This window comes from Anas platyrhynchos, chromosome Z, assembly GCF_047663525.1.
Source record: "Anas platyrhynchos isolate ZD024472 breed Pekin duck chromosome Z, IASCAAS_PekinDuck_T2T, whole genome shotgun sequence".
NCBI classification, from domain to species: domain Eukaryota; kingdom Metazoa; phylum Chordata; class Aves; order Anseriformes; family Anatidae; genus Anas; species Anas platyrhynchos.
In genome coordinates this window covers 82,012,052-82,588,767 of record NC_092621.1, presented here as the reverse complement: position 1 = coordinate 82,588,767, position 576,716 = coordinate 82,012,052, and the positions used below count along the sequence as shown (strand labels likewise).

The 576,716-nt window shown below is 39.2% G+C and overlaps 6 protein-coding genes and 4 long non-coding RNA genes across 19 annotated transcripts; 5 read left to right on the top strand and 5 right to left on the bottom strand.

Annotated features, from left to right (window-relative positions):
* The first annotated feature begins 44,833 nt into the window (after nucleotides 1-44,833).
* ARRDC3 (arrestin domain containing 3) lies at nucleotides 44,834-58,419 on the top strand. Of its 3 annotated transcripts, XM_038170350.2 has the most exons (8): nucleotides 44,836-45,372; nucleotides 48,049-48,130; nucleotides 50,563-50,710; nucleotides 51,966-52,068; nucleotides 52,435-52,691; nucleotides 53,121-53,283; nucleotides 53,990-54,144; nucleotides 55,622-58,419. In XM_038170350.2, exons 1-8 carry the CDS (start codon nucleotides 45,093-45,095, stop codon nucleotides 55,676-55,678), a joined length of 1,245 nt encoding a protein of 414 aa, XP_038026278.1. In that variant the 5' UTR covers nucleotides 44,836-45,092; the 3' UTR covers nucleotides 55,679-58,419. The 3 variants fall into 3 exon arrangements, with proteins under 3 accessions (XP_038026279.1, XP_038026278.1, XP_038026280.1); XM_038170351.2 differs by lacking the exon at nucleotides 55,622-58,419 and having other exon boundaries at nucleotides 44,834-45,372; nucleotides 53,953-54,133; XM_038170352.2 differs by lacking the exon at nucleotides 50,563-50,710 and having other exon boundaries at nucleotides 44,837-45,372.
* Nucleotides 45,908-46,388, bottom strand: LOC140000621 (uncharacterized). Its single transcript, XR_011805686.1, has 2 exons — nucleotides 46,118-46,388; nucleotides 45,908-46,086 (listed from the first exon to the last, which is right to left on the bottom strand). It is a non-coding gene; the product is annotated as an uncharacterized lncRNA (long non-coding RNA).
* A 66,769-nt stretch (nucleotides 58,420-125,188) lies between the features above and the next one.
* Nucleotides 125,189-415,755, bottom strand: ADGRV1 (adhesion G protein-coupled receptor V1). The gene is made up of 93 exons (XM_038170880.2): nucleotides 415,445-415,755; nucleotides 414,340-414,502; nucleotides 410,109-410,276; nucleotides 398,365-398,549; nucleotides 395,484-395,633; nucleotides 394,290-394,385; nucleotides 393,046-393,150; nucleotides 391,536-391,649; nucleotides 388,554-389,119; nucleotides 387,098-387,368; nucleotides 385,982-386,311; nucleotides 382,735-382,911; nucleotides 382,023-382,246; nucleotides 375,575-375,607; nucleotides 374,029-374,155; nucleotides 373,756-373,941; nucleotides 371,740-371,920; nucleotides 370,964-371,127; nucleotides 370,209-370,332; nucleotides 369,563-369,829; nucleotides 366,994-367,120; nucleotides 364,634-364,851; nucleotides 362,653-363,396; nucleotides 361,190-361,563; nucleotides 359,141-359,317; nucleotides 356,316-356,496; nucleotides 355,495-355,697; nucleotides 354,717-354,846; nucleotides 353,003-353,083; nucleotides 351,512-351,651; nucleotides 349,510-350,119; nucleotides 348,350-348,565; nucleotides 347,166-347,381; nucleotides 345,738-345,982; nucleotides 345,327-345,508; nucleotides 343,780-344,591; nucleotides 342,147-342,356; nucleotides 338,557-338,687; nucleotides 338,204-338,303; nucleotides 336,993-337,172; nucleotides 335,267-335,430; nucleotides 334,607-334,700; nucleotides 332,038-332,116; nucleotides 331,410-331,548; nucleotides 330,765-330,906; nucleotides 330,016-330,278; nucleotides 328,262-328,437; nucleotides 327,300-327,424; nucleotides 326,333-326,499; nucleotides 326,105-326,248; nucleotides 325,476-325,583; nucleotides 324,706-324,958; nucleotides 323,966-324,088; nucleotides 323,538-323,760; nucleotides 322,905-323,109; nucleotides 321,775-321,921; nucleotides 318,763-319,018; nucleotides 316,799-317,007; nucleotides 315,844-316,017; nucleotides 315,183-315,365; nucleotides 314,309-314,488; nucleotides 313,497-313,661; nucleotides 312,107-312,224; nucleotides 311,356-311,479; nucleotides 309,745-309,883; nucleotides 309,422-309,607; nucleotides 308,822-309,054; nucleotides 307,013-307,161; nucleotides 305,574-305,775; nucleotides 304,719-304,938; nucleotides 303,349-303,588; nucleotides 301,589-301,738; nucleotides 300,244-300,717; nucleotides 299,398-299,541; nucleotides 297,991-298,162; nucleotides 297,456-297,591; nucleotides 294,583-295,430; nucleotides 292,561-292,678; nucleotides 291,690-291,861; nucleotides 289,257-289,499; nucleotides 286,471-286,878; nucleotides 285,718-285,902; nucleotides 284,227-284,476; nucleotides 283,910-284,049; nucleotides 282,384-282,544; nucleotides 279,849-279,949; nucleotides 218,505-218,621; nucleotides 208,949-209,127; nucleotides 180,581-180,738; nucleotides 166,824-166,945; nucleotides 135,890-136,081; nucleotides 133,564-133,741; nucleotides 125,189-125,660 (listed from the first exon to the last, which is right to left on the bottom strand). Exons 3-93 carry the CDS (start codon nucleotides 410,128-410,130, stop codon nucleotides 125,542-125,544), a joined length of 18,696 nt encoding a protein of 6,231 aa, XP_038026808.2. The 5' UTR covers nucleotides 410,131-410,276; nucleotides 414,340-414,502; nucleotides 415,445-415,755; the 3' UTR covers nucleotides 125,189-125,541.
* Nucleotides 415,756-416,262: 507 nt separating this feature from the next.
* Nucleotides 416,263-425,191, bottom strand: LOC140000803 (uncharacterized). 2 transcript variants are annotated; one of them, XR_011806027.1, is made up of 5 exons: nucleotides 425,040-425,190; nucleotides 423,441-423,658; nucleotides 420,244-420,351; nucleotides 420,054-420,134; nucleotides 416,263-416,434 (listed from the first exon to the last, which is right to left on the bottom strand). It is a non-coding gene; the product is annotated as an uncharacterized lncRNA (long non-coding RNA). The 2 variants fall into 2 exon arrangements; XR_011806028.1 differs by lacking the exon at nucleotides 416,263-416,434 and adding an exon at nucleotides 417,923-418,118 and having other exon boundaries at nucleotides 425,040-425,191.
* Nucleotides 425,192-425,194: 3 nt separating this feature from the next.
* On the top strand, nucleotides 425,195-430,461 carry LYSMD3 (LysM domain containing 3). The gene is made up of 2 exons (XM_027446101.3): nucleotides 425,195-425,552; nucleotides 426,704-430,461. Exons 1-2 carry the CDS (start codon nucleotides 425,265-425,267, stop codon nucleotides 427,355-427,357), a joined length of 942 nt encoding a protein of 313 aa, XP_027301902.1. The 5' UTR covers nucleotides 425,195-425,264; the 3' UTR covers nucleotides 427,358-430,461.
* Nucleotides 427,779-448,886, bottom strand: POLR3G (RNA polymerase III subunit G). Of its 2 annotated transcripts, none has more exons than XM_038169998.2 (9): nucleotides 448,808-448,886; nucleotides 448,202-448,260; nucleotides 445,861-445,989; nucleotides 443,629-443,758; nucleotides 438,316-438,378; nucleotides 437,553-437,603; nucleotides 434,081-434,151; nucleotides 433,474-433,602; nucleotides 427,779-432,991 (listed from the first exon to the last, which is right to left on the bottom strand). In XM_038169998.2, the coding sequence occupies exons 3-9, from the start codon at nucleotides 445,978-445,980 to the stop codon at nucleotides 432,905-432,907; spliced, it is 651 nt and encodes a 216-aa protein (XP_038025926.1). In that variant the 5' UTR covers nucleotides 445,981-445,989; nucleotides 448,202-448,260; nucleotides 448,808-448,886; the 3' UTR covers nucleotides 427,779-432,904. The 2 variants fall into 2 exon arrangements, with proteins under 2 accessions (XP_038025926.1, XP_038025925.1); XM_038169997.2 differs by lacking the exon at nucleotides 448,808-448,886 and adding an exon at nucleotides 448,670-448,719.
* On the top strand, nucleotides 448,733-455,804 carry MBLAC2 (metallo-beta-lactamase domain containing 2). Its single transcript, XM_038169995.2, has 2 exons — nucleotides 448,733-449,216; nucleotides 452,260-455,804. Exons 1-2 carry the CDS (start codon nucleotides 448,781-448,783, stop codon nucleotides 452,646-452,648), a joined length of 825 nt encoding a protein of 274 aa, XP_038025923.1. The 5' UTR covers nucleotides 448,733-448,780; the 3' UTR covers nucleotides 452,649-455,804.
* Nucleotides 455,805-461,206: 5,402 nt separating this feature from the next.
* Nucleotides 461,207-476,940, top strand: CETN3 (centrin 3). Of its 3 annotated transcripts, none has more exons than XM_027446676.3 (5): nucleotides 461,207-461,344; nucleotides 464,791-464,926; nucleotides 466,511-466,625; nucleotides 469,209-469,400; nucleotides 476,503-476,940. In XM_027446676.3, exons 1-5 carry the CDS (start codon nucleotides 461,328-461,330, stop codon nucleotides 476,544-476,546), a joined length of 504 nt encoding a protein of 167 aa, XP_027302477.1. In that variant the 5' UTR covers nucleotides 461,207-461,327; the 3' UTR covers nucleotides 476,547-476,940. The 3 variants fall into 3 exon arrangements, with proteins under 3 accessions (XP_027302477.1, XP_027302478.1, XP_012953192.2); XM_027446677.3 differs by having other exon boundaries at nucleotides 461,233-461,335; XM_013097738.5 differs by lacking the exon at nucleotides 461,207-461,344 and adding an exon at nucleotides 464,482-464,519.
* Nucleotides 476,941-495,975: 19,035 nt separating this feature from the next.
* Nucleotides 495,976-502,989, top strand: LOC140000827 (uncharacterized). Its single transcript, XR_011806051.1, has 4 exons — nucleotides 495,976-496,147; nucleotides 499,649-499,758; nucleotides 501,231-501,279; nucleotides 502,261-502,989. It is a non-coding gene; the product is annotated as an uncharacterized lncRNA (long non-coding RNA).
* Nucleotides 502,990-549,681: 46,692 nt separating this feature from the next.
* LOC101794862 (uncharacterized) lies at nucleotides 549,682-572,512 on the bottom strand. Of its 4 annotated transcripts, XR_011805948.1 has the most exons (6): nucleotides 572,392-572,512; nucleotides 565,315-565,373; nucleotides 564,254-564,378; nucleotides 563,046-563,170; nucleotides 552,452-552,502; nucleotides 549,682-549,740 (listed from the first exon to the last, which is right to left on the bottom strand). It is a non-coding gene; the product is annotated as an uncharacterized lncRNA (long non-coding RNA). The 4 variants fall into 4 exon arrangements; XR_011805945.1 differs by lacking the exon at nucleotides 565,315-565,373 and having other exon boundaries at nucleotides 572,392-572,485; XR_011805947.1 differs by lacking the exon at nucleotides 565,315-565,373 and having other exon boundaries at nucleotides 564,254-564,375; nucleotides 572,392-572,466.
* Nucleotides 572,513-576,716: the final 4,204 nt, after the last annotated feature.

The window sequence follows — 576,716 nt, the reverse complement described above, 5'->3', positions numbered from 1 at the left end:
GGGAGGATGGGGGCAGATTCAGTTAAGTGACAATTCACAGCTGCTGATGGTGAGTATAGTCTGTGGCTGAACCTTTTTGAGCATGGGGCACTCCTGTGCAGGACCCCCCAGCCTGCAGCACATCGCAGCCCTTGCACACACCAGATGCTTGAACAGCCTGACAGCCACCTCTGGAAAAGCAGGTCCAGAAAAAAGACAAAATGTAATATAGGGCTTGGGGGGGGGGGGGGGGGCGGGGGTATTTTTCCTTTTGTTTTTCCTTCATCTGTTCTTTATTTCTCTTGTCTTCAGAGCATTTCACAGTCACAGAACTATTATATTCCTATTTCTCTGTATACAGCCTAGTTAGTATACTCTTAGATTAACAATCATACAAGAGAGGGAAAAAAAAAAAAAAAACACTCTAACAAGCTAAGAATAACCTTTTGTTGTGACCAGGTAATACTCTCTAATTTTCTGTGTCAAATTCCTCCCACCCTTCTCTGAAGTACCTAGGTGCACTTGGAGTCCCAGTCATGACAGCAGTGTCGTCTGGTACCACAGTTCCTCATTTTCCCATATCTCTGCATAAATAATGAGTTGACTGGGGAATGGCAGTCCTTTTTTATTTGACCCTAAGGATGAATCTGTGCACTGACCATTTGTGTAAGAAGGAAGCAAACTGCAAATTTTGGGTTCCAAGTTTTCAGAACTAATGCAGCTTCCAAAAACACCTACCCTGCAGCTCAATACATCGCAATTAGTCTGTAACACTCTGAACTAAATACACCTACGATGCATTTCAGCACAATACTATCAGTCTATACAGGACACACTCCCACATTTCAACTTTCAAAATACCTTCTGCTGTTTAAAGGGGAGAAGATACCATATGTCATATCCAAGTTTTCATTAATTTTATGCAAGGCATGGTTTCAAGACTGAAATGTGTTGTGATAACTTAAAACACTTCTTCCTTGTTATTACCTCATTGTTATATTCTACATTTTTTCGATTATTACTATTAGTACACTTTACTTTAGGAAATATTTTCTTTGGAAAAGGTGCTTGGCCTAATACACAGACACCTGGCAGAACTTTGTTCAGCTATAAAACCCTGGAACAAGAAATATACATCAGGAGAAAAATAGCAGATGATTTCATCAGCAAGTGGGTAATATTTTTACCACACTGAAAAAAAAAAAAAAAAAAAAAAAAAAGCAATAGATTTGAATTCCATTTTTAATAAACCTTTGGCTCTTTGCCCTTATGAAGAGCTCAAATAAGTTTAGTCTCATTACCTTCTTTCTAAAATTCTTTGATCCAGAGGTTTTTCTTGCATGGCACATAATAAAAGTACTTAAAAACAGCTAATGTAATAGAAATGTTAGGCCTAGATCTACCTAGATCTACCTGACAACCCACACACAGGTTCCCACTCTTGTCAGTGGGATAGGACAGTTTAAAACGAGGATTTTTAAACCATCTGTTAGGTCTAATCCTGATGCCCACAGAAGAACAGGTTGTGCTCTGCTTTACCTCTGGCTGACACAGTGACTTCTTGCTGAAGCACAGTCTGAACTGAGCAAAAACACCTCAGGTACTGGGAGATGAAGCCCAGAAACTGTTTCTGTTTCAGAAACACAGACCAGAAGACTGACATGACTTTCTTCCCAGAGCATCTGTTTGGAAGCAGAGGAGACCCATCCCACAGAAGATTGCTGTTGTAACGCATTCTTCTTATGATTTTGCTACAACACTGTTTTGAAACTCTGGTTTTCTCCAAATCCCCAAAGCCAGGGTAATGTTTAGGTTCCTATTAACTAGACAACCTGAACTGACCATGAGGAGCTACTGAAACTTGCAAGGATTTTCTTCCCTTGTTGCCTTAACTCTTGTATCGGAAAAGTAATTCCCAAGTCCTAGATGGAGATAAATACGGGAGAAAAAGCAAGCCAAGCACTACGTTTGCAGGAAGGAGCACCAGAACACCTTGCAAGCTACAGCAGTGGCTCTGCCAGGCTGGGAATCACCCAGTTTTCAGGGCATTGCCTAATGCAGCGTGGCGGCCTGATGAAGGTCATTTAATTGTCCAATGACAGGCGGAGGAGAGGGAAGACAGAAAACCAAAATCCCTTACTCTAAATCCATTGCTCCAGCTGTCATACAACATCTGCATATCAGGTGATTGATATGTAGCCTCAAGATTAACCTGGAAAATGTAGATGAGTATGCAGCACTACTTTCTTCAATAACGGTGCATAGGGCAGATCAGTCACCGAATGTCTAGGGCTCAGCAGTTCTGCAAGTCAGAATCACCACTCGCAGAAAACAATTCTCCATGCAAAGCACTTGAGCTCACACAAATCAAGTGACACAAAGAAGGTTTCATCTACTTAGCCAAGATCAGGTTGATAATCATGACAGGTTGATATTGGTTTTCAATGCATCCTTCCCTGATAAAATTGGACTGCTGGAAACATATAGAAAACAGTTTGCCTTATACTGGATTGCAGACATCTAGACTAGTTGCTAGGGTCATATTTCTTTCTACCAGATCCCTTTATAGGCACCAGAAAGTCACCTTTCATGAAAGAATAAAGTTTAATCTCTTTCTTCCTTTTCAGGGAAAGGATTTCAGACCTGAACGGAAAGCACAAGTTTGGTTCTGTGCCCTCAGACTGGACTTTGTCAGCTAAACCATGCCCAGACAGCAGCAAAACACTAACAGTGTCTCAGTCAGTATCTGGCCAGCATCCTCTGGACATTAACCATTCAGGAATCATATCTCCCACACACATATTACTCATCTTCTTCTTCAGTACAGATTTGGGACTTGTTTATGACACACAGACAGTTAAAGCAACAGCTGAAATACTTTAATCAGATTATTCTAATTCAGTTCGAATGAGCTGAATTTTGTTAGAAATAAAAATATCCTTATTCATACCCATGAAAAGCATGGAAGGTGGTGATCCTGTTCTCTGCTTCTTAGAATAATACCCTTTCATGAAAAATAAATAAATAAATAAGTTTATATTTTGAAACTCAGCTTTAAAACATAAATGATACACAAGTTCATGACCTTAACTGAGTTTGCAATACCAGAACACTAAAGTTATCAGAAGCATCATTTCAGTTTGCATGTAGAGTAATTTTTATTATAACTTGGTTGATTTATTTGTTTGTTTGTTATTACATTGGTAAGTCACACAGATTTATTTATTTATTAACGGAACTGTGTCATTAGTAAATAGTGCTATTACTTTTGTGAGCCATCATTTCATTCTGAGGGATGCCACAAGTCAACTGGAAATCAGTCCTGGGCTCAAATGTCGCAAAGCCATGGCCTCTGCTGGTGGCACAATAGCAACCTTCCTTCTGTGAATGTACACGGTTTATGCAAGCAGTGAGTTGAGGAGCACAGAAAGGGCCAAGGTCACAGATGAACCCACCCCACATCCTCTTGCTGTGCCCCAACACCTACAACTTGCATTTCATAGCGTTACAATATTGTTCCAGCCAAATAGGGTAATATAAAGGATAATATTTCTTTAGAACTACACGGGCAGAATACATCCCCAAACATGGGATAAGGCCACCAGACCACCACCTCACGTGCCACATGACTTAGCCAACCATAGCTGTATAGGATGTGCATCCCAAGAGAAAACAATATTTTCAGTGCAGGAAAAAAAAAAAAAAAAAAGATCTTACTTGCCTCTCACTCTAAGTGGAAAGAAGTTCTGAATTGGTAGCTAATAAAGCAGAACATAAACTCTGCAAATATCCAAAATAACAGACCAGTTAAATTATGCAAGTGGCACACATGGAAGCAGACACGTAGAAGTTGATAGATACATTTTCATCCTGTCTTTAGAGTTCCAGCACTTCAAAATTCATCTCCTTACACTGAACAAAATAAAGCCATGGACAGCAGCTGCTTTGTACATGGACCATGGACCATGATGGTAGGACATCCAGTGGGATGTTGCGCACATCAGTGAACCAGTATTTGTAATGAACAGTACTGCAGCTGCTGCTTTGCATGTGTTCAGCTCCAAACAGCATAGAGACGCATAGGAAACACTGAACTTGCTGGCAGTCAGTTCTCCAGCATAAATCCCTTCCTTACATATGGAAGTGAGCCACGACTGGCTGTGCAAGCAGTAATACAACAGCAAGTGCCAAAGTAGATGCAGCATACTTGGTAGGATAGTAGGCAAATCAAGGACACATGTGAACTGTTTTATTTCCAAAGATACAGAGCACCCCAGGAAAGAGCTGGTCTGAAATGCAGAAGTAAACTCACCACCTTACAAAAAAAAAAACAAAACAAAAAAAAATAATCAACCACCTAATGAACAATGATTTGGATTTGGGGTTTATTTAGGTGATAGTAGAGGGTGGGAAGGAAGATGAAAGGTTTGGGTTAATTTCAGTATTTGCTATATGTGCACTGAATTTGTTTGCTCTACAGTCACCAAAAAGCTGACTACCTCCAGTAAATTTTACCCCATAAATAATGGAACTTGGTCCTTGTTAAAGAAGCATAACTCCACTGACTTAACTGCCAGCAGTATTTCAGAGGCGTACATCCATGTTGTCCATTGACATTTTGTCTGTGATTTACAAAAAAACATACTCACTTGAATTTGTTAAAAATGGGCATGAAAGTGTTCATTTTAAGTGATAAAGAATTAATGCTTGTTCAAGCCATTGGAGAGTTAGAAGAGATTTATTTAGCTTTAGTGTGGTTGTCCACAGACAGCAAGCTGCGACTTTCAAGTAGGAATTCAAGTATTTTTACATTGTGTACACACACAACATACTCAGTACATGTTACTTCCTATCAGTTGTTTGTGTTTGGCAGGAGGCACCCCACACAGGAAAATGAGAAATTGTGAGTCTTTGGTATTGGATTTTATCCAAAACAAAGTCATAGGCACTTTAACTGCACAGATTACATTAATTTTAGAATTACACAACAGAGAATGCATACATTCCTACTTGGATACATCCTACACCAGGACATTCTGATCAGGGACTGCAAAACCTAGTGGAAACATACAGATTTTAAGGAAGGCAGTCTCAATTTACATAATTGCACCATTATAATACTTCTTTGTATTTGAAACCCCTAAAAGCAATACATTCTTTAGCCTAGCATTTGTTTTAAGAGTTTAATGAAGTTATCATATTCCCTTGATTTTATTTTTTTTTTTTTAGGTAAGAATCTCCTGCTAAATACAGAATCAGATCCACCACTGACACATCTTTTTCCTTGACCACTCACTCCTGCCTTTCCAAGCTGACCAATGCAAATGACAAGTCCTGCATCTCCAGCCAACACCACAGGTCAAGCCACCAAATGTGCTACAGAGGTTGCACTCAGGATAGTAGGAGCTCATACAAGAACTCAGTACAGCTTCCAGAGTTATGCACAGTGCCAAGCTAGTGATTAAAGAAAAAAGAAAAGAAATGTTTAAAGCTTCTTAACATTATGTGCTATTTATTTCAGTTGTTTTGGAGAACTGAGAAAAGTATGATTCTATGAAAAACACATCTAAACCTTTCCCTGAAGACACTGCCACTGTATTTGCCATATCTCCCAAGTTTCTAGTAAACTTAAAAGGATCAGTCTACTTTTTGCCACCCATTAGGGATTACCTTGCCAAAAAAGCTGGGGAGGCACCACCTGAAAGAAATACACGATCAAAGAGTGCAGGTGAGGACAGTTTCCCAAGTGTTGGCACATGCTAGCTATAAGAAGCAATTGTATTGCTTTTCCTGCAGTGTGCGTGGAATGTCTTGTCACTGTATGATAAACCCTTACCACTGAGAAAACTAATAAAAGTTATTAGTTTTCAGAGAATTTCCAAAGGAATCCCTCATATTCCTCAGACTCTTTTTTGTGTGTGTAAAATTTCTGTGGTTTAGCATAAAAATTGTGGGAGCTTGATCAAAAAGTGTTCACCATAACTATGAAAAAAAAAAAAAAAAAAAAAAAGTTGTAGCATAAAGAAGTGTGAAGTACAACAAGCCTGCAGGCTGACATATCTACAGGGAATTTATAATGCTCTCAGCTGTTGTCGATGCACTGTGAACAAAAACCATGGCCAGAACACCGAAAATGACAGTGGCAATTTCCAGTGGCAGTTTTCAGCACCATCCATTGCTGACCAGGCTCTGTCACTTCTGAGATCAATGGAAGTTTTGCTAAAGAGATTAATGAAAGTGTATTTGGACAACTACCGAATGCTTTGGGAAATGCTAACCAAAAGTGAACACCGTATTGAGAAGGTCAGCAGTATTGAGAGCATAACCTGAAAAAGCTGATGGTCCTGTATCAAATACAGACATATGCCAAAGGATTGTGCTAATCACATTTGTTCCAATCTTGACCTTACAATAATTAAAAATTGATGCTGAGAGCGTAATACAGCTGTGCAGCCATACTTAAACCTACTAATTTCATAGAAAGAAGAAAGTTGTATCAAAAGGTCACAGTCTAATTTCATGACCGTATATTTACTCTTTATTCCCACAGTGAAAATGTCTAATTTCCAAAAGAGCAAACCAATAATTACTTATTATGAAAGTATTTTAGTCAATACCTAATTTCTTAGTATTGATTACTATTTAGACATTTAAAATGTACCCTACAGCACCAACAATATGTTTATCACACTGTTCTTCTTACTCATGCTTGTAAGTATTAAAGATATTGATTAAAGGCAGTGGTCTAAATGCCAAACATTGCATTCATTAAAATACAAATAAATTTTATTTACCCATTTCAAAGTAGAATTTAATTAACAAGTAATTAAAATACTCAGCAGCTAAAGATATGGTTGTGAAACTATGCAGATTTCTGTCATAAAATGCAATTAGTTCTCTACTGGGTTAGACAACGAATTCTGATTTCTGTTTCAGGGGTACATTGCAAGAGGGAGAAAGCCCTACTACACAACTTGGTCTTGATCTAGAACATCAAGTCACCTATGCCTTGTTGAAACAAAACAAGTTATTCTTAAGCTCATGTAAGTCTTTGATAAATAACAGATGCTATTTTGTGTTCTCTGTTCTACTTTTCTGCTTGTTTTTCTCATGTGTCAAGGCATTTTGTTCTTCAGTGACAATCTTTCAAAGATTATGAAGAGATGTTTAATTGAGAGGTGGTTGAATATCTTATTTTAAATTATTGGCATTCTGCTATATACAGCACTCCTGCACTTCATTATGTTGTGTTGTAAGTGATCAGAAATCTAAGATCACAAAGTCAAGCTGGTGAAAAACTGAAAGTGAATAGATGTTTCAAGCAAGTAAGAACCTTTAGGGTGGAATTTTTCTCTGAATCTGTCCGAGGCCTCTTTTTTGTAAAACTCTGCATGAACACTTGGCAAACCAACCTTCTGAGCAAACTAAGCTACATATAAGAACAGCTTTGTAGTTATTTTTTCTGCATGATAACCTCAAAGAGTGGATGATGAAAGGAAGGAAGGAAGGAAGGAAGGAAGGAAGGAAGGAAGGAAGGAAGGAAGGAAGGAAGGAAGGAAGGAAGGAAGGAAGGAAGGAAGGAAGGAAGGAAGGAAGGAAGGAAGGAAGGAAGGAAGGAAGGAAGGAAGGAAGGAAGGAAAGGTGAATTGGGGACTTGTTTATTTTTAAAATAGAGGGGAAAATATCAATATTTTCATATTAAATGTTCTTCAAAGTTTGTATATGCTTTTTTTTTTTCTTTTTTATCAGATCATCTTTTTTTTCTGTGCAACATCATAGCATTATCCTTTGACCTATGCAAATCACCTACCTACCCTTTCTCTAGATGATTTCTGACATTTGGATTTACTTCTTACTATTTTAATTGATAAAACACAAAAAGAATATTGCTCACTTTTTATTTTCCATTTGAAAGAATGTAGAATACATTTGGCGTATACACACACACGTTTCTCAGTAATCAGTTAAGAGAAGTTGATCTCCTGAATTTTACCTACCTTGACTCCCTTGTTGATACTATCTGAAGATATGAAAAGAATGTCCTCAGAGGAGGTTCCTCGGATGAGAAATTTCCAGAGCATGCTCCTTCTATACGGAATAGTGCCAAAAGCTTATACTAGACCTAGTACCATAAGGAATAAGCGTTTAGAAATGTACGAAGTTGACATATAAATACTGTAATTGTTTGAAGTTCTTACAAGCTTCAATGAGTATGCAAAAATGTTCTGGTGTTTTAAGATAAAATTTTAGTTATTATGAACAACTATTGAACTTTCTTCTCCTTCTGAATGCTTACAAACTTTGTTTTTACCTACACATATAATTAACAATATTAAAATAATTATGTTTTGTACACTCTGTAGATATGAATTCTACCCCAAAGGAAAACTAGTAAGATGTACTTTTTAGCAGGAGACATGTAAAAACATCAGTCTCTTACTTCTCTAAGAAGTATGTAGAAAAAAGAGACTTTTCAGCAAAAGTGTATATTTAATAGGAAAGTATATATATCTTACTCAGTTTTATGTTCTTCTGAGATTCTTCTCAAAATGCATGTCACATAGATTTTAAAAATGTCTCTACATTAAAAATAAATGTATGTGTAAATTCCTAAGTTTCAAAATCTGTCATAAATTTAAAAGCTGTGTGTGCTTGTGGGCATACTTTCTTTACATGAGGTTAGTAGGACAGCTGTCACATCACCTCTTCCAAAGCCAATTTTCAAGCTATAAACAAACACTGCTTTTTATGAATATAGGTATATACTAAACCGAATATGACTTAAGATTGCAGGTGGTGCTTTAAAATTTTTCACTTTGCAGTTGAATATAAAGTGAGTTCTATATTTTCCCTTATTTTAGTGTTATTTGTACTTTATGAAACATGCCAGACTGACAGCACATCTTTATCTGAATGGTACAAAAGTGGTAGGCAAAGGCAAATCAAAGCACAGGCTATGAACCACCCAAGGTTCATTAAAGAATAAATAAGGACCCCTTCTACAGTTACCAATAGCTTTGAAGAGATTCCAGTGAAGACTGTCAACTGTGCTTGTGATACAGTTTTAACACAAACAGGACCCTAAATCAATAAGCAACTCATAAAGCCATGACATACTAACAACATATGGACACCACCAAGTAGGTCTTGAACTAGCAGCTTAAAGTATACAACACCATGCCAGGAGTCTACAGCATCAAGCTGAAGTTAGTGGCACTCTTTTCATCTGCTTTGGCTCAGGCCTTTGAAATTATGGCTCTAGTAATTCTTACTGAAGTAGCACTCCACTAATCTGCACTTTGTGGCCAAGAACAGTCCTCAGCAGACAGAGCAACAGATCAAAGAGTGCAAGGAAACAGCTTTTAGATGAGGGACAGATTAGGCAGTTAAAAGTAACAGAAAATGACCTCTGTCCATTGCAGACTTTTACTATTTACATAAAAGGTTAGAAACTGGGGCCTGCTTGTCTACCAATGGGCTGGAAGCAACCCTACACGTTAGCTACCTTATTCATCATTCTTCTCATAGAGTCTCTTTATCAAGGGGAATCAAGAATTTTCACTAGGCACCAGGGGGAGCTGAAGAATGTAATAAAACATTGACATTAACTGAGAAGGTTAATTAAACATTTTTGTAACAGTAACAAGAGTTCAAATAAAGTGCTTCTCAAGTTTCCACCAGCTATACACAAGCATATTTCATACTATAAAATGGTCCACAAAGTCACACCTAGTCAAGAAAAATTCCACATTAATGTAGCAGCTTTTTTTTATTACAGGGGAATGAGCATGACCCTTAAGTCTTGCAAGATGCATGGACTATACTGTGAGTTCTTGAAAAGGATCCAAGTTCACAAAGAGAAATGGTCAAGTTATTACTACAGATACTTAGCAGGTCTTTGTCTGGTTGTACTCTGCTCATAAGCCAGCCATTCTTGATAATTTATTCCTCATTCATTAATAATGAGGGCATAATCATACACCTATACAATATTCACAAACATCACTTTGCTTTATTTTGCTCTTGGTTGCCTCTGGTTCATATCTAACCAGCTAAGCCAGATGATTCTTCTATTCAGTTTACAGAAATTAAAAGAAATTAAAGAAAAAGAAAAGGAGGGGAGGGGGGAGGGCTTAATATAGTAGATGGATAACCCAGTGCTTCTACAGACATTGTCCCATTTATGAATGGCAAGAATTGACCAAAGCCTGTAAAAAACAGGAATACTTTGTGAAATAATGTAATGGGAAGATTCAGACACAGCTGAAAAGGACAGTTACCCCTTAATACAAACAAATGTTGACACTTCTATCTTGCTCCGTCTGCACAGATTTCTTCTACAGTAACATATCTGTTTCTTTTTTTGCTGCTTATATTAAAATATGTCTTTAAATCAAAAAGTTACCTCTCATGTTGGGGATCAGAAAGCAATCCTCTTCTTGTCCACAGTGCTCCAAAACATTAGTCTTACTTGCAGTATAGGACAGAACAATTGAGAAAACAATTCATATTTCTAAAATCCTGGGCAAACAAAAGCTCTTATGAGATTTTAAATGCTTTTGACTATTTATCTCCTAAAGAATGAGCTTTTAGCAGGACCTTTAGAGTGGTGATACTGAGGTGAAACAAAACTCATTCCTATTTAAGCAGCACAGACACGGGTTTCTGAGCAAAGGCTGCAGTGAAGTCAGGAACCTTGAGCCACCCCTACATCTCATCCCCTCATTGAAAAACACAACTTCACAAGCAGGACTGCTACCAAAAACTGGCTTTAGTAAATTCGTATCTAGAGACTGGGTTTCTCTAGGGTCTAGTTACTGTGAAGTTTATCTTTCACTGGAAGGTTTACAAAACCTATTTTCCTCTTTACATCTGCCTACCGAATCTTTAGAGGCTTAGCTACCTTCAAAGCCTCCCTTCCAGATTTGTGGCCAACATATTCAAAGGTTATTTATGGAGGAAAAAAAGAGAAAAGAAAAAAAAAAAAAAAAAAAAAAGGAGAGAAAGAGAGAGAGAGAGAAACTCACGCACAAAAAACTGCAGCATAAACTTTGTTCCCTTATGAACAATATTAGTGCTGTTTCCTGATTCTCATCTTTATTGATAGATTTATTTTATAAACACTTCAACATGATAACTAACTCCTTGCAGACTCACTCTGTAGCTTTTATGAAGAGTCCCAATATCTGTTTTATTCTCTTAACAATTAGATATAGATTAGATTAGGTATAATACAGCCACTATATGGAGGGTTTCTTTCAATATGTATAATTTAATTACATGGGCCTAAATATGGTGAGGAAATAGAGCCAGTCTCCTGCATTTGGGGATTCAGTTTTAACACTATAAGTGGATTCAGATGTATAGAACTAGTAAAGAGAAAGAAAAATAGTTCAGTATGTGAGAAAGTTAATGAATAAATCTTGTTTGGCAATGCTGTATCTCAGAAGAAAGAATTAATAGCAATCATCAGGGCCCTTTAAGTATATATCAAATGCAAACAACTGAGTGTCCTCAAGCACAGCAGGCAGCCTGAACGTGGGAAAGGAGATGCACTCCACCCAGAACAGAGACCTCAAACTAAATTTTGCTTGTTTGGATATTACAAAGAAATATTACCTACTATCACGTGTCTGCCATGCGTTGCATTAAATCCAGCTCTCTGATATTTTGGGTCAGCATTTTGGATGTTTGGGTATTTGGATTCCCTCCAGTGGTGTAACATACATGAGCCAGTGATGTGTCCTTGTGGCAGAGCCTAATGGTTTCATGGGCCATGTTAGGCAAAGTGCTGCCAGCTGGACGATGGAGGGGATCCTGCCCCTACACATTCAGCACTGGTGAGGCTGCACCTGGAGCACTGGGTCCATCTCTGGGCTGCCCAGTACAAGGAGGTCCTAAATGTACTGCAAAAAACTCCAACAGAGGGACAACAGGTTGATCAAGGGATGGGAGCCCCTCTCCTGTGAGGAGAGGCTGAGAGAGCTGGGACTGCTTGGCATGGAGATGGGGAGGCTCAGGGGGATCTCATCAGGGTCCATAAATACTTGAAGGGAGGGTGGAACAGGACAGAGCCAGGCTCCTGTCAGGGGTGCCCAAGGACGGGACAAGAGGCAGTGGGCACAAACTGGAGCACAGAAAGCTCCCTCTGACTACCAGGAAGCACTTTTGTGCTGTGCAGGTCATGGGCAGTGGCACTGGTTGCCCAAACAGGCTGTGGGATCTCGTCCCAGGGGATCTTCAAAACCCACCTGGACAGTGGCCTGGGCACCCTGCTCTGGGTGTCCCTGCTGGAGCAGGGGTGGGACCAGATGAGTTCCTGAGGGCCCTGCCAGCCTCAACCATGCTGTGATTCAAAAAACACCTTGGAGTGAATTTTATGGTGTTTTTATTGTTGGTTTGTTGGTTGGTTGGTCCAGAGGAGCAAAAAGATAAGCAACAACAACAAAACCCTATTTTTGCTTTAATTGCAATTTAGATGTCTCTTCAGTTACTGATCCATCAGGTAGTTTGTCAAAGTGTAATCTCACCTAAAAAGATAAGAAAATAAATTACAGTTAATTTATCTGCTCTTATTCCAGGAAGCAGAACTCCTGTATGTGGGGTATGTTACCAAATGCTGAGTCTCTAAAGACAACAGTCGTGAAAAAGCATTTTTGTGAGAAAGATATATTTTAAAACATACCTTATGTAAACCATGTGCATCTTCTGAGTTTAATGCACTAACAACAAACCTGAGCTAACTTTGTACCTTATAATATTAGATTCAATCATTCTAAATGTTTCTTGCTATGTTTCAACAAACTGGAAAGTACTATCACCACCAGACTCACTTTAGTTATCTAGGTATACTTTTATATTTTGATATGCTAATGTCATTCTCCCCCTCAGATATTTATTATACATCAGTCAGTTTCATTGCATTGTATGCAGAACACAAGGAAAGAGTCACAAGTATTCAAACAGTTGTTTCTTATAAAATATGCTGCATGTTGGGAGAGGCGTTTGTATTATTTTCTCAGAATGCCACAGTTCTTTCAATTATAGCTCTTATGAATTTATGTGTCTCATTATAAAGATATTCTGATGGAGTTTGGGGATTAAGAACTGCAGTCATTAGCTCTTCCTTCAGAGGAGAACAACTGTGACCTAAAAAAGGCAAGTTGTAAATAATAATTTCATTTTCAACATATATTCAATGTTTTATTTACAAGCAATGCTCCTACTTATCTATTAACCAGTCTCCTTGAATTTGACCATTTTCAAAAGATTGACCTAATCCTGATTGTCTAAGTTTGAATAAATCATGACATGATCCTGGGAACTTGGCAAGTACATCAATGATTTTACATCTGGCATCACACACCAGCTACATGTTGAGGGAATGAAAAAATTTTCGATTTCTTTACCTTGCCTCATTAGCCATCATGTGGTGATGCATGCATTACCAATTGCATGCAGTCTGCAGCTCCCATGACAGTTAAAAATCCAACAATCTCATAAAATTCATGAATTACTTGCTGCAATGCTGATTATCTCGTGCAAAAGCTAATAAGATTATTAGCTCTGCTGAAAAGTGTATTTATAAATCAATATATGCACTGTCGATGTGAATATTAACTTACCGTATATCAGAGGATCCTGTTGAAGAAACAATTAATGTGGGGGTAACCTTCAAGTATAGCAAGTGCTCTGCCAACCTTCAAGTCATTGCACTGTTGCACAGAAGGAAACATCAGTCTTTTTCCCAAGTCTGCAGCCACAGATGTTTTTCAGTTAGCTTCTAGAAAACCCAGTATGCTCAAAAGTCATCTGAAAATTTGAGTTAGATGGATTTGGTGAAGTTTTCTTTAAACTCACAGAACAAGCCTTTTTATTTTAATTACTGACTTAGCATGTTCAGTTACAGAGAAAGTTAAAGGTTTAATTCCAAGCTGCATGTTATAAGGGTTATAATGGAGGATTATTTGCAAACTGCATGGTTAGCTGAGAAATCACCAAACTATATACTTAAATTTTATATCTGCTGCATAAATCAGATTATTCATAAATACACGTGAGTGTTGTCTTCTTCTGCTATTGAGATTTTGGAAGATCACTTTTTTTGTTGTTTCATTTGAAAACTTACTGCATCAAATAGTTTATTCCAACCCATGTGTTAGTAAGACAAACATTTATAAAATAGTAGTGGTTTTCCACATACTTGAACATTTTCATTTTTCATTGCATTTCATGTAATACTCATTTTGTCCCTCGGAAGCTGATGATAGTAAAAACCCCATGCCCACTGAAATCAATCAATATCTTTGCATGCTTTATCATTTATGCATTAGTTCCAGTGAGAAATACTAATTCTCGTAAAAATTACAGGAAGGAATTTAATCAATTTATAAAAGTCTTTATAATCGGGGGAAAAAAATGTAACATTCAACAAAATGTCCTCATTACTCATATTTACTTTTTTAATTACTTGTCCTGTGAATTCATCAGACATTAAGACTGACCAAACTTTGCTATTGAGCTCTAACTAACAGTGGGGTGTCCCCTGCTCTTCGCTGCATAAGGAATCACTTTCTGCACACATACGTGCCAGGGAAAGTTCAAGATGCAGTTTCTTTAACTATTCACACATGTGACTGATGGCTGCTTTTCTCATTCTTTTGTCAGGAAATCTCATAGCATGTGCTGAAGGAAAATACAAACGTGGGTAAGAACGTGCTTTAAATGCACGTAAGTATTTGTTTTGGGGCTTGTTTATGGATTTTTGGTTTTGTTTTTGCATTATTCACCGAAGCCTAGCTATAAAGCATGCAAGCAGGCAGAGGCCAGATCCTGAGCTATGTAGCTCAGTGACAGCCCACCGATTTACACCTACTAAAGAGTCACAGACCAATGTACTTCACCTGATAATTCACGAACAAGACATATGACAGCACTGTCAGCCACCAGCGGGTAGGAAGGGAGAACTCCTGGGCTCCTGGGAGTGCCCTGCTGAAATCTTGCAAGCAAATCAAAGTCTGAAACGATTTCTTTTCTCCGTTGTTGTTTATCCCCTCTGGCTTCTGCTAATTCACCTCTGCCAGAGATCACTGCAGCTAATAGAGTACTCTACAAGTATCGCATTTTAAACTTTAATAAAATGAACTACAGTGAGTGGACTGTCAAATATTTCTCCCTCTTGCTTCTTTCCTGTCCCTCTTTTCTGGGCTGAACAATCAATCAATCCCCCAAAATGTCCTAGCTGCAGTCACCACCTAAAGGTAAACATGTCAAGCACCACATCAGCTGTTTACATATAGTTGCTTTGGATTTTTGGTTCAAAACTTGTATTTTCTTACAACACGCCTTAACTTGACAGATTGAAAATTTTAAATGAAAACTATTTTTTCAAAAAATAACATACTAAATTACTGTGATACTGCAGGATTTATGTTTTTTTCTCTCTCCTTAGAATGAAATAAAATGTGTATAATCTGTTTTCAAGTATACTTACAAATTTTCAGCAGTAATACTTATTTTCTTTCTGACCAACACTAAATAAAAACACAAAAAATAAACTTGCCTTGTCAGGCCCAGTAGACACAAGCTACCCATGTGTCTTCTCCATCAATTCTGAGAGGGTTTTTATTCCAAAATTAAAGAATACATTAACTAATTCCTTCATTCTTCTATCTAAAAAGAGTTCCATGCATGGTGTACGAGGCTTTTCATAAAATAGGTGTTCTTTATTAACATAATGCTAGATCTAAATCTATCTGTGCATTCAGTGCCAATTTCAGGTTAAAGAAAGGAAAGCTCAGTGTGATAAGTGGCAATAACCACTATCAGTAATAAGGGAAAAGACTGATTTATAAACCCTACTTTTAATATTCTTGTGGCACTTAATTCAGCCATCATTATTCAAATCCAGCTGACATCTGTGGGAGCTCAGAGTGCTCAGCAACTTGCATAAGTACTCAATAAATTGCTAGATTGATCCCTAATCCTGCAGTCAATGTTATGGGTAAGGGAAAAACTAATTATAGCGAGATTTTTCTCAGGTCTATTTACTGCAAGAGTTCAAAGCAAGATCTCATCATTGATCTCAAACTATAATGCAATCAGACTCAAGAAGGAACTAAAAGCTTCCTTGTAGGTCAGATCTCATGAAAGCCTTTTATGAAGTACGAGTCAAGAACAGATAACAAACTCTTTTAGGCCTCTAGGGGATTTGGGGAAAAAAAAATAATAATAAATGATATTATTGCAAAACAAACCTGCGCAGCTCTGATCAGCGAGCTTTGTGTTGCACCCTCTCCTGGCTACCAGCTGACTGCAGGAATAAAGCTCTCAGTGCACAATGCAGCTGCAGCCCAGGAGCTTCATGGTGCTCGACCTGCGAGTTTTTCACGTGTTCTTGTACAAAGGTTTCCACCAGACTGAGACAGTAGTTGTGCAAAGCTCGTGGAAGTTGCATTTTGTGATGAAGTAAAAATAAGATCATTTAATTTCCACATGTGCACGTGAAAATTAAGTCTGTTCTTCAGGCTTTTTGCCACTTCACTAAAGAGAAGGCATGGTTGAATACGAAGCAGCTTGTCATGGTGCCACTGGTATTTCAAACATACACGAGATATAAACATGAGGGTCAAAATGCTATTTTATAGCAGGTTATATGTGGAAATATTTTTATTTGCAAACATTAACAAATAAAGTGGAGTTCTGATTCAGTTACGTCCCTAAACATAACCCCATTGGAATCAAAATGGAATAAAAAAAAATGGAAAAAAAAAAATGAAATTAAAAAAAAAAAAAAAAAAGAACAGACAAATATAAAGAAAGCAGTTTTCTTTGTACATACTCACCTACATAGCATCAGCTCAAAATTCCCTTACTGAAAGTAATCAATACCTTTTTTCAATGCTTAAAGAATAGCTCTCTTCAGGGGAAAACAAAAACAGAAGCAAAACCAAAAATGTATAATACATTTTAACAACAGATTTCAATTTTTATGTTCTGGCTCCTCCCTTACATGAGGCTGACAGTTCTTTGGACTTTTTCTAGTTTTCTGCACACAGCCACAGCTTTGTTCTTCTATACTATTCTCAATATTAAAGTCATAAATCAAAGTTGAACTAGTGATCTAAAAGTAAAAATCTCCTTAAAATATAAAATAGCTTTCCTTTTCAGTGCTTGAAGACTTAAGGTAATTGAGAACACAAATGTAGATATCTAAAAAATATATCTAAACTTTAAAAATAAAATCTATAAACAAACACAAATTGGACAGCCAAATTCTACCCCTATTTAAGTGTCCACCTGGAGAAGGAAACTTCCTCTCCTAGGTCTCACAGTATGGGAACCATTACATCTGTTCTAAACAAGAGTTGCCAGATTTAGCAAATTAATCTAGTTCTTTATCTTGTTATTTTTAATTGCTGATTTTCTCTGGAACAAAACACACGTTGGCTACACTATATGCAAGCTGACCAGGCTAAAAGACACAGCATGGTGATATCTGGAAGAGTATCACATCTGAAGGGGAAGATCGGGGTATAGTTGTCCAGCTCTGTTTAGTGGCACATGTGATAATAATAATAATAATAATAATAATAATAATAATAATAATAATAATAATAATAATAATAATAATTGAAGATATTGCCAGGTCACTAGATGCAGTTTCTATTTTTTTTTTTTTTTTTTTTTATAAAGATGTTTAGATGTTTTGTCTACAGCACTAGCCAGGGTTTCACAAATCAAAATATGATTTAAATAAGAAAATACGCGTTGCCATCCAGCAGGCATTGCCACCATCTTTGCCAAGAGACATTTTGCAATCCAGTTCTCAACCAATTTCTCCTGCTTCTAAGGAGCATGAGAGTTATTGCAATGAAACAGGCAGCAACATTTCAAAACAAATCCTTTTACAGACTTTAATCTGAGGAAAAGAGATTCGAGGTCTGTCGCCAGTGGTAGGAGATAATCTTGTAGGGTAGCAAGAAGAAAGTGCCTGAGCTGCAGATAAAAGACGAGCTCCTGCCGCGGAACATTATACAAATGTTGAAGATGCTGGAAAGACGCCAGAGCTCCCTGGTGATGCAGACTGGAGACACAAGTTACACAGCCACCGTCCCACCGCACAGCAAAGGGAAACAGTCGCAGGATTCAATCAAGCGCAGCTACAGTAAGTGCCAGTGGGGACCTTTCATCTTCGGAGCTGTCAGAAGGCAGGACGGTTCACAGATAGCATTCGCTGCCCGAACCGCCCTTTGTTTACCAAGAGTAATGACAACTTAGAAGGGGGACAAAGTAAGGGGAAGAGAAATAGCAGGACAAAGGATGCTTTTTTTTTTTTTTCTTTTTTTAAATCCTCCACTTTAATGGTGACGTTGAGCCCATGCAAAATAATCCTGCAGGCAAAGCTGACAAACTGTGCTGCTGTTAACTTTGTAAAGAGCTATTCTTCTATAATTTATAGAAAAATGAAGAGGTGTGAAACACAGCACAGTTAGAAAGCCAGGCTGGAGGAAGGAGCTATTTATCATTGTCTAACACAGGTCAGAGAGGAGAAAAGAAAAAAAGAAGAAAAAAAAAAAAAGAGAGATAAAAGAAAAAAAAAAAAAAAGCAGAATAGTACATAAAATAAGGCTGCAGATAAAACAAGCTCAGAAGTAGTATAAGTTGACCAGAAAATGGAAGCAAGTGACAATGAAGCTATATTAGTAACAGTTTGTTTGCTAGCTGTTTAAAAGATGTTCAGTACATGTACCTTTGTGCAAGGCATTACCCCAGGGAAATAAAAATAAATAAATAAATGAAATAGCACTGTCTGGAAATATTGGCATTTTAATAGTACTCAGACTTTGTTTTTCAACTTAATCTAAAAGAATGGTGTTTTCATATTAAAAACTCCTTTAAAGAGAAGATAAGGCTCAGTGTTGGGGATGGTGTGGTGTTGGCAGCAGACAGGTGTGCTGGTGGATACAGGGAGGCACTCCTTATGTTTATCTTCCCATAAAACAAATGGGTGTTGAGATATATAGATGAAGAAAGCTCTTAAAATAAAAATGGGAAATGCAAAGCCTGCCAACACTTGCTCTCATTTACCATTATAGTATTTACAAAGGTTGTGCATTGAAATCAGGAGCTGTGTGTCTTCATTATCCTGCATGGCTTTTTTATTACTGTGCCAGTAGTACCTATGGCTACAGCAAGTACTGTGGCACTGTCATATAGCATAATGAAGCAAAAGATGCAATACTAAAATATGCATGAAATATGCAGGAACATAATATGGGAAAGTTTTTGTATGAATTTTAAAATCACATTCGTGTACAATACTGTAAAATCCATTTAGACTCAAACACCTCATTGTTTCAAGCCATTGTGGGGTTGCTGTTGAAACCTATTAACTCCATTTGAGCACAAACAGCCATTCTCTGGGCAGTTCATTAAAATCCACCCTTTCTTAAGCTCGAAGGGACTTCTGACTGTTCAGTTCCCATGGGAAATATTAAAAGAAAAAAAAATTGCAGAGAAAAATCAGAGCATGTCACAACACTTAATAATAGCTACAAATGGAGTAATTTTAAATAGTTTGCATGAACTTGATGGGATAAATATTCTGAGGTACTCAAGACCCTTAGGGAGAAGTGTCACAGGGATAAGCCATAGTGTGAAATTGCTATTTGAGTGCTGAATACCAATTATTTGTGATTTACTGTAATTTACTTTTAAACCCAGGAGCTTACCCAAAAGCAGTTGGCGTATATTTTAAATGATGCATCAAGGACTCGAGATGTGAAATATCCAGGAACAGCAACAGAAAGAGAGACGCCCTCAGACAATGTTCTCATTACTTTCAACTACCATATGGAAAAAAATATATATACAGAAGATACGGGAAGAGTGAAGTGCTGAGAGTGACATGTATGTAGACTGCTACACGGCCAGGAAGACGAGGTATGGCAAACTAATACAACTGCATAAACTATTTTTGAGCAAGTTTACTCCAGCAAAAGCCAAAATACAGATAGAAGAGGAGGGGAGTCTCACCTGGTCATGTTTGCTTAGCTCTTAATCACCTGATTTGTCACTGCTTAAATGATATGTAGTTAGATTAGATGAATCCAAAGTGAAATCACATGCACATCCCTCTCCGCTGGGGAAGGGAGACAATCCAGCTTTCAGGAAGAATATTATTTTTTTTGAATAAAAGTACCCATTATAGAACAGTCTATATTTGCTAGTTTTCTGCTTGGAGACACATGTAGTTTAAGGATAAATCCACACAGTGTTTGAAATGGAAGCCTCTACCCTTGCCAAGTCCAAATGTGTTCTGTCCCTATGCTGCACGAAAACAAGCCCTTAATCAGTCACAGAAATGAAGAGTATTGTTGGAAATACCCAGTGAAAGATTCTTGGATCTTTAGTCAGCTGCCACCACCTGTCCCTCCAGCAGTGTCACCAAGTCTTACACAGGGTCATCTGCAGAGGGGCCAGGTCATATCGTCTGCAGGTGCTAAGCAGATCTGTAAACCCTCCTGGTGCCAAGCACCAGAAATTCATCCCATGGGTATTGGTCTCAACACACAGACCAAGATCAGGGAACGCACCCACTTTGTTCCACATCTGGGGTAGACATCAAAGCCTGTGAGGCCACCAAATCCCACTTTTTAAGCTCTCCTTTTGGATGTGGCCCCACATCAGTTCTTAAATCCAGTAAGGGCTCTTGCACAACTCTCTACACTTTTATTCTCTTTGAATAAAAATCTCTCTTAAATAATCAGGTTGTTGTGTTTTGTTTTTATCATATGTTTTTTGTATGCATTAAAAAGGTAGAATTTACATAACACAGATTTTGTGCTATGAAAGAAGCACCTCTTACCTCACCCACACTGTCAGAAGTACAAAGCACCAATAAAGCTATGTATAAGACCTGCAATATTTGTAAAGAAGGTTTGAGTGTCTCACAAAACCATGTGTCTATCCCTTGTCACTAAGTGTGAGTGCTCTTTCACTTTACGGCATCGCTTTTATGACGAGTAACTTAAAAATAAATGTCCTGTGAACTGATTTTAAATAGCCAGTGCTGGAAACTACAGTGATTTTAATTGTAGAGTTTCATTTTAACAGGGTCAGAGTGCTCCATTCTACATTTGTAAAGGAAAGGAAAACTCAAACTGCTATGGCACAAAGCAAAGTGTTAGAAAAGAACCTGAGGATCCTGGTGGAGAAGCTGAAGACAAGCCACCAGTCTGTCCTTGTGGCAATGAAGACCATGTGCTGGGCTGTATTAGAAACATTGAGGGACACAGTTATTTCTCTCTACTGGAATATGATGAGGCTGCATATGAAATATTGTGTCACCTTCATTGCCTCCAAGACAGAGACACACATACTGAAGAAAGAGGATGGCCACAAAAATTAGGGGTTGGACAACAATACCCAGGACTAGATGCTAAAGGAATTGGAATGGCTCACCCTGGAGCAGAGGTTTGAGGGGGAACCGACTGCCCTCTTCCACAGCCTACAGTAGAGTTGCAGAGAAGGCTCCATGCTAGATCCTTCCCAGAGGTGCACAGAGAAAGGACAGGAGGACAAAAGGACAAGTCACAAGTTACAGGAGGAGGAGTTTAAAGTGCACATAAAAGAAACTTCCCTGTCTGAGTCGTGAGGGACTGGAACAGGTTGCATGGGCTGGTTGCAGCACCCTCATCCATGGATGTATGCACAAACAAACCCTGAGCCACCTAAGTCACTGCTGAAGTGGACCTGCTCTGAAAGGGGCTTGGACTGAATGGCTGCCAGAGGTCCCTTCCAAGCCAAATTTCTTATTATTATTTCTGCTGTCTTTATTTCACCAAGCTGGAGCTTTGCCCTAACTCCAGTCAGTTCTACTTATGTACATTTTTCCACTGATAAGTAGTTTTTGCTAAAATGCAAGATACTTTTCTGTGTTTCACAAACATTGATTCCCAGGTGGTTTCAACAGAAGCTGTGCTTGTCTCATGATATCACTAGTATTTCCTCATATTTTGGCATGAAGGACACAGAATTCAGGTCATGAGAGGAAAAATCTCCTTCTATAATGTGCAATTCTGCCAGTAGGAGAGCAGCCTCGACCATCTCAACTCGACAGAAGCTTCCTCTGGGGAAACAGAGTGCTCCTTCAGTTCCACAACTGCCGAAGACAAAATACTCTTATCAAGGTTTCCTAACCATAGGATGAGATCGGATTCTAGAATATTTGTGTGTGTGCAAGTAATTTTGAGTAATTTAATAGAAGTAGAAGAGGAAAGGAGGTTCAGTTGAGCATTTTTAACTTTCACTGGAACATCTTATGAGACAAGAAGTTAATCCTCTTTGCCACCAGATTAATTATGAAATGCCAAAAACACGTTAAAATTTCATAAATTTCCCTCTTTTTGGCCTTAAACTGAAAATATGAAGTCTTTTCAGTCTCTTTTTATCTGATAGGTATGCCAGAATTTCTCTTATCGCACAACCTTCTTTACAATTTTATATTCTAGATATTATCAAATGCATTCTTCTGTATATAAATGGAAGCTAACATACACATGGATATCTATTTTAAAAAGGTTATCAATATCTAAAAAGCTTGATTATTTCTTAAAAAAAAAAAAAAATCAAAAGTTTTTTTCAAAAGATAAATTTTAGGGATTTTAACAAGTCCAGATCTTTTTCTCCATATTTAAAAAGGCATTGTCATTAAAAAGAAAAAAATCTAGCTGTTATATAATTGCTTGAATGAAATAGAAACTTACCCTTTGTATTTCATTTGAGTCTGATTGTCTCTCATCTTTATGTTACAGTTTTTACAGACTGGTGTAAAAAATCATGCACATAAAATCACTCCACATTCTACATGTTCGGAATAGTGGCATGTCTTCGGTTTCCCTCTATAATATTGAACTCCCTTTATATAATTATAATAATAATTTTTAGAAGGCACATTTTGCTGCTGCTTAGTCTTTCTTCTGACTACAAAACAGATGAACACAAAGCACCCACTTTCATAGACCTCAACTACATCCTCAATTGTTTCAAATCCTATTGATCTAAAAAAATAAAAAAAAAAATAATAAAAATAATAATAATCTTTAGACTGGTTCTATCTGATGGGAAAAATATGAGAAAGCCCTTTAAGCGGTACAGAATTATCTTGCATTTCTTACTGCTTACTTCCATACTGCTGTTTTTGTAAAAACTATTTATGCTACACCTCCTGTCACAAGCAAATGGTGCTGCCCAATTGTTCACCAAGATTAAACAGGAATCCAAAATTCTCTGATTTTTATAAGTAACTGTTTCACCAGTTCCCACAACACAATTAGACGGTGGATATATAAACCCAAAATTGTAGCTTACTATCTGTTGATACTACCGCTAATATGCAAGAGTAGTTATAGCAGTTTAATACCTACAAAAACATATTTAACACCTTAATTCTCTAATAACATATTTTCTAATTTCATTAATGATGTTTCAGACAGTGATCCCAGCACATACAATGCTATAAGAGATTCAGGCTTAACGTTACAATATCTACATACACAGCATATAAATCAGTCTCTAGTCAGTGTTTTAACTTTGTCATGCAATCAAGAAAATAAAAACTCTCGGAAATATTAAAATAGATTTCTCTTCTTGCTGCAAAATTAGCTTGTGCTTTTCTTTGTTTGTATTTTTTCTGAAGTAAGAGATTACTAACTCACAGTAAAATCTAGTATTCTGCTTCCTCATATTCAAGTACTCCATTTTATGAACGACTGAAAAATTATCTTTTCAAGATTTCTTTTTTACATATAACTTTGATGCATTTACAATGTAAATGATTTTCCTATTCTGTGATCTTAACTTCAAGCATTTGCATTCAACAAATCTTTTCTTTAACAACCTTGTTGAGCAATCAAATCTTAAGTTTCCACACCGAGTTCTGTATCAATACCCATCCTGTAAGTAATAAGGATGATGTTCATATTCAGGTTATTACTCCTATACTGATCTTTGGATAATTCCCACAAAGAATTTTCCTTCAGCTGTATTGCAGTTACTTCTTTCTTCACTGGATATGTGTTTCTTTTAAGTATAAACAGGTATGTAAAATAATCTGTCTGCACACTTTTGGTCTTGTTTTCTGTGAATCTAGCAGCCCTGCATGAACGCAAGACTTTTTGCTCTGGACACAGCTGTTCATCTTGCTCTTCAAAAAACACATTTCATCTACATCTTCTAGACTTCTCTGAAGTCTCGGCCTGTGCTAGCATATTTCTAGCATATTCTTACGGGCCTGACATTTGCAGGACAGCATGGACTTATTTTCCTTCCAGAGATGGTCTATTTTTGTTCTTATGAAACAGAAATCACACAATTTGTTCACACTTTCTTCTACCCTTTCCTCTCCTCCTACAAATTTCATTTAATATCTTTTGCTGTACTTTTTCTTAATATTCTTTCTTCCCTTTTTCTTGGACCTCTGACCACAATTACAGCCTTGTTTAAAACAAGGATCCACAAGCCTTACAGGTTCTCTTAGCAGCTTCACATACACTATAAATGCTTTAGCAGTTTTTGCTTGTGAGAGGTGGATAAAAGAACTCAAACAAAGTTTGTTGACTTCAGTTCTACTATTTAAAAAATGTTCAAGCTGCATTAGCTATGTCTATTAACTGGCATACTTTTCTTTACTGAAATGTATACTGTGTAAAACACAGATCACCTGCGAAGGAGTTTACAAAAAAATAATTCACCTTTTAGTCCTGATCTTTTTCTTCATCACCACTTGGTTTCATACAATTTTCTTCTTTACAGTCAATTAAATTATCTGCTACATAATTATGGAATTTGGGCTTCTTAGGAGTCTTTGTTTCCTCTGTGGCTTTTACCTACATTCATTTCTAGTATCATAGACTAGCAGTTAAAGAGATTACAACTAAAATACCAATTCATGAGAACTGTTAAGGACTGTTAGACACTAAAGCTAATGCTAAAGGAAAAGTTGATGAGGGTGGAGACTTGAGTTTTTCTGCAGGCTGGATGGTTAAGTGACAACTGATAATTAAAACTGATTGATCCAGACTCTCCAGGGGATACCACACTGCAGCACAATTGCTGATGACAAATTTTGCATATAACTTACATTACATTAGGAATTTTGACCATGGACTAATAGTACACTGAAAGTGCATTTCGTAACATGCTAAATGTATTTGTGACTTCTGTCACAAAGGCTGCATTTTAACTTAAAATAAAAAGCAAACAAAATCAAGAAGCCTACAAACTAACACATTAAAGTGTTTGGTGGTAGAAAGTGGACGCTCACTGTTAGGTTTTTAAAGTTCAGTTAAAAACACTGCAGTGTAATTCTGCAGCCAACGGACAGGTAAATGCTCGTTTTACAAGCATAAGTATTTTAAAATCATTTATAGAGCTCTATTGTAAAATTAAAACTGTTTTTAATAGGAGTAATTCTTAGGAGAATATACTGGTATAACTGAAATTCTGCTTACATGATAGCTAGGTGTTAAGACCATATATCTAAATGTTACTTTCAACTCTTATAAAACAGACTGATCACACACTCCGTCTTACTAAGTACCATTTTTTTCTAAAGCTTAATGGACATTAGCTCTCTTGTAACAGGCCTACATGACTACATCAGCATGTTTGTAATCCCTGACCTTCAGCATACAGGTTGGGAGTTGGTTTGGAGGGTCTGAACAGGACCTACCTCATAGACACTGGAGGCATAGAAGAAGAATTAACTGTCGCACAGTTGGCTAGTGCACTCCCACATCCCCTCAAATCTTTAAGGCAAGAATAAAGAATTGCTGATTTTGTAAATAATTTAAATCTTTGGCTCTCTGTCTGGTCCTGTGGGGAATGGTACATGTGTGTCTGGTATCAGTATGACCTACCCTGTTCTACATAAAAGAAACCAAGACTCCAGCTCATAGTAATTTGGGTGCCCTCTGCTGAACCTTCACTGGTGGCACAGATGGTTCCTGAATACCAATGCCCGTTGCACACTTTGTTGTTGGTGAAGAATGACATACCTGACTGTAATCAAATGGATAAAGGAACTGTGAACAGCTGACTGCAGTTGCTTCTTGCCTTGGAGAAAGGGAAAAAAAAAAAAAAAAAAAAAAAAAAAAGGAAAAAAATGAAAAGAATAGAGCTCTTCTATGCAAGTTCAATTCATTGCATTTGGATACAGATTTCAGTACAAGAGTGATGGTATCAGAATCACAGCCTGTGCACAAGCATAATGTTTAAATGAAGCATTATATTTTGAAACTGCTGCAATTCTCATGCAAGGAGTGGTGGCAGGGGGAAATGGAAAAAAAAAAAAGTATTTCAATGCAGCATGCCACATGGTCTCTTCTGCCTCCACGTGTCAGAAACAACTCTCTTCCCTAATCTAAACCAACCATCCTTTTATCCATGTACAAAGAACTATCCACACTAAGCAGTGTCTGAAGGAGCAATCAGAACCCTCCTCTATATTACTGATTTGTACTAGCTCTTCTGGCCCAAAGAATCCTGAATTATTTTATATACAGGTGACAAAAGGGAGCAAGAGACTCTCATCTGAAGGGAAGAGCTGCAAGTCTGGGTATCTTCAGAGGGGACTGTGGCCAAGTAAAGAGGCATGTGCTGTAAAAAGGCCATTGAATACGCGGAGGGACTACTCATGCCAATTAAAAGCAGTGTGCTCTGCCTTGCTTACAACAGATATCACCAATCCCAGCCCCTTCTGTTTCAGTCCATCCCTGCCAGCTTGGTTGGCATCTCAGAGCATGGGACATCCTGGGCCTTTCCCATGCAGCCAATGTCCCCACCTGGGCTTAACAAAAGACCAGCTCGCTGTCCTGTAGCAGGCACACAGAAGTCAAGCCTTGCAGCTCTCACTGCTGTGGCACCAGAGCAACTTTCTTGGATTTAGTCCAGAAACAACATATGGGAAGATAATGAGTGACAGCAGATGTACAGCGGGCAGACAGACAGACAGACGAAAGCGTTGAGAGAGGAGGAATGGAAAAAGATAAAGACAAAGTATAAGGGTAAACAAAAAGAGAAAAACAATGAGAACAGAGGTGACAACGGTGGAGAAAAGCCACGGAAGTTCCACATCAGAAATAAACAGAGGAGAAAAGTGAATGGGAAAAACAGAAGACAATACTGTAAATGAAAAGATAAGCAGAGACAGAAATGTGCCCCAGGAGACAATCTAGACAGAAAACACTACATCCAAAAGAACAAAAATAGGGAAGAAAAGGCACATTGGTGTTCATTGAAGGAAAAATCAGGCTGACAGGTAAATGAATTATTGAACTTTGCTAGCTGTTAAAAATAACATACGCACCAAGACATATATCCTTCCTCCATACCCACGTCTAGACTGAGGCACGCAGCCTCAAGCCGTATACACACCAGATGAATCATAGTCTCTTCCCTTGATGAGCTTTTGGTTTAATTAATATGAAAGAAACATTGCCTGAAAAAAAAAATAAAACTCTGGTTAGCAATAAAGCAGGATCTGTTTTCCTGCCATATTCCATGGCATACACACACACAAAGTCCTATCGCACCCAGCCTGCATATGTAATGTTAGTGCTACATCCGACACTGAAGGTTTGGCCCCTTGGTGAGGCTTTTCTTGCCTCATTCCTCCTTGCCTTCTGAACGCATAATATCTGCAGCCAGCTACAGTCCTTTGCAGGAGCCCATTGAGCAAGGCTTTGCTGCTGGAGATGAACATTTTAGTGCTTTCCACCTACAGCTTTCAGCTGAAAACTTCCCTACACCACTTCCAGTTCTGTTTCAGCGATTCAAGAGCTTCATTCTTAAATTTTCTGAAATGTAAGAGTGGCCTGCCTACACAGGTGACACTCAAAATTTTAATTAGGCCGAACAGCAACCTGATGCTGTAATTCCTTTTATATTTGCTTCTTCTTCTGCCATTGTTTTTTACTTAGCATGGTTCAACAAACCATGCCTTTTAGCTGCCTTTATAAAGGCTTGTTTTGTTGTTGTTGCTTAAAATGTAAAATAAATAAAAAGCTTTTATTCTGTAGAAGATACGAGCTCAAACCCTCGCCAAGGACCTTCTTGAAATACACTCTTTATCTGTGTCTTTCATCTGGCTCACTTGTGGGAACCTCTGTTATAAACACTGTGTTTCATTGAACCCAAGCCGCAATTAAAAAAATGTCTACACTCAATGTATCTTGATAATTAAGTCAATATCTAGTTAATAAGTTATGGAGAGACTCCAATACCAGTACTTGAACTTCAAAAGAACAGATATCTCTGCGACACAAGCAAGCCATAAATACTTGTTGCAAATCAAAATTGACAGGGGAGCTTGTTCTGAAAGCAATTCCCCTGCTCCCTCCTTGCAGGAGCAGGCCTTCAGGCCTTGCCTTCGGAGCAGCACAGCTGGAGAGCACGTGTAAACCAAAGCACCTAGAGCAGCCATGGTGTCTGGAGCCATAATCAAATAAATGCACGGGCATCATGAAATAGAAAAGGTAGTGAAGCACTTAATAACCCCATTGGCATGACAGAAGTGCCTAACACAGCAAACAAGGACAGTGTGTGTGGTGAGGAATATGAGACACCTCAGCCCTAACAAAATGATTCATGCTCTGAGCTTGCTGTTGTAATCAATACATCATACATACATGCTGCTACATCGACAGCAGCACCACATTGTGCATTGTCCCCAGGCCACATGTCCAGGCTTCACCCATACCTTTGTGGTGCTGGCCACCCAATGCCTCTGAATACCAGCACAGAATGTAGGGCGTATAGGCCTTGCAAACATTACACGTGTGCCTGCAACTGCAGGTACCTAACGCAAACACCTCGCTACTTGCTTCACACAAGTACAAAGTCCACTCTTACTGTAGTATTAGTTTTTTGTGGGGAAAGGCATTTTCATATCAGCAGATGGTGCTATTAATTTCAAAGAGTATGTCCTGGCACTAGTTGTAAATAAGCAAGATATCCACTTCTGTAATCATATTGAGAACACAATGGAAGCGAAGACCTACTTCAATGCATTAAGCTTTCAAAAATTAAATCTTATTTGTGTCCATTTATATTACAACATCAAAAATCATGCTTATAAATCCAGTGAGGGACAACCTTGATTGACCAGGGCACAATCTGTTTTGGTTTTGTTTTTGTATAGTTTCTTTCCTGTTGCGATACCTACAAGGCCATCTTACAAAATCTGGATGGTTATCCCAGACCCTCATGATAGGAACAAGCTGTGGTAACATACACTGAAGTGTTCAGCTGAAGATACAGCAGAAGGAAAGACAGACAGGCAGAAGAATGGCCAAATAGGTGTCATTTGCACAGGAATCAGTTCCTGAAGCAGTGGCAGAAAGACCATGCAGAAAATTAAGTCCCAGGGTGGGGCAAGAAAAATATTTTCAGCTTAGTAGTTTCTAACTGTTAACTGTACAGAATACAGGCACAAGCTATTTAGACAGAACCTTGTCAACACTGGGCTAAAGACCATAAAGTTGATGTGTATTATGGGACTTTGGTCCCCTAAAACTATTTGCTCAAAAAAAAAAAAAAAGATGTTTGTTTTTGCCCTTTTATTGTGATTTCAATTCAAATGACATGATGTACTTTGCAAACACATTTCACTGAAATTATAGGTCCTGCCACAAGTATTTGTTTTTGCAACTCTCTTGTGACTTCTATTCACAGGACACTATGCTTTGCAAACAGGTTTCATTACAGTCATATGTCCCACTACCAAAAGTCCTCATTTAGATTGCACAAAGAAAAGGAACACCAAGCACTGAAAAGAAAGCTTGGCATTTTAATCACTAATTTTGCTTTTCCTACTGTGGCAAGGGTATTGCTGACCAGCCTGGAAATATTCAAAGTTTGGAAGCTAATTTCTTGCACATTTCATATATTTAAAGAGCAGGCAGGGAAAAAATAATAATAATAAAATAATAATAATTAAAAAAAATGTGTATCTTAATAGCATACTTTTTAGACTCCAGTCTTCTATTTATGCATTTTTTCACTGCATTGTCTTATTTAGAAATCTAACTCAGGTGCTCCAAAATGTCCCCAAAGGCAATTATGTTTGCCAAAAGGAAATCTGTTTTTGTGAACAGAACCTAGAAACTTAACTTAGCTCTCTAAATAGTATCTGTATCAAATCCACATAAAGAACCAAGTGAGTATCAGTGTGATGAAGGCACTATGTGTCTAATTTAGCAAACAGAATAAAACAGATTAGCATTCAAAGGCCAAGACTGCCTTTTTGTAGTCATATATATTTCTGTAGGCAAACCCTGCAAAAGATGTCCCACCTCACCATCACTTCTGGAGCAAGAGACAAGGTCCTAGATTCAGCGTTACTGTGTAGGAGCCAAGATTTCCATTACTGGTGAGGGATGCACACAACTTCAGATTCCTGGGGATGTTTAGGAACATGAATCAACTTTACAAAGGTCCCATTTTCACAATCTTTTTGCAGAGGATGTGCTTATAAACTTATGTTTATAGTAAGCAGAATCTCGGTTCACACTAGAGGATGATGGGGTTAGGCTCCCTCCACACCTCTGGGAGATCAATACCTTTCCACAAGAACTCTGTGCTACCTGCTCTGAGAAGTGCAGGTGGAGTTGTCACCCACGGGGTGCCTGGTGTTCTGCTCGCGGGCCACCCACACCATACCCACAGGGAGCTGCAAAACCCGCAGCCTAGAGGTTGAGGAACTGGAGGGCACACCTGCAGTAAAAGGGTTTCAGGTCTCTTACTCCTAAGCAGAATTAAAAAAGCTAAGCAAATCGCCCAGCCAGCAAAGGGATGCTACAGTGCAGCTCTGATAAGCCTGGCTGGGATCAGCAGTAAGGAACAAAGATGCCTTTATTTTTTTCCACCACAGTGCATCTCCGAATCTACATGCATATGAAAAACTGATCGTGATGAAGCAGTCTGCATGCAAACAGATGTGCCACTTCCACAACAAGCACTGATAAAGTATTTGTCAGATATCCTGAGTACTTTGGTACCCCGGGTTTGTCAAAACTCAGTGCTTTGGGAGAGAAGTGGGGGGAAAAATTAATTTCATGGAATATGATGACTACATAGAAAGTTACTTCTACCTAGATTAGAAGATCGTTTCCTTTGTTCAAGACCAGGTTGGATGAAGCCCTGGGCAACCTGATCTACTGGGTGGTGTCCCTGACCACGGCAGCAGGGTTGGAACTGGATGGGCTTTAAGGTCCCTTCCAACCCAAACCATTCTGTAATTCTGTGACTCCAGAGGACAAGATTAAGGGGACAAGCTTCAGGCTGCAAGCTGTTCCTGTGAGGCTCGCGCTGTTTCCTCAGGCAGCTGGTTCTCACACAGCTCCTGACTAAGCTCTCAGTCCACACCTGGATTTTCTAAACCCCAGAGAAATGGTGGAATCAGGAAGTTACCCCCAGGTGCCAGGGTCAGATCGGGACACTGCACCTTTGCATGCCGCTGCTTTGCAGCCTCGTTAAAGCTCAAAGCTTCTGCAGTCCTTGCTGGGGCAACACCCTGACAGTCACCGGGAATACAAATGGACACAACAACATGACTGCATTGACAATATGACTGAAATATCAGTATTGCTTTCCCTTGCTTTCCCTGACCGAAATTTATTAGAAGCTCGCCTGCCCTCACCAGCCTGATGCTGAGCATTATTACAGAATCACAGAATCACAGAATTTCTAGGTTGGAAGAGACCTCAAGATCATCGAGTCCAACCTCTGACCTAACACTAACAGTCCCCACTAAACCATCTAAATGACATCTAAACGTCTTTTAAAGGCTTCCAGAGATGGTGACTCCACCACTTCCCTGGGCAGCCCGTTCCAATGTCTAACAATCCTTTCAGTAAAGAAATTCTTCCTAATATCCAACCTAAAACTCCCCTGGTGCAACTTTAGCCCATTCCCCCTCGTCCTGTCACCAGGCACGTGGGAGAACAGACCAAACCCCACCTTGCTACAGCCTCCTTTAAGGTATCTGTAGAGAGCGATAAGGTCGCCCCTGAGCCTCCTCTTCTCCAGGCTGAACAAGCCCAGCTCCCTCAGCCACTCCTCGTAGGACTTGTTCTCCAGGCCCCTCACCAGCTTTGTTGCCCTCCTCTCAAGCACCTCCATGTCCTTCTTGTAGCGAGGGGCCCAAAACTGAACACAGTACTCAAGGTGCAGCCTCACCAGAGCCGAGTACAGGGGGACAATCACTTCCCTAGCCCTGCTGGTCACACTGCTTCTTACACAAGCCAGGATGCCGTTGGCCTTCTTTGCCACCTGAGCACACTGCTGGCTCATATTCAGCCGACTGTCCACCATCACTCCCAGGTCCTTCTCCTCCAGGCAGCTTTCCAACCACTCCTCTCCCAGCTTGTAGAAGAAGAAGATGGGCAGGAAGAAGGCATGAGGGAAAGATCTACAGTTATCGAGCCATGTGGTGTGTGCTGACCCTCTTGTTAAGGGCCAATATGTAAATTCACATCTTAGTGCTTTATGTATTGCATATACTGCAATACCTGGTGAGGAACTAATTATCTATTACCAAATGTGTCACTTCAGCCATCAGCCTCATGTGTAACCCTGAATACAATTCACTTTGTCCTATCTACTATCAAAGCTTTTTATTTCACAATGTTTCCTTTAATTTCCTTGCCTAATGTCTTGTTGCTGTTAGCAGCAGGACCTGGAAACAGAATCATAAATCCTAATTCTCAGACCTGACATTGCAGTGTATGGCCTATGGACACAGCACCACTTCTAGTTTTGGCCAAGACACACTCCAGGTAAGTGCAAGGGCAAAAGACCACTTTGCACATTTACGTATTTTCAGTGGAAAGGGAGTATTTCAGGCTTTGTATAAGGGTGAGCAAGGTTCGGAGAGCCCTACTCAGATTGCTCCCGGGGCAGAAGTCCAGGCTTCAAAGCAATGATGATCACAGCATTCAGAGACACACAGATGCTCTCTTTACTTATAGTTAAAACGAAATGACATAAGAGGAAATTCATGGTCAGGGAGGAGATAGCATATTTTCTGGTAGTAATGTGTTTTAGGAGCACTGTGTGTTTTGTTTTGTTATGTTTTGTTTTAATTAGCAGGGAGAAGCCTGTTCAAAATGTTTTGTTGTTCTGGTGATGGATAATTAGAGCACACCAACATGTGTGTTTTTAAGGGATTTGACATAATAACAGTGGCAGACATAGATTATTTTTTCCCAGTATAGACTGGAGAAACATGGATGACCATCTGGAAAACAAAATAAGATCACAGCAACTGAGGCTTGAAGTCCCAAAGAGTGCAGACTACAGCAGAAGTAAAGGTGAAAGTCTTCCCAGAGATCACATGAAGGAAAACCTGGCAGACAACAGCCGCAGTGTCACCACCAAGGAAGCTGTGGGGTGATCAGGGCTCTCCTCCATGGCTTCTCCTTATTTCAGGTACGAGAGGCCCACAAATCCCCCTCCCACATTGAGGAAGCACCACCAGTGCTCTGCCTTCCAATGAAAGTCACCCACATCATCAAGATTTATTGCAAATAATCCACTAAAAGATGTGTAAGTGTCTAGGGGCTGCCTTAAGAAAATCAAAGCCATGCAAATAGTACTCAATCTACGGTTATATTTGTGATCATCTTCAAAAGGGTTTTTGCCTTGTTTGTCTTACCACTGCCAGGAGGTAAGGTGTTGTTAGGCTAGAGGCTGGGTTAAATCTTCATCCAAAAGACTCTGTCCATGGGTTCAAACACAGGAACTCACTCAACTTTCTCTGGGTTTGCGTTGAAATGACCTTATTTTCCTTTTCTTGTTGAAAATATACTTCCATAAAACCTGATGAGGGTGAACATTTTCCTGAAGGATCTTGTTTTACAAAGATGTGGAATAACAAAGGTGGACTTTGCCTTTTAACAGGGCACTAAATAAATAAATAAATAAATAAATAAATCATTATACAAGAGTGGCATCCTTTCTGCCTATGTAGGATGAAATGGAAATCTCAAGGGGAACCCTTTACTTACACTGAAACTTAAATTTCTGGTAACAGAACAGCAAAATATGAACCTAAGTAGCAAGGTAGCACACACAAACATATCAATGAGCTTAATGAATAGTGTCTATTATTAGCACTCAAGTGTAGCGTGGAGGATAGCAACCAAACACAGGGAAGCAGAAATGCAAGCTGGGCTTGTGCAACCCTGTCCTATACTATCTTCATAGAAAAGGAACTAATTAAAAGTAGCTCCACGCATTAGATATGCAAAAGACCTTCTCGAGAATCTCAGCTATCTCCTTTCATTGTATGACTCTGAAATTCTTTTTTGTGGCTTCTATGTTGCAATGCTTGAGAATTAATTCACTTATGCCTCCAGGTCCCCAGATAAAAACCACACAAAGGCTAAAAGCCCAACACTGCACAGCATCATGGTCAGCTGGGTTGTGCTCTTTGTCTCATCATACACTCAACGTCGCTTATGCAGTGTCTGATTTTATGCTTTCCTTTTGAGATTATGTGAATACCAGCACAGTATGTGAAATATCTGAACTGCTCCTTCTGAAATACCTGCCATCAGCCACCAGATGGCAATAAAGCCCAGATAATGAGCTGTGCGCGTGCTTTTCTGCTTTGCTCAAACTGGCTTTAACTATTGCCTTCCCTTCTTCTGCAGAAACATGCAGGAAAACATCCACTCCCATAATTCAAGTGTTATCTACAAATCGTAGAAGGCTGAAGTGAAAGTGGCAGTAGTACATAATAAAGCACAGAGGTTAGTGAAACAGCAGGGTAACAGCCCATCAGAGAGGAATACATCCAGAAATACTAAGTACTCAGCATAGCTCTCCTGAACAGAAAAAACACAATTTCCCAATCTCCCCAGTTTCCACTATATCCTCACTATTTTTCTCTTTATTTAGTTATCTTCTCAGTATTTGCCCAAATTTGCTTAAACCAATGACATTAACCACTGTGGCTCAGATCATGATGATTTTCTAGCTTTTTCCTCTGTAGTACAAAGCCCTCTGTAGTGATTTTAGATGTAAAGGCTCTACATTACATTAGGATCTACAATACAGAAGGTTTCCTGTTTTAACTACTCTCCTTTATTAACCAGAACTTTACTATATATTATCAGATACCTGTAAGTCATTGTGTTTTGTTGTTGTTCTTTTCTCTTTACAGATATATATATATTTTTTATTATTTTTTTTGGGGGGGGGGTGGGGAGGGGTCATGCTGTTGATTGCATCATCTTGGGTATTGATCAAAATGGTATTCATTTAACAGAGGTATTCTTCAGGTTAAAAAGTATATGTATTCTCACTTTCACAGTTCACTTTTTTGCTGTGTGGTTGTTTTTGTTGTTTTATTTCCTCACATTGCTTGCGGTACCACCAAACATATATTGTTTTGGTTATATAATGGCTTTACTCACATAAATAGGCAAGAACCAACTCTTGGTAAGTATATTACCACTTAATAAGGAATCTACCTAAGTTTAATAAGAAGAAAAAAAAACATCAACACAAAAATCCTGCACTAATAGATAGGGAAATCTCCAGAACTTTCTCAGTTTTCACTCACTTAAGCAAAATTTGATAAGTAGGCTTTATTTTGAAGCAGAACTACATGGAGTCATGCATAGAAGCAAAGCAGTTGGAGCAGCTGTCAGGGAACAGCTCTGCAACTGCTCAATGACATGTATGAACTTGGCCAGCCCCAGTCCTGGCACTAGGACTCCTTGTTCCTCTGCAACTGTTGCAAATAATATTTACTAAGCATTTTATCACTGGGGATTAGTTTTGTAATAAATACAACATTGGCTAGGGAGGACATCACGCTGAACTACTAAATTGCATCTTACATTAATTAAGTTTGTTTAGTTTTCTAATGGTACGTTAAGCCGGGCCACTTGGATCCTCTTCTCAGCTAACACTTCATCTCCTTGTGTGGCAGTAAAATGCTGAGGAAGTTTTTGCCTTTTAAAAAGAAAAAGTGAAAAGAATAAAATGGGATAAAAAGTTAAATGATTATAAACTTATAATCTCTAATGGTACATTAGACTCAATTTATAATCTCTAATGGTACATGACTTATAGAGATGGACTCAATAGCACAGCAGCCATAGTATTAGTTTGCTAGCTTCCTCACCCACTGAGACTTTGAGAAGCTGTTGTATAATCGTGGGGGCTCTGAGCAGGATTTTGGAAGAAGGGGATATGTATCTCACCTCAAAACTGTGGGGTGATTTGGTATCCTTTGTATTCCTCCAGTTCCTCAGGGGGAGAATGAGACTTGCTCCCTTTGTAGTCCTTTCTAAGAGTCGCTGTTGAAGTTGCTGCACCAGCACCACCACATTAAACCACTTTACTTAAGCCACATAAGGCTCACCAACAAACCCTGGGATGAAATTTGGGCATGAAGGTCTGAGAGGTATTGGCCCTGATGAATGAAAATACGAGAGCACTGCTCATCATGTTGCCTATCGGATTATAACCCTATAACCCAGCATTGCAATCCCTGCACTGCAGCACCTGAGAAGGCCCTTAACATCCTCTTAATCAGTCTCTAACTAAAGTTAATGCTCTGCTGCTTTTTGTGTGAATCTTTTCCCAAAAGATATTAGTAGCAGTTTCAGAGATAAAAACTACTGACAACTCCATCTGTTATACTGGAGCAAGCTCCTTCCTTGACTGATTTATTTAAGCAGAGAACTTGCAAAAATTGCTAAGCTGTTGTTGAAGGATAAATCAGCACCTACACTGGTGAAGCATTGCATCTTTTGGGACTCCTTCTGTGCGCCAGTCGCTATCAATCCAAGAAGTACGTCTGTATGTCCCTTTGCCAGAGCATGAAGAATTTTCCTTGGTCGGTTTCCCACTCATGTATATGGGTCATTAAAACTTAACATCCATTTTCCTTCCTCAATGGGCATTTTTAACCTGTGGTAGGCGTAAAGGCAGCAGGCAGCAGGAATGTCGTTCAGCTACACTCACTTCTTTGGATTTTGGATGTTCTTCATCTCACTCTGTTGGTTATTTCAGTGAAATGTATGGAGCTACACCTGGAAGAAAGGCTTAATTTATTGGAGTACAGTATCAGATGAATGCCTGAAGTGCTTCTCTTGTTACTTAATAATCATATCTTCATCACAGACAGACAGAAAAGGGAATGAAAGAGGGGAAAAAAAAAAGAAAAGTGACATGATTAGCTGCAGCGTATGACTTCATCTAGATCACTATTGCTCGGATCGTCTTGGGTGTTGATCAAAGTGGTGTTCGTTTAATGAGGGTGTTCTTCAGGTTAAAATAATATATATTCTCACTTTCATACTTCACCCAGCACTGCTGTGAGCAAGCACGAGTCACCACAAGCGAGCATGAAACATGCAATCCTATAAAGTGAAGAATGCAAAACCCGGCAGTTCCTGGAAAATCGGGAAGAAATTTTGTGATGTTTCACTTAAATGCCTAGCTACTGCATTGAACCCAGACAGGATTCTGCCAGGCCCAAATACAGTACATGTGGAGAATTTTAGCATCTGAGAATTAAACCTACAGGTGCGGCTAGGCTGAGTGTGCAGTGACCTGTGGTAGCCCACAGGCTCTGCTAAGGACACACAGCTGCTTGAGCTGGGGCACCAGGGAAATGACCCACTCCTGCTTTTATAGGGTATTTAGGTAAATAAATAAAAATTAAAATTAAAAAATAGCAAAAGTAGAGAACAATAAAGGCCACTCCCCTGGTTGACACTTTTTGGGACCTGCATCCATGCTGTCCTGTGGCAATGCCTGAACCACAGGAGCACGCAGCACATCACCGGGGTCTGCACTATGTGCCAGAACAGCCTCCCTTTGCAAGCTATCCCTAACAAATCTGACACTTGTGCCCACAGACATCCTTGCTACGTGACCCAAAGCTCATCCTGCTATAGCTCTGCAGGCGTACATAACATATTTTCAGGTTACGTCCCTCAGCCAAGCTGTCAGCCCTCACTCTGTAACAGCACTGACCTGTGGAGCTGTGAGGTGCATCTCCTCCACCTGGCAAAAGGTGCCAGAAATAAATATACAGAGCGCTGTGGCTTCTCCTGCTGTCACTGAAGAGGCCTGCCGGGCTGACAGGGGCGGGCTGGGTGTGCTCACCAAAAGCTGAACGGTCTGGAACAGAACTCGGCTTGCCTCGGGGCAGCTGGCTTCCTGAAAGTGAGGGTCTGAAGATGAGCTGAAAGCTATGTGCTGAAGGCTGGTGTTTATTCATTTTGGTTTGCTTTTTTTTTTTCTTTTTTCTTTTTCTTTTTTTTTTTTCCAGACAATAAATTAGTCTAATAAGAGCTACTGCCTCTCCTGCAATCCTCGCTGATTATTTCCACAGATAAGACTGCACTATATGCCTTTCTGTTCTCAAACACGAGGCTGACAAGCACAGTGGTGTACTTTGATGAATCAAGTGAAAGGTGAGAGGAAAAATACCTGTAGCCATGCAGTCATTTATTGATTTTTTTTTTTTTTTTAAGAACTCGAGTCCAAACATATTACTTTTCTGGATGTTGGGAAAGGCATTCTAATCTCTGACAATCACATTTAAAAATTAAAAATAAAAATAAAAATAAAAATAAAAATAAAAATAATAATAATAATAATAATAATAATAATAATAATAATAATAAACTTGAAGATTCAGACTTATTTCAATACTTCTCTGGAAGTTGCTTGCAAAAAAATAAATACATAAATACATAAATAAAAATAAATGGGCATGGGCAGAGAGGATGCAGAAGCAGTGCTAATGAGCGCACTGTGGAGCCCGGCTCTCAGCGTCACCGTGAGCCAGCCGCGAAGCCCAGCCCTGCTTTCCCAGCAGCGTGTGGGCAAACCTCACCAGAAAAGCTGCACAACACGTTTTGCCTCCTGGGTGCCCCGTATGGTTCGTAGGCCTGTTTATTTTTGCTGCTGAGTCGCTCCTAGGATTTCATAATTCTGCCTTTTCTCACATCTGTGCAAGTGACTTTCCAGGAAATTTTCGTTAAGAAGAACAAACAGGGGAACAAAAAAAGAATAGGGTGCTGAGGAGCTACCCTGTTTTTTTTTTTAACGAGCGTTGTCTTTATATTTTTTCACACTTAACCACGAGTCTGAGCCAGGGATGGAGGCTCCACAGCTATGGCACGGCTCTGCAGAGGTTTCACTGCTGTCTCAAAACGTCAGGTGCACACACACACCCCGACACGAGGGGAGAAGACCAGAACCCGGTGCAGGGCATGGCCATGCTCCTTCTAACCTCATGCTCCACCTCTGGCCCCTGCTGGACCATCCATCACCATCCCTGAAGCAGGCATTTCGAGCACATCCTGATGTTTTACTAATGGCAGCTGCAGGCTTAGGCTTTGGTTGTGCTTTCCAGGAGGGATTAATTGAAGGCATTCAGGTGTTTTTTCTCAGCTTAACAGCTTCAGCACTTATATTCTCAAAGCAAAGCATGGAAGGTTTCAGTTTAATTGTGATTAACACGTAGCTCCAGGTCTATCTTTGACAGCAAATACACTCTAGAACTCAAGTTACTCCAAACCATTACTTAGCAAGACAAAAACGGCAAAAGAAAATCTAAGTGCAAACAGTTTCAGTATGAGTGCTTTCAGTACTTGTATAGGCACCTTCTGAAATCAGAAATATTGGGATTTTCAGCATCACAGCTCCACATCGTGCATGCTCTATCCCACCAACAAAACATCTTCTGCAAGGACGTGAATGCATCCTGGGGAAGCTGCTTCTCACTTCTGACTCCTTCAGCTTCAGGAACCATCTTCTGCTTTTGTGTGTGGACTGAAGATAGTCAGGAATGAGGCCGCTGAGAGCAATTTCTCAGTTTTTGAATTATTTCTGGGTCTCTACATGAAATAAAGGAACTCTTCTGGAGCTAAAAAGTCAGGGTGGTCTCTAGGGAAATGGGAAATGACTGCAGATCCTCCCATTAACACTAGTGTGTCGATCTGTGACTCAGAGGAGCACTGCAAGCTTTCCTGGCTGTGCTTTCAGAAAAAGTAATGACCATTCTCAGGATCACTGAGCACCACGCCCAGCCATGCAGATTTACCTGCGGCAGAGCCAGAACTCACACAAGGTAGAGGCAGGAAAGGCAGTGAGGCAGAATGGTTCCTGTTTTCACATTTCCAGTGGTCATCAGCATGAATGGTTCAGCATTGGCAATGCAACGGCTGGGACAGTGTTGAGCATATACAAAAGCCCATCGAGATTTTGGACACGGTGTCCTAAATTCCGCCCATTTGTACATCCACATCCTTCTGCTGGATCTTGGCCTGCACAGCAGTCTGCGAATAAACACGGGTTTGTGCTGCCAAAAATCCCCCAGGTTGCCAAAATCCTCCAGGTAAGGTCTGATTCAGGTGAGCTGCTCAGAAACAGAGAGGAAGACACAGACACTGTGCAGTCACGGATGACAATAGTTAATTTCAGATGGATCACATCATGTACGGTTCTCATATTTTTGGTAAAAATCTATTATTATATCAATGCTAAAATCATTATGAATTTTCAAGTTTACAGTGAAGACTCCCAAGCAATGCAGTCTGTCCGATCCAGCAGGCCAGGACTTTTTTTGCTTTCACTCTATAATTTTCTAACAAACTTTTCTTTCCTCTTTCCACCACACATGCAAACACACAGAGAAAAAAATGAAAAATAAAATAATTAAAAGAAAAAAAGAATAAAAGGCAGGCAAGGGAGAGCCTGCTAGTTTCAGGAAATGGTTTGTTAAGTGAGGTCTGATCTTTATCTCCTTATAGAGGCTGGAATATTGCCATCTTCCTTGGAGCTACTGACTCCGATAATAAAGTATCACCTTCCTGTTTTTTGTCAGAAAAGAAAAAAAGAAAAAAAAAAAAAAAGATTTTAACCTTTTTTTTTTTTTTAACCTGTTTTTTCAAACTTTATGCTCCTTTAGCATCTAGATAACTTAGCAAGCAAATAATAATAATAATAATAAAAGAGCAGAGAACAGTCAACTAATAACTCATAATAATTACCCCATGTGTTAGGCTTCAGGAAATTCAGGATGATAGATAGGAAATAAAGTTATTTGTCTGCAGAAAGGTTGTTCAATTTATTAATTTATTTTTTTTTCTTCTGCTACTGACAATGTTATATAGTGATTTATACCATGCATTTTTTAAACAGGGCTCATAATATGAACATTCACGTCATCAGTCATGCATTGTGGGGACAGAAGAAGCAAATTTTTTGCTTGAAGCTGACATTCAAACTTGCTGAAGATAAAGCAGACCTCTGGCTGGACATGAGAGACCCAGAACAAAAGAGAAGTGCCAGCCTCCGCAAGCGATGATCTCCTGAGCTGTGCCAAATTGAGTCTGCCATGTACTACAGGGCCTGATAAAAGGTTTTGGGGGACCCTGACAAATAATAACCACTCTAAGAGTGCACAGACTTAAGTCTCCACTGCGTATTCTTAATCTAAGGAAGTGAGACTCGATCATCTTTGCATTCCATTTTTTAAATCCTGTTTTGGGTTCTATGAAACTCAATATTTAGCCTAAGAACAGTTCGTTTGGGAAAGAAAAAAAAAAAAAAAAAAAAAAAAAGTAATTCCTGAAAATTCACTAATATATTCACTTAACTGAACATCTGAGAGCAACTGCTAAATATATTATGTGCTTTAGTTGTACTTCATGGCATCTTCTACATTTAAATAAAAGCAGGTTTAAATAAAGATTTGATGTCATTGCCCTGATTTGACGTTGGTGTTAATTCAGCTTTTAGGAAGTGTTTTTAATTTAAATACTACACTTTCTCAGTGATGGCATCTTTCAAGTGCTATACATACAGCAAGGAGTCTAAGATAACATTTTCCAAAGCGATTATATCTCTTAAAAGTGTAACCCAGGTCTTGCAACGCTAAAAGATTTGGATTCCACGTCTCTTAACTGCTTTAGAATATGTTGCCCACAGTCAGAGGGCTTGAATTCAGGGGCCTGTTGTATTTTCACTGCGGTGTGTGGGTGGATAGTATTCTGCGTGGGCAGGAATTAGATTGTGTGTAATAACCGGGTGCTGAAAGTGAGAAACGGGGACAATCTGCATGGGGAAGGCAGGAAGCGGGAGGCGGTGCAGTGCAAGTCGAAGCACAGGAGTGAATTTCAGTGGGTGTCAGAGCGCTGGATGGGGAAGGATGAGGGGAAATGGCTCGCGGAGGGCACCAACACTTGGCTGCCGCGCATCAGGCGTGTGCAGGGCTGGCAGCAGGCAGCATGGGCAGTTCAGCACATTTCCCACCAGATGGCAGGAAACATGCACGTTACCAGGACATGATAAAATGAATGGTGTAATATCACAAAGACTTTAAAAAAAAAAAAAAAGTTACACAGACCGAACGTATGCATGACTTCTGACGGGAAGTGGGAAACGCGTGAATGCACGCGGGTTGCACAGCCCTCCTGCAAAAGAATTGCTCTAGATTTTATTGTGTTTTTGTTTTTTTTTTATTATTATTATTTTTTTTGTGATTGTTGACCATGCTCGCTTAACCAAACCACATCAGCCCGCATTCACACGTGCAGCCCCCTGGCTTTGAGCCGCCCAGCACCGCACCTGGCGGCAGGGTGATGTGCCCGGCGAGAAGAGCAGCAAGAAGGAGGGTGGGTGGGTGGGTGGGTGAGCGGGTGGCATCGCTGGTGAGAAACGGGCCCAGGCGTGTCAGGACAACCTGGGCAGGAGGAAGCGTGGGAGGGGAGCCGAGAGCAGGGCTCAGCAGCGGGCCGGCGGCCAGGGGGAAAGGCTGGTGGCTGGAGGCAGGCTTGGCGGAGGGGAGCCTGGGGGTGAGAGGAAGGGGTAGGGGGCAGGGGTAGGGGGCAGAGGTGGTGGTGGTCTTGCCATGCTGAGCTCCCAGCACTCATGAGGCACATTTAAGGTCAGATGTTACGATACACAGCGCAATACATGCCGCCGACTGATCCTCTTGTGCCCCGATTGCTGAGGGACGCTGGTGTACCTCCATGGCTCATTTCTGGGCTCATCAGGTCTGAAGGTGTCTGCTAGAGATGGGATTCGTACCCCCAGTTCCCGAATCTGAGGCTTTAACTGCACATACCAACTGGATTCATAGCATTCTGTCAGCTCGGGGATGTAGAGCTGTGCCGGCTGTAGCCAGCAAAATGAAATACTGCAAACGCTGATCCCAATCCCGTCTCCTTACTCAAAGGGCACAAAGGTGGGAGGCTGCAGGAAGGAGGCTCGTGTTTTTAGGGATGAGATAATAGGAAATGAAATAAAAATAAAATAAATAAATAAATAGAGAGAGAGAGAAAAAAAGACAAAAGAGAAAAGAAAAAGAAAGAGAGAGAAAAAAAAAGGAAAAAAAATGAAAGATAAAAAGTAGAAAAAGAAAAGAAAAAAGAAGAGGAGAGGAGAGGAGAGGAGAGGAGAGGAGAGGAGAGGAGAGGAGAGGAGAGGAGAGGAGAGGAGAGGAGAGGAGAGGAGAGGAGAGGAGAGGAGAGGAGAGGAGAGGAGAGGAGAGGAGAGGAGAGGAGAGGAGAGGAGAGGAGAGGAGAGGAGAGGAGAGGAGAGGAGAGGAGAGGAGAGGAGAGGAGAGGAGAGGAGAGGAGAGGAGAGGAGAGGAGAGGAGAGGAGAGGAGAGGAGAGGAGAGGAGAGGAGAGGAGAGGAGAGGAGAGGAGAGGAGAGGAGAGGAGAGGAGAGGAGAGGAGAGGAGAGGAGAGGAGAGGAGAGGAGAGGAGAGGAGAGGAGAGGAGAGGAGAGGAGAGGAGAGGAGAGGAGAGGAGAGGAGAGGAGAGGAGAGGAGAGGAGAGGAGAGGAGAGGAGAGGAGAGGAGAGGAGAGGAGAGGAGAGGAGAGGAGAGGAGAGGAGAGGAGAGGAGAGGAGAGGAAAGGAAAGGAAAGGAAAGGAAAGGAAAGGAAAGGAAAGGAAAGGAAAGGAAAGGAAAGGAAAGGAAAGGAAAGGAAAGGAAAGGAAAGGAAAGGAAAGGAAAGGAAAGGAAAGGAAAGGAAAGGAAAGGAAAGGAAAGGAAAGGAAAGGAAAGGAAAGGAAAGGAAAGGAAAGGAAAGGAAAGGAAGAAGGAGCAAGAGAAAGAAAAATAAGAAAGAAGGAAAAGAAAAAGGAGAAAAGGCAAAGAAAGAGAAAGGAGAAAAGGATAAAATAGGTGGAAAAAAAAAGAAAAAAAAAAGGAAAGGAAAAGGAACAAGAGAAAGAAAAGTGAAAAAGAAAAAACACTGACAACAATGACGAAAGCAGAATTGTCTTTATTGGGGCAGTGGGTCATTATTTCAGACCAGAGCTCAGCTCAGACGCTGTGGGAGCATAACACAGGGTGAATATGGACTTGATGTATACTTCTTGGTGGCGGCGGCGGCTTTTTAACAGGAAAACAAAATCAGCCTCCAAAACTGGGTCAACCTTCGTGCCGACCAGCACAGCTGCGCACCTCGGGCACGTTCCAACATCAGCGCGCGGAAAAACGGGGCAACCTCAAACCCTCACAGCCTGCAAGGTTTGCCCGAGCACGGCCACCCCCACGCCCTCCCAAAATTTGGGACCGCGCAGCTCCCCGTGGGCAGGGACACGGCCCGCAGCGCGCTGCACCCTCACCCCGCGGCCAGCAGGGGGCGCACGCACACAGCGCACACACAGCCGGCGGCGGCGGCGGGGCCGGAGGGGGGCGTGGCCTCGGCGAGGGGGGGCGTGGCCTCGGTGGAGGGGGCGTGGCCTAGGCGGGAGGGGGCGTGGCCGGGCTCCGCTCTTCGCGCTTATAGCGGGGAGCCGGCGGCGCGGCCCCGTCTTTGTGAGCAGGGCGCAGCGCAGCCGGGCGGCTCCGAGCGCTCCCGAGCGCTGCCGAGCGCCGGCAGCAGGGCCGGGCCGGGCCGCCGCAGCCCGCCCCATGCCGGGGCTGTAGGGTCGGCGCCGAGCCTGCCCGCCGGCCGTGCGTGGCGGAGCCTCCCTCGCATCGCCTTCTCGTGTTGTTTTTTTTTTTTTATTTTTATTCTTTTTTCGTCTTTATTTCTGTACGCGTTCGCCGTACACCATGGTGCTGGGGAAGGTGAAGAGCCTGACGATAAGCTTCGACTGTCTGAACGACAGCAACGTCCCCGTGTACTCCAGCGGGGACACGGTCTCAGGAAGGGTCAGCCTAGAAGTGACGGGGGAGATCCGCGTCAAGTCGCTCAAGATCCACGCGCGGGGCCACGCCAAGGTGCGCTGGACCGAGTCGCGCAACGCCGGCTCCAACACCGCCTACACGCAGAACTACACCGAGGAGGTCGAGTACTTCAACCACAAGGACGTCCTCATCGGACAGGAGCGAGGTGAGGGGGGGGCTCTGCCCCGGCCGGGCACCGCCGCGCCCTGCATCGCCCTGCCCTGCCCCGCAGCATCCCCGCCGCCTGTGTGTGTGTGTGTGCGATTGATTGAGGAGGGTGAGGACAAGAAAAAAAAAGAAAAAAAAAAAAAAAAAAAACTCTTGGGGGGCACTCCGGGGTTGTTTTTGCGAAGTTTCCACCCTTTGTTAGAAGCGGTTCAATCCTGTTTGGGACCGGTCCTGGCGAGAAGGGGAGGGGAGGGGATGGGGGGGGTGGGGGGGGTGCTGCTGCTGCTGCCGCTCGGCGGCGGAGATTGGCTGCGCGCGTCAGGTGGTGGCGATGACTTAATGCCTAGCACAGGAAAATAGTCCCCGAGCCGGTTATGTAATGGGGGGCGCTCCGCAGACCCCTCTTTAATTGGTATTTTTTATTATTATCACTGCTTTTTGGGGTGCCCCCTCCCCCCTTTCTTGCTGCGCGGCTGGGGTGGCTCCGCTCCGCCTCGGGGACGAGCCGGCTGCTGCTCCCCTTCCTCCTGAGGAGAAACCTGTCTTTTTTTATCTTATTATTGCTTGTTGCTTTTTGTTTTTTGCTTTGTTTTTTTTTCTCCCTGCGAGCTCTTCTTCTGCAGAAGTTTCTCCTGCACCCTGCACGGAGCTGTGCAGAAGCACACCACAACCTCCCTTATCTTTTACCCCCCTTATTTTAAATTCTTAACGCCTGCCACCCCCTTATTTTAAATTCTTAACGCCTGCCACCCACGTTAACCCCCCTTTTCGTGTTGTTTTTCTTTTTTTGTTAATCTTTTCTTTCAACTCCTGCCTCCAACCTCAGGCAGCCCTCACAGCAACCCCCAACCCGTCCCTTGCGGCTGCTCCCCGTACGCCCTGCGGGGGGGGCGGCGGCCCCGTCCCAGCCGCCCACCGCTGCGGCTCGGCACCTCGCGGTGCGTGTGGACGGAGCGGGGCACAGCGGCCGGCGGCTCCCGGCGGCTCCGCCATGAGCCGGGCAGCGCAGCCCCACACCCGCCCCGCTCCGCCGCCTCCCACCGACTGCCTCCCCTCAGAGCTGGCGGCCGGAGCCCCGCCCCCCGCGCGCCGCCTGATTGGCCGCTCGCCGTTTGTTGCCTTGTTGCTAGGGCGATGCCAGCCGCTGATTGGCTGGCGGGGGTTGGGGTGCTGACAGGGCTCGCGCTTCCCCCCTTTGCCCCCCTTTCCTCCCCCCCCCCACCAACGGCCCCCCTCAACGGCCGCCCGGTAACGGTCGCCGCGCGCGGCCCTGAGGGGGGCCCGGCCCGCAGCGGGCGACGTGAGGGGGGCGCGGCGGAGCCTTCCTCCTCCTCCTCCTCCTCCTCCTGCTGCTGCTGCCCGCCCCCCGGTGTAATGTATACCGTACGTATACGCGCGGCTGGCTGGGATCCGCTCGCGCCGGTTTAGGCCGGTCCTCTCCTGCTCCAGCCGGGGCCGCTGACTGACAGCGCGGCGGGGCTGCTGAGCTGGCAGGGCGGCCGCGGGGCCGGGCCGGGCCGCGGAGACAATGAGAAGGGGGGCGAGCAGCACGGCCGCCCCCTTTCCCTCCACCCCCTCCTTCCCCCCCTCCCCGGGGCCCTTCTGCAGCCTGGAGGGGCGTTTGTGCCACGCGTTGCCTCTCCTCCTGCCCCGCTTCATTTATTCATCGTTTTTTATCGTCGTTTTTCGCCCTGGCGCGGTATCCGAACACAAGCACCCGTGTCTGTACAGGACAATGGGAGCCTAAAATCCGGTGTGCTTCCATTACAGCTCCTCACTATTAAAGCAGTTGCCTTCCCCACATCGTCCCGCTGTACCTGTGAGGGTGTTCTGGCCCTTCTGTGTAGGAGGTGCTCGGATATTATTTATTTTTTTCCCCCCCCTCTCAACTTTCTGCTGCGACAGAGTCAGCGTTTTTTCTGTTTTTTGTGGTAATTATATCGGAATAAACCACAAATTTGTGGCGGTGTTTTAAGCAATAGGAGAAATCATAACCACAAGCAAAGGTCGGCATTCTTGGAACTGGCAAATACTTGCTCTCCAACCAAGACTGAGTTAAACTCCCGAGATTCCGTGGGTTACCTCCACACAGTGCTGACCAGGCAGATTGCCCTTTCTCTGTGCCCATGAATTTGTCTGGTGCTTTCCAGGTGGTGCTCGGACGCCTTTTCCACCACCACCCTCCTCCCTTTTCACAGCCTTTCTTTGGTGATTTCGTTTTTGGGTGCTCTTGCCAGCCAGCAGAGCAGAGGGACCTGAATCACAAAGTGTAGTCTTACACAGCAAACAGCTTAAAGCCACGTATAAGACCAGTTAATACCACAAAAGAGGTCTTTCACATTTTAAATTTTAACTGGAAATCATTGTCAAAGCGTGGTTTCCACTACCAATCCTTCAGGCAGACCTTGAAATGGCAGCAGTGACAGCTGTGTCCCCGTTGAGAGGCACGGTTATGAATTAGAGCAAATGAGTCTCCACTTTCTAGCAAACCTGCCCATTTTATGCACCTCAAGTGCTGCAGCCCAATCCAGAAGGCCAGGTTCCTGGGACACCCTATTTAAAGCCTTGCAGTGAGCGTGCAGATCCCCTTCATTCCACAAGAGAGGCCTGTGTAATGTGCTCTAAACCTAAAACATTTGCCGATGGGTTATCATGTTGGGTTTTTGCCTCCTAGATGATGACAACTCCGAGGAAGGCCTTCACACAATCCACTCGGGAAGGCATGAATATGCATTCAGCTTCGAGCTTCCACAGACGTAAGTGTGCCTGCCTGTAATGTGCCACAACGCCCAGAGGCGCGCCCGCTTTGGGTGGAGGGGAAACCTTTTCAATGGTGGCAGGAATTGTGCTGCCGCAGAGGACATCATCTCCTTCAACTGAAGAGGTTGCTTTCCCACTTCACAAAATGGGAGCATGTTGCTGCCCGGCTCCTGCCCACTCAACCAAGTTGTAACTGATCCAGTGTCTTACAGTATTTCACCCTTTTCCCAAGCTGAGGGGTGCGTTGAACTGGTTTGAGTCCTGCAGAGCGGCTCAGGTGCCTTCTAACCCAGCCTGCTGGCGTGAGCCGCACAGGCCAGCAGAACTAGAGATAAGACTCCAGCTAGATTGTCTGGGCTCTGGCCGGAATAGATGTGACCAGTTTAACTACCTCTGAACAAAAGAGGAGATTGTTCTGGTTCAAGTAGGATATATGTGCACGGGCTGGTCTCTGTGCAAAGAGCCTGGATTGAAATGAGCAAATGGATAAGGAGATGAGCCCAGAAACATTCCTGTGCAGCATCCCATTTGTCTGAGAACAGATGAGTGAAGTGAGAGTGAGAGAAGTGTTAAGATAGAGATTGCTCCCCACTCCAAAGGCTGAAGAGTGTAAGGTAGATACCGTCAGCAGAAGGTTCATACATAAAGGAGCTCCCAGCACAGAAACCAGCTAAGATGCAAGTTGTAGTGAAACCTAATATACAGGAACAGGGAGGATCAGAGCATGGGGAGAAAAATTAGATTCCTCCTTTAAAAGGCTAGCGGTGAAGTCATTAAAGTTGGAAAAAAATGGCAGAATGTTACATGAAATAGCACAGTTTCTCATTAAAGCTGGTAAACCATCTGTTTGTTAGGGGTGCTGGCTTTAGCAGAACCTGCAGATGATAAACACTTCAGCGGGTCAGTTTCAAAACGAGCAGCTCACAGTACATATTCCTGGAACACTGGTAAGACCTGTATTTAAGGAGATTTTTAGAGGAAATTTACTCTTCCATTGGAATCTCAACTACAAAAAGACATAATGCTAGCCTTACCTTGAGTTGGAAGGGAAGAAAATGCAGGATACATCAATGTGAAATACTTAGCATGAAATTAAAGAGGCAGTGAAGTACCACAAGCATTGGTCAAAACAGGCTTAAGCAACCTGAAACAATGACTGTGCAACCAGCTTCTAGTAATACTGTAAAAAAAAAAAAAAAAAAAAAAACTGGTACTAAAAGCGTAAAGGCTTGAATTTTGACACTGCCAATTTGCTATTTCTTGGTACTATCCGTGGAATATTTTCTAAGTTTATTTTAAACAAATTACAGAGTGACAGTGGGAAGGAGGAAGACATTCAGGGGCTTTCTTGATATTTGCCCTTAAGGATATGCGACAGGATGAAATACTGAATATGAATTAGAAAATACCCTCCTTCTGGATCATCAGAAAAGTGAAAATTCCAGATAGGCAAAAATGTCGAGCCTGTGACCGGTAAAGAATCATTCTAGTTCAGCACTAGGATGGCATTCCCAGCAGAAGATAGGGAAGATTTGTGAATAATTTAAGTTACATACTGCAATGTATCAAAACTGAAATGCTTCAATAGCTTAATGCTTTGTTTTAATCAAAAGTACTGACAATTGGAGATATGTAGATTACCAACTTCTTTTGTCTTTTCATTTTTATGATGTTACAGGAAGAAAAATGGTAACGCTGAAAAGTTTGGAGAGCTTTCCGCATCGTTTTTCTTCCAAATCCCATGAACAACTTCTCTTAAGAGTTCAGAGCAGAGTAGCCCTGACCATTTTGTGTGTGTGTACCTATGCATATATACACACGCATATTTTACATGATGTTCTAAGCTGGTCTCATCAAGGTGGAGGAAAATCAGAAGGCACTTCCAGTAGCCTCCCTCTATTCAGAACTCAAAATTGAAATACTTAACCCTATTTAAGATGAAACAAGTTAGACACTACTGTGTGTTCCATAACCACTAAAGTAAACCAGACACTGAGATACCAGCCGGGCAAACAATACACTTGCAGTTACGAAATACAATGTCCAAAACAGTAATTGGTTGATACTGATGCTAATTTTAAGTTGGTAGTCTTAATGTGGCCTTAAAAGGGCATGCTAAACATGAAAGTGGCCTCTTAAGTTCAAAGGACATGTGAACTCTCCTGGCATTCTCTAGTGCAATTCATTAATTGATTCTTAAAATCTGTGCAAAACTGTATTAGGATGAATTGGAGATGATTTTTTCTCCCATATTTAATCTTGAATTTTTCTCAGATATGGAAACTTTGCAAATAAGTTACACTTCCTTAAATATTATAATGCATTTAAAATACAGTTATACATACTAATCCCTAATCTGATCGATGATATCATTACTACAAAGAGTGAGAAAGATTTTACTCAATTTTGACCTTTGTGTCCTGCACAGACCACTTGCTACCTCATTCGAAGGCAGACATGGCAGTGTGCGCTATTGGGTGAAAGCCGAATTGCATAGGCCTTGGCTTCTACCAGTAAAATTAAAGAAGGAATTTACAGTCTTTGAACATATAGATATCAACACTCCTTCATTACTGGTAAGAATTGACAGAATTATTCTTTGTTTCTGGCATAAAAATAATGAAGTAAAATAACTGAAACAATATCAACATCAAACTTTATCTAATACTTATTTGCTAGTTTAACAACGGCTGATCTTTTAAGCATTATATCAGTTTGGCAACTCTTTAATTACTGGTATTTTGAAAGCTAACTTAACCTGTACTTGGAGTTGCTTTGTTTCTGAGATGTGTAAAATGCATTTGCCAATTTAAAATTGATACTACTAAATTGTAACCTGTCATTAAGAAGGAAATTTTTGTGAACTGTTCCTCTGAAATTTTAAATAAAGAATAATACATGCAAGGAACGGTGTAACTTCAAAGAACGTTTTAGAGAGAGACTGCTAACTTAAAAATGCAAAGTGAAAAATGTACTGGCGTGCATAATTGATAATTTCCATATGGATGCTTTTCTACCAATGGGGAGAAATTATCACAATTCTGTATGATCTTTTTCTGAAATGTCATTTCATTAAAATCATTTCAATATCAAACCGCTTTCAATGAGGCAATTAAATCAATCTGGCTTAAAATTCCTTTTTACCCCCCCTTTTCTCAAACTAATCTATGGGAGGGGAAGAGAGAAAAAAAAAAAAACAAAAAAAAAAACAAAGTCCATTGAAATAGGTTTCTTGTGTGTGGGGATGAAAAATCAGACTTGAAGAGGAACACCGGCCTTGCACAAACTCCATTAAAATCAAGACTCCTGTTTGACTTTAATGGGCTTTGGATCAAGTCCGAAATCCTGATGCTGTGTAAAATAACAAAGTCTGTTCATTACAGATGATACGGGATCGTTCAGAAACAGAGGAAATAGCAGTAGTCAGGGTTACAGTACTTTAGTTATTGTTTCTGAAATAACAGCGTAATGGAAAGTCAGAAGATGTTCCAATGAAAAGCTTTGCCAACAGTATGTTGGTATATGTAGGCTATGAAGCCTTTTAAGTTATACAGTATTTATTTTACGTATATAAATTGTTTTCAAGTGTGACAGTAGTATGGGGGCTGGCAGAAGAAACAGTGTTAATGAGAAATGGGATTAGGACATACTGTTTGCCTGCCTAGTGCCATTTAAATTGCTTGAGCTTTTTTCATACAAATGAAACTGTCTTTGTTTATCAACATGGGTAATACTAAGTACATTACGAAAATTACTTTTCTTGTAGATTAAAATACATGGAGATTGGTGTAACTATTTAATTAAACGGGCAATGTTGTTCTTTTCTTGCAGTCACCCCAAGCAGGCACAAAAGAAAAGACTCTCTGTTGTTGGTTTTGTACCTCAGGCCCAATATCCTTAAGTGCCAAAATTGAAAGGAAGGGCTACACCCCAGGTACGTAACAAAAGTAATTAGAGGAAATGTTTTTCCTTTCCTTTTTAAACTTCCATGAAAACAAAATATTAAAACTGATCTTACCATTTCGGTCTGCATTCAGCAATCTTCCCAGTGTATTGTTAACTAAGTTGCTAGTTGTGTCCCCAAATTGCTGAAGGACACTTTTGTTAGACTTGTGCACTTCTTTTTTTCTAAATTAGCTAATGCTATTTTATAAGCCTACCACTGTTAACATCAGTAGATGCTTTTAAATGTGCAATGCAGTGGTAGCAGAACCCACCAGTGCATTAAAATAATGTGCAGAAAGTGGTAATTTGGTAAAGCCTGTGAATAAAAAGGACGTGAAATTCTGTTTTGTTTCAGGTGAATCAATTCAGATTTTTGCTGAGATTGAGAACTGCTCTTCCCGTATGGTGGTGCCAAAGGCAGCCATTTACCAAACACAGGCATTCTATGCCAAGGGGAAAATGAAGGAAGTCAAACAGCTTGTTGCCAACCTGCGTGGAGAATCCTTGTCATCTGGCAAAACAGAAACCTGGAACGGCAAAGTGTTGAAGATTCCACCTGTTTCCCCTTCAATCCTCGACTGTAGTATAATCCGTGTGGAGTATTCACTGATGGTACGTTGGGTGGGGTCTACTTCCCTTGAGTGTGTTCAGTTTCTATCACTCCTTACACATGGCTAACAAGCCACTCCGTACCAGTTGCAAAATACGTACCACAATACATAAAATATTAGTATCCCAACAAAATTTTTGGTTTTAATAGTAATTTGACACAAATCTTGTAATTCCTTAAACTGTGGTGCGTTAGCTAAACAAGTGAGTCACAATTAGATGGGTTTCCCATGCGTGCGCTCGTGTTAAGAATCCTGACTTGCTTTTAGTGTGGGGAGCTTGTCTCCACAGGGATGTGGGCTCTACAACTGACCATTAAGAACAAGGGCCTCATAAAAAGTTCTATGGAAAGAGAACTTCATGTAATAATTGCAAATGATCATACAAATCTACATTTTAATCATACACCTCTCCCTTTTTTCCTCTCTTCAGGTCTATGTCGATATTCCAGGAGCCATGGATTTATTCCTTAACTTACCACTGGTCATTGGTACCATTCCTCTACACCCATTTGGTAGCAGAACATCAAGTGTGAGCAGCCAGTGTAGCATGAACATGAATTGGCTTGGGCTGACACTGCCGGAAAGACCAGAAGGTAACTTGACAATACAAATCCCAATCAATTTGCTACTCCGTTGCTTTGAATTTCATCTGCTTTGTTTGTTGCTGTTGTCCTAGCAGACCCAAATTATATCCTTTCATAATACAGACTACAGGAAATCCCTTTTGGATGTTTCCTTGACACCTGCTTGTGCTCTGTGGAAGGACAGAGTTGCTGTCCTCCTAGCCTTTCTCTCAAGAAAAAGCAGTGAAATCCTGCTGTAAGTGAAAGTGCCTGATTCCATTGTGTCTCAGACTTAGCTAACAAAGCTGGTGTGTGAGAAGATGCTTCTGTTTTCAATAGCAAATCGCTTATTGAAAGAGAAGCTCCTTCCCTGTGTTCTCACGTACCTAAAAAACATCCCTCTTCCATGTGCAACTCTCAGTCTTAAATTTATAGAGTCCAAAGAACGGCAGTGCCTTCCTATACAGAAATGGAACATTCAGGGTGCGTTTTAAATCCTAAGGGAATAATTAAGCCACAGTAAGGAGGCACTAATCTGTTCTTTAACTTGAGTATAGTTTTAGAGTAAAATAAAATGGCCGTTTCTTACTCTTCCTTTCATGTTGAACAACTTTTTAAGTTGATTTATCTACCTGCTGGTGCATCTTACAATGACAAAAGTTTAATATTTATCATGTTATATATTTTGACATGCATAAGAACTGTTGTTCGAACTGCGTGTACCTTTTCCCTGCAGCACCTCCTAGCTATGCAGAAGTGGTCACGGAGGAGCAAAGACAGTCCAGCCTTGCACCCTTAGCTGCTTGTGATGACTTCGAGAGAGCTCTGCAAGGACCGTTGTTCGCATACATCCAGGAGTTCCGTTTTCTGCCTCCACCCCTCTATTCAGAAGTAGGTACCTCAGACAAAACACAATATGGGGATTAATTCACTCTTTTTCTGAACTCTGTGTTGTGGAATACATGCAGGAAGTGTTTTCTTAATAAAATCAGGAAAATACACTAAAATGCTTTTAGCCAAGAAGCAGCAATAAGATAACTTCTTTTTTATTCTCCTTTTTAAATCAAGATGCAGATGAATTGTGTCAAGACGCTTCCATGCCTGCTTCACAGCATGGGTTACCCACAATTTTTTTTAATGACTTGTGCAACCTTAAATTTGAAAGGTGCCTTGTCAAGTGTCTTGGCTTGACTCTCATGCTCTTTACTGTACAATTCTAATGATTTTTAGAAATTTCCTGAGTGTTGTTTGGAATGACAGCAACTGTTTTTACACGTGTACACACACTTGTGGCTCTGTCTGTGTATGATTTCAGAAGCTTCATGTAGAAAAGGAACAAAGGTATTCTTACACAGGCATTTCTTCGGCAGTTGCGTTTTAGTTCTGGAAAAGCCACTGTGATAAAAAGAAAAGCTTGACTGTGATAAAACTTTAAAAGCTTCCTATGGTGGTATCTTCCAGGTAAAAGCAGTAGTATAGGACAAAAGAAAAAGTGCTGTCCTTCGGCTAAAGCTTGCCTGAATTCACTCACTTCTTAAGAAAATAGCAATATGTAGCATGATGCACCATTCCCCCCCCCCCCCCCCCCCCCCCCCGATTCCTTTGCCTCTTGAAACACCAGCCTGCTACTGAGTGGGCAGAAAGGGCCACTTCATTTGTGTGCTGGAGGCTTCTCTGACAATCGTGCTGCAGCTTAACTACAGAATGCAGCACTTGGATGCTTTTCATTTTAGGTACTTAAAGGTTGAGAATGCAGCTTGCTTTTTCCCTTAAACTGGCAGTATAAAATTAACCACTAGAATGTTGTCTAGAAGTGTGCACTTGGGTAGCTCTTGCCATCCATTATCAGAGTTGTAAGTGAGGTTGTATCTCTTCTTCCTTCTGTGCAGAAAGGGAAGTGTTAAGGTGTAAAGACAAAAAAAAAAAAACACCTTCATAGGTTGAGGATTAAATACTTCTAAATTAAAAGTAGGATGACCTACTACTGATAATTCTGTCTAGTCTGAAGTAATCTTCTCAATTCAGTATTTTTAAATGACTTTATTTTAGTGGTGCAAGTCATACATACCCTCTTTTTAGTCAACAATAAATAATACAAAAGATCTGTGCTACTAAAGCTGAGCTTTTCTCATGATTTTCCATAAACTTGCTGTCAGACTGTAGTTTAGAATCTTCTGCTCTAGTAGTACTGCTTATTAATTTGTCATTCAAAGTTTTTTTTTTATAGTGTTAGTTCAAATTATTTCGGTAACTTTGGATAAGGGAATAATGTTGTACATTGATCTTTATTAACCTTGGGAACTTTCATTTCTGCCAGTTCTCTCTAAAATAACCCGGGTTATAATTTTTTTCTCCTTGTGTCGTTCAGATTGATCCAAACCCAGATCAGCCCACAGATGACAGACCATCTTGCCCCTCTCGTTGAAGGAATCCATAAAGAGCTGACGTGACTTGGGTTTTGAATCGTACCTGCCATGTTGAAGGTCAAAGAATCATAGTGGAGACGCTTTTGAAGGAAGTGGTTTTGCTCTTGCCTGTATGGTGAATAAATGAAAACAACCTGTGATTATGCTTTGAAGCCTACAATAACATTGTAGGACTGCTCCACATGCTTGAAGACCTGAGCTTCCCCCCCCTCCCCTTTAAATACTGGCACATACTAGGAGCAGCCTTACTAACCTACAGTCATGTGTGTCAAAACACTCAAACCACATTGTAAGAGAGGGATGGCTTTCTCTTAGGATTTTGAAAAATTTGCACATGCTCATTGCTTACGTTGTGCGGTTCAGTGTCACTACAGCTTTTTCTCATTTATGCCGCACTGTTGTTACCCCCCTCTTACTTGTTTGTGGTCTGCACAACAAGGAGCAAAAGAAAGCTTTGACAAAAAAAAAAAAAAAAAGAAAAACAGCAGCAGACTTCAACAAATGCACTGACTTTTTCTTTTCTAATTTAATGTAGCCTGGACTTTACCTGCATATGCACATGCTCAGAATTGTCCTAGTAGGCTGGTCATGTATCACCTCTTCAGCTTGGATCCTGTTGTGGATTTATTTACAAACATCAAATGCCTTCAAGCCAATCCTTCTTGCTGTATGTTTTGCAGCCTACTGTAGTAGATAAGCAACAGAAATGGGGATATTATAGGGTTTGGGGATGGAGAGATACCAGAAGGAAACTAATAGACTTTGTTGAGATTATATTCCTTCTTGATTTCTTTTAAGAATTTGTTGCCTTTCTACTATTATCGCAAAGCAGCATTTTGTTACAGACTGCCTAAAAAATCACTTAATCTCAGGTGAACTCATCACTTGCCAAACTGTTGGAATGCTATTTGTTTTGTTACATTGCACTGTTGAATTACTTCTTTGTTTTGTGTTTGTGTTTTGTTTTTGTTCTTTATTTGAGAGGGGGATCTGCAATAGGGACATACACAAAAGTTACAAAAGCCACCCTCATTCCCTTTTCTTTCTACATTATGAAAAAGATGTTCAAGTTGTGAAGCTTTAAAAAAATAAAGGCACAAGTGAAAGCAGCACCCGTAGACACCAGCTCAGCCTCGAATGACTTTTAAAAGGAAATAGGCAAATGCTGTCCAGGATCCATAGGCAGAGAGATACTTCAACTAGTAGGGATGGGAAGGGAAAGTAAATTTATTTTTATACATAGTTACCTAATCACCAAAAATTCTATATATAATGAGGCTCTAGTAGAAAGTATATTTCAACTGCAGGAAAAGCTTGGACTATGCTAAGAGCTCAGTTTGTGCACTTTGTATTATCTTCAGGGTTTATGATACTGTAAAAATAGAGTAGAAGTATAACTAAAGTGGGGAAAGAAGATCAGTGTTACCAGCCATACTTGGGTATTAGTTAGTTGAGGATTGCTTCGAAGATTGCATCTGCTATGTAACTCTCAAGAGCTTTAAAACGGAAAACAGCAGATTCCAGCATGCATTCGTTCAGAACATGAGAAATGACACAGGCAGAGCACTCGCCCCTGAGTGCGCCCCAAGGAAGAAAAGAGTGCAGTGGAGCCGTGAGATCTGCTAACGCAAATACCAGCACTTAGATGCTAGAGATTCATACAAGCCGACTTCCCTTTTCAGAACTCGTAGCGCAGGCAGTTGACAAAGGGACATGCTTCTGGTATTGACTACTTAAACAAATTGAGGCCTAACGCATCATGTGTCTATCTCCTTGTGCAATAAAACAGCTCGGAAGGAAGGGGGAGAGGAAGGCTGGTGTTGCTGTGTGATGGTTGTTCTTAAAAAAACTGCCTTCTTTTTAAGGCTTCACACGTACAAGAAAATAGGCTTTTCCATAAGTGGCCTTTATGAGAACATGAAAGATAATTCATGTTTCACAAATGCTGACAGGGTGATAAAATACAAATGAGTCGCGTTTTAAGTGATTCAGTTACAAGGCGTGGGCTTTGAGCATGAATACTGGACAAGAAGGAAATTGGGTGGTGATGTCTTACGTTATTAGGCCAATTTTGTGAATGTCCCTTCCCTCTACCCTCTCCAACCAGAAAAAAAAAAAAAAAAAAAAAAAAAAAAAAAAGCTGAGGGGATCGTTGGCATAAAAGGGCATTTGGTGGTTTTACTTTTTTTTCCTTTTTTGTTGTGTTAACACAGAATAGGGAACAATTGCTGATATACATAGCATTAAAGTACTTATCACAATACAACGGAGAATTGCATACGAGGCAGGATTGACCAATATTGTAGTAATTGACATGGCATCACAGCCTTTGTGATCGGAGTGAAAAATCCTATAACTTTTATCAAATAAATTTTTTCCGTTTAAATTCTTTTCTTAGTTGTTCAGAGGCATTACTCTTCCACAAGTATTGGTCAATTCTCAGCATTACAAAACATGAGGTTCACAGTTGTAGCCCAGTATTTTATATAGAATTCTGATCTGAATTAGGAAAAGTAAGTAAAATCCAAACATTAGAGAAACAAAGTGCAATATTAAATGTTTGCTTTATAGATTATATTCTATGGCTGTTTGTATTTTTTTTTTTTTTTTTTTTTTTAGTTTTGGTGCTGAATATGTCCTTGTAGACTCTGTTTCAAGAAAACAATATGTGGAAAACAATTTAATTTTTCCTATTGCTCTTACTTGTGGAAAATAAACTTTTTTTTAAAAAGATCTTAAATGTTTTCAGCGTAAGGCTGAGTTTCTTACATGTGACCTAAACGTTTTGTTCAAAGACCGTCCGGGTGTAAAATGATGTAGGGGAATCGCAACGATGTCCCTCTGCGGGACATGCCATGCCAGTGCAGGACCTTTTTGGGGTGGGAGGAAGCTGTGAGGGGATTTTCTTCAAAGGCAGGAGGGTCTGGTGCACACAGCGGGGTCCGGGAGGTGCCTCCTGTTCCCCCCTGTGGAAAACCAGCCGCAAAAAAACGCCGCATGCCCTGCCTGCAGGACGGTAGCACAGCTCCGGGCACTCAGCGGCATGGCCCTGCCGTGGCATCTTGCTTCCGCATACCGCACGCAGCTGAGCCCGCCACGGTGTGGATTATCCTTGTCCTCCGGCACCAGCGTGTTGCTTGACCTAAGAGCAGGTTCAACAGGCCAGCTGCCAGGGCCACGGGAGGCCGGCGCGCACGGGGCTCCTGACGATTACTTTATACCAGGACAACCTTTTTTTTTTTGCTACCTAATTTCTATTGCTGCATGGCAGCGTTGGAATTTAAATTCACATCGGTGTCATGTAAGGGACAGGACTGTCTAGCAGTTTCGGGCAGTACTTTTTTGAAGTCTCGCGTTTTTCAGACAGAACCTCTTCATAGCGATTCTTTTGAAGGCTAGGTTTACTGACAGCGTTACTACAAAGTTGGGAATTATCAGTTTTGTTCTTAGATGTCTGATTTCTTTGCAAACAAATGCTTTGTATTTCTGGGTATTAAAATACCTGTTCACACTTACAAATCTCCTACACTAGGGCGTAAAACTGGCGGCTCTTCCACATCTGCTGCCCATGTGGTATCCGTCCAGGGGATGGGAAGTTACAAAGCTCGCACACTTAACACTTCCAAAGACAGACATTAGGCAATGTCACAAAACTAATCAGCATCTTTTTTTTTTTTTTTAGCAATTACCTCTCTAGAACATGTACATGGCACTTAACCCCTGTTTGGGGCTTTGTAGGGCTGGATTTGTGTGACAGCTCTTCCACTTTCTTCCCTGGGAGACCAACCTGCAGAGGCAGACAGTCAGGCGTGCTCCACCTGCCCCGCAGCTGATACCCTTGAAATGGGAAATAATTAACCTATTTCTTCTCCCGGCAGTCGCTCCCTCCTGGAACTCCCCTGCCCAGCTACAGCCTGCTATTTTTAGAGCTGGATCTCCCTGCCTCCTGACCTCGCGGACATCAGGACGCGGCAGTAGCTTCTGAGCTGGGGCCAGATGCGGCCACGAAATCCGAGTTGGACGGCGAACCCTTCGTCTGATCCAGCTCCTAACAGACGATTCCGCGCTCCGAAGGACGTCGCGTTTTCGGTGTGCTCCAGGCACCTTGCTGCTGACGTTAGCCAGGCTCGGGTGAAGGACAAGGACCTCGAATAGCGAAGGTGAGAGCTTTAAATGTAACAAAAACATCAAGTGGTTTAGGTGCATTTTTAATGGGGTAGGAACACAAGAGTTAAAAAAATAAAACCAACCCTAAGCCCAGGAACTAATCATAGAGTGCAAGGCCTGGTACTAAGTGCTCATACTGAAATCTTACACAAGGAACACAAAAAAAAACATCCCTGTGATGGTGCATCAGCATCAGGGAGAGAAGCGAGCCCCACTGCCGTCTCCCCGCAGGGTTTCTAGCAGGACCTGCTAGCTGCTGGCTGATTTAACAAATGTTATTTCTAAAATTTATTGGTGAGCGTGATGCCATTCAGTCTTTCTCCACAGACATAGTGATGCTCCCGTTTTCGAATGAATATATGGGAGAAGCACAGGAGGAGGGATAAATCATCGCAAAACGTAATATTTTTTTATTATTTTTGTCTGAAAATTAATGAAATTGCCTAGGTCTAAACAAGGCCTTGCTGTCATCAGGCTGCCTAGATTCAAAATGAAACTTCCCACTAGAGATGGTCACAACAACATTGAAGGCAAATTTGTCATGTTTGTCCCTCAGCTAACAAGCAGCACTTAATAAATCCTTCCATGGTTCCGCTAGCTCTGTTAAATACGCACAGTGTTCCCTGGGTAATGATTTCTGATTAATAAATGTGTTTTACTATTATTATTATTATTTACACCCTCATTTGGGAGTAAATTCTAAAGCCGTTGAAGTCTGCTAGCACCAGTCCATTTTTCTGGCTAGCCAGGCTAAGAGGAAGCATCTCCCTAACATCTTGAACTCCAGCTCCCATTTCCAAAACTGTTTCAGTGTTAAATGTGTTATAAACAAAGAAAAACCTTCACCGATGTTTTACAGCTATTTAATTATCTCCCATAAATTAGAGCAAGTGTTCTTCATACCTATCTTTTACCAGTTTAAGACAGGAAAGACAGTTTTACTGCTGCCCGTTATGTTTTAGTGCATCAGACACCATTAATTGTGACAGGGTTGCACACCTCTAAAGCAATAAAGTGATTTGTCTGCTTTACCACATAAAGATATCCTCCCAAAGAAAACAAATGAAGAAAGCAATACCTGGCCTAGGCAGCAGTAAAACAACATAGTTTAACTTCCAAACCACATGACTGTTTACTTTTCTTCCCAAGTTTTTCCTGTTTTTTTTTTTTCTTTTTTTTTTTTCCCTTATAATTCAGGGTAACACAAGGAGACGGTAACAAGCTTCTCTTAATCCCTTCCCTGACTTCCCTTTTCTAGATTTTATTCAGACTTTCCAGTGTTCCAAAACATCCTACTTCTTTGAATGCTTGTCTTTGCTCCTATATCCTACACAACCAATACAACCAATCATAAAGCTCAATTTCCTCAAAAATAATCTTTTGTTTACCTTCTGTACTTGAAATGCTTTCCCAGAATGTCCTTAAAAAGCCACTATATATTCTCTCCTGAAAACCGTATTTTTAATGAAAAATACCAGGAATAACAATTAGGTAGAAGGCTTGTGAATTTACAGTATAAAACTTTAATTTGTTTTCACGATATGACCCAGTCAATAGGCAGTTGCAACATGGCAATAAATTTAAGGGGTTTCAGCACCCTTACCATGAAGTGTCTCACAGTGAGGACATGGAACTCACCTTGAAGGTGATTTCATCACAGATTAAAAGCATACACTCGGCTGGTTAATGTTGGAATACACCACTGCAATCTCATACTTTCTTTAACCTGTGAGATAACACATCCTAACACTCTGTTACAATTACACACACATGCACCAAAAAATCAAATTAAGCTTTAAATGGCTCATAAAGATCATTTTCATGTAGCTAACCTATGGAAACCCTGTTCTAATGAACGCTATTTTACCCTACACTCCTGCTCATCCTTTTTGTTTACGACACTCAATTAGAAAGTCATTTTAGAATGCATTCATTTCTCTGGCATATAGTTGGTACTACTCCATGGTTTTGCATGTCCTAATACTAACTACACTTCTGGCACTACCAGAAGAAACAGGAAAAAAGCACACTTGAGGGCATGCTTGGAGATGAAACGGAGTACAGGCAGCATGCTGCCTCCATTTACTTGCTGCTGCAAAAGGCAGGCTCAGCTGTGCCAAGCCTTACTCTCTTGGCAACCAGCTGATAAATACAAAATACTCCAACAAATCATCTCTTGCTCCTTGGCTCATGGCGAGCAGATCTGGGGGGGACGGAGGGAAGCCACATGTAAAGAGAGACAGAAGGAACCCAAACTTTGCACTGGCTACTGCCCCCTCTGCCCATAGCAGCCACCAAGAGAGAAGCCAGGCATCGCACCACTGACGAACACAGGGATATCTTTAGCTCAATAACGCAATCTGCAGCTTATAAGTGCATTGCAACAGGAAAGTCCCTCGCAGAATGCCCTGAAAGCCCTCTGGGAACGTCTTATATAGCAAGTGCCCAGCTCCATCACCTGCGCACGTCTGCGGGGCGTCACACACGCTTGTGCACGTACCCCAGACTGGCGTGCACACCCACCCAGTGGGCTCTGGGCAAGGAGCAGCTTTGATTTATGCAGTTCAGAAGCCTGTTTACTTGTTACATGAAACAGAGTTCTTGAAAGTTCAGCTGAGGACACTTTGGACTTGGACAAGCTGTTGTGTTTTCCAACCTTATAAGAAGATGTTCTGTCTCTGCAGCTCATAGATCTTTCTAAATATGGTGACAGTTTTAATAAGGGGTTTCAAAATGCTGTTATGGGATTATGCTAGGATGCTCGGAATCGTACCCAGAAACTGAAACACACACTTTTTCTCCAGCCCTTGTGCAATTCAAGTTGCTAACGGGAGGAGCAAGCACCGTGGTGACCTTTAGCAAGCCCCAAGTCGGTAACTTTTAACACAGGCCCCAAGAAGCCTAGAGAATCGTGAGAAACTGGCAAAGAGGGAAAGAAAACTAAGAACAGCATAGCACGTGGAAAAGCAAAAGCAGGTGGGATTCGCCAGCTGCAGCAACGGGTGCCACAGAGGCAGCCGGTGCGACGAAGCGAGAAGACTCATCATGCTGCCATCCATCCCACTTGCACCAGGTACCATCCATCTGCTTTCGGCTGGGTCTGATGCCACCTAGCAATGCTGAACACCACGCAGTACAGTGACCGAAGGGCAGCACAGATTTTGGGTGCTGCAGGGGCCATGTCCAGTGGTGGGCATCCCTGCCGAAAGGCGTGCGACGGGCACACCACCTCCTGTGGGAAAGCGCATCCTCACCCGGGCCAGGGCTGGCTGCCCCTCGGGAGCAGCTGCCGAGGAAATCAGTCACTTTCCTGTTCATGTGATTTCTCTAAAAGGTGCTGCTGACACCAGCTCTGTCCCTGGGGGGACGGCGACTTGTGTCACCCTGTTCCCTGAGAGGGTCAGCTCTGTCCACTCTGGCGTTTGGCATTGCGCTCTTGGCGTCGCCTCCAGAATTCACAGCTGACACTAGTTATTTCTAGGAGTTGTTTCTCTCCAAAAGGAAAAAGCAAGGGTGGGGGAAGAAGATGGTTGCAATTATTTAAATAAATAGCACGTAAGCAACTGCTCTTATTAAAGAAACAGAAATAATATGCTCAGATTTTTCACGTCTTGTCTGCTTAAATGGATATGACAAACCCAGTTCCACGAACCAACTTTTATGAATGCCTATTTAGCCTCCACATAATGTCAAAAAGATGCAGATATCAAGTTTTATTCAATGCTTTATTTATTTATTTATTTGGCCTGCTATTATATATACGTAGTACATGGAAGAGGCAAAAAGGATCATCAGAAGTAGGATTTGCAGCTCTCTGGCTTTGTTTACTGAGCTAAAAAGGTAAAATCTATTCTATTCTTGTAGTTCTTTAACTTGGTTTCCTCTACTACTAGAGCTGCAGAAAAGGAAATTTTCAGCTTCCCGAATCATCTTTAGTTCTGTGCACTGAAAGTGACAGAGGAGCACTTCACTCCAACCACACAGAGTCAACACAAAGCAACCAGAAAGAGGCAGTTCTGGGGGAATAACTGGGCACTGGTGTGTTAAGAACATCATGTGTTCCCCTACACCAACATCTAAACAGTCACTGGCGATACGCCTAGATATTTTGGATGTTGTGTGTCTGTCAAATAAATCAACGATCCAGATGCAGAGTCTGGCAGTGACGACATTCTGCTGGTGACTTTCAGTCCGTAAGCTGGTGAGTAAGACAGAGTGAAACACAAATATTGTGGTTTTTAATCGCAGATGTTATTTTGGGCAGCTATGTCATTTAAAGGAAAAATGTTTTTTTTTTTTTCCCATTTTGGTTCACAAAACTGGTGTTTTTAAATTTTTTTTTTTTTTTTTTAAGAAATGCTTTTAAGGGACATCTCTCTCAAATCACAGAGAACAATCAACCAGAAACATGGCATCAGCCCTCAAAATATCATCTCCATAGAACAACAAGGAGAAAATGGTTTTAAAACATACACAAATGAAGGTAATGAAATTCAAACCATTACTTCTGAAGCAAAGGCACTGTTGCATCCTACAGGGCAGAACATGCTGTAGAGTTACGAGATAGATCCTAGCTTTCACCCTAGTACCTTATCAGATCGTGCCATGCCAGTGGCTCCCTAAGGGGAGAAATAACAAGATGCCTTCTTGTTTGTCACTGCATGGCTGTTTGGCCCCAAACCTGAGTACTCTGTAACCAAAACTGCCATCACAGACCGAGTACACCCACGGCCACTCTGTACTTATTATGGCACACTGGTTCCATTGGCGGCGCTCATTTAGGACCAGTTATTTAGGTCAGAGAAGACCCTTAAGATCATCAAGTCCAACCATTTGATCTGCATGGCTCTGCCAGACTCAGGGGAGCTTGTACAGTTCATTAGTATCCTACTAGGTAACATTAAGAGGTTTTCAGTTTTGTTTTCATGGCAAAATGAACGGCACACTTTGCAAAATATACCACATTGGAGAATTTTGCTCAAAACCAGCGTGTGCTCAGAAAACGAAGCCTTCTTCTTGGGCGGCCCTCACAGAGCTTTCTAATGCCTGCTCTGTCTCATTCTCCAATTCCCCTAAAGCCACGGGTGCTGTCCCCAACAAGCTCTTTGTCCCACCACCCCACAAGGACATGGGTGAACAGCACGGGGGCTGGCCGCAGGACAAGCCCCTGAGGTAGACATGAAGGCCGTGGGTGTGCAGGACAAGATGGAGGAGGCCCGGGTGCGTGGCTTGCCCTATGTTCTCCTCACACAGTGAAACCACGGCTCTCCTGGTCGTGCTTAACCAGGGGGTGTCCCACCAGGGGACGGGCTTTGTGGCACCCTACAAGGGGATGGCACATCTGGGCCAAACAGCGAGGTAGGAGAAGGTGGAGAGCCACATATGTGCAGACACCCAGATGGGGCCAGCTGCGTGCTGTCAGCACGGCCATTTCCTAGCAAAGGAGCATGGCTTTCTTGTGGGTTTTTCTCCAGTAACACCATCTAGTGCAGCATACCACAGCTCACAGCAAATAGCATCACAAAGAGCCTTAATCTAGTGCCAAGAGCCAGAAAACCATGGTCAGAAAACCATGGGAAGTGGGTTGGTGGGAGCCCTTTGGAAAGGGAAGGACACCTCTGGGATCTCTGTGGACCTGCTTCTTTGCCAAGTCTCCAACTGAACCAAAGGTCCAGGAAATCATGTGGGAGCCTCATTCCCTAGGATAGGTTGCACAAGTAAAGGTTAACTACAGTTAACCCTTATAACCTGATATAACCTGACATTTTCAACCTAATATAAATGGAAGTTGTGGTCTTTCATTTAGTGTAACCATTTTCATTGCCATCTTTTCCTTTCATTCATTCTTGGGGCCAAAGCTTTAAGACCCGTTCGGTGTTTATCCTATCCCTTGTGAACCTGCTTTTCAACAAAATCATTTATTTAGGAAACCTTTATTTATTACTGAGAATATTTAGTGTACAATGGAGTTAGTAAGTATGCTCAGATAAGAACAGGATAGAAAGCAGTGACTTGAACTTGATCTCCCAGTTGGCCTATGTCTTTAACAAGTCAATTTATAAACACCCTTACAGCTAAATATGCCAAGTTTAAACATTACTATCTAATACAACTGCTTCAGCTATGTGTTAGATCAACTCTACCTAAATTTTAACTGTGGTCATTTTCACAACATCTAAGCACACTTTTGCCTGTGTGTGAATCCAGAGTAAGTCTTATGCCATAAAAGCCTTATTATGCAGGAGACTCCATATTTGAAAACCATCTTAGTGAACTCATGTCTTTATAATAATACATTAAGTATTTTGAAGACTGTTATAAGTTGCCCCCTTAATTAATTTTCAGAGAGCATTGCATTAATCATAGAAAGGAATTTATTGAGTAAGCAACAGCAAGCAAAACAGCGCTGGGTGGCCGGGGAGTCTCGGCTCCGCCAACGGCGCGCACCTCACCCCCGCCAGGGTCCCTTTTTATATCTTGGTAATTCCGGGATTACGCAGCACATCCTGGTATATTCTGCGACTGCGCACACTGTTGCTAGGGGGTCATCTCTGTCCCTCTGGTGGTCGTGAAGATGAAGGCCGTAGTCTTCCTCGGCATTGTGGTTCAACTTCTTTTTTTATTTGCTCATGTTGGCCCAGCGTGAGACAGGAAGGCAGGATGTTGATACACTAGTTTAGCAACTTATCAGGAGATGGTTACACGAGCTTTGCAGCAGGGTCTTTAAACAAAAGAGGCAACTGAGATGCAGAAGGAGAGAAGGGGAGGGGGTTCTCTTTTTTGTTACATTAAGCAAAAGAATTTTCATAGTGTCTAGCCAAGCATTATACAGCTCCTTACTTCAGCAGGGAGTTTTCACAACTCCCGTTCCTCAAACAGAACTCTTTGTTTTTATAATACAAAAGACAACGAACAAACATTTATTGTGTATTACAAAGACCAGTTTCCCACCTTCATATACTTTTTCCACTATGATCTCAGCAGACCCTTCAGATTTTCAAAGCTGAGCAGTCTCAGAAACTATAAATAGCAATATATTCCACATATTTTCCATCTCCTACATCTTACAGTATGACCATAAAGTGTTAAGTGAAGCCTGGGATAATTTTGGATTTGAATGAGGTTTCATGCGAGTGAATCATAAAACACACAAGCAGCACTTTCTGTAAAGAGAAGGGAAGCGATTCTTTGCCAGGGAGAGCTACCCAAATGATTTCCTTCATTATGGTTTTTCAATTCCATGTGCTTCTTTTTAAGTAAAGGAAGACTAGGCAATTGCTATAATTGGCAACACATTTCAGCAATTCTAGACTAAAAGACATCAAGTAGTTTGACAGGAAAAAAATCTGAGAAAGATTTAATGTTAAGATTTTCTAAAAATTAGGATGCTTCACAGGCAAACAAACAAAAAAAGACACCAATTTACTTTCCATACCAAAAAAGCTTTTCTTTTTCTCTTTAATAAATACAATAATCTATCTTCTGGACTCTTAAAACTAAAACTTATTTCCTTAGGAAACAAATAGATGTTTACACTTCGTTTTATACAATGCTATGTTTTTACAATCTCGGTTGAAGCTAATCTGGTAGAACATAGGATTTGGAGCTCAGGTTACAGGACTGCACATAAAAGTTTCTAGTTTCCTGTTTTCACCTACGCGCCTGTCATTTGAACTGACACTGAAACCTGAATTAACAGCCTGGTCTATTAAACTAGTCTATTAGACATTTCAGATTCTGCAGAAGAGGCAGCACTTTGGCATGTATTAAGGAAATCAAAGATGATTTGGAAAGTAAGCTCAACAGATTCAGATGTCCCTTTCAGAATCTGCTTTCACAAGGCATGTGTTTAGTAAGTTTGGTGCCATAAATCGCAGAGCACACCTGCACATGAAATGCTTCCATTTTCTCACTTCTTCATATGCATTCAATCCATATGTTTCAGAAGCTTCTAAATGCCACAGCTATTAAATTAATGATTTGGCTAGATTAAATTTTGAAATAAGGAAATAAATACACTGGGGAAAAAAAAAAAAAAAAAAAAAAGGATATTAAAAATGAAAGACCTACTAAATGACAGACGGCTATTTTGGATTTATGAAGTGTTCAGGCTTGGAAAGTGATCTGAATGGAGAAGCTGGAATACAGCTGATACGGCGTGCATGCCAGCCCGTGCAAACATAGCCAGGATGGCATTACCTTGTTTATTGTTAAAGGCAATTGAAAGTTTACAGGGTTTATGGCATTCCCTCTTTTCAGCGTTGCTCCCTCCTCGTCATTTTACTCACACAGCAGCAGAAGCCGCTCCTAAGTCACGTGCAACTTTGAGGGTGAAACAAGCACCAATTCTGCAGGATGGATCATTGTTAATCACTGATTAACTCTGCAGATGCAATGCTGGGACGCCTCTGAGGTGAAATCCTGCAAAACCTACTCTGCAGGGGAAGGGGACACCTTCACGAGTTGCTGCTGCTGCTGACCACGCTGCTCAGCACGCTGCACACAGGAGGTCAGCATGGACAGGAGCGTGCTGCTAAATTGTGCTGTGTAACAGGTTGAGGAGAGGAGCTTCAGCAGAGGGCTTGCTTAACAGCAGCTGAGTCATGTTTTGGTGAACCAGTGCCTGGTTTCACCCCCTTCTCTCCCTCCTCTCTCCCCACCTTTTTTTTTTTTTTTTTTTTTTTTTTTTTAATTTCTGAGTCATCTCAGTCAGTCCTGACATATTCCTCCGCTGCCTGGATAATGGAGAGCAGCTGTTTATAGCAATCATCTCAATAGCACGCAAGACCAAACTTCTCGCAGCTTCTGAGAAGCTGTAGGGAGGGGAAGGAATCTAGGGGGGGGGGGGGGGGGAAGTAATTCCCTCTAAAAGACCCTGCTAGCGTCATTTTCATTAACCAAAGCCTTTCAGAGGCCATATTTATTTATTTTTTAAACTGGACACACTAACTGTGATTGCAACACTGCACTGCACTCACGTTGTTGTTACTAAACCCATACCAGGCAGAAAGCCAATGAATTCATGAATCCATCCTTGGAGCCGGCAGATAAACAGATGAATTATACACGGCTTGCAGGTGGGGAACAAGTGACACATCGCAAACTCATTCCGCTGCCTGGACCAGAAGTCAGAAATGTTTAGTTTCTGTAACTTTTAGCACTCTGCCAGGCAAAGATGTCAGCGCGACAAGCACGGATGGGTAGCCTGCTGAAGGAGGAAACGGCACAGGCTGCAGGCTGAACTCTGCTGCTGAACGTTGTTTAAACAAATACAGCACAAGTCTCAACGTCAAAGCTGGAAGGCAGGTGTTTTGTGCTCGTTTCTTTCTTTCTTTTTTTTTTTATCATAAAAAAAAAAATCAGAAAAGCAAAATGTACAAGTTTTATTTTCTGTTATTTTGTTGTTATCAAAACACAGATTGTCATTCTGAGTTTTGCTCTTTGGTTTCAATCATATCTGAGCTTTAAAAACCCCATGCCTCAAGTCAGTCAATAACAGGAGAATCCTCACCTAAAAAAAAAAAATAAATAAATAATAATAATAAAATGTGGCTAATTCATTATGGAGGAAGGCCTGAAAACAACTGGAGTGAACTCTGACACCAAAAACCGGACATTCACAATACTGGACACATGCACAGACATCAACTTCAAACTTCTTTGTAAGAAAAATCCTCTTTTGTAATTTCTTTTGAGTGTCTGGAGTTGGCAATGCTAATTGTTTTATGTCACAGGCAAGAATCAGCAAGTACTAATAGAGGGGAGGGTTTTTTTGTACGAGTAGCAATGAGAATGTGCTGCTTACCAGAAATAATCAGTGACACAGAAGTGGAAGAGGAGAGGGAAAGAGGCAGACCAGGTTATGAGAAACTAAGAGAAACTGAACCTGCTTAAATTATCTTTTTGATTATTTTTTATCAGATTTTGCTATTGCCCTCCTTATTTCCCAATAAAACACAAAAGGAATTATACTCCCCATCCTTGTCGATTTTCTCATTGCTGGCAATTGGTAAATATTTCAAATTTACTTTCTTTTTGCCTTCCCTCATGTAGTGCTACTTAAGGCAGCTTCCTCATCCAGCTGCCCTTAGAACTGTCTCCCTGCATGGCAGAGATGCCCTGCCACGGGGCGTTCATAAGCTGGGAAGGGAGGCATCTGGCAGCTTCGGCTGTAGCTCTCAGCAGTACCAAATGAGTTTTAATTAGTATAGAAGATTCTGTCAATCTTCATTCTGATCTGGCTCACTCAGCCACCAGCATCCTCCAGCAAGATGGTTTTCAAGCACATGGGAACAACGCCACCTTGGCTGCCCAGAGCCAGGTCACCCACCAGCTGTCTCTTCCAAACAACAACCAAATTATTCCTCTTAGTTTTGTAGGTAGCAGACATTTTGTTTTTGAGGTTGGGATTGTTTCCAAATCCTGTCACAGAATCACAAAAACACAGAATAGCAGAGGTATGAAGGGGCCTCTGGGGGTCGTCTGGTCCAGCCCCCTGGGTCCAACTGGTCCAACCCAGCCTTGGGGTTTTGTTGGTAGCAAGTTTCTAACCACCTTTTTTTCAGGAGAAAATTATGAAACCTAAAAGGTTAAACAAACTAAATAATAACAATAATACAATATAATAATTAATAACAACAATAATAATAACAATAATAAGGAAATAATAATAACATATATTAATAATAATATAATAATAATAACAATAATAAGGAAAACACCCTGAATTACATTTTTAATTTTACCAAAAGAAAATCTAAAACTAAAACTCGCTCATTGCTCTCCAAGCATGTACTACTCAGAGTTAGAACATGAACTCTGGTCTTTGTTTTGTCCTCTTGTCCCCAGCAAGCCTCTGCCCAGCAGGATCGTGTTTTCATGTTAATTCAGGGCACAAAATGGGGAGAAGAGAATGCAGACTTTTCTTCCTTCATGAGTTCATCGTCGAGGCTGTGTTACTTGTCCAGATTATCTAACTGGTGCTGTCAGCTGCCATTTTCTCAGCTGGTGAACAAAAACATGGAGTATAGCAAATGCTGGCCATATTTTCATACATTAACAATCCTGTAACTGCACTCCTGGAGAGGGAAATGGGGAAAATAATCAGCTTGGCACTTATTAAACTCCCTATTCATGAAACTATTCCCCCGGGTACTTACAAAAATATCTTTCCTTTCATCCTTCTGTTTGTCTTTCCTAATGTCATAAATAACCTTGCAAGCAATAAAATTCCTTATCTATTAGGTAAATAAAGCTTAGCCCGGTTTATAACCTCCACAGTAGGATTTTTCTTTTAAAAGGAAACCTAAACGCAAAAGCAGATATTCGTTTTCATAAAGATCTCCATGGGACTCGATTTCATAACCCCCGCCTGTATGAGGCAAGCCAGAAAAAGCCAGGAAGTTCACTGTCAGCAGCTCAAACATGGCTCCTGATGCTGTGCTTCTTGGCTTTTGCTGGTCTCCCTCTATATTTCCACCTCCTCCCAAGCTATGTGGAGGGGGGGGAAAGGTGCTTGCAACAAGTGTTCAATGCACGGCAGCAGAACAAAGAGAAAGCATGTGGCAAGCATGAGGATTGATTTCTTCTGGATCTGTTCCCAAGGTAATGGAAGAAGAGAGTGGGAGTTCAAGGAGCTCGGTATGAAAGACTGAAGGTCAGAGCTTGCAGAGCTGAAGGAAGGACCTGGTGAGACAGCAACAGGGATGAATCCTCCGGCATTTTCACAGAATCACAGAATCACAGAATTTCTAGGTTGGAAGAGACCTCAAGATCATTGAGTCCAACCTCTGACCTAACGCTAACAGTCCCCACTAAACCATATCCCTAAGCTCTACATCTAAACATCTTTTGAAGACTTCCAGGGATGGTGACTCCACCACCTCCCTGGGCAGCCTGTTCCAGTGCCTAACAACCCTTTCAGTAAAGAAGCTCTTCCTAACATCTAACCTAAAACTCCCCTGGCGTAACTTTAGCCCATTCCCCCTCGTCCTCCCTCGAAGGGCCCCCTTCCTCAGTACTAACTTTATACCAGAGAACCAGCTCTTTGCATCATCTCTATTCACGAAAAGCCTTCAAGAAGATATGGAGGGCAAAAAAATACAGGGCAGAATAAAGTCTGAGCCATCAGGATCAGGCCCTCCCTCTTAAGCTGGCATCTTATGTGAACGTGCCATTAGCACCCAGTGCATTAGTCAGTACCACTCACATAATTACAAAGTGTGTCATTAATTACTTCAATGCACAAACAAGGAAGTAAATTAGCCACAAGTTAGTTCACTTTTGTCCCACTCGGCAAAAGGGAAAAAATTGGTCATTGAAGAAAACAGTAAAAACAACAAAAGGAAAAGTGAAGGAGAAAGTTTTCTACCATGTGGGGAAATGTATATATTTTATTTTATTTTATTTTATTTTATTTTATTTTATTTTATTTTATTTTATTTTATTTTATTTTATTTTATTTTATTATTTTTTAATTTTTATTATTATTTTTTTTATTATGTATATATATACACATAGTAATCTGCAGCTTATTACTTAGTAAAAACCTCAGATATGAACTCTCCCTAAACATCCATAACTCTCTTTCCCCTTTTCTCATGAAGTACTGGAACTAGCTATTAGTTCGAGTCAGTACCAGCATGACAAGTCTAAAATTTTATAGGACATGCAATAACATGTTCAGCAAAGATAGATTTTAAAAACTATGAACACAAATTGCAGGAGTTCAGGGAAAGGAATAAATAAACAAACAAATAAATAAATGTATCAATAAATAAATCTTCAGGTTATGTTTAAAAGTGGCCACTCAAGAGCAAATTCCCCCACAACAGAAAATGGTGAGAAAAAGTGTATGTAAAATGTGCACATTAATAGCAGGTAGTCGTTGTATGGACCCCTATGTACTAAGGAATATGCCCCATAATTAATTCCCAAACATAATGAACTGTTGGGGAATTTTTAGGGGGCCTTAAGAATTGGGAACAATATGCAAATTCATCCCCAAAAGACATATGAATGGAACCAGAGAAATCCTAAAGTAAGCGAGGCAGACTGGTTTTTATTGTTCAGTGTTCTCTATACTATAGCCAATAAAAGAGCTGAGACTGCACCTCATTAAATCTAGCACATTATTTTGTGGGGAAAACCCAACGAGGACAATTACAAATCTTCAGTCATGCTTTCTTGCCTGAACGGTGATTTTACTAGCATGAAATACTTTGTACATCTCTCTGTCATTACTATACCAACACCTTGCAGCACTAGCAAATGTGCAAGACATAAATGAGAGGGAATCACCTGCAACTCAAAATTAAAAAAAAAAAAAAAAATGTCCAAAATACTTCCAAAATCTTGTCTCTTAAGTACATAGGAAATACTACAAATACAGTTCCCTGTGGAACAAAGGCATTGAGGAAAAAAATGCCCAGAGCTGCTCCTTTATCACCTGTGGGTCTCTCTCAGGAAAACACCTGACCTAGAAAATACAGCCTTGATTTAGGGAATTACGTGCACAACTTCAGATCTTTAGAAGTCAGTCCATTTCAGTTAAAATAAACTTCAATGTGAGCCGGTCATTGCCTTTCTGTGGTAACTGACATGAACGCTGAGCCACAGCACAACAAAACACCCATTCTATCTGCAGCCCTACTAAAGCAGTCTGAGGGTATAACATATCTTAGAAAGTCTTACGAAGAGGGAATTTTGACCAGGATATAAGGACAGCACTAAAAATAGGTTTTTATGTCGAGCTGTCTTTTCCACCCTCAGCATCTGCTATGATTCAGTCATTCCTCATAAGGGAGAGAGCATCCAGTGAATCACCACCCTGCATCCCGTAGTAATTCTGTTTTCTCTAGCGGTCTTACATTGCAGAAATGACAAGTCCCCATCTCCACAGAAGTCGGAGAGATCCAGCTAGGAACAACCACAAGTGTATGAGTAAATGAATGAAAAGGACAAAGCCATACATGACACCGTTTACATTCCTCAGCCTTGACTGCATATAAACTATGCCTTCATGCGATATACGTAAGCAGTCAAGCTGTAATTAATTAGATGATTCTCGTAGATAAAGTAACACATTTGTTCAAATCTTTGGAAAACAGGATGCTCAGTAAAGAGCACTCTTTAGAAACAGCGAAATGTGTTGTTTTTTGCTGGCTGGCTAAGTGAGTTGTTCACGTCGGAGATTTCTACCAATGTTTTTGTTATTCTGTTCACTCTTCACTAGCCGTGCACAGTCTTAAAACATAGCTGGATGCATTTTTATGAAACAGATATTTCTGAGAAAAATACTGGAACTTTTGTCTCATCATAATCAGGTCAAGTCTGTTGTCAATATAAGCATGACATTTTGCAAGGACTATCTTGAACGTGTCCTTTCATCTCATTCATGGAAAATGATTTCTACAAGCTGGGTAAGAATAACATGAGTCTCAGTCTGTCAAATTACAATACATGTGCTGGAGAGTCTGAGCCATACAGGGCTGCCTTATTTTAGTTTGAAATTTATGACTGGAAGCCATCAATAAAAAGCCAGTTTTTGTGATTTTGCTTTTCTCATCCCACACGAAAAATCTGTTTGGAAAAGGGGAAGGGAAGGGAAGGGAAGGGAAGGGAAGGGAAGGGAAGGGAAGGGAAGGGAAGGGAAGGGAAGGGAAGGGAAGGGAAGGGAAGGGAAGGGAAGGGAAGGGAAGGGAAGGGAAGGGAAGGGAAGGGAAGGGAAGGGAAGGGAAGGGAAGGGAAGGGAAGGGAAGGGAAGGGAAGGGAAGGGAAGGGAAGGGAAGGGAAGGGAAGGGAAGGGAAGGGAAGGGAAGGGAAGGGAAGGGAAGGGAAGGGAAGGGAAGGGAAGGGAAGGGAAGGGAAGGGAAAGGGGAGAGAGAGGGGGAGGAGAGAGGGAGAGAGAGAGAGAGAGAGAGAGAGAGAGAGAGAGAGAGAGAGAAAGAAAGAAAGAAAGAAAGAAAGAAAGAAAGAAAGAAAGAAAGAAAGAAAGGAAGAAAGGAAGAAAGAAAGAAAGAAAGAAAGAAAGAAAGAAAGAAAGAAAGAAAGAAAGAAAGAAAGAAAGAAAGAAAGAAAGAAAGAAAGAAAGAAAGAAAGAAAGAAAGAAAGAAAGAAAGAAAGAAAGAAAGAAAGAAAGAAAGAAAGAAAGAAAGAAAGAAAGAAAGAAAGAAAGAAAGAAAGAAAGAAAGAAAGAAAGAAAGAAAGAAAGAAAGAAAGAAAGAAAGAAAGAAAGAAAGAAAGAAAGAAAGAAAGAAAGAAAGAAAGAAAAAGAAAGAAAGATCTAAATCATATGATATCTTGCATGTCTGCAAAAAACAACAGTTAAGTTAGTCAAATTAATGGTCTGTTACTTTTTTTTTTTTGACTTCTTTTTACAGATAAAATTAAATAATGTTTTCGCAATATATAAACTCAGTTAGACAGCCTTTTAAAAACATATCTTGGTCTCATGAGAGGAAGATCTGCTGGTTCCTGGGTTCAGTCAGGACAGCACTGAAGTTAATTCACAAACTGTGTGAATTTTCTAGAGACAATAAAAGAGAAAACATTGGCAAAAAAGATGCCACTCCCCTGCCAAACATCACATAAAGTAAGTGAACCAAGATAAACTAGCTTCATACTGGAGTACTGGTAATCCAGAAGTATAAATTTTCACAGCCAAATAATGTTATACTGTCTTTATTTTAGCAGAAAGTTTTCTGGACATACAGACTTTATAATACAGCTATTGCAGCTCCCTCTTTCAAGCTACCAATCAAGAAAATTAAGACACTTCTCATTAAAATAGGTATGCACACATACACATATATAAACACAAACATGTACATACCCACATAAACAAACAAAAAATAACCCTAGAAAAATTAGTTTCATGTAATACTCAAGTTTATATCAGAAGCATTGGCAAATGGGACTTACACCTAGAGAAGAAAGCCATTTTTCATTATAGGAGAAAATTACCAGCAAGATCGGTGTTGTGCAATGTATTCATAAGCAATGTAAATAAAAGAATCAATGGTGATGTAACAGCAACCTCTGACAACACAGAATTCTTTAGAAGAATCAAAATTAAGCAAATGTTAAAGTTCTACAAGAGGACCTCTTGATACTACATCATCAAGAAACAAAACGGTAGGTGAGATTGTGTGTGATAAAGGTACATTTGATACTCAGGAAAAAAAAATAATAATAATTAAAAAAAAAAAAATCTCACACACTGTCATCTTTATTTTGCCTCCCGTGCTTGTTCATAGCCCTCTGATGACACCAGGTAAGAGCCCAAACTGCCCATGCTCCTAAAATTTTGCAATGTGAGAGCATGTGGGGGCCCCACCAAGGGGTATAGATATATAGGGAGCATACAGAGGCTGTCTTTTTACAGGACATAAGAATGCATATTTCATCTTGCCTAACACATTTTATTTCCAATTTGTGTACAATCACAACTTCCTTAAGCAACCTGTGATTACTGGTGCAATCCCTTCACATTCATGACACTTAATGGTTAATAAATTTTCCCATTCTTAGACTCTTTCTTAAATGTCAACTTTCTCACACTCATGATGATGTCTTCAGATGTTATGAAACCTCCTGAGGCCGAGAGGAAAGCCAATGATGCAACCTTCTGCTGCCAAATGAAATTTCACAATTTGTTCTTCAGTGTTTGCTTTGACTTCAAAAAATGTATACTACGTATTTCTACGTCCATCTCAAATGGAACTTAACATTACTGAGAACCAAGTTACAAAGCCTAAGAAAATATTCTCTGAAGGGATAGGGTGGAGGAGTCTGTTGAGTCACTGCCAGCTGCTCTCCATTTTCTTTCATCCACTGTGTGTTTATCCTTGGCAGAGATGTTAACTTCAAATCCAAACAACCAACACCATCACTTCTGACCAACAGAAGAGTAAAAGTCCACTAAGCCTCAAATCTACTGACTCATTCTTCCCATGTTTTCCTGAGGATGATAAACCTATCTAACAAACATTAGGGTGAGAGTGAAGAGAGGGGCACTTACAGTCCAGGAAGCAGAAGTCTTTCTCCAGCTCTCAACCTGTGCACGTATGCAAACAAAGACGGGACGTTAGCCATCGAACAGCATAACATTAAACACCATGCAATACCACTTCAATCATATTTTCTTCCTGTTTTCTCAGCAGGTTTCTTCTACTTGTCATTTTTCTGTAACTCGTTTGGAAGCCAAAACAGCTGGAGAACACGTTGAACCTGTCACCAAGAAGTGAACAACTGTACAACACTCACGGGTGAAGGAAAGCTCCGTTCCCAGCTCTGAGGCTTGTGAGAGGATGGTGGTGCTCAGAGGACATGACATGGGTCATGGTTACAGTAGCTACCCCTCGCCCACGCCAACAAATACCCACAGCTCTGTTGGTTGCTGCTAATAGCAAATGACCACAGTCCTCGGTCTGTGGAATAAAAATATACTGCGGAATTAAAATAAACTACAACCATAGATGCCTCTTCTCGGGCCAAAATTGGGCAATGATGTCATGAAGTTGTGCCACAAAACATCACCAGAGCTCTGCCCTCTAGAAGAGTGTGGTTTTCAAGGATCTCAATCATGTGTGGATATTTCTGAAGATTAAGTAAACGCTGCATGTTTGTTGAAATGTCTGAATTAAAAGTTCAGAGTTTTTGCCAGTTAATTCATCAGAACTCCTGTTGTCTTTATTGGTCTCTACAAAAAGGATAGGATCTCAAAACCATGGATTTTTTTTTCAGTATGGTATGAAAATATAGGGAGATTTGAACCTTAGAAACCTGAAGCATTTATGCAACTACCAGTTCCAGCAACAAACCAAAGAGAAATATGCTGGGAACATTTTCTTTTCTCCTCACTGCTTGTGCCATGCTTTATTACCCAGCCTTAAAGCTATGATATTTTCAAAAGATTACAAAGATACCAGGGCTCAAATGTAAATTGGCCTTTCTCAGTCTGTAGGGAATCTCTAATATAGTAGGTACTTCAAAGCAGAAGTCCTCCAGTAATAACTTGTAAATAGTCATTGAATCATTGAATAACACAAATTGGAAGGGACCTCTGGAGGTCCCAGATCAAATCCCATTCTCTTGGTGGAGAAGATCTTAGAGCTCTACAGCTAGTTTTCCTCATACATACTGAAGCTTTTGACATTGACAGCTGTTCTTGTAGTCCATAACCAGTACTAAGTCCTGCCAGTAGCAAAAGTACATAAAACTTCTCCAAAAACAGAACTGGGTTGTGAAAAAAAAAAAAAAAAAAAAAAAAAAAAAAAACACGTGATCTGTATATTTGTTCTGTATGTATCTATTGATGTAACATCCAAGCCAAAGGCTGTAATACTGAATTTTTACTTGAATATTCACATTGTTTTTCACACTTTTTTTTTTTTTTTTTCTGAATAGGAGACATGACAAAATATCTTTGCTTTGCAACATGGAGATTTCCATGATAAGCAAGCAATTGTGTAAAAAGAATGAACATTCATGTTTGCTAGGTAACTAATTTGTTCAGCAGTCCGATTACCAAATTTGCTCCCCCACAGTAAACGTGCATCTGGCTCTCCCAGAGCAAAGAGGTTAGCATCTGTTCCAAATCTTGTATTTCTTTAACAACTTCTTGCTTATAAATGTAGAATTGTTAGGGCTGAAGTAGATTTTCCACCAGATAGAGAATAAAAACAATAACTGGTTACAGATTCTGCATAGCATAAGATGTATTAAGTGTGTGTTTCTTCAAGATTTCTGTGAAATAACCAAATACCATGACAAACAGGGTCCTATACCTCAACCCATCGTTCTGCAGATTGAAGGTGACAGTTTTCCCTACATTCAGTGGAATTTGTTTCCTTAATTTCAAACTCCATACAAGTCCACACTCTGGATTCTTCCCTCAGCTCCCACAAGTCACCAGTGGGCTTAGAACGATATTTAATTCATGCTAGAGGTTACTTATTTCATGATAACTCATTCCTTGCAGCCCACCCAAAACCCAGATGGTAACAGCTTTCAATTACTGTTGACATAAAATGCATATGAAACAGATGTGGAAAGCCTAATGTAAATGTGAATACTACGTTGACTGAAACACAGTTTGATATTTGCTGTAAGAGATATCTTTCAGCAGCAAAGTTTTCCTGTTACCCCCAAGCATCATTATGAATTCCTGGTCAAGGCATATATAGAAATCATCTATATATTAACTTTAACATCACCTTGTATATGTCACACATTTTTGCTTGATGCTGGTAAGTTAAACCAGCACTTCACTTACAAGGCTTTTTAAGCTTTTTCTTCTGGTTTAATCGGGGCTTCTTGTGTTATTTCAGAGATTTACTTGCCACTTGCTTGTCAGCAGCAGATTATAGTGTTTCTCCATCCCATAGCTCTAGCACTTATTGCTCCAGTCCTTGTATTTACTACATGATGCCAAGGAAATCTCTTGGGCTATCGGGTTAAAATTTGTCCTGCTATGTTTCTGTTTTCAGCAGTAGCACACCCTGTTTCAGTTCTCTGGTTCCATGGAGGAGTCTAAATGTTCCTCAAATTTACATCATGGAGGTTACACATACCAGGTACAATAAGGTTTCATCTTCAGATTCATCACAACCATATGTCAAAAGAAATATTAACTTGATTGGGTTTCCAATCCAAGTTTCTCTGCCAAATGTTTTCCCAAAATAATTGCAGCCATAATATTTTCTAGCTAAAGTAATTGCAATGTAGTAAAGTACTGTATGTATGAATATTCACAGAAGTTTGCTAGCCAATCCTTTTTTTTATTTTTTTTATTTTTTCTGTTGTTGTTAACTTTCACTTGCACAGTTTGCATTCACTTAGACATTAGGGGGCTAGGGATATATTTTTTTTCCTTTGGTTGTTTTGATTGTTGATTGTGTTGGTTGGTTTGATTTTTTGTTTTGTTTTGTTTTGTTTTTGCTTGTTGTCAGAGCTTTATCTGTAGATAGCGGGTCCTCTCCCTGGGCTCTGCACTGTGTACCACTCAGATCACTGGAAGCCCCAGGATGAAAATGCTGCCAGGTCTTCAGGACCTACCCGCAACTGACAAAGTGATCTTATCCAGGTCAGCTCCTAGGTATTGTTGACTAAACTTGCAAGGTCTTGTACTCAACTTGAAGATATTGCTCCATTTGGTTGTTACACAACTTTTTATGAACGTCACACATACTCATCAATTCTAAAGTATCAAGGGAAAAAAAAAAAAAAAGCAAAACTATCGCTGTTGTCAGAAAACCAGAAACCCGGCAGGGTGGAGACATGAGTCTACTGGAATGGAATCATCAAACTGCAAACTCTAATAATCTTTGACTTTCTTCCAAGAAAGTTGTTCCATTTCAGCTCTGTCAACTTTCTAATACAATTCTGAAAACAATGGCATCGTGAAACAGGGGGAGAAGAAAGAGGAAAAGGGAGTGAAACAAAAGGGAGGGCAGAGAAGCATAAAGGCAAAAAAGAACAGGTAAAAAGGCACAAACCAATACAGAAATATTTAAAAATCTCAGAGCAGTAGAGAGGAGGTACATAGAGAGCCTTGCCATTGAACAAGTGGAAAATGCGAATTAAACTTCTGTCAAGAAATGTGAAATTTGCAGGAAGTCCCTGAAATTCAAAGGAAGTAGAAAGGCACGAAGCCCTTGCTTTGCACAATGAGTTGATCCCAAAGAAATAACATCAGGTTGCTCTCTAGTTTTTATTTATTAAGCTATATCACACAGGATCATTAAAAAAAAAAAAAAAAAAAAAAAAAAAAAAAAAGCAGTTTCTATTTAATATGTATTTTGGCACACTATAACACAAATCTAGCAGAAGAAATCTTTCTATTCCCCACTGAAAATGTTGGAGACTGCTGGTGTCTAATTAGATTGAACAAAATTAGCGTCAACCAACTAACAAAGGCACAGTCCATGCTCCAAAATCTTGATAGCATGAATGCTGCCTGGACAGTGGGGCAGCAGAGTACAAGGGGGAGAATTTGACATTTGGTGATGGACATACCTCAGGGCAGTCTGATGATTTGAAGCAGTCACTGTCGTAACTGTTGCATGTTACAGGGGTGCTTCACACAGCACCTCATGACACCAGCTTTGTGCTTACCACAGTGGTCTTGGCCCTCCAGCAAGGCTAAAGCCCCCTGGAAAAACAGAGGCAGGTAACGTCAGGGAGATAAGGGGACAAAAGCATCTCCCTCCTTCACAGCTTATAGTTTGGTTACCAACAACCCTTTATCCAAAAAGGCTTAGTGCTACGTGGTGATATTTAGATACCTTTTTAATGTCGGCATCATAAAGGATGGGGTTGTGGGAAACAAAAAACAGGGATGCTCTCAAGGCCACAGAACAATGGAGGAACATTTCTGCAGCCCCTGCTCCTGCCTGAGATCTGAGGCAGGGTGTGTGAAAGCTATCTTTATAGTCCACAACAGGCAGCTGTGGGCCAGGCTTGGGCCTCAGCATGTTATTTGCATTCCCTGACCCACACCCAAGCCTCATACATGACTCCGTGCACAAAACGTCCACGGAGGTTTACTCATGGAGTGTAGTCAGTCTGAGGCTGCAGTGAGGACCAAGGGCAAAATATTTGCGAATAGGACTGGAGGGGTTGCCAGTTTCCTGTGTATTAAAATATTTTAAAATATATCATTCGGAGTACAGTTGTAACTGAATACTCACAATGCATTTTCTGATTGATCAGCTGAAACGTAATATTTCTACAAGGCTGGTAAAAATGAAAAGTGAGAGAGAGAAGCAGTGTTCTGAATTTAAAATGTAAATGACCGGCTTTAGTGAGGTCCTAAACCCCCCTGCAAATCTGGTGTATCTGAATTTGCACTGAAGTAAACAGGATTTGATGATGCTTACTGCCTCCCTAGAAAGATGGAGAATTTTATGACTCTCTGCCCTTGAGTAGACTGGTTTTGCCCACTAAATCCTTTTTGAAGCATAATTTAATTACACAAACACATTAAGAACGGACAATAAAGCCACTGGTAGATAACACCTACAGTAAACATTAAAGACAATGCACTATCTCATCCCAGACCAGGCCAGAAACAAGGCAGTGTAACCAGGTACTGTAAGTCCTGATAAAAGGACCCCACTGCCCAAACCCAAGCCTACGTCATGTTTTCTGTAAGGGCCCCTTTTCCAAGAGTCTCTCCAGAAGCACTTCTGTAAGCAGCTGCCTGCCCCCTCTTCCTACGCTACATCAACTGGCTAGCACAGTCCGCAGTTGGTTTGGAGAGCACAAAGTGATTGCTATGTTTATGAAATCCTATTCCTGTTAGTCAAGGAAATGAGCTTGACTCACCGACTTGTTTATGAGTTTTGCTTTATGCAAGCTACTGCTGACTTCAAACTGCTGATCCACTCACACCGCTCAAGACGTCTGCTCAGAGGGGATTTACACGAGTTTCTGTTTCTGCAAAGCATTCCTCTTTCTTCAGATGCAGTGTTTTTACAGTCCTCAAGTGTCACAGTGAAAGTGGCTGGGCCTCGTATGGTGCAGCCGTGTAACCACAGCAATGCGGCCCAGCATCTCCCCAGCACTCCTAGCTCATTAGCCCCGTGAGTGAGAGGATGATTTACTCTCCCTGAGCACTCCCCTCCCATGCCAGTCCCTGCCAGCAAGTATGCAGCAGCAGTAATTCTGCTTTTAAATTGAAGAGTGGCTGCACAGGCTTTGAATTTAATCAATTTCTTAGGGAAAAAAAATAATATATATATATATATATATATATATATATATATATATATATATATATATATATATATATATATATATAAGTCTTTCATAAGTGGGTTTGAAGAGCTGGAAGGTGAACCCTCAAGGACTCTGAAGGAATTGTGATTACAAGTTTGAAACAGCCTGAGGTCTCAGAGTTGGAACTATAATGAAGTTAGCTTAACAGAGAAAATAAGAAAAAAAAAATAGTTGAATAACTTGCAGAAATCTCACTTTGAAAGTTTCCTTTCTTGGCTCTCCTCCCCACTTGATATGCATTGGAAAAATGTAGTGAGATTGAGCCCCCTTTCCTTTCCATGGGGACACAGCACATACCCGGGGCTCAGCCTCCCTTTGTCCTAGCGTAGCTGGGGCTGGAAGCTGGGGCTGGAAGCTGGGGCCATCACAGCCCGTGCAAAATGCATGTCAGCATGAGTCAGAGAGATTTTTTTGGGGCTAACTGAAGGGAAGTCAGGGAAGAGGAGAAACCACGCTCTGTCTTCTGCATGTAGAGCTCACTGATGAAGATGTGATAAGAAAATTGCATCTGTGAATGTACAGCTATATGGCTTGTGTGCACATGCAAGCTTACACACCGTTTGAATTTGAGCCCATTTTCAAATGCTTACTTCTGGGGATTTTAGCTTCTTAGGTAAGCATAATGTTACCACAGACTGTTGGATACTATGAAAAGAAAGGAGTGAGGGAAAAAAAAAAATCAGCAATTGTCAGCTGTTTTGCCTTTCAGAGGCCTGAAATCTCACTTTCCCTTTTAAAGAATAAAAACACTCCGGCTAATTATATCCTTTCGGTCTTCATAGAAGGAATGTTCTGTGGGTGCTGCTGAAAGACACCAAAATAATTTTTCATCCCCCCCCACCCCCCAGAGGGTTTATCCCATTTCCAATCCTCTGCTCAGCGCCGGGGCGGCCGTCCCGCCGTTCCCCCTGGTGCTGGCACTGACCTGACAGCGAGGCAGCTCGGGGACTGAAGCTGGCAGAAAACACGGCGTGCAAAAATAGTTTTCTGCCGGCACAGCTCGCCCGCTGGCTCCCCACGGGCTCAGGGGAGCGTCAGGGCTGTGGTGGTAGGACGACACCGCAGCTGGCATTCAGCGGGTCAGGTTAGGTGGTGGTGGCATCAGCCAGCTCACGCCGGGCCCGCTGCGTTGTGTAACACCCATTTTCTAGGGCTTGCGAGTTTCTGAGCGTGCTAGAAACGGCTGGAGAACCGCTCCGCTGCGTAAATATAGCACAAAGGCAGCCTGCGCGCGGCTCGCGTTGAGGCTGTGTGTCACCAGGCTGCCATCTGCAGAATGCGCTCTGGACCGCTGTCAAGTTCCTGAAGGACAGTGCGAAAACCAGGTCACCGTGTGCCGGGCTCTCCTGCTTCCAGCTGCTGAGCCAAAGGGACTGGAGCAGAGCAGGACGGCAGAGCAGGACGGCAGCGTGTCTGCTCCGCGAGCCCGGCGGCACGAAGAGCAGGCCGTGAGGTCTGCCTGGCTCCAGCCTGGGGTGGCTTCTTCTCAGCACCTCACATGCTAACAGCTCGAGCAGGCTCCCTCACACACGGCCTGTCTTATTTTAACCCCGATCCATGGCAGCTCGCTGTTATTCGGGCCTTATGGGCCATAGTTCTTCTTGGTTAGGCCTCACTTCGCTCCGCTATCACTCCTCCTCCTGCAGTCTTCTCCCCCGTGGTCATCGTCAGACAAGCAGAAGACCTTCATCAGCCTCCTGGATGCCTTCAGAGCCCCCTGTGCTCCCTTCCCACAACACCTCGAGACCTCTCTTTCACTCTTATCACCCTGCTGAGGAGCCACATCTCTCGCATGTTTGGGTCCAAGGCTGCACCTTCGGTATCTGTAAAGTCAGCAGGTGCAGCTGGATGGGGAGGACCATGCATTTCTTCTGGGAATCATCACCACCTGGAGGGACAAAGGCAGGGAGAGTCCAGTGGGGTCATTGGGACCCAGGGGATGATCTGGGTTCCCAAAGGGAGGCTACATTCCTGGTTGGAGATAAGAGAAAAGCTGGATTCCAAACAAAAGAAACAATTGAGAAGGAGATGGGGAATCACTGGCTTTGAACATCAAAGAATGTTATTTTTCTTGCAGAGGCAGATTAACACTCATCTGCAGAGAAAAGCCATTGAAGAAATGCAGCTTTAATGAGGAAAATTAGTAATGAACTGCATCCGTGATGTTTTTTGAAAACACAGAGATTTTAAGACAAAAAATAAAGTGGTCATTTCCAACACATTTTTTTTTTCACATCTTAAAAGCAATCTAATTTTTAAAAAGCTGCAGAGAATTTGAATACTTTGACTTTACACTTCTTTTTTTTTTTTTCTTTCACCATAAATCTAAAACAACTAAGATTTATTTTTTTTAGCTCAAAAAAAAAAAAAAAATCTGACACTGAATTTAAAGCAAAACATTGCTTGTCATTTCCCTCTACCCCCAAACCCTTCCAGAAAAAAAAAAAAAAAAATCTGTTTTCTTTTGAAGCATAGAATCATAGTTTTGGTTTAGTCACCTCTAAGGATCTTGGGTATTGCCATCTGCTTTCTGGAAATCAGTTGTTTCAGTCTGGGCAAACAAAAAATCAAGGAGTTTAAAAGTACCTGATCTACCTGTTCCTTTTAAATACCCTTTTCCTTAACAAAACAAAACAAAACAAAACAAACAACCATCACCACTCCCCCAATAAAAAAAACACCGCCACAACAACAAAAAACAGACTACTTACATAAAAATGGTAATGCAAGTCAGCGCTGCGCACATTGTGCACGTATCTTTCCAAGTGTCTCGCAGTGTAAAGGAACGACAGGCATGCCTGATGCAGCACAAGCTCTGCATGCTGAAGGCAACCAGATAAATTGAAATGCATCCCCCCTCTCCTCTCCCCCCAGCGATGCTGGGTATTAGGAGAATTACAGATATGCTGACAAGCAAAGCTCAGGGCCTGGCCCTGCTACATGGAAGATTTGAAGCGTACCATTTAACCAGCTTTTGCCTAAGATTTTCTGCAATGCATGGAGTTGATGGTTTCTACCAGCAAAGCTCTATGAAATTTATGAGTTCCACTCTGTAGGAATTTGTACGAGCGTGTTCACATACTCATATACCAGTGACTCCCCCCAAGAACATCAAACAAGTCCAGATCTCTGGTTGTGCTAATTGAGTCAGTGATAACAAGCTGCAGCTGGTTTTGCAATGGGAAAGGGAATTCTAATAGAAAAACAAATATTGTTATTCACTAAACTGATGGTAAAACCAGGAGCTTCCCTGGATTAAATGAAAGGGTTTGGGGTACTCAGATAAAATTGCAAACAACCGTACTGTAACCTCCAGGATTTTAACCTTTAACATTAAACCATGACCGGAACCTCTGTGCATAATTTGGAATCTTGTGCAGCAGGGAGTGCAGGAGGAGGGAGGGGCTGTTGTTGTCTGCAGTCCATGCGAATCCATACAAAGGAACAGCTGGGACTGCAGCAGGTCTTTAACTCATATGAAAGCATACGTTTTGGGTTTTAGGCCCCAGATCTGTGTTGCATGTGGTGTGCTTCCAGGTTCCATTCAATTCCTCCAATAACTCATCTGAAATTAAGAGTAATTAAAAAACGCTGCAGCAGCACCAGCAGGAGCATGAGTTTTTTGTTCCACTGGGGAGGAGGGCAGAGGTTTGGGGGAGGTCTGGAGGTTTTCTTGTAGGTCTTTTTTGTTTCTTGTGTTGCTTTGTTTTGTTCCTTACTTCTGCATTTTGTTTTACTGGTTTCTTTTTTTTTTTTTTTTTTTTTGGTTGGGTTTTTGTTTGTTCTTTTTTTTTTTAATTATTTGATTGGTTGCTTCTTTTTCTTTTTCGTTTTCTTTTTCTTTTCCTTTTTATTTTTATTTTACTTTCTCTTTTTATTTTTCTTTTATTTTTCTTGTTCTTTTTTCCCTTTCCTATTTTTATTTTTATTTTATCTTTTTATTTTTATTTGTTATTTTTCTTTTTATTTCTTCTCTATTTCTTCCACTTTTTTCCTTTTCCTTTTTTCTTTCTTCTTCTTCTCCCTTTTTTCTTTTTCTTCTTTCTTCTTTTTTCTTCTTCTTATTTTATCCTTTTTCTTCTGACATTTTTCTTCTTTTTCTTTTTTCTTTTTTACTTTTTTCTTTATTTTTTTCTTCTTTCTTCTCTTTTGTATTTTCCTTTTCTATTTTTTCTTTTTCCTTTTCTTTTTCTTCTTCCTTTATCTATTTGTTTATTTATTCTCCTTCCTTTCTTCCTTCTTTTTCTTTTCCTTTTTCTTATTCTTTTTTTTTCTTTTTTCTTTCTTTTTCTTTTTTTTCTTTTTCTTTTCTTTTTCTTTTTCTTTTTCTTTTTCTTTTTCTTTTTCTTTTTCTTTTTCTTTTTCTTTTTCTTTTTCTTTTTCTTTTTCTTTTTCTTTTTCTTTTTCTTTTTCTTCTTTATCTTTTTCTTTTTCTTTTTTCTCTTCACGGTTCCTTCCGCGTGCACTTTTGCTTCCTTTCATACCAGAGGCCAAAACCAGGGCTCGACGACACCCCCCGCCCGCGGGGACCCCGCGGCGGCGCCCCCCGCCCGCCGGCCCGGCTCGGCCCGGCTCGGGATGGCCGTGAGGGGCCGAGAGGGGCCGTGAGGGGCCGAGAGGGGCCGAGAGGGGCCGTGGGGGGCCGGTCGGTGTCTGCCGGTGTGGGTGACTCAGCGCTGAGTCAGGGGACTCCCGTGGCGGCTTCCCCGCGGCTCCCACTCGCCTCCCCTCGCAGTCCCGGCGCAGCAGGCAGGCAGGCAGGCAGGCAGGCTTCCCCCCATCCTCTCCAGGGGAAGTCTCCTCGTTCCTGGCCGCCCCGGGTCGCGACACATCGCGAAATTATCGCCGCTGCTTAATCACTGCAGCGCTGACGCTCAGCGGGACGGCGCCTGGCGCTGTGGACGGGTTGGTGCCTGGAGCGCGCTGGGCTGAGCTGCGGCCACAGAAAAGCCTGCCCACAGCGCCCAGCTCTGCACTGCCACTTGGGCAGCGCTGAAGTTACTGGATTTCTCCCTTGGCAGCTCCTCTGACTCCTCAATGGAGTCAAGGCGGCAGCGTTTTGGGGAAGCACCGCACAAAATGCTGCCTGCCAACCCCTCCCTGGAAGGACAACTAATTCAGAAGGTCACTGCGGCACGTTATTAACCTGTAATCGTGGCGCTGACCCACATACGCGCAGCTGCTTTGCTTGGGGGTCATTGTTCAGTGCTGGAGGGGAGGCACTCGCTCTGCTCCACCTGCTCCTCTGCGCAGACACGTGCTTTGTGGGGCTCCCCCATGAACAAGGAGGAAGGGACAGAAGACTTGAGCGAGCAAAGGAGATGTGTTGTTTCTCCCGAGAGCTTCCAAGGACATTCAAAGGAGTGCTGTAGCCAGCTCTCTGTTTTTCCACAGCCCACCATTGGCAGCAGATGATGGGGAGCTGGAGCTTGGTCCTCTGAGCTCCACAGACCTCCAGAGGCTCACCTACACGGACACCTCTGGGTGGAGGAAGGGAGAAGGTGCCTATGTGACAGTGTAATGAAGGGTGTGCTTGGCCAAGCTGAGCCCTGAAGCATCCTCTTGCCCAGAGCAGGAGGTCTCTCCGTGAGGAAGACGCCGTGACACCCGCTTCTGGAAGGACAGGAGGTTAAAGTGGCTGCCCCAGGCACTTGCACTGACTTGGACAGTGTGTCTGTGGCACCCTTCCAAAAAAAAAAAAAAATCTTGTTCCCCCTCTTCCTCACACAGTCCCTAAAAACTGTTGGGGAATCAGATTAGAAAACAAAGCACTGAAGTCTCCTAATGTCTGCCCACCTCCTGGAGGGGCCACATGCACGGAGCTCCCTCTCGAAACCATCAAGCACCGATTATTTTAGTGAGACATTTTCACAGTCTGCATCAGTGCTTGACACATATCCACACACAAAAGAAATCCCTGCCTAATGAAATGCCCGGTTCAAGCTCCTAAAAACCAGATAAGACTAGTTAGACAGTGTTTACTTTCTGGGACTCTGCATCAGAGACTGAGTCACTCGCTCTTCCTGTGCTGCCTTTGTTTCAGATTAGGACATATGAAACTCATTGCCAGAAGTCATCACTACTGGGAAACTAACATACTTTATTGTTATTCTTTGGACTCACGTGACCTTTCATTATAAAATAGCTACAAAAAAAAAAAAAAAAGAAGAAGAATAAAAGTAAGAGAGAGAAAGAGAAAGAAAGAAAGAAAGAAAGAAAGAAAGAAAGAAAGAAAGAAAGAAAGAAAGAAGAAAGAAAGAAAGAAAGAAAGAAAGAAAGAAAGAAAGAAAGAAAGAAAGAAAGAAAGAAAGAGAAAGAGAGAAAGAAAGGAAGAAAGGAAGGAAGGAAGGAAGGAAGGAAGGAAGGAAGGAAGGAAGGAAGGAAGGAAGGAAGGAAGGAAGGAAGGAAGGAAGGAAGGAAGGAAGGAAGGAAGAAAGAAAGAAAGAAAGAAAGAAAGAAAGAAAGAAAGAAAGAAAGAAAGAAAGAAAGAAAGAAAGAAAGAAAGAAAGAAAGAAAGAAAGAAAGAAAGAAAGAAAAAGAAAGAAAGAAAAAAAGAAAAGAAAGAAAGAAAGAAAGAAAGAAAGAAAGAAAGAAAGAAAGAAAGAAAGAAAGAAAGAAAGAAAGAAAGAAAGAAAAAGAAAGAAAGAAAAAGAAAGAAAGAAAGAAAGAAAGAAAGAAAGAAAGAAAGAAAGAAAGAAAGAAAGAAAGAAAGAAAGAAAGAAAGAAAGAAAGAAAAAGAAAGAAAGAAAGAAAGAAAGAAAGAAAGAAAGAAAGAAAGAAAGAAAGAAAGAAAAAGAAAGGAAGAAAGGAAGAAAGGAAGAAAGGAAGAAAGGAAGAAAGGAAGAAAGGAAGAAAGGAAGAAAGGAAGAAAGGAAGAAAGAAAGAAAGAAAGAAAGAAAGAAAGAAAGAAAGAAAGAAAGAAAGAAAGAAAGAAAGAAAGAAAGAAAGAAAGAAAGAAGGAAGCTACAGATAGCTCCTGGCATCCCATGGAGAAAGCACAACAGGCAGCAGTTGCACAAGGCTCCTGGTGTTGCCTCAGGTTACTCTGACTAGAGCTGCCCTCTTGTTTTCTTCTAGTTACAGGACAGTTGCAACAGCGCCTGCTCAGTGCTTTGGCACTCGGGAGGGTAGGAGGCAATCCTGCAGGGCAGAAACGAACCACCTTTCCCTCTCAGACAGCCCTCAGAGAAAGGGGTATGGCTCTGTTAGCCTTCACCAGCCCACCCTTCATCAAACACGAGGCTGCTGGGGAAACTGAGGCAGGATGAAGAATCTTTCATGCCCTGGCACCATGGCAAAGCTCACACAGCTGTGCCCCCCTCTCCACCCCTGGGACAAGCCTTGGGAGGCTGCACTGCAGAGCCTAGGATGCTTCTGCTGAGGACACTCATCTGCTGCAAGCTGTGCTGAAGCCCCTTGCACAAACAAATGAATGCATAAGTGAAGAAATGCATAAACAAATCAAACTGTGCCGGTGGAATTCTTCCTTTCCAGTACCGATCCAGACATTAAAGCAAAAAATTTGTGCTGGAGTTTGAACTCCGTTACTGTTTTCCAGTAAAAACACATTTTGAATTGAAATCATTCTATCTAAGGATCTATTTTTCAAAAAGCAAAATGAAAACATACAAGTTTCACAAACTATTTTAACTGTTTCTGCTAAGAAATATCATTTACAAGGTTTTATTTAGATTTACAAGGTGTCACATATCTATATAATTTGCAAATTAATTTTTGCTTTTCATATGATTATTCAGAAGTTCCTTAGGAGTATATTTTGGGATTAGTGGTGTAACAGTTGTCTCATGGCAAGACATTTCTTTAAGACATCTTTAGGTCAAGACATCTCTTTCATGACTTATTTTTTCTCCATGGGACGCAATATTGCTACTTTCCACTTTCATCCCAAGGTGCATAGTAGTGGAAAACACTAGATTAGAAAATCTTTAAATCCCACTTCTAAAAGTACATGGTTTGCCACAGCAATTCTGTTTATCCAGAACAAGGCTTACCACGTCTGACTGTTCCTGTTTCTGGAAATCATAGAATTAAGAATGATATTTTGCACTTTTTTGTTTTTTGTTTTTTGTTTTTTTTTCCCCAAATGGCAGAATATTCATCTCAGAAGTATTTACTGAAGGAAAAGAATCAACAGGGAAGAGGAAAGAACAGCTTATTATCCGTAGATTAATGTATTCCCTCCTGCACCTTCATTTTGAAACTGGTGAGTTTTGAACACAGCATTACAACTGCACTTCTCTATGCTGCCAAAAATAAGTTTCCTAGACAAGCCCTAGAGCGCCTGCAAGTTTATACTTTAGAGAAGTGCTTTCCTTGCTAATATTAGTATCTCATACTTCTGAATTCATGCTAATTATCTACATATAGACCGTTTGGTAAATCATATTTGCACACTTACAGACTATAGGAAGGATCCCAAAACCCAGCACTAACTGCACTTTGCACTATTAGCACTGTCATTTCTGTATTTTTGTCCTGCAGAGCTGAAATGGCACATCAACATTTTAATTCAAGTTTTCAGAGGGAGTCGAAGTCTGTTTTTGAGCAAAAGAAAGGATAGGCATCTAGTTTCCTTCTCTAAAGACATAAAAGCTTCTCTAGCTTTTAAAAACACTCTAGTTTTTCCATCAAGGTAATTGTGATGAATTCTTTAGGCAAGTTTTTCATGATTTTTTGTTTTGTTTTGTTTTTGTTTGTTTTATTTTATAAAAATCCACATATTTTATTCCTTTCCAAGTGAAGACAGATTTGTACAGGCAGCAAAGTGACAGACTTGACTTAGCTTTGCAAGGGAAAGCTTTATAACTTACTTTGCATTCTAAACTTTTATTTTGGAGCTGAAGAAGTATTTTGGTCTACACTGAACACTGTAAGAGAAATTTTTTTCTCTGGAAAATGCTGAGAAATTATTAAGGATATATCTAATGAAATTTGTCCCTCAAGTTATTGGAAAAAAATGTTATTTTGAATTATTAAATTGCTATCTCTGTGGAATATGAAAGACTTTGGATACTGATTTATTGAATCTTGGCAAAATAATTTGAGGGAGAGGACAGGTGAATATCACCTAGATTACATAGAGCTATATGCTATGCTTTATATCTTCTATGCAATTTTAGTTATCACCTGAACTAGTCACGCCAAAGAATGTCTGGGGAATATGAGCTTCATCTTCCACACATTCCACAAATCCCAAATACCATGCAAAAAAAATGAATATTTTGGATGCAAACTGCTAAAGGAAGTATCATATCAAGCAATGCACATCATTTCAAGTGGGTTATTTAAGCTTTCAAGAGACAAACTAACCTTGTCACATTGATTACTAAACCACTCCAGATTTCTGAAGCAACCTTTATGAGTCATTATTCTGTTCTGCTCAAACATTTTGTGTTTGTGAAAAAGAGAGAACAGAGCTTAGTAAGATTATAAATTAAGGTATACTAAGGGACACTATGGGAGATAAAGGCTATGCTGGTGAGAGAACCAAACGGGTATAGAAGCAAATCCATGGTAGTTAATGCACATAATAAAAGTACTTAAAAATCTCAATTTCTGGGCAGCATTTTCCTATTAGGTGCCAGTTGGACCACACTCCTTGAGCCACATAGAGAGAAGCACTGAATTCTGTATCCAGATTATTTTAGGTGCCAAGCAACTCAGCCCTACCTCATGCATGCGTTTTTAATAGAAGCCTAACGTGGAAATTGGGAAGTTAGAGGGCAAAAAGGTTAAAACCGTTTGGAAATACTGGACTTGGTGAGAATCCAGTTCAAGATTTGGACCTGGCCCTTTTCTCAGAGATGTCTGGCTTGCTGAAACAATGCTGCTCACCCTTAAACATTAAATTATCCCTCATGTGTCTATGTACTCCTGCGTTGTAACACACCGCACACAGAAAGTTAATAACACTAATGCATTTAAATGTTGTAAGTAAACACAACCCAGTATCCAGAACATCTGTCAATTAAATTCTCTACATTGCATAAGTCAATTACATGCATTACAGTGTTATAACCACCAGCTGATTGGGTGTTTAACAGCAGAAGTAGCACTATGAAATTACTTCAGACCTGCCCCCAAAGTCTACACCATTTAACTCCTCAAACAAGAAAACCAGCAGGTAGGTTAAAATATAACCAGCAGAAAGACAAGAGTTGTTATCACTGGGACTCAGTGCCAATGGAAAAAAAAGCAGCCCAAAGTAAATCTCATCAGTCTTGCGATGATGAAAATCTAATGCAGCAGCTGTTTGTCTGGGAACAGTCTCTCAACACATTTTGATTTCACAGCACAGGACTAATCTTTTCTAGAGAGCACACAAAACCAGCAGCTCTCTTTGCAGATGGTAGTGTACTTTTCTTCCTTTCTGGTGTAGCTAAGTGACTTCTGTAGCAGTGACACCGTGCTCAGGAGTGCGCTGCATCTGCGGTGGGATGGGAGATGGAAGGGACTGTGGGCGTCTTCAAAGTGGAGAACTGAAGCCTTGAACTCGAGGTCTGATTATATTCAATAATGAAAAGTAAATTCTAAATTAGTAACAGAACATTTGCTTGCAAAGTGCTTAATTAACCTTTAAAACACAAAATGCCACCAGACTTAAGGGCTCAGCTAGAGGCAAGAAGGATTACATATTTATGTTTATAATGCCAACATCTAAAGATACATTAGGAGCAGAAAGAGAGCTGCTCTTATGCTGCAGATTTGTGTATATGAACTGTTTTGTGTTAATAAGATTAAGTCAGCAGAAAAACTGAGTCCATTAAATCAGGGAAAATCCTGTGCTGCAGTGCTGGAAACATACTTAATTTTGGTAAACTACTCTGGCATAATTGCTGTTTCCTTGCATTTTAAGTAGAAAAAATCTTCCACTCCTGAAACAGAGTTGATACTACAGAATAATCAATGTCCTAAAAACATTGTTATCAATGCTTTTGTAAGAAAACATGAAAAAAAAAAAAAAAAAAAAAAGATGGTGCAGGTTGATGTGAAAGCTTACCTGTGAGGGAGCATGCTAGAAAGCAAAGAAAAAGATACCACATTTTCTCTAAACTACCATGATTTTTGTAAATATAATCTCAGTAATCTCAGTTCTTATAGTGAATTTCCAGTACAACGACCATACTAAATCAAACTGATGTATAGAATTGAGGAAAGTAACATTATCAGGCTTTTTCTAGAGCTGCTCTAACTTTGATATTTAAGAAATATCAGCACAAGTCAAATAATATCTGCTGGTATTTTTCCAGATTTGTAGTTGCAGCTTTACAGAACATGTTTCACAATTATTTTCAATCTTTTCTGACCAAACAAACAAAAACAAAAAAGAATGGAAGGTAGATTACGAATAGTAAACCCAATTTCACTGAATATTTTATTTTGGCAGACACAACTTCATTTTCCTCACAGAATTAAGTGCAGTAATTTCAAGGAGACACTATAAGTGCTACAGGTCCGTAGAAAAATATAGAAGCAAATTTAAGGTTTTTCTGACAATTTCATTAAATTGTATGAATTGTAACTGTGCTGAAATATTGTCATTAGAGATGTAATCATACAATGCTCATAAATCCAAAATAATTTGTTAGCAGTCTTGATACCATGACAATAATGGAATCACAGAATCATGGAATATCCTGAATTGAAAGGGACCCGCAAGGATCATCAAGTCCAACTCCTGTCTCCATACGGGACAACCCAAAAAACAGACCCTGTGTCTGAGAGTGTTGTCCAAATGCTTCTTGACCTCCATCAGGCTCAATGCCATGACCACATCCCTGGGCAGCCTGTCCCAGTGCCCGACCACCTCTGGGTGCAGATCCTTTCCCTAACCCCCAGCCTGACCCTCCCCTGTCCCAGCTCCATGCTGTCCCCTCAGGTCCTGTCGCTGTCCCCAGAGAGCAGAGCTCAGCGCCTACCCCTCTCCGCTCCCCTCGTGAGGGAGCTGCAGGCTGCCATGAGGCCTCCCCTCAGCCTGCTCTGCTCGGGGCTGAGCAAACCAAGGGCCTCAGCCACTTCTCACACATCTTCCTCTCAAGACCCTTCCATGTGTTTGTTGCCCTCTTTTGAATGCTCTCTAGCAGATTTATGCCCTTATATTGTTGTGACCAAAACTGCACACAGTGCTCGAGGGGAGGCCTCACCAGTGCAGAGCAGAGTAGAACAATCCCTTCCCTTGACCATCCAGCAGTGATGCACCCCACAAGAAGGCTGGCCCTTCTTTTTCTGGCTGCCAGAGCACACTGCGGGCTCACATTCAACTTGCCCTCAGTCAGAATCCCCAAATCCCTTTCTGCAGGGCTGCTCTCCAGCCTCTCATCCCGCAGACTGTCCGTACAGCCAGGGTTGCCCCAACCCAGGTGCAGAATCCAGCACTTTCTCTTCTTGAATTTAATGTGTCTGGTGACTCATTTGTCAAGACCTCTGTGCAAGGCCTGTCTGACCTTGAGGGAGTCAACAGCTCCTCCTAAATTAGTATCATCTGCAAACTTTCTCACTATGCACTTGAGTCCTGCATTGAGATTTACAAAAACATCAAAGAGAACTTGGCCTAAAATGGAGCCCTGTGGAGCCCCACCAGTGACTGTCTGCCAGCCTGATGTAGCCCCATGTGCTTTAACCCTTTCAGCCTGACCCATAAGCCAATTGTTCATTCATAGCACTGTGTACTTGAGTACTGTGAGAAACACTATCAAAAACTTTGCAAATATTAAAAAAATATTAAAATATATATTTACTGGCTTCCCTTTTGTCACCTATGTGGGTAACCTCGTCATAAAAGGATATTAATTAATTCTCCATAGTTTTACCAGGTTTTGAAGTGAGACTGACAGGCCTGGAATTACCAGTGTTTTCTTTCTTACCTTTCTTGGAAACTAAGACAGCATCTGCCAGATTCTAGTTGACTTGTCACTTTTCCAGATTTGCAAGACCATTGAAAAATTAAGAGAGTCCCATTGGACTCCATATACTGATATACATCCAGCTGGAGCAGCAAATCCTGCACAAGTTCAGAGTTGGCTGGGAGTTTATCATCATCACAGTCCTGAAATTCAGAGCTCTGGATGTCCCTGAACCCATCATTGCTGTTAAAGACAGAGGCAAAGAAGGCATTAAACCTCTCTGCTTTATTGGTGTCCCTATTTGTGAGGTGACCAACCTCAACAAGAAATGGATCAGTGTTTTCTCTGCTCCTCCTTTTGCTGTTAACATACTTTTAAAAAAGCCCTTTTTGTTGTCCCCCACAGTACTGGCGAGCTTCAAATCCAGCTGAGCTTTGGCTGCATGAATTTTCTCCCTGCAGTGGTGAATAGCACCTCTGTAGTCCTTGTTCAGCTGACCTTGCTTCCAATGTCCATACACTTTCCTTTTCCACCTAAGTTCTAGAAGTTCTTTTCCACCTAAGTTCTAGAAGTTTTAAGTTCTAGAAGGCCAGACAAGCTGGCCTTCTGCCCAGCTTTTTCAACTTCTGAGGCTTGGGAATCACCTGCTCCTTTGCTTTTAAGAGGTGTTAACTAACCAGCACTGCTGGGCCACAATGCCTTCAAAAGCCTCAGTCTGCTCTCTGTATGGCTGAATATTTTCAGGCTGTTTGCCCGTCACCAAGGATTTTAAACTCAACCACCTTATGGTCACTATGTCCAGGACGAATTGATACTTCACCCACAAGACCCTCTCTGTTTACAAGCAACGAATCTTGGAGGGCACCTTTGTTAGTCAGCTCCCTCTGTGCCTGTACCAGGGAGTTATCGCTAACATGCCTCAGGAATTTCCTGGACCTGTTTGTATTGGCTGTATGGTTTTCCCAGCTAATGTCTGGGAAGTCGAAATCACCCATAAGGACAAGGGCAGCTGACCTAGAGATACCACTGAATTCCTTATAGAATAATTTATCGGTGTTGCCATCCTGTCTAGGTGGCCTACAGCAGACTCCAACAACAAAATCCGCTTCATCTGTTTGTCCTTTAATCCTTACCCAGAGCATCTCAACTGTGCCATTGCCAACTGCAAGTTCCATACCCTCCAATCCCTCCACTACAGACAGTGCTTACTCCCTCGTATATTTTGATATGATTTTTGATAAATCCCTCAAGATTTTAGATAAAATATTTTAATAAGATTTTAGATAAGATCTAAGAGCACTCTGCCCGAAGTCTTAAAAAACATTACATAGTAAAATGAATGCTCAAAAATATTATATAATTTGTGATGGTAAAAGTGTCTTTTCTGTTGATTTCTTATGGAAGGGATGTTTTTATTTAACTGCATCTGACCTTTGGCCAAGAAAGAGAGATAGGCGGAAAATCAGTTATAAGATGTACCTTTCTAGTGCTAATAGTTCTCTTGAATTCTTCAGATCTGTTCCAATTAAGGTCTTACATGTGTGAGGTTATTTTTTTTTTTTTTATCTTTAAAGCACACAAGCACACAAAACTTTATCTGGATTCTCTACAGGTTATTTATTTTATCTGCCAAGATTTTTATATTTTATTCATCTCAGAGGATAATATTTGTTCTCAGCTGCAACCCTTAATTCCTTAGGAAACCAAATACAGATCACTTTTCCTGTTAATAAGAAGCTTGAATGTCAAATTTCTATGTCTTAGTATTGGTAAAGGGAAGCAGCATCCTTGCAGTTTCAGCTTTTATATTCATGTTGTTTACATTCTCTATGGGTGTTTTCAGTCATGTTTTTATTTTCATGCATACATGCTCTGACTATATGAAGAAAAATCTGATGAACTGTATATTAATCTGTCATGGAAAGATTACCTTGAGGGAAATGCACGAAAACAAAAGAAGCAAAATCCTGTTGCTTTCCAAGGAGACTAGTACACATTTATCTGTTCATCTGCAGATACAGCAAACACTCGGAATTGTTAGGGAGATGAATAAACTGCAGAAAATAGCAATGTTCGTAATTAGAGGTTAAGCAAGTTTCCATTCCCATTGTTTGTGCTCCAAAAGACAAAGAGATACAATCCCCAAATTTAATAAAGTCTTGCCACCAAGATACTGAAATAAGTAATTGAGTCATCTGCATATGGACGATTGATCTAAAGTAAACAATTCCATGACAAATGAAGAGCTATTTGTTTCTCACTTACTGCTTAAACAAAGCATGCTATTTTTAAAAGGGACAACAGTTACACAAAAAGGCTGTCCATGCCAGTCTGGCACTGCTGAATTCAACAGTTTTGTGTACTTTAACATTCACTTCACAATATTTCATTACATTAGTTCAGCAAGGCCAGCTGAGATTTGGCTTCCAGGTACATACCTCCTCTTGATTACCTGGGCCCAGGCTGAAAATCATTAGGAGATGATACTGCCTAATTGTACATGACAGCAGAGCAGAAAAGGTTTGAAGGAACATAGCTTTATCTAAAGTCCAGGCTCATTTTAGAGGTGTCTCCTGGATGCCGTCTTTCTGATCTATGTCTCCACATTGAGGCTTGCAAGACAATTTGAACCTTTGCTTAAAATTTTCCTTAGTTGATGTCATAGACTAGAAAATGTGAAGCAACTTGATGAGGGCATTTAGTGTAAAGCTAGAGTTAATTACACTGGTCATTCCTGAACAGTATTTGCCTAACCTGTTCTTCACAGCTACATCATGCCACCAGTACTCCACAGCTTTCTTGCACGGTGCTTCCTTATCCCTAAGGAAAAACCTTAACTAGTAATCAAAGGTTTCTTTCTACAAGTTCAACTCATTGTTTTCTGATGTGTTTGCCATCTGTGTGGGAGAATAGACTGTCTTTCACATTTGCAACTTCATCTATTGGGAGGCTTACTTTCTCTTGGTTAGGTAAATGTGTTAACAATTTTTATCTTTCCTCTGAAGATTTTTTATTCTAGATCTTTGACCAGGTTGCTGTTTGTTTGATTTTCTCCAGATGATTTTTCCTACATGTACAGTATCTAAAACAGAGCAGTACCATGGAAACATTGCAGCACTGAACCACAAAGAAGAAAGACTCTTTCACCTTAGTTTCACAGGCTGTCTTCTAATTTCAGTAGTAGGAGAGCGCTTAATTTCTTAGCCAAACTGCACTGTTGATTTATGAAACCTGCAGACCACAATAATGAAACCTGGAGACCGCAGTAATTCCTGGGTCCCTTTTCACAAAAAATGTTGCTAACTTGCTTGCTCTTCATTCTGTTTGAAGAGTAGTGGCTCCTACAGAAAAGCAGTGACATGCAATTCTCCTTGCAGACTAGTATTCAGCAGCATGCCAAGATCAATTTTAATTCAAGCCTGTCCACACATTCTCATTCTCTTCCAGCTTAATTCCACCTGTAAATTTGATGACTGTACTGTTATTTCATCATCCAATCACAAATACAAAGCGTTGTACCAAGCACAGGTCATATTCACTGATCTTAAGCCACTGAATTCAGTCATTTTGCAGCTAGTGTTGCATCAACCCCTCAGCACATACACCTAACCATGATTCCTAGACAAAATTGTGTCAGGTGAAACAATACAACTTCTTATGAAAAGCAGAATGTATAACATCTCCTTTTTCTATCTGTTAAGAAAGCCTTCTTTATTTTCAAAGAGAGAAGTTAAATCGGTTAGACATGGTTTGTTCTTGACAAATAGCCAATATTTGTCATTGCTCATTCGCTCATCTCCTGTCTTTCTTCTAGGTACTTACAGACTGCAAAGAAACCACCTAGTCAAAGCCCACAGTCACCAAGCAAATCTCTCTCATATTGCTGATGCCACGGCTATGCAGAGTTACCCTTCTTTCTTTTGGAAACCTGTGGTGATTCAGTTCATGTAAATGCCTGAATATCATATCCATTTCACAGAATCACGGAATCATCTAGGTTGGAAGAGACCTCCAAGATCACCTAGTCCAACCCGACCTAACACTAACCAGTCCTCCACTAAACCGTATCACTAAGCTCTACAATCAGCTCCTTTTAGAAGATGTGGGTGGAGGTGTAGATAATGAGCTAGCTCTTCAGACTTTCCCAAAAACTTTTATTGGGTAATAACACAGTTTTTTTGTTTGTTTGTTTGTTTGTTTGTTTGTTGCTGTTGTGAGTCCATGCTGTGTTACCCATGGGAAGAAGTAGAAAAAAATAATAGTAATTTAAAAGGATTCCTATAGGGAAGAACTCCATGGTACACAATGCAGTTTGGTGCCATTTAAGGCCAGAGCTAACAACTGCCTCCATCCTCTGCCCAGTATCACTCCATTGAAAATTCATCCTTCAACAATGTCTGCAAGGAGTTAACAGGGACCAAACGGGAGAACACAGGAATTTCTTCTCATGTGGGAAAATGCCAGCTCTCACCTTCACCCGCAGACCTGGCAAGATAATTGAACCTCAAGTTAATTTTTCTGGAACCACTTAGAAGTGAACATAAAATCTTTTGTATGAGGGAGGATTTTGTGCCTCAGAAGCTTTCTAATGCAACCAAAATAAATCTCTGATTCTTAAAGTCATTTTTTCCCCTGTTCCGTCTGTCTTCACGATAATGACTATTTTCCAGCTGTGCTCTCACATTGGTTCTGCCTACCCAGACTTTCCACATTGATGAGGAGCCTGATTTCCACAAAGACAGAAATGGTTTGGCTGAGAGTGAAACCAGCTCTCCATATAATAACAGTGCATATAACTAATCAGGAATTCAGCAGTCTCAAATGATGCTGAATGGGCAGACTCAATCCAACTGTACGAAACATAAGCCAGCTGCCAGCAGGAGTAAGTGCCTTAGGAGGAAGAGGAAACAAACGAGGAAGGAGACACCCTCCTCACCACATGCAAAATAAGCAGGGGTTGTCTCGAATGGGAGAGCAGGGCCCAGTCTTACAGTGGGTCTCCGACCTGTCTGAGGGACTGTGCAGGGCTTGGCAGAAGGCAAAAGGGAAAAGCTGGCAGGAGAGCAAGAACCAACTCCACTCAGAGCTTATTTCACTCTAAAAAGTATGACTGCCACATAGGTTTTAAAAAAATAGGAAAAAGGAAAAGAGGAGAGGAGAGGAGAGGAGAGGAGAGGAGAGGAGAGGAGAGGAGAGGAGAGGAGAGGAGAGGAGAGGAGAGGAGAGGAGAGGAGAGGAGAGGAGAGGAGAGGAGAGGAGAGGAGAGGAGAGGAGAGGAGAGGAGAGGAGAGGAGAGGAGAGGAGAGGAGAGGAGAGGAGAGGAGAGGAGAGGAGAGGAGAGGAGAGGAGAGGAGAGGAGAGGAGAGGAGAGGAGAGGAGAGGAGAGGAGAGGAGAGGAGAGGAGAGGAGAGGAGAGGAGAGGAGAGGAGAGGAGAGGAGAGGAGAGGAGAGGAGAGGAGAGGAGAGGAGAGGAGAGGAGAGGAGAGGAGAGGAGAGGAGAGGAGAGGAGAGGAGAGGAGAGGAGAGGAGAGGAGAGGAGAGGAGAGGAGAGGAGAGGAGAGGAGAGGAGAGGAGAGGAGAGGAGAGGAGAGGAGAGGAGAGGAGAGGAGAGGAGAGGAGAGGAGAGGAGAGGAGAGGAGAGGAGAGGGAGCATAAACCCCACCACCTTTGAGGGACAACATATCATTTCATCACATTTCTTGATTTTATTTATGTTGAAGGACTATTGCAAACACCTCTTTATAGGATGTCAGCAAAATTACATGGAGTCACTCAACTATGCAAGTGTTTTGGCGGATAATTGGCATGTCCAGCTGCTGGAGATAGGCAATTAACTCCCTTTTGTATAGCACACAGTTCAGACACAATGTGAAGGCATAACCCGGTATCTTTTTATGCCGGTTCTGTTGAGCCATTTGGAATGTTAAAGAATAGTGGTAATCATCCAGGATTTTTTTTTTTTTTTTTTTTTTTGTCAAAAAAGATCACCTTTACCACAATATACGAAGTATCTCCCTTTGATGTACTGAATGTGTTAAGTAGAATATCCTCCCTGCTTCGATTTCCTGGAGGGAATTTCAGAATTCAGAGTAAAGCAGTTTCATTTGGCCCTGATCTTAGTCCAGGGTCAGAAAATCACCATCATGTGCTGTTGAGCAGAGGAGTTTGAGTAAGAAGAAATTCTGTAATTACTCTTGCCCTTACACCTCCAAGGGAGGGACAGCTCTCTGCTCAGAGATGCATATCAGCGAGGACTGCTCGAGCTCCTGCAGCCAGGCACGTTGCAAGCCTGCTTTCACCCTCTCAGCCTCGCAAGATCCTTTCCAGGTGCTCCTTCTCAAATCCAAAATCCAGTGAAGGCAGAGCACGCCAGCAGAAACTTGGACACAGACCTGCGTTTTGTTTGTGATAGAAGCTCATTGTATCTCCCTCCGTTACATCCAGTGCTTTCTATAAAAGCAAGCCACACATGCACCAAAAGTAGTTAGCTTTGCATTCTTCCATGGGGACGGCTGCCAAGTTAACTCTTCCAAAAAAAAAAAAAAATAAATTCCTGGCTGTGAAGGGCAGGAACGGGACTCATGTGATCTGTAAACAAGCTGAGGAAGTAGGAGGCCTGTCAGCCTTGGAGATGATGTCAGCCCGCCTCGGCGTGCGGCGGGGTCCGACCCTGTTGCTTACGCTTGGCGTTGCACTGATAAGGGCTCCCCTCTTGGCTGCCTCGCTGCAGGCAGGAGGGAGCACGTCTCCCAGAAGCTGTGGCACGTTTCTTCCCCACGAGGCTTCTTCTAAGTGGTGTATAGCAGAGTCAGGGCATCCTTGTGAAGAGCAGTTGGTGTTAAACGCACTCCAGATGCCTGACCCCAGGCCTACCACCCATGGGTGCTACCACCCCACACCAAGACAGGGCAGCGAATGGCTTGCCCGCGGTGTGGGCTCAGACACAGCAAGCTCCAAAGGCGTGAGTCACCTTTCCTGATTAAATTCCACAAGAGCAGGCTGTTCTTTATCCTGATCCCTCACCTTCAAACCAAACACTTCTGGCCTCTTAGCGAAACATGGGCTGTCTGCTGTCTGAGCTATTCGTTGCCCAGTTGTGGAGACAACAAGAAAAGGGCATGGAGCAGGAGGTAGCTGCATCTAGAAAAGCACCCATCTTACACTTCTTCCACCCATTTTTATCTCAAGGTTGGTACTCGCATGATCCTCACTGGTGCAAGAACTGGGCATCTAGGAAAAGTCAACAGGCAACAAGAAAGTAATTAAAAAATGCCACGGCAGATATTACAGGGAGTGGAGTTTACCTGTGTTCTGATGAATTAGTGCCTAGCAGCTTCCTGAAAATGAAAGTTTTTCAACCTTGAGTCACCCTCAGTCACCATTTCATTAGTCAGTGCAGAGTATAGGGACTGAACATATCCAGATTTATTTTTTTTTTTTTTTGCTAGCCAGTGCTTGATTTTCCCATGGCCTTCAATGAAAAAAAAAAAAAAAAAAAAAAAAAGTGGTGTAAAACAATGCCCCTAACTTGACTAAGTTCTGAACAACGCCCCTGAAAAACAAATAAGTGGAAAGAAAAAATTCAAAAAAAACAAAAATCTTTGCTGCAGGTCAAAATGCACCAGTTAGCCTTTGAGCCCTTCTTGCATAAGATACATGCCGACACTAGTTCCCCAAAAGCTGGCAACGTAACTACAGTGAAGAAAGTCAAAAGCAGCTATTTTGACTCACAGTTTGGGAAGCAGCAAATAAATCATTCATCTGAGCCAGGTAGAGAAAGAAATCCCATGTGCTGAAGCAGCAGGGAGATGATCAGTGTGCTGCTCTCCGTATTTTTTAAATAGATGGTTTAAGAAAGTATTATCTCATCATTACCCTGCAGTGCTGTATAGGCCTGCCATAGGTGATGAAACCTTGGAAAGGAGGAGTAGAGCCTACTTTTGGTAACGTGCACATGCATTTAGTTTTCTAGCTTTTCAGTACCTGAGTGACAACTGGTCTTATGCAAACAGCAGAATTATCAAAGTGCCTTTGTAAGGGGGTATTTGTATTTACCAAGGAGCACAATGCTACACCACGGCTTCGCGGTGAAATACTGGAGTCCCTTATTCCACTGACAGTCACGTCAGTTTTTCCACTCTAAATGACTAATGGAAATTTGAATACCACACATGTTTGTTAGCCCGAAGTTTGCCCAATGCTGCATGATTGCAAAATATTTGTAGATTTAGTCTTTAATGTATTGATTTTTCTTGTTAAGCTTTGCTATTGAGAGTCAGCAAAAGCTAGTTACAAAACAGCAGTGGCCTGATCATCTCCAAGGTACAGGGACCTCATGGCCCTCATTAGATGCATGATCAGCTGAAGGTGTTTTAATCCTCCAAAGAAAGGAGAATGAGGAGAACAGACTGGTTACTATATCCCAACTATTCTGACAAAAAATATGTTGCAATTGTTGTGGGGGGAAGTGGTCCTTTCTCATTAGATTATGCTGATGGCTAGTTAAAAATGAATGAAATGAATGTAGGCACTGAACCTTGTCACTGTGTTAAAAAACAGTAGCTCTCATGTCTCTGTTTTGACTAGACTTTCTGTGTGTGTGAGCTAGGGGAAATATAGCAAACTGTTCTGTTCTTCTGCTATCCAGTAGGTGCCTACAACACATAGTGTACCAAAAGTCGCCTTGTGATTTTGACCAAGGATGATAAACAAACAGTTCAAGCTATCTTATGCTTGGTAGTGGAATTTGGACAGCTTGTCATTGTTTTGGAAATGCTCCGAAGTTTTGAAAATGAGGGAAATAGAGATAAAATAAATATCTTGTTGAAATCTTTGGGGAATGTAAGTGGTGACCCATGTTCTGCCTGACTCTTTCAGGTTAAATTTGTCCTTGTCAGAGGTCCATCATTTTACCATTAAATGTTGAAGGCCATGCTGAACAGCCCATCTGCTATTTCCAGACTGCATCATGAAAAGAGAAGAAAAAAAAGAATTCAGTTACTGATTACATTTAGCAGCAGTAGTCCCAGTTCAGTAGCAGCACTTGTGGGACAAAACTTTAAGGCATTGGGGCAGATTGCTATGCCTTTGTATCCCAGTAACTTAAGTCCTTGTGAATTTCATCTTAAAGTTTGTTATTTACCCAGAGACAGTTATCCCCATCAAAGTTGGTAGCATAAGGAAGGTCAGATTACAAAGTACCCTCTTCCAGTCATCTTCTTTAAAAAGCTTCTCAAAACTAAGGGGTCTTAGACAATAGATAAGTAAGGTTTGAACGTAAATTTACCATGTACTTGTGGTGAACATATCATTTACCACATGCTTAGACTTCTCTGTAAAGTCTAAGATTAGTATAGCATTCAGATTTAGCTACCTGAGATTTGGGAAGAAAAATATCTCCTTCCTTGAACTTTCTGCTTTATCTCCGGTATTTCTAAAGCATTGCATCTGCATGATATGGAAAGTGAATCATGGACAGAAAAGATTGCAACCTTCACTACAAAATAACAAAAGGCACGTCACGTGGAGCAGCACCATGTGGCTATTTTGCTGTTCCATTTCCATCAAAATAATTTGGGCAGCCAGATTAAGAAAAGTGCTTAAAGTACCTTATACATCAAATTGGTGACATCTTCTCTACATGAAGTTTTCCAGAGCTTTATCCATTAATCCTCTGGGAGGGCACATCCTGACTTTGTAGGCTCTGAACAGGCTGCCAGTGACCTTCACAGAGGAGTCAATGCTAAAGGGCTAACAACCTTCCTGGCTCCACCAGGCTGGTGATAGGATGGATACACAGGGACAACCCGTGCTCTGCAAGTGCCAGAGGAGAGAGGGATATCATATCAGACCTTTTGAAAAAGAAACAGATTCCTGCTGTAAGCTCCAAACGAAACACACTGGCCAAGATGGAGGGTTTGGCAGACACTTACAAGAATGTTTTATTGTTGATAATAACTTCATATTGTTGATTAAGAAGAGTGTCACCATCTGTTTAAACTATTCAAATAAAGGCTAAACAGGTTTGGTCAGTGCATACTTCTACAGGCCATTCTAGATGAGTCCGTTCCTTTCCACCTCTATCTCCTCAACTATCTTCTCCCTCTCTTAAAAAAAATAAATAAGCAAAAAAAATGCACTGACTGTTTTAGCAGTTTGGAAAAAGTTGGTATTTTCCAAGCTCCCAGGGACAGGCTCTTCTCTCCAAGCTGGGAAAAGTGCAACGCAACTTCACTGTTATTTCAGTTCCACACGATAATAATGGAGAACAGCATTTAGCCCCTGCTGTTTTGTGTCTCTGAAAGAAAATCATTGTCTTTCACCCTTATTCTGAAAAAAACAAAAACAAAAACAAAAACAAACAAACAAAAAAAAAAAAAAAACAGGAAAAAAAAAAAAATTAAAAAGAGGTTGAGGCTTGTTTCAGAAAACTGTCCACAGAAGATCAAGTTTGGAAGTTGGATGTACACATATGATTTCTTTTAAATGGGTTTTCAGCAGGAAAATCTACGCCTAAATCAGGGCATAAATGTGTTTGCTAGGGCTCTAGTCCATTATAAGATCCAACATCAATTAATTAACATGAAGCCCTTAAAGCAGTTTCTTGATTTCTGCAAGTTCTGATGAAAAATAATAGGATGCCTCTGTCCAAAAGCTCACCTACTGATTACAAAGTCATACTCATTACTGAACCCTTTATCTGTGCTGGTCTGCATCACAGCAGCATCCACCCAGGTGTGGATGGTAGGGCAGAAGTACTGAAGGAAGAAGTCACAAAACAAACCCTCCCTCACTGTTTGGGAGCAAACGTTCAAAATACAGGAAGATGGAGAGGGACATAAGGTGCTGTCCTCTCACAGAAATCAAGCTCTGTTTTGACATCAGTACCCCATAACAGCCACATGGAGAAAGGACTGGCTGCTTGCTTGGCTCAGTGCTGCCGGGGCCGTGCGTGTCTCTCCAGGAGCAGCACTACCTCCTGCTCCCAGCACAAAGGCACTCTGCCCCATCAAGTGCCCTCCTGGCTCCAGCGAGGTGGGAGCCAGCATTGCTGCATGCATTTAAATTTAGAACCTATCTTGAAGTCATGTAGAGGCTTTATATGGGTTATCTCTATCGCAGTAGAAACCAATTAAGCATAGGCAACTGACGCATGAAACAACAGAGCAAGTGCCATTGAGAGCCCACCGGGAAGTGAGAAGGCAATGACTATTTCAACAAATTCACACTCCTCAATGAATGCCACAAAGCACTTGAAAGCAGCACGTTCCCCAGGCTTTAGGAGAAGCTTCAGCAGCAACAACAACATGATATTCACCCGCCTCCTTTCTCATGTGTTAACTCCATGATCAAAATTGTGCCCTCATTATCCAGAAGCTGCCCATTGAAACTGTGAGCTTCTGCACCTCCTGAGAGGTGTGACAATCAGACATCCTTGCACTCTCCAGCCTGGCTCCGCATTTTTCACACAGGTGGCAGAGCCTCTCCTTGAAGGCACTGGTGGGATTTTCCCCCGGGCAAGAGGAAGGCAAGGCGTCATGCTCTCAGACTCATCTTTTACTAAAATTTCATGCCATCAGTACAGCATAAGCCCACGTTGCTGGAGGTCGCTGTTTTGCTCCACCTGATCCTACACAGACTGATCTGGGAGGAATCTGAGCCCTTCAGGAGCTGCCCTGCTGATGTGCCTCTGAAGCAAGCACAGCTGAGGCAATGCTGTGCAGAACAAAGCTCCCACAAGCAGTCCCTCTGCAGTGGGATGAAGCCATAGATGCTGAACTCCCTTCTGCAGGCAGTGGATGTCTGGCCACAGGAGGCAGCAGGAGGCCATCTCAGAAGGTCTCTGAATTCTTGGAATAAAGATTTCTGGGGAAAAATAAGACAGTATCTTTGCATCAGACCTTGAGTGGATACATGCTTCTGCGGACAGTTTGGCCAAACATTTTTGGGCCATCATTTCTTGTTGAAAAACAGATAAAGCAACAGTAAAAGTGTAACAGCTTGTGCTGCATCTATTGGTACAGCCACCACTCTGAACAGGACCTTGGAACAGAGCTAATGGCTTGGCAAAAAATGTCAGTCTACTTAAGACACTCTTGCAGGACATTATGGCTGCATCACCACAGGACCGACACCTCCAGATGCCAATAGGCATCCACACAGTGCTGAATGCTGCTGAGCATCTACAGACCACTGAGCATCCTGTGAAATCCTTCCAGATTACACCGAAGTGTAGTCATTTGGCTGTGATGATGTTGCTCTCAGAGATGTTCTCTCATGCCGTCTCACTGACGCATTTATTCCGAGATGACGCATTGCCACTGCTAAAGTAAGCAGGGACACAGGACAAACTTCACACAGATGAAATAATTTGGTGCTCCAGAGGCCATTACAGCTAAGATTGTTTCATTGCATAGGTCTTCAAGACTGGTTTAAGTCAACAGAAAGGCTTAATCTTAAAAGCTAATAAGTTTAAAATGAAATGCTGGAGAGCATTCATGGACCACTAGCCTCACCAGCCCTTGAGTCAAAAATAAATAAATAAATAAATAAATAAATAAATAAATAAATAAATAAAAATTCGAGCAGAAATTGTTGAAAGAAAATAAAAAGATACAGATGATTAAACTGCTTCGCTTGCAAGTTCATCAGATGTAATGTGTTCATCACCAAAACATGCTTTATGCAGTCACTCTGTACATGATGTGCCATGTTGACTGTCTCAGATCACCTCCCTCTCTTCCATATGGCTTGACATAGCTTCCAGGAGGATTTCTTTCATGATTTTCCCAAGGCCAACTGGTCACTAGAGTCCTCCTTGTAAACCTTTTAAAAATTGGTAGAACTACCTCTGCCGAGAACCTCCGGTTCCCTCAGGCCCCTGCAATGCCTCATGTCTGGTGGACTTTTGTGTGTTCAGGTTCCTCAGGCAGTCTCAAACCCAGTCCCCTCTTGTGATGGAAGGAACTCATTCCCCCAGTCCCTGTCTTGAGGTTCAGCGAATAGGCAGATGTGGGAAGAAGGATGACAAGGGAGGACTGAGGCAAAAAATTGTTGAGTTCAGCACTCTCCATGTCTGTTGTCACCAGTTGTCCCACCTGGTTTATCAGAAGGTATAAAGTACCTGTAGAAACACTATTCTTTGCATCCTTGGTCAATTTCAGTTCCAACTCTTTGCAGATCCCATCCCTACACATCTGAATGGCATCCCTATATTCTTCTATGCCACCTGTCTCTGCTTCCACTGCCTGTGTGCTCTCTTCTTACACCTCAGTTTGACCAGTGGATCCCCACTGAGCCATGCCAGTTTCCTGCCTTCCTTGCACAATTTCTTACGCGTGGTATCAAGAGCTCTTGTGCTCTACGAAAAGGGTCCTTAAAGAGCTTCCAGCTCTGATAAGTTCCTTTACCTCTAAGGATGGTTTCCTAGAGAATCCCAGTAATTCTTTGAAGAACTGGAAGTTTGTCCTTCTAAAATCCAGAGTCCTGACTTTACTCTTTGTCATGCCCATATCTCTGAAAATCACAAACCCCATCATGACATGATCACTGCAGCCCCAACCTCTCTAATATCTCGTCTACGTCGGTGAGCACCAGGTACAGTACTGCTTCCCCACAGGCTGGGCTATCTATTGCCTGCCTTAAGAAGTTATCCTTGATACAATGCAGAAGTCTCCTTGGTTGCTTACAGGACAGAGTGTTGCTTTTCCATCAAATGTCTGCATTGCTGAAGTCCCCCAGGAAGATGAGACACTGAGACCATGATGCTTCCTGTACCCAGAGAGAGAAGCCTTTGTCAACAAGCTCCCCGTGATCAGGTGGCCTCTAGTAAACAACTGCAAGGTTTCCTTTGTTGGCTCAGTCCCTAAATGGTTGTCTTTATTTACATCATATTCAGTAGAAATCTTTAAATTCAGAAGCTTAGTTGGTAGGTGGTAAATTTTTGTTCTGGAATAAAGCAGTTTTACTGGTATATGGAAAAAATGGTTAAAGTGATCGCTGAAGTAACAGCCTGTGTGAGCAGAGCTGTACTTGACACTAATTTGTTCCTTAAATGACCTTTCTATCTACATAAATGTGTGTTACGTTCACCAAATGCAAACATATTTTAGCCTAAGGGTTGTTCATGAACATTTTGCTTCAACTTGTTACTTGTGGGAGTACAACTGTTGTATAGAAGACTGAGTAAATTTAAATTTACGAGCACCCTGATACCACCACAGTATTTGTTTTTTGTTTGCTTGGTTTGGTTTGGCTTGGTTTTGCAAATAATAAACCTTTCATTTTCACAAAACAAGAGTGTTTAGTAACCTGGACAAATAAATGTGCTCTGTGCATACATGTACAACGGTAAAATGGAGGTCCCTTCCAGCCATTTAAAGATGAATGAATCAAGTTTGCTATCACTTGGCCAGCTCTAGCGTGAGCTGTGGAAGTCTAGACAGAGCCATCTCAAGACCTTGCTCCTAACGCATTAGCCAAACTGTTCTGCTGTTTCAGAACAGGCTGTGAATTCTTGCATATTTCTTCACTTAGTGGGCTGTAAAATCAATGTGCTACACTCCTTCTAGGCGAAGGGTTTGCTGCTACATATACACATATTAAACATGCATGTGTAGTTAACTTCCCAAATTAAGCAGCTCAATACAGCTCAGAGTCGTACTAATGATGTGTCAAAAACAACAACAAAAACAACCAACCAGCAACAACAAAACACAGAGAGAGGCACTCAAAGTGACTCATGAGCAGCTTGTTTGATTTGCTTATTAATGGTGTTATGCTTGACTGAATGATTACTTCCTTCTAGGCAGTGAGCTTATTTCTTGCAATAACAAAAACAATTCTTGGAAAATTTGTTAACAACGATTACTCTTTAGAAAGAAGCTCAGAACACCTGCACACTGGGATTTAAGCTCAACTACAAGTGTCATTCCTATTGCCTGGATTATTTTTTAAAGGAAATACAATATTGTCATTTAAATGCACACACAAGAGATATAGGATGCGATGAATGCATGAGCTTTATCTGCCCAACTGCCAGATGAAGTCTCCAGAAATATGCAGCAGTTGATACTTTTTTCCTAAAGTAAGCATGTATAGTCAAAAAGCAAATGTATACCTCAATAAAACCAAAACCATAATGTAAAATATATTTGAGGTGTGATCAGGTCTAGGAACACTAATTACCTCCTTTGCTGGTGCTGCACCAAGAACCCATTCTCCATTTGAAACAGGAAGCAGATCAGACAGAGCAAGGGTCCAGGAGTTTCGTATTGACTTTCTGTGAGAATGACTTCCTCTCAGTGACAGCAGGTCTAGTCTCATGTCATTCAACGGGATTCCTCACCTAAAGCTGGGCTAATTTCCTTGCCTTGCCTTTCATTGCCTTGCCTTGCTTTTCCTCTTTCCCTTGCTTTGCCTTACCTATTGTGGCTTTTTGCTATCCAACCTGATGCTGGAAAAATGAGGAAAATATGTTCCTTTAGAAGAAAAAATAAAATAAAAATCTGTTTCACTGTGGGCTCTGTCTAAAGAGGAGGGAAGTTGGATACATATGTGTTTTTTTAAGCTTTTTTTTTTTTTTTTTTTTTTTTTTTTAATAGCGTGCAGCAGACTCAAATTTTATTCCTTTTTAGCTTGCAAAAACACTTCTTCAGGCCATACATCTCCAACCGCTGCCTCTACATAAATGCACCAACATGTCCTATTTACCAGAGATTCCAAAAGCAGAATGCAGCTAAATTACAAATAAAGCAACAACAACAACAACAACAAAAAAAAACACTGGGCCAGAGCTGCATGGTCGCTTCAGCCCTTCTAGAGACATCTTTCTGTCCCAGTCTGGATCAGAGCTGTCAGGGCGCAGCAAGCCATGCACTTCCCTTCTCTCCTGGGCATGCTTTGAGGGCTTCATAGCACAGCGGGGGCTTGCTCAGGTTCCTCACTGCAGCTTTCTGAAGTTTAAAACAATGAACCTGCAATTGCAGAGTGCCCCCCTTCATCTTCTTTGTTCATTGCTGATGACTCCTGGGGCCCTGTGGTGAAGAACAGATGGAAACCGTGCTCGCAGTGCCTTCTCCAGCACCAGAGTCACGCGAGGTCTCGCTTGGGATTAGTGGAACAGCAGGTGCTGTTTCTAGATGTCAGGGAATTTTGATAAGATTAGAGAGAATTGGCTGAACAGAACCAGTCAGGTTGCTAGCATAAAGCTGAAAGCTCCTCCTTCCCACCCCAAATGGATTTCTACAAGGAGCTGAACACCTCAGAGAAGGAAAGCACAGCCAGAAAGCAGAACGTGCCCTGCTGCTATTAGTGTGGAAATGGACACTGAACCAATAAATAACAGTGCAATAGATAAGCTTTTCTTTACCCAGTGAGCCATTAGGAAAAGCAAATCACATAAATATTCACTAAAATGTATAAATATTATGAATACTGTTTTGAAGTAACAACAATCCAACCCATCACTTTCTCTCAGACTGTTTCTTCCTAGAAATTCAGAGTGTTTTTCTTCCCTCAATGAGGACCTAATCTTTATGTTTTGTACACAAGAGTTGCACAACACGTTGATAATGAGAACAGTAAGGAAACATTCAATAAACAATACTCTGAGACATTCTTTTTCCAGAAACTTTATTCTTTCCCGTGGTTTGCATTTATTATTTTTTGTTGTTGTTTTGATTTTTTTTTCTGTGAAATGTCTAAACAACATAATAATTCCTGAAAAGTATTTATATTTCTCCTTTATGCGTTTCCTCCTTATAAGTGCTCCAGCCTTGACTTGGAGCTCGCCGGTGCTCCCATGCCAGCCTTCCTGCAACACCAGTGGCACTGCGTACATGGGGACAACCCCACCATATCTCAGTCAGCGTGACAACCTGTCTTCTGCAGCCCATGGACAGATCCTTCACGGGCACCCTGGGCTCATCTCACCACCTTTATTCCCTGCAGATAACTTATCAAAGGCAGCCAGCAGCGGGAGATGCTTCCTCTGGTTGCCAGTCCTAGATAGTATCATTCCTTACCATTCACAGCTCTTGTGCTGGGGAAGGTATTAAATTGGATGGTGGTTTAGGAGTTGTGTTTGGTGTCTCAGATGTGTGTCTCCAGTATTACAACAAAGGTTAGTGGCATTACAGATGGAGAAAATGGAGCGGGCGCATCTATCTTTTGGGACTTGCTACACAGCCTTTTGCCCTGGACCTGGATCCCTGTTGCCCTCTCCCTGTATTGCCCATTTCCAAAAAGGTTTGGATTTTTTTATTTTTTTTTTTATTTTTTTTTTCAGCAGAGCTGGCACAACTCTGATCCTGCAGATCCTCATCATCCTCCAGTGCAGTGCAAGCCTCAGGCTTCTGAGCTGCCGTGGGGACCAGGGCTTCAGCTGGTGTTTCAAAGGTCACATAAAAATTCCTCCCAAATCCCCACTTAGGCACCTAAAACTTCTGAGCCTGGCCAGCAGAATATGCCCAGCCCTGCTGTAAATCCCTGCAGCACAGAAGCAGTTTGAGGACTCCAGAGCTGGCAATGCAGCAGGAAAGCTCATAAAAACAGGGCTACTTCCATTCTTTCCAAAGATGTTTGAAGAATATCCCAGCTTTTGGCTTCTCTCTCCCTCCCTCCCTACATATACAGGTAGGAGAGAGGTGGTTTCTCTTCCCTTTCCTTCACACACACAGTTTCTGATAATTGCTAGATTCAAGGTTTCCCTGGAACAGGGTTTGCCTGGAATTTCTCTGGGCGTTATCAGAGTATAATGTTTCTTCCACAGAGCAAACACAGCTCAAAAGTCACATACATGTATACTCCCCTTGATGAAACATTCAAAGCCTGTTTGCCCCACTGGTTGTTAGGAAAATGAGGGTAAAGTGGTGAAGAAGCACTGCCAGAAAGCAGCTGATTTAGAGCCATGAAGACAGGAGAAGCTCTGACCTTTGCCTGCAGAAATATGAGTTTGGGAATGTGGATGAAAATATCCATAATTAGTGGTTAGAAATAAAGCACTTTTAGCTAGCCATAATTTATGATGCATCTAACTTTGATGGAATGGTTAAAATTGATTAATTACCTTCTAGCATATGTTCACCAATTTACATTCAAACATTGAATAGGAACAGTGACAAAGAACACAGTCCTTTACAGCCCTGACAGAAGCAGGCACATTATCAGAGCGCCGCATTGAGAACATTTTACTGAAAGGGAGTGTATACTTTTGTATACTTTTTTTTGTTTGTTTATACAATTTGTATACTTTTGACATTGGGAATGATTTAATAATCAATATGCTTAACTAGTCACTTTAATTATAGGTTACAAATTGTTTTAAATTACTTAACCAGCCTCTGGCTTCCTGTTATTTGTTTTGCACATTGTGGTAGAAAAGAGGTCAAGGTACACAGCACAATTATGATGTATTGATTTATACTGTGGAAGGGTAACAGTATTCTTGGCAAGACTTTACTTCTCTAGTGGCTTAAAAAAAAAAAAAAAAAAGCTATTAGGCAATGACTAATATTATTATAGCTCTAATTTAAGATGATTAAATGGTTATATTTTATTTGGCAGTGGCTGGTACAGTTTGAAAAACAAGGAATCACTTAATTTCTAGAGTGATGGGTGTCCTGGAAAGACTAATTGAGGCAGGTAGGAAGTTGCAATACTTTTGTCTCAATGTGGGCTTTATAGATGTTGGGTAGTTTCTTACAATTTGAAAATTCAACAGTAGTGTTATTGATATCTTTTACAGAACAAGGAGGTCCAAATCACTTTGGTTCTCCCATTTCCAAATAAGATGGTTTTAAATCCTTTATGATACATATATGCCATGCTAATGTTCGTGGTGCGCTCTACAGAAATTTATGTCGAGCATTACTGTATTCCTGGAAAGAGTGCTGTGTCCCACTCCAACAATTGCTGGTTGCTTTCAGTAGAATTCTTTGGGCACAGCAAACTGGTCACCTCAATGTAGAGCAAGCATCTGCTCACAAAAAAAATCTTCAGGGAGGAGCATTTGGCAGAGCAGCGCCCTAGCCATGGAAGCCTGGAGGCACGGTGCTGTCACCTACTGGGTAAGCACCAGGAGCTGCTGAGGTGGCAGGCAGTGTCCTGCTCTCCAGCAGTGTCACAGCACCCCAGCAACACTGGATGCGGGCTGAAAGAAAGTCTGCAGTCAGATGGAAACTGCAACCGAGCCCCACGTGATGGGCCTGTATACCCAGCTAGTTCTGCCTAAATCCTCTTAGATACATACGGAAGGTGTGAGCCAAGTTCTTTTGGCTTGTTTGTTTTGTTAATTAATGACTGAATATTCCGGCTGCTTTCCATGGGAAAAAGCATTCACTTTCGGTCAAATGCAGTATTCATAACTACCCTCTACTTTCCCATTCAGTCACCAAGACCCATCATATCATTATCTCCAAGCAGTGTAACCTTGATCTTTACATGATGTTAAAGACCTTGTATTTGCTTAAAATGAAATGCATCAGTCCTGTGGTCATTTCAACAAAGATAGAGTTATCGGTGAAAGAATGACGGAGAAAAAGACCCAAACGCACATACACACAAAGGGGATTTAGCATGTTATCTGCAACATTTCCTAATACTTCTTTTCCTCTTCCCTTAACACTGAGAAGTATGTTTGTTTTTAATCAATGTCGGGTATCACAGAGTGTACCAAGCATGAGTGTAAGAGCAAGAGTGATTTAAGTGGACATTAATAAAATGTGTATCTTTGCAGTGTCTTTCCAACTTCTTGGACATAGAAAAAAACTTTACATTTTTATTGGTTACCAAAGAAATATCACAGTAAACTCTTATGTATTATGAATAATTTTCACCATTTCAATACAAATTGACAACACCAATACTCTGAAGCTCCTTCCTAAAATAAACCAAAATCTTAAGATATTTTGAGATTGGAATCCAGCAAAAATAACGTCTTCAGAAGAAGCTGAAGTCTGAGTTCACTGAGCCACTGGGCTCAAACCCTACGTGCCCTTCCTACAGCAGCCCACAACACCAGGCAAGGAGCTCGATCCAGTTCACCACCCACCTTCACCACTGGCCCTCGCAACTCAGATGCTGCACATCTTTGACTTGCTTTGTGCAGGCCCTGGTCCTCCAGTGTGTATGTACCTTCTTGGTCACCAAACAAAGCAGGTAAGCACTGGAAAGTAAGTGCTGTCACACGGGACAACCAGAGTATGCTGTCCTGTAGGAATCCAAAGGAAGAGAGGAGAAAACAAAGTAGGTGACCGTGGGCCCACAGGCAGACGTTCTGCCCCAAACTTCACAGTCAATCACAAGTAGGAGGATGGCTCTCTTCAGCCCTCACAGTATTCCTGGAAATGAGTTAAAGATCAATCCAGAAACTAAACCAAGCCTGAAATGACCCCTCAGCACCAGAGCTCCTTTTATGGCCTGGGAGACAAATGGGCCAAAAACAAACAAACAAGGATAAGCCTTGTATCACAACATTTTAACCCACCTTTATTTAATATTTAATCCGTCTGAGCAGATGTGCAGCAATTTCACACCCACATACTCACTAGGTCCTGCTTATGGGGAAGCCAGACCTGACTTTGCTGATGCAGGACTGTGGGCTGGGCTGCCCTGGTGGTCCACAGGGGGCAATATCCAGAGAGAGCCCCTGGCAGCCTTGGTGCTGGCTGCAGATGAGCTCTGGGAAAGTCGCAGGAAGGTCTCTTGATCCCCAGGAGGCTGGACCTGTAGCCTGCTGTCACCTCTCTCACCTTGTGCCAGGCCAGTTTCCAAAGCTCTTTCCTAACAGTCATATTCATGCCCTGCTTATTCTGACAAGGAGCCTTTTTTCTTCCAAAACATAGCTGCAATATGCATTGTCCATGACACCACTCAAACTGGAGACACAATGGTGGCTTTTCTCAGGTGCAATTCCTTCAAGAATTTCACCCTCAAGGTACCCTAAGAATGGGCACTGTTTACAGTGTTTTATCTCTGTCCCAGCTAGACCTGCAGTCTGGATGCCAGCAGCATTCCTCTGAGAGAAGATCATCCCCACAGCCTGATCCGACAGCCGACAGGACAGCCGAGAGAAACGCCCAGGGATTAGGAGAGGCAGGAGACCCGAGACGTCCCCTGGGCATTGCCCAAGGCTGTCGCTGTGGCTGCAGGAGCAGGGCAAAGCGAGGTCCTGGGCAAAGCAGGTGTCAGAAGCAGAATCTGGTTTGTCTCTGCTCATACCTTGCAGAGAGGCACTCCTGATGCGTGCAGGGAGTGTGTGTGGCTCCCCATATCGAACAGAAGTGGGGAGTGGATTTTGCATTTCATATCGATACAGTCCTCACGAGAAACAGGAGCGATGACTTCAGGCAACGACCTGACTGTCCTGTTTCTTGCAGAGCTGTGTCAGCTGCCAAACTGTGTACCCCACTCTGCTTTCCATACCAGCACATGCCTTTTATGTACATCCTTCAGGTGACAGAGGCTGTGTGGGGAAAGAAGGGGGTCCCTGAATGCCTACTTGAGGCTTAGGCAGCGGTCACTGTAGGCTGGGACAGTGATCTCGTTGTCCTCAGTATTGAAGGCACTCCCAAGGCAGCAGCCCAGCCTAGGCCTTGAGCCAGCCAGGAGCAGGCAGACGTGTGTTGAAGCTCAGTGTTCACCTGTAGCTGTCACCAGTCAGCCTGACTTGAACAACGAGCTACGGCAAAGTTCAGTCTGTGTGTGCAAGGCTTTGCCCTTGCTTGCCCTCACATCCCTCCCCTTCAGCTGCACAGCTCTGAAACATGGTCCCCGTTCTCTCTGGGGCTTAAATCACCTCAGATCATACTTCCCATCATCACACTTCTGGCCTAGCATGTGCTGTTCTCAGCATTGTCCTGGTTCTCTCAGTAACTCAGATGGAGCCACAAGCCTCAGATGCACCAAAGCCCTTCACACTCTGGCTTCCGCAGTGGAAAGACAAGGATTAAGTGCATTGGGATGCTGCAGAGGAGCATGGGCAGGCCAGGTCCTCCATCAGACCCATATGCATGTCCAGGTGGCACTTCTCACCTCTGCTCTCAACAGCAGAGCACTACCAGGAGTCAAACTGAAGACCAAGCATCTGTCAACACACAGAGCCACATGTGGACTGCTGAGAAATGGAGCGTGAGCACCAGCTCACCTCCCAGTGCAAGTGTCCTGCCACGATCAGGCAAAGTGTTCCTAAAGCCAGCACGTCAGTCACGGCATTCGGCTGTCTTTTCTGAGGTTGCACCCACCTAAGCCTTGCGCTGCATTAGCTAAAGCTGAGTTTCAGGTTTTTGTGGGAGATCTGGAGATTTGATGTCTCCATCTGCAAACCAAAAGTCACGTTTATGCTCACAACACAAGTCAGTCAAGGCCGGATTTTAATGCCTGCACACATAACACGTAATTCCCTGTTGGTGCAATTCAATGGTAAGAGACATTGTGTGAGAGCAGCAAAGATCAGCATCTGACCTTGAGAAGCAGCAGCACGGTCACCGGCTGCTGCACACTGCCAGCATAAATGAAAACGATCGCTGCAGGCTAAGTCCTCCAGTTGCTAATAACCAGGCTAAGACAATGACAACCACTGTCGTTGATCTCAGCTTTGTTTTCAGTCTTGGCCTTGTGTGAATCTTACCAGGAAGACAATTTTTGTCTTCTTCACACTTAATGAGGTTAAACATCCCACTTCCTTTCCTGCTCTCCATATCATTCTGTCTACAAACATGTAGAAATGCAAACATCTCATTTTTCAATCCCTCCCCCCAAATCAAAAAGGATTATTTATTGAAGTGCAGGATTAACTCATAAAGTACTGAGCTACTCAAAATGCAGAAGCCCTCTCTCTCCATTACAAGGAAATAAGCATGGCTTTCTTCCTCTCTCCCCCAGGAAAACTAGAAATAATGGACCTAATTTTGAGCAAAACATATATTGCCACCACTAATATAAAACTCATAGAAAACAAACAGAAAAAAAAAAAAAAAAAAAAAAAAAAAAAAAAAAAGCTTTAATTAGTTTCAGTACTACAATTTTCCTTCTAGAGCCAGATACCAGATTAAAATAAGTAGCAAGTGGTTCAATTAGTCAGAACTAATGAATTCTGAAGATCTGTGGTCTACAAGCAGCAACTTTGTGCTTTATGATCTAGATGTTAACTCACTTCATACGGTATGTAAAGCATTCTCTCTTGACTAGTACTTCTGAAAACAAACAAGCAAACAAACAAAAAACAGAGTAATTCAAACAATATTTCTCAGAATATTTGACTATAACTAGAGAAGTCATGAATAGAAATGCACACTTTGTTTCTTTGCTAATTCACACAGTTTCAGAAAGGTAAGATATATTTTTTAATCATGTCAGTTGTTTGAGGAGGAGAAAAATCTCAACTTCTGTTTCCTTTGCAACAAAAGAATGTTTTCATGAACAGTCAAGGCTCCTTTTCTGGGTTAGAAAAGCAAGATGATATTGTTTTTCCATTTACTTTCTCCTCTAGAGCATGCTGCTTTCAAAAACAAGGTCTGCGTCCCCGGGGTCAGATGGCATAACTGTGTACTCTGGCTATGAGGATTTAGCTGTCCATCTCCTGAGGCTACGTAGGATTCTTTTTCATGCTCAGAGGATTATCTTTAACATTAATCTCTCAACATTTGCAGCGAGCCATGTCATCTGCAAGTCAGTAAGCTTGCAAGCCGGCATTTGCTCTGCTAGTTCTTCCTCTGTTCTCCAGTGCAGAACGTGCTGTGTCACGGGAGCAGCCTGTGTAAGCTGCTAAGGTAGCTCAGGCATCACCCTAACCTTTAACTCCCTGTGCAGAAGGGGACTTCTGCTGGCACTGAATTTAAGGAGCTGATGCACCCTTAATCCTGAATAGCCCTGCAAAATAGCCCAGTTTTTCCTACATCTGGCTCTAAAGATGGAAGAACCTAGAAGCTGTGGGCACGTGGTCCTTGGTGGAGGGCTGAAATGCTTGCCATAGGTGCTGGCAGGAGAAGTCTATGCCAGAAAGCAGCCAGAGAGCACTTCTTTTGTGGAAATTGTGGGAAGTGACTGAGTGGCAGAAAGTAAGAAAAAATTAAGGAAGCTCTCAGGAGTTTCTCCCCTTTGCCTTTGCTCTACAGCTGTAATCCAGCTTCATTAGTTGTAGAGAACAGATGGATACAGGACTCGTGGGTGGAGACACATGAACCAACGAGATGTCTATCGTGCCAGCGGAATAGCCAAAAGTAGGGACACACGTAGCTCCAAGGGCATCCTCAAGTGTCCTTTTCTGGAGTAGGAGCTGATTCGCTATGACCTTATCCAGCAGAAGGTACAAAATGCAATAACTGCAGACCAAACAAAACAAAACAAAACAAAACAAACAGACAAACAAAAAACCCAAACAAACAAAACAAAAAAACAGCAGCCACCAAGTGCACTAGCACAGCCACACTTCTCCACAGAGAGCACATGGCTCCTGCATCCTTCTTCCCCAAGAAGCCAGCTCAAGGGTTCGAGGCTGGCTCCCCACCAGGGAGGCCCAGGGACTCATCAAAGTCCTGCCGGGGGATTTTAAGGTTGAGCTGACCCTCCCTGTCCCTCAACCTCCAGCCATGAGGAGGAAGAGGAGGAGGAGGCCACCCGTGGCTAGTACCTGGCTGCTCACCCTGCCTCTGGTGCCGGCTGATGAGGTGGGTACGTGGCTGCTATTTGCACCCTCTCTGCAAGGCACTCTAGCCAGCAGCTGCTGAACTCCAGGTTTTAAGACAGCAAATAACCCAGCATCTTTGGTGACAATGATCATTTTGCTGATGAACAATTCAAAGCTGAAAAAAAAAAAAAAAAAAAAAAAAACACAAACGTGCATTCATCAACTGAGGGCTACCCTCAGAAATAAAGTCTGTACAGAAAGTAAGCAGTGCCAGGAAACATTCCTGCGCCTGTATTTTTGAAGTGTTAAACCGTCCTGGCATCGGCATGGCCCTCTCCAACCTGCACCCTCTCAAAAATTCCCGGCAGCAGCTGGAGGTTAGCACCACAGTGTTATCTTCCCGCGGGAAGGACCACATGCACTCTGCAGCCCTTGGCGAGGAGCAGCTCATATCTCGCTTTATCAGGGCTCAACAGCATTGATGCAAGAGGAATTTCAAGCCAGGTCACTGTTTGTTTGTTCGTTCTTTTCCTTTTGCCCTGCCCCAATCTCCAGGACATGTTGTTCTCCCAAGGCAAGAAGAAATATAGTCCTATGTGCACATAGAGTAGAAATCTGTCTGGTCCTTGCCAGACGGGGAAATCGTTGTATTTATTTTTCTGCTCCCCTGCCATGCAGAGCCAGATCCGGACATCTCTGAGCACTGGGGTTGTGGTGGGCTCTGCTGAGAGGGGCTCCGGGTCCTGCTCCTTGCTCCCAGGTACTGCTGTGGGTGGAGAGAAGAGGGAAATTTCAGACAACCCCTCTTCTTTCACCTCTGTTGGTAACTGCCTGTATGTCCTGTGCCTTGGACACAATACTCATTCCACTTAGGAGATGGGAAAATCACTGCTTAGCCTCAGTTCAGGAATTGCCAGGTAGAAGCCCAGAAGTTTCTAGGGAAAACCAATTCATAATTGGGACCAAAGTGTTTTGGCTTTCAGATTGAAACTGGGTTGGTTCATATTTGTTAAATTCCTATATTCCATCATTATTTTCTGCTCCTGTGTGCACAACACATACTCGAGCCCCGTGTACTTTGAACTCCTCAGAAGGTAGGGCAGATGCTGCTGTTTGCTCTGCCTGAAGAGCAGATCAGCACAGAGATTACAGATTGTGGAAATCGAGAGTGTCTCTGGATAACATCACTGTGTGTTCAGATCAGCTGTGCTACAGCTCGGGAGTGACCAGCCCATCTTCAAAGCCTAACTGCTGAGCTGGGGAAAATCCTGGCAGCTTCAGGAAAAACAACTCCGTGCACTTTTGACACTGGCCATTGATAGGAGACATTCCTGGGGCTTTCTCCAAGCTGTATGTTTTAGCCAGGGAGCGGAGTGAAGGTTGCTAAATCTACGTGCTCAGTCTCAGTCCTGACAGTCCCCAGAATTCATCTGTCTCTTCTGGATCTCCAGAAAACTCCCTTTGGCAGACTGCAGTGTGAGCCACCAGGAAAATAAACCTATGAGTAAAACCAGTGACTCCAGAAAGAGCAAAGCTGACTCCTGCACATTCACCTTCCCCTTGCTGCCAAACAGAATGGCAGCACCAAAGAGATACCACATTAGTCTTGCTGTGTGCAGAGAAAGCGTACAATGCTGAAAAGTAATATGAACATAATAATAATAATAATAATAATAATAATAATAATAATAATAATAATAATAATAATAATAATAATAAAAATAAATAATATTTTTCTCCTAATCTTGACTACTTGTGAAAATCCTATCATGAACACAACTTTGACTTGGTTAAAAAACAAGCAAACAAAAACAGTCTTTGTTTTTTAGGTCATTTTACACAACTGCCAGCTCACTTCCAGCACATTGGTAGCTCCAGGTATTTCATTCAATAGTGCTTGAATATTACATTGCAATTATTTCGCTGTATCTAACTCATACAAGATAAGGTTGAACAATTAAATTAAATAGGGAAGTTCTCTTTGATCCTGTGAAAATCAATAGAATAATATATTGAATTGAGTAGAATAGTGCAAAGTTGCACATGGTAAGTTTCACCACACATTACCACCAATAGAAAGAACAAAAATGAAAAGTCTGCTGCCAGCAAACCGGGGATTTCTTACTGGTTTGCACAAGTGCTGTTGAAGCAGAACCTGTGGTAGTAGCTCAAGGTCTGCTTTATAGACTGAGCAGTAGGGAAGTGTATCTGAAGGCAGGATATGCCTGAAATTAAGCAATTTTGTAGTCAAACTCTGCATGATCAATCAGCTTAACAAAGTTTTATGTTGAGTGCACGCGTGTTTTGTTGCTGTGAAGCTCTCGGTACAATTTAATCCTTTGCACTGTGCATTTCTTTGCAGGATTTCGACTTTGGATTTGGATACCGGCATAGTGAGCATTTGCATGGTAGAGGCAGAGCATGGGGATATTGGGGCTCTCCTTTAGGTTCTAAAGAAAATACATTATGTGAAGATTTCTGTTCAGGTCCCTGATATGAATTAGCTTATTTTGTATATGCACCAAGGGAAGCGAAACCAGAATTTTTACATTGTTTTTTTATCAAAACATACCCTGAAAGATGTCTGTTGAGCTCAATAATTTTCATCACTTCTGCAACCTGAATACAAAATGTATTCAAACATCTTTTAAGAAAGTGGATTTACTCGTGTTGTCACATCAGTGATGATGAACTCCTGAAATACAACTGTGCACTCACCTCATCTACGTGCTCTGTGCCAACATGTGTAAGCAGCGTTAGGTACAGCCAGTCAGGGTGACTAGGGATGTGGATTCATTCATCTTAGGGAAACAAAGAAATGTCTACACTCTCTATCGAGTTTTAAATACTGCCTGAGATCAGAGGAAGCACTCGGCCTCGTGGGTTGAAGCCCGGCCAGCCGTGAAGGTGCTGCTGCCAGGTGTGGCTGCCGGGCACACCTCAGCCACCACCCACAAAATGCACCTGGGGGACACCCGCACCAGCAAGACCCTGGATTTTCTACAGACAGTATGGTTTCTGTACAGAAAGTGCCTCTAGGTCTGTAACTAACACTCATCTCGCGCTCCTAAGCCATTGAGCACCACCTAGAGATGGGAGATGCAGCAAATGCTGGCCACGGACGCCATCCCGCTGATCTGCCCTGAAAACGCTGATGCACTTACAGTAAATCCCTAACCAGGCCAGTTGTGCAACACACTGAAGTGACACGAAGTATTAACATTTATGGTGGTGAGTCAAAATCAAACAAACATCCTTCTTTTATAAGCTTTCTCACAGCATGTAGTGGCATGCGCTGAGAGTAACGAAGCATCTGTTACAGCCCCGGCTCTCGCAACCAAGCAAGTGTTGCAATCGCTCCGTAGGGCCAGACTTCTGTTAAGGATTAGCGGGTAGATGAGATGTATCAGCTATGGCCAATGCTCATTTCAGTTGATTCAGGAAGAAGAAAATTAAAAAGACCTTCAGGAGCCAGGTTTCCTGTTTAGAAACAGAGAAAAAAAAAAAAAAAAAAAAAAAAAAAGTATAGCATCACTACACTGCAAACCATCCCAAACTAATTTTAACTCCAGACTCCGAGTCTGATTTTGGTGATCCTTGCAGTTCATTAAAGTGACCTTTACAGCTGTTGCAGGAACAGGGTAGTCCAATAAAAAAATGAGCTGTAAAGTATGCTGTCTCACTCCTCACCAGGTCCCTGCTGTGCTTTGATGCCCTGCTCCCGCTGTTACAGGTTGTCCCTTCTCCACGGGCACAGGGGTGCCTCTGACTCCCCTGTGCCCCCGCACGCTGCCTGTGCTGCTGCCAGGACCATTCAGCACCCCAAGCTCTGCCACAGACCGCAGAGATTTGGCTCTGCTTGCTCTGCAGCATGACAAGCATAAAAGGAGTCAACGAAATTCCTGGGAGTCAGAAACGTCAGGCCTGATGCAGCAGAGCATGTGGTTATTAAGCACAGACATAGCTGTACTTCCCATCCACTCAAACATCTACTTGAAGAAGCACTTACTTAAAGGCTTTGAGGACCAGAAAGTTACCCGTGTCTGTGAAAGCGTTTGCATTACACCAAGCCTTCATTTGGAAGATTATCTCTGCTTCTGGACATGGGTGATGCCTGTAAGCTGTGCAATCCTAGCAGTTATTACAGAATTGGGACACAAAAAGGTTTCTTCTTCTTCTTTTTTCTTTTTTTTTTCTTTTGTCCCAGCTCAACAAATAATCAGTTACAGTAAAATTTGTGTATTACCATGGTAAAATGCACAGAAAAGCTTCCATAAGAAATGTTTCCATTTAAAAGCACAGGTTGTCACTTAGAGCTTGCCCAACCTAAAGCCTTTAGGCAAGATCCTGGTGTAGGTGTGAAAAGCCTGCTCGACATTTGCTATATTTCTACGCCACCCTCAGAAATGTCCAGAGGAAAACTCCCTTGGTCTCCTGCTTTCATGTGTTTTTGTTCCAGAGTGTCTGTGCAGAAGCAGGGAGTTAATGATTCTTGCAAGACCAGCCTGCCTCACCCCTCGGCTCTGAAATACTTCCTCTGTGTGTTTTTTTTTTGTTGTTTTTTTTTTTTTTTTTCAGGGGAGGAACTTTTCTTGCTCGTTTATGAACTCAGATTACCGATCTATGCAAGGCGAGACTTGAGGCCTTCGATCAGAGCAGGAATATCTGCATAGCACCCACAGAGATCAGCAGAAAACCCTCCTGTCTGGCATTCCTCCCTTCTGTCTGCGAGAAGAGGGAAAGAATTTAATATTGTGGAAAGAGCAAAAGAACACAGTCAGCAGCTCACAGATGCCTTGCAGTGACCTTCACGTGGTTTCTCACTTGTCCTTCATCCCCCCTTCCCTCTGTTTGTTTCAGACCATCACACATTTTATTGTGTCCGAATGTAAACTCTTCGGGTCAAGACTGTGTCTTTATTTACAGAGTTCACAGATTTGGGTGCTCAGAAACCAGCTGGAACAGTACAGCCTAGGAAACTTAGAACTGTGCAGTGAAAATGCTTTCCTGTCCGACAGGGTGTGTGCATCACCTTCCAGCTCCGCAAGCAGCCAGCAGAAATAACAGACGTGTTTATATCAAACAGACTCTATTGCTTTTATTAATCAGTGTTACACATTCAGGTTCATTAAAAAAGCTACGGTTCACGAAATGTCATCTAACTACAAGATACAAATCTAAGTTGATCCCCACTGTATCTTTGATACGCACTGTAAAAAATTTACAGCTTATTTTTTTTTGAAATACAAAAAAAAAGCTCAAACATCCTTTGTTAAGCAGTCAGTACAGCTCACAGCATTCTACCACACAGTTTTACAGAGTGTTTTAGTGCAAAGGGAAGTACAAATATAAAAATACGGAGACTTGAATTAAAAAAAAAAGGGGGGGGAGGAAGGGAAGGGAAGGGAACAAGCAAGCAGTGGAGTTAAAGATGGGTGTCTGCTATGGGGATTCTCCTAAGTTCGACAATCTGGGAGTTTGCCATGCTGCCCCCATCCTGGCTGCCGTGGCAGGATTCATTATCACTGACGCTGAGACCGGCACCTGAAACAGAGAAACCAAAAAAAGAAATAAATAAATATAAGAATCAGTGAGGGTGGGGTCCTGAAACAGAAATGTTGACATCGTGTCTTGTCACGGGGCTCCTCTGCTTTATTCTGATCACTGACTGAAACCCCACGACAGTGTGGCAGGCTCTATCCAACCGGCCAGCAATTCAGAACATTGTCAGACGTGGCTTGGTACCACCCAGAGACACTTTTTTCACAATCCCGCTGTCAGTCACTTTAATTCTCTCGGTAAATGGCACAACAGCTACTTTGGAGGTTGCCTTGAAATCACAAGGGCATAAATCAAAGCCTGGTTTAGGCTGGGTTCATGGTCTGGCTGTTAAAGTCTGGTGCTTCCAAGGATATTTTCATGAAGAATTGACTTTTAATGATATAATTTCCCTGTTAAACTATAATTCCAGCTGTTTTAATAGGATTGTAATTTCAACATGAGAAAAGACGCTGACTAAATATTCTTTAAACCCACATTTGGCACAAACTGGTGTATCGTGTTTTTCTTCTACTGCGCGAGAACACTGGGTTTTGGATGATGGAAACTCCCAAAACATGTCTGGAGGAGACCTCGGGAGGCCACCTTCTCCATCTTTTTCTTGCAGGAGTTCTGCTAGCTAGCTGCTTCCTTGCTGTTGATGTACTTTTTTGTTGTTGTTTGTTTTTTTCCCTTGGGTTGGTTAGTTTGAAGTACAGACTCTTTTTATGGAATGAGCATTTTTACAGAGCTGTAGAGTGAACCCCCCAAAAATACATGGGTTGCGTTAGCGTTCAGAGCATCTGGGCTTTCAATTTCTTCAGAGCTACACATTGGCATACTTTGGCATGGCGATTTCAAGACAGGCTGATGTCAGACATGGTTTTCCAGCAGCGACACTTACAAATAAGTAGGGAAGTTCTTCATTTGGGGCAGAAGCAGATCTGTGACTACCCTCGGTTCAAGGGAGTTGCAGAGGAATGACATTTGGCTCCAAGAGCCTTGAGCAGAGTGTGCCAGCGAGGCAATGATTTCCATTTTCATACCAAAACAACATTTTCAGAAATTTCTGTGAGTTGTACAATGAACCTCTTATTTCTCTCTCAGCTGACATTCCAGGCTTGGGCTTGCTTGGCAGAAGAGAAGATAAGGGTCTAGTATATTTCTGAAGCTACCTCATAATGCTCTGTACCCCCAAAATTTCACGAGCAGAAAGTTTTTGCTTACAACCTTCTCTTCCACCACTTCCCAGGTAGGACAGGAGTCAGGAAAAGGAGGTGTCAGTGGTGGGATGGCGTGAGGGTGCTCACTCCATGCAGGAGCTCAGGCTGGAGCCCTGCGTGCTGCAAAGAGCTTGGAGCTAGCAGAGATCCTCAGCACAGCAACCTTCAGCAACCAGTGGTCCTTGGGACATGCAGGGAATGTGCATCCACCCAAGGAGACCCGAGCTTGGCTTTGTGTCACCCTAGCTCTTTAGAGACCAGCGGCTACTGGCAGAGCACGACAGAAGTAAATAGACACCAGTGGACAAACAGCATAATAAAGGCAAGCAGATTAGGCTCTGAATCATTAAAATTCTTGTTAATAAACGTACTGAACATGATTGAGACATACTTACTCATTTAAATCTACATGCGTATTTAACCTTTTCGTTGGCTCTAATAACTAAAAGCTGGTTGAAAGTCCTGGGAAAAACAACAATTGCATGAGCTAAGTATTTGTTTTTTTTCTTATCTTCTCCAAAACTGTTTGTTTTAGAACGGAAACATGAGTGTAATAGAGAAGATAAATCTGACTGCTGTATTTGCTGTTTGGTGACAGAAGGACAAGGTAATAATAACTGTGATCTAAAGATACTTTGTGTGAAGAAACAAAAAACAATTGTAATGTTGCATCATCAACATTGGAATTCACCAAAAATAAGTATTTAGGCTAAACAGGATACAGGCTTCAGAAAGGGGAAAATGCATGGGTGAAAACATTTTAAATGGTATTATTTAAAATTTTGTTTTTATATGCCCATGAACATCCAGGCTGCAGATTTTAAGGTGAACACAGCTGAACAGGGTTGGAAACATGTTTGTCTGATTGGCGGCTGTACTGCACTTATTCCGTGTGGGGTATCTGCAAGGATCTTGTGCTGGTCACTACAAAAAGATCAGGTGCCAGACTGATCTGCTATCGTATCACGTACATTCCTAAATGCCATATGTGCAAGCTCTGTGCAAAGCAAGGGGGGATTTTTTTTTTTTTTCTGTTTGTTTGTTAAGGAGGTTTTGTGAGAGACTTGGCAAACCTGAGGCTGCAGTAGGCTCCTTGGGGTTTACAGCAGGCTTGTTCAGAGGCTGATCCGAAGGCAAACTTTTAGGAGCGGAGCCTTTTTAGGAATAAGAACTGAGATGTAACCAGGATACCAGCCTACCAAACAGTCGGCAGGCTGGGAAGGGTACGACTGTTTACATGATGGAGTTTCACAGAGTTCATAGGTCTGGCTTGCTCTCAGATTAGAGCAGAATTTAAACACGACCCTATCCAAAAATGCACGTGCTCCCTGCGAGATGCTGGCGCTGGGTGGTGGGTGAGCAGCTGGGAGTACTGCTTCTCCCCGGGTTGTGAAGCAACGATTTCGTGAAAAGACACGAAATAACGAGGCCTTTCTTTTCCTTCCTTTATGTACCAAAGGACAAGCTAGAAATTGAAAAGTCACAGCTCGCTTTGCAAAATCAGCAAGATCCCTCCGGTGACATCTACTGGTGAAAAGACTTCATCAGTGCGTGTCTCCGCACTGAGCTCCAGTTGTTGGCCCTTTCGTGTTCAGATGTATCCCAAACTTTCACTAAAACCTTCCAAGAGAGATGGAGTTCGTTTGGTAATTACTGTCATTATATTGTGGGGGAAGTTCTCCCTCTCCTAAGCACTTCTATCTTGTTTTCTGAATAAATCACCAAGTATGTTGTATGTGTAAGATGCGCTAGAAAGGAATTCTCTGCATGCACCGTGATTATTACTTCGTTTAGGGTTTGGACTTTGCAGAGATGACACCAACAGGAACCCGTAATTCTGAGAGTGAAGTTCAGACTGGACTAAAAATGCTTTCTGTGCAGTCATGCTCAGTACCTAACTGCCAGCATATTTGTGAGCCTTCACATCACAAATGAGAAGTGAATGAATATGCAACCTGGCCATCCTCTCTTCCCTTTTGCTGTGCAGTGACCCTTTTGACACAGAAACGACACGGGTTGGTACAGCAGAGCAAGAACCTGGCATTCTGCCACTTGCAGAATTTGAAAATTTCAGAGTTTTCTCTAACCCAGGATACCCAACACGAGATGCTTGGTTCTTAAACCAGGTACTTAACACCAAAGCTAAAAAAAAAAAAAAAAAATGCTGACTTTGGAGCCCCAGCTCTATGAAACTGAAAATTGTGAGCTGATTTGTATCGCATCATTGTTACCATAAATGTCTATATGCGTGCTTTTTTTTTTTTAAATTTATATGGTAGATTTTTCCAGGTATTCTCATGGTGTAGAATGTTTATTGAAAATTTATCATGCATGCCTTCTCTTGGAGCAAAAACACGCTGAGATTACAGAAGTGGCAATACCCCGTTGATACGGTCCAATGCCCATTTGGAAATCACCACGTGCCCAGCTGGTGCTCTCAGCTCCAGGTTTGCCACACTTTGCCTTCACATCTCGCCCAAAGGAAAGATTTGGTTTTATGCATCGCAGGCGGTGGGGAACGGGAGCATTTGTGGTAGGTGGGAATGTGGATGGAAGCTGAGAGCCCAGCAAAGCTATTGTGCATTCATGGTGTTTATGCTTTGGAGTAAAGCTGATGGACAGCTTGCTGTCTGGGGACAGATTCCATCTGTGTTTACTCTTTTGGTTCAGTTTTTATCTCCCCAGACCTAACCAACACCAAGTTCCCCAGGGAATCACAGGGAATAGCCAGCTTTAGCCTACAGATGTCTGTAACACACCGCTCTGAGACAACCTGAGAGAAAACGGTCTCATTAAACTGCCTATCAGCATAGACCTTGCGAAAGAAAACAGGTAAAATGAAACCTAGTCCAAAATAACAGCGCTTTCAGAGTTAGCTAGTGCAATTAGCAGTGTCTAACTAGCAAATAATTATCCTTCTCAGTAGAAACTAAGCCTTTCATACAGGATTGAAGCCATACATGAAATATAATAAATCGTTTAAGACAAACTAACAACCGTCCAGGAAATAAATAAATAAATAGATAGATAGGTGAATAAATAAATAAATAAGCCTTAGCAAAGGATTCCCAGAGTATAAGGGCTGAGGTGATATAGTCACCACAGTGAATCATGGATCTTTATTCCTATACAGACTTGAACATATTTGATGAAAAGGAGTAGTTAATTGCTAAGACATCTCAAGGCTTTATGACCTATGAAGTCCAGCTTTTGGATTTCTTGCACTACATAAAAAATCCCATGGCCATGTAACACAAGGTTTGCATAAAGCTAGCGTAACAGCTGGGTACACGACTGCATATTGCTGTCCACATCATCTGCTGGGGACACCGTTGTGTGCCTTCACCTGATCCAGCCCGTCTTTCAGGTTAATCTGTAATTTGGGCCAGCGCTAATGATTATGGCACGGAGGGCTAAGTGCATGGTTCTGTGACACGTCTCTTCAGCAGCCGGGCCAAGTGTGCCACCGCACCTCTTTGTGGGGCTGCGCTGCCAACCGCAAATTACAGCTGCAAGTTGAAGGAGAAAGGTGTGCAGAGGGATTTCTTCGATTATTTTTTTTCCAGCTGCATCATTTCAGCCATCCTTCATCAGTACCACTGAGTGTGGCCAGCTGCAGGCAAGGGCGGGGCAGGAGGACTGGGAAGGAGATTTTAGCTTTGCTGACAGCAAAACAGATCTGCAATTATGCCCTCGTTCACACTGATCCGAGCTGCCAGATTAACAGCGAGCATAAATTAAAGGAGCCTTCAGACAGCTCGGCACTGCACGAGCAAAAAGGACAGGAAGGCAGGAAGACATTTCTGCACATCCCTCTGCTAATCAGCGCTGATCCTCAGCCAGCCTCAGGAGTGGGAGCTAATACCCGAGCACTGCTCAGCCTGAGTTGGGCGAGGAGTGTTAAAAACAGCTAATGTGGTGCAAAAGTGTCCATCCCTGTTCCTCCAGGAGCTCGCCTGCTTTCAGATAAGGAATTCTCAGCTGCAATTAAGCGCAGCCTAACGAGGTGGAGGAGCAGTCCCAGCAGGACACCTCTGACCTGTGATGGGGCTGGGGCTGGTGCTCTGAGAAGAGGCAGCAGGCCGACCGTGGGGTGGCCCGGGGAGAGGAAGAGGGTGGGGGAGAGGAAGGAGAGGGAGAGGAAAAGGAAGAGCAGAACTCTGTGACCTGAGTCACTGCGGTTTCGTGTGAGAACAAATAGCGACGCAAGAGAGGAAGGAGAAATGTGCAGCCAGGGGGTCGGGGGCAGGCTCCCAGCAGTGGCTGTGAGCTTAAACCACAGCATAAATTCCCTTCAGACCATGCTCCGTGAATGCCCTAACAACATAAACCCATGCTGAAACACAGAAATCCCTCTTCCCTTATCCTCTTATCCCTTATCATTGCTTCCGCGCCGTCTCCTGCCCACTGCCACCAGAAGCACCTCGATCCCTTGGCCATGCACTGAACTGAGCTGGAGGGCAGGTTTGACTGGTAGTAGCAACACACAAGTATGATTTCCAGTTTCAGAGAAACTCACAGGTTTGTGTTTTTAAAGCACGTGTTGAGAAGCAGCTTGTATCTAAGGCTCTAGCTGATAAACATTTACTTTGGTGGTTAAAGCTGCTCTAACCTCAGTATCTTCTCGGTTCAGCTTGTTCGAACGTACGTGGGGATGGAACTAGCTGAGGTAACTGGTTTTGCTTAGATACAGTCTTTTTTTTTTGCCCTGTAACATCACTAGGGACACAGATTGGGTGCCAGAATAGGCACTGGGGCAAAAGGGACAGGTTCTAGCTGAACGAGTAATGCAAACAGAAGTGTTTTCCTCAGATTGTGCCCTGAGGTCTCCACTTCAAATCTTAAGAGCTTCAAAAGCCTCACAAGAACAAATTATAATACCAATATAAATATTAAAGAAGATAATAGTAAAAGTTAGGAAAAAAAAAAAAAAAGTTCTAAACCTACTTCTTTTAGAAGGACCAAAAACAAATGAAGTAGGGGTGGAGATTGAAGTTTTAATAAAAAATTATCAGATGCTAAAAAAAGTTGTGGTGAGTTATGTTATGCCACCATGCCTTTTAACTACTGTTGTTGACTAGTTTGCTCTTCATGATTTAAGATTCAGCCTTTCACCCTGCACAGCATTTACCCCAGTGAATAGGGCGGCTGATGTCAACTGCCTGCCTCAGTACTAACCACCGTGTGAAGCAGTGGGAGTGCTGAATTTGAGTGGCTTCCTATGCTGCTAACATCCTGTGAATCCCCTAGTTTCTGTCACAATATCCTGAAAGGAGTATAAAACTGAAATCTATCTCTTTGGCATGTAAAAACAGGTTTGCACCTGTAAGGTTATGCACCCAGATTTAAGCAAGTCTTGCCCCAAATCTTTAACTGCATAGCAGAGTATGAGTGGCCTGCAAAGTGTCCAGGAAAATCAATAGGTAAAACACGAATTTTGTTACTATCTTATTTCCCAGCTCTAGCCCAGTTATGAATCATCCAGTTATTTTCATCATTTGAAGAGTTTTCTGCTATGGAGGTTGGCCTAAGTGATAAAGCCTTGTGAATGTGCTGAATAAAGCTCCCTTCATTATCATTCCCAGTCCTCCACCCAGTTTGACTGTTTTCAGTGCTGTCACTGAGGGGAATTACTGGTAAAGTATCGGAGTGCTTAACCTGCTGATTTAGACAATACCTCAGTGTTGCCCCTTGCAAGAATCCCGGGGGCTCAATAGCTTGGTGAGGCTGTCCTCTGGTATTTCACCCATGCCTACAGGGGGTGGGCTTGGGCTAGCATCTGCTAGATCTTATCAGGTGACGCTCCTCAGTCTTTCTGGTCTTCTTATCAAGTGTTCTCATATTTATCTTTCAATCAGGTTTTGCTTCATTTCTTCCGCCTCAGGCCATGCCTGGCTGCCTATTTATGTCATCGTTTGAATATCCTAAAGTTTCACTGGTTGGGTGGGTGAGAGAGCAGAAGAGCAATCCCTCACCGAGGGTAAAGCTGGGGATTTTGAAGACTTTATCTCTAAGGCCACAGTGAAGACTGGCTACAAACGGTTTCTTCTGTGGGTGTAGTTTGAGTGTGGACACCCAGAGTGGCCTCCCCCAGGCTCTGTTCTACAGCAGCATGGTGTGCTCGTCACAGCTGGTGGTTGTGTTCTATCTAGCTTATTTTTCCAGCATACACCATTTTTTTTCAGGCCTAAATGCATTTTTTGACACTGTGGAATACAAATATTTTGTCCTACACTTTTGGGAGCATCGGTATTCATGCAATTATGTTTTTTTTCTTGCAACCATACACATACAAAATGAAGATCAGCAACATACACATACTCTACAGAACAACTCAAAAAAGAAGGGAACAGAAGACAAGATGGACAGTCTCTAGAGGCAGCAAGCTAGCTGTTTAGGAACTTGTGAAAAAATGTCAGAGCCTCCAATCTGCTGCTACTTTCTGTAGATCTGTGTATCATCATGACTCAAAGCATATTTTTGCAGAGTCCTTCAGTGATAGGGATAGATTGTCTGCACAATATTTTTAGTTCATGGAATAACAGTCCGAGACAAAACAATTTCAGATGATGTTTTCGCTGGTAATCAGATTAAATTAACAGCAATTGGATCTCATCAAACGGCGACACAATTAGAGTGAAGAATAGCACAACAATCTTTGAGGAACAAGAAGAGGAGTCACTCACCAGTCTTTAAAGCAAATATTAGGTCATCAAACTCCTGTGATTCCTCATCAGCAACCAATGAGCTGTTACTAAATCCTCCAGAAGGGTGGAAAACATTGCCGTTTTGTGGACTCTGCTTAAAGGAAGCACTAGCTTGACTGGCAGGCTGCAAAGACGCCCTCTCCCAGTCTGCTGGCACCTGTAAAGTTTAGAAAGACATAGAAATGCAGTAACCATCGAAGCTGCACTGTATAAATGATTTACATGCCTGCTATATTGAGATAACAAACTGGAACCTACAACCAGAGTCAAATTCAAGATCAGGAGATTTGGAGCCAGCTATTCTGTCACTTCTGTGGTGAACAAGGTATCCTAATTTGAATAATAAATAAGTACATATATACAGAAAACTCAATTACAAGTAATTTAATCTTTTGCTTGTGACATCTGCCCTACATGTCTCAAACATCTTGCTTTTTCTGAACGTTAGCCCCTGCTATGTAGAACTTTTAAGTAAAAGCACTGAATGACTCCAGTCACAATATGCTCTCTCTCCTCTCTTTGAAGGTGCTGGTGTACAGCCTGACAGCTTTGATATCAACCTTGCTATATTTCCTCTGCCACTTCATTCCAAAGTGGAGCTGCACAAAAAATCAGAATTGCAGTTCATGACAAAAAGGTGTGGTGTTTTTTTTTTTTTTTTTTTTTTGGGGGGGGGAGTTGGGAGGAATCTATCTCCTCCATAATTGTGAGGCAAATCCATAATATTGAATTCTAAAAACATATATTCTATGACAATCAAAATATATTTTGATTATATCATCAAGTTCCCTTCCAACCCAAGCCACTCTATGGTTCTATGAATACAGAGGGTTGCCACACAGATCTGAGAGGCTATGCTGTCCAGTAATCCAGGGAGTCAGGCACCACCTTAAGTGACATTATGAGATGCCTAATACATTTAGCAGGCTGCCAGGAGGCAGCTGAGGAGCTTTACCATCCCAACAAACCTACAGTCAAGCAGGTAGAGAAAAGGGCAAAAAGAAATGCCAGCTGAGCAGCTTGGTTTATGCAAAAAAAATAATAATAATAAAAAAAAATTACTATGACACGTTGCTTCAAAACAATTTGATTCCATTAAATCAGCTGGAAATTCTTCATCTCCATCAACACGCCAATGTACCTAGCAGCAAAAGTCACCTTGGTTTACTACAGGTAGTGAAAAAGAGATACTCTCCAGTTCCAGCAATGAAGGAATTGAAAATCATTGCCCTCAAAATTTCCAGAGATTTCACACACCATGACTTTGGAAAATTAGTGACTTAAAACTCATCTCAGCCCTACGGCGAGCTGAAAGAAATGGCTTGATATTTTGATTCTTTGTGACCTACTTCTGACAACACTTTAACCAATCTGCACAACAAACTGAAGACCCAAGTAGAAAAGGGAAATTCCTTAGATGGGATGCTACCAGCTACTTGTAAGCTACAAGAATATCACCATGGCTACGTATAACATTTCTTGTGGCAAAAAGAAACATTTCCCCCTATTTCTGGGTGCCTAACCACAAATAAATAAATAAATAAATAAATAAATAAATAAATAAATTTGAAAACAAGAGAGAAAAAAAATAAAAAGAGAGAATTATAGTAATGTGGTGGCTTTACTCAGGTGGGCAGCCGAGCTCCACCACAACCGCTCTCTCACTCCCCCTTTCCTCAAAGAGGAAGGGGGAGAAAATACAACACAGAGAACTCGAGGTTTGAGATGAGAAAGGTTTAATTAAAGGGAAAGGGAATGGGGAGGAAAAAAAGAAACAAAAGAAATAATAAGTCCATGCGGAAGCACAGAGAGAGGGAAAAAAATATTCTCTACTTCCCATCAACGAGCGATGTTTGGCCACGTCCTGGGAAGCAGGGCCTCAAACGCGTAGTGGTTGTTCAGGAGGAACAGCCCCCTCCCCCAGGAGAGTCCACCTTTTTATTTCTGAGTGTGGCATCAGGTGTTATGGAATATCCTTTTGGTTGGTTTAGGTCAGCTGCCCCGGCAATGTCCCCTCCCCATCACTTGCCCACCCCCAGCCTGCTGGCTCTTGGGGGCTTGGAAGGAGTCCTGATGCTGTGCCAGCACTACGCAGCAATAGACACAACACTGGAGTGGTATCAGTGCTGTTCCAGCTACGAGTGCAGAGCACAGCACTGTGTGGGCTGCTGCAGGGAAAGGTGACTCCAGCTCAGACAGACCCAACACAAGTAATTAGCATCTCATTCACTTACCATTAGCAGCACCACTCAAACCTCCACATACATTTTCAATTGACAAGGCAATGACTTTAGAGCACTGTTACCTCTTCCATAGCACTGATGAGGTTCTGAGTGGACTTGCTGATCTCCCCACCTGCAGCTGGCAAACCACTGCCATGTGTAAAGAAAGCAGATCCTGGAGTTGTATGTCCATTCATGTCTACAGTATAACTTGCTTTCACGGGACAGCAAAGTTGGTTGTGCAGGATAAAATACACCACAAAGACGTAAAGACCCTGGGACATGGGGAGAGGAAAAGAACATCAGTATCTGAAATGAAGGAAGCTTAGAACAGATTTTGAATGTGGTCACAGCAAGGTCCTATGCTGTGATAGATGCTGGCCCTTACACCATCAATCCATGCCACTAAGGGCTGCAGCCGGTTTCTCTGGTGTGTAGAAGATGGCACTGTCAGTCAGACACCTGGAAATTAAAAATAAGTCCCGTGGCCTCCAGGTAGACATTCTGTCCCCATCCCATCATTGTCATAGAAAGTGAACAGTCATAGAAAACGGTTATTTGGTTAAACCCACATAGTTGCAAGGCAAATCCAACTTCACAACAACAACAAAAAAGTTGAGATTTACAGCTGTCATAATAGTGAAAATGTGGTTATGAGCTGCATTTACAATAGGATTTGGCTGCTGGTCCCCAGCCACATTTTTTTTTTTAATTTCTTACTGAGCTGCTGGCTTTTTAAACTTTTGCCCCAGCTTCAGTCTCATGCAAACTGTACTGCTGCTGTGAGAGAGACCAAGTTGTAGCTATAAATTATGTTCTCTATGATACCCACTAATTCAACACTGTCTTTCATCTGTGATTGCTATAAAGGCTCTACTGTATGTCTCTGCAATTCTGCTTTAAAACTTGCTAATTTTGACCTTTAGTCTTAGCCAAGAAGAGTATTATAACCATGTCTTTTGTTTGCATAGAAATTCAGTGATTGAACTTTTGACTATGAAATCTTCCTTTTTCTCTAATTATTAAATTGCACTAATACTGCGGGGGAAAAAATCCATTTTGATTAATGAGCCAACCAAGTTAATAATTAATAAAGAAGGGGTTAACCAGAAGTGTGCATAAAGAAAACCTCAGGATTGTTGATTACTGCAGTACAGTTATGCTTGCCGTGTTTTTTGTATTTCACGTTGTCCTATAAACCCCTGAAACCAATTGTACTAAACAGAACAATTTATTGGAAAGGAGCCCACTGGCATGACAGTAATAACTGGGATTATAAATAGTAAGGAGTTTCATCTAATTATATTTGGGAATTCCTAATGGAAGGAACTTTGAATGTATGTTGAGACTGCAAATACCCAAGATATATGCTCATCACAAATTCCTATAAAACAGGCAACATAAACAATGTTTCATGGACCACAGATTCATAATTTCTAATGCCAAAACTATATGACAAAATGGTCTGTAATAGCAGTTCAGTCCGAAGTGACACATAGCAGAAGCTAATGGGATTCAGTGGGAATTCAATCTCAGCTGGTGAACTCTGCAAATACTCTCATACAGCTGCTATAAGCACAGACAGCTATATTGCTCTGCAAGTGCAGTTTTCTTAAAACAGCAAACAGGAAAACAAAAGTGTTGAAACCAATTCTTTATTAAAAAAAATAGTTGGCAACTTTTCCAGATTTATTTATTTATTTATTTCTGTCATGAGGATTTGGAGTGCTTCACTGAGACTTGAGACTTGCAAAGGGACATTATTTCTGATATATGTAAATACATTCCAAAAAAATGATGCAAACACACATTGCACTTAAGAGACACTAAAAAGGGACTAAAATGTCCTTTCGTTCTATAAACAAATCCAAGGACTCTCATGTAGGTCAAGCATAATGGGTCCAACAAGTGGATTTCTTTTAATATCAGTCGCTCGATGGATGTGAAAAGGGTAAGAATTCCAAGAAGAGCGGACAGCAGTGGTGACAGTAAACTCCTGGTTTCAGAACAGCTTCTGGCACTTCCACCTCTCAGGACCTGGCCATAAGAGGTGCACACACATTTTAAGTGGTTTTGTATTTTTAAAGAAAACCCATTAACAGCAAACTCTGCACGGCCATCTTTCAGAACCAGAGGGACACAGGGCACCACGGAGGAAGGCTGATGCTGTGTCACACGCCTGTGCAGCCCTGAGTGCAGACACTCACTCCCAAAACAAACCCAGAACACAGCACCGAAATTACTTCTTCAACTTCGATTTAATTCTGTGTGCTCCAGACAGTGCTATTCCTGTGGAAGTATGGCTATGCCATACTACCACAAAAGGTGTTTTGACAGCCAAAGCACCCTTTGTACCCCATCCTCCCACCTGCTGTCACTACTTCTGCCCGCACTGCCAGGACGCAGACCTTCCTTATCCTGGAGGCAGGAGCCAGCACCGCGCAGATGCATCGGCTCCCAGCTGGCGCCTCTCGTTTCACTCCTGCTGCAGCCCTCGTTTCATTAATCTAGATTTAGAGAGAGGCTGATCAGATGTGATCCGTGGAGTTCAAATTGTGTATTAACCTTCTCTTGTTTCATAGTAATACACTCCTGTTGCAGGGGAGCAGGCATCAATCACAGAGTAATTTGCCAGTTACCCACAGCATGCATTTTCCAGTTAAAGGTACGCAGACACCATCCTGTCAGGCCAGGCCCAGTAACGAGCTGCTGGGAGAAGACCAACAGGGACACGGGGCTCTGTGTGGAATGATCTTCTGCCACCCCCCAGGCAGCTCCTGAATTGGAGGCTGAGAAGGAATTTCAGCGTCTGTGGCTCAGACAAGTCTCACGTGTTGATGCTGAGGCTGCTCCTCTGAGTCCTTCCGTAATGAGGGGGATGTTGTTTGACTGGTCTGAGGTCAGGAGGAGACACAGGCAGGTAGCTAACAGAAGCACAAATTGCTTTGCTCCCACCCTTGCAAAGTGTTACGGCACGGACTTACAGACAGCAGCTTATGAAAATATTGTATCTAAGAAAACCAACACTCCTAAGCAGGTTATATGTGCGTATATATATCACTTACACAGGAACTACACTGCTGTGTAGATGACTACTTGCTTAGGTGGAAAAAGGATGGATCCTTCTTGACCCATACTACTGTTCAGATCTACAGAATCATAGAGTCATTATGGTTGGAAAAGCCCTCCAAGCTCATCTGGTCCAACCATCCCCCTACCACCACTGTCACCCACCAAACCCTGTCCCCAAGCATCACGTCCAACCTTTCTTGAACACCCCCAGGGACAGTGACGCCACCACCTCCCCGGGCAACCCATCCCAATGCCTGACTGCTCTTTCTGAGGAGAAACATTTCCTCATTTCCAACCTGAGCCTCCCCTGGTACAGCTTGAGGCCATTCCCTCTAGTGCTATTTTTACCTGTGAGAAGAGGCCGACCCCCAGCTCCCCACACCTTCCTTTCAGGGAGCTGTAGAGAGCAATGAGCTCTGCCCTGAGCCTTCTCTTCGCCAGACTAAACACCCCCAGCTCCCTCAGCCGCTCCTCACAGGACTCGTGCTCCAGGCCCTTCACCAGTTTTGTTGCCCTTCTCTGGTCACGCTCCAGGGCCTCGATGTCCTTCTTGTAGTGAGGGGCCCAAAGCCGAACACAGCACTCGAGGTGCGGCCTCACCAGAGCAGAGTACAGGAGGACAATCACCAAGAAAACGTGCTTTGTGGAGATGAGGTCCTGTGTGCCACTGTTGTGGTTTTGTGTGAAGTATCCAAAGGAGTTTATGGTCTTACTCTCACGACTCTGCATCTCTATCAGAAACCATTATGTGTGAATTTTGGGAAATCAAAACAAGACAATGGTTCTGCCCAAACAACACCGAACTACTGTAGTCATAAGCACAAAGATGCCATGGATCACCCCATATTGATCGGTGCTTATTTTAGCACCGGCAGATACCAGATTGTTTACTTTGCACGAGCACAGGAAGCACGCACACATCTCTGCTGTCAGTCCAACCACAACTTCTACAGTCTTAATGTGTTTTTTCAAAAGCACTAGTTTGAGAAGTGCATTGTCCTTCATTATACTTTAGATGCTCTATGTTTGTTTTAACCTCTTCATTTAATACTGAAAAAATAGACCTAAAGTACAATGAAAACAAGGCTGTTGGCACTGTAATGTCTGTTTCACTGTATCTATCATGACTGTCTTTGGCCCTTTGGGAAGGGATCTTAAAAATCATCCAGTTCCACCCAGGGCCCCATGCAGCCTGGCCTTGGGCACTGCCAGGCAGCCACAGCTCCTCTGGGCAGCCTGGGCCTGGGCCTCATCACCCTCAATTAGTAAAGGTTGGAGTCGATGACCTTAGAGGCCTTTTCCAACCTGAATGATTTTATGATTCTGTGATTTAATGGTTCTATGATTCAGTCTTGTTTTGCATTTACAACGGATACTTGACCAGCCTGATTGCCTCCTATGATACAGTGACTGATTTAGTGGAGGGGTGGTGGTGGATCACATTTGCTTTGACTTTTACAATTCTTTTAACACTGCCCCCCTCATCATTCTGGTATTCAGGTCAGGACATTGTAGTTTACATGGATAAAGTACCAGATCTACAAAAACTTGACCAAGTCCAGTGGAGGGCCACCTAAATGGTCAGGGGATGAAGCATGTGCCCTGGGATGTCACGTTGAGGGCACTGGGCTTGTTTAAAGTGCAGAAGGCTTGGAGAGGACTTAATAGACATTAACTGCTATTAGTCTTCCAATTAACAAAAGGTGGTTTCCAAGAAGATAGGGATAAGAAGAATGAGATATACTAGTCCTATGTTGAAATAGGGCAGGATCCAGTTGCATATAAGAAAAATCTATTACAAGGATAATTAAGTACTGGAACAAAGAGACCAAATAAACTGAGAGGAACCCATTCTCAGAGGCCTAAGCCCTACCTGTGAATTCAGCGTGGACCCTGCTTTGACCAGATCAGGTTAGACCAGAAAACATCCCTAGGGTCCTTCTAAGCTGAGTAATTCTCCAAATCTGTAGCAGCCACAGAACTCACAGGAACACAAAAATAATCACTTCCATTAATCACCCAGGGTCTTGAACCAAGCACAGAATAACCACATTCAAAGGTCAAGATCATCGGCTCACAGCTTTTGACTGTTGTGGCTATGAGTGTTATTTAAAAGTACTGCTACTTCCAACCTTATTTTCAACTGAAAAGCATATGATGGCAAGACAAGATCTAATTTTACTGTGTGACCTTTGTAGGTAATATTACTCTACCTGTCCTTTTATCCTTAGTTTCAACATGGTCAGGAGTTGCACAGATTCACTTGCACAGATTCAGCTGTACAGATTCTCCCAAATATTCAATGCTGATATTGCATGATAATTTTTTTGGTCTCTAGTTATTCCCTCTTTATGTTGTCCACAGGAGAAGAAGGGAGGTTCTTCTGGGAGGGTTTGGTGCATGAATGTGTGTGATGGGAATTCTCAAATACAACAACTTGATTTATTTACTCTGTAGAGGGGTAGTTGTAAGAAGCTGGTAAATTAAGGACAAACTCCCATAGCTGTCAATAAAGTGGCAAAATAAATTTTACTGTTCCATGAAATCACATGCAGACCTGATAGACTGATCCACAGAAAGCCTTCATTGTGCATTTGATGCCCATATTCTCTCTATTTCTATCTTCATATTCTAATTTTGCAGGTTCCAAGATTTCAATATATCTAAATTTGGCAGTTGAGAGAACTTTGCTAATAATAACAGGAAAGGATACATCAGACTGTATCAACAAATCTCTTCTTCATCTCCTTTTAACACACTGAAGAAAAAAAAAAAAAAAAAAAGATGCCTACTGTCTCCCATAATTTTAAATTGTCTTGTAAGATAAAGGACTTTTACTGGTTTAAAAAGCACAAACACACCAAGGCTTACCAAGGCTTACTATTATTTTTACTATTATTTTTTTCTGGCGTATACTTCTCACATACTTCATACATATCATAGTTCTCTCACATGTATTTTCATCTGTGGCTGAGATATTCGGTCCTGAAATTGCAAAACTTCATCTTTTCCAAGGAGAATTGTATTCAGATAATGTGATCTATTTTAGAGAAATGGCATTTCTATTAATAAAACTAAAGTATCTGTGCAGGACCTCTGGACAAGAAATGTCATTTGAACAACCCTAGCTCCTGAAACTACTTCAGTGTTTATCATCACTAACAGAAAGTTAGTGCACTCTACATATGTATAATTTACTTCATACTTTAATTATAAAAAATATTTAATCACTAACATTTATTTAATTAATCACAAAAAGTTGATTTTTCCAAAAGAGACTTTTTTTGTGTGTGTGTGAAATCAAGGCTCATAAGGAAAGATAGTAGCGTGTGTTACACCATGGAAAGACCTCTTTGTCCATCTTGGATCATTTCTTTCCTACTATGTAGCCTTAGATCACCACGGCTACAACATCACTATTGTTTTCAAAGTTACATATTTATTGGTGCCAGGTGGTAAAACAACGAGAAATCGCACAAACAGATGTCTCCTCCAAATGAGGAGTTATCTTTACTCAGATCAGCTTTTGAGATTAGCTGTCTGTAGTCACCATAGAGGAATTTCTGCATGATGGCTTGTGCTTTGGTTAGTTTCACTGCAGTTTTATTAATCTTATCAGGGTGAGATTTAATCTTATTCTCTGTCTGGACTATGCCAATTCACTCTTGGCAACCAATCTTAGAAAGTCCTTTGTTTGTCAGTTTAATGGTCAGGCCCCCCCTCTTCTCTGCTGCTCGTGATTTTTGGGGGGCCACATGTGCTGCTGCCACTCTGGGTGGCAGTGTCTTGTTGACTGCTTTGGCACCTTAATGCCTTAGCTGACTTCTTGTGAACTACCCTGGGGATTTCACTAATTTACTGGAACTTCTTACGCTCTGGACTTCTGTTTTCTCACGTCGTTTTCCATCATTGGCCAGTCAAAGCCTGCTTTGGATTAACACTGACTTACGTAACAGTGCCTACTGCTTTTGGGAAAATTACTGGTCTGATTAATCCTGATAATTTGCATGTTTTGCCATGTTCAAGAAGTTAGAATTTACATAGCAAGAGATGACTCACAATGTTGAAGGAACCACTTTCAGGAAATCATGATCAAGGCCATTGTACAGTGCATGGTATATATTTGATGTTGTCTTTCCTAATCTGTTTTGGAAAAAAATTAGCCATGGAACTGAATATACTTACACACATCATTAATGCTTACCAGCCGACACAGGAAAAACATACATAATTCTCTATTTCTCCAAGTTGCAAGGCTAAAAATGATAAATCCTATGCACAGCACTTTTGTGCATGTTTGGATATTAAAAAGCAGACTTTAAAGTACATGTTATTTTTCCATATCTTTATCATCCACATTTTCTTTGAGAACAGCTTGAAGATCTTTTATTGGTGTCATGATGACAGAAGTATCATCTTAGTCACATGATACTATATCCTAAGCCATCGCATAACATCTCCCACTCACAGCTCTCCAGAAATATTAACCTTTGAAATGTAAATCAGATCCTTCTGTTTCAATCTAGCTCTTCTTCTTAGCATTCAAAGCCACTGTTGTAAAAGACATGTCCTCAGCAATGCAACCCTGCCAACTGGTGATTATGTTTAATAAGTCGACTTTGGATCTGCTCTGTATCATCAAGGTTTTGACTGTTTAATTGCCACTAAGCACCAGTTTGCATGAAGTTACTATCATTCTTATCAATCACATTTTTTTCTCTTACTTCTCACTGTTGCTATTGGGAACATTTACTGCTTATCAGCACTTTGCTTCCTGATGTATTTACTTTCCATTTTGCTCTGTAGGATTTATCTCAGTTACAGCTGAAATTCTAAAAAAATCACATTGAAATCAAAAGACGACAATTAATATAATGTAATTGAGGACTGCAAAACCGACATCATTGATGTGCCATGTTATAAGACCACTTGTTGAACCAACCAACCACCACTACCACATACACAAACAGAAGCCAGCATAATAAAACGGAACAAGAAAGGAATCGTTCATGTATCTATCATTAAATTAAAAGTGTATTAAGAGGTTTGCACTAAGTAACAGTGCAAGTAACTAAGTAACTGGTTTCTCTTGTATAAAGTCATGTTTGTCTAAGGTTATAATTCCAAAGATTGAAATGTTATGGGTATATTTTGCAATAATAATAAAAATTTTGTCCTTCCAGCATTGTGAATGTATTTTCCTAATATTAGTGTGACACCTGAAACTTGGTCGAAACTGCCAAGTTTCTCTTTATGCAGAACCAGCTATGCCAAGTCCATGCTGAATCTTGCAGTTTCTACCCAAAGCCAAAGCCATAAATTCCTTTCTGCCAAACTGCATTCAGCTCAAAATTAGTCTAAACTTGGCTGAGGCTTACCTGAAAGGTTCACAGACTTTGGGAAATCTTTAAAAAGCAGATTTGCTTGGATACTCAGGGCTGACTATAAATATTTTGCACAGCTCTCAGCACACTTTCATCTACTCCCACACAACAGTCATTTGTATCTCCTATTTCAGCCCTGTGAGGGGCAGAAAAGGTTTTTGTTGGTTTATTTGTTGTAAAACGACAGATTCAAACATTTAAAAGTGAGGTGTCCAGCTTGAAGATGCATTGAAAATACAGATGCTTAGCCAAGCTTGCCAGATGTGCAGACTGGGCTAGAATAAGATTCCGCTGCTTTCTTCCAGTGCAGTCAGCCCAGAAACATCAAGAAAACCCTGTATTTATATTTCAGCCTAGCTGAGGAAAAAGTAAGTACGGAGTCAAACACCAAGGACATGGCAGTGACAGGACAGGCATGGTCTATGGAGGGCAAACAGAAAAGCGTAAGCATGTAGGGTAGCAGTGCCTTGTTTCCCACCTCTGTCCCATTTCTCTGCCCATTGCTTTTTTCCTCCTGCCTTTTTTTTTTTTTTTTTTCTTTTTTCTATCACAGGGAACAGAAATCAGGAAGAGCATCCCTTGAAGTCCACTCACATACCACTGAAAAACTTAGATTATTTGCCTACTGGTGAACCTTACATGAAAAAAAAAAAGATTAGAAAGACTAAAAGCTGGTTATTCCTAAAACATTTTTCAACTGCATTGACTTAGAAAAATCAAATATCAGAATTTTATACCTAAGCTTTACAATGTTTTGCAAATACTTATGGCCATGCTTGTTCTCCAAGATCAACATTAAGAACCCTGCATTTCAGCTCACACCTTGCAGTCTGAGCCTGCTACTGTTCTAACTTCTCTCTCCAACAGGCAAGAAATGATGGATGAAAAAGACTTTGTCAAGGTATTTCCTGACTAACAGTGTTAGAGGAGTTAATTTTTTGCTTGTGTCTGGAAGCAGGCTGCAAGCTATCACAGGAGAGCAATACTCAGGAGGGAAACTGGCTGCTGAGGAAGCCACACACAGGGATCGTACAAGTTAGCAGCATACACAGGTCAATCTTGCCCATATACAAAGTCCAAGAAAGTGATATTTCTGCTACTCGTTAAAAGTATTCCTTTTAGTATTATTTTTTTTTTGCTAAAGCACTATTTTCTACTTATGCATTTTAATGAAAAATACAGAGTTAAAATAAAAGAAATAGGGAACTGAAAGTGTGCATTGACAGACATAGAAGCTAATTTTATGTGTACTGCTGAATGTTTGCTTGCTGTTGCAGATAATTTCAAAATGGAGAGTTTAGTAAAGGCTAGGAGTTACCACTGTGACAACAAATTTTTTCTTCTAATTGATTCTTTTGGTGTCGTAGTATCTCTTATCCTTACAATAATCTTTTTATTTCCTATTGCTCTTTAATATCTGACTGAGGAATGGGATAGACCATTTATTTAGTGGCATCTCTCAAAGCCGAGGGGAAAAAGGATTATTTTTATGTTTCAGCATTTTCTGACTACTGGAAAATCTTCTCAGGGCTGCCACACACCCACAGGTAAAAAGTTCTGTAAGGACCGAAGTCTCATCAGCTTCACCCTCCTTTTAGTTAAAACTGACCCCAGCAAGTACCTCACCATGAGTATGTGAGGTTAACAAATATGTGACATGTGCTTTTTCTATCCAGGATAACAGAAGTGTAAGCTACTACAAGAAGTAGTTATTTTGCCAGAGAGCTCTGTGGTCTCAGAAGCAGAGGTCTTGCTGTGCAGGCCTTGCTGCTAAAGGATGAATATAGGATCCTGTCAGTGGTTTACATGCCCTGCTCCCCAGGATTTTAACAGAAATTACTGTAGATATTTACCACTTTTCTGTAGCATGGGAGACAGCAGAAGGCAAGTCTTATTTATAAAGCAGGAAGTTAACACTGTTTTGGTTAGGAATGCTCCTCAAAGAAAGGGAAACGTGGGCAAAAAAAGAGGGCAGGGACTAGACATCCTTCCATATCTGACAAGTAGGTGAACGAGAGTAGGTGGAGGTATAATGATATATTTGGCGCTGCCACCGAAATCATTTACTTCCTGCCTTCAGATAATGAGCTGATTTTCCTCCCCCCCCCCCTCTGCCTTGCCCCCAGTATGTGCAAGGACAGAAAGCTCAGAGTGAAAATGAGAACCTCAAGAGTTAATGACAGCTTTTTTCAGAGGGAGTACTACTCAAAGTAAAATAAAAAAAAAAAATCAAACAAAAAAAACAACTCATGTTAAATATAGATATGATTTCAGTCTCATATTAGAAACTTTTGGTTTGAGATATTTTAAGGTCTGGTCACTCTTACGTTTTCTGCTGTCATGCTGCAATTTTTGTTTTTTAATGGAAAAGTATTTGGTGCAAAAATTTATGTTGGGGCTTGCTAAATAGCAGCATTAGCACACTCAGTCAGGAATACCACGAATAAACCATGAACAAAAAGTGTGAAATTTACAGGAACGGGAAAGAGGATGAAATGAACATTGAGGCAATTCCACTGGCAAGCTCTAAACAGGGACCACTCTGCTTCTGAGATAAGAAGAACACTGGGTAGAATAATGGCCTTGTAATTTTAGCTATTTCTCTACAATTCTGGTTATAAAAAGCCTAAGTTAAAGCATACCAATGTAATAGCAAAGGATATATATACATATATATCTCAAAACAAAGCAATCAGAGCATTTCATTTCTGTGCCTTGCTATCTTTATTGAATTTAGCATGAATGTAGATCTATCTAGAAGCAGATAGGCTAAGTCACAAAACAAATATATTCTTTTTCTTTTTCTTTTTCTTTTTCTTTTTCTTTTTCTTTTTCTTTTTCTTTTTCTTTCTTTTTCTTTTTCTTTTTCTTTTTCTTTTTCTTTTTTTTTTTCTGCTTGTACTTGGAAAATCAGAAGTTACTCTCCCTTTTGGAAATTCTCTGTGATGGATTGATGCCAGAAGTGACCTAAGATATGTTTGCAGCACGAAACTGAAAAATTTGGATGTGACCTACTCTGTGACCTGCTATCTGTGGAGTGCCTCCTAAGAGGAAAAAGTGGTAGGAGTTGTTAAAGGATGGACTTTAACATGTTCTCAAAAGAAAAATAAGACTCTTGGATGCTCTTTTTTTTTTCTTTTTTTTTTTTTTTCTTTTAGATTGGATTGTCCTATTCCTTAGCACAGCCTACATGTCCTTTTGAGGTCTCACTCTTTGTGTGAGGGTTGCAGATCACTGCCTCTTCTTTCCAGCACCCTTGTATGGCAATAGCTGCTGGCTCTGCCAGATCTCTTTACTCATTGCAAAACCACCCAAAGTGTTTGACAGAGCTGTCTTGGCTGCACAGTGAAGTCCAATGCAAAGCAAACAGGAGCTGCCAACTCTGAGCGAGGGGAACAGATCCGCATGGTCGCTGAGGAAGAGAGCTCATGGTTGGAAATTGTCTTTCACTGATTTTTCTTCCCTAGTGCCCGCAGCTGTGGTGAGCTGGGCAGGACCAGGAACGCTGACCTGACCATGCCCTCACCTCTGGGCTGCACGCACCAAGGTGTTTGTAGCTCCATTTTGGCCCCTCATGGAGGTCAGCAGAGAAGATGGGCCGATAGGCAAGCAGCAAAAAACCCAGTGAGAGGCAAAAGCAATCTCCTGAGGGAACTGGAACGAAACTCCACGGTAAGGCACATCTCTATTAGGGAAACCTTGCCAGGCAGGTGGATTTCAAAGCAATTAAATGTTGAACTGCTCAGACATCAAGCCTATAAAACCCAGCCGTGCAGCCAAGTACCGGGAGTCTCAGTGCCTGGCATGGCACTTCCCACAAGTTAATTGTTTTGGTTTGTTTTTGGTTTTAAGCTCATTTCTATGTTGTCTAAGACATAATATACATTTTTTGGGTACCAGAAATATGCATTACATTGCATTTACATATAACCATTGGTGTGCTTTAATACAGGTAAGTGAGGCACAGGCACAACATCTCCTATCAACACGACTGCTCTTTGAGCACCATCAGCAAGTACGGCCAGTTTCAACATCAAGATGAACTTCCACCTCAGACCTCAGGTAGCTCAAAGACTTTGGTTACACTTCATGTGTAACGCAGTATCACATTAATAGATGTAAAATTTGTGGCAAAGATAATAGTTTTTTTTTTTCTCCAACAAAAATATAAACATACAGTGAAAACTACACTTACCGATATGAATTATTGTGTTATATTTTAGTTATATTTTTCCTTTTACTACAAAAATGGAATTAATAGATGATAAACTGAGTTTCTTCATTTGGGAGGGAATCTAGCAGGAGAATGAAAAAGAGTAATGATAGATGCAATCTTTACAAACTTTGCTGAAAGAAACAGAAAATAAATCAGAGACTATGATTTCATCTTATGTGTGAGTATCACACATACACCACTTCAAGTTCTGAGCGCTATAATAAAATCCACTAGGAGTATAACAAGGATAAGAAGTTGCTAGCTGAAAAAAAAATAAAAAATGAATTTGTCAGTAATACTTTGGCCTTTACAAGGATGTTATGAGTGGAAGACATTTTTCTAATAGCCAAGTGGATGCTTATCAGGTGAGATCACTAATTACTATTAATTCTAAGCTAATTGGCAGAATCTGCTCAAAGATGCTATTCGTGCATGGTTTCTAATGGGTCAGTAAATCATTAATACAGGCTATAGACATATTTATTACGTTTTGCATATGTGCATGCATTTACAGGAAAGCTGGGGAGACACTCTGTGTCAGGGGGTGTAGGGATAGGGCAAGGGGGAATGACTTTAAACTGACAGAGAGTAGGTTTAAATTAGATGTAAGAAGGAAATTCTTCCCTCAGAGGGTGGTGAGGCCCAGGCCCAGGCTGCCCAGAGGAGCTGTGGCTGCCCCATCCCTGGCAGTGCCCAAGGCCAGGCTGGATGGGGCTGGGGGCAGCCTGGGCTGGGGGGAGGTGTCCCTGCCCATGGCAGGGGGTGGCACTGGGTGGGCTATAAAGCTTCATGGCTGTTGTGGTCTTTGCAGTCCAACCTGTTGGATTTTTACCAGTATTTTGCGCAACCAAGCACTCACCACAGCATCCAATTTACCAAACCTTAATCACGGCACCTCCCGTGCCAAGGAGCAGGGACGCAGGGGAGCAGTGCAGTTGCGTGCAGTGCTCAGCCCAGGCTGAGGAGCCTTTCCCCCAGCACTGCATGCCCTGGCTCTGCATCCTTGTTGACATGGGTTTATTGCTCTTGTCTCCAAGGCAGATGTGTTTTATGTCTGTTTAGGATTATCTGTGTCGCACCGCATATACAGTGCAGATGTATTTCGAACAGCAGCCCAAAGATGTGGTACTCATGCTTTAAGGAGGCCCTAATGTTTTTGGAAAGAAAATAAATATGTCTTTACACCTATTTCAGTATTTGTGGGATGTGCTGAAAGAAAGGTTTCACTTTCAATGAAATGACGATGTTCTTCTCTGTTCTTGTAAGGTCACTGAAATCAGGATTTGATTCAGTTTCTTAATGAAAGGATCCCATACGACATGACATGAGTCTAGCCCCACGACTCAGGAGGAGAGGACCCCACAGCCTCATGCCCTGCTTTCTTCTGGGATTATCTTTGCCCTGTTGCCTGCCTCAGGTCAGCAGTGGGTAGCAATGAAGACAGCAGTGGAGACACAGGCCGATGAAATTAACTTCTGATACACTCTGTTCAACAGCGCTGGCGTGATGTTACCGAGTGGGACAGGACGAACATCCTACAAAACACTGCTGAAAACTACCCTGCAAGGCTCTTCCATCCTCACACACAAAGCATTTGTGATGACCAATGATGACAGACACCTTGTTTTTATTAAAAAAAAAAAGGGCAACAAAAACAAACAAACAAACAAAAACCACTTTAACTCTTTTCTGTTCAAACACTTTTTGGAAAAGCTGTAGTGCACAGTGTAAGTTACATTTGTATTTAACTATGATTCTGGGATTATTTATTATTATTTTTTTAAGTTTTATTTCTGCCTTGTTTGTATTGGTACTGCGCAAGGGGAAATTTTCAGGCAAGTGAGATAGACATCACTTAGTATTAAGTATTGCATGATTTCCTTCCATTCCATGCCTGGCATTTTATCTTTTACAAATCTTTCTTATACAAGCTGAGCCAAGCCATGTCCGTAAAATGAGTAACAGTGTTTGCTAATGCTCATTGCCAGTGGAGAGGAGGGGGGCAACCTGAAGCAAAATGAAAAGAGATGTTTCCAGGAAGAGGAGGATCCTTATTTAAATCATGTTGAAATCTTTCATTCCAGAGCTCCTTCTATTCTCTACTATTACAGAGAATTAATGAACTAGGAGTCCTGTCTTTGGCTGCCATTTCTAAAATAGAATCCACTTGGAAAACAATGTACTGGTGGCAATACAGACCGAGACTGGTGGTAATGCAGTTTAATAAACCAAGAACAACCTGAAACATAAGAGCCATTAAATTTGCTTCCCAAATTAGCAAGCATGCTGGCCCTACACAAGTCATTTATCTTCCCATGGCCCTCATCCCAGCCATCTATAAAACAGAGATGATAATATCCATCTCAGGAGGGTACTCTGTAGACTGACAGGCTGGTGATATTTCATGCTGCTGTAGAGAGCATGGCTACTTACATGCCATATGAACTACAAAAAGGTGAGAGTCATTAAAAAATAGTTTATTTTCAGTTTTTCAGATATAATATCTATGTTGATATCATGATATCTATCATGATAACCTCCACAAGCAGAACACGACTATTTATGATTGTTTTGAAATTTAATTTCAATAAATAAACTTATGATATGATAGATAAGTGAAAATACTGCTTTTCTACAAGCTTGTTCAAAATGGGATGAGGTTTGTTTTCTTTTTTTTTTTTTCCTACTAATATATTTTCTAAGAGGCAAAACTATTGAATTTTTTGTTAGTTTACTTATTTCTAAAATAAGCTTATAAGGCTATAAGGCAAACCTTAAAAATACTTTCTCACTTAGTTTTCATATGTCCTACAACAAAGTAGGACAGCTACTCTTTTTTTTCAAGGGACTTGGAAAATAAAAAGAAAATTCACACGTGAATCACGTGATCTGAGATAAATTACTTTTCAGACTCTTTTTACACTGATTCCTAAGAAAAACTTCAGCTGGTCCAAGATCTCATAATGTCTCTTATTGCCTCACTACATTGTATCGTGTATTATACCTGACAGACATCTACAATCTGTTTATTTGTAAAGCAAAGCCCTCGTGGAAACGTGGATACAAACGATTTGTTTGTCTTTCTGAGATTTCCATTTTTATGGAAAAAAAAAATAGAAAAGATTCTGAGAGAGGCAAAGAAATACTAGAATTGGTGCTAGCAGACTTTCTGTTCTCAATGTATGCAATGTCTAGATCATTTAAAAAATATATATTCTTGTTTAAAACACAGAAGCGTTTCTATTTAATAAGACATTAAGAGATAATGAGTCTAAAGACTGAAACATTCTACTAACTGAAAACAATCTGAAAGCAGATGTACAGTGAAGCATCCTCTGGAATCACACTTCTTTTTCTCCTGACCACATAAAAGGCCCTCGGAAACCACTGTACTAATTGTGGTGCCTAGAGGTGGGGACTGTGACTGACACTTTTTTGTTCACCGATGAAAACGCAATGACAGAATTGAAAACAGGCCAATAAGCACACATTTTCCTTTATGAAGAAAAAACTTCTGTCACATAGATTGGCCTATTTGGCTGATTGCAGGTGGTTACACAAAAGCTAGTGTGAAAATAACAAAGCTTTGCAGGACAGCCAGTCCTCATGGTGAGAATGACTTTTTTTCTACTGTCTTTCAAAAGTTAATAATGAGAAGAAGGTCCTGCACCAGCTGCTGGCTCCACTCCACTCAAAAAGGCATCATTTTGCCTATTAAAATGCTAATTTTTTTTCCTGGAACTCAGATTATTAATCCTAGATGTGCTGGGGCATAAGACACCCTGAACTTTCAAAATCCTCCGGTGGGTATGTGAGTAGCTGAGCATATTTCAGGCTAAGTCTTACTGTTTTCAGCCTGTTTTCCCATTACACATTTTCTGAAGCCCAGCCACAACATTAGGAAGTCTCTTCATTTGGACAAAGTGCACTCCAGTAGATCATGTGTTTTGTTTGCGTGCATGCCTACGCACGCAAGCACACACAGGGGATGCCCCTGACAAAACAAAGCCTTCTGCTCACTCTGCTTTAAGAAGAAAGAAAAGGTACAAAGAACAAAGAAAAATTATCAGTGGGGTTACCCATTTTGCAACTGAGGATCTATTATATCTCTGTCACTAAAACTTTCCATGACTCTCTTGTAAAAGCAAAACAACACATCTAAAGATTTAAACAAATACTAAACTGACAGTTTGAGTTGATTTGGTGCTTTTTTAAATCCAATTGACCTTTGTCAAGGCAAAGGCAAAAGAGCAACACTTGACATTTTGCTTAAAATAAAGAAAACATAATTTAGCAATTTTCATCCAACTGTGGTTAACTCCAGCTCCACAGTTGCTCAACTCTTTCCAGACACAAATGATTTGCAGTCCTCACATGCATTAGAAAGCTTCCTGAGAGAGTTGTTCCTAAGTGGTTATATTCAGATCTCACATTGAACTGTTGACACATTCCCCTTTGCAGAAAAAAAATCCATCACAAAAATCCAGTACAAAGAGAAAACATTGGCAACATCACACTTAAAAACCTTCAGACAAACCGACTATAGACCAAATGCATGACAGGACAGATAATGCGTTCTGTAAGTCCATGATCCCTCTGTTACTGGCAGAAAATACTGAAAATCTCAAAGAATTTAGTGCTGTGAGACTGCAGCCACATGCAGTGCTTCTGAGCATGTTAGACATTTAACTGCTTGCCCCTGCAAATCAGAACTGGCAGAGCAATGTTGGAACTCAAAAAGTGGTTCTAAGTGAGGACCAACTCTGAAAAAGGACCAAAATCCCTAAAAAATGCCTCCTGAGAGATGGGATATGTTATTTTGTGTGCAACACGACATGAGTGTTTTTCCACAGCTGCTGGACAGCATCCAGCTAAGTGTGCACATGGCACAGATGAACTGCTGACATGTAAAATACTCTCAGGCTCCTGAAATAGGATTTTCAAATCCCCAATCACCACTAATGCTCTTTCAATGCTCATATCATATAGGGAATTCATCTCTTTGACCAATGGGTTCAGAGCTGTGCACAGGATTCCAAATAAGAATGCCACCAGTACCTTATACGATGGCATTAATATCTTTGTTGGGTGCAAAATTAGCATCACATTTGCATCTTTCAAACTGCATCATGCTGGTGATTTGCAATCGTTCTGCAGTAACACAACACACCCACCTCAGCTTTCATTTCTCAATTATATATGACTAACTAGCTTATAGCAGAAATTCATTCACATTAAGTGTCTTTGGTGCATAACTTTGCACTTACCGTAGTCAGGCCACAAAAAAAAAAAAAAAAAAAAAAAAGTTATTTCATTCCACAGGTTAAAAATTATCCATTTAATTGTGCATTAGGTTCTCCAAATTGTGAATTTGTGTAATGAAGAAGCTGTACTACCATTTATTTCTGCCACAGTCATAATGAAAACTGGAATGCATATTACTATTGGATACATTATTACTACTATTTTTCCCCATATTTTTTCCTTTATGCTTAATTCTCCAATTCTGTTGTGCTACTGTATCAAATACTTAAAGTTCAACAGATATATTGCATTTTGTTTGTCTGGACTAGTAGAGAATGGCTTGGACTAGTACTGGATAGTATGCCTAACTTCACTAAATCCAATCTAAACTTTACCTTATTTTTAAGTATCTAATTCTTAATTGTAATATTAAAATCTAATTAACAAAACTCTACTTGACAAAATCAAAACGTATTGAGTATATGATGTAAATGAACCCATGCTGTGGCAGAGAGGATTTTGCTGATGCCTACAAACCTCTTCCAGCTTCATTTTTACAGGGATTCCATGCTTACTCTATTCCAAAACACTTTTGAGGGAAAAGTGTTTTTATACAAGATATACTTTCATATCTTGTCGTTGTTCCAAAGCCCCGTTGTTTCTTCTGGCAAACTACCTTCCCTTTAGTCCAGTATTTAGAGTCCATGACAATACTGCTTTAAAAGAAAGTGCTTCTAAAAAGTATCCTTTAAACAATTTCTTTTAGGCTGACTCCATCCTAGTTTGGACAATTATTGGTTCACAATTTCCTATGCTGGCAAAAACATTGTCAACTGCACTTAGAGACTGCTTTGTCCTCATTGGAAAATAAGCATTTGCAGCTTATCTGAATGTACTAGATTAAAAAATAATAACAATAAAATGGCTATAAGAAAAAGCTGCCAACATCTCACTGATGTTTTCAAGATGATTTTATTTTATCATGCTCACATGTCCTGGTTTTGGATAGGAAAGAGCTAATTTTCCTCCTAGTAGCTGGTAGGGTGCTGTGTTTGGATTTAGGATGAGAATAATGTTGATAACACACTGATGTTTTAATGCTTGCAGAGCAATGCTTACACTAAGCCAAGAACTTTCCAGCTTCTTGCTCTGTCCTGCCAGCAGGCAGGTTGGGGGTGCAGCAGGAGCTGGGAGGGGACAGGACCAGGAGAGGTGTCCCCAAGTGGCAAGAGGGATGTCCTGTAACAGCTATATGGAGTGGCTGGCTGGGGTGGAGGGGACCACTGCTTAGTTATGAGATGGGCATTGGTCAGCATTGCACTTGTACATCACTTGCGTTGTAAATATTAGTATTACTATTATCGTTATTATTGATTCTCTTTCTTTTCTGGCCTGTTAAACCGTCTTTATCTCAACCCACTAGCTTTTACTTTTTTTTTACATCCCACTGTGTGGGGGCAGAAGAGGGGGGGCAGTGAGCAAATGGTTGTGTAGTGCTGAGCTGCCAGCTGAATTAAACCACAACATCACAATAGATGAGAATTTCACTAGATGATAAAGCTTTTAAAGTTGTCTATTTTCTTTAATCTTCAGAATTTCACTGAGCCTTAGGTCATTCTCATTGTCGTATGCAATAATGTTTTCATTCACATGACAAAAGTCCCATTGAGCATTAGTCTATATGAACCATATTGCTTACGTGATTGGATTTTCATTCTCCCACTCCAATATAATTTTTTTTAAACCTCTTCCTGTTCTGTCCTACAAGTCACACTATAAACAAAAGCTGGATGTTGGTCCTTTAACTCACATGCCTTTGACACACATCCACTTAATGGTATTCCAAAAATCTAAACAACTTCCAACAGTAACACCTGTTAAACATGTATTATATGTCAAGGATAAAATTAAAATACAAAGAAGGACAGTACACAGCCGTTAGTCCATCAGAAAAAGTTACTGTAGACAATCTTTACTGATTTTAGTGTTATTTCAAAATTAAAACTTAGTTCCTAAAATTGCATAATATTATTATGTTGAATAATAACAATACTATGAAAGACTAAAGCAGTAATACCATTCAATCTTTCTTCAGTAATTGCTTGGAGGCCACTGAAGATGTATATAAAATAACAAAGTAGTTTTTTGTTTGTTTGTTTTCCCTTTCTTTATTATGAATTAAAAAAAAAAAAAGAAATCACCTTTCTCAATCTCTGATAAAATACTGGCTTTGTACAACATTAAATGTGCTTGTGTGGGAAATGTGTGGGTGGAGGAAAAGGGTCTGGTTCTTTTCCTAGAAGCTATTAAAACTTTACATGCATTTATTTCACCCTTCATAAAGGGTGAAGGGTGCAAATCATAAAGTGATTTCAGATTGCCCTTCTTATCAGAATGATACTCGTTATGAAGATATGTGTGTATACAGACCACACTGCAGTGCTGAAACATGAGAAACATTGAATCCACTGCTTCACAGGAATTCCTACAGATGGCTCATGTTTTAGCAAAACTTTCCTGTCTACAACATTTCAGGTTCTTAAGGAGTTATCATTAGTCCTTGATTAGTCACTGATGCTTTTCTGAAAGCTCATGATCTCAGTGACATGTGACCACTCTTGTTGTCTATTGCAATGAAGAAGGGCTTGAGAATAGGGCTTCCTGCATGTCAGGTCACCAGAACCACAGAAAAGTTAGCTGGAAGGGACCTCTGGAAGTCACATACTCCACTCAGAAGGTCAGTCCACTGATCAGCTCAGTATGGTGTTATCTAGCTGAGTCTTAAAATTCAACAGCACTGGAGATCCAGAAACTCTCTGGGCAACAATTCCAGTTCCGTACTTCCCCCTAGTGAATTAATTCTGATCCAAACCTCCTAAGCCACAGGCTTGTGGCTATTGCCCCCTGTTCTTACCACCTGGTGCTTAAAAGAGAGTGCAGCAGAACTGGTTATAGCCAGCACAGGTTCATGAGGGGAAAAGTCCCCCTTAACTAACTTGATTTGATTTTACATAAATGTCACCCACCTAGTTCACCAAGGTAAGCCAGTAAAGGTGGCATTATTTTCTCGTATTTTTATTTAATTTATTTTAATTTTAGTTTTGATTTTAGCAAATCTTTGGATACTCTTTCAGTATCCTTCTGGACAAATTGTCCAGCATACAGCTAGAAAAATACAAAGTGTGATGGGTGAACAATTAATTGGCCAACAGGGCAAGCTCAAACGGGTTACATGAGGCTGGTGGCCAGTAACTAGTGGGGTTCCACAGGGCTCCATTCTGGGACTAGCTCTCTTCAATGTTTTCATAAGTTATCTCAAATGCATGCCAAGGAAGTTTGCAGATGATACTAAATTAGGAGGAGCTGTTTACGCTGTTGATGGTAGAGAAGCCTTTCAGGGCTCTTGACAAATTAGAGAGCTGGGCAACCCCCAACTATATGAGGTTTAACAAGAGCAAGTGGCAGATTCTGAACCCAGCAAGAGGCAACCCTGGCAGTATGGACAGTCTGGGGTGACAAGAGGCTGGAGAGCAACTTTGCAGAAAGGGATCTGGGGGTTTTGATTGATGGCAAGCTGAATACGAGCCAGCAGTGTGCCCTGGCAGCCAGGAAGGCCAACCATGTTCTGGGGGTGCATCAGGCACAGCTCTGCTGGACAGTCGAGGGAAAGGATTGTCCCGCTCTGCTCTGTGCTGGTGTGGGCTCCCCTTGAGCACTGTGTGCAGTTCTGGTCACCACAATATAAGGACATAAAACTGCTAAAGAGCCTCCAAAAGAGGGCTACAGTGGTAGTGAACGGTATAGAGGGGATGACATGAGGAGCGGCTGAAGTCCCTGGGTTTGCTCAGCCCCGAGCAGAGCAGGCTGAGGGGAGGCCTCATGGCGGCCTGCAGCTCCTTCAAGAGGGGAGCGGAGGGGCAGGCGCTGAGCTCTGCTCTCTGGGGACAGCGACAGGACCTGAGGGGACAGCATGGAGCTGGGACAGGGGAGGGTCAGGCTGGGTGTGAGGGAAAGGGTCTGCATCCAGAGGGTGGTCAGGAGTTGGAACATACTCCACAGGGCAGTGGTCATGGCACCGAGCCTGACGGAGTTCAAGAAGTGTTTGGACAGCACTCTCAGAGATGTGGTTTGATTTTTGGGTGGTCCTGTGTGGAGCCAGGAGTTGGACTCAGTGATCCTTGTGGGTCCCTTCCAACTCGGGTTATTTCATGATTCTGTGATTCTTAGAGCATGATGTCATCATCATTTTAACTACCTTTCAAATATTTGCATACTGCTATTATATTTTCCACTTGTACCCTCCTTACCTAAATAAGCCCAGCTCCCTCAAACACTCTTTAGAAGACGTGCCCCAAACCTCTGTCCACTGTGGTAGCCCTGCCTTGGACCCTCCACCTACCTTGTGAACTGGAGGCCCCAAAACTGGACAGTGTTCCAAGTGTGGCCTCATTACCACTGAGCAGACAGCAATAATCACTCAAACAACTGGCCAAACTTCTCCTACAACAGCCCAGAGTGTGGTTTGCCTTATCTAAAAGGAGTAAACTGCTGCCCCGTGCTCAACCTGGCACACTCCCACTCCAGCAAGACCAACACTCATACCACCAAGGCTGAACACATGCATGGGGTTATTCTCTTTTAGGTGTATAACTGTGTCTCTTCACTGAGCACTGTGAGGTTTTCTCTCAAATTTATGAAGTTACTTCTAGATCAATTCTGACATTTGTCATGTCCCCTAGTTTCTGTCAGCCACAAATTTCTGGAAGATACACTCTGCCTTTCTAAAATTTGGGAGCAATATTATCGTTTTCCTTGCCATCAGTAATATCCTCCATTGCCATGATTGTTCAAAAATTAAACAGTTAAACTGTTAGCACCTTCAGCACTTCCAGATTAATCCCTTTCAGCCTCATGGATCTGGGTATTACAACTTCTCTAAGTGGTCCCCAGAGCGTCACTGCCCTACTGTTTGCTGCCTCTCACCTTCTGAAACTGTGCCAGTACATGAAGCAGGCTTTGCCTGTGAAAAGCAGTGCCAAAAAAAAAAAAAAAGGAGAAAGAGAGAGAGAGAGACTGAGTATTTCAGCCAATTATAAATAAATTCATTATTTTCAAAGCACAGAAGTCACATTCTTGACTTATGAATGCTATGAGCTGGCACTGCTCTCTCAACTAGTCTTAAATAATACTACAGAATTTAGAAGGTTGGATGTAAAGGCAAAATACAGACTAATTCTACATTCTGATTATAATGAGATACTTCTTTCAGCTGAGTTATTGAAAAAATGCTATTTATGGTGACACAAAGCAATCAGCAGCAATATAAAATGGAAAGGTGGTACTTTTTACAGATACCAAATCAAATTGGTTGCTATTGCATTCTTGGTAGTCAGAGAAGTCAACTCTTACTGACAGTGCTGGAAGAAGAGGAGAATGTACCTGATCCCTTGTCCTTTTGAGTGGATAAACTTTCGCTGAATATAGTGATGTAAATGACATTTCTTATTTGTCATTGCCAACTACATAATCCTTCCTAACTTTCTAGAATGGTAAAAAATGCTTTGTCATCTTCTGTCTTAAAAACTGAACAGCATATTCTAAGATTTTTCCTGAAACATATGTTAAAGTTCTTCAAGAACTGCTGAAGAAGTTCAGTAGATGCTGGAAGAACTAAAATGTTACTTAATGTCTACTTTTGTTTAAAATATATATATACATAACACATTATTTTTTTCAATATTCTTAGTAGGCAAGTTATTGAAATACTCTCTAAATGTTTCTTGAGACTGCTTAAAAATACAGTTAAGTCAAAGTACATTTCAGACTCCTTCACTAATTTTTGCAATTTTATTATGTATTATTATATATATTTTTATCATCATGAACACAGATCTACTCACTATCACACTCTTCTGACATCGGTTTATCCTGTCAGGTATTTAGTCCCAACGTAACAATGCTTCCTTTGTTTATCTGAAATTGCACACTTTTTTGCTTTGTTTTGCCTTCAGCTACAAACTGATATCTGGGTCTATCACCTAAGGACTTGAATAGGTAAAGGGAATATTTTACAATAATTTCGTAAGTAATTTTGTAGTATTTATAGTAACTTATTTCATAAGTAAAATTATGGTAATTATGCATTATAGTATGCGTAGGTTGGTAACTAGGAGCACAGATAATTCTTTAAGGAGGAACTCAACATGTGGAGAAGGGGATATAAATTTAAATACTGCATTGTCTTGATTCTTGAAATAATCGAGGCACTCAGATGGCTTTGTAAGTTTGGACTGCTGGTATAAAGCATACCAATGCTATTGCCCAATGAGGATGACATCCCAAAAGTTTAGCTGCTGACGTCAAAAGGTGACAAGTCTCAAAAACTGAAAAGCTTTCTCTATCTATCTGTTTTATATTAATTCATTTTCCTGTTTGTTTTAAAATAAATGTACGTATCTACAATGTTTCTCAACACCTGCCAAACTTGCTAGGTTTTTGACTTTAAGAAAAATAATTTTTCTGTCTTTTTGTTTACCTATTGAACCAGTGAACTGTCCTTTTTACACTATCTTCTTTCCTTCCAGGTACAGTGTGTCTGGAAGAAAATCCGTCTGCAGAAACAGCATGTAGGCTACTTTATTCCACAGATGTCAAAATGTAATGCCTGTTTAGGCTGCATATTTAGTCTTACTTATTTTCTCCTGAGGTAGTGTATGAATTGTTTAATTGTGTTTGACTTATGCACTCATCCGACAGTATTGCTTGTACTATTTGTATGTGAGCAAGCTCTGTTTTTGATAGTCTGCTTTAAATTCATCATTTCCTGGCAATACTGCGACAACTTCCTAGTCTTCTCTTGGGCTTATCTAAATTGTGGAATCACAGTCTCATATTTGCATAATCTTGAGGAAGCTTTTTGCAGCCCACCACGTTTACTCAGGTCTATCCAGTACTTGATTTTGTTTGTTTTTGCATTGCTTAGATCATTGGAACTGCTACGAACAGCATCACGCCGTCCACCCCTGACTCATGGCGAGGAACATGCCACAAGGAACAGGAAGTGGAAATATTTATAGCTGTGGCCCTCTCAGTATCACCAGATAAATAGCGTACCCTAGGAAAAAAAAAAAAAAAAAAAAAAAAAAAAACCTTTTATTTGCAATTGGTGCCAGCATGAGCTTAAGAACTGCATATTTTTGCCCTTTTTATAAATAAATAAATAAATAAATAAATAAATAAAATAGTATTAGTATGGCATGCTTAAAACTTTAAATCTCTGTTCTTTTTGTCTCAATATGATGTTTTTACTGTGTTTTGGCCTCTAAAACCTCTGGCATGTCTCTTGCCACAATTATTTTTGCTTGCTCTAAAAACAGGGTTTATTCCTCATGTTCATGTTGTTTTGCTACTGTATCCACCGGTTTTCTTCAATATTTTATCTCTTTGCTACTGAATCAGCTCCTACTCACATTCCAGTTTGCGTCTGCTATTCTAATTGTTGAAGTGTGGTGAATTGTATCTCCTCCAGTCAAGGTCAGGTTAGGGTGTGCACCTGTTCAGTAGACTTCTGTATGTCCACCTTTCTTGTTAAAAGTACTGTGGTTTTCTTAAACATTTATATCTGAACTTTTCAATAATTTTATTTTAATGTAGGCCACTACTAATTAGTTGACCTTCAAAATTTTTACTTTTAGAAAAGTCAGCCATTTTGCCCAGTTTAGAAAACCATCAATCAACTGCTACTTCCAGATATTTTCAGGGTTTCCTGGAAACACTTATTTTATATATAACACTGTCAGTAATGCAGTCATGTGAACTAGTGTGTTCAAATACAGAATGGGAGAAGATATTTTATTCGTATCTCTGTCAGCCAAAACAACCACATAAGATCTATTTGAATAATGGAATACTTCCCAGTCTTGATTTGCTTTTCTGCTGACTTAAGATCACTGAAAAATGGACTTTTGATACTGTTGATATGTAACATTTCACCGTTTCTTAAAAGCAAGGTTTTGGTTCAAAATTACTTTTTATTTTTAAAATATAGTTAATTTATTACTGGGAGTAGGGTGTGGTAAGGATTAGTACAAGGTGCAAGAGGCCACAACAGAGGTAGCCTAGGAGTACCTAACACATTGCAGTTTGCAGTGTGCATATATTCTAAATTACAGGATAGAGGGTCGGGGTGTCCAGTGAAGTTTGTTGGAAATATAAACGAATAATACTCAAGATCATAATGAGAAAGGGTTCAAATAAAAGGATTCAGCTCACGGGAGAAGCCTCGGCACAGACCTAAAGCCTAACCCCAGCCTCTGCAAACAAGGGGAAGAGATCCACCCACCTCCCTGAACTTTGGATCGGCCTCGACTGAACAGTAAATATGCCGCTGATGACCTCAGCTACAGAAACCAGAAACACCCTGCAAATTTCATGAAAAACACAGCCGTCTTTTATATTATAATGGCATGTGCAAAATGGCTTGTGAAATCCTAGCCTTTTGAGAGCCACAGCAGCTTATTCCTTCGCTCCTGACCCCAACAAACAGCTTGTGAACAAACCCGCTCAGGCAGTCACATGTAAAAAGGTAAATGTTCCTCTCTCGTCTTCCAGCTGAAAGGATTGGGAGCCCAAGTCTTTCACGAGAGAGGACAGGGTGTGCTTCTGTGACACAGACGCTGCCTGGGTGGGATAATCAGGACCATGCCATGGAGGAACTCCAAGCATCAATATCCTAAACATGCTCCTTAGCCTTTTCCTTTTACACTATGCTAAATGTATTTTGGGATTTCCTACTTTAAGCACATTGGATGAAAAAGTTTTAAGATACCTTTTAAACTTTCATTTTGGCCATGGTGAACAGAAGGGGTTTAGCTGTATTTATTTGCTGGGTGACTGTTTACTCTGTGACGATGTAAATCAGATATAGTACCCCCAAACAGCACTTTGCATGTTTATTCTTGAAGATACAGGGAAAGGACTGTCCCTCCCCTGCATGCACATGAATAGCTTGTACTGTAAACTCCTCTCTGATGGAAACCATTTCCCACAGGAAGTGCTTGGAAACAATCTGTCCTTAGGAGATGATTTTTCTATCAAGTGCATTTCCGAGGAAATGTTTGTCATGCAGCTAAACAACTAAATTGGATAATACACAGTGCCTTTGCAGTCTCCCGAGCTGGATCCATCTGGATATCAAACACATTTAATGGGTCGTGCTCTGCTTTGCTCAAGGTCTGTAACTCCTGAGCAGCAGGGAAGCAGGGCTCTGCTCCTTCTAAACTATTTCATGTTCTCTTTCCTGTTGGGAAAAGCTTTTAATGAATGCTGAGTTGCTTTCAGACCAAAGTGGGGCACACCGCATAGCAGAAATGCCCGCTAATAGATGGTGAAGCAGCCTTTGGAGGCAGAAAGCCTCGTCCCAGATTTAACAACCACTGCCTGAGAGCTGATGAAGGCGCAGCGCAAGGGAATGACGTGCGAACAGCACGTGTGGGGAGACAGCGAGTTCCACAGGAAATCACTTTCATAACGTGCCATCCACACCTTAGCCCCTTTTCACATCCCTCTCTCATCCCCAGACAGGCTGAGGTCAGGGACACTGTCACACCAACACAAACGTGTCTGTCTGCAGGCCAGGACCGCGTGCTTGTCCCCCAAGACTGCCCTGATGGCTCCTCTCAGGGGAGCACGACCTGAAAATGCTGCATTTACTACCAGAAGTATGCGTGTAATGCATACTTCTCTCCCACAGAAACAGCCCATGTGCTGACCCTTTGTTTTATTAACACAAATCATCATTGCTGCTTATCTGAATAACAGCATAGCTCGCAGACGTTGGGTGTTTTTTGCAGGCTGTTCGCCCTGACGCTTCGCTGTTCTTTCAACTCATGCTGCTTGTCTGGTCACCTGAATCACAACTTGGCTCTTCTGTTTCCTGGTTAGATAATTGCAACTTTTAAAACAGGAGAACAATGTGAATGTGGTGAGGTTGTTTATACAGCAGTGGTGTTTCAGGAAATGTTTTTTAAACACATATTATTGTACAGATTTACAAGGCACCGAAAACATTTGCTATTAAAACAAACAAATAAAAAAAAAAAGGTAGCATTGTGAGAAATCTACTCAACTTCTTTTATTCTTCTTCGGGCACCCAATACTAAATAGCTATATTTTCCTTTTAAATATTTGATAAATTCACATATTAAAAAGTAATTTCTAATATCTAGTAATGAAAGGTAGAGGATACATTTCCTGCCTAATATCTCCAGCAGAGCATAAGAAAATGTCTTTAAAATGTGAAGTGTAAAGTCCTCAGCTCTTCACAGCTGCAAGGAAAAGTTTTTTATTGGCTACTATCTGAGTTAGAGCTGCAAATGCACAGGTTTTAATGTAAAACGTTAGCCAGGAAGAGATAAAACATTTGAAATTTTAGCATGTCCTGTCAATAGAGGAAACACTATTTTATATTTGAGGCTTTGCCGATCCTCTAGCACTGGAAAAGGAATGTAATGTGTTGCTCCTTCTGATGAAAAGGATAAATATTGATGTAATTTGAATAGTAATATACTTGTTGTGGAGATGGTGCAGCATACCCTGCAGGCCAGCTGCCATCTACAGCCACTCTCCAGACACCACCGTCTTTTTCAGGGCAATCAGAGACAGAAGAGACTACAGGAGTGCACTTTTCTTAAACAACATTACCAAGGGATTAATTGCAAAACCAAGGGATTAATTGCTATTGAAAATAGCAAACACAGCCGCTACATGTTTAATTCCTGCCAAAGCATGGCAGCCTACCAGGAGTCCTAGCTGCTCAAACAAAGCTGCTGAATGTGTGTTTCCCTGCTTCGCCCTGTCTGAGGATGGAGATGCAATGAGGGATAAAGCCATGAAAGATGAGAAATGCCCCTGCCGCCAGGGGTCCTTCTGAAAATTTTAAAGTGCACTAATGGAAACAAAACTACATAAAGAGCATTAAATAAAACCAACTGAAAACTTCACATGGATTGAGAAGAGCAAGTATCCCATCTCAGTTTTATCTGCATTTAAACAAAATCCTAACTTCAGAGTCATGCACAGGTGCATCTTCATTATCGGTCATGACCTAAATGTTACTCTGTGCTTGCTTTTTTATCTGTGTTTTCTGTTACCTGCTATCGCACTGAACTACCAGGTGCAATAACTCCCCCGCAGGCCTTGTGGGACTCAAGTTTTACACAACTGGTTTTCAACATCCCATTTCACTGCTTTCTCTCATCACAGGAGTTAGTGCCTTGCAACAATAATTAAACTAACAATAATTCCTAGGCTTTGTGCCCTTGCTTGAATAAAACATTTCAGGTTATATAAAGCAGAGCAATATAACATATCTTCTGGCAGTTACACAGAAGTGTCAACATTCTGGCCATGAATGATAATTCTCACTGAGTGCTCATATCTGTCTTCTCTAAATATGCACTGGCAATAAAGTATTTTTTTATTAAAGCAAATATCCATGCATATTACAGTGCTCTGTCACTGCTTTACCTCTGGCATAAAATCTCAGTTATAATGAGCAACCCTCTTCAAGCATTTGTATCCAATATATCCATGAAACACAAGCCTGGATCGGATTCTAGCAATAACTCTTTGCAGAACGGTGGGGAAAAAAAAAAAAAAAAAAAAAGGATGTATAAAAGTATGTTTTGTTTCTACGTGCACACACACAGAGAGACGTCACCACGCACTTATCCTGCATCTCAGTGACATGTTTCACTGTAAAGCCACAGCAGTTAGGGTTGTGCTGCTGAAACTCCCATGGGGGCTCGCCTGTGCTCTGAGGTTTTGCAGGGGGAGAGGAAAGGCAGGGGACATGCGTGGGCGCTGCAGCCAGCCCTGCAGAGCTGTGGCCGTCCCACTGCACAGAAAGCTCAAATGCCTTCCTAAAAAGTGATGTTATTGGCTTGCAGGTGATGACTACTCACTTAACTTCACAGAAAAGAAAGATAATGAATTTGAGCCCATATATGTCAACATATACAGTATAATTAAATGACAAGTTGTTTTGAATAACTAAATGCACAGGGAGAGTAAGCCACGACTTTGGGTTGTTTTTTTTTTCAATTAAAAAAATGCTTATGACTCAAGAATATTTTTAAAGTCCAGATTTCTGCTGAGAAGAATGTCTACTTTTTGAATTAAAATCTAAAATAAATCTGTTTGTGGTAAATATTCATTTTTATTACTTTCTAGCTGATGAGGTAAAATATAGGTAAATAATACAGGTATGAATATAGGTAGATAATACATGATATCACAGATGTTTCTATTATATGCATCTCAGAACAATTTGAACACCATAGATTTCAATGTACATATTTCGGATTCCTCATCATCTCACTGTTTTCAGACATTAGAGGCACTTTACCATCCGTGATATACTGGCCTCTGTTCTGTGAACAATGCCATAATGCACAACAAGGTATTGAATTCTGCACAGCACAGTAGTGGTCCGGTGGAAGTACTCACATGTGTGAAATCCCGTAAGGGGCAATTTGTATTTTTTCATAACTAATAATCAACATCTAGTGTATATTAGACTTTTTCAGTGAAAAGATCTTTGCTTCTTTACCAATGCTAAATGAGAAAAGTCAACCCTAAATGCTCACTCCTAATAAGGAAAAAAAAAATAAATCTTACGGCTACTTTAAAGTATTGTGGGTTTTAGTGATTTTTTTTTTTTTTTAATTAAAGGACACGGAAAATTGAAATACTCTGTTTCCTTGCAAAGGCTGCAAATACTTCAGTTTTACTGGTATAATTATCTCAGTAAAATTACATAAGTAAGCAAACAATTTTCTTTCCCAGTGTATTTACTATGAAATTAAATCCATGCAATTATTGCTATTGTTTCAAAACAATGCACCTCTTGCATTAATGTGCATTCTATATGTTAATTTCAGAAAGAGATAAAGAACACAATTAACATCTCCAGTGTGTCACACGCAAGCCGCTGTTTGTTTCTGGGTTTTGTTCAGCTGGCCAAGCTGAAATGCCATGGGCATTGAGAAGAGGTGGAGGTGATCCCCCAAGAGGACCAAAGGACCAGAAGTCAGCTCTTACCTGCAGGCTGTTGAAGATGATGAAGAAGACCAACATCCAGAGCTGCCGGTACGCCATGTGCAGCCCTCCCCACAGCCAGGTGATGGAGATCAGGGCGAAGAGATACAGGACCAAGGGGATCTCTGGAAATCAGAAGCAGAGGCTTTCAGCTGGTGCGTGCAGTGCAGAACACTCCCTAAGCATCCCCCGGGCAGGGTCAAAGCCCTGTCAGCAAACTGGGCACGTGTGCCGGGAAAGTGGGACTGAGAGCTGGGGGAAGCATGGCAGAGCACCGGGCAAACTCTGGGAATGTGGAGAAAAAATCGATTTTGGGGAATTGAGGGGAAAAGGGAAAAGAGTACTAGTGTTATCCACACAGCAGGCTGTGATGGCTCTGGCGCTTCATGGTGTAAGACTTAGGTTATTCTCTGATTTGCTATAACTTTTACTGCAAGCAGAGCCTGAGTACACATCTGATGGCATAAAACATCAAGTGAATGCCTCCGCTCAGTCGAGGAGTCCCTCAAAGACAGAATTTGTATGGGTTAACTGCATTCACGTTGATAAATGCAGATGCAGTCTCATCTGAAGCACGCCACCCGGCCGATGGGTGCAGCTGCGCTTCACAGCCCTTGCTGCATTCACAGCACAAGAGACCTCAGGAGAGCTGACAGCTCATGCAGAGGAAAGCTGGAGTAGCTCCCACCCCCACCCAGCTCTGTTCTCGACACCCAGGTCCACCTCCTCGGCCCCTGGTGTTGACAGTGACAAAGTCCGTGTTTGCCCCAGCCTGCACACCTCGGGGCGCAGAGGCGCTCTGTGAGACATCGCCCCTCTCCACACCAGCTGTACCACACCAGCCAAGCACTTTTGGGAGGTGTTATTCTAGAAACAGCGCCGCGGGAGTGCTTTGGGTGTTTTCTTTAATACTATACAAACAGCAAGCGCCATGTGAACACGGGCAACAGCCAAAGTCAACATGACCTTACAGCAAGGCAGGGAAGAGTTGCTTGCTATTGCTTTGGCAGAAATGGATGTACGTATTTTGAGGATGAGGGAGCAGCTCAAAACGAAGCTCTGAGTAACTCACTCACTGGTGTGGTTTACTCAAGCTGCCCCAACTAAAGCTTAATGCTGCTTTGGACGACTTAAGCTGCACACCTAGGATGTTCTGCAAGAGCTGCCTCTCAGCGTGGTGTACCAGTCAGGAAGACAAGTATCTCACCAGTGAATTATAACGAGATTCTGAGTAACAAACTCAGATCACCATTACATCAGGGTAGTGGTAACCTAGGGCTCCAGAGGCAATAAAACTAAAGTATTAAACTTAATTCCTCGGAATAGTTACATGACCTTCTGTTTTCTGTGAAAATAAATAAATATATCCACTTGACTGGGAAATAGCAAAGCCCATTACAGCATCAAGAAAGTCATATCCTCTAAACAAAGGAGATTGAAAACTCAGCCTCTGGTTGTGGTTATGGTACCGTTCTGCCATTTTTGTCTGAGGACACAACATAAATCCTCTCCAGTTTGTCCATTTGGTCACAGCACAGTGTCTGTCAATGAAGCGTTTCTAATTTGCTCTCAGCGGATGGCAGGAAGCAGTGCCCCAGTTCCCTGCCCAGTTGGGGATTTTCAGCAGGAATTCAGGAAACATCACGGGTGGGTACCAGCGCCTTATGTCACTAGATATCTTAAGGATCTGTACATCATCCGCACACCTGACACAGGACTTGTGGAAAACCCATCCCTTAAGACAAGACAGCTGGATAACCTCAGTTTTCTGAAATGACAACTGATGCCCATTAAGCACCTGAATCACTTCTCCCTTGGTGAACTGAGGTCTGGCCAAAATTTGTTGGATTGCCTCAGACTTCTCAAGGACCCACGATTCATACCATCACACAAATAATATCTGTATTTTTCAATGCAGCACCAGGGGAAGAAGATTAAGGCTATGTACCTCTGCTATTTGTCTGGGAGGACTCAGTTTTGTTAGAGGAATAGAATGGAAATACAAAATAATTCCTACATTGCTCCCTATAGATAGTAGCATCCCTAGTGCACAAATCACCCATCTCAAAGTGCCTTTGGGACAATGAAAAGTTCCTCATGGCCTCAGCAGATGCTGAAGCTTTTCTTTAGCAGCTACTAATATATGCGGCCAACATCACAATGCTTTTACAATAATAAGAAAGGCAAAGTCCTCTAAAGCACCAGGTAGCATAGTAAGAAACAGAGCATTAGTGCTCAATTTTATCCTACACTGCATACACAATGAATCTAAATACTTATTAGATATGTAATTAATAACGTTCATAAGAACTGGTGAGGAATTGAAGACCTCAAAATATTTCAGGTTACAGAAATAACCAAATTTAGCAAGGGTTGAAAAAAGGCTGAAAAGCCTTTTTCCTGAAAAAAAAAAAAGGGGGGGGGGGGGGAATACACAAAGTGCTGTTTGTTTTTGTAAATTTATCTTTCTAAAGGTAAATTACCCATAGAGGAACTCATTAATTTACTTGTGCATGGATATAAATGGAAGGATATAATCATGTTATTACACCTCAAACTCATTTAACAAAATTTGGCTTGTTAGCATACAACTGATGCAATGGGCTGGGAATTAATGATCACAAACGTATGCATATTCTAAACGCTGTGCACAGATCAAAGCTAACAGTGTAGAGAATCATCTCAGAAAGTTCAAACAACGATTTGGCTTTAGTGCTAATTTTCAATGTAGTTCAACTCAGGTTTGGGGTGGGGAGAAAAGAAAGCAAGTTATGGGAGGACAATCTGCATGCCAGAACTAGCAGCTGGATTTCTGCTTTTACTACAAAGATGTCACATAAGGAAAGTTTGCACAATATTAATCATAACCCAACACCTCTAGATCATTGAAACCACAGACTGGTGAAGCAGTGGTGTACATAAAGCTAAGGGAGATGGTTTTGTAAGGAATGGTCCAGCAATTCGTGTCAACAGAGGGCTTGAAGGGTAAACCTTGAGTCTCCCAGGGGGACCACCAGAGACTGATACACATACACCAGTGGGAGGGGTTGGATTCCAGGGACTAATTATAATAACCCTGCCTTTTCTAGAAGTAGTAATGAATACGTATTAGCCTAGGAGCATAAAGATGTAACGTGCGTGTGTGTTGGAGGAGCCCAGACTCCCCACGCACCCAGCACTGTTTACTTGCCTTTTATTGACCCCATAAATAAATCTTATAAACTAAATTGACTTGGAATTTATAACAGTTTGATATACTACTACCTCGATCATGTACTTTTCATGTACATTGATCTGAATTTTTTTATCTTCAAGTGTGTGTGAGGGGGAGCTTTGATAACTTCAGTGCCATCTTACCAGAACAGAATGACAACAGGAAAAACCAGAACAAAGCTCACTGAACCTAGCAAAATCTCTACTAAGTGTATCTTCAGGAGTAGTTACAAAAGGTTTATGTATGAATGTTTCTCAGTACAAACATATCAGTTACAGGTTTTATTAATTAATAGAATTATATTAATTAATAATTACACTTATAGTAACTAAAATAGTCTGAAGATACCTGCTTTTTGCCACATGCTGAATGTTGGTCCATGTAAAGGTCCTGCTTTTACTTTTGTCAACAGCAATTGCTTCATTTTCGATACTGCAAAGGGTTAATTCAGAGCCAAAACTTTGGCAGCACTCAAAGCCTCAGCTGTCTGAATTCCCTTCACCTACATTTTGATCGGGCAATTTGCTGTATTTTGATCAAACAGAAGCTCAATAACTAGAACATACCAGAAAATGTATCAGAAAATCAGCAGCAATTTATAAGTTTATAAAAACAGCCCTGCATAAAAGAAAAGGATGCCAATAAAAAGGCTTGAAATGAACCAAACCCGACAGTCTAGTTATTTGTGGTTTCCTTCATATGGAAAGAAAACCAACAGCCCCTCCTGAGTAAACAAGTGTTATTTCTGGACTGATGTACCTTCACTTACAAGAACCGTGCCCTAAACCCAAGTGCAAGCAGTCCCCTTAGCAGTACATGAATAAACCTTAGGAGATAAAAGACTGCGGTGGAACAGTCAGCTCTGTGCCAGCCTGATGTAGGTGAGACATGGTCAAACACCTTTTTGGGTATTATATATTTGAATTGTGCTTGCTTTTTTTTGTTTTCTTTTTTTTTCTTTTTTTTTCTTTTTTGTACTTTTTTTTTTTGTACATGATTAACACAGATTTTTTAGTACTTGGACTGATGAAAGGTTTTATTTAAGCAACAGTCAGTCCACCCACTCCCTAAGTATATATATATATACACTATAGATATATATAATGTATGTACATATCACCATCCTGACTGTTCATGTCTCCTGAAACATCTTCCCTTTTCCTTAACTAGAGGCTTAAGAAACGTAGGCAGAGTTGATGACTCAACACAGACAAATGTAGCTCACAGAGCTCTAGCTGCAGTTGTGTAGTATTTGAGGACTTTGTATAGCTCAGGCTATACAGGCTATACATCTGACCAGGTAAAATTACATGTACTTTATTCACCAAAAAAACCTTGATTTGAACGCTGTTCCTCAGTTCTTCACAATTGCTGAGAAATGGTTATATTTTTTATTAACTTACCTATATAATCGATTTTTCTGCAATGCTTGCTGTTCTGGGGGCTCTGCTACATTGTAATTAATTTTTATGAGTAGTAAAACTGCATTTTTTAAAAGCAGGGGAATCCTTAGAGTAATCAGTTACGATTTTGTCCAATGTTTTACATTAAAATCTAAAGAATTTGAAAGATAGGCTGTAGCATTTTTGTGATATGTTTGGATTGGATTAAAAAAAAATAATGAAAGAGGAAATATTCCTGTACAAGGCAGGGTTTCTATTTAGTCATCTTCAGGGCACCTCAGTTTCACAAACTCAGCTTGTCTCCTCTTGAGCTGTGAGCTTCAGTAATTGAGAGTATCCAGGGGCAAGGGGCTCCACAGGAATTAGCTAGCATAAGATTCAGGTAACAAAATGCCAGATTGCTCAGCTGAAACACTTGTCAGCCTTGTTTGTTGCTCAGTTGAGATAGAGCAGAACAGGAAGCAGAAGCACACACACGCACCAAAAACAACAAGAACAACAAAAACAAACAAACAAAAAAACATTTCTAAACAGTCGTGCTTTCACTTACAGTGTTTTTAAATCTCCAACAAAATAAATCCACACAACTTTATATTTCTAAAATAAATGGGTGCAGGATACACCCATTGTGTAAAGCATGGGAAAGAGAGACCTCCGGCACTACGAGCCATGCTGCCTCACAGCAGCCCGAGGCTGGGAGGACAAGGAGGAAGGCAGAACAAAAAAGTGGAAGCAGCTGAGAAGAGGAGCAAGAAAACAACAAGGAGCCTTCCTGTCTTCCCCATCATGTGTCTGCCGTCACACCTTTGATGGTTTAGATCATTGCCAGCTGACGATGCAGGTGGATTTGTGGACATCATTTTAATTTCAGATAGCGGTGCAACACGGCTGTCCCTGCACAGTGCCCATTGATTACGGTAGCATGTTCCCTACCAAAGCCTCTGCATTAGAGAGGGAAGCAGCAGTGACGTCCTCTTGCACAATTCAGCCAGCTGACTGCTGTGGATATTAAATGGTTCCTTAAAAATGCCATCTTGCTGTATATCCTGCACTTTACAGTTAGGAAAACTAATGGATGTGTACGTGTGCAGACAGAAAACTTAATATCAAATTAATCTCTGACTCGTTTGAACAAAGGCATCAGGAGAGGAACAAGTAACAAGCCCTGTGAAATTAAGATCAGCTCATTGCTAGAGAGAAAACCTGTAGCACCATTTGGAAAAGTAACTGAAATGAACTAGGAAAACAACAAATTGCTTTTATAGATTGCCAAAACTGGAACTGTCTTCAGGACACCATAATCGGTCAAAAATCAAAGCTTTACATTTGGTGTCCATAAAGCAGAATGAACTTCTCAGTTTGGCCCAGATTATCTATTTCAGAAGGTAATATATTATTATCATCTCCCTAGAACTGACATATATAGTTCAAATGAAAGCAACCTTCAGATTCTGAAATTGCCTGTTTCCTGTTTCTTAGTCCTGTAGAGCTGGGAGCCACTCCTTAAGGTTGTGTATTCAGTCTGTTTCATTACAAAGCTTTGGGCTGCCAGGTAGAGTGTCTGAAGGATACTTCAGGATAATGCAGCATATCTTCCTTCCTTCATTAACTGATGTTATGGACAGTATTGTCCAGGTAAGTCTGAGCAGTGAAAAATGTTAAATGAAGCAGAAATTAATAAACCTTGAAATGGTTAATAAATATTAAAACTCTGGAGTGTAGTGCTGAGTATGTGCTTGCAGCAACCATCTAAATGATTTAACTATGAAAAATAAAGAATGTGCTGCACATCACTAATGCAGCCAAGTGTTTGTATTCCTACTACTGTGTTGGCCCATATTGTGTCTTCTTCTATTGCCTGAAGTCTTTTTTTTTTTTTCCTAAAAATAGAAGTCAATAAAAGAACCAATTAAATCATACAGCTTTAATGATCTTCTGAGTTTACCTATAAATATTTACTATATTTCTTCCCCTTAGGTGTTAAACTGATAATGCAACTTTAATTGTTTTTAATTGTTCTTGGCTAGACATGAAGACCTCCTGCAAAACCTGGATCGTCATTTCTAACATTTTTTCCTAAATGATTGGGGAGAATGTATTACTACTCAGAATTTCACTGTTCTGTGCGAGACCTAATTTCAGTAAAACATTTACAGACTATTGCTTAACAAGTCAGGAGTTAAACTTAGCAACAAAACTACAAAAAAAAAAAAAACAAAAACAAAAAACACACACACACACACACACAAAAAAAAAACTTTTTTTTTTTTTTTGAAAATAAGATTGAATAACAGTGTTCCAAATTCTGCTAGCTCCTTTTTTTGATTGCTTTTGACAACTGCCGTAGAAAAGGAATTTGGTAACAGGGTTTTGTGGCCAAAGTAAAGAATTTAAAAGATTTCCTCACAGAGTTCAAAGGAGAAAATGCCACCACCAACATGCAATCAGTAACTCATGACAAATCCTCTGATTCCAGATTACGAATGTCAAAGATGTGCTGACTTTAACATTGTCTGATACTGCAGACTAGAAAGCTGGCATATAGAAGTACACAGCATTCAACTGGACAAAATTGGTCATGGATTATTTGTAAAAATAGGAAGCAGCAAAACTGTTAAAATATTTTTTTTTTCATTTACATTTTTTGATCTGTTGTCCTTGCGACAAGGAACAGCTTGAAATTAAAGAAGTGCTTCCTAAAATGGAAGCACTTATCCCATTAAGAATAAAGACTACATGACTAATAGAAAAACATAAAAGATTGGCCTCCCTAACCTTTCTATTAAATCTCAGGGTTTTGACAAACTTTCTTATGAGTTTTAAAACAATTCCTGGTATAGGAAATGAAAGATCAGGCCTCTTATGATAGATTACACTACTACTGCTATGCAGTGAATATGGCAAATCACAGAAAGACAGCAAACAGACAAGGAAGGAAGGAAGGAAGGAAGGAAGGAAGGAAGGAAGGAAGGAAGGAAGGAAGGAAGGAAGGAAGGAAGGAAGGAAGGAAGGAAGGAAGGAAGGAAGGAAGGAAGGAAGGAAGGAAGGAAGGAAGGAAGGGGAAGGAAGGAAGGAAGGAAGGAAGGAAGGAAGGAAGGAAGGAAGGAAGGAAGGAAGGAAGGAAGGAAGGAAGGAAGGAAGGAAGGAAGGAAGGAAGGAAGGAAGGAAGGAAGGAAGGAAGGAAGGAAGGAAGGAAGGAAGGAAGGAAGGAAGGAAGGAAGGAAGGAAGGAAGGAAGGAAGGAAGGAAGGAAGGAAGGAAGGAAGAACAAAAGAACAAAAGAATGAAGGAAAGAAGGAACAAAAGGAAGGAAGGAAGGAAGGAAGGAAAGAAGGAAGGAAGGAAGGAAGGAAGGAAGGAAGGAAGGAAGGAAGGAAGGAAGGAAGGAAGGAAGGAAGGAAGGAAGGAAGGGAAGAAAAACATTTGAAGCTACTCATCAATACAATAAAATAGTCATGCAATAAAATTATTTTAAAATATTATGCAAGATATTAAATGGGTGCTAAATGCACAATTGTATAGGCACAACTCATGCAAATTAACTTGCTTCTGGAGAATTCTTTAAAGGAAGAAAGCTAATATGGGCATGTGAAGCACAGTACAATCTAAATTGCATAAGTGCAGATGATGAATTTAAGTTATTATCTTATTCAGATCTTTGCTCTTTATTTCAGCTTGTAATTACGCTTGTGCATTTTGTCTTAAACTGTATTTCTAAAAACCTCAGAAGCAAAGATTTGTTTTTGTCCTAATTACAAAATTGAAAAGGCCCTTGAGTATTATGAAGACTAAAATATTACCCATTGTGTGACTGTGATGAATCCTGTGAATATTGTACATCACTCTCAGCTTATAGGTAGCAAACATCTGGTTCTTGATTCCAAAATGCATATTGCCATCTCAAGATGAAGGCACTCATGGAACTCACCGTTCCTCCACTCCTTTAGGTATATGATATGTATCTCACAGTTTGAGATAAGGTTTTAGCATGTAGCTTACAGGATAAAGAAGACGTGTAACAACAGGCTTAGATAAACATTCTCACTTAGAATATGAAGCCCTGTCCTCAGCATCATTCCCAAGAGCCAAAGCATGGCTGGAATGTCCTGTACTTGCATTTTGGATTTCCTATTTGGTTCCTGAGATCAGCTGGTAGAAGGTACAGGTGGGCCATGCAGCATGATCTATTATGGCCAGGAACTCCATACTGCTATGATAAACACATTAAAGAAATTTATATGAATGAGGACACAAAAAGGTAGTTATAATTTTACAGCTAAATATTTGGGGTATTCCTCATGAAGTTCTATTTTGGCAACAAAAGGTTTTAATCTTTAGATTCGTTCTGGCACATTTACAATGATGATAATCAGGTAAATTCTACTGCATTATTTATGCCCTGGGCATGGAAATTATGTTATGACATGTTCAATAAGTTGAGGTCACCTATGAGGATGGTATTATCAGAAAAAAAAAAAAAGCAGGCAGTTTTTCGATTCAAATTTTTCCTTTACATTCTCAAATCTTTGCAAAATTATGAGAAGTTAATAAATAGTTGGAAAGCAAAACAATGAATATTGGACCTCTGCCTTTTCTAATTTCAGTTTCTGTATTTTGCATATTTGGACTGTCAAGAAAAAACAGTTCTCTGCTATATATCCCTATTTTGACCTCCTGCTCCTACAGCCAAATACAACCATCCTGCTTCTCGACCACCTGATTTCCCTGAAAAGCAGCCTTTCTTGCTACAAACTTAAATATTAGTTCACCAGGGGCTGTTTATCCAACACACACTCCTGACTTGGCGGCTGTCAGGGCTAACTTTTGAGAAGTCGGTTTCTATATATAGAAGAATAATCAGTCAGTTGAACATGTTTGCTGAAAGGCTGGCAAGCTGAATCAGTCCAAACTGAAGCCTCTTTTCTAGCAAACCAAATGCACGTCTTTGAAAGGGGATACTGGGGTTAGGGATAACAACCTTTATAAATCAGCTTTCACACTATTTTCCAGCACTCGCTTCTGAGGATGAAGAGCTGCTTGCTCTAAAAGATAATTAATTCTTGACTCTCCCATTGCCCTTTCCTCTCTTTTGTGGAGGAAAATTCCCTGACCTAAGCAAGCTGTATCAATCACCATCTAAAGCAACGCAGCTGGTGACAGAGCAATTCTGGAGCCGTAAAAAAATGAGAAAAGGCAAACTCACACACTGTGTGTTCCAGGCAGGGCAACGAGAAGCATGCATATTGCACATTCCCCTAATCAGAAGTTGGCAAATCCTATTTATTTCTGTTTATTTTCCAGTACAACCCTATTTATGTTTTTACAGCAATACCCCAGGCATAAGGAAACAGTATGATAAGCTCTGTGGGCAGATCACGGACCACTGGTAAAGGAGCTGACAGTGATTACTAAAAGCAGAGTTGTGCTGGGCTGGCTGTCCTCGTGCCGTGATGTTTTCTTTAAAGCCTGAAAGCTTCCAGAGTAGGGCATGGGAGATGTGGCTCCACCCAAGGGCATCCAGGATAAATCTGAAGGATTAGGAAGAATATCCACACGGTACGGCTAAGAAGTGAATATCTATGTAGAAAATAGATGGGGAAAAAATCAACCACATCCAATAGTTTTCCAAGAAACTATTTAATAGCAAGCAGATACTCTGCAGTTACCAAAGGACAGTATTTTTTTTCCCTTAGATATGTACCCAATATTGTTACTCTTCTAGTAACAAAAATACACAGGGGTCCCTGCTGCTACTGGCAACAAACTCTCTGCCTAAGCGCAGAAAGATGTTTTGGAAGAGCAGACAAAATTTACAATAATAGCTGTAGAAGACTAGATCATTCCAGATGGAAATTCTTCAGCAGGTAAGCCTGAGAGCCTTCCAAAACATGAGGGCAATAATTTTTATATATATATATATATATTTACTTAAATTTTAGCTTAGCCATCTTCATATCCATTTTCTTTGGAAATAACTGTATATACTACATACAAGCATATACCTTACTGTTTCTATTCCTATTATATCTCTGGTAAAGTCAGCAATAGCCTTCCTCAAGTAGAGGCCACAAATTTGGAGCTTCAGGTTAATCAGCCATTGCTTAAGAGGCTTCTCCTACAGTCTGTGAAATGATCTAAGCAATCCACATTTAGAAGCCAGGTAATAAATACTTCTTTTTCAAATCTGCATAGCCAGACACTTTTTCTGCTTTACAGTAGCATGGAAGCCAGTGACCTTGGTATTTTATTTTTTATTGAATACATTCTGTACTTTTTTGCATGGGTTATTGTAGACTCCACCTATGGTCACCTGTATCACACTGCAGCTTTAACTATCTTCAAACTGAATGACTCCCAGGAAGGGAATAAACTCCACTAGTTTAAATGCTCAGGTGCAAGTAGGTGTTTGTACGAATATCTAGCTGTAAATGATAATTACATGCCTACATATGCCACTTTTTCCTTTTTGCAAGAATCTTGGCTTTCTGGGATTCAAATCAACAGGTGGCCACAATTGCCAGTAAAAATGAAAGGTGTATTTCAAAAATATTTTGTCTATGTTTACAGTGCTCTGCACTTGATAAATCACCACTGATTACAGTACCATTCACTTGGAATTTTATTCTCTTTCTGGACAAGCTGGCTAAATAGCAGGCAGTTTTGCAAAGCAGTGAATTATTACTGTTATTATTAGTGTTTTTTTTTTCCCTTCATTACCTACTGCAGTGTTCAAAGTGCAGAGGAATGGGTACAGAACTTCAGGCCCAGGGAAGTCTTTTTTTTTTTTTTCTTGCTGAAGGAATTTGTAGCTGTGGGTGAGTGGACAGGGAGATCAATATGGGGATGAGAGCCAGAGAAAGGCCAGAATAAGACACCACCGGGCAGCCAGGTGCTGGCACTCAACTGGGGCCTGAAAATCAGTGGCTCCCACACCTCCTGCAGCAAGGTTGCAATATCCGTACCGAAGCAGCCTCGGGTCCCATTCTAGGAATGTAGAAATTCTCCAAAATGCAAGTCATATGGCAAGATCTAAACTTTACAAGCGGGAAGAGGGCTTGCCACTGCAGATTGCCCTTGACTGCATCTTCAAAAGCACAACATAGCTAAAAATCTTTAAAAGTAAATGTAAATATACTGCTACTACCTCAGTTTTCAGCAGAGAAGCAGCCTTTTGTGTACAACTAATGTACAAATGCTAAGTTATGCATTTATATAGGCAACCTCACAAACTGGAGAAATCACCAGCCTTCATTCAATCAGGCAGCCTCGTCCCAGCCCTGCGGTGGCCAGTCTCCCCCAGGTGCACCACGTACCTTCCTTTCTGCCTGAAAAAGCCCTGCCTTAGCAAAACACTCACTTGCCATGAAGGGATACAAGAAGTACCTGCTTTTCAATAAGACAATGCTATTACTGACATTTTATCAAACACATCTCTTCTTCATTTCTCTTTGTTTTGTTTTGTTTTTTCCTTTTGACACCTCACATCTTCTCTACCTTTTCCTGTATATGTTGGGAAAGAAAAAACAATATCAAACAAACAAAAGCAACAACAAAAACCCTAAATCTTACGCTAAATCAAACAGACTTTTCTTTCCACCTTGCTATTTCATGTCTTGGTGATTTAGCTCCTGTTAATACTTTCTGACATTTTGTGTACTGACTTTGTCTCTATTATTGTTTCAGTAATACTGTTTGTTTTTTTTTTCTGTGTAACTGCTCTGAGACGCATTCTGAAGCACTGCCCTTCATCATATGAATATGGAATCTCCATCTTTAGCAATACTAAAACAACAAAAACAATCACAATAAATAAATAAATAAATAAATAAATAACCTGTTACTTATAAATAAATATATTATTCAACACTGAATAAGCAGCCACCTTTGTGATTGCTTCGGGCAGTCCCTTTTATATCAGAAAAAAAAAAAAAGGAAGAATAAAGTGCAACTAAGGTCTTGAGTATCATAGTTACAAGCTGGGTTTATCAGACCTTATCCAAATTCATATATAGTTCTTAGTAAAACTGACAAAGAAATAAATACCTAAAGAAATGTCTGGATAATAAATGCTTAGTATTTATTTTCATTTTCCCTTAGAAAGAATACATTTCTATAACCCAAATGTTCAAAATAAAACACAACTCCTCACTTCACGCTGTAACAATCACTGCAAAGTGAACAAGACAGCCCACTCTGTAAATCCAAACAGTTACAAGCACTGGACTGCTGAACGGAGTTTTTTAATAATCCATGTTCCTTTTTAAGTTCAGATGATATTTATCTAACATATTGGGAAAAATGATTCAAGAACCTCTTGAAAGTTTATAAAATCCAACTGTCTTCATGTAATTCGGAAGAAAATATTTCTACTCAAATCTACTATTTGCACTTGTTTATAAAACAGAAACCTATTTTTTTTCAGGAATGGCATGAAAACAAAAGAATTATTCTCAGCTTCCCACAGAGTGCCATGTTATTACAGTGTTAGTCTAAACTGGTGAAATTTTATTTTGGTAACATTATTGTATTTGAAATTGTTCTAACAGAACAGACAGACCAATACTTCCTGTTTTGCATGAGGCAGATCTTCTCTTTCAAGCATGTTTCAGTTACAACTAGCACTAGGAAATTTCCAAACAGACATGTTAACTCCACGTACTCCAGCACGCAGCCCTTGCAAGGCCAGGGCCTGGCACTCTGCTTGTCCCCTGGGACCAAGAAGAAGAGCCCTGCCTGGGCGAGGGTCCGATCATTGCCCCACAGCCAGGGAAACGATGCTCCTGACTCAGCTTCAGCCCTCTTTGGGGAAGTGCTATTTGGTACCAGCCACGACCACGCAAGACAGCTCACTGTTTTAGGTCTATTCTCGTTGCCAGACTAGACACAAACAGTGATGGTAATTTCTTGCTTTAGGTTTAACACATCTTTATCCTCATTTTGGTAAGACAGCTCACATCTGCATAACTTTCATCATTAAAGTACTTTCACAGACTTCAAAAGAACTGCTAGCATACTTAATCTTACACAACTGCTTAGGTATTTATTGAGCTGCGGTTTCCAGTGGGGTTTTCTGTACTGGAGAGAATGATCAGCACCATCCTGAAAGTCTGATTTGTTTGCTCAGGGGTAGCCTATGCATCTTACCTGCAGCATTTGTTCTTCCTCTGAAAATATCATCGTATGCTTTCCACTGTGGGGTCACCTGGTAGGCGTGAACGAACACCACAAAAACCACTACCAAGCACATTAGCGGCACCAGAGCAGCAGTGAAGAGGGCAGCGTAGGCATTTGGAATGAAGCACCTGATGAAAAAATTGAAAAATTCTGTTTATAAACATGAGAAACACCTTGAACGGTCATTAGTGAAGAAGGATTTACTTTACAGACCACAAATTCTTTAACTCTGTTCCCAGAGCAACCTTGGCAGGATGTATTATTGGGTTCTTTTGTCTCTTTTTCCCTTATCATATCTTAAGGAATACAACATTTGTATCTTAGAAGTATGCATGCTATATTTTAGCCTGACCAATATTAAAGAGATTTAAACTGTTGTGATGGAACAAATTATATTTTAACCAACTCCATGCAAGCTATGTTCATTTAATGTGATCACTCTTAGTCACCAAGTTCTAAAAGGGCATTATGCAATTTTCTATACTTAGCTCCTGAAACCACAAATTAAATTGTGAGAAATATATTCTTTAAATAAATGAACAAGTCTTAAAGGCAAGATTCCTCTCAAGTTGTTGGAAATTATATGTCATTTGCACACTGAAGCCAAATGCTCCCTCCCTCCCACTTTTTTATTTTTTTTAACATTGTCCTATCTGCCCTTACTGTTTCCATTTATTAAAGTTATAATTATTTATAAGGACGTGATGGGAACTTGAGTTATTACTGAAAAAGAGTCAAATTACGCACGTAAGACTTGAAGGATATGGAGATGATAGTTAAAGAGAGATTTCCACTGTCTGAGAGATCAGGGTTTGCTATGAACTCCCTTGAGGTCAGTGTGTGCTTCACTGCCACTGACCTACTCTAGAGATGACGCAAAACTGAACAGCCCAAGGGACAGTTCAGGAGTCAGTATGTCTAGAGAGTATGTGGTCACTGCTGTCCCTATTAAGAGGGTGTAACTTACCCAGCCCTTCTGTTTTTCAGGTCAGCTCTGCTAAATAAGTTTACAGTCAGTGCTGGTACAATATACATCTAGGAAGAGGCTGGCTGGGTGTTTCTCTGGTATACAATCTGGGTTTTCTTAGATGTAATCTGCCCAGCAAGACCTGCAAGCCCCTGGGATTTCATTCTCTGTGACTTCCACAGCATCAGTCCACCACAGTCAGTGAAACAAAACAAAAAAAAAATCTAGAAGAATCTAAATAGCTTGTATGACACTCTTCAGAAGATACAACAGGCCGAGATACCACCTGATAACATCGATAAGTAAATAAGTAAGCAAAAGGGTTAGGGTTGGGGTTACGGTTAGGATTAGGTTCTCTCTATTGTAATTAAAGTTGTTTTGCAGGACAGAATGGTTGAGGTTGGAAGGGACCTCTCAAAGCCATCTGGTCCCACCCTTGCTCCAGCAGGGCCACCCAAAGCAGAGTGCCCAGGCCTGTGTCCAGGTGATTTTTGAAGATCCCCCAGGAGGAGACCCCACAGCCTCTGGGCAGCCTGTGCCAGTGCTCAGCCACCCGCACAGCACAGAAGTGCTGCCTGGTGCTCAGGGGAACCTCCTTGACCCTGTTTGTGCTCACTGCCTGCTGTCCTGGCACTGGGCACCACTGACAGGAGCCTGGCTCCATCCTCTTTGTGCCTTCCCTTCAGGTATTTATGGACATCGATGAGATCTCCATGAGCCTCCCCTTCTCCAGGCTGAATCATCCAGGTCAAACAGCTGCAGCCCCCTCATCCTTTCCTCACTGGAGAGGTGTTTCAACCCCTTACTCATCTTTGTGGCTCTTTGCTGGACTGTCCCCAGCATGTGCATGCTTCTCTTGGACTGAGGAGCAGAGGAAAGGACACAGGACCCCAAGTGTGGCCTAACCAGTGCTGAGAAGACTGCAAGGATCAGTTCCCTCAGCCTGCTGACTACACTGTTGATCTGTTTCATCTTTATAATCTCAATATTTCTTAGATATGAAAGTAACTTTTTTGTTCCCATACGTAGTTTTGAGTGGACCCAAACAGTATAAAGATGTCAAGGCCCATCACCACAACCTGCACTGCCCTTAGTGATTAGACTGAAGCCAGGAATCTCAACACAAGTACAGTCCTCTATAAAACTAAATTTACATTCTCAAACCTGTATCTCTTTCAATTTGATACGTTTTTGTATTTCAGAGATGAGACATACTGTTAAAAAGCTTTCTGAAGGTCTTGAAAGGTTTCTGTGAACATTCCTTTGTATCCAGTTAACAAAAGCAGCAAACAAATGAAAACCCACAGAAATGGATCACCTCTACTAATATCCCTAGGTACTTGCTCTAAAAAAGACACTGAAGAGTTACATGGACAGGAAATACACAAAGCCATGTTAACCCACAAAACTTACCTTATTTTTTAAGCAATTGTCAGCAACTTAACAGAAACCAAAATAAAACCAGAACAAAACAAAAACCCCAGATACTATATTAGGTTTTCTCTTTCCTTCAATACCAAGCAGTAAGACATTTACTGTACATATTTTTCCTAGGACCAGAATAACGAGAAACAGCTTTAATAATATAAGATTTTTTTTGTCTCTTACCACAGATCCGTGTTAAAGCTAAACTGATACTTTCAAATAAGGGGCCACACACAAACCAAAAGACAATATCTTACTTTTGGAAAGGACAATATCTCAAAGAATTGTACACATTTAAATCAATCTATTCATTAAAATAACATTGATTATTGGCCAGTAAGAATCAGAGCTTTACCTTTTTTGTTTGTTTGTTTCTTTCTTTTAATCTATAAAAATGGATTCTTAGGCTTGCACTCTTCTCAACAGGGCAAAGTATGTTTATTTGACCCTGTAAGTGCCTTTGTGAAGTTTTCTGTGGTATCTTAAACCATAACATTTGTTAATATAATGAAAGGGATGCCAGCTACACAAAATTTAAGAGGACCTCTTTTATTTCTCTGAATATTTTAATGGAAAAAGAAAATACAATTAACATGATGTATAGTGGAACTATTTGCAAGCATAATTACATAATTTATATTAAAAATGAAAAAAAAACCAACAACAACTAAATTGTTAAGTTAATAAGGAGTTTTAAAAACATTTGAGGAAGGTATTCAATAAAAGTTCTGACATACATTGTTCATTTTTGAGCAAGGAAGTTTTTAAATATTTCAGTGCATTGAAGACAGTTTCATTCATGTTTTGCCATGTTTTGAATTCTAAGGACAAGCTCCTTCAAGTGCAGCTTTAAACTCTTTAACTTTTGACTAAAGACATCTAACTGTCTGAATTTTACTTGTCACAGGAGTTTCTCTCTGGAGCTAGACCCAGATTATTATTGTTGTTGCTTTTTAAAAAAATATATTATTATTATTACTATTATTATTATTAAAAAATCCTGAGCATGAAACTCAACAACACTTAAGCTTCTCCTTGCCTTTTAGACACAACTGGTTAGTGGGTAGCCTGTCACAGAGAACAGAGATTTGTGTCTCCAGGTGAGTTTGCTCCTATTGCTCATGTTATATGAGGAAGGTAAAAGGCAAAAGTCAGACACATGAATTTGCACTTTTATTTGAAAAAAAAAAAAAAAAAAAGAAGAAGATAAACAATTAAAGTCAGAGCTTAAATTATTTATTCGTTCATGCTCACTCAGCACATTCTTCACAAAGTGCATGAAACAATGCTAAAAAAAATGAAAAAAAGACAAGTAGGATTACAATATACATGCATTTATAGATACTCATACATGCCAGGCTTTCTCAAAAAGCAACTTGTCTTTCAGATTTGACAATTCTATTCACTGGGATCTTGGCTTTGTTGTGGAAGAAGGCTATGTTATCTTTGAATTGGCACTTCATCATTCTATGAACATGCTCGTCAATTTTCTATCAAGTATAGAGCAGGCCAGAGAATGGAAACATTTTTTGCAGATAATTACTAGCTAAAATATTGATAATATGACAAAGTATTTGCAGCAAATTGTGCCTAATCTGTAGTTAAAGAATACAGCAAAACCTAAAACAGTCTTTCTTTTATGAACTCATTTTTGATAATTATATTTTTTATATGCTTCTGATGTTCTGGGCAGCTTAGCAGCTTGATAATGAAGCATCTTTTGAAAGCATTATAATTTTTTAATACATGAAAGCTCTGTGCTTTTAATTTCAGCAAGTTTGTTAAGCATAACCCTGTGAGAAGACCTGATCTCTTGCACTGCATCTTAGAATTATCAGCAAAACAAGTTCTCTTCTGAATGTTCATTTGCAATTTCAGCTGACAAGCACCGATTAGCAGCAAATATGAGGGCAGAAGATTGCTTAGACCGACCAAAAGGGATCTGCACAGTTCGCAGGGCTACCAGTGTGGTTAGACACGGAGCTGCACAAATCACGGACAGACACGACGTGGTTAGACGCGGTAAAAAGGCCGGCACTATGGATAAGGAGGTAGCACTCAACTTATTGCAATGCTTTTTAGAAAAGCGAGGGGTAGAAGGAGTTAAGCATACATGTATTACAGGGCTTATAGCTTTTGAGGTAGCAAAGGGTTTTTTTTTGTAACCCTAAGTCACACTTTGATGTGGAAGAATGGAGAGCTTATGGGGACTGCTTGTGGGATTTAGCTATAGATGATGATAAAATGGTAAAAAAAGTAATGAAACCGTGGTGGGAAACTATTGATAGTTTTAAAAGATACAAGTTAGAACAGCAAGTTGCAGCTGTGCCTACCCAGCAATTAGGAAGTCAGCGCCGAGAATCAAAAGGGCTGTTCTTGGTGGGGGGCGATTACTCGCCTATACCAGCATCTGGGAGACCGATAACTGTTAAGCCATGGCACCCACCGCTGGGGCCCCCCGGGGCGTCACCACCCTCCCGCCTAGTAAAAGTCCAGACGCAGATCAGGAGACATGGCCTATGGTGCCACCCCTTCCGACCATGGTCGAAACTGGGATATAAGTCTCAGGAGCAGAAGACGAGGTTTCCCACAGCGAGGAGGGGGTGGTGGGGCGACTCATTTTAAAACTGAAAGAGGATACACCCAGAGAGAGCCGTAAGGCGCCCACTAAGCCACTGCCAAAGCCCTCCCCACAGGGAATAGAAAGGGTAAATTGGCAGGAGATAGCCAGAGAGGCGGCAGGCGCTCAGGACTTTGAATTGCTGAGCCTGCTCGCTGATCAGGCTTTCCCAGTAACCAATGGACAAGGGGCTGCGGGTCTGCAGGGAGCCCACACCCCGCTTGATTGAAAACTACTATCCCAGCTGAGAGCCACAGTAAACGAGAGTGGGTTGCATAGTGAGCCGACCAAGCAGTTGCTTAATTATATTTGGGGCAGCAGTATTTTATGTCCCGAGGACATCAAAACTATAGTAAGAATGATAATGACACAATCTGGCCAGCTGCTATGGCAGGCTCATTGGCAACGTATATGTGATATCAGTGCTCACACGCCCTGACCACCGGGAGATCCTTTAGAATACGTAACTACCAAGCAGTTAATGGGGGTTGGGAGATTTGCACTGGTGGATATGCAGGTACAGTTAGGGCCAGAGATATGCCTAGATGGCCAGAGATATGCATGGGGGCAGCTACTGGCCCACCACGAGATGGCATCGCCACCCACGATCTCAACACCTGCCCCGCCTGCGATGCAGCCCACCTACAGTCAGATGCTGCCAGATCACAACAACTACAACCAGCCACATCGGGAGATACTCTACAAACACTGGAACTATCGGCCGTTGTGTGGGCCTTCATGGAATGGATGACAACGCCCTTGAATGTGGTCACAGACTTGTTATATGTGGCTGGGTTCGTGGCACACATAGGGAGGTCCCTGCTGTCTTGGTCGATTGGGATTATTTGCACCTCGCCACCAGGACTGGCTGAATATCTCCAAGACGATGTCCACTAGAGCGAAAAGAGATGCTCACGGTCTAACACCTGACCGTAAAGATGATGTTGAATCATGGTCAACAACCTTGCGAATATTTGCCACTTTCTTCACACCAGGGGTGGCAGCCGCGCGGGCCCTGACACGAATAGAAAAGTTGGCGTGCTGGACAGTGAAACAGTTCAACGCAACTACCGGCATCCTCTCTCAAATGATGATGATATGGACAGACTACAACACTCAGTGTTGCAGAATCAGGCAGCCATTGACTTTTGCTGCTGGCCCAAGGACATGGTTGTGAGGACTTTGAAGGAATGTGCTGTTTTAATTTGTCAGATCATAGTGAGTCGATCCATAAAAGGTTGGATTGGCTAAAAGAACATGTAAGTAGAATACGAGTGAATGTTAACTTGTCTGATACCTGGTTGAAATCCTTGTTTGGTGACCTTTCCCCTTGGCTTGTATCCCTTATTAAGGAGGGTTTGAGATTGCTGCTTATTGTACTGCTGATAATCATTTTTGTCAAAATAGCTTATCATTGTATTACGAAAAGGGTAACAAAGATGACAAATGGGGCCTTGCTTGTACAAAAAGAAAAAGGGGGAATTGTTGAAGAATGGCTCAAAGAGCAAGGGCACGGGTCCCTAGAGGAATTGTACAAGCAAGGCAAAGAAAATGCAGAGTTTATAGCCATGCAGTAGGCCGGATGAGAAGCATTCTTGTGAAAATATGCAAGGAGTAGTCTGTCCTTGAGAGAGAGATAAACAGGTGGATCTGAGGCCTGGGAAGATGAGGGAGTAGCTTATGCGCTGTAACCGCAAGTAGGAGAAAAAGTGTTTTTGCAACACTTTTAGGATTATCCAATAGGATAGTGAGCAGTAAGGCATAATTATAGCTGTGTATATAAATATATGGATATCTGCACAATAAAGTTGAAGCTTGTATTACCACTCATATTGAGTTGATCACTTGCTTCCCCGCGCCGTTAATTGGAGGGTCTCGAACCTGCACCCAAATCCAAAGTCTCTTTCTAGTACTAGTCCCTGGGGCCCATTTCATCTTTTGGTGTTTTCAATGTCCAGCGAACCGGTAACCTTCTGGCTGTTGTAGGACCCACCTGAACATACTCATGTGAAGAAACAAGGCAAGGCTTGACATCATTCCAGCTGTATTCCAGTGGGGCATTTTTCATTGGGTTTCCAGCTCCCCATTAATGGAACTGTGCTTACAGTCTGAGTGCTGTTGAAAGGAAAGTTGCCAATTTGCTGTAGCAGACGTTTATATTCTGTATCAGTCTGCATGATAGCTCCATATCGTCCTTTTGTGGATGATGACACTTTCTTCTGTTTGTGAAGGTGTTTCAGTCTATACCACTCTTTTATACTCCAAAGAGGAGTCATTTGCTAGTTTATTTTCTAGTAAATATGCTTCTTTACCCATGCTTGTACAGATGTATTTATCTGTATATACATACACATCTACAGCATAACTAAGATTATATTCTCTTTAAATAGGCAAAGAACACTAAATCGCTATCCCTTCCTTAAAAGCAGTCCCTTCAAAAAATCAGTGTGACTGGTAAATGCTGTATGCCAGTAGGTAAGGCATACAGCATTTACCAATCACACTGAGGTAAAAAATCACACGAAGGTAAAAAAGTCTGTTTACTTGTGTGGATAGGTAGATGATAAACACCAAACAAAAGAAGAAATGTAGGAAGTAAAGCCTCCTGCTTAGTAATAAGACTTAAGAAGGTTTTGTGCAGAGTACAGGTCCTGTGAGAGAAGAACTCAAAACCGACAAAGTTCACAGCAGTGCCTTAAACTACAGTATTCCACTCTAGCTCTGGAGTACTTGATGCTGGCTGGACGGCTGGGCCCCGAGAGTGCTGGTGAATGTAATGAGATCCAGCTGGCGACTGGTCACCAGTGGTGTTCCCCAGGGGTCGGTGTTGGGATCCGTCCTCTTTAATATTATATTGATGATTTGGATAAGGGAATTGAGTGCACCCTCAGTAAGTTTTCAGATGACATCAAGCTGGGGGAAGTGTCGATCTGCCGGACGGTAGGAAAGCCCTGCAGAGGGACCTGGAGAGGATGGGTCAATGGGCAGAGGCCAATAGGATGAGGTTCAACATGGCTAAGTGCTGGGTCCTGCACTTTGGTCACAACAACCCCATGCAGTGCTACAGGTCTGGGGAAGAGTAGTTGAAAAGCTGGGCAGAGGAAAGGATCTGGGGGTGTTGACTGACGCTCACCTGAACATGAGCCAGCAGTGTGCCCAGGTGGCCAAGAAGGCCAATGGCATCATGGCTTGTATCAGGAACAGTGTGGCCAGCAGGACCAGGGAGGTCATCGTCCCCCTGTCCTCTGTACTGTGTTCTGCTCTGGTGAGGCCACACCTCGAGTACTGTGTTATGCTTGGGCCCTTCACTACAAGAAGGACATCGAGGTGCTTGACCACGTCCAGAGAAGGGCAAAAAAATGAGTGAGGTGTCTGGAGTACAGGTCTGGTCAGAAGTGGCTGTGGGAGCTGGGATTGTTTAGTCTGGAGGAGGCTGAGGGGAGACCTCATTGCACTCTACAGCTTCCTGAAGAGAGGTTCTGATGAAGAGGGGGTCAGCCTCTTCTCTCAGATAATTATTGATAGGACTCGAGGAAATGGCCTCAAATTGTGGTTGGGGAGATTAAGATTAGACATAGGAAAAACTTGTTCTCTCAAAGAGCGGTCAGGCACTGGAACGGCCTGCCCAGGGAGGTGGTGGAGTCACCATCCCTTGTGGTGTTCAAGAAGCACCTGGACAAGGTACTACGAGTAGCTTAGAGGGTGGTACTGGTGATAGGAGGACAGTTGGTCTAGATGATCTTGTAGGTCCTTTCCAAACTTGTGTTTCTGTGATTCTATGAATGTTGATAACACACTGCTGTTTGACTGGTTGCAGAGCAGTGTGTACAGTGAATCAAGGACTTTGATTCAGCAGTCCGGCCCGGAATCTGCTCCGGCAGGGGTCTTCCACAGGCGGCAGTCTCCGTCGGTGCAGGGCCACCTGCTCCACCGTGGTCTCCTCCACGGGCTGCAGCGTGGAAGCCTGCTCCACCGTGGTACTCCATGGGCTGCAGGGGGACATCCTGCTTCACCATGGTCCTCACCACAGGCTGCAGGGGACTTCTGCTCCGGCGCCTGGAGCACCTCTCCCCCTCCTTCTGCACTGGCCTTGGCACCTGCAAGGCTGTTCCTCACTCCTTTCACTCTCCCAGCTGCTGTGTGATGCTGCGTTTTTTTTCCCTGTCTTAAATATGCTCTCACAGAGGCGCAAAACAACATCGCTTATTGGCTTAGCTCTGGAAAACAATGGGGCCCTTCCCAAACATGGGGCAGCTTCTAGATCTTTCTACAGAAACCACCCCTATGGCCCCCTGCTACCAAAACCTTGCCACGTAAACCCACTACAGATGCAAAACCAAAGCATTAAGTGCCCACTTAATGCTGTGCCATTTTACTTCCCTTAGCCTGAAAGCAGTGCCAAAAGGTCACAGGTTCAGACCCCCCAGTCTTATCCCACTTCCAGATACAGTAACAACTGACCCCACAACAGCCTGAAAACATGGGCTGCACTTATTAAAATCCAGTGGAAAATTTAAAGAGTGGTCCACTCTGATGTGCCTTCTGTTTGCCTTTGTAGTAAAATTCAATTTTATTTCTTTTTGTTTGTTTTGTTTTTAAACTTTGCTACATGGATATGAAATTTGTGACCCAGCCAAAAACAACTGAATGTATTACAGAGGACACCCTGTTATCTAGCCTTACAGCATTTGCCTGTGATGGCATTATGGATGCAGCCACAGGAAGGTTTAACATGAGAGAGAACTTCAAAATGTTGCTGAACTACCAACAAATACAACTCATTGTACATGTGAATGTTTTACTAAAGGGAATTGTACTGTAGCTGAGAACTACAGATCTTTTCTCTCCATAAAAATGTTTTTCTCCATACCACGCCCTGCAGTCTATCCAACCGAATATAGAATATGCAACCGCTCCAAGAAAGCTGTTTCCAGTGCTCACAGTACTCACCTCTAGAGACCATTTCCCCATGTTCAGCTCAACCCTTTCTTGCTGCAGTTTATGCTCATTACTTCTTGGCCTGGCCAGCACGGTTTTGGGAAACAGATTTTTCCCTTGTTTGCTGCAACACTTCTTTATCTGCTTGTAAACTGTTGGCTATCCCCACTGCTCCTCCAAATCTTCTTTAACTAAACAGCCCTAGATCCTTCAATTTGATTGAGTGCACTTTATATTTAAGACCTTTGTCAATCTTGTCGATTGCTCAACTTCACTCATGTGTTTCTTAAACTGCAAGGTCCAAAACCTTGATAGCATTTCATCTCAGTGAATGGCTAAAGCAGAAGGACTTTATGTGTCCTTAAGACTAAGTTGCTTTATATATAGGCCTGCACTATGCCTGTGTGTTGTGCCATAGCACAAAATGCTGACACATACTTGTTTTATCATTGATGTTGACACACACTCAGTTTATCATCCACAATGAGTATGAGATCTCTTCGTGCAGAACTGGTAAACAGCCAGTTGTTCCCATCCAATTTTTGCATAGCCAATTATTCTTGGCAAGATGCAATTCTTTCCACATGTCCCTGCTGAATACCACGCTACTTTTTCAGGACAGATCTCAGAAGTCAATACCACCCTAAATTATAATGAACATTCAGTGGACTTCTTTCCCAGCTGTGTGCTGTGGTAAATCTGAATGGAAACTCCTTATCCCAGGCTTGTATGATATGAGGTGAATGTAATATTTTCCATTCCATTAATAGTCAAGGAAGATGTTGAACAATATTTGAAAAATATTTTAGAGTTGTGATTTATTGATAAATTTCATCCAAGGATTCTAAAAAAATTTACCTGAGAACACAGATTGTTGATGCTTATTTCAGTATATCTTGGAATAGAGAAATTTGAGATGAGGTTGTGGCAAAAGTCAGGGCAACGACATGATCTAAGTGACGTATAAGTCTGTTAACAGACGTAACTAAACAAATACGAGACATAATGAACATTCAACTCAGGAAGAACTAAAAAGCAAAAATCAAGTTGGTTTTCTGGAACAAAACTACATCAAAGTTGAGTTCATTCTTTCATGAGTTTACAGATTTGGCTTGTAAATGTACTTGGAAACTTTTGACAGCATTTGAATTACACAGTGAAATGTAATTTTACTTACACAAGGAAAGTAAATTCGGAAAACCTACTATACACCTGCCACATTCACCGTCTAGTTTGTAATTCTGCAGAAAACAATCTGGTAATTACTGTGCAATCACATTAAGGAGAAGATGAGTCGTAACTTCATGCTGTTAAAAAGAATACCATACTTGGATGTATAACAGCAGTTTTTGCTGCAACACAGATGAAGTAATGTTATGATCTAGTCAGCATTACAAAGACTTCGGTGGCAGGCTGTATCTGGTTTTGGCACATTTGAAAAAAACATGAACAGAATGAAGAAAGTTCACAGGAGAGCAATGAGGGCTACAAGAGGTCTTATAAATGTACGCCAGTTAGAAAGATGAAAAATATATGTGTATTTTTTTGTTTTGTTCATGTATTGGCAATCTACAAGTAGGCAAACAGCAAAAGAATAACATCTTCTCCATGTTGTAACATATTTTCTGTGCTGCAAAAGCCGAACTGAGGGACTTAAACCACTCAGATCTAGATGTGAGAAAAAAGCTTCCTAAGGCAAGAACTGTGAAGGAGTGAGTACAGTACATTGTTTCTCTCTGGAGGCTGTCTAAAAGAGACTGGACAAACATCTGTCAGGAATAGTGTAGAAACAGGTCTCACCACTCAGAGCAGGGGGGTAAACACCTCCAGCACCCTCCAACAACTCTTTTGTACACTTCTGTGGTTCATGTTCTCATTTAAAACATGAAAAACTAATCATGGTAGACACAATGCAAAAAAAAAAAGTGGCTGAAGGATGTCATGGTAGTAACAGGAGAAAGGACTAGCTATTTTTAGGGGTATTACAGAAGGATCAGGGTTAGGTTCTCATTTTCTGATATTAAAAGAGGATCCAGACACAAATTAGCAAGATACTTCCATTCCCAGAAATTAATGGTTGGAAAGAACACACACACAAAAAAACAAATCTGTTTCAATGAAAGATGTTGGGCAGCTCTTATTTCTGTGCATGATCTGTTCTTTCCCAAGAAAGCCCCTGAGGTTCAGTTCCAATGTAGATAAGGTTTTCTGTTCCAGTGAACACTTGCTAAACATTTCATAACCAATCCACAGAGTCAAGCCCATCTGATTTGGTATTTAGCATCCTATGTAGTATTTCCTGGGTACTTGCCAGTCAGTGCCTCTGATCATTACCAAACCTTACTTCTATCCATAATCTGCTAAAATATCACACAATTCAAACTGAATACTAAAAGTTCTTGGAAAAGTAATCCTTCAGATGCCCAAGGTGAGACCGTACAGCTGCAGCCTAATAAGCCAGCTCTTACTCTGCTACGCAGAACCCAAAATAATGCCTACCAACAACTGCAGTTTTATTGCCTTGCATCCTTCTTCTTGTTAGATGATGTCTCTCAAAAGATATGCATAACACATACACATAAAAACAGAATTTTAAAACAACCCATCAGCACAGATTTTTTTTTTTTCTTTTGCAAAGGGCAATGTGCATCACAATACAATAGGCATGGAGCCACCCCAAGCATTACAATTTTTTCCTAAGCCTTCTGAAAGCAATCATAAATTTCAGGTGTGATCTGAGTAATAAAACCACATCCAAACAATAGCATTATGTAATGCTTCTATTACCTAAACTTATTATGTATTAAGCACAGACTATAAAGATTACAATTTCCAATTTGCAGAGTAGAAAGAAAACTTAGTGAAGAAAAATAATTTTTACAAGACTTCTGAAGATGTCAGTGCCAGGTCAAGAAGCACAATATAAAAGTCCAGCTGTCAGAACAGAGCATAGATAATCAGGCCTCTTAATCTCTGTGGATGCACTTAAATTCAAGTACAGCTTGAAATGACATCTTCCAACCAAAATACTCTAATATTGGTCAGAGCACTGTACGTTTGGGTAGCTGAAAAAAGAAAACAACGATCTAGGTAGAATTCCCATCCTCATTCAGCACTGACTTAGGGGAGGAGATGAGGCTGGCAAATGAAGATCTCAGGATGTCTGTTCTGTCATAGAGCCTCTGACTGTCCCAAATGCCCACCTCTGGTTTGCACCACTCCAAGACATTTTCCAGGCAATGTCCAGGCAGAGGCAGACTGAGTCCCCAGGTCCCAAAAGTCGTTAATGATGACACTACAGTGGGCTTGGCTCCCTCCATTCTCTACGGTCTATCAATAATTTACCTCTACTCCAGACCTTGGTGCTCTCAAACATGCCCAAATGCCACCTATGAGGACCCACCACTCACACTCCATATGGTGTTACAGGAACACCCCTCTGGTTGCTGTCAGCGCAGCTCTGGTTATTTTGGGTTCTTTGAATTTGAAAAAAAAAAAAAAAACAAACAAAAAACAACACACAGAGCAACTCATTTTAATGTCACAAAGATTCTTTGCAGAGACCAGAGCAGACAGAGGAACAAATGCTGTGTAGTTTTGTCTGGGGAAGAGCTTTCTAACAGCTATATGTAAGAACCAGTCTGCGTCATTCAACCTCTGAACTAGGTTGCACCTCTTTTATTTAGCCTGAATATTTCGATTTTGAGGTGTCTCTTTATAATTTAAAACATTTTCAGAAGTGACAAGCAGGAGACCCGACTCTAGGTAGCCTAGCATAATCGCTAATTTTAGGCAATGGTAGCAAGTAACAGCTGGAGAGATCACATTCCTTTAGAATATATCAAGTTGGTTTTAAAAATGATAAACCAGTATTTTTATTTTTTCTTTGTCTTAGCTTCTAGTAAAAAGATAAACTTCTAGAGGACATGCAATGACAATTAGAAGAATACATCTCCTTACAGTTTTATTACAGCTTTCATTAAATAACATCGCAAATTAAAACCAGCTAATAAAGTATATTGAAATACTGTTTTGTTACACTGCATTCATACACTGATCATCATATTTAAGTAATTCAAATAAGAGCATATATAAATCAAGGTCTAAAAATAAACTAGACTTTTTGCAATTATGGATGTCATAATTTCCAAACAAGCCAAAGCGAATCCTTATGTTTCTGCTAATTCAGAAACTGAGAGTAGTGTCTGAGCATCTCTGTATGAAACAGGCAACTCCAGCCACTATAAAGAGAAACAAAACCAAAAACAACAACAAAAATTATAATAATAATAATAATAAAATAACGTACTGCAGCTGCATAATGACCTTCATTAACAGGAAGCAACATTTTCCATTCTTTAAAAAATATATAATGATGATGATAACGACGACGATGATGATAATAATAATTACATTGCTTTGCTACATGCTATACACCCCCAACAAAAAGTGTAAAAACATGATTTGATTAAAAATAAACATCTGTATTCTCATGTTGCTACACATGACTATGGATGCTTTGTGAAAAATAAGGATTCAGAAGGCTGTGGCAGCTGTACTGAAGTAGAGCATTAATGGTCAGATGCACTCTGCATTTCAAGCAGCTCGTTATTCATAAAAACCTTGACCCCACAACAAGTTTTAAATGAAAAAAATCACACAGTTTGGGTAAATCAAACATGGGAAGGCAAACTGAGATGTATCATGACTCAGGAAGACAGACTCCGTCCCTTTTCATGATTCAGTGCTTTGCACATCTTCATAGGGACATACTGTGTAAGGAGCTTCCCTCCAAGTAGGCTGATTTTTCTACAGGACTGAGCAGGGAAGAGCAATTTCACACCAGTCAGCATAAACTACGGCAGCCTTGGGGTATTCTAAATTAACAGCTGGCAGCCCAGAGAGGTTGTTCAAGCAGTGGAGGCTGATTGCAACGCAGCATGGCTTCCATATTTTGATGACTCTCCAATAAGCATGGGTTTCTCTTAACACGAGGTTCCTCTCAGGAAATAGATTTTTTTTGTTTGTTTGTTTGTTTATTTGTTTGTTTGCTCTGCAGCAGGAGAGTAGCTCAAAATAACCCGGAGAGAGCCATCTGATGGTATTTGTGCAAGGTAGCTCCAATAAATGGCCTCATGCTAAGGTGAAAGTAGGACTGCCTTGTAACTCAGTCAAAGGGTGTTGGCTGCAGCTTTCCAAGAGGCCTGACAGAGCCCACATCCTGCCGACACTGACTTTACAGGTTGTGGTTGACCAGCTCTCCTCTGTTCTTTGGAAAATCCCTGCTGCCTTTTTTGAGTGACCTGCACACGCACTGTGTGATTAACCCATGTTGGACAAGTCATGTGGGCTGTAACAAGTTTTAAACTCGTTTTCTTACACTGAGTTGCAGTGCAGTATACTAAAATAGATTTAATACTGGTTTTATTGGAAAAAAATTTGAAATTTATTTGACAGAAATTTATAACTAGGAAGTGTAAGATTTTAAAGTGATTTTTAAATGTCTGTAACCTTTTCCTAGAACCATTTTGCCTATTTCTTCCCATAAAACAGCGCAGCCAGCTGGGAGGTTTGGGTCCTAAACCCAAGCATTATATCCCATCTCAGATATCAAATATCAGGTATCAGAAATCAGAGTGTTGCTGATGAAGTGATCAGAAGTTTTTAAAAAACTAGAGCTCTGCTGGAGGTCCATTTTAAAAAGCAAGATGTTCTCTATTATTAGTAGATTCCAGCCTCAGAGAATAATCTTTACACAAAGGATGTGTGAAGTTTCAGATGACAGACATAACAACTGTAAATATTACACTTCTCTCTGCATGATACGTATCTGAAGCTATTTAAATGTCAGTTCCTGTTGCTTCTAGCTGTGGAAAAAAAAAAAAAAAAAAAAAAAGACCTTTCTGTAGTTTAAAAAGTAAATTTGCTAAAAGCAAGTAGGCTTTTTAACATCGATGCAAGCTGTTTAGGAAAGCTAAAAAAAACCTGCAAGATAAAACAACTTAAAAACTTAACAAAACTCACCAGCAGTTACAAAGTACCGTCTCTCATTTTCACTTAAACAATACAGTTTCTGTTGATCTTGTACTATAAGACCATGTCAGTACTGTTACTGCTAAGCACTTATATAAATATATGTTCTTCCTGATAAGCGAACCACAAGCTTTTCCTGATACTGGTGATTTTTAAAAAATAAATGAATCGTCAGTTCTGACCTACAAACCATGCAGGCAGTGAAACTCCAGCCCTGAAGTTTTGGATCAATTTGCTCTGTTATTAATAGGCATTTTTGCAATATGTAGAGTACTGTTTGTTTAGGGTTTTCAGGGAGGTTTTCTCTTTCCTGCTTTGTAAATAGACACGCAGCTCTCAGTACAGCATGTGCAGGACACGGAGCGGAACGGAAACTCGCGACATTGCTGCTGGGGAGGAAGTACCAGTTGGTTTCCTCACAAATAGTCTGAAAATATAAATTTGTGAGCCTGCAGAGCGGCGAGTCAGCGCCCCTTATCGCGGCCCTGCACCTGCCTCTGCCCAGCAGGAGCAGCAGATAGGGGCTGAGACAGGAGCAGCGCCATGGGGCAGAGCTGCTTGGTGCAGCATTGTGGCCGGGGCTTTGTGAGGTGCTCCTGAACTTGCAAACACACACAGAGCTGCTCCACCAGGTGCTTCATGTCCCACACTGAGATGTCGTCTCGATCCAGAAAGCCAAAGGTGACAACTGCACACATCTTGATGTCAAAACATCAGGTTCCTGGCTCAATCTACCCTAGCTACCTAAGGAATGGGCAGCAAGAACTGACATCAGGGGAAGAACATTATTACTTTATCACCCTATTACTTTTGGGAAAGCAGTTGACTGAGAAAGGTTGCAGAGACCTACAGAATTATTGTTGAAAATAATAAAAGAGGTGTGTGCTTTCACTGTAGCTGCAGCTTGGAGATTACAGCCGGATTTTATTTTTGCTTTTGTTTAATCATTCTTCCTCAAAAGGAATTTTTTTTTTTTCTGGGACACACAGTTCTCCCAAATGCCATCTGCTTATGGGTCAAGGCAAGCAAATCCCAGATGAACCATAAAAGCTGCCCCAAAGCATCCAGCACAGCTGTAAAATGTGACCCACGTGCACAACTATATTTTGAGACTTCTGTAACCAAATACTACCGCCCAAAGCACAGCACAGCTAGACTTACCTCTTTTTGAACCTCCTTGGTTTCATAACCTAATCAGAGTGATGGGGAAAGGGACCTCAGGGATCTCTTAGTGCCCATACTGTTGTGGACATTGTTTGGTGTGAACTCAAATGAATGTTGCATTTGTGTCTGATGGCTTTAAATCAGTTTGTATCTCACGCAGATTAGTTGAGAGGCAGTCCCATGCCATTTTGTGTCACAGGTCATGCAACATAGGTAAAACTAATTCTTTTACTGAATTCAAGTTTCAAGGAAAGTGCAAAACATTTAATAAGTTTTTCCAGTTTTTATAGAATGATAATGTGGCAGTCAAACTCTCAGCATTGCTTAGTTTTATTTTTTTATTTTCTTTCTCTGTACAGAACAGGAAGAGGAGAATGAGAGGAATAGGAGAACAGGGAGGGAAAAAAGGATATGAAAAATGAGATCAGTTCAGTTAAGAAACATAAACTCAGAAAGAAGAGGATCTTACATTGCCTAGGAATTAAGCCAACACTTGCTCTTTGATGTTTACATTTGGACAGCCTATCCCAACAATTTTTTAAAAGACAACTCTACATCAGTGAGAATTGCTGGTAGAAACTAAACAGTGGTATGATTATCACCTTTACTCACATATAAAAATTCATTATATCATAAGTACCACCATATTCAGTAATGGAGGTACAGAGCCACTATGTACTATGAACCACTGGAAACTGTGGGGAAAAGCCAGGCCACCACGAACAAAGAATGAAGAAGTGCCAAGATGCTGTTTTGAAATAGCAAGAAGAGGACTTTCAGAAGACTCAGCTTGACTCAGTGTGTGCAACAGCCTTGTCCATAAACTAGACCTATTGCATAATAAAGAAAAAAACACTTTCTTGTTTTTTTCTACTGCTGCTATTACTGTAGAGCTAAACAGCTGGGAAAGAGGGAAAAACAAAGTGCCTGAGAAATGTTTTTCTACAATGAGAACACAAAATATAAGGCACTGCTGCTTTAGAACATGGCCCACTGTGTTTCAGCCACCTCATTATACCACTTTCTACAGTAATGTTTCTGAGCAACTTTATACCTAGGTGTTTTCTTTTTTTTTTTTTTTTTTTTTTTTTTCATTTTTCCTTTGGAAGCAAATCCTCAGGAACCACCAATTACCAAAGAAGCAGCAGCAGCAGCAGGGATCTGGCACAAGCACTGAGTTAATACAGTCAAGACTTCCACGGCACTGGAAGCTCTGGAGAGTCCCAGCAGGTTTTTCCAGAAGTCCCATAAGTCTTGTAGCCCTCAGAACTTGGCCAGGAAAATAAACTGGTAGAAACCTGCTTGATTTTTTTTTAGAGTATCGTTTTTTAAAAATTATATAAGCATTTCCATGACTGATTTTGCTATCTTGGTCCTGCTTATATCTAAATCTTGTTTGCCATTTGTATCACTCATTATCAATGCCTTTAAAATAATGAACTACAAATAAGGTTACATTTTATTTTTTTTTTTTACTATTTACTATTTTTTTCAGTTTCTCAGGATCAAGAAACTGTTTTTCTGGTACTACCTTTTAGGGCAGACATTCCTAATTCCTTTCTCTGTTCGTTCTTTAAAGCAAGCCTTTTCATGTAAGTCTCCCTGAAAAAGGAGATGTTAGCCTGTGCAAACTGCCAAACATGCATGAGTCTTGTGCTCACAGCACTGCCCCTTGGCAGGAAGCATAACAAAAAATAAATAAATAAAATATGCCATTGTGCTTTTTTTCCTCTTCACAACACTACTTAGTATGTACTTTTTGTTTATACATATATATCTGCAAGTTTTGTTCCACCACCACCCCACACAAAGTTCTTTGTGGGCTGTAACATAACAAATGCCCGGATAAGCAAGTATTACAAGCATTCCTTTTGAAGGCTGTCTGTTAGATACTGACCCTGTATAAGCCATACTGGCGATTCAACTTAATACTGTTAATGCAAGTCAATCTCCTATCGCTGTTTTCCTTTTTCTCAGATATTACTGAGCACAGTCTGGTGAGATGCATTTACTGGTGCTGCTGCCTAGCACAAGCAAGAGTTTGCCTTCCCAAATTACATCTGACTGCACCAAGTACAGTCCATGCCCATGCACTTCAAGCAAGTAAAATGTGAGCACAAAATTGGCCTGCTGCTGCAGAATGGGGCTGTGGTAAAGGTCAAGAAAAACACTGATTTTCTCTAATGCTTTCAGGAAGATCAAACAGAAGAGGCTAGATGTATTTACTTATTATAAAAAACATGTCAGTGTCAATGAAGTAGTCCCAGCCAGATGCTGGTATTGATCTCAGAATTGCTTTTTTTAGCATTTCCTGTTGTATTCTAGCCTATCAGATGAAGGGTTTTCTAAACTGTTGGAAAACAGATAAACCAAGAACAAGCTTTTTTAGTAGCAGTAGGCGGTATCCTGCTAACTAAAGACCATAAAGTAGGAGGGACTATATTGTTCATTTCTCACACAACCTGAAAAGAAAGATCAAGCTTTTAAAGGCTGTCATCAGCAGCAGGGATACAAGCCTTCATCCTGCGACCACTCTGTGTTACCTTCGTCATAGCGTACGCAGGCTTCAGAGAAGTCTCTGGAGTTTTGCTCAGGTAAAGTGCTTTGTGAAGGATCAGGCCCCACAGCCACCTGTGGGTGCAGCTTTCCCCTGCAGCAACCTCTCCTCACAATCCTCTAAAATGATGTTGCTTTGTCAGACTCTTAACAGTGGTCGAGAATTTTGCCACCAAGAAGTAACAAATATTTCTTTCTACTCTCTTTTCAAAATTCCATCGCTAAAATCAGCCGCAATTCCTCCTGTATTGTAGGGCTTTAAAAGCACAACACTGCAATTACCCTTCTTTCTGATGTGCTAACATTTGCTTAACATTAACAGTAAATATTTGCCAAGATATAAAAAGCACTCAGCCCCTTGCACTCCCCCTCCCCCCAAACTATCTTCCTCCACCAAAAACATATGCTTGTAATGAGAGATAAATAAAAAGGTAATTAAAGACAGTGCATTTATGAATTATTTTTAGATAATCCGTAGCAGTTGGCTGCACCCTAGGCAGCTTCATTGGAAATAATGGAGGGTGGGGGTTAATAAAATAAAACAGAAGCGCACAAAAAGGATAGATTTCTTTCTTTTTTAACTGTTCCTGTAGGTCACGCAAGTAGGTAATTTTATATATAATATTATATATATATGGGAATGTCTCTGTCGTGGTGCAATGAAGACATAAACCCAGCAGCTCTGGTTCATTAGAAACATTTCTCATATTTCTCATACAGTAGCACACAGCTCAGCATGGTCTAATTTACCCTGCCGAGAAGGGCAAACAGTGAACGGCGAGATCCCAGCCAGTGAAAAATACATGTTTTTTGCCCCACTGCTTCAGCTGAGTAGCTCACGCAGCATTTGGCTTCACATCTGGATGCCAAAGCACCATTCTGCGCTGAGCTCTAGCAGTAGAGGTTTGCAAAAGATCCTGGATGTTGTTCCAGTGAACTGGGCAGAAAGGAGGAGGAAACAGAAGTTGGTGGGATAGCAGGATGCATGGCCTGGAGGGAGAGGACCATGCAGGGAGACACTGCCAAGTCTGTATGGAATATCAAACAATGAACAGGCATTGGGGTTGGGAATTACACATCCATTCATCATACAAACCTCTTTTAGCACTTCTGACAGTTCAGCTGCAAACACTGAATTCTTCTCCTAGCTGTTGGCTTATTCCTGTGAGTAAAAGTCTTGTGTTTCAAACATTGTGTTCTTAAGAATGAGGGCTGCATTCAGCGCTTTTGAAGCAATAATAAAAGAGACTTCATCCAAATACTTGGCCAGGAATTAACTCACTCAAGCTAAAAAATTCCTTTTACTGGGAGTGGCACTAGTGCCTGGGATTAAGAAAGCAGAACTCCGTTTCAGGGAACAGCTGGTAAGCCAGGGACCTGTGCCCAGGCCACGTGCCAGCAATGCAAGGGTAATGAATGCACCTTGGTGAGGCTCAGCAAGGTTTCCAGCCCTTTGGCTGCCTGGGTTAAACATCCATGCACCAGCCTGGCATGCGTTAGGTTAGAGAGAAGGTATGACTTCATCCATAACAAAAAATTAATGTTTACGGGGTCCTCCTTGTTAAGTGCAGGCAGCTCTGGGGGCTGCAGCCTTTGGGAGAAAACTCCACAAAGAGAAGCGTCTGGAAAGGTGCTTCAGGAAGATTTTATCCTTAAAACAGCATCAAAACAAGTGAACCTCAATGGGTAGGTACTAACACAAGGCATTATGAGCTATTAAATCTTACTTTTTTGTTCAAGTTGAGGCCTGAGCCTAGACTGCCCCTCACTCCTCCACCTATCCCTATGAGTTAAAACTAAATAAATCTTTGATGGGCCTTGCCACTCCAGCTTCCAGCCTTGGCAATACTTTTAAGTAAACACTTGCAACTTCTATGCATTTTGCATAACACCACATTTACAAGCAGGGCATAATCATTCACAGCTTTGTACTTCTTTCAAGCCTTCACTATGTTCCCTAACGAAGTGCTTTACCACATGAGAGTGTCTCTGGAAATAAACGTACAGTGCTTTTGTGCACTGTCCAGTGCTTCACATACCGATGTTAAACAAACCAATAATTAAGACAATACCTCAGAACATTAGTTGTCTTTAGGCGTCTGTTTTATCACATTTGGGCTTCAACCCAACAGCATGACTCACCCAAAGAACTGAGCATGCAGAAAGCAATTGTGCCTCTCGTCTTGTTTGAAGTTCAGGTTTGACTCCTGCCCTGAAGATAACAAAGTGCCCATGACCCATTCCTGCAGGAGGACACATACGTCCGGTGCTGGAGCTCATTTTTAGTGAAGTATCTTTTCCAAACAATGCTGGCTGTGGTTCCTAGACATTATTACGTACCCTGTGCCTCAGTCAAAATCTTGATTCAGAGAAACAGCAGTGTGAGTAACAGGAAGAGTTACTCTCTTAGTCACAGAAAAAAAGTTCATAATTTCCAGTTCTCTGTAGCCTTGTGTTCCCCCGTCCCTGTATGTGGTCGCAGACACAGATTTAGTGACCGTGCTGGAAAAAATTCTGCCTAGTCCTATTCTGCACAGAAGACAGTAGAGTTTGTTTTTTTTTTTTTCTAAAAGGAATTTTGCTAGACAACCTTTTCCCGTGATTTCTCACTTAGTGGCAGATGATACTATACAAAGTAGATAAATTTGTGAGAACATTTAGCTTAGCCTTTTTCTGCGGTTAGATGCTATCATCGCTATCACTGAAACCAAATACAAGTTGCTTCTATAATTTTAAAGATTTTAAAGAGGAAAATGAATGAATTAGGTGGAAGCTCCCGATGTAAAGGGGAGCTCATTCTTGCCTTGAAATATAGATCATGCAAAAACAAGCAAACAAACAAACAAAAAAGGAGACAAGTCCAGAAACTGAAGGGATTGGCAGAGGGAAAAGAGCTCATAAAAGTGCAAGGAACAGGCACCCAAATGTCAGAAACGACTGAAAAAAAGAAAGAAAGAAAGAAACAAACAAACAAACAAAAAAAAACATATCTTGGGAAACAGGGAAACAAAGGAAACTATACAGTTCACTTCAAGACAAAAAGATAGACTAAAGCTTGACTAAAAGTGTGCTTGGAAACCAGCTCGACCAGTTTCCACAAGGACATGGGCAGGGAGATATTTGTTTGCAATATTTTAAATTTCTATTCTATCATATCTAATCACTTCCAGTTTTCTCCATTTCAAGTGCTACTTGTTTTAGTTTATACTGTCATAAAAACAGGCCTTTGAGGAGATTTAAGCAGAAGGTTTGGTCAGATTCAAACCTTAGAGCTGCAACACACTTATGCACAAGAATAATTCTTCCATTTATGAAAACATATTTTAATGTTATTGTAGGTAAGACCTTTAACCACCCAAGTGCATCAAAAGTTCGAACTCCACTAACCTGTGATTCTTGCCAATTTAAAAGAGGTGCATATTTTTCTAGCATGTTATACCTCTGGAAAATTTCTTGGGAACAAGTCCAATGAATGTGACATAATTAACATTTACACTGTTCTGCGAACAAGAACTGATACAGATAATTAAGTAATTCTGGACTCTGTTCTCAAAAAAACTTGAGTTAAGACAGAGCACTATAAACGTGTGAGGTTCCACTGACTTCAAAGGGAGTTGAAATTTGTATGTCTCTGCAGTGTAGACAATCAAAGTTTCAGGGTTATATGAGAGAACAGAAAACCATCATATTGGTAGTACGCCCATATCAGAAGTCCTTTTCCTGTTTCTTTTCTTTTTTTTTTTTTTTTTAAGCGTAACAGAGCCATAAGGTGTCATGAACCCAAACCCAGCTTCCTACATAAAAGATGACCAAGTTGTTGCTAGCCTCAAGTCATTTGTCAGTTTGAGGTTTTATAACTGTACCTGCATTGTTTCCAGAACTGGTAAATCCCCTGTGAAGCAATCAAAGACACAAACAAAGCAAATACGACTGACATTTTTCTTCAGAGTAACCACCAGTGAGACTGGGGAGCTAGATTTTACATAATTCTTCAGATTTCTTTCTCTACCTTTCCATTGCACGTTCTTCCTATAATTCCAGTTTGCTTCCGTATGTTTCCCACCATACCAGGTGAATTGTGCCTTTGTACTTTATGAGGGCTATTAGAAATAAACTACTCAGATTAAACGTGTTGTTAAAATTAAGTCTGTGTTGCGAACCTTAGCTAAAAGCTGTTCTAGAAATAAGGCCATGACGGGCTAGCAGCATGTACCAGGACAACAGCAAATTTTGAGCTTTCTGACGTTTCACACTGAGCTTTGGAATTTGACTTAAAGCTGAACTTTTTGTGAACTCATCTGGTTATTGAGAGGGAACTCGCTCGTCAGGGACATAGGTGTGGATAGCACACACCTAGGTACAGATTCCTAGGGGAAAACAGGCACGAGAGGAACAGTTTGACTTCTGTTTTGCTTTGAATTTATTCATTTTTTAAAAAATTCATAAAGCCAAACTATAGACAGAGGAGGAATTTACACACGCATAGGCAGCCCAAGTGTAGCATCTGTGTGCATACACTTCATAGAAGATAGCTGTCTGACAGGACAATGGTATAAAGCAACAAAATGATTTATTATTTCATCTCCTCCCAATTCCTTATTTAACAGGGAATTACACATTTCTACTGATTTGAGTTTTTCTTATTCCATAAGAAAAAAAATATGTATTTGAAAGAAGGGTGATGAAGGTGTAAGGGCATTAAAGATCCCAGTGCAGAAAAAGATTTTGGTTTTGTTTTTTAACCTTTAAAACCAAGTGGCAAATGAGAAAAATATTTTTTTTAATGGAATAGAAAAGGTTATTTGGGACTTGAGTTCTGTCCTTGTGTCATAACACAAAGTCACAGTGAACTCCAATGTAATAAGAAATGGCAAGAGGAAATACTTTTTAGAACAGTGTGTACCTAAGTGGGTATTTATGTCATTGGAAAATATTTTAGAGAGATTGCAGAAAATTCAAGCAGGGATTGAAAAATTACATGTACAACATAAAGACTCAAAGATATAGAAGAATGACGTACTTTTTTAAAGAGAGATATTAAACCACCTAATTCAGAGCTTATTTCCAATGTCAGTTACTAGCCAGACGAAATGATCTGACATCTTTCTCAATAATCTGCCTCTTATCACCAAAAAACATTAATGTCTCAGCCATCAGAGCAATTCTTAAGCATTGATATATTTTTAGAATACGGTTACTAGAGACCAAAGTAGACAATATACTTGAAATTCTACATTAGAGATTTCATTTCCAAACGTTGAGAAACCATGATGCAAGCCTTCAATGAGAACTTTAAAAGTGAAAAACAGGATAGATGGTAAATGCATATGTAGGCCCCGTCTCCCACGTTTCTCTTGTGTTCAAAGACAAGTCAGCTGCACACAGAGAATTGGAAGTGCAATGATGTGATTGAGCAAATGGTTATTACACAAAGTTATGCAGAGGGGCAGTTATAGACACCCAGCTGTGAAATAACTTGTTATTCTTTCTAAAAAAAGACATGAGAACCAATGCATATTTTTTTTTTGAAGGGACCAAATCTTACTACTTTCCTTAGTAAAGGTATTGCATCAAAAATTCCTAGAATCTCCCTATTTTGCATTACAGATATGCAGATAGATTGCTTTCCCACCATTCAAACCCACTTGAGGTAAGCAGCCATCTCAGTCCAGAGCAATTTCATTTCATTTGACTGATGTCAATATCCCTCTCATCAGCAACCTCTTCAGTCCTACTCAAATTGCCTTTCACCTCTCCATAATTTCACAACCAATTGTTAATTTTTGCCAACTATTTCCTGAGCAATTTGCTGTGATTCTTCAATCCCATGTACAAATACAAAATGTATTGTGTTCACTTACACCGCACAGAAGCAGCCTGTGACCTGGCACTGCTCAGCTCCAGCAGGTCTCAGAGCACAAACCTGCTCCCAGTGCTTTGGGGGGAGAGCACTGCTGGACAGACATCTTTGACTACCAGCACCTTTGGAGTGGGACAAGGAACAGTTGGGGCAAAATCATGGGCTCCAGGTATCAGAAGCTGAGCAGGGAAGATCTCGGTGTCCACAATATTGGTTTGCACTGCAGACTCTGCTCTAGGTAAACCCTTGTGAAATGGCAATGAGATGGTAACAGCTGAGCAACAGGATAATTAGCAAAAGGAGGAATACAAGAGCCCTTTTTTTATGCATCACTGAAATACTGTCCAAAAACATCATGCTACTTGGTGAAATCGTGATATGGAAAAATTTACCAGTACCCTAACATTTCTTGTAATGCCAAAGACTGCAGTGTTCATACCACATATAAACTCAGGCAATTATGAAGATAATCACTGTCTCTATACTACTGTTATCATGATGACAGACTGTTGGTTTTACACAGTAACATGTTATGGGCATTACAAGATGTTGTACAAAATATATATTTTGTGTAAAATTTGTCATATCTAAAGGGTAACACTTCTTTTGAAGTACAAAATCTGACACAGCTCAAATCTTCTTTTTATTCAGTGCAAGCATATAAAGAAGTTCTTTCAGCATAAGTTTCAGCTTTTAATTTCAGCTATTAATTGTGCTCATGGCATTCTGGTTAGGAACAAAACAGTCAGACGCCACTGTCATGCAAAAATGAGTTTCCTGAAGGAGTGATCACAGGGAGAGCTACAAAAACAGGCTTCAGCACTTTTATTACTTTAACCTGTCTTCCAACTCTTATGTGAAATGAGGATCTTAGTAGCAAACCATTATTCTCAAACTATTTCTCAGGCTGATTCTGAAGTTATTTTGCAATGACCTTGACTTTGGAAATCTCTTAGTTACTTTTTCCACTACTACATTCTGGTTCAGAGAAAACAAACTAAGTGGTGTAGTTCAATCCTCTTTCCTGTATTCTGGCTTTGAAAGTCCTCTTTGTGTAATCATGAGAAAGTTTTCGAGTGCTCTTCAAGTTAGGATTTAGCACTGATGCTATTTATGAAAATCCTTGCAGTTATCTCCTTACAGTGTTCATAATGACTGAGCTGGAATGAACTGCACACTCACTTAGCTTAGCATGATTTCTGGCATTTGCCCACTCTAAAAGGATGCAGGAAGAGTTTTATATTTAATTTGGGAGTGTGAGTTGGAATTAGTAATTTTCCACTAGTTAATATTTTTATCACAACTAAGGATTTTTCCTAAAAATCCTGAGACAAAACAAAACAAAAAAATGTAAAACTGTGTTTCACTGCATAATGATAGCATTAGCCCACTGTCTGATTGCAATCAGAAGACTTGATTAAACACATTTCTTGTGTTTACGACGCACAGAGAAACATTTTACCATGGAGAAATGTATAATACTATATTGTTCACCATGTTCTGTGGAGACACAGCTGCACGTATTGCATGGTACATAGTTGATGCAGCAATCGCTCATGTAGCATGAACATTAGAAATGGTTTGCTGCTGTGGACCTTGGATACTCTCCCAGGTTGAGAGCTGGTGTCTCTTAATGTGGCAGCAAACCTTGGCTAGCATGGCTAGACAGTTCCATTACTAGTATAGCTCATTTATATAAAACAATGTAAATGATATAGATCAGGGATATCTTGCAGGGATAAGCACTTGTACAAATACGTCAGTGCAGGTAGCATTTATAAATGCACATACAAACACAAATATACTGAATTCCAATATCTACTCACAGTAAACACAGTAATTCCCTTTCTCCAGGAGAAAAAAAAAAAAGTGCATTGAATTTTTCTGTGTTGTAATGGAATGATGCACACAGTATCCTACTCCTTTATGGAAGATAGATGGATGTTGTCCTGTTTTGGGCCTGCTCTGCAAGCACACCCATAAGAAGTGCTCATAAAAAGAAGTTGTATGTTCTTATATTAATTTAAATAGAAGCTGTGTGTTTACTTTTCTGCTGCACAAGGAGCATGTAATTAAGGCACAAAGTAAGCAAGCATAATAGCCTCATATCCTAGAATAGCTATTATCATAGATTAACTTTGCCAGAAAAGGCGCCACGGTAAAAGAGGTAGAGAGGATAAAAAATAACATAGATCTTTATCTATGTATCCTTCCACTTAAATGTCTCAAGTTCTATGAAGATGCATTTTGTTAATTAGCACAGTTTTCTGTGGTTATATATAGAGCACTGAAAGGGTTGTGTTAATTATTGGCATTACAGCGATGTTTAGGTTGAGAACAGTTTGGAATAGAACATGTTCAATATTCCAAGAGAAACATTTCAGGAAATATATCTGACATGTTAATATAGTAACATTGCTTAGCAGAGAACATTTTTAATAATCTAAGTCAAGAGGGTTGAAGGTTTCTTTGGGTTTGTTTTTGCTTTTTAAAACACAGAAATGAAATGGAAAAAGAACACACTCTTCTGCTCATTTCTGCAGCAGTGGCTATCTCTATCCTTCACCCTGGAACTGCATCATCTCAGAAAATAATAAATAATTTACCAACAAGGCAGACGAGCCCAAGCTGGCTCCACAATGCTCAGGGTGAAACTGTGGAGAAACTGGAATTGTATGGAAGGTGCAGCACAGGTGACATGTCTGCGTGCAAGCAAACTACAAATAACCAAAAAAGTGCTATAGGTAGCTCATGGATATTTGAAGGGAAACTTACAGATCACTGTAGACCAGGCCATAAATCTGGGCTGTGCTGTGATGATAGATTCCTCTCAGAATAATCAAAAGCAGGATCACAATAAAAGCTGGAAGCCCCCAGCTCAAAAGGAAGTAAAGCAGATAGCGCCTCTCTGTGTGTTCATCGTTCATCACCAGGACGTACCAGAAATTAACAGCCTGAAAAATAATGCAGAATAGTAATCAGTAGACTTAGTGCATGATTAGCTATCCCAAAGACTAAATCATTCTGAATGCCATACAGTGTACTTCTGTCCCAGCATATGCCCAATATATGTCCCAACATAAACATTTTTCAACATATTTCACTTTCCTTTTCTTCTTATAAGTAACTGAGACTGATCATAAAAAGTATGCTTAATTATGTAATTGTTACACTTGCAATTAGACTTGCAATTAGACTATAAGAGAGGAAGGGACACTCTAGAAGAAAACACTATTTTTTCTGTGTAACCATTAGCTTTCTTCTTGGATTTCTATACTGTGATATAATATTGCTAAATCTGATCTGTATTAAAAGTTTTTTATGCTATTTTTCAGTTGTATATGAATTTTTGTAGGAAAAGCACTAGCCTCCTTCAAAATTTCAATGTGTTATGAATGTAGGAATACCATTGCAACCAAAATTTTAATGTAACACAGCAGTGGAGGCATTCACGTCACAGGCCCTGATCAGACAACAGAAAGAGAATTATTAGCCAGACACAAAGGCACAAAGTCTTTGTGCACGCAATTACGCTGAGACCAAAAATAGTTGATCTGATAGCTAATGAAGTTTATTTCTGCCCACGTGATATGCTGATTTTGTTCCATTCTACTTTTCTGAAGGAAAATGATAGCAGTTTCATTAGAATAAACTCACAAGTTTTTATCTCCTTGAATCACTGTTTCTGTTCTTCTCTACCCGAGATGAAAGAGACAGCCTGCTTGTGTTTCTTGCTGCTCTGAACGTGGAATAGTTGACTAGTCTGTACAGAGGATTGGGCTGAGGAAGACAGAGTTTCTCGAGCAACAATATATACAGATTTGGAGGTTGGATAGACTGGTTGTGTGAATGAATAGGAAGGGGAGAATAATGAGAAAAGGCCACATCTGGAGTGCTGGGTGCAGATCTGGGCTCCCAGATAGACCTGGAAGTACTGGAGAGAGTCCAACAGGCATCCACCACAATGATCAAAGAACTGGAAAGGAGCACCTCTCCTATGAGGAGAGGCTGAGAGAGCTAGGACTGCTCTCCCCCTCTACTCTGCCCTGCTCAGGCCTCACCTGGAGTACTGTGTCCAGTTCTGGGCTCCCCGGTACAAGAAAGACAGGGATCTCCTGGAAAGAGTCCAGCGGAGGGCCACAAAGATGATACGGGGCCTGGAGCATCTTCCCTGTGAGGAAAGGCTGAGAGACCTGGGTCTGTTCAGCCTGGAGAAAAGAAGACTGAGAGGGGATCTCCTCAGTGTATATAAATATCTGAGGGGTGGGGGACAGAAGGATGTAGTCAACCTCTTTTGTTTGTGGTGACAGGACAAGGGGCAATGGCTGCAAGTTAGAGCACAGGAAGTTCTGCACTGACATGCGAAAGAACTTCTTCACGGTGAGGGTGACAGAGCACTGGGACAGGCTGCCTAGGGAGGTTGTGGAGTCGCCTCCTCTGGAGATATTCAAGGCCTGTCTGGATGCCTACCTGGGCAGCCTGCTCTAGGGAACCTGCTTTGGCAGGGGGGTTGGACCCGATGATCTTTCGAGGTCCCTTCCAACCCCTACAATTCTGTGATTCTGTGATTCTGTGATTCTGTGACCAGAGAAGAAGAGGCTCAGGGGAATCTCATCAATGTCTATAAATACCTGAAGGGAGAAAGTGATAAGAAGGAACCAAACTCTTCTCAGTGGTGCCTGGTGGCAGGACAACAGGCAATGAGCACAAGTTCATGTACATGAAATTCCATCTGAATACAAGAAAATACTTTTTTACTGTGTGATGGTGGTCAAAGAGTTGCCCAAGTTGCCTAGAAATATTGTGGAGTCTACTTCTCTGGAGATACTCAAAAGCTTCCTGGACACAGTCCTGGGCAACCTGCTTTAGCTGACTACATGAGCAGGTGTTTCGACCAGAGAATTTCAAGATACTCCTGCAACTTTGGTGGTTCTGTGATTCTGTGCACTATTAGTATTAAAGTCTGAGGGAAAACAAACAAATAAATAAATAATGAATGAATGAATGAATGAATGTAAACTCATATGCATCTTTACAATATTCTGCATCTTCTTATGATTAACTCCTCATCAAGCAGCATAAATAAGAACTTAAAACCATGTATGAATCAAAATGAAAAATTGGAATATCTAACATCTCTTGAAATAACTGGTCATATAAGTATGGAAACCACTCAAGCAGAACAAAATATTCAGAGTTTTACTTGGATTTTTACATTTGTCATAAAAAGTTAATAGAAGAAATATTTTCCAATGTGGTATGTTTTTGGTTATGCACATTTGCATGTTACTTTTTTCTAATAAAGACCCAAAACATCCATGATCAGAATGTTTTGCAAAACATTTCTTCACCCCCTCTACCTCAAACCTATTTAAGCTACAAGCTGTACCAGCTACAGCTGTGTTTGTTATAAAATTATTTCTTAGCCTTCTATATGTAATAAATAAAGGATTACTTTTACCTTTTTCTAGCTAAAGTGCATCTAATTCAAAGTTGTGCCTCGAGGGTCTCTTAATATGCAGAGCAGAGAGGACAGACTTCTTCAGGCACCAGTGATCCTTACCCACATACTCATACCTCTCCACTGACTACACAGGAATTTCATATAACAATGTTGATTTATATTCTTAACTTGCAGCTGTCTATTGCTAGGATAGGTGATTCCCATATTCAGAGACAAGAAAATTGCAAAGAAAAACAAATATTTGTGAAATTTTGCAGATTTCCCTCAGCCAACAGTTTGTCTAACACGTCGTTCAGGCAGGCTGAATTTTTACAATCAAGTACTTAATTACTGCTTTGTGGATTGCTTATGGAAGTCTCAGCAGTCAATTTTTATTATAGGGGTTTTTCTGTGATTTATATAGCATGAGCATACAATACTTTCTATCATGAATCATAAAGCACATTACATTTGCTAACAACTTGTTTTCAAGAAAAATCGTTAGTTTAGTAAGCATTTTTGAATGCTTCCCTAAAGACTGACATTTTGTATGCCTGGTGTATGCAGTGATATTAATAATATAGTAATTATTATGACATTTGTTATTGTCATTTGGTGACTGGTGCTATGTGAACAAAGGCTAATGTTGTTTTCCTTGAAAGGAAAAAAACCTACTGAATAATTGTAACTTTCCTGTGCAACATTGCACAGAAAAAATAAATAAATAAATATATATATATATAAATACCATTCACAGGACATACATAGGAATAAAATATTGGACAGAAGAAAATTTGGGGAAAAATATCCACACAATGTTTGTGAAAATATTTTTCCTACTTTCTGGCTGTTCTCTTACATTTTTTTTTACTTTTACATGGAATTGAGAACTTGAATTCAAGATTTTATTTGTCACCTTCTTCTAATAAACATCCCTGTTCTCAAAAGAAATGGATGGATGTTAGCTGTGCAGTGAAACATGAAACATGAGTGAAGAAATACTCAAATTACATGTCTCTGTAATTGTGACTAGGCTGTGCTTCACACTGAGTGTTTCCAGACAGCGAATCCTTCAACCGATCTATGCCATTATGCTCAGGGATTGTTGGTTCTGCTATTTCTGACTACCCAGAGAGCATTGTTCTTGGCCATGCAACTCAGATTGCTTTCTAAGAAACCATACTTAATGTCCTTGCTCCATGTTTGTTTAGTCGTATTTACCTGTCTCACCTCATTTGTCACAGAAAACACGTTAATGCTAGTACTCCAGCAAAGATGTAAGGGAGTTTGGGTTTGTTTGCCGTTTCCTGTGCAGTGACATTTCTATCTTGATAATTTTAAGTTCTTGTCTTCAACCTTTTGAAGTTCCAAAACTGAACCAATGAAATACAAATACCGGTGCTAATTTTAGCAAATCCTTTCCTGTTGCCATGCTGCAACAATAACCAGTCCTACAGAAGAATAAAACGTACAGTCCACTTCTCGGCTGCTCAGGTGGGAGAACAAATGTACAAGTTGTTATTGTCCTGATGTAGGATACGAAACAACTACATATTCAAATAGCACTCTAACAAAACAATACTAAGGTCAGTGAACCTTTTTTTCTTGTTGAATGAGGTAATCAATTGAAATTACCTTCCTGAAACCCGAACACTTTTTATTTCTTTGTTCGTTCATTTATCTTTAGTGATACCTGTGGATTTCAGGTAAACATTAGCTGCAAGATTTTAAATAAGTTTTCCCAGCTCAATGGGAAAGCTTCTATTTCCCTACATCCTTCTTTTTATGAATAGCCACAGCTTTCATTTTAAGAGTGGCTGCATGTTTTTGTGTAATTCCTTTTTGTAAGCTGTTAAGCAGCCCATTAATCATACTCCAAAAAAAAATTAAACTTATTGCAAAATAAGTACTTGTCGTACAAGTCTGCAACAAACTTATGTATAAAAAAGCAAACAAACAACACCTTTAGGTTACCATATGTTGCCATTAAAAATCCACAAAGGACAAGGATTCTATTCAGGTATGGGTGATATCAAGCTCATGACATTCACTGCAGTTTACTTTGCTTATTGAACTGCCACTTTCTCTGCTTACTCCACTTTTACAATGGATCAAAACAGAACAGAGTCTGCCTTTTTCCATAATCTTTCTCTGTGTCAGAAATCACAGCTGAGGACTACATAAATTTCATTCTCTCCTCAAAAGACAGTTTTTACCATTATTGCACTCTTTTTTTTTTTTTTTTTAACAAGTTAGAAAATGCTGAGAGTCATGTTTCCTGAAAAATGATTGTCACAAGAACAACAGCACACTGAAAGGCACCCTTAGTTTGTCCCCCTAAGATAAAAGCACAGCCTGAATTTGAACATACAGGCTTATGCTGTAGCAACATCCATTTCTACATGGGGACACTTGTAAGAAGCAAGTCTTCTGAATTTCAGCATTAGTACGAGGCAAATATTTCAGGTTAAATTCATGCTGTGGACACTAAGCGTATTTTACACCTTGCTTACCTTTCCTTCTGCAGTCAAGACTGCCTCATCCTTGAAAGACTGAGAAATGTCATCAACATCATGCAACCTACAGAAACTGTCTTTGGTCATAAAATGGAACTGGCTGATGTGGGTTGACATCCAAAGGGACCTGGACAAGCTTGAGAAGTGGGACCATGTGAACCTAATGAGGCTCAACAAGTCCAAGTGCAAGGTGCTTCACCTGGGTCAGGGCAATCCCAGACAGGAGTGCAGAGTGGGAGAAGAAATCACTGAGAGCAGCCCTGCAGAGAAGGACTTGGGGGATCTGGTGGACAAAAACCTTAACATGAGCCAGCAGTGCGTGCTTGCAGCCCAGAAGGCCAACTGCATCCTGGGCTGCATCAACAGAGGAGTGGCCAGCACGGTGAGGGAGGTGACTGCACCCCTCTGCTCTGCCCTGGTCTCACCTGGAGTACTGCATCCAGGTCTGGGGCTCCCAGCACAAGACAGGCGTGGGGCTGTTGGAGCAGGTCCAGAGGAGGACCACAAAGTTGATCAGAGGGCTGGAGCACCTCTTCTGTGAATAAAGTCTGAGATACCTGGGTCTCTTCAGGCTGAAGAAGAGAACGCTTCAGGGAGACATCACCGAGACCTTCAAGTACCTGAAGAGGGTTTGAGCAGATCATGATAGGACAAGGGGGAATGGTTTAAAAGTAAAACAGGGGAGATTTACATGTAGATTAGAAGTTACAAGGAAATTTTTCACTCAGAGTGCGGTGAGGCCCAGGCTCAGGCTGCCCAGAGAAGCTGTGGCTGCCCCATCCCTGGAGCTGTTCAAGACCAGGTTGAATGGGATCCTGAGCAACTTGGTCTGGTGGGTGACATCCCTGCCCATTGCAGGGGGGTCGGCATTAGATGCCCTTTAAGGTCCCTTCCAACCAAACTCACTCTTTGATTCTATGATTCTATGAAATCCATAGATAAAATCCGGGAATCAAGACAATTCAATACAAAAGGAACACTCAGACAACCTTGTGACAAGGACAATTTGATGTGCCCTTTGTTCTGCCTCTGCAGACAGACCTTTCTTTCCTTCTGCCTCTGAGGTCCTTTCTGTTCCTGCATTTTGGCAAGCATGTTGGCAGTAGCTGTGTGGGTAGCATAAACAGTGATATCAAATGTAAGCTTACAAGGAGCTAAAAATGGAAGAAGAATTAGAATACTGTGCTATGTGTTTTGTTATTGCAACCATTATTAAGATATAATAATGTTTAAGCATCTAGTTACATCTAGCAACATGCAGAAAATACATAGATCAGGACGAAAAAGTAAGGAAGTTGTCCTGAAATCTAGAAAATGAAAGATCTGGACTACAAAAATGAGTATGAATAGGTCCAACTTACTATTAAGTCTGGGTTTTACAACTGACATTTGTTGCCTGGAAATGTTGCTCAGTCACCTTTCCATCACTTAATATTGTCTGGATTTTCTGGATGTTTCAGCTCATAGCAAGTTGCACACATCTGCACACAACCCACACTCGATTGTCATGTTTATCTACTTCTGTGTGCAGTGATCAAGGCTGGCGCTAGCAAATATGTATAGAGTGATCAGGCATATGCACTGTTCTGTGCAGCCTTGCAGATGGCAGAGTGGCTGCATGAGCAATACAGAATCTGTTCTCATATTTTCACAGTTTCCCAGACAGAATCATGTAAGTCCCGTGTGAGTATGAATATATTATTAATTCTGCACACATGATCTGTGTATTTTAAGTCTACAATGCTGAGAAATACAAACAGCAACACAGAAATATAGCAGAAATACAAAATGTCCCGTGAATTTAAACCTGCCATTCAGACAGATGTAGCATCTAGATTTTCCCTGTCAGTCCGGATTTCCCCTAGATCCACAGCTTTTTCCAATATAGCTGCTACAATTCAGAGGACAGTCCTCTCCTCTCCCAAATTGTGTCGAAGAAGGCTGACCCATCTGCCTACTCCAAACTATCCCTGTGGCCAAGGCACTGTTTTTCTACTGCAGAACGGGATAAAGATCAGATACACTGTCAGTATAAGGAAATTCAAGGTTCAAGCCTGTGTCCAAAGAATGGTATTGAAACCCAAGTCTTCTCATAGGTCAGCTGAGGGCTCCAGTCCACAGAAAACTCAAGGTCTTCTGTTGATCTGAGTCATCAGACTTGAATCACAGTAGGGAAAGAGATGCAAGAAGTAGCAGCTAGAGAAGTTCCTGCTCCAATAAATATAGAACTATTTTTATAAGCTGGGACAGTTCCAACAAAATTATTACTGCAAAATAAACAATTGCTAGGCAGTTAATTCACTTAGTTCTGCTATGAGAGATATGAATTCAGGACCTATTCCCTATCAAGAGGATTATATTGCAGCTGAGGGCTGGATTCATCTACATTTCAGATGATTTCTTTCCTTTTGGGGCTTTCAAACTACAGAAATTATTCACAGATGAAGACCTGTACCTAGAAAAAGGGCCATTCCCCTTAATTCTGAGTTTTACTCCTGGCTGCTTGTCAGCTCATCGCCCAGCACCTAATGAAGGATTCCGTCTTAAGCACCTTTGTCACCTCAAATTTGCATGAAGAGTCCTCATGACTAATACAAGCCTGACGTCCCACAGAATCAAATGGCACATCCAAGTCCATAGGATCTGGCAGAAGTTTACTCCAACAAAAAATAACAACAGATTTCAACTATAGCCATAAAAATGACCGGCTGTCATGCTTTTTTGTTGTTGCTGTTGTTGTCATTATATGCAATTAATCCTTGGAAGAGCAAGCATTCCAAAAGGGAATTATCTGCTACTTAATGTAATGTAACACCCATAGAGTTGGAACATAAAGTCCTATCAAGCCACTTTGCAGTCAAACATGAGATCTCCTACTAAAGTGGTAACTTAAAAGTATTCATTTGCCTGTCCAAAATAAGAAACATTCAAGTGCTCTGAAGTGACCTAGGAATGAAGTAAATGAGGAGCTGTGAAGAAGATGGAAATGTATCTACAGGTCACAGAATAATTTAGGTTAGTCAACCTAAGAGAATGTCGTACACCGAGCAAGATGAAGGAGAAGATGAAGAAGAAAAAAATCAGTATTGACAGAGTGAGCAGAAAGAAACCTCCAGTAGGGAGAATACCTTTTCTGGCTAACTATATACATTCAGGGGAAAAGAAAAAAATGACAATAAAAGAGCATTAGTAGAGCAGCATTACTGCCTCACTAGAGACAGAGCAGTTCAGAGCTCTGTTCAGTATGGACCAAACAAACCAAACAAAATAGTGCTGCATTTTTAGCAACAATTGCAAAAGCAACGTAAATGACAGACCATCTACATCCACATCTAACTATACCACAACACACACACCACATTAAACAGTACCTAAAACACCCATTCAGCCCTTTCTCCATTAAGTCTGTAATGTGCTTTTAGACAATTTATTTGCTTCTCTCCTTTAAAACTGCTGTTAGTTAGTCACAGTGGAGCTGTTAAACAGCCTGTTAGGGTTCTCAGTGAATGTCAGCCTGACACAATCCCAAGAAAATGCCTGATACCACATGAATATCAGTAGAAGAAAAAGTTGCATTTGGATGTATACCATAATTTGCAGCTCCTTGTTTGATCTGACAACCTGCATATTAGAGAACTGGCATAGCAATGTACATGGCTCCATCTATAATGCTAAATGATGCAATAAATGTGCTATAGAGAAATCCTATCAAAATAACAGACAAAAAAATCTTATAATTCATGCATTAGTGTTACATGTACATTTTTAGAAGAGGATCTGATAATGTGTTTTCCAAACAACCTCACAGGTTTTACTTTGACTAAGTTACAACTGATACTTTTCCATGACAAATTTGATTGTTCGTAGTCTTCTACATAAGTTCAATTATTTTTTTTATCATGTACTATTGTATAATACTTCAAAATTCTGGGAGTATCTACAAATGTATATATTCCTTATTTTAATGCAATCTTATGAAGCTATGTTTGTCATATTATACAGGTTTAATGACTAAATAACTACTGACTCCAAAAGTGATTGTAGTTTATACTTGCATTTCAACTTTAAGAGACTGTTTCAACAGACTAAAGAAGAGACACTTAAAAAAACAATAAACTCCAATAAACCAGTCTGTCAGTGTTTTGAGCCAATAACTTCTATAGGACAAAGTGAGATTATTATGGATATTAGAGGAAGAGTCTTGAATATTTGCTCTGACACTGTAGGTTGAATAAAGAATATATAATACTTTGCCTCCCCAGTAGTATTGAATTGCAAATACATATGGATAGTAAGAAATAATAGAATCACAGTATCAGTTACTTTTAAAGAGGTTTTGGGGAGGGGGGTGAAAGAGGATTATGAGACTAACCTGAATAAGCATCCAGCTGAACTGGCAGAGGTAAAGGTAATGCGTAACAGATGCAAGGGCAGAGCAACTTTCCTCTGAGAGATGTTGACTGAGGTAAGCAGAGGCCAGGAATGAAATCTATAAGGGAAAAATAAACACTTATTGAAACCAAACAAGATTATTTTAACAATAATGATGAGGGAAAAGATGACGTTATCTTCGGCTTGAAAGTAAAATATACACTAAATTACAGTTCCAGAGGCTGAGCAGAACCTTGGAAAAATACATTTAATATTCATCCAAAAGAAATGACCCTTTAGCAGCGTCAGCCACAAGACCAGTTTTACGCTTCTTGCAGAAAACTCATATCCGTTACATCCATATCTGAAAAGACTATGGAGAAATTTAATTTTTTTGTTTAATGTTACCCAGACTCTTTACTATGCAACACTGGACACCAGATTTTGAACCTAGGTTGGAGATTTTCCTCCATTAAAAAAGGAGAGACATTACCTTCTGATTTCAGTAAGGACAGAAATTTTATTGAATGGTATGAAAAATAATTTACTAATACTATAAATTTGTTGTGTTTTGCAAGTATATAATTCTTTTTTTTTTTTTTTTCCCTGCAAATTGTAGTTGTGCAAATATATTGTTTACAAACTTTCACTGCTGTTTAGACTTCATCTGGACATACTACCTTCCACCTTTTCCTGCTCATTGTATCTACTCTGATTCACACACATACAAATCTGATTGTTCTTACTTTGCACCACCGTGAGAGAACAAGCAGGCCCACAGTTTTCCGGAGTCTGACTCTAGAATGTGTAAGATCTATCCAAGCTGTAAATTTCAGATAATGCTCATATCCAGGTGGTCCAGAAAAAGCAACACACCAGTGCCTGGAAGTTTTTATAACATTGCATATCTCACCACCCTGTTATGTGTAACTCCAGAATATCACATACAAAACTACTGTAAGCGCTGTCAGCTTTCAAAAACCCCAAGCAAACAAACAACAACATGCACAAAAAAAAAGAAAAACAAACAAACAAAAATAAAAATCAAGCAAACAAACTCAGAAGGCATTAACTGCCTTCCACACTGTCAGACATGTAGCTGCAACATTATAGCCCATCACATAACATGGCAACAGTGGGTAAAAGTGAGTATGAACCTGTCCAGGATTTCACACTCACCAGAAAGCTATAAATTATTTTCCATAAACGTGCCAAATATCAAGGGGCAACATGTCTGTGGAGGAAGCAGCCAATCCATTGTCTAAGGTATAAAGGTATTCCACTACTGACGCTGGCTGCACTGAACGCTACTGAACAATACCAATATAAAACTTAAAATTAAAACACATCTTAGAAAGTTTCAGCTTTGTCTTCTGTGAATTTATTTAAGGAGGAAACAATTCTACAAGCAGGCCTCATTAAAGAATTACAGTGTGCACATAAAGAAAAGCTTAGTTTACCTACTGAATGCCTGCAGTAACTGATGATTTTTCATAGAATCTTAGAATCATGAAATATCCTGAGTATGAAGGGACCCATAAGGATCATCAAGTCAAACTCCTGGCACCACACAGGTCTACCTAAAAGTTCAGACCATGTGACTAAGTGCACAGTTCAAACGCTTCTTAAATTCAGACAGGCTTGGTGCAGTGACTACGTCCCTGGGGAGCCTGTTCCAGTGTGCGACCACCCTCTCGGTGAAGATCCTCTTCCTGATGTCCAGCCTAAACTTCCCCTGCCTCAGCTTAACACTGTTCCGATGGGTCCTATCACTGGTGTTTACAGAGAACAGGTCACCTGCCTCTCTACTCCTCCTTGCGAGGAAGTTGTAGACTGTGATGAGGTCTCCCCTCAGCCTCCTCTTCTCCAGGCTGAACAGGCCCAGTGCCCTCAGCTGCTCCTCATACGTCTTCCCCTCCAGGCCCTTCACCATCTTTGTCACCCTCCTCCGGACACTCTCCAACAGTTTCATGTCCTTCTTGTGCTGTGGTGCCCAGACCTGCACACGGTACTCGAGGTGAGGCCACACCAGTGCAGAGCAGAGCAGGACAATCCCTTCCCTTGACCGACTAGCGATGCCGTGCTTGATGCACCCCAGGGTATGGTTGGCCCTCCTGGCTGCCAGGGCACACTGCTGGCTCAGACTCAGCTTGCTGTCAACCACAACCCCCAGATCCCTCTCTGTGGGGCTGCTCTCCAGCGTCTCATTGTCCAGTCTGTACATATAGCCAGGGTTGCCCCCTCCCAGGTGCAGGACCCGGCACTTGCTTTTGTTAAACTTCATGTGGTTGGTGATTGCCCAATCTGTGCAGATCTCTCCACAAGGCCTTTCCACTCTCATCCAAGTCTACAACTCCTCCAAGTTTGGTGTCGTCAGAAAATTTGCTCAAAACACCTTCTAGTCCTACATCCAACTCATTTATAAAGACATTGAAGAGGACTGGCCCTAAAATGGAGCCTTGAGGGACCCCACTAGTGACCATCCGCCAGCCAGATGTGGCCCAATTTACCACAACCCTTTGAGCCCTGCCCATCAGCCAATTGCTCACCCACCATATGGTATTTTTGTTAAGTTGTATGCTGGACATTTTGTCTAGTAGGATACTATGGGAAACCATGTCAAAAGCCTTGCTGAAGTCCAAAAAGATCACATCAGCTGGTTTCCCTTGATCGACTAGATGGGTGATCTTATTATAAAAGGAAATCAAGTTTGTTAGGCAGGACCTGCCCCTCATGAACCCATGTTGGCTGGGACCAATGACTGCATTGTCCCCCAGATGCACTACAATAACTTCAAGAATCATCTCCATAATTTTACCAGGCACTGACATGAGACTGACAGGCCTGTAATTGCTAGGGTCTTCTCTTTTTCCCTTCTTGAAAATTGGCACAACATTTGCCAGCTTTCTGTCTACTGGGACCTCTCCGGATTCCCAAGGTCATTGAAAAATAATTGAGAGAGGTCCTGTGATGACATCAGCCAGCTCTCTGAGCACCCTGGGATGGATCACATCCAGACCCATGGACTTGTATGGATCCAGGTGGAGCAGCAAATCCTGCACACGTTCAGGGTCAGTTGGGAGTTTGTCATTCCCACCATCATGGTCCTCCAGCTCAAGGCATCCCGGTTCCCGAAGCCCATCATCAGTGTTGAAGACAGAGGTGAAGAAAGCATTAAACGTCTCTGCTTTCCCTATGTCATTTTCTGTGAGGAGACCTTCCCCTTCAAGTAGCGAGTAGCATCAAGTTTTCCTTTCCATTACATAGAATACTATTTTGAGCAACAGCCCATTAACTTGTTGGTAATACAATTTGTAGACTGTGCTGGCTGCTTTAAACCAGAGTTAGTGAAAATGTTTTAGGAGATGTGTGGAGAAGGAGGTTCAATTATACCAGATGAGTTGGTATATATCTGAGCATTGTATTTATAACAGAAATGCACTCATACCCAGTGTCTTTTCTATAAAAATATCTTTATAAAGGCAGGCCCTGTTTATTGACAAACACTGCAGCAAATAGGTATCTGTCATGCAGACAATGTTATCTAAGAATGAGATGAAAGAATATGAATGAGCAACTAGGCAACAACTGGGCTAAAAGCTATTACAAGATGGATTTCATTATCTAAAGAAAACAAATGCACTTTTAGTATTCTGTGTGGAGTTAATGAAGGGTTCTGCTGGGAACTGAAGCCTGGCCATAGCAACACAACCACTTGGTTATTAAGAGGTTAATACACAGTCTAATACAGACTGCAGTTTGCCAAGTGCTGACACTGCTGAAACAAATGTCATTGTCTGGAGTGGGTTAAACACAACTGAAACTGGTGTGCAATATCTGCCTTCCACTGAGGATAAACACAAGAAATGTTTGTGTAAACAAATGTGCAGCACCAGCTCGCTCAAACCGCACCAACAGTGCTTTTTCCAAATGCTTGTACTCACAACAAGCTAAATACAGCACGCAGGTGGAGGGGCTCTGCCACCCTTTGTTCCCAGAAGGTTTGTGTATATGTCAAGGGCAGATTGTCATGCTGGAGACAGAGAAAAAGGAGGGATGAAAGGAGAAGTCCTGGGTATATGTTTTTGGCACCTTCTGGTCTGAATGTTGACTTGCAAGAGTTTTGCATCTGCAAAGAAAGTGTCACTGCTAGCTTTTTCCTGTGTTTCAATAAAAAATATTTTTGTATATTTTTGTATATTAAAATAATAATAAAAAAGAGGTACCTTGCTCTGCCAAGAGTTTTCTAACAAAACAAGGCTAAGAGGCCAAAGTTTTGCTAAGCTTGTGTTCCTCTCATGGATTCTGACCAATGTTGGTGAGATAAAACAGCATTGAAGCTGAAGTAATCACTCATCTAAGAAATCATTGTAATTAATATCATTAGAGTGTCTAGACAAAAGAAGAAAAAAAAAAAAAGTAGAAAAGGCAAAGAAATATCTATTATTCTCATATGATCCTTATCTTGCATCTTGGGCAGAACATACAAGTGCTCTACTAAGTCTTGGATTATAGTACAAGTGGCAAGTCATCTTTTGAAATGTTGGTACGAGAGGCTGTACTTGAACTGTGCTGTTCTGACAAACACTGGCTGCATCGTGACTCACACCTTAAAATGCAATGCATTGCGACTTACCAGAAACACCATGAGTGCAGGCCACTAAACAGGCCTCTCTCCTGTAATCCCTGGGGTGTTTAGGGAGACATTAAAAAAAAAAAACAACTTTCCAAATGAATTGTTCCTTACTGCTTACTGTGTCATGCCTTCTGTACTTCACTGAGTTTTAACTGCAGTGGGCAATCTTTTGTACTGATGAACCTCTGACTTAATAAGGGAAAGATGTACCCCATATTGGCATAAGTTGTTCCCTCTTGCAACATTAAAAAAAATAAATATTGGGAGTGTTCCTCTTGGTACCAATTGTTCAGAGCTCTGTGTACAGAGACCATATGATTGCAAATGTCCCTATGCAAATAATCTTTGTAACCTGCCATTTGGTTCTATGCAGAGATTATACACATAATGTTTCTGCCTGCTACTCGTCAGTCTTGCCCACAAAATGATGTCACTAAGGATAATAACTGACTTAAGTCACTCGCATAGGAGGTTGCTCATTTTGTTAATTTGTACGTGGTATTTCTGTGCCACACACACTCAAAATCAAAGTGATAGTGTACCACTCAGAAGATTCTTCACCAGAAAATGAAAAAAAAAAAAAACTAAAAAGCAAACAAACAAAGAAAAAAAAAAAACAATAATACACATCTGTTAAAAAGCAAAAAGATCTTTGACAAGGTTCCTATCTGACAGTCATTTACTCAGTAAATTAACTAAAGGATACTGCAATTCCTTTGTAAGATAATTACCTAGCAATTATATGCAAGGAAATTAAAACCTGAACATTCAACCTAAGTCCCCAGCATCAAATTAAAAATGAATAAAAACCAGACTGTTTACAAAACTGAACAATTGTGTATGAAGAAGGGTATTTTTGAACCATCTCACTCCTTAACTCTTTAGTTATGAGCCTTCCAGTTTCCAGCTTGCACTTGTTTGTGGTCAGCTTCTATCTGTCTGTTCTGCTGGAAGCCTCTCCTGTGTTAGACAGCATTTCCTTTTCCCTGGGGTTTGCACTGCCATGAATTCAGGGAAAGCAGTTCTTGTGCAGAAGCCTTTGCAGTGTGCATACCGGTTTTGTTCTCCGTTTCCACACCAATCTTGCTTTGCTTCTGTCATGAGAGCACTCACTCACTCAGACTGGGATGAAGAAAAGTTGCAGAGTCCTCACAAGATTCTCATCCAGCAATTTTCCTAACTTCCTGTCTTCCCTGAACGTGCTTCTGCTATACAGCATTACCGTTACCTCATGATCATCTGCTACACCCAGCTTTTCTTCTCGTTTCAATGACTACCTCTTGCCAGGCAGAAATGTTTTGCTATTAGCCTGCAAGTTACGACTTTTCCCTTCGGTCTAGCAAATAGCACTGTATTTCATGATTCAGCCTTCAAAGCTGCTCACATCTTTCTCAACACTACCCAACACCACTTTGTAGTGTCAGTGCATCTCTATGCTGTCAGTGCATTTTGCCCAGGCACGTTGTTTTCTGTTCCATGGACTGGTCCCTTCGTATCTATGAAATGCTTCTCATCATTCACTGCTCTCTCACAGCTGTCTTCTTCCCATTACTCTTCTCTTATTATTTTACTAATTATGTGACATGTATTTATCTCCTCAAAGAAAAACATCAGAGTAGTCTGGCCTGATCTAAGTTGAAACACAGGGGAGGTCTTATTATACCCTTTATTTATCTCTATGCCTTTTGATACTTTTTTTTTTTTTTCTGTCATATTTTTTCTGAAACTAAATTACTGGTCCTGCAGTCGTCAAGATTACTTCTCCCTTTTTATCTATTATTTTTCAGTCACGGAGTAGCACTCTGAATTGAAGGACTTGTGAAAAATACATGCTACTAGACCTGCAAGGTCTCCTACCAGCATTTTCAAAGTCAGGAACAGGGATGCTTCTGTTCCAGCACATGAATGTACCTATCCTTCAGGATATGCCTCATGCCTCAGCAGCTGCAGCCTTCACACCAAACTATTCACTCTATCCTCTATCTTGCCTTTATTCCAGTGGTAATCTTCAGAGTCACTCGCTATCTTCTCTGAAATTCTGAAGATTTTCACTTTGTTAGTTTGGAGTCATAATTGATATATTTCCTGCCTTATAGCACTTTTTTTTTTTTTTTTTTTACCAGAAATTTCGCATTTTATCTTCATTTATATAACTAGAAAAAATACCAAAAATCCCACACAAGACTACACTACTGTCATATAATGTGACTAACCACATGTATATGGCATATTCACTTATGCCAACTACAGGTGATGGGGAGAAATCAATCAGCTATTTCTATTGCTAAAAGAATTTATTAAAATATGAATTCAGAATTATCAGAGCTAGATTTTGTTTGTTACTGAAAGTTACAGAGAAAGCCTAAGTGAGAGCTGCCTTTCAAATGTTGTATAAAAGAAAAAAAGGAAAGACATGAAGGTAGAATTGACATTGACCATGCCAATCAGCCAAACAATAGTCAACTGAGAAGTAGGTTGGCTCAAACTTAAATAAGAAGAAAGAATACATGAATTGAGTACAAAATAGCAGTAATTACGGCTTGCTATGGTAAGTGTGGATATGCTACCATATGATGGACTTTAAAATGAGAATAAAGCATTTGATGGATGGAAAAAAAAACTTATCTTTACTTTGAACCATAAAAGTAATGACCTTAAACTGTGTACGTCAGACCAGAATGGATTGTGCCTGTTTTTGGACAATTACAGTATGTACAAAGCTCACATAATTTACAGCAAAATATAATATTTGGTCACTGTATGATCAAATCGAGACTTATACATGGGAAAATTTACCTGTGCACAGAGTTGTGAGTGCCTTTGAAGAAACTTAAATATTAATGAATTGCTGATTACAACTTTTAGCATTTCTCCTTCTGAGTGCAGGCAACAGCACAAATGTGGTTCTTCAAGTAGCATTGAACTATACAAATTTGCAATGGTACCCTTGGTAACTGGGCAATGCAGATTTTCATCTGCTCTACCAAACAAGTATTTCTCTGTGTTTAGAATTTTAAGAGTGATAACTCCACATAGACATCCAAAGTGTCAGTATTTCCTCTTCTGCACTTCAGCCTGCACTGCACCTTCCACCAATTGTTCTGAACTTGTTTCTGCATTACAGTGGTTAACAGGGTGCCATCCCTCCAGGACCTTTCCACAGAAATGTGGTACATTTACTGCATTTGGAATACTTTGATGAAAGAAGTTCACTTTTTTTTTTTTTTATATATATTTAAGTGATTATTTCTCTTTGTTTTTTATGGCTAATTATATTGTATCATCTATTCCTGGTCAGAGAATGAAACGCCCAATAAGGAGGACAGGAACAATTTCTGTTGAAATCCATAATAAATTAACCATGTTCCTCATGACTTGAACCAGTCCATCTTAAGATTCTGTGCAGATATTTTAGCCTACAATTCAAGAAACACTGACAAATATCTTACAATGGTCAAGGCATATCTGATGTGATATTAGCTACACAGCTCCTTCACAAATACTAGAAAACTGATGCTTTCAGCATTGGTATTGTAAATGTTCAGATAAATCCCCTAAGCAGTGAATAAATGGTAGAAGTGAAATAATAGAGCAGTGAAGTGTAATCAATACCTGTTGTAATTTTAAGAATTGCAACAAGTATTTTCATACAAGAACAGGTCTGAGAGTAACAATCTTTCCCTTGCATTGGAAGAAGAGTTGAGGAAGCAGCCTGTTGTTTTGGGGAAAAAGAGGGAGAACAAAAAGAGAGCAAAAGCCGTGGAGATGGGTAATCCAAACAGGTGAAAAGAGCATCGAGCAGCAGAACAGCACAGGGTGGGTTCTGGAGGAGCACGCCGGGAGAGGTCCTGATGCATCTGCTGGTTTCATTTTCCCATCCAAGTAGGAAGCACCCCTGCCTTCTACATTTCTTCTCAGACTTCCTGAGAAAAATATCCTTTCCCACCAGGAGAAACCCACACACCGAGCTGACAAATGAAGAGCATGTCAGTATACTCACGCTGCATTTTTTGTAATTTCTGCAAATTCCTGCCTCACAGTAAGAATTTGCAGAGCTTTACACATTGCCTTCTTCTAGACATAAATGTCTTCCTGTAGGTCTTACAGAAATGGATCCTGACAGTGGCCATTTCATCACACTAAGTAAAAAATATTTGCTTTATTAATTTTATTCTTTTCTAATCCAAAATTCATTTATCTGTTCCAGAAAGGAAAAGATTATCTCCTTCCTTGTACAACTTGCTTATATGCATTTCTACTAAAGAAGAAAAGAAAACAAAGAGCCCAGACACGTGCTATCTGTCTTTATACCAACAGAATCTCGTAAGAGGAAGACTATCACAGGCCGAATTTACTGTGGTTTGTTGGACTTAATTATGATGAACAACAATGTAGGAAAATAAGCACATAAAAACTCCCATGTGCTCACCGAACTGCTCTCTTCTGCTTTGAATTTACTTTATATGGGTAAAAGTCCTGGGGTACCCTCCAGGACACAGGGACACTGCTTAATAATAGTGCGTATGAATCATACTTTTTGTTACTGCTTGGTAGGTCAGGACAGAACCGATGTGAGCCAAGTGTTCTCTCTGTGTTTTGTGTTCTGATATTAAATGCTGGGACAAAAATACCAACAAAGGATGTATCAAAAATTCTGGAGATTTATGGACACAAGCAACAATTCTAAGTCAGACTTCCTGGAAAAAGTAACAATACAATACACAGCATGTTTTAGAGCACAGAGACAGAAATGTTATATAATTTAGAAGATTCAAAACACAGCATTTAACTAGGTCAAAAGAAATGTTCAAAAACTAACTTTTCATCTCATCTTTGTTCTGTATTGAAGCACAAATAAAGACTGAAGTTCCCATGTGGATTTATACATGTGCTACACGACTTTAGTGGTCATGAAATGGAAACCACCAGAATTCAGGTGGTGGTGCTTTTCAACTGCCCCCAGAAAAATAATACATATATGTTTAGCTTTATTTCTTTTGGCTTCAGTTATGATAATGAAGATCTATTTTAATATGTAAGTGCCTTATGAACAGCAACTCTGAAGTCTTATTGGGTAGTTTGCATTGTATGTTTTAGAGACATTTTGTTTTTACGAATTATTTGCCTATAGCATGCTTATTACATATCACTGCAAACTGGCACCTTAAAGTAAGAAAAGCTAACGAGCTAACTAAAATAAAATTGCTAGAAATACTGATGGCATATTTACAACACAGTGACCCATGGTGCTTTTGTATAAAGATGTTTACACTTTATTAAGCAGCAGCAGAACTGGCAACCATTTTAAGCAGTGATTAGCCATCAGCAACCATATGTTACTCAGTCCCTTCCCCCAGCCGAGCAGGATGCCAGTTGGTTTCATGCTGGGTTCACTCTCTGCCATTCCCACTTCCCATTTTCAGGCTCAGGACTTTTTTGCTTCCCCAGACAAGGCAGCCAGCAGTCTGAGGGAGCAGGATGGAGAAGAGGAGTGGGAGAGGCACCGAGAGCACATCAGAGACACATCAAGAGCACATCGAGAGCGCATCAGCTCGTAGCTGGCTGTGCAGTGGCAGCTGGAAGCCTTAGGAAAGGGCTGGAGTAGCTCACATCCTCTAAAAATACCAGACTGTGTGGTCAGATGTAGCACGGTTTCTCCTCTGTTCCAGCTGTGTCCCTTACAGAGGATGCATTGAGCAATACGTGAGAAGTTATACTTGATTTTATTTTTAATAAAGAAAAATAAGGAATAGCAGGCTCTTAGCAGGCTGTCACCACTTTAGTTTTTATATACAGATTCAGAACAATGTATCTGGCATAATTGCCTATAGTTTGTATTGGACCTGGTCCAAAGATGCAAATTGCTTTGTCACTTGTTACAGAACACAAGCCAGACCCCATGAATCCCACTGCAAGGTCCTCAGCAACACAACACTTCTGCCTAAATGATGCAAACAGAAGCTGGGAAAGCTTCTTTTTGCAACCACAGGAAATGTATCTGCAGTCTTTTCCAGCCTTCATTACAGGGCACTTTTCTGATCACTGAGCATTTACTATGGTAGGATCTGCCTCCTACTGTTTTCTATCTAGAAACTCAGATTAGACCCCAAGCAGACCTGCCATAACAGATTGATTTGTTCTAGAAGCTTCTCAAGTGAGATATATTTACACTTAGAAAGTATGTAGGCTAAAGTTGTTGCTAATGTGACTTTTCACTTCCTCCATTTCTGGATACAGTTTTTCCCGAAGTTCAGATGTCAGTCTCCTGAAATAAGTGCAAGACAGCAGGAGCATTTATTAGCTCTCAGCTGAATTTAGGTATCTACCCGGGGTCAGCAATTTGTAATGTTAGGTAGATAACTGCACGGGAAAAGCAGTTATTAACTCTTGATGCTCTATGCAGACAGTTGCCTTTCTCATTTTCATTTTTCTTCTCTAGAGTCACTCCCTATAGTCTTGACCATGGCTGGAGTAAACTGTGATTCTGTTTTGGCCTGCATGCCTACAGGAGATTTCCCTTTGAAGTAATGGCAATACAATGTAGGGCATCTTCAAAAATTGGGGTCAGGGTACAATCTGGGTAGGCCCCTGGTTAATATTTTATGTGTGGTAGCAAAGATCTCCCATGCTTCTCTATATGATTAGCCAACTGTAAAGGATAAATGTTTACCCATCTTCTTTAAAAAGAAATAACTAAGACGGAATTACAGACACAGTGTATTCTGGTTTCACTATGCTTCAGCAGCCAACCTCCACCTACAAAATCGTCTCCTTGTATGGGTCGGAGATCAACTTGAGGGATTTCTCCTTTCTTCTTCAGTTAACTTGACCTAGGTTAAGCAAAGACTTTCTAGTTAAACTGCTAAAGGTAATCTGAGATATGTTTACAGAATTAGTAGCTGTGTAAGCAGCTCAAAAGCAGGTATGCTAAAAATGTAACCTCTAGAAGAAGGCTGATGGTGGTAAATGGTTATGCTTTTCATCAGTAGCTCTGTTGGTAGAGCACGTACTCTAGAGTATTAAGATAAAGAAAAAAAAGTTTTAGATATAGAATTCAAGATCTTCACAAGACTGTGGGATCTGTCTTCATTTATTCATTGGAAAGACTATCCTAAGAAGTCTGGTATGATATGACAGAATATTTAATTGGAAGAGTTCAACTTTTGTTGGACATTTTTCACACATAGTGAAGTTTACTTAGAACAAACTAAGCATTCTTCAACAAAGGCTAAGAAGTAAACTTCCTTGATCTACTATTATTTGTAATCCATGATATTAAAGAAATGCTGGCATTATTTACATATTTATAGCAACATTTGATCCACATTTCTTTCAAATGCCCAAAAATGGCCTAGAGTATGATTACCTCAGTGACTGATGTTATCTATTGTGATAAACATACGTCTAACTGTCTGCTTTCTCTGCGCAAAGACTTCACAATTAACAAGCAGAAAGCAGCTTCCCTTCCCCCCCCCCCCAAAAAAAAAAAAAAAAAAACCACCTTTGGATTTTAGAATAGAATTCTGTGTTAAAGGACAGATTGGATTTTGAGCTTACAAAGATCAATCTGAATTCACAAATAGCATAGGCCATAAGAAGCAGTGAAGATTTAAGATAATTTCATTTGAAGATAGGATTTTTCAGTTGCCTATAGTAATACCATCACAAGCGTGCAAGCCGACACAGAGTATTAAATCGTATTCAATAATCTCTTAGTACTCATAGTTTATCTGTTTTGTACAGACTCACCTCAACTGTAAACAAGCCAGGGAAGGAACTGGGTCACTAGTGCTCTAAGCAATGGCTTAGATTAAAAACAGACAAACAAGAAAAATGCATTAAGTATGCCAAAAAGATAAGGATCCTAGAATTGTGCCTAACCTTAAAGCAATAACATAGATTAGGTATCAAGTACAATTTCTTGTACTGAGAGAATACTGTAAAAATATGTTCCAGAGTGTGGTTCAAGTATTTATAGAATTTGGAAGTTGTGTCGCCTGGTGCCTGGTGCTGGACTTTGTTCGGGGGTACAGACTTAACTGTTTTTTCAAACTCAAACACAGAAACTTCCTCATCTAGCTAGAATCTGTGTACTGTGTTTCTTCATGAAAACAAAAGTTACTCATTCCTAAAATAAAATAAAATAAAATAAAATAAAATATTCTTACTTTCTTTATGTAAACATGATTTCTAAAATAAACCGTAGTTTATTCTGGAGTAAAGCATCTGCACAGGAAACTAGTCAGAACAATTACTCTAATGCTTACTTTGCTTGATATTTAGTGACTAGAATTTCTGGTGAGTACTGGAGAATAGAACAGCTTCTTTAACAGTTGTTCACTGGGTTAGCTTTGCAGAATGTATGTTAATCCTAATCCATCTTCATCTGTATTGCAAACAGAATGTGACCATATGTCAAGGTATGCAATCTATGTAGATATCAGTACAATGAGTATGCAGACTACACAGTAACTTCCTTGCCTAAAGTGGACTTGCAGATAGCAGTTAAAAGCCAGACATAGTAAAATTTCTCAAAATACAAAGTGTATCAAATTTAACTCTTTTAAATGACCTCTCACACATTTTTAATGAGATTTCTATTAAGGCAGTAATATTCACATAGATTTTTTTATTAAAAAAAATAACTAAATACTACCTAGGAAATTAGACAGCTGTGCACCAGGCTGGGCTATATAGGTTCATGTGGTCTTATTCCTGTTTCATGGTCAAGATCTCCTGTCAAATACTAAATAAATTTGAACATACAGTTCTATGCTGTCATCAAGTCTGCTTTTTCAATATTTCTGTCTTAATTCCTTTCAATTTGAAACATTAGTTTGGTAAACTAGTACTGGGGGGGTGCTAAGAATGAAGCACTTAAACATATTCCATGCTTTTGATCATGTTTTCATTTACTATACTTACTAGCTTCAAATTTCTAATGGACATTCATGGAACATCAGAATCAGTTTGTTAAGTTTATGTAGTTTATGTAAAAGGTGGGACAAAGCCTGCAGTATGAATATTTTTGTTTCACAAGTCTTGAGATCTTGCATAAACTTTCTTGTTCTAACAAATCCCCAACCTGTGTGTAGGAATTAGAGTTTAAATAGTATTTTATCTGTCACACCCAAAGCAGCCAATAGCCAGTGATTTGTACTAATCATAGCTAGGTGCACCTGAATTTTAAGCACTGTAAATGTTTTAAGCTACAGGAAGTAAAACAAGTTATAATAACTTCTAAAAGCTGCAAGAAGAAAGACATACTAGTGTCCTTGGATTATCTCATTTATAAATACTTTTCTAGCTAATTCTTTCCAACATTTCTAATATTCAATAGCTTTGGATGTGAATAATGGTCACGGGATTGCCTTATGACTTGAGAGAAGCTGTGGGGCCACAGGCTTGCCTGTCTGTATCTTGCTTTATATGGAATCCTTTGGTCCAAAAGCACTTCACTGCATCCCTTGGGCTTCTATGGAAAACTAACACAATATCCAGATAAGCCTGCTCTATTTTACTCAAACAAGAACACAAATTTACATACTAGAAACTCATTTTGTAGGCAATCTATAAACCAGCTTGCATTTGCATGTACAGTAGGACATAAGGGCAAAAAACAACACATAGACTCCTGATTCCATCAGAAAAGTTTAGTTATTCTCAGAGGAGGCCATCTGACATCCTGGGACAGACAGGGAGAGTACAGAGGCAGAAGACTGACTTGTCTATTGAAAATTGTAACTAAGATGGGACAAGTCAATAACACATTTCTGCATCTGCATCTTTCCTCTGAAGATGGTATGTAAGACCAGATTTTATAGGCTTCACTTCAGTTGAAATGCTGTTTCCTAGCTCTGATGGTGACTGGGATGGAGAAGCAGTGATTCAGGACATGTCCCATACCGGAGTTAAGGGCACACCAGTAGGTTTCTTCCCAGACTGTCTGCGTTAGGTGTGTGGATGTGGAACAAGGGTATGACGGCCCTGCTAGGGAAACTAAAATAATTGATGACTTTCTGGGTAGAAGTGACCAGTTAAAAAAGGGAGCTTACATTAGCTACAAGACACGAACAGGAAATCCTGGGAGAACTCTAAGAGCCCAGATTAGGGTTCAGCCTAAATCTAGCAGGGAACATGCAGAACAAATCCTGCACTAAAGGCAATCTTCAGTCTTCAGCCCAGAAAGCTGGGATTAAAGTATATTTGACAAAAGCAAGAAAGTCTTCCAGTGCTTGGGTCGCAAGGAGGTGTGGAACAAACTAACAAGTCCAGATCAACTCTGTATTAGCAAATTTCTCAGGGAAAAAGTAATTCGAAAAAGGAGCCAGAACTGCTTCAGAATGAACTTCTCAAAGCCTTACACTGCTATGAGCAAGGCAGTTGATAACTACCGGGGAACATTCACGATCTCACCAGAATGAGGAAGAAAAACCTCTTCTCTCAGAGTAAAGCTGACAGTGTGATTTGGGTCTATTTCTACATCTTTAACTTGTAGGAATGTGCTTTAAAATGAAGGAATGTGCTTTAAAATGGCTGAGGGAAATGGCAGCCTGCTGTGGTGCCATCACCAGCACCTCACCTTTGCTTATAAACCCCTTGGGCCCCAGCAGTTGAGAAGCACTAATATAATAATAACCCGTATGCACCTGTTTTATTCATTGCAACTACATTTATTGTTTCCAGTTACGTGATCCGCCGAACCCACCTCGTAAGAGGAACAATGCCCGTTTGTGATCGGGCAGCAATTTAGAAGCATCTTCAGCTTCCTTGTGTCAAATGAAAAACAAAAAAAGCAATTGGAAACATTTCAAAACAATTTCCAAATTAACCTCTTTGCACAAAAATTGCTTTTAGGCAACAAAGCATTTCAAAGGTGGTTAAAACAACAGGGAATTTTTAGGCTCAAAAACGTCTTGTACAGTATCTTCCAGAACAGTAAGGAAAGTTTATGACCCTACCATCTGACAATTAAACATGTTTTTTTTTTTTGTTTGTTTGTTTTCATTCCATGGTTTTAAAACTGACATCTAGAAAATTCTATATACCAACGGTTGGCAGAAAACAAATAGCACAGTCTGGACAGTCTGCTAGGACTTCACAGGACATATACTGTATAATGTAGTGCAATGAAGGATTCTCTTCTGAAAAAATTCAGAGTCAGAGGAGTAAGTATCCTTGGCTTTTTTTTTTTTTTTTTGTCTTCTGGGAATGTTTTGTACACTGAATATGTTCCTGTCACTCACAGCACAGAGACCAATTTCCTCTTGATTGGACCAGAGTCAAACAACTTAAGATCTAAGCTCTTTAAAAAGAGCTGTTTGTGAGCAGATAGATGCTTAGCCCAGTTTACATTTCTTCCCTGAGGTGACTGCAGTTCCTCTGCAGCTCTGTCACTGTAAAACTGAGAGCTGTTTACGTTCTGCAGGCCCAAAACAATGAATATTTCTCACAGATGTATGGTAATTTTGCAGGAAAAAAAAAAAAGCCAAGACAGAAAACAGTTCTGAAAAGACAGCTTTGAGGAACATACACTTAAATCAAATATGCATTAAAAAAAAAAAAAAAAAAAAGGCCAAACAGAATGGTATTGTGTCTGGGCACATATACAAGAAGGCAAACACCCTCTTGACTTAACTGATACTTCTACAGCAATTAATCACTACATTTACTTCAAAGAGTGAACAAAATCACTTTTTCTGTAGTCTCTCTCTTTTTTTTTTTTTTTAGGAGTATGTCCTTATCTTTCATTGCAACACAAACCAAACACAAAGAATGTTTGTATTAAACAGTCACACATCTTAAACCAATCACCTTTTAGAGATTGTTTCTGTATTTAGTCTCAACATTTTGCCTGTTCCTACAGAAACATGGATGTTTTGCTGTGAGCAAGTGCTTCAAACACTTCCTAGACTCAATCATACTAATAATAGCAAATACACTCCTCAGACCCCTCCCACGTGTAAAATTAATCAACACTGAAAGGTCAAAAGTGCATAAAGTAGCTTATGAACCTTAATTTATTCACTGAAATGACCTCACTGCCATGTATTTGGCCTGTTTTTCTCTTTCTTCTTAGTATGTTCACATAGTCAATTACTGTCATTGAAATAACTTCTGAACTCCAAGCTGACAATGACTCCATACCACTTCCATACTGCATTTATGAATAAGTTTGCTTATGCTGCCTTCTAAATAGCAAAACAAAACTGATTTTGTCATGTCAAAGAAAAAGAATATTAATTTCCTGAGTTACCCATGTCTGTGCAGGTCCTTATGCACTCTTCTCCCTCTTCATGTCCCCATTCACCTACCCACCTTGAAAAGTTACGCTAGCAAATACCTGAGCTGTCCACAGGCCCCTTGGCACAGTGAGGGCAGACCTGCTGTGCCTGGCAAGTGCCCTTGTTACATAAGACCAACTTTTATTTGTTTTGTAGCTTGCACACAGATGTGATTTCATCTGCCTTATGCTTCAGGTCCATCTGACAGTGAGCTAGCACCAGATCAAAAACCATGCAGTTGGGCTAGTACTTGAGAAAGTAATTCTTGCTGAGAGGCTGGGTCCCACATTAATTTGAAAACAAAGCAACTCTAACTGCAACTAAGCAATGTTTGCTCAGATCTGGCCTGAATCCAACTTGAACCATGTTCTCAAGTCTATTCTTATTTCTGCCATGGAAGGACAACAAAGGCATATCCTTGCTCTCTCAGGTCTGTTGAATAATATGTCACTGGAAAAGATCAGGTGCATATGCTTCATCTTTTGCATTACACAACCACTAGGATGGGAGTTTGGGGAAAAGTATTATGCAAACAGGTAGGGTTCTCCTATTTTTTTTCAACAATATCAGGCTGCTGTGATGTCCAGTTTGGGTCACAAGTAAATGACAAAGCTTACAGTGAAGCAAGGCCATTCAGTGAGGTAGTAACTTTTTGCAAACCATCCAATTAGAAAAAAAAAATGCAGAAGTTGAGAGACAGAAGCACTTTCTTCAGTTCTTCTTCACAAAAATGTTTGCATATTACAAGACTTGTCTAGTTTCTCCAGCTGTGCTAGCTGGTATAATAAAAGACATTATCTCGTCTCACATTTTTTTCTATGAGCAAACTGAAGCTGCAGTGATATTATTCCATGAATCATACTGCAATTTATCATATCCTCTTGAATGTGAATATCTGTACTTTTTATTTGATTGGCTGCAAGTACGCAGCATGAAAATATAGGAGGGAAATTGATACAAAAAGAGGTGTACACCCTATGCCAGGCTTGACCTTTCATACAGATGCAGCACCCTAACTGCAGGTTCTTCTCTGCTACCCTGATTTGAACACGGTCATCAGCCAAGCTGAGAATCTTATTCAGAAGTAGTTTTGAGTTTAACTGAAAAACTTAAGCCCCATTTTGTAATCCAAATGATGTCATTTCAATCTGTTCTTATTACAAAGCATAAATTAATAATGGGATTAGTTTCCTCTGTCTTACTGCATTTAAGTGCATATGTAAAACCCTAAGGTTACAAAAATTAGAATTTACACAAAAAAGTGAACCCAAAATTCCATTAATATTTTCTGTTCACAGTCTCGTACTTGTTTACTTAATAGTTATTTTTTTCTGATATCTGTAACATCTTGCAGCTATTGATATGACTGCTCAAGACAGAGCATTAATTCAAAACATTAAGGAATGAGACATAGGAATCTCCTTCATTCTCTACTCAGGTAAATTAATTGCGAAGAAAGTCCACACAGAATAGCAACAAAAACAACAACAACAACAAAAGGAATGAATTTGAAGAAACATCAGTCTTCTGAGCATTCAGATTGGAGTGTGTGTAAAGACTGCCTCTCAGTGGGCATATCTGTTTTCATTGTGAAAGTGAAAGTCATCTAATTAAGTGGAAATCCCCCATCATCATGTGTGTTCTAGTGGTTTTGTCACTGCCTAAATTAAACAGATCTGCAAAGAGATAGCCATTAAGCATTTTGCCCCAAATGCAAAAATTCATTTAATTTATTACATTTTTGCATGCAGCTGTACCTATCATAATTAGAATTCCTATAGTGAAGTCTTTCCAGGAGTAAGAAGGACTCTTTATGTAATGCACATGTGTAAAGTGATCTGTTCTTCAAATCAAGGGTTACTTTGGCTATTTTTCTAGCTTTGGTTCTCTTTCTATTTTTCAGAAAAGATGGATGTCAACAGAGATTTTGGCAAAGGTCATAAATTTATCTTTTTACCAGACATATCAACTCATTCCCCTTCAACCAAGTCCGTGGGAAAACAGCATTGTTCTGCTCTCAAAATCCCTACCTGGCAAGAAATCTCTTCAAAGCAGAATTAAAGAACATTTGCTTTCACCACAGAGTAGAATACTACAATTCAAAAGATACATTCCTTGGAATTAATGTTTAAATAAAAAAAAAAAAAAAAAAAAAAAGAAGAAGGCAATCTCATCCTTAATATTCTGATAATATATGTGAAAACAAAAGATAATGCTGAAAAGATTATTAGCAGCTGAGCAAGGAGTACACAACTGTTTGCTACCTGTGGTAGCATACTCTGTTAACTTGATAGAACAATACACTTTATTTCCTGCAGAAGTAAGCTGTTCAACAGTCATATGTTAAAATGGACATGGAAATTAGCATCTTTTTAATAACTGTTTAGGAACCTGCCCAGTGTTCATTTTTTTTCACTGACTATTGATTTTTGTTTATAATGATTTTACTACACTAATCTCTATCTCTGTTCAAGTGACTTGCAAACTTTCATTATATTATCTTCAGTCTCATACAACTTCTTCATCTTGGGAACCAGTTTTGCAAATATGCAAAGTGGCTACTTTCATAACATTTAAACAAGGCAGAACACAGTCACAGAATAAAACCAATCCTTCTGTTTGCTTTCTGTCCTTAATGAATGTTGCAGAAAGAGAGGGTTGGCACTGGAGGTGGGAGAGAGGAAGAGGCGCTGAGAAACAGGTTAAGGTGAAATAAAGTTGCAGAGGATCAGAAAAAATATTAAGAGTCTACAAAGCAGCCTTTTTAGAAAGCCTGAATCAGAGCACATTTGGAGAGGAAAAGTCGTTGTTTATACCCTTCAGGACGAGAAAATCTCTGAGACCTACCTGTTCACTTGAAGGCCAGCTCTTCCTAGGCCTTCAAAGGAAGGCCTTGGAAGTGGAGGCTGTTTAAAAGGCCTTGGAAGTGGAGGAGGCTTATGTTCTTTGCACAGGGCTGATATAACCAATTATGGCTTGGTATCTCCAGATAGCCTAGCAAGCCAGAAAACTTGGAGAAGAGCCTATTTTCAGCATGCACTAGCATCAGGTCATTGCTGCAAAGTGCAATCTCATATTTTCTGCCTCAAGAACAATTAAACAGGTTTCCACCTCTTTTATTCTTCTAAAATCTCTTTCCTCCAGGCCTGAACTGACCCTAAACAAAGGAATTCAGTCAAATTGGTGGGGCATGAGTCACTGCGGAAACTGACACGAAAATGAATATTCTTTGGCTTCCCCTTTTCTCTCCTTTTTCCCACAGTCTTCCCTGACTGTGAGTTTTTCTACTCCTTGTATCTAGCCTAATGCTGAAGATATTTTATTAAAAATTATTTTAAAGGAATAGAAGCAAATGGAATGAAGCAAGATACAGAGCAGAATGAAACCACCAGCTGGAAAAAAACAGGAAGGGACTACAGAGAAAAAAGCCAGAAGCAACTTCAAATGATGCAGAGAACAGATATAATTCATAATATTCAAGTTTTGGGAAAGCACATAATAAAGGTTGCCTAGACCTTAAAAACTATGATGAAACTCAGAAGCAATACCACTGTAAGGAGTTAATATTTCAGAGTTGTTAGAGTAGCTCTTAAAGTCTAATTTAACCCAGAACGGATTTTATTGTTAAACTAACTATGCACTAAGAGAGCATTTTGCAATGTGACAGGGGGTCAAAACTATGTTGAAGCTTAGTTAAAAGAACTAGCAGACATTTTCCCCCTCCCTAAAAAATAATATCAATTATTAGTTGAGTGATAAGGTTTAATTCCCCGTACATTTCTGCACTTCGGTAGAACAGTGCAGCAGAATGACTTAGAAAAACACCGCTACTGAAGGCAGAGAATGGATTCAGCGCTGCAGACCAGTTTGCCGGTTTTCAGACACTGTAATAAATCTGTCACAAACACTGCTGTACAAATAACTTACATACTCTTAACAGGGAATTTTCTTTTCTTTCCTTTCAAATGCGAATTTCCATTACCTTTGTGAATATAAGCAAGAAGCGGTTACAAAGAGCAATTTGCAAAGACTTCGGTACCATTTGCAAGCAGAAGGTCGAAGTGACAAGGTCACTGCCCGATAGGGGACAACATTTTGTAAAAGACTGGGCGCTGGGTCTCAGCAGGTGGTGCTGTGGGTAGAAAACTGCTCTAGCTGTCAGCAACAGACAGAAATTTATTCATATACAAAGAAGTACAAGAGTACAGTTTATAGGTATAAACTCAAGCATATTCAGTATATAAGCAGCAGCAGAAGTGTGTCTTCCACTGCACTGTCTTCCATTTTTCCCATATTTGAAACTGAAATGAACTTTGATTAAAAATAAATAAATAAATAAAAATAAATAAAATAAAAAGACAGTGCCAGAAAAATATCCTCACAGTAGAATATATGAGAAATGAGACTACAGACATATTAGTGCAGGCAGTTATCTTACATGGGTAGCATATACCCACCTCTAGTGTAACACAGCCACAAAAGGCCAAGTAAGTGTGCCTTTCAGAGTAATCCCTCCTACAAATACAACACAGAGATGGCACACAACCTTAGCTTTTTTCTACCAGAAAACGTAAGGATTACACTGAAACGAAACCTCTCTCCCCTCGAGCACAGAGCATGTTTTCCAAATGTGCTCTAAATGCAGGTATCAAAACAGGAGTGAAATGATAGCAGCAAATGGTGTCACTATTGCTTACAAATTTACAAATTTACAAATTTAGCAATGCATGATACCCCTGACACTCAACAAAGGTTTGCTGGAAAGTATGATACATTTGTAAACACACTACGACTTAGAATATGGCTTTTTTTCATATAGATCTATAAAATATAACCCATAGGATCCCTTTCTTTCACAAAAGTTAAGGTGAGCACTGATCATTGTTCCCCCCAACACACACTGGTGCTTTCTATTTCAGGTGAGTAGTCACCAGTCTCTAAAGAATTGATGTGGCAGCCACCAACCCTACTCAGTTCTTACCACCGTGGTACTGTCTGGCCTGCAAATAAGACTTAAATATAGTAAATGTCAACAAAACTTCATTTTGTCTCTCCACTCGTCCTACTGAATTTATTATTATTATTATTATTTTTTTTTTTTTTTTTTTTTAGAAGGGAAAAGTGGAAAAGCTTCTCCCAAATCCAGGCTTACATAAACAGTTGGAGTTTCTTATGATTATGTGTGGAGTTCATATGAAGAAATTCTTCTCAGAGTAATCTGAAAAGTGGATTTTCATACACTTCTATACATATCCATATGTATAGATATATCCATATCCATATTGGCATTTAATTTGCCTGGAGGCACGAGCTGCCTCGAATCCTCATAACTGAGCTTGAAAATGTGGTTAGGTTTTACAGACATATAAATTCACTGACATACTCTGTGTTTCTAAGGATTTCTTTTTTCATTCGAGAACATATAAAATAAAAACAAGAAAAAATACTTTCAGAATTCAGTGTGTGAACACAAAATAATGCTCTTTAAAAATCATTTCCTCCTCCTCCAGTTGCCCCCCTTTCCTTCTCGGTATAATGGGAAGCCTACCACTGGAACCACTGGAACTCTCCTTGTGTGCTTCTGTTCCAGCTGCTAACAAAAATTGAAAAGTCCTCTTTCCTGCGGAAAAAGGATTGAAGCCTCTGGCTTCAGTTTAATAGTTTATAGCTCCCTGAGGTGTTCAGTTACTCACTCCACTCCTTTGTAAATTTAGACCTTGAAATAAAAGGAGATATTTATATATAAGAGTGGCATGTTTTTAGCACTGCAAGGGCTACTGTAGGAAGAACATTTATGACTCTATGGTTTCAACCCCTTTCTCAAGGGAGAGATTTTTCAGGAAAAAATAATTCATTGTTTGAGTGCAGGTTAATGGCATTGTTAATTTATAGAAAGGCATCATCGATAGTTTAAGAACTTTATACTTACTCTGGTCAATCAGTAACAGGTAAACCACATTATGAGGGGGAACTGCATAAGTGATAAATTCCAAATCTCACCTAAACTTCCAAGTAGCAAATGGAAAATTACAAAGTGTCTGCACTGTATTAAGAATGTAGCATCCTATCTACTGTGGAAAGATTTAGGAAACTACACAAGAAAATCAGAGCAGGTTCTGCAGGAAGACAGACTTTTAAACACTACAAAATAAACTGCTTTGAGAAAAACAGTAATATATATGTATATATTTAACTACATTATATTTTCAAGTGGCTACTGTTATTTAAGGAGCTTTGTTTAAACATGAGCATCTCAACCTAAGAACAATGAATTTATACCATCATTTTGAAAACACACAAGAGGAAGAATGCTTGCTCACATAGCTTCCAAATAACCCTTTGAATTCCAGCTTTACACTCTGGCAGAAGAATTGATTTTTATCAGAAAACTTAAAAGAAAAGTGATCAAAGAATTTGAGCTGCAGTCAATAAGGAGATCCTAAAGCTTAAGGTTGAAAAATCCTTCTCAGAGTGGAATGCTTTTTTTTCAACTAATCATAATGGTTAGAGGACTAAAATTCTGGGGAAAAATAAATAAATAAATAAGCAACTCAGAACATAGCATAGGATCTTAACTTTGGTTAGTATCTGAAAGATAAAATTGGATTATCAAATTTGTAGAAAAAAATAGATTTTTATAGAGAATATGCTTGTGGGGTGATATTTTTCACAGCAGAGTACACAGAGCACTAGATTGGGATTGAACCCTGGCTCTGCCCTACCCCAATTTAAGGACTCGCAGAAAAGTAAGAACAATTTTTTTCTGCCTCTCATGTCCCTAACTTCCTCCCTCTATAGCATACAGATTTCAAATATATAAATGTATATATATATATAAAGTACTTTGTGATGGACTATGAGAAAATGACACTGAAGTACTACGTGTTGTTGCTGTGATTATATTTGAAACCATCTGTCACTTGAAAGAATAGGAGACAACTTGTCATGCTTGAGCCACACAGCTGCTTTTCAAAGCTCTACTGACCTAAGGCTACAAAGATTAATAAGTAATACCGCAATTATGAATGGTGGTTAAACAGCAATCCAGACTCCAAAGCCAAAATAGACAGTTCTATTTCATGTACATAAGCTTGCCCCAATTTAAACAAACTAGCTTCAAAGGTCTAGAAGACCAGAACTGAACTCTGTCACCTTTGCAGGTCACTTTATTTGAGAACACTGTCCTTGATGTGTTGAAGTTCACTGAGCTACATCCACACTGTTTGTGTTTAAACATTAAATCTGATTCTGTGGAAAAAAAAAAAATATATATATATATATATATATTCTTTTTCTGGAATCTTACACCCTGTGCCAGAAGCTTACAACTGACAGCCCTACTGACACCATCTGAAACATCAGCCTATAAAAAGACATAGCATAGCGTTTCCTAGTGGTGTTTTCCCTTCTGTTTATCTTACCATAGCAATCAGAAGACAATCAAGGCCCTTACATGCTGTGAGGTTTTCATCTGCCAAGCTTGGTTTTATCATATTATTTCACTCAAAAAAGTCCCAACCGGCTGAAATGTTTTATGCCAACACACATCATCTTTTTTTCTTTTTTCTTTTTTCTAAACCAGAAGAGTTTTGTCTCTTTACTACAGTCTGCTAGACATCACTGCAAAAAGTCTATGCTGAAGCAACAATATCTACAAAAAAAAACAAAACAAACAAACAAAAAAAACCCCATATTAAAGTCATGAGTCATGACCACTACGAAACAGTACAGTTAAATTGCAGCAGGGGCTACTTTTGGAAGCTTTACTTGTGGAAGATGTGGTGAATGAACTTAGGTTAATTCCCAAGCCTTCCTGGTACGCTTCTGAAACTACTCATTACAGCAGTCTCAGTTCACGCTGAAGTTGCAAGATATGCATTAGAGTAGGGATTGACAGTGGCAGCAGAAGGAATGGTCACACATTACGAGAAAAGGCTCCCAGAGGAGACAGCAAAAGAACACATTTTGGTGGCCAAAGCACTGCTGTCATGGGTGCCCCCTCCTTTTGGACTCCACCTTGCTGAGCAATAGCAACCATCTGGAAGGCACAAGCATTGATGTCTTGCTTCATTACTGTTTAGCCCTCCACGACTCTGTAGAGAAAGGTTTCTGAATGTTTTTAAATCTTTGCTTTGCTGTCATTTTGTACATGATCTAAGCACAATAGGTGATCTTTCCATATGGATATTTTCTATGAAGTTTGACAGCTCTAGATTTTCAGTGGATGGTCTGGATCAATAAAACAAAATGTTTCAGTTCCACCCATATTATTTATATTTATATATTTATTTATTTATTGTGTAAAATATCACCTGCCAGTGAGAAAATGCTTACCTAAAATTCTTCTGAAGAGCCCTGCTGTGAACTGCTGTGAAACATCTTCTGGAGAAATTAAGCTAAGCTGATGTTTTCCTGCAAAATGGTGATTCAAGGGGACACACAGAGCTTGCATCACGTTTCTGATTGTGCCCGAATGGCTGTTTACCCACATGAATCCCGTTGAGCTGCCAGATTCTGATCAAGCCGTAACTCAAGGAGAGGTACAAAGAAGCGAGCAGGTGCTTATTGTATTTCTGACTGAGGGTTCAGGAGCAAAATTCAGAGTGTCAAAGCAGAACTGTTTTATTATCCAGTTATGTCCTCTATTATGAAACCAAGGACGCTAAGTGCTGCCTCCTACTGCTCTGCACCTTTCAGTAATTCCTCTCTTTCTCCAGCAAGTTGACTCAGGAGCACATTTTCTTCTGAGAAAACATATACTGTATCCTTGTCGGACTTTAAATCTCTATTATTTCACTGCTGTAAATATCAATTTCACTGTTTATAGTCCTTTTGATTCTCTATAGGTTTACCAACCCCCAATAAATGTATAATACGAGCAAACTCTTCTCTAATACAGTTTACTCATAGTAAAAACTTTAGGTTAAGAGAAGTACTGTTGTTTCCCATTTTAAACACTGTGAACAACCATCAAATTTGTAATGTGCTCTAGAATGATACAAGCTTTTCAAGCATGAGCACAAGTCCATTGAAAATTGATGCCTGTTAAGGCTTGAAATAATTCATCATTTGTAATGGTGAATTACCTCAGAGAATGAAAAAAAAATGTTCAAAACCCCCGCAGTTCTGCTTGTTTATGTGAGTAAAGCAGGAAAGTACAATTTACTTCTCATCTATTGTTAACATTTATATTCCTTTATTTATATTCCTAGAAGGAATATATACCAGCATCACATAGAATATACATATAAAGTAGCATCTCCCAGATAGAGAAGAAGGAATGATGGAATATTCTTATAAGAGAAGCCAAAAGGTAATTCTGTACTTTGTGAACAAAATTTCCCCAATTTATGATAACTTCCAAGAAAGAGGGTTTTAATTTTGGGGAAAAGGGTTTCAATTTTGGGAAAAAAAAAAAAAAAGAAAGAAAGAAAGAAAGAAAGAAAGAAGAAAAGAAAAAAAAAAAAAGAAAGAAGAAAAAGAAAAGAAAAGAAAAGAAAAGAAAAGAAAAGAAAAGAAAAGAAAAGAAAAGAAAAGAAAAGAAAAGAAAAGAAAAGAAAAGAAAAGAAAAGAAAAGAAAAGAAAAGAAAAGAAAAGAAAAGAAAAGAAAAGAAAAGAAAAGAAAAGAAAAGTCCCAAATAATGCTTATACAGAGCCAAGGAAAAATATCATCATGGGCATACAATGTACTTTGCCATCAAACATGATATTCCCAGCTGTTTAGTAAACCACTATTATTCTACTGTTTCTGTTTCCCTGGAAACACAATAGGAATGAACACAGAGTAGACCTCAACGTGAACTCTGGAAAGATACAAAGGTGACTTGTCCATGCATTCAACACGTGATTAGTGAATGTTTGGGTCTGCAGATGCTGGCACATACCTGAAAAAGGTTAATAAAACCAATACACAACTTCCAACCCCTCTGTGAACGATTACCTAAGATGCTCTTTTTAATAATTTTCATTTGTCCTTTTGAGAACTGGACTATTCCTGGCTACAAAAGTTACTCCATACACAATTCTTATCTCTCTTTGGAGTGCTTGCAATGAAATATGGCAAAACAGTCAGCCTCTACAGTGGTTGTTTGTTTGACCTGCTCTAAGATTAGATAACTTATTTCCTAAGGAGCTAAAGCCTTACCGTTGTGCAAAAGGACAGTGTCCTGACAGCACTTTGTCTGTCTGTGAACAGGCCCAGTGAACAGCGTACAGTAACAAGTATATATAACTTCCTCAAAAGCATTTAATTAGATTGTGAGAGAACATTTTTAGTACAGATGGCAGCCTCAAGACATTTGGGTTTTGTGTGCAGGTCCTTTCCTCTGTCTGCCCAAACATGGGCAAAATCTCTCTTGTTCTTTCTATGTAATCATTAAATATAAGATTCTGGACTCAGTTCATCATAAGGTTCATCAAAAACACCAGTGATAGCACTGAAAAAATAGCAAGACCAGAGGTACTAGACAAGAAAATAACACTATGTAAAAAAGGCTGGACAGACTAAGCTCTTGCATTTGCCTGCTGTCAGTACACCCAAAAACATAACAACACTTTGAGGCACACAGATCAGATAAAAGCAGCTAGCCAAGCAAATAATTTCCATGTTGGATAGTTGAAATTAGGTTCAAAAATACAAATCATGAACATCACAGCAATGTATCACCTGCTTTGTAGTAAAGAAGTACACCTTCCCAGAAAGATCAGGCTTTTCTCATTAGTGAAAAACAAGCTGAAACATACTGCTGTTAACAGCAGAGTACTGCTGTCCACCACAGTTGGCAACATTATCACACCTAATCCTTAGCAATGGACTTCATTTATGATTCCTGATTGGAGAAACAGAGTACTGGAGGTAATCACCCCCACTGCTGTAAAATTCCATGTGTAAGGATTTTCCATCAGTAAGATATTTAATCAAAGCCTCCTACTTGCTGAAAGTAATACTTAAGGTATAGCTGCCAAGAAAAAAAAAATCTATTCAAAGACAAAAGAATCCCTGCTGTGGAATATTTAATAACCTAGCAGTTAGGATGCTCACCTAGGACACGGTGGACAAAGGTAAAAATTTCTTGCTCTGTCATCTGGGACTGTGTCATCTGAGGTGAATATAGCACTAAGGAGCTACAAAAATCTTTACGTGTGTTGGAATAACTTAACCTCAAAGATAAAGAGAGGCTCAGGCTGTAAAATTTTATGATGGTCATTGAAAAAACAATTTTTCTCCAAAATTCTTAACCCAAGTATAATCTATGTTATTATATGGCAGAAAGGCAGGACAATGGGAACATGTAAATGGCTGAGTAACAATTTTTTGTGTGGTTCTAATGAGTAACTCTTTACTTTAAATAACTCTAAACTTTAAACTCATTGCTTTAGATAACTAAATAACTCTTTGCTTTAAACCTAAGCTTGTCATATGATTCAGCTCTTTCGCAGTGTTTTATATGACATTTTAAAAGCAAAACTGCCACTGTGAAATTACAGTTGTTTCAGTCCATAAGTATAATTCTGCAGCCACCTAGGGCCACATTTTCTTTCAGTTATTCCCAGTGCCCATTGAGTTCAGTAGCAAAATTGGCATGACTAACGCCTTACCAGCATGAGTCTAAAGAGCTCAGACTGACCTTCATTGCTTCATTTATTTGAAATACATATGTATGTATATGTATTTTCCTATTCCTACATTTACTAACATAATACAGAGGGATTAGCTCAAATGAAATGCATGGGACTGTACACAAGCTGTATAATAGAAAGAGGAGAGAAGTTGCAACACACTAGCTGGTCATTTCTTATATAAAATCCAGCCTTGAAACAGTGAGACATCTACTGCAGGGTAACATGCCCATCGCAGAAACTCCCCATTTCAAACAGATTCCAGCAATTCAGCTGGGACAATAAAAATGTAGAATTTAATTGTGATGCTTTTTAAAGGGCATCAAGTGTAGCAGCCTTGAAAGCTACTTTCTGTCAACAAAGCGCATCGCACAATCAGGGCTGCTTGCTTCTTTTCACTGTTTTGTCCACAGAGAACTTCAGAATGGTGATTTCATCAGAGTATGCAAAGGAACACCTTGGAACGCTCATCAGGGAACACCAAGGTTCATCTCGACTTCACAGCTGGTAAATTGCATTTCACCGACTAGAAAGGCTTTATGTGAGCTTTCTGGTTGCTGTGGGAGACTGCAGAGAACTATTTCACGTTAACAAATGTTCTAAGCCTGAATATCATCATCACCTATTTCTGTTACCTGGATGACAGTAAGTAGACAAACCATGCTAGGTCACCTTTTGAAGCACAATAGATTAATGGACTCATCTTCGTATTGGTCATTCAACATATATACAGCTGGAGCAGAATTACTTGGAACACCAAACTCAGTTATGCAAACAGCTAATAAGCAGCAAAATTTTCCTTTGTTCCAAATATTTCCTTTGTTAAAAAAAAAAAAAAAAAAAAAAAAAGTGTTCCTGTTTCGACAAAGTCTATTTTGAGAAAATCTGAACTTTGCAGGAAAATTATGGGCACCACTCAGTTTCAATATTTAAATTAATTAAAATGCTTTAAAGTAGCATTCATATACAAGGACAAGTTTTCCTAAGGATTTCAGTCATCCAACTAATTTGTGTTGATGGATCTCTGTCTCCTCTTTTTAACAAAATTGGGAGTAGTGTGCAAATAAATGAGTTCACCTATTTGTTCAATGAAGTACAGTTTTTAGGAAGCAAACATAGGTACCATTTTTGACAAGTTCTTGCTTTTCTTGTATCAGTAAAAAGATGCTGCACTTTTTGTGGATTTATATTGTTTTCAGAAATAAAGCCCAAACAGAAGCATACTCTTGCTTCAGTCTTCAGCAAGGGTAGTTAATACATGAAGAAATTATGAAAACACCGTGTTTATTTCACTTTCAAGTACGATTAATTCTTAAGTTTTTCTCAAGAACACTCAATAAATCTAATCAGCTTGTTGTTGTGTAAAGTCAGGAAAAAGGAATGTGTGCCCTCTATTGAGCAAGCAGTGTGTTATAGTGCTATGCAGATTCTTCTTCACTCTGGAAGGGAAAAGCTGCCGTAAAACTTGCCTGTTAACGAGACAGACGTCCAAAAGACAGGCTGCTTGTCAACACAGTGCAGGGCAAGGGAGATTTCAGAGTGGCAGTAGAGAAAAATGTGCCCTGTATCCAGATAACCATGCTCATGGTTACTGCAAAGCACAATGCCAGGAGCAGGCACTCAGGACAGCACACCACTGTGCCTGTGGCAGAAATTATTTCATATAGAAGGTTATTCAGGAATGGAAACAGACTCATCTGAAGCAGCTGTATCAAAATAATAATAATAACAAAATTGGAGAATCTCTACACGATTGCCAGGCTCAGAGCAGAAGAAAACAAAGTGAATTCTGTCACATCAAAGGCTTGAGGTGCAGTAGATTTAGGAACTAATCTGGTTATCAGGAGCAGAAACTTTAGGAGGAAATCTTTAAAGAACTTTTTGAACACTTTAGGATGACATTTAAAAGTTGGTTTTTTTTTGTTTGTTTATTTTTTAATAACAGTAGTCTCTTCAGTAACATTTGCAAGTTCTCTCTTCCTGCCAAAAGCAAAACAAACAAACAAACAAACAACAACAATAAAACCACCTGTTCTACATTACAGATGTATGAAAGTCTGTTTTGTCTTTGTAATAGGCTAGATTCCATCGGTATCAAACCAGGACCACCACAAAATGCTTGCATCTGATATACAGTATATCCATCAGTTGCTAAGCAAATGGGTCTTGGGGAGGTTTAGGTTGGAAATTAAAAAAAAATATTCAATGGAAGGATTGTGAAGTGTTGGGAGAGGCTGCCCAAGGAAGTGACTGAGTCACCATCCCCAGAGGTCTTCAGAAAACGTGTAGATGTGGAGCTTAAGGACGTGGTTGGATGATGGACTTGGCAGTGATGGGTTAAAGGTTGGACCAGATGATTTTGGAGGTCTTTTCCGACCTGAATGATTCTGTGGTCCTGTGATGCAAAGTGGTACAGAAAAAGGGCTGACCGACAGAACAAGGTACAAGAAACTGGTGGGGAAATTTGCAAAGATCCCCTCTGTTCAGTCACAGCATGAAATCTCTGCCAAAGGACTGCTATTTGGGACAGGCAGCTACGGAGCTGAAGTTAAGGAAATGCACTGAACCCAGTTGTGGATGGGGTCAGAAGGCAGAGGGCATGCAACCTCTGATTTGCGCTTATACAATGGTAAGACACTTTGGAAAACGGCGTTTTATAACTTCAAAACTTCAGTCAGAGCAGCCTAAAGTCGGCATCCCTGCAATGGGAGCTGGACATACAGAAATATTTGGCTATCCACAGCATGCCTCTACATGCAGGTTTTATGCTGTTTGCTTACAACTACTCATTTCAACAAAAAAACTATTACTTTTAAGGTTATTTTTTATTTTTGTCGTGCTCAGCAATTCAGAGTTGAAGGCCTGTAGCTAGCAGTATCCCCCAGGGGTCAGTACTGGGTCCAGTTTTGTTCACTTTATTCATCAGTGACCTGGATGAAGGAGCAGAGCACACCCTCAGCAAGTTTGCAGATGACACAAAGCCAGGAGGAGTGGCTGATACCCCAGGGGGCTGTGCTGCCATTCAGAGGGGCCTGGACAGGCTGGAGGGTTGGGCTGAAACCCTCACAGATTTCAACAAGTGCAGGGTCCTGCATGTAGGGAGGAATAACCCCAAGCACCAGTACAGGCTGGGGGCTGATCTGCTGGAGAGCAGCTCTGCAGAGAGGGACCTGGGAGTCCTGGAGGACAGCAGACTGACCAGGAGCCAGCAAAGTGTCCTTGTGGCCAAGAAGGCCAAGGGGATGCTAGGCTGCATTCAGAAGTGTTGCCAGCAGGTCAAGGGAGGTAATCCTCCCCCTCTGCGCAGCCCTGGTGAGGCCACACCTGGAGTACTGTGTCCAGTTCTGGGCTCCCCAGCACAAAAGGGACATGGAGCTACTGGAGAATCTGTCATACGAGGAGAAGTTGAGAGAGCTGGGCCTGTTGAGCCTGGAAAAGAGAAGGCCGAGAGGGGATCTTATCAACACATACAAGTATCATAATGGAGGGTGTCAAGAGGATAGGGCCAAACTCTTTTCAGTGGTGCCCAGGGACAGGATAAGAGGCAATGGGCACAAACTGAAGCACAGGAAGTTCCCTCTGAACGTGAGGAAAAACTTCTTTACCGTGAGGGTGACACAGCACTGGCACAGCTACCCACAGAGGCTGTGGAGTGTACTTCTCTGGAGATAATCAAAACCCGCCTGGATGTGAACACGCAACGTGCTGTAGGTGACCCTGCTGAGCAGAGTGTTGGACAAGATGATCTCCGGAGGTCCCTGCCAGCCTCAGGCACTCTGTGACCGTGTAACTTTTCTCTCGTACATTCCTCTGTTCACATAAGCCACTCTGACTTCTGCCTCATCTCAGGTAGGAAAATGGGAAAATGAGAAAATGAGCTGCCAGTACTGCAGTGAGTCAACAGGACCCAATTAGCATGTCTGTAAGCTTTCTGTCAGCTACCAGCTGGGAAAGTCGGGAAAAGAAGGTCGCTGCAATCATGCTTACCCGCGTATTCTTTTTCTTATTATTTAGCTGTTTTTAACTGGTAGGAAAAGAAAGCAAATGTACTTCAAATTTCCATAACTGTACTAGGGATAACGAGTAAGAGAGACTGTGTTCATTTCCCTCTAACTACCCAATCTCTCTCACTTTCTCATATACTTTGATACTAAATAACCATCTTAAAGGGTTTTGGTGTTTTATTATTATTATTGTTATTGTTATTATGTTTTTGTTTTGTTTGTGTGTTTGTTTTAAAGTGTAAGCAACACTCAATTTTTAATAACAAAAAATTGAAACGCTAGCAAAAGTGTTCAAGATAAGTTTTTGACCTTTATCTCATTTTTTTTCTCTATTCCTCTCTTCATTCTCTAACAGTTTAGCTTGCCCAGTAATTCTTATGTGTGCTTTCTACTACTAAAAAAATAAATGCAAATCAATTTAAAAAGTAATCTTTATTAGATGACAGACTGCTTAACAGTCACTGCTCTGAGTAAGAGTTTTTTCTTAGATGACCTTGAGACATCCCTTCCAAGGAAAACCACTTTCTGATTCTATGACCAAATCCCAATACCATGTCTTATTTGTGATACTTTCACAACAGCGTAGAAAAGACAAAAAAATCTGTTTACTCATCTGCCTTTCATGTAGGAACCTGTAACTAAAGGGGAGGAAATGAAAGAAGACATCACTCATAGAACAGAAAATGAGAGATGTTTAACAAAAGGAGAAAAATGATACACGGAGAACTGCATATGTTGCATACTGTTGCTCTAGAAAACTATGGCATGAAGTTTAGTCTTTGTGAGACCCAGAGGAGCAACTCGAGGTCCATTTGTGTGATCTAACTGGCACGATATACAAGCAACATTAATTTTGCTAGACTAATTTGAGTAGAAAGGATTCAAGATCATGTGAATGACCTGCTGGAAACAAGTAAAATATCAGTGAGTACAGAAAGGATTTGGGATACAATCTGATTTACTTAACTTTAGAATGCTTTGAGGAGGAAAACACTTGAACATGGCCTGGATAAACACAGTAAGCAGATGGAAGATTTCACAGCAAATCCCAGGTTATGCATCTAATATACAAAAGCTGACAAATATGTTACAAAAAATAAGAAAAGAAACTTGAAAAATAAGATTTTTTTGAGCTGAGACAATGCCAAGTAATTCAAGAAATGATTTGGTACTAAATCATGAAAATAAATTGGTTTGTGTAACCTTGTAGTTTTCCACACCCAAAAACCCGCATGATACCTACACTGAAATGATACTGTGAATCTTACTGCAATCCTGTGAATTTTTGGCTTAAATGAAAATTTCACTCAACACCAATTAGGCAATGCCATATCTCTACCAGCTGCAGTCCATACAGTTTTAAGGAACCTCCTGTTTGTTCATGGTATATCTAAAGAGACTGGCAACCAACTGCTGACTGTGCACTCTTACTTGGTTTTATAACCAAGTTACAAAATACAGTAATTTGGCAAGTGTGTAGTAAATCACAGCAAAGTAATATTTATTAGACAGTTTTTATGATGAGTTCATTTTGACAATGTGCAGTTTGAGCTACTTTAAACTTCTGCTAAAATGGTAGCATTTTTTTGAATAATGTCCCATGTAAATTAACGGGTGTTTCAGAACAAAAATTAAATCATCCCCCACACATCTGCTGAAGGAAGACACATCCTACAGAAAATGCTGAGAGATAATAGCTGGCATGGAAAGGTGATAAATTTGCAAAACCCACATGTAAAGAGTCTTCCAATGTCTCAGATATTAATGATAAAGACGATCCCATTCAAAGAGAAAAACAAACTGAAGGGTTGGTCATTGATACCCAGGCAGTATTAAGAATTTAAGTAATTCAAAGCATGTACAGAACAGACCGTGGAATCTTCAAATGGTGTCTCAGATGCAGAAGGAATGCTCTTGAACCTACCAATGAGACAGTTCACAAGGAGTAATACTGCCATTAAGGAAGGGGTCGTTTCTGAGTCACCAAATGCAATAAAAAAGCTACTTATCTATCAAGAAAAGATCTCTTATGCTACCTCATTCTTTCTTTTACAGAGAGAATTCTTGACACATTAATTTCCCTCTTCAGACTGATCAGCTATTTGTTCCTATATTCTTCAAGTGGTGTTATTTTCAGGGTCATCACCATAAAGACCAGTAAAATTACTCCTGTTCATATTCATTCAGATGAGAAGAAAATGCTGTCCTTCAGACAATGTTTTGTTTTTGTTTTTGTTTTTTTTCCTGGCTTATTTTCTGCACAGGATTTCATTTTCCAATAACTTAATTTTCTTTGAAACAAAGCGCATCTGTAGCAGATAAAATTAAATAACTATTCTCTTTCATATTTTTTTTTTATTTTATCGCACAAGATAACAATGTTATCTTACTCTTATCTTTGTATATTTGTATCTGCTCACCGTCATTTTTTTATTAAAATGTAAGTCAAGAAAAAATCAACTAAACAACAAAGCATGATCATTAACAGCATTTTAAAAAGCTATTTGATTTCCTAAAAAGATTGTATTAAACAGCCACATTTTGTACAGAATTGAATGATCTGCATATTTAGGACTTTTTGTTCTATCAAATTGTTGCTGTTTTAGGTTACAATCTGCGGTAGTGTAAAGATGATCCAGGACTTTCTCTGTAGCTGAGAACATAAAACCTTGACATTAACTTCTCAGAACATTTTTTTTTATACTGCTTAATGTTCTCTAAAGCTGCTTATTTAATCACTGATGTGAAATGCATGAATGTAGGTTTTTCTGTGTATGAAATGTTTTTTTCAGGTTTGATGTTATTTGGGGAAGGTGGTGGAGGAGGTTTGGCTGTATCTGATTTATGGCTAAGGGTAGACTTCATTAATTTGCACAGGAAACTAGAAGCACCACTGCAAATTAACTGAGATTGTCAATTTAAATAGCGAAAGAAAAAGCAAGTATATGTGGAAACCAAAAAGCTGCAGAATATCAAGGTATCTCAACAGGTTCTATATATAAGAAACTTACAATGTAAATTGTATCATTAATAATATTTTTTAAATAATATAATTTACAGCATATCATTCAGACTATTACCAGACTTTTCAAAAACTATGCTTGATTACCCTCTTTAAATATTCATGAGGATGTGAAAAGGCAGTCTTAAATGCAAATAATGTTTTGTGCTATGGAGGAAGGATAGAAAGAAGCTGCTGGTCAGAGGTGTGGAAGTTAAACAAATTCCCAGTATCACCATAAATGAGTGATTTATGCTCCTCTGTGAGCAGATAATGTTACTGTAAAAAACTAAAAAACAGATTGTAACCCTAAAATGTAGCTGCCTGGCTCTTGGACTGTGTCTCTGCTTTGAAGAGAGAGTCTGATGTCCCCATACATTTCAAAGGGCATTTGCAGGGCCACTTCCATACTGCAGGATGCAGGAATGCTTCCAGACTGGACAGACTTTGCCTTCACTCCCCTGTCCTACAGTTGTGGAGGACATCGTTCCAACCACTTCTCCCACATTTATCTTTCTGAAAATGTAGCTCAGACAAACACAGGCTGGAAGGGAGCTCCATCCAGATAAGCTGCAGACAGGTCTCCAAAGTGGACAAGGAAGAGACAAAATAGTAAGGACATGCTGCTGTATGTACACGGGCATGCTTAGGTGCATCTCGGCACTGCCACAGGCTCCCAAGAATGTATTTCATAGCAGCCAGCAAGGCCTGCACAGAGCATGAGTTCCCAATAGCAAAGAACACAGAAGAGAGAAAGCTTCAAACACAGCTTATCTCTTCTCAGAAGCTAGTCTTGCAATTCTGAGTTGCAGGGAGGTGTCTGTATCTGATTAGGGTTCGCAGCCAGAAGATTTTTTCCAAACTTTGCCAGAAGACTTATCTTTTTCTTTTTAAAAACACAAATGGTTGAGATGGTAGCGATGCCCTTCTTTTACACAATAGGGTAGTGGTTATAAGATCCAGCTAAGAAGTGGAGAGACTTGGCTTCCATCACCCTCCTCAACCTGAACACTGGTGTGGGGAGGCAGACTGTTTCTCTAAACTTGAATAACTCTTTAGCACAAGGTTCTTGTGCTGACTTTTGAGCAGAAATCAGAACCAGGATCTCCCCTCTTCTAAGTAGGTGCCCCAATCATCTAGCCACAGAATCAAGCTCTCTCTTGCTCCCTCTCTTTGACATCAGGACTTCTGATAATTTTTTTTCTGTGCTGGCACAGCATCAAAAGGTGAAGCGGAGGGAGCCTCCCACCCAGACTAGCCTATAGCCTGGTAGTCAGGTCCCAAGATGAAATGAACCATCTTTACTCAGGCTGGGAACAGGGCATGCTGAAACATTTCACATTAGGGTGTGTAGTTTATGTGGGACTGTATCTCCATATTAAAGCTTCACTCTTAGGAAACCGACTGTATCTGACTGTCAACAACACACAAATTCTTATCTGAACAAAGGCTTTAATGCTCCAGCTTTAAGAGAATTTTTAAAAGCAGCACTGTAAATGTATTGCGCACATCTTCTCAGTTGTGACAAGGTAATACAAGATTAATTTACCTGGGAGCAGAAATAATTTTAAACGCGGTTAGTACACGCTTCTTCATTGAATGCATGACCTATCAACATGAACACATCTGGGGCTAAAGGGAGCAATGAAAATCCTTCTCAGACAGTCTTCCATGGTCATTAGGTATTGTTTCACAAGGTTGTAACCCCAACAGATTAAAAAACAAAATAAAATAAAAGTGTTAATTGACAGGCAAATGGGGAAGAGGAAAGAGAAATCTAACTGGCATTAGCTGCAATAGCAGCGTTCTATTATTAGTATCTTTGGTGCTGTCCTTTCCTCATAGTTATTGCTTGTTTAATAAAAGTCAAGGAATGCAGCAGTGTTGACAGAGTTCTTCTAAAATACCCGTGCTCAGTATGGAAAGAGAGATAAGCTAAGAACTGGCACATTTTGTCTAAGGCAAACATGGCTGAAACATTATCTCATGAGGCAACAGTTTGAATAAATAGGAGCTGGTATGCTAAATCCTAGTGATGCTGGCTGATGAATACTGCTTGAGGTTTAAGGTGTGGCAACTGTTCTTTACAGACTCATTGGCACACACACACTGAGCCTCATTACATCTCATTTACTTAGGCTGGCACACCTTATTTTTTTATTTTATTATTTTTATCTTATTTTTTTGTTGTTGTATTATTTTTAAAGAAAGAAGAACTGAATCATAAGAAGACAAGATGGGAGATGTCAAGTCTGAGACACAGATGTTTGAAGTTTATGAAAAAAGAAACCAAAGAGTCATAATCAGATCACTGTATCTCTGCAGCACATACTGAATGAAAAACTCAATGGAAGAAATAAAAAGTTTGGATCTGAGAAGGGAAAGAATGATCAGACCATAAATATATATATATATTTGTACATTTCTCTTTAAACCCAGCACAAATGGAGAGCTAAACTTTTTTTTATATCCCTCATTCCTTTATAAGCATTTTGGTATGTTAACACAGTATGTTACGTTGCAGCACAAACTTACTTTCTAGGTTTACCTGCTTCTGATTTTTCTCTAAGATGTTTGCTATCTTATCCATCCTGGACATCTCAGCTGAAGAACCCCTCCCAGTCTCCTCATATATGAGTAACAATCCATACACAAAGAATGAGTCAGAAAAATGCATTTAAAATTCTTGGGCAGAATTAACAGCTGATAATGCAATGAGTGTCAAGTAAGCGCCCAGAGAAAATTGCTGAGATTCTTTGACATCTGTAGGTAATGAACAATTATTAACAAGTCTGGCTTTTATGTAGAAGTCATTAAAAAAAATCACTTTTGAGCTGAAAAGGAGAAAGAAAAATCACATTCCAAATTAGTGTGAAACTAAAGACCATTTGATGTGCTTTCAGAGTGTAAATGAGAGGAAAAGCATTAGAAACCCTCAACAGAAGAGTCAGCAGCCCAGGAGGTCCAACTACCTGCTGTGCCATTCCCTGTTATCGCAGAAGGACACCTCGACCAGCAGGTCTCCGCTGTACTGCATAGGGTTCATATTAGTCTTTCTAGATGCAGATTTCCATTTCTGAACAATGTTCAACAGAGCCAGTTCCATCCACTATCTTTTCTCTTTTTCTGTAGTTTTGGTTAGAAATATATGCAAGCTTTTAGTTCCAAAATAAAAAGTGAGATATATCTACAGAAATTTTCTCACCAGCTCTAATTTTAGTAAAGATGTATATGAAGAGACTAAGAAAAAAACAGAGTTTTTTTTCCTTCAAGTATACTGGAATACGTGTTGTTAATGTAATTGCTAAAGCAACATTTTAAGGCTGTATTTGTAAAGCAATTGTGGAATTATTTGCAAGGTTCAGAAGTAGAGTGAGAAATAAACCATGATCGGTATTTTTGCTATTCCAGATTTTGACAGACAATTTTCCAAAACAGAATGCAGATTTATTTCTACCATCTACTACTAAATAATCAAAGAATGACAATATATATATATATATATATATATAAAATATATATGTTTTACATATACTAGCCAATATGCTTTTCCAGAGCAAACATGAGGTTGAAAAATTTCACTAAAATCCAAAAAAACAAGACAAGGGAAAGATTAAAGTATTAGTGAAAGAAAAAAACACTGGACAGTCAGGTATAACCTACTTTTCAAGCAGCTAAGACAGCAGTAAAATGGCTGAAGTAGACCTTGGAAACAAAAAAGAAACCCTTTCATTGCTGTTCCTTAAGGCAGAGTTGAGCAAGATTCAGAGAAGAGATTTCCTAAGCCTTAAGCAAAGGAAGACCAAAGGAAATCAAGGCAAAAGTGATGAGGTAAAAAAATTACTGCAGAACTGAAAATTCCAGAGATAGAAATAGTAAATAGAAACAGTAAAAGGAGCAGCTGGCCTTTACTGATGAATTATAGACTTCTTTATTTAATTTATTTGCAGTATATCCAGTAATATATTTTTAAAGCTCATCCAGTCCAGCCCCTTCCACCAACAAGGCTGTCATTCATAAGATCAGGCTGCTGAAAGGTCCATGCAACCTGACCTTGAATGTTCCCAATGACGGGGCATCCAAAATTTCTCTGGGCAGCCTATTGCTGTGTCTTACCACCGTGATAGAATATAATTTCCTCCTTATATTCTCTACCTTCTTTCAATTTAAATGTGACCAGCTGGTCATGCTTCTTTTCGTGCAGCCCAGGATACAATTTGCTCTCTGGGCTGAAAGTGCACACTACCCACTCAGAGCTAAGTTTTCATCTACTACTCTTCCCCAAATCCTTCTCCGGAGAGTTGCTCTCAATCGCTGGCTCTGTACTTATATTGTGGATTGCCATGACCCAGGCACAGCAGCTAGGACTTTACCTTGAGGTCCGTCTGGATGCTATCCCTTCCCTCTAGTGTATCAACTACACCGCTCAGCCTCATGTCATCCACAAAGCTGTGGAGGGTGTGCTCAATTCTACTATGTCATTACTGAAGATATTAAACAGTAGGTTTCCCAGTACAGACCCCTGAGGGACACCACTCATCACTGATTGTCTAGACATTGAGACCTTGACTGCAACTCTATGGATGCAGCCATCCAGCCAACCCTGCATCCATCTAATTGTCAATCCATCAAATCCATATCTCTCAAATTTAGGGGCAATAAAGTTGTGGTGGCCAGTATAAAAGACCTTACAGAAGTCTCTGTAGCAAACATTGGTTGTTTTTCCTTCACCCACTGATGCTGTCACTCTATCACAGAAGTCAGTTGGGCATGATTTGCCCCAGTGAAGCCATGCTGGCTGTCTCTAATCTCCTCTATTTCTTACACAATCTCTGACGTAAATTCCAGGAGGACTGCTTCCATGATCTTAACAGATAGTGAGGTGAGGCCAACTGGTCTGTGGTTCCCAGGGTCCTCCTTACAAAGCTTTTTTAAATGGGTGTGATATTGTCTTTTCCCCAGCACTGGAGACTTCTTCCTGAGTGCTGTGACTTTTTAAATATGATGGAGAGTGGCTGAGGAACTATCTCTTCCAGTCTTGTCAGGACCCTGGGATGCCTCATGCCTGATGGACTTTTGTGTGTTCAGGTTCCTCAGGTGGTCTCAAACCTGACCTCCTCTTCTGATGGAAGGACCTCATTCCCCCATTTCCACCCCTGAGGTTCAGGAAATTGAGAGATGTGGGAAGAGGGATTGCTAGTAAAGACTGAGACAAAAAAAAGCTGTTGAGTACCACAGTGTTCTCCATGTGTTACACCACTTCTCCCATCTGCTCTATCAGAGGGGCTGCGCTCTCTTTAGACTTCATTTTCTGGCTAATATACCTGTTGAAGCCTTTATTATTCTTCATATTCTTTCACAAATACAGCTCCAACTGTGCTTTAAGCTTTCCTGATCCTACCCGTACAAACAGAGGATGATACCTCTCAGTTATATGAAAGTAATGAAAAATATATTAATATAAATGAAAAAGCAATTAAACTCTGTATTTGCTGCAGTGCATAAAGTTCACATTCGTTAAAGGTCATACCACATTACCTTTCAATTTCTTAGTTACTCCTTTTCATTTTTGAAATTGCATTTGGGAGGGGAGGGAGACTGAAGTGTTCCTAGGCTGTCACAGATTTAAGGTGTATGTGGTCAGTTGACTGCACAGCCGGTTGCCCACTCCACCTGCCTCAGCAGGGCAGGAGAGAGGACTGGAAGAGTAGAAGTGAGAAAATTCATCCATCAAGTATCAGAATGAATAGAAAGAAAAGAGAAAACAGGAAAGAAATTGGAAGAAAAAAACAAACAAACAATAACAAAACAAAACCAAAAACCAAAAAACAAAAACAAAAACAAAAAAAAAAAACAGAGCCACCATATTGGAACCACTCTCTTATTTGAGCTAGTCAAACATATATAAGAAATGCATAGTCTTTTATACAGTCACAGACTGAACTCTGCTCTGTGAAAACACCTTCAAATAAGAACATCAAATAAAGTCAAATAAAGAACATCAAACTTTTTTTCTATCACCCTGAATATTAAATTGACAGCTAGCCAGACTTGCTAGAAATGGTATCTAATAGTTCAGAACTGCTGAATTGTTGAGGCAGGCATATTTCACAAGTTTTTGGGTTTTTTTGGGTGGTACACAGCATTGCATGGAAAGGACATCAGACCTAACACTTCAGAGTGTCCAAACGAGGGCTATGAAGATGATGAAGGGTCTGGAGGACAACACGTGTGAGGAGCAGCTGAGGTCCCTTGGTTTGCTCAGCCCCGAGCAGAGCAGGCTGAGGGGAGGCCTCATGGCGGCCTGCAGCTCCCTCACGAGGGGAGCGGAGGGGCAGGCGCTGAGCTCTGCTCTCTGGGGACAGTGACAGGACCTGAGGGGACAGCATGGAGCTGGGGCAGGGGAGGGTCAGGCTGGGGGTTAGGGAAAGGTTCTGCACCCAGAGGTGGTCGGGCACTGGGACAGGCTGCCCAGGTATGCGGTCACGGCACTGAGCCTGATGGAGTTCAAGAAGTGTTTGGACAACACTCCCAGACACATGGTCTGATTTTGGGTGGTCCTGCGCGAACCCAGGAGTTGGACTCAGTGATCCGTGTGGGTCCCTTCCACCTCAGGATGGTCTATGATTGCATATTATTTAGGAGGTGACCTGAATCATGTCTGGTTAATCAAAGAACTATCACTTCTCTCTTCTCACTTCTCTTAAAAACTTTAACTCCCTCCAGTTTTCCCATGAAAAAATCTGTCAGCAGGAAAAAAAATTCTGGAAGGAGAAATTATTGAAATGTGGACTGAAATTCAGGGAGTCAGATGACTGATCCTACCTCTTCTTAATTTCAAATTTCCCACTCTGATAAGTTTTCAGTTCTCCTCAAAGTACCAAACTCCTATTTTACAGATACGGACTGCATCTGCACAGTCAGTACAGATTAAATCTCAGTTTAAACTACATGCAATCCTAATCTTCCTTCATCACAGTTCATTAGGTATTCAAAACATGACTTCTCTGTGCACACTGCATTCATCTGCACGATCACAGCAGACTAATGGGACAATTCAAAGGAGTATTCCTGTTTACTACAAAAAGGTTTGGTGTCCTGCTGTGATGTTTCATGGGAAAGGAGGAGACTAGCTCACATTCACCACTATAGAGAATCCATTTGTAATGCAGTTTGTAAAAAGGACTTCCACACTAAGAAAGAGCGAGGAGGGTACAGTGCCCATGGCAGCCATGATCTGAAGAGTTAACAAGGACCACTGGTTGGGCAAAGAGGACATAATGGAGGCAATGAGTTTAACTAAATCAAAGAAATTCATGTTGAGATTAGTGTGGAGAGTAACATGAGTTGCAGGAAGGTGGCAGGAGAAAGGCTTTTATGAAAGGACAGCAGAATATCAAATTAAAGCAAGCACCCAGTACTCAAACACAGCTAAGGGCTAGCTGAGAAGTGGTCTTGGATAGTAATGATCAATAAATGGGTGAAGTGGGCTTAGGCAGAGAGACTGATGAAGACACAAGGAAGGAAAAATATGAAGCAAATATTGAATTTCAGTGTAGCAAGGATGGAAGAAGAAAAGGATGGAATGGAGGGAAGGAAATTATGAGCTTCAGCATGATATGAGTCATAGTTAAGCAACAACTGATCAAGATTTAAGAAAGAAGACAAATGTGGAAAATTTCAGTAGATACTGTGTAAGGAAACCTACTGATCTTTCTGCTTGTGAATCAATTTTATTTTAACTTGTCAAAGAAAAGTAAAGGTAATATTCTGGCCTTTGCACTTTAAATTACTCTAGTAATCCAGAGGAAAATGGTGTAGGCCACACAAACCTGCAAGGCCTACAAGAGCCTAAGTAACAAGATTAAGCATACCACATATAATAGCACCTTAGGAGAAGCAGCACATTTCTTCAATACAATTCCATCTTGGAACACATTTGAAACACTTTGAAAACTGAGCATTGTGTAATTATAAAGGAAACAGTCTCCTAAACAGGTGAGATTTCACAGCAAAATTGAAGAAAAAACAAGAAGGCATTAGAATGGCATAAGCAGAAGGCTCCCACAAGTGCTAATGCTGTTACAAATGATATAGTAAAAAAATATGTATTTAAATATGTGTTTTCTGCAATAAAACATATATATCTATACATGTTTTATATATATATCCCTATATCTATATCCATTATATATATAAATATACATATATGTTTATATCTATGGTTGTATACATAGAGAGAGAGGTCAGGTTTTGGTCTGATCAGTTTTAAACATAGTTTTAATATATGGAGAGTCTTACGCATTTTTTTTTCACTCACACGATGATCCCTGAGGAATGATACTAACTCAGTGAAGATCCTCAAGATATCCTTACTATGAGATCCAATGTCAACGACCGTACTCAGATTTTTCCAGTTCTGAAAGATTCCAGGATTATGCTCTTCTGTCTTGGGATATTTACTCCTAAGCAACCCTGATGAAATAAATGAACCTCCACTCCACTCCCACTTTCTGTAGGTGACAAAAATGGGCTAATACCCCCTCTCTTTGGAAACAGAGAACTTCAGTCAGATGACAACTATTCCATACTAGTCATAATTCAGAAAATACATTGAAGAAGGGCATTTTTTTTCATGTTTTGGACAAAAAGAAATCAATAGCATCGTCCTTACCAAGCTAGCTGTTGTTATAATCAGAATAATTACCATCTACAAAGAAAATACAACACCTAAGAGGGTTAGACATGAAAGACTTTCTCAAGTATGAGGATATTAAAATTCCAGTTGTCCAACACAAAGGGATAAAAAGCAGTGACACCAGAGCTGAACTCTTTATTTTCTATTAACTACAAAGTGTCAAAAATGCACTTCCAACTATGCAACACAGCAGTACCTGCTTGCCTGGTTTCTCACATTGGTATTCTGTCTTCTTCTGCCACTGGTCAATTGTGAAACTCAGTACTGTTTAATGTCAAGTACCCTCATCAAGACAGGAAATTGTCCCTTACTATTGAGACCCTTAGGAAAAATAAACACCACCTTATCATCATGTAATAATTTCAAAGAGGACAATGGAACCTGATGATGCTTAAATTGCTTCCAATTTCTTATATCACCTGAAAACTATATAACCCCTGCTTTCACTAAGAGCCTGAAAGCCCATATTCACTGTCCAAATAAGTTTCCCAGTTCATAGGGACAGTGGGAAACATAACCCTGGATGGATGGAAAAATACAAGATTACAAAACCCCCCACAGTAATCCTTTAATGAAGGTTTTAAACTAACACAGACCCATTAAATAATGTCACATTTAATGAGTACTTAAATAATATCATTAATAATGGAGTAATTGGACCTCTTTACAAAAAGAAAATCTCTTTTACACTGTCATCATTTCCGGCAATACAAGTTACTGAATAGTGTCTTATTCTTAGTTGTTATTATCTTTTAAACATAAATAAGCTAGAAATAATGAGTTAGAGAACTTTTCCGGTAACTGCTGCCCAAGCATTTAATTTTTGTTCTTAAAGAAAAAAACAAAAACAAAAACCACCATTACTGCCCATGTGTGGTTATATCAGGTAGGGATATAAAATTACTATTGCGCTTGTGTTGTCTTGGAATCATCTGCAACTTGGCCAATTTACTCAGGCAAGATTGCATTGCACAGAATTTCACAGCAACTCTCACTCCAAAGGCACAATCTAAATTTTTTTTTTCTTTTGCCACATATTTATTTACTTTCTGAAATGTCCTAGACTGTATACTGTTCCACATAGTTTCTTATGAATTAATAAAATTTATTTCAGTGTTCACCATCTGAATTGTTAAACAAAGTCATAGTTTAGATACAAAACTATTATGATCCTTACAAATAGAATCATAAATACTTTTAAATCACTTTCAGTTACTTAGGTAACCACCTAAGCACTGATGGGGCTCCACTTACTATACCTGTCAACATACAGTTTTCTTTTTATAAAAGTTTAGAAGCTACCTTATTTTTCTCAGCCCTGTTCTGCACATATATTAAATATACATGTATATATCCGTTATTATTAGAAAACTTTGTGACTGGTTATAGAAATGATGTGTATGCTTTAACACTCCCAAAAACGTTAAGGTTTTGCTTTGTTTCATACTAGCAGGACAAAGACACTACTAAAGAAAAGTGAAGAAACTCAGAAAGGCTAAATTGAACATGGCGAATGTAATCTCCCTATAGACAAGAGAGAGTGACCGAACTCACCACAGAACAATTCAAGACAGCAGTCTAATTCAGCTGCTCTGATGCTAAGAAAGATTCTCACCACATGAAGGGAACATTAGGATCACTCAAAGTTAATTTTTGTGTATAGCCTTTACTTTACGTTATTTGGAGCAGTCACTGAAAAGTTAAAACTTTTAAAACTCATGCAATTCTCTCCCTGACAAACATAGCTAGAAAACACAGTGCAGAAAGTCTATGCAAACACAGATTACTGTATAATTTTGTTAGTCCAATATTTTGAGGATATACATGTACATTTTTAATGATGTTTATTCTGTGCCTAATTATGGGAAAATTGATTTTGTTCTCAATTCATATTTTTTAATTAATGACCATGCTGATTGTTCCATGGTTGTTGTTTATAATAAAGATTTGCAAAAGAAAATGTTGGTTTTGGTCCCTGTGAGTAACTATTGACCCAGAATCTGACCAGAAAGGTGGGCTGTACAGCAGCAAGTAGCAGGTATGTTTTGGCAGTCATGTATAATCTGAAGTAAGGTGTAAATAAAACATGACCAACTGATGGGGGGATGGATTGCTTCTTTTTCTCGAGTTTCTCACAAAACTGTTTGGAGTTTACTTCCCCTTTAGTTCAGGAGAGTGGCCAATTCCAACAGAAGCTTCAGTTCTCCCATATTCATTTGTATTTCTCAAAAGTCTCATCTGTTGTTATTCTTGTTCCTATTACTAACTTCAACACAATGTGTGATGCACAATTGTTTCTTTTCATTTGTTTGCTTTTAGAAGGTGGTTTTTTTTTTTTTTTTTTTGAGGGAGGGAGGTTAATAAGATGAGTATTTTTCCTGTACCGTGGTGCACTGTTTTTCATTTGTTTTCTACCAATGAGAAAGAAAATACTTTGACCATAAAAAGCTTACAAAAGTCTGAGATAGTTAACCATCAGATATATCTAAATTCACACTTCCAAGTGTAATTGCTAAACGCAGCATTTTGAAAAACAGATTGTGGTAGGAATTACTTAGACTATTTAGTATTTAGACTACTGTTAAATTATTATCCAATTTAATGGGAAGCTTTGGATTTATAATTCAGCACAATCTGAATTATATCAAGAAAAAACTACAACTCCCATTCTGATTTTCAAGTGAGTCTTATATCCACCCAGAAACATTAAAAATATTGAGAATACTCACTTCTAAGTATACACATATATGATCAAATTGAAATATAAACTACACAGTTCTTTGTGCATATTCTCTCACGCTCACTGAGAACTTTGAGAACTTCACTACATGATTGCTAGGTGTTTCCCCCACCAATCCTCATTATTCCATGATTCTGTTCTGGGATGGAACATACAGGAATTAACTGTTTTGTACATTAATGACCACTGAATTTCTACCATAATACTCAGCAGCTGTCTTTGGTCAAACCCTCTCTTTGTTCATAGCTCTCCTTCAGTCACTTCAGATGTTACCTTCAGATGTAGTATTAGGCTGAAGAATCATATGATAGAAGGAGCTTTTATGGACAGATTTCTTTTTGGAACAAATACCATCAAAAATACAGAAAGACAAAGTGATCCACTGACAAGACACAATATGGAATCAGGTTGACATGCAAAACCAACAATAACTGAAAACACAAGGCTGAAATTACTGACAATCCTATTATTCCCAGGGGGAAAAGCTACTCATTCCCAAGTTGGATTAAGAATCATGAAGGGCTACAATGATGGCTTCTATCAACATAAGAAAGTCTGCTAAAGCAAAAGTAAAGCAAACCTCAGCACCTTGAGGAAGGTGCAGTCAACTGTGAAAACAGAGGACATAAAAATAATTCAAATAGTAAAGTAGATAAGAGAATTTTTTCTTATTTTTAACTGACTTCCAGACTCGCTAAAATTGAAACGAAAACAGAATGACATGTTAAAAGTGGACTTACTCCTTACCCTATTCCATACCTTTGATTCCATGCCTCTTAAAGTTAGGAGGGATATTTTAGCAGCTAAAATAAAAATAGGGACAACTGCAAGTAATACATTCTCCCAGCATTACTCTGATAACAAGGGTGTTAAACAATGAAACATCAACAACAAAATTCTTCATGGAATTTAGCATAAATTCTACACAGTTCAACAAAGCTGTCTAATATGATCTGGAACAAGCTGTATTATCAATACTAATGGATAGGCTTTTTCATGTACCTTGGACATTTTTAGAATATTTATAGTCCAAAATGGTTATAAAGGGCCAATATGCTAATCATCTAGAACAGAAAACATTTACATGGGCCCAATCCAAGTTTATCATCCCCTGCAGAATGAAATAGACTTTGGACAAAATCCATTTGCTTTTTACTGATCTGTTCAGTGGGACTGTAAATTTATTGCTCCCCTTAGTAAACACATCTTCTGTTTGATCATTCTCGAAATATTTTATTGACCAAACATTTCAGGACAGGGAAAACCCTTAGGCTACTACTGTAACAATGCAGTCGGTCCAGGGTAAATATTATTTAACCCTGTCTGACCTAGCAAACCAGAGTCAGATTAAGCTTGGAACTGATTTTTTTGAATATGAAAATAATAAGCATGTCTCCAATTGCACTACATAAAGCATATTACTATTGGATTTAAATTTTACATTGTTTTTAGCAATATGATAATTCCAAAAGGACATTTAAGAAAATTTAAATTTAAGGAAATTTAAAAATGAACAAACAAAAATAAATCCAAACAGAACTTAAATACCAAATTAGTTTGAGAAATCTTAATATCTTAATATGATGATATTATACAATATGAGGATATTATATGATATTATGATGACGTTAAGATGATATCTTAACAATAGCATCTGATATTGTAGAAACTGCTATTATTCTGCTGTGTTGCAATGAGCAAGTAGGGGACAATTTCATAATTGCACTGACCAATAAAATACCAGTTGGACTGAGGTGAAAAACAAACTATAATGAAAATATTTTTCTTCAGACTTCCCATGATGTGCATGGATATCTTTGTACGACAGGGGAAAAAAATGGGCGGGGGGGAGGACCACTTACAGTCTGAGATGACTAATATGTGTTCCTGATTGTATCAGTGATACTTGACTTTTCTGAACAGTACGGTCTGTCACAGGAAGCTACAATGCAAAGCTTTGCAAATCCTAGTTGAAAAAACATTGGCCATATTAAAAATTATGTTCAACAGTGGGACTTAGCAAAGCATTTATTCTTGGGCGTGTACCACAATCAACCCATCTATCTCATTCTGTCTTAAGAAAAAACACTCTACTTGTGAGTAAATGACAGCTCATAATGCGCTAGATTATTTAAAGCAAATTAGTTTGTAATTGCCAAGTAAGAGACCATTTTTAACCTCATGAATTTGTTTATTTTAATGAAAATTAATATACCAATGCTCAGAGGAAAGTCTTGAAAAGCTGCAAGAAGCATTAGAAAGCAGAATGTTGAGTCTGAGTTGAGAATATCCCAGCAACTTTTCCTTTGTACTAGAAGTATTGAACACAAAATTACAGGAGCTCTACCCCTTTCTTTTACTCTCCAGAGTAAATTGTATTTACTCGCAATTGTATTTAAAAATCATGCTTTTCTTTTCCGTAGTTTGGTGTTTCCTCAGCTGTCTGATGTGCCAAATTGCCTAAGAAACAGACCTACCTAGGATTATTTAGTATCTAAGATCATTCAGTGCATGTTAGGACAGCATCACTGAAACATCTTATGGTTGTTTTAGGACTACACTGTGAAGGAGTAAGAAATAAGCTAAGTAAAGCTACCACCCCTGCTTTGACATCACTGATGGCAAGTGATGACCTCCAAGTAGGAGTCGTCTGATGGATGGATGGTTGCATGGATGGAAAATTGCCCTTATACTACTTCTACTTAGCTGCTATTAACTGGTGCTATATTTGTTTAATCATAGACACACACACACACCTTTTTCCTGGTAATATCTGTAATAGCTTTTTATCCATATACATACGTGTATATATTGTTGCCTAATTAATAATATTCTTGCAACTGGATTTGAGCTGATTTGTAATAAATAGAAATCTTCAGTAACAAACACTGTGTCCTTGTGTGTCACAGAATATAATCCTTTGGACTCACTGTTGTGACTTATGTGTACCCGCTGCCGTGTATGGATTGTGACAATACTGCTTAGTACACTGCAAGTATCACAGACAGTGTAGCACTTCACAGACTAATGAAGCTACAGGTAACCAACCGTATACAACTAGGGATTAATTAAGATGGCAATGCACTGCTGAAAAATAAAAGCTCACAATCATTTGTATTTGCTTGTAAACAAATGTTTCTAGTTTTGTAATATGATGTCACTTAGTTCATTTCAAACAAGGGGCAGCTACGTTATGCTTAGCTAAATGTTATCAGGATCCTGCAGAAAATCTAAACATTTTGGAGGTAATGATGCGTCAATAATTTCAGAAGTCACAAAAATGAAACATTTCTTTATTCCTTTGATAAGCAGACTATCTACTGAGATCTGACATTTATCAGGCTCACTACTAACACAAGTGCACCTCAGTATTTCCAAATAAATAGTTGCTGAAAGTGCTCTGTCCTGCAGCAGAACTTTGTAAGGACACTTCCTGTTGTGAAAGCTGGAGGAAAGAATAGAATCCCCTAAAAACAGCTTGAAAAAACTGAAGTATTAGTAAATGTTGTGAAATTTACTACAGCTCTCTGCATGTGGATGAGTTACACATACTCAGCAAAATGTTAGAAACTGGCAACTGTGAACAGTCACCTTCAGAAAGGTCTGTTATATATTATTTTACTATGCATTCTTTCTAGGCCTCTAAACTAGGGTAAACTTGGTAAAAGATTATTGTAAACTTGAAGGAAAATTTTCCAGGAAACAATAAGGCAGAGCTTCTGGGGTTTTGTGGGAAATCCCAAATATTTTCTGCTCCCAAGCTCACCAGCTGCAGGCTCAGTTCACTGCTGTCACTGGATTTAAAGGAGTTTTCATTTGTGATAAAATACACGTTTTCCCTTCATGTTTCTAAACAAAAAATTAACACAGCCTTACATTTACTTCCTATGTCAGGAACAATCTGTTAGTACAATTAAGATCAAATTCACCTTTGATTGTATTATTTTAGTAGTGCTGAGCATACTAGCACAGAACAAAGAAATCTTACAGTCTTAGTGCTGGAAGTGTCAAAACTAAATTGATTTAAAACTCTAATAAATAAACAGAATCAAGAACACAATACAGAGGAAAAAGTTCACACAGACAAAGATGAACTTTATCACTCAAGAATTTTAGAACAAAGAAGGTGACTGAAGAGCTAATGCTAAATCACACAGTGAACACCATTCCACCCAACTTGCTTATTTGCTTCTACTCCACCCCTTTTCCAGTGAAACCCCATTTACAGAAGGCTTTAATAAGCCAGTCTAAAGTTAACAAAGTACATTTTAACAACAGGTATTTGCTATCAAATGTAATACTGAAAGACTGTGTTGTTCTAAGACAAACCTGGGAAGCTCAGACTTATAATTAACCCCATAATTAACCCTATCATGTTTGGTCTCAGCTAAACATTGGTAATGAGATTCAAAGTATTAATGCCATGTATTACTCTGCACAAAACATGTTACACGTTTATGAAGAACGCAAAGGTTAATAAAGATTAATATATGAACATCACTTTTACCTTTCCCAGGTCAAGAGTAGGGCCGTGTGTATCACAATGTATTAATGACTTGGCAGCTGCTAGGATGAGGGTTTAGAAACACATTAACAACCACCCATCTACCCAGAACTCTGCTCCAAGGCAAGAGACTGCAAGGATCGGCACCAATTACAGAGCATGATTAAATGTGAGGATGGATTTTGTTACAGAGCTTAGACCTTTATCTCCTGTGGAGACCTTTTGAAAATGTTAATATAATTGCCTCTAATTGAAACACACTAGAGTATCTAGATAACATATTATACTTGAGCAAACTTGGAACATTTAAAAAATACTTCAGAAGTAACAAGTAGCAGCAATGGTGAGCTGCTTTTTAAGGATGAATTTACCTAGAAGCAGCAGTAATTACACTTTTCAGCTAAAGATTTCTCTATCTGCCCAGAAGTTATTTTGTGCTGAGTCACACACTCCTATGAAAGTGGTGGTGGGAAGGTAAATTATTTGTGTATGTGAGATTTAGAGGACTGATGCATCTTGCATTTGTAAGCATAAACACATTTATATTGTGTGACTTCTTGATCTCTCCCCAGTTTTGTTCTGATTGTGGGAACACATTTTTTAAAAAGGACAATTATCATCTGCCAAGGTTTCAGTTTTTGTCTTTGAAACATTCTAAGCCTCAAAAAGATTTCCTAAATTATATTCAAAGTTGAGTTTCCTGGATTTTAACCTCAGGAACATGGAAGACAACCACTCTGAAGAGTGGTACATGTAAAGAGATCCCACTGACCTCATCTGACATCGTGAACACACACCATTTGCCACCTGCCTTGATATTGTAGTGAAAGAGCATATCATCAACCACCACGTTTTTAAAGCCCTTTTTCATGATTGAACATGGCCAGTTTCTTCTTTTCTGCATACAAACATACACTTCGTATGCTCCTGGCTTCTCCATCCATCTAATACACAGCCCAACCTCCTTATTACTTTTTTCACTAATCATTCACCATGATTCCAAGCATTATGCATTTCTCAGTCACTCTTCAGAGCCTACTCAGATCTACAGTTGTATTAGTGGCTTTATTTCAATTAACATTTACACAAAATACCAACTTAGCCCACATGGCAGTAAAAAAATCATAGGTAAAGCGAACAGTCTCTCATCTTTATGTTATGACCTGCCTGTACAATTCTTACAAATCCACATAATGACATTTTCAACTGGTGATCTTTCTTATTGCATTTTCTACACAATAGGAAAAAATATTCCACATGAATAACTATTACCTGCCGATAAAACCATCAAAAATTCTACTATTGTATTTAATCACAGTTAAGTGTACTCATTGGTAAACTGGTTATTTATGAAAATCTTACTTAGTTTTTATATGCAACCTAGACCCCGGTACACTTTCAACTGTACTTGCTATATGAATCTGGCACAGCCAGATGCTGGTTTCACTTAAAACAATAACAAGTCCTTTTAAAGACTAAATTGGATTATTTAATCTACCATGTATGGAACATTAGCTGCATGGAAGATGCAAAGAAGCAGGTCATAATAAAATTAACAAAAATAGAAACAAAAAGACTCTTTAAAAATATATGCATACACATTGAAATAAGCAAACAAATGAAGTGATAGCGGTGGAGAAAAAGTAGAAGCCGGTTATCTTCTAGTCATTGGTTAGTATAATTTTAATTTGCTGTAAAGCAAAATCATTGAGGAATTATTGCTCAAGAAAGCCGATGGTTTTCTCTCTCAAAAGATGAGTTGTTTAGATGAAGAAAGTTTTGCAGACTTCAAATTGACACTGCACAGGATTTGCTAGGGTCAGAATTTTATGGGTAACAGTAACTGCTAAGGGAGGATATTCTCTTCAACAGGACAGGTCTGTGAAAAGCTTTTAGCAGGGAAATGAGCAATGGGAGATTTGCTAATTAGGAAGAGTAATAGTTATCCACAGTTTCATTATAGCAGAGTGGCACATGAGTTTACAGAACAAAGGGAGAGGAAGAAAGAACACAGAAAATGGCAATAAGAATTGAAAATGACACTGAAAAGCATGAAACAGAGAGAGGCAGCAGTATAATCTTCTTCAAGGTAAGATACAGAGAAAAGGGATGAATAGGCAACTTGGGAATGTTGCTGTCTATTCCGCTCTGTGTGTGGTCCCCAACTGTTTGTGATGTTGGGAAAAAGTAGGGTATAATGAAAAAAGAGCTGGAAGGCATTAGCTGATAGAAATCTCATACTCTTATACTTTAAAGTGATAAACAGAACATTTGACTGTTTGCAATGAGGACAGGAGGTGTGAGATAATATAGCAGAATTCTAACATATGTTATAGTATTGCTCATATATCTGAGTTTTGGCAAACAGTAGGAGATAACTTATAAGAAGATACTAACAGCCTGTGCATTAACACTGTATTGTGACTCAACACCAGAACAGTGAACGAGGGTGGTAAAATAACATTATCTCTACGAGCAGCAGACGTACAAATACACAGGTACTACCATAAAGATAAGTTATCAGTGACAGACCAAAACCATGTGTTGATTGATGAAAAAATATGACACAAAATTTAAACTGTATTAGCATCTATGACTTATTTCTTACAGGCTCCACATCACTTGGCCATGACTCCAAAAGCATTTTTTGCCTTCTTTCCTTCCAAAGATGACATGAAGCTATTTCAGCTACTTTTATATTTCAACACTCTCTAGACTGAGACCTTAAAGACCCCTCTTATAGCACCTGCATTGCCACTTACTTTTGCCTGTCCTTTAGCTTTAAATATCTGCAGATGGTTTCATGTTTATACCAAGCATCTCAGCACCACAGCTATTTCACATCTGGTGTGAATCGCAGACTCCCTAACAAGGAACTCCAGAGGTGAAATTACTCACTCTGCTTAAAGAAAGAGAAAGATGCAGCAACAAGGTTTCTGTGGGAACCAGTTCCCACACATTTAGGTGATCAGAGTAAAGAACAACTCACTGTTTTACAGCAACAGCCCTTCCTCAGGGTTATATAGGTATTCTGACAATCATGAGCTCCAGTGCTTGAGGTAAGTATTTCTTGGCCCTCAGTTTCTAAAGGACCCCATATACACCTTATCTACCATCTGAAGGCACCGTATATATGCAAATTTAAAATGTGTGCATATATATATACATGTACATTCAAAACAGCTTAGAAAGTCATTGACATCTTGAGATAAATTATCATTTCTTCTACTACAGATCCCTGATTAGCTTTGACTATCTGCTTCTAATTGGATATTAAGGACTCACAACTAGCAACAGAGACGGGCCTTCAGAGCCTTCCTGATCATAAAATCATATTGTTCTGCAATAAAAGTATTCAGTTTAGGTTAATCTACTATGAATTTCTCTTTTACACAAACTAATCCCCAAATAGTTCTAGGTTGAAACTGCTTTTGAAAGGAGCTCTACGAACTTAAAATTGTGCTCTGATTTGGTGGGAATGACTGAAATCAGTTAATAAATAATTAACATGTTCAGTAAAAAAACTACTAATTTAACCACTGGGAAGAAAGCTTTAGGTGATAATTCTCAGATGGAACAAATAATATAAGTGGATTCATTCAGTTTTAGCCCAGCCTCTGTGGAAGTAATGTAAGAAGGATGCTGAAAATATTTACTTATTCATTCCTGGGAGGACAATTGACTACCAGAAAGCCTGTCTTCTTTTGTTAGTAAATCTGACATCAGAATGTTTAGCAGTAAAATCTGCCCAACCTACAGAAATTTCACTTATCCTAGGATGAATGGAATATTCCTCATTGTCTTAACAGAAGTTGTGCAGGGACAGAGAGACTGCATAACGTCCTCAAGAAACCTAGCCATCATGAAATAACTGTCATTTCACATATGGAGTTAATGGTTTAAGACTCATTTAAGTAAGGTTCTGATCAATGGCATCGAATAATAAAAATACAGAAAGAAAGAATGCCCAGTTTTATTGAGTAAATTAACATATTTCTCTAACAGAAGTGGAAACTTTTCATTTTGTATTTTAAGTTACACTTATAGAGTCCCTTCTAGTAAGAAAGTTCTAGACAATAATGTCATTAATTTTATGCTAGGGATAATAACAAATGAAGAATATTTTCTACTACTCATAAATCTCCTTACTGTAATGTTGAAGATTAATGGGATAAAACACTTTGTCTAGTCATGTTTACTCTGTGCTCTCACTAGCCTTGTGGACTAGCAGCACCACACTTAGCATTGTTTACTGTTGTCACAATACATCAAGGAAATCAGAGCAGGAATTTCAGCCCTCAAAGACAGGTAGGTTTTAGAAAGCAGATTTCCTTACTCTGGCCAACCGGGTTTTAGCTGTTTAGTAACTGGTACAACTATGTGCTGTTTGCTATTCCACAAGAATTTCATATGGAAATGAACTCCGGACCAGGCTTGTTTAGGAACAGCCCTTTAATTAGTATTTCCCATTGGCTGTCTCTAAAAAGCACAGACTTACTGTAAAGGAGGACTGAACTGCTGTAAAGACTTCTCTTTACTGTCAAGACAGAGGCAGGTACTTGACCATTTACTGGCATGAGCTGCTCCTGTGGTGGATGGTGAACAGGATCCCTCTATCACACGCTTTCTGGACAATTTTGTTTTAAAGTACCCTTATCCGGATATGTATGAAAATTTCTTTTGGGTTTTGATGTGCCAAAGGGAAATTGAGAATTCCCCTAGTTTGGAAGATAAGGGTAAAGGTTAACAACAATTTAGCATTAACAACATTTTACAGTTAACGAAGAAGTTCAACTTTCATACAGTGGCAGACCATACCTCCTCTACAGGACAGAATTTGCTACTTGAAGATCAAACCTCAAGTTCTTGGGGATAAACCCTTCTGCCTCCTGCTTTCATACACCATCCTGTTAGATATTCTCTTCCTATACTCACTTCCAAGTTTACTTCATGAGTTTTACCCTCATACACATTGCTTCTGCATAACCCCTTGCTTCTCTGATATCCTTCTCCTGTATCACCTCTCAGAGATTCCATCACATCCTTAACATTTATCTCAGTTCTAGCACAATTGTGTTTCCAATCTTCGTCTGAATCTGAATAGGTCCAAATGATAAAACAACAATTCCACCAAGTGTTAGTTCGCAAGGCTACAGTTTACTATTTCCAAATAAAGGTTAACAATTTTTTAAACTGGGATTGTTTTCACAATGTGTTCTTACAAACATATAACTGACACATATAGCTGACCACTTCTGATCAGGCTGAATAAAACGCTGCTTTCAGACAGCTAAACACAGTAAGTCTCCTGCATCTAGCATTTCTGTTGAAGACAATGGTAGGAAGATTTTGGCTTGCCAGCTTGATAATTATACTAAATTATATTGCAGCATGAGCACTGGTTAGATTAGCAAATATATGCCTATTGTTTGACAAAAATAGGGTGACAAGTTTCCCCGTATGCCTTTTTTTTTTTTTTTCCTATTTGACTATTAGACTTGAACTTTGCATTACTGGCCAGAACAGCAAGCCATTTGTTTGCCAATTACCGCTATAAGCAGATTGTGAGTGCTCAGATCTTCCAAACAAATGGCTACAGCCCATAAACAGAGCAGCTCAGCAGTGCACACTCAAAAAACAAAATTTATCACACATTCATGTCACTTGCAATGCTCAGTGCATTCCAGACATGGAGAATGTACTGTAAAATATACACACGTTAAAATTTGCTGACAAGATGCATCAAGATGAGTAAGCATGCAGAAATCACTCAAAGTGTTTATTCATATATGTCTGCTTGGGAATTCCCAGATAAAAGCATGGGAGCCATAAAGAGTATTTCCTGTTATGATTCTAATCTAGGTTCTTAGTTTTATGAAAATGAGAATTTTATTGATTAGTTTGAGGTGTTGTGAGTTATGTTCACATTATACTTTTTCAAATGCATACATCTTCACATAGATTTACTTCAAAACTGAAAATCTCAGCCCAGTAATTCCTTTCCTTGGGACTTTTATGGAATTGCTGCATGAAATTTGGTAATAAAATACACCATCTAAACAAACTAACAAAATACTCTGACTAAGTAATGATTCAGGAAATAACATTTGTTGTAGCAGTCGTGATTCTTTGTGTCAAGATCATAATGGAAAGAAAAAGAAGTTTCAGAAAAATCTAGCCTTTTATGTCTTTCCAATGAGATTCATCAAGACTAGGTGTACTAAACGCACAAATGTCCTTCCTTGAAAGCCTTTCAAATGCTCAATTAGTACTGGAAGCTCTAGACCCGTGAAGAAGAATGAAACGAAGGTCAGATTTTGTGAACCAACATTTCCCCCCTCTGATGAGTAATGAATTACAGTGAGCAACCACAAAGCAGGCATAGCCCTGGAAGAGCAAATTTCTGAGTAACGTGCTGAAAAGGTTTGACTGCCATCTACAGATAATAACAATAAGTGCAGTGGTAGCAAACAAAAACATACAAGCCTCATAAACATCCAGGTAAATATTGGAGGAAAGCTAATTATTCATATATGTATAGAATGCAACTATTTTGAAAATCTTCTGTTCTTCTGGTAAAAATGTAACTGCAAAGAAACAGCGGTTCCTTTCTTTCTGTAGAGTGGGTTGAGGCCTACTGGTTGCAAACTCAGCCTCCACTACCAGATGCACTAGATAGAAATGCAAAGTAGCACTATTTTACATACATTTAAGCTAGTAATTATTAAGTGCTGATTTTCACATAAGAAATTCTCAATCAAAATGTCTCAACACCTAACACCTATTTATTTTAGTTTCCACTTAGGTCAAGCTTTAAAAATGCCTTCCTCTTTATTTGCTTCCATACATGTTTTGGAGATAATTTGACACATTATTTTCATGAAAACTACATTTTGATTAAATAGACTGGGCAAGTGAAATATTTCCTATAGTTCAATCTGTTTTTTACTGTACATTCTTTGGCACATTTGTGCGTCATAGAGTGACGTTCGTGTTAGAGAGACACAGCTGTAGCACTATCCTGAGAACTGAGAAACAGGAGTTTAGCAGCTTGATAAGATATAGAATGAAAAATATATTACTAATTTCAATTAGTAATTAGTAATAGATTTCAGGGAAATCATGTGTCTGATTTGACTGAATGTATCTACATGAGAACACAGCACTAAACAAACAAACAAAAAAGATATTCCTATTTTTATTTGGCGAATGGATATTCAGTGTATCTTCACAAATAAATTATTAGTTCCCGGACTGATTAGCACCTATGGACCAAAGTTACAATAAAGTCCCATGCAAATACAGGTGTCAGATTCAGACTATTTAGTGAATGCAGCTAAGTCACTCTAAGGATGATAAGGATATCTAATGAAATAGATAGACCAAAACTGAAAACCAAAGCAGGTTAATCAATTAATGCCTTCAAGTGCAACAAAAACAGCTTTAGAATGCTATTTAACATATGATTTTTTTTTTCTTTTTTCTTAGAGCATTCAACATGCAGTTTTTCACCTGGTATATACCAAATTATGAAAATTATGACAATGACCTTTTGGTAACATGTTTAAAGGTACTTGTACAGGTAAGGCATTCATTTATTTTTATTTCTCCTTCCTTCTGATTGACACAGGCATAGAGATGAATCATAAAATTTGTGGAAAAAGGAACTCTGAACTACAGGACAATCAGCCCAAATGTAGTCCCCAAGAAAGTCATGGACTAAATCCTCCTGGAAGCTGTATCAGGGGCAAGGACAAGAAGATTGCTGGGAACAGCCATCCTAGATTTACAAAGGGAGATTTACAAAATCACACCTAACTAACCCATTCATCTCCTTTTAGAAGGAGACGAATGGTTCAGGCAAGTTCAACAAATGTTGTTTACCTTTGCTCCAGCAAGGCCTTTAACATGCTTTTGTTAGATGGATTATAAAGACAGTGGAAAACTGCCTATACTGTGAGGTTCAAAGGGTTGTGATCAGCAGTATGAAGTCCAGCTGGAGCCTAGCCACTAGTGGCAATTCCCAGGAGTCTAGTATGGCTAATACTACTTATAGTATCCAGACAGATGATGGGATGGAGGGATACACTGGATATTTAAGGTAAACCCAAAAATCAGGGTTGCAAATTATTTGCAAGGCTGCTATTTAAAACAACAGGTTGGAAAAAGGGGATGACAGAAACTTCACAATGATCAACAAAGGCAAATGTAAAGTCATATACCTGGTGACAGAATAACCCTCAGTAACAGCATAGGCTAGAGGCAAAATGCAGGGCAGAAGACCTGCAAAACAAGACCTGGTGTCCCCATGCACAGCAAGGTGGGCGTGAATCAGCAGTATGCCTTGTGGCAAAGCAGTCAAGTATTGCTGATTGATTTTTATTAGCAAAAGGTAAAGAGAAGTCATTCTTCCCTTCTATTCAGCACTTGTATGATGACCAGATCTGTATATATTTTGTCTATCCACTACAGAAAAAAAGACTGATACATGGCGCAAGTTCATTTGAGATCCACCAGACTACTGGGAGTCTATACCACATGATGTACAAAAAATCCTGAGGTTCTACAATCTTAAGAGAGTAGGAGGTGAAAATCTTATTGCTGTTGTCAATTACTTCATAGAAATGTCTAGAAATGAAGTAGCCAAGCTCTTCTTGCAGATGCACACTGGCAGCATAAAAGACAAGTTGCAACACCGTGGACACTAGTTCCAACAAATGGAGTTCTCACAAAGCAGTCAAACACTGAGCCAGGCTGCCCACAGAGCTGCTGGGGTCTACTCACTGAAGATGCTCAGAATTCTGCTGGACAGGGTCCAGAGCCACCTGTCCTGAAAATTAAAAACTGAGATGTCAAAATACTTTTATATCCTCAGGTGCAAGACATCTGCTTGTACCCAGTGATCTCTACAAGTGCCGTTAGGACCCTTCCATCTCCTTCTGTTCTAAGTCCACTTGTCTGATGATCATTATCAATGTACAGCATTGTACAGCAAAGAACTATCTCATGGGGTAACATAAAAACATAAAAACAGTGTACAAAAGCTTGTCTGAGCAAGATGCCAGTCGATAAGCTTTTAAAGGTAACACAGAGAAGCTACGTTTATCTACAGAGTATTTCCCGGATATTGCACTGTCCTATATTCTCTCAGCATCCATGCCTTAAGCATATCTTTAAATTTTTATTTACATCACGTTTGCAGTACTAAAAATGTACATAAATTCTCTTTCCTAAGGAATCTTTCCATAAGGTAATTTTAAAATACTTGATACGTAGCTTTCCATTTCACTAGATATGCCAAAGCTGACAGAATTATGCTATTTCACAGGGCAGATGGACACGTTCTCCTTTTGCACATTCCTTCAGTTTTCTGACAGTTGTAGTTAACTACTATATGAACCAGTATGAGACAACTGGGAAGTTCTTTGACAATTTATGCTCTTTTGTTATTTATTTTTTTTTTCATAACTATACCTTTCTACAAGCACTAGAGTGGAAAAGAGCTTCCATCATCTACTACTTAAAGTAAATCTTTCCAACAGAATCTATGAGTACTGATATTAATCTTTCTAATACACAATTCTGTTAACAGTGTAAGTTCTTAGTCTCAATTATATTCCCCAACACCAAAAGCCACATTAACCACAAGTATTATCTAAATATATTTAAAAAATGTGCAATTTCAATTGAATTCACAACATAGGATATTAAAATTGGATGAAATATAAGTACCGCGTATTCAAATTCTATGAAAATATATACACCATGGAAAAGAAAAGGTCTGTTTGCACGTGGCCATGGAAATGAGGAAAGGAAAATAAAGGTGTACTTAATTTAGATATTGAGACTTTTTTCTTACCTGAGTACCCAAACAAGCAACCATCATGTGAGTGAGAAGTTTAGCTGCAAACATTGCACACCTGGTGCAGAAAAGATGGGAGATTATAGCCAAAGCAAAACCTACACGGGAACAAGAAAAATTAAAATTTAAGGTTTAGACTAATAAGCTATGCCAGATAAGGACAACAATGTTGGATCTCTTGAATGTACCGATAATTATAATATATATATATATATATATAAATGAAACAAAACTTATGAGGACACATTAACTTTGTTTCACACTGGCATCACTCATGAACATCTAACATCTTTTAACATCTATTTAAGCTTTTCATAGGACTGGGAGCTAAAATAATTGCATAATGTAAAAAAAGTCACTTTTTCAAAGTTTTTGTTTGTTTTTAAGTTTCTGCATCATATGGATAATTGTCATAATAATCAATAGACAATTAATATAAGCATTCAGTGGTCATATTAATGTAATCAGAAAAAGCTTTCAGTAACAAATTAAGAAAATAAATAAATGCCTCCAGATAGGTAGCACTGCTTTAGGAGAGTTAGCTCTATACCTTTCTAAAAACCAGTCTCTTGTTTGTGTTCACCGTAGAAATCTATCTGAGAAGGTATCTATCTGTTCACTAATTCATTGTGAGCATGAATAAAACTGAAACGGGAAGGCTTCTTACTTAACAGTAAGGAGGTTTTGGAAGAAGAACCCTGGGTAACCTGAACCAATAATAAAAACAGTACTGAAGCTCATGTAGAGTTAATTGTATACTTCCACACCCCAGGAAGGGGGTGGATTTGGATACTTAAGACAGATTTTTTATTCTCTTTGAGACAGGTTGATAGCTCAATTATAAGCATTTGTAAGACATGAATGAAATAAATCATTTCAGAAAGAATCAGTTCTAGACTTTCATTTATTAGCTAGTGATAATTGTGTAACTATCTAAATAAGGAAATTGGAAAAAAAATGTTTGATTTCGCTGTGATTTTTTTTTAAAAGGTAGCGATGCTAGAGAAATAGCTAATACCCTTACAGGTCTAAAAATCTAAAGCTACTGGTAAATTACTAAATTCAATTATATATACTCACATAAAGAAATACCTTCAGCCACCTAAAGATGCTGAAAGACATTGCAGTTAGGCAAACCTTGAACTAGGATAAACTGTTTAAAAATTTTAATATATGCTCATGGCACAAGCCTGAAATAAATGACAAGTGCCAAACAAGGATCTGTAGGTCTTTATTGCCTTCAATTCAGCAAAGTATTTCTCTCAGCTTTAATTTCTATGGCATATTGGCTTCCTTTTTATTGTCTTTTCTTCAATTTCTATAGTATTTTGCATTCTATGGCATATTTGTCTCAACAATTTACTATTTTTCTCCATGCAAAGTGGTAACTGTACCTGTTCATTATAGTTTGTCTTTTTATTTATTTATTTATTTTTAGCTAACACAATCTAGGCTAGAAGATAACTTTATTTTAAAATTTGATTTTTTTTTTATCTCCTCAAATTTTCTCTTATTACTGTTCAATGAAACCATCTGTTTGTATTAAGAAGGTGAAAATCTGTGTGGTTGTGGGGTGAATCTCTTTTGTTGTCTTTTTTCCTTCTCTCCATCCCCACCTCCACCCCCCCCAGCTGACATTTTAGAGTAAATAAGCAGACTGCCTTCAGTCTGTTAGGGCAGTTTGCTGACAGGATAAATAAGTGATATAGCTGCTTACACTGTTTTTACTTTTTTATGATGGAGATGTGATGTTTTATAGGCTACAAGGAGCAGTCCTAGAACCCCATTTAAGTGCCTGAGGGCTAACTAAAGAATCTCTTTCATATGCTTTCTTGGTGATCTCATCACTCTCAGGTTCTGCTTGCGCAGTGTCCATCAAGAAACAAAGAAGAAAGTATTTTCATCCACAATTGCCTGCAACAAAAGTGAACTGACTGCTGTGTGAAAGCTTTAATTTCAATAACCGTCAGAAACCATGCAGGGTTTAAAATTTAGATCTTCTTGTCTGAGGCTTTGTGCCTTCTGCAAATACCATAGCTGTCAGTGAGGACAGTCTGGTCTCTAGATGTGAGAATGCAGTTAGGCATCAGAGTGAGAGGGAGCTCTGCGTGTGATATGGCATCTATCTCCCTCAAACATTTTCTTCAGACTGTAAATTGTAAACTGAAATTGCCAAAAAGCTTTCACACTAAGGAACTTAATGCCCAAAAGACTTGAAAATGATTATAACTGTACTGCTGCTAGAGACACAGGTGGATTTAAGATTTTAAAGTTTCTCCCTAAATAAGTGACATATCTCACTTTTGTGTGGATCGATACATCATAAGGAAACATACTTCTTTGCTGGCCTGTATTATTTTTTTTCCAGTGGAAAAATTTGTAAGTGTACAAATAACAGCCCATCTGGCAACTTCAATAGCATGAAGTTAGTTAATATTCCACCAGTTAAACAGACGTGTCACTGCTAAAAATCAATCATTTTTACTGGACATTAGTTGTTAATAAAGAAAAAATAACCTTATATCAACTGACCAGAAATGCAGATGAATCCAGAGGAGAAGAAAGCCTCATTATATGAAGACAAGTTGTCTGTCTGGGCATACACTGCATAAATGGACATATGAGAACAAGAGCACTCTACGTAGTCTGAGGTGTCATCAACCACCTTGCAGAACCCACTATCAGATAACCAGCTGCAGAACAAAAGATTTACAAAATTGTAATCGGATTTGTGTAATTTACATGGTAAGCAGGCTTGAAAAGTGTTGTATCTCTGAAATACCAAGTTTTCTGAACTATTAATGTATGTAACATGCATTGTGACATCTTTCAGAACAGTACATTTACATAACATTAAAATACTGTTAATAGCTTTGACTTTTATGATTTAAAATAAATTATGAACAAATGATAATGAACATTTCATTTTTCTGCTAAGTAGTTTTTGTGGCCATATTTTTAAAACTTCTGCAACAAATATGGGCTTCACAGAATCACAGAATTTCTAGGTTGGAAGAGACCTCAAGATCATCGAGTCCAACCTCTAACCTAACGCTAACAGTCCCCGCTAAACCATATCCCTAAGCTCTACATCTAAACATCTTTTGAAGACTTCCAGGGATGGTGACTCCACCACCTCCCTGGGCAGCCTGTTCCAGTGCCTAACAACCCTTTCAGTCTTGTCTGACTGTTCAGGCTTGTCTGACTTCACAAATTGTTTATCATTTATCTTGCACTATACCTTACCCCATTGTGAAGAGCACTTAATTTTATACTGATATTTGTTGTTTTGACACTACCGTTCATATGCTGTTTGTCTTTTAGTACTGCTGAACTGAGTTGGGATAACACAGGTGACATACTAAGTCATTTCTAGTGGAAAACACATCTTCTTTATAATAACTTTGAGATAAATGGAGTCACTGGAGCAGAAAGCAGTTAGAAACGGAGCATGGAATGAGAGGAACCACCATTCATGCTTGTCCTGATCTTACTCTTCCATAGCTATCCTCTTTGAGAAGATACTGGTCTGGATAAATCCCTGATCTGCCCCTTTACAGTTTTCTTTTTTTCATTTGTACAGTGTCTTTCTTTCATAGACCCAAAGAAAAAAGTTGATAATTATAAATTACGAATATTCTGAGTCACAGACATGAAACAAGACCAGAGATGCAGATTTAATTCCCTGCTTCTGTAAGAACACATTTGAAGTGTTGTCTAAAAACAACTGCAAAGAGCAAAAAAACATTAAGTATTGAAATTCTGGAATTTCTGGTCTGTCAGCCTTGCCTAGCAGATATTTTGGTGCCTAAATGATATTTTGGTGAAAGAAGACAGAAGCATCAGAAAATACTGAGCTAGAATAATTACCTATTTTGTTGTATGAGAAGTTTTATGTGCTAGTACAAAAGCCAGAAAAGTTAAGAAAAAAAGATAGGAAATGGAAACAATTGTATACTTGCAGTTGATCTAAGCAGAGTTATTACATTAATATTGTCTTAATCAAATACACAGGTTCATTGTGAAAACTGGAACACTAAACAGACAAATAAAATAACCTTTCTGCAGCTTGATTCCAAAGGAGACATAGAGACTTCTGTGGAACAATACGACTTCCTGCAGCATAAATCCGATAAATGACTTCATTGTTATCTTTCAGAGGGTGTGAACTCTGACCCTTCAAACTCATAGAAAAAACCTGAAATATGCACAAAGTAAATACAAACGTAATATTAAAAATCAATGGTTAGTGCTCATTTTAATCAGAAACACACACACACGTTTAGACTATTTTAAGTGTATTTAGTACACTTTGAGTGATATCTAAATTGAGCTGATTTCTTGTAAAAAAAAATAAATTGCATGATTTTCAAACCTTGTTCTTTAAGGCAAGTTCTTTATCTCCAGTGAGAAACCACTGCTGACTGCTGTATTCTGTGAACTGTACAGATTCACAATTCTGTTCTTGAGGAGGGGATAATACAACAGAGACCTCTAATAGATGCTCAGGCACTTGAATGGAATCCCCGTCTCTTCCATCAAATCTGTGTCCATTGATTTGCTGAGGATACCAGTTGTGAGCCATTATTGCAATGTACGGGCAGCTGTCGAGGATATTTTTACCTCTGTTGAAATGGAAAAGCAACAAGGAAGATAAATGAAACTGAGCTTTTTCTAATTTTCAAGCAGTGACTCTAAAATGTACTTGTAATTACTACTTTATTCCTCCATAAAACTAAGTTTTATGACATTTAATAGAAAGCTTTAGTTACTGTGAAAAAAAAAAAAAAAAAAAGGAAAAATGGAGAGAGATGCTGAATTATGTATATAATGTATACATGTGTATAATAATTATGTATTTTAGATCCTCCATTTTCCCTCTAGATTTTTCCTGCTACGTTCTGCAACCAAAATTCATCCATAGTAAACTAGGTTATCATTTTTATTTACTTGATATGGGGCTGAATCTACAAGATGGGGAGGCATCAGAACTAATGACCTTGTTTCACCTTTCAGTAGATGATGCAAAAATACTCGGAATACAGAATTGGAACCTGCAAATTCTGGACACACTGTTCTGGATATTGTTCATATCTATGACATTTGCTGTCCTTTGTGCTGAGATGGACCTCAGACCCTCTAGAACTTAGCAAATGGGGAAAAAAGTTACATCTCCAAAAGAAGGTGAGGTGGAAATCTAAAATATGCTGATCTAAAGGGAGGTCAGGGAGGGGATGTCTTTTTTTATTAATTCAATTAGCTATTTACAGATTCTCAGTGGGACAGAGCCACTGTTTCAAAGAACGCATTCCATAAATGATAGACATCTGTTTGCACAGTCATTTATTGCCCTTGCCCATGAGCCTGACCAGAAGGTACTATGCACTTGCAGATGATACTAACAATTTGAAACAATTTAAAATAATGTGCAAGTGAACAAAACTGAACACACAGAAATTACAGAATCCCAGGATTAAGGAAGCCAGTAGAACTTTTGGCTTACGTAATCTCATCTAAGCCTTAGAACATAGCTTGTCAACATGCAACTATGTATTATTTTCTCAGTGAGGTTAATTAATCTTTTTCCAGAAAATCTTTGAGCTAAGCATGAAAAAGCAGATCAGAGATCTCCTAACTTTACTCCCACAGCTACCCTGTATCAATGTACCACTTACTTGTGACAACATTTCATAAGGCCTATATAGTACTTTGTGCAATTTTTACGGAGTGCAACACATTTTCATACAGGCCACATACCAGGTAATAGGTAAGATCCTTATCTCAAAATTTCACTTATTGCTTTTTATGAGAACATCAGTATATTGTCATATATTTCCAAACAGACTATGAATTCAAGTTTACTGACCTCTCCCCTGGCAATCCACACATCATCCCAGTCAAGAGGGAAAAGGCAAACTTCTCAGTCATCTCAGCTAGCAGGCTATATCCTCGTGTGTCCGTGCGTTTTGGGCTAGCCAGAGCACAGAGCACCTCATAGAAAAGACTTCTACTTTTATCAGTGAGTAACTGTTTCTCACCTACATCTGTAACCTATTGTGAAGAGAAACAAACAAAAATAAATAAATACATTACAGCATTTTATACACAGAAGTCTGCTTACAGCATTTCCTCATGTTAATCGCTGCATGCCTGGTTAAGAGCACATGGGACTCCAGCTGGCCCTGGTAGTGTTTGCATGTGTGTTAACTGTAGCAGGCTGTGAAGATATGAGCAAACTTTACGCTTCACTGTCCTGAGCCAGGGCTAGAACCAACAAAGAGGTGGCCTGAGAATCAGGAAAACTATAGAAAGCTCTCTGAAAGTTTAATATGAAAGAGAAAATTCTGTACAGCAGGTTATCTTAAGCTATTCATACGTATACAAAAATAATACTGGTTGCTCTGCTCAACCTAATCGTTTTCTGATTTTCTGCCACTACCCTCAGTAGCAGCAAACTGCTTCCTTGACTGTGGGACTTCATGACTTCTACTTTTATTTTTGCATCCTGCACCCCTGACACACTGCTGTGGATTCTAACCTTGATCTTATCACAGGCTTAATTATCATTAGATTATTATTAAAGACATTGGTCATTCTAGAGAGGGCAGGAAATGTTTACCTTATTTATTATATGCATCACAGCAGTAAGCTGCTCTTCAGTAGTTTCTGTAGCCACTTTGATATTGAGATTCTGGAGGACTCTTTGTAAAATGATGTCATCAAGAGGTTGATGCAGTTGATCAATCAGTCCCCAAACTGGCAAAGAGTCCAAATCTGAGACAATGGTGATGTTAGCAATACCATACATGTCATCTACTCTGGCACCCCCTGTGGGATTAGAAAGTACAACCTGGAAACGTTTAGGAAATGGATTTAAAGATCCTGTCTTTGGAGTCAGGGTCACATCCAGAAACGCATTTCTCTGTCCAGGTTCAAAAGTCAATAAACCTTCATATCTGGCAAAATCTTGTCCTGCAACAGCTGGAGATACGAAGGTCCGACCAATAGCTTCAGGTTTTTGCAGCTCCTTAAAACAAACCAAAAGAGTTTCAGGTAACATGTTGATAGACATGACGGTTCAAAACCAGCTGCTGTTGAACACACATATGTTAAATGGGTTAAATTTAAATTTGTGAAACTAATTTACATTTTCAAAACACCCTTCTTATGAACAATATCACAATTACATTAAACGAAGTATGCCCCTGAAGCAGCAATCTGTCACATATGGTCTGTGGGAATCTAGAGGAAGTATTACACAAATTGAAATCAGCAAACAGGCTCCCTCTCTTTATTTTTCAAAAAATAAAAAATCACAAAGCTTTTCTTCGTAAATAGGTATTACACAAATGTTAGAACATCAGTAAAGTGAATTCCAGAGGGGTTGATGTAATTTTGTCTGCAGCATCAAGTCCCTCAATTCAGGGTACAGATGGGCACTGCAGATAGTTAAAACTCTACAAAAGCCAAGCAGAACTTTTGCAAATCTGAGCCCAAAATAATATTAATTCATAAAATACTTTGAATACCCACATAACTATTTAAAAGAAGAACCATCCAGTTATAACCAAAAGCAAAACCACCACTACAGAATAACCATGCAAGGCAGACAAATGAACTTATCTAGGAATGCTATAGGGCCGCATTTCCCTGCAAAGTAGCACTATTTTTACCTTCTGTGAGGTTTGCAGATACTGTTTCATTCTTCACATTCTTGTTCTTTTTGTCAGTTGCCATACCTTGATATTATATCTGGCAATATAATAAACTTTCCTTAAGTGGAAACTAACATTCTGGGCTATTGTTCATACGTATGATTTTTTAATAGTGTCTATTCATTTCATAAATACAGATTATATATTGATTCAAATATTCTTGAAAAGGTGTCTTACTGTATGTAAAGAGCAAGGATTTTTCTTTGTGAAACACAAACCCTCTTTTGAAAGAATTTAGCTTTACCTGGTAAAGTTTCCTGATGGAATAAGAAAGATAATTTTTGAATTTGCAGAAGACTGTAAATCAGTGTGGTGTCTACCTGTTCAGATTTGCTTTAGAACAAGATCTTCTCATCTGTGAGGATTCTAGTGACAAGTTTCCTTTTCTTTATCCATTCCAATTGAGAGTTAGGAAACAGGGAAATAAATAATTGGTGATGAAGTGATCAGTTTTGGTAACCAGTGGCCAGAGTAATGTTTAAAAAAATACATAGCAATGAGATAAGCATGTTTCCAGTGTCTTACACTTCTTGCCTGCTGTAACCTCTTATTTTATATGCACCAGTAGTACCAATATTTTGGTACTTAGCCATGCTCAAATCTTAAAACTGTCCAAATCTGCATTGTTACCTAAAAAACACAAATCAATAAAGAACTGCTCTGTGTATTTTAGCCTAAATACACACTGGAAAGTTAAAAATTCCTTCTCAAATTACCATCTATATAATGATAACCACTTCCTCTCGGCTGGAAAGAATGTGAAAATTTGTTACAACACATTCTAACTAAAACAGGGGTCAGCTACTGTGTGATAGATGTATGGAAATGTTGAGTTATCCTATTTAGTTAAGATAGTTACATATGCAGTACAGCCATAGAATGCAAGGTTTTGTATTAAAAATGGTGATGGATGTACACTGATCGCACAATGCTTTGTTACAAAAACTGTCCCTTGAAATAATCCTTTTTGGTATAACATTCAACATACTCAACATAGATCAGGCTAAGCACTATTCCAATACAATGGGCAAACTTAGAGGAATCTAAGCATTCTTGCAGCATGTGCTACTGTGCACCTGTGCTACTTCTGCTAAAGGAGAAACGTTGTCATCTGCCAATAAAAATGAGGTATTCATTTACAGCTAAAAGGGTCAACAGAACATACAAATGTTAAATCTGTAAATAAACAGAAATGAATGGGGATGATACAATTCACCTAAGCACAAGATTCTCAATCAGAAAATATCATTTATTTTTTTTCCAAAATTAGTAAACAACATAGAAGTACTCTTTCTATGAGTACTCTCATATGAGTACAAGACTGCTCTATGTATTAATAAATCTGTGACCTAAGACTGCAGGTAGATTGGTATCTTAATCTTGATAGTCATACCAATCATTAAAAAAACTTCAGAGACTGAAGCTTCAAAAATTGGATTCTCATAAGAGCCTTAGGACAAAGAAAATAATGTATTTAATGCCTGACTCTTTGGGGCTACTGAAATGTATTATGAACAAAAATAGTCTTGACAATGTAATGAAAGCAAATCTTTTCACTAATGGAAAAATGAAGCAACTAGACTACATATGCCCAGCAAATGTTTTACTGTTTCCTGAAAAAAACAAATGCTCATTACAGTAAAATTTACTTTAGAGAATAAACAGCGATTTAACAATATGTCCGTCTTACCTGCGTGTTGTAGCTAACCATTGTGGTTACGGATGTACTGGAATCTCTGAGCACTTGCAGACTGACTAAAGTTGTTTTCTTATGAGCCACAGCAAAACGAGATCCCACAGCAAAGTATACTAAACCACGAGGAGCATCACTTTCAAGAACAGTTACAAAAGCAAATCTGGAACTGCTGTTCAACGCAGCTCCTGCACTTACAGCATACAGCTCAACAAAAAAATATGTTTCAAATTCAGGTACCTGTAAATGAGGGAGGATTTTCATATCATTATAAGGCTTACTACTAGTTACTTCCAACTTTAAAAAATGTATGCATTATCCTGTATGTGCAATGAATTACAGAATCACAGAATCACAGAATCGTCTAGGTTGGAAGAGACCTCCAAGATCACCAGTCCAACCTCTGACCTAACACTAACCAGTCCTCCACTAAAGCATATCACTAAGCTCTACATCTAAACGTCTTTTAAAGACCTCCAGGGATGGTGACTCAACCACTTCCCTGGGCAGCCCATCCCAATGCCTAACAACCCTTTCAGTAAAGAAGTTTTTCCTAATATCCAACCTAAACCTCCCCTGGCACAACTTTAGCCCATTCCCCCTTGTCCTGTCGCCACACACATGGGAGAACAGGCCAACCCCCACCTCACTACAGCCTCCTTTAAGGTACCTATAGAGAGCAAATTACTTGTGATAAAATTTATCAAAAGCATATTTTTTGAAATGTGCTCCAACCTTCATGAGGTTTAAGACATAGAGAAATATTCTGTCTGTAAACACAGGCTATTAAATTTTAGCATCAATTTGTCAAAGAATCAATCTAGTCAACTCTGTATTCTTTATGCCTGTCTATTGAAAATAAGGTAGACATAGTAAAATTCTGTATGACACACACTGTCTCATCTTTGATTTTGTACCTACAATAGAAACATAAGGTGTTTAGAAATAGGTATCTCATTACTGAGATTCCAGAAATCAATTGGAAGTATGTCATTTGTACCTATTACATGCACTCATAAAGAAGAAAACTTGCAAAAGAGTAATTCTTTACAAGACAATAGTTTTACAGAAAAAAAAAAAAAAAAAGAAAAAAAAAATGAGCATTGAAGATATTTTTTTTTGGTGAGCACAGCTTTTTGTGTCAACTCTGTCTTTTTAGAAATCCTGATTTAATTCTAGAAAAGCTAGAGTCATGTCTTAGCTAACAAAGTCTATATAGCTGACTAAGCCAAAACTTTTAAAGCCCAGAATGCTATACATTACGGCATAAAATGTGAAATATTTATTGAATGTATTTATTACTTCATCATTTTGTAATATATTTGTTACTAATTTATAAACTACCTATAACTGGAAGAAGAAATGGCAAGGGTTTGGGGAATTAAATAACATATATATTTTAATTAAGTTGTTGTTAAGTAACTCTTTAAATTGAATGATCTTGACCAATTGAGGGCAGGCACCAATTTATTGGAATGCCATAGGGACCTTCTGCCCTCCTTTAGCACCTGTTAGATCAGCACTTGCTTGTGGTACAATCGTGGTGCAGCAGCTGCTGCACTGCTGTCATTAAATAATGATATCACTCCTTTAGACTATGGATTCAAAATTCCACTTTACTCAGCAAGGCAGCCTGTGTCTCACTACTGTACATATTTTATTCATTGGCTTTTTCATTTAAAAATAATATCTGAAGAAGGAAGATGGCTCTCTTCCTGAACTATGAGAATGCACCCCTCTTATCACCATTTCCTACATCTTGCACTACTTCATAGAACATAGTCAGAAAAATGAGGGAAACCTCTTTTTGTCTTTTTCAGTTCCCTGTACTTCCGCTCTGACAATAACCTAACTGCTAGGATAATTTCCTGCAAAGTTTCAGACTTTTTGAACGCTCTGTAAGAATGAGAACCATTAACACAACATCTCTTAAGTGGCTGCTCTAACCTAGATGGTGACTAGATGGTCAGAGATCAGCAGTTTACACATATCATTGTGCAAGACTAGACATGTAAAAGTAAGAAGTTGTACTAGAAGATTTTTGTTGAATGCAAAGCTATTACTTGCAGGATGTGTTTTGCATAAGGCACACAAAAACGTGGTTTGATAGATGAAAAAAATATTGTTTGGAGGTTAAGAGCACAGTGAAATGAGTCCATTTTGTTTTTTGTTATTGTTATGTAGGAATCTGAGACCTGCATTTTACTCTTCCAATTAAATACTTAACTCTTTCCTGAATTTTTACCAGTCACAATGGAAACAGAAGCCTGTAAGTAAATGTGTTTGCAAAGGAACTAAGCAGATTTTAAGTTGTCATCTTCAAACTGTGTCTACACATCAATTCCTCTGTATCAGAGGGGTGTTTTTTCATCTTGATAAACTGCAATTCAGCAACATTGCGATGTACATACATGAGCAAAAACTACTCACATTATCAGGTTTTATTTCAATGGAGATGTTGCATGTTGTTTGACCTGCCACACAGGTAGTGGCTCCCAGAACAGACACCAGTTCGTTCTCCAAGTTCATGCCATCCTTCAGAAGGACAACACCTGTTTTATTGAAGGTCACACGCCAAAAGACCTTCACATCTTCAAATGCTCTATAAGCAAATCAAAAGAGTAAACATGTACTGAAAGAGAGCACTATTACTTTAGGAAACAAACCACAGAGGTAACTATGTTCTTTACTAGTCAAAATCAACTAGGTAACGAGGTGAGATCAGCTGAGTAACACACTTATGTTTGAAAGACAAGGATGTTGCCAAGGACTTTCATTAATACTATGGTAAACATTTGCCTGGTAAGCCAGACAGAATCTGGCTTTCCTGTGAGCTTGAGGAACTTAGAATATTTGAGCATACTTGTCTAAAATACATGTAAATGTGCAACACGTACATGCGTTAGGAAAACACAGTATCTGTGTGACTGAAGACATAGTGCTGACACTTAAGCATTTTCTTAATTGCTCATTCAAGTATTCCAGCCTACTATTCCTACCCAGTGAGATGAGAATTTTAATTTCACCTAGAGCACTGTAAATACTTTATGTTTAGCAAAACTTTCAATTTTGCTGCCTACTGGTGTAGGTTGGAACATATTTGTGTTTTCAATTTCAGTTTTATAAAAGCGACAGACCTAATCACATCTAAAAGCCAGTTTGCCAAATTCAGGGTAATCATTAGAGGAGCTGAAAGGCAAAGATTTATTACAAAACTGTATGATAACCTCTTCTGCTAACAGCAGCATCCTTGATTCAACAAGCATGTGGGAGGAGCACTTGAATTAGCTGTTGTCTGCACCTGTTTGGTTGTCTTGCAACAATCAGCAGCACCTCTTTGTTCTCAGAGTCTTCATCAAGTACAAGACCACTTTGTACTTCTGGAATGAATCCCAAAATGCCATTCTGAAGATCACTTCCTATGTAGGAAACAGTCCAAGAAATTAGTTAGCAAGAAAGTTAAGCTGGGACTAAATTATATTTTTAACATGGACAACTGATAAAACAAATATATAAAATAAAAATAAAAATAAAAACTAGGTATCAAAAGTATACACCAAGAGACCACCAAGGGGTACCTTAAGAAAATTTCTTCTAATGTTACTATTCTTAATTTACTTTCCATATTTATCCAGAACTTCAAGTGTTGGCATTTCTACATTTTATTTTAACCAACAGAGCAGAAGGTTTTGAAAGTAAATTCCTTATAAGAATCCTGGCAGCACCCCTGCACATAAGCTTCTATTTTCAGCAGCATTCAGCAAAGCAACTGAATTTCTGTCCCATGACTTCAAGAGATAAGGTGTTACAGTAATCAAGAACAGTTTCAAAAAACATACTTATAATTACCTTATGAGATACTCATACTCGGTCTCAGCTATATTATTTTACATCTACCATACCCGTTAAAACATATTATTTCTAAACAGAGATGGACATCATTGTGCACTTAGATAGGCAGTGTTGTCATGGTTGGTTATGGAATAAAGACAGGCTTCTAAGGACATGACTTCAGCTCCCTTATTCAGCCCACCCAGAATGTTGTTGATTCCATTCATTTTCCCAAATTGCTACGCTAGGTTTTCTCCTAAATCTTTAATTCAGTGCAAGAAACTGTGGAGCTGGAAAACACTGTATTGTTCTCATGAGAATATAAATAGCTTCAGCAAAGCAGCAGTGGAGAAAAAAGAAAAAAAATAAATCCTGGGCTAATGAAAGGAAACTAATGCCTCTTCACAATGTCCCATAAAATCTCACTTCTAAAGGATTTCTCCTTATGCAACTGGCGTTGTTGCTCTGCATATGGGAAGGCAACCTAGTTCTGATGCAGCGCGTGTTTAACATCAGCATACACACCAACCATTAACAGAAACAGTGTCTCGTTTTATGCATGCACAAATATGCAATCTGTGGTATCTTTCTATCTATATAGTTAAATGCAGATAGATCCTTTGATGCTTCTTAAACCGAGTTGTCTCCTGTCTTACTTTGCGCACACGCTGTACTCGGGGTGTAACTCTGGAACATGGTAATACACTTCTGTGGGATTCGATACAAGTTCAAATTCCCACCCATGTTTATGCACACACTTATTTGTTTAACCTGCATGTATGGCCAGTTGATTGCTTGTGTGGTGAATTTCCGAAGCTGTGCACATCCATTTTAAATGGTCTGTTCCTGCATACCTAATTTTGGTCGCCGCATACACTTACCCAACAGCAAAGTTTAATATCTGTTCCCACACCTATCTTGCATTGTTAAGAGAATTTGAATACACAAAGCTTCCAGTAAATGCTGTATCTTACATGTAATTTTCTTGATTAGCCTAGTGTGTTCCAATTCCCCATTAGTTTCTAGAAGTTCAATCTACACTGCTGTCAAACTTAGTTTATATGCAGTGGAGAAGTCTGGTAGATATTGAAAATCTAAGTTTTTAAAACCTAGCAGAAATTGGAGCTTTCTCACAGCAGTGTGCAGTGACTGAAAGACAAATTCTTTCCTAAATACCTATTCAAGCACAGTCTTATCTTCCATCTTCAGAAGCAGAGGATAACTGCAGAGTTGAATTACACAGTATCAAGACGTGAAAACACATTACCCTGTTTTTACACGTCACAGAAACCCCATCCAGTGTGAAGGTGACAAAAAACAACCAAACAAAAAAATGTGATGCCACTACATATAAAACAAAACATAAAAAATTGCTATATTGCTAATTCACATAAAAATTGCTATAAGCACCTACAGTTACTCACTATTACTTAGGTCTGACATATTTACTTATTTTCTGGGAAAAAAAAAAAAAAAAAAAAAAAAAGGCTACCTGCAATAATTACTGTAGCAAAAGCAGCAAATCCATGTTCATCCTTTCCCTCCACAATGTGAGCTCCACATTCAGGATCTGAGAGGAAAACATAGAACAATTCCTGTCCTTCAGGCTCATCATCATCAAAAATTTTTATGGACACCTTGCTTTCTGTTTCTCCATCCAGCAAAGTCAGAGAGACTGACTGTTCCTCAAAATCTTCTCCTTCCATTGCCCACGTGAAGTTTGATTTTCTATAAGCATTTTCAAAAGGATATGAATGTATTCCACTCTGTGCACTTACTCCACCAAAAGTTTTAACAGTTACTTCAATATTACCAGTAAAGCCCTGGGTCCTTCTGATACTAATTATTACTGTATTGGGAGTACTACTGTTTGTGTCTTCTTCAATATAAATCAACTCTGGCCCCAAACTCAGTATTCCATGAAGCATGTCATTAGCCAGGATATTAACTGTTGCAACACTGAAAGCAGGATTCAAACGTGGACCCCAGTCAGGTTTCACAGGTTGAAAATCTAAAATTTCCACAGCAGTCAAATTTACAAAAAAAAATTCCTCCGTTTCAGAAACAGCATCATCGATTATTGATATTTCTATTGTGGCATTTGTCTGAAAATGTAAAAATATAAGCTCTCCATTATAGATAGGTCTAAAGTCCTCTAGTGGTTTGGCACTTCCTGGAGTGGTTTGATATGTCAGTTTAGTGAGATTACTTTGAAAACCAAACAATCTTTGGACATGCAGTATGACTGCCTGAACATCTTCTTCAACTGAAACAGATGTTGAGTTAAGAGCAAACTGAAAGATCCCCATTGGCTCAATTTCAGCTGTTTGAAATCCTGACCTGAAACAGAAAAGATATTGAAGTTGAGTGAGCAAACATGAAATGCAAAAATTAAAACACCCAAGCAGAACAGCTTCCATTGAACAGCCAGTAATGGCTGTAAGAAAGCAAATTTAAAGAAAAATGTGTAATAGTAGAGGGAAGAAATAGCAGCCATACAAGGCAAGATGTAAAAAGTTTCTGTGAAAAATGTTTTTGGAATGATTGTGTCAAACAGCCTTCCACAAGCTTAACACATCCTGAGTCAACACAGAATACAGAATAAAGGGTAAATTAAATAAGGCCTTCCTGAGAAAATGTAGAGGGAAAGGAATATATCATGTATTTGTACTGTGGATACAATACAGGAAGACATACTGCAATACAGCCACTCTGAGTAATAATAGTTTTAACCATAGCATGCACTTTCTGTATGAGGAGAAAACTGTGGACTAAACCAATGTCAGCAGATCTACTATTTTAATTAGGAAGCAAAAGAAGTATGAAAGCTATTTTAAGACTTACAGAGTGGGGTTTTGAAGTACTAGCCTTTCCCTCCCAATATTACTAATAGTATTTTTTTCCAGATTTGAACCCCATTAGCAATATCAATTTGAACTCGATTTTGTTCATATAAAATATACCTCCTTTCTATGAGAAAAAAGCACAGAAATGACAACTGGGTTATTCTGCTTTCAAAAGAGCCTTTACTAAACCTTGGATCTTACACTTACCTCTAAAACTGACCCATTAGTTGGTGCTGTGGGTTACCAAATAGCACTGCAATTACAGTGTGCAATTTTCATTAATAAAATCCATAAAGTTCCATCACTAAGGGAGTCAAAAACTCTTTAAAGTAATTGTCAGCTTTGCCTCCCACTCCATCTTGTCTGAAGTTTCCAAAAAAAAACAACAAAACATTCTTGTACACTCAAGATTTTTAACTCACTTTATGGTAAATAGGTGCTTTGAGGACACCAGTCCACAGAACATACAGGCCTAGGAGAACAGGTCAGTCCAAGAAGTTTAGCCATCCAGCTCATTCCTTACTTCCTTCAGATTTGCCAGTAAAATTGTAATGTGAAGAAGAAAATTTCTCCATACACAGGTTTGTTCTAGGTCCATTCATCTTATACCATTTTTAATCAATAAATCATCAATAAATAAAGAAGAACGAAAAGAAAGTAATTTGAAGAAAAGATAACAGCCTAGCTGAGTTGGAAGGCTACATTAAAAGTAATGGTTTTGCCTTTAAGAACACACACGTGCACATACGTATATAAAATGAATGAAGTAGTTTCTAAGCATATTGCTCTCAACAATTACCTGAAAGGGAGTGGTGGGAAGCTGGGGGGGGTCAGCCTCTTCTCACAGGTAACTAGTGATAGGACCAGAGGGAATGGCCTCATGTTGCACCAGGGGGGTTCAGGTTGGAAATGAGGAGACATTTCTCCTCAGAATGAGCAGTCAGGCATTGAGACGGGTTGCTCAGGGAGGTGGTGGAGTCACCGTCCCTGGGGGTGTTCAAGGAAAGGTTGGACCGGGTGCTTGGGGACATGGTTTGGTGGGTGACATTGGTAGTAGGGGGGCGGTTAGGCCAGGTGATCTTGGAGGTGTTTTCCAATCTTATTGATTCTGTGATTTTTGTTTCAATTTATCTAAAACAGTGTTTGTTACCTTAGATTATCTAACTATGGATTTTTAGGGATACTAATGAAAATTTAAGAGTCCCTTTAATTCTTCAGCTTCCTAGCTAAAGCTGTCCTTTGTTTTCTTAACTGTCCCCATAGACTGAGATATGTCCCAGACAGCATGGATTCCACTGGCATGAAACAGACTGGAATTTGAGACAAGCCTCAGTCCTGATAAAGTCAGGTCTGCAGTACTGATATATGATTCCAGCTGAGACAAGATTTACGAATTTATCAAAAAAGGCACTACATCTTCCTACCTATTTATAATTTAAAGGGATTTGTATAAGGCATATTCCTGCATGCAGGTTCTTACAGTATCTGTGCCCTTAAAGGTTATGAGTAATAGCCTTACCTCAGGCGAGCCCCACCAGATGCATTGCTGTGCACCGATGTTAAAGAGATGGCAAATGACTCATGTTTGTTTATGCTTGGAGTAGCCTGAAATGAGATTACTTTACTTTTCTCACCAGGTGAAAATAGAACAGTACCTGAAATAAAAGAGACACAAGAAAGAGAACACAATTCAAAACCACTAACTAGGAATCCCCATTTTACCTGGGAATATACTGAGACAGAGCCTCTAAAGGCAATTCCACTCCATTTAGGAAGAAGAAATCTGCACAAGGATTTTTTCTATATAAAGCTGTCCATCAGTGTACAGCATTGTGCTTACCTCTCAGACATGTATCTGTGAAGTTTAACTCTTTTTTTTTGTTGTTGTTGTTGTTCATAAAATGAAAATATTGCTTACAGATAAAAATCAGGTCATACAATTTCATCCTAATCATGCTACATTAATAGAGGAAACGTGTATAGGTACCAATAACTGAAAGGTGGTATCACCACTAAAGCCACTTTCACAGCTCTTTTCTCAAGAGAGTACTTACCAAACGTTGGAGTAATATTGCCTGGCTGAGCAAAGTCAGTGATCAGGTCTGGTGGGTATCCAGAAATCCAGTTAACTGTTACAGAGCCATAAACACCCTTTCTGGTTATGACAGCCTGACCTGTCCCTGCTACAATGTCTGTAAGTCGTAAAGTAACAGATTCAAAGCCAACCTGTGGAAACATCAATTTGGATAGAGAAAACTGAATAAGAACAGGCAATAACATATGTGCAAGTGCACTACATATTTTGAAGCAGGCATTTCACAATCATAAACATAGTTGTGACAAACATAGATATCATATGTACTCTCTCTACTTCTCTCTCTCTTTCTCCCCCTTCCTCCCTCCCTTGAAAAGTCTTCAACAGTCCCGCTAAATCTGAGATTTTTGAGAATGAGATCTCAGGGAAATTAACAAATATTACTCAGATTTCATTACTAAAAACACTAAACATAGCATTCTGTGTCTGTTGTTTACAACAAATACCCTTAATACAGTAATAGCTGTATTACTACACATATATGCATAAAGCTAGAATAAATTACTGTGTATCCAGTACAAAGTTGTTGCCATATGAAATTGTTAATGGGAATATTTTTGCTAGTGTAATCTACTTTTCTTTCAGTTTAAGAAGCAGATTGGGCTAAAAGGATAATTCTCACATTCTAAAAGCACTGATAATTGTATATATTATATGATAGTATATAATATTTACAGTAAAACCATTTAAATTGAGTTTAATTATAAGTTAAATGAAAGAACAGGCTTTGAGAACAAAAAAAATATGTAATTAAAATATAAGCAAAATGTGAGGGCCAAAAGCTCAGTGTGCTTTTGTCTTTGCCTGATACCTAAAAAGTAGCTGAAGCATATACACTATATCAGGATACACAGATTCTGTTTTTCACTATCTTATAAAGTAGCCAGAAGCAGAATTTCTCAGAGATTAGCCAAATACATTGTTATCTGCTTTAAAAAACAGCATGACATCCACCTCTTTTTGCACATACTATTGCATACATGCCATAATCTAATTTTGGGCAGCTGAACTTAAAGGAAAACATTGTCCAGAATTAGTTCTTTTTCCTTTAAGTCTCAGAACTTCCATTTCATATAAACAAAAATATAAATTAACCATAATATTTACATTATTTATTGTAACTTTAAAAATATGTATCATAACTAATAGATGAAGAGACTAGCAGTACTAGCAAATTTGTATAAGAATTTAAAAAAACATTTCCAGAAAAGTTAATGCTTAGTATAAGTAATAACTGGAAAAGTCACTCATTAAATTGGCTGCAATTGCAAAAATTTTATGGTGTCAACTGAATCCTCACAGCAGTTATTTTTTGTAATGCAGTGTGGTAGCCATGCTATACTTTGGCCTGAAATGTCATACTGACCTGCGAATTGGCAGCTTCCTCAGGAATAAGCAGAACAGCTGACTTTGCTTCTCCTAATATTTTAGGCACATCCTTGGCACCTCCCTTAACCAGGCTTACATTAATCAGTTCCACAGTAAAATTCAAGCCCGGTAAAAGAAATGCCTTTGAAAGAGAGAGTTTAAATAAAAAGGTATAAAATTTAATTCCACTAAAACATGAGATCCACCACTTCAAAGAATTAAACAGCAGACCAACGTGCCTCTTTTATTCCACTTGCATACAAAAGCTGTGTTTTCAAGACAAGCATTTTATTGATTACCTTTCTCAAAAGAACTACAGGTTAAACATCAATGTTGTGAATGTGATTGATCAGCAGTTTGTTAGACTGTGAATTTGTAAAGCAACTATTGCCATTTTAATAAATTGTGACTGACAATTGATTTTAATCCTGATGATTCACCACAGTACGCATGTAAAACGGTAACAATAACTAACTGGCAACACAGAGAACTGAAGATAACGTATCTGCTGCTTCACGTGATCACTATTGACAATCCAAAATGGAAACTTGAGAAAGTATTTGGATGCATATAATAATAAAATATTAAAATGATAATAATGCCTATCAGTGACGGAGGGAAAAAAATGAATATATGAACATATGCACCACAGTGATTTTGTAAGATTATGTAAAAATATATTTAACTCCACTTCTATTCCACAAATTCATAATATTAAAAAACCTTCTTTGATGTTTCTTCCTAGTGGATTCTGTTGACTCTAGTTATCTTATTACGGACTTATATTGTGATTAAGACAAAAGTAAACAACAGATATCAAATAATCTAAAAGGATAATACAGACCTGGCTGCTTATTGGCACTCTTTTCACTCCAAAGCTGGCACCATCTTTTACGGCGAGGTATCCCTCTTCATCCCCAGGTGCAGTTAGTGCTTCTTTGTGATGAGATGAGATTTGGTACTGAATGACCACTTCTCCAAATGCCCCAGCATTCCGAGTTACATTGATCTGAACATACCGATCAAGATCTCTCTCTATTAATACCGACTGCTGATCAGAGTACAAGGCAAACACCCCATGGGGATCATCATTTGCAAAAACATTGATCTTTGAAGTTCTTCTGTCTTGGTCTAAATCTGCTCCACCTTCTACTGAAATCAGTTGCACTGTGTAGCTCTCATCCAATTCTGGAACCTCATCAGGTAACAGGTAGATAATTATCTCAGCTGTACTCTGCTGGTCAGCAATGACAACAGATCCTTCTGTCATAAGAAAGTCACCCGTGATGTCAGATTCACTATGTATTTCCCAGTAAACCTGAAATGAGTTTAAAAAGTTAACAAAACAGAAGAAAACAAAATTACCCACAGAATCAGAAACTTTCATATTCAATATTCAAAATAGAGAGGATATGGAATGGATTGGCTTTAAGTAGATAAATTAGAAATTGTTTTAGATATGCACAGAAAGAGACATACAGGCTGTCTTGCAAAAGGCGTGTGTGTTATTTCTCTAAAAATATAACTTTCTCATCTGTATATCTACAGAAGATTTATTTAAAACTCACTAGAATCTCTGAACAGTGTTCAAAAATTATTTTTATTTTTACACCATGATATTCTTGCTGTTTTTCCTCCTTTCGAGACTCCTCACATGAGAAAGTGGTCAAGAGTCCTCATTAAACACATCAGATGCTTTTATTAATTGAAATAATGATTTTAAAAAAATGTTTAAAAAAATGTTTAAAAAAATGTTAAAAATGCAGACTTCTAAAATAATTTAGTTAAGTAACAATGTGATGGTTCAAAAAAGGTTCTTACCTTTAGGTACAGCTGGAAAAAAAGTAAATTGCGAGGGTCTCAAATAAAGCTTACTAAAAAGTGTGTTCTGTTCTGTTCTCCCATCAAAAGCACAAGGGGAGACGGACAGAGAAAGGAGAGAGACAAGCAATGCATTACTGTTTCCCTTTTTTCTTGATCAGTGAGGAGACTGAATCTGACTTTCCAAACCACAAGTGCTGAATCTGAGCCCCTTGCTAAAGTCAGTCAACAAGAGAACTTTTCAATAATGAATTTGAGCAACAAGCAATTGAAAGGCACGGAAAAATTATTTCCTTTGTCCTCCATATGTTCATACTGATGATTTCAGGTTGTACTGCTTATTAGGAAAACAATAAGAGTGAGAGTACCGTTATGTTTCCCAAAGTGCCTTGAATTCGTCTGAGAAACAGTGGAATACTTTGTGGCCCTTCCACTGCTGAGGGCTCTGTGTAATTCTTCTCAGACAACGATTCGGGAGCAAACTGTACGATTCCATTGGGATCACCAAACTTTTGTATCTGTAAAAAAGCAAGCAAGCAAACAAAGAATTAGAAATGTAGACTGAGTTATATTCTTGCTGAAGGCATTAAGATTTTTGTTGCCAGGTTCTACAGCACATGTATCTACCAGCTCTTCGTAAAGAGTTTTCTCTCTTAAGATTCAAGAATACAGTTAGAATAGAGACCATGAGGAGAACAATGACAATAAAACCAGACAGAGACAGGACCATCAGGATATCAGAAAGGAGTGATACCAAGCTCACAAGCACACACTCACATGCACATGAAGCAAGACTGTTATATAAAATCTGTGGATAACTTGCTTTTCTGTGAGAAGATCCTACAGTGATACCTGGAGAATTCTAAGAAGGTTCTAAACTGAGCAGGCATCAAAATAATGAGGTTATCAATAAAAAGGCAAGCTTGGGCTTTAATTAATTGAAGCTTCACATAAAAATAAAGGTCAATGATGATTCTATCCACTAAGTTTAGCCTCGCTCAACTGTAAACAACTTGTACTTTAAAAATCATCTAAATACATTTGATAGTAAATTAATTTTGAAAGGATTTGGAAAACGTATCTCCTGGAGCAAGACACAGAAGAAAAACCACACGTCCCCTTTTCAGTTTTCAGCAAACCTGCCCAAACCTGATTGATGGAAACAAATGACAAAAGCAGACAAGTATATTTATGAGAAATCCTTGCTGCAAATTTATTCTGAAAATTTGGTGTGAATAAAAACTTTCAGAAAAGGACTAAAAATCCAGTGTACCCTCTAAGTTTGCCCTCTGCCCTCGAAAGACCTGAAGAGAAATGGAGGGAACAGTATGCATACAGAACCAGCAACCCGAGTAGCAGTCACTTTGGTTGGTTTTGTGTTCTCACGACACCGATGTAATTCTGCCAGACCTAAAGGCTACATAAAGAATCAAAGTGTTTTGCCCTGGGTTAGCTTTGCACAAATGTCAGTTCCTACTGAGAATAAAATTCAATGGCATGCAGGGTGAAACACTCCATTCCGAGGAAAAAACTAGGTCCCTGACAGAGAACATGAGGAGATTGTGGAAACAGGAGCTAATTCCATCAATACATTTCTACAGACAAGAAAAATTAATAAGTCCAGTTTATAGGAAAGATTTTTTTTTTTCTGACTTCCATAAGAAGTCTCATAAATATTTCCTTAACTGCAGTATCCTTAGAGCAAGTATTTGCCCTTGACACCTCCTCTGCCTTCTCCAACATATGTCTCTCCTGCCTATCTGGCCTGCTCTGTGATCTTCTAATTTCTTTTACAAAAGCTAGCTATAGGAGAGGTAGAAGTCAAAACAGGGAACACACTGTCAGTTAGGAATGAAGACCCAATCCATGCTCCAACAAAATTCTGCATGAAAAAGGGCCAGGTCAGGGCTTATGTACCAATTATTACTGATAGATTATTTACTTTTTATTTTCTTCTTCTTTAAGAACTAAAGCTTTAGAAATACGTGTGAGTAGTACAAGGAACAAGACAGCCAAATGACAGACAATGCAATTGGTATGATTAATTTTTTAAAGTTTTGCAGGATAAATACCAGTATCAACAGAGGTATCAGAAAAAAAAAAAAAAAGAAAAGCAATAATGACTTACTATTAGTGTAACATTGTTTGCCTTAGGATCTATTTCTGTTTCACCTTTCCCAAGGCTCAGTCTAATAACAAATATCTCCTGAACTTCAACTTCTTCATGAGGATGGATTTGTAGATTAATAGTTCTCAGACCGCCTTCTCCTTCCCCAAAATAAAATGATCCATTCACAGGGTCTCCAATGTCATCATTCAAAGGAGATAAAACCTCTTCTGAATTGGGTCCTAAAATGTCCCAATTAATCTGTGGAAGATATCAGTCTTAGATATATATAGTGGTGATATATTATAGCAGTCCCCCAAGGGGGAAGTACCATAAATGACAAGCAAAAACCTGAATCTGGTAAATAGCTATGTTTATATCTTTGTTATTAATACTGTTGCTAATGAATTGCTTCTGGGAAATCACACTATCCTTTAGAAAAATAAATGCAACAAATTATAAAAGTAAATTGTGAAGAGATTGCTACAATGCCAGTTTATGAATTTTTTAATATTAATAAATAGACAAGAAGAGAAACTGAAATTTCTTTACTATATAATGGGGAATATACAGGACAGTTCCTATTTCTCTCTTTCCAAATTTGTTTTGCAAAACTCCCCAAGTGAGTACTCATTCCATGAAATGTCATATGAAGACCTAAAATCACAAGCATTTACTTAGCAATCTGCTAGAAGTTTTTAATTCCTCAAATGATTATCCATACTTTTTCAGCCTGATTAAAAGCTAGTATTTTTGAATTTTCCTGTAATAAGATTTGGTTTTGAGGAGTTCATATTCAACACTTTAATGTTATTTTTGTTTTGGTCATTTTCATTGTTTTCCAGTTTTCTCAGATTTACTTTCCAGTAAAAAGACAAAAAAGACTCTAGTAAATTTTACAAAGGAAGAGGGAGAGCTCATGGTCTTTCCTGCCAATGTTCCAGTCATTTGCCAAGACTGTGAAAGACCTACCTTAGCTCATGTTTATACCTTTCTTTTTCAGTGGTTTGGGACAGAGTTAAAAAAAAAAAAAAAAAAAAAAAAGACTAGAAAATTCACAGTAAACAATTTACTGAAAAAAATGACCTGCTTTATGAAGTGATTCAACTGAATTAACTGAATGTGTGAAATTAACCATACTTGTGAAAGAGTTACAGAGATAGAAGCTAGTTTAAAACAAAGCACAACAGACAAAAAAAAAAAAAAAAAAAAAAAAAAAAGCAGAAGAAAACTTTAACTACATTTTCTGTTATAGTGCAACTACAATAAATGGATAAAAAAGGCTGGAATTATCCCACCACGAATTAGTCACAAGCTTTTGAAGGAAAATGCAAGAGTTTTTTGACCTAGTGACTGAAAAGCATGCAGAGTCTTTGACAGTGAGGGCCTACCTGTGTGTCTCCTAACAATCTTCCAGTTCTTTCCAGCACCAGGGACACTTCTATGGGTATATCAGGATTGGGAAGAGTAATTCGGCTTTGGTTGAGAAATCGTATAATGCCCTGGGGGGAGTCGCTTTTAGCAATAGTGATCTGGCTCACTAGGTGGAGCCCAAGGACTGCTCCACCAGTGGCTCCTGTGAGCTGGATTTCAAATTGCTCTGCAAATTCACTGTATGGAGAGAAAAAAGAAAAAAAGAAGAAAAAAAAAAAAAAGAAAAAAGAAAAGAGAGGGAGAGAAAGAGAAAGATTATTAGGTAGTCAAGAAAAAAACAGTTAAAATATACCTAGTAATTCAATAAGACATCCGATTGGATCTGTTTGAAGATATGAAGTCAAATATGTACACATGCTACAGAAGATTCTTCCCATTTGCACAGAACAGTGGTATCTGAAATAAAAATAACGTTCCTCCTATTCATGTTAAATTAATGTATTGGTTTGATTTTTTTTAAAGCAGTGAAAAATATTTTATTATTCACAGTAGTACTATTAACACCTAATAATACAGATAATGTAACAAAATATCTTGGTTTTGCATAAAGTTTTAAATGAACTATGAGACATTAGTAATGGCTTTTTTTCCCTTTATATTTAGATGCTTTTTTCAGCACTACAGTAATCTTCTGCAGCACTGCATTCTCAGCACTGAAGCACTGCAGCAATTCATTCTATTCTATGAATCTGCTTTTTAATTCTCATTCTACGTGTAAGCATACTGCTAATTTCAAAAAATAAAAATAATAATAATAAAAAAGACTTCTAAAAAGTAAATTAGTAAACAAACATCAGAAAAAAATTAATTACCTTTCTTCATCATCAATAATAGAGATGTATATAAAAGTCTGGTTCTGGCCAGGATTAAAAGTGACAGAGGTATTGTGGATTATATAGTCAACACCATTGGGAAGTGCAGAAATGCTTCGAGAAAGAAAATCAGCCGTTACATATCCGTAAGTTCCACGCTTCCTCACAACAGGAATCATGACTACTCCAGCATCTTCCTCCACTGCAAGAATAATTGAGATAAAAAGTTATCACAGGTATGTGATATCAAATCTTTTAAGTATTGTGTACAGAAGTCCATTTACCTTTCAGAACAGGATACCACTCACTAACATGATTTTCTGAAGCTACTGTAAGCATTACTGTTGAAAACTGAATACAACACATCTAACACCGCTTTAAAAGCAGCAAGCAGATGTTTCTTGTAGCACAGTAGCACATGCTTCTTTAATCAAGATGAAATGAGGTTTGTGTTCTAAAAACTTCATCACACATTTTTCCCACTCAAATTTTTAGTCAGTGGTTAGTGTATCTTCTAACAACCAAATCAGTAATAGGAAAAAAAAAAAAAAAAGTGTTTTACTCTGCTATAACTTCATTTGTACAAATGGCAGCTTACTGTTCCTTTAAAAGAAAATATTACACTTTAATGTACGTTATCATATTACAGTAGCTCATTTAATCTTCAAAGATTATGTAAAAGCAAATCTTTAGGATTATGGAAAAGTCTACTCAATGTGATAAATGAACAACACTTTTAATAGTTTTTAAACTGTTAATTAAGCAGAGAGACTACCACCTTGGGAATAGCTTAGGTTTGTAAGAAATATTCAAAAGCAACCTGAAATAGAGCTAAGTTAAGGACCCATCAGAATACTGATAAGGAATGAAATTATTGCTGCTGATATGAAAGGTCAATTCATTTCTTACATGTTTTTATCATCTTCAAGGGAGCAATATAGAGGTTTCAATTGTTGTTCATGGGCATATATATCAAGTCACATTAGTTATAAATTCTTAATGAAAATATAAACAAAGAAATATGTAAGTGAAGCAATGTTTATAACTTCCTATAGTAATTTCTACCTAGAAATACCAAACTAGTTTCAGCATTAGTGTTTAAAAGTCCCAGATGCAACTTGAGAATGCAATGAGAACCAATTCTGTTCTTATGATGAAAAACAATGAAATGTTTAGTGGTCTTTTCCTCCTGTGCCCTCACTCTCGAACTTATTGCCCTAGGTATATAAGTGAAAAAAGTAAATAAATCTGCACAGTCATGCTTTTACTATTTTTACAGTGACAGAAAGTATGAAGAAAAAGTAGTCAAGAACTTATTTACAGATGTTTATATAGTTTGTATTGGAACTCAGTGTAGATGTTAAAAGGTAACTCAAAAATTTGTGACCTGGTCCCAGGCTTATCTTCTAAGCTACACTGAAAACTTAGGGTAAACCTACCTTGTAGATGGATGTACTGTGCATCAAATTCTATGACGCCTTCTGCATTGTCACTTTTTGCTATAGTGACTCGTACTGTGGAGATATTTCCTATTATAGGGGGTTGATCCACCTGTAGACCATTTTCTTTTATGGTAAAATCAAATCCACTTGCAAGAATATAGCAAATAAAAGAAAAGAAAAATTTAAAATCATGTTAAAGTTTTAAGATGCATGTATGACAATTTAATGATTACCACAAATACTTCTATTTTCCAAGTGCAATCACTGAAGACTTTCTGGCCACACCTTCTCAAACGATTATACATCTAAAAATAGTAGTTTATTTCCAGATACATATATTTCATTTTTTTATTTCTCATTTTATCTTTTTTTTTTTTTCCTGTTAGTACTTCATGCAACTTGAAACTCTAGCAAATATTAATGAGCTCATAATCTGAGCAAAGATTAGCTATTAGTGACACCTATGCATTACACATGACAGCGTGCTTTCAAAATGAAGCATTAAGATCTTGAATCAGGAAAAACTTAACTGGTAATTCTTTTCAAAGGTCAATCCCATTGCTATCTTATGACATGGCTATCACAATGCCCTGTGTATGTACATCTCTGTTGGAATCCAAGACTTTGATAATCTTTCCTAATACAGTCATTGTCAATACAAGATATTAGTACAACTTCTTACAGAAACATAAATTAAAAAAGCTAAAGGGCCAGAATTTTACAAAACTTGATTGCACACCAACAGAACTCCACACAGTGACAAGTTGCCACATGTGCATTTTTATTCCTGGTAACATATTCACACATAGGAGAATCTACTGCATCACGAATACAGAGGCTTTAGTTTTCATTCACGCATATGAAGTGAGATGCACAGCAACTCCAGACACTGCATATTTACTGGAATTCGTGTGCAATGTGGAAATTCCAAATTGTCAGCCATTCTAAATTAGGACATTACGTCAGCCCAGTAGTGTTTTCAGATATGACAGAAAAATATAAAAACCTGGGATTTCCATAAATGACAACTATACTTACTCTAACATTAGACTTCATAGTTGCAGGTACAAAAATATGATTTTAAACATCAACTTCCTGAGGAATATGCCAGTGTAATTTCAGCCACATATGGCACTACTATCTTTTTATCATGAAACTTTGTGAGAGTTATCTTAATGCTTGTTTATTCTGATTTACTACAAGTATTACTGGTTGGGAAGAAACACCGTATCTGGTGCTTCATTTTAAATAATAATCACTTATATTTTTGACAGGATGCAAGAGATGATGAACTATATACAGTAAGTAAAAAGAAACCAAACAGAAATGTATTTACCATGCAGACCTGAAAGTCCCATTTTGTTACATCTGCTTGAGATGTAGCACTGTATTTTTTGTATTCTCTCTTTTGGTAGAAAATATTCTTTCTGGTATTTCTAAACCACATATTGTATTTGTAACTTTATAAGCATATCCCAATTAAACAATCATATTTTACTTATCACAGTGTGTATGACAATCTTGTCAAAACTTGTTTCCGTACCTTTTAAAATATACAAAGTGTACTTTTCATGGAATGGATGCAACATATGGACTTTTATCTTTAATTAATCTCAATTAGCAAAATGTATATGCTAATGTTGAGAAAACTGAGATAATCGTTTCTATCATGATCTGTCTTATGAAATTTTACAGTAAAACAGCTGAATACCAGTGGTGACTTTAGACAGCTAGATGAGATCCCATATATAGCATGTTTTTCTGTTTGTCATCGACCTTGTGTTCAACAGAGGATTTTATCTTTACCTTCCTTCAACTTCCACTTCGGTAATCATCACTGAAAAGTCTTCAGGACCTTCAGGAATGTCATCATCATGAATTTCAACCACAATCATTTTACTGTCCTCAGCTGGTTCAAACAACAACTCCCTTACCATGGGAGTGAAATCAATTCCCTCCTCTGCAGTCCCATTTATTATCTGAAACCAAAGACGCACTCTGCCATAGCATCCCCTGGAACGCACAATAGTGATGTTAACCTGAGGGGAAAAAGGCACTATTTAAAAAAAAAAAAAATAAAATAAAGAAAGAAAAGAAAAAAAAAGGCTTTGTTCTTCTGTTATAGTTGCTTTTAGAAGACTGTTCTAAAGGTATATTTTCAATAGATTCTGATAGATAACAATATCTGTCTTTAATAAATACAGAGTATATGCAACATAGTAGATGGAAGTCTTCCTCAGAGTTATTAAAATTCTCCCAAAACCACAGATGACCATCAAGGAGACTGTGCTAAGATAAATGCAGGAAACTGTTGATTTATTTTTCTTCTAAAGCTTAGCTGTAGAAAATAGCAAGAATACTGATATCTTTGCATATTTTACATATGAAGGAACTTTAATCTAGTACCCATTTGTCTTCTTCTGTTATTTGCATTAATTCCCTTGAAAATGTAAATTCTCCAAAAGGAAAATCACTGGCAGCCATAGTGATATTTGCTTTGCTGTTGGATTCATTTATGAGTGCTCCATCACTGATTCCGGTTAGCTGAAACTGGTAGTGACGCTTCTCCTCAGGATGGTTGTCATCTACAGCCTGGAGAGAAAAAATATTGAAAGATAGAAATATTTAAAGTATTTCCTGGGTGACATTTATAATTAGCTTCTAACCAAGTAACTATCTAAATTAAAGGAAGTGCTCAAAATAGCTGCTCATGTAAAAGTTATATATACCTGTATGAGAACAACGGCTGCAGACTGCCTATCTTGCATTGTCAAGGTCCCCGATATCTCAGTAAATTCCGTGTGATGAGGAGGTGTTATATTCCAATATATTAAGATCTCACCAAAAATTCCTGGGCCACGTGTCAGGCTGCAGATAAGAACAGAAATGCAGATTTTATTTTCCACATTTAATAGTTAATATTCAGTCTAGAGACAGTGTATCACATCGTTGTGCATGACAGAAATGCTATTAGCACTGTGAAGATGAGTTCTAATGTGATAGCTCACTTTACAATTCTGTCTTCAGAGAGACATTTCTGCAGTTCTGTTTTATTTCCTTATGTTGGAAGGCATCTTAGGCTATGTATGTCCAGAGAGCACGAAAGCTTCCTCACACTTACAGCCCAAAGTTGGGGACTGAAAACTGAATGTTATTTGTTCCATTGTCTTTTTTGAGAAACAGTTGTGTGTAGCAGAAGCAAAGCGGGACTGAGAGGTAATGCCCCCAGGCAATTTGTTTCTAAGGGGTAGAATACCCACTATGCCACTAGAATACTACAGTAAGACTGTGATCTGCTGGTTCTCTAAAAAACTAAAGCCTAATCCTGTTCATGAAATCAGCTAACTAAGTCATAGCAAAAATTTGCCTGTACCTAATATGATATGGCACAACTACTGCTGCAGAAAGCATCCCTTTATCTTTCGTGTGTCTCAGGGCAGCATGAGAAACTGGCGTTTTGCTCATATTTGAGGTTCTACCAGGATAAAGTTTCATATTCCTTTTTCAGCAGAACCACAGAAATATTCTGTGGTTTATGTTGTAAGGGACCTTTAACAATCATGTAACAACCTCCTTGCCATGGACAGGGACACCTCCCAGCAGCCCAGGCTGCCCCCAGCCCCATCCAGCCTGGCCTTGGGCACTGCCAGGGATGGGGCAGCCACAGCTCCTCTGGACAACTTTCCAGGTGCCTCATCACTCTTATAGTTAAGAATTTCTTCCTAATACCTAATTTTAAACTGCTCTCTTTAAGTTCAAAACCATTAACCTTTGTCCTATCACCACAGACCCTGCTAAAAAGTCTTTTTCCATCTTTCTTATAAGCCTCTTTAAGCACTGAAAGGCTGCAATAAAGTCTCTGAAGGTATGGTAGCATCTTCATTTCTTTCTCCTGTTTTCAGCTGACTGACTGTAGCAAAATAATTGTACCTTGTTTCAGCTAAAAAACAAGTTACCACTTTGGTTTTGCTAACCATCATAGCAAAATAAAAAATTGTCCAGGAACCAGCCCTGAAAAACAAAATTAATCTTTAAATGTCATTGATTCCTTTCTTTCAATTAGAAAGAAGTTCTTCTTTTTCCTTTAATTAATAAAATTTGTAAATAATCTGAAGACTAAGAATTATATTTGGGGCTCCCCAGTCATACTGAACGGACTTGATACATACATAGCATATTCTGCCCTCCTTTAAAAACACACGTCCAACTTTAAAAATAGTTCTCATTTTAGAAGTGATAATGAAATGCAGCTCTCAAGAAATGCTTGCCAAATGTGGAGTCTCACAGCTTCTCAAACTGAACTGCTGTCCTTTCTTTGGAGAAATAAGTGATGTACCCACCTAATAAGAGCAGTTCCATTGTAATTTCCAGAAGGTTCTCCAATCAGAACGTGTTTGGATGAGTGGGCTATCCCAACAACCCCAGAAGCTCCTTCATCACCCATAATAATTATGATTGCCTGACCTGTGAAAAGAACATAGCTTCTACAGTAAATAAATAAAATAATAATAATAATAATAATTTAAAAAAAAAAAAAAACAAAAACAAAAACAGAGAGCTAACTTGAAAATGTTGTGAATTTTAAGGAGACTATGTGGATTCCTTGGACATTTGCAAAATTTGATAGGATAAAGCCCACAGCAACTTGATGTAACTGAAAAGTCTCCTGTTCCCTGAGCAGGGTTTTCCACCAGATGACCACCCTTGATGGTCCCTGACTAATGAAACTAATCCAAGGTTCTTACAGGTCTGAAGCTGGTTTTGATTGTTGCTTCTTCTTGTTAAAAAGTCCTTTTTAGCACAATGTTAACTTCTTTGTGGTTTGTTTGTTGTTGTTGTTGTTGTTGTTTTTTATACCTGAACGCGAAAGTCTATACCAACAATTAATTTAGAGTGAAAAATTATGACCTAAAATTCTCACTGATTTCTTCAGACAAGTAAACAACTTATGAGAAAAAGACTAATATTTCAAAACTGATATCAACTGCACACAACATATTTAGGTACTGCAGACTAAACTAATACAAGCAGACTTACTAGAATTGTTGTACAACATGTCTCAAAATATAACATAATTAATTAATTCTTTACCATTTACAGGGGATATTTCTGCATCACCAGCAGAGACTAGCTGTATGGTAAATGTTTCATTTCCTTCCAGGATGCCATCTTCTAGTGCACGTATAACAATCAACTTCTGGGATTCAGTCTGGATCACATAAAGATATTTAAGTTGAAACTAAACAAAATACACTATTACAAAGAAAAAAAATTTTTTTTTTCTTTAAGAAATTGTGTTAAGTATGCATATTTTTGATATATTCTGTAAACTGGCTTTTTTAAATGAGAAATCTCTGATTCAGAGATTACATTTTCCCATAGATTAATGCATAGTAAAAATTGCCTCTCAAACATTATGTTGCACCCTAGAAATGCCCTGGGTATATTCAAATGAATAGCAATTTAATTATTTTTAAATTATATATTCACGTGGAAGTTTTCATCTTAGAGGAAACTTTCTAAACATAATCTTTTTCCAACAGAAAGTACATATTCAATATAATGCATAAACTCTAGTAATGTTATTAAGATTATATGTAACAGATCACAACTAATTCCTTTCCAATCCACATTTTTGACAGGTGGCATACGTTTAGATGAACATACGAAAAAAGTAGACACACATATAACTTTATAGGCCATACATTTGTATTCTTGTAAGTATGGACATGTAAGAACTTCAGGAATAAAAACTACTTCTAAGTCTATCAGTAGAGATGGGCAAGTAAAATTTTGGCAGATACCAGTGTCTTACAAAGAAAGCTGTATTCCAGCTGGTTAAAAGTAAAAGAAATATTAAGTATCCCTATCTATTTAATGCTGAGTAGCCTATATATGCAGTTATAGCCTAATTATGCGTTATTTTAAAAGACATTTCTTCATTAAACATTTTTGGTAGCCTGTAAAATACAAATATTAAGATGACAACAACATCCAACACTGCAGCTCCTGCTTTAGAGCTAAATGAAACTTCTCCTTGTCCAATTTGAAAGTCACTGAAGTGACTACAGTGACATTACTTATTTTTTAAATCCGAAAATGTTGAACACTCATTTATCCTTCTTACCCCTTCAATTTTCCTTTTTCATAGTACGATAATGCAATGGAATAACTGTTCCTGTAATCATTCTTTTCATTCAGTACATTTTTGTCCCTCTTAATAGTAAAAACAATTCATATTTGAAGAGCCTGTCTTCCTGATGATTACATTACTGCTTTAGAAGGAGGATGACAGCTTTCCTTTTCAGTCCGAAAAAATGCCTGATATTGCGAACCCCACCAGTTCAAACTGGCCCTTTGCTGCTGTTATACTTAGTAATTCCTACTTTTACAAACACAAAACAACTATGCAAACACGTCCAAGAAGAAGAAAATATTTGTAAATCTAAGATTAGATCATTTATTACAATATTGGACATACCTCATTAAAGTGAAGGGTACCGTTCAGAGGGGTCAGATCATGTCTTGCTGCTTCCTCAAGAATCCATATCACTTTAACTGCTCCCCGTCCTCCTTGACTCCGACTTACAGTGAGCAAAGCAACTGCAGCAGAGTCATCAGGTGTCTGAGGTTCCTTCACTGTCACCTGACGAATAAAGAAGAGGAGGTAGGAAAGGTTTAAGTCATCAGTACTGATTTAAAAAAAAAAAAAAAGAAAAAGAAAAAGTATATATCTATCTATATATATAAGTGACAATACAAACTAAGGAGAAGAGTAAATACCAACAGGAAGATAATAGACGTAAGGAATGTGTTGAATTCTGCTAGAAAAATGAGTCACTCAAGTTATTTTTGTATGCCCTATGATTCAAAACAATTACAATGAGTCACAATCAGGCACAGCACCAGCAGAATGGAGAGTAGAATCACTCACTGTCAAGCAGTAAGATGACAAATGTTTTCTAATTTTTTTTCCAAACTTTCATTTCAATAATACAGGTTATTACAAATCCATTTTAACAATCAACAGAACATGACAAATCCTATGTGGAACACCCTGAATTACTAGCACATTGAATTAAAATTTACTCATGCAGAAGTCTAAGTCTATGCTGCTGTGCTTTCATTGTTGTTACCGTTCTTCACAGTCAGATGAAGACAAGCACTAATATGACTTCCATGAAAGAATCATCTTCCACTTCAATGAAAGCTCGCCAAGATCAGTTATGTGTTAATGACATAAACCCACTATCTTGCTTTTGCAGAAAAGAGTACAATCCAAATCAAACTCACATTCTTTTCTTCAAATCCAAATACTCCAACAGGGGAGTCATTGGGTGGAATGGCAACAGTTACCAGGATATCATCCCCAAGTCTTGCACCACCAGTTACCCTTACTAGGGCAATCTTGAATATTTCAAGGAACTCAACTTCACTGTCATCTATTATTGTAATTTCTATTTCTCCTACAGCCTGGGGAAAAACAAAAACAAACGAACAAAAAAGTTTCATTTATAAAATTCTGAGAATATTTTGAAAAAATGTGAAATGTAAAATAAATTTTATCTAATAATAGATAAAAATACATTGGTCATTTGTACTTACCATACTTGTATGTTTATAAAATAACAAAATTTCAAGATTGTAAACCAATCAAGTCTTGTATGTTAAAACCAGAGGACTGTTCTAGCTTGATAATCAGTAGAACATGTAGGCAGACAATATTGCACTTTTGCCACAATTCTTCTCAAAATGTATATCTTTCTATTGCTTTTCACTTGACATCAACATCTTTTACGTACAGTAAGTATTCCCAAGGGAAGCATGAAATTTAAAACTGCGTGTAGAATACAACTGAAGGAACATATAGGCTTATTCTGAAAGTTTGTAGGGAAGACGTTATAGATTTTTAGCATAACAGGCTTTATTATTAGAAATTATGTCATCTCTTGTGAAGGTACCAAAAGACTTACATCCCCACCTGGTCAATACTTACGAACATTCTGTTTATCCATGTCAAAGCACTATAGTTAAGTCAGAAGACTTATTTACAACCCTAAGGCCATACAATGTTTTCAATGAATGGATGCATATTCTACTGGAGGAAAATGAGAGAAAATCTCAACTTTCTAACCCAAAGACAATTCAATTTTTAGCAAGTGAATACCTGCCCATCTGCAAATGTAAGGTTTCCAGACGATGGTGTGAAGTCTTCAATGCTAGCAGTTAAATGAATGGCTTCCCAATACAGAGTTGATGTCCCGAACTTCCCAGCCTGTCGAACAACTGGAAGTTTCAATATATTCTGTGGTGGCGGTACCTCATAACCAGCAACAGTTCCAGTTATATCCTGTAAAATCAACAAGAAACTGCTGAGTGTCACAGCTTTTATTATGTTTTATTTATTTATTTGCTGGTAAGAATAAACGAATAAATATATAATTGCCTGTAAATTGGTCTGATTTTAGCATTGGCACTGCATAGAAAAAGTATTGGTTAGATGACCTTCTGAAATTCCTTTCAGAATATTCTATGACTTTGATTTTAGCACTTCCACCTCCCTTATGAATTTCATACATTTAACTGTGAAGAAACTTTCAAGCATGAACTGTTTGTCTAGTATCTGTTTTTTTTTTTGTTCCTGCTGCGGCAGGGGTATTGTCCCCCTTTCAAGATCCCTTCCAATCCCTAACATTCTTTGATTCTGTGATTTATCCAGAACAATTTAGTGTCATAAACCCTATTAGAACATTACAGAAAGTAGTCTGAAACTAAGGGCTCTTCTGCTGGAATGCAATTTAAAATATTGTTCATTCGGATTTCCTTACCTTTGTAACATTGAAAATAAATATTCCTCTTGCATCATCATTTTCTTCAATTGTTATTTCAGCTATTTCTAACCCAAGCCTCTTCACACTTGGCTGACCTCCAGTGCGAGAATCGACCAGCTGCACATCAGTAATATTGATTATAAATCCTTCCTGTAACTCTGGAACATTGTCCTGGAAAAAAAATAATTTTAAATGTCACTTTTTTTCTATAAAGCACTACAATAAAAATAGAAAGTTATAAGGTTTATAAAGTTATAATACATGCAGAAAGATGATCACTTGTAGGTTGCTTACTTGTAGGTTGCTCTTACTGTTCAAAAATTCCCAGTACTTGGGATTATATAAGCACTTGTTTGCTACACATCATGTGAAAGATAGAGGATATAACTCAGCCTTTGCTGAATTTTAGAAACTGAAGCTGGTAGTCAGATTCCATATCTGTTACAATGGTAGGAAATACTGCTGGCTGCTACTTCTTTCTCCTATCTGTAAGAAAGCTGGTCAGATTTCAGAGACTAAGACAGAACTTGAAAAGTAATACCTCCATTCTTAATATATTTAAATAATTTATATATTTTTAGTGAAAAATTAATATGTCTCAAATTTCAGAACAAATCTGTTAAGAAGCATTTAAAGTAAAATATATCCTCTGAAAAAAACGCAACAAGTTGCAAAACCAGCAGGTACCTAAGATACTTACAGTTGTCTCTTCTTCCATTAATATATATTCATTTGGAGATTACAGCAAAGCAAACTATTTGGTTCTTCCCCAGTAGCAAGTACATAAATTCTTTTGAAATAAATGACTGCAATTCATACTAATTTCCAAATATCTGATGATGCAAGAATCCTTCCTTATCCTCCCCTAGAATACTAAATCATTCTTTTTAAATAGTGATAATATCTTTTTTTAAAAGACATCATAGGCTAAAGTTGTTGTTAGACTACTCACAGGCAAAATAGTGATCATGACAGAAGTTATTGTTGCATTCTCTGCCACAATGATTGTCTTCTTTTCTATTATATAATCCTCATTCTCTGTTGCTTGGTTGGAGAGGGGAAGCTCAGTGTTAGGCTTGGCACTCAGCTGAACTGCAATCTCTCCAACAAATCCTTGTTCACGAACAATTTGCAAAGTAACAGTAGTGGAATTCACTTCTCCTATTGAAAGGAGGGGGGAAAAATCAGGATGTGATTGTTGTAACTCTTGCCCTGTTTGATTTCCAGCTTGCCTAATTGTACTGGATCTGATTACGAGAATCCACTTCAGCTCTGCTTAGCAATACAACCATATTGGGTAACTCATTGACCCAGGCAAATGAACACATACAAGTGGTGTGAGTAAGGACACAGTATGCAAGTTGGGAGAGTATTTTAAGACAGGATCTAGAGGAATAAGAATATACTAAGTATTTACAGTTTGACATGCTTGCTACACAAACTTTTATTTCAACATTACTATTTATATTCATTTTCCCTTCAGAACTCCCATCTCATTATTTTCTCTGGACTTTACATGCCTAGGATATCCCTATTAATTCTAGACGAAAAAAAAAAAAAAAAAAAAAAAAAGCACTGTAGCTAATCATACAGCTAGCTATAAATTTTAGAGAAAGCTGTTGTACTTCTTTCTAATGCTGGAATAAAATGAGATGAACTTATATCAGTAAGGTTCAGGTCACTTTGGGACCTTTTTACCCTTTAGGAAAGAAGATTTACTTTATTTATTTATTTTTAAATGATCAACCAAACACCACATTTAGATGAAAGTGCTGGGTTTTTGACTGGGAAAATTTTAAGAGATAAAATTACAACAGACTTTGTTCTTCAAATCAGTTTCATCAAAGTAATCACTTGTATTATTTAGATACTACTTCAGAGTTAGCACCTTTTCTGTATGTAATTAAACCCACTACATTTAAAGATGACAGAAGAAGCTATGCAAAAAATAAAACCTAAGATCATGCCTTCAATCCTAATTTTAAGGATAAATATTTATTGGGGGTGGATAAACCCAAGGAACCAAGAATATCCCTTCACAATACCTTCAGGTGCAAAAATAAATAAATAAATAAAACATCACTAATTGGCTTTAAAATAGAATTGGCAAGGAGGTTTTAGCTGTCCTTTTATTCTGACTGAAAACGTACTTTCCATAGATTTTATTTTTTTCTATGGACAGGATATTAAATTGCCAGCACATTTCAATTGGGCTTTTGAAGTATTAATAGCTTATCTTCCCTCTTCTCCCAGCCAGCTGCTGGAAAACCACCAGGCTGGAGGCAATGCCAGAGCAATCAGCTGCCTGCACCCCTGGCCCAGCAGGGGGGGCAGAAGCTGGAGCACCACTGCAATTCTCCTGCTGGCAAAATGCCTGGCAGAGCTTTTAAAATTTCACTTGGTGCCTGGAAGAAAAGCTGACATCATCCAACCAAATGAGGAGCTGGCAAGCAGAAAAAGTCCAATTCAGTTTTCTTGAAATATAATTCACTCTTGTTCCGCTTTCCTTTTTTCCCTGTCCCACAGAACAAAATGTTTCCAATTTTTTATCCAATTCATGAGCAAAGTGTATTTATGCATATTATTTTAAACAGATTATTAAGCTAATCAAATGAGCAAACTTGGCTAAGTGGAAGGATTTTATGAGCTAGTGAAATACAATACAAGATGACAAGATTTTAATAAGTTAGCCCCTACAAAATGGCTAGATAATGTTCATATGGGAATTTCACATAGAAATACAGTATGAAATGGCATAATTATGTAGTTTTAAGATATTTCTACTAAATCTAAAATCTAAATCTAAAACTAAATCTAAATCTGTTTAAGGCAATTGCATAAACCAATGCTATAACTTCAGTGACAGAAACCTTAAAAATCACACATTTTTTCCTTACAATCAAATAACAGAATTACCTTCTGGCTCTGTGACTTTAACAAAGAGAGAGTCTGTATGCCAGCCAATCACTCCATATGGAAAATCGCTAGGCAAAATGGTAAGTACTGCTCTTGCCCTTTTGGGATCAATGATAGCTCCTTTTGTGGCATCCTGAATGCCCACAGTGGTAACATGAGTGAGGGTGATATCCACGGTCTCTGAAAGCTCTGCAACACTGTCTGCAAGAATTGTCAAGGTGATCGTGGACAGGGCCTGGCCTTCTGAAAATGTAATCTGAGGTTGTAGAGGGAGAAAAAAAAAAAAAAAACAGACAAACTTCTCAGTGCTGTCGTACCAAAGAGTTTATTCATTTTAACTCTATCAACAAAAACAAAATATTAATAAAGCATACAAAAAGAAATATGAGATACAGAAGAGACAGGCAACACAAAGAGTCACTTTGAGAAAATGGCTATGTGGTTAAATACTTTGAAACAAAGATCAGAAAGCAAAAAATGAATTCTCATTCAGAATCATAACAATCAAAGAGACCAAGCACCCATCTGAGCATAAGTTTGGTGTAATCAAGCTAACTACAAGTATCATCATTACAAACAGGCATTCAACTCTAGACATCTTTCTTACAGCTGCACTCCAAGTTTAGGAAAAACTGCTCAGTCATTTGAAAATATTTATATATCCTCATTTTTACAGAAACGTAAAATGGTTGAGGTTGGAAAGGACGTCTGGAGATGAACTAGTCCAACCTTCCCTGCTGAGAACAGGTTCACCTCGAGCAGGTTGCTTAGGGCCATGTCCAGCCTGCCTTTGAGTATCTCCCAGGATGGAGACTTGGAAAGGACTCATGAAGATCATCAAATCCAACTCCTCACACCACAGTTCTTATGTTTAAATGGCATCTCCTGTATCATGCCCATCGCAGGCACAGGACACAACTGAGATGTATCTCTCCATCTTCTTTACTCCCCTCCCAGGTATTTATACACCGTGATAAGATGTTCCCTGGGCCTCTCCCCATTTGTCAGATACTTGAATCCCTTAACCACATTGAGGACCATTCCTAGGACTCTCTCCAGTAAGTCCATGCTTTCCTTGTGCTGGAGAACCCAGAGCAGTACACAGCAGTACAGATGTGTCTCACCAGCACTGAACAGAAGGGCAGGATCACCTCCTTTGATCTGCTAGCCATGCTCTGCTCAAAGCAGACCAGTATGCTTTCTTTGCTGTAATCACACATTGCTGGCTTATATTTAACTTGTCTTTCATTATATGCCTTTCAAATTATTCAACAACACTTGTATTCACTGAGGTTTCTTGCATAATTAAGTTTAATACTTTGTCAAACATTACAAAAATGGGAAGAAGCATTGAACTGCTTCTTCAATTTAGCATTATTTCTTCTATAACATGCTGGATATGGCTGGGATGGGGTCAGGTTTCCTCACAGCCCATACAAGTGCTGGGCTTTGCGTCTGTGGCCAGGAGAAGTCTGTCTCTCCAGCTAATCACCCCCAATCCCCACAGGCTGGTGGAGGGCAGGAGGTTGGGTGTATTGGGTTTACATGGTAAGGTTTTAGTAGCAGAGGGGCTGGAGGGGTGGCCTCTGCGAGCAGAGCCCAGCAGCTGCCCCATGGCAGAGAGGAGCCAGCTCCAGCTGCTCCACAAGGGACCCGCTGCTGGCCAGAGCTGGGCTGTGAGCGATGCTGGTTGGGCTCTGGGAGAGCAGATTGAAGAAAGGGGAAAAAAAAACAAACAACAAAAAAAAAACAACCTGCTGTGTTACAGCAGCTGGGAGAAGAAATGTGAGAGGAACTTTACTTATTAAACTACTGTAATCTCAACCCACAAACTTTTCTGTCTTTTTTCTATGTCTGTCCTGCGAAGAAGGGAGGACTAAGAGAGCAACGGAGTGGAGGTCTGGCAGCCAGCCAAGGTCAAACCACAACATATAAATATATCGAAAGTATGATGAATGCATAATATGTATCAACATCACTGCTAATTTAAAAATGTTTAGTCAGCAGTGCTGTTAACCTTTTTTTCCCCTCATATAAAATGACTGAGTAATGCCCATCTTATCTTCTTTTTATTTTTCAGTTCAAAGGGCCAGTCACCTGGTTAGGTCTCTCTCAAAAGCACTGATGTATTTACAAACACTTATGCTACTCCTATTCTGAGCTTTCCATTGAATGACATTACACCTGTACTTTCAGTTCTGTCTCTTCCTATCTGCAAAAGTCTAAGGAAAATCATGCAGCATCCTCTTTAGATTCAATTTAATTTAGAACGCTCAAGCACTATTTAAATTATTATTATTATTTTGCATTCTTGACTTACCCTGTGTTGATTTTTCTCTAAATATTTTTACTGTACTTCAGATGCCACAGTTCAATATTTCCAGATGCACAGGTTATTTCTACGATCTTTTAGCCCTCTTCCCACAGCTGTGGCTTGTGCTATTCCTCTGCAACCCCAGGGCTCACAGGGCCTTGTGTCTTTACAGACGGCCACTAGGTGGAGGCACTTGACTTAAAGAACTCCACCACAAGGCGTATGAAGAGTTCAAGCTATTCCAAAACACTGGATTTTAGTACGGTGAGAAATCTAAACCGTCTCAGAAATAAGCAAAACTGGGACTTGTGATATTCCCCTAGGTCACTGAAACTCTCGAGTGTGTTGTTGTCATCAGGAAGAAAAGCAAATAATTCCTTGATTCCCATCTATGCAAATGACTTGACACTGTAGCTGGATCGCACAGCAGGAAGAACGGAAGATAGGAACAGGATACTACAGATACACATTTCTACTGCCCGGACAGAATTGCAGCATCTGGTTCTAGAAGAGCAGGAGTGATGCTGTGGTATTATGTGCCAGCCAAAAGTAAGAACCGTCAACATCACGGACAAGGACTGGGAAGCATAAATTAACAGAACAGGACAATCTGATGTATGCTATCCTTGTTTAGGACCTGCACGTATCGTCTGAGGCAATCTAGTCAGTGATCCTCTAGTACAGATTTTATTACATACCATTCCAGAAGCTGGGAATACATCACTCGTGCTCCCATTGGCTACCCACTCTACTGTAACTCTTCCGTATGTTCCTATTAAGCGTTCAATATTTAAAGTGATTAAGCTGTCCTGTTCCATTTCTTCAACTTGCTTAAATAAGGAACTCTGAAAAACACGAAGTAGCAGAACTGTAAGACTATTTTATTTTAAATAAAAGTTTATTTAGGGATCTTGGCATCCAAAGTAGACCAGCAGTATCAGGCATCAATGAACTGGTATACTATTAAGTAGCCTAGTACATGTTCATTGATTAAATGAAAATGACCTAATGAGGTACTCAATACTCCCGGGTTTCATGCATGTTAGAATTTAAAATGTCAAGCCTCTTTAACCTAAAGAAAAAAAAAAATAATACAAGTCCTAATCTATTTTTTGAGTATAGTATTTTAAGTCCAAAAATGTATGAACCATGCAACAAATAACTGGAACTTCAAAAGAGATGTATATTTACTGCTGTTGTTTTTCCGTTATTCATCCATCTCACACTAGCCCAGATGCAAGTTTCATTTCAGTGATGACTCTTCTGTTTCATACCTTCAGTATGCATTTACCATATCACTCTCTGGATGTCTTCTACTGTGTTCACTGATTTAAGAATTAACTACTCCAGACGCAAATTTCAGTCTGACATTTTCTCAAAATAAATCAGTTTGTTCTGGCAGATTGGCTCACCTTATGACATAACCCAATTAGCATATTTTTCAGAAGGAAAAGTATCTTCTGGTTTGTTTACTGACTTCCCTTGATTAAAAAAACAGTAGCATCTATACCATGCTATAAAATATGACATCTGAAAACTGAATTTTTAGTTTGTTGCCAAACTAAGTCAGCAAACTAACATGTTATTATAAATATAAGGGCATTATAAAAATCTCATAATAGGGACAGACTGTGGAACTTATTTTCTATCCTTTTGTGGTCTTTATAATCACATAGCAATGCTAAGTAGATACTAAAAAGTTTCTGACACGTTACTAGAAGACTTTAGAAAAACAATGCTATCACATTCTCCATTTTATTGTTTGTTTGTTTCCCATTATTCAAAAATTATATAAATATATATGAATGATTTACCTTATAATTTTTACCTGAGCAAATGCAATGACTCCATAGGCATTGTCATTGGAAGGAATAATTATGTTAACAAAACCATGAGCACCAATCTCTGCACCTCCCTTAGGGTTTTTCAGCCACACCGTGAAATGTTCTTCCTCCTCTGGGATAGTATCATCAAGGATATTGACAGCTATCAAAAATTCCATGTCCCCAGGCTCAAATATCAATTCACCTGAACTAGCATAAAAACACAAATATCAAATAATTATAAATTTAGGATAGCTCTTTAATGATCTTTGAGCATTTTTTCCAGTGCAGTTATTGCTTATTTTATGCAGGCAGTAATTTGGGTTGAAATTTTCTTTACCAAAATAGTGATAGATCATAAATTAACTGGAATTAATTATGAAAGCAATTTCATTTGTCCTAAATACAAGATTGCTAAAAATTAAGTCATGACTGCAAGTTCTCTCTTACCTCATATTTTAAAAATCAATTGTAGGCGGTTTCACTGCAACTTATCTTAAACTATGAATAAAATCTCTTTAGCACTAATGAAGTAGGTCACCATGTAGAAGAAACAAGTCTCCACTATCAGAAATGAGTATCACAGTAAACGAAACTCAAGGTGTCTCAGACAAGTTATGCAAACAAAAAAAACCTACCTAGGTATAAAATCAGACTGGTTGGAAATAGTGGTCAGTTCATAAATCTGTGAGCTGGAGTTGGCAGACAAAGCAATCAAGCTCTTGCTGGTGTTCAGAGACCTTGCAGTAACTGAAGTGATATGATCTGCATATGGGGCTTCTAGCATTACAGAGAACTGGTTCGCTTCAGAGTTCCAAGCATACAGCATTGTTATATCCTTACCAGCTAGGAGGACATGGACTACATGGAGCAAAGAGGCACAAAATAATTTTTTAGTGATATATTTAAAAGTTACGGTTTTAATGCCAGAAGTGCTCTTTGCAGAACACTGATTACACTGACTTTTAAGATCTGATAAATATATATGAAAAAATAAGGACATGCATTTCTGAAATTCCAGCATTATTTGCTAGGATTTGAACAAAAATTTTCATTTAAGTCTTACCTAAACCTGAAGGAGGCATGAAGACATGGATATTTCTTACATCATGGACTGGAAGAGACTGGAAGTGTCTAAAAGTTGACTGCCCTGTCTCCCAGACAAAAATTTCAGAAGAATTTCCAGATTCTACCAAGGAACAAAATGACAGAGCTCACATTATTTTGCTGCCTTTTACTTAAATCACACACTGGAGGCCATGCAAAAGCCAGTGCCTGCCAGCTTTAATTATGAAGTGAAACTGATTGTATTATTTGCCTTATTATTTGGTGCATAACTTTGATGCAAGAACATTAAGAGTGACATTAGACAACATCTAACTGCAAAGAAACCTGTGGACTGCAACAAAAACTTTTTAGTAGCCATAGAGACAAAATGACATCTAAAATATCAAACTTGTAATAAAATACACGTGTACTTTGCTGACTAGTGATCTGTGTGTGGCACAAAGCTTAGAAAAGCTTAGAAAGAGTGTGATAAGCAGATAAATAGAGTTATTATTTCCCATTGTTACTAGGAAAGCATTTTGTTTGTTTTGTAAATATTTGAGTACAAGTACAAGACTTTTATTTTCTGAGAGAAAAAGTAGAGATTACTTTCATAAAATACTAGGGTTAAATGCTTATTGACTACTGTCGCCCCCAGTGATTCCAATAGCTTTCTAAACTCCTTTACCACAAAAACCTTTGCTATCAAACAAGCCATTGTATACTCAGAAAACTCATTTTTTGTTTTCTGCTAAATACCTTTTGCAATAATTACAAAGATATCAGATCCAGAAATCCAGGAGTCCATATATTTTATTTCCTTTGCTGGTACTTCATGAAGCTTCCTAAACTCATTGTTCAACCACTGATACAAGAGCATGTTTTGGCTGGTATTTGACAAAGAAACTAACAGGTACGTAAAGCCTCCTCTAGGAAACAGGGCTATGTCCACAACTCCATTAAGTGGAAGCTGATGATGCAGCACAAATATGTCTTTATTCCACTGGAAAACCTGTGGAAATACAAAAATCTTTTCTTTATATATTCATTTCTTTATATATTCATAATTAGCACCGAGAGAACTGAAACTAAATGATATGTCAAAAAAATTGGAAGATTTATGGTCTTTTAGGATTTGGGAAGACTTATGGACTGAATTCCTGTATTCTTAGGTGGACTGTACTTTAAAGTAGAAGCCCACTGGTAAGTAATGGGTAATTAACCCTACTGCAAGAAGCTGTGCTTGCTCTTCAGAGGAACAGGTTTATGTTCAGAAGCTATTTCTTTGTTTACATGCAACATTTCAAAACTGAAATAACACTAGCAATAAAAACAAACCAGATGTAAATTATACACTCAGGTAGAGAGTATTTGTACATCCAAACAAGTCTGGAATTTTAACTGTTATAAATTTCCAATAGAAACAAAAATAATTTGTCAGAAATACATGCTTACTTCCTTTCATTATCCTTTCAGAACTAAACAAACTACCCAGATTAAAGCCAGAGAAGACTGAAGAATATTCAAACCTGGATGGAACTGGAACTGTCTGTGTGACTCACAATAATCAAATAGTCTTCTTCCTCCACTGCAAAATGTTTCACAAGTCTGGTATCCAGAACAGACAGAGTCTGTATCTGTGAGGGAAATATGAGGGTGACTATGTTGATCTACATATGTATATAAACGGATACATTTTATATTACATTGTATGGAGAGAGAAAAAGTATGCATAGAATGGTAAGAATTCCAAAATTATAAAAAATTATACATGAAAAAACTATACATTAAATACTTTTTAAAACTTCAACTATACATATAGATATATAAAAACAGCTGATGTACAGAATTAACATAACTTATCATACATTTTCCAGAAAATGTTCTATGACTTGAGACTTCTATTGCTTGAGAATTTCTTCCCCCACTTCCCAGGCAATTCTCCCTGTACCCTCAAATGCAAATATGTAAAAAATATAAACAATGTAAACAACTAATTATGACAAACTTACATCACTGAAGTCATGTAGTATTTTAGGACACAACTAACTCTTGCCACACAGAGTGCTTTCTTCTGAAACATGGCCAGACTGGAGGACTTCCCTTGGTCCTTGCCAACCCATACTATTTTAAGATTTTAAAATTAAAATAGATTTACCCACAACAATCTGTGTCCAGGCATGAATGCATACACACTGTTGTTAGAAGCTCCTTGTGTGGCTCCTCCATGAGTAACCACAAGGTAGGAAGAGCCTCCGATTTGGAAAGACACACAACTTGTAGGATTCCACATACTGAAATTCTGTGAGAAGAATAAAAAAAAGTACGATTGTGACTTAAATTCATTATTAACTAGCATGTCTGGTGTTCAAAAACAAACATTTACCTCAACAGGAACAAATACTCCTTTCCACTGGTAGACAGTAGAAAACAAAGCTGGAGGCATACGCAACAGAACACCGTACAGGATTTCTCCTGAGGTAAAGAAACACCAACCAGATGCTGATTCTTCCACAAAACTTTGCAAGACAGATAGGACACCAATACCACCCCCTGCAATATAGTTAAAATAAATAAATAAATTACTATTATATTACTCTTGAGATCTTTTCCAACTCCATTCCCATTATTTACCTGCCAAAATCAGACCAAGTATCAGAAATGTTGAAGTTGTGTATTTGGTATAAGTATATATAAATACATAGAAATGTTACAATACTAAGGATATAATGAGAGTTAAACAGTAAATGTATTATTTTTCATTCATTGCAACTGCACGTGGAAGACGCATAGGCAATTTGAGTCTGACTCTTAATAATTTATCTTGGAATTTAGCTAACAAGAAAATTAGCTATATAGCAAATTGTAAAAAATAATTAAAAAAAAAAAAAGACACAGAAATAAGAAATTACAAAATGTTCATGTTTTGTTCCCTAGTTACAACATGTTCATGTTTCTATTCCAAGACGGTCTCTGAGCACCATCTCGTCAGAACTAAACTCCAGGAGCTAAACTCTTGCATGTCACATATCATTTATAATGTGTTAGAAAGATCCTGAGTTACAAGTAGTACAGAACAAATATTATTACACACAAACACACACACAAAAATAAATAAATAAACACCTAATGACAATAATGTTCATATTGGTCAAACTCTGGCAGAAATGGCTGGAGATTCTTAAATAGCTAAAGTATTTTATCTACTAAATCTTATATAGGAAAATATTAAATGAATTGTGTCTGAATACTTGAATTTGCATTCCCAAGCTACATCTCCTGTATGCTTGGCTACTCTCTTACTATCTCCACTTCTACAAAAGCAGTGAACATTCTCTGTAAGGTGAACGTACTGATGCCAAATGCAGTATCTGATGATGTCTCCCACTCAACACTCACAGACACGTTAAGCCCATTACTCCGTGAAACTTTCAAATAAGCTGTAGTGTTGGCTTCTTCAATTATGATGAAATTTGTCCTAAATGTGAGAATCATAAAAATAAGGAAAAAAAAATATTTTATTGTATATTCATTGCTGTAATATAAATAAGATTTTTACTATACAATTCCAGATGCAGAATATACAACAGAAATAAAAAGAAAATATCAATAATGGGTTTCAGTATCTGATGGACTGGTAGCTACATTAATTAGGGTTTCCTAATGATCCTTGCCACAATCATGCAAAATCATAGGCAATTCAACAAAGTCTTTAACCAGACTGAAATTTAAGTATATTAAATTTAAGTAATAAATGTTTAGATAATATTAATATTAATTATTAATATAAAATATTAATTCTAAATATTAAAGTATTGATAAAATAGCATACATATGCTTTTTATTTGAATTTTTTTTTTAATCTATATGGTTTCAGCTGAATATTTTTTTAAAATGGCACTCCGTATGTGTCACTTGCTTCTGCAAAACAGCCTTCAGTGAAAGTATATTTTGTACAGGTTTAAAAATGAAAGTAAATTATAAAACGTATGACTTCCTGGAGACTAATATGAGGTTTGGAGCTTTTAACATGGAATATTATCAGTGGAATATGTAGGCATTAGTGAAGTATTGGTTTATAAAGAAAAATAGTAATATATAAATAAATTGAAATTTTGGATTATGAATAGTCCTTTTTATGCATTTTTATACTCTTTTGTTTAGCAGTAATAGTATTTCACAATACCTTTCAAAATTACAGACTTACAAATTGAGTTGATGAATTTCTTTAATGGGATTCATCAAATACAAAATTGTAGAGAAATGTTATCTCTTTTGGAGTACGAGCAACTTTTTACTGATCAGTGTACAGTACCTGTTTCCAACTGCATAGATGCTGAAAAGCCCTAGTGGAGCCTGGTTTTGTAACACTGTAATCATAGTTTGCACTCTCGTGCCTAGTCTGGCTCCTCCAGTTGGATTGAACAGGGTGACAATGAAGTGCTCATCCATTTCTGGTTCTTCATCTAGTACCGCAGAAATATGCAGCGTCTGATAACAAAACAAGCATACAATGTTATTGAGACATGATAACAGATGATGACACAGCTCTATAAGAATGTGCTACCTTTTATTTATTTATTTATTTCACTATAAGGCTTTGGATAACATAGCAGGAGAAGAGCAGCTTACGAAGCTGGAGAGGACAGAAGTGAGGCAAGCTCAGACTGAGTTCAGGCTAAAAGGTCTTCAGGTTCTAAAGCCATCCTTCCAGTGGCCTCTATTCGTGCAACACTAAGACGAGCATATTCACTTTTTTTGTTGCTGTTGTTCTTTTGTTCCTTTTCTCATCCTATTATCCTTTTAAGTTTTTGATCCTAATTTCATACTTTCGTTCTCTATTTATTCCATACATTTCTGGTAGTTTATAGTCACAACACAGCTATAAGTGTAATCAGTTAAGTTGGTTTTAATTTATTTTAGTTGGCAACTAAGCTATCTTCAGGGAAACAGGGTAATCTCACTACTGGTGCTGTCACGAAAAGGAAAAAAAAAAAAAGGCAAGAATCACTAGAGATTTGAAATGCTCTTTCCTTTCAATGCTTCTTTCCCCCTCCTACACCACTGTGGACAAAGATCAAGTCTTCTCAAGGCAACTTCAAACTAGCAAAGAGCAATCTAGAGAAAGCTAAGTGCTTCACTTTCATTTGGGGCGCACTGTCATCCTGCACACTACCCAAACAAGCAAAAAATTTCAGAGGTAAACATAGCATTGCTGTACAGAATAAAAAGTTAATGGTGATGCATTTGGAAATAATACAAAATTTACAATGTTTTTGTATTTCTGTTCATTTCCACAATAAACCATATTTACCAACTATATTAAGAAGGCTCCAGCTTTGTGTAGATCTGCTGCATTGTGATTCCAAATGCATTTAAAGGCCAGAAATTGAAAGCCAGTGTTTCCAAGTTTGTTTGTCTCAGTTTCTATCCTATTGCCTGTAATATGCTAACACTAGCTTCACCAGCTTTACTGGCAAAAATAAATAAATTGAATTGTGATTGAACCACAGAAGAGTCAGGATTCACAAACTTAAGCTACTTCATTTTCTAGCTGACATTCTTTTGAGGACAGTATAGAGGCAGTGAGCTTAATACTTAAGTTATTTTCCAATCCTAAGACAGACAACTGTTCTACTTTTTGTATTTGTTGCAGCACATTCCGTTTAGTTCAGACTAACTGAAATGTTAAATTACAGAATGGGATTTTTACTTTGATCTTAACTATTAGGCTTGTAAATTATCACTTTAATTTAAAGTAAGTTTGCATTTCTGCTATATAAAAAGAACTGTTCCAAAGCACACGTGAACGTTATCTACACAGTGCCTTGTTTTCAATTTACCTCAACCCTTACAAAGTGAGAAACACCTTAAGATGAGCCCATTTAATTTTCACACACTCACACATCAGATAATAACAGGAAATCAGTCACAGCTCATGACTCTATTCACTTTATGAATGAAAGAAGAAGGAAAAATAAACAAGATAAAGCACAGACATTTCTGAAATCTTTCCAATATTTCCAAAAAAAGCCTCCTACACTTCTCTGGTAATAACTAGTATATTACCTTGAACCTGACTCCCTCTTCGAGCACAATATATCCTTGAGAAGGGGTCAAATCCATTGTTGCCTCTGAAGAATTAATCTCACTTACAAGATACTGAACAGTCACAGTGCCAAATATTCCCTGAGGTGGTTCTCTGATAATATTCAATACTGCAACACTTTCCATCAAATGGATAGACGTTTGCTCTCTCAGGAAGAAGTGATCACTGTTATTGAATGACAAAACTCCATGGCCATCATCATTGGCAAGTATAGTAATTGTAGCTTTTGAAAAAGAAACAATGAAAATATTCTTTGGTTAACACAGTAAAATATAAATATACCTATATAGTAACATAATACTTAACATAAACACAAATACATTCTTCCTTTAGTGTGTATGTAATGCTTATGTGTCCATGACATTACCTGAAGAGAATGGGAAGGCATTTCACTTTAACTAGGAACATTTCTAGAAAGGAAGAATATAGCCTCTCCTAGAAAAGGATTAGGAACTCTCTAAAAAGACCTCTGTTCAGTGAGGCAGTACACATTGAAAAACTCATCTTCGTGCTTTTTGATTCATTGCTTTACATATAAACTTTTTAATTGCACAGATTTCACAGGGATGTTTCAGAACCTTCCAAAGGAGTATAAAGATTCACCATAGCAGAGCAATGGTGCTTTCTGAAATATGATTATTCAGAAAAGTGTAATTAAAATGTGTGCCACAGAATTCTAAAGAAATGGAACATTAAAACTAAGTTTTACCTGTTGTGTTCTCCCCTAATTCCAGCCCCAGAGATGGATTTGTTAAAATTAACTGGAACTTCTCATCACCTTCAGGAATCTCATCATCAAAAATCATGACATCAACAGATTTATGCCTTTCTCCATCAGCAAAAAAAAGAGTCTAGCGTTGAAACACATAAAGCACCGAATACTTACATCAGTTAATAGCACACATAAATTTTTGACTATGGTAAACAGAATTCTGTGAAATAGGAAAGAAGGGGAAGCATATGAAGAGCCATATTCTCTGTTCCTTATAAACCAATTGAATCAGAGATATAAAGGTTCAGCACAATACAGAATGAGGACAAGAAAGAATAATTTATTTTGAAAGTCCTGTTGCAAAAATCGTCTATGAAAAAGTTTGTATGTCTAATCAAAATTAAATTTGAAATAGATGTTTGAATGTTTACATTTTGCTTTATATTAAAAAATATTAAAAAAAATAAAAAGAAATAGTAAGAATAAGAATATTTTTATTTCATTCTATTCAGGTTTCCAAAGCAACTGAAACAAATTGAAACATCTAGCATTACTACTGATCATTCGGCAGAATAATCAAGAAGATATTCTTTTATGGAAACTGAAAGAATAAAAAGTACTAGATTTAGAGTTGCTTCTTACCCTTGAGATTACATTAAAATCCAAACCCAGTTGGGCCTCCAAATTTTGGGCATAAAAAAATACAGACACATTGCCATATGATCCTCTGTTTCGGTAAGCCATTACTGTCAGATTCCCATGAGATTCACTAACTTCAAATCTAAAATAAAAATAAAAATTCTCAATGTTCACTGATTATGTTCTTTTGAAAAATATGGTATATTTTTATTACATTTCTACTCTGAATTATTCCCTACATTATAGTTCTCTAACGCATCCTTTTTACTTTTTTTTTTTCTTATCTACATGGAATTAAGTAACAGGAGGTTTGTTTTGTTTTGTTTTGTTTGTTTTCCTACATGAATGGTGAGGCTGAAAGAGTTGATGCAGGCTGGGGAGGCTAGGCAAATTGGTAATATAAAAGGACAACAGTGGAAGTAGTAATAAGTAAAAGAATTCTGATTAGATGTAGAGTAAATTTTGTTTTCAGTGTGGGAATCCCACTTTCTAGTTCAGCTGAATTGAATTATTACTTTACCATCTCAAAGACATGTCCTTATTTTTAACAGGAGTTTTACTTTTAGAAAGAAAATGGGCAATACCAATCACTAATTGGTACAGTGAGTTCTTCAGGGAAGACGAGACTTACTTGGTACCTTCCCATTCAATTACTCCTCTTACACCATCATTAGCATCAATAACAATTTGAGAAGCTAAACCTTCCACATCTAAAAGGAAAAACAGAAAGACAAAAAATTAAAGAACAATAAAATCAATTATCTTGATTTTCAAGGATCAGTTATTCAATCTGTACTAATATTAGAGTTTCTTTACAAAAAAAATATATATATATGTGTAGGAGAAAATAGGAGTGGCTAAGATAACTGGAACGAGTCCTTACTACTAGAAGTGCAATAACGTGTCTTGAATTAGCACTGTAATATTTAATAATGCATACCAAAAAAAAAAAGAAATAGAAAAAGCAAATTTAGAAAGTTAAACAGCACATAAAACTTCAGGAAATAATAAAGTCTAGATTTGCGATGGAATCTTAATTTGTCTTCACTGTAAGTGTTTATTATGATGACATTCAACATTTTGCAGACTGTGCCAATCTGAGTATGAGAAAGACAATAAGGAAGAATAATAAATGATTCAGTAGTTCATCTTCTTTTCGTGCTTCAGTGCTTCATCATACATCCTAATGGCACACCTCAGATTCCACTACAAATATACAATTATTAATTTATTTGTGAGGTGTTCACAAATAATTTTTTTTACAGTAAAGTACTGTAATATACACTACATATATACTACTGTAATATACAGTACTTTACTGCTTTACAGCATATACAGTATACAGTATATACTGTAATAAACAGTACTTTGCATACTTTACTGCTCCATAAAGACATACAGATATTTACAATTAGCCTGAAATAGTAATTGAATACACTGCAGTGTGAAAAACTCCAAATAATAGGTTAATGTCAGAAAAGTCCACTAACTTCAGAGACCAGAACTTTACAGTCAAAACTTAATACTTCTCAGAAAGTAGGTTGTTGTTTTTCAGACAACAGCACCACACAACTACCTTAACTTACGTCAGTTTACTTTTTATAAACTTCAGCTTACTTTCTAAAACCAAATTGACTTCACTGAGTCTGCCATAAGTATATTATATTTAGATCCACATACATTTTTCCAGCAATTCAGATAAAACTGAACAAAAGCAGAAGATTATTACCATGAATCTAAGCCTGTCACTATGAGGTAGAGATGAAAACGAGCAATAGCTCTACACAGACAACAGAAATATTACTGAGGTTTACGAATCCTGAGGGAGTTCTGGTAATTACAGACATTTTTGCTTCACTCCTTATCCGCATTTTCCCATGTCACTTTGAAGTCAGATCTGTTCACCCAGGATCTCTAAGAGTTTGCTCTCAAGAGCAGAATGGACAAAATAACAAAACTATGCTGTTTGAGTGAAACCTCAATCAGAAACACAGGTCACTTAAGCTTGGCATGTTCACTTGTTCATCACAGACAGCAGGCTTACTTAACATACAGCATACAGATGGCCATGACTGCAGCACTGCATGCAATAAAAGCCAGATGTGTAGAACTGACTACATGCCTGTAACACATGCAGAATACACATCTCTTCTGATATTAGACCCCTCATTAGAACTCGTTCAAGTATCTTGGATAGGGTATGGGATTGCTAGAAATCCTGAAGGAAGGCGTGGCACTGACTAGGACCTACATTTTCAACCATAACAAATGAAAACACACCAATGCAGAAGACAAGATTTAAAAACTGTCTGATAACAGAATTCACTGTGACATGTTATGTGAACACATTTTTGCCTTATGACTTAAAACTATTATTTTCTCATTGTAAGTAAAGCTGACCCAATGCAGTATCACATCAGTGTTAAATGGTTATGGTTCAAGGAGACAGCCAAAGAGAAAGTGAGATTATACAACACAGTTTAGTTTGGATGAATCCTTCATTCTTACATGCTACTCCTTTCATATTTTAGACTCAACTATTCACAAATCGGCAATGAGTCTTGCAAGTTACCTTTCAATCTGTAACGAATTAACTCAGTCACTTCTATAAGCATGCAAAGAAAAGGGAAAAGAGTCAAAGAAGATGTCTGAAATTATATACCTAGTCGTTAGTACCACAGGATAATCCAACAGTTCTTAAAGCCAAGGACTACTATTCTACTGAATTCTGAAGAAGCAAAATGAGGAGCAGACTAAGCAAATAATAAAGATCATTGCAAGAGTAGGAAAACCATAAAATATGTTTCCTAAAAGTGATAAAAGAATAAAAACAGACTTTTAAAAGAGTGAGCAGAGTAGCCACATAAAGGCGTTTTTGACTTTTTTTTTTTCCGTTTTGCAGTTTGTAAATGAAAATCAGATGAAAAAATCACCAATAAACTTTTCAAATAATTGTGCTTTCCAACTGATAATTACTAACTCTTCTATGAAAATTAGTTTATAATTTTTCCAGAGTTTAAAAAGCAAGAGATTAAGTATAAATATAAATCTATTTCCTATTCTATGATCTTTCTTCTAAATAACCATGGGTCATCCCAGAATAGTTGGTATGTAAAAGGAATAATGATAATCTCCCAAGGTAATATAATCTAAACCATTAAAAAGGAAAAGTAAAAATAATTTGGTATAAGATGTTTTACCAAGCTTAGGTGGGGATGATGTTGAATGGTTCATGATGAGTTCCACTGAAGTTAAATTAACCAAGAAGAATTCTTGCACCTCTGGTATATCATCCTGCAAAACACAAATGCAATACATCCTCTTCTCATTTTCCTTTAAGAAACTTCCACAGAAGTCAACAAAAAGGAACACACAACAAGTCTCTAATATTACTGTGACACTGGAATTCATTTTTTTGTTTTCCTGAAATAATTTTATTGGGTCTGAAACTGATTATCATGAAAGAATTATGAAGTAAGACATTATATATCATGAAAAAGATCCTGTGGCGACGATAAACTATTCTTGAAAATAAATTACTGACCAATTTTAGAGGCATGTATCTCCAACAACGAAAAAGTACAAGCCTGTAGCCAGCCATGAAGCACACTGTTTTAGATACTACTAGATAGTTAGTAAAGTTTTAATGAGACAACTTTATTACCTTTAGACAAGAGGTAGAGATGTTTTCTGTGACTATTTGATCCCTTGTGATTTTAATATTAAGATTGAAACCATCTTTCTAAATGATAATGAAATATAATACACGGCTTCAAATAATGGCTGCAAGCTTTAGTTTCCAAAATATTCCCCTTTGAAATCATACAGAAAAGTACAGAATTAAAAGGTTTAGAGGTTACCTCTAGAATAGTAATATTTATGGCAACTGATGTTTCTCCTTCTTCTAAAATCAGTGAGCCAGAAGTAGGTACATAATCAGCTCCTGGTTCAGCCACGGTCTCTTCTGTCTGATTACTTACAGTGAGCAATCCTGTAGCTGTGGCATACGTAACATTGATAGTACCTATTTAATTTGTGAGGAAGAAAAAAAAAAAGCACATTTGTTTTTCAGTTCTTATATAATTTTCACTGGAATAGATAAAGACAAGAGATCAAATCCTCATCCACAAAATGAAAAGACTAACTGCAAAACAGAAGGATTAAAAGACTAATCCAAAGTATATTGGAGCTGGTGTACCTCTGTTACCATTATCAATGTGCCTTCAATTTGACCTTTACTGACTTGTCTGTCTGCACAAGACTCAAAAATCATTGGGTCCAAATGTATCCAGAAATTTGAAGTTCTGTGGACCATAAATACGAAATTGCTGGAAGACTAACTGGGACATCTCGTGTATCATTAACATGAGTTTTTGCAACAAGGACACTTTTGGGGAATGACTGATATCTAAGAAAGACTCTAAAGACTAGGAAACACAGATTAATAAATCTAGATACTTTTCTGGGCAGATTGACAAACTTCAATAGAGAATAAAATTAGGGGACACAGAGATAAATATTACCAAGTTATATATTATAGTTTTGAGAATAAAATCACCTCTCACTAATCTGGTAAGGTAAGTCAAGTGGCAAACATAATGAGTGTGATCCTGAAATAAAGTGACAGATGAAATTAAAAGCTGCTCTATGAAATAAAATGTAAGGGATAAAAGAGTCCTAATTAATAAATAAATAACGACGCTTATTTAAATTCAGTAAGAGGTCTTGCACTTACTATGAACAGATACCTTAAAGCATTAGTTTACTGAACAGTGTTCAGAGACTAAACTAGAGTATGAACTGGTATTAAAAAATAAATGGAAAAGTAGTGTCATTAAAATAAAAAGCCTCTGTAACTCTTTGGTGCCTCCAGATCTTGAAAAGCATTGTAAATGTTACTTCATTACAAAACAAGTATGGCAAAAGAAACAGACAGATTATCACCGAGGTCGAAATATGGTCCAAAAAGGCAAATAGGAAATTATTATACATGTTTTCTCACAATGTAAGTTGATATTATCAGGCAACAAACACAAGTGTTGTTTTTTTTTTTTTTGTTTTTGTTTTTTTTTTTCACAAAGCACACTATTGTATTATAGAATTGAATACGATATAGTTTAAAGGATGTTAATGGATAAAGTGATTCAAAGAGGAGTCAGAAATTGTCAGCGGAGACAGATAAATTGAATTCAGTGGTCTGGACACAACTTTTTCCATATGACATTCCTAAGGTGCTGACTTCCGGAAATTCGGAGAAAAAATATGTGGGATGTATGTACATGTCACTTTTCTCATGTTTTCTATTTTTTCTGAAGAGACTAATGCTTTGAGACAGACTCGTTAGACAAAAATATGGTAACTTTAATAGCCACCCGATTATGTTACAGCTTTCTATTCCCTTGCTGTATTAATGAGGATTTTATAATATTTAATTTCCAAGCCTGCAGAAAGAAGCTTAGAAGTTCTGAAAAAAATACCAACTGTAACCAAGATTTTTCCAAACTTTCTGGCCTCGTTATCATGGCTTTTATTTGCTTAATAATAATCAAAACAAAACTTCTGTTCTCTTGGAGTTGTTATACAGACCTAGAGATCCAAATTCTCTGTTAATAAAAAGCTGAATCGTTTTGTTTTCCTCTGGTATTAAAACCACCCTGGATGTGGAAGCAAAATTCAAGATTCCATGTGGTTCATCACTAGCTTCTACTGTTAGAACAGCTTCATATCCTTGACTATCCAAAACAGCAGCACCTGTAGAAGAAACTCCTGCAAGAGAATCAGTGGACTGCAGTGAATGAAGTGTTATGCAAGTAATATTTTTGTCTTATATTATTGTTAATATAACATTTAAATGATGGTCAGTAGCCATGCAAATACCATGAAACCAAAGCTCACTGAAGTATGTGGATGGTGTGGGACCTACATATCTTTGTATACTTACATTCTATAACAAATAGAAACAGAAATTTTATGCATACTAAGTACAAAGTCACAAAAATGTATTAAAAAATAAGATAACTTAACAAGCCAGTGCCAAATATCAACTTCCCCAAATACCCTATATTTTAAAAGGAAATAAAACATTTTCCCAGGAAGTACCTCCGAAGGCTTAAAACTATATTCCACACAATCATTACACCAATAAACTGATCTGTTTTCCAACTATTGCTTTGATGAATAATTTTGCTTATCCTGTTGGGTCACAGTGACTCTCAGAAGTTGATAAGGCACCTCACAGCAACACAATACATGTCAAGTTAGTTTGGTGTTTGGACATTAATTTCAGTTTGAGAAAAGGTATTTCAGAACAGATGCAGTTTAAGGCTTCTTTTCTCACTATAATTTTAATGCAAGAATAAAATATTCTGACGATCTTGAATTCAGGAACAGATCAGTAAGTCTGCAGCTTGACAAGATCATTTTAAAAGATAAAAATATCTGCATGTTTCATGGCAACTCTATCCATGACATATTAGTAAACTCAAGTTTGCATTCATATTAAGGGAAGAAACAACCACTGACTTAAATAGGCAGAATTAAGTCAGGATTAAAAACCTGAATTTAAAAAATATGTATTAAAAATGTATTTAAAAAGTGTATTTGTGGAGACACTCTGGGGTTTATATATACATACATAAGGACCAAGTCTATTTCAATAAAATGTTAATGAACTTTGCATACTTTGCACCAGTTGCAGTTTGCTCAGTCTTATACCTCCAAAATGAATTAATAAAATTAAAAATATTGTATTATTAAACGGTATTTTTAAGATGTAGATGGCTATAGTTCTGCATTACCTTCTGTTTTGATGTTGTATAGGATGACTTGGTATTCTTCTTTTTCTTCAGGAATATGGTCATCCAGCAGATCGACATATAATGTTGTATTCAACATCCCCTATTTGTTTTAAGGGTAAATTGATTAGCCATTATTTTATAAAACACGAGTGATATCATAATTACAAGTATTTTGAACAGTTTCTTTATGTAAAGTATCAAGAACTGCAATCTCCCTGCAGTTTGTAAGTCCAAAAGTGAGAAATGAAATAATCAAATCACGAAACAAAGACTGTTAAAAAAGCACACTTTTTCTCAGATCAGCTCTAATCACAGTGTTTTCCAGTAGCCAACATCACTGTTTATGGACTTACCTCAGGAAAAAAAAGTATTCCAGAATAGTTTGCAAAATTTTGTTTTACATTATGCCCTACTATCTTCCACTCAACAGTAACATTTCCCAGTCCTGGAGGAGTTCTCATGATGTGGAATTGTAGTTGTTCTCCTAGGAATAAAGGAAAAGTTGCAACGTTTCAAGGTCTCCTTTTCTACATGTTATTTATAAAAATGAGAAGTCAAAAACATGCATCACACAGTTAGAGTATTTTTTTTCTGAAAGATATTGATATTTTTAATTGTCAATTTGAGTTTCACAGTAGTTATATACCACAAAAGAAAATCCTAAACTTAAACTCTTCAAGTTTTTTTCCATTTTTAGTTCACACTTGGAAAGAACTATGAACATATGAGGGAACTCGGTATAGATGAGTAACTTAGAAAGGGAATGCTCATGAATACATGTGCAAACATTAGAGCGATATGAGTCTGTAAACTGCACAAAACAGTAACTGCTGTATGTACCAACAGTAATAATAGTTTTCTACAACAGTTCCCTGCAAAGAATACACATTATTTGAACATTTGCACTGTCTTGTGACTTTATTCAGTGCATGCAGAAAAAAATGCTTATAATTATCTGTAAGTTCCATTTATGTGAGTTTGAACTTACAAATAAGGTCACTGTTACAAAACAAAACATTCAGAAAATGTTAATAATTTCTAATAACCTCAGAGGTAATCAGTGTTGCTGGACAATGTGCATATAAAGGAAGCAAATATTATGGTATTTTGCACATTTATAACATTTAACCTCAGAGGCACTTTAATTTCTTAGTAGGCTTTGTAAAATGTAAAAGATAGTTGTATATTCACAAGTTATTATAAAATTTCCATTATATATTTTAAACGTGGAAATGTGAAATTAGCATGTTATATTAACATGGAATAGATAGTAGGCAATATTTTGCAAAACATTCACAAAAGAGGACAGATGCTTATTTATAATATGTACATATATGGCATTCATATTTCACAAGCATTTTTCAGGTCCACAGAATTTAAGTTTGACAGCACATTTTGTACTGCATAGGCTTTCAGAGACATGAAATATGTAGAAATCTACAATTCTGAGATGTGTAAAAACATGAGACTTCTTTTGCTTGTTGAAGAATTTACAATACATAAGATAATGTTATAATAACATTATACTGCCCAACTAGTCTCTTTGATTATGCAATTTAGAGAGCAGCAAGTTAGGATGCTATCTTGCTATTCTACTCTATTACCTTACAGAATTGTACAGCGTTGTACAACTAAAACTGGCAAGAAAAATCTGAAAATTTTATAGTTACATTTCTTTTTTTTGTAAGGAAGAGTCAGAGATATGCATGTATACTGGCTACCAATGAAAGAGAAAAGAATTATTAACTTCAAGAGCCCTTAATATATTTAAATAAAATTTAATATTTTAGAGAAGTAATACAAAAACTCTATACACCCATTTTCAAATACATAGAATCATAGAATCATATTCAGCCTCAACATTTCCAACTTCAGGTAAGTCTCAGAGATGTACTGATGTCGACATCTTTGGCTTAAGTTGGTCCATGTTGCTTCTAAGAAAATTAAGGAATTCAAAATTTATTGATATCACAAGGATTCCACTTCTACAGTCAGATATCTGGATGGTAGACTCCCAGTTTACAGGTTCTTCTGAGACTAAATCATTACAGTGTTTAACACTGCACTGCAATCCACTATATTCTATTTGAGAATTTTGCATATCCACTACAAAGAAATAAAGATTTAACAGAAAGCTGGTTTCAATGGTTTAGTACCATTGGGAAAACACACACACACATGCACACACACACAAATAAGACAAAGCTTATTTCAATATATAATTTACAATGAATTTTCATTGAAGACTGGGAAAAAATGCTGTAAGATGTAGAAAGCTGTTCCACTATAATCCAAACACTGAGAAGAAACTTGAAGTCATTACTACAGATTCCAAGTAGTTATTTCCTGACCCACAATTCCTGTCTGCTTTACCAAGATTTTTTTGGTATTTCTATACAGAATAAATGCTAATATGAACACTACTTGATTTCTGAAGATTGAAAGTGTTATTAGGCTAAATTCAATATTTGTTTTAATACTTAATCCTTATCCATACTTTTATATTTCTACATTGTGACTTAGTAAGTGATGTATCTCTTACATAGAGAAACAGAGGTGGGTATTTAGCACTGTGAAAACAGGAGCATCAACCACTTCCTCATTACTTTAAGCTACAGCAGCGCATTTTCTTGTAATACAGTTACACAACTGTTGCAGACCCCTGTCCAATAAAAAATACTACACTTATCCTCAATAAGGTAAAAAATAACATGCACATTGTGAAAACACAATGTATTCACCTAACAGAAAAATTTTAGTAACACAGTAACTGTTAATAATATTTGGATTTATGTCTGTAAATTTTGCATTGAAATGAAAAAAATATTTTGACAAAAAAACTAAAATAATCTAAATGCCTTAGCTCTTTTGCTCTTTCTCTGTTTCTCTCTTTCTCTCTTTTTTAATCAAAGACACCTATTTTTTTTTTCTTGCTGGAAGGCAATGAACTATTTTTTTTCACAACCTGCAAAAATTTAATATAATAATAACTATATATACTAATAGAACTATAGCCAAGTACTTGATTTTCAAGCAGCCAGCATTTGGTAGCATGCTATGAATAACATTTAAGCAGTTGAAAGTATTCAGGGTCATCATAACCTTTGGGACTGCGACAGTTTGTATTAATTCCTTGTGCTCATTAACAGCTCTTCTTAGATAATCATACCACAGCTGGCTTGGCACAGAATTAACACAAACCATACCTAGATAAGAAACAAAAGGTTATGATGCCCTTTCACGTATTCCATCAGAGGCCATCTAAAGCAATCACCACCAGTACTACCATCCTCTGCGAAACTGCATCAGACTGTAGATGAAACATGCAACATATTCTTTAAAACAATAATGCAAATGTTTGTTCTATACCAAATTGTTATTGTATGCTCAAGGGATGGGAAGAGGCTGAGAGAAATAGGATTGCTCAGCCTGGAGAAGGGGAGGCTCGGGGAGATCTCATCAGTGTCCATAAACACCTGAAGGGAAGGTGGAACAGGACAGAGCTAGGCTCGTGTCAGCAGTGCCCAGGGACAGGACAAGAGGCAGTGGGCACAAACTGGAGCACAAGAGGTTCCCTCCAAATATTAGGCAGCACTTCTGTGCTGTGTGGGAGCATTGACACAGGTTGCCCAGAGAGGTTGTGGAGTCTCCCTCCTTGGAGATACTCAAAAGCCTGGACATGGTCCTGAGCAACCTGCTTTAGGTAGCCCTGCTTGAGGGGGAAAGGACTGGATGAGCTCCAGAGGTGCCTTCCAACCTTAACTATTCTGCGATTCTATGAATGCTTGCAACAGTTCAAAGTACATGTGAATTATGTGGATATTCTCTGCTTGCTGGTGTTCTCTGAAGAGTGAAACACCATCATTGGGAGTCATTATCAACAGAAAGCACAAAGATGGAAACTGGCATTAAAATTTGAGCGTGGTCAACACAAAGAACACACCTTCACGACCAATAACAGATCTTGAGGCTGTATGGAAGCTTATAATTCCTGCCACATTGTCACTGGCCAGAATAATGACTGTGACAGTATCAAAACTGGGCAAAATTCGACTCCCTCCTTCAGTATGGACCAGGCTGATTTCAATACTTTCATCATCCTCTGGCTCTGGATCATCTATAATGGGCAGCGTGACCATCTTCTTTGTTTCACCTATAAGGAGAAGAATGTATACAAATGTGTGTCCACTTGGAAAGCACCTTGTAAAAAGACTTAAGTCATCTCGTTTTGAAAATAATTAATTACAAAAAATAAAATAAAATTAAAATTGCATGAAACAAACTTACCTATCTTTCTGTAAGTCAGTGAATGTCATTATCAAATTTTATTTAATTACTATTGATCAGTCACATTAAGCCAATAAAACAATCACATCATTAAATATACTATGTAGAAATTAATTATATAGGGATTATTTCTGAATGCCTAGAATTCTTTATTTTCATTACAAATTCTATGACTTTAAAATTTAACTTAGAAAGGGGGAATATCATTCTTGAAAAAAAAAAAAAATCACCAGGTGCTAAGCTCTCCAATAAACCATATACACATGGGTGTACACTCAATATGAGTACATTTACTGAGTCAGGGAATGCATTGAAATGGGCTGACATTTTGCTAGTTCCTTGCCTTTGGGACTATCAAAGATTAATAATGTAAGCAGAAAACACTGTTAATCTCTAGTCACTATATATCCATTAAAATTTACAACACAATCCTGTTGTTCAGTGCGTGTGCATAACCCAGCTGTGTTTTATGATCATGAGAATACCAATTTACAGAATACACGTGTATTTCCTGCTAGATTGTCTTTCAAAACACTTCAAAATCAGTTTTTACCAAACTTATAACTGGTAATGTAATTACATGTCAGCTTCAGAATCATTGCCAGCAGCCATACCTTACCATTCAGATGATTTATCAAGCTAGCACACTAGAGTCTTTACTACACTCCGGGAAATTACTTTCAAAATATCAGTTCGATTAAGTCAGACTTTAAAAATATAAAATATATCATAAAATACAGCATGCTGAATGGATTTATATAATGTTTGTGAGTGACTTGTTTGTCCTGTTTGCAATTCTTTTAAGTATGTTCTGTTACTTTACGTTTAAGTATGTTCTGTTATTTTACAAAATGATCTCGGAATTTAAAGAGATGTCATGAAAAATTAGTACGGTAGTGACTGAGGGCTAACAAAAGACCACTTTGGCCTGATTCTCTCATTATCCTTGCTGTAACAACTATCTTCGGCTGCTTTATTAATCCTTACTTATGTGGTAAAGGAAATCTTTATAGTGCACACTGCAATATTTCTTTAATAAAAACCCTTAGATATTTATTCTTTAGATACTTCATTGTGCTTTGCTACCACTGTGCGTGTTCTGGTGGATAATGCTACATGCTGATGAAAAAACATACTCTTTTGCACACATATCCTTAGCATTCAGGGAGATTTAGCCTAACAATAAGACATCACTTGTCAAAACATCCACAGTATCATGTACTTGTCACATTCTTTTTTTCTTTTTCTTAGTTTTATATAACAGAAGTCAAAACAAGACCTTGTCTCACCTTCAGCAAACACCAGAGTCTCACTGGCACCTATAAAATCCAAATTTGGAGTAGCAGTCCCACCAGTGACACGCCATTCCACTGCCACTTGTCCCAGGCTGCCTTCTGTTCTGTGTATCATTAGCTGCACGTTGGTCTGAGGACGTTCCTCTACTTCAACATACAGACCGTTCTCCGTTGCATTGGGACTTACACTGTAGATCTTAAACACTCCAAATGCATCCCCGTTCATCATTATGATAACTGTGGAGGTGTTTGGCTGTCCTATGGTTGGTTGGTTTTTTAAGCTGGCTGAGACATTCATCAGTTCTACTTTCAAAAGTGTTATAGTGAATCTCTCATCCAGTTCTGGCAGGCTGTCAGGCAGTATGGTAACTGTCAGATTTGTGAACTCTTCCCCTTCCTGCATTATGGCCCACTGTCTTGTAACAGGTTCATAATCACTGCCAGCAATGGCTTGTGTGCTGAAGAGGGCGAATGCACTGGTAACATTTTTCTTGTAGGTCCAGAACCCTGAAGTGTTAGTTAATGGGCTGATATCTGACGTCAGCCAAAGGCAGAGAGGTATCCCTGAGGCACTGGAAAATGTAAAAGCCGAACATGCTTGTTCTTTTAGGCACTGAGCTGCACAGGAATACACAGGGTCACTTGCTGCTGACACATTCACTCTGGTCTTGGATGGTTGATCAGGAATTCCTTGTACAGGAGACTCGTAATAGGCCAGGATATCCTGACCTTGCTCCACAGCAAGAGCTACAATGTCAGTCTCAGAAGTGCTGTAGAAAATCTGCAGCTGACCAAATCTCCCCTCACTAAAAGAGATTATAATAAAATAATTAGTTGACAAAGGATGTCTAATATTCTATATGTTTCTGGGTTAATAATAGAAGAGAACAAAATCAACTGACCCTTTCTGAATTGTTGAAAAATTCCAAACAATATATTAAAATGCATTTCTCTTGAGGCTAGTACCAGACTAACTGAGTTATGTTTTTTTTTATTTGTTTGTTTGTTTTGTGGATAGCAAGTTTGATTATTTATAGCTTAGGTAGCAGTCTGTTTATTGTCACTAAAAATGTATATTTGTAAACATTTGGTTCTAGGAATTAACTTAGTCTTCTTCAGGACTTGGCAGCTCTCCTCACCAGCAACGCCCAGACTTAGCACCCTTCCTCTAGGATCACATGCATAAAACCTCTTTTCCTTTTCTTATTTTCATCCTGTAAGGGCTGGCCCATTTTGTCCTCCTGTTCAAATCACAGGAACAGGCTACCATGCAGGTTTAAATGATTTGATTAAAAAGACAAAATGAATAGTACACTGTGTGCACTGAGTTTACATTGTGCATTTCTATGTATACTACATTTAAGTAATTTATGTAATAAGCAGACATCTACTTCAAAAACGTGTTTGAAGTGAAAATATGTTGAGATGGCAGGTCAAAGAATTGATGCACATATATGAGAGGAGCATGAAATTTGTCATTATAGTGAAAACGAAAGTAAAGAAAAAATAGTAATTATAAATAGAGCAAACATTATACAAACCTTCGCCTGACTGTTATGTTTGCCAGCAAATTTCTTTCTAGTGGCTCCTGGACTCGATACAAGGATTGATGAAAGAAAACTGTGCCATAAGGATTATCATTGGCAGGTATTATAATATTTGCCACACCATCTAACCCAATAGCACCACCATTGGAGGCCTGAGTTAATTCTACACGGACAATCTCAAAGAGAAGAAAAGAAAAAGAAATAATGCAGCTAGACAATTTGTGTTTTTTTTTTGTTTGTTTTGTTTTTTGTTGTTTTTTTTTTTTTTCTAACAATTACAAGCAAAATATAACAAGAAATTCTAGCACCTTCCTGCTGGAACATTTCTTGTTTTCCATCATACATATTTCTAGAACAAGTCAAAACTAATACCATCGTCAAGGAAGATGTAACTGCTTGACTTACTTCTTCTATTTCTGGGACATCATCAGCCAGGATTTCCAATAGTAGCATCTGAAAGGCTTCCCCAGGAGCAAAAGTAATATTGCCTGAGGCAACCTGCAAGTCTTCATCAGCAGGGTGTCCACCAATGGTAGCAACCCACTCAACAGTAACGTTACCAAGTGTCCCAGCGTTACGGATTACTGGCAGATTTATGGGTACTGATCCAAATTCAGGCTCCTCCACAGTGAATTCAGTCATCTGGAACACTGACATGCAAAGAGGTGTATTTCATTAACAGTATTTACAATATTTACAATAAAAACACCATCCTAGTTACCTAATTATATATTTTATTTCACTTGATTGCATTCATTTGCACAAGTAAAAAAATGTTAATCAAGTTTAAACTTTGAATTGAACTTTCAGTATCATTACTTTTTATCTGCAAAGAAAATCAGCATGAAAATTCAGCCCCCACCCAAGAGTTTAGTCCAACATGTCCATTGTTCAAGTCTAGCCATGATCTAAGTTTTTTGAAGACGGTAAGAAGGTAATTTTTCCCAGTGAGGAAATTTTTTATCATTTTTATGTCACTCACGGAAAAAATGTGTCAACGTATTCCATCTAAATTGTTTCAAATGTAAGTCTTTCTTGTAAAAATCTTTAGTCATTAAGAATTAATGAATTATCCATGTGGAATTAGTTACTTTTGTCAATTTCCTTTACCTTTTGCTGATAAAATGGAATAACTGAAACGAAGTAGGGTACTAGCAAAGAGTAAAATTTTCAAATAAAATGTCAGGAAAACATATACCAGAAATACTGAAATAAATTAGAAAAATAAATAGAAAATATAAATTTCTAAAATGCCATTTAATATTTGAAATTACCATTCAAAACTTGTGTAATGAAACTATTTTTGGAAAGTGTCCACAATCCATTTTATTGATAATGACAGAAAGAAGAAAAACTACAATAACTAACAACCAGAACATATAAGAATGCAATTTAATTCGTATTTGTACTTTCCAATTTCCCCAGATATTTAAACCTGCTTTGCCTGATTGTTTTGTAAAACAATGACACTGCACTATGCAAAAAGGTTTTGGCATGTAAACTTAAGCTTAAAGCTATTGCAGAAATGCAACATTTAGAATAGATTAAAAAATACAAATTAAATTAAAATCCATCCCCATTAGGCGACTGCAAAATCCACCTTCGTCTCACAAAATCTTGATATATAAACTGACCGAATGCTTTAATTTCACTATATAAGGGCACCATTTGCCCCTAATTACATGTTTTATTTTAGTTTATCTTATTTTGTCCTTATCCAGACTTCATCTTTTGTATTCTGAAAATTTTTATTCATTGCCCAGTAATAACTCACCCAGAAATCAGTAGATTGCTACTAGAGAAGAAAAAATACACAAATAACAATGCATTTACCAAAGGATCCAAATGGGTCATCAGAAGCCTCAATGGTTATGATTGCCCTTGTCAAAGATCCAAGCAAGGCTCCTCCTGTTGTTTGATTCAGCAGCTGAACGTAAAAGGACTCCTCAACTTCAGGATTGATATCATTAATTATATAAATTGGCACAGCTTTACTTGTTTCTCCTTCTAGTAAGACAACATCTGATGAGGCTACACTGTAGTCCTCACCTAGATATGTACATGAAAAAACAACAAAACAATAAAAACACAGAAGAATATTAAGTCATTCTGGTTCATTATGAAACATCACTAATGTTTATCAGCACTAATATTTAACTTTTTTCTTTTTGCATTCCCTTGTGTTCATATGTTGGTGTGGTTTTTTTTTTGTGTGTTTTTCTTTTCTTTATCTTCATACGCAGGAAATAAAATTTTTTATTTCCTACTGCCTTTTAGATATCTGGATGGATGAAAATAAATCTCATCTTGGCCAAAACAGAGTTTACACTGTCAGTCCAAGAAGCAATTAAAAAAGGTCCATTATTATCTTCCACTGAGAAGATCACATTACTGAGACATTCCTATATTTGATTTCTGACAGTTGTCTGGCTTTCCAAAAGATAACATTAAACAGAAGTTTAATTGGAGATTTTACTAAAGAGATTTTACTAAAGGACATAAAGTTGCTCATGGAGCATAAGGTTGCTCAAAGGACATAAATGAGGTTGCCTCATGGAGCTTTTCAGGGATCTCCTGAGAGCTTTACCTTCCATTTGTAAAGTAAAAGTCTTCTTGAATTGTGCTTGACTTCTGTCTGTGTCACAGATGAGTTACCAGCTCTCACTTTCCCTCCAATAAACTCAAATAAGTCATGCATGGCAGGTTGAAATATGTACGAAGGACTATGCAGTAGCTATATATACTACTACAGGATTTTTTATTTTTATTTATTTTATTTTTTTGAGAAGGTGAGCAGCCACCAGGGAAACAGCCAATCCCTTTCCTTACATTTCTTGCTAGATTCTTCAATGTTGCTATCTCTGAGCTGTTTTAAATTTGATGTAAGTTGTATTTTTTCTACTTGTGTTACTAGACTGTATTCAATACACACTTGTTTGCTTTGGTTACTCGAAGCATACAGTATGCTCTTTCTGGTTTAACACAGAATGTGTATTTCTGCTATTTTGATTTCTTACCAGCTGTTGCAGTTATTGGCATAGCTTTGAATTTCACAGAAACATCTGCAAAAATTCCCCCAGTTCTGGTCACATTAATGATTGGTCCAACATAATTTTCAGCAACTCGCACAGCTGAAGCTGAAAGCTGAAGTGTTCCAAAAGCATCATCATTGGCATTGATTATTACATGAGCTATAGTCTCACCCACTGATCCAAGACGAGGAGAATTTGCAACTGAAATATAAAACAAAAAACAAAAAAACTCTTAGAGCAAGCCTGAAATGCCTCCTATATACGGCTATACAGTTCATAGACATACACCTCAGTTTAGTGGCTGGCCACTACTAGCTTTCAGCAAAATTTTTGTTTTAGATTTGGACAAAATATAACTACAAACTGAATGAACATACTTTTGGTGTTTGAATTACATTATGTCAGAAAATCCACATTTTTACTTACTTATTATTCTACCCTGCTGTGGAGCATACGAAACATCAGTACTTTGAAGAGGTGAGGTACTAGCAAAATTACTTTTTATTTGTCCATAGGACAATATAATTTTACACTAGCTATGATGAAATATAAGTAACCTTCCAGTTTCCCAGTAGAATTATTTGTAGCATTTCCCTTAAAATCAGGATTAATCTGGGAGATGCATGGGGGAGAGGGAAGGGAAATTAAACATGCCAAGAAGCTCTTAAGCATAAATAAGGCTGTAATGACCTGAATTTATCTGAATAAGGGATCAGGCAAATATCCTCTACACTAAAAAGCCAGCATGAAGCTGCAATTCTACACCACTTAACATTTAAAAGGCTTTTTTGGCTTTCAGTAAGTGGAACTAGTTTATTTCCTATCATTGTGCCTTACAGAAACAACAGGTGAGCAGGTATTAGTACACAAAACCAATACAGTAATACAGTTGGCCTAAAATACCTGGGATAAAGCAGATGCAAAAGGGAGAAAGAAATGTCCACCCCTGACGAAATTTTGTGCTAAAGGAAATATATGCTGACATACAGAATCTTCGTATGTAATATAACTTAAAGGGTTCTTAACTATAAAGAGTTAGGCAGAGGTAAAATTTTACTGTAATTTCAATTGTTGCATTTTATCCTATTAAATATAAATATTAGCCTACACATTTTGGTTTTGGTTTACATATGAAAGACACTTACTTGGCCGATCCTGTACTTTCTCAATCAAAACAGTACTGTTTAGCTCCACAAAAACAGATTCTGACCTCTCAGGATCATCATCATCCAAAATAGGCAAAGATATTGTGGCTTCACTTTCATTGGCTGCGAAGATCACATAACCAGTAATGGGTATATAATCTTCTCCTTGTATTGCTCTAACAACATCAGGTGGAAGAAAGGGTGACTTTTCATCATCACCTAAAGTTCTGTATGTAACCACTACTGTACCAAGCAGACCACGAAGCCTTACTATTGTCAGGGAGATATTTTTTGTTTCTTCCTCAACTTTTATTGGTCTGTTTCTCTCAGAAAAGATGAACAGTCCATATGGATCATCATTAGCTAAAACTGTTAATGTTGCATTAGTATGATTTCCAAGACGACCACTGGAGACATTGATGATCAGAACTGAAAACACCTTATCCAGTTCAGGCACGTCATCGGGAGAAACTTGTATAGTAATATTTGCTCTCTCTTGGCCAACATCAAATGTTACATTCCCATATGCAGAGACCAGGTCTTCTGTAAGATCACAGACTATGATCCAATACAGAGTCACCTCGGACAGGGACCCATGAGTTCTCACAACCTAAGTGGAAAACACAAAAATTTATGTACTTCTTTGTACTGTAAGAAAGAAGAACATAAAAGTGTAAAATGGAATACAGAAAAGTCACAGAATCACAAAATATCCTGAGTTACTGAAGAATCACAGGACTTATCAGGTCCAACACCTGACTCCACACAGGACAATCCAAAATCAAGCTGCGTGTCTGACAGGGTAGTCCAAAAGCATCTTGAACTCCAGCAGCTCGGTGCTGTGACCACATCCCTGCGGAATCTGCCCCCGTGCCCGACAACCTCTGGGTGCAGAACCTTTCCCTCACACCCAGCCTGACCCTCCCCTGTCCCAGCTCCATGCTGTCCCCTCGGGTCCTGTCGCTGTCCCCAGAGAGCAGAGCTCAGCGCCTGCCCCTCCGCTCCCCTCGTGAGGGAGCTGCAGGCCGCCATGAGGCCTCCCCTCGGCCTGCTCTACTCGGGGCTGAGCAAACCCAGGGACCTCAGCTGCCCCTCTTACTTCTTGCCCAATAGACCCTTCACCACCATAGTAGCCCTCCTTTGGATGCTCTCTGATAGTTTATCTCCTAGAATAATTTGGCAGTGTTGTCATCCTGGCTGGGTGGTCTATAGCAGACTCCCACTACGACTTCATGTTATTGTTATAACTTATTTCCATGTCCCTTAATCCTTACCTGGAGGATCTTAAGCATGTCATTGCCAACTGCAAGCTGCACACAATCCAGCCCCTCCATTATATACAGTGCAAAGTCATTGACATGATGAGTTAAAAATAAACTCATTTTAAAAAGTGTGATCTTTATCATCTTAGCTTTGCTGTATTTATTGTGTCATCAGCACTTACTTTAAAATATTCTTACCTCAAATGTAAACAAGTAGAAGCAAATTTAAACTTACATAAAACATTAGGCTGTAGCGAGGTGGGGGTTGGTCTGTTCTCCCGTGTGCCTGGTGACAGGACAAGGGGGAATGGGCTAAAGTTGCACCAGGGGAGTTTTAGGTTGGATGTTAGGAAGAACTTCTTTACCAAAAGGGTTGTTAGACATTGGAACGGGCTGCCCAGGGCAGTGATTGAATCACCATCCCTGGAGGTCTTTAAAAGACGTTTAGATGTAGAGCTTAGTGAGATGGTTTAGTGGAGGACTTGTTAGTGTTAGGTCAGAGGTTGGACTCGATGATCTTGAGGTCTCTTCCAACCTAGAAATTCTGTGATTCTGTGATTCTGTGTGATTTTAGTTTTAAGCTGAAAGATACACTTTAGAAAGTGAAGTATAAAATGTCAAAACCAATGTGCATGATAAGTTAAAATGCTGTAGACTTATTGTAAAAATATTGCAGAATGCTCTGTAAAATAGACATGAAAGACGACTGCATAGCAATATGAGACCCAAAACTTTCTAACCTGCAACGTAATATTGCTATATCCATCTTCAGGCTCAGTTCCATTTACTGAGAGTGACTCAGTACTGAACTCAAAGACGCCATGAGCATCATCAGAAGCCTCAATAGTCACAACGATGTGGGATGCAATTCCCAAGCTGGCTGTAAGTGCAAGTGACAAAATGAGTTATTTTTTATACCATCTTTTCTTAAATGAAAGAAATCAGCTAAGGAAGTTTGTTACAAAAAGCACACAGAAAAGCATAACTGGAATATTTCTGCTGTTTTGCATTTTGTGGTGTGTTTTTTTTTTTTTCTTTTCTTTTGAAATCTGGAATAATTATCCACATGGATAAGGAACTCACTTCCTATAACGCAGTCCTAGCAGCCCTTCTATGGAACAACACTCCACAGCAACATATAAAATGCAAATATTTTAAGGGAGGATCAGAAATAAAATTACTTGTCTAATTAAGGAAAATGAACTAGAATTTAGAGTAGGGGAAAGTTATGTGATAAAACATAGTGTAAGCAGTGCAAACAGGAAAAAAGCAGGTACTATTTTAACTGAAGCTGGAACAAAAACAAAGAAAAAGCTAGTCCAGGAAATTCTACCACTATAATGATCATCTTGTGTGAGACAGCTTGCTGCTTAGAAAGAGAGAGCCTGGCATTTTAAAAAACAATCTGGAAACACAGAAGAGGAAACAACACTTCCCAGGAAGTTCCAAAAAGTGGTTAAACCACAGACATACTCTCAGGTTCAAACTGAACTCCTTTGTATGTACGAATAAAACAGAAAATCAGGCTGTCACTGTGGAATAAATTATTTGATTTCGATAATGGGTGCTAACACAATATTTTCAGGTCTCTAGGGTTTAATTCAAAATCCACCATCATTAGCATTTCCCTCTTAGTAGGTGTTTTTGTTTTCATCTTATTTCTGCATATTGTATGTTTTTAATTTTCTCAAGATTATCTTTGTTTTCTGTATGTTGTGACAAAAATACAGACTTCAAAAAATGAAAAATAATCAAAGCATTCTTTTAGAAAAAAAAAGCTAACACCACTTATTTTTTATTATTTTTGAGATGCAGAGATCAAAGCATAAAGCAAGTGGCAAAAGAAAGTATCAAAATGCAGAGTCAGGTAATTTTTTAAATTACCTTAAATTTAAAAAGTTTCTCTCCTCTTTGCTCTCCAGAAAATTTTATAGTTGTCAAACAAGGCTAATTTTTGAACTACTTCAAGAATAACTACATTGTGTTCTATAAAAATATAGCTTTGAAGATAGAGAAGCTGTTATTTCCTGTATTAGTTAGCATTGACTGCTGTTGAAATTAAACCTTTTTTAAAATGGGAAAGAATGTTTTGACAGAACTCTATGATATACCTAAATTAATCACCTCAAACCACAAGCAAAATAACACTATGATAAGCTGTGTCAGTAGAGTAATTTATGAGGGATATTACAGTTAGCATAAAGAAATAAAGATTAATCCAAAATGCTTACCATGCTGATGGACAGTTGGAAGGAAGAAATCCACGTTCCCATCACCACTACCACTGCCATCATTTCTAAAGAGCTCAGCAACTTTAAGATGACAGACATACAGATATATACACATATATACATTTATAAATTAGAGTGCAAGCAAAGAGAAATTTAAACAATTCTGGACAACAGGAAAAAAAGAGGGAAGCACTCTAAGAAGGTATCAACTTTGGTTCTGAAAGAGTACAGGAGTTCTAATAAAGACTGAAAAAGATTTACATATGCCACCTCTTACTTAATTTATGACATTGGAAATAGCAGTGGGAGGTCAGAATGAAAGAAAACACATACATATAGTTTTGTCTTTCCTCTCTTTCCCCCTTTGTGTCCCCTCTTTGTATTTCCCCTTTCTTACTCCTAACTGAGGCTTGTCATGGAGGAATTTGAATTGAAAAAAAAAAGACGGGGAGGGGATAAAGTCCCTCAAGTCCCTTATTCTAATATTTTCTCACCAAGTGAAAATGTTGGGAAGATCTGCAGAAAGCTTAACTAATGGGGACTTCATAAGCTTTGTCCTTGTGTTGGAAAGGCCAAAAAGAGGGCTCATTTTAAAAAGGCTATCTCGTTACTGGATTACTAAAGTTAGTTGTAAATTTTCTTTCACAACAATTTGAAAGAGAAAAGTTTGACTCCTTTTAACAAAACAACTATTCAACTAAAAAGACAAAATATGTGAAAAGTCTCCAAAACTTTACCAGAAGAATCACTGAGACCACGTTGCACCATAGACACATACAATCATAGCAGAGAGCTGGATTAATTCAAAGAAATATGATACAACTTCCCAGAAGGGACCACACTCGCAATTTCTGAATTGTTTAAAAAAATAACATCAGTTTTTAAAAAAATCAATTTATAGCTGTCAGTGTTTCTAATTACTTTTTCCTCCAACAAGCTTTGCAATCTCCTTTAAAATTTTTGTCAAATGGAAAAAAAATAAAGTCTGTAAGGTATTCAGGGGGTTATGTGGCAGCACCACTATGCTTTGCCATCCCTTCAGACTAGTCCTTCAAACCAATAATTTTTTCAAGTGCTTGTCTTGTTCTTACAGTTATCTACGAGCTACCTCTGCAGCTACTGCTCAGCAAACTCCCTATGGCCCTCAGCATCCACAGCCTATTACTGCTGTAATCCATTTTAACCTATGTATTGTGGTTCCTCTGATTTCGCTCACGTGGAAGAAAAATGGAACAAAACAAACTAAAACCAAAACAAATTAAAAAAAACAAAACAAAACAAAACAAACACTTTGACTGTTTAGCCTTAAATACTTTATAAATATTCAACATTTTTGAAATGCAATGTATTGCTAATATATTTTTGCATTATTTTAGTCCTTATTACCAACCATGAAGTTATATAAAGTGAGAAGCAGCAATTGCCTTTAGATGACCTAACAGATGGCAGTAATACACTTCCCTAATACATGGTAATAATATACTTGCTATGGGATCTGGTTGTTTCCACCAAGGATTACGAAGAGAACTGAGGAACAGTTCTTCCCTAAGACAAAAGACAGCTGTATGGAGGAAAGGGAAGTATGGGGGGGGGGATGTAGAGGTGCTTTTTGTTTGTTTTCAGAAATAACATAGAAAATAATGCTAAGGCAAGATTTTTATGAATGAGTAAAGGTCATGAAAATACAACTAAGGGACTGATATATGTGCCTTACCTCCTCCCTCTGGGTTCAACAGCTCCACTTTAAATGTTTTTTCTAATTCAGGAATAGTATTATCAGTGATGTTAACAGTAATGTACTTGTATCTTTCTCCTGGCTGAAATTCCAGTGTACCCACAACAGCCTGCAATATAAGAGCTCTTCATATTTTTGTTCAAGTCTAATGTTTCCATCCATACGAAAAAAAGAAACAGAACCTTCATTTTGTCTTTTTCAAAACATCTACTTTTCCTCACTTAAGCTTTAAAAAAAAATCTGACGAATTTGTTTTACAAAAAAAAAAAAAAGACATCTAAATTGACATACTGGTGAGCATCTGCATGCATGTATATTTTTCTTATTTTTCTGCACAAATTATCAGTTGGACAAGCAAATGCAGATACATGCAGGTTATTTTGCTAGGCATATACAAATCCCAGTATGTACAAATGTACAAGCATAATGTTAACCTGTACATGCACTTGAATAATATGGTCTGTAACAACAGCAAAACTCACATATTGCCACACTGAAAATTCTGTTAAGAAAAAAAAAAGTTCAAAACCAGAGGGTTTTCCTAGACAATGCAACTTACTGCAGAGAAAAGAATGGAGAAGTCAAATAACAATGCATATTTTTAAGTGAATATTACATATTCATTTGCCACATCATGTTGTAGTCTTTCTGTGAAAGAATCATAGCTGGGCTAGAGTAGTCAAACTGAAGGCTATCTCCCTGATAAATAACTCCAACTAATTCCAAAACAATTATACCACCTTGGCAATTGCCATACCTCATAATCTATGGGACTGAAAGCTGTGACTGGCACTGTTCTGTATTCCACCAGAACTGTTCCAAGAAGGCCTTGTGCACGAACTACAAGTAATCTGACGTGTCCAACTTCTTCTTTAATAGTAATATGAGGCACAGAAGAGGCTGGAAGAATCATTTTATCACCTGGCTGAGGAGGTGGCCCCACAGAGAACTGGAGCAGACCTGAAAGACAGTAATTTCTACTTATATGGCTTTTCGTAAGAAATTTTAAAGATGATAAACAATTTAAATAAAATGATTGATAATGTATCTTGTGATGGTTCTGAAATTAAAAACCACTTATACCAGTATACCCTTAAGCCTCAATCACATTATTTCCAGAGATGTGCTATGTGCCTTACCCTCTCTCACTGATATTCCTGTCAGTCTTGATACAGACACAGCACAATAATAAAATCTTCTCTTCCCAAAAGAGCCTCACAGGCCGTGATTTTGTGTATTTACTGGTACAAGAAACATGGAGAAATGACTGTTACTGTCAGAATTCTCATTTGATGAAAAATTTGGACGGGATAAACTACATGCAGATCCTTTATTTGCTCTCACAAATGAATCATAGCTTGTTTGGTCAGGGAAGATTTGAGGCCAATTTGTAAAATTATCAAAGAAAAGTAACTCAGCATTCATTCATGTATATAAACAATGAATTAATTCAAGTTAGATAAAATGGAATATATGAGATTGCTTCCTCAACTATTATGACCAAACAAAGTTTTTATCTGACTAGAAACAACTACACAATAATATGAAACAAGGCTGTATAATTCCCATCATTGTTACCATATGGGTGATCACTGGCTTTGATGCTGATATCAGTAGTTTCCTTTTCTGGATCTATACTTGCTCCACTGGTAGGAGTTGAACCTAGTTTCCCATCTCCAGACACTGCAGAGACTAATGTCACACGGAAATATTCATTTAGCTCCGGAATGTCATCATCAATAACATGCAAATTTAACACCTAGAGAAGGACCAAATCATGGAGAAATCAAACCATGCAACATGAAACACTGCGAGTTTTGTGAACCTGCCTATCTCACTGAATTCTTTGATTAGTCAGTCAGCTGTATCTGCTGTATAGTTCTGAAAGTAAAGAACAATATTTTTGCTCTCCACATAATTTCAATTAAATTCTAAGAATTGAAGAATAAGAATTTTTACGTCTAGAATATGCTTTCCAAAAACAATGCTTCCAAGCTACTGGAAATGGAAGGCATATTTTCTGAATCGTTTCAAACTACATAAAAAATGATGATAAATACTTGTTTGGTTGGTTTTGTATATCTTCACAAAAGCAGAGTTTAATTTCCATGTATTGAACACGAAATATCTGATAAATTTAAAAATATTTTAGAAATCATGCTTATGAAGAGACATTACAGTGATTAATCCAATTTAGAGAGCAAATAAATTGAGCTTATTATACCACCTGACACTTCAAATTGCGTATCATACCATTTATTAACACAACCTTGCTCTAAACACGCTAACATATTCACTTCAGAAAATTCCATCTTTCTTTATGACGTGATACAGTTAGACAAACATATAGAAGAAAACATTTAAGTAGCTGATCATATTTAGAGGAATGGTAATGAATAGATTATAAATGTCAGTTGAAAGTCCCGTGGGATATCCCACCTGAAGAGCAGCTTGCTACCAGTCTGTTTCATGCAGAGCCATGCATATTAGCTCCTCTGTGTGTAGGCAGTCATTGGACCAGTAAGCTGTGGAGCAAGAGGCTACACCAGCCATTGTCTGCCATTAGACAGAGTAATGTGGGCCTTGCCTATGCTGCCAAAGCTTTGGAAATTTCTGCTATATATGATTGTATGAAATGCAGTAATATAATTTCACAGAGAAATAAAGGTGAATGAACAAACTATTATAACACGAACAAACTATTTTCAGCTACCACATGCTTTTGCCAGTCATTAGATTATCCACATTCACAGTTCTAGTGAAGTCACTGGGATTCCTGCAAATGGCTTCAGTAGATTTCAGTCCGCATCTACCATACAACCATTTGGGCTGGAAGGGGCCTTAAAGACCATCTAATTCCACCCCCCTGCCATGTGCAGGGACACCCCCCAGAAGCCCAGGCTGCCCCCAGCCCCATCCAGCCTGGCCTTGGGCACTGCCAGGGATGGGGCAGCCACAGCTCCTCTGGGCAGCCTGGGCCTGGGCCTCACTGCCCCCTGAGGGAAGAATTTCCTCCTTGTATTCAAATCCCTCCCTCACCCTGCTGCCCACACTGTTGTTGGTGCAGCCCAGGGTACGGGTGGCTTTCTTGGCTGCCAGCACACAGTGCTAGCTCATATGAAGCTTCTCGTCAACCACCACCCCCAGGTCCTTTCCCCCACAGCTGCTCTCAATGCTTTCTTTGCCCAAGCTGTGTTTGTGCTTGGGATTGCCCTGGCCCAGATGCTGAGGTCGGGACAACCCAACCCTGTCCCTAAGGAAGTTGTTCCAGTAGTTGTAAAAAATTTCAAGCCAAAACTCTCTCCCAGTCTTAGTACTCTTTGCCCTCTGTCTTCTCCTGTGGTTCCTTTAGAAGAGAGAGCCTCTGTCAACTCCACAGCTGCCCTTTAGGTTCTGTAATAATGGGATCAAAGTCCCCTTTTTTTTCTAAAGGGTGAAAAGATCTAACCCCTTGAGTCTTTCCTTAGAGGACAGGCTCTTTGGTCATCTTTCTGGACCTTCAATCTTCCCACATCATTTTTTAATTGTGGGCCTCTGTAGCTTTGAATTCCTACTCTTTAGTTATCCTGGTATTTCCTTTTTTTATTATTATTATTTTTTCTTTTTTTTTTAAAAAAACTCCTCCAATTCCGATAAGGAATTTCATAACACTTTTAGAAAGCTTTCTCAGAAGCAGCTGAAGCTTTCTTTATGCATCAGTTCTCTTTCTCTCCCCCTACTCAGATATGCAATTCTGATTACCAATTTCAGGTGTCTCTAAGGCCAGAATATTGAATAATTTCCTTATGTTCCAGTTGCTTGCACACTTTATGCAGAGGAATAGATTGAAGCAGACAGTAATCATTTCGGGGAGACTCAAAACAGCTATTGTTACAAGAACACCTTTAATCTTCTGTTTCTGATTTTGAATTTAAAAGGAGACAGAACCTGGACAGCCTTGAGTGCAAGAACAGCAATGAATCTTACGATTGTCTATTTAATTGTTGTGGACATAAATTTGAGTTACAACACTCAGATCAAACCTGATTATTTTCCAATTTCGAAAGTACATGGACTATCTACACTTTTAAAAGTATACATACACACACACATAAATACAGTTAATATTTTTTACGTATATGTACATATATCTAATATGTACATGCACACATGGTGACTTTTGAACTGAGGTATGCACAGAGCTACAAATAACACTTGTTGTCAGGGATGAAAAAAAAAAAGGAAAGAAAGAAAATATAAATATATAACAAAAAAAAATAGCAAAATAAAAAAAAATAATAATAACAAAAGCCATGTGAAGTAAACACTCTCTAGTATGAAAACCAGCCAAGCACCCTCAGAAGGTATTTTCCAGGAGGTTTGTAAAGGACAGGATGAATAATTAATAGGAAGGTAGGGTTTACCTCTGATCTCTGCCAAGGAAGGAATGTGATAGTGCCACTGCTATTAGAAAAATCGGTAACAGAGTAATTAATGCCAATGGAATCAACCTGTGAGATAATGTACTTTATATACACATAGTCTAGGGCTCCCCTTGTACGCTCCACAACACAGGATATAGTGGAACCTTCATCAGCAGTCTGGAAGAAAGCAAAAATTTGGAACATTTATTACTGTCAAAGTAAATCAAGGCAATTTCATTAGATAACATGAAAATATTTAATGCCAGAAATATTTAATGTCAAAATATTTAATGCCATTTTTCAAGTAAAAAATTGCTGTCATGTTACTTTCAGCTCTTTTGGAGTGTTGGGAAACTGAAACTGACCTTGATGCCAATCAGAACAATCCTAGTGGAATTTACAACAGAGTCTGATGCCTCCCTGAGGACTACTTAAAGTAACAAATAACAACAATACACTGCAGTTTGTCCTGAACACAACCCCTTTCCTAAAACCATGTGTCAGAAACAGAATCAATATGCTTGAAATGTACCTGTCAAAAGGAACTGAAACTATTGCTTTATATTAATGTCAATATTGCAATTTTCCTTAGCAATTATTTAAAGAAAGATTTGGATCAGCACTTTCCCTAACCAGACACAGTATGGATAGAAATAAACTATATCATCATCATTCAGAAAAACAGATTTTTCTGTTCTACCGTCCTCCTTACAATTCTGTATCTTCACAGATAACATGACTTCTGCAGCAACAGCTTCACATCTCTGGAACGAAGCTTGAATTGGTACTGTCCTTCTATTTTATAAAATAATATTCATAAAATTAACATAGAAAATAATTTTATCTAGAAGTTACTGGAAAGGTTAAAGCTATCTTATGTATTAGATAAATTTCAGGGCTGCTTTGTAATAGATACTGCGTGTGACTTCAGCTGCCTAGTAGACAGATATGCACAGATAAACTACTGGTAAAAAAATGCTGTGTTCCTGCATCACTGCTAAGAGCTCTAATACTTCCCTGGTGAAATGGACATAAGATAGGTGCAAAACAATTAACATGCCATATAAATTTTTAATTTTTCTTCATGGTTGGCTGATGATCTGTGGCATCACAGTGTATCAGAGGCACTTGAACCTGAAGGAATCTAGTATCATAGCATATGGTAGGCACATAAAAAGCAAACTGAACCAAACTGAAAACTAGTTATCACTCAGGAAAGATAGTTATTTTAAAAACATCATAAGCACTTTGATTAAAAACGAATGTAATTAAAGCTTGTAAGAGTTCCCAAATGAAAACTATATTGGATTTTTTTTTCTACAAAATAATCCAATACCAATAGAGATAGCTATCATGTTATTCCCCCTTATAATTGATTAAAGAAGTAAAGAATGATTTATGTTTATTTCAAGCCTCCTCAAAAAGTAGCAAGTGTACACTCTGCATATAGAATGGATACCACTGAAATAAGATTTCATCTGTTAAAACTAAAACAACAAAAAAACAACACTACTAAATCAACCGATTAAGATCAAACATATGTAAATTATAACTTAGTTTATGACAGCAAATGAAGGTGGAAAAATCCATAACACTGTCACTGCATGATCTCTAGCAAAATTATCTCAAACACATCATGTGACACAGAAAACTAAAATAAAAATCTTCTCAATAATCCATTCTCCAAAAAAAAAAAAAAAAAAGAGAATTAAATCTTACTTTTAACTGGTAACTCAGTATCAAATGTAACAGAAGTGAAGGTAAAATATTCTTCTAGAAAAAAAATTAAGTCTTAGCCTTCAGTTTATATAGTAAACTAAATTTTCCTAACAAAACCGTTTTTATTTTTATTTTTGAAACTATACAGTAAATCCCAGTGGAACTAAGGTTGTGTTAACAGAACATATGCATCTCCAAATCCTAGGAAAACTTTGCTTAACCACAAGAGCAAACACTGCAAAATCAAGGCTTTGTTCAGGTCACTTGGTCCTGCCATTTAGCTGTCTGTGCCTGGAATGTCACCTACAATTTCCATTATGACTACCTTACCTCAGGGATACATGCTCCAGTGAAGCCAAATAAACCATTAGCATTATCACTTTTCTGTATCCTTAATCTTGCTGTGGTGTTTTCTTGTGAAATTCGAGCTCCGCCACGCACAGAAATGAGCTTTAGTATGAATAATTCTTCTCCTTCTTCCTCCTTGTCATCCTTTGCAGACACTATGAATGATTTATTGGTCTCTCCTTGCCGATACTCCAAATACCCAGAGACAGGGTGGACATCACTTTTTGCAGGAGTTGCATGAAGTTCATAGATCTCTGCTCGTGTCAACTTACGCTCATAAAGCCTTACATCCTGCATTAACCCTGTGTACCTACTGCTGCCGTTGATTCCTGCTCCAATTCTTACTATTCCTGGACCTGAGAAGGAAATGATAATATTTTCTCATGTTATTGTATTTATATGAAATAGTCAGCAGTTGACTACCTGTTTTTCTTAAAAAGCAATGGTAAACTGTTCATTGTCCCTGGATTAGTAATCATATTGATCTTGAGATCCAAAATCAGGAGGATCAGGAGCCTCATCTCAGTGTAACAGGTAAGTCCTCACAGGCCAAACAATTCCATCCTATGCTGTCCAAGTTTTTCATCCTGTTAGTTCTAGCCTCATATTCATTCCTACTCTATGCTATTCTGTACCATGCTATGCTATTCTCTTGTGCTAAAACACACACATCAGCTGTTTTCAGTTGCTTTTCAGAAAACAAAACAAAACAAACAAACAAACAAACAAAAGCTGTGCTCTTCAGTGTATTGTCATACATACGTCACTGAGTGGCAGTGCTAGAGATGAGCAACCACAGGAACTGATAAAAGTCCCAGGGCACAAAGTGGAGGATGCTTAGAAAAACTGGGCTGCTATGCACACCACTGTGTATTACCCAACATTTAATGGAGAGAGATGGCATACTTGCCTAACTATTGTGTTATCCCCAGACAGAGCATATGCCATCTCCACTAATAAAGAAAATTTACAGCACAGAAAATTTACAGCACAGACATATCCTTCTAGCAATAAAAGCATTATTGCATTTCACATATATTTGTTCTAGAAACCAAGAGGAAAAAAAAAAAAAAAAAACATCTATCTCAGCTCAGCTACAGTACTGCAAGTGTGATGGAAATTACTAACTGCAGAAGTACTATTCTTTGTACAAATGGAAAAATTGATTTCTTAAACTTCAACCTGGAATTTTAAAAGCAGAAATAAAATAGTGCATCATACAATTAATAGTCCTCTATTTTCACTCAACTTTGCAGCAGTTTGAATTTTTTGGAACTTTCACACATAATTCCCATAGGCTTTCTGAAAATCCTCAAAGAATTCTTATCCATTCCTTTCAATTAACTTGACAGATATAATCATTTCAGTGTATTGCTTCCACCTTTGAAGTGGCTAGACTATGCATTTCAGAGCTTTATATACAGAGAAAAATAGTGAGGGCTCACCATCAAGAATCGCTTCTCCTTTTAGACTCTTCATTCCTCCCAGAACTTGAATTCCATCAATGTAAAATTCAATTATACTTTCATCCAGAGTAATCAGAAGGTGAAGCCAAGTATTCTCATCCAGGTATTTCATGACTGATGTTTTAGCCATATATGTCATATTGGACCCTAATGCTGTATAATGAAGCACTACAGAAACATGAGAATCATTTGTCTGAATTTTCACAGCGTAATATAAAGTCCCGTTATCGTCATCCTTTTCAATGATATAGCCATCTGTATTGACATTAGGAATTAGCCACGCTGAAAATGTAAAATTGGTTACTGCATTATTTCCATTGTAGGGGTATTCAGGACCGATAATGCCAAATGCATCCTCTTTTCCACTGAAATACAGAGCGTCTGTTCCACTGTGATGGCGCCTCATGTGGGGCTGTGATTGTACTGAGCTTGGGAATGATCCAAGCAACAAGAAATCTACCATTGATGGCAGTCCAGCTTGGAAGGTACTAGACAGTATTTCCCAACCTAGTCGGACAACACCGAAGGTGCCTTGCTGTCTCCAGATGGTGAAGTCCGTAATATAGGAAAGGTCATCTTCAGAAAGAGTATCTTCCACTATCTCTCTCTCTTGGCTCTCTGGATCTATAACAAACACTCCGAAAGGGTCATCATTGAAAGGGATCATGACAGTTACAGTAAGACTGGTTTCAGATAACTGACCACCGGGACCTGGAGAGCCACCTACATAATAGAAGTTAGAGTAAAAGTTAATGATTAAACAACATGATGAGAAAAAAAGTTTCAAAGTACTTTTTTTTTTTTATTTTAATAAAACAAGTTTCTAAAAAGACTCAAATCTTCCTTTAAGATCCCCTGGACTTATAGCAAATGAACTAACTTGAAAATTACATAGTTTAATTGTATTATCCTTAAAACACTGTGCTGATGTGATTTCAGTAGAAAACAAACCCGCATGCTATTTTTCAGATGCAAAAAACACAGATGTCTTTCAGGTAAAACATGACAAGGTCCATCATTTCTTAATTAGCCAATGAGGTAGGTTACCTTTGATTCGTTTGATAAGCGTGGGGGCCAAATTCAATTAAAATTCAATAATTTGTATTACTCTAAGACTTACAGGAATACAGAATGGCAAAATCTTGCCTGTTGCCTCTGATACAGAAATACATTACACCTTGCAAAAACAGTAACCAGTTGTGTATTAAAACTGTTGCCCAGTCCTGGTGTTAGTCATCTATCTTTGCACAGTAATAATTCATGATATGAAGATCATGTTGTGAATGCAGAACCTCTGTGTTCAAAGTGAACAGTGATCTACCTATTATAAGCAGGAAATCTTTCGTACATCCGTATGGACTTCACTTATAGGAAAGCACAATGCACGTTTGCACTTGCATCAGGGAACAGAAGACCAAGAGTAGTACTAAAGTGGAATTAATCCAGATTAGGAAATGTGTCAGTAGCAATTTAAAGTTGTAATTTAAGTCATGTGAAGTGGTAACTACAAGTATTTTACCTCCTCTAGGGAAATAAACAAAAAAAAAGCAACCTCTATTATGGGAGACACACATAACCTTTAAGAACTTTGTTATTTCTTTGTTAGTATTTCTTTGTTTTATATTTTTTGCATGGAGTGCTATGTATCTGAAATTCAGATCTCTTGGTTTTTGAAATGAAACTTCTGAACTTTAAGAAGTTTAATTTCAAAAACCAAGAGGTATCCCTTTTAAAGTTCAGATCACCAAAATGTGTTTAACAGTAATTTGGGAACTAACTCTCCCTATATATGGAAATCAAGATTAAATAAAAAATAAAACCTAAAACCTTACCAGAAAAGTATAGGGTATCAAGACATGATTCAAAGTAATGCTCTTTCCAGTGTTGGTTTCTTTTTGATTGATTAAGCATAACTCTTTTCTACCAGCTATGAAGGAAATGGTGGTATGGAAGACAATACCTGAAGCATTCACCAACTTTAGAGTGTAAAATTCATTGAATTCAGGAATTCTATCTGAAATGGCACGTAGTGTTATTGGCTTCGATCTTTCACCATCCATGAAGCACACAGTCCCATAAGTTTCATAGAATTCTTCTCCTGGCCTCAGCGCAGAGTTATTATCAAACAACTGCCAGGTCAAAGAAACATTGCCGAAGTGTCCTCTGTGTCTCAAAATCCTGTTCAGTGACACAGAAATAATGAGAGTCCTCACGAGAGGCACGTATCAGCATTCAGTAGAAAAGGAAAATGTGGAGACCTCTTTTACTCTAATCTTCCTTACAGTAAGAAGTAATATACTATGTAGTTAAGAAGTAATATACTGTGTAAGAAGTAAAATACTAGTAATATACTACATTGTTCGATGAAGTCTTCCTTTTAAAGGCAACTACTTTTGCAGTACAATTCTACTCCCAGAATATGTACTTTAGGGAATAGAAGTAGCATATGCAGATCCATGCAAAATACTACTGTGAAGCTACACATCACTGTGTCTTGTGATTCTAAGTTATAAAGATAAATATGAATGTAAAATAGTTCAGGAAGTTAACATTAAAAATTGATATACTTGAAAACCCTTAGACAGGAAAGAGAATCATCTACATTTAACCACAAACGTTTCGCCTTGCAGTCATCAAGTCTACTTAAACTTTTTCCTACACTTGTATTAAATTAGAATTATATTCTACGGCTTTCAGAAATCTACTGTTATTTGTGATTAAGAATGTAGTAAATGAAAATGATTTTTTTTTTTTGGTAGCTATCTGCTAATACAATTTCACTAATTTCAAAAAGGCACTACAAATAAAAAGTGACCCATACAGTGCCTTTATTAAGAGTGCGCTTTACATTCAGGAAGTTTGCTTCTGTCAGTTTGCATGGTGACATAAAGTGCCATACGTATAGATTATATCAGGTTGAAGAATTAGTTCAGCTAAACTAGTCCAGCCACAGCAACACATTTATGTTGTTTCTGCTTCCAAAGGTTTTTCTTTTGTGGCATTTTGTGTGCTCTATCCCAGCTGTGTAGCACTGCTGCACTAACTCCAATTACCTCATTAAAACCTCTGTGTTTTTGGTGGTTTGGTTACATGCTACATTGACCACTTTTTTATATGCTACACAACTGTCAAAGAAGTGCCAGTATGGAAGAGACAGATCCCTAGTAAATATATTTTATCCATGATGACTGAGCAGGTTCCTCGAATGTTGGAGATCTTGGTATCCTATAATTCCATAAAGCACCTGTATATAAGCATGTTTACATCAAATCACTATTCTTAACACCACCAAATCCACAGAAATTATCCTACAGATTAGACTATACAGGACAAAAAAAAAAAACAAACAACAAAGCCCAAAACAATGAATGACACAACAACAACATACACACAATGAACTTAATATCCTCATTTCTTGAGACTATTCATTTTTCAGGTGTATTAACACAGGCATAAAGAACCAATTCACAGTCATAAACATCTGTTCCAAGGCTTTAAAACAAACAAAAAAAAATAATAAAGCATGATTTTTTAAATGCATGACGAACCTCTTCCCTAACTATTTGCACTATCATTTTATTGTGACCTAACTTCTCTTTACAGCCCATCTCAAGATTTCTTAATGAAAAATCATTTTTTCATCCATTTAAAATCCCATAGTTAATTTATGAAATGAATTTAACAAGATGAGATGCCAAGTGCATTCAGTTTTTAACCCTGCTCATTCTTGAATATATCACGGTGGCACAAAGGAAAATACTTTCAAAGGTCAGACTAATGAAGAATGTCACATCTGGACTTTAAGTATAGATTTCAATCTGTAATTAACAGATAAAAGTAAAAAAAAAAATAAAAATACAAAAACAGAAAGACAGAATACAGTAGTTTGCAGTTGAAAATTTCAAAGATGGGTACAAAAAGCCACCTCGTACCACACAGTCTTAATTAGCTACTGGTTGAGTGTTTTTTTTTTTTGTTTTGTTTTGTTTTATTATTATTATTTTTATTATTCTTCTGTCAGCCTAAGTTCTATTCTCCTCAATCTACAGGTTCCTGAGACTACAACAGAACATCAATACTGAAGTCTTATTTAGTTACATTTCAACATGAGTTTCTGTGCACTTTTTAATATTTACTGTCTACTCTATAGTATTACAGGTGATGTCTTCCACACATTACAAATCATTTAATCCAAAATTTTCTATAGCGCACTTCTATCAATGCACACTTGTGCATTTGATCTAATCAAAGTGCTGTTTATAAAGTACCACATACACCAGTTCCAAAAGAATGCAAAGATATTGTTTAAAAGTTACTTACCAAAAAATGTTACTTTTGCCTTCTTCAACAGGCTTCTCTAAAGGTTCCAAAGAGAAAATTCCATTAGGATCATCATTTGCTTCAATAATAACTGTTGCCATTCCAGCCTTAAAGATAACTGTGTCCCCTAAAAAGAGGGCAATTATTTTATTAAAATTGGAATAAGAAATGTAGGCAACTCTAAATCCAGTTATGTTTTCTACTTACTTCAATTGATTTTATACAAAGAAAAGGACAAAGTCAGTGAAAAACAGTATTTGAGGTATTCAGTGGGAGGCAAATCAGTGTAAAAGTATTTAAGTAGTGTAGCATCCAGAGAGCAACACATAAGATTTTCAGGAAAAATAACATAAACTTAGAAGATGTGATTTTTACTACACATTTTCCTTGCATGTAGTTGTTATGTGAGGAAGATAAGATGAATATAGAGGTATAGAATAAAAGAGTAAGGTATTCAGAGACCCCACCTTCTTTAGACCTAGAGGAAAAGTATTCTCTTTAAACTAAATACAAGCTATGAGCAATGTCTAAGAGTTTATTCACACCCATATCAAAGAATATCTAAAAGGAAGAAACATAAGATTCTTATGAAGTAGACGGAAAGCTAGCAGGATTTCAGTGTGCATATTAGTACAGGTAAATATTAAAGGATGTTAACTCCATTCCACTGTCTGTAGAAGAACGTAATGTTTCCACACCCACCCCATTTTTTATCTTCTTTGAAAGTGCCAGACTAAATTTTGTTCCACGTTAAACAATGTGCTTATTCCTCTAACTTCATATACCTCTATTTGTATTTTCTCTCAGGAACAACAGTCCCAACACAATTTTCGGAACAGTCAAGGCCACTGTATGTAACCAATCATAGATAGAAAACCAACTTTTGCTTTCAGGAAATATGTATAGAAATATTATGTATTCTTAGTGATTCTAGAATGGCTGTAAAACAATATGATACTCATTTTAGAGGAAAAGGGAGACTACGGATACCCATTCCCCATGTGCTAGGAGAAAAGCCATGGTATGTTCCCAATGGGGTAGTATTGGGAGCTGCCAGTAGATCCTGAAGCAAGTTATTAACGTAGAAAGAGACCACAAAAGAGAAAACTTATGAAGGAAGGAAAATGGTTTTGTCTAATCCTTTCCCTAGTCTGATATTTTATAAGAGACCTTGGCACTACAGTGAATACCAGCTGACCTTGGGAAACAGCTTAGCTGCCTTATACTCAAATTACTGCTTTCTCTGTCAGCCTCTGGCTGCCTGCTACCATCGTTCAGGGAAGGATTCAACCCAAGATCAATGTTGCCTTGTGAGAAACTCACAGGCCAGCCACAGGGTGTCCACTGTAGTGTGACCTCAATCACTTTAGTCTTATTGACTGCTAAAGACAAAGACCATCAGAGACTGCAATGAGAACTAAGATGCTTAGCGTGCTTATAGATGAAGAAATCTAATTTTAGATTTGCTAATCTTGAACTGAATCCCTGGTAGGTACTTTGAGAGCCCGTCACACAATCTGAAGGTATAGTCTGATGATTAATTGCCATCATCTTTCTTTGCTTTATTAAATTACAGTCCCTCAAATTTTGATGGCTGATTCAATATAGCCATGCTCTGCATTGCAAAGATTTGCAGCAGATTCAGAGCCTGTTATTACCTCTCAACTAGAGAACAGTAAAAAATGAAGGGCAGTAAATTAAAATTTGCTAATACAATTGCAAATAACTCTCCCACAACACCATGAGTTTTCTTCGAGCTAGGTGTGGGGAGGGTCTTTATTAAAGACTTAGGGCTCTGGAAAAATTATGTATTTCTTATACTTCAATTTTGTTTTCTCATGAATATTACTTAAAAGTGATAATTTATTCCAAAAGATATGTATTTCAAAAACGTGAGGAATGGGCTGAATAATTTCGGTCATTACTTGTTAAGTGTAAACTTTGAAAAATAAATAAATAAATAAATAAATAAATGAAGTTATTTCTAAGGTAATAAATCCTTTCTTTAGAGGTGGCCCCCTGTGTAAGTTGTGACATATATTTTTCTGCAAATCAAGTCTTTTAAAATTATAGTCTCAGAGTGAAAAAAGTGTATGCATACTTTTCACCACCACAAAAACAAAACAGAGCAATTACATACCCTTCCTCCAAAATATGGCAGTTCTGTTTGTTTTTACAAAAATCAGGTAGTTTCGTAATACACACTGGAGCATGAAAAAAAAATAACTAAAAGAATACCTCTTTCCCTAAGACTATTGGGTACTAAATTTTTGTTTTGTTTTGTTTGCTTGTTTTTTTGCTTTGTGTTCTTTGTGTTTTTGTATTTAAGTCCATCTAATTTGGAGCATTTATATTTGAGAAGGGACTTTCACTCCAGTTGTTTTTACAGGCAAGGTATCAACTGTTTCATTTGATTTTTGTTTCCAATAAAATAATTTAGGCTGAAAATGCAAACACACTGTCTACATTTATTGTATAAAAATCTTGAAGCAAACATTATTTTTTAAATATTTCTTTATGATAAGATCAAGATAGAAAAAAAATGCCACAAAAAAAAAAAAAGACTTACCTGTAGAATTGAAAAGGATAATATAAAACGTTTCATCAGTTTCAGGGGTATCATCGTCATTGATATACACAGATAAATTCTGCTCTCTTTCTCCAACATCAAACAAAATGACACTGTTCTTTCCACTGGGAACAAAGTCTCCCTCTTCAGCTGTTGCATCTCCATTAACAGTAATATACTGGACAACAACAGCATCATCAGCAGATCCATTCCTTAGGACTGTAAAGTTTGCAACACTTCCTTCTTGAACACTCACTGTCACAGGTTCTGAAAATACAAAAGCAACAAATCTGCCTGAGTTCAAACCCTTGCATTTGCTCTATTTTCTAAATTCTCTCTAGTAGGATCTTCCTCTTAAATGAAACAATAAGCTGTATGTGATAAAGGTAAGGAAATAATTCAGGTACAAGAGAACGTTTTGTACCTTGCCTCTTAACTGATCTCAACATCAACAAAGAGAAAAATGACACACACACAAAAATTGGAAGGTTCTGAAGGAAACAAATATAAATTAAAAAAAAAAATAGTTTGGGGAACTTTTGCACTTGCTCTTTTGGGATTACAGTTTCTCAATGATCTGGTTTGTGAAGAAAAATCCATTTTAGGTAGTGTATGTATTCCACATTTATAAACAATAATATCTAACCTGCAAAATAAATGGGATCATCATTCTTTGTTATTTGTAAAAAGGCAGTGGTTACATTTCCCAGCCTGGCTCCACCAGTAGCATTGAATAAACTGATGGTGAATACTTCCTCCTCTTCAGGTACCTGAAAGTATTAAGACAATTAGGTCTAGCATACAAAACACTGAAGAATTTAAAATGAAAAGTTAGGGGGATTTCTGCAGAGATTTCTGAGTGTTGTTTTTATTTGTCAGTCCTTACGTGTTTCAAGAGGGATGACAGTTCATACAGTTCTACAGAAATTATAATCCATCAGCAGTCTTTGTAAATAAGTCCCTTCCTCTTTATGTTGTACAGATGACCCAAAAGTTACCTTCTGGTTGCATGTTTCTGATACATGTAGGTTTTTTTACAGCTTTATTTATTTATCATTAGGTGTAATCTTCTTTATATCACTTCAAATTTATCAGCATATAAGATTAGGATTGAAATTAGGATTCCAGTTATCAATATATGTTTCAGTCAAATAAACTTTCCTACAACTTTACCACAGTACAATTACTTCAGCTTCTAACTTTTTGGTTTAGATGTATGTAAAGCTTCTGAAATTTGTGTATTGGTTGCTGAAATTATCTCAGTTCTACCCAAGTATTTTGGTATTTCCTACAAGTTATTAGGTTCTTGAGAAACATGCATTCCTTTTTTCTCCTTATGTTCTAATGTTTTAGTACTCTTTTTCCCATATTCTCACCCTAAAACACTGTGAAAGTGTTTACCTCATCTGGCAGTGAGTAAATGGTGATATTTTTTGAAAACTCCAGATTATCAAATAAAATAGTCCCTTGCTCTGGATAGACGTCGTTGGTGCATGCTGGATCAACAACCCAAGACACACTAACATTTCCGTAGTTTCCTTGGTTTCTTACAACTCTGTAAACAGCTAGAAAATATAAACATAGAGTCAGTGTGCATATTCAGAACAACAGAAATCAAAAAGGAACATCTGAAGCTTCTGAAACTGGGAAAAAGGAAATAAAATAATAACCAATTTCACTTTCCATGAAACTAGTAACATGTTGGAGTGCCACAGAAAAGGACATATAAAGACAGATTAATAAAGCAGTTCAAAAGGCTTTAGTTTCACATTAGTTCTTGCCCATAAAAGTAATTGATGACTGAATAGAATTAGATCAATTAAAATCACCCATTTAACTCTATGTTTCTCTTATATAACACCCCATTCTTCATTCTCCACAAATAGAGCTACTACCTCCACGTTGCACTTCACACATACATCAGTACTCCATCCCTCCTGTCTGGGAAATTCTCTAGCAATCCTTTTTACTCAGTTAATCCCTCTGTTTTTCCACACCCTTACTTCTCCACTTCACTCTCTGCTGCTCATCTTGCTTAGCATTGTACTACTCTGTAAGGTCCTGAGTGGAGATTTTAGTAAGAAGTCTCCTAGACTTCTTTTATCCTAGAACAGGGAAAATAAGACTTGCAGAAGCAGACAGCAGATAAAGAAGTAACTCTAATAAAAAGGAATTACCAGTATGGATGACTTCTCCTTTGCTTTCACTTATTGTTACTGTTAGCTCGTAAGGTAGAAACTGAATGATACCATGTGGATCATCATTCTTCAAAATGGTTATATTGACTGTTGTGGCATTCCCCAACTTGCCTGGCATTTCACTGTAGCCACTAAGTACCACAGAATATACCTCATCCAGCTAGAAGAGGGAAACTCAATCAGAATAAAAATACATATTCAACATCCACATCAAAAACAAAATGGTCTATAGTCCACAGTCCCCCATCAGGCAGAAAGGGATACAAACTTAAAATGAAATCACACACATTCTACGTGCAATAAGTGTTTGTATAATGCCATCAGATAAAGGAAATTGTTAGAACTTTCTATCTCTAAAAGCATCAGTTTCTCCAAAAGTCTATTATTATTACAAGAAAGGACTTATTCTGTGTACTTAATTTAGAATCGCATAACTTCACAAGTAATGTCTGTAACACACTCTGAAATGTAAATTTTCTTTCCTCCAAAACTTTTTAACATTTATGGCTTTGTAACAGGTAAAGCAAAGATTTTTAAACCATGGACAGCATGCTAATTTAGAAATAATAGATCAACTGGCCTTACTAATCTAATGGGACATGGCACTCTCAAAAAAGCATCAGAGAACATTAAAAAAATTACTGCATTTATCTACCCAGAAAGGAGAATTACTCTACACTGGGGAGAACTCAGTGAAACTGGCTGGTGGTCAGCAGTAAAGAAACACGCATAAACTGGTTCTTTACATACAATTCAATTAAAGAATGGTGTTCAGTACTACAAAATGTCATGGATGCTAAAACCTTATTTGCCTTCAAAGCCCAACTGCTTCAATTAACAGAAAGAAAATCTGAAGACACCCAAAGATACCATCCATTACTCCAGACATCCTTGGACTGCCCACCATTGGAGGCTGGGATGGCATTCTGGAGGAAAGTGATTATATATGTCCTGTTCATGTATGTTGCTGTTGGCCACTCTTGGAGATAAAAGAGAATAAAAGGACCTCATTTTTTAGTCCTGACACTAGAATTCATATGTTTTTGCCTGAGCATTTCAGCAGGATGACTTACTTAGTCTAATAATACTGCTGTAAGCAGGGAAATACTTTTATCTCAGCCTGCCGATGAACTAGTAAAATCTGGGAATGGAATTATTAAATCACCTGGTGTTCTAGTGCCTAGGTTTTACTAGCTTATCTTATGTTCCTGGTTTCTGTAGTGGAGTTCAGACTTCTTATGTCTCTTTTCTTTGGACTATGTAGGGAAAATAAACCTGAATTTCTACAGCAGCCTATGCAATTGAAGATGGAGTGCTGTGATCCCCTGATTTCCTCATCATGGTCCTCCATCCCTCTCATGACTGATGACCCACCTGTCCCTACAATAAGATTATTATCTTCCTAAAACCTTTATGTTTTGTATAGCTGGTTTTCTGGAACTTTACTCTTTGATCAGCTCACTAGCAGGATTGGAAAAACACAACTAACTGCTTATGCAAAATACAGCATAGGAACGTGCATGTAAAGGCAGCAAAAAATGCTGAATCACAGCAGCTAAAATTTATGTTAACATACATATGGTAAGATCAAACCCTTGCAAACTTCCTGGTGGAATCCAGGATGGCTGATGCACAGGAAAGGGAACAAGCTACAGAAAAAGAGAAAGCAAAGAGAAAAGCAACAGATACAGGCCTCAAATTCTGCAGATTTCCGGGATTACAAAACAATAGAGATATCAGAGAAATGAATATTCAGGCAAGGCTGAAAAGACCTGATTCGTATTGATATAAAATGCTTTCATATGCTGCTCGACTATCTCATAGGCCTTTCAGTCACTCTTCCTCTACCTATTTTTCATACTTAAGAAAAAGAAAGCCTTCAAATGTTACAGAAAAATAGCTGGTATTTATAGGTGAAACCATCTATATTTTAATAAGTGACAAACAAATATGTCTGTGAATGCAATTTAAAGAGAGAAAAATATTAATTCTTACCTCTGGAATCCCATCCATCCTTGTCAGTAGTGTAATTATGATCTCTCTTTCACCAGGCTTAAACTCCAGAATTCCTGTGCTTCCATAAAACTCATTATTATCTCTTGGTTCTACAGTGTAGCGCAGAAACTGTCTGATGAGGCTTCCTCTAGTGCGAACAATCTGCAGTTCAACAGACTCCCCTTCCTGCAAAAAATAAAATTCATCTTTTTCCAGCACTCTCTTAGAACTAAGTTGTCTGTAACGTTCAAGCGACGATACTCGGATAGTTACCTTGATGCTGTAGGGACCTCTGGAAGAGGAAGAAAATTCAAACACTCCTCCAGGATCATCATTTTCCAAAATTGTAATTTCACAAGTAGTAAACCCGTATTTCAGTATCTGATTTTCCACACTGACCCTGAGAAAGGAAGGTAAAAGGTTTTTTCAAGTTGCAATTCTGTTTAGCCTACAGAGGAGATCAGGATATTGACAAATTTTATGAATAAATTATGAAAACCAATAGTTACCTGTAAGGATTAAAATAAGTTAAGAATGATACAACATCAGAATGTTTTATCCATTTGTGAAAAAAAAAAATTATTGCCTCTGAAGTAACTTTTTTAATATATGTTTTTCTTTTATAGCTATTGACTCCGTTGTTTGTTTATCTGGTTTTGTTAACACATGCACACAACACACAGGAAAAGAAACAGAATAATGACAGGGGAAAAGAAAAAGAAAAAGAAAAAAAAAAAAAGTTAGTTAAATTCAGACCTACTTTGTATTTGGATCAAGGTATAAAGGAAATTCCAAAATCACCTATGATGAGATTACATTGAACATCATAAATTTACATTATTGCTTTCTTTGTCAAAGTTTACTACTGACATAAAGAGGCAGAAATTTGACCCTCTATACCATGGATTTCATCCTCAGCTGTGTGTTAGCCTGCCTTCTGTAGATGTGGAGACTACCTGTAGGATCCCCATCTGACTACAAAATGTTGGACCTACTCTCCCTTTAAAGCACACGGTGAATGGAGCAAGAATGAAGTACACTGACCAAATATGCATACATCTTTCACGTTTCCTGTCAGTATTGCATTTTTCAATGAAATCGTGGTCCTGCATATTGTACATATTTTTGTGCTTTCACTGTACTACAACCTAGACCTTATCAAACGCTATTTCATGAAGAAGTGTGATCTACTATATCCAGTTTTTGAAATCAGGCCCAGAACTGTGTCCAGAAGCACATTATAAGAAACTGGAACCTACACACACAAAAACAACTTAGCATTGTTTGTTGTAGCATAGTCTATAGGACAGGGTACAGGATGCAGAATAGGTAACACCTATTTAATAGAGTAACATGCTCATGTTTGTTATGTGTTTAAAAAAACAGAAGTCAGTAGAAAAAAATAACCTGTGTTATATAAATTATATGCATGTTAGTCTAAATCAAGATAACTTTCCTTGTCTTTGACTAGAGAAAATTACTCTAATCAGTTCAGTCATTTAGTTGGGGCAAACTGTATTTGTAGCAGTTTAAAACAATTAATTCATTATTCCATGAAACACTCAAATATCAAACACTGAGCCATGCATTCATAACTTTCATCATTCACAGATCCTACATAAAGAAATGCCTTCAAGCAAGAACCCCATGCCATCAAACAAAACACCAAAGGGGAAGCATGCGTTGTATGAAGAGATGCAGAGACTTAACTCTTGGGGAGGGAGGGGAAGAAATGATAAAGACAGATTCTGTCCAAACCAACCACTTCTAAAACAAAGCATTGATTCACTGAGCACAAAAAACAGTTCACCGCACTTACCCAAAGAACACGACAAACCTTTCTGTCTCTACCCTGTCAACACAGAGAAAAGAAAAAAAAAAGAGGATGGGGATAGTAATGAAAGAAAGAAAGTGCCACCAACTAAAATTTCAGTACTACCCATCTTATAAAAGAACAAAAAGCAAAACAACAAAAAACAAAAAGGGGAAAAAATAAATTAAAAGAAGTCTTTCTTTTTACTTTCCAAAAGCTTACAATGTTCATGTTATAGGAGCAAGCCCTGCTTGCTTGGCATTTTCCTGTTGACAAAGGCCAGCAAGTGCGCAGCTCCCACTTAACGAGGAATGACCCCGTGACCAATTCAGCATGTCAAGAGCCACTCAAGGTGTTCCCTAGCAAGCCCTCCTCAAAGAGCTTGATTACTGACTGCGTGATCACAACTGCAGGAGCAGTCCACGATTATAAACCTTTATTAGGAAAATATATCTACGTGCCTCTGTGATATGGTGTTTCATCTGTCTGACAAAGTAATGATAAAAACAGATAAGCACAGAAAGAGTACTGATGGGTACACGAGGAAAAGTAATTTGGCACAAAATCACAGCAAACCTCATTTATAACAATTTTTTAGTTAATCAGATTACCAAAGTAGTATATATACGTATATAACATAAATACAAATTTACAACAGAAAGTAAAAATGAATCATTATGTCAAGTGAGTTTTTGGTACATATTAAACCTAGCCAGCTTTCAGGTCAGGAAGCAACCAGTAAAATTCAGTCCACCAACTGGTAAAAAAAGAACATTATTCAGGTGGTTTCTCCATACAAACCCCATTTTGAACACTTGGATATTTTATTTATTTACTTATTAATTATCTGGTCTTTTTTTTTTCTCTGGCTGATACCATGAGCAGTCAGACTGCTATCACTGCCCTGGCACAGTGATGTTAGTTACTACTCCGAAAAGTCATAAAACATCCTATGCAAAAACTTACTAGAAGCAGCTAGGGTTAGGTTTCCAACTCCAAGATGCTGTTAAGCAAACAATGAATGAACGAAGCTGTGGCTGCCCCAACCTGGTGTTCAAGACCAGGTTGGATGAGGCTATGGCCAACCTGATCTAGTAGGTGCCATCTAGTAGAGGGGTTGGAACTGGATGACCTTTAATGTCCCTTCCAACCTGAGCCGTTCTGTGATTCTGCAAATGGTGCACCCAGTTGTACTCTTTGTATGTATACTCTAAGGCATATACATAGAACTTTTCATAACATAGAATGCATATCCCTAACAAGATTTATTTTTTTTTAAATAGTATTGGAAAAAAAAAAAAAGAAAGAATTAAGGGAACAAAGATAAATTATGAAGGTGCATTTTAAATTTAAATTTAAAATGTTTGTTGTAAATTATTCTCACAGATTTACTTTTTTTCTAGGAATATTAAAAAAAAAAAAGATCCCAATTCTATTGTTTTGAACAATTACATTGTAATACAATTACCATACTCACATCCTGCAAAGTTTTATCCTTTTAATCCAAATGCTTGCTTTTTGGTTCAGTGTACTCTTCATGTGTTAAACCTTAGTCCATACGGGGCTAAACCAGGAAAGGTGAAGTGTTCAGCAAATACCTGCATAATGCTTCCAGCAGCCAGCTCAGATTGACCTGGAGCAGCTACGGGGCTGCACACAGGGTCTGTGCCCCCAGAGATGCCAGGACACCAGCCCCATCCCCTGCCACATGCACCCTGAAGAACAGCGGGGCGTTCATATACCAACCCTACACCACAGAGGAGATGCTCCCAGACTGCCTCACACCACACAGGGCCAGTTCAGTCCTGTCTCACTCCTTGTGGTGTGTGAACCCATGAACCCAGCTCTTTAGGTGTTCCTCTGACAGCAGTATGGAAACAGGACAAAGAGGGCTATTCAGAAGCAGCTATAAAAGAACAGCTCCTTTGACATGGTGGCTTTACCATGGCCAGCAGCTCCAGCTAGTGAAAAGAACTCTTGACCAGGAATAAGGAGATACCAATCAGTTGGAAAGCCACTTCCCTGTTTTTATCCTCAGCTTTTTTTTTTTTTTTTTTTTTTCCTGAAAAATGGCTATGTATGAACATGGAGTTTCATACAGACAATAAACCCTGGCAATGCCTACAATGCTGACATAAGAAATACAACCTCAAAGTGTGTAAAGTATTTCTTATACAACAAGACTGATCATTAGGGAAATTCTTTCAGTAAAAAAATCATGTATTGTACATGTATATGTAAAGAATATTACATAGTAAGAACTACAGATGAATTAGGACAACCATCAGGAGCCCCAAAATGTTTCTTACACTTTTTTAAACACGCAGTACAAGAAAATAGCAGAAATCAGACTTTTGACAAAGTTTAAGGTACCATGAGAATTTCAGTGTTACTAAGAACTAAATAGAACCAGAAAATAAATAAATAAATACATAAATAAATAATAACTTTGAAGTTAATAACTTTTGACAAAATCTGGAATTTCTGCAGAACCTGAGTGCTCTGAAAGACACAAGAGAAACTTATTTTCCAATGTGAATCTACATGGCTGTCATTATTAAACTACACTTCTCTAAAAGACTTTCTTTTCTGTCAGGGTATCTCAAAAAAGGGGAATTGAAATTGCTTGTGGAACATTACTCAATTTGTTTGCATTCAGTGTTCACCCCCTCTTCAATTTTTTCAGGATTATCTACTGATTTAATTAGTGGCAGGCTCTAGCTCTAAAGAACTGCATTAAAGTAGGATTTGCCACATTAGTCATTCCACAGTGCTTCTCACCAGAGGAAACACCTTCTCCCCAGGTTTAATCCATCATTTATTTGATTTTTTTGAGGCTATTTTAATTTTTCTGAGTCATAGCAGGAAAGATATGTTGTTGTTATTTTGAGAAGTAATGAAAACTAGCAGTAGGTGTCCAGGGCATTCATTTCAACGTTATACTATTTTCAAATAACTTTTTCCCCGTTACACATTCTGATCAAACCCTTGAGGCATCCCTGGAGGTTTGGTAGGCCAGGATGGACAAGGCTGTGGGCCAACCTTATCTAATGGGTGGTATCCCTGCCCATGGCAGTGCGGTTGGAAACTGATGATCTTTAAGGTCCCTTCCAACCCAAGCTATTCTGTGATTCTATGAAAATTTACATAAGTAAGATAGATATGGTTTTAAAACAGACACTAACCAAAGGAAATTACCAATGAAGGAGAAAATCCCAGCTCCATTAAGCAGTATGTCAGTGAGTAACCCACAACACATAAACCCTTAAGCCCTGACCATCGACACTATGCAGTGTTTTAAATGGCCCCTCTGTGCTTTTCTAACTTTTTGACATGTAGCAACCTCTTAAACCCCAAATTTTTTTAAATCTGCCAGATATTTCACAGTGAAATAGTCAAGTCTGTATTTTACAACTGTAATTTTTAAAAAATTACTTTATTACTCACAGGTCTCATCATTTTCTACATAAACTGATGACAGAATTTTAGCCTATGGAAATCTGCATCCCATCACTGAAATCACTAGAGCTATAAAAATCTCCAAATAACGTTGCTTCGGTTTATTATATATAGTAAATGAGATTTATGTCATAACATATGCATATGGATCTGTTCTGGCATCTTAACTTCCATGAGTCAAGACTCAAGAAATGTTGGAACATAAGGACTGCCTAAACAGTCGTCTGTTTGTTGATTGTCACTTTCACAAAATAAAAGTGATTTATCCCCAGATCCCAAAGTCTCCAAGTTCTCAGTCTCACCACCACTCACTCATGAGCACAAACACAGGCCACGTCCTCAGCCCACATACCCTGCAGGTTCTGGCCCTCTGGTTGTGCCAGTTGCCAAGTCAATAGCTGTCTGCAACTTAACTGAGGGGCTGATAACTGCCAGTGAGAGATTATGTTGTGTAGGAGGAAAAAACAGCAATCAGATTTTTAAAAAACTGATTTCTGTTTGTGCTTACCAGGTAAAATGAACAGCCCTAGTACATATATATGCTCTCACAAAGCACACACACAATTTCCATGGCCTGTTCCACCTACATTCATCAAGAAGACCAAGGTCTTTTCTTTCTCACATAGATTTCACTACAGACATCTGTTTTTTTTTATGCTTGGTCTCAATTCAGGGCTATTCAGATAGGGCAGGCATTCAACCTGAAGCTGCTTCTAAAAAAATAAAATATGAAGAAGCTTCAGCAGATACAAGACTCTCTTGCCTCTTTATTACTCATCATTACTCATCTGTCTTCTTTGGAATCATATTTTTCATGTTATACATTTACCTCCAGTTTGTGGACAAAATTCAGACTTAGTTTTACTATCTATGGTCTAAGGATAGAGACCATAAAGCAAGAAAGGATAATATTGTTTTTAATGGCTTGGAAAAATTATAGTTATGGATGCACTTAAAGCTTATTTAAAATTGAACTGCCTTGACAATATCACTAAGCTGTAAATAATACATCCTTGTTAGAACTAATTATTTTGATTATTTTACCCATGCTATTAAAAATTTCAGTCAATTGAATGCGTATGAACATATGTCTATGTCTATAGTTTCACTAAAGTTCTTACATGGTTTCTTTTCCCGCTGACTTTACACTACAATTTATGGAACAGTACAAGCACATCTACAGCACAGTGCATCTTTGTTTTTGTGCTCATTCACTACTGCTGTGAGGTGCTGGCTGCCAGCCTTGGAAACTGAAATCTTCTGTTTGTCCACAAAATAGCAACCAGGCAGACAGCAATAGCACAGGCTTACACGTAACCCTGCCAGTATCCTTCAACCCTAATTTGAAGAGTCATGTCTAGTAGTGAAAGGATGGTCTCTGCAGTCATTTCATTATTGGCTTCTGCTAATTAGTTGAAGTGAAGGATGCTACCCAGGTCTAGAGAAAAGTTCAGATTCTATCTCCTCCTTGTTTACTCCTTTTTCCAGGACAGACCACCTGTTCCTTGCTTCACTCTCTGACCCTGCCAAGTGTGGGAAAGCTGCTTACTCTTGGCACACTTTTCACCATCCACTTCATGATCAACAGAGCTATGGCTTGCACCATACACAGCAAAAGCAGAACACTGCTTGTATTTGTTCAGCTGCCAGTTCATTCCTTGTTGCAGCCACCATTTTCAAGGTACAGCCTACAGCTGTACTCAGGATAAATGGCAGAAAACTGTACTTTCACACACATGAATCAAAAAAGTTAATCTTTCATGCTGCTACTTCTATCTACTTACTTGTTTACCTCAATACCAGTCTGCATTCTTGGCCACCTCACACTCAAAACTTGAACCATCATTTCTAATCCTAGTTTCCCCCTTTGTGGCAGAGACTCTAAAAAAATTCCTTGAGACAAACCAGTTTCACCCACGGAAAAAAAAAAAAAAAAAAAAAAAAAAAAGCAGAGAGCTGCTTGCAGTTGTCTCTGTTTTTGTTTTGAAAAAGATTGCCTTTTTAATGTAATGGTAGCCAAGGTAGAATAAAATAATTTGTTCTGAGCTACATGCATTAACCAGCCACCTTTTAATCAAGCAAGCCAATCCTGCAAAGGAGTAACATCTTCCTTGTGTACCATAACAATGTTCAAAAACCATGTTTTCTGAAATGGGATCTTCTTGTGGTCAATAACAGCTTGAGGAGCTTCTTGCCTATTGTTTGCTAATGTGTAATCATTGTGGATATCTGTTATGGATATCTAAGAGCTAGCCTACACTTCCTGTACAGAATAAAATTACTTCTGCATAATTCCTGATTATAAACTAATTTAAGTTTTCTGAACATGTTCATATGCAGATCAGTATCATGGTATCACCTGAGGGTCCTGACAGTCTGTTATCCTAAAATCCTCAACTAGGTAAGAAGGCAGACCAGAACGTTGTGCTCCAGAAGCCCCACTGCATTCTCATTAGCAGAAGACTGCAATAATAGTCACACTGGGATATTCTGGGGGCTAGGCGCTGACAGACATATCTAATTATCAAGGAATATTGAACATGCAGAACAAACAAACAAACTGCTAGTCTAATTCTACAGTGATACCCAAGTTATAAATGTTTCTGAGAGAAAAAGTTCTGCATTGTTTTTTAGTTCTCACTTTAGATTTTCCCATTATCTCACTAAATATTATTTTCCTGAAAAAAAAAAGAAGTGTTAAAACCAAGAGCTATAAAAAAGATCAAAACTGAAAGAACTTTCTGAATAGTATACAGAATTTTAATGAAAATATAAACAATTAAGTCATTAGATAATAAATGCAAAATGGTTTCTTACATTGATCTCCAGTCAAAGACTCAAAGGGTCCGAAGAATCAAGGGTCCAATATTTCTTCAGACACGTATCAACACAATGTAAGTAATAATAATAACTTGTAATTAACACTGTGCTAATCTGTTATACATAAATTGAGTACTGCAGCTGATACATATGAATAGAGAATATGGTACAGTACCTGTCCAGAGTTAATAACACAGTTTCGTTCATTTCAGGTACATCATCAGCTTTAATGGTGATGTTAATTGTAGTATCACTTTGGCCAGATAAGAAAACCACGGAGCCGTTAAAAGGACTTATATCATCGTGTGTTACTGCCTTTTGGTTGGGACCAGAGGGTTTCAAACTCCAGAACACAGTTGCTTGACCATCAGTCCCATCTCGATGCAATGCAATGGAAACCTGTGAAACACATTAATTTGTTGTGACTTGCAAAAGTAAATGCAAAACCAATTACTCCCTTGCAAATTGCTATTTGAATAAATAATAATTAAAAAAAATAAAGTTTGGCCAGTTCTAATTTGACAATGGGAAATGATCTATCTGATTCAGGATTTGTGTCAGTCCTACTTTACATGACTATGCTCACAATTGGTGAGAGAGACTAACTGCTGTATCTTTTGCTCTGCGTGAGCATCAAGGGCTAACTGGTTTTAGATGCTTACACAGAAAACAAAGACCAATATCACTTCTCTGGAAATTAATAACAGATTATTTCAGAGCATTATTATTACTATTATTATTTAAGGAAGAGAATATTTGGGATAAGGCAGAACTTAGAGGAAGGCTTTTCCTCACATTAATTGTTTATGCTACACTGAATACAGCAAACTCCGCCTTCTCCAAATAAGTTTTCCATAGCAAAGGACGATATAAAAAGGCTTACTTACCAGTGTAGCAGGGGAATCTTCTGGTTCAGAAAGAATAATCGGTAAATTGCTAATAAAGCCTATTTCTCCATTTGCAATATCTGGAGTAATCCTCAGAGAAATATTTCGAATATCTCCTAACCTAGGACTCACAGATGGGACTAGAGGAATTCTATTCACCAGTTCAACTCCTTCCAGCTGTAGGAAAAAGTAAGAGAAAACTGAGAAATAAGAAGCACCAAGTCAGAACAGTTCTGACATTTCAGAGTAATTTCCGTATGCAGGAAGTACACATCTCCAGAGTACACATCTTCCTATTAATAGGAAGAATTTGCATACTGATTTTTATAACTGCTGTTATAAAAATTTGTAAGTAGACATGTCAAAGAAATGAAGTGGATATTGTTGAGCTGTCAGCAGAATGGTATGCCTCCCAGACAAATCATATTAGTGTATGTAATTAAACACAGATCAAGCCAGTGAGAGACTGTCTGTTCCAGATCAGCTGATTCATTACTAGACATATTAGCAGTAACTGATGAGCAGCATAGGCAATTGTCTAACATTATTTTTTGTGTCTTGCATTGATAAAAATCTAGGGAAATCACTGAAGTCATAATAATTTACAGCCAAACAGCCAAAGAATAAAGCACTTTTCTTTCCTCTCCACAAAATTTTAAGGAATTCTCTATCTAAGAACTACCAGAGCTGCATTAAAAATTTAAATTCAGTACGGTATTTCAAAACTGTATTTTACCTGTCACTGCATTTCTGATAGATTATAGATACTAAAAGCAAATAGATTTTTTTTACCCTTTTCTTTATGAGAGAAGCATCGCTCATTAAGTCCAGCAGCAGTAGTGACATACCAAGGAAAGCAGAACTTGCCTGTTTAATTATTTCCTTCAAATATTATTTATGCCATGTCATTCTGTCTACATGCATCATTACAATAAATGTTTCCATAACAGATTTGCATATATTTCTGTGAACATTTCACTGGGGCATAAACTCCCACCGACATTTTTTCTTGGAGTTATCAGGTGTACAGTAAAGCTTTATTTCTGGGGGAAGAATAGTGGCCTTTCTTAAATTCATATAGTAATAATGGTTCACCATTTCAAAAGATGATTTTTAAAGTCTTAGAGTTCTTAAAACAAAACTGTTAAATATGTGGGCTGCATCATATTTTGTTCCACAACTACTTGAGTAACACCCAGAAATATGCATGAGCATTTATCTGATGATAGATGGAAATGTTTTACAAATACTGTATTCAGTAACTGATTCTCAGCCATTTCAACTTGTTATCAAGAGTCTGAAGAACAGACGATGGCACTGTTTTTTTTCTCCTCTTTTCTGAGCTTTCTCCTAGCGTAGGCCCCAATCCTGCAATTAACAGGATGAAAGTGCACCATTGTATGGTTGTTAGCTCAGTAAAATTTCTGAAATACTACACAGCCAAAACAATTTGCACAATTTAAAGTGTATGCTTTGGTACATTTGGGATAAAGTAATAATAAATAAAAAACAGAGATTTTATTCTTTCTGCAGTGTCTCCTTTAGTACCTTTTAAAGGAACCAGATCAAGGAGAAAAAAAAATGTAGTTATTTGAACCATAGCAATTAGTAGTTTATGAGCTTAATTTTCAGAGTTAATCTTCCTAGATACACCAAAAACTGCACCTGTGATTACAGCATGTTATTTACTTGAAGGTGTCACTAACGAATATATCTCACATTATCTCCTGTACCTTTATTCATCCTACAGTTGCATTTACTTCTCCTCTGCCAATTCCTGAGTCTATTCTTTATTGTGCCTAAATACAACTCATTCTAAACATCTTCACTGAGATTATCATTTATTCACTATGCAGAAGGATTGTCGCAGTGATAAATAGCAGTGTTTCCTTCTGCATGAGTTTCTAAATTAATTATTTGAACTGGGAATCTCCTCTGATTTAATTTGTTCAAACAAATAAGATTTTATTTATGGTTCATAGAGAAAGCACAGAAAAAAAAAAAAAAAAAAAAAAAAGAGAAAAAAAAACACGAATACATTGGACTCTACAGTTTGAAAATCCAGGCAAAGTGCTTGGAATGACTGGACATTCTGAAATATTTACAATATGTGTGTCTTGACCATAGTCAAAGGACAAAAAAAAAAAAAAAAAAAAGAAAAAAAAGGAGATTGAATACATGGAATTAGATGTTTAAGAATTTTGAGGATCTCTCAGACAGCTTGCAGTCATAAAACATATTAATGTGTTCTAGTATTTCAGAAAGCAATTCCTAATCTAGCTGTGAATGCCATAAATAAATAAATAAAATTGCATATTAGTTAAACAATATAACTCTGGCAAAAAAAAAAAAAAATTCCTCTTTTAAGAGAATGTAGGGAGAAGGATATGGAGGGAGGAAATCTTTCAAAGGTCTTAGAAGTGATTACAACATCTTTGGTAGACTATAAGAAAAACACAAAACCTGGCAAATTTGAAATTTATGGATATAACATCAACACCTTCAACAATGATAAAAGTTATCTTTTACAAATTCAGATAGAAAAAAAAAAGTGAGGAAAACTACTCAGGGAAAACTAGGAAAAAAAAATGTAAGTTTTCCTAACAAATTTATATATAGATGCGATATAATATACATTTGACCCTTTTAATTTATGACTTAGAATAGTTCAGCTGGAAGAGCAAAGGTCACAGTATCACAGAATTGTAGGAGCTGGAAGGGACCTGGACAGGCTGGAGAGCTGGGCAGGAAGAAATCAGATGAGGTTTAACAAGAGTAAGTGTAGAGTCCTGCACCTGGGAAGGAACAACCACATGTATCAGTACAGGCTGGGGGGTGACCTGCTGGAGAAGGACCCGTATCAAGCCCAAGTTACATTTACTTGCATGTCATTTCTGAAATTTTTCCTGCTTCAGTAATTTAATTTTAAGAACCTTATTTTTTTCACGTTCCAAGTCAGAGGCCAAGCAGAAACATGCTTCAAGGGGCACGCAACAGCCTACACTGATCTCATTTTGATAAACTCCATGATTTAATTCCTGAATCATCCTTATTTTTAAAAATTTGTGTAATTACTAGTGATTAGGAATATAAAACTTTATGGCATAGTTATGAAACCTTTTTTTTTTTTTTTTTTTTTTTTTTTTACAGGAATGGTCATTTACAGTCAAGGGGAAGGATCAATTATTGAATCATAGTCTTCATATTAAATAAGCTTAAAAAAAAAACAAACACAAAACTGAGATACCTGTATGAGGAAATGAGCACCATTTTGAAGAAATGCGTCGTTTCTTATTGGTATACTCAAAGTATGATGTGTTTTTCCTTCTGGAAACAGGAGGATGCTGTTTCTAGACATATTCAGAATGCCATCTTTTGCTCTCTCAGGATCCAGAGCTCCAGCTGGGATATACAGTGCAGTATAAACCAACTGCACATCTCCAACTGTTCCTTTCTCCCGTACAAAACTCAAGGATAAAAAGCGTCCCGTTGGATTACTTTCAATCTTCTGACTCTCCAAAGGATAAAACTTTATTACGCCATAAACATCATCACTGTCCTGAATGTAAAACAAAAGCTGCAAAACAGAAAACAGCATCACTTACTCAATGCTACAGTCAATATACACCACAGTTTTCATGTTTTCATGACAGTATGTCTTGACTGTCATCATACATTTTTATCGTTACTGAACTGGCACTCGAGAAAGAAGTCAGATTGACAGCCCCAAAGTATTGTTTGTGCACAAGCAGCACAGCACTGATAGCAGCAACTTTCCTGCTATGCCTCATCTATGTCAGAATGAGCTTTGAATAACTGATTTTTGGTTCAGCAGCCAAAGTGAATAATTTGAATATATTTCAGACTGAAAACAAAATAAAAATATCATTTAATTCACCAAGTTCATTTCAATTGTATATTCAAAAAGCAATGTAGGGAACTGAGTCACAAAATTGTCATTAATGCTAATTACCCCTTATTTAACAGTTCAGAGGTTAATCTTAATCACTAAGCCATCCTCTTGAAGCTGTTACTCTGTGTAAAACATTCCAGTATCTACAGCAAATAAGCAAGTGAAAATAAATGCTCAACCTTCTCTTAGCAAGCAACCAATCCAGACAGCATTTATGCAGTGATATTTATGATGGGAATATTCTAAGCTAAATGCTACTGCATTAAATAGGTCTGGCCTTGAATAATATGTTAAGCCAAAGACTTCAGATGTGGCTCCTTATACTTAGAATACATCAGCTTGCTTCACTTAAATTCAAGGGCAATTACTTCAGTTTAGCCAATCGAACATAACTAGTGAAGTCCCTAATTATTATAACCTCCTCAAAACAAGTTCTGAAATCAAACTTACCTCAGATGGTTCGCTGACTTCTGCGCCTCCCTGTATAGTATGAGCTAAGAGCTTCAGAAGATAGGGCTCTGCTTCTTCTGGTATGTTATCATCAATAATGGTCAGAGACAGCGTGACCAGCATCTGTCCTTGATCAAAATGTATCTCCCCTCTCTCTGGAACAAGGTCCGCAGTCACAGGTGAGGGATCACTGCTATTCCGAGTTATGACCCAGGTCACAGAAACATTTCCATGTGTTCCACCATTTCTTACAATTGTGATCCCTTCAAACCTATGGTTTTGAGTGAAAACAGAAATCTGTAACATGCAATTATAATTAATATTGGTTTACTTAGTTATTTGTTCCCTGGAAGATTTATACTGACTTCAGTGGAATCAATATTAACTGCTGCTACTGACACCTGAGTCAGGACTTAAAATTTGTGAAATCATACCACACAAGTAGAATTTTCTCAGGTTGCTTATTCATGAGATACAAAGACATTATAATATATCTAAAGACGTTAGTCAGAATTTATTTTGTTTACAGTAAGAAAGATACTATGAAGAGGAAACTTGGCATGTTTACATTTTTTCTCAGGAAAGATATTAAATTTCAGAAACCTTTTTCTCAACTAAATTTCTACACTGTTTTATGGACTGTATCAAAATATAATTGTCAGGTGTGAGTGATTAAATAATGATTTTATTTAACATAAAGTGACTCAGCTATTTGCCTATGTACTGAAATACAATTTATCAATCTTTGTGACTATGGAAATGTCATGTTTCCTGTATCTGTGTATAAGAAAAAAAAAAAAGTGAATATTGAAGTGCTAGGCTCTACATACTAGAAATTGTTCGTAAAATCATAGGTTGATACATTACCTCTTTCTCTGGGGATGAACCACCATCACTAGCTAGCAGTGGACATTTTTAGTGAAACTGGAAATATTGTATAGATATCAGTCCTGCCTGTAAAGATTTGTGTGGAGATTTGTTTTTAATTTATCTGTAAAATTACACATATTTAACTTATTTGGAAGTCTATGGGTATTCAGTACTTCACAGGAGACACTCACCACCATTTTTTAACCAGAGACTGACTAATATACAGTATAGATTTACTGGGAAAGAAAGCCTGAAATATATTTTCCACTTGTATGAACGGGTGTGTGGCAGCATCACAACTTCACTGATCCATCTTTTAGATTACAGGTTTTTCAGTATTTTGATGATGTCATTAAATATTTAGAGTTCTTATATATAGTTCATAAATATTAAAATACGTTTGCATAATTAGACATTTTCTCCCTTGAAAATTATATATAGTTTATAATAATTACACAGTAGGTGATTTCTATATTAATTTTTCATTAGTGATTTTATAATTACTGTCAGTGAAATCCTAAGAATGCTTTACAGTGCCAAATAAATCCCTTAACATGTCGAGATAATGTTTGAAGATCTGCAGTACCTTGAAATTTGGTCTTCATCAATGATAACAGTTTGAGCAAACAGGATACTGTTGATTGAAAGCACTCCGTAGGGTTTATCATTTGGTTGGATGGTGACGTGAACAACAGATGGATTAACCAAAACAGCATCTCCCTGTAACGTGTCCTTTAGGAGCATAATTTGGAAAGTCTCAGCAATTTCTGGTATGGCATCGTCAAGGATCTTGAATTTCATATATACTTCATGAACTAGAGGTGGGAAGACAATAGTTGTGTTTGGCTGAAGATCCAGGAAGTCTAAATTGAGCTGTGCATGTGCTGTTGAATTCCCAGTTATGATGGTGTAACTGACAGAGACTTCACATTCATCAGGTCCAATTAATTTTCCGCTGTCATCCTTACCACGAACCACTTGAACTGTGAGCACATCAACTTCCTCAGGCACCATGTAAGTGCTCTGAGCAAATCTCACAGGGCTGTCATTTTTCTTAATATTAATCTGAACTGAATTCCTTGTGGTGTTGATTTCAGCCCCTCCCTCCACATTCATGAGATGAACAACAAACAATTCATCATTTTCAGGTATCTGGAAAAATAATAGTAGCAACAGGGTGTAAGTCCCATTTCAAATATATGCAGAACACTTACTTAGAAATATGTTTCATATATTTAGCAAAAAAGGGAACAATATAAACATTACAACCTTTTTCATATTAATATAAACAGGCAAAAAGAAACTCGCTTGCAACTTTGAAAATCCTTTCTCAAAACTGAATGTTTCCGTTTTCTAAGACATACTTCTATGCTATGGAAATATGAAAATGTGGGAAAAGAGAAATATCTTTCTGTATCTTTCCAACTAGAAAGTGTGAGGAGATCCAAACTCAACTTGTGGAAGTTACTCTGCTTGGAAACAAGTGTTCCTGCCAGTTATTTAGTCTGACATCTTGATTTGCTGATGTTAACACAGTTTTACATCTGTGCATGCCTGAAAGAACAGAGGAACAACATAAGAACACAACCTACCTTGGTCCTTTTGTTACTTGCTGCTGAGAGAAATTCCACATCAAAATTGCTTATGTGTTACTAATGGCATTGCTTTGTTATAAGGCTGATGAATCCTTTCCATGTAGTTCTGTTTACTGAGCAAAAAAAGTTCAGAATTCCCTGTGGTCCAGTATTTCTTCTCTTTGACACTCATTTGTTAATTGGCCACCCTTAGATCCTGTTTCAGGGCAAAAAGGGTATGCATGCAGCTGTCCTTGTAGCTGAGGCCAATTTTGTCCTTTGTTTGACTTGCGGCACTTAAACTTGCATAATATTTTTGACTGATGCAGGTTGTGTTTTTTTTCCAACATGAGATTTGCAAGTTCTTGGTCACCTCTCTCCTACACTGCTATTTCCTATTTTATCTTATTAAAATTGATGTTAACTTAGCTTGTTTTAGTTCACTAGTTCATATACTGTGTTCAAATACTAGTTCATATTTGCACTACAAAAATACGCATTTGACAGTCAGAATGTACATGCCATTTTAGTTGCAGATAAAATCTTAGTATCCTACATAAATAAGGCATTGTGGAGCTTTCAATTGCATCATGATTGACCGATAAATACATGAGTCAAACTTCAAATATAATAGTATAAATGATTTCCAGTGCTGCCTTGCCGCTTTAATTTTCTCTTAAACAAAGTTGCCATTCTACTCAAAAAGGAAATGTGCACAGGAAAAGTACTATAAATGCAGAGCTGTGAAAATCAGAACTGCAGTCCCCTACCTTCTGTAAGGCTGCCCAATTCTGAAAAACACTTGTTTCATTGGTTTCCCTAACTCAGATCCTAAAAGCTCAAATTCAGTTCTGACAGTAATGCTGGAGTCTTGTGAACTCCATCATTATCATCATCAATAAAGGTTTTTGTGCAAAATTCATCTTTCACAAACACTTGTGAAAGACTTTCACAGAGTGGGAAGATTGACTAGACATATCAAATACAGATCAAGTTTTTAGAAGTTTGAGGGCATTTGTCAGAATAAAAATAAATAAAATCACATCCTCTCAAGAGAAAAGACACTAACAATTTATTTCTGTGTGGAAGTCACTGAAATATTACATTGAATTAGAAAGAGATGTTTCCACACTTCAGCACCCCAGGTTGGCACAGCTTCTTAACACTAGAGTATCAGTAGAAATGTGGAAGGACATTTTTTATAATTAACAGTAAAAAGGAAACAAGCCGCTTTACAGTTCTGTGCTCACTTCTGAAACGGACACATTTCACCATTATTTTTTTCTTATGAATTTCTCATTAAGTTGTTTTGTATTGTATTATTTTGATGTCCCTGTTTTCCCTCTTAAGCTCATCATAAAGGAGAAGAAAGACACAAAAGAGAAGTGTGGGTATGAAAAAAGGAAAATCACAAGTTGCAAATTAGAAGAATGTTTTCTTTACTCAGAGAAAAAAAAGAAAGCCTTACAACCTATGAGTTGTTATGTGGTTTTTGTTTGTTTGTTTGTTTGTTTTTTAATTGGCCAATCTGAAAACAGAAAAATGTTTATTATCACCTAGTATTCATGCTTTTCACAAGATTGCATGTTTGTTTCAGGAATCTTATTTATTCTTAGAAGGATTTTTTCAAATATGTTTCTACCCTAAACATATCTGAAAACAAACAAACAAAAAACTATAAATCTTTTTCAATCTGTCTTTTCCCTGTGAATATTCAATCTGTAGTATTCTTTCTTTAGTGACAAAGATAACGTGTCTCCTCAGCCAGGACATGCTCATAAACTAAAAATATTCACTGATGAGAACTAAAGATGGAGCATTAGAAAGAGCAAAAATAATAGACCAGAGAGCCAAAATTTAACATCACTTCATCAAATAAAACTGCTTTCAACCTTATTTAAGCCAAGGCTTTTTGTAACTTATTACTCTAAGTCTTTCCAGAGCTGCAGTTAACCTTCTACATATCAAAGCCTAAGATAAAGCCTTGTTCCTACCTGATCATCAAGCACTGTTAAATTATAAATCAGCATTGATCTCCCAGGTGTGAATGTAATATTTCCCTTAGCTGGACTAAGGTCTTCTTCAGCTGGGTTTGGACCATCTTTTATCTGCAAAGAATTGATTTGTCTGATAAGAAGTATATAAATCTGGAATACAAATCCAGTGCAAGTACAATAACCAATATGCAGTGTGACTTGCATAACAAATGACTATCTGTTCAGCCATCTCCAACTTACAAACATGAACATTCAGTTGTAAAAATCTGCTCTTTTCTGGCAGACAGTGTAAGTCAGAACAACCACTCCGAAGAAATTCTGTATTTCCAGAATAAGAGGAAGAAAACTACTTCCATATGGGCGTATGGGGGCTCTTTGTTATTTTTCTGATGCATAACTGACCCTTTCATATTACAGAAAGGATATTTGTGCAAATTCAGTTTGTATCAATAGTATTTCATAATAAATTCCAAGACAAAGTAATAGTACTTACTGGTTTTGTGTCCCTTCGATCTTCACTTGTGATATTAAAGATACTAAATTTAGCAGTGAAACTCAAAATACTACAAATCCTCTTAAAGGTCATATGGGATATTTTGTTTTGAGAACATTTTGTAAATTATTTTTCAACATACATATATAATGCTGTGAGATAGACCTAATTAATTGTCCAGATAAAATTTACTGTACCTTAGAACAAACACATTTGCAAAAAAAAAAAAAAGGAAAATGCACAGAGAACCATATTCAGTACTTTAACTATTCATGCTACATTTAGTGTTAATAAAATCCAGTGCAAAGCTTTTCTGGTTTTGACATTAAAGCTTTGAGGTCTAATAAGGGCCTTACCCTTACTTACCAGGCAACTAGTACAAAAATATCTATAAGAAAGATTTTATATATAATTTTAAAGTAAATAATAGAATCTGAACTACATAAGAAAAAGTAATCAACGAAGGCAGTAATTGCATCACATTCAAATCACATACGTGAATAACAGGATAAGTATTCACCATGATTAATTATTTTGAAAGCTTTAGTTACAGGGAATTCAAGATAGAGATCAAGACACAGATGATTATAGATACAGAAATTCACCAAATCCTGAGCACTCACAGTTGAAAGTTGGGATAATCATTAAAGACTCACTTGAATATTTGTATGTAAAATAAATAAATTCTTTTTTAAATTTAGATAAGACATTTCTTATATACTTAATATGCATTATTTTCTAGTAATACATACTGATGTTGCCTCACATACCTCTCTAAATGACAGAAAATACTTGGTTTTCTCTAGTACCTCTTAAACAGTCAATTAAACAGTCAGATAATTACAGTATTTTCTATATGACAGTTAATATGAATCCATTTTATGAAACAGATCTACCTGTCTATGTAGGTATTTTGTCCTTCTTCCTCTTTTGCAAACACTTCAATAAATTATGATTACAGCCTCTCAGTTTAATCCAGCAGACTACGGTATGAAGTCTTTTGGATAAACTCACCTCAAAAGTTATGATGACCGTCCCATAGGTTCCCCTCTCTCTAATTAGAATGAGCGGTACAAATTCATTTCTGCCCCTGGGCTCATTCACTGTGATTAAGGCAGACTAATGAGGAAGAAAAGGAACAGACAATCAGACACAGATCAAATATCACAGCAGAATGAAGAAACTGTTACCATAGAAATACCAAACTCCCACAGACAAGTTAATCCAATCTGCAAACCAGTCCACCGATGGCATAAATTTCCTAGCAACCAATTAGTTCAGCTAATAAAAACCTTGAAAGATTTCAGATAAAAAATTATCACGTAATGCAATTTGTGTGGGTTTTGTTGTTGTTGTTTGTTTGTTTATTTCTGTAAATGAACATAGTCAACATACACAAAGCCCTGGCATATTATCACTGGTATTTTTAGGAGCTCCTACACCCATTAAAAATAGGTTTTCACCATCATGAAGTCATTTATTAGATAGATAGCTATAAATGTACTCAGGACAATCATTTAGGTCATTGGTCACTTTTTTAGACTATTGTAGGAGACAGATTTTGAAGATATCCACTAATCCCTGGAGCAGCTTGGCTTAGTACTGTGGCTCTAAAATTTTCTTATGTTCTTACGTTTTTTCAGGGAAGTCCTAAACAAAATTATATTGTCAGAATGCTGTCAATAAGGCATAGCTACTCGTTCTACTAATACAACCTCTGTATTATTGCAAATAGCATCTGCTAGAGTAACAACAGCATCTTATCCCAGAGGGTGTTATAAAATGCATATATTATTACAATGTTCCCTCAGCTTGTCAGTCAAGTATAATAAGGCTCGCTACTGATGGTAAAATGTATATATTCTCAAAATTTTCAAATCACATTTTTCACCTTTAACTTTCCTAGGGTATTATTCCTCAGTTTCTTCCCTACTATATTTAGATCTTGACTTATACATGAGGGGCAGTGAGACTGAACAACTTTAAGTAAGTTTTATCTTTAAGATGAGCAACATTGATACCCATCCAAGTGCGAGGCTCTCAGGCTATTTCTCAATACCTAAAAGCATACAGTAGTATTAAAGCTGTATATATGCATGAATTACATACGTATGTATGAATTACCTCTAGAGACATTTTAAAATATGTAACTCAGAATCAGTTTTCAAGGGATTCAGTTGAATAACTAACCAGCATCTTTGAAAATTTCACCTTTATGCTTTCTAAAATTTTCATATATAACATATAAAAAGCCATACCATGTTAAAAGAAATTATTCCAAAGGCATTGTCATTTGATAAGATTGTTACAGTGACAGACTTGGGTGAGCCAAGCTTCATCTTTGCAGATGGTTTCTAAAATTAACAAAACAAGATAAGATATTAAATATGGTAAATATAGGCAAAAATAAAAACATCTTGATTTTACTGTTTTAAATATTATTCTCTGAAAACTGTATGTCTTTTTATTAAATATTACAGTAAAATTTATTTAAAGCAACAGAATGCAGCAAAATAATTCTTCCTCATTTAGGAAGTATATTCTATACGGTCAACAGCAAAGTGCGTGAAACAAACCTTTCAAATGATTACTTGCAGTTTGGCAATCTATTAGGAATAGGGAACCAGGTTTGAAGCATGAAGCATGTAGTTCTGCCAAGAACTCAAAAATTATTCTTTTTTTTTTTTTTTTTTTTTCTAGCACTTGTATAAAACTGAAACTTTGAAGCTATTGTGTGAACTGAGTTATCAACTAAAGGAAACATTATTTACAGTGTTGTAAAAATGAGCTACTACATTTACATGTCAAAAGAAGGAAAAATATAGACTTCTACATTCACTGCCAACATTTCCTGAAATGTATAAAAAGCATGATTTTTTTATTTACAGAACTGATTTCAAAATTAGTCATGAACTGCTACCTTAAAAATATATATAAAATAATTTTTTTGTGGGCTCCTCATAGAATGAATCCCATGAGATGGACCCATACGCACAGATTTATCAATGTGTTTTTTAAAAATTGGTTTTTCAAAGGGAGGGTCTTGTTTACCCTCTGCAGGACTGGAAATCATTCTGCTTTTTTTGCTACTTCTACCCTTTCTTGTAGGTGCAGTGTGTAGGAAAACAGGAAAGGCTGACCTTTCACAGTCTAATGCCTTGGCACTCTAGCATAATGCCTTCAGATACCCACAGCTGAATGCAGTGCTTGCTGAAGTTTCAGAATATGTCTATACTGCACAGCAACATCACATAGACTCCCACAGGAACAACAAAACTTTCTTAAAAGGAGCAATAAGAACCATCCTGGCTAGTCTCCAAATTTTAGTTCCTACCTATTAATACTCAGACCCACAAGCATGACTGCACAGAGTTCTACAGAATACCATTCATTTCTGTCAGATTACATAGCATTTTCTGGGCAAAGGGATAAACTGAATAACTTAGACTTACTGGTAATGTCAAGTAAAAGGTGAATGTCTCGTCAGCCTCCGGAAGGTCGTCATCACAGACAGATATATACACTGTTCGGTTTGTTTCTGTATCAGGTATAAATGCAGCTGCGTATGTGTCAAAAAAGTCTCCTGTATCTTCTCCATAAAGCTACAATAAATACACAAGTGAGTGACATCTTCTTCACCTACAATCTTCTTTAATATTATTCTGGACTAATTATATGGATTTCATGCATTTTTCTATGCACATGATTCCTCCCACTGTTTACCCTGCTATTATATAGTTTATTTATAGACAGAAAGTACAAATAATAGCCTCTTGTATCCATGCTAAGTAACCAGAAATTACAACACTTTATTCAGAACCACTTATGATGTCCTTCCTTAAAACTGGTTATCTTTCAGTTAATGTACCATATGACCAGTTTTTAATTAAAAGATTGTTCTGAGCACAGAACTGCATACCATGTATTAACTCACCTGAATTACACTTACCCTAAAATGAGACTGTCCTCTGCCTTCCTCTCTCACTCTAGGGACTAGAATGAGTTTAGTTTAACCTAGATTAATGTTTAGATTGCCAAAGATGGGCAAGCTGAATTTTAAAATGTAAAGCTCTGCTTTCACATCATTCAACAAAGCACCAAATCAAATATTAAGTAAAGTGCTTATAGGACGGATTGCAGAGCCAGTGGTGTCAAGACTGGCAAAATCTGTAGGCTAATTTAACAGTTTGAAGCTGAGATTAAATGGCCTAGTCCTGGCATTTACCTGTTTTTGCAAGATTTTCTTGACTGTGACCTGATGAACTGTCAAATTCTCCAATGCATTCAGTACGTCATTTCAAAAACATCCCTATGGCTGCTACACCTTAAACTACCACCCTTATAGGCATTGACAGTTTGCACAGACCACTGTGAAAAAAAAGCTATTCTTTTTTTGAGAATAATGAAATTAGAATTTCAATGAAGAGGCAACAAAGTATAGTTGATATTTTTGTGTCTGTCACCTCTCATCGGACATTTTGGCAACTGTATTTTTTAAGTATCTGAACCAACACTAGACCTACCAAAAGACTTTTACGAAAATGGATTGTATTTTTTTTTCTAAAGGATATCAGGTCTAATACAAAAACTAAGTTACTCTGTTTGTTATGCCAACATATAACACTACTTTCAAACTAAAATCACATTTTCTCAAGGTTTCCTCCTTAGACATTAATAAACTCTTAAATCCCTGCAGATCAATTTCTATTCATTGTGATTTTTAAGATATGTATTTTGAGAATAAACTATCACTGTATAGATACTCAGTTTCTTTTGCCTACCCACTGAAACGAATCATAAGCAGTTTATCTCTGCTACTCTGCTGTGTTGCCCTTATTCACACCCAATAACATCTTACTCCATACACATACAGTTTAACACACTCTGAAGGGTTTAATCACTTAAATGGAGTATAATTGAAATCATGGTTATTAACAGCTAAAAGATAAAATCAGTGATGTAAAAATAGTAACTGACCTCTCAAAGAAAGGACTCAAAAAGTGGAGTAGCTATTAAAATCCTAAAATCACAGAATAACAGAATAGTTTGGGTTGGAAGGGACCTTAAAACCAATCCCCCTGCCATGGGCAGGGACACCTCCCAGCAGCCCTGGCTGCCCCCAGCCCCATCCAGCCTGGCCTTGGGCACTGCCAGGGATGGGGCAGCTGCAGCTCCTCTGGGCAGCCTGGGCCTGGGCTTCACCACCCTCTGAGGGAAGAATTTCCTTCTTACATCTAATCTACACCTACTCTCTTTCAGTTTAAAGTCATTCTGCCTTGTCCTATCCCTACACCCCCTGACATGGAGTCCCTCCCCAGCTTTCCTGCAGCCCCCTTTAGGCACTGGCAGGCTGCTGGGAGGTCTCCCCGGGACCTTCTCCTCTCCAGGCTGAACAACCCCAGCTCACTCAGCCTGTCTCCATGGGAAAAGGTTCTGCACTGCAGGTTCTAGAGTAATCTTGAAAATAAGAAGTCATTACACAGATGCATTTTCATTATGAATGCACAGCTAGCATCAAAACCAAACTTTGTCCTGAGCCGCTTGAAATGGCTCCTTCAAGAAATGTTTAAACCATTGTATTGACACCACTGACACTGACAAAAGGAATTTGCTCAGTTACAGAAACTGGGTTTGGCTTATCCAACCCATAGAATCATGGAATATCCTGAGTTGGAAGGGGGCCACAAGGATCACCAAGCCCAACTCCTGGCTTCACACAGGAACACCCAAAAACTCGACCATGTGTCTGAGCATTGTCCAAACACTTGTTGAACTCCATCAGGCTCAGTGCCATGACCACTGCCCTGGGCAGCCTGTCCCAGTGCCCGACCACCTCTGGGTGCAGAGCCTTTCCCTCACACCCAGCCTGACCCTCCCCTGTCCCAGCTCCATGCTGTCCCCTCGGGTCCTGTCGCTGTCCCCAGAGAGCAGAGCTCAGCGCCTGCCCCTCCGCTCCCCTCGTGAGGGAGCTGCAGGCCTCCATGAGGCCTGCCCTCAGCCTGCTCTGCTCGGGGCTGAGCAAACCCAGGGACCTCAGCCTCTCCTCATACGTCTTGCCTTCAAGACCCTTCAACATCTTTGTTGACCTCCTTCAGATGCTCTCTAAGAGCATCGTGGCCTTTGTATTTCGTAGCACCCAAATCTGCACATAGTGCTCATGGTGAGGCTGCACCAGTGCAGCGCAGAGCGGGACAATCCCTTCCCTCGAACTGAAGCACTGTCCCAGCGAAGTATCACATTCCTTTTTGTTGTCTTGGTACAAGCATAAGCAACATTCAAAGCTTCAAAAATACATTAATATTTAGTGACGATACAACTGGCATGGTTTCTTACCGACACAATTGCTGTGACGTTAGCAGGCTTCCCTGTTCTCTCGATTACAAGGCGTATAACAGTTGTACTTGTTTCATTAACTACAAATTCTGTTTGTCCACTGAACTTCACTTCTGTTTCTCCAGATGTGAAATGAATGAGTAGCAATAAAAGCAAATAAACTAATAAAGAATCAGAGGGCATCCCTATAGAGAAGAAGAAGAAAAAAAATGAATAATTAAAAATATACTGTGTATCTAAAACATGTAAAACAACCTCTGTTGGCCTTACCAATGCAGTCAACCTTTCTGGAAATGCTTCTGCAAATCCTTCAAACACTGTGATTTTCTTGTAAACTTCAGAAATGAGACAAAAACAAGCACAGGTCTCAGCCACAATCAAGTTAGACAGCATAATTATCTTCTGGATTCAATTCTGTTTTCATAATTTTAATCTAATGATATTCTAAAAAATCTATATCAATGTTTTCCAAATGGAGGAATAAGTAGCTTTTAAGGAAAAATAAATAAATAATAATAAAAATATATATATATATATATATTTAAAGAAAATCCATGACTGTTTTCATATCTAACCAACCAAAAATAACTTGAGGGTTTACAGTTCAATACTTCTTGTATTTTTTTTTTCCTTTTAATCTCTTTGATTCTCTTTAGAAATATAAATGAACTTGCATGAAAGGTGAAGACCTGGATGTTTGCAGTCATCTCATAGACCATTTTTGACATTTTACGGACCATGAAATGTTCTTAAACATTTGCATATTTACATGAGGTTCTTTTGACTGCTTATCTCATGATTCTTTCACATTCTCCTGTCATACAGAATTGCTGTGGCACATTTTACTGTGGTCATAACCTTTACACAGACAGATATTTATTTTTATTTGTTTATGCACAATGTCTGGTTTTCTTTTCTCTTAATATAAGACAACTTACACTAAGGTGGTTTATCTTTCTTACGTCATAGATCAGTTACATGATGTAACACATATTTTTAAGTTCCAGTGAGGTCATCGAGTATTGATACTCTTAAAGATGCATTTTTAAGAGGCTTTGGCACAACAAACTGGAAACAGATGCTATGTTATGCAGAAGCTCATATTGTGTACAGTGGGGATCAGAACTAAGCACTTGGATGTGGAATGGAGAAAATTTCTGCCATGAGATTCTGAGCAATTAATGAACAAACCAAGAGAACATTAAGACCAGAAAGTACTATGGCATGGATCTTTAATAGAACCAGTTCTTTCAGCACGTTTCTTTTAACTTGCAGTCACAATTTTATAATTTTAATTTTAAATCTCTGTACAAAAGATACAAATAATATCTGTGTGATTACATTTAAATAAATTGTCACTTTGCATAAAATTATGCTTACAAGTACTGTGTTTTTCAGGTTAATCTGTCAATGTCAATTGGATGGATTGTACAGAAAATACTGCATATCAATTATATTTAAGCAAAGCTGTGTTAGCAAGAACTCATTACTTGTACAGTACTTGTTACAGTTAATGAAAGTGCAGTCAGAAATGGTCAGAAGATTTTTTAAATTTATGAAAATTTCTGAAAATTACTGAAACATATTTTTTAAAGTGTATGTCAAATTCATAATCAGAAAACACTTCAGATCCAGTATGGATTTTAAGTCTTATATGTATGCACTCAGATAACATTTATCTTCTACTGAACAGAGAATAAACTAGTTATCAGACAACTAAAATTATCAAAGCTTCAGAAACAATTCAGGACTTTCTTTCTTCTTACAATAAAGTCTGTCTGGATAAGGGTTAATTTTACACTGTGGGGATTCAAAAATCTGCTTTCAGACAATTAAAGAATAGACGACATAAGTTGCAAATACAGACAAGAGCACTAACAGTGTCTCTCAGAATTCTTATGAGATTGGTGGGATGACAATATCAGCTGACTTTAATTACTTGCAATAAAATGTTCACCTAGCTCCACTGAACATCACCGAGGGAGTAGGTTAGCAATGAAACTCAGTGCAAAAAATCAGAGCCAACCATTGAAAAAATTTACAATGTACTTAAAAAGTGTTTCATTATTTCCATCAAGAAAGTCACACAGTAAAATAATTTTGCTGCAGAACTTCACACTGCTACAAACTGAACTTTTATTACTGTGAACATGGTCATTCAAGATCTCTCTGCTTTTTATTAAGAAGTAAATGCATAACAGACTTCCAGGAACAAAGTTTTTCCTACACGGTGATCTCTGTGGTGATGTTAGTGCAAAAAAAGATTACCATGAGAAGCAAAGATGAAAAATACATTACAATAAAAATCAGGACTTAAAATCCTCCACATTTCAAAAGCAGACTCTATTAATCTGCAAGATTTTTTTTTTATTATTATTATTTTTTTAATGTGGAACTGTTCAGAAAAATACAAGCTTTCAAGCCTGAAAGTGAACAGTTGCGTAACCTTTGTAAACTCCTAGACAATTACACTGTCTGCAAATGCAGGCATCATCCATACTAAACTGAGGAATTTGTTGACCTTTTAGCTTCAGCTGTTACCTTGTCATAGACTTCGCAAATATCTTCCCACGGTACATGCTTCTAGTAAGTAATACTGAAAACATGATCCTTCAGGGCAAGATTACGAAGTTTAGGATTACTTGAATTCTATTACTTCTACTAGAGAGCATTCTAAAACTATAGGATTACTCCTGTGGAACAAGAGAGGTTTCACAATCATACCATCAATTATTTAGTTGGTGCGTATTCTTCCTTGTTACATTATTTGTACTAAGATTTACCTTGCACAGCCTGCCAAAAGTAGTTTTTACTCTGCTGACATAAACTCAGCTTTGAAAATCGTTATTTAAAAAAAATATATATATATATATATGTAATATAGTAAATACAACATCAGACAAGATTTAGAGAATGCAGAACGAATTTATTCAAATAGCCAAAAAGATATTTTAGGTCACAGTATTTTATTTTATTAAATATCAACTCAATTTGTGTACTAAATTCCTGGTTTTGCTACACAAATTTGTATTGGAACATAATTTGTTCCATATTAACTGCAAAGCATAGAGCTCAGCAGAAGCCTTTGTAAAACCATGGATTAAAAAAAGACTCTTCCCCACCTTCCTCACCCCAGTATACTGCTGGTAATTTTGATTTTTTTTTCAAATGAAGCTGAAGCTGTAGTTCTTGTTCACTGCTCAGTTTTGGTAAACCATGCATTTGGAGGATCAGACAGACTGTCCTCTTTGATTCAGTTAAATTTCATTTTTTTTCAATCGAGGATATTCAGTCCAGCTATTAATAAGATTAATGAATCAAAGTCTTTTTTTTTTTAACAACAACTAGTAGTGGGATATCATACACCTCCAGAATATCTGCAAGTCTATGGACCAATTCTATTACTGTGTTACTGGTTACTAAAGCCATCCCAAATAACGATTTTACTCTCAGTTAAAAATAAAAAATAAAAATAAAAATAAAAAGCAAAAATATAAAGCAGTATTATGTAATGAGATCTGGATGATCTCTTTAATGGGCTTATAATAAAGGCACCTAGCATCAAAACCAAAGAAAGTAACTCTCAAACAAGTTACCTAGACATTCTATAGTATTAGAGAATTTTAAAAGTCTAAAAAGTACATTCTTCAAGATTATAATAAAAAGGCAAAGAAATCAAACTCAGTAATTGAGTAATGATCCCTAACCAATGTTTGCAATTTATAGCACTTTCTGAAGTGCAGTTATACTTCCCCTGACAAAGCAGACTCCTAGAATAGGACCCAGCATACACTGATTTAACACAGTAATTTCCACAGTAATGTCACAAATCATGTAAGCAATACCACTTCAATCTACTGTCCAGCTGGAGTTAAGGAGACGTAGGCTTGTGAAACTGCTGTTTCTCATAACTCATGAATCACCAAGATTAGCTTACTTTTTCCACTCAGTTTCTGGAACAAATATGGGATTAAGATGATAAACTTTATAAGGAGTGAGTGATCTTTTCAGCAGACTTATATAAAGAATGGGAAGACTTTTCTGTTGAGTTTTACACGGGCTTTCATGCTTAATAAATAAAAACCCTTTAGAAAGTGAGGATAACCTGGATGTTTTTAGTGAAAGATGAGGAAACCTATAAACCAGGGGCACATGCAGAGATGAAGAGAAGTAAAAGGTCTGCAAAAGACTCTAAATCTGAAAAGCAGTAAGTAGAGGATGCCAGATATGAATCAGAGAATGGCAAAAGAAAGGGGAGCTCGCTAACGAAGCAGACAGAAAGCCTGATTAAGTACCCTGTCCCTCAGACTTGCCACTGCTGCTTGGCAGAAGAAACAAGCAAGCATTCTGAGGCAGGACCTCTCCAGCTCAGCAGCCACGGCTTGATTACCACTGCTCATCCCTGCACTGCTCATTGTAGATTTCTAAAGTCCACCGATGTGGCACAGCACAGCAAGCGAAGTCTGGTGCACTTTTCACTGCCTGTCCTTGTCTACTCCCCGTGATTACAAATCCCCAGCCAAGTAGAACATTCAAAAACTGGCATGCCTGGTACTTTGCATTGAGTACAGCATTACCGCCATCAATGGTTGCCAGACAGAAGTCTATTCACAGCAGAGATGTCAGCACCCAGCAGCATCTTTGGTTGAATACAATGAGAGAGAAATACATGTGCTCTTTCATATGTAAAGAGGAGATTCTCTGTAGCACGCTGGAACAGAACAGAGCAAGAAGTTTCACAAGGTCATTGCTCTCCCTGCACCTGTTGCAGAAATATATTAAAAGCCTGCGTATTATCAACATTTCTATTTTTGTCAGTTTCAGAACCACTGAAACTTACAACAGTTTTGATGAAAAACCTGGGAAAGCAGGAGAGCTAGGCCAGATTTGATGGTCTAAAATTCTACTTTATGCATTGTTGTGATGCCACATTGACACAAAAATCTCAGACTGTTGATGTGGGATTTTTTTTCAACATTGCATCAATGTTCTCACAGTCCCCACATATCCAAAAGGAGACACAAACACTGTGCATGCAAAATCTAGCATTTGGATAGTGAACACTAACCAAGTGTTCACTTTTTTTTGTTTGTTTTGGATTTGTTTTTTGTTTGTTTCTTCATTTTTCTTTAGATGTGGGATAAGTCTCTCACTGTAACATGGACTAGAAAAGAGTGTTCCAAAACCACTATTTTGAACAAATATCTGTGTGTTTTTTGTTTGTTTGTTTGTTTTTTGTTTGTTTGTTATTTGTTTGTTTGTTTTGTGTTTTTTTTCTTCGTCTTCAACATGCTTCAAGGTGAATAAAGCACGACTATTACAGTAAGTAACAACAACTAATGCTTACTCTGCACCCCTTCTCACTCTGGTCTGCATGAACAGTTGCAGTGTTTCAGGCAAGAATCTGCTTCCATGATTCCCATGCATGTTATTTGGTGTCACTGACACTAATTCTCCAGAGTTTCCTGTCTTCTTCCTTACCATAAAGGCACTGTAGGTGTCTGCCCATCCTCTCCCTTTTTTTTTTACTAACATTGGAAAGTGATAGACAGAGAATAAATGCAGACTACAAGGTGCCCAAACCCCATGTAATCTTTCAAGGTCCTGAAGTTTTGGGGCTCAGCTGCTTGCTCACAAGTTGCTGCCATGACCATACCACAGCACAACCTCAAGTACTAAAAAGATGCATCTGCATCTGGGACACTGATATCAGATTCACCTGATCATTTGCTTTATAACAATTTCAGTATTTTTTTAATCAGAAATAATCTTATTATTGATGGCCAAATGTATCACCAGGAATGGTAATTATTGTACTGAAAATGGTAAACCTGCGCTCCAAGGCCATGACAGAGCCCTGATGAGAAATTCAAATCATCTCCTCTTGTTAATAGATGCCACCAGGAGGAAAAAAGAGTAATAGGCCCAGAGCACCTCTTGCAAGTTTTCTGGCAGTTGCTTCATTTTGCTTCCTCAGAAGAATTTGAATGGATCTAAACTACACATTTGAATGTTAGTTCTAAAGCACATAATAATTACTAGAGAACCCAGTTTTAACTCGTAAATGCTAAAGACTTTCTGAGGTAACCACTTGCTCCGCTTGTTCCCATTCAGAGCAGGGAATAAAAGACAAAACTAACAAGAAGCGCCGAATCCACTACTTCTGTGCAAACAGCACGCAGAGGGAACGCAATCCTGTTCTACAAACATGTGCTGTTACCTTATAATTTGCTGGTCTAACAGAGAACCAGACAATAATTTTGAATAGCTGTAGGAGTCAGATTATTTTAATCCAAAGTAATTCTGATGAAATGACACACAGTTATTAAGGTTACTTTATATTTAGAACACAAATCACAGCCTACTGAAAACAAACTTTGGCTGAAATCTGCTAATCAGAATGTTCAGAAAAACACCAGTAGGAAGCTGAATATACTCTAACTTGTACAGTTAATAAATAAATAATAATAAAAAAGTCCAGTAACACTGATTTCAGCTGCAGAACTTCAGATTTATTTTATGCAACTGAAGAGAATGTATTCACATCTAGCTCTAACTATATACCCTAACAAATCAATGTATTATTTTGGAATCATATTGTGATAGATATATATGTGTCATATATATATATACATTTATATTTATCCTATAGTATAAGTTTTATTTATCCTATAGTATAAGTTTAAGTAAAAGACAAATCAAAAAGCTTTCCGCTCCACCCCAGAAATTCTTTTCTAAACATGTAAAAACAGCAGAGATCCTTCACTAACAAAGATTATTTTACAAGGTTATCCAGGGTCTGGGTTTTTATCTGTGGAATTCTGTCCACAGCATAGTTTGAAACACTCTAAGTAAGCTCTCACTCTTGTTCTCAAATGGTTTCTTGAATGACGAACGCAAGCAGATGTAACACAATACAAAACAAAAAACTATGAAAGTGCTTAGCACTCCCAAATCACACTTATGTAGAAGGAACTGCACGACTGAGGCTGTCTCAGGATCAGGCTCGTGCATATATGGTACAAGAAATCCAGCTGAGAAAGGTCTGCAGGCTTCAGTGAGGAACAAGCTATTTATTCTACTTGAGTAAAGATCTTATAATTTCCATTTGTATCTCCACTTCAGAGGTTTTTCTCATGTCCTCAACACTTAACAAATTTTTAGAACTTGTGAGCCAAGGACAAAAACTACCACAGCGTCAAGTACCTAATACTTGTCCTGAATGAAGTACTGTGGCCTGAATGAATAGCATATATCAGAATAAGTAATTTGGGCATTCTGCAACCTGCTGGTCATTTTTCTCATACTGAGAACCAAAAATAGAATGGCCTGTTTTGTAACAGCGCTGCATGAATAATAATCTTGCAATAAAAAAATCCATAGGGTACAGAACAGTAAATTATAGCCTGACGGTGAGGATTAGATGGCATTATGTGAGATATACTGACAGAAGAATTATGGCTATCCACAGTGGATCCTGACAAGTTAATATGCATTTATGAGCCAAACAGTATTTAAATGGGTTGACTAATTATTAAAATAAATGTCTGAGTTATTCTTGACTTCATAAAATCTTATTACTAAATATGAAAACATTTATACTAAATTTAAGAAGTATATACAAACAAACTTCATTTCTACAGTTTACTATAATCATTTGTTATTAGATAGCAGCAGAGAATGTTGCTTTTATTACATATTTGTATTTTACAAAGTCCACCACAAAGACTTCTTTCTGTGTAAGTAAAAACGTATTTGTATCGTTTTCCAAAAGAATTGTAGCACGAGGCTCTCTCTCTAATCTATATTATGGATTAATCCCTTAAATATGGGCAATGCATTTTTAAATAAAACACATGGTAAAGTATTTGTGTGCTGAAGAGAACCCCTCAAGCAAAATTTGTTTGGGTTCAAAGACTTCTCACACTATCTTTCTCATGTATTGTGGTTCCCTTGGCTTTTCTAAACCTTTTAACCTATGTCACAATTTAATAATCACTATTTAATAATTATAATCATTCCCTTATTAACTGGGTATTTCTTTTCCTTGTTCTAAGGCACCCTGTAGCTCAAGACAAGGAAATCTCTTTGTTGATTAGTTATTTAAGACCAGCAACAATAACTATGCTGGAAAGAAAGGTGCTTTGAGAGGATTACACACAGCTAGTTCTCAACAGCACCAAGCGGAGAGCAGCAAATTACAAACCCAAGTACTTCATTGCATGTAACCAAATTGGCTGGTTGAAATGCTAATTGCCTTTCAGCAAAGCTAAAGACAGACAGGGGACCCTGTGCTTCACAGAATGACATGCATTTTTTATCCCACTTCTGCACCATTGTCTTGCTGAGAATTATTCAAAATCTATTCTTAAAGGTAGCTCTTTTCCTAACCTTTAAAAATGTGGGAAATTTCTAAAGCTCTAACCAATACTTCAGATCTGTTGGTCTGCCAAACCCATAACAGATGGCTGAATTAAGGCCACGTTAAATCCTTAATGAAGCAAAGCTTGGAACAACTCACAGCAGTAACATATTGGACAAGTCCATGATAAGTGACTGAGGAGAATAAAGTTTCTTTTGCTATCTAAAAATGAGACTTGGAATTATACTCTGAGAAAGCTGTATCAGATGCAAATGAGATAACCAAGCAAAAATCTCTTGGTGTATATATATACGTTAAAAATTCTCATGTTATTCTCAAGAAAAGTCTGTCTTCGACTTGTCTACAATTTACAACAAAAGCTGCAATGTTCACGGAAAGTATTTTCTCTGTTGCTTAATGTAGCCACCAAAATTTAGGCTGTTAGATAGGCCTGTTTAAATAAGTACAATTTTATCCTAAGAGTGACCTTAGTTTGGACTTACAAATTATCTTAGTAAAAGGAATTAAAACTAGCTTTTTTTTTTTTTTCAGAACTCCCTGTTTTCAAATTATTTCTACAGGTTGCCACAAATACTCATGTATACACTCAATCTTGAAAATGCTTATTCACACAACGTATTTTCCAGTGGGATTATTCACTCGAAGTGTGGCTTTGACAAGTGAGGCTTTGTAGAAATGGTATCATCTGTGATTCAATGGTACCTTTCGCAGTTAAAAAAGGAAGCAGCGGATCCTCCTGCAATAAGATAAATGAATGGCACATAACATCAATTCCTTCTATTCCTCCCGCCCTGTTCCTTCTGTCCTAAAAAACAGTATTATATTCCTTTTTGAAACACACAGAAAGAACTCTTGAACTTCTGGAACTATGACGGACGCCTACAATCTGCAGCCATGAGGTATTACATCACATCATGGTTGTATCCAACAATGGCTTATACCTAAATCCGCCGTTCCTGTAGAGCTGAAACGCAATCACAATTTACACAAATGAGTAAAACCAATCAATAGGATTACACCTGTAAAAATAGCTATGTATGTGATTATATCTTTGGAAGGTCAAGGCCTAATACTCCCTGAGAAAACAATTTCACCATGATCGTATTTTTTCTTGCCCACCTCCATATTTTAATTTCCTAGATAACAAGTTATAAATGGATCTAAAACCAAGAACAGGTTTGGAAGAGGCTGGCCAAAACGTAACGAAATAAAACAAAAAAAATCAGAGAGATGGGTTATCTAGCAATAAAATGAAGCTAAATCGCATCAGACATCCAATAATGCCAAGAGTTGGATACATAGGTTACTTCCCAAAACACCTGAGGCTAAAAAAGTCCAGATGTAGCTAAAACAAATGTTAATTCTTCCTCTTTTTCAAATGTTATGCTTCAAGTGTCATATACTTTTCCACTGAGTTTTCAAAGAAGAATTCTTAATTATATATTTTTTTTAAGCTTATAGGCCACTACTATGAAGTTCTCCTAAAAAAAATACAACAATTAATTATCACCTCATTTTTACCATGTTTTAATTCTGAACAACTATGGCAGTTATGCAACAACAAATCACTTTTTAGAGTTGATTTCTGACGATCAATATTTTTCACCCAAAGTGCCTTAAATTCTTTGTGTCTCATGACCGAGATCCTTACAGTTCTCTGTAGCCATATTTGTCTTCAGCGCTATACATTAAAGGTACGTGCTTTCGGGGCTTCTGCAACAGCTCAGTTTAAGTCATTGAAACACTCATGTGATAAATAAAATATATAGGTAAGTATTTGCAGACACAAACTCTCATTTTTTTTAATGGAAGGCCAAAGGCAAAATAAATAAACAAGTAAATGGAGGCCAAATGCCATGAATATTGGCGGTCTTAATAGCAAGGTATGTTTCTTTCTGAATCTTTTATTCAGATGAAGCTCAGAACAACTTCCAAGAGAAGAAATCCACTGTAGGTTTGGTTGTTATAAGGGTAAATCTTACTCACTAGGAACATCTTTAAACCTCATGCTGTATTGTTTTTCAGCCTTAAAAACTCTGGCAGCACAAATAAATTGTCCAGTCCAAGTTCTTACAAAAGCAAATGTAATTTTTCCCATTAATCACCATGTAAGCAGGACACAGACCATGATTACAAGCTAATAAGCATGTGCTCCCATTATTGGTGCTAATTATTTCACTTACTAGTTCACAAATTTGATAAATGCCATTGATTTTTTAAAGTAAAATTATTAAAACACAGAAGTACATGCTATAAATCAATAATAACATAAACATTAGTTATAATACTTAGTAATTAAAAATAGCACATCCTTGAAAAACGTTAGCTTTCATATTAACAACTATTTGGTCATTTCAATTCTGAACTTAATACTCTACAAGTGATTTTATTTCCTCAGGAATCTGGTTGCCCTTTTCACGTGGAAACGAATACATTTAGCAGGAGAGAGCTTGTTTTAGGCTTCAGGGACAGACAGACAGTTTTCTAAATATATCACATTCTGCCTTTAGTTATTAAACTGCCCTTACGGTAGATTCTCAAAATGCGTATTATTTAACTGAAAGACTCATTCTAGAAGATGGGTACAAAGCTAACAGTTAAAAATAAATACTAGGAAAAAAAAAAAAAAAAGAACGATTTTGGCTTCTATATAATGAGTAAGATTTTAAAAAATCACATGTTGTTTCACATCAGTATTTTAAAGCAATCATAGTCTCATGAAAAAACAATGAATGATGTTTGGCAGGCAGTTTTTTATCTTTCCTAGCCAAAGCGAATTATGCAATGTTTTAAATTGACTCAGCATATCAAAAGCTACAAGCAGATTAAACATTTCCAGTTGTTACACTTATGCCATATTTTTAATCGCTAACCCGCTTAAAACTCATTTCTTATCGGATGATGGTTTGAAAAAATTCATCCTGACTTTAAATCCACTTTTGCAATACACTGTGTGTAGCAAACTACCCTACTTAATTCTCACCTAATTAAACCAACCCAACGTCTTGTGCATTTTTAAGAGTTAAAAATCGCCAGTTGGATCACCTCAGACCAAGTTTCATCCTGATACGATCCCCCGAGAATAGGATTTTCCATCGGAAAGATTATTGCCTCCACCTGCCCTCCTCTGCTGAGCAGAAAGAGGAGCTGCTGGAAGAAGAGAAACCTTAGCACACTTTTCCTATCCAGCAGCCACTCGTGGGTGAGCAGCACGCTCGCTGTCTGCTGCCGGGTGAGCCATGCCTCTGCTGCAACAGGTGCTGCTGGCACAACTCCGGAGCTGGAAAGCCAAGATCTCTGCCGATGATAGAGGATGCTCCAAAAGCACCTACCACCTCAATCCGGGAGACACCAGACCTACCTAGACCCGGGGACATGGACATCTGCGGCTTCAGGACTCGGCGAGCCGCCTGCACACACTCACTGTCACGCAGGCATTATGCATTCCCGTCTCCTACTCCTCCCTCCTCTCCGCACAGCGTCCAGCAACTCTCCTCCCTCTTCTGACTCCTGCTGCCTTCGCGCTGCTCTAGAGATAAAAGGGGGTGGGATGGCAGAGGACAACGTTTTTCAAACCTCAGCGATTGCCCTTGTACTGATGTGGCTCAGACACAGCCAGGCTAGGGCTGCTCTGTTTAATTACTGAGGGCAGCAATTAAACAGGTTTTGCTCGGAAGGCGACAGATTTGGGGTTCAGGATTCGGGACCAGGACATGCAGCTCATCACAGCTACACAGTGCTGGGCAGGGGCACCCAATTTCCACCCCTAAATCAAGCATTCTAGATTCAGTAATTTCTCCATTATCTAATTCCTCTTTTATGGTCACCCACAGTTCAACAAATCCAGAGCCACTGCTCTCCCTCACAACAGAGACGCAAAGACACAAAGGCAGCAACCAGATCTTGCCAGTGTTTGCCCCCCAGACTCCCCAGTTCTCCCACTCTATGCTAAACAAGGACCAAAATTCCTGCTTTTTGAAATAAATGAAATAAATAAGATTAAATAAAATAAAAATAAAATTTGCATCTAAGCCCAAACCTGTAAAATACTGAATTCAGATGAAATCTCACTTACTTAGTCCCATTTACGTGATCTTTACTATAGCTCCAGAACCTGTGAGACAGCTACTAGCTCTCAAAAAGTGGAAATGCTATTGCAAACTAATGCAGCAGCAACATGATTTCAGGTAGGCTGAATCCTGCTAGATGCATTAACACTGCCAACACTCCCTGCATCTCATGTACAAATTGAAACTATTCTGTCAAATTTCAAAAAGCATTGATTATAATTCCAATTAACCCCAACTCGCAGTACATGCCTGATCTATAACACTACACAACCATGTGTCAGGTGCTTCAAGTTTGCTTTTTTCTTTTATTTATTTATTTTTGGTCCCAAATCCTCTGTTACCAAAACACAGTAGTCCTAAGTATGTAGAAAAATCGTAACTTTGACACAACTGGGTGCAAAATCAATGCAAAAACATGCATTTAGTGTATGAATCTTTACAGATGAATTAAAAAACAACAACAACAAAAACTATGTTGCTTATTGGTGTTGAATAAACAAAATGTAATGTAAATTCCTGTTTTGATACATGTTAGCAAGATATATTTAGAAATGAATCCAAATATAACTCCAGTTTAATTTTAGATATACTCACAGGCTTATTTCACAAACAGCACACTTACAGAAAGGGTTGAGGGAAATGGTGAGGGCAAAAAAGGATTCTGCCCTGAATAAAAGCTGGATGATATTTGTACAGTTTGCTATAGTTTACTGAGAATTAATTTCACATTAGCTTCTTTTGCTCTATTTTTAGCTTATTTGGAGGACATGGAGTATATGGAAAAAAATATCACAGTGATACAGAGCAAGGACTGGATGTATCCTTGGAAGCAGTGATTTTGATCAAGCTAGTAAAATCTTTGTCTATGCAAAGAAGCAGTACAGTGCAGTAGTATTAAAGAAAATAAAACAAAAAAAAGATAAGGATCTAAAAGACTGCAGGCCTTGTAATTAGTCTGGTCATTATGTCAATACTGTGTCAAGTTGTGTATTTCATAATTCAGGAATACTGTAAGTAAAGTGGAAAAGACAAAGAAGATGTTAGAGAATGATGAGAGGTTTCAGAAATTACTTCGTAAAAAGGCTCAAAGACCTCAAGTACAAAACTAAACTTGGAAATGCTTCAGGGTGTAAAGCCTTCCTGCCAACTTAGTCTCACGTAGTCACACAGCAGGCTGGAATAAGCTGCCTCCAAGAGGTGTGTATTTATCTCCCCTGCCTAAAGAGGGAAAGCAGGTAACTGTCTTTGACTGGGCACTTAGACTTTTGGATAATCAAATTAGGTAATGTTAGGTAAGACGGACCTCTGTACTCTGTATGCAAATGAACATTGAAAAATAAAAATCTGTACAGTAACACAGAAGCATAGGTGAATTAATTTACAAAAACAAAACTATATATTAATACCACAAATATTTTCCAGTTGTTTCTACTCTTCTAATACTGTTTCAGCTTGAATTATTTCATGTTGTCCTTTGTCTTACAGTTTCTTGGGAAGCAAAGTGACCCTATATTCAGTTTGGCTCCCATGAGCAGCTATCCAGCTGCCCTGTATCAGAGGGATTGACTTAATAACCATCAGTCCCCAATTACAGCAGAGCAGTGAACATTAAATGTTTCTAATTATTGAGATTGAATACGCAGGAAGAGGCTGAGACCTCAGAGTTGGGCTCACTACCTCACGGGAGTAGTTTCACAGTAACTTTCAGGAGATTTTCAACAAAACTGCATTCTGATCTGAAACGATTGTACTACCCTCTCCACTCGATTTGCAGTACTCTGTGTTTTCTCTGGATCCCTAAGGAATTCCTGATTACTTTTTAAATTTTATTTTCACCATAGCACTCCAGAGACCCATGCTTCCCTTTGTTGCACACCAGCGTAAGACGGGGGGCGCCCATGGGATTTTGTCCGCAGTGCTCCTCACCCAGCTGGAAGGTTATTGATGATTGACATGGGACACTCCGCACGCACTTGGAACAACTCAGCATGCTGCCCACACAGCACTCTCACCCCTTACAAATGTCAGGAATAAACAATTGGGCCTGGTTTTGGACCCACAATAGATCTGGCATTGCACAGAACTATGCCTTCAGGTCAGCCTTAACTCCTCTTTTCAATAAAAGCAGTAAATAAGGTGTACTAAGTACACCCCTCAATTCTTTATTTGTTTGGATTTCCTTTGGTTGGAATTCATTAAAACTCTGCACGTTAAAAATGGCTCTGCTGTGGGTAAACCAATATTGAAAGCAGCAGCAATAGAATCAATAGACTCCAGTTTGTTTGTTTGTTTTGAAATCTTGCCTTTTCCCTTCATTGGCATCATCTGAAAGGAAAGATCAGTGAAGAGGGAGTTAAAAGAAGAAACAAATCCCCGAGAAGGAAAGTTGGACTTAAAGGAGCAAGAAGAAAAAAATGAAAACAAAGGGCTTCAGAAGGGAGCATTTTCTCTTCTTGTTTACATTTTTGTTTCTATTTATAAAGCAGATTTCTGTGTTGTGTGAATATGAAAGCCATTTGGCTTTCAGTCACAGTATTGCAATCTTTATACACTATTAGAAAGCAAAAAGAATTGCTGATAGTAAAGTTTGCTGAATATCTCTAAATGCCACAAAACTGAGATTTCATTAAAGCTTCTCAACTGTTAAAATTTTTTTCACTGTATAAAAAAGTTTTGCTTTCACCTGAGTTAGGCTTCCAAGCTTCAAAATTCTGGTATAAACACTTATTTGGACATAAGTAGCAAACAAGTAAATCCTGAGAATTTTGAAATATTAATCCTGCACAGACATGGCTCTGTCATTTACCTTTCCTGGTACTGCAGCTGAAGTGGACTGAACTACTCTGAGTGAGGAACACAGGCATGTGCAGAGGTCTTTCATAGATCAATACTGAATTAAAATACATCAGACACCAGTTAACTTTACTTTTTGATTGTTTATGAATGAATCACTTGCAATACAGTGGAGCATTTCAAAAATACCTAACAGCCATCAGATGCTGTTTTGATTAATTCTAATGTATTGGTAGAGCAGGGTCTGATCTTGCTCCTCCATTCACAAAGTAATTGGCAAGATACAGATGATGTTCTTGTAAGAAATGCCTTTTTTCTTTGTTTGTTGTTTTGCTTTCTTTTTGTTTTTGTTTTAAAGAAAGAGGATTTTCTTTGAACAATACTTCATGGTAAGTCTCTTTCAAATGGATTCCTGCAAGAAAGACCATTATTAAGAATACCACAGACCACCACAAGCACTTAAATTCTTCCCTGTGTGGTTGTCGTTTCATATTTGATTCCACATAGATAACTGTTTGGTTGGCTGATACCTAGGCTGATACCATTCCCTGCATGATTACTTCCTCTCAGTGTGATTTACAGTGGGAAGCAGATCTAAGTGCAGTGTTGAAAGAAATGGCAGCCAGAAATACAGAACATAACTCTGATAGCTTAGTCTCCAGGAACTATGCTCCAAGTCATGCTGTGGGAGAGGGCAGGACTGACTGAGACTCCTACTAAAGAGCTCACCTGTCTGAGAGGCTGAATAGTCTGTTTGTCAAGCTTCGGACCATAGCAGCTTAGGATCGCATTTGTGTTTTCTGTTCTTCAAGATATAAACTGAGATTTCTGATTAATTTCCTCTTCTCATCTAGCTGCGCTCTCTGAAGAGTCCTTTCCAGCTATCCCCACCCTGAGGAAATGGACAACCATGATCATGTATCACCTGATTAGAAGTACCAAATACTTGCACTGCTCTCTTTCCTGAACTGCTTCCATGAACTTCTTCATGGGCTGGGAATGCTTTAACATTAAAATCTTTAATTTACTGGGAAATTTCCTGATGAATAAACACATCCATGAAGAAGCACAAAGTAAACAATTACAACTAGAAGATACTGCATAAGTAAGTTTGAGTGTGACATTTCTGCCTCAGTAGTCAATGCCTGACTGATGAATGTGCAGATGGTTTCAAATAAAGTCAGGTTTTGATCCTCTGTGTTTTGGAGATGTCCAGAATTTAAGACAAAGAAAAATGAGAACTTCTAAGTGGACTGGTCTCTTATTCTCTTGATAAAAAAAAATTAAATCAACTTCCTGTGATTAGTTAAGCAAAGGTTAACCTTTTCATGGCACTGCTCCTTTCTGATATACTGCCAGAGCATACTGATATTAGAGTTTACAAAGAGCTTTTAACTGAACAAAAAAGAAAAAAGAAAAAAAAAGGAAAAGAAAAAAAAAAGGATTTCTAATATCACGAAAGAGAAGTAAATGTTCCATGGCATCTGTTCATGGGAAGTTGCTATATTTTAACACATTTTATAGCAGAAATGTATTCACCTAATCATGACCTTTTATTATTGAATTTGGTTATATATTTGACAAGACTCACAAAAAAACAGATGACTTTTAAAGAAATATTAATATAAATAGGTTCAAGTGTAAAACACTGAACTAATAATGAGAAAGTAAGCCCTTCGTTTCTACTTAACGTATCCCAGATTTGGTTGATCAAAGTTGCAGCATGCAATTCTGACACAATTTATGTCATGACACAAAGAGAATGCCATCTCTGAAGAGATGGTTTGGTCTTACAAAGCTCAGTGGCTCCTTTCAAACCCCAGTGGGAGCTTACTGGCTTGTAGGTCACATGGAGAAACAGCAAGAGGAGGACTTGGCATGGGTTGTCTGCCTGCTCTTCTTGTGCCGTTATTGTTGCTAAATAAAGTTGCAGTCTTGTTTCTTCAAATGAAGTGTGTCCAGTTCCTCATTTGCAGCATGCTTCAGACAATGTAGATAGTATGCAACAAGTCAGAAGCTTTCTCATAAAACATCCATCAAATTACTGAAAACGCACAACTTGAGAGCATGTCAAACGCTAGACTGAAATTGAAAAACAATGCTTACCAGAATTGCATTGTTCTGAAGAAAAAGCATAGCAAAAATATTAAAGGCTGTCCATAAGCTCTTTTATCTGTATTGCTCTTAGCTTCAGAGTCCTCCAAAAGTATTTCAATCTAATTAACAGAAAAGCAAAAGGGTTTCCAGCTACTGACTGACTTTCCCAAGTCCTGATAGATATTTTTTCTTCCTTTCAAATAAGGAGAAAACCCTACTTGGAAACACAAATAATTTACATTTTTTGACTTGAGAGTTGATTCTCTTTTTTTCTGAAATCCTGTAAGTGAAAACTTTAAGTGTTTTCTCATTTGTGGCTTACTTTCCCCCCTTGAGACCAAAGGGATATTACTTGAATAAATGTGTAGGTTAAATATCCCAAATAAATGGGATACTTCCTAAGGAAAGCAATAAGTCCAGAACTATCCTACAGCTCTATGAATTTATCTTACTGACTGCGGAAATCCTGCCATCCAATACGGCTGTAAAATGGTGTCTGCAAAGGAGCACTGCAACATCTGAGCACTCAACAGCTGGGAGTGATCCTGGGGACCCTCAGACATATGGAAGAAAAAAAAAACAAACATGAATTGATAACACAGAGGACAAAACTCACTCTTTTCAGAGTTGGTCTGCAAGGGGAAGACTCTCTTCAAACATCCTTTCAGTTTGTCCTGAGCAACATCCAAGGCCTTCAGGATTTCTTTCTCTAAATGTAATGCTTGATCTGCAACATTTTTAAGCCAATGAAACAACTATTTGCCATTATTTTTTATTCTTTCCTTGAAGTTATTTCTTTAAAACTACGAAGTTACTTATACATTATCCTTTTCCCTGTGACACCTGAAACTTGAGTACAAAAGACACAAGATGGAAAAGCAAATATCTTGAATATGCTATACTGTAAAGCACCCTAAGACACTTGCATCTAAGTTGTATACGTGATTTTTTTATTCCACATCTAGGTATTGCAGTAGTTTATGTAGGGATGCAGCAACATCACTTGATACAAAAATATTCTTAGAAAAACATAATTCATTTAACGCTGTTATGAAACACACTCCCACATAGCCATTTCATTTATCAAAAACATCAAAAGTTGGAGGCAGCGCAGATAAGCGATAAAAAGGCTCAGTGAGAATGGGACACATGAAGGAGAGAATACTGAAATGCACGTCTCGGGTATACAGTATAAACCAACAAAAACCATATTGTTCAAAATCTGTATAAGATCAGCTAGCTTGATCTTTTAAAGTTGCTTCCAGTTTCTGCCCACCATGTGTGGTGCTTCCCTGTGGTTTGTTATTTTACTTCAATGGCAGAGGGAGGAAACCAACAAAGCTCAGTAACCATACTGCATAGCACAATGTAACCATGGAAGCATTTGTCCACTTGTCAGAGCCTCTCCAGAACGATTCAGCCATTCATTTCATTGAATCAATATTGAAGCTTTTAAGATTTATTACTAGAGGGTGGAGGAAAACTAATAAAACAAATTCCTTGTTGCTTCCCATTAAATACATCTTGTCACAGTAGGCTTATTAATACCTTGTAAACACTTTACTGATGTCGTGTGGGCTACGTTACTGTCTCTCCTTACGGGGGGATTACTTCTAATGTATTTGCATTAACATGCCTGATACACGGTGAAAGAACTTAAAGGTTTTTGACACATTCTGCTGTCTCGTATAGAAGCTGAATCGAATGGAAGGACAAAAGCTGTAAGAAAACACGGGTGAAGGGAATCTCCTTTAAAATTCATGAAAATGCCCCCCGATAAAATGTTTCTATGTCTATTAGAGCACTCCTTTGATTTACATCATAAATGGGATGTTTGTAACCATATCTTAAATGCTTAAAAAGTTGAATGGGATGATTTATTTTAGAACTACTTTAATAGTTGCTATTCATTAAAGCATGGTAAAAATATATTAAATTAGCATCAATTCTTATCTAATAACGACTGATAAAGGCAAAGTTGAAAACAACATATCTTGAATGAAAAGCACAACTAAACATCCTAGACTGCAGATTGCTGTAGCACAACATTTTAATTTGTTATCAACTTTATACTGAAAACGTGAAGAAAAAAAAAAAAAGCATAGCAAGAAGTTACAGTATAATTACTATTACTAATATCAAAACCAGAGAGTGTAGTTGAACAGTTTACTTTACACTAGTACACCATTACAAGGGAAAGCTGAAGCACCTTAACCACAAATTACACATTTTTATCAATATATCAGGCTGCGAATGCCATACCTGTTAGTATATTAAAGCTCTTCAAGACTATGAATTAGATCCTGCTTCATCAGATCAAATCTCCCTTCTCCTGCTCCAACTCCTTTCTAATATTCGCTCTTCCTTCTGCAAAAGCTGTGTGGCTTACCCCACACTGTTTCAATGAGGAGCTTAAAACAAAGGATGAAAGTAATGCTAGGGTATTCCAGACAACTCCCTTACTTGCTTATAGGCCTGGCTTTATGTGGGAAGAACAGTACAGGGCAGAAGAAAAGCCCGCATAGTTGACTGGATTGCGCTGATGTATCAGGGCCTGCATAAGGGCACTTTCTCACTCCGTGGAATAAAATCAAAAGACTGCTTGCCAATGAAAGCTTTTCTCAGTTGCAGCTGTAGGTAGCCATGTACCAATACAGAATAAATCTGCAGAATAAAACCTGCCTGTTCTGCTGTACCTATAACAGGGTAATAAATATGTATCAATATAGATGCAACCCTATCCACACAGGCAATGGTAAGGCAAATTATCAGCACCAAGGAAGCCACAGCTGAAATCCCAGTATTTAAAAAATACCACATCACGTTAAACTCCTTCCCATGGAGTATCAAAACTACACCAAAATCCCTACGCTTTTCATTTCCAAAATTAAGAAGAGGTTAGTAGAGTGACAGAAAGCCAGTATTCTACAATGAAGAACAAAATATGAGTTAGCGTGTGCCTTGGTGCAAAGTGTGGCAAAAATTCAGTCAGAAACATAACTGTTAAAAAAAAAAACAATGATTATGAAAGAGACTGCAGAACAGGCATTGTAACTTGGACTGTATAAATTACAGAAGATTAAAATATAAGGGAAAAACACTGGTTTGGGAAAATAATAAGTTTAATAACAGTATTTTTAAGGTCTGTAACACTCCTTTGTGGAAATGGAAAAGGACATTTAGACAATAACTACAAGTGGCAATTTGAGAGTTTTCCCATACTTCCATTTCTTTAACTGCTAAGTTCTAACAGGCAAAGAGTATTCCTCAAGAGTGTGCCTCCTCCTCTTAACTAGGTTCTGATTATCTGAACTTATTTTCAGCGCTGCCACTTGAAAGTTATGTATATTTTTATATATGTATATTTTTATATGTATATTTTTAGAAATGCAAAAGATATGTGAAATAATCATGGGGAAGAAAGGAATTCATAGCAAAGATGGTACAAATGGTGACTAAAAGCTAAATGATTGAATGCAAGTCGAATACCTACTCTAATTTTTCATTGTGGTGTTTTATTCCTTGGGATGAACTACATTTTCTAATGAAAAATGATGAAAAATGTTTTTGTTTTTGTTTTTTTCTCCAAAGTTAGTCGATATGTATACATTTCATCTGAAGAATTCTAAAATGCTCAGCGACAAAGACTATTTGCTCACTGCTGTTTTTTTAGTATCTTCTAATATGTTATGAGAAGATTAAGAGTGCTAGTCTCCCACCTGTCAGAAAAAGAATGTGGAATGCTACAATAATGGAATGTCAGACAGACTGACAGCAAACCTAGACAAAATAATGTAAAGGCTAATGTGAAAATTCACTTACATAAGGGTAAGAGAAACGAATAAAAGAAAAATGTGATTCTACATGTATTCCAGTAACACAATTTTTGTTAATTCTGAGAGAGTATAAATTTGGATGGCTGTAATTGTGCTCATGTAACAGAGCTGAACAGTTGGAGGACTTGTTTTATAATCACATTGCTACACTTTACAGACATAGCACAATGTTAGGAAATATTGCTGTGTTGTTAAATGAATTAAAAATTAGTTGGTAGCTCTCAAAAAGAGAGCTATATATTTTGTTCATTAAGATATTATGAACAAAATACAAATTTCCTTTCTAAGAAATGAAAATAGTAGTTCAACAAGGACCATGAATAGATCTGCTGCTCCTCAGCACTATCTTCATGTAAATGTAAAAATGACAATTGGATGTTTGTGATGTCGGTATTAGCAGAAAGGAAATTAGAGTATTACAGTGGTATGGTTCATCTAGCAAACTGGTCCCATAAAACCAAGTCATGGTAACACTACTGAATGCTTTCAGAACCAAAATGTAGGTTATACCTGACAAATGGCCTTCTGGATCATTTTCATCTGCAGGAATTCTGGCAGAAGAGCATCTCACCTTAAGTGTCCAGTGTGATACTGTAAGTAAGAAAAAATAGAATTAGTGTGATCTTTGGCAGTATCATCAGCAGATTAGCAACAAGTAGTTGTGGGGAAATGGGGAGGAATCATATACCTTTGTACATACCTCTAACGGATAGGTATTTTAAACTCTGTGAAGTTCTGGTGTCCACACTAGTAAAGATGCTGAAACCAAGGGAGGATGGAATCAAATGAAATTCCTAAAAACTGAGAGCTAGAGAAAGCAGAAAATAAAAGTCAATGAGCTCATAATGTTTAATTCATTTAAAAATTATGAAAGAAAGAGTTGAGTACGATACAAAAATTCTTTCTGAGAAAAAACAGACTGCACACTGCAAGGGTTGCTAAATTTACTCAAGGAAGAGAGCTCAAAAAGTACAAGCTATTCCTGAGCATATCTGCTGGTTCACAGAGCTAAAATTGGAAGTAATCTATGACAATCTTTAAAAGAATACGTAAGGTATCACACTACAGAAATTCTATTCATCACTATGGATAAATGAGTAGGAATTCAGAATCTGATAGGAAAATCTGTCTGTGGATAATATGAAATAAATTTTCAAATACTTTTTTTTCAAATATTTTTTTCTGTACTCCATTTTGCTTGCTGCCTTCACTGTTACTGACTGGTTTCACTAGATTTTCTTGTTCAGAGGATATCTAAGCTGAGCAAAATAAAATGTAAATTAGATGCAAGTATGCAGTTCTTTACAGATTTTTGATAAATAAGTGTCAGACAAGCAATGCACCCTACTGGCTGTGTTACGGAAGGTGCAGAGCATTTTTCTATAATGAATACATACTTAAATAAAATTACTTAAGTAAGCAATGCAGGTTGAGTAACTAGGGGGAAGCAACAAACACATTAAATATGAAATTAGGAAATAATTAATGTTAAAGAAACGTTATTAATTACCATTTATTCTCACTGAAACCGTGACAGTGCTGCTTAAATTTTATAGTTCAATGCTTTTAACCGATTTTTCAGAGAGGTTGTCTGAACCTTGTTGATTAAAAAGGGTTTCTAAAAATGTTGAGAACTGAGGCCCAGATTTTAATGCTACTATAGTTAAATGTGTATGTGCAAATATTCCCACTGGAGAACAGACTACTCCATGAATGTCTGCTGACCCAGCACTACCTGCTTTCTAAGTAACTCTTAAACAGCTCTTAAATAGCTCCTCTTCTTGCACTTTACATATCTTGGACTCTACTGGAGCTGCAGATCTCCTTTGACTTAACTGTTTCCCAAGATTTTAGTACAACGCCTGGGTACCGCATAGGGAAGCAGAGACAAAGGCTTTATATATTTCTCTGTGTCAATCTTTTGATGATTCATAGCTTATAATTTCATTCAAGTAATTAAAACACGCGCTTAGATACTTGGTGCTAGTTCTCTGAAGGTAAATCCAGCCCTATGGCCTTGAACCACAGAAAGTTACATATAAAGACTTACAAAAACAGTGGTGGGACATTACATGAATGTCATCTCCAGGAAGATTATTTTTTTTAAATGTCACTTAGAAGCCACATGAGCCCTCCAGCATGTTCTGTGTAGCTCCCTTTTATTATTTCCTTAAAATATTTTCAATATTCCTACGTGTACACCTAAGTGCCTCACTGTGATTGAGACGCGCTGGGTGCAGCATGACCAACGGGGGTGTGGTAGAGATCCCTGTGGCTGCTCCTGGAATGCCACGGAGTGATTAACACTGACCCCGCCGCTCATTGAGAATGCGCTATTAGGATATGCAAAGCAACTTACATGGGGACGGAGAAAGGCCCTGTTCCCATTAGCATTCATGGGAGCTATGCAGCTACAGTCTTGTTCATCAAGTTTGGAATATACCCTTTTGTTATTGATGGGAAAATGTCACCAGTTACAAATGGTTACACACAGGGGTGTACCAGGGTCAAAGCAAACTCCAGGACTTTCTTTCCCCCTCTGAGGCAGAGTGCTGCTTCAGCAGTTCTTTTTTGACCTGATGGTACACCTCCTTAGATAAAAGAAACGGTGAAATTCCCCGCGCTGACCTTTTTCGTAGCCCCACCACCCAAAGATTAAAGAAAACCTCCACAAGGACATGCCAGTACCGGCGTAGGAAGGGACAATCATCAGACACTGCTGTAGGCATCAGTGAGTATGAAGTCTGCCTTCACACTCCTCTCCAGGTCCACCCACAGCTCGGACGAGCCTCATAAAACAGTCTTTCAACAGCATGAATAGGGGCTGAGTCATCAGTTTCCCAGCTACAGACAGCTACAGTCACTTCATTCCTACTACTGAAAGCTTCCTTTAAAAAACAGAGCAGAACGGGTCGGTGCTGTAGGTATTCTTTGCCAGATGTGGCACGACACCTCTCAATGGACGAACTCTCATTCACTTTGTTATAATTACTCTTTAGCAACTTGGGATCCCAGGGGAAAGCTTAGGGCTTATGGGAATTTAATTCAATCACGTTACCTTCAACAAGGCACACTGCTCTTGCTGGAAATACAGCATGGGTTTTGGTGGGAAATCCAATCCACCAACCTCAGAAATACATAAAATCATCCTGGGACCACTACCAGCATTTGTCATGTAATCTGACAATCCAAGCTCGTCCTTGACGTGCAGAAGCTTCTATGTAGGGCTGTGCATAAGGCCTTCAGTGCAGCTACGTTAATTAGCATGAGCTGTGCGTCTGACCCAGGATAAAAACAGAAGGCTTGCTTCTGAGCAGGCTCTGATTGGGAAGACACCACAAAATACCTTGTAGCAAAGAAAATATCCCTAGTTAGTCTCCTGAACTATTTAGAAATATTCTGCTGATACATAAGAAACTTTGGTTTCAGGCAATTCTAATCACAGGTGGCATCAACAGCAACAATTCAATAAACACAGAACAATGAAGTCCACGAATCAGCCCAATTTGCTGCTGGAAATAGTTTCCTGTTTGAGAGTTAGCAGGTTGGCACTGCTGCATGCTTCTTCACAAAATGCAGCAACCAGGGATGCCCAACCTGGCCTGCTCTTCATGTATGCTCACCACCTGTGTCTGCACCTGAGAATATTTATGTTCTTTCAGGCAAGTTTCTTAAGTAAAACATAGAACTTCTCTACTCCTGACAAAATATCAATATGGAGATGTTTGGCTTTCTTTGTTGATGCCATTTGTCTAGAGAGTACCTAGACACTTTAGAAATACTTTAAATCATTTAATCCAATCCTTTCCTCATCAAAAATGAATCAGTATTTTAAGGTAGATATTAAAACATATATTGACTTTTTAAAATAAACTGAGAAGCAAAAACACATTATACCTTGGCATCTTATTTTACAATGCCTGAAAATACGGCTTGAATCTTCTCCAAGTTCTGTGAGTGCGATGTGTATGATGCTCCATGGAACTAAATAATTGTTAGCTCTTGTGTTTACATGTCAACACTCACAATATTTAGTTTTCAAAACTACAGTTGTAGAAGAGTTCTGCATTTTTTAATACCAAGCACACTTCTAACCACTGTAGTTAATAACAAAGCTAAAAAACAAACAAACAAACAAACAAAAAAAAAACAAGGTGAAAAAAGAAAAAAAAAGTTATTTAAAATTACTGTGTTTTGTTTTGTTTTGTTTTAAGCTTAATCTGTTTAGGAACTTGATTCACAACCACATTTCCCTTCAGCAATAATGCAGTCAATTGTTCGACACACCCAGCCTAACCTTAGAGCTGCCAGCGTTTGTATGAAATACTGTACTTGCTCCTGCTGTAACCAAGCACACCTTCCTAAGGCTTTGTCTGAAGAAACTTCTGCTAGACTGAACTTCCTACTCAGACCAGGAAGTCCTCCAACTGCAACAGCTGCTGGCAGGTCTGTCCTGTAACACCAAAAAACTAGCATGATTGTTAGGGAAGGCACAGCATCTAGAATGTTTAACTTATGGTCTGTTTCTTCTGAGAGGAATTTACAGAAACATATATAGAGATGTGTGTGTATATATATATATTGCACAGGCTGAACACCTGCATCCCTGCAGTACATGTCCTGAGGAGGGAAGGGTGAGGAGAGATAAAAAGCAGAAGACAGCTGAATAAGCAACAATACTCTAAGATCCAAGGCAGGACTGACACGTCAACAGTCCCTGCAGACAAGGGGCGAATTGCTACAGCCAAAAAGGGCTCTCAGAAAGAGCTGTCTTTCTGCCACAAACGCAGGCAGCCTCCGATCTGCATCCTCCACAAAACGGCTCACAGAGCCCAGCCTGCTGGGCAGAGCCCCAGCGTGCTGCTGTTTTCCTAGGATCCTGTTGCCATCTATAGGACCATGTTATACCTAGGATCCTGTTGTTACTGTAGGATCTTGTCATCCCCGGGATCCTGCTACCCCTACGATCCTGTTATTTCTAGGATCCTGTGGTTATCCACAGGATCTTGTCACCCTTACGATCCTGATATCCCTGGGATGCAGCTATTCCTAGGAGCTTGTTATTATCCCCAGAACCTTGTTGTTATCCCTAGGATCCTGTTGTTACCACAGGACCCCGTTATCCATAGGATCCCCTTGCTATCTCTAGGCTTATCAGGAGGATCCTGTTGTTACTGCTAGGATCCTGTCATCCCTAGGATCCCATTGCTATCCCTAGGGTACTGTTATCTGCAGGATCCTGCTGTTATCAGGATGATCCTGTTGTTACTGCCAGGACCCCGACATCCCTGGGATCTTGTCACCCCTAGGATCTTGTTGCTCTCCCTAGGCTCCTGTTATCTGTAGGATCCTGCTGTTATCACTACGATCCTGTTGTTACCGCTAGGATCCTGTCACCCCTGGGATCCTGTCACCCCTGGGTCCCTGTTCTTCTCTCTGGAGTCTCGTTATCCCCAGGACCCTGTTGCTACCCCTGGGACCTGTCACCCCTACAACCTCTCGTCCCCTTTCCCTCAGGGCCGCGCGCGGCGCCTCTGCCCGCGTGTCCGTGTGTCCGTGTGTCCGTGTGCCCGTCTATCTGTGGGGCCAGCCCCCAGGGCTGTAAGATGGAGGCCGGCTCCCTGCCCCACAACGCCGGATGGCGGCCGGCCCTTTCCGGGGCGGTGCGAGGCGGCGGGGCCGGCCCTGTCCCCGCGGGGCGGTGGGTGCGGAGCGGCGGGCATGGCCGGCAGAGCCCCGCAGCCCCCGGCCGTGCCGCAGCCCCCCGGCGGCGGCCACCACCACCATCACCCCTACCCCTATCCCTATCCCTACCCCTACCCGCACCCGGTGGCGGCGGAGGGCGAGGGGCCGGAGGAGGAGGCCGAGGCCTTCGAGCTGCGGCCGCGGGGCCGGGAGAAGGTGCGGCGGAGCGCCTCGAGGGACCGGCCCGACGACATCGTGCTGCTGGCCAGGGACATCCAGGAGGGGGACACGCTGAACGCCATCGCGCTGCAGTTCTGCTGCTCGGTGAGTGAGTGCCTGGGGGGCTCGGGCTGGAGGAATAGTTCAAAACCACCCGGTCCTAACACAGCCAGCACCCACGGACCCTGTCCCCAAGCGCCACGTCTCCTGCAGCACCAGGGGTAATGGGAGAGAGGTTTGGGGCTTCAGGCAGAAAGCACAATTTGCACTGATCGCTGGCATAAATGCTGTGTTTTGCAGCCTTTTATCGTACTCTTGCTCAGTGTGGTCTAGTTCAAAAACACACTTTGGAATTACAGGGTTAGCAGAGGCAGTAGGCATTGATGGTCCTAACTTCTGCCCAAATCTGTGTTTTAAGTTATAGGGAAAACGGCCTCCAGGCCTTACTCATACCTACTTCAGTGTCTTCTGATATAGGATGTCATCCCAGTGAGGATAGGAAGGAGATGAGCTCTGGTACCTTTAACAGCCACAATTTCCGTATTCGTCCCAGCTGTAGCTAAAAAGTACCAGCTCCCAATTATGGTGAGGTTTGTGGCAGTGCCTTCCACATGCGGGGAGTTACTGTGCCAAAACGGAGCTGCTCATTCTCCAAGCAGTGTTAAACCCTTGCAGAGTTGTTTCCCATGAGGGTGAAGATCTGAACCTCTTTTAAGAGCAAAACCAAATTTGTTTTGAGGTAGAATAGGCAAAGGGGAGAGCTGACTTCGAGGGAATTGATTGAATGAGGCAATTTTATTTATAAATATTTATAAATGAGGGAAGATTATAGTGTGTTAAGTTATGTTTGCTTTCTACCTTAGGACTCAAAAGCAGGAATCACATCCAAAACAGAGCTGTGGCTAGATGAATTGGAAGCTTGTCATTTGTAATCTTTACTCAGAAGTTTTGAATTTAATTAGGAACTCAGAGCCTAAGTCCCATTCATTTGACAGTTTCCAATGATGGGTTAATACACTTTAAGTGACTTTCAGTCATCATCTGAAGCATGAGGGTTGTTACCTTGTAATACCTTTTTGGTTATCATTGTTCAGGTTTGCTTTTTAACCTCTTCTCACTTCAGCCTGTTCGACCAGGTATCAGTTATCCCTTTCTTTCATAAGTGGAGAATTTGGTTTCTCAAGAATTTAGAACTTTTAACCATTTCAGGTCCATGGATCTTTTAAACTTACTTAAACTGTCGTGTTTATTTTTAGGTTGCAGATATCAAGAGAGTTAACAATCTTATCAACGATCAAGATTTTTTTGCCCTGAGGTCTATCAAAATCCCAGTGAAAAAGTTCAGTGTACTGACCGAGACACATGCCTCTCCAAAAGGAAGGCCAGTCCTTCGGCCGGCTCACTGTTCCCCAGAAGTGCAGGAAGCCTCACCTTCTGACAAATTCTCTGCTAACGAGACTGCTGGCAACTTCCTAAAAGAGGTGGATCGAGATATAGAAGAGATCGTGAAGTGCAACGATACGAAGAGAGAGAACCTTAATGAAGTTGTTTCTGCCTTAGCAGCCCAGCAGGTCTGTTTTGAAACTGATGGTAAAACTAAAAAATCCAAGGATCCTTATTACGGAGCAGATTGGGGCATAGGGTGGTGGACAGCTGTAGTAATTATGTTGATCATTGGCATAATAACTCCAGTTTTTTACCTCCTATATTACGAAGTTTTAGTGAAAGCAGATGTCAGTCACCATTCTACAATGGAATCTGCCCATTCCTTTGTCACAGCAGCTTCGCATCAGAAACAAATAGAAAATGGAATGAATCCAGCGAATATTATAAATGTTGATAATCAAGGAGACCTTCAGCCTTACAACCGAAAACCCCAGGCAACTGTCATTCATAGACACATAACATAGCGTTAGATGAAGAGGAAACCACAGAATGCAAAATGCATCTGTAATACGGATGAAATACAGAAGAAATGCTTAATGATTTACCTTTATGGGCAGTGTTCCAGCACAAGGATATTTCTGTGGATCATGTAAGCCCATAATGTGCTTCAGGCAGGAGATTTCGATGCAAGATTGGGATATAAATTAAGATAGGAAATTGTCTCTGAAGCTTTGCACTTTTTTTCTATTTTGATAGGCGTGTTTTTTCTAATTAATGATGAGGTGAAAAAGGTAGTTTGAGCTAACACATAAAGAATCTCACTGTACATTTTGCAGCCCGAAGATGGGCATTTGGGGATATCTATCTTTTAAATATCTTGAAGTATTTATAGAGTGCATAGTACATTTGACATTTTAATATCAAGTTTACAGTTACCAGATAGGACTACATTCTTATAATTTTATTTTTCTTACAGAATTTTTAAAACTCAGTCATTCCATAATTAACTGCCACTATAAAGCCCTCTTTTTCTTAGATGTCTATGAAAGAGGCCGTAGCTAATACTTAAGCTGGAGGCTTCAAATTTTGTGCCTGTGGTCGACCCATTCTGTAGTACTCTTCAGTATAGGTAGGAGGATAACTTGGTTCCTGTGTATGTCATGCTGTCCTTCAACACAGTCCAGTGGAGAAAGTCTTTTGTTTGAAACTTCACATCCTTCTACTGAAAGCTGACTTGGCTGGACTACTGTTCTCTTCTGCTCAGCTGCATGTGCGAAGAAACAAGTGAAGATGCGTGGCACCTTGCTCTGACTGCTTCATTAGTCTTTATTTTATGGTTATGGCTTTGTCTTCCTCCAGCACATCGCAGATCAAGAGCAGCTGCTTCTTCAGGCAGCGGCTGCTGAACTGTTTGGGGTTTTGAATATGTTAATGGTCCTTAAAACCTTAAGGACAAGAACCTTGGACACCAACTTTTTCCTGAAATCGCTTGCAAAACCTCACGTGAGGTTCAGAGGCTGCTAGGAAGAAGCAGACCAGCCATAGCTTCAAACTTCTTTCACTGATACTCTTCAGCCACTCTGTTCTTGACTGTTTCACTTGATTTCATGGACAAACTTGTTTTTCCCCTTCTTTTCTTCCCTACCTGAAAATACTACAGGAGAAAAATTAAAAAAAAAAAAAAAGACTTTTCCTACAGAAAGAAGTAAAGAGGTACTTGTGTACTCTGAATATTATAAAATAAAAACTGAGATGTTGCCTATAATCTTTTGTTATATTTGCCTTGCGGAATAAGGTTTCTATTGTGCTGTTTGAAGTAATATTTGTTACCAAAGCTGAAGTTATCTGACTTTCACAAGGCTTAGAAATGAAAAATACAATTATCTTTTCAATTTAAACACTATTAGAAACTCTCCTTTGAGTGTCTTGACCAAGTATATGCAGTGTGGAAAAAAAAATATGATAAAGCATCTATTTTTTTTGACTACAGGAAGTATTCCAAAGTGCTTTATCAACTTGAATTTTCAAAGTAAAGGCTTTTGCCAGTATGGGGCAGATATTATTCACTTGCTTGCTAAGGGTATCTGCATGAATTGGTTTACTTTCAGTGCAGATTGACATATCCAAAAGCCTGAAGGGAAGCATACAGTTGGACCTGTGAGCTCTTGACTAAGTGGCTGTGGAAACCTTCGATCAGAGTAGTATCTCTGGAGACAGTATGGCTGCTCAGTTTCCACAGGAGAAGAGGCGCTCTAAATGAGTGTGAACTTCGTGCTTCGCATGCCGCTTGTTTTCAGAGCTCTTTTTGAATTTTATTTCTGTGAAAACGATATGGTAATAATGCAAACATGAACATTCAAGCACCAGTTCTGGGTAAGGCTATGCGAAAGGATGAGTTGCAAAGTGATATAAGGTGGCTAGCGTGATGTTGCTTCTATGGCTAGAAGCTTAAAAGCAAGCCAACTTTAGGAAGAGGTGATCTGCTCTTGTCCATACAACAGAACTTTGGCCCATTAAGACAGTGTCCTGCCAAGCCTGGGACCTGGTGCATAATGAGTCAGTTTTTTTGCTGTTAGGTTATTTGTTGGTTCGTCTCTTCCTCCATCAATCTCTCTCTGTTTATGGAACTTTATCCTTTCATTTCTTAGGAAATTGTTGAATAACAACAGATTAACAAGTGTGATATGCAACACAAGCCTAAGTAACTACCCATACCTTAACAGGCCAGTACTAAATTGCCATCACATCTGAAGTGAACTTAACTTCAGTTGTGGTTTGAGTTGGTCAGAAAGGTCTTTGCTGTTTATATTTAAGAGAAGAAATGCTTTTGTTGGTGGTGTTAGCGCTGAATGCTTCTCTAGTGTCTCAGGCTTCTTTGGGCTTTTATGGTGTTTTAAGGCCTGTGGCTTTGTCACTCAGTTGCTAAAAGTGTGATAGTAAGCATTAATTAGGAAAAAAAAAAAAAAAGAAAGTTTTGCTGAAAAATACTATGCTCTGACCAAGAGCCTGGCATGTTTTTACTGTTATGTAGCATATGTCACATAGCATATTTTTAAAGTAGAACATTAAATTATGAGAAAACACAGTTAAGTCTTTTTCCAAGATCATGGGACTTCAGGCAGTAGGAACCTACAAGCAGCAGCTGGCTTTTCTATTTGCAGGATGTGGGGATTTGGGGATTTGTACTGCTTTTTCCAAAGTACGATGTGACTGGCAATGTGTCCCTGTCTGTTAGTTCTGAATAAAATGGGTAACTGCTCTGTATGGAACTAAAATCTGATACAGTAAAGTAATTGTAAAACTAGTCTTTTAGAAATTGACTTTAAAAAAAATGAAAACAAACTGAAGGGTAAATTGTATTACAGCACATTGTTGGTCTGGAAGTTGGTTTTAAATATAAGTGCATATTGCACTGTTGGATCATATGAAATTTTAAATGCTTTAAATCTGCTATATTTTGGAATATGTTGTCAGAAATAATCTTTGTATAACTGTTTTATAAAGGTTCAAACTATAACTTTGTGAAATAATCCTGAGGATGCAAGTTTTATTTAAAATACTTCTGCTCCTCTAATTTTAGAAGAACATAAGTAATATGCATAAAATAAAGATTTTATTTTAGACTGCAGTGAAAGTGGTGCATACAGTGTATTCTTAACTCTCTATATTTTGCATGTGTGCTAGGAGGCCACTGCTCGTATTTGTTTTGGCTAGTTTCTCTGTGTGATCTAAATTACTCTTTGGCCAACAAGTTAAGTTTGTTGGCAGAAACTGCCTACAGCATTCACGTCTGGCGTAGCAATAACTGGTAACTTAAACGTTTGTCCTGTGCCTGTCTTGTGTAACTTGGAACTCTTCTGCATAAAGTTCCAAGAACTTGTTAGTTCTCTGAAATGAGCATTAAAAAAAAGGCATGAAAAATCATCGTTGTGGCCACGGTTTAGCACTGGTAAGCAGCTGAGCACTGCTGGCCTTGGCTAGACAGGTGGTTCCTAGGAAAACTCTTAGCTGGCAATCTTCCTGCACACTGAAAGCTAAAAGCAGTGCCTGCCTTCTTGTACAACATACCAGTACTTTTCTGCTATGCTGTTAAGACAGAATTTGAATTCAATTCTACCCAAATCCAAAGTTTGCTGAGACCCAGTGGACAACCTTGGGTTTTATCAGCATTATGGTGTTGCAATAAATTCTCAGCAGTTAGAAACACCTGTAGCAGTTCTCACATGTTGGTGTTTTGCCTCTGGAACATCACCATTTCATTTTGGAGGTGAAACCTGGAACTCTGGTTGCTCCTCAGCTTTGGCCTTACTTGCCATTGTTAAATTGGTCTTAGAAGATGTATCCTGAGACTTGTGTGGTTCCCTCTGTAGGACAGGTAACCATGGTTCACCTTTTAAAGATGCTGAATGAACGAGTTGCATGTCACATCGAAGAAACAGGCCCAACTGGTCAAGAAACAACTGCTCGCATGTATGTTGTCAAAAAAAAAAATAGAAAAAAATAAAAGCACTTTCTGTGCAATATAGCAGAATGTTTATTAAACACTGTTTGTACAGGCTTCAAAACACAATTAAGTATACCTCTGAGGTGTGACGTGCATTGCATTTTAGTTTCACTTCCTTTAGAATGGATACGTAACTTATCAGAACACTTGAAAGCTGCACCTGAAGCTGTACCTTACTGTGCAGAATGATTCACAGAATAATGCTGTACTACTTTCCAGTCAGCAGTGAGGCAGAGCACTGCTTGACAGAATGCCAAATTTCCACAAAGCGCACTTCTCATGAAAGAATTGCTTTTGTCTTAAAACTGTTGTTTCGTTAACCCTGATAATCATTAGCACTAAGTTTTACCAAGAACAGAATGTAGTAACCTGATCAATAACACTGATAAATACTATTTTGTATCATCAAAAGACAAAGGGACACAATATGCTGTCGTTGTGTTCCTCTGGTTTCTAATCTCGGGAATAAATCTACGTTTCGTCTGTTGGCTCTAAAATAAGATACGTGTTTCCAAGCATTCTAGCTTTGCTATTCTCAGCACTCATGTTTTCCCAATTAAAACCTCATGCATCAAAATACTTCACCACTTCCCTTTTCTACATTTTTGTCTTTTTATTGATTTTGCTGTCTGTAAAGCTTGTCTCATTTTTGTAGGAACACAAGTAAATGTGCTTTAGCACTTACGTAGATATCTGCCATCTCACTTAACAGCTCTGTGAGGTAGAAAAGTTAGTATTGCCTTAACAGGCAGAGAAATCAAGGCAAAGGACTGAAATTCTTGTCACTTCAATCTGTAAGACAAAGATGAAAACTATGATTCATACTTCTCAATCTTAATTTCTGCTATATATTCTTTCTAAATTAAATTACCCTAATTATTAACTACACTGATGCATAAAGGCAGTGTAACACGGTTAAATATTACTGTCCCTTTTCACCAAAATACTAAAGGTAAGAGTTCTGCTGACTAGCATAACAGCTAGTTCAAAATGCTCTCATTACCTTGTTAGTCCGTGTTACTGAAGTCCTTTCAAGTCAGTTTATATTAAAGTGCTTAGTGGTCAATTATTTTCAGTCACCTGAATTCAGAAGTTACATAAATTCCTTCAGAGAAGTCAGCTGCTAAATATGAGCAGCTTATTCCCATAAAGGTCCTATTTTTGCTTTACCGCGGTTATCAAAAATTGCGCTTGTTTTCAAGACTTAACAGCTAAAGCATAGAACTGACTAGTGCAAATGCTTAGGCACAGTTCAATTAAAATGCATACATTCTTTGTCTGTGCAGAGGCAATACAATGGCATATAGATTGCTCCATCAGTAGGCATTCCAGAGAACCTTGAAAAGGTGCATGTCTGCAAAAAATGGCGAAAGAAAAAAATGTGGGATCCAGGATCCCATTTCACAGCATAGTACTAATAAAATAAGGTTGTCCAGTATGTTTTTGGAGAGTATACTTAAACCCAACGGAGATAATGCATTGGCTCTGTCAGTGATACCCAGCTTACCTCCAGGTTTATATTTCAAGTAGTGTAAGGCTTGAACAATATACCACCTAGCAACAATAGCTAGTATGTTGCTTCATCCATATTGTCATCGCTGCCAGCACCAAAGTCATCTCCATCTTCAAAATATGAAGAAATGTAGTCATTTTCCTAAATAAAAACACAGTGCAGATCAAAACACTATTGCTATGCCTGTGACAATTTATTAAAGAAATGTGTTTTAAATTTGTTGAGCACAAAAATTTTGAAACATTAACATGTTTTTCCTTATTTCTTGTGGAAAAATAAAACATAATTAAGTTCCAGTATCTATGAAAGAAGAGGCATGATTTTTTAATGTAAATTTTGTGCCCTATTTTGATGAAGAAAATTAATAATTTTATGTATTCCTTGAGGCAGGACACGTTCCTGTTTGCAACCCTCTTATTTCACAGCTCTTTTGGAGTATCAAATCTGAAATACTCACTGAACTACAGCACAACCTACTGCAACAAAGAAAATTAATGCAGTAGTGCCTTTCACTACAACTCTCATTCTGCTTCAGAGAAGCTAGGGACATTTGGCTGGCAGCCAACACACAACTCAATGACTGCAATCTGACTTGCTGTAAATAGGAACCAAAAAAAAAGCACCTCTTCGTGCTCCTCTTCATCATATTCCTCTGGTTCTTCTGCTTCGTCATCATCTTCACCTTCTTTGTCTTTTGTTTTGTCTTTCTCATCTTCAGATTTCTCTTCTTCATCATCCTTCTTTTCCAACTCCTGTCAGAATACAATTTTGTTTATATGGTAATCCCATGTTAAGGTAACAGCATGCCCTCCGCACGACCAAAGTGTTAGGCTGCAGCTAGCAGCAAGATGACTAACATAACAACATTGCACATTTTTTATTTATTTATTTTTTGACAATAACTAAAGAAAACATAAAGTGGCCAGAACTTCATACAGACTTATTTTATCAAGTATAAGCCATCAGACTTCCATTCTAACAAAGGTATGTCTTCTGTAATAAACTGAGATGATGATTTCCCTTTAGCATCCACTCTTGGAGTAATTCACAGTAGGATGCCGTGTCACACCCGACAAAATAGTACCACATGCCATAAAGTAAAGGCACCAAACAACTATTTCACCTTTTAGCTTCCCATTTCCACATGGTGTGTAAGCAACACCAAAATCTGGATTTGTTTTCCTTCAGCAATTTGTGTTGTACTACTTAGTGAGATTAAGCACATCTTACCTCAATTTTTTTCAACACATCCAGGTTACTTTTAGGGTCAGAGCTGTTTGCCTTTCTTGGTTTCGCACTTGCTGAAATAAAATATATTACTATTATTTGTTTGGACAGTAAATTTTTCATTTGCTCCTAAGAGCTTGTATCTTGAGAACAGTAACTGCCGTGGAAACCCCAAACTCTCTGTATTAAAATTATCTTAGACTTTGAGCTACATCACTCTTAGAGGTGTAGTGGCCTTATTTATCTAAGTGATGTGTCTGGGGCGAGTTTGAAATTGTCTTTAAGCAGGTATTTGACCAAAGCTTTGGCCAAACTATGTCATTCAGTTCTGCAAAGTACTTTTCACCTACATACACTGTATTAAGAAACTAGAAAAAAAAAATCCACGTTGATATTTTTCATCAGCTGAAACGATAAAAACATATTACTGTTCATATACAGGTAGGACAGCAGTGCACTTCAGATAGATACATTAAAAAAAAAAAAAAAAGGCAGACAGGAGAGTATATGAGTTACAACACAGTAATGTGGTTACTGCAGCAAAGTGGCTTGCGGACCAGCGATGGCTCTTACATGAACATGACCTTTATCGAGTTACTCCCTACAATTCAGCCTTGTACTGCTGAACTATATTGTGGAGTAAAGGTCAAAAATAACATTCCATGTACCCAGGTATGAGCTGTCTGATTGCAGCACTCTCAGCTGAGGAATACCTCTCCCAGTTCCAGGAGGGGAATTTGACCGGGAGAAACAAGGAGCTCCAGACTGAGAAATATTTGAGCAGAGTTAAAGAGCTCTGCAGAGACGTCCTGTTTCCATGATTTAACTGCCCTTCTCCTTCTGTACTGCACACCACCGCATACAATTTACAACGTAGGGCTACACCTAGCACCTGAGCTCTTCTCAGCAGGGTAAAACTGCCTTTGTGAAGTTCCACACTGGTGTAGCTACACAGCTTCTGATAAGACACAGTAGCTTCAGTTGAGATTATGTTCCTTCCACCCCCTTTTTATTTTTTTTACACAACATGGTACCTGAAAGTATAATTAATGTGCACAGATAGAAGGAGGGGATAGCCTTTCTGATGTGGACAGTAACCCCCAGTGATACATATTTTATGTGTCCTAATACTTAAGGAAGCAGAACTTTAAAAGCTGCAATGAGAGTGGCTGCATTTTGCCATAAATAACATTCTGTTCGTTTCAGTGTTTTGCCTAGGAAGGGATTATGTGACAAAAGCACCACACACAGCTATGGGAAGTCAAGCTGTTCTGTAATAACATGTGAACTCTCTCTAGGCAAACACATCCAGAATGAAGGAGGCTTTTAGGGAAAACAAGTGTGGTTAAAAATGATTGTATCTGCACAAACACCTGCAGACTTTTAGAGATAATTTCTATTCAATAAACAGCCTGGAAGCCCAAAGAGACATGCAAAGTCTTCCGTTTAGTGGTGGGCGTCTCCAGAGCTCATCGTGATATTAGAGACAGGGACCCATCATTGGACAGTAGAATTTTAAGCAAAACAGCTTCTCACATCCACGTTGCTTTGAGGTACAATGGAATACAATCTGATCTTTTGAAACACCTGTTGTTACAGGATTTTGGCCTAAATGCATACATCTGATTGATGTAATATGTATGCATATAGCTGGCCTACAGGAGCTGAGGCCAGTCAACTTACAATGTTTTTCTTTTTATTATTTTATTTTATTTTTTATTTTATTGTGGTTTTGGGGTTTTTTTTTTTGGAGACACTGGTGATACCTAGGATCACATGGTCCACAGCCCAGGCTGTGCAGATGAGATGTGGCATTCTACCTAAAGTTATGTCAGTCACAGTCATGTGTTGTTAAAACACTCTGGGAAACCAGCAGGTAGAGTGAAAATGAAGCCAGGCCTGTGCATGTAACTGCAGCGATCCAAAAACCACTCCTACAGTCTATGAAGGTAGAATGGTAGGAAACTTGTTTGCATATCAGCGCAGATAAAATGCACTGCACTCCCTCGCCTTTGTTCCACTAAAGTGTCACCTAACATGGCTGTCCTCACAACACACCACGGATGCATACCAGACAGGCAAATGTGTCACTCAACAGCTACATACAAACCTCAACACAAAAGCATTACAACTTTTGTATGGCCTCCATATATATCATCAATATCCCCCACTCCCCCCAAAAAGAACTAAAATCGCATGATTCTTGCTTTTAGGAAAAAAAAAGCAGTTTTTTTATCCAATCAAATTTGGATGGTCAGCTGGTCTTTGTCATTAAAATTTTGTAAGAAAGTGTACTTTCAGGAGCAAGTAGAGAAGCAGGCACAAAAGACTAGAGAAAGAAATCACATTAATCAGTAATTCTCTGTGATAATCAGAACATTAGGCTATGAAAGAATGGTAGGTTGGCATTTGTAATTTCATGGAATCTCGGGGAGATACTTGCTGCCTGCAGGCTTATAAAAGCCAGTGTGAGTTCTCCTTTTAAAAAAAAAAAGAAAATGTGTACGTTCTGTTTTCTTGCGGGATTTTGCAAATAAGCAGTTAATTTTTGGTTGAATCTTGCAGTCTACCTTTAATACCATGCTTCTCAATGACGCTCTTAAAAGGAACAAAGCATCCAGCTGAGCCAGTCTCCATGACTACTGCACATTTCCCTTTTCTTTTTCTATTTTATCCTTGAACTGAAAAATGACACATTAAGGACTTGGACAAAGAGAACAAGAAAGTAAACAATTATATTTAACAGACAGCTAGAAACAGGGGGCCAAGCATTGTTTCACATCAACAGAGCAACAGGCTTCTACAGAGAACTTAAAATAAGTCATGCACACTAGAAAACACTTTCTAAAAAGTTTTTTGTTTGCTTTTGTTTTTTCCTTTAAGAACAACCAATACCAGCTCCAACTGCTGTTGAAGGATCTGGTTCACAATTCTGCAGAAGAAAGCTGAAAATAAACAAAAAAAAAGTAAAACCAGGGAAAACAGAAAGTAACCTATATTAAATCAGATATGAAATACCTAATAAATGCAAAAGTCAACCAAATCATAAACAATGTAACTGGGAAACCCAAAATACAGAGAAAATCTGAACAGCTGGCTATTTGGTGAATAGAAGAAGGGGAATTGATCACAAAATTCCAAAACAAAAAAGTTTTTTTTACATCTTTAATCTTCCACTATTGCATATTGGCACCTAGCTAGTTAATACAGTACATCACCATTAAAGGAAGAGAGATCTGTTCCTCTAAGTTAAAATCCTACAGAAACAAAGCAAAGCAAAGCAAAACAAAACAAAACAAAAAAACAAAACATAAAAGCCAGGCAGACTAGTAAATTATTTAGAAAATAACTGCCAAAAGCCCTGTTTATTAGGCCTCGTTAACATTTCTACCATTTTTTCCCCTAACCAGCTCCGGCATGTTTTCTTACACTCAACTAGTGTGTATTAAATGCTCTTTAAAAATATATAATCTACCTTTTTTCATCTTTTTTCTTGGCTTCATTTCTCTTGGGAGTCTTCTCCAATCTGCAGAGAAAATAGCTTTGATGCATGTAAACAACGATTTACTGTGGTAATCCTCCCCCTCCCACCAACACTGAGAAGGCTGGGACCCCTGCAGTGTTGTTTACGTGTATGCCTAATTGTTTTAGCACCCAACAATTTTACTGAATTTTGGCTGTACTTTAAGTTGAGGAAGTACAGGGAGAAGCAGCATTTCACCCAGTTAATGGAAACTGGTATCTGCTTGGGTGAGACAAAGTTCAGCCCCTCCAGTGGCCCAGATGGCCTCTTATTTATGAACTATGATTAAGCTTGCAGTATTGATCTATGCTGGTGCCTTTGTGGAAATTTAATGTCATAAAAACCATTTAGCAGTGACAAAGAAACTGTGTTTTTTTTTGTTTTCAGTAGCATTTCTGTATATTCCCAGTTCAAAACTGACATCTGCATGGGGAGTAAGGAAGAGGGAAAGCTAGAGACCGAGGTCAAGCTTGCATTCTTGCTGTTGTTTTGAATGAGTAAAAAATAAAACCAGATTTGTATTTCTTTTGGACAAAACAACGCTTCCCCTTGATCTGAAAACATGACAAGGGCATAACCCTCAAGAGGGAATAACATGCATTGGTAAGGATTTGCATACTTACATTGCTTATAAAATAATGAATCAAACATTTAAGAAGAACAGATAATTGCACAGGTTAATAGAGAATTAGCCTTTGGTAATCTCAGATATTACCTGGGGTCCACGCTGCATGCTCCTTTTCCCTGCTCTGGTACTTTTTACTGTACCTTTCAATTGCTGTAGAGAAAGATATAAAAAGTTACTGAATTAATTAAAAAGGCAATCCAGACGCTGGCTTTGGTATTTTCCTGTAGCTAAACATAAGTATATCCTCCTTATCCCACGCAGAGCACTTTCTCATGCTGTTGCTGAACAGCTAAAAACAGTTCCATGTCACTACTTTGAGCAGTTTTCATGGCACTTCCCAGGACTAATCATATGCTACGTACCTTAAAAACCTGCATTTTATACTCACCTCCCTCCCCAACCCCAGAAAAAGAGTTTCCAGTTTTTGAGTATCTCCTCTCAGTCAAGGGAAAGCTGTTCCTGTCCATCAAGCTGACGTATGGGCTGGAAGAGCAGACAGTGAGGTGGGTCAGAACCTGGTGTAACGGCCAGACCCAGGGGGTGATGACCAGGTGCAAAGTCTGTCTGGAGGTCCCCAGGGTCAAGAGTGGGTCCAGTCCTGTTTAGTATCTTCATTATGATCTGGTTGATGCATACCGTGCATCCTCAGCAGGTCTGCTGATGGCATAGAACTGGCAGGAGTGGCAGAAACACCAGAGTAGTGATGCCATCCAGGGGTACTTGGTCTGCAGCTCCCTCACGAGGGGAGCGGAGGGGCAGGCGCTGAGCTCTGCTCTCTGGGGACAGCAACAGGACCTGAGGGGACAGCATGGAGCTGGGACAGGGGAGGGTCAGGCTGGGGGTTAGGGAAAGGGTCTGCACCCAGAGGGTAGTCGGGCACTGGGACAGGCTGCCCGGGGATGTGGTCATGGCACTGAGCCTGATGGAGTTCAAGACGCTTTTGGACACCGCTCTCAGGTTTAGTTTTTGGGTGGTCCTGTGTGGAGCCAGAAGTTGGATTCCCTGATCTTTGTGGATCCCTTCCAACTTGGGATATTCTGTTTTGTTCTGTACTGGACAGGCTGGAGAAATGCTCTGGCAAGAAAAACTTAAAAAAGGAGAAGTGCAAAGTCCAGAGGAACAAGCACTGGAACAAGTTTGAAAGCAGCTCTGCAGAAAAAGACCTGGGGTCATGCTGGACACAAAACTGAAGAGGAGTTAGCAAAGTGCCTCTGCTGCCCTTGCTTGCTCCTAGGAGGAGACACTGAGAGCTGGGGCTGGTTAGCCTAAAGAAGAGAAGGCTCATGGGACGTCTTAGCAATGTCTATAAATTTCTGAGGGAGGGTGCAAAGAGGATGGAGCCAGGCTCTTGTCAGTGGTGCCCAGTGCCAGGACAGCACGCAGTGGGCACAAACAGGGTCAAGGAGGTTCCCCTGAGCACCAGGCAGCACTTCTGTGCTGTGCGGGTGGCTGAGCACTGGCACAGGCTGCCCAGAGGCTGTGGGGCCTCCTCCTGGGGGATCTTCAAAAATCACCTGGATGTGGGCCTGGGCACCCTGCTCTGGGTGGCCCTGCTGGAGCAGGGGTGGGACCAGATGAGCTCCTGAGGTGTCTTTCTAACTCAACCTTTCCGTCCTTCCATGATTGGGAAGTCAAAAAAAGAAAAAAGATAATATTTTATTCATCTATGCTTGAAACGTATAAAAACATCACAAGCAGATCAGATATACTCAGGTAAGGACGGCTGATGAGATGAATGCTCACCTCCTGCTTCCCCTCAGTCTCACAGCCAAACCCCTACAACAAAACCGATCGGTGACATTTGTCACCACTGTCCTAAAAGCACCCAGAACTCCCAGCTCTCAAAAGGCTGCGTGTCTGACTGATTGTGATCAAGCCGCAGGACTTTTGCGATGGCAAACCTTTGCAGTATAACAAATATTTCTGAAACAGCAGCAACATTTTAGTCCATTTTTCCTCTTTCCAGGCACAAGAACTAAACTGAGAAATGCACTTTAAATAATACAGTAGTTATACACTGTAGGTACATGCAGTTATACTGCATAAACAATCTTGTGCAATCTTTCATGACAAAAGGAGTACCAAAACTTAAGTATTTTTTAATCAGTCACATTTTTTCTTATCACAATACCATGCCCAACTGCAAAATCCACTGAACACAAGATTATTGATTCTGATGTCAGTAATAACTAATTACTTAAACAGGGACAATTTTTGTGGATGTAACACAAAAAAATCGAAGTAAGGACTGTGACCTGTACAGTCAAAGACTTCCAGCATACTCACCAGGGAAAACAGTCAGAAAATGAAGATGTCAGAAATTAAACTTGGTTTTAAACTTGTTGTGACAAGGGCAAACAGAAGACCTACCTAAAACTGTGCAACAAAAATACTGTGTTTAAAATGGCAGTGTCCAAGGGGTATTTAACAGATGAGAAATAGGTGGCCTTTACAGATGCTGTAGGAAACCATCAGCAACAGAGGGGAAATAAACTAGTAGCTTTATTTCAGCTTGATAACCTTTAGTGAAGCATTAATTGCTGATGCCATCAGTAAGAAAATACACCTGACTGACTCTTGCTACTCACAGTTAATGAATTAATTCCAAACCACTGCCAAGGTGACAGTCACCCAGCTGCAGCAGATATACCTGCGGGAAAAAGATGAATGATTCATAGCTTAGGAAGTGAAGAAAATTGAGAACTTAAAGAATATGGCTACTACTTGCTAAAAATAAGTGTTGAATGATGAAAATCTCTTCTACACAGTATACTACTGCATCAAAATTGCTAGGTAGTATTAGACATGTCTTTGGTTTACTACCTGAATAATGGACGAAAGATAGATAGCTATGTCCTAACTAATTAAAATGTTTCCCTTCTCACACTTCAAATGACATTTGGCTCACAGATGTGCTGACTCTTTAAAACAATCCGTTTGCTCCTGTAGCAAAGCCAGTCTAAGAAATTCCTGCCCATGGTCCCCTTGCTGCCTTCCTCTTACTCCTGCCAGATTTTTATGATGACATAGAAGAAAAAAAAAGGGGGAGGGAGAGAGCTGTAAAAAAGAAAACCCAAAAGATCAGTTAAAAATAATGAGATGAAAGCAAGCTGTTTAAGCTGCAGACAACCATTGCTCCATACCAAAACCCTGAAACTGAAGAGTTTTTCTTAACTAAAGGTTCAGTACAACTTAAGGCAATTTATCAATGTATCCCCAGGGAAACACTGAGCGTAGCTGAAGATTTGACTCCATCAGGTACCTGCGTACCTGTTTTTTTCCTGAAAATGTCATTTTCTTTTGTGGAAAAACAGTCATTATATGACTGGGCACAGTCATCAACACACAAGGCACAGTTAGCAACACTGAGAGACCACCACACCTCAGGAAGAAAGATGCAGAAGCAAAGATGACTTTGGGGTTAGAACTACCATGTGAGGCCCAGTTGGAAAAGAGAAGTAACATTCTCATGAAGTAGCTGCTTCCTTGGAAACTACTCGGACAGGCTTTCAGGCATGCCAGTTTCCTTTTTTGTGCCTCAAACAGAAATAGCAAATTTCAAGCCTGACAAAGATCAAGGACACAGGAAGCTTCTGTGAGATAAGAACCCAAAAATAGTGAAATGTGTTTATTTAAGAGATGAAGGAGTTATTTTGAATTCTACTACAATCTTAAAGGGATGAAGATCGGATCTCTTGTTCTCCTTGCCTTATAACCAAGCATTTACCTGGCAAGACCACTGCGCTGTGCTACAGCTGCCTGCTGAGTCCTGGTGATTGCCCTGCTCCAGCTGTGGGTCAGAAAAAATATTCTGCTTTTTGAGAGCCACTTGTTGAGAGAGTTCGAGAGGGACTGGAGCCAGGAGCTCCTGCCTGACACAGAAATAGGTGGCAAGTATCAGATGATCAGCAGTATCTACTGTGAGAAGCCAGGGCTCCTGAAACTGTTTCAGTCTTTGTAGCCATTCAGGGGCAGCAAAAATTCCCAGGGAGTTTCTGAAGGAATACTGAAACACCACAGAGACTGGCTAAACATCTGTGTTCAAACTAAAAAAAAAAAAAAAAGGGGGGGAGAAGTCTGAAGGCTGTAGGGTCATACTGAAGTGTGCTGCTCCGGTTCAAACACTGATTTAGTACAAGAACAAGCAGACGATCAATAAGGTGTGTTAATCACAGTACTGTACTGAAAGCATAACAAAAGATAAAAATTGCATATGCTCTCAAAAACAGCTGGAATTCACCAGTACACCACGAATAAAATGCACTCACATTTTAGAGAGGATGAGTCTGTGTAATTGTATCATGAATAGCCAGAGTCAGAAAATTATTTGATGGTTCAGGACAGATATTAAAACTCATGTTCTAGAGTTCAAGTAAGTTCTCACTATTCAGGATCAGCACACAATAGCAACAAGAAAGATTATCCTGGTGTTTGGCTACACTGGATTCCTTAAACATTTTTATAAAGCTCATTAAAGGCAGCCTACTGCACTGGCTGGACCTTGGGTCTGACACAAACTGCATTTCCCAATACTCTCTACTTCCTACCTTCCTGTAATAGTGCTTACCATTTATAGCACTCAGAAAAAGCACCAGCACATGCAGAAGGATGACAGGAACAGCAAAAAATCACAAGTGAAAAGAAGCACTCCTCCCTGTAATAACCTCCTGTGGCTGCTACATGTTTAAAATACTGCCACAGCACGGTAAACAGACAGAGCTGTTCCTTCCCTGCTCCCCTTTCCTTCCTTCCCACTAGCTCAGTTTTCTGACCAGGAAGCTTGGATTTTAAGAGTATAATGATGTATGATTGCATGTCCAGTATAGCAGAGCATTTATTTCTATTCGAGCAGTAACAAGGCTGTTAATGTTTAATTACATATAAGATTTGCAAGTCACATACAGTATGAACAAGCTTTTAGCTTCAAATCCAGGTCTGCTGATGCAAACCTCCGTAAATTGCTTATTCTCATCTCAATCTTTGTATTTCAGGTGATTTCAGTAACACTTACCAATCTTCCCTGAATGGACTCAGGGGAAAAAAAAATTCATGTTCTAGAACAGCACGTTTTATAACATCCAGCTACTTAAAATAAGTATTTTATTTAATATGTCTTTACATAACTAAAATGGCAACTGAATTTCAAGTCTAACATTTACTATAAATTTTTTGTTTGTTTGTTTTCAAACAACAGTTGCTTTCCAGTTACAGCACTTGTACAAGTGATCTGCAACTTCAGTAAGTGTAAAAGCAGGAAAAATCCATATTGTCATAGTATGGCTAATTATTGTTCCTCGTTATCAGCACTAGATACATCTTCAACACATGCATTTCACTACATTATCCTCCAGAGAATAAATACCGAAGACATAAGTAAAAATGAAAAGCACATAAACAAACCTTCACGTTCTTCTTCTACTGCCAAAAAATATGGCATTTTTTTCATAGTTCCTCTAAAATCTTGTTTTAAGGCCAACATGTAATCTTCGTCTTCTCCTGTTTTCAGAGGCACTGGCTTATTGTCTGTACTCTGTACAAATTATGTTTATTATTTATAATGTCTTAATATCCATCAAACATGCAGGAACACTAAAAAAAGCTACAACAAACATACCTAGTCCTGAAAGAGTGCAACTCGGCATTATACCACTTTGCAAAGATACTTTACCGCATTCTGACATGCATAATTTTACAAACAAATGTATACCTTTTATGACTTCACTGTATCTTTCTGTAAAAAGGTATCAAGCAATACAGGAAAAATACATAAAACCTGTGAAATAGCCATTCACATCCACCTTAAGCCCATGTTAAGGGTTCTTAAATCCCAAGAGCACTTTTTCTTGCCAACCTAAATAAATCAGAAACTGTCACTTCGGTCAGCATAGCCCAGGTCTTAACCTCTTCTGAAACAGTATTGCACCTACATTAAAGTATGATTACTCTGGATAATATCGACACAGTTTGACTGATGTCATGTCACAACCAGGTAGCACACATCTCATTTCTTTCATTTGCATTTAAATGAATTGTTAGGTTTTTCTTGGTGTTTTGTTTGTTTGCTTTTGAACTATGGCTCCTGAAACGGGAAAGATGAATAAGCAAAAAGAGTTTTTAAAATATACAGCAAACTAGGGCCAAAGATGGAATTAGTGTGTGGTAAATAGATAGTTTTGTATGTAGTAACTGGATATTTTTGTGTGTAGTAACTGGAATTGGTATGTAGTAGCTGGATATCACCTGATACGTGGTGCACAGACAGTATCTGAGTGCTAAGCTGCAATGCACAATGCACTGTCACAGAGCTGGATCACGAAAAGAGTTCGCCAATTACAGCTATGTTTGCTAGATGGACAACATTTTAAATCTCTGATGATGCTGATGGTATGCTGATGCACCTTAACTGGGTTTTAATTGCATTTACAGGAAATCCATAAGATCACAGAAAGCTCCTATTAGAAACGTGTAAGAGCAACAATTTACTGCTTAAAATGATTTCAGCATCAATCAATCAACAGCTGCAGTGTCATACTTCTGGTCACTGCCCAATCATTAAATATAATTCATGGAATTTCTAAACAGTTCTAGTTATGACACAATTTTTGAATGGCAGAGTGGAAGAAAAGTCTCTAAATTCTCCATGGCATACATTAGATATAGTGGGGCTAGCAATTCTACTACAAGCCAAAGCCACTGCTGACTGCAGAAGCTACAGTTGATACAGAATGCAGTTTCTTAGAGCTGTCAAGCAGCCAACATTTACAGTAGGAACAATGTAAATGGCTCACTGTAATTGAAATCAGACAATTCGAATTGTAAGGGAAATGGTGGACTTTGAGGACATGTAACATGGTTCGGCAAATCAAAGCCACTGGCAAAATAACTATTCAGGGAAATCTCAGAATCCCACTGGTTACATGTCAAACTAAAACGTTCTGTAACACGTGAGATTGAGAAAAATTTCATGCACCTTGATCAAATCCTGACATAAATGGGAAATTCTGTTATGTAAAACTGCAACACTGCAACACTACTTTTCAGCCTCAAAATTGCCCAAGTTTGCCTGTGTAGTAAAACTCAGCTTAGTAAGAAAATTATCTACTCTTTCTTACCCTTTAATTTTCAGATACATCCTAAACATAACCCAAATGTCCAGTCTCAACTTCCTTAATTATATAGAACACATCTCAGTTGTTTTCAAGTTATTTTCACATTCTGGCTACAGAGGCACAAAACACTCATCCTGAATCTTTCTGTGCTTGCATCAACAGTAACCTTATAAATCCAGATCCATTTGCAGCTTCTAAGGCGAGTATAACTTTATTTCAAACAAATTCAGATCCTCAGTGTTACTATTACTGCAATGTCCAGAAAACCAAATCAAGCTGAGGACCTTAATGAACAAACATCTTGCAAGCAATCCAGTTAACTATGGGATACCACAGTTAGCAAAGGGACAGGAAGTGGTAATGATAAAAACGATAATGGAAACAAATGGAAGTACATTAAGTACCTCAAAACTGACCTGAAGTGCTTAGGGTTGTTCTTATACTTCATTCTATTATCACAATGAAAGTGAATACACTCTACCCAAACAGTAAGAGCGTGCTCTGAGGTAGCTGATGTACTTACAGGAAATGGTGGGGGAGGCTTACACACAGCGTCGGGTAGAGATGCACCTTTGGAAAAGCCAATGGCCTCAATGTTGAAGGTAAACGCAGCACGTCCTCTTCCTCTACCTGACCCAGCCATTTGGAGTTCCTGCAAAGATTACAAGATTACAGGTCTTTAAAGAATCATTTTTCTTACATATATGCAATGCATTACCTATAAAAGTGCTGTGTAAAAACCCAATGTGTCGCAAATATTGCAGTAATCTTAAAACCACTCTCAAAGATCATTCTAAATTGGCAAAAACTTTAACACCCATCTTAGATTCTTCTGCATACTATAAATTTGGCACATGCTTCAAAACAGCTCCTCTCCTCATTTCTGGTAGCTACCTACCTCTGCATGCCTGAAATTACCTAATTACCATCTAACCTAGGAATTTCATAGTTTCCTCTTCTAAAGCTTAGATCCATGGAATTGATTGAGTTCAATCAGGGCTGACGAAGCAGAAGAAACAAGATAGGAAAAAAAAAAATGTTAATGGAACTTACTATGAAGGCATTTTGCACTTCCTGAATGAGTCTCAAAAAATAGTCCGTATTTGTCTCTGGAGTATTCTTTGTCCCTTTCCATTTTTGTTTTTCCTTTATCTTTGTAACTAGCTTTGGGTTCAAAAAAAGAGCCAAAAGCATAGAGGCTTAAGGTAAAAGCATCGAAGGATTTCTCTGCGCCAATTCAGTATATTTGTAAGCTTACCGTTGATAAAAGGAGGGTGCTTTAAACTATTTCACAAAGTATATTAAAGAAATAGACTGCATGTTCAGTAATTTGCTGCAAGACTGTAAAAAAACCAAAAAAACAAACAAACAAAAAAAAACAGCTGACATTTACAGCCACATCTCACTCCATCGCAGAATTGTATGACCCATGGTTTGGCAGGTAAAGCAAACTGTGAGAAACATTTTTCTGGCCCAGAACTCTCCTGTGCTGCTTACCATAAACTGCACTGCTACCCTGCAGCTTACCAAGCTGCTGGGTATGATCAAGCTTGTTCCTGCCATCCTGCTCTACTTGTAAAAACCCAAATAGTTCCACAGCATCCCACTGCAGGCATTGGTGTGAGACAAGAAGTCCAAATGGGGAACGAGAAACAGCTGCCAACCAGTCAACAAGGAACCCAGTACAGAATGATGAGTATGAACAAGGAAATGCCTACTTAAGATTTGTTACAACTCCTGCAAAAGCAAGAAATGGCCTTTTTATTAATGTCAGTGAAAAAAAACAGGTATTTTCTTGTGTATTATTTTCAACAGGAATAAGCTTTGGTTGGATAAAATGAAATCACTTTATACATTTCCAGGTCAGTCAGCAACACAGAAAACTATCTAAAAATAATCATAAAGCCCTAAATAAATCATTTTAAGAAAGACAACAAAGAAAAATCTAAGCCTGAACATTTAATGAACTGAAAATACAAAAATAAAATAAATTAGCAAAGTAATTTGCAAACAAGATGAAAAAGAAGATGTAAGACTGACAGAATTGAAGACAGGTAAAAGATAACAGCAAAGCCCCGAACATGAACAATTATCTAGGAGTGAAAAAAGGGAACTGACGACTGAAGAAAACCAAACAAGAGTTGAGGGAGATGACAAGGTACCGAGAAAAGGCACATTTTTTGGATTCAATATAACAGTCACTTTTTTAAGTTCAGCTTTAAAATTAATTCCAAGATTTTCCTGAAATAGTGAATTAGTTTGATGAGAAGTATCCAGCTTTAAAGCTAACCCTGTTCCAAGTGAGAAGTTTTGCTGAAACTTACAAGTTTTTGAGTGTTTAAGCCGTTTCTGTCTACTGACATCATAAAGCGATCATGAAAGAGAAATCATGAGGGAAACCGCGTGTTTTACAACTAACCCACTACGCCTGAGAAAGTTACCACGACAGCTTTATACTTCAAGAGCCATGACCGAGGTGTGACAAGCCCCTGGGTGCCTCTTCTCATTTGTGGACACTTTCCATCCCGTTGCACCAGAAGGATGTGAGGGCCACCCAAAGCACAGTTTAAGCGTGCCGAGTTTTACATATTGGCCATGGGAGCTGCCTGTGGTGTCACCCAGGCAGCCAGAGGTCTGCAGAGGCCTCGTGCCTGCTGTGGTGGCCAAACACCTGTGTAAGTCCCTGTTAACTTGTCCTCTGAGCAAAACTCCCCATCCTGCTGACTTTCAGAGAAGGGTGCAACCAATGGAGGCTGCAAAAAAAATAAAAATAAAGCAGGGTGGAGGGGTGGGGAGGGGAGCAGGTGGAGGAGAAAGGGCTGCAGTTTAAATGCTGGGGTTGTGTTGTGTTTGCTTTGCTTTACCTTATGTCCCTGAAGGAATCAGTGTGGGTGCAAACACTTGCCACAACAGCCTCGGTCCCCTGCAAGGTGAAAATATACAAAACACCCTTGTTTTGTGCCCCTTTACCATCACACCCACTCCCTCACGCTGCGGGGCACCCACACTGCCCCCATCCCCTCGCAACCCCCAGGCTGTGTCCCCTCATCCTCCTCACCCCCTGATGGCCCCGGGTCCCGTCAAATCCCCTCAAATCTCCTCAAATCCCCTCACATCCCTCAAATCCCTGAGTCCCCTCAAGTCCCTGAGTACCCTCGAGTCCCCTCATCGCCTCACACCCCCTGTCCCCTCACACCCCCCTCCCGGTCTCCCCACACCCCCAACCCCGTTCTCCTCACTCCCCCCACCCCGTCCCCTCACCCCCTGTCGCCTCACCCCCCCGATCCCCTCTCACACCCCCGGGACCCCCTCAAACCCCGTCCCCCCCTCACCCTCTCTCGCTCCGCCCGGCGCTGCCGCAGTGGGGCGGTCCCGGCCGCTCCCCCCCCCATCCCCAACCCTATCCCCGTCCCTTCCCCTCCCCGCCCGCCACCGCCGCCGCCATGTCGGCGCTGGAGTGGTTCGCGCACAAGCCCCTGGGCGGCGGCATCTTCTGGATCCAGGAGCGCTTCTACGAGTCGGGCAACCGGGCCAACATCTGGCTGGTGCGGGGCTCGCAGCGCGACGTGGTGGTGGACGCCGGGCTGGGGCTGCGCAGCCTGCCCGACTACCTGCGGGCTGCCGGGCTGCTGGAAGGGGCCGGCGGGCGGCCGCTGCTGGCCGTGGCCACCCACGTCCACTTCGACCACGCGGGCGGGCTGCGGCACTTCGAGGAGGTGGCGGTGCACAGCGCCGAGGCGGCCGCGCTGCTCCGCGGCGACAACTACGAGGCCGTCACCTGGCTGTGGGACCGCGAGGTGGCGCGGCCGCCGCGACCCGGATGGCGGGCACGGCAGTTCCGCGTCCCCCCCGTCAGGCCCAGCCGCCTGCTGCAGGACGGTGAGGGACGGGGGGACGCGGGGGGATACGGGGGGACACGGGGGGCTGTGGGCGGTGGGGATTTGTGGGGTTGTCGCCGCCCCACTGTCGCCTCCCCCCCCCCCCCCCCCTCCACCGCGTCCCGCGGGCGCTGTGGGGAGGCGCCGCCTGAGGGGACGCCCGCGTCGGGTGCTGCCCAGAGACGGCGTTGTGCCCTCCTTGGTGTCCGTAACCCGGTTTTTGTGCCTTTTTTATTCGTAGTTTTCCGCATGCCGCTTTTCCTGCCTGCTTTCCGTTGCAAAATCTGGGTTTCCATGTGCATACAGCCTCCGCAAGCCGCTTTCTGGAGTCCCCAGCCCACCCCACAGTCCCCTGCCCACCCCACAGTCCTCACCGCAACACACAAAAAATCAGCACGCAGCGGGTGAAACCCCCCCGTTTGCACCCGTGCTGTAAGCATGTTCGGGAACATGCTTAGAAATGCCCACTGTTCACACTGTTTGTTTGCCTGGAGGTGCAGGATTTTTGCCTCAGGATGAGGACTGCTCAGCAGCACTGGAGGGAGCCAGCATTTAGAGGCTGACGGACAGCGTGCCAGTCATTTCTGGTGTCTGGTAACCCTTATTGCTCATAAACTGTCAAGGCATAACAGTGAGTAAAAACTAATTGGTGAAATACACACAGCAAAGCATGCGGGCTGTGTTCTGCAGAAGAACGTACATGAATGTAATGCTTCCACAAAAGGCTTTGTACAGGTATATTAAAAAAACAGAAATTTCTGCTAATTTTTTCAGTTTGATTTCATCGTTAACAATGACTAGGTTATTTTGGCAACAGGTAGCCTAACTGCAGAACACCATAGGGCACGAGTTAAAGGGTAGCAGTGCGATAGACAGATTACACCTCCTGCAGATGGCTTAGGTAGTTGCAGCCTCTTCCTGGCTGTCCCAGCCCATCACCCTGCAGAGGTGCTGGGGAAGGCTTAACTAAAGACTTCAGAGAAGATTTGGTGAGCAGTTTCACAATAGTCAGCAGGAGTTTGGGCTGGTTTTTCTTCAAATGGGAGGAATTATTAAAATCATGAAAGATCGCGCGTGCTCACTGTTGAAGTAAGATCAGAGTTTCTAGCACAGCTTTCATGGAGACAAACCCTGTGGAAGTGGCATGTCATGTCAATCCATGTGTAACTTTTTTGGGGTAAGTATATCCAGTATATCCAGTATATACTCAAAATACAGGAGGTTGCAGAGTTAAGTTCTGTTAGAATCCAAAGCCATGGCTTTTACTTGTACAGTGCCCGCTTCATTTATTGGCATCAGTTTTTGCGTGAACATAATTGTAAGGGAGCCTTCAGGCACCGTTCCTTTTGTCTGTTCCAGCTACAGTGGCATCTACTTGTATTTTGCCTTACCACCTACCGTCTTCCTGGTTACATGTATCTTGTAAGACTTGCAGTTTCCTTTACCTGTTGCAATGTTTATATATATATATTTATATATATATATGTATATATGCACGTTTCTGTCAATTCTGGATGTCATATTCTGTTTCCTTGTACTTCTCAGCAGCTGGAGCAATGGGTTTGAAACCCATTGGGCCACGTTGTTCCCATAGCTTCACCGTCTCCACTGCTGTTTCAATCACCAGAACAGGAGTTTTCTGTATAATCTTCTCTCAAGGCAGGCCTGCTACTTCTATCAAGGCTTCTGAGCATTTCCTTTAAAACAGAATTTGTCTAAAAATTCTCTCTGATAAGTTTGAGGCTGCCTGCTGCTGCAGATGCGGGGACCCGATTCCCAGATAGGTACAGTATGGTTAAATGCCAGCTCTGCAGTGATTTCTAAACCCTGTTCTAGCGCTTTGTGAATGGAGTTGAGTGGATGACCTCCTGCATCCCTACCTGTAGCACTTGGAATTAACTCTGCCCTCCCAGACTCACTCCCAGCTCTGGCACAGTGCTTTACATCACCCTGGGAACACGAGGCAATAGTTCCCAACCCAGTCCCAAAGCACTCAGGTCTTCCAAAGAGAGGTCTAGCTTTCAAGAGTGAAGTGCCCTTCTTGTCCATAGGGCTACACCCTCAGGCTTGCTGTGTCTTGAGTAACTCTGAGGATACCTGCTGGTTGAGCCAGATGGTTCCCTAACTGTTGCACTTCTAATGTAACAGAAGTTTGGGAGCTTCTTCTTCACTTTGCAACCTGCAATGCATATTACAGTTCCAAGCATTGTCCTCTTATGCAACTCTTGGTGTATGCCGGTCTCCATTCCATGAAGTTTGTGGTGCTGGATGTTATTTTTTGTAACTGCTTTGCATAGTTACTGAGCACATGCTTTAGAGAAGGTTTCTTACTCCTTCTCTTCCCAGCCCTAAAGTTTATGTATTTATCACCTGTGAATTAATGGATTTTGCACATTTATAACTAAGCTGGCATTATAACTTAAAATTAACAACAGACTTGTTAATTATCCTTCAACCCTGGACTGGCTTTCTGCTGAGGACACAAGCTCAGGGTCTAGAGCAATGGAAAGGCATTCACATTTAAGATGGAGAAAAACATTCTGTTTTTCTGTGTCTGATTCAAGTCAATTAAAAAAACATGTTCGGAGGCCAAACTTGCTACTCCTTCTGCAGTTTATGTCCTGTTGTTTTGCCATGCAAAAGTGACTGCGGTTGAGTCCTAGGTGAATTGAGGATAAACTTTAATAAACTGTGAAATACTTTGGAAATTTTCAAGGGAGGCATAGCTTAGATGTGTTCTGTTTGTTTCCTGTTTTATTTTCTCTACCATTTATTTTTATGTCATTCAGCTCATTAGGGTGAGAATTGGCTCAGTTAATACCGCTCAAGCCTGTGTTATCCATTACTATCACTGGGAAATAGCATCTTGTCAAGTGCATTTTTCAAATGCCTCTGGCGCTCAGCAAGCAAAAAAGGTCCTGCTCCTGCTGTTGTGGGTGTACTCTGTTTAAACACACATGGGTAGCTGTAGGCTGTACTTTTTCGTGGTGTTTAACGTGCAGGATAAATGCATGCGTTCATCCCTGTAATGCCTCTGTTTGCAGGGGATGTGATCAGCCTTGGAGACCGACAGCTCACCGTCATGCACATGCCTGGCCATTCCAGAGGAAGTATTTGCTTACACGACCGAGAGCACAAGATTTTGTTCAGCGGAGACGTCGTGTACGACGGATCCATGATTGACTGGCTTCCCTACAGCAAAGTAAGTGACTACGTTGCAAGCTGCCAGCGCCTGATGGAGCTGGTGGACAGAGGTCTGGTGGAGAAGGTACTGCCTGGGCACTTCAACATATTCGGAGCAGAAAGGTTGTATCGCCTAGCTTCCAACTACATCTCCCAAGCGGGATTTTGTCACAAAGTGTCTACCTGTGCCATGAGATCCCTTGCAAGCATAGCACTTCGTGTCACGAATTCCAGAGGCACTTCTTCCTGAAGGTGCGTTTTGTGTGGTCTGTCCCCTTGTGGAAAACCAAGTGACCTGTGAAAATGTTGGTGCAAGCAAAATGCAGTATTCATTAGGAAAGAGCTGGCAAAACGATGTGGATGAGCTGTAAAAGTTACTGTTTTTGCCAACTCTGTTCCTATTTTTATGGAAAAATGCATAAGATAGTAGCTTTGCCAAAGCTGCCATTTTTCTTTCTATTTTTTCAGGGCATGTTTGCACACATATTGTGATTGAAATATATCATTTTATTTTTGATATGATTCTAACAGATATGTATATGCCAAAATGAGAGGTTTTACATCCATGCCTGAAACTTCTTTGATGTAGCACTAGGATTGTGGCTGCTCACTCAAATCCTGCTCAGGTTTTGGCCTGGCACAGCTCATGCTGATGCCTGATTTATGCTGGGAATAGCACCAAAACGAGAGCAATACCATGGCAGGATTCAGTGGGCAGAGAGAGATAAGGTGTAGCCATTTTCACCTACAGCTTGCTGTCCCCTGCAGCAGTCATCTCCAGCATCTTTGCAAAGTAACTGCTTGGCAGTTTGTGCAGAATCCACTGATGTATGGAAACGGTATAGACCAAATTTCCAAGCTGGATGATAACACCAGCTTAACAAAAACAGCTTTTGATGTGGATCCCACAGCAGACAATACCAGGGCTTTCATGCTTCCCAGTAGGGTGCAGGGGACACATGCACCCTGATGGAGGAGGAAGAATAAGCCTTGTCACTGCCAGGTAGGGAACTGTTTTGCTATAGGTGTGCTAGTTAATGAACTATCGAATGCATGTGTTATGCTAGTCTGTACAACGTGGATTGGGCCCTTGCTTGGTGTGTTGTTTTTCCTTATTTTCTGATGAGCTTATAAAATAAAAGCTTTAATTACAGACTAGGGTATTCTCTAAATCGGAGAGATCCAAACAGGTGGTTGCAAACGTGAAGGTTTTGTTTGTGTTTAAGTGTATTTATGTGTGACTGGATTGTGACTTGGCTGTGAGCACTCTGTGGGAGGGACAGGGTGGAGGCAATAACATCACTTTGCCCCGCTGCAGGTGCTGGATGAAAACAGCTGGTATGCTTATTTCCGCACAGGGAATGTATCTGGAGCTGTTTACTGTTTGCTTATGAAGTGTTTTGGTGCCTATGAAAAGTAAAGCACTTGAGTCTGTTCCAAAAAAAAAAGCTGAATGCGTTGAGGAATGCTAAGTGACATTGTAACTCGCTTTTGAGTGTGGAATGTGTGTAGTTTAAAAGCTGTTGAAATGGTTAATGTTCATGTAATTATTATAACAGCCTGTGTACTTATCTTCTTTAAAAGGACACTGTCTGATGTTGTTTTTGTATATAAACATACACTTTCCTAATAAGATTGCAAATGTTTTTCCCAAATTTTAGTGGAGTTTTACCTTATCTGTTTGGCTTTCACTCTGCATGGAAGCTTTGTTTTCCCCTCTCATCATTCCTGACGGAAAGGGAGTTTGGGCCCAAAGGCATGGGAGAGTGGAATTAGTGGCCTTGTTAACAGGTGTAAATTCCAGTGATAAAAACGGCCTTTTTGGGAAACCAGTTGCAAAATAAAAAGCATGTCTATCTAGAAATGATGAAGGAGAGTATCCTACATAGCCCTCTTCTCCTTTCACAGCTCACTGCACTCCTGTCTTTACCATTTGAGTATATTCTTTACTGACAGTAGTACTGATAGGCTGTGATGTGCCTCGTTCTCGTTAGCTGTGCCTCTCTCCCCTCTTTACAAGCTGCAGCGAAATTTTGTGTAGGCAGAACAAGTGTGACAGTGTGGCACCTGGAAGACTTGTTATCACTTGCATCATGGTCTCTGTTTTGGAGGAATTCAGGTATGCTGACATGCTACACAAGGAACGTTTGATCAGTGGACAGGCTCATCTCATATATGAAGCCAAGAGCAGTTTGTTTGGCCAGAGGAAGGAATATGAAAGGGGAGTTAGTCCGGGAAACAAAAAAGCCATTCCATGAAGAGGCACAAAACAAACTTCACCTTGTGGCTTTCTTTTTTATCCCTGCTGACTAACATGCTGCTGTTTTTTTTTTTTTTGTTTTGTTTTTTGTAGCAGTCCACACGCAGTTCTTTAAGTCAGAATAGACAAAGCGGTGCACCTCACACCAGTTATCTGGATGAAGGCATGGTGCCTCAGGTTACCTAACAGCAATTGATTGAATTCCTCCAAATCAGATGTCTGCAGCATCTCACCAGTAGTAATATTGCTCAGTGCTTTTGCAATGAGTGCGGGAGCACTCACGATAAACCTGTGCAATAATTTCGACAACAGAGACCTGTCACAAAGCCTGCCAATATCTAGGAGACTGCTAAAGTTTTGGAAATATTAATTAGCAGAGTGAGATCAGTTTGATTTAGCATTTCGTCTTACACAACTGTAGTTTAACCTATTCCTTCTCCCCTTATGAGCCCTGTAGCCAGATTCTACTGTACTGAAACCAGAGCTCCTAGCAGGAGGCTCACAGGTACGCCAATTGAAAAGGAAAAATCTCCTCTCTCATTTCTGCTTAAATCTGTGCTTAGTGTTAGCTAAAAGATCCTTAAGTGTCCAGGTCAGCCTGTTAAGCATATATAGATAACAGCAATTACCTGTTTCTTCTTTTCCTTTACAGAAATCTATGGAATAATTTCCTAGATCAGAAGTGAGCTTTATGTGAACATAGCCCCAAATGGGGTGTGTTAGTAAACTGCTGCTACAATCCAGTTGAAATTAGTTTTTGAGGTCTTGAGATTATTTTTGTATTTATAATTCACTATTAGGTAAAAGATGAGTCTTATATAAAGAACTGTCTGTGACTATTTTTGTTAGGTATTACCAAATATGTCATTGCAAGAGTTTGACAGTGTCCCTTTAACACTGCTTGGATTAAATATTTAAAACAAACATTGTAAGTTTAAATATTGCAGCGTTTTGGACATTTGGAACTGTGTTGCTTTCTTTGTAAAAACTAATGTATGTTAACTCAGTTTTCAGTAGGCTGAGAATTTACAAAAAAATTCAGCTGGGAATTTGTGCTCTGTAATTCGTCAAGACTTTTGTGGTGTCAAACAACAGTTTACACGGACAAAAAGTATAATTAATGGTAATAAAAGTGTTACAGTTCTATGTGGTCTAGTAATTTGTATTATTTTAGTGAGAAATACTTACTCATTCTAAACAGTGTAATATCCTTAAGAAATGCTAGTAGTAGTTTTACTCTTCTGTGCAAGAGGCTGCATTAGAAACATTTGCATATCATCAACTGCTGCTGCATATACAAAGCCATGAGTAGGTACTTCTCAAAAAAACAAACAAACAACACCCCAAACCAGGCTTTAACACATACCAGAATTAGGTTTTCCATGGAATTGGCACACAGAAAATGTGGATGTGATGAAAGTATATGCTGAGGGATGAATTTGAGTTTGGGATGATTTTATTATTGCCATGCAAGACAGCAGCTAATGAGAGCTGTTAACTATACGTGAAACAAAAAGTACTCATGTAGTTAACACATAACTGGAACTTGAAATAATGCCTCTGTACATCCTGTTTAGTTCCTAAGAAAAGGTAAGACTCTAACCTATTTTGAATAGTCAGCCTCTGAAGGACTGAGTAGTGCTGACCACAGTGACATGTGGATGTGCAGCTGGTGTGGTTGTAAAGATCTCCTAGGGTGTGATGGCTGCCCACCCGGTAATTAAGAGGCATATCTGATTTAGGACCAGAATTTGCAAATGACTTCATTTGGTACCATTGGCAAATCTTGCTCTCAAAATGAGCACACCTTGTTAAATTCTGAATTTTATGGTGATGCTAATGACAAAATTTGAAGGCAAATATAGGCAGAAATAAAATCTATTAGGAAATTTATTTTCATAATAAAATTTATAAGCAATTAGTAGGAATACAATACAAAAAAATAATTTAAAAATATCACAGTGTTGGTTCTGTCTACAGGATAAGAAAATGAGCACGTATTTCCAGAAGAGGCACACACAGGAATGCACTTGCTTCACGTGTCCTGTACACATACACATACATAGCTGTCTGTGTAGATTGTCCTGGGTGGAAACAGTTGGGTGCCCCCAGAAAATATTGAGATTTTGGCAAGAAGACAGTAAAGATTGCAGTGATGAGGTACAGGGCATGGCCAGGCATGGGTACTGACCTGTTTACATGCAAGCAGCCTCCTTTATCCCCCTATCCCTCTGTTTTCCCTTGCTTCTTCCTCTCTGAATTACCTCTTTTTGCCTGCTGACCTGCTCTGATATCCAGTCCAGGTTTGAAACAGGAACATTCAGAACGTAAGGTGTCAGAAGAATTTGTTGCTGTCACTACTTGTTCCTCAATAAATGGTTTTGCAAGTGTGTCACCCTAAAAGTCGGTCAAAGGAACTCTCTTAAGACTTAGTTTGGAGTTTTAAAAAGCAGGCATTGTGTAATGGTGATGCTCGACACATGACTGCTCCACCTAGTGTGTGTGCCGAATTTTCCAGGCTACAGGGGAATCAAAACAATCATCCAATTTCCAAAAAAAAACAACATAACTATGCTATTTTCCGTAACTGGTTGAAGTAAGTATGTGCTTTTGTTTCTACTGATGGTCTTTCAGATTCTTGATGTTTGTGGATAGGTTAGTACTCAAGACGCACATACTAGGCTGAGTCATTTTCACATCCAAGGACATGAATACCCTGAGTTCCTCATCTAATCAACAGCTCAATGCCCTGGTGGAGATCAGTGACCAGTGGTGTTCCTCAGGGGTCAGTACTGGGACCAGGAGTGTTTGACACCTTTGTTGGTGACATGGATGGTGACATTGAGGGTGCCCTCATCAAGTTTGCCAATGGCAAAGCCACAAAGATGACCAAGGGCCTGAAGCCCCTCTCCTATGGAGACAGGCTGAGGGAGCTGGGGTTGTTCAGTCTGGAGAACAGAAGCCTTTGGGGAGACTCACAGCGGCCTCACAGTGCCTAAAGGGGGCTGCAGGAAAGCTGGGGAGGGACTCTGTGTCAGGGGTTACAGGGATAGGACAAGGAAGAATGACTTTAAACTGAAAGAGAGTAGGTTTAAATTAGATATAAGAAGGAAATTCTTCCCTCAGAGGGCAGTGAGGCCCAGGCCCAGGCTGCCCAGAGGAGCTGCGGCTGCCCCATCCCTGGCAGTGCCCAAGGCCAGGCTGGATGGGGCTGGGGGCAGCCTGGCCTCGCAGTCTCTGTGTGGAGTATACACACGGCTGTCCTTCCTACAGCTTAGCAGGTATGGAAATGAGCCACAGAGTTTAAGGAGGCTACTTTAGTCACAAAGAGGATCATTGCCTAAATCAGAATTGCCTTCAGGCTGCCACATAGCTTCTGCTCACGTAGAAGGGATTTCTCTACAGTAAAGACTTGTTAGGCTTTATTTTAAATTTAATGTTGTTTGAAGCTAAATATTACAGGTTTTGATGGTAAAAACAAGGAATACTGACACTGCCCACACTGTGGTGCAGCACAGGGTTATCCAGGCTGGTCAGATAGCAGTCTGGCCCTGTGACATGCGTAATTAGCCCAGACAACTGTGTAGGATGATGGTAAACCTCTTTACCACTGGCTACATATAGCTTACACATTAGCACCCTCTTGCTTTTTGTAGTGTACTCATACCTCAAATTCAGCTAGCACTTCTGCAGAGCATGCACAGGCAGAATATCCCATCTTTCTTCCTCTCTGACATACAGAGCATACAGAGTTGTTACCAGCTACCTACAGGTCTATAAGGTGTGTAAGGTGTAGCTGCTGCTGGGCTGGGAGCAGGGGATTTGCCCAGTGGCTTAGCAGCACGATTGCAGACAGAAGCTGCCTCCAATGCAGTGGCAGAGCTTCTGTGCTTGAAAAAAAAAAAAAGCCCTTAAATTTACCATGAAAATAAAATAATAAAATATTATGCTTAATTCCAGAATTCAAGCAGAAGCCAACAGTGCTGTAAGTCTGCTATTACTTTTTTTGCTATGCTGTCCCAAACCATTTCCTGTTTGTTCTGTCATTGCTACATGGTTCCTCCAACCAGTCAGCCTTTACTGGACGGGATAATCTAACCAATTTAATAACTGACTTTGCCTCTGTGTGTCCCCATATGTGTACAACACAGTCTTGGGAAGGTAGGAGGAGGCGTTCAACAGCAATTACAATTGGAAAACAGTGGTGGGGGAGAAAAAGAACCCTGACACGGGGAGGACTCTGTAAAGGGCCAGTGTTTCCATCACTTTATCATAGCTAGCAAGTAAGGGACTGCCCAGCAGATTGACCCAGATGTGTAAAGGAATACACCTCCATCAAACTGGTTAGAACACGTGCTATGTTCTTTACATGGTTTTCTATTTTTGCACTGATTTTGTGCCTATAATTTGTCTTAAGAGGGATGTGGACAAGCAACACCTGTCCTTGAATGCAGTCTGCCAAAACAAAACTATGCTTTTAAAAGTTTCTAGATTAATTTTATTGATAATGCAGCTTGTTTTACATCAGTAGGTTATGTTATTTAATATGATTTTGAACAGGTAGGTCAAGATTTGTAAAATTCAGTTTGGGACAAGGGAACAGCTGCATGGTTTCAATACTACTAAAATTAGGAATAGAGAAGGAAATATTCACTGAAAATGAAAATATGGCTGGCAGATGAGATCCACAAATGGCTTTCATACAGCAGTAGATGAGTTTGTGAATTAATTAAAAGCTAACAACAGAGCCTTCAAGGGTATCCCCCAGCTAAACAGTTACTTTCCTTCCTAAGGTGGCAATGCATAGGTGTGAGGCCCTTGCTCGTGATATTCTGATTAATCCCATCTACTCAAAAGTAGTAACATTAGAAGGGGTATTACCAGCTTGGAAAATGTAAAGGTTCACAAGTCGCAGTTACTATACCCCAAATCAAATATTTACTTTTTGCTATCATAATTTGAGCCTGTCTTTTTGGTTTTGAACTCCTGGCATCTCTACTTCATGTGCAACATGAACACAGCAGCTGGCTTTGCTAAATTTATCAACAGTGCAAGTTTAGTTTCCAGGCCTGTAAACGGTAAGACACTTTCTCTTCCTACACTGGCAAATGGGACTAGCTTAGAATCACCAAATTTACAAGCAAAAGCACATGGGGATGTGCTTATCCCTGTGGGTTTTATAGCACCACCTCCATGCTCTGAGAGTGTGTTTTCTCCACTCAGTGCTTCCCTTTTCTCTCTGAGCATGTGTCTATATTATATAAAGTGCAAAAATTGCTTGCAGGTATGCTTGTTTACTATGGAGCACCAACTGCTTGCACGTGACGAGCCCTGGCTGCAGAGCTACCAGCATGGAGATCTGTGACCCATATTCAGGATCTGTATTCAGTTCCCTGCTCCAAACTGTGGGGAAAATAAATCTGAAGGCAAACACGTAATTGTTCAGAGGAATGCATCTAATCACAGATCTATCCAAATGACAAGGACTGAAATTATAATTCTCTAATAAAAACTCTTTCTACAGTGCAGGTTGAGGGTTAAACCTGACAGTAATTTACGCTTTTAATTACAAAGTGCCATCTGTTCACAAGAGGACAATTACAAACTCCTCACAGTGCCTCTGCCTACTCGATCTGTTGGGCAGAAATAATATGAGCAGCCAGTCAAATAACCCTTGTCTCTGACTGACTTTGTTCAGGATAAATGTCTTGAGCACGGCCTCTGATTCCAGCTCTTCAGGTGCAGTAGAGCACCTCGGGTCAACCTGCTGCACCTTCACTAATCTATACTGGTCAGCAGCCAAACGTAGAGATTTAACTAGCACTGCCTGATTTATTGCTGGAAATCTGTGAGTCTGCAGATGTAAAACACCGACGTGATGTGCTGCCAGTCAGTGATGAATGCTGAGCGGCGCAGGACTCCACTGGCTGCGGGCATTTTTCACTGCCTGAGCCCTCCCAGTGAATCTTGAGATTCACTCCTGGCAGCAGAGACTTGAACATCCATGTGGTCCAGTGAGTGGCATTGTACTGCATCGTTAGCACTGGCTAAGAGCCCCGTCCAGTGATGGGCACCCCAAATGACAAAGCGTCGGGGACACACGGTGAAGCAGCTGATGGTGTGCTGAGGTGACACTTCTGATTCTCAGTGATTTTTTTTCATCAGCGACCTGAGTATTTCCTCCAGCCACGGAATACGTCATGTAGCATCACTGACTGGTTTGCAGTGCTCAGGATTAGTGGCACTGGAGCTACGTGATACGGTTATAACCCTGGTGGTGTGGGTTGTGCTGTGCAGTCAGTTAGGGTTACACTGCTGTCAGGCTGTATAGCCTGGACTGTGCTTGGAACCAGTGTCAAAACAGACTCGGTATATACGGATTAATATATTTTAGGAGGACAATCACAACCCTAGCAAGCCGTAAAGGCGGAACCAGCACCGCCCCCCGCACGCTGCGTACACAAACACAGACAGACACACACCCGCCGGGCGCAGGCGCACAAAATGGCGGCCCTCCCCCATGGCCACCACACCGCCCCCTGCACACGCCGGCCCCGCCCCCTCCGCGCTGAGTGACAGCCCGGCGGCCCATTGGCGAGCCGAGGGGGGCGGGCCGAGCGGCGGCCGGCAGCCAGTCAGGCGGCGCGGCGCGGCGGCGGCGGCGGCAACATGAGCTTGTCCGTGAGGTGGGGGCGGCAGGGCGGGGGGCGGCGGGCGGAGGAGGGGGCACGGTCGCGGCCGGGCGGCGGAGGGCTGCGGGTGGGCGGTGGCGGATCCTCGTTGTCAAACGAGGGGATAAACGGGGCGCTGGAGCCTCGCTCGCCTCCGTGGTGAGGCTGCGGGTTGTCTCCAGGGTGCCCGCTGGCACTCGTCGCCAGGGCGCCTGGAGGCTGGGGCAGCGGGAGTGGGGGGGTGGCAGCAAAATGGAGGGGATGGGGCGGTGCGGGGCCGCCTGGAGCAGCGCCCTTTGTGCGGTGCGTACACACCCCAGCAGGCAGGAGGGTCCTTTTTGCACAGGAGTTGAGCGATAATCCGCTTTCAGGCTTACAAAGGTGCCTGCTCGCCCTGCGCAGCCAGCCAAGGGCCACTGGGGCTGCGCAAAGCTGCGGTAATCCAGAGCCCGTCTGTGCTGTCCTGGGGGCTCTGAGGATGTGCCGGGTTCACCCTGTGCAGAATACAGCCTTGTCCACTTAGGGGATTTCTGTGGTACAGCCCCAGCTGTGCTTGAAACCTAAGCCCCAGCTGCGCAGTGAAGCGCTGAGATTTGATTGAAGTTAGGTAGCCTTCTTCTTTTTCAGTAAAGGGGAAGTAAAAGCGGCTAGCTGCAGGATTTGGGAAACATACATGCCTGAAAAGCAATGTGCCAGCCACACATGGTGTGGTTTAACCTGTCTGGCAGCTAAACACCACACAGCTGTTCACTCCTCCCTCTCTGGGTTGGGGGAGAGAAATGGGAAAGTGAAGCCTGTGAGTGGAGATAAAGACAGTTTATTAAGACAGGAAAATAATAATAACAATAATGATGACAATAGTACTATTTGTAATAATGTGTATGAAACAAGTGATGCACAATGCAATTGCTCACCACCTGCTGACTGATGCCCAGCCTAACCCCGAGCACTCCGGACCCCCACCCCAGCCTGCCACCCCTATATATTCCATACCATGACCCCATATGGTATGGGATATCCCTTTGGCCAGTTTGGGTCAGCTGTCCTGGGTCTGTTCTGTCCCAGCTCTTGCTGCACCCCAGGCTGCCCACTGGCAGGACAGAGTGAGAAGCTTGGCTTGGTGTAAGCACTGCTCTGCAACAATTAAAACATCAGGGTGTTACCAGCACTCTTCTCATCCTAAGCCAACACATAGCACCCTACCAGCTACTAGGAGGAAAATTAACTCTGTCCTAACTGAAACCAGGATAACACACCAGTTATCTTCAAGCATCTTACGTGATGTGGCACCGCATGCATTTTTTCTCTGCTGCAGATGAATATATGATAGGTTTCTTCCTGAAAGCATGTAGAATTACGCAATAACCAGATGGGAAAGGACTTCTGGGTGCCATCTAGTCCAGCTTTCTGCTCAGAGTAGATCTATCTCAAAGCTACAGGAGGTTGCTGAGTTTTTTTCTGGCTGGGTTTTGAATGTTTCTAGCAGTGGAGGTTGTTCAGCCTGTCATTGCTGCTCTTCCTGTATGTAACTATGAAACTTTTCCTGTAGATCCACTTGCAGCTTCACCTGTTGCAGTTTGTAGTTGTCTCTTGTCCTTTGGATGTGCACCTCTGAGGGGAGCCTGCCTCTGTCTTCTCCATCTAATCCTCTAGACAGTGAAGGACTGTAGTGTGTTTATTTGGCAAGGTTTTGGCAGCGGGGCGTGGCCTCTATGAGAAGAGCCCAGCAGCTGCCCCATGTAAGATAAGGGCCAGTTTCAGCCAGCTTCAAAGGGACCAGCACTGGCCAGAGCTGAGCCAGTAACTGATGTTTTTTGTGCCTTTGTGAGAGTAGATTTAGGAAAGGAAACAAAAACTGCTGGTTAGCAGCAGTTGGGAGAGTGAGAAGTGAGCACCAGCCCTGCAGCCCCCAGGTGAGTGCAGCAGGAGGGCAGGAGGTGCTGCAGGCAGGCAGCAGCAGTTCCCCTGCGGGCTGTGCAGGGAGAGGCCCCTGGTGGAGCAGGCTGTCCCCCTGCAGCCCATGGGTCCCCCATGGAGCAGATCTCCACGCTGCAGCCCCCCCATGGGTGGAGGAGCCCCCGGTGGAGCAGGTGGATGTGGCCTGGAGGAGGCTGCGGCCCATGGAGAGCCCCCGCAGGAGCAGGCCCCGGGCCGGAGCTGCAGCCCGTGGAGAGGAGCCCCCGCAGGAGCAGGGGGTCTGGGGGGAGCTGCCGCCCACCCGTGGGGGACCCGCCCTGAGTCTGTTTTGCCCATGACAACAACTGTTGAGTGATCTTCCTGTCCTTATCTCAACCCTTGAGCCCTTTGCATCGTATTTTCTTGCCCTCTTGCTTTCAGGAGGGGGACTGAGAGAGTGGTAGTGGCTGTGTTGGAGCTCAGCTGCCCAGCTGTGTAAAACCACCGCAAGGACAACACAGATGCCATGTCTGTGGCCCTTCCCCACCTGCTCCTTCTGCCCTCATCACTTGGGTCAGAACAAACTTGGCTCCTTCAGCTTCTCCTGTATCAGGTGCTGCAGCCACCGAGGCGTTGATCACGGTCTGCCTTAGAGTACAGAAAATGGATAAAGCCTCTGCTGTACTGGGGCACCCCCAGCTGGATGCAGTACTTCAAGTGTGGCCTCGTGATTGCGGAGTGGAGGGAATTACCACTGCAGTTAGTTGAGTTTTTTGACAGGGTGATCTGCTGCTGAGCTTGGTACATACCTGATGCTTCCAAGAGCGAGCTTTCAGCCTTCGGAGAGTTCTAGCTGGTATCACCTGTTACCTCGATCGAGTGCACAACTGCTCTTAGACTTCTTGCTCTGAGGCAGAGTCTTATTTCTAGGCCAGCAAAGAAAAAAAGATTTATCTTTGAGTAATATTTGCTGATCTGGGGGACTTGAGCCTTTTATATGCAACAGAAGCAGATCAAAAAAGTTTTCAGATTAGTGTATCTATGATAATAAAGGATTAAAAAAAAAAGTAATTCCTAAGTGCCAAGTATCTTTGGAATGTTTCTGAGAAAACAACAACAACAACAAAGATTTGTGGCACACAACACCCACTGTAGCAGCTGGACATGAAGTTAAAGCTGTAGCTGCATCTGTGCTTCAAAACTCTTTCAGATAGTTTAGAAATAAGGTGTTTTCAGGAGTTGTGTCATCTCAGCTGCTAACCTAGTTTGTAATGTCAAGCATTCTTTTCAACAGGTAGTTTTCCGTACACTTCTTGATTGTTTGCTATTTATCAAATCACCTCTGCTGATTTTGTTTTGGGTGGGGGAGTAGCAGTGCTATTCAACCTGCACAAAGGGATTGTCTGTTTTGGGTGTTATTTTATATTCGGAGGAGACAAGCTGGAGAGATGTCGGGTGGGGATGGTAATGATCTGTGCCATTATGGTGAGTTTTTTATTGGTGGAAAACATTATCTATAGTGGTATCAGTAATCAGTTACACTGAATTTCTCTCTTCTTGTATAGGAATGAGCTTTCAGTGGACAAAATGAAAAAGAAGAAAAGAAGAGAACTAACTGAGGAACAGAAACAAGAAATTAAAGATGCCTTTGAGTTGTTTGATACAGACAAAGATAGAGCAATAAATTACCACGAATTGAAGGTATTTTTTTTTTCATTTAATTAATTTTAGGACAGGCAATATATATCTTCTTCTAAGTGAGTTTTTATGATGGCAGCTGCATCTTTAACAATGCTCCATGTGTTTCATCTCCTGCCAGGCTGAAGGAGTGGAGATATTCAAAAAAGAAATTGCAAATATTGCATTGATGTTTGCATGGATGTAAGATTGAGCTTTTTTCCTCTCATTGTACACAGTGCAGTCACGGAATTGGCTCTAGCATTCTGCATAACAGAGATCTGAATGCTCCCCAGGTGCAGCTTGGGCAGGCGAGTAAGTGGGAAAACAGCTCCTGAAAAGCTGTCTTGTAGTGCCTTTTACAGGCACTATATAATGTAATGCTTGGTGTTGTGAAAATCTACAGGTTTTAAAAACTGAGCTAGAAGATGTAAGTCACGTTTATAAAGCTGCTGACCAGAAACCAGAGCTTACCCACTGTGCATTTTTCAGCAGGGAGCCTATGGTCTGTAGGAATGAGGTGTGCTTTTTGCTGTGCTTATGGGAGGGAATCTGTAGTTTTTCTCTCCTGTTACTAGCTGTCAGCAGATGGAGGTTGGGATGGCAGTCCTTGTTCCTAGCGAGTCCTCCTGTCTCAGGAAGCATTGTATTAGTTTATTAAAGGCTCTTTAAGCCTTTTATTAATTGCTATTCTAATTTTACTGGCTTGGGGAGGCTAGTGTTCCTGCGATAGGTACAGTAAGATTGTTTGGGGAAGAAATGCCTAATCCAAGCTGCTTGTTCCACAGTCTTGCTTTATCTCAAGAAAGCAGTAAAAATATTTTCTATTTTAACTTTATTCCAGAGTTTGGGTATTTTGTCTCTGCTGAAAGCTGCGAATAGGGTACCACTAGGGATTGTTGGTACAGTTTGTCCTGTTCCCAGCTGTCTGACTGGAAATATATTTATTAGCTGTCTAATGAAATATGGTACCCCTGAATTTAGTGCTGTTGAAGAACAGAAAGGTATGGAGTAAAGAAATATCTCCTTCTCTACAAAGTCAGTGTGTAGCATAGGGTTTGAAAGGCTATATTGAACAGGATTGTGGCTTTCTATTTCTGGTTCAGTGTTATGTTCATATGTTTGAATGCAGTCAAGGCGGTGTGTGCTGAGGATTGCCATCTCTGTTGAAATGTGGAAACTAAGCATGTATCCCTAACCTAATGGAAAAATAAGTGTTATTGGTTTATGTGGTTGTAGTTACACTGGTATTGGTGGAAAAGCGGTAAATTGAGTCTCTTGTAAGATGACTTGTAAACTTAGACATGTTCAGTAATTTAAAGAACGCTTTTCAATTTAATCTTGGAAAAGGGCACAGTACTTGAAACTTTTTTGGAAAGTCAGGAAAGAAGTCTTCCACTTATAACCTGATGTTTTATGTGTTAATGTTAATTTTAGGTGATATGTTTATACAAAGCATTTTTTGTTTTTATTTTATTTATTATTGTTGCTAACCCACTGATACGCATAGTCAGTCCTGGACAATAAGGTGCTTGTTAAAAGCAAGAAACTTTTAAAATCTGTAGTTTAATATTCATATTTGGTTGCACTTCCATTTTCTTCCAAAAGGTGGCAATGAGAGCCTTGGGTTTTGATGTGAAAAAAGCTGATGTACTGAAAATACTTAAAGATTATGATCGAGAAGCAACAGGCAAGATCACTTTTGAAGATTTTAATGAAGTTGGTATGTATTTGATTTTATACCTGTAGAAGACTACCTTCAGAGGAACTTAGCTTACAGTAGAGACTGGAGTTTGGGCAGAGTACTTTGTGTGCATTTTCAGTAACTGGGAAATAGAGGAGGGAGACTGAATTTCATATTTTTATTCAGAAACATGAACAATGAAGGAAAGTAACTTGTTGTATATTGAATGGTCAGCTGATAAATGGAGATGAATACATGTTACAGCAGTGTAAAAGGAAACAGGCTACACATATTCCTTATCTGTATAAAACTTCTACAAAGGAATAGCCCCTAACTTGAGAGGTAGATGTTTTTGTGTTTATTGATTTTTGTAGGACTCTCCTTCCCGCTTGGAAAAAGTAGTTGGCACTGGTTTTCATTGGAAGGAGTGTACACAGAGACAAACTGTGAACTGAATACAGATTTCATATAAAACAGAGATAAGAGAAGTTGAAGCAGATGCTAAGTATTGTACATCAAGGATTTTCAGCTGCTGATAAAAACAGTGAATTTCATTAGGCAGCTTCTTTCATCTGAAGAGTGTGTGTTTTGCATAGTTATACATACTTTGTATATGGAGTGATCTGCAGAATTAAAAAAATGAGGGATTACGTTTCCTTGAGGATTTTTAGATTGTTAGACGTAAATTGTACTTTTGTATACAATTCATATTTACCAAAAATATAAACTGGGATCCCTTCATATATATGCTACAGCTTTATATCTCTATTTCATGATTCCACTCCATGTGTTCAGGGTATTAAATTACATAAGGTTTCTGAAAATAAACTACCACCATAGTACTGTTTTTGGATACAAATAACTATCTGCTTGGTAATGGTGAAACAATTACTGTTATAAATGTGGTGACCCTTAGAGATTTTATAGGTTAGGATTGGAGAAAATGTGTTGTTAATGACACATAATATTTTTTCCTTAGCCATATTCCAAGTTAGAGCAAATTCTGAGTCAGAAGAAAATTGAAGTCTGTGGGGGAATAGAATTGATCAGTCCTTATTAAAAAATAAAAATTAAAAAAAAAATGATATAATACTAGATCCTAATGTTCAGTTCTGTCACAGCCAGGACCAATACAAGGTAGGCAGTCAAAAGTGCTGTGAGAAGCTAGGAAAAGTCATGTAGAAAGCACAACATGCACCAGGAAGGCAATTGCACCAATCGAAAAACTTGAATCTGATTTGAATGGAGTTATAACATGATATGTCCTTGTCACAGAGTTGAACTTGATGCCAGTTGTGGCAGAAGGATCAGGGGGTTGGAGAAAATAGGTTATAGAAACTATTATTCTGAAGAGCTGGCTGAATATAGTTTTTAAAAAAATGTTGAGCCATCAGTTTTGCATAATTATAATCTGTGTTTTAAATGTTGGAACTGACCATCTGAAATGTATAAAGATACAATTGTATTTTGTCTTGTTCTGTACAGACATTTGACCTATGATATTTAGAGACATAGTGTTTTATTGTTCTTCAGCTAGTGTTGCAGTTGCCTTTCTGCCAGAAAAAGTAGGATTTATCAAATGATGTAGTGCTGCTATGCAAAGTAGTTTTAGATAAAAATATTTTAATAAAAATCTGAGAGATTTTTATATGCATTTTAGTATACATTATATAAATAAATACCTAAATGTATAAATATAGAGATATATGAAAATAAGAAAACCTCATTACTATAGCGAGCTTATCTAAGCTTGAATCTAATAGTTTAATTTCAAGTTCACTGAGCCAGAGGAGGCAATCCATCTGCAAACAGTAGCAGATGCTAAGTGCTTCTCTTTGCACAAATGAGGATGGTGTATCTTTAATGACTTTGTAAAAGTCTTAGTAAGTCCTGTAGTACAAGACTAGCAGGTACGAAGATGTGAAGGTATTGCAGAAATGTCTGAAATAATTACAAGCAAAATATTTTTTGTAAAACAAGCTAGTTTGCCTGTTTTCTCTGTTGCAGAAGCTAACAAATGCATTTGGTAAAAGGAATAACCAAGACTGGTGAATTCTTTCAAAATGAATATCCTGCAGCTCGTAGTTGTGTCCTTTTCATAACCCTTGGGCTCTGGTTTTGTTGTTGGGATTGCTTTTTTCTTTTTTGGGGGGGCACTTTTGTATCTAAAAGAGAAGTTCCATGTGAATGTTATTCATTACTTAGTGTTGTTGCAGTGTTCTCCCCAAGTCAAAACTGTGTCCAGATCATAACATTTAAAATCAACAAATTAAAATATCTGTGTCTGTCATAGCTGATGTTTTTTTTTTTTTTTCTGAAGTGCAAGCTTGGAACAGAGAAGGCACATGTATATTTTCAATTTATATAGGAAAGTCTATTGAAAGCACGAGTGTGTCTAAACTACCGTGTAGTTTTCCCCTGTAACTGGTGTATGCCAAAGAGAAACTCAACTTATGAGAAGAGTTGACAAAGGTCAGATAGCTGGCAAGCAATTTATGCATATGAATTGGAATAGGTTAAAAATGGAAGAATAGATAAAATCTGAAATAGACTGAGGTGATAGGAAGAATGTGTGTTTGTCATTCTGAATCTTTTAGTCTAATTTCAGTATCCTTCCTACAGTGACAGACTGGATATTGGACAGAGATCCACATGAAGAAATACTCAAGGCATTCAAATTGTTCGATGATGATGACTCTGGTAAAATAAGTCTGAGAAACCTGCGTCGGGTTGCTAGAGAACTGGGTGAAAATATGTCCGATGAAGAACTACGGGCTATGATTGAAGAATTTGATAAAGATGGAGATGGAGAAAGTAAGTATGAAGAGTTAAAATCCCATATAGTTCATTCTTAATCTTCTCCCCTTTTAAAATATTGTATTAACTTGAAAATGCCTGAAATTTTAACGTTGTCATCTTTTTCTTTTTTAAAAAAAAAAAAAACACCTCTCAGCTCAGCCTTGATTTTGCTTACATAAAAGAGAAATAGTTTTTGATACCTACTAGCCCTGGAAATGCGTGGTGTAGTCTAAAAACCAAATTGATTTCTCACCCTCAAATTCATCACAACTCTTAATCAACCAATGCTTATTAAAAGATTTGTTAAAGTTTAGCTGAAAGCAGAAGTAACTGAATTGGTACATGGAAGAGTCCTTGTACTACATTACATTCTTATTTCTGTATGAATCAGTAGGAGTAAGAATCAGTAACCCTCTTACTGATTCATTAATGTAGTCATTAATGTAGTACAAAGTGCTAAGAGGACTTCTTTTGATCTTCTAGTCCAGTGTTTCTTAAGTGGTAATGTGTCATTGTTGTGATTTCAGCCTGTTAGTGTAATAATCTGTATCTGACTAATAAATCATGCTGGACTTAACCCTGGGTCCAAGCAACATCAGCTGGGATGAGTCTCTAATGTGCTTCTGGACTCAGGGGTGCTGAAGAACTCTGTGTGAAAAATTGCTCAGGGCAATCAACAAGGTCTATACAGAGTGGGCTGCAGAGGAGGCTTATTAGCTGGATAAAGAATGAAATAACAAATCTAACTTGATGCTATGCTCATTAAATCTTCCTAAGCACTTCAGCTTAACGGTGGTGTCTTCCCCCGCCTCCTTCCCCTTAAGTTAAACCTTCACATTCACACCTGAAACCTTAACACATGGATTTCAGGAGCCACTCACTTCAGACAGTCAACACAGATGCTGCATGTCAAAGAATCACAGAAACCTACTTCTGAGGTTTTTGTTTCTTTCTTTTCTTTTTTCTTTTTGGCCATTCTCATCTGCGATTTCAGTAGCAGTTCATCACCTTTTTCAGATGCAGTAACATTTCTATTTGTCAGCAACAACATCTGTTGGATTCAAAACTCCAACAGTGGGGGAAAAACAACGCATTGCTGTCAGCCCTGACAGACATTTTTCTCTGTTCTGCTTGTGGTAGATGTATGCTCCAGTGTGGAATAACAACTACGAGTTTGTCAGCTGCTGGCCTGTGCTTGTTTGCAGTTACTCAAGTACCGAAACAGTCAGACGGTTTTCTTTCAAGAGGAAAAACAGGACATTCAGACAAGATAGGTGCTGTGGAAATGCAAACTTTGTGTCAGTGTAGTGGTGAAAACAGGGAGCCTGAAGGCAAAGATAGCTGAAGCTCTCTGTTTTAATTGCCATTAGAGTGTTATTGTTGACACTGTTACTACAAGAGTATTGCATAGTTGAGAAAACTTTTCTTTCCTTTTGGAAATACTGTCTTCTGGTATCTCTCTGTTTTCTGAGGCCCTGGTTCCCTAATAAATCCACACTGCGTAATTCTGGTGTTCCTCCACACTGCCAGGTGTGTCCTCCACACATTTCTTGCATTGGTATCTGTTTCAGTAACTGCATAGCAAGCCATCTGCCCAGACTAGCTGTTTGTTATATGCTTTATTTTGAGCTTGTTTTATTTTTTAAAAGGAATAGGTATAACAGCATTGCATTGCCTGTATTACCTTTTGTTTATTTCTCTAAAGACTCATATTAGTTTTATTTGAAGGAGTAGCTGTAGAGGTGAGAGCAAGTAGAAAACATCAGTCCACATGCACATTTTGTTCTTTGTTTCTCTCCTGGAGTTACCAGTGGAGACACCTGAATCAGGATCACTGATGGTCTTTGACTACAAGCTAATATAGACCTGTAGCTCCTTTTAGGAAGGGCATAATTGTGAGAAACACTCCGTAGCCAATAACTTAGGCTCAGGTGAGGATCTCAGTGAAGCAGCAGTTTACTGGCGATTGCAACGGCGGGCACCCCACAAGCAGGAGAGCGCACCAACTAGTTCCAAAATGCAGTTCACATGTATATCCTTTTTGATGACAGGACCCTCCCCTGTCATCATTTTCCTTATTTATCTATTATTTTTCTTTCTTAGAGTAGTCTAGCACAAGATTGAATATGAAAGACCGGCAGCATAATGTTTGTATGTGGTACTGTTTATCCATAATGTTCTGTGTTTTCTGTCCTTTAAAGAAAACTGATGCTGCTTCTAGCTTTGAAGATTCATTCTGAAAAAGTAAATAATCCCGTGAGTCACTGTTCTGTTCAGTTTCAAACATCTGGGTCATGTAACAAAATTTCACTGTCATCTAGTTCTCCTTCTTTTCCTGCCAAGGAAAACAAATCTGAAAGTATTAGTTGGTAGCATTTTTAATTGATGCCTTAAATACAGGAATAATACCACTTGTGGTTAAACGCTCTTGTTACATTTGAAAGATTGTTTTGTTCACAGTGAAATAAGGTCTGTTATGTGATATCCAGGCTGCTTGAACCTTAGTCTTTGTAGTGAAACTACTGAGCTGTGCTGGTACACTCTGACAAACTTGCTGCTGAAGTATTCTCGACATATTTACATCTGTCTTAAAAAGGTAAATCATCTTATTTTCATACAGCTGGTCTTAGGAGTGACTCCTGTTTTGGAGTATGGCTGTTTTTAGAAACTCCGTGCTGTCAGTTCGTGCAGTTTTTGTCCTGTGTGGATGCATCTATAGGAAACATAATCCAGTGTTGGGTCTTAGATTCTGGCAGAAAATTGTGGAGAGGTGGGGAAAAAAAAAGCTCCACTGAATTAATATGCTTTCTTACCTCTCCAAGACAACGTTTTCTTCATATTAACTGTAATAATGCTTACTTTATGATGATGTATGTAGTGGAAATGAATGAAATCTGAGACTAGGGAAGACTGTGATTGCTTCTCATTTCATTGTGACTAACTTGTGAACAGATCCCGAGTCTGAGGAGGATTACCTGGGTTACTGGGAATTGTTACCACATTTCTCTTTGCAGTTTGTTTGGATGTTGGAAAAATTGTTTATCATTATAATATTGTATTTCCACTTAGCAACATTATTGAACAAAGATGTTTTGAATCAGAGAATATTTTGGTAGGGATGTTTGCATTTGTGGTTCTTATAACTTCCTTTGGCTTCCAGTTTTGGGATGTGTGCAGTATTGAAACTGGCTACGGAATATTTCTGGAATAGTCTTCAGAAATTGTATCACAAACACCTGGGTAGAGGTTGTGTCAGAAGGAGGTAGGTTAGTATGAATACCATAAGCATATGTAATTTTTTTTTAATTACTTTTGTTTTGTTTCTTGTTAAACAGCAGTCAGTCTCAGCACAGTACTTCTGGAGAGAAAATGTTACTCCCCTCTGCCTTTTTGACCTTTTCTTTCTGTATTTTTCAGTAGTCCATCACATAACCAGGCAACACATGAAAGACTCTCCAACTTACTCATCCATCATTTTGTCAGTGTACTGGGGGGAAAAAAAAGAAAAAAAAAATCCTCAGTACGTTGAGGAAATGCATTCTGTTCCTCTTCTGCAGAGCTGTTCAGCCATTCTCATAAGCACAGTATTTCCATAATCCCATAGCAGAAACAATTGATTCCAAAAAATACAGCAAATAATTTGCCTGTATGAGGTGAAAATTCAGTCAAGACGTGAATATTGGTTGTTCAATCTACTTGATAATACCAGGGCTGTGTTTGTTCTGTGCAGCCCTTGATGCTGGTACATCCTCGGCTGCAGGAAATGGACGTGAACCACCCATCCAGGGAGCTGGGCATTGTGTGCCCTGAACAGCAAGTCTGTGTAATTACTGTGGGAAAATATTTTCAAATCTAATAGATAGAATTAAAAATCTAATCCACTACTTCTATTTCTCTTGTGCAACAAAACACAAGGGTCTTGTATTTTGGATTTTTTTTTTAAAGTTCAGTGCTTAGTGTCCTACGTGCAGGCTTATGGCTGAAGAGGTAAAAATAATGTAATATGTAGTTCCAGCTTTTGCCTCTTTTTCTGTGTCTAATGTTTGCCCTCTGGTCGGTAATGTCCTGGAACAGTACCATAGAAATAGAATAATTTGACATGCATTTAGGGCTTCATATTGGACTGACAAGCTGATGTGCCTGCAGGCTTGCCTACAAAGGAAGGAATTTGTATCATGCTGCAGTGAGCATTTGGGCTGTAGGGGGTATGCCGTAGGTCCTGGAGAAAGACAGACCTCTAAAATCAGTTGTGGTCTTTCTGGATGCTGTAACTTTTTCAGACCATGAAGGTAGGTAAGCACTGGAGCCTTGGAGATGTTTCAGAGCCTGAACATCCTGATTTAGATAGGCTGCTTTGAGCAAGGGATTGGGCTGTGATTTTAGTGTTCAGTAACTCAAAAGGTATTTAGAATTTGTAAGAGTAATTAATTTCTCAACACAGAATTATGAATTTGTTATCTTTTAATAGATTTAGTGTATTTGTAGAAATTGATTGTCTAAGTGAATTAGAGGAAATTCAGAGCTTACTCCTTGTTAATTGCTGACAAAGATACATAATTTACTTTGTATGTAGCGAGGGGAAATGCAAGCCATTTAATTCAGAGCCTTGCATAAGGTTCACCAAAGACTAGGGAAGAGTCTTCAGAAGCAACAGTAGAAGAGAATAGGTGTAAAATGTCAGGGCGTAGTCTGAGCCCAAGCTAACTACTCATCCCTTTTCTGACATCTTGACTACTTGGAGAACAACCAATGGCTTCACATTACTAACTGCAATTTTATACTAATAATTTTGCCTGATCTGTGAAGTTGACCATAGCCTACTTCATTTTCATCTTTAAAATCTTAGTAGCTTTGCCAGATGTTTGAATCATACTTTTCCAATTGTTAAGTTTTAGGGAGTAGCTAGATTTCTGTGGTCATCAGCCAGATGTGTGTGTGGTTCCATCTAATTTCTGTTCTTACAACTAACCTGATTAAGTTTCATCTCAAAATTCCTGCTTAATGTGGCTTACTGAAAAGCTTCTTTGGACTCCAGATATGTTCTTCAGATAACTGCTGTTGGGAAAGGTCATGTATATTGAGACTATTGCTCTCTTCATCAAGTAAACAGTGAAACTGGAAATTATCTTAAATAAGATAACCTGTAAGTATTTTTTAAAGCAACTTATTGGCTTCAATGTCTACTCTCTTTTCATTTTTGTAACTTAAAGCAATTTCAGAGGCTTAACAAGGGAAAGGAATATGTTGCCTGTTGACCAGTATAACTAAATCATATGGCACTTGTTTTATATGCATAAAAGCTTTAATTGATAATTCCAAACCCATATTTTTGTGATTTTCAGTGTAACTGACCAAGAATCAGAACTATTGCTGAATGTAAAGCATTTTAGTAGAGCCAAAACCGACCCAAACTCATCTGTTCTGTTTTCTTAAAACTGTTCTTTGTTCCTTATTCTGCCCTTCAACCTTCACTTTCTACGAATGAATCGATAAATATTCATACACGTAAATATCCTGTATGTGTTTCATAATCATCCACCCTCTCCTCTTATCCATATTCTTAATTATTTCAGCATCTGCTCCAAATATATTCCCCTTTTAAATAGCTAGAACTGTTTCTCAGCTCTTTCACACCTTCTCAGTATCTGTTTTGTAATATAAACCATTAAAATGACAATGATTAGTATCAAATCATTGCTAGCCACTACATTCTAAGAACAAAAATGCATTGACACATAATTAAGGTGGAAAAGACATACCAATACATAAAAGAGAACTTGCAGAAATGTTGTAATCATCTGAACTCAACACATGATAAATGTATCAAGTATAGAAATATATGGTTATATTTGAAGATATTAATGAGGTAAAGTTGTAGAAATGCTTTTTAACATCACACAGACAACGTTGTTCTTATGTGTAGTAGAATCCGGTGACTGACTAACATTTCAGGATGTATGGTCCTCAACTAGATTAAAATAACTTGTCTCTTATTTTTTAAAATGTGTTGCAAGAGGGCAGATTTATTTTATTTTATTTTTTAATATATTTTTAACGTAGTTAATTTGCTTTGCTTTCTTCCGGCTTTAAATGTAACTCATGCTTTGCAATACTTTGTTTAGGAATAACTTGGGTACGCTGGCTGGGGTAGATAATTGTCGGGGAAAATTTGTCATACGTGTCTGGTCTCTTCGTTTCACTGAGTTACTCTAATCATTCCCCAGCACAGTAATTAGTTGCAGAGTGAACATGTTCATTGGCTAACTCTTCTACAGTGCCTCTGTTTTAACATATGAGTAAGGTCAATAGCTCAGGTATAAGTGCAGCAAAATAATTAATGACTGCTAATTAATTTATTATTATGACTTAATTTCTTCGAGTACATTTGTGTAAAATTTCAGTTAATTATAACTGTAAAATGAAGAAAGTTCAGATGGGGGAAGAGCTTGTCAAAAGTCCTTTTTAATTCTAGCTAATTTATTGAATCATTAGTAAATTATCTTAAAATTCATTTTGTATTTTGGCAAGTGTTACAGGTTTGGCAGAGAGGAAAATGATGGTGTGGGTGTGTTGTTTTTTTTTGTTTTTTTGAGGGAGGAGGAACACAAAGGTCTGAATGATGACTTGAAGAATAAAACAGAATTTGATCATAACTGAAACTACTGCATTGTTACTTGAGAAGCATGTGTTTAATACGTTTTATTTACCGTGTTTAACATTTTAATATATGTTAAAGTCATAAAGTGGCATGTTTTTGCTTAGCCATCTTTTTAAATACTTTTCTAATATTTTTGTTTTTTTAGAATATTTTTACTTTCAGCATTAGAAATAGTATCTTGTTATATAAAAGCTAGATTCTGGCTTAAGTATCACACATAATTAAGATTGCATTCTGACTTTACCCTTTTACATGCAAAAGAAAAAAAAAAAGTGAAAACTCTGTTCTAAATGGAAAAAAAAATCATGTATAAAGCGTGGTTAGCAATCTGTCAGACCCAACAAATACTAAGTTGGAAACCTGCAGAGAAAAGCATAATACAGATACACACATTATTTTCTCTTCTGTTTTATGGATATTTGCTGTTTGTCTAATATTTTTCTTTTTTTTTTTCTATAGTCAATCAAGAAGAGTTCATTGCTATTATGACTGGAGACGTTTAACATCAGAAAAGAAGACATGAATTCGTGGCAAAAGGGATGAATTAGTGACATCTGCCATTCCAATATTTTCTACTTTGTTTCTGTAGAGTCATGTAGAAGATTACTTTCCTCACTGATCGAAATAACACAGGCTTTATATGCTGGTACTTCGGTACTTTTTACAATTAAATATTGTCACTCAGATAATTGATACAGCATATTAGAAGAAGTAAAACTACATTTCAGAATGTTTGAGTACTCACTTGTAAAATAGCTTTGTATAAGATTTCTAAATTATATTGTCTTGTAAGAAGCGTTTGAAGTTAACTTTGTGTTATGATTAGCTATGGCCTTAGTTTTGATACATAAGGTTTGACAAGCTTCCATTTTAATAAAATATTCTTTACTATTGCAACTTGAAAGTCTTTGTTTTTATTTTATTTGAGCCAAGCAATAATTTAAAATCCTTCAAACAAAATGTGTGTTGTTTTTTTCCATTTATAGATTTTTATTTCTGTTCTAGATGAATGGTTACGTTAAATGAGCAATCGTTTCCACCTTTATGATGGCAGAGGGCATGCAACTATGCATGGTGATACACACTGTAGCAAAAATGTGCGAAAGTCATGCAGATGACAACCAGTGGCTCTATTTTTCAGTATGTACACCTCTGATACCTGTGGAAACAGTGGCAATTGTTTATGATGTGTGGATGCTCTTTCTGCAGTATCTAGTTGGGACAAAAGCATTGTAGGGAATGAATTTTTCAAGTAGTTAGAAAGACTGGGTATATTTCTGGCTTACCAGGTGTCTTCCAGATTGATATATCAGATTGGTATTCTGCATTTCCTGTCTGTTGGTTATAGTTTCTGCCTCTTAAATTTCAAATTTCTATCAAGAATTTGCTTGTCTTGCTTAATCCTGTTATTACCTTTCCTGTCAGAAGAAAAATCTCTTTAAACTCAATAATCCTGGGTTTATCAATAAGTGTGCCCTGCACAAACACACGGAGCTTGCAGTTTACTGGGGACAAAGGTTACACAGTCATCAAAGTTGATAGATTTTTTCCTTTTACATTTTCAAGTGTGTGTTATAAAATAATTATGTATGAAATACTGTGGTGTTCTCTATTAAAACAACAATATCAACACAGTCACACAGAAAGTTACAACAATGTGAACCGTCTGGCAGTGGCTCCATGTCGCTGATCAAGGAATATGAATAGACACCTCACGTGGGGCAGAGGACCATCAGCTGGGATTTCCAGCCTGGGCTGCTCTTAGAGAGGTCTTAAAAGCAGACTTTGCTAGTAAGGGACATTATTTTTGTTTAAGTATTTCCATTTTGACCATAGCAAAGTGAATTATGAAAATGTAATTGGGGGAAAAATGGTAGGGATAATATTAACAGGAGATTACTGGGAGTGAGGGAGTATGGGGCTGATACTTACCACGAAGTCGTGGTCATCTTCACGTTCAGTTAATGTCCCATAATTAAAGTTTGAGTAAAACTCCCTCTGCAGTGTATTGGAAATTGGTTTGTGTAAGCAGGAACTTGCTCAAGCAGTAGACAGCAGGAAATATTTTCAGGATGAAGACTGGTGTTTAAGGGGGGAGAAAGGTTACTACATATAGTATGGACATACTTTTATATAGATTTCAATAAGGAAAATAAGGAAAGGGTAAAAACAAGTTGAAGGATTCTACCATAGAAGAGAAAGTCTTGCTTGGGAGCAAGTACTACAAACCTCTTTTAACGTCACTTCACATGCTTTGGAATACAATAGCAAAACCAACACTACAAAACCCTATAACTTCTTTAAAACAACAAACAAACAAACAAGCCTACCATTAAAAAAAAAAAAAAAAAAAAAAGCAAAGCAAAAAACAACCAACCTTTAACCAATATTTTGCAGTCTTAGCAGATTAGTTTGAGAAGGGAATTATTCAAGGGCAGAAATTTGATGTTTGGGAATGAACTGCTCTTAACTATTTTCTAGGAACAATACAAATACTGTGTTCTTCAGTATTTCCTAGCTTTGCTTTTAACATACAAACAATTCTGGGGACATTTTTATTTTCAGCAGACAGTGAGAGTGATAGAAAACTTAAAATGGTCCCTTAGCAGTCATCAAAAAACAATTCTTCACTGAGTATCGTACCCTTATTTTGAATGTTCTAGTTTTCTAATACTCCATTGTGGCTGTTAAATGACTTTTGGATGGTTTTTATGGGGACATTACTGCTCTGTTCCTCAGAAGATGGCTGGTAATTACTTCTTGATAGGTATTGCTTCTGGTTTGTAACTGGTTCAGTAAGATGTGCTTTTTCTCTTCTGGATTGAGGCCTTGTTCCACAGCACGCTTAAGCCATCAGAAGTCGGACAATGCCAACGTTCAGGGCACATTTGAAGGAGAAGTTGCAGCCAAAGAGGAGGAGGGCCTGTGGGTCCCTGCTGGCATCTTTGTCCCTGGGCATAGCTCGTGGGGACCTTTTGCACTCCGGCTGCAGCCCAGGAAAGCATTTACCTTGAGATGGACACCGCACTGGCCAAGTGTGGTTGTGGCGTGAAGCTGGGCGGGCAAATCCTTCCATTTTCAACCTTTTGTCTTAAGTTTTGCAGGGTGTGTGCAGTTCTGGGATGTCACAGCTTGCTAAACCATTAAAGGTGGCAGAGGCTTTTGTCACAAATCATACAAGAGGAGAAGCTAAGGACGGTTGTGCTGAGTGACTGCAGTGGAAGGTTTCACTCCCCCCAGATTGCTTGTAGCTGCGCGTAACCACTCACATCGTTGGAGGTTTTTGTGTACTCAGATCTGATGGATGCACTGCTCACATACCCAGGCCTTTTTAATTTCGCACACATGTGTCAAGTTGGGCTCTGCTGTTAATTAAGCAAGGGTTGTGAATGCAGCTCGCCGTGCTGCATGCACAGCCCTATCTGAAGTGAGAGCCACGTCTTTCTTTGACGTGCTCATTAGGTCAAGAGTTTACAGAAGATGGTGCCTGGCACCAGCAAAACTTTTGTGGAAGTCATTTTCTGTAGCACTCTCGCAGAGAGATAATTGCCACTGAAGTGAGTCCACAGGGATGCTGGGAGTGTTTTCATCACAGAGAAGTGATTCCACAGAGATAAGAGGTCAATGTTTTGGGCTCTTCTCCCTTCCCTGCACTGCACAGAGGGAAAATCTGTGCAAACCCATGCGGGCAGTCCCGCTAATAAGAAAGAAGCCAGAAGAAATACCATAAACATCTAGAGATCTGCAAGTATCTTACTCTTCTGGTAGCACAAGTGGTTCACCTGCTGTAAAACTGTTGCTAAGCAAACTGAATGTGTTGGCAATTACCAGCCGTCAGAAGTGATAGCTCTCAATATATAATAAGTGGAAGCTCTCCATATGTAGGTCTTTTTTTGAAATGCCGCACGAATGTTGGCCAGTGGAGGTTGTGTTTGTCACATATGTCCTTACTCATTTGAAAACCGCTTCGCTTTTAAACGAATACTTAAAGGAAGTCTAAACAAATAAAGAGATTTAAAGAAGGAATTCCTTCAGACATTCCTCCTACAGGAATATGGAATGGACTTAGTGGGAAATGACTGCTTTACTAATAATTATGAGTAGAGACCTGTTTCCAGCCAGGTAGTACCTGGAATGTTTTTCAGAAAACGTTCTAACCATTTGGATAAACATCTTTTATTGCAAAGGTTAATTGCAAATGTGTTATCTTCATGTAAGTTCGTAAATTTCTGAAAGGGTCTTTCCACATTTCTGACTGTTCCTGAGGGAGTAACCTTGAAATTTAACTAACAATAAAACCCAACTTACTGGTTGTGAATAGAATGTGGACATTTTGTGCTGGCAGAAACTTGGAGGAATTTACACCAGATTCTGCAACCTTCTTTACTTGGATGGGTGTCTCAGGTGTTGGAAGGACTGGCTCCTAGCCTGCTCCAGGGGGCAGAGGAGATGCAACACAGCATCTGTCCCTGTTGTAAATTAAAATTTAGGATAAGAAAGAACTGTCTTAGAAAGCAGCTACATGTTGAAAAAGGAGCTGTGCAAGCTCATATAACAAACAGGTCTATTTAACCCAGTTATGATGGAAAACGAAAGAAATAATCCCTTGGGCTCTCTTGTTTATTGAAAGACAGAGCTACAATAATACAGGTCAAAACTGTATAGTAATGTGCTACATCAAGGAACACAAAAAAGGAAATATCTATATCATACTTGTGATTGCTGTGTGCAAAAACAAACCACAGGCCAACACACAAAGTAAAATGTAATCAGCAAAAAATGCTAGTTAATGTATCACACTATAGACCTCCCTTAGAAAGCCATTTGGAAATAAAGATAAAAATGTCCGAGGGCTTAAAGAATACGGTTGGCAGCCCACTTTTTTGGGGCTCCTTAGTGCTGAGGTATAATCCTGCTCAAAATGTAGCTGTCAGAAGAAGTATTAACGAAGCCGTCTCCTCAGTCTCCACACTGGAAGTCAGATGATTCCCTGCTACTTTTAAAAGAGCGAAACACAACTCCCACTATCATAGCTGAGGTTTCAGCAGCTAATAAAATAGGTACTGATGTCTGGGGCTATGTGAGTGAACTAATTATGTCTGTTTATAATGGCTGCCACGTTTATAAAAAACAGTCTCAGTGCTAACAACATCTAATTCGTTACTTTGTGAAACATTCTGAGTATCATGGCTTGGAAAAGTGTTATTGTGACTCATTTTTGTAAAAAGGTAATATGTGTTGTCTTTCCCACACAGCTCTTTCTGACAAATTGATTGCATCCTTGCCAGGGCAACATTAATGGCAAAATCGATTTATATTATATGCATTTTCTTACATCTAGGTGTTTATGAGGTGGAGTTAGTGCCATGTTAGTGATGCACCAGGAAGAATTTTGACTTGATTGCTTAATGAAGGACCTCAAATGAAGTATATATCACTTCAGCTGTGCTTCACGTGTTCAGAAACTCGCACAAAAGTTAACCACCTTTTTTGTGTTCACATTTCTACAGGCTTCTGCTTGAAACCCGGTAGGTTGCATTGGTAAGAGGAAATCTGAAAGGACAAGTTTTGTCAATTATTTTTTTACCCACTAGGGGGACCCATTGTTATGACTAAAAAGTGGAATCTGAAGTTAGTGAAACGAGAATAATCAAATGTCAGGTTGAATTTTTATAGCAGAAATCTTTTCGCTCCGTGTGTACACACATCTGAGAAACCTGTGTGCCTGTTCCACCTGCATAACACAATTAGCCAACTAATATACACTTCTACGCAGTAGAAATAAAACCAGCATTTTGCACATGCCGAAAGCTCACCTCTCTCTGCTGGTTCACCGTGCATCTTTACTTTGCAATACAAAGAGACAGAAAATAGATTAATTGCTCGTGATACCCAGGCTTGACTAAGAAAATGTATATTTGTTTAAAGATGTGCTAGTCGTTCTGTTTTCTTTCGGTGGAGGGGGGAATAAAACTATTATTTCTCTCTCCTGACAGCCGAAAGCAGCCCTGCGTCCTGACTGTTTCCTGCTCCAGACATGCAGCCTTCTCCTCCATGGGCTTTGCATCTCCGTGCTCTGATGCTCAAAACCATCTCTGGTGCCTGCCTGGCATGCTGCGTTGCCTTCCTCCTGTCTCCTCAGCACACAGCACCTGCTGCCAGGCTCCTCTCCCTGTCCTCCTGATCTGTCCCCTGTCCTATGCCGCCCTCAGCATCCCTTTGAGCTTCCACAGGCATCTCAAGGTTCATCTTGTGTAGCGCTGCCCCAGCCACAACACAACTCTCTTATCACTCAGAGTGTGCTGCCTTGCCCAGGTAAGTCAGGTGTGAACGGACTGAAAAAACAAACAGTGATGGAGATTTTGGCACAAGGTGTTTTTTTTCTTATCAATGGTCATTTCATCCTGGTGTTACATTTCTGCCACTTCTCCCGTGCCCCCTTCTGGGCCCTCTGAATCTGGCTGCTCTCTTGTGTCAGGATACGTGTGGCACCCAAGCTTCAAAAGGCTGGGGACAGCACACATCTTGGGAGTGCCACAACAAAAAGCTACGGACCTTGTTTCTTACTGCCTATGCTGAAATCATTTTAATGCTGTTTCTAAAGCTTCTAGAAACCATGCATTTTCTCTGAGCAAGGGTATAAAATTCTCTTAGTTTTTGTTATTTCACTCATTTAATATTTTAAATACTTCTAGATTTGAGGGAAACACCATGTTTTCAAAAAAAAAAAAAAAAAAAAAAAAGAGTAGTTTTGCTTAAATATGCTTAAATGAGTGGAGATTTATCTTGATTTTGCACTCAAGTAAAATGTTTTTTCCCAGCGTAAAGGACTGGTGTCTGACTGTGTTGTGCGACCATTTAAAAACTATTTCAGCAAACTGCACATCTGATCCCTTTCAATGCCCCTTTCTGATGCATTATGTTGAGCATTGGGATGAAATATTCAGATCATATCGCAGTAACTAATGGGTCTGCACCTCCCTTCCACGATGAGCTGCAGGAGCTGGGCACCTCAGTCCCCAGGGTCCTGGCCCTTATGCGTAAGAGGCTTTGAAATCCCTCTGCTGTCATTGCAAAAGAAGTGCCCGCACCCCCACAGAAGTGACTCAGCTCCTAAATCACGTTGGTGTTTTTGCAGTCATTACCTTCATCCTGCGCAGGAATTTTGATATTCTATGTGTGGCAGACTTCCAGATATTTTTTACTTTTTACTATTTATTTATTATTCATGGGAATTTAAGCAGGGGATGAAAACAATTAAACTGCAGGTGTTTTTGTGAGGCTGCAGTGTGGTTGAAATAAAAATGTGCATCTGTTTCTCTGTGGGTACCAAGATGCTCAGCAGCAATGAACCCGGTGTGGGTGGCTATGTGCTGGCCTTTGTGCCCCCAGCAAACCTCAGGAGCACCATGTACAGGGGTCACCATGACCCAGCAGATTTTAGGGAACAGTGGTTTCTACCCAAGGCTGTGGGGTTGGGTCACTGCAAGCACGCTCTGTGCGATGGGCTTCCCACCTGAGGTGCCGCTACCTGGTTCTGCAAGCAGCGTTGCTGCCATCACAACACCCTGTCGAAGGACAGAAGCTTCCAAGGACTCCCTGTCTTAGGGCTCTTCCTGACCACTGCTCAAATAACCCCTGTGCTGGCATTTTCTGCCTTGTGAAGACTTAACCAGGCCATGGAAATTGACTGGCAGGTGTTGCACTGAGTAAAGAAGTTAAATGTCCAGCATCAAGCACTGACTCCTGGAAATCCTGCTGCGAAGCAGCACACCCTGCTGAAGACAGACACCCTGAAGTCTGTCTGTTGAAACCTTGTGTGGTGCTGTCAGTCCGAGCCATTTTAGTTGAGCTGGTACCTGTAGCCTGGCTCCTGCTGGTGATGCACACAGGGTGGCGGAGTTATCGCACCTCCTGTTGAGGTGCTGGGCAGCCTTGGAGAGGGTCTCAGGGCTCTCCATCTTTCTTCCTGGCTGCTGTAGTTCACTGCTCTTTGTGGGATGCTTTGCAGAAAACATCAGGCAGGGAATTCACGGGGCTGCACGGGGCACATAAAGCTCATGTTAGCATGTGTTAGGATGCAAAGAAATGTGTTTATTCAGATTCTGTCCCAGGAAACAAGGACAACTTATGCAATCTAGTAGGAAACTACCGACTGTGGAAGCTTTTCAAGCTGCTGCAAAGGTCTGTGATCAGTAAGAATATGAGATATAAAAGAATAAATGAGCTATAATAAATACTGTAATAATACACTTGCCCCAGACTTTATTCAGTGCAAGGTAGTAGCACTTCATTCCTAACTACTTCTGATTGCTAAATGACCATCTAAAAATGTGCAGGGGGTATGTATTTATATCAGATTTCATTTGCAATCATTGATGGTTTATTATTTATTTGTATTGGCAGATCTAAAAATTAAAATTACCTAAATGTACTGTTAACCTACTTTGATTGCAGCCTGTAAAATGTGTGCTTTAAAAAACCCAGGAACCTAGTCGCTGCTTCTGAGGCTGTTTTTCTTTTCAGCTTTGGAAAGAAGTATTTACATGCAAGGGTAACGATGCTAAAATTAATAAACTAAGGAATCTTTGCTCAGAAGAGACCAAAAGAAACTTGTGTGTTCTGAAATTGATTAAAATGCATTCTCTTTGGCTAGAATTGAATTGGTGCCAGAAGAGTGGTCTCAAACCCATGTGGAAGATTTATTCTGTAATTTATTTATTTACTTTTTTCATAGCTTGCAAAATCTCTGTGTAAATAAACAATATACCCTAAATCCAAACTAGCCAGGTCAACTGCAGTATTTACTCAGCCCAATGTGCACAATTAAAAAAAAACAAAAACACTAGTACAAACAAGAGTGTAATTACTGTGAGCTCTGTTTTGTTTTTTATAGACTCTTCTTGGTGTCTGACACTTGGTATTCTCAGATGTATATTAATATGGCTCGAGGATTCCTCATTTAAATTACTGTAATCTTAACTGCATTCTGAAGTAAATACTAAGTTTCATAAACTGCAGAGTTACTTAAATATTGCTATTTTCCTTGAGCACCTGCTTTTTCTGCTTGTTAGAAGTAAGCTTTGTGAATACTGATTGGCGTCCTCACTCAGCCCCAGAGCTCGAGCCAGGAGCATATGATGGATTTCACTTCTTTGCTATATTTGAATTTTAAAATCTTACCTTAAGAAAGAAAAACAAATTTAAAGGGCGGAAATTCAGTGAAAGGCACCCAGAAAATCTATCGGGATCTACTAACTTGCCATTTCATCTAAATATAAAATATGCACAGCAGTTGTACAACTGTATGTTTATATGCAGCTCGGCATTTTTGACTGAAAAAGAGAGCTTTCTTAATATAGCCTAAAGTGTGATTTCGCTTGGAAAAGTGAATCTGTAAACTTAGCATCATGTTTATTGTCTTAATGACTTTTCAAATTCCAGACTTGATTTGTACACTGGCGCAGCAGCTTGTTTATCCTAACTGCAAGCTCAGTCTGAGGTCAACAAGTCTAGCGGCGTTCGAGGGCCCACAATTAATGCAGTAGTACATCTGTGGGAACGATTACGCAATTTAACATCTTATCATGTCACCACATCAATCCATGGTTGCGGTACGCCGGCCTATAAAAATGCTGCTGTCCTTCTCCAAGTCTCTCCACCCAGTATTGTGTTTTCCTGTCCTCCTCCCTTCTGCTTTCCGCACAAAAGGGAGTTCACTGAAATGCCTGGTTTGCCCCCATGAGTGCTAACTTCTGAAAGGAAGAGTAGGAAAGCAGCAAGGCTTTCAACTCTCCTACAGAGCCTGTCTGAGGGAGCTGGGGTTGTTTGGCCTGGGGAAGAGAAGGCCCTGGGGAGACCTCACAGCGGCCTCACAGTGCCTAAAGGGGGCTGCAGGAAAGCTGGGGAGGGACTCTGTGTCAGGGGGTGTAGGGATAGGACAAGGGAGAATGACTTTAAACTGAAAGAGAGTAGGTTTAGATTAGATGTAAGAAGGAAATTCTTCCCTCAGAGGGTGGTGAGGCCCAGGCCCAGGCTGCCCAGAGGAGCTGTGGCTGCCCCATCCCTGGCAGTGCCCAAGGCCAGGCTGGATGGGGCTGGGGGCAGCCTGGGCTGCTGGGAGGTGTCCCTGCCCATGGCAGGGGGGTGGAATTAGATGGTCTTTAAGGCCCCTTCCAGCCCAAACAATTTTGTGATTCTCTAAAGGAAGTACTTGTTTGTTCTCTTTCAAACCTAACTCAAGGGTGCATTGAATTCATTCAATGTGAGCAACGTCTTACCCCAAGGAGCTCCCCAACTGTCATTGGCTTCTCTTATCTCAATCTTCAGAAGAATTTGAGCCATCACAGCCTGGTCCCTGCAAAAGTGTAGTCTGATGTTAACTGGAGGTGTTTGTTTGCTTAATACCTCTTGCCTACTTTGCTGGGAAGTGCCTTCACCAGGTATGGAGAAGTTATTGCTGCACTGCCTGTCTGATGCCACTCTGAGGACAAGTACAAGTTATTGTGTTTATTGATGATGTTACCATGTAATGGATTATTACACCGAACTTCTGCTGCCTGTGAACATGATCAAAAATAGCCTATTCAGGCCATGTGAAGGGGAACGTGCCCTGCAGTCCTGGCAGCATGTAACCCAAGGTGGTTTGCTTCAGAGTGGCATAGAGCATTGGCTCTTTGCCACTGCAATCTTAGCTAGGATATAAATGCTGTATTTATTTATTTATTTTAATAAGTAATGCATTCTGAATGATATGACAGGATGCTGCTTCAGCATGGTGTAATGAGATCATTTGGTTCCAGTTAATAGAAATTAAGTATCGGTTATACTGCAAAATAACCCAGTGGAAGTCCTACCTAAAATCTACACAAATCCATGAAAGTTTGCTTGTATTTATGTGGATTATTATTATTTTTAATACCTTTCTTTCAGAGCGCTGAAAAATCTGAAGAGAAGAGAAATTAAGTTGTTACTGAAAAACCAAACAGGCTGCCATCTCTTTTTATTTTCTGGGCTAAAGTCCAATTTTGCACAGCAGTTGCAAAGAAAAAGCAAACGCATCACTAGATTCAGCGAGAAATATTGTAACAGTATGTAATCTCTGTCAAGATAAAATTGCTTTGTGATTTACATTACAATAAATCCTGACCTTTAAGTGCTGCAGACTAAGCTAATCTGTGAAGTACTTTATTCTATCACTGAATCGGTGTGTGAAGCTGAAGCAAAGCGACTATATTCGTCCCACTATGGTGTTGCTGAAGAGTATGTATGAAGGCAGATTATGGTGCGCCACTCCACATGCATGACAACAGTGGTGTAATTGGAATATGTAGCCAATTTCTCCACTGTGGATTACTCTGTGGAGTTACACTGTGGAGTTACTTTGATGCTGCTGTAGGAAGTATAAACTAATATTTTTATAGAGAATCATATCTAAATTGACATAAATCAGGACATAAAGTTTAAGAATACAGGCTTACCCTCCAATGTGAATTTGCTAATAGCTCATCCCCTCCTTCTCTTGCTCCCTTCTTTATTAATTTTATATTATTAATATTTATTCTTTTATATTATATATATATGTTATTGTTATTGATATTATTATTGTTGTATGACAACTTACATGTCATCTTAGATATTTCAGCCTTAGTTTAAATGCTGTGGCCTTTGCCTCTTGAAGTCTGGCTTAGAGCACTGTTTAGGTGTAGCCTGTTGTCGCCTTTGGCACTCAACTTTGTGTTCTGTTGTTCTACTTGCTGAAAAAAAATAATCTCTAGAATGAATATTTCAGGGATTCTTTAATTATGCATTTACCCAATGGTCCTTACCAGAAAACACATAATATTCACCAGATTGAGTAAGTAGGTAATCAAGCAGTTATTAAAACAGGAATTCTTGACACATTAGCCCATAACACAGCAGTTAAGTTTATTGCATCACGGTCTAAACACTTGGAACACTTTTAGCCTATGTATTTATATATGCACTTAGAGGCACTCTTATTATGAAGCACTTAGGTCTACGGAGCCAATCAGATCTGCAGACTAGGAACATATTATAAACTCTGTAATTTTGCTTAGGGAGCATCTCATGCTGTGGAGCTAACTGCTCTTTAAAGCTTTTAACGTTACTGCAGGACCACCTCACTTTGATGTTCGCTGGAAAGTTGGGAAGAACCACAGATGGTGGAAAGCGTCTTTCAGGGTCTTTCTCAGGTCTTTGTCTTGTACTAGTTTTATTTTTTATTAATTTAATTCTATGTAGTACTCTGTGGCCACTTATATTTTCTGATATATGACAATATATCTCATTTATCTCAGAACAAGACTTCCATTTCTCTGTATGGCATTCCTTGAACTATGCCATCCGTATGCCATCCTCTTGAACTGTATGCATGCATATAAACTATATACCGATTGCACATACATGTCACATACTCTGTTACACACATATATTTATAAATATGCACCTATACATTTTTTTTTTTCATTTCGTATATAAATATACACATAAACACTAAAAAACAGCATCATTACTCAAGCCTGTTCGGATCTGGTGCTGTGGGACAAGTCAGGAAGGAAGAGCAGAGGCTGATCTGAAACAGATGCTGAAAACAAAGATGGGCACTGATATGCGGTGTTACGGAGAGGGAGGAAAAGTTACACGACTTCAGGAAAAGGAAGAAACAGGGTCATGAGAGAAAGAGCTGTAAGAACAAAATATTCTACATGATAATGAATGTGACGATGAGCAATATAAGTTTTTCAGTTTCACTTAAATGGATGTGAAATATCTTTTAAATATTTTACTCTTATTGATGAGTCTTTTTAGATTATGACAGAAACTCTTTGGAAAACTAGAGGGAAAGAAGGGAGGCATTAGAAAAACTGTGGGGGGGGGGGGGAGGACGTTAAAATATTTGACATTGTGCTTTGAAGAAATCTTGTCATTTCAACTTTTTTTTTTGCAAACCTGGATTTAAAAAAAAATTATTAAGAGTATGCAGGCAGGTCAGGAAGCCCCTGTTCCTCCCTGCTGGTGTCTGGGGTCAGGCAGCCAGGCACAGAAGCTGCAGACACTTGGGCACGGCCTGGCTGGCGGAGGAATGTGATGTATAGCACACCTGCCATAGTCAGCAGAGTCCAGAACAGAGTTCACTGAGGACTTTCTGGTTTATTTATTTATTTTTAAGGCAGTGTTTTTACAACAAAACCACTTTCTGAAAATGATCTGTTTCGGTTTCATTTTTGTTAAGAAACGCTTTTGACAGAAAGTTTTGAAACTGTTAGATGCTTTTTGACACTTTGACATTTTATTTTTAATTAAAAAATCTCCCTTCAGTAATCCATGCAACCCCTTTACAGTATAAAAAATGCCTATACTAAAGTGGAATTTTTATTAACTTTCAAAAAGGGGAAAACTGGAGAATTTTCTCATATTTCAACTGTTGACTTGTTTGTTTTGTTACTTTTGTTCTTGCCTGTGAGGGTTTCCACTGAGATTTCACGTTTGACTGCGAGATCGTTAGGGATACCATTACTTTGAGTGACTATCCCTGATAACATCCACCTCTGACAATGCCAAGGTTACATTTATACTAATGAACGTGTCAAAGAGCGATACTTGGAGCACTAACAGATGCTTTAGACATATTGTTCATCTCCCGCCATTCTGATATGCTGTTCTGGAGGCTTCTCAGAAAAAGAAGAAAAAAAAAAGAAGGAAAGTAAAATTAGACCTTGTTATATCATTTCAGTATGTTCAGGCTGAACAGCTGCTTGCAGCAAAGAAATAAGGGCACTTGTGTGAACTGGCAGCTAATGGCAACTGCTGGTGGCTGAGGCGGTATTTCAATAAATACAGTGCTGTGACAGCCTGAGGCATCAGTCCATGTAGACTTCATAGGATGTTTTTCAGGCAGTAGACTGAACCTCTGCATCACCCTGTGTACTTCTTTCTCTCCTGGATGCTACCTGTGTCCTGCTGAGCTCTGCCACCATGTTGTGGGCCATGGCAGGCTGCTTGCTGACCCAGAGAGGTCAGGAGGAGAAGGTGGTGGTCCTCCAAGCATGAGGCCAGGAGGCTGCAGAAGGAGAGGAGGGAGGCATGGCTGTCTCGTGCCTTCTCAGCTAGGCAAAGGTTTAGGGAAACCCCTCTTTTCCTGACTGCTAACTCATCTGGGGGGCTTCCACAGGAAGGAGATTGAAGATTAAGGGTGTTGTGTTGAGATCTACCACGTGTACCCATCTGTCTTCCCAGTTGTTGTGCATGTCTCTGGATATCACTGATCCCCAGAGAAGCCTGCCCATACCCCTGTGTGTCTGTGTGGTGCACTGGCTTCTGCTCTGGGAGCAGGCGAAGTGAGGATGGGTTAAATGTCTGACATTTTGGGGCTTATCCCCAAGGTGGGAAGATTAAACATGAGCAAAATGAGCCCAGAAACCCCAAACACAAACGTTACCTTTCTCAGACCCCAAATGTTTGATAGATAGTTTCCAAGATATTTAGCCAGATTCTGCCACAGCCACCTTCTCTTAACCTTGCTTTCCTAAACAAAATGCGCATCTTCATGGGAAACAGATCTGCAAGATAGGATTTTCAAAATAATACGTATCAGTGCCTCTCTGGGCAAGTGGTTGTGCTGGTCCATTTACACAATAGTTTTACAGTACTGTTGTCTGCAGGGACAACAGCAGCTTGTCCTGAGATGTTGCGCGTACTTCCATTCAACATGACCTTAAATATTTTATCAGGGCTTAAAACACAGGACTCTATCCATTTACTTAGAGGTGCTGTTTTTTTTTTTTTTTTTTTTTTTTTTTTTTTTTTTTTTTCCCCTTTCTGTTCATTTATGGTTTTCACTCTCAGTTGCACAATAGCTTTATTTTTTGTAAGTTTCTGAAATATATATATATTTGTTTGTTTTGAAGCAAACAAAGAGCCAGAAAGGCAAACACTGAGATTGTTTTCTTGCTGTATTTCAGCTCTCAGCTCACCACCACGGGCTGGCTAACAGCAGCATAGTGCACGCACATCGCATCGCCTGCTTCCTGCCCAACGCAGAGCACTTCATGTGGGCGCAGCCCCCAAGCATGGCCGATTCGTTTTTCAGACCATACCTATATAAAGACAGAGCCGGTATGGGACAGAGGTGCTTTAAATCTCTCTCTGAAGAGAGCAGCTGCATATTTCTGCTAACCTCAGCGATCTGCTTGCAGAGGTTCAGCAAGCTGACACTGGAAGGAAAAAGCCCAGGCCTTCTGCTCCCCTCCAGGGACAAAAGGAGACGAGTCCTCCATGGCTTGCTCGCTGGCCATGCGCCTCCCCCTGCTCCCTGGGGTCTGAGGAGGGCAAGCGAAATGAAATCCCCAGCATGGTGGCAGACAGCCTTCCCCACCTCATGGGCCTCCTGCCACGGGAAGGGGGCTGCCTGCCATGACTGCTCCGCTAGGGTGCTGCAGACCTCCCTCACACATGGAGAAACGAGACCACCTGAAATTCACCCCCCTGAAAGCGCCAAGCACTCCTGAGGGCTGCTCCTTCTTCCTCCCCACCTTTCATGCCTGATATCAGGACCTCCCCTATGGTCACCCCCATTGGCAGCAGGCCACCCGCAGGATGAGTAGGGAGCAAAATGGCCTGTTCTCACCCAAAATGTGGAGAAGGTTTGTGGCTGTCTTGTGGTGGCTGTGGCACATACTCTAGGGCTTTAGCTTTTGCCTGTGTGCCTTTGGAAGAGTAGCTTGAAAAACGATGTGCATCTGTACATGCAGGATGGTGTTTGCAGGTTTTTGGGTGTGCAATCCGTGTTAAGGTATGTATCTGTGCTCAAGGAAACTCCTCATGAAACTGTGCTTTCAAATCTTCCTGCTTCCCCTTTGGTGCTTTACAGAGATGACCACAATGGAGCTCTAGAGTTTAAAGGTGAAACTTTAGCACATACCATGCTGTGGGGTGAGGTGAGGTGGGAATAGGGAGAATGGGGAGAGAGGGAAGGAAGGGTGGAAGTGGGACTGGCAGCTGGCTGGCCTCGCAGCCAGAAACAGCTCCTGGCCTCCTCAGCTGCTGCCTCAACCACAGCTGCTCCACGTGGACACTGAGTGTGTGTGTGTGTCACACAAGGCCTGAGCCAACAGTCATGGCATTGGCATGGTCAGGACCTTCAAGCTGTTTGGAATCCTAGATCTTTGTCTGTGTGTGCCTTTCTTCTCTGTTATTGATAATGTGTGATTTTGCCCCGTTCCTTCATCCCATCTGTCATGTAGTCCTGCTGGTGACACTGGTATGGAGGTGACAACCACGGTGGTTTCCCTCTTGGCTGTGCCTTTGCTGCCCTGCAGCACAGTGGGGAGATGAGTAAACGTACATGCTGGAGGTGTTGTGTTTGGGTGGTGTGGCTCCCACCATCTCCTGAAGCAACAAACAAGTTGGTCACTTCCAGCCCAGCACCTTCATCCCCATCCTGAAGCACAGGAGCTGGGTGCCAAGGCAGAATGCCTTCATCCCTTTGCTCCAGCACCCCAAGCCTGCATGCTTCTAGCAGAGTGGGGGCCTTGGGGCCTCTGAAGCGCTCTGCTGTCCCTCCCCAGCTTCATCACATCACCTCTGTATCTGGTGAAAAAGTAATCTGCTCAACTTTTCTTCTTTTTCCTGAGGATAGTCACAGTAAAAATAAGTCCGAGGCCACAGGAGGAGTCTGCTGCTGGAAGGAATGAGTCCTGCCGCCTTTGTGAATTATGTGTATGATCTTTTGATCTTGGTGGATTGGTATGGACAGGACAAGAGTTTCTATTGCTGTGTGTAAGAGGTAAAAAACAAAAAAAAACCAGCACCCCCCCCAACCCTGTGCACATTCAGAAAATGTATGGTGGATGTCTGTACATTTTAGAAATAAAGTTAATATTCCTGGATAGATTACACACAGCTTGAAATAAACAAACATCCCCAATAGCAATTTAGATATAATTGTCTCTCTCTCTCTCTCTCTTTTTTATTTTATTTTATTTTATTATTATTTTTTTTAACTTAGATTTATACAGTATTTACTGTAGAAAGACCAATAATGTCAAGAACGGTGGAAAAATATTTTTCATTAGGAAAAGACATACTGGAAATTTATTCCATCCCTGAACTCTGCGAACATGCTGGCAGTAAGTATAAAACAAAGCAAATACTCAGGTTGTGAAAAGTTGTTTTCTCTCTGTAACTTCCTGAATGTTACCCTAACTGGATTTTCAAATTGGTTTCTGTGGTCTGCAGCTATGCACAGCAGAAGAAATTGCAGGCATCTCTTAAACTGAAAGAGTATTTTTAGATGTTTTGTGGGCTGTGTATCAATTACTTTATAACATAGAGTTAGTAAGGAATGTATGAAATATATTTAGTGTCTTTTGAGAGTATTTTAAGAGCATTTGATTCTGACACATAGAATATAATTTACAGGGATGCAAGTTACATCATTATAAAATTATATATTGAGAAAACAACACCACCAAAAAAAAAAAAAGGGGGAAGAAAATCCTTTGAACCTTGACTTGAGGTATCCACCCTTGAAAGGAGTGGAAGTTTTCACTAAAGAGTCTTTGCTTTCTGTTCAAAGGAAGCTTTTAGAAAATTGTATAACCAGTGATTTTTCTGTAAATTATTGTTGTATCAGTGGTTATGCTAATGCCAGATGCATTACTGGACGACTGTTTCTTTAGCCTTAAAATATCTTGCGGACACCTTCCGGCTTTCTCGGCTTGCCCTGTCTCTTGGCTTGCATGGGGAGAGGAGGAAGGAGGAGAAGGGCTCCTCTTTTCTGTTGCACATTTAATTTTTTAAATTACATAAAAATGTCAAATACTTTGGTAAGAGGTTTTAAGATTTTTATTTTATTTATTTTTTATTTTTTAAATAACCAAACCAGAACTAATATGTGTTCCTGATATGAGTAACTGAGTGATCACACCCTGACTTTAATGTTTTTCCAAATGCCACTGCAGTGAATGGGTTGGAAGGAGGGAATTGTCTCTTCTCTTTTTAGCAGTGACTAGACACATCATTTGCATGGGGCTAGTGCTACCTTTCCACTGGAAGCATTAGAAAAGTTTCAGATGCTTTCCCCACCCGCCAAAGAATGGCTGGACAGGCTGGGAATAGAAACACCTCCTGCAAATTACATCAGCCTTGCCAACATTGCCAACATGGGCCGTGCACTTGAACCCCCGCAAAGCACCCAGGAGTTACTTTCCACCACAATCTCCGCTGCAGGCTTGCTCCCAGGAAGTCCAGAGTTGTTCAATGTCAAATTCAGGTACCTGATGGGCAGCAGAAGCTGGCCTTTGGGCCAGGCAGAGTATCCTCTGTTTCTGAAATTATTTGTAAGTAGGCCAATTAACTATCTTTATTTATTTCTTTTTCTCCACAGATTTGTTTTTTGTGTGTTACCATGACACTGGGGAGAACATGCCTGAACCCGACAGTGAAACCTGTCTGAAAGAATGGCAAAACTGATGTTCTGCCCCTTCTAAATGATGATGGGACACTATGAGTCTGGAAAGGCTGTCCTGTGAGAAGCAGGAAGGAGAATGTCTCTGCCCATCACCTGTTTATGGGACTTGGTCAGCAGGACCTGGTGATCTGCCCAGATCTCCTGGATTCCAGAGACTTGGTGATCAACTGTAGGACAGAGGTGTCCTCAATGGTGAGACAAGGGATTGTGGCCACATACAAACCCCATCCAAAATTTACACCTGTGCTTCCAGATTTAGCACCTGAGTGCTCAGGTGCCTATTTGCAGAGAGAATCGACCCTTTCATCCCACTTATGCAAATTCTGGGCAGATACACATTTTGCAGTCACCACTCAGACAATGAAGCTTTGGTAAAAAAGAATGTCTCTTGACGGAAAATTTTCCACCCAGATCTCAGGAGATGTCTAGTAGTGACTGCTTCTGGGTGGAAACAACTATTCTTAGATCCTTTTAAAATTTCTACTTTCAAAATGAGCCATAACATTTCAGATGTTAAAAAAAAAAAAATCGTCTCTTTAAAAGGCAGTTAGTATCTGTCAAACCTTGCTGTGTTTCCAGATTTCTTTTCTTCTAACCAGTGCAACTGACCCATCCCTTCTGTTGACTACTGAAGAAGCTGAAAATACCTGCAGCATTGTGAATTCCCTACCCTAAATTGTTTAATTTCCCCTATGGAGATGCCTTCTCAGCTGCAAGTAGCTGGGTCCAGCCTGGGGCAGAGCTGGGTAAAGCTTTGTCAGGCTCCTGTGCCATTGTCCAGTGATCCCGGCATGAGCCTGCTGTGGGATAAACCTAGAGCAATGTCCAACTGGCCAGGAGCCGTCTGGGCAATAAGCTTTACAAAGCTGGACTCCAAAACTGAGCTGACAAACCTATTGTGAGAGTGAGTATAATTAATGCTGCAAGGGGCTTGGATGCCCTAAAAGGATCATAATGCAGAGATCATATAAATATGACAGTAAACTGCTTGATCCCTGTCCTCTGTAAAACAAACAAAAAAGCCAGCATTGCACCCTGAATTGCTGGCATATATCAGCACTAGATTTTCTCTGATACAGTGAAGCACTGTAACATTTCTCATTGCAGATTCTGACCCCTGTACCATGACTCTCTTAAATGAAAATTGTATGATTTGACAGGATTCTTCCTTTGTGTCTCCAGAGTATGGCAAACAGGAGCCAAAGACCTTGTCTTTCTTTCATTCTTTCTTTCTTCCTTTCTTGCTTTCTTGATTTTCTTTCTTGCTTTCTTTTTCTTTCTTGGTTTCTTTCTTACTCTCTTGCTTGCTCTCTCTCTTGCTGTCTTTCTCTCTTTCTCTCTTTTTAAATTTAATTACAGGAGGTTCAAATGATTAATTTTCAAGTGAGGCTGACACTTCCTCTCTTAGCCTTCAGCAACATTGCTGTGTGTTTGTTTGGCAGTGGCCTTGAAGCAATTGTTAGAGGATCAACTGCAAGGGATAAAAACAGGAGACAAGCCCTACTTTCTATTACCTTACTTCTCACTTACTTGCCATGCTGCTTCATTACATCGTGACACATGCACACGAGTACCATCCCAACCTGCCCGGAAGAAACTCCTACAGTCAAGGTAAGTGGATCTCCAAACGAATTCCCTAAGTGCTGGGTTGCTTCCTCAGAAAAGCTGTTGTTGCTTCTTAGTATTTCTGCTGCATTTCCAGCTAACTTAGCAGCCTTTTCACTTGTGGCATCAGCTGTTCATCTTTACAGCAGAAATCTGGGGCTTAATATGAGGGCATCAGCAGAATTTTTCTCTGTGAAACTCTGAAGACACTTTCCTCCTCTTTCTGCCGTCACATTTTTAGGAGTTAACTGAGTATCTGGAGAGGTGAGAGAACAGAAACTTCATAGTTAGCAGCAGGAAAAGTGTCTCTATCAACAGGCCTGGCCTCATTCCAGGCGAAGAACAGAGGTCATTTAAGGAGAAAAGTGAAAATAAAAACAGAAATGTGGGAACTTCAAAGAGCTGTCCCTTTCTGAACAGTTTGAACAACTTATTTTCCAAGAGTGGAAATCTGAATGGTGAACTGAACTGAAAATTCACAGTTTAGGAGAAGTTGATCTGGTCTACCCAGAAGGCTGTTTTGTTTCTACTGCCATTACGTGTTTGGTCTCTCTTCTGAGTCTGCCAGCCAGACTGAAGAGTTAACCTCTTTCTAGCTCTGGTCTACATCACGTAGCAGTGCTGGTGGAAACGTACAGACTCTTTAAAGCCCATCTTCAGAAGAAGCGTTTCCAGACACAAAAAAAGTTTAACACAAAGGCAGACTCGTGACTTGGAGCAAGCAGGAGATAGCGAGAGATTTGTCATATGCTGAGTGTGACGGCTTGTTTAGCTGTTTAGTGTCATGGTTGGATTCATTGATCTCTAGCTAGATACATCACAAATAAAATGACAAGTGGTATACAGCAATGTTGGAAAAGATAAATATCATTTATTATCTCCACGAGGATCTATGCAAGAGCTAGTTTCACAAATATTCCCTTATCAGGATGCTAGATATGATCACTGTCATAAAGGAATTAGCTCAGGCATGACAATATTTCATGTTGAGACAGAATGCGTAAAGCTGTCTGGCTGGTGTTTTATTGGAAATGCATACACAACCACTTTTCTGTGTGCTTCCTACAACACATTAACTATGCTGAATTAAAGTACCACGACAACCCTAAATGTACTGAAATGTTGAGCAGTGGAAGTGTTTCCCCTTCTCCAAACAGTCCTGTTTTGCTCCAGAGAGGATGCATCTCCTCATGGGGATGCCCTCCTTACCCGAAGGAGCCAGGTCAGTGCTGGGACCAAATTTTGGGCCGCCTGATGCAGTTGTGGCCAGCTTCTTGGCTCCTGGTCCAGCTCCACCAGAGCCGAAACTCTGGAATGACTTTGGGAACACAGGGAGAGCAGCAACAGTGAGCCTCTGCCAGGACACGATGCAGTTGGGAAAGTTGTGTGATCTGGACGTTGCTTGGTGTGGAAGTGCTCCATCATGAAAAAAGTTTTTGTAAAATCAGACAGCGGTTGCTGGCAATGGAGCTGTCAGTAGCCTTGAGAGCTGACTGCATGAAAATAAAGCGTGTGCGTGACATGGCTTCACACAGATAAGGCAGGGAGAAGGTAAAAGCATAGAGGGGTTTGTAGATAGTCTAATGTTGAAGAGCCAATTTTCCATTTTTAGAGAGCTCACTGCTATCCACTGATTAGAAGAAAACGTTGAAAGAAAAAAAGAGAACAAGCGAGACAGGCAGGCAGGCAGAAAGAAGGTTGGATTAGAGGTTGGACTCGATGATCTTGAGGTCTCTTCCAACCTAGAAATTCTGTGTGTGAAGAAAAAAAAAAGATTTTTTTTTTTTTTTATTTTGGATTACTGTGTACACAAGTGCACAGGCATGATAGAAATGCAAGAGGTTACTGAAAGCATAATTTCTTAAAAATTGGAAGTGTGCTCTTGTGTGGGAAATAACAAAAGACATACTTCACATGTGAAAAAAATGCAAGAAATGGAAAGCATTTCATCACTTTCTGAGTGTTTGCAAGCACCTGGAGGAAGAGAGGAGCTAATAGACACTGAGAAATTTCTATAGGCATAATGGAGAATAGTGCAGCCAGAATGAGTGGAATACCAGCTTGCAAGCTTTTATTAACTTCAGCTGTATATGAACAATATACAGTTAAGAACACTGCAGAGAAGCTTTTGTTGTTGTTATTTTTGTTTCTTGAAATAATGGAATAAGAAGAAATCACAAACTTTATTTGATAAAGAATGAGGAGAACTGCTTACTCTTCGTGGTCATACATGCAGTGCAAGGACAAGAGTAAACTCAGTTGAAGGAGAGGTTAAAGATATCCAGGGAACAGAGAATATTTTGGCAGTATAGAAAACACACTTGAAAAATCTTCTAATGAATCGTGACCAGAGTTTCCTTTCATCTGTGCTAGAACTGGGAAGGGAACACTTCCCACTGTGCACTGGGGGCATTTTGGAAGAAATGGGTGCCAACTATTCTTCAACGACTGGCAAACCAGCAGAGTTATGGGTTGTGTCTTTTGGGGAAAAAAAAAAAAAATAGAGCTTACATTCCTTAATTTGACTTCATCGAAGGGGCTGTGCCTAACGCCTTGCTGCTGAGAGGGGCCCTAGGGGTGGACCCCATTGTCTCTGCATCTCTGGCACAGGGGATCTGGGCCTGGGGAACAGAGTTCGCATTTGTCCTTGGGCTGTTCACCGAGGGTATTGTTTTTAAACATGAAAGGATTGAAAATCACTTCAATTATTTAAAAAAACTTAATCACTTGTCTCTCTCTGTGATTCATTTCCATGTTTTCTCCTATCTTTTACCTTGTGCATTTAAGGCTTGTCATGACAGGTGCTGTCTCTTACTATATGTTTGTAGAATATGAAGGATAATGGGAAATTGCCTGGGTGGAACTCATGACATATTGCTAAACTAGATATAATGAATGAGTTTTAGTAATTATAGTAGATGGCAGAGAGCATCCAATTTTCACATATTGTCTGAGGAACTGTATTTGTTGTTGAAAGCATACCTCAATTTCTAAGCTGCTTCTCTGTTATTTCACTTTCCAACACTACCCAGCTTGGAATCTTCTGTAAATGTCACCTTGTGCCTACTTATTTTGCCTGGGTCTGTATTTCCACTTTTTATTGTCTGTCTTGCATCAACATTTTAATGCTGTAATTACGCATAAAAGCCTCTGCTGCCATTTCCGTGGACACGTGTGTTTTACCCTTAGCATGGACTGAAGTTATGGTGGCAGGTTGATTCCCAGTCACCTGCTGGTTAGGTGTGCAAACACAAACCCTATGATATGTTGCAGAAGACTGCACAGCCCCAAGCTGATGGTCACAATAGAGGGTAGATAAGTGTTGCTTCACCCATCCGTGCCAGAAATGTGGGGACTGCAGTGGATGGAAAGGAAGTGGTGGGTGGTAAGCTGGACATGAGTGCACCTTTGCAGCACTGAACACAAACTGTTCCCTGGGCTGCATCAACAGGAGTGTAACCAGCTGATGAGGGATGTGATTAGCCCACTCTATATGTCACTTCCTAGGACTCATGTGGAAAAAACTACCTGCTTGAGTGGGGAGATTGGATGGATGACCTCCAGAAGTCCCTGCGAACCCCAACTTTCTGTGATCCTGAGCCTCTATGAAGTCAAAGGTAGGGCGTGTGGTAGAAAGTAGGGTACGATAGGACAGCTCTTGCTCCATGATAAGTCAGTATTCAGTACAGACGCAAGCCGTGGCATTAAATAGCAGTATGTGTTGAATCTGGCCTGTGCCCCTTTACCCTCAAGGTGCTCTTACAGACTTATCCCAAATCTATGTGTGAATACGGAGAAAATGCTTGGATCAGCAGCATACTCTTGATGACTGCAAGAGCAGATTAAATTAAAATAATAAAATAGGTTTTGTACAACATTAATGCCGTAGGTGCTAGGGTGACAAATTGTCATATCAGGCAAAGAAAATACTACAGAAGGTTTATGCTTAAGAAAGTTTTGAAGCCATGGCAGAGCATATTACTCTGCTTCACGTCAGATCACAAAGTATGTCAGGACAGACTGTCATACCTTTGGATAGCCTCACGCGTTCCTGACGTGGAATCCGTTATACCAACCTATGCAAGTGAACACTTCTCTAAAGCCTTCTGAAGTGCCCAGTTTGTCCTAATATATGCATATTCCAGGTATTTAGGTTACAGCACACCAGCATCATCAGCCATGACTAATACATTCTTTACAGTGAGAAAAGCTTTACTAAGTACAGGCCTGGATAGCAAAGTGTTCCTGGAGTGAAGACATTTGAAAGACATTTTAATTCGGTGGCACCATGCAGAGGGCATTAATCTTTCTTGTGATTTCCTCTATTGTAACAAAGAAAAAGATTTTTAATGTGCAAACCTCGTTAAATCAATCATCCTTGGGAATTTAGATGCACAGTGTGATAAAGGCAACAACTTTCAATACCTAGAGGCAATTTTTTCCATATGTTTTGGATGATGGGATTTAGGAAAAATAAGCATTTTAATGGAATTTTGATCCTATTTAAGACAAAAAAAATAATTTAAAGATGTCCCACTTTAAGGTAAATAATATAAGTATACAGTTACTACAGTGAAATATCAACCTCTGTTGTGCAAACTCGCTTTTGGTGCATGGTCAGGCCAGTTTTGGAGATAATGATCTAAATTATTGATTATCTATTGCGGCAGCAGTATGATACAAAAACATGTCAAATATTGAAGGGAAAAGCTGGTTTCACAGACATCCTTGAATTTACTGAAAATTTAAGCAAGTCTTTGAGAAACTGAGTTTCTTCTGTTCTGGAGAGTTAGCAGTAATGAATCCGTACATCCAAACTGTTTGCAAACCTGGGATTCGGTTCTCTAGTCCGAGAAAGTAGAAGTGTAATACTATTTGAAAAAGTCAATGATTATGTCATTTTGCATCACAAAGAGATGGCTGACTATGACTAATCCTCGGGCGTTTGTCAAGCCTAGGCTTCCCACGGGAGAAGATTTTTACTAAGCGCCATAGCCTTTAGAGCAAACTAGGACATTTGATGTATTTCCACATGGATAACAGCATTACATGACATCTAAGTAAACTTACATTATCTATTAATTGACAGCTTAGATCTGCCTGGCTCAAGGGGAAGAGACAACTGTGTGAAGGCTGAGGTAAGGTTCGAGGACAAAATGTCAATTGTCACTGGGTTATATCTCATGAGACAACTAGCAGTCCAGCTTTGTAACCTGGATTTAGGCGTATATATCATGATCCTTTTCCATTCTCTCCTTTTGAAAAACATTTTTTTGCAAATGGTAAAGACCATGCATACTTAAACAAGAGGCTCTTATCTTTGTGTCTGTGTGTGTGTCAGTCTAATATTGATATAATTTTGGAAGATTTTAAGAGATGCTTAATGTATTTGCATAATCTGGTCCCATTAGACTAATCTGTGGCTCTGAACAATTATGCACTCCACTGTATAACAGAGGAGAGGCTCAGGAAGCTTTGCCACTCTCTACTATCTGTTTCCCTCCCTGAAACAAAGCACCTCAGCAACAATAACAAGAACCCGAAACCCCAAATGCCAGCAGAGAAATAAACTGCTTATACCTGATTTAAAATGCCTTAAGTAGGCTTGGTCAATGACTGAGGGTTTTTTGTTGTTGTTGTTGTTTGTTTGTTTATTTGTTTGTTTGTGTTTTTTTTTTTTTTTTGAGAAAATTTGGCCATTTTTAGCAATGCCTTTGTATGGAGTTAAAATTTAAACTTTGTACAACCTTTGTCTTCTGCATCTGTTTATCAAGAACTGTCTTAAGAGAGGTTGGTGTTAGAGCATGAAATGCAGTCTTCTTACAGAGCTCACAGCTCTCTATAGAACAGATAAACAAAAGAAATTAGATGAGAAGGCAGAAAAAAAATACCCCTGGCATTAGAATTCCTTTATAAAAATAAAAGTTGCCCTCCCTGATCTCGCTCAGTCTTTGTGTCTGGTGCTAGGTTGTCTCTGTGGTAAGTGAAACCTGCCCACCACTCCTGCTCTGACAGGGCTGTAAGCCTGGTATGGGAAAGAGAAAGGCTATTTAACCTGCTGTCCTCTAAATCTATAGACACTTGGTGAGTTAATGTAGCATTCATCAACCTTTGTCTAGCAGAAGAATGTGCATCATCTGCTTGGTCAGAAGGACTGGACACCGCGGGGATGGTGCAGCCGAAAGCAGCTCTCTGAACAACATCTACTGGAAAATTTGCTACCAGGAGCCTGGTGACACTGGTATGAGCATCTTCAAGTCCGAAAGCAGAGATGATTTGTGATGATGGAGCCTTCTGTGAAGGCATCAAGCCACCCTGCACTCGTGGAGATGGGGAGAAGAGCATGGACATGGGGAGTATCCATAAGACAGCTGACATGCTGGCTGTTCAAGCCCAAACTCACCTTCTGGCTAATTGCTTGCCTTAGGGACTTTATAAAAATAACACCTAGGCCAAGCATAAGAAAGTCATCTAGTCTCCTAATATGTCTAACAGTTAGGTATATTATTGCTGATTAACTGAAAAGCACTGTGTGCTATGGAACTGAAGATACTCCCTTAAATTTATTTTATGGAACCTTTTCTCTAAAAGAAATCAAAACCAAATTTGAATATCTTCCCTAGTACCTTGCCTGGTAGAAGCAGTATTGCAAATAATGGTAAATATTCCAGGCATTTCATAATGCACTGTACTTTGGGCTGACTGTACTTTGTGGCTCAGTTATTAAGTGTTGTAATGTTTAGGTTGGCTCCAGAGTGAGCTCTCTACCACATTTGTTATCAGGATACTGTAAATATAGTCTTTTTTCTCACATGACTTCTTTCCGTGTGTGTTTTACAGACTAGGAAATGCACTATTGCAAAATATCTGGGAGTTTAAAATCATTAAATAGATCATATATGCAGAATCTCAGATATTTCTGTCAAGCTTCTATCTGCAGAGGAGCTTGTTACTAAGAAAAGACAGATAAAGAACAACAGAAAATAATTAATATAATGAAGATGTGTGATGAAAACAGAGGCAATGGCCTTCTTAGTGAGACAAAGTCTAAGAGGACTACTGTAAGATGGATAAAAACGAGCTGTCACACAATAAGAGTGCTTTAAGAAAGCTCTGGGTCAATATTTTCAAACGTATATAATAAATTATTTACCGCCTACAAATCCATTTTTGGAAAATGCGTCGGGTATAAATTAAGTTTTCTGAATGCACTTTGTGGCCATTAAGGGTCGGACCCTGGCTTCTTCTAATACTAGAAATAAATAAGTCTGAAAATGTGAGAAGGTTTCAGACAGGAGCTGCCTGGCCCTGCTGATGGATGCGGACAGACCACACCTCACCTGCTGACAGCAAAATCCACTGGTGCAAGGGGTAGGTCGCTGTGGGACCAAGGCGCTCCTTCTGGCTCTGAAGATAACCGAAAGTGTTGGCTTTGGTGAACCCTGAGCAGAAAATTCATGGTCATGTTGGGAAATGACCATGGGAAAAAAAAAGAGTGGGGCAGGTACTTGGTGGGTGCCTGATGCAGCCCTGATCAGGGAGCTTTTGGGTAAACTGCGTGGGCTGAGGCTCTGTGCTGCTTTAAGTCCCTTCTTTCCCACTGACAAAATCACTTTTACAGAGACCTTGAAGATCCAGGGTCTCCATGCCTTGCCAAGAATGGGGTACAGGGTGCAGGGTGGGGACAGAGCTCCTCCTGGTAAAGGGAGCAGAAGCCAGAGAAAATGAGAGAGATCTGCAAATTTTTTTCTTTTTTTTTTCTTTTTTTTCTTTTTTTTCTTTTTTTCCCACCTGTACCCAGGAATGTTTTGTGGTGCCTCTGCTGTAATTTCCTGGCAGCTCTGTACATCAGCTGCTTTCCAAACCAGAGAGATGGGCGCACGACAAATACACACACACACGTGAATGTGCATGTATCCTCCCTTTCATGTGAGCCCACTGCCAGATTAGAGATCACTAATAGTACTTTAGAAGATGATAAATACCATGATAAGAAAATTAAAATAGCAAAATGGGTCTGGCTGCAAATTCACTATTCAGGTTTAGTAATTTGAAGATACTTTCAGCAAATCTTCCATTTTTCCAGCATTTAGAGGCCATTCTTAGCCTGAATTTCAGCACACATTAGTTTGGAGATGCTATTACTTTAATAACTGTGCATGTATGATTTTTTACTGAGTCGAATTATAATGTCTTGCAGACATGTAGGCAAAACAGCGGATTTTTTAGGATCTGAGAAAGTACAAGTTGTAAACATAGTGCAGTAAAAATGCCTTCTTCTCTGTTTCCCATTGGCTGTTTGTCAACTTGTTCCCTTCCCACACTCTCACAGCACTTGGTGTATCCCTCTGTCAGCCAGCGATCCTGGGATGCATGAGGTCTGGGCATTTCACGCAGCCCCTCTCATGCTGCAGCACAGACAAAGAAAAAGACAGAATGCTAATGAGGAAACAAATCTGCTAAATACTGCTGCACACCAGAGCATCCGAGCATTTGGTAGAAATTTATCATTGCAGGGAAAACAACAGATCAACCTTAAAACAAGTATGACGGAGGTAACAATTAAAGACAGATTCTACTTATTTATTTATTTCTGAAGAGAAACACTACTCTGAATTCCAGTTTGGGGCACAAGTTTGTTTCCCTTGAAATCATAGTCCTTAATCACACTTAGCTCACAGACAGCCTGTATACACTTTACAAGTTACTGCAAATATTCAGTATTGACTTTCCCATTTGTCCTTTTCCCAAGGAGAAAAACTGATGTGGAGATTGCTCTGTCAACTACCATGCTATTTCACTGGTTGTAGAAACACAGAGGAACATACTGAAAATAGTGAGTTATCAGGCACAAATGTTTTTCTGTTATTTTCCCTTGCCATGGTCTTATGGCATCAAATCCTGTCCCTCATGCGGAGGCGCCATGGAAGAGGAGTAAGGGAGTGTGATGTGGTCTGAGCAAGGGTAGAGGAGATGTGGATGTAGCCCCTTTCCTCAGAAGTCTTGCACCTTGCTTGCATGAAAGAGTTTGGGCAGAAAAGTATGAAATGCAAGTGAAAAGTATGAAATCCAGCATCTCAGCCATGCCCTGCATCCTTGCCTTCTCTGTCTGTGGGTACATAGGGACAGATACAGAGACTGCTCAGCCACCATATGAATACTGTGAGCAGTGTGTACACTCATTACTAATTTGAGGTGGCTTCTTTCTAATCACACAATTCCGACTGCAACTGGTGTTGTTGGCCGTGCCGGCACTGTTACAGGAGAATATTTTTGGTAGGACCTTCCTGATTTACTTAATTACCCAAGACTGCCCCATTTTGGATGTCTGAAATGATGTTTCCAGGGCAAATCTCAAAGACAACATAAAGACTGTCCTGAAGCCTCAAGCAGACTGTGTAATCTGAAGGGTTTGCTATAGACTGTATCAGCATGAACAACCGAACCTCTTGGTTTGAGATGGGACACAAATTCCTGGGGTTCACTGCATTTATTTTTTAGTTCTGAGACTCGCTCTGGGCACAAAAAAGAATCCCTGCAGCTGCTTAAGCTCTGTCAAGGTACCAGTTTCAGCACGGTTTACATGATTGGCATTGATTATCTGAGCTAATGCCTCCCTACTTTGCTGAAGCCGTTTACACCTGTCAGACATACTGCTTCTGGCATTCTGCTACAAAATACTTCCCGAAAGAGAGCAGGGCCTTCATATATGGAACTTAAAAAAAAAAAAAAGTTTAAGAAAAGGGTGAAAAGCATAGTTACCCAGGCTCACTTTTTGGGTTTACAAGTGTAGCACAAAGGTGATGCAATGCACCTGAAGTGGAGCTGGCAAGACACAGCACAGACACCTTCCCCTTGGCTCTGCGAAGCCATTTATCAGGCTGGGCTTGTACTTAAAAGCGTACGTCCTGTGCTTGTGTGTGTGCACTTCTGCTTATCGGCGCTGTGAAAGTTTGCAGTCCTGCAGGGCTGGTAATGATTAAAGCAGTCTGGAGCACCACAGCCTGTCTGGTGGGCTTTGACACCCAGGGCTCAGGCTGTATTCCTTACACATCCGAGCCTCCCATTTTAAGTCCTATTTTCTTCAAGTTAGTGGGAATCAAGCAAGGAATGCAGGTCAGTGTGGAACATCAAAAGGCCACTGCTCTCCCCAGGGGTGAAGAGAAAAAAAAAATCACGTTTTTTTCCAGAAGCTTTCAAGAAAAAACAAAAGCTGCAGCTCTATTTTACAAAACACACTTAAACAACCTAACACTGAATTATTCATGTCAGTTCTGAAACACAAGCTTTATAACCCTGAATTAATTGCCCTTGGTGGTGAGTATATCTAGTCTCATTGTAAATACTTTGCCAATTGAAATACAAACATGTTCTGTACAAAAAAAGATGTTAACACAAACAGTGTCATAAGCTTAATAATATTGTCACCTCCTTCTTCCCAGCCACTTTACACCTAGTTTTACTTCTGAAGCCAGTAGGCTGACTGGAGTTTTACTGGTGTAGCTGGGAACAGACTGCATTTTTCAGGGGGAGATCACTGGTTCTACCAGTTTTTAGACACAAGTCTAAGATGAATCTTTAAAGGCACATTTGTCTTATCAAACTCCCTTGGTAGGGTTTCTTTGCTAGGTAACAATCATTTCGTACGACTTTTAGATTTTTTTTTTCTTTTTTTTTTTTTTTTTCCATTCTGGCTTGTTAGCCAGACAGCCACCTGAAATCTATGACGTTTTCCCTCTCCTTGAAACCAGCTCCTGAAGTTGTCATTTCCAGCCACACTTGCACATGCTGTGTCCATAGCAGTTTGCCTCTGGTGGCCTGTAATGTCAAAACCAAAACAAAACCAAACAAACAAAAAACAATGAATAAAATAAGAAAGAGCTTAGGGCTTTTCTGAACCAAAAGCTAAATCCTGGCTTGTGCAGTAACTAGAAACAATTTCCTTGCCATGAAGATTTCTTTTTGCCTGCATTGTTGATCAGGTCCAAAATGAAGTGTTCCCCCCCACCACCCTTTTTTTTTTTTTTTTAATTTTTTTTCCTTTTTCCACAAACACATGGAAACCTCTGGAATTGGTGGTGGAGATAGGGTGGTTATATTTTAAACCAGACCCTGCTGTGTGGTGCTGTCTGCTAATGAAGGAAAGCTGCTCCTCAGAAGAAATGCAGAGTACTTTCTTAAAAGAAACCTGTGCCCTCTTTCCTTTTACCAGGATTTAAAGAGATATATAGAATAAGATTTCATCTCACAACACAGGTGACATTTAGCTAATGGGAGGAAGCCTCCGCTGCAGTGAGCTCCTGCGTGGCACTTTTGACGTGGGTGGTGGGTGGAGAAGGACGACTCATTCATGGCTAAACTCCCCTGATTCAGGGACATGATGGCTGTCACTTCAGCTCTGAGGCCCTGCAGGCACCAGCAATCGCACGGGGCTGTCGTCCATGGCACCAGAGCCGCAGTGGGAAATGAGAGCAGCGACCACCGCTCCCCCATCGCAGCGCACCACTGAGGCACAGCTCTGCTCTCCCTTGGCTCGTGCTTCCCTGCAATCCCCTGGAGTGGTCTCTCTGTGCCCTTCTGTGTCTAAATTTACCACAGGCCCAGCCTCAGACATTGCTCTGGATCTCCGATGTTTCCCACGGCCGAAACCTGGAGGGGGAAGGACCGGGGCGGCACGAAGCCTGATGCTGACGTCCACGCGCCCAAACCCACCCCTTCCTCTCCTAGCACCTTTCTGGGGGATTTGACCTCTCCCCCTTGTGCTGGTGGAAGTTCATGGCATTTTGGGGCAACGTAAAACAGAAAAAATAACATGATGTTAGTGTGTGGTGAAGCTTCTGCTGGCTTTAACAGGAGGCCCTGCAGAGGTTTTAGGACCTTGCCCCAGACACCTCCCTGTGAAGCCTTAGCAGGGTGTAGAAGCTGAGCGTGGGCCTGCTTCCTCAGCTGTTTGTGCAATTTGGGAGACTGCAGCTTAAAGGCAGAGCACGTGGGTTTAGTTAGCACTGTGCAGGCTGTGGGAGCACCTTCCACATGAGAGGCCTGGTCAGCCAGGGTTGCCCAAATATTGGGGGCACTGGGTAACGTGGTGCGCCTCCCAGGGATGGGACAGGGACACCACCCTCTTCTCATTTCATTTTTTTTTTTTTCCCCCCTTCCTTTGATCTGTGACATTGGCAGGTGGCATGACACAGACGAGAAGCCAGAGTGAGAAATGGCTTTCCTTTCACTCCGAGCCGTGACATATGCTGGGAGGCACGGCAAACCTTATTAAGGCTATTATTACTGTGTTTCCTAATGACTGCTGTGCATATAAAATATTATGTTTTTATACAGAGACACCCAAACATTCAAAAGCAACTAATGGTTTTGGACACGCCACCGGCAGCAGATTCTTCTCCCTTTAAATATCAGAGTGGCTTCGAAATTGTTCAGAGACTCTGCAGCTAAAATCACTGGTCCCTTTGAAAATGTAAGCTATTTTTTACTGACTACGTATTGTGGCTCCTGCACTTTAAGGTTTTTATTCCTCAAAAAGTACTAGTAATTATCTTACAGTATGTTTTCCTGGTAAAGCCCACACTAGATGTGACAGCCAGGTGGACAGAAAGACACAATTGCACAGAGCCAGGGAGTGGTACACTTATAGGTCCAGGAGGAAGCAGAAATATAGAGCAGGGCTTGCTCTGTTCGTAGGGGTCAGGTAGATGCAGCCGCATGTCAGGACTGCACGCAGAGGGCAGCGCCAGGGCACCCAGAATAAGCAGCTCTGCCCTGCCTTTAAACGCTGTACGACACAGCAGCAATCTTTGGCTGGATGTAATGGAAGAGTACAACAGGCAGCTTGCTCTCCACACAGAAGTGTTAACCCTTCCTTCTTCCCTTTTGTGCCCATCAACAAAGCAACTGCTCGAGACAAGAGGCTTGTATTTAAGCCTTCCTATGCCCCATGCTTATGAGTTACCCTTGCAGGGGCCACGTTTGTGCAGAGGGGATGGTGACAGCAAAACCTCTGTGCCTGCTGCACCCCTGCCCGGGCTGCCTCCTTCCATCCCAACCGGTGAAAATCTTGGGTGATTACGGGCGTAACAAAGCGTGCAAGCCACGGCACGGCCTGGTTTTCCATCTCTGTCCGTGGCAGTGCGATTCACCCAGAAGGGGGAGATATCAGCCTGCGTGCTGCGGCAGCCAGCCCGTGCGGCGGCTCCCGCTTGAAATTTGTCTGACGGGGAGATTTCTGCACAAACCGTGCAATTTGGTGCTGAAGCACGCTGGACCTCATCTGCTTAAAAAGATGCACAGATATAGTCATCACACTTCATAATTTAATAAACTGATAAAAAATTGCACACGTTTTCATTTTAGCAACTTAGGTCCCGCAACTAAACTCACGATGCTACAAAGACATTTGAATTTTTCACTAATATGTCATGAGCGCTGCACCCATTGCAAATTAATGAGTCTCTGAATAGCACTGTGCATTTGTCATTTGAATTTATGCTAATGTGCTGAGGTCTCCTGATGATGTTGATAGTCCACAGCAGCTGCTCAAACTATAGAATGCACATGCATGTTCCTCCACTTTTTATTCATCTTTCCTTGGATTTTTCTGGTCTATCATTTGGGCTGCGGTCCTGCAGCTGGTTATTGATAGGGCTGCTAATTGTCTTTGACTTTACACTACAGGCTTGACCCCCAACACCGTGCAGAAGTAATGGATCAGCGCTGAGAGGATCGTGTACATCACACGGCAGCAGCCTCAGACCAGCGGGTCAAGAGGAGTTCATTGAGAACTGATGGTATTTACAAAGAATTGTTGGCATGGTAACCGATAACTTTTTTTTTTTTTTTTTCCAACTTCCAAATAAATTACACCGAGTATAATTTAAGTATAACAATTAAGCGCAATAACGAGGCTGTGGCTGTGCTCGCATCCAGCAAGTGTGGTGGAGGATGGCATCTGCTTCTTCCTGCCTGTAGGAAAGAAGACAATTCCCATCTCCCACCCTTCCCACTCAGCATGGGACAGTGGCCACAAGGTGCTGGCTGATTTGTGGGTGAAAACCTCCCCACCCAGAGCTCAGGGCAGCGCGGATCTGCATGGGGTCCTGCCAAGGAAACAAAGAGGAACCTGAGGGGGAAGCGAGTCATAAAAGTTTCAAAATATTTATCCGTGAGCTGTTGTGTATTGGAAGTTAGAATATTCCAGACCAGACTGCAGTCTTTACCAACTTTAGCTCTAAACATGACAATTATAGTGCCGCTAATATACCCAGGAAACAATTATTTGAGCTGCCTAATCATTTTCAAATGACTCAGAAAAATCAAGCACAGAGATGAAATACGGAGCCCAGAAACAGAAAACGCAGCTTGTTAAGAGTCTTTTTTTTTTTTTTTTTTTTTTTTTTTTTGTGCTCTTCTCCCTATCATGGGGCCAGAGAGGTTTGGTAGTTTAATTTTGAAACATCTGGGAGCAGCAATGCCATGCAATATACCGTGGCCTTTTGTTTGCAGCAGGTTCTTTTCAAGGGAACAAAGCTGTGTCACATGAGGGAACTTGACTGAATTATCTGATAAATGTCAAAATTAGACAGATGCATTCTGCCGTCTCTTAAACACTATCAGGAAAGGGCTTTAAAAAATTAACCAGTTCATCTCTAATATGACGGAGGAGCTACGGAGCTGAACAATGGCAGATACAAAGGGGAGAGATAGCAGACTGACTCCACGCTCTCGCAGCAGCTCTGAGCAGAGCTCTCAAGAGAGCTACTTAATATATATACGTCTATATATTCCAGCACCCTTCCCAGGGTTAAAGGGCCACTTCAGAGAAATGCGTGTTAGTAAGAAGCAGCAAATAGCTACTTTCCTATAGCACTGCAGTTTTCCCATCAAGGAGGGTAAAGACATTTTCACTGTTCTCAGAAAACTTTGAAATGTAAACTTGTTCGATTGATGGCTCCTTCTGGTCCTGGCAGCCTTTTTGATAGCTGGTGCTCTTTCTGGAATACTTGTTAAAAATGTCTCTGTAGCAAAGATGTTGTTTCTTTTTTTTTTTTTTTTTTTTCTTTCTTTTTTTTTTTCTATGTGATTTTTTTTTTTTTTTTTTTTTTTTTTTTTAAGTCAGTGCATGGGAGAGTTGAGATAGGCTTGTGTCTCCGTAGCAGCAGGCTGACAGGTGAACGCCTACCCTTACTGCCCTGGTGCACTCTAACCTGTGATGAGATCAGGCTGACAGAAAGATGGATTTTGGTCCAAACTTTTGGTTGCCCTTGCAGGCAACCAGCGGTGGTGGGGAGGCTGGCTGTAGCCCTGCAGGCTGTGATGGAGGCCAGGTCTGTGCCAGCCTTTAAGGCTATAACTCCAGGTGCCTTCCTTTGCGGATGCTGACCCAAACTGGGGGCAATGGGAGGCACCCCAGTCAGGAAAACACATTCTGCCCATAGAAGCCAGCTTCTGACCTTTGCCAGGAGATAACCCTCGGTCCTGTCCCAGCACTTGTCTGTCCACCCGAGGCAGGCCACCTTTGCGAATGTCTGTGCTTGCTTCAGGCTCCTAGTTTTGGAAACGTTTGTCTCTGGGCACGTAAATTGTTTCCTGGAGGTTGTTGCATGCACTCATTCCTCGCCTCTCATGCTACCTCCTCTGACCCTGCTAATTCCATCATGGTGGTGTAATTGCAAAAGAAATCTTCCCTGTCAAAATAGCAAGCAGTGCCACGGGAGTTTTCAGGAGTAATATCTTGATGCTAACCACTGCTCACAGAATCTGAGGAGGATTAAAGCTGCTCCGTGTGAGGAATTTTATATGTAGAGGCAATGAAAAATAATGTAGCCACCAGAAATAAATAATCTGAGGCAGTCAGTCAGCTTTTTCCACTCCACTTTTCCTTTCACTGCACTCAGCATAGCTATTAACTAGCGATCATCTTTATTAAGGATTATTCTTCTGTGTAATAGCTGTGATTGTTTACCACATCACAACACAAGAATCTGCAGGCACCTCCCGGCATGTTTCAGGGACCAAATCCTTCCCATCCTTCCCCCTGCACCAGCCTCACCCATTCCCCTTTTTTCCTTCCTTAGGAAAGCTCCTGCGAACTCTGCTGTGCAGAAGCCAGGCATCTCTGGTAACAAACCTCCTTGTAACAGAATAATCCAGCACACTATGAAGCAGTGGCAGAGGAAGTCATTGGAGTGATCCAACTGAGGACTGCAGAGTACTTTATGATGGCTGATCCTGGTAATTCGTATTGCTAGCCATGGGTGTTGCTGAATGTGCAACACTCGAGCATCTCTCCAGGCACTGAGAAGACTCTCAGAAGCTATAAGAACTTTTCCGGGCTCCTCGAGTCCTTTGTGTTAAAGACTCGTGATAATTTTATATCTGCCTCTTTGATGTTTTTTAAGCAGAGAATATTTGGTTTTATTACTATTTTTTTTTTTTTAATGACAACAATGAGTTCTCTGAACATCTTTCCACCATTTCAGACTTCTATAAAAATAGCATATTCTTTTTCAGATGATTGTCTTAAAAAAGTGTGAGGTATGGAAATAGTACTGCAGACGAGCTTCACATAACATTAGAAAACTACAAGGGAGAGGTTAATTTGCCTCAAAACCTGACCATCCCAGACAGGATATTTTCAGTACTGCTGGACATCTGGGGAATTTGGAGTGGGACTGCAAGATTAGTGGGTCAGCCCCGCTCTGCTGATATCACGAGGTTGATTTGTAGCAACTGCTGGTCTGGTTCTTTGTGTGCTGCCCTTACGGCTCCCGATGGAGATGCTGCTGCCCCCAATGCCCAGCCTGCGATTGGTCTCAGACCTCAGACCACTTATTACAGAGGGCTCAAAAATACACTGAAATCAAAGCCTCCATATATCATTTAAAAATACGTATTATTTATACCGTTTCTTGTCCAAGTTAACAAAAAAGCAATGTCCAAAGCCTCATTCAAAGGCATGGGCTCACACAGAGTGAGAGGTTTCAGCTGTCTGGATACAGAGAATACCCAATACCGAGTTGTTACACCACAGACTGAGGCTCTCAGGGCCAAGCTGAGAATAACACTCAGCACCAGAAAGGTAGGGTACAAACTGGAGGACAGAGAACTTCTCTGCAATCCTTCCTCTCTGCATCATGCCAAAACACTGTCCATAGGAGAACAAATTGATGAGCTTGTGGAAGAGCTCTGAAGGTGTGAATTTCTCTTTTGATTAGATGGGGAAAGGTATTTAAGTACCCATATGTGTACAGGGAATGGATCACAAATTTGCTCCCCACCCCAGTTCTTAAGTGCTGGAGGTGTCCTCAGAGGGCAGATTCTGAGATGAAGATGATTCTGAGTTGAGGTGGACTTGAACCAAACCCCGTGCTCTAAACGCTAGACATGTCTCTGCTCTAAATTAAACATTTTCTCTCGAGATATTTATTTGGTTTTCTATATGCAGCATGTCCAGATGCTGTGTGTATTTCTGAAAGCAGATTTTTGCTTTTAAATTCCATGTGGAATGACTGTTTATTAATATATCAAATTGGATGAGATTTTTACTCTAAGGGAAAATAACCCTTCCAAGGGGCAATTGTTTGTCACACACTTTTTTGTGCACGAATCTCCTCTGGACTCACTCCTCAGCTCGATAGCTGCACGGAAAGCAAACCCTGTCCTTCTGGGCGTCCCGCAGAGCAGGCTTTGCCCTGTGAATGGTATGCTGGATCAACAGCTCTAATGATTCAAGGGCTCTCCCTGGGGATTTGTCCTTTCCCCTTCAAAATCCCTCCCTCGCATGATTCCCATGTCCCATGCAGAGGCGTACAGACCTGGCAGACGAGCTGAATGAAAAAGCTCTGTGCTATCCGCCTGCCCAGTGACCGCTCTGCTTTGTGGGGCAGAGGGATCCTCACGCTTACCTGGCACACCTGTATTAACTTACCTGTAAAGCACACTGTGACTGTTCTGTGTGCTGCTGTGATTCACGGACGTTTCTTATGTGTGTGGGAGTGAACCAAGATTTCTTTTCAAGTATGGGAGCTGCACATTTCGTGCTCCTTTCCCCCCCATATCCAAGCTCCCAGGTAGCTGAGATCCTGCTTTGCTCGGAGGGACTCAAACTGGTCAAACTGAAAAGAAATATATAACTTATATATATACACACATATATATCACTCCATACTTCTTAGTAAGTTCTCTTGTCCCTTTCAACTAGCCAACATAAAACCCTTTTCTCCTGTCTTGTACAATCTTTTAAAGTACTAACAAGTGTCCTGAGTTTTCTAAGAGATTCTTTTTTTTTTTTTTTCTTTCATAGCCCCAGGGTTACCACCCTAGTAGGTGTGCAAAATCTTTGTTCACTTCATTATAAGACACTTTTGTATACCTTCTAACTGGATTCAGCCAGCAAAGGAGAGCTGATATGTCATATGCCAAACACTTTCTTCCCCGTCCCTTACATCCTAGGATATTGCACGCTTTCATGTCTAATGGAGGTTTCTTTCACTGACGACCAATATTTCCCTCTGCTCTCCAACGCTACTACAAGTTTCTGACCTGTTATAATTTCCCTACCTGCGGTGCAGTTTTAGCCATTGAGTACTGAGGAAATTAATATGCTGCTTAGGAAATAATTGCCAAATTTAGAAACTCTGTGTGCCAGAGGATGCTACCTTGTGTACACCGACAACCCAATTGCTCTCAGCTATGTCTGTGCGAAAACTGGAGGGAATCAGGAAAGAAGGCCAAATAATTTGTGTAGGGGGCTTTGCTGCAAGCTGCCTTGCCAGCCTGTGCCCATTGAAGCCGTGCTGTGACCCTGCAAGTGTCACAGGCAGACAACAAGTGCTCCCGAACCTGCTCACTGAGAACACACTCTTGGTGTGTGGTGATGAAAAAACTGCCCCAGCTCATTTCCAACAGGCGCTTACTCGGTAACGTATTCTTGTTACCCAGTTCTGTATCTGGGCTATTTTCAGAGACTGAAAACGCTGCTTCTCTTTTAACGCCGGCCACTTCCTCTTTGACTGCCTTCCCACTCTCAGCATAAAACAGGTGCATCAGCAATATTTGGCATGCTCAGAGCAAAAGAAGTTCTGCCTTTAATACCAGGCATTTCACGTAGTTTGTTTTATCTCACCAGCAGCTCTGACTCAAGCCTACTGAGTACCACGGCGCTGACCCTAAGCCATGTCAGGCAGGGTTGGCTGGGTCTGCAGATGCAAGAGACGGGCAGTAGCTATCCCTAATTGCTGAGAGGTGCCAGCTATAGCACATTCTTCATAGTTCCCTTGGTTTCTTGGTTTCCTTTGTTCTTTTAGGAACAGTGACTGGACTGATTAAGATTTCCAGAGGCAGGCAGACAGCTCATCTGACAACGCTGGCAAGGGAAACAGAAGGGATCCCTCTCCGAAAAGGTTCAATTGAAAAGAATACAAGTGCACTTGGCAGAGTTATGAACAGCTGGAAATGGGCCGGGGCACTGCAGCCATTCAAGGAACCTTTGCTGGGAGCTGCCCGCACTACCTGCAGCAAGCAAGGCAGAAACTCCTGCCTAATTTTGGGTCAGACGCACTGTGCCTCCTTCTCATATCCTATCGCACACTGAACTTTCACCCTGGTAATAACGACTCAGTTTTCCTCTTTGTCTTCCTCTTATGGTGCTGTTCCCATCCCTAGAAAAGTAAATCATGGGTGGTGTGCCTGCATTTTTCCCCATTACTTGAGATATGCAACACAAAAACATTCCAAAGTGAATAAACACTTAAGATTTTTTTTTCTTCATTTAAATAAAATTAAATACAATAATTTAAGAGTTATAGCTGGTCCACGTCGTCACCATCCCTCACAGGTAACCTCAAACTGTTTCTTAATTCCTCTACCTACCAGAACCACAGGTCCTGCAGGCAGGACCCAGAGAAGCCCTATTGTCCAGTTTATACAGTAACATCAGGAGGCACAGGACAAGGTTTGGGACATGTGGTTGACAATTGGTTCAGTTTGTTTGCCATCATCTGGTGACTAAAGAGATGCAAACAAGAGATTCCCAGTAGCTTATAGTGTCCCTGTCCTGTGTTAGTGCCTCCTGTACCATTTGTAGAGCAACAATTTGCTTTTTGAAGCTGATGGTGCCTCCAGATCATAGACTGATAAATAAGAATCCTTCAGATTTTTTTCCAAGTAAGTAATTCCTGCCACACTTAAGACCCTGGATGAGTTCAGCCTGGTGGCTTGTCCAAGACTTTTTGTCTTTCCAGCATATTTGATTCTGTTGTATCAACAGCATTTCTGCTCCTCTCCTTAAATGCATCAACAGATTACTATTTTTTGCTCTTTTAAAGCAGAAATGAAAATGATATGGAAGAGGTAAATCTAAGATTTACACAGGGCTATTTTCATCTACTAACTTACACAGGGATAATTTCATCTCCTATATTTAATGGTTTTCCCCCTCATCCTCCCAGCATTTTTTTTTTTACTTAGAAACAGTAAAAAAGAATTTTCTCCTGGAAGGTTCCTTTGGCAAATGAAATGAAGAAACTGTCTTAGTGTTGCCAGCACTAATGATGTTTCTTTTTCTTTTTCTTTATTTTTTTTTTTAAATAAAAAAATTATAAATTCTAGGTTTTATTTATTTATTTAATTTAAAAGGTCCAAATTCAGAAGTCACATCATTACATTTTATTTATTACATTTTATTTTATTTTTTTTTTAATGTAAACTTAATAACATTTTATATTGTTTGTTTGCAATTTTATTTTCAGGACCATGTGTGTGGAGATAAAACCCCCAAAATGTAAAATTCATAAATTAATATACAACAGAAACTTTTGTCAATACCTACATTGGGAATATACTTGTGGAATATTTCAATACCCGTGGAAATAGATATCAGACCATCTACTTATGCTTCAAATGTGGTGGGGGGACATTAAAATAGCGTGATATCCTTTGGACCTCCAAGAGCATAGGTGAGAGAGACCTCATCTATATTTCTCCCTCATGGGGAAGATCTTCATGAGGAATTCACACTTTAGGCATGAAAGTGAGGTCAAAGTGGATAGGCAAATGAGGTAGCCTCTGTAGTTTCAGTACTGATTCAACTACTTATTGAGCAATTACGGTCAGAGGCCCACATAACTCCTAAATAAGAAACAAGCCAATCCTAGGACAGTCTTCCTGGGGAGGAAAGTGCCAATACTTGGGCAAACTTTCCAAGGGAATTTTATTATTTTGTGGAAAGACCCCTTTTCTCACTGCTTTTCTGCCTCATCCAGGAGATGAGTAATAGACGGAGGAACTGGGTTTACTTAATACAGGTCAGCAGTAAATTAGGATGGTGCAGGTATTGCTCGTTATTGCCCCACAGGGCTCTTTCCTTTTGTAATCTTAATATTTTGTAATATTAATTGTAATATTAATTGAATCCAATTGCTGCTTGCCTGCCTTTCTGGGCTTAACTCTCTCTCTTTCTTTTGTCCATACCCACCTTCAAATATGCCCTGTGGAGAGGTTAGTGCCCACGTCATGCTGGAAAACAGAATCATTATGTATCTTTATCCAATTTAGAGACCCATTTGTGAGAACATGAACCCCGAGGGGGGATTCGCTTAGCTCTCATCTTGCCTTTTTTAAAGCCTAACTGTTTTAATATGAGACCCTTTCCTAATGTGGCTGCTTTCTTAGCTATCTCATCTTTATATGGCTCTTTTTCCCCCCTAGCTTTGATTTGTACATGTGGAATGTTTTTGATCAGATAACACCCACTGGATATGTTGCTGTCTTTGTTCAGGACATTGGTTTTGTAAGCTGCAAAGCTGATAAACACTTATATGTGCCTTGTTTCCTTTTCTGCATAAAGATTCTATTGAGACATCAGCACATCTGGGGAAAACATGTTTTTTAATATTATAGTTGTTGTTATTCATTTTAAATTCAGCACTATCATATTTGATGTCTGCATCTTTAAAAAATGCAAAATGATGCCTTGTTGGCAGTAATGAATACGAGTCTAGCAGAGAAGAAGAAAGGGAACCTGCCTTAAGGTTCCTTTGTTATAAAATTCTTATCTGAAAAAGGTACTTTTGAGGATATTAAAACTTGACTCTTTTTCTGTTAGCCTCATGAAAGATAGAGCTCTTGTTAAACTTGCGTTGCTTTGTTGTCTCTACAGTTCTGATGCCTTACACAGCAGTTTTTCCTTTAAAATAAATCCTCAGGACAGAAGATAAAACAAATGCCATGCTCTGGTGACTGGCATATACCAACTAGAGGCATATTCACATGAGAAAACTGCTTGACAAATATTTCATCTATCTGAGATATTTTCCAGCTGAGTTGCCTTGCTATTCTGTTCCCACCACATTCTCTGCATTGCACAGTGGAAAAGCAAAGACATTTAACTTCTGCACTGGACTGGGAACTTCAGATGCTAAAAAACAGGTCAATTTTCTTTCTTTCTTTTTTTTTTTCTCCTTTTCTTTTTCAAGGGCTTTTTTTTTTTTTTTTTTTTTTTTTTTTTTTTTTTTTTTTGGCACTGAATAATGGAAACAAACTTAATATCAGCTATTTTCTCTGAATACATTGGTATAAAAGAAGAAAATATAGGAGGGGTTAGCTATATGACTTAAGAGGCTCTGCATACAATAGCTAAAAATTCTCATGAACTAAGACTATTCATGTATTTATTATAAAATTATGAAAAGCACACAATACCAACTTTCTTATCATTAATATAAGAATCTAACATGTCTAACTACACAAAAGTACAACAGATAGAAAATAAAGGAAGCATTCAGAAAAACCTTGGATTCCAAATCAAGAGGAAATTGAAATACTTTTTATTGAGGTCAATTTATTGAAATTCGTTGTTGCAATTAGCTAAACAGGTAATTTTTTAGCATACATTTATAATGAAAGTACTTGCCTAGTGCCAGCAATAAGTCAGTGTGCTATGTGCCACAGGTTTCTTCATCCTTGAGGAAAGCTGAAATAGCAGTATAAGAACACTAAAAATAAACAAGTTATTGATATAAGGATAAGAATGAGGAAAGAAGTTGAACACATTGGATGGTTCAATCTGTAGAGTTAAAACCAAACCAAACCAAACCAAACCCAAAACCAAAACAAACAAAAAACCACAAAACCAACAAAAAAATTGATTTCACTGTACCTCGTGCAGTTGGAGAAATTAATAATGTATCAGCCTCAGAAAAAAGGGGGAAAATGGAGAAAAGTTGTACAACTCGTTCCTGACACTTCACTCAGAATATAAGACCAAAACTCCTGGTCAACTGGATGCAAGTAAAAAGCTTATGTAACCTTTCGGAAAATGAGTGTCTAATATAATTGTAGAGCTCTTTGTGTTCAGCCATGAAGAGACCAAACAACTCTACAGCAAGTGCTTGATAAATTTGAATAGAATTTTGCTTAAAAAACCTGCTGCTTGCTCATGGAGTAGGAAAAAAAAATATATAAATTTGTTGTGTTCATTTTTTACGGCAATTTTTTTGCTCTACTCTGGTTTTGAGTAAGATGGGAAATGAGTAAAAAACACCATATAAGGAAAAAGCCTCAGCAGTCAGATGGTGAATTCTGCCTTTAGCACAGTGCTCTCATCTCCCTTGCAGTCCCAGACAATCAGGGCTGGTGTGTGCCTGATGTGTGCAAAGCCTCCTCTATAGGTACAGGGAACATGGTTTTGGCACGGGGTGAAGCCCTCACCCTGGACCACCTCTGTGCATCCCTAGGAACCATCTCCTGTTGCAAATCATCCTCAATTCCTCATTACAATAAGTGGTGGACTTCACTTTCCAGTGCTGTCAGTTCCTAATATCCATAAGAACAAAAAAGTCAAGATAAACTGGACTCAGGGATACTCTCAGCACTCAAACTGGAGTAGGCTTGGATGTTTGTATTCCAGAGACAATGAGACAACGGTGTATATAATTTCTGTTTTCTTATACTACTGTTTCAGGAAAAATAAAAATCATGACAAAAAGCAGAAGTTTTTGATTTAATTTCTATATATAGCATCTCTGTGAACATCTATAGTAAGATTTTTCAAGAGCAGGAGACCTGATTTATGCTCCTTAATCCCTGTTGGGTTCTGATCACCCAGTGTGACTGTCAGGGTCCCACCAGAAAGTGCTTTGTAAACACTAAATCTGTCTGAAATGTTTTCTGGCTGACTCCTTTCACCTGAGCTCAATGAGAACAACTTTAAATGACCAATGCTTCTGAAGAACAGACTGCTAGAAATTTTCACAGAATCACAGAACTGTAGGGGTTGGAAGGGATCTCGAGAGATCATCGGGTCCAACCACCCTGCCAAAGCTGCTTCCTCAGAGCAGGCTGCCCAGGTAGGTGTCCAGACAGGCCTTGAATATCTCCGGAGAAGGAGACTTCACAACCTCCCTGGGCATCCTGTCCCAGTGCTCCATCACCCTCACCGTGAAGTTCTTTCGCATGTTGGTGTGGAGCTTCCTGGGCTCTATTTTGTGGCCATTACCCCTTGTCCTGTTCCCATAAACCACTGAAAAGAGGTTGGCCACGTCCCTCTGTCTCCCACACCTCAGGTATATATAAACCTTGATGAGATCCCCTCTCAGTCTTCTTTTCTCCAGGCTGAACAGACCCAGGTCTCTCAGCCTTTCCTCACAGGGAAGATGCTCCAGGCCCTGTATCATCTTTGTGGCCCTCTGCTGGACTCCTTCCAGGAGAGTGTTCCCTGTCTTTTTTGTACTGGAGAGCCCAGAACTGGACTTTTTAGAAATCTTTTTTAGAAATCTTGCCCACAGTTAAACTACTGTTACCTGTGCAGGTCCGTTCATTCCCCTTGGAGAGAAAAAAGATGTCATGAGAAAAAAAAAAAAAAAAAAAAAAAAAATCAGCCCCCCTCATTAACAGAGGCAGAAATTTTAAAGAAAAAACAGGCTGAGGTAAGGATCATGATATTTCATCAGGACTCAGTCCAGACAAATTTCTGAACTTCAGATTGTTAATCTTTCTGCTAAAACCTGTCAGTATCTCCCTAATTAAACAGAGCCTTTCTTCAGTAAAAGTTTTCATGTCAGAATTATACAGACTTCCAGTTCTGACATTCAGACTACTTCTTGGCTGGTGTTAATGAGGTACCTTAGTTTGTTTTAATGAGGTACAATGCACAGCTTCATTTATACATGAGAAGAGAAACAGGATGATTTTGAACAGGTTTTGCTCTGTAATCCAAGCAAAATGTACAGCCTCTGCTACTCACCATTAATAGCACGACAAAAAGAATTGGCAGCATTTTTCTGCCGAATACCCTAATCTCATGTGGCTACACTTAGAAAGTGGAAAATCATTGTTATCTCATATAGATCCTCACAATGCGCTGTATGTATCTAGTGAATGAGTATCAAACTGACCCTGTGGGTGTATGCTGAACATCCTGCCAGTCCATTGATTTTGGTACTACGCTGAAAACAAAAGGCTGGCTTTGAGGAAGGGCCATGAACTCACATTTAGGGGTGTAATTTTGCACAAGTCAGAACAGAGGAGAGACAAAACTGTCCTGCAGACAATAGGCTTCAGTATGGGGAATGCTAATTATAATGCTGGAAAGCTGAGGGGTCACGCTCTTTCCACTCTTCTGCAATTATGCTCCAGGAAGCGCGGCAAACAAGAGGTTAACGTCTCTGCTTCTCTCTTTATTATGCTTGGGAATTTCGTGCAGATGCAAGGCATAATTCCATAAGAATTATATTGTTGGTTATCATTAATGGCTGCTTGTTATGAAGTGCAATATTCCTACCTTTTAAAATTCAGCAGGATCCTAGACAGGCCCTTCCTCTGTTAGGATCTTGGCCAGTAAATTACTCAATAGGGTGCATACAGTGGCTGGAGCAATATAATAGCATCACCCTTGGAAACTGCGTGGAGCAGGATTGGTAACCACAGGAGCAAAGGGGCACTTCTTCACAAGGATGTCTTTCAGTGGCGCAGACGGTCAACCAGAGGGCAAAACACAATGTTTCAGGCTAGATATAGATTTCAAATGGGGCAGATATTTGGCAGGCGGGAATCATATACATAAAGCTGACTTTGAAAAAATGTCATACAAAAAGAAAGATCCACTGTTACCACAGGAATCTGAATGCATTATATAGGGCTTTATTGGCTGGGTCTTGTTCGAGGAGGAAAAAACAAGACAAGCAGACCCAAACTGCAGCCTTCAGGAGCAGAAGGACATCGCTTCTGTGCTAGCTTCATCTTTTTTTAACACATAGCTTCTGCTGACTGCAGTTCTGGCAGCATTTCCTAGGTGGAAGAGATCTTTCTCCTCAGTTCCTGGTTAATATCAGATATCATCCCAGTTCAACCTGTTTGAGACAATCTTCATGCACCAGGTGCTTTTGGGATTTGCTATACTGCTTTTATGACTGATCCCACATGCTCCATCTACCTGCCAGGTCATGGGAGAAAATTACTCTTTATCACGGGGGCCAACTCTGTGAAGGAAAGTGAATGAAGGACTGTGCCTGCAGAGCCTGGTTTGTGAGAAAGCCTGGTTTGTGATGTGCTCCTTGTCCTCAATTTTCCGTAAAAGCAATCCCAGTCCATTGCAGGTAGGGAAACATCCCCTTTTGCCCAGACATATTCTGGAATAGATTTCGCCATACGATGTTCTCGTGTTGTAAATATCCCTTCTGTAAGATGTCAGAGCATGTTCATCATTATTCTATTAAAACAAAGTCTCACCTGAGGCTACTGCCCTTGGACTGCTTCTGAAGTCTCCTTAAAGTAGGTGCAAAAAGAAGGGGGACAGGAAGGCGCACATCTGGGCACTCTTTGCTCTTCCAACCAAAATGACCACTAACTCTTTGCAGCTGGGGTGATAAGACATGAAGGCTGCTTCAGAGTGAGCTTAGGGCATGGCTTGAATTAATGTTTCTGGATCTGCAGCAAGATGCCTTAAAAGCTGTCTGCACCAGATTTGCTGTGTGTGCTGCACTGCCTGTGTGTTACCACTCACGTGCATTCCCAAAGATGTCTGACAGTGCCTCAGCTATCAGTTTGATGTGTATCTGCAGAACAGCAGAAGCAGCCCTGAAAAGCTGTGGATAGCCTGCATGTGCTCCGCGGGCTCACTTACAGATGTATGCCTATGCAATATTTACATCCCTAATATATCTTATTATAGTCAAGGGCAGCTATATGCAGTTAAAAGTAAAATTGCTGCTATCAAATGAGAAGTGCAGTCACTCCTTAAAAATTGAGAAGATTATATCTGAAAAGCCTTTTCAAAAACTCTTACTCTGTTATTAACACCCTAAGAAAAGAGCTCAAGAAAAATGGGATAATTTTCCAAACGTAAAGGACAATATAAAAAGATGTTTATGAAAGTTTTAGACTAAACCCGGTCCTCTATTATTAAGCAACAGCTCATGTTGCATGCTGGAGACTCTACATGCTTTTATGGCACTTTTACATATTAATTGTCCAATTTTATCAAAGTTGGTAATAATTTACTTATTACCAGCATTGGGGTTTAAATAATATTTTTCTTTCCATTAAGTTTCTTTCCTAGGATTTTTTTTTTTGACAGTTATATCCTCTTATCATTAATGTTACTTCTCATCACAGACTGAATTCAATATTCACATGAAAGATCAAATCACTGTTATTTTGGCTTGTTACTATTTTTTCATCTAGATTGTTAGCCCATCATTTTTTATGGCATTTTACAGTAGTTGCTACATTTATAGCATGCCTGCTAGTCCAATTCATTATACAGACTAATGTTTTTTTGAGAAAGAGAAATTAAAAGAATACCTCTTTATGAACCCACACATATTAATGTGAACATTTCACATTTCTTTTCCTTTAGTGATTCCTGATAACCTAAAAGTATTTCCTTACTTTCTGATTTACATATTTCTGGGTTTTATTTTTCAGCCAGAAAGGGGCTTTGAGAAGCCTTATCTGAATTACTGCCAGATTTAGGTGTCTTAGAGGAAGGGACTGTGATCTTGGAACTGCAGAACAGAACTCACAGGATGGGAAAATTAGTCTATTCCTGATCATCTTCTTTGGAGCTCTCTCTAGGTAACAGAGAGCCTCATGAGCATTCAAGGCTGAATGCTGGTATTCCCTTTAGGTGGTAAAGATTCTTTTGTTTGTTTCTGTGTAGACAAAGAAACTGAGGTACAGAAAGTTTATTGGATTTGGCAGAAGTCTTGACAAGTTTTCCTAGAGTAATAGGAACTATTATTTCCAAAATTTCCTGAAAGGAACTTTTATTTTCCTAAAAATATGAATTTTTATTTAAAGATTTAAAAAAATATTTATTTATTTTTTCTTCTAAAGCCTTAGATTTCTGGACTTCCTTTGTGATCCCAGGACAGTCCCATCAATCTCAGTCCTTCTCACACTGCCCCAGAAGGCCTGGTATGAAACCTGTGGCCGTTCTTTGTTTGGTGTTGGCATCTGGATGTGTTAGGAGTGACAGAATTGGAAGAGGCAAAGGGAGTGTTAATGGTCTAAATACATGGGAGAGATAAAGTAAGAGGTTCTATGTCACTTGTAAGATGGGAAGCAGAATCAGAGAGAAATGAAAAGGCTTCCCATGATCACACAAGAAATTTCTGGCAAAGCTGAGAATTTAACTCAGATCTTTTTTCAAGGTCAGTTTGTTGGCGTAATCCTCTTGCTGTTTTTAAAAGGAAAGAAACAAACAACCCCTCAATCTCCTGACTCGTCATACTTGGTTTTCTTACATGCCCAGTCCATCTAGGGTATTTTTCAGGTAAGTTTGTAAAATTGAATTAACTGACACAGCAAATAGTGTTGTGGTCCTTGACTAATGGGCTTTGGATAAGCCCAAGCACGACTTCTGAGGTGTCTGCAAAATGTCTCAGTTAAGGCTGCAGTTGCCCCTGATACCTGCTCTTCCCGAAAATGCAGTGTGATGTACCAGATGTTGCTGGCATTGCATCAACCTTCAGGTCTACCAGCACTGCTGGCTACGAGATGGAGACTCTCAGAGGACGTCCCATCACCAGCATTCAGCTTCTAGCACTGAAAATATCGAGCTACCACTGTCTGTAGGCTAAACATGAAGACGTAATTTCTGCCGTAAATAATCTGAGATGGGGCTGGGGTGAGGAAAAGCAAAACCTCAATATTAAAAGTTTACTCAGATTATAAATGCTTTGTTGGCAGTGATCATCTCCTGTGTATGTTGTGCCCTGCACCATGGAGCTGTGGCCAAAGCAACTTGCAAGAAACAATAACAATTGTGGTGATGGTGTTGCTCTACAAAACTAAAAGGAAGCCATGGCCACACACATTTAGCACTCTGCAGCATGCATGTCAGCGAGGTGAGATCAGATGACAGAACTTCTAAAAATTAAGGTTTATTCGGCTCTGAGAACCATGTGGCTGCATACCCTTAGTCTGCTCCCGACGTAGGAATCAATGGGATTTTGCTTTTGGTGCCAAACAGAGCAGAACTGAACCCTGAGTCTTCAAGTTGAAATATTGCAATTACCTGTGCAAACTGTGTAATTGTACTCATGACTGGACAGATGCTTAATGTTGAAGATTGGTTTCAAAAATGCTGAAAAACCAAATGCCTAATTATCATGTGCAGCTGACTCCAACCACAAAATTGTAGGTGCAGATACAAGAGGCTGTGTGTATGGCTCTTAATCTATAAATGTTTGATTTGGAACAAAATTTTTATTTAGCTTTAAAAAAACAGCCTTCCAAGTAATTAAACAGACCAGTGAAGATTCTAAAAATACAGCAAATGCTGTAAAAGTGCCATAAAAATGATGGGTTAACAGTCTATCTGAAAAAATAGCAACGAGCCAAATTAACAGTGATTTGATCTACACATGAATATTCAGTTCTGCCTCTGAGAAAAGGTAAGAGTCAAATGTAATGGAAAGAAAAAAATGTTTTTCAGAAACCCATTGCTGATAATTAGTAAATTGTTACTAACTCCAACAAAATATGGTGTTGATCTTGCAGATCATCAGACAGTATATGCTATTGAGCAATAGACTCACAAGACAACGAAGCTTCTGTCCAACCCATCCAAAGGCATGCTGTGATGATGTTGTCCACTTGTCAAGGACCCTCACTCAGGAAAATATCATTAATATTGACAAAGCCTAATTTGTGCATGTGTGTTTCATTGGCATGCTCCATTCAAGCTGCCATTTGTCTTGGTGAAGTGCTGCTCCTGTCCAAATACCACCAAGGTAAATGTTTGAATGTTCAAAAAATGGAAAAGCAACAACAAAAATTAAGATCTTTGTTCAGTGTCTTTACACCCTCCTACATGGCTCCTTCTCAGAAAAGCTTAAAGGTTGTCTTGGAATATAACTGAGTAAGCACTGAGAAACAATTTGCACTGGTAGCAAAAAAAAAAAAAAAAAAAAAAAAAAAAAAAAAAAAGTGGAGTTCTTGTTTAAGCAATTACACACTGTTCTGCTGACCCCTCCTGTGCAGGGCCATGCTGCCTGCCAGAAGCAATGCTTACCAAGTCAGTTAGTGTCTTTCCATGGGTATAAAAAATTGGTTGCAAAGTCAGGTTTGCAGCCTTGCGCCTCACTTAGCACCTCTTGGCACGGCTCCTTCCAGCCATAGAGCAACCCAACAGGGGGACTGCAGCTGTGGGGACCAATGACAGGAGCATGTTTTATTGTTGGACTGACATCTTTGGAAATGGTGGCTTCCACGCAGGGACCTGCTCTGCCACTTACCAACAGCTGCGAGGTTGTGTTTTCACAGGGGATGCTGCCTAGCCACTTGGTATTCTGGTTCCTATCTCCACTGAGGGTGGAGGAACTTGGAGAAACCCTCCAAAACACAACCTCCAAATGAACCCTCTTGGAGCAGGGTTTGCTCCTTGGAGGGAGCGCTGTGCCCCATCAGCTGTAGATCTGCAAAGCAGCATTTTTTGCAGTAGCACAGGGCTCTTCTGGGGTGGCATCCTGATTTATGTTCCTGGGGGGTGGGGGGGGGGCGAGGGAGAGGGCCACTAACAGGGCCCCCAACAACCACCCCTTGTCCTCCTCTTGGCCAGCTTTATACGGTTTGGGAACCAGCTCTGTGCTTGATTTCCTAACAGCTGAGGAATATAACTATTTGAATTGGTTATGTAAAGAGAAAAAAAAAAAAACAAAAAAACACTGAAAAGAGAAAGATTTTCTCCTGAATTATTCTCCTCCCAGCCCCTGGTGAGAACTCAGCTTCTTGCACACCGTGCTTCTGAGCTTCACTCCTACAGTCATAATATACATGTTCAGCAGTCCCCGAGCGACAGCTTCAAAAATGTGAGTTCCTGGGTCTGGTGTTGCCTTCCAGGCATGGATAACCTTTGCAACGCTTCCCTGTTTGTCAGACACAAGTGGGATGCTCGCGCGACTCCATCCAGGAGCTGAGGTTTTAACTCGCTGCAGCTGGTGCGCCGTGCTCCGGGTTTTTACGGGCCAATTTGGGGTTCTGGTAGGTCGGCACAAACAAGCCGGTCCCTTGTGCAGACCCTGCAAGCCCTGCAGCTTGTGTTCGTAATCAGGCAGGAATGACAGGCACTGCCAGTTCTCCGGGCTGGTGCTCACTGAGCACAAAAGTTAAAAAAAAAAAAAAAAAAAAAAAAAAGATTAGACTGAGAGGAAAGCCAGTAATTATTTTGTAAATGGGATTTCTGTGAATTAAGAAACTTTGCAAACCTGATACCGAGGCAATAAAGCAATTGGTATGAGAGGAAGCTTATTTCGCAGTGCTGCTTGTGCCTTTCCTGCTCAGACTGCCTCAATCAAGTCATGCAGCTAGCTTATGAAATGCGAACTCTGAAAGCCCAAACCTGTTAAAAATGCTTCCCATTGCCAAACAAAGCAAAAATCTTTCCACTTTGGAATGAGCAACTTCTGTGATCAACCAAATCTGTTCTCTGATGAAAATAAATGCAGAATTCAGATCAATGAAGCGTGTGTGTGAAAGGGAAAGAAAGAGAGAGTGGGCGACTGGAAGTGAGAAGTGGAAGGAGCTGGGTATCCTTCAGTTTCCATATCTGCACATTATAGCTAATAAAAAAATATAATAGCTTGTAGTATTTCCAGCAGAAATGGGAAGCTGTGACTGTACAGTCTGCAGCGAGCTTGAATCATAGGAACCAAATGGAATATCCTGTAGGTTTTCTATAGATCTGCTCTGCGCACACTTTCAAATAACCTTTAACAAAGGCAATGAATCGCTGCTGCCATTGTAAAAATCTCAGTGTGCTTCCCTAACGTGATACTAATGAAACGTATCTTAAAGAACAGAAGTTCAGATTACAGGAACTTCAGTAAATATGATCACTCACCTGTATCATTTTACCGGGGTATTTTTCTCATTGATTTTTAAGGAGAAGCAGGTGTGGGGTAGTAATGACTAATTCACGCTGCAAAACGAAAAAGCTGTGTGGTTTGCTGCTCCTGTGATGTCTCTTCCCCACTCTCTGAGCTCTGCCATATTTTGGCAAAGATTCAGTTCCTATATTGGGTAGCTAATATAGGCCCTATATTAGATAGATGATTAAGTAAGGTGAGAAGACAAAAAAGCAGTGACACTAACTCCCTGCAGAGCTCCATTACTGAACCGTTCCCAGGACCTCCATTAGCCTTGGAAGAAAAGAGCAGGCACGTAACGATCTGGAGGGGCTGCTAAATGCTCAGTGCAGCCAGCAAGTACTACCTGCAAGGGTGTCCAGTCAGCCCCTGTGACTCATCAGTGCGTTATATTCTGCCCGGGAGGTACTGCCTCTCTGCTAATTCTCATGTGTTTTGGGGAAATTTCATCCTGGGTGCAGTTCCTGTGGTGATTAGCCTTGGCTCAGATCTTGGCATGCTCGCTCCAGCCTCGTTCAGCCGAGATGAAGCCTGGCACCCTGCTAGGAAATTATCAGTGGCTTGAGGTAGATTGTGCCTATCATGTTTTTCTCATGTACTTGCTGACATGGCCCAAGCAGGTATATATCAGAGGAACATAATGCAGAACTCTTTTAGCAGCAGGTACATAAGATAAAAAGTTTTCTGCAGTTTTGCCTTATCCTGGGGTGGAGAGAAGACTGACATCTCATTAACCTGAGATTATTAAAACGTGACCTGCAGTCCCAGCAGAGTGCTTCATTTATCCACTTTTTGTTTAGAACTGGGCATCCATTTCCTGACAGTTGGCTCCCAGGACCTCACCCGAGGAAATATGAGGGAAGCTGCAGAGATTACAGCACTCTGAGCAGACAGACAGGACATTTCCCCTCCAGATCACACCTGGTGTTTGTAGTTCAGCTTTCCAGCAGTGCGTGCTGCTGACCTCGCTTCACAGTGGGTAGTAAATTTCCCACTGTCTTTGAGAGATAGCCAGCACGGGCTGTTTTTTTGGAAACCCACGTCCCATTTCTTTATTGCTCACCAAGTACATCAAGGGTTGTGCTGGTTTCGTGATCTGGCTGCTTCTGGAGCTGGGGGCAGCCTTGCTCGTGTTACTGCAGGAGGTTGCTGATGTTCACTGAGCTTTTTCAGGACTGGCTGTGGCCTTCCAAGGTGTGTGCACGTGTATGTGCACCTCTGAGTGTGAATTTGATCATGTGTTTTCCCTGGTTGAACTTGTGGCTGTAACCCCACTCTGGAGCTGGTCTTTCTCCTTTCATAACCAGCTAAATTGTCAGAAAAAGCATCTATATCAAATACCTCTTTTTAAATGGTTGTAGTTTTTTCCTGTCTTCTGTCCACCCTTTTCTTTTTCCTGAGAACATATTTCATCTTCCCACGCCCATGCTGGCAATGCTAGTAACTCTGAAGGGGACACTGCCTTTTATATTTCAGAAGCTTTCACATTGTGCGGATCTTGAAGAGTCCTGAACTATTAAAGTTATATATAAGGGAAATTCTGGTAACATTATTAATGCCTGTCATTTTAAAGATAAAAGCATTTCCTCAGTCTCCTTGTGATCTGATGGATTTACTGGCATATAAAATTAGTACCTTTCAGTCTTTGAAACCAAGTTATGTCTTAGTGACCTGATTCTCCCCAGATCAACAGACAGCCCCATGCAGGTGTGAATGCTTTAAAGGGACCGGATTCTCTCCCTGACAGAGGTACTCATTGCATGCACACAGGAAAAAAAAAAAAGAAAAAAAAAGTCTTCACGCTAATGGCTACATTTTCAGTGCAATACAGTGAAGATGCAAATTGCCACTTTCAAACCTTAAACTTGTGTTACAAATGATACGGTATCTTGCCTTTTTTTTTTTTTTTTTTGATTCTGGGCTGTGCATTGTAAGAACCAAGTACATCTGAATGCCCCAGACTAATTATGGATGAGATACCAACCATTACCAGCAGTATTACCACAAGGGAACTATTATTAGTACATAATATCATTGTGCTATCACTACTATTGTTATGATTCAAAAGATTATTTTATTTTTCAACCTTTATTTTCAGTGCCTCTCATAGTAAAATTACCTTTGAGGTTAAAAATTGACATTTGTTCCTCTCAGACCAAAGCAAACAAACAAAAAGAAAAAAAAAAACAAACAGCTGAATAAAAGCCATCCAGTCATTTCAGAACAATAAAGCCAGGGAAATATTATGGCTTTTTTTTTTTTTTAACTTTATTTTTATTATTTTTTTTTCCATTACAGACTCTCTTTGAGAGTTTGAATGTAAAGCTCAAAACTTGGCATGTACACAGTTTTCAATGAAGATCACATGCTTTTGTAAGCTTGGAAAAAATGGTTAAGCAGCACATTACATGCACAGTATATATTATTTTTCCATGCTGCCTGATCCAGCTCAATCCTATGGGACACAGAGATGCCTGAGAAATGGGCAATGCCGTCGATTCCAAATGAAACCACGACGAGTGGAGAACTTCTAAGCCCCTGGGGACACGGACACGCAAGCTGGATGTCCCTCCCACCTTTGCAATGGCTGCAGAGCACTCAGCTGCTCTGCCATGTGAAAGCTAGGGCTTCTCTTCAGCTGGATTCACAGAAACCTATTTTGGCTGCTTCTAATAAACCAGAGGCATGCTACAGCCTTAACCCAGCACTTCCCAAGCTATTTTCTCCGGCTCTTCCTCCATGAACTCTGTCCCTCTCTCTAATTAGCTCGGGCCAGATCTGTGGTGTCCTGGTGATCCAACGTCCAGCCTGGGAGCGGACTCACGTCCTCCCCTCGCTGCTGTCCTGAGCCGATCTCGCAGCCCTCTGTGCTCCTGCTGCAGCGGGGACATGCCCTACGGCTTGGGAATAGCTGCCACCATTAAGCTGTTTAACATCGAGGAGCCTGCAGGGTTTGATTTATGGGGAAAAGCCATAAACTAAATATAGCTTTGCTAAACGATGAACAAGTCGGGATTAATAGTTCCGTAGAAGTCAATGGCATGCGTGTTCACCAGAACAAAGAAAATTACTAAATGGCAGCATGGAGTAATGCAGAGGTGAGATATTGGCCATTTCCCCAAGTATGTCCTGTGCTCTTCTCTTTGAGAAGACCCTGGGCAAGAAAGCTTCATCCTCCCCTCCCCGTGTGCCCTAATCCCTATTTACCCTGACTCATTTTTCTGCATTTTGCCATGCCTCTTCCCATTGTGGAGGCGAGGTGAGATGGCAGCAAAGTGCACCACCCGCATGATGGGCTCACCATGCACTGGCCATGTGCAGGTGATGCTGCCTGCTCCCGTTGCAGCCTCTCCTGTCAGCTGGCAGTTGTCCTGGCACTGGCTGCTGGATGGTCTTTATGGGATGGCAAAGATAGATCTAACAGGATGGAGATTGCTTGAGGCAGGTGTCCTTGTGAGGCCTAATTTTGCTGGCATTAAATGCCAATTCGTGTATACATATATATATATATATATAATATATATATATATATATATATATTTTTTTTTTTTTTTTCAGGAGCACTAAATTGTACCATTTTAAAACAGGAAGTCTATGCTAAAAAGCTGTGTAAAACCATTATGCTGTAGCCAACACTCCAGGCTTTTCTAATTAGGTCATTTGGAAAAAAGATGACCTTTTAGTTTCTGTGCTTCTTTTCCTAGGGTCACATGTTTCTAATTATCGTTTGTATTTTACTTTGCTAAAGCTGTTGACAAGCTGTGGCTCTGTGTGTGTGTGTGTGTGTGTGTGTCTCTGTTTTGGTTAGTGTGAGAGAAAAAAAGAGTGCAAGAAAGAGACAGTAAACAGGCTTTACAAAGTTTCTGTCTGCAAGCCTTCAGTGAACATAAGAGGACAGAAACAACTCGTGCACGTATTTTAAGTGGGCCCAAACAAGAGTAGCAATATCTATGGGATGAGGGAACCCGAAGCATCTTTACAGGGTTTGCGTCTCTGAGCCAGTTGCTCTTGAACTTGTCTGAAGTTTCTTCACAAACATTTGCACTTGCTTTCACTGTCAGATGAGACTCTTCTTTCAAACACTAGCTAGAAAGTCAATGAACAGATCACTCTACAGCTGAGATCAATCAGGAAGAAAAACACTAATTATAGAAGAAAATTTACATTTTTCAAGATGCATTTTGAATATAGAAAATCTACCATCAAAAGCAGAGAGAAATTACAATTACTTGGACCATACAGGGTCTTACACTCAGCCCTGACAAGCTGTAGACGAACTTGCACTAGAGACATCCAGGAGATTTTGACAGCAAAAATGTGCACAGTGTATAAAGAAGATGACCTGTGATATTCCAATCTCTTGCATTGCAGTTGTACTTCTGTCTTCACCCATTGGCTCTGCTGTTTGAAAATGAAAGGTATTGCTCCTTTGAACCACAGGCCCTTTCATAAACTTTGTAATCAGACCAATAGGTTGTCTAAAAGAGTGTGTTTTCAACAGCTTTTCTTCAGCTGAGTGTTTAGTCCTTAATTAGTAGCTAATCTATTGTACATCCCTGCTTAAACTGTGGTAGGTAGCAGTAAATTTTGTGGTGCAATAAGCGGCTGATAATTTAGAAGACCTCCTGACCCAGAGCAGGATGGCACTGGGCATGCATGATTATTTCATTTGTGAAATAACTGAGCAAATGAGGGCAAGATCCTTGGGCTCTGACACAGGGCTGTACTCACTGTTCCAGGAATGAATTTCATTTCTTCATTTCTTATAGGAAAAATCTCTTTACAAAGAAGACTGAAAAGGGGAAAGGGTTCCCATCTGTGAGCACTGCTTCAGGAAGATTATGTTATAATTTCATGTGAGAGAGCATATTTTATTTCAAGAATGCTCATGAGGCAATTCATAATGAGAATGTAGTTTTACTGGTCAATTTGTATTGAGAAGGCATCCCATGACTTAAAAATTGATAGTGTAGTCATAGCATGAGTAAATGATTATTGTGAATGGCCCTGATTCAGAAAAGCACCGAACAGGTGCTTGATGTTAAATGAGAACTTTTGGATGGCAGTTTTGAAACAACGCACCAATATGGCACAAGCTTCCCAACTGTAAGTTTAAATGTTGCTATGACAGTTTTCAGGGTTTCTTTACTTCTTGGCTATCTGTAGGTGGTTTCCAGGAAGAGACACAAACTGGCATTTGCAGAAAGCGGTTACCTATAAGTTGTTGTAAAACCTAGCTGTTATTCATTTATTTTTCTGTACGTGCAAGTAGCTTGGTACCTACACACTTGAATATATGAATCATTAGCTTTCACTCGAATTTTGTGACGCATATTTTCAAACCTACCTTCAGCTCTGTGTAGGGAAACATGTTGTGGACAGCATGAATAGTCAGCACAAGTGTCCAAAATGCTGTGCCACTTGCCTTGTGTTTTGCTACTCATGTACTATAGCACTCATGCTATGCTACTGCTCTCAGGTTTGGAACTGTGTAACATCTGCATTCCCTGTGTCTGCCTGGTCGGGCACTCACCTTAATTTCAAAGTGAGAAAGAACAGACATATCTATTTCCATGAAAAGATATCACTTAATGTGTTATAATGGCAGGACCAAGCTCAAAAACAATCAGTCACATCCCAAACACACACACACAAAACACTTTTAACCTTGGTCTGAAAAATGCTTTTCAAAATTGCTTGAAGAGTAAACGTAGTTACAGATCTCCAGCCTGGAACAATGTAGCAGCTGGACATTTCCAATGAAAAACCTCCTGTTTTCTACAGAAAATAAAATCACTAAGCAAATCAGGCACAGTTTGCTTCCTTATCTCTGAGACTACCAGTAAAATTTTAGTGGTAATCAAAGCATGGGGACACAGCTTAATCAATTTTTAGAGGACTTCTGCAATGAACAAGAAAACAAATTGTATGTCAGACTGCACAGTCATCTAAGAAATCAGCTCAGCTTGAGCATCCATGGGAATGTTTTGAAGGCATCTGAACTTCACCAGGACCACTTGTGTTCCTTAAGGGAATCACACATTCAAATGCTTTGATCTTCCCTTCCAACACAAATTATTTTGTGATTATCCATGTGTCTAATATTTTGTGCCTTTGCATGTAAGTGAAATATTTGTGGCTCACCCAACTGCTGTCCTCTGGGCTCCCATGTACTGCTCCTGCACTGTCTCCATCTTCTGGTTGGGTGGACAGCAGCTTGGAAACACTCGGCATTGCCAGGACCACCAAAGTCCTGTCTCTAGGCTACTCATATGAGAGCAACTGCTGCACAAAAGCAGATGAGATGTGGAGTGTAGTGCACAGGCTTGATGCCAAAGCGAATGGGCCTGAAAGCTGGATAAAGGCTTTCAGAAAGTCTTCCAGAAATCCTAGCCGGGCCCTCTCCTAATGCCAGTCCACCCTGTAAGCTTTAGGGTTTCATTTCCTTCTTCAGGTTTTACAACCTGCTCGTCACCCAGTTCCTACATTATCAATCCTGTCATCTCAGGATCTATACAAGAAGACTTAAAATTAACCAAACATTTTGGTAACCTAACAGCAGCAGGAGCAAAAGTTCCGGTCTGTGCTTTAAATCTTGGGTCAGAGCCCTTCTGTCAGTGTTACTTGCAAGATGTGTTGCCTTGAGCAAATATAGTAAGTAAAAAGAAGTTCCTGAGTTTATAATTGAGTTTTTTGAATATCTTCCAAGTCTTCTCTGCTCTGTTTTGTACAGGGAAGAAACAAAATATACCCAAAACATATGACTGAAAAAGCACCAGAAAATCTGGAAAGAAGTGGTTAAATTGACCTACATACTAGCAACTTTGCTGACCAGATTATTTAAAAGGCTAAAGGGCTGCAGATGTCAAATCCATATATGTATCAGTAAAATGATCATGATAATCACAGCTTATAAAATAGAGCTGAAATGCTTCATTAGGTACTGACAGTTTCTAAACCATGTTGTCACTTTCTGAAAATGTGTCACACTGGCATTTTTTTTTCTAGATATGGAGAGAAAGAAATAGAGAATTGCACTGTGAAGCAGGGATGAGCTGAAAGCAAATCAAAAAGGTCTCTTAAAGAGATCACCATTCTCTTTCAGCAAAGCAGGACAATGTATTAAATAAAACTGCTCTTAACCTGTTGGGCACTTGAATCCCATGGGTTTCCTGTAGTTATTCTATTGAAAAGGAAGCTTAAGAAGTACAGATTTCAACAGCTTTTCAATTGCCGGTAGCTCAATGTAAGGAAAAGTAAAATTTAAAGGCAAAGTGAATTCACTGCTGCATTCATATTAGCAACTTGCACTTGACATTTTTCCTTTTTAAAAACAGTTTGTTCTTGAATTTGTGTTCTGGTTTATTTGTTTTATAGTTTCTCAAATATACTTTGCATTGATTTATTATTTTATTTTATTTTATTTTATTTTATTTTATTTTATTTTATTTTATTTTATTTTATTTTATTTTATTTTATTATTTTATTTTATTTTATTTTATTTTATTTTATTTTATTTTATTTTATTTATTTTATTTTATTATTTTATTTAAGGATATACAATGATACTGATATATATTTCTTTCATGCACTCATCCAGTCCATTGTTTTAGAAGAGTAATTCTTGGAAAAAGAAGATTCTATTTTTTTTTCCACTAAGCAATATGACATACGCATATGGGCAAAATATGCCCTCATGTAGTCAAAATAAATGATATGTGTTTAAGTCCCCCTTTCAAAATATAATTTAAGGGATACTTTAACAATCACTGTGCCTACTACTGCATATCTTAACAACAGCGAATTTTACAGAAGCTCCTTAAAATAAAATAAGGTCCCCAGCTTGAGTCTAATGATATGCAGCATACATGAATACTACCATACTGATCTGTGAAGTCCCTCCTGCAGGGGATTTCCTAGCAAGAATACCTTTCAAGTGAGCCAAAAAGGCTGGTAGAAGTGGTCTGAGTAACTGGTTTCTATCTATTAGATATAACTGCCAAAATAATTCACCTTATAATATACTCTAATCACAAGGGTGCTCCAAATTATAACCCTTTCACTTGTTTCATAAGGGTTCATAAAGGTTCCTCTTCCTTTCTTCTTCACGTACTTCATGGTCACTGCAGCATTATTCTGCCCTTATCTCTGGAAAACAAGACCTGAACTGGAATAAATGAGTTAAAGATATATCATATCAGGGCAATCGTCCTTACCCACATAAAGACAATGGTGTAGAACCTCGCTAAGCTTGCTCCAGGGAGAATTAAATTGGGCCCAATCCTAGCAGTGAGCATGAGAATAAAAATAATTACCTGTGAGGTGGTCATGTAGGAGACAGGTGAGATCATCTTATATTTTAAGCTATTAAATGAAAAAGAGGAGAACATTTACTTATTAAGATAATTTCCTAATCATTCTTATAAGATTTTAATGAGTGACAAACTGACTCTGGATACAAATTTATGATTTCCCAAAATAACAATTTGATTGGTTTGAGTGATGTCTTGCATCAAGTAATCACAGTTAATTTTGCTTCAGAAGCGATTTGACTTTGCCAGTCTATCACATCTTCCAGTGTGCACAGCTGTATTTCCATGGTTGCATCTCTGCTCTTTTGTCTGATGCAACCCCCAATGCTTAGCAAGAGTTTCTTCTCTAACCTTTCTTCTTGCCATTCTCATGGACCACCTCACAGGTAAGTGTCTGCTTGTCTATTCATTTTCTTTTCTTTATCTGAAATTTCCTCAAGATACTCCCATCGAACTTCAGCCCCACTGAAACTTCAGTTTCTTCACAGGATGGAATAATAGAAATGAAATGAGAACACAAACCAGGCAGGCAATGTGATGGATTTCCTCACCCCCCACCCCCCACCCCACCAGCTCCACATGCCAAGCCAAGCTCAGAGAGGAGGGAATTGTCCCTAACAGCTTTCCCGGTAATGTGGACAGCAGAGAAAAGGGAAAGGACAGATGTGCTTTTCCTGGATAAGTGAGTCTAAACCAAAAAAGTAATTCTTTTTCCTTACACTTCCCTGGGTAACATAAGACTACATATTTCTTGTGTTGTACCTGGAAGAACTGAAGCCACAGGTTTCTACCTTGATGCCAAAGCCAGGCCTGCAAGCTGGTATTACACACCTCAACAAATATGGTTTGCTTTGAAGGGAACGGTCTTGGGAGGGGAAGGTGGTTAGTATTTCAGATAAAGTACTTATATCAAATCCTGAGACATCTAGTCCCTCTCTGATGCAGTTGCCCTGAGTTTAACTGCATGCATGGATGTGTGGATGAAGGCTGCAGCAAGTGAGAGGAGGCAAAGATGAAAGAGTGACAGCAGTATTTCTGGCTAGAGGACTGAACCTATTACAAAGGAAAAGTTAAGTCATAAACCACTCTGCAACAATGGCAGAGGGCTCGCTGAGAAATGTGGATGCCGTTGGCTGACTCGCGGCACAAAGTCGGACAACTGTTTGCCAGATGTGTTGGGATGTATGCGTGCTACCACGGCTTTGTATGCAGCCCGTTGCATACCGCAACTGCGTTGCTTGGGGTGGGCTGTGAGAAGCAGAAAAGAAGGCCAGAGCACAGTTGACATTTTTCCTTTTCACTGTTTGTTTTATATCCTCCCACTCCTCATTTTCCTCCTACTACACCCTGGTGTTGCATACTGATGAGAAAATACTTGGTTCAGACCCAAGCAGTTATTTTTGGTTATTAAGGTTGGTGCTGGCTGCCCAACCTACACTTTCCAATTTGCCAGAGCTGCACAGGGCTGCTTGTTTTGCATTGTCAGCATTTAAGGACACACGTAAAAAAGGTTATGAAAAGAAAATATGCATGCACGCATCTGTGTGTATCTGGATGTAGATGAATGCATATGCACAGCCTTCCATCCCTTATATTGAATTAGGTGAAATCAACTGTCTTTTGTCAGGTTTCCCAGATACTCTGTTCTTTCCAGCTCTTACGACAACACCTGTAAAAAGATATAAAAATGACAAAGGAAAGTGTTGGATGATGAAACAAGAGCACATGCTGGTAGGATAGGGCCGTGCAACTGAACGCAAATGTGAACAAGCAGTATCACAAAGTGAAGCGTGTGTCTTTCTGTCTACTTGGGAAGTGAGGTCTTGTGCAAGTTAATACAAAAGACACTGGGATGAAGTGAAGCAAGCAGCGAGCTTTCTCCTTACTGTTAGTGGGGGACCAGAAATCAAAGAAAACTCCAGTCACTAAATGAGGCACTCACCTCCCTGGCTAGACTTTTCATACATACAAAAGCAAATAATTTCCCAGACTGATATCTGCTCAGCATTTTTGCCTGCTGCAGGTGAGCTCTGACTGAGGCTTTTAAACTAATTTTGTCACAACAGGGCTTGTGCTCCAAGTGAGATTCCAGCTGGAGCTTATTTCAGATTAGTGCTTGATATTGTGCTTCCCTGGTGGAGGGTGAGAAAGGGAGGAGCAGGTAATGCTGTAGTGACACACCATATGGCCATTGTGCCTTGGTCTTTTTTTCTGTCTTGATTTTTGCCACAGGTGTTGGTGATAACAGGTGAGACAAGGAGCCCACCAGAGAGGGCTAGGACAGCTTGTGATGTTTTGTACTTATCTCCTTCAGTGATAGCTTTCACCAGTCTTCTAGGCCTTGAGATGACTTTTAGATAATTTTCTTGAAAGGATTTTATCTCAGATCTATTCATCAGGTCCTTTCACCTTCTTACTGCAACAATGTCTGGGCCTGGATGGAGAATGCATCACCCTTCTTGAGTTCATGCTAGGGAACCAACAAAGCTATCTGGTAGGGAATTCGAGCAGAAGCACATGGTAACATGTTGTGACCCTTATTGTTATCTGTTTTAGGTAAGCCATCCCTGGAAAACCTTGCTGAGAGCTAACTACTATTGCCAAGCTGTCAAGGAGTGATTGTGTGTTCCTCTTACAATTGCAGTCTACATCACAAGCCCAGATGCTGGCAGTCACGCTGCCTTTTAGACAAGTAGCTTTAGGAAGTCCAGCAGTGATGGACATGCTGGAGCTGGTGTTCGCCGTGCCCCCCGGACAAAGAACGCACTGTGGATACCCGTACCGGCTGCTGAGCACTGAGGCTGTCCTGGTTTAGGCATCTGGCTGGTCTTCCTTCACGATTTTCTGTGATACATACCCAAGGACCCTCCGCGCCGGGGTGTGTCAGTCACTTCACATTACAGAGCACGAAACAGAAGGCAGCCCCATCCGCCCAGGAGCTGTAGTGTGTGACAGCTGTGATAGCAGCTGCATCTCTGTCCTCCCGGCTGCAGGGAAAAGGCCCAGAAAGAGGTCACCAGTTCTGTGCAAGGACATAGCCGTGCTACTCATTCCCTCTCACAGCAACTGAGTTTTATTTTGGTCAGTATTTTAAAGGCAGAACTTGGGCACACCTCACTCTAGAGCAATGCCTCTAGGGAAGTCACAGCTCTCTTTTTTGCCCTGGTCATCATTGTGCAGTGATGGTCATGGGGAATAAATCCTGTAGCAACTATGCAGATTGGACAGAAAGGCTGACCCCAAGCTGTGAATACAAATGATGAAGATGAGGTCAGTGTAATGAGTGAGACAAGCGTGCAGGTCAGACTCTTGGAGGTCTCCTGGTCTGCAGGGTGTGTGCTTCTGACTGCCAAGAGAACCTGTGTTTCCCTCATTCTTTGCCGACCTGCAATAGTCTCTGCCTGCCCGGAGCAATCCCGACAACACTCACACGTCTGTAAACACCAGCAAACCAAGTACACTAAATCTATGCACGGCTATTTTTGGTAAGCTAAAGGAAAAATAGCAGCCTGCATTGGGAAAGCCTGGGAGTCTGCCAAGGCCATGATGTAAAGCTTTCCAAGTGAATGCTATGGCTGAATCAGTAAAAGCATGTCTGAGTCAGGATATGCTGTAAGATCTTGCCTTCTGAAATTAAATCCCTCCTCTTGCACAGAGAGGTAATATTTCATGCTGTTAACCCTTTCTTCTCTTCAGAGGAGTAAGCATTATAACTGCATAATTCAAAAGCTTCATTTAATTTAGGAGGAAATGCTTTGTTTAGTATTCAGCATTTGGCTGCTAACAACAAAGTCTGAATCTACTAACGAAGCCAGAAATTCCCAATGGAGAAATAATGAAAACCACTAGTATTTTCCTAGAGTCTTTTTATTTTTAAATCACATCAGTGGATTCTTGCTCAACAGTCACATTCAAATAGCTGCTAGCTCAGAACAGGCAGGGATTTTGAAAAATATATTTCCATATTTCTCCTCTAAGTTTTCATTTGTATTTGTCCTTTTCAACTAGGCTTATGGTTAGTTTTTATTTATGATTTTCTTCTGTAGGGTATAGATAGAGTTGTTGACAGGGCTGTCCCCTAAAAGGAAAACAATTCGGCAACAAAATAGTTTTCCCTATAACTGGAACATTAACAATTTCCCTGGGCCTCTCCTCAACACCCTTGCAATGAAGCAATTCAAGGAACATATCTGAGTTTTGATAAGAGAGGTTTTAGGGAACAGAAAGCAATATCCAAAATACAGAATCTCATTCCCTTAGTAAAAGTGTTTTACAGGACTACCCCTAAGATGTTCCTAAGACAAGGTTTTCAATGAAGGAATGGTGAGTAATAATAAACAGTTATCTGAATTATGTAGGAAGTCTGTTTGAGGAATATCAAACTGTTAGTGGAGACAATGATACTCTTTATCTAAACAATAATACAATTTCTTTGCATCAGACACAGATATATATTTTTTGTCAACTAAAAATTTTCCAAAGCATCATGCTATTGATGTTGCCCCATTTTCCCCTTCAGTTTCAGCTCCAGCTCCCCACACTTCATCTGCCTCTTTTCTAGGCTTTGTGATCCTTTATTTCTTGCAGCTCTTACTGCTTCTTCAAGCTTTTCTTTCTCTGTTATTATAATTTCAGGCTTCTTTTCTCTTCTCTAACATCTACTTAATTTATGCTCTGTTCCTACTTTCACAGTGGTATAAGCCATGATCTGGCGGGGCCCAGTGCAAAAATCAAGCACACGCTTGTGTACATTTGGGACTGTGTTGAGAAGCAGTTTCATCAGACAGCCATTGGACTGGTGACTAGCCCTTCACATTTCTCTCTAGAAAGCTCAGCATGCTTTGGAGGATATAAAGGGTACTTGCAGGTGATATTTTGATGAAGAGGGGATTAAAACTGCACAACAATATGACCTCCACAACTAATATGGAGATTCTAGGCTAAAATACGCAGCCTGAAAATTTTACATAACTGAACATCAGATCTGACCATCAGCAACATGCCTAATTAACCAGACAAATAAAAGAAGTATTTTTTTTAAATGATATTTTAGATGACTTTCTTAAATCCAGTCCTGAATGTTAATCACCCAGGTACTAACATCACAAAGTATCCAAAGAGTATATGAGGCAAATATTAACAAAGAATTTTGGAAAATGAGGAAGTTGCTTAAAGATTCGTCATGTCCGGTGACAGCAAACTGACATCCAAGCTCTCCCCAACGGTTTCTAAGACGTCACACATCTCAACACTTGTATGCAGCTCCATGAGCTATGCACCATAGGTTTAGCACAGATGAGTGTCCAGTATGCCCAAAGACAAAGACAAAATGAGGTATAAAGATTTCTTCATCTGTGAAATGGTATTTTCAGCTTGAGCAGAGCAAAGATTTCAGACTTGATTGGGAAAAGAAGTTTTCCCCACTGCAAACTACCAGCACCACCACAAAAGTGGTTATTTCTTCAGCATAATAAATGCAAGATTTGTTAGTCAAACAGGGAAAAAATTCAAAAATTCAGGGGCCTTATAGGTGTTTTGGGTTGGCTGACTGCGAGCCCTCAGTGTTTTGAGGTTTACTGTTTCTGATCTGGAACAAGATGATAACAGAGATTCAAACAAACAAACAAACAAAAAAACATGAACCAGGGTGCATGGACACACAGCCCCTAACACAACTCTTGTCAGGTGTTCTGTTGCCCACAATGAGTGCCCGTGGAAGGCCTGCTGGTGCCCGGGGCCTGTCAGAGCACCTGGGGCCTGCAGGCAGCCATGCCTTCTGTCCCAGCTCTCCTTGTGTCTGACACATGGCTGACATAGCAAGCTGTGGGGTTGGCCTCAGTGGGCCTGTTGGTGGTGGTCAGCCTCCAGTATACCCACTGGAGTTGCCCCACATAGGACTTCAGCAGTGAGAGTTACTGAATCATCAGGGTTGGAAAAGACCTCCAAGATCACCTGGTCCATCCTTCCCCTTACCACCAATGTCACCCACTAAACCATGTCCCCAAGCACCATGTTCAACCTTTCCTCGAACACACGCAGGGACGGTGATGCCACCACCTCCCTGGACAACCTGTCCCAATGCCTGACTGCTCTTTCTGAAAAGAAATTTCTCCTAATTTCCAACCTAAACCTCCCCTGGCACAGCTTGAGGCCATTTCCTCAAGAAGAAACATCAGTTGTCATAACTTCCCTCCATGCCCACGTGCTGAAGAAGCTGGCTTGTTGGAAAGCAGTACCTGTTCCCCCCTCTTGCTGGAGTTTGCTGTCATAGAGTATTTAAGCCCATGAAATGGTATGGGAGAGGGTTTGTATAAATGATGCAAAGTGAAATAAAGTTGTATTGTACTGAATTACTGCTTCCCATGACAGCTGTTTATCCCCTTCAGCGGTCTTTCTGCTGCTTCTCTCACCAAGGCCATTTAAATCTTAGGGGCATTTTAACCTTTTTTTACTTCTCTCAGCTACAGGAGAGCTCTCCTGTGGCTGCTTACCCTCCTGACTCTTTTGCATTCAAGGCTGCATTTTTGGCCCAAGCTGTTCTTTGTGTGTTGCTCCTCCATGAATCTGCCTTATGGCTTTCCGCTGGGGGACTGGTGCTGACACATATTTCCTTCTAGCAGCATCCTGTTCAATTAGTGCTCTATGACAGGTTGTGGTCCCTACTCAGCAGCAGCTGGGGAGTAGAAACACAAGCCTGTTTTTTGCTTGGTAGCCCTACAGAGGCTTCTCCATCAAGATCTGAATCTCCTGTGAACAACTGAATCTCATTCCCGGTTCATTTGCATTTTATTCCTAGCATCTTACTTTGCATTCATCTATATTTATGATACATCACAGTATACAGGCAACTCCTATCAGAGCAATTTTCTTGATGTCATTAGCCTCGCTGGTAACTCGCTAAACGAACAGTGAAAGGGTTTAGGAGGATTCAAATAACAATTAGATAATTATGTCTACAAGAACAACATGACATTTTGTAGCTAGACTAGGGAGATGAAAAATGGTGCCAGTGATATTAACAGAAGCGAGTTTCAGGTGAATATCCAGAAGTTTTTCTAAACCAGCTGGAGTCCCACCAGGAGCCACACACCCCTTATCTACCCGTGAGGCTCTGGCTCCCGGTGTTTGCTATCCCTTGCTCTCAGTGTTTCTCAATATTGCTGACAGTTCAAGGCTCTTCACAACATCTCTGCTACCAATGTGCCCCAAAGCCATGCTCCTTTCTGTGCTAAAGCCTCTGGAACATTTTCCTTTGCAGTTTTGACAGATGACAATGACTTGAGGGGTTTGGAAAAGGCCATAGCTCCTTACCAAAGCTTAAATTAAGCTACACCAAACATATTATCTTGTGCTTGTTATGGGATTTACATGATACACATTATTAGCTTGCTTAAGGGAAATTAAGTGGGAAAAAAGAACGTACTTCAGAGCTAGACATGCGTTTTGAAATCCTTTACAATGAGAGCAGAGCTGATTGTAATAAAAAAATAGCAATACACACTAGAGTTGTACCTATAAACAAGCATGTTCCTAGAGAGTTTTGTGAGAAACTTCTGAGCAGAGCAGAAGGGAAAGGACACAAATCACTACCAGTCATGGCTTTGAGGGAAAGGAGATGGCTGCTACCACTGTGGAAACTTTAGAAAAGCTTTATTATTATTATTATTATTATTATTATTATTATTATTATTATTATTATTATTATTATTATTATTATTATTATTATTATTATTATTATTATTATTATTAGTATTATTTAATAATAATAATTATTATTATTGTTAATAATAATAATAATAATAATAATAATAATTATTATTATTATTATTTTTGCATTACCCATGTGCAAAAAGGCTAGAGAAAAGTTGCCCCCAAATACCACCATACTGTTTCCCCCAAAGGGAGTGTACCTCACCAAGGCACACGTTCATCCTTGTAGCTAGGACACTGCAGCTGCAGTTCATTTTCACAGAATCACAGAGTGGTTGAGGCTGAAAGAAATTTCTGGAGGTCATCTGGTCCAAACCCCTTCTCAAGCAGGGACATCCAGAGCAGGTTGCCCAGGACCTCACATGCAGAAAAAGGTGAATATGCCTTTTTAGTGGCAAGGGCACATTGCTGACTCATGTTCAACGTGATGTCCACCAGGACCTCCAGGTACTTTTCTGCAAATCTGCTTTCCAGCTGGGTGGCCCTCAGCATGTAGTTGTGCCTGGGGTTATTCCTCTTCAGGTTCAGGATTCTGCACTTCTGTTTGTTGGATTTTGACTCAGGAAGGTTTATGGTAGAGTTCACTTTTCCAAAGCTGAGATTGAGTTTTAATATCATGGATGTCTGCTGCTAAATTCTAAGTGTTTGTTGTATTTTGGTTAGAAAATCCATTAACAGATATAAATTTAAGATCATAACATAGTTGGAAGGTATGTTTAAGTGGATGAGACTGTTCCCAAACTCAGGTGAAGCCCCTAAGGAGGCCTTTTCACCACCAACCCATTCTTGAAATTCAATACTATTTGCATAAAGTAGAATAAAGGGCAAGGGCAGCCTACGCACTATAATAAATGTGCATACAATTGTTCAAGTAACAGCACCTATATCACCATGAAACTTCCGCAGTTAAGCTTTGTACACAGACATATAAACAAGGAATTGAATAGATAGCAAAGCATCCAGGTTCAGCATTGTCCACTAGGGGAGATCATGGATCAAATGATTTTAAAGTTATTTAGTCAGTATTTTAAATGTATGCAGTCATAGTTCTACTACTTTAGAGGTCGGAATAATTTCACAGGCCGAATTTCAGAAACAGCTGTCAAAGAGCTCTTGAGTACCTTGTGGGATATTTGACTTTGTTTTAATATAAATAAAGATTTTGAAATATGACCTATATCATTAAGAAAATTGACTCCCATTATTTCATTTTGCCTTAGAATGGGCCAGAATAACCAATAGGGAAAGGTTCTTTAAAGGTGGTCTCTGGTTGCTCTTCAGCTGTGAAATATTGCCATACAATGAATAGAAAAAAAAAAAAAAGTTTACAAAGTCAGATTATTCCTAGTCCAGAGAGAAGCTGGAAGAAACCCACTAGATGGTTAGTATGTGCCCAGGAAGGAAAAGAGGGTGGAAATTATACTGAAATTCCCCTTCCCTGACATTTCCAAAGGAAACTCAAATAGGGACCATCTTCTTTACCACCAGATGGAATGAAACCAAATAAAATAAATCTCTGCTTATAGTATGGAGGAACATGCTGCTACAGAAAAAAAGAAGTATACAAGAATTACAATAATCTATCCAAGGTGTTCCCTCTGACTATTTAGCATATCACACTGCACTGAGCAAGATAGAATATAGAATAAGCCATAGTGTTTGTCTTTTGGAAGCATTTAAAAAGCTATTTAACCAAGTGTTCCTGTAGCTTAATCTGACTGCTGCAGAACTCTGGCAGGCTATACAATTTCATCTAGAAACAGCTGAGGACAATTTTGTTGCACAACAATGAAAATTAGAGGTTTATGTCCTAAAGACATGCAGAGAAACAGCCATCTTTGAGGTTAAGAGCTGTTGTGTACTTCTAGCAGTTATTGTGACACTTCACATGGCCAACCCCATTCTGGATGTTTTTCCAAAAGTGAACAAATTAAGTGATGAAGAAATACTGTTTTTCTTAATTTTTGGCCAGAGAAAGGGAGACAAATAAAGAATAAGTGAGAATTTGGTAGTATCAAGAATAAAAACCAGAGCTTCTTTGTCCCTTTCGTATCCTTTAAACTTTATTTCATTTCATGATCTTCTGTTTGGATATACATGATCCTGCCAATGTATGTATGGCTGCTCCACTCAGTCTGAAATCTTGCTAAATTACACCATGGTTTCTTGGCAGAAGGTTCATATCCTCCCTTATAACTTTGCGAAAAACAGTGTACTACTGCAGTGCTGCCAAAGTCACAAGTCAATCAATAAGTAAGGTGCTTCAAAATTATGAATTTCTTGTACCTATAGAGAAATAAAAGAGAGAAAACGTTTGAGGAGAATTTTCTTAAACAAGTAGTTTTCAACTTTCCATGTCCATTGAGAATATATATATATATATATATATATATATATATATATATATATATATTATTCCGTGATGTGTGCTAGAAAGATGTTTATGTCTAAAAATGTTAAGAATAAATTTTGACATATTTTCATAACTGCTGAAGCTGCAGCCTTAAACAACACACTAAACACTGCATTATGGACAATAATATTGTAAGTTGCCAATGCTGTGAATGACACCCAAACCGTAACAAAAAATATTAACATAGTTTAGATTTCTTGAAAATAAGTGTCTTCCATCTGAGCAGTGTTAGTTAAAGGTTGGACAGCTGTAAGTGTGATAAATATGTGCTTATTATAGGCAGTTGCATCAAGGAAATCTCACATAGGACTGAACATCTGCAAGTGGTGTAGCAAATAACATTCATCTGACAGACCAACTAATTTACCGCAGTTACTCCAGGAAGATTTTACATCCAGACAGCTGAAGTTTCTGTATAAAATGTAATTTACTGCTGAAATGCCCTAAGAGGAAACTTCACAATTCAGTAGTGCCTATGCAGTGTTTGCCAAATAGCTCAGGTCCTTAAATAACCAGGCCAAATTTCCAGCCGGTGTAAATTAGTGCACCTCTGCTGGTGTCAGTGGAATGACTCTGATTTACACCGGGAAAGAATAAAAGCATCTGTGTTTATTCATGCAAATAAATGATTTCATGGAATAATTGAAAAACAATTATTCCTGCCATTTATTGGCATCATAGAACTGCATGCCATTCTGTGTACCTGCATGTAGAGGCAGTAGCACAGGGTGTACACAAGCTGAATATCAGGTTGAATTCATAATAGATAGCTAAAGCAGCAGTGACACCATTCCCTGTTGAAATGAAATTTAATGAGGATGACGGAGAGAAATAATTCTGCAATCTACTTTTCTTTGCCCTTAATTTAACCAGAAGCTGAATGCTTTGTGCATGGTTACAGCTACTTAGTCAACTGATTATTTGTCTTTCTACCTTTTTTAATTCACGTAGAACATAGCATGAGTTAATACTTACAGATAGCCCACCACAGAAATACTTTTCGACAAATCAGACAGATGGACTCTCTCTTCCCTGAAGCCTTGTTAAACTAATAATCTATAACATTCATCCTTTAACTTTTAATTGCATTTCATCAGCTAGCATCTCCTAGTTTACACTTCAATTGTAAAGTACAGGATTATATTGTGTATGTGTACAGGACTCCTCATTTGAAAATCTCAGTGGGTTTTGGCTCTTCATCTGTGCGGCTGTGATTCAGCATGGCAGGGGTTAGCTCTTAGATGCCACTATACTCCAGAGAATTGGTAGTGATGATTAAGTTGAGAATCCCAGCCCTGATAATTAGCTCAGAGATTCTGTATCTGGATATGTGCTGTGAAAAAAAAAAAAAAAAAAAAAAAAAAAAAAGGAATAGAAGAAAAGAAGTGATTTTTAGAGCAGTTAGCCCTAAGGAGTTGGCTAACCAGCTGTCTCAGATTTTGTATCTGCTAGCAGCTGGTTGGTCAAAATAGTTATTTACTGCTTGAAGCGGGCATGTTTACTGTCTCCACTTTGATTTACTGCTTTAATATGTTGCTTTTTGAAAGGCTAAGAAAGAAGAAAAAGAGAGAGTGAGAAAAAAAAAGGAAGGAAGGAAGGAAGGAAGGAAGGAAGGAAGGAAGGAAGGAAGGAAGGAAGGAAGGAAGGAAGGAAGGAAGGAATTACAAACTGCTGGAGTTAGCTCATAATAGGATCCTGAAGAATAGTCAGAATAATCCTTCAGCTGTGTGAGGCACCTAATTTTAAATATTAGTGAATCATTTCAGTAACCACCAGGTCTTGAGTTTACATCCTGGCACAAAAAGCACTGGAGACTTAGCTAAGTCTTGAGATTTTTGCCTAGAAGATATTCTGAGGAAAGAATCTGGGCTGAGAAAGATATATGTTTTTAAAGATGGTCAATAGAACATTTTTGTATCTTTTGTTGTAATCCTCTGCTGTATTATTCCAACCATACTGTTTGATATCTCATTAAATCTGTTTGTGGACTCATTCCAATTCCCAGAATGAACTTTATGTTGCAAGATTTCTCAATGTTGAGTTTACAACTTCAGAGCCAATAGAGATGGGTCAGTCAGATCAGCCAACGGAGAAAATGTCTGTCTGTTAAGTGAATCTGAATGACTCCCGATTCCCCACAGGTAGACATGCAGTTACCTCGGTTGTGTCTGCCAAGGCACAAGTAGCAAGGAAAAAAACAGAAGTCCAACCTGTGGCCCTGCCCATGAAAAAAAAAATGTTCCAGATGTCCTCTTTAAGGTATTGCCCTTCAGTGTTCACATAGTATCTTAAAAGTGTACCTGTGTATCTCCTCTTTTACACTTTAAAAGTGTAAAAGTGTATCTCCTCTTTAGCAGATAAAGCAGAAATCAAAGTGTTTTAGTACTTTGAAAACTAGTTTTATGGAATGCTTTCTACAAGGATGCCTGAAGCCCAATAAGTTGTTCTTTCCTCTATCTCTTTTAGACCTCAATCCAAAACAATACAAACAGTGATATAAAAAGACAGCATGACAGCTGATTACTACATAAACAAACAGTGACAGTGGTGGTTGTAGCATTAGTGTAGGTATTTTCAAGCACAGGACATCTGGCATTATTGCTCAAGAACTAGGTCGGTCTAACAGACATACATGTTGCACAGTGTGTAAATAAGAACAGTTGCCAGTTCATAAATAAATAAATAAATAAAACCCCAACAACCCCAAAACCAAATCAAGAAACCCCTTACTGTAAGTAGATCACAGGCTTCTTAAAAACAAAATCTTCAGCAGGTTGGAAAATGCTCTGGAAGAAAATTTCAGAGATGCCACACAGCTGAATGAAACCATGCTCAAGATGATGGACTAAATGCATATGGGTTTATTCTATGGACATGTAGTTTTAAAGGTACAAAAGCACATTCATTTAAGTTAGCTATGTAAAATCTATTACTGAGGAAGAATAATAAAAAATGGTCATAATTCCATGAAACATAAAGGGTGGTGAATTAAGTGAAATTGTGGAGGATCTTCTCATTGTAAAAATATGGAAGATCTAATAAAAAGCCTGTTAACTCTGTGTAAAACCACAAATGAGTGAAATCAGAACTAGTGTGTTGCAGACTGTGAGATCTGAAGACTGATATTATCCTGTGATGCCTGGTTTCCTGTGTTTTCTCATTCATACAGACTGAATCATACAAACAAAAACAATTGGTTCTGATTATGAAGACAGTGTATATATGGGACTTCTATTAATTTCAGTGAGAATTAGATACATACTACTGAGACCATAATCTGGTCCCTGACATTTAAAAGGCCACAGGCCTCTATTTTTTTCCTGTTAAAAATCTGTATACTTTTAAATACTGTAAAATTTATATCCATGGATTTTAATGAGGAAAGGCACCATATAAATTCTGAACGATCTTTTCAAGACATTTAAATTAATTTCTGGAACAAAAGACGTACACCAAGAGAGTTTTTCTGGATCTAGCTTTCACAATAATATGGATAATTAATCTTTCATTCCAAAATTTCTCTGGGGAGAACGGTAAATGGTTTTCATTTGTTGCTAAACATCAATCTTAAATGATTCTAAAGACTGTGCCTTGATTTGTCATGCAACATGTTATATATTCCTAATCTGTTGAATGAGGACATTGTAAGCCATATTTTAAAAGGCATCACGCAACTGTCTTCCCTAAATAGAGGAGAATTATTTTTTTTTTATTTTTATTTTTCCCAATTCTGAATCTTCTAACCAAGGTTATGTTCTTTGTATTAATTTGTATCAAAGCTGCATTTAAAAACCCTGACTTTAAATACCTTCAAACCATGCAGTCATGCAACTATCTGTACAGATAAAAAGGTCTGGAATCTAACTTTAATTGATCATTATTCACAGAATCACAGAATTTCTAGGTTGGAAGAGACCTCAAGATCATCGAGTCCAACCTCTGACCTTACACTAACATTCCCCACTAAACCATATCCCTAAGTTCTACATCTAAACTTCTTTTAAAGACTTCCAGGGATGGTGACTCCACCATAATAATAATAATTATGGTGGAGTCACCATATGAATATTGATAATTTTTATTATCAATAATATTATTATGGTTGTTGTTATTATTTTTTGTTGTTATTATTATTATTATTATTGCTATTGTTACTGTTATATTTTTACTTTCCCTCTCATTTCCTAAACTAATTCAGATTTTATTCTCACTGGGATGCATTTGAAGCTGAAGATAAAAGAACTTCTCTACCTTTGCTCAGCTTGACTAATATAAATTCCAAAGTGAACTTATATAGCATCTGACATGCAGACAGGTGGACAAGAAAATAGAAATAGTAAAATTTTGAAAGTGTTACTTTCTTTATTAATGCATAGGTAACACAGCTGAAATGGAAAGACAATCACAAGGCTGAGCTAGGTCTGGTTAAGAAATCTGGCATTTTGTGTTTCAACATAAACATGAAAATGTACAGTGAGATCTGGGATGGGTGGTTCTGTTAAGACAAAGAGGTAAATCACTTTCATCTATTGAGGATTTTATCCAAACCTTGACTAATTGATAGGGTTATAAATCTTATTTAAATACAGAGAAAGAACAGCTTGAAATTGTATCTATAAAGTATGCAGTAACTCTTCTATCTCCTTTCAGTTTGAGTCAATTTGAAGTCTAATCCCTTTAATGACATTTGTTACAGTTTGGGATACGTTTCAGTGTTCTGTTTCATCTTTTTGTCTTTTCAGTTGACAAATAGAGAAGTGAATAGTCTGCATAGATCATCCTTGGGAGGACTAGCACAGTCCTCCTTAGAGTGTCACCAGGGATCCAGACACCTTTTCTCTTCTCTAGTTTCACCTGAAAGACCAGGGTTGGATTTCTGACAGGTCTTTGCTTAGGGTAATCTCTTTGGCAAAATCAATAAAAACTGGATTATGGACAATAATGGCAATTAACATATCCCAGAAATCAGTTTGGACTACCTCCAAGCCACTTATGGATGGCCAGTTTTGTTGTCACATTTTTGAGAGCATTGCAGCTCAATATCACAATGACCCACCCGCATTATCTAATAGAGCTCCCAGCTGTGGGCTGCTTGCATATTTGGTGAAGAGAAGAGTATGGATACTTAAGTTATCCTTTTTTTTTTTTTTTTTAAGAGGCAGTCTGTACATGGGCCATTTTGATTTTTTGTTGATCTGTGTTGTGATTCCTAATGTTGCAGCACGCTACCTGAAAAATCACCAGACACAAACAACGTATCCATAAAATTAAAAGTTACAAGGAGGGACACTGAGGTAGAGACAAACTGAGTATTGGAATAACTTGCAGGGAAAAAATGGAAAAAAGAGATGACATTCTCTGTAGTTTCGGAAATTAGAGGTATTTTTAACTCAATTGCAATAATTAAATATATATATATATATATATATATATATATATATATATATATATATATATTCAAAACACAGATAGAAAATAAAAATGTTGTTTGAGATACCTGTATATCTGGAGGTGCCACCAACAATTTGGACTTTATGAAGAGGGAATGCTGAAAAAACAGAAGGATGAAACATTGAGACATAGCCAATCATCCATCCCTTTGGAAAGCTATATTATACCACAGTAATGGACAACATAAAACTCCCCGAGAAACAGTAATTTTCTGTTCTTCTCACTCAGACCCTCATGCAAGGTTCATTCATCTAGATTACACATTCTGATAGAGCAGGGAGGCCATTATTCAGCTCTGGAAGCTGTTAGAAACATGAGTAAGGAAATATATTTCTCCACGTCAGCAAAGGCTGATGGATCAATAGCTGATGCTGTCTCTCCTGGAGGGAATGGTGGAGCAGCATAGCTGCATCACCAGTGATTCACTTGGAGATACAGACCACAGAGTGATCATGAAGGCAAAGGAGAGCAGAAGCAGTACATGGAATAAAGCCCAAAAGAATTACGCCTGCTTGTGACTGAAGCTCATCCATAGGTGGAGAAGGGCCTGTGTATTACTACTGCACCTCCCTTATTTTTCCTGATGTGTTTGTGCATGGCTTGGCCCCTTTTTCCACCCCCTCAAGTCTCAGTAACATGGGAGAGATGCTTTCTGACAGACAAAAGATAATCTTACACTTGACTTCCAATATCAAGGCATTTTAACTGGCACACTTTATATTGAATAATTCATGGGTATTCAAGCTTTACTTCACTTCACAAAGAAAGTGCTTTCTCTTAGAAGCGACAGTAGATATGAGCAGCTAATTCATTATTTAAAGAGATTAAGTATTAGCAACTGGTATGGGCTCTTCAGAGCTCTTTTTATTCCCTTTGCTCATGTTATCCCCTGCCACTTGCCTGCCTAGTACAGATTTTAGATTGATTTTACCATATTAAAATCTTTTTTTTTTTTTTTTTTAAACAGATCAGTACCCTAAAACCTCACTATTTCTAGTGTAGCATTGTCCCACTTCAAAAATGCAAATACAATACAATAGGGTGGTGAAACACTTTGAATCCATGTGAACTCATGGGAATGCACACCAATGAAACATTTTCAGCCCCAGTGTACTAAAAACAGCAGATGAAAGCTGGGAGAGGTGGATCTGTGTTTATAAGTGATGTCTGTCTTCCCAAACTATGGGCCAGGGGAGAGGGGATATTTGATTGAAATGATGCAAATTGTCCCCATTGTTAAACCCCCAAAGAAGTGCAGTTGTGGTAGATCAGCTTCTTGCACCTGAGGATTTGTGTTCTTTGGGATGCAGACCCCAAAATGCTGAAATCAGGTGAGGTGTTTTCAATGCTAAAAACTCTACCATTATATGTTACTTGGCAGACGGGTATGTTCCTTTGGACGTGAGAGAATTACGTTCTTTTCTTCTTAACAAAACTCCTATGAGCAAATTCTTATGTAGACAGAAATTCAGGAGACTATTTTCCTGTGACTTGTTCAGACCTTGCAGCAGCCTTTTGTCTCTCCACAGACTGGCATACAGTTTACTGGAGATTTCTAGACATAGAGCCATATTTTTTGGTAAGAAAGAGTGACAACTTAAGAAGGCTATAATTAGGGAAGTTTTATGCCTGAACCTCTCAGCAAATCTGCACAGTGTATAGTCCATGGTGCCAGCATCTCCTCTTCAACCTCCTGCTCCTTGGGTCTTCTGGCTCCGTTTGATTACCTATGTGTGGGCGGCTGTGCACAGATACATGTGGCACGAAAGAAAATGCTACGTTTGGGTTTTTGACACGGATGCCCACACACACTGGGGACAATGACAGGCACTGTCCACACCAGCAAAGTGTTTAAACACATTTTCAGGTTAATGCAAGTATACCCAGTAAAATGTTTGATCAGTCAGAGCTTTGCTTTACAGGTTTGTATCTGCATTTTGGTAAACACCACAAATCTCCTCCGCAGCAAAGAAATGTCTCCTCCAACACACAGAGGTGAGCTAAGCTGGACTGGTTTTTGTCAGTGCATGGGAAGGGCTTCTGTTAAGGTAAAAAGGAATATTGAGAGTTATAAAATATTAGAAGATGTGAACCATCAAAATGTTAATTGTACCACAAAAGAAAAGTCTTCCTGCAGTTACTTAGTTTTGCTGTGAAGACCCCGAGTCAAGCCTCCAAACAGGTAAGACAAGACAAGCAAAGTGAAGCAAACTGCCTTGTATCAAGGAAGGATGGAATAGAAAAACAGGGGAAACAAGACCAGCTTCCAAATATCTGCTTTGATGGAGACATTTTGCCTCACTTAGGGTTTTCTCCTGGAAGGCCATCTCATGAGGGGTCCTGACTTAAGAAGCCCATGCCCAGGCTCCCTGGCTCTAGTGCAGCGACATCCTGCGCGTGCCCGGATGCTGCTCCTTGGGTGGCAAAACAAATCCTGCTGTCCTGCTCATCGTTAGCAGCAAGCTGTCATTGCCAAAAGCTGCTGGGCTCCCCAGGTGGCATTTCAGGCAGGGATACCCAGGGAGAGGCAGTCTGCTGCCTCCTCTGCGAGTGGGGGACGACTGATGCATTCCTGGCACCTGACCAAGTGTTTGAACCTTGGTTAGGTCTAGACAACCCTACTAGTGTGCAGTGATGGCAGTGTCTCAGGGCTTTTGTTTTCATTGACTGAAGAGTCACAGGAAACAGAATTATACCCACTTTAGGCAGACATGCCTTTCTAGCACACAGTTCCTTTTCCTTATGTATGGGCAGCTCTCATTTCTGCTAAAATAACAAACCTGTAGAGAAAGACAAAACACTTGAGTCTGCCTGTTGCCCCTTGTACTTCTCCTCTCTCCTGCCTTTTACGCAGCTTCACACTTAACTCATTTTTTTTTTTTCCTCTTGTGCAAAAATATGAGTTAGAAAATCTGCTTTATTCAAGTTTGCACTGAAATTTTAGCCAAATAACTTGCAAATCCCAGGCTTTACAAAGAAAAAGAGCAATACCTGAGGTCACAAATAAAACTTAATTCAGACCACTTGTTTTAAGCTCCATTTAAAAAGCTCATAATTTTTTTATTAAAGGAAAAGATATGTTTTCATTCCACTGTTTGGACTGAACTTAAGGAGATTTGATATGGTTCTCACAACTTAAGCCAAGCTTAATCACTGTTTTCAACTCCAGCTGGTGGCTGACTGAATCAAAGCATTGTTACTGGAGAAAGTGCAGAGAGCACAGAGCTCTTTACCTCATGCAAAGCCGCAGCTCTGGCAAGCAAAAACATTTTCCAGAATAACCTCAGGTACAGGGCTGGAGCATTCTCTTGGAAATATTTTTGTTACTCTTGGTATTGCTTATAACAGGAACAAAAGACGGGGAAGAGGAAAACATTGCTTTCCTTAACCCTGATAGTTCCCTACTCTAGAGACATAGACAATGCAGAGAAAACAGCAAAGAGAACTAAAGCACTAGGGTTTTTCAGTCCATACCTGTGTGGAGCTGTTGACTATGTCTTCTGCTAACAGTTCTGCCAAAGCCAGTGCAAATCCTTGCAGATAAAGGTGCTAAATCTGATCCTGGCTCTAATTAAGAGGGTCATATTCGGAACTTTTTTGGATACTTGCAAAAGTCTGTCTCCCAGATTTCATGCCTATTTTCTTCAGAAATCTTCAAATCCATAAATAAATTCTCTTTTGTTGATGCTGTCTTTGCTATCTATGAATCTAATCAGAAGACAATTTTATTTCAGGATAACCATTTCTGATGCTTTTAGGGGGGTTTGGTTGAGGGCCATCAAATGAAACTGGTCTTGAATTCACCTCCAAATACACGAATATATGAATTTCTCCCTTTGCTAGGGACCAGAAATGAAAGGGAGTGAGTGGTAATTACTTTATATAGGGCATGTCCTTTTTAACCCTTAAGTATAAACTAAGTGTTGTGAAGTGCTGTGTAACTTCTGTAGACACAATTTTCATAAGTCAGTGCTAAAAATGTTGAGGATCAGGCCAGCAGTAATTCTGTTTTTTAAGTAAAGAAATAAAGCAGATTCTAATATATATATATATATATATATATATATATACATCTATATATATTAGTATATATATCTTTATATCCTTGTCTTTTATCAACATTTTGCTTCAGAGCAGATTTTGACCTCATATTGGGTACTAAAAAATATGCAGCACTAAAAATAGATGACATTCTTTTTCTTCTAAATTGGAAGCCTGTTTCCAGAATACTTTAGATTGTATATTTTTACTGAAAATTGATTATATATTAAGGGAAAATAATAACTGCATTTTAGATGGGACAAGAAAGGTGACTCAAAAATTGTAAATAGTCCACAACCAACTCATGTTGTTTTTACTAGACAATACAAGATGTGTAAAAAGGCAAATGCTTTGTTCAGTGATTTAAACGTATCTTGGTTTAGGATTATTGGCTTCCATATCTTGCTGTGTGGGTGGTCTAAAGCTATGTCAAAAGATATTACATTTCCTCCGGAATTTATACATTTTTCTCTTTTATAAAAGACAATTATGTCTACTAGGCAAAGGTAACCGAGCCTCATTTTGTACAGAAATAAAACATAAGGTAGTAAAATCTGTGTTCATGGAGATAAAACATACATGCAGTGGTCCTTAGACTCTCTCTGTTCCAATCTCTGTCACCAGCAATTTATCTTAGTTTATCTGTCCCATATCAGCAATTTCTCATTTGCGTTAAAGAAAGGTGATTGCCTATACGATGAAATGATGCTGTCCTTTTCAAGTGTTTCTCTGCTTCTGCACTCTAATTATTTTAAAGAGGAACTAAATGACCTTTTTTTTTTTTTTTTTTTTTTTTTTTTTTTTCTGTGTGGAGTGACCCGTTTCACTCTGCAAGAAAAATTTTGATTGCAGAAGTGGTGTTTTCCAATGAACCTTCCTTCATACAGCTGATCTAGTATCTGGGGAGGGTGTTAGAGTCTATTTTGGGCTCTAAAGAGTGACTGGAGAAGGGTTGTTATCACTTCTAGAATGTGGTGGAGTGAGCTTTGAATAAACTTTTGCAGAAGATGGACATCCATCTTCTCTTCATTTCCCTGTGTTTTACCTATCATGTCTAGGATCCCAAAGAACCGCCACTACCATGTAACCTGTCCACCAGGCCCTGGTTCAATGGTGTTTCCTTGGACAAGAGTTTGGCTTACTGAATTGTAAAACTGGCTGCAACTCCCCACAGCTGTTGCAGATGATTTCCCCTCTGCCAGTGGAATAATCCCTCATGCTGTAGATCTTGCTGCCTTGAAGAGGAGCGGTGGCAATATCGGTGTTATAGCTGATGTCCAAGCTCAGGTCTACGTGGTCACCAAATCGCATTTTACTACTGTTGTATCTGCTGACCATTATGTTTCTTTTTTGTCTAGCTAGATCTCAGAGATATTTTTTTTTTCTTCTGCAGAAAACTGTGAGCAGTCACCTGCTGCTTCATATAGTACCATGTTTTGTTTAGCATTTGGAACAATGTGTTGGTGGAAAGCAAGTTTGAGGCAATAAACATACATGCTTATTTAGTTTCAAGTATGGACAAGCTGTGAGTGATTCTTGTTTCACAGTCTGAAAATATATTTAAGAAAATAAGGAGAATATATAACTACAGAAACCTTGTTCTGCCCTTTATAACACTTCATTTTATGTATGTATGTATATATGTTAAGTAAAATATAAAAAAGCAGAATCTCACTGAAGCAAAAGGGATGATTACTTAACCACAAACTGGAGCTTGATTAGGTTAATATTAAAGGTATCCTTAATTGCTAACATACATACATACATACATAAATGATTGCCTGCTAAAATATCTGAAATGATTAAAGGAAGATGTTTCATTGTAAGGCTGTTCAAGCAAATCATGCATGTTAAGTGAAATACTGTATTAGCAAATAACTGATAAAAAGATAAAATTCCTAATAAATGAGTTGATCTCTACAAGGAGTATATAGGGAACTTTAAAAAAAATACAGGATAGAGGAAGTGTTAATCGGTACCTTCTGGACTAAATAAAAGTTAATAGGATCTTATGTTGGTTATGGTACGTACAAAGTAGGTTCTGGATTTCTTTTACTAATGTGAGAAAAATATATTTTGCCTTATTCAAGCAATGAGATTAAGGAGCATTGTCTACAAGTTAACTCCTCACTTCAAGCAAAAGTTTTAATTGACAGATGAAAAGAATATATTTATTTTCTTCAGTACATAAGATCATATTAAATCAGATTATTGTTTTTCAGCCTGTAAATATTTGCAGATGATGGAGGATGGAGATAGGGCAATTTGACGAATTAATTCTTCAAAGTGTCTTTTGTGTGTGTGAATGTGTGTGTGTACGAGTAAAGCAAGCTATGCATGTTCCTTGTGGCAGAAAAGGCAAAAGAAGAAAACTTTCAAGGTCAAATCTTGAAACTTTACTGAACTGTAAAGTTATTGAGAGCATTGCCTGAAAAGGAATTAGGGGATAAGCTCATTGCAACAACTGTCTTCAGTAGAGCTTGTGAGGACATTTTTCTAAAAAATTGTTTGTGGAAGTGTTTTTATGTTTTCAAGTTTCATTTGAGAAAACATTTCTTTGAAAAAATGCTACATTTTTTACAAATGCTACAGCTGAAAAGGCATTCTTTCCAAAACCAAAATGAAAAAATATTCAAAAAATATTTCATTTCTCATGAAAAAATATCAATCCTTCATAGTTGTTGTTGTTATTATTATTGTTATTATTATTATTGTTATTATTGTTATTATTATTATTCACTTTTGGCTTTAGAATGCCAAAATGCTTCAACCCATCAGTAGTTTCTTCAGGAATGGGTCTGGGATTTGGAAAGGATGGATGGGGCCACCTGCCCTCCAACAGCATGATGTTGGACAGACAGACCTTCCCAACAGATAGACTTGGGGAAGAAAGCATCATTGTATTTCCCTTTCATTAAATGAACAGCACCTTTATATGTGTTTAGCCATGGAAATACTTGGGTGGGAGTTGCAATACACCTGTTTTAAGGGTTCTGGAAGCAGCCTCAGAATTAAAAACTCTGTTTTACAGTAACTTTAAATAAAAATCCATAGATATATGTTGGCATGCATATGTATCTGTCCATCAGTCTTTATTACACATGTGCACACACACACACGCATATATACTCATCTGCTATGTCTCTTTTCCACATTTCAAGGAAGACAATTTATATTCCATGGAATTCAAAGTAAATGCAAAGTTTTTGGCTTCCTTAGATTAATTACTATATTAGAACATGATAGATATCTAAAGAAATTTATCTCCTGATGAGACTTGTCTTTATTGTACACAGAGGTACTTAGGAATGATATGATTCAAATGAATGTGGATTTCTATTCATTTTTCTTCTGTACATAGATTTTTAAATTAAAAATCAGATATCTTTGCTCCACCAGGGCTTATTTTGACCCACCTAAAATTTAGCTTCTTAAAAGCTTCCTTTACTTTTTAAGGATTTTCATTACTGCCCTCTCATCTATATTTCATATGTAGGTTTATGCGTAATCCTAAAGCTGCTGCTTTTTCAGTTTATCCAAACAACCTCTATGTAAATGTATGCCAGATGTTTTCTTTTCTAACATGCCACTTCGCATCTTTCTTCTAGAGCACTTGCAACTCCCTCTCTCTCTCCCCGTGAGAGACCATACTTCGATCTCTTGCTGATACTTTGATATCTTGCTCAAAGTATTAATAAACCCAGTTTCAGCCTGAGAGTTTCTCCTGTGGCTTGAATGAAGTCCAGGCTTTCGCTTTGGATGTGTGTCCTCTCAGGTTCCTTTGTTTTCATCGGGAACTTCACATGCATCTTGAGGATATGATGTTTTTGCTCTGAGACTTCAGTTTGGAAAAATCTTGATCTACAAATACTTTGCCATGATCTATGTATGATAATCTATAATACTTGGGTTATTTGAATTTTCTAGGGAGGTACATCAACACATCCCCATGCATTTTATTTATTGTCTAATGGAGGTGAATATTACTATAAAAGCATTTTGCTTGCTCACATCCAGAAACTTTTCCTCAGGTGGAGCACACAGAGAATTCATCAATGAAAGGATTCTTGGGCTTATTCTATTTCTTTGAAAGATAAATCTCAGAAAATATAGATGGTTGGAGATGATCTCCACAGATTTCTGTGTGTCTTTTCTGTGTTGAATATGCATACTTCATGATAATTCCTGAACTCAAACACAGTAATATTGTTTGGGCTCAGGTGAAAACTAAAATACAAAGCACTGAAATGTTATTTCTATCTGAAAAATAAAAATTTTGGAAAAGAGATGAGATATTTCTTGATGTAAAAATCTGGGTTGGTATGTAGTAGAAACAAACAATGGGAAATTGCTTTGCTCGTAAATCTGAGTTTGCTGTTCAAGGACACTGGATGCAAAGATGACCTCTCCCTTGTGCTAAAATCAAAATAATTTCTTATACACTTTCCTGGCTTGCTTTCTTCTTGCAACCAGCTGTTCTAAGGTCTACTGTCTTTGCTGTCTATCCCCATCAAACTCTTCAATCCATATGGCTTAACTCCACCAAGGTTTCACCATACCACTGCCACCTCCCTGGTCAGGACCTCCTCAGTTTTGAGCTGTATGTGAGTAGACAGAGCTCCCCTGCTCTTGCAATTTTGCTCAAATGAAGAGCATTTCACACAGATATTACCTTTACACATCTCAATCACCTTACCACTCTGTAAAGTATTTTTTTTTTCTTCCTTTGTGAGATATTTTCATGTGATTTCAGATCCCACAGAGTAAATGGAGAAATCAGTAATAACTCTTCACTGAGACAAAGTTCTCGACAGTCTGTGAAACAGTTCACATTATTGTCAAGGAAAGAAGATTAGAAGAAAAACATCTTCACATTCAGACATGAAACAAAAGGCCTTTTAGAGTTAAATGGTTACATTAGTCACATTTGAAAGTTAAAAATTGCTTCTTTGAGGCCCATGTAGCTGATGGTACAGAAGATAATGAGGTTGTGGAAGCCAATACTAAGAGAATTTCACTATTTGGAAGTCTGAGTAATGTAAACCAAACAGCGCAGAGATCCTGGCTCTGCACAAGGTACATAATATAATATTCAAGGATATCTCTAGAGTTGTATTTTGTGTTTTGGAGAAGTGCCAGAGAGATTTTTAAATTATCTAAGTTTTGCCTCCTCATTTCCTTTCTTTACAATGTACAGTATATGCCTGTGCTTTTTGATCTTTAAACAACAAAAACAATATGAAAAAACCACAGGGGCACAGCTGGGTACCAAATAACTATGTTTACTAAAAATACACAAACATGCAAGGCCTGGTTATATACATATTGCTGCTCTGGCTGGTTTCTGGTGGCTCTGAAACAACGAATACAGTGAACAGCACTAGGAGGTTTGCAAGCTATTTAAGGGGAAGCTGCTCTCTGCATATACACTGCACTAGAAAAATAACATCTGGGAATGTTATACTGCAATGGGATTTTTCTCTCACACATGAACAACGTCTTTCTTACATTATTCATATATTAGTTGCACACACACCACTCCTACCATGTTAAAGAACGTCAGAGAAGCAGTTTGTAAGCTTGCCTGCCCAACTGTTGCCTGCTGAAATGCATTGTCTTCCCAGAAATCCAGCTTTTCATATCACCATTGCTCATTATGACTATCACATTGTTGTCACTAAGACTACATTAATAAGAGCACAAAGCAAGGCACTTGAAAGTAAGGAAACAGCAGAAGAGAGTGCCTACACGTTATTATTCAACTTTAAATTGTATGACCACATTGTCGTCTTTTCAGAGATGACTATCTTATTCAGTGCACAGGATGGTTGATGATTAATGATGAGATATCTGGTTTTTTCTTTTCTTTCTTCAGTATGTCACTCTGTGCTTTGTTTAAAGCTTTTCTGTAAAAACAGTATTATTTACTCTTTAACATTCTCTCACCTGAGTTCCATCACAGCTTCATGAAAAAAAAAAAAGGGGGATACTTTTACTTGTGCATTGAGTAAAGAGTTGGCAAACATGGGGCAGTCAGATAAGCAGTTCTCTTTTATTTTAGTAGTCTTAGTTTTATACAGAAGTTCAGCTTCCACTGAATTCATTGGCAGCTGTGAGCTGTGAAATAGGTTTATGATTTTGTCTAAATTTGGATGCACTTTCCCAAGAACAGCAAAAGCCACACACATGATGCATATGACAACCTTTGTCAAAGATCAATTACATTCCTTAGAAGCTGTGTAACTACAGCTTTTCAGAGAAAACACATTGGTCATTTATTCAGTGAAAAAGATAACAAAATAAGATTTATCTATTTATTTATTTTCACATGCTCCATCTCAGATATGGCTAATCCTGTTCTGAAGTATTCACAAATTCACACACTGTGTGTGAAAGATTTTGACCCAGACAATTACTTTTTCTTAAAGGTTTCAGACAGTGAAACTGTGCTTGATAACAGACAACGTCAGTTGACCAAAATGCAGTATGACTTGAGAATAGGTAATTTTATAATCTGACCTGAAAAAACTCAAAACGTTAGCAGAATTTAAGTGCTAAGACCATAAAAAGATTTGCTCATTCATTACTGTAGAACTTACCTTGTACTCATTCCTCTGATCTTATTTTGCTGTTGTAAGGCTGAGTAAAGGCAGGATGTCGTTTCACTTGTTGTGGCTTATCTGTGTTTTATTATATGCCTGATGACTCTGCGCTTAGACATACACTGCATGAAAAGATTAATGATTATGCTTTTAAGATTGCATACACTGAATTATTTTGTTCTGTAATGCTGGTATAGCATCTACTTCTGGCCTGCTTGGGCTGTGTTTGCATCTCTTGGGAGTATTTTATAATGTAAAAATAAGATAAAAAAAATGCAGAAAGGAATCAATACTGTATACGTCAAACTTCCTGAGTCCTTTTCGATATTGTGCTATCTCTAATTTTAATGAACTAGGAAAGAGTAAGGATTATTGATTGTAAAATTGGATTCATCTTGCAGATTTCACTTCCATGATTTCCTGAGTCTGAAACCCAGTTTAAGTGAACAATGCAGGATAAATTCTCTTTTATCTTTATATTAATTTATCAGACTTAGCTTTGGGGTACATTTCCAGTATTATCAGTAATAAATAGCTTACATTTAACATGAAATGTCTAAATATCATGTGATAAAAAAGAAGTTCAAATTTTGAGAAGATTAAGGAAAAGGAAAAAAGAAGAAAGAAAAGAGAAAAAAAAAAGAAAAAAAAAACAGAAAAAGAAAAAAGAGAAAAGAGAACAAGAAAAAAAAGGAAAAGGGAATGAATTTACACTTTGTTTTTTTTTGAGGCAAGGGTCTTATGTCATATGAACACAGCAGTGTCCTTTAGTGGTTTTCAGATCCATGGAACCTTTCGATTAGTTTAGGGTGGATGTAACCTGTAGTTCTCAAGAGACATTTTAACCTTAAAGACCTCTGTTCAAATCAGTGAATAAAATAAAGTTAATGCATAGATGATAAGTCACTGTGGCTTAAATTAAGCTAATGTGTAGATGCTGAAGTCACTGTGGGTATCACTTGTGGTATAAATTAAGGACCCAGAAGACGTGACTCGATTGTCTTAATAGTATTTCAGACTATTCATTGGACAAAGTGATTAGACCTCAGAGAGCAGGGCTAATACAATTTATCTCTGTGTTTTACTTTTTTTTTTTTTTTTTTTTTTTCCTCTGAGCTATGGAATTCAGATGTAAAATTATAAGTAAAAAAACAGGCATGTTTGCCCATTTACATGTAAATTTCAGTCACCAGTAACCCAGGTACCTGGACATTCTCCTGTCTTCATATTTACCATTCTGATGCACTTCCATTGTGAATTTAATCTCTTCCCTTTCCTTTATAGGATATGGTTGTTGTTAATGCTTCTCCATGAAAATTCCTCGGGTCTGCTGAGGAACAGACAGCAATACTGAATTCACTGACTTATAAATTAAATGAAGCTAAGTGATAAAATGTATAAACATAAAAGAACAGATATTTTCACCCATTTCGTCCCATTTCCTATATTCCCTATTTTCATAATGTTAAAAAGTATCTTAGCCTAAGAAGCCACAGCACATAATCTTGTTTCCAAATGTTTTCTGCAGGGTATGATGCCCACCAGAAATCATAGAGACCCTGTTGTTTTGAGGTAACATACTGTCTTGCAACATATTTCTACTCACCCAGTGATTATCACAGTGCTTTGATCACATGTTGCAAGTCAGTCATCTCAGGAAGTCAAAAGGTTTTGGGGGAACGTCTAAAGTGAGGTGGAAGAAGACATAGGGATGGACACGGATGAGTGCCCTCTGTCTGAGGAGCTCAAATTTCTGCTACATGCATGTTAGCAGACTAATTTCTCATTGTATTTACCCAATTAGCTCGAGTTCCTAATTTTGACAGGGATGGGACACCTTGCATAGCATTGGGATGCACCATGCTGTGGCACCTCCAGCATCCCCATAATGAGAAAGGACTCACAGAGCTCCCTTCTTAAGGCATGCAGGGTGTGTGCTCTGACCTGTTGTGCCCTGCTTTTAGAAAACAGGATGCTCTTGTGACTGCTCTTCCCCTTCCTGAAGCTCCTGCAGGACCTGGGGTTTAGGAGGCACTGTCTCAATCCCCTGTTCTTTCAGCACTTACCTATGAGATCTGAGCAGTTGTGCTTTAACATCTGCCATCTAAAGTAGCGATAACAGCATTTTCCTCTCTCAGAGGATTTCAATGATGGCAAATACATGAAAGACTTCTGAGGTTTTCTGGTACTACTGAAATAGATAAGTTTCAAAAATAGATCGAGAGATCTTTTTTGTTTGTTTGTTTTGCTTTTTTTTTTTCCTTACATGAGCTCCAGAATGGTGAAGTATTCAAATGTTAAACTCCAGAAATCTCAGTTTTCTTTCTGAAAATCAAAATAAAATAGTAATACACTTTGCCTCTAACAAAACATCAATTCTTCCCCCCACCCCCATTAATTCTTTCTACTTTCCTTTTCTGAAGTTTATTATAACATGATATAGAAAGAAGATATAGAACCCCAATAATTTCAAATAGGAATGTAATCTTTTTACAGGAAGCCTTGATTTATAAAGCCAACTCCCTGAGGTACAGACAGGTTTATCATTCTGCTATAAATGTCTGAATGCATAATGGAATGCAGACTCTAATTTCTATAATGTGTTTGGATGATGCATTGCTCATTGAGAACTGCAGATGAAGCCAAAGAAGAAATCTCAAAAAAATTCTTCTGAAATTTCTTTTGTCTAATGCATTATTAAGGATTTCAGATAACAGGCAAAAATGTCACACAATCTTGTGAAGTCAGAAGAGAGTTCATAAGTTAATATTTGACTGCAATTTAATCTATAATAATAAACTTGCTTTTGCTTTCAGGCAATTACAAGTACCCACAGAAATGCTGTGCCCCAGTGGTTTAGCTTGGAGTCAACTTTTCACAAGAAATAGGAATTAATTATGATTATGATATTGTTATGTTTAACTAACAATGTACATAGGCACTAGCCAGGTCTAACAAAAGGATTACAAAGGTTTGGTATGATACTTAATTGAATGCACACTTTGGAGGCTCTATTTTCCCACTGAAATAATTTGTAGAAATAAATTTTGATTATGACTAGTTTTACACCCACTATTAGAAACCCATCCAGATAGCTTCTTTCTTCTATTTTCTTTCCTTTCTTTTTTAAGTGCTGAATTGTTTAAGCTATTTCAAACAAAAGAAAGTAACTGGTTTTAATTAAAGCACAGCTAGGATATAAAATGTGTAAGTCTTATTAAAGTGCCTGGGAAAGACTATTTCAATGTATAGATGTTTTTCCTTTGTTGCCAGCTCTTATGATGTTATCAGAAGTCTGGCAATGTTTGATGTTTTTCTTGAAAACCAAAGTTCCTCGTATCATGCAGTATTTTAACAATCTCAGATTTCCTTTCAAAAAAAAAAAAAAGAGGAAAATTTGAAAATTTGCACTCTTGTATACTTTAAAGATGACAAAGCCAGAAGGCAGTTTAGAGAAACCAACATTCATTATTATTATTATTATTATTATTATTATTATTATTATTATTATTATTATTATTATTATTATTATTATTATTATTAAAGAGATCATTATTTTAAGACTATCTCATGGCTTGTGCAGCCTGATTCATGAGTTTGGAACATCTGAATTTGGCCACAAAGCCTTCATTTTACAATTTAAAATTATCTCAGCATCTGTGAGTAGGTCACTTCTTTCTTGCCTGCTGCCTTCCTTAAACAAGTAATTAACAATAGCAACAAGAAGAAAAATATAAAGAAAATATTTGTGACTTTTTTTGTTGTTGTTGTTGCTAAAGATCTGGTCCTCCAGGGAAAGCTTCCTGCAGAGGGGAAAACTTTGTCTTTCTACAGGCAAGAGAGTTGCATTTGGCAGCAGTGAGTGAGTATGGTGTGGACAATTGAGACGTAGTGTGGAAGCTGCAGGAGTGTGGACAAAACATTCCTCCCTCTGCCACAAATAAAGCAGCCATTGCATAATGCTTCAGGTACAGACCAGACTTGACACAAGGGTCATGCTTGCTCCTCCTAACAGATTTTAAAGGAAATAATTAAATTCTACACATGCGCAAAAGTTCAATATGATTATTTTTCACATCTCATAACCATGTTTTCTCTAGCAAACAGCTTTTCAACTAAGAAGGGCCAAGGAAAGAACTAATGTGTGCAGGAGAACTGATACTCCAAAATTTCTATTTCTTCACTTCCCTCTGTCCCCCCTCCTGCTGTATTTCTTTCCACCCCTGACAGCCTACCAAGGATGACTGACAGCATAGCTGACAGCTTTGACCTGTCAGCAAAACTGATTCAAATCTGAAATAAGTTTAATGTCCATTGGTTTGCCGGCCTGCATTTGGAGATGATCTAAGGAATGGCACTGTAACTGCAGACTGTCCTCTCTTTTAACTTAGTGACAGCACTCCTAACATTTATTATTATTATTATTATTATTGTTGTTGTTGTTGTTTGTTGTTGTTATGTTTTATGATACAGAATTATCTGAGTTTCCAGAGATGGAGAACTATTTAATGCTTAGGTGCTGTATTGCTTGCCCATCTAACTTTTATGTGTCTTCATGTTAAGATCTGTCTACAGAGAAGCGGACAGGTATGTTGCAACCTAGAATAAGCAGAGCTCCCATTTCCATTAAAATGCAGGGATATGCAGTTCTTGTCTGTGTTTCTGAAATCCTTTGGTCTCTCCTGACAATGGAAAATGGGGCATGGGGGGGGGGGGGGGGGAATTAAAAAAAAAAAAAAAGGAAAAAAAGACCATCGTCATCCTGATTTATAGGACATTCAAAGTTAACATGGAACTGTGGAATTGCACATTGTAGTAAGTGAACCTTGAATATGCTCATTCAGAGGATGTTGTGAAAGACATTTCTACCTACTGCCGAGAGATTTTGCTCTAAACCCTGTGCCTAGTCATTGCCTGACTAGAAAATGGTCCATAAATTGGGAATAAGAAAAGGACACCTAATGGCTCTGGGAGAGCAGACTGAACAACTCAGTCCTACATGGTCCTGAAAAAACACTGACTTTTTCCATACTTATGTATTTTCTCTTTTGCCCGGATGCAAGAGAAGTGTCCTAGGCTCTTCTTACAGCTCAGAAAATTTTGTTTTTAACCCCTGAGTCCAAGAGATTGCTCTAACCATTGGAAATCTGGATTAAAAGCTCCCTTACACTTTTCAGCAGAGGCCCAATGGCAAAGGAAAACCCAACATTTTGGGGTACAAAGAATGGCAGGCAAGAGTAAACTGGGCTACAAAGTCATCTGAATGCTGTGACTTTTGATATTTCTCTTTTGTTGAAAGGTTGAAAAGGCTTGCATGAGGCACTAGGAATTCTGGAGAAATAAATGTCTGCATGGAGAATGTCAGCCTCCCAGAAATGTGTCTGTCATTAGGAAGTTGGCTTCTAGAAAGCATCCAGATACTATTTACTTCAAATTATAGCCTTTTATATTGTATCTCTTCCTTCAAAATTAGAGATCAACTTCTAGGTCAATTACTAGAAGAAAAACTATGCAAGTTGGCATAATTCTTTTAATGTTTGCATCACTGGTGGCTACTCATTATATATCCTTGCACATCTGCCTTGCACTGGATGATTGTTTGCATGAGAATGTAGTTTATAACAGGATAAAGAAAAATTCTGTTATACCAAGATAGAAAAGATTTGTGTTTTCAATACTAACAGGCAGGCCTGTCTTCCTCAGAAAAATACTGTACACAGAGCCATCAGCTTTTAGGCCATTTCTTTTCATGACTGAAAGACAATTAATGTTTGATGTTGGAATAAGTGATGTGGGACTTCCTGTAGCTAATGGATATTCCTGTTGCTTGTAAATGCTGTGTGCTTGTTAGCTATTTCAGAGAAAAAAAAAAAAAACAACAACAAAACACCATTTTCCCTATGAAGGTAATGCTGTTTCTGCAGAAAATCCTTTAATTCCATGTTTATTGTTACATAGGCTTACTAAGTTTTGACTGTAAAGGTGTTTTTAATTGGAGTTGGTCATTTTTATTGTGAATTATGGTATGCTTAATAGAAATATGCTTTACCAAAAGCATAGTTCAGTGCTTATTGCAAATAACAACAGTGATGTTGTTATTATGTGACTGTGTGAAAGAAAAAGAGATATTTTTCTCCATCAGAGAATTAAGCACAATGCTTTTTGAATGTTAAGGTTCAACAGGGTGAGTGTTAAGCGATTGCAGCATGCAACTGTCCATATGTGACTCCTGTAATTTACCAAACGTGGACAGTGAGGTTGAGGAGTTCCAGCTCCATTTGTGTGGATGCAGAAGCAACCAGAGGAATTCACAGTATGTCTGTCCACTCAGGTGGAGAAAGGGAAGGAAAAGACCTCACAGCTGTCTCTCCATTGCACACAGTCTCAAATGCCTGTCCAGGATGTGGCAATACGAAGTCGCTGCTTTTTGAACCATTGGTGATGAGCCAGTCACCAAAAAAAAACTGGTGCTGATTTTCATCTGGTCAAGGTTGCAACTCTTTGTGCTGCAACAACTTGTGGATGACCCTAGGAACAGAGCTCACATATACTCTGTGGAGCAAACCCTGAAATGTAAAGGAAAAGGAGCACAAACAAGTCCATGTAGTCTGTTTATATAGCCCTAGAGATTCAGATAAAGAAAAACAAACATAACCTTTTCAGCTGTTCCTCACAAGGGAAAAAGAAAATGAAACATTTGATTATAATTGTTTTAATGAGCTTTGATTCAAAATGAAGTCATAATGGTCTGGTTAAAAAATATTCTGTTAATGAGCTTATATTTCTATCAAAGTCTGCAAGATGCAAAATTCTCTGAGGATAAAATTAAACAGCAAGCAATATTTATTTGCTGATAAATAAAATCCTGCTTATTCCTTGAAAAAAAATAGTATTAGTAATGGTGATGGCAGTAGTAGCAATGGTAATGGCAGTAAAACTGGTAGGAGCACAGTGATAATAATCTAACCAGATGGCTTATCTTAGGTTTCACCATGAAATTAGAGAAATGGTGTAGAGAATTCATTTTTATGGAGGCCTAAAATGTAATCTTAGATATCTTGCAAAATGCAAAATCGACTGTAGGCCACCTCTAAATGTAAATTCCTCCCAACAGTTTATTTTTTTATGGTAAACTACCACTTTACGTTTAGAAAGATGCATATTATATCTGGGATAGAACCAATTGCAAAAAAAAAAAAAAAAAAAAAAAAAAAGGATTAAATGTGCTAATTAGGGGTAGTGATGTGTACTCCCTGTGAGCAGCACTAGCTCCGACTGTTGTGCTGTTAGAAGAGATGTTTCTGCATGTGCTACATTTTATGATGCTGGATTGTGATGTAGTTTTCCCTGCCACATACCCCACCCAGTAAACCAACTGGCCTCCAGGCTTAGAGCCCTGCAGCAGATCTGGAATTTGTCCACTGAAAGGATATCCCCTCCTGAAAAAGATCTTATATATAATGGTTTTCCCTTTCACGCACTGCAGAGGATAATAGGATAATATGTGAGAATAGAATATGCTTCACTCTGACTAGAATATTTTTATTCTGATTCAAATCTAATTCCTTTCAAATCTGAGCACAGATCTCGCCTTTAGATTTTTATGTCAAGATATTTCTGAGCATTGCCTTGTGCAGCATATTACCTCTTCAGTGCAACCACTCATTCTCATGTCACTTGATTTGCCTAATCAGGCTCTGGTTAAACAATGCGACTTGTCTTATGTAAAAAGAGACAGCTACAATCTGTTGTGTTTGTAGTTTCCGTTTCATAAGGAAAACAAAAAACTCACATTAGCAGGATGGATTTCAAGACAAACTCTTAATTACATTAAAAAATAAAATTTAATTAGTGGGATGCAGGAAGAAAGCAAAATAATATGTTCAGCTCTATGAATACAGTAGTAGCATTACTGAGGTATTTGTTGTAAACAGGGATGTCATGGTTAGATTATGTAGATATATATAAAAAAAAGAAAACCTTATGTAAAGGGGAAAAAATGCACAGAAGTATTAAATTGGCTTATCTTCCTCTGAGCCTCCTTCCTCCTTCCTCATGATTAAGAAGTTGCCCTATTACAAAGCTGTGTTTGCTTTCTCTTTCTTTCTTTTCTTTCTTTCTTTTTCTTTCTTTCTTTCTTTCTTTCTTTCTTTCTTTCTTTCTTTCTTTCTTTCTTTCTTTCTTTCTTTCTTTCTTTCTTTCTTTCTTTCTTTCTTTCTTTCTTTCTTTCTTTCTTTCTTTCTTTCTTTCTTTCTTTCTTTCTTTCTTTCTTTCTTTCTTTCTTTCTTTCTTTCTTTCTTTCTTTCTTTCTTTCTTTCTTTCTTTCTTTCTTTCTTTCTTTCTTCTTTCTCCTCTTAGTTTCTTTCCATAGATCTACTTTTTTAAGGACATATATATATGCAGTAGTACTTACATAAGCAAGGAAGGGGACACTGGACCTGAGGGCAGAGATATGACTAACTCTGTTCCAAGCTTTTTAGCTCATGAGAAAACACATTTGTGGCAGAACTTCCTGACAACCTGCTGTGCTTGACTCATCCTTAATTATTGTCTTTTCCAGTGCCCATTTCTGTTTGTTCCCCAGCCCAGAGGAACTTTTTATTTATTTTTTTTGTTTGTTTTTGTTTTTATTTTCCTTTTTATGTGTGCATCTGTGTCAGCTTCACCTTCTTCCTCCCCGGTACCTGAGCACATTGTGAAGGACTATTCCTGGACCTGGCTTTAACCATCCTTTAAAATAAAGAACAAACTGCTCCCGGAGTGATAATTCTACTTAAGAATGGATAGATTCTCACAAGCTTAAATTCTGAAAGGTACACGAAATGGTCTGCTCTAAACTACACGTTGCCATGGTTACATCCTTCCGTGGCTCAGACGGGGATAGGGGCCAATTATCAAGTTTTGTTTGCTTGATTTTAAGTAGTTTGTTACCTGGATACTCAACAAATAAGAAAACTGAAAAAAGGCTTGTTTTCCTCTCCCTTAACTGAAGAAAAGAGAAAACAGTCATACCTGCATGTTAAAAAATCCAGCAACACTCAGATTCTTAGTTACGGGGTGTGGGGGTGAAACAGTTCTGGACTGTTTGCTTTGCAGAGGGCTGGAAACCGGCCTGCCCATGGCTTCTGTAGCAGCATTGCAACATGTTAGTAATTGTGAAATAAGCAATTGATCGCATAATATCGCTGTAAATCTCCACGGAGGTCGGGGAGAGGGGGTTAAATGCTGTCGTTATTTTATTGTTATTTACGCAACGGGGGTGTTTTTCTGCAAGGATCGCCAGGGTGTCTAATTAATGAAAGAAAAGGCCCTTTCTGCTGGGTTGTAGCACGCTGATGCTTACCTGTGTCATTCACGTTCCTGCTTTTTAAAGATCTCCCCAGCATGTTGCGTGTGTTACCTTCCTCCTGGGTTTCATCAGAGGATTTGGTAACAAGCTGAAGATGGAAGAGGGAGGGAGAGTGGAGGAAGGAGGGGAGAGCAGGACAAAATTAAAATACCGTCCTGTCAGTGTCCCTAATAGTTTATATGGGTAATGACAGAACAGTATTTTAATTTTTATCTGGTCTCCTTTCTACTCATTTATTCCATCTCCTGCTTGTTATCTAAGTTTCAGATTAAACTTAAAGATATGAATGTATTGCCATAATAAATTTATAAGAGGATATTTAAAGAGCAAAGATTTGAATGACACAAATGAACCTCAGTGTAGCAGAGCTGCAGAAAGGATTTGCAGAGCGATGCCACAGCAGTCAGAAATGACTGCTAGAATCTCCTTAATTAAAAAAAAAAAAAAAAAGGGACTGGAATGCAATAGGCACATAAGGTGTTTCATATAAATTTAGGCTTAACTTTAAATTATTGAGGCTATTTTAAATAATCTTTAAAAAGGTTAAGAAAAACTAGTTTAAAGAAGATTATTTAAAAGTAAGCTGGCTAGTTAGAATGTGGAAAAACTAAGATCATAAAAACAGCACATTTATTCCTAGTATAATCCTAAAATTTGAGTTGTTTTGACTTAATCTCTGTTGCACCATTTATATCTCCAAATGGCATGAAAAACACTGTTTAGGCAGTGTGGTCTTCATATTTGTTATTGTTTTATCCTAATGAATAAGACACTTCTGTCTGAGCAAATCAAAGAGCTGCCACTTTAAGGCAAAACCTTTAGGTTCTCACTTTCTGGAATGAATGATGGTCCTGCTTATGAATAACTAGTTTGCAATTTGTTTAGATTACAAGCGAGAATCATACAACATGGCTTTTCTTTGTGATTTAAACAAAATTGACATCCACCAAGAAGGTTACTAGCACAAAGCAGGGCTTAGAAAACACAAGAAGAGTGAGTGAGTGAAAAAGTGCTAAAAAAACATGTGTGACTGGTCAGTTCTGTGATTGTAACTTTTGCTCCGTGAACCTGATTTGCAATCTATTATTAAAAAAAAAAAAAAAAAAAGTAAAATGTGATTATCAGTCCCATTCCTGCAATCTTGCTTTTGGGTAAAGCAGAGAGACACAATCTGTTGAAATGATGCTGCAAACAATTAAACTTTGTGCCAGACAGTGTCAGGAGGCATGTTATTGCACAAGGACCCTGCTGGGGAGCTTGGTGGGCCAAGGAGAGCACCCCATAGAGAAAAGCAAGGTGAGAGAAGGCGTGGGAAAAACACAAGCCTCCCAGGGGACAACGATAGAGGCTCTGCAGCCTTGTGCCATCCCAGCACACAGGACTGGACTCTGGGCTTTGTCACATCCCTGCAGGGACTGCAGAGCTCCATTGTCCAGGCTTTGGGGATGGCATTAGAAAGCAAAATGGGGAGACAGTGGTAGAAGGGATTGCATTTCGGTGGGAAGTTTAAATCTTCCACAGAACAGCAGTGCAATCACAAGTCATATCTGCAGTTCACGCTGCCTTGAGACTCACTTATATGTGCACACATGTACACATACACTAATATCTGCTGTGTGCAAGATAGCATCAGCTCATTTATTTAATAAATTGCTTCTAGGTGCTCCTCCAGCTTGAACTTTTCCAGAGTGAAACATTTCTTTGGCTATTTAAATTCTTTCATCTCTACCTGCATCTGATCTACCTCTTGAAAGGAAGGTATAAGAAACATATTAAGTTCAAATACTACAGCTACAGTAACATGAGGCAGAAACAGAAGTCTTTCCTTCAGTTATATGGCTACAATTCATGCTGAGCATTCATTCAAGTGTCTTAGCCAGGGATTCTTATCATGGGATAAAATAAGGTTTTACACATATATACTGCCCTGCAGCTGGTTTTTATGCCAGATCACTACAAATAACAGAGGAGTTATATTAAAACTTATATAGCTAATACTATGCCTTTTTCCAAGGGATAAATATTTATTCTTTCTTTGCTCTCACTGAAATCAGTTGCAAAACTCTTTTTGGGGCCAGATTTTTGCTTAGCAATCTCATGCTCTCTATTTATACCAGAGACAACAAAATTACAGAGCAGAGAACAGGGAGAAAGAGAAAAAAAATACAACAGAAAAGTGAATCAGAGGTATAGTTGGGCACTTAATGCACAGATGACCCTGTTCTGCCAGCCTAACTTAACAGGGGGTGGAAATACAAAGTCTTCCAATTAGTCAGAAACAAACAAGCAGACTTAAAGCAAAGAAAAAAGAGACAGCAGGGACAGGTATTTGGTCTTGAAAGAAGAGGTATTTGTGGGCAGAAGCTGTTTTTGCAGAGTGCTTGCTGAGCCCCAAGCCTCAGGAAGTTTGCCCATCCTTCTCCATAACCTCATCAGGTGTCAATGGGCAGCTGCTGGAGAGGGGAGATGTTGAAATCCTAGCCCAGGGCTGGTGGCTCGTGACCATGCTTTACTCTATTCTCTGGTCCCCATCATGTAGGGATGAGGAGAAAGCAAGCTGGAAGAAAATGTTTCAGCAGAGGTGGCTGCAGGCAGGAGTCCCTGGGCTCCTCCAGGCTGTGGAGTGATCCTGGTGCATTCCTGGGGACTGTAGCACCAGGCTGTGGGCAGCGCTCTCCTGCCTAAATATTCCCCGTGGCTTGGCTTTTCCTGGGTTTACAGGATTCAGTCAGATCCTCGGCTTACTCTGGATTAGCTTTACCTTTAAAGTTGGCTTGGACAACGCCAGTGGAGAAAAACAGATGTAACTTGTAACAGCATAAAAAGGCCGGGAACTCTGCAAATACCAAATTTTCTTGAAAAAACAAACAAAACCTGTTTTCCATAAAAATAATTTTAGAAAAGGCTATTTACTTTAAACAACAACATCAACAAAACAAAACCAACCAACCAACCAACCAAACAAACAAACAAACAAACAAAAAAACACAAAACAACAACAAAAACACAGGTATTAATTTTCAGGGATGTAATTAGCATGTGATGGGCCAGATTGACCCCTGGGGTACTATCATTAAAGCTGGTTTTGTTTGTACTGTAGCTTAATTTAACCCAGTGTGTGATAGCTGGGTATGTACAGTAACCATACTGCTCCTGAGAAAAAAAGGATGTGGCAATATCATGCTTTTTCACTTCTAACTCTTTCTCCTTTGTATTATGCTTACACATATTTCACATATTTAATAAAGTGCACTTTTGACTGTGAAAGTGCAGATAGATTTTGTATCTACTAATCGTGTTTGGGTTTAAGCTCTAAAAGTTAAAAAGGAAGCCTAGGCATCCTGATTTTCCCACTTTTGATGTAAGAGCTGACTGATTGCTCAGGAACAGAGCTGGTTCTAGCTCCCCATGTATGAAAGCCTGAGCAATGTTCACAGTATGCCCATTTTTTCAAATGAGTTGGCCCTACAGCTGCTCTTACCCATCCACCTGGACCAAAGACAATTGCCAGCATCCTTCACAGCTCAGTTCTGTGATGGACACATCAAAGCTTGGGAGCACCTCACCCATTCCAAAAATTAGTTGACAACTGTAATTCAACAACAGTGGTTTAGTTTGTTGCATTGTCTTTCAGCAAGCTCTGTTCTTGCTTCTGTTGTAGCATTTCTCAGATAAAGAAGATGTAATGGGCTGGGCATGGCATTTCAAAGCCAGTCATTAGGGCTCATGAGAGGCAGGAAAAAACAGAGCTGAGAAGAAAATGCGCAAGGCCCTCAGCTCACAGACAATGTATCACTTCTCTCATGTAGCACTCCTGACTGACCAAAATGATGGTTGTCATTTTACCTCATTTGCTATCCAAATGCAAAGCTAAACAGAGCAAAGCAATTGCTTGACTATAAAATTAACTCTGAAAAAGCATCTGTAATACAAGTACATATCATTATCTTTATTAACATAATTACTTGTCCACAATACCACTGCTCTTGATGCTAAATTAGTGTACCTTCTTGCATGACCTAGAAATGTGGGAGAAGTGCTTATAAAAAGCTCTTTTAAAGATGTTTGTGACTTTGTGGTAGACATTCACATATTGGTGCCCAACATGAAGGAGACACTTTTATATGTTACTGGAGAGGGACTGTAAAATTCAAAGCTTTTGAACATCTATAAGTAGGGCATGGCAAATTTAATCGTATTTGGGAGCCAAAGTAATAGACTATCAGAACTTCTAGTCAGATCCCCTGACAACTTCTTTCTCATAATTTCAAGTCTTTCTGCTTCTGCTATGTCAAAGCACCCAGTGTGTCATCTGTAAG

Bases quoted from the DNA above. Each gene is read 5' to 3' on its own strand.
- ARRDC3 (XM_038170350.2), top strand. From the start codon at position 45,093: ATGGTGCTGGGGAAGGTGAAGAGCCTGACGATAAGCTTCGACTGTCTG. The intron at 52,692-53,120 runs GTACGTTGGGTG...TCCTCTCTTCAG, and splicing joins GTGTGGAGTATTCACTGATG to GTCTATGTCGATATTCCAGG. The intron at 53,284-53,989 runs GTAACTTGACAA...TTTTCCCTGCAG, and splicing joins ACTGCCGGAAAGACCAGAAG to CACCTCCTAGCTATGCAGAA.
- ADGRV1 (XM_038170880.2), bottom strand. From the start codon at position 410,130: ATGTCCATGTCCCCGGGTCTAG. The intron at 292,679-294,582 runs GTAGCCTTTTTT...TTTCCTACATAG, and splicing joins TGCTACAGTAATTATTGCAG to GAAGTGATCTTCAGAATGGC. The intron at 180,739-208,948 runs GTAAGTTTCCCT...TTTTTTCATCAG, and splicing joins GGCCTGGTCTACAGTGATCT to GTGCTTCATTCCAAATGCCT.
- LYSMD3 (XM_027446101.3), top strand. From the start codon at position 425,265: ATGGCCGGCAGAGCCCCGCAGCCCCCGGCCGTGCCGCAGCCCCCCGGC. The intron at 425,553-426,703 runs GTGAGTGAGTGC...GTTTATTTTTAG, and splicing joins CGCTGCAGTTCTGCTGCTCG to GTTGCAGATATCAAGAGAGT.
- POLR3G (XM_038169998.2), bottom strand. From the start codon at position 445,980: ATGGCTGGGTCAGGTAGAGGAAGAGGACGTGCTGCGTTTACCTTCAAC. The intron at 433,603-434,080 runs GTAAGATGTGCT...GTATTCTGACAG, and splicing joins ATGTGTTGAAAAAAATTGAG to GAGTTGGAAAAGAAGGATGA. The intron at 432,992-433,473 runs GTGCTTTTTTTT...GTTTTTATTTAG, and splicing joins ATGAAGAGGAGCACGAAGAG to GAAAATGACTACATTTCTTC.
- MBLAC2 (XM_038169995.2), top strand. From the start codon at position 448,781: ATGTCGGCGCTGGAGTGGTTCGCGCACAAGCCCCTGGGCGGCGGCATC. The intron at 449,217-452,259 runs GTGAGGGACGGG...CTCTGTTTGCAG, and splicing joins CAGCCGCCTGCTGCAGGACG to GGGATGTGATCAGCCTTGGA.
- CETN3 (XM_013097738.5), top strand. From the start codon at position 464,497: ATGTCAAGCATTCTTTTCAACAG. The intron at 464,520-464,790 runs GTAGTTTTCCGT...CTTCTTGTATAG, and splicing joins TCAAGCATTCTTTTCAACAG to GAATGAGCTTTCAGTGGACA. The intron at 466,626-469,208 runs GTATGTATTTGA...TCCTTCCTACAG, and splicing joins TGAAGATTTTAATGAAGTTG to TGACAGACTGGATATTGGAC.